Source organism: Anolis sagrei, chromosome 1, assembly GCF_037176765.1.
Source record: "Anolis sagrei isolate rAnoSag1 chromosome 1, rAnoSag1.mat, whole genome shotgun sequence".
Classification (NCBI taxonomy): Eukaryota; Metazoa; Chordata; class Lepidosauria; order Squamata; family Dactyloidae; genus Anolis; species Anolis sagrei.
In genome coordinates, this window is record NC_090021.1 from 150,424,632 (window position 1) to 151,001,347 (window position 576,716).

The 576,716-nt window shown below is 40.9% G+C and overlaps 1 protein-coding gene and 1 long non-coding RNA gene across 2 annotated transcripts in view; both read left to right on the forward strand.

Annotated features, from left to right (window-relative positions):
- Positions 1 to 4,249, forward strand: part of MCM3 (minichromosome maintenance complex component 3) — a 32,960-nt gene extending 28,711 nt beyond the window's left edge. Inside the window, exons 16-17 of the mRNA XM_060784736.2 lie at positions 659 to 731; positions 3,027 to 4,249. Coding sequence (XP_060640719.2) covers positions 659 to 731; positions 3,027 to 3,225 — 272 coding nt within the window. The 3' untranslated portion in view covers positions 3,226 to 4,249. The remainder of the gene's footprint in view (positions 1 to 658; positions 732 to 3,026) is intronic.
- A 546,259-nt stretch (positions 4,250 to 550,508) lies between these two features.
- The window catches only part of LOC137095917 (uncharacterized), a 36,129-nt gene continuing 9,921 nt past the window's right edge, over positions 550,509 to 576,716 (forward strand). Inside the window, exons 1-2 of the long non-coding RNA XR_010909064.1 lie at positions 550,509 to 550,796; positions 561,063 to 561,186. This is a non-coding gene — a long non-coding RNA (uncharacterized lncRNA). The remainder of the gene's footprint in view (positions 550,797 to 561,062; positions 561,187 to 576,716) is intronic.

Genomic DNA, 576,716 nt, shown 5'->3' on the forward strand with positions numbered 1-576,716 from the left:
TGAGCAGGTCCCCCCTATCCTTTGCTTTGAATAGATTAAAGCAGGATTTTAATTTTATAATAGCATTGTTCATTGATAATTGCCATCAAGTTAACCAAAATTAACACATGGTTGCCCTTTGAATGACAGACAGCCAGTTTTTGTGACTTCATTCTACAATTCTTCTGGCTTCTAATCAGTTAGGTTAATGATACAATTCTATTTTGTACATTAAATTCTACAGGAATATTCTTCACATTATAGTAAGTGAGTAAAACATTGAGTAAAACTATAATTGACTGAAAATGTCCCACTTTTGTCCACTTTAGCACACACCCCAAGTATTGCAATATTTATAAGCCCTGTTTCTCGTTTTGGTATTTAGAGCCTCCTGTGATTCTTGCTTCTGACATTCCATGTTCCTATACTATGTTTTGTGCAGTTTTGAACTTCCTGTTGCCTCTGTGCACTAACTGTACATCCTTTTGTCTGTGTTTTATGGATGGAGGATTCAAACTGATAACAAGTTAAATCCAAATGTATACAAACAGTAAATTAATTTTTAAAGTGTGATTTGAACCTATGTTGTTAGATTACCTCACTTGCCTTTTTTGTTGGTATAAACAATAAATATACAACACCAGTTGCCAATTTCATTTCCTTCGTTGCTATATTCTAGTCCAAGCCCATACACCAAAGGCTTCTGAACCCACAGATGCTGCGGAGATGAAATCAAAGCTGTCTGAATCGAGGTGAGTAGTATGAAACAAAGTATTATAGGACAGATTTTAATAAAATATTGTTCTTAAGTGCTCATGTACAATTGTCAGGGCTTTATAACAGTGAAATAAAGCAAAGTAGATTATATTTATTCTGACACCTCATTCTTTTCAAAGACTAAAGTTATTTGCTTAGGCAAAGCAACTTTGACACAGCAAGCCACCTATATGAATCCGTCTCCCTGTCTGATGGAACATTGCCAGACTATTGTGATTGAAGTGCTTATATATTATATTCTGTTTCAATGATCAATTCTGTATGTGATTACATATGGGCAATCTATGCTTTTATGTTGTGGGGCATGCAATTTTTTCAAGATTATTGCATATGTGAGCTGCCTTAATGCTCCTGAATCCAACAGTAATGCTAAGAGTTGAAGCTGAATCTATTTTAAGGGATTCCCATCCAGGTGTTTAAAAATATAAAAATAATGACGTTTGCAGTTTTAGTGAAGCCCCCCTTCATTCTCAGAATTAATGTAATAGTTAATTATATATTTCTTTAAGTACCAATAGAGAAGAAATATGATAATATATAACAAGTTGAAAATTGCTTCCATTTAGAGTAGGCACTGCTGATCAGGAAGCAGAAAAAAGTCTGACTTGTTATAAAAGGGCTTTCACGGTGGGAATCACTGGGGTGTTGTGTGGTTTCTGGGCTGTATGGATGTGTTTTAGCAGCCTTTTCTCCTGACATTTTGCCTGCATCTGGGGATCCTCTGTAAAGAGACCAGCTACAGATGCACTCGAAATGTCAGGAGAAAATGCTGCTAGAATATGGCCATACAGCCCAGAAACCACCCAACACCCCAAAGAGCTTACTATGGCTTAAAAAGGCTGTGTGGGAAGGGGAGTAAATACATATTCAGTTTGTGTATTTTGTCTGAAGCTGAACTGTTCCAAATTGGACATGGCTGTAGAGAAGGCAGAGAGAACTTATTAAACCAAAACTATTTTGTGATGACAGATTGCCTGGAAAATCAAGGTGCATTTCCAGTCGCTTTATTTGGGCTTCTCCCTTGTTCTGACTGTTCCCTCTCAAGATTATTCTGACTGTGCTTTAGTAGGGAGAGTTATTGGATGAGTGGCATTGCAGTGCAGTAGAAACTAGGCTTGGTTGATTTAAAAAAAGGTTCAAAACTTGTTTTGGATGTAGGGGGCGCTGGTGGTTCGATTCTAAAGTCAATTCTGAGTTTAACAGAAAAAAAATTTGAAACTTTTAGAAATTTCTGAGACTTTCGAATCCTTTCGTTAATGGTTTGAAAGTGTTATTTCCTGTTTCATTGGGTGGTCTTTACTTTGAAAGTAGTTGTTTTACTCCAGAGGCGGGGAAAAGCAAGCAGAGGAAATTCCTTCCTTCTCTGGTTTAAAACTGGCTTGAGCTGAGGCCAGGAAATTCCTTCCTTCTCTGGTTTAAAACTGGCTTCTCCGGTTTGAGCCGAGGCCAGGAACTGGAAGTGGGGAAAAGCAAGCGGAGGAAATTCCTTCCCTCTGGTTTAAAACTGGCTTCTCTGGCTTGAGCCGAGGCCAGGCAATTCCTTCCCTCTCTGGTTTAAAACTGCCTTCTCTGGCTTGAGCCGAGGCCAGGGACCAGAAGCAGGGAAAAGCAAGCGGAGGAAATTCCTTCCTTATCTGGTTTAAAATCGGCTTCTCTTGCTTGATCCTAGGCCAGGAAATTCCTTCTTTCTCTGGTTCAAAACTGGCTTGAGCTGAGGCCATGAAATTCCTTCCTTCTCTGGTTTAAAACTGACTTCTCTGGCTTGAGCTGAGGCCAGTGACCTGAAGCAGGGAAAAGCAAGTGGAGGAAATTCCTTCTCTGGTTTAAAACCGGCTTCTCTGGCTTTAAAACTGACTTCTCTGCCTTGAGCTGAGGCCAGGAAATTCCTTCCTTCTCTGGTTTAAAACTGGCTTGAGCTGAGGCTAGGAAATTCCTTCCCTCTCTGGTTTAAAACGGGCTTCTCTGGCTTGAGCTGAGGCTAGGGATCAGAAGCGGGAAAAGGCAAACGGAGGAAATTCCTTCCTTCTCTGGTTTAAAACTGACTTCTCTGGCTTGATCCGAAATTATTACAAGCAACGAGTTAACCGAGCAGCTCTATCCATGCCTAGTAGAAACCTCTTGCTTTAACTGGCTTGTCAATGGCTGTTTTGAGTAGTGTCCAGGCTATGAGGGCCAAGCAGTAGAATGTGATCTATGGTTGTGCTGATAAATGATTATATCTTTAGGTCCTAAATGATAAGACTGAAAATGTGTTTTCTCTGCATGCATAGGCTTAAAACATTCAAGAGTGCTCTTCTGGGGGCGTTCAGAGCGGCCCATGCACAGTCCGTGAGTCTGAAGAGTCTGATGAAATCCATCAATGAAGATAACCCAAGCCCTTTTTCTCCTGAAGAAGTCAATATAGCCTTGGAAAAGATGCAAGACGACAACCAGATCATGATGTCAGATGACATAATTTTCCTGATTTGAACTGACGCCTAGGCAGAAGTAGGAGTTTCTTTTCACTGCTTTAATATGGCGACTTTTGTCAGCACCTCCTTGGCTTGATTGACCTGAGGATTCGTGATCAGGAGAATCTATGCTATGAAACTGGTTTTTGTTGTTTTTTTACTTCTTTGTTGAATACAAGGGGAAGATAGGAAAAGGAAAAGTTTCCTTCTTTCAAATTGAAAGGAAGCCACTTACTTCAAGTTAGTTAGGAGGACAAACTGGAAGAAAGAACAACACAGATCCTCTACAGTTCAGTGTCTTCACAATAGAGGTTGATGTATGGTAGAGTCTCTCTTCTTTCTGCTGCCCTGTGTGAATTGAAGCCTAGGTCACGTATCTTTAATTTCAGTCATCAGCTTTATTAATTAATGTTAATAGAATTGTCTATTGGAGCATATTAAAATGTATTTGCAAGCAAAAATCTCATTGCTCTGATTAGGAACTGCAAACGGTATGCCTGTATCTCTTTCCATTGCCACCAACATTGTCATTTGAATCATGGAAAGAATCATTTTGAATCACCAACTTCTTCCTGGAATATTTTTGGTTACTGTGGTAAACTGGTTCAAAGCACTGAAATTGGGCCTGGTTTTGCATTATGTGAGAGTTGTTTCTATATTTGCATTTGCATCCCTCTCTTCCCTCTCCTGACATTATGGTAACTGTTGAATTACGAAAGCAGGGTTGTATTCTGCTTTGGGCCCTTACTTCATTGTATTCTAATCTGCAAACAATTCCATTTTAAATATAAATATTGCTATAAAGATTTAATACTGTATAGCAGAACTCAATACAGCGTAAAGTTAAATATGATTTAAACAGAATTTCTCACAATTATACACCCAGATTCACCAATGAAATGTGTTGATAATGTATCAAAGTGTATGTGTGTTTATATCTTGCCTTTCTCCCAACACAGGACTGAAGGTTTAATTCTTTATACATTGTAGAATAAAGGAAAATGCAGCTAAATCCTAATAATAAAAAAGTTTTAAAGCATTAAGTTGTTTAATTTTGAAATTAATTTTAAGCACTGGGTTGCTGTGGGTTTTCCAGGTTGTGTGGCCATGTTTCAGAAGCATTCTCTCCTGACGTTTTGCCCACATCTATGGCAGGCATCCTCAGAGGTTGTGAGGTCTGTTGGAAACTAGGAAAATTGGACTCTGGAACTCATTTCCCAAGGATATCAGACAAGCCCCACATTGGCAGTCTTTAGGAGGAGCTTGAAAACGTGGCTGTTGCAGTGTGCCTTCTCTGAATAAAGGAAACAATGCCCTGATCTGATTAATTCTCTGCAATTGTCCTCAGAAGCACTTTACTACCCATTGGGTTGGTCTCCCTACATTATCTTTTAAAACCCTCCTGCTTAGATACATCCTACCTTTAAAAATTTTAAATTTATTACATCTGGCCCGCCCATAAGGTTTTAAATTCTCTGTGTTATTGTTTATATGTGAGTTATATTAATTGTACTGTTTTGTTTGCTTTCTGTTTTGTTTTTACTGATGTGTTGTTGGGCTTGGCCTCATGTAAGCCACCCGAGTCCCCTTGGGGAGATGGTGGCGGGGTATAAATAAAGTATTATTATTATTATTATTATTATCTGTGGAATGTCCAGGGTGGGGAAAAGAACTCTTGTCAAAACAAGTCATGCCAGGCTAACCTGATCTCTTTTTTTCGATAGAGTTACAAGCTGGGTAGATGCAAGGAACACTGTGGATGTAGCATATCTGGATTTCAGTAAGGCTTTTAATGAGGTTCCCCATAACCTCCTGGTAAACAAACTAGTCAAATGTGAGCTAGGCAAAACTATGGTTAGGTGGATCTGTAATTGGTTAACTGAATGAACCCAAAGGGTGGCTCACCAATGCTTCCTTTTCATCCTGGAAAGTTCCACAAGCAGGGTTCCGTCCTGGGCCCGGTCCTGTTGAACATCTTTATTAATGACTTAGATGAAGGTTTAGAAGGCATGATCATCAAGTTTGTAGACGACACCAAACTGGGAGGAATAGCCAATACTCCAGAGGACAGGAGCAGGATTCAAAACGATTGAGCAAATTAGAAACTAACAAAATGAAGTTCAATAAGACAGATACTCCACTTAGGCAGGAAAAAAATGAAAGGCAAAGATACAGAATAGGGGATGCCTGGCTCAACAGCAATATGTGTGAAAAAGATCTGGGAGTCCTTGTGGACAACAAGGAATGTGATGTGGCTTAAAAAGCCAATGGGATTTTGGCCTGCATAAATAGGAGTCTAGTGTCTAGATCCTGGAAAGTCATGCTATTCCTCTACTTGGTCAGACCACACCTGGAATCACACTGTGTCCAGTTCTGAGCACCGCAATTCAAGGGAAATGTTGACAAGCTGGAATGGGTCCAGAGGAGGATGATTAAAATGATCAAAGGTCTGGAGAATATGCCCTATGAGGAGCGGTTCAAAGAGCTGAGCGTGTTTAGCCTTCAGAAGAGAAGGCTGAGAGGAGACATGATGAGGGGCCATGTATAATATGTGAGGGGAAGTCAGAGAGAGGAGGGAGCAGGCTTGTTTTTAGTGGGTCTGTGGAATGTAGGTTGTGCTTCATCCGCTTCTCTGCGGTCAGTGATAAGAAACTTTTCCTCCCGGTGGATCTTTTGATTTTAAGCACATTTTTCAAAATAAAAGATAGTAGTACAATGCACTCCATTAAAACAGCTTTCTACCACAATCAGTTAAGAACCGAAGGAAGACCTGACTAAATACTTCGGACTTATCTTTCACATCTGAGTATATCAAGTACAGAACATTCTTTCAGTACATTTGTAGCTTTATACACAACAGTATCCATACTTTTTTCCCCCTTCCCTCCAGTGGCTTTCCTGCTTCACCTTCCAGCACTGTCGCTTTTATCAGTTTCATTGTCTCATTGCAAGTCTTTGTTTGATATAAAAGGCATTGCCATCTTTTATGCAGTACCAACAAAAAGTTAGATAAAGTGCTTCTGTTGTTGTCTGAGAAATCCTATCCGTGTCAATGCCCATTACTTGCTGCTGCTCAGTAGCTGTTTAGTACATTTAGTCTGGCTTTTTAGCAAAAGTCTGTCTGATATGGGAGGGCCTATGTGTAGCAATTAGGCATGTGCAATCCATGGTTCTAAATGGTTCTAAAGCAGTGTTTCTCAACCTGGGGGTCGGGACCCCTGTGGGGGTCGTGAGGGGGTGTCAGAGGGGTCGGCAAAGACCATCACAAAACAGTATTTTCTGTTGGTCATGGGGGTTCTGTGTGGAAAGCTTGGTCCAATTCTATCGGTGGGGTTAAGAATGCTATTTTATTGTGGGTGAACTATAAATCCCAACAATTACAACTCCCAAATGGCAAAGTCTATTTTCTCTAAACTCTACCAGTGTTCACATTTGGGCGTATTGAGTATTTGTGCCAAGTTTGATCCAGATCCATCATTGCTTGAGTCCACAGTGTTCTCTGGATGTAGGTGAACTACAACTCCAAAAACTCAAGGTCAGTGCCCACCAGACATTTTCTCCCAGTATTTTCTCTTGGTCATGGGAATTCTGTGTGCCATGTTTGATTCAATTCCATCATTGATGGAGTTCAGAAGGCTCTTTGATTTAAGGTGAACTATAAATCCCAGCAACTCCAGCATTACCAAATGACAAAATCAATCACCCCCAACCCCACCAGTATTCAAATTTTGGGCGTATCAGGTATTTGTGCCAAATTTGGTCCAGTGACTGAAAATACATCCTGCATATCAGATATTTACATAACGATTCATAACAGGAGCAAAATTACAGTTATGAAGTAGCAACGAAAATAACGTTATGGTTGGGGGTCACCACAACATGAGGACCTGCACTAAGGGGTCGCGGCATTAGCAAAGTTGAGAACCACTGTTCTAAAGTACTTACAAAACTAAAGTTCTGGTTGTGAAAACTAGGGGGCGCTAGTGCTTTGCTTCTACAGTGTTGCTAAAGTACTGGTGGTGAAAATTTCAGAACTCTAACAAAATTTTCAAAATCTCATTATTATTTTATTACTGGTGATTTTTATGACAACCTATTAGGAACTGCCATTTATAATGAAATTTTGAAAGTTGTGTTAAGTTCTGAAACACAACAAACAGCCATTTGTCAAACCCTGTATTGTAATGAAGGGAGTGTATTACAGGTTGCTGTAGTTTCAAACTCTTTTGGAGAGTAGATAGAGAGGTTAGATCAGTGGTTCTCAACCTTCCTAATGTCACGACCCCTTAATCCAGTCCCTCATGTTGGGGTGACCCTCAACTATAACATTATTTTCATTACTACGTCATAACTATAAGTTTGCTATTGTTATGAATCGTAATGTAAATATCTGATATGCAGAATGTATTCACTGGACCAAATTTGGCACAAATACCTGATACACCCAAATTTGAATACCGGTGAGATTGTGAGAGGGATTGATTTTGTCATTTGGGAGTTGTAGTTGCTGGAATGTATAATTCACCTAGATTCTGAACTCCGCCAATGATGGAAGTGAATCAAACTTGGCACACAGAACTCCCATGACCAATAGAAAATACTGAAAGGGTTTGGTGGGCATTGACCTTGATTTGGAGGAGCTGTAGTTCACCTATATCCAGCAAGCACTGCAAACCCAAACACCAATGGATCTGGAACAAACTTGGCATGAATACTCAATACGCCCAAATGGGAACACTGGTGGAATTTGGGGAAACTAGACCTTGATATTTGGGAGTTGTGGTTGCTGGGATTTATAGTTCACTTACAATCAAAGAGCATTCTGAACTCCACCAATAATAGATTTGGGCCAAACTTCCCACACAGAACCCCCATGACCAAGAGAAAATATTGTGTTTTCTGATGGTCTTTCACAACCCTTTTGACACCCCCTTGTGACCCCCAGGTTGAGAAACGCTGGGTTAGATGAAGGAGGTGGAGATTATGTTCACCTGTGATGCTTTGCCCAGCTTTATTCCAGGAGTGAAAAGGTCCACCTTGCCATCATCTTGGCCACTGAATTTATTTTTTGTAGTCCTCTTGTTACTCTCCTGAAAGTGTTGTGGTCCACAGGTTTGATGCTGAAAACACCTGCGTCACCACCAGAGAAATTGGATCCTTAGGTAAAGAGCAGGCAAAGTGGCCTTCTGCTAGCACTGGATTACTACTCATACCAGCTCTAGATATCACAGCTAGTGGTGAGGCATGACAGCTACAGTTCAATAATATCCCTTTCCAGCCAATTAATCTTACCCCACTTTACTTTCTCTCCGTTCTCTCAATCTTGCGTGCTTCCTTCTTTGTGGTATGTGATATTATGTGTGTGTGCGTGTGTGTCCATTTCTTTGTAAACCAGGCAGTCACTGGGTGTTACAAATCTGGATACTGTTCCATTATCTGGAAGGAGGCCAAAAGCGGATGCTAGACAGAGAAGGCTATTTATTTATTTATTTATTTATTTACTTCGCTTATATACCGCAATTCTCAGCCCAGGGGCGACTCACTGTCTAGTCTATTTTACAGGGGACGAGGAGGTTGAAAGAATAAAACGACTGTATATTCCGGAATATAAGATGACTGGGCATATAAGACAACCCCCAACTTTTCCAGTTAAAATATAGAGTTTGGGATATATTCACCGTATAAGACTACCCCTCTTCCAACAGTCTTATACGCCAGAATATACAGATTCCCCCGTTTTCCTGTTATTTTCCCAACCCATGTCACAGTTGTGGAAACAGCCTTCATGCATGACATGGTAAGGGGAGGGGGAGTAACCAGTAAAAACAGGGAAAATGAGTTTGCTCCAACTCCCCCCCCCCCCCCCCCTGTACAATGGCCTATACTTTTCTGTCTCTAGTGTCTCCTTTTGGCCTCCGCCCAGATAATGGAACAGTACCCAAATCTGATTTTATTCCATGGGACCTTTTTTTTTTTACATGTGAGTGTAGGAAAACAGCTGTATAAAGACATGCAATAGAAGGCGGGCTGGTGTTATGTTTCAAGGGCTTGTAGAAGAACTTCTATCTGAAGGGTTTTTCTGTCCCAATACAATTTTGAGTTTAACCTTTTTGATGGTTATTACATGGATAATAAGGCCCCCGGTGGTGCCTTGGGTTAAACCACTGAGCTGCTAAACTTGTTGACCGAAAGGTCACAGGTTCAAATCCGGGAGCAGTTTGAGCTTCAGTAGTCAGCCCTATCTTCTGCCAACCTAGGAGTTCAAAAACATGCAACTGCGAGTAGATCAATAGGTACTGCTCCGGCGGGAAAGTAACAGCGTTCCATGTAGTCATGCCGGCCACATAACCTTGGAGGTGTCTATGGATAATGTCAGCTCTTTGGCTTAGAAATGGAGATAAGCACTAATCCCCGGAGTCGGACATGACTGGACTTAATGTCAGGGGGTAACCTTTCTCTTTACCTACATTAAAATGTAATGTTCATTTGTGGGATTAACATAATTCAAAACCACTGGACGAATTGTCACCAAATTTGGACACAAGACACCTACCAACCCAAGGAGTGGCCATCACTCAAAAAATTTGATTTTGTCACTTGGGAGTTGTAGTTGCTGGGATTTATAGTTCACCTACAATCAAAGAACATTCCGAACTCCACCAACGATGGAATTGAACCAAACTTGGTGCACAGAACTCCCATGACCAACAGAAAATACTGGAAGGGTTTGGTGGGCATTGGCCTTGAGTTTGGGAGTTGTAGTTCATCTACACCCAGAGAGCACTATGGACTCAAACAATGATGGTTCTGGATCAAATTTGACACAAATACTCAGTATGCCCAAATATGAACACTGATGGAGTTTGGGGGAAATAGACTTTGACATTTGGAAGTTGTAGTTGCTGGGATTTATGGTACACCTACAATAAAAGAGCATTCTGAACTCCAACAATGACAGAATTGGGTCAAACTTCCCACACAGAACCCCCATGACCAATGGAAAATACTTAAGGCCATTGAGTCCAACTCCCTTCTCCAGGGCAAGAAAACGTAATCAAAGCCCTCCTGACAAAGAGCCATCCAGCTATATGATTCACACACACACATATGTATATGACAGATATAGTATCACAGATTTGAAAGGGACCCCTAAAGAAGGACAATTATATGTTGCATGTTCCAGAGTAGGAAAACCAGACAATCTCTACATCAACACTGGCAAAGAAACAACAAAAAATACTTTTAACCCACAAGCATTACATATATTAGCAACCAACACTTTCTTATGACTTTATTTTCTACCTCATGAGACTGGGCCACAGCAAGGCGTGGCAGGGGACATCTAGTGGACAATAAATTCAGGAGGCACATGACATCTGACCATAGTCTTCCTTACTATGTTAAAAAGTATTTCTGTTTAAATTGTACATCTTGTGCCCTATTTTGGCAGGATATATTAAGGTGATGAAAGTTATAACCACTAAGTCAGATATGCCCACGCGCGCCATTTCTTTACCATTTAATTCCTCTTCCTTTCCTCCAAATGCTTTGCGACTCTAATGGTTTTCTAGATAGAAATCTCTAGCAGCTTTGTAATATGCAAATATGAAACATAGGAAAATGAAGTAACCTAATAATGAGATGGCACTTCTGATTTTTATCATGTATTGTTAACATACTCAGCCTTGCTGTGTAGATTGTTGGTTAAAATTGAAAACTGCCCTGGTTGAATCTGGAGCTGTGCTTCCCATTCATTAAATGTTAGGGATTGACTCTGCTGCAGCCTCCTAGGTTTCCTGGCTGGGGCTGCTTGACCGACATGTGCCCACCACTGCCCCTTCCCACAAGGCTCATATCCTCCCCATATGAGGTCAGTTAATGCCTCAACAACCCTGTGGCTAAACTTCCTTGTCTATTTGTGTAAATCAACCAGTGAATCTTACTGACCATCTTTCATCTTTAATGATCTCTGAGGCTGAGGACTTTTTGAAAATTTATACGAGGGGTATTTTTTAAGTAAGGTCCGTTGGAACGTAAGTACACAACGAAAGTTTATTTCAAAAAAGTAAATTTATTTTCAGAAAGTACATACTTCACTCTATTTTTTGACATAGTTGCCAAGTTTGTTCAAACACGTATCATACCTCTGAACCAATTTTAAAATACCCTCTTCATAAAAACCTGCCACCTGCTCCGATAACCAAGAGTTCACTGTAATCAAAGAAGGGCGGTCCTCATCATGGACGTTGTCACGGCCATCTTTGAATTGTCGTACCCACTTACGCACTTTGCTTTCACTCATAACAGTATCACCGTACACTTCACAAATCTGTCGATGAATTTCTGCAGCAGGCAGGTTCCTTGCTGACAAAAACCGTATCACTGAGCGAACCTCACATGCGGAGGGTGAGTTGATAGTCTTAAACATTTTTAAAGCACAGAACAGAACCGTACAGGTTATCTACAGAGCGGAAACTGAGCACAGTTGTTACCGAGGCATGTTGGTACTTGATGCGCGCGCTCGTTGCAGTATGCGCGCGAACTACTAGTGTCTACAACAAAACGGACCTCACTTAAAAAATACCCCTCGTATATAGCAGAAGAATCAACTTGCAGCTTTATAACCTTTGGTATATTTACGAGTTGAAACTAACTAGCTTTTGCAGTCACATATTCTTTGTGGAGATTCCTCATATCATACAGCCATTTTCAGGATGGAGGCATTCATTTAGAGGCCCAACATATTGTGGATCATTTCTCATATTTATTACACTAACACTACTAAATATAAATATGGTTCTTTTGTTTTTAAGGTACTCATTATGCACAGAGCATTTGTATATATATATATAGAGAGAGATAGATAGATGATAGATAGATAGATAGATAGATAGATAATCTGTGATCATTATTTTTGTTTTCTTAATGTTCTTTTGCTTTCTTAATTCCCAGAAAATGTTCTCAGAAGCACTTTAACTACTCGTTGGGTTGCTCTCCCTTCATTTCTTTTAAAACCCTCCTACCAGATATATCCTACCTCTGTTCATGCCCAGCATTTATTTTTTAAATTTTAAACTATTACATTTGGCCCAGCTATAGGTTTTTTAAATTCTTGTGTGATAATGTTTATATGTGAGTTATATTAATTGCATTGTTATTTTTGCTTATTGCTTTTTGTTTTATTGATGTGTTGTTGGGCTTGGCCTCATGTAAGCCACTCCGAGTCCCCTTGGGGAGATGGTGGCGCGGTATAAATAAAGTATTATTATTATTGGGTTGTTGTAGGTTTTTTCGGGCTATATGGCCATGGTCTAGAGACATTCTCTCCTGACGTTTCGCCTGCATCTATGGGAAGCATAGATGGGGGAGATCATCCGGAGTTTCGGGGTACAGTGTCATCTGTACGCGGATGATGTCCAACTCTGTCACTCCTTCCCATCTGCTACTAAGGAGGCTGTTCAGGTCCTGAACCGGTGCTTGGCCGCTGTAATGGTCTGGATGAGGGCGAACAAATTGAAATTGAATCCAGACAAGACAGAGGTACTCCTGGTCAGTCGTAAGGCCGAACAGGGCATAGGTTTACAGCCTGTGTTGGAGGGGGTTACACTCCCCCTGAAGACACAGGTTCGCAGCTTGGGTGTGTTCTTGGACTCGTCGCTGAGCCTGGAACCCCAGGGTTCAGCGGTGACCAGGGGAGCATTCGCACAGTTAAAACTTGTGCGCCAGCTGCGCCCGTACCTTGGGAAGTCTGACTTGGCCACGGTAGTCCATGCTCTGGTTACATCCCATATAGACTACTGCAACGCTCTCTACGTGGGATTGCCTTTGAAGACTGCTCAGAAGCTTCAAATGGTCCAGCGTTTGGCAGCCAGGTTGCTAACAGGAGCGGCACTCAAGGAGCATACAACTCCTCTGTTGTGCCAGCTCCACTGGCTGCCAGTTTGCTACCGGGCACAATTCAAAGTGCTGGCATTAGACTATAAAGCTCTAAATGGTTCTGGCCCTACTTACCTCTCCGAACGCATCTCCTCCTATGAACCGACTATGACCACCTGACCACCTTGATTAGCATTTGATGGCCTGACAGTGCCTGGAGCAAACATTTGTTGAGAGGTGATTAGATGTCCTTGTTTGTTTCTCTCTGTTGTTGTGCTGTTGTAATTTTAGAGTTTTTTTTAATACTGGTAGCCAGATTTTGTTCATTTCCATGGTTTCCTCCTTTCTGTTGAAATTGTCCACATGCTTGCGTATTTCAATGGCTTCTCTGTGTAGTCTGACATGGTGGTTGTGAGAGTGGTCCAGCATTTCTGTGTTCTCAAATAATAATAATAATAATAATAATAATAATAATAATAATAATAATAGAGGGTTTAACTTAACCCTCTATTTGCACTTTCTGCCTTTATTTTTTTTTCAATAGTCGTTCCTAGTCTTTGCTATTTTTGTTAGTGCGGCATCATCTTTTTAAAAACGATTATGAAAAAAATACCTTAAATACCTCCAAATTTCACACTGCTTCCCTCCACGTCTAATCCATTTTACATATGATCAGAGGCGGCCCTAGGTAATTTTCAATGGTAAGCAAAGAGTATTTTGGCGCCCCCCCCCCAACCAATCATTGATATATATTTTCTGTTCGTTGTGGGAGTTCTGTGTGCCATATTTGGTTCAATTCCATCATTGGTGGAGTTCAGAATGCTCTTTGATTGTAGGTGAACTATACATCCCAGTAACTACAACTCGCATATGTCAAGAACGCCCCTGGGCAAAATCAACTATATTGCAAAGGCTTACTTTGCGTAATGGTTGAGCCGCCCCTGCATATGATACACTCTGTTCACATATTAAAGAAATAAATCATAACACGTAGCCTTGCTGAACTCTGTGCTGATTGGAAACTAATGTACAGAGAATGAGTTCTCTCATTGACTTCTCTCATTACATATCATATTGGCTTTAACCACTCATACCCCAGAATTGTAACAAATCAAATTGACATAACCATGAACAGAAATATTTTGCTGTGAAGGACGGCATTTACTGGACTAGCCCTTTGTAACAAAAGAGGGAGGCAATGATGGAAATTTTGTTAGGCAATTCTAGTCTTCGTATTATCTGTAATAATGCTTTTCTATTTGATACACTACCTGGCAATATCGCAATGAATCTGCAATGCTCACCATTCCCACACATCAGTTATTTAGTCAGAGAAAGGAAACTAGGTCATCTAGTCCATTTCCTGTAGTCACACTTACTCAACTGTGCAGGTACGAACTTACCACACAAAGCCTAAAATTTAAAAAAACCCCCAGATAAGGTCATAAAGACTTCCTCGACAGAGTCTATCCACCTGGAAAATGTTCTTCCTCTTTTATTACCGCTATCTACCTTACCAAACACGATTCTTTTTTCTTCACTGCTCAACTTTCACAACCGTAGATAGAAATCATAAATACTATACAAGGACACTCCTGACTTATTCAGTGATACATATTTAAAATTGAGGGTCTTATCTAGTTCTTCGTAGTTGTCTAATTCTTCATAGTTTCCCCCACAAATAATTTGCTCCATTGCTGCCTCACCCCGTGTTTTTAGCCGTGTTTTTAGCCTTAGTATGTTAGTCTGTACAGGTGGCCCGCTCACTGTTCTATTTTATGTTATGAATGATTTCATTGTAATTTTATTTTTGTTTACTGCGTTCCTTCATCTTATGTTCTATGTAATTTATCACGTTGTTGTTTGTGTTTTGATTTTATCTATTGTATTGCGTTGTATTGTCCCGAGTCCCCCTTGGGGAGATGGTGGCGGGGTACAAATAAAGATTATTATTATTATTATTATTATTATTATTATTACTAGCCGTCCCCTGTCATGTGTTGCTGTGACCCACATGGAGGTTCTGTGTGGGAGGTTTGACCCAATTCTATCGTTGGTGGGGTTCCTAATGCTCTGTGATTGTAGGTGAACTATAAATCCCAGAAACTGCAACTTCTGAATGTCAAGATTCTATTTTCCCCAAACTCCACCAGTGTTCACATTTGGACATATTGAGTATTCGTGTAGAGTTTGGTCCAGATCCATCCTTGTTTGTGTCCACAGTGATCTCTGGATGTAGGTGGACTACAACTCCAAAAGCAAAGGACACTGCCCACCAAACCCTCCCAGTATTTTCAGTTGGTCATGGGAGTTCTGTGTGCCAAGTTTGGTTCAATTCCATCGTTGGTGGGGTTCAGAATGCTCTTTGATTGTAGGTGAACTATAAATCCCAGCAACTACAACTTCCAAGTGACAAAATCATTTTTTTTAGTGAAGGACATACATTGGGTTGTTAGGTGTCTTGTGTCCAAATTTGGTGTCAATTAGTCCAGTGGTTTTTGAGTTCTGTTAACCCCACAAACGAACATTACATTTTTATTTATATAGATTATTATTGTCTCTCCAAGTCCCAGTCTACTTCTGATTTCTTGACTGCAGTCTCCATTTCAATTTATTACTGAGTCGTGGTAAAGAAAATGCTTAACTATTTCAGTTTTCAATGTTATGTACATCACCTGTAGTTATTACCTTTGTTTTCTGCACATCCAAATGCAACTCTACTTTTGCTTGTCTTCATTTCCCCAATAACTGTTTCCCAGACTTTCATATTTTCTGCTAGTAGTATTGGTCTCATGTATGTATCTTAAATAGTAGATCCTTTCTCCAGTATGCATATCATAGTATCAGCTATATCTGTACTTATTTCTATATATGAAAGAGAGCCCCCCTGTGACACTGCGGGTTAAACCACTGAGCTGCTGAACGTGCTGACCAAAAGGTCAGCAGTTCAAATCCGGGGAGCAGGGTGAGCTCCTAGCTGTCAGCCCCAGCTTATGCCAACCTAGCAGTTCTAAAAAATGCAAATATTAGTAGATCAATAGGTACCGCTCAGGCGAGAAGGTAATGGTGCGCCATTCAGTCATGCTGGCCACCATGACCTTGGAGGTGTCTATGGCCAATGCCAGCTCTTCGGCTTAGAAATGGAGATGAGCACCAACCCCCAGAGTCGGACATGACTGGGCTTAATGTCAGGGGAAAACTTTTAATTTTACTATGAAATTTTACTATGATTTTACAAATTAAGTACCAAAACATCATGTTTTATAACAAAACAACAGAAGAAACACTTCAATACACAGTAATGTTATGTAGTAATTACTGTATTTACGAATTTAGCACCAAAACGGATGAAGGTTCTTTCTTTCTCCCACCCTGGACATTATTCTGTGCAGGGGGCAGACTGCGTTGGATAATACAGAATGTTGGATGAGCGAAGGTTGAATAAGTGAGACCCTACTGTATATATACTACTTCAATTGGCCAAAATTGCAATTTAGATAATGTGTACCTGTTACAAAGCACCAAGAGTTACTTGTTTGTTTCTAGGCACAATTGAAAGTTCTGACTGTGCTCTATAAACTAATACACCAATATTTACATGAATCTGTTAGCCACCATTTGCAGCCTATGCTTCAACTGCCCTTCATACAAAGGGAAATCAGCTTGCTTTTTTTTAGCAAGCCTTGCAAAGGCTGATCATGCTTGATAGATAGATGGAAGGGTGGGTGGATAGATAGATAGATAGATAGATATCAGATAGATAGATAGATAGATAGATAGATAGATAGATAGATGGAAGGGTGGGTGGATAGATAGATAGATAGATAGATAGATAGATATCAGATAGATAGATAGATAGATAGATAGATAGATAGATGGAAGGGTGGGTGGATAGATAGATAGATAGATAGATAGATAGATAGATAGATAGATAGATGATAGATAGAAGGATGGATGGATAGGGTGGATGGATGGATGGATAGATGGATGGATGGATGGACGGACGGACGGACGGACAGACGGACAGATAGATAGAAGGGTGGATGGATGGATAGATAGATTTTTTTTGTCGTGTCAGGAGCGACTTGAGAAACTGCAAGTCACTTCTGGTGTGAGAGAATTGGCCGTCTGCAAGGACGTTGCCCAGGGGACGCCTGGATGATTTGATGTTTTTATCATCCTTGTGGGAGGCTTCTCTCATGTCCCGATAGATAGATAGATAGATAGATAGATAGATAGATAGATAGAAGGGTGGGTGGATAGATGGAAGGGTGGAAGGGTGGATGGATGGATGGATGGATGGATGGATGGATGGATAGATAGATAGATAGATAGATAGATAGATAGATAGATAGATAGATAGATAGATAGACAGATAGATGAACAGGTAGATACATGAACAGATTGATGCATGAATGGATAGATAGATGGAAGGGTGGATGGATGGATGGATGGATGGATGGATGGATGGATGGATAGATAGATAGATAGATAGATAGATTATAGAAAAAGGATTCTATTATTTGAATCCAAGGCCCTTTTCACATGTGCTGCTGCTAAATAAAGTATCATAAGATGAATGAAAAGTGTGCATGGGTTTTTATGGCCTAAATGTAGCATTTTGGATTTGTTTCTGTTGAATTTCATTCAGATCCAGCAGTCAGATACTACTTGGTCACGTCTTTTCTCTCTTCCTGCCCAGTAAAAGGCTGTGACAATATTTTCCCAGGAAGCCTTGGAAGGAGAACAGAATAGGCATGTGGAACACGCAAGGTCCATTCATATCCACATTAATGTGTGGCATGCATGGTCTCTTTTACAATATGTTGGATAGACCGAAAGAACACGCTTTCTCCCAAAACCTCTCTTCAGGAAAGCTTGGACCGCATGTTGTTATCTCTTAGGTCATCAATATTCAAATAAATCAGTTTTGTCTAAATCTTCCATAGTATGGTTTTTCAAGTATTTCCTCTGTTATCCCCTTTTGTGCGAGAGATGCAATAGTTTGAGGAAGTGGTATAGGAAAAGATGGTAAATATCAGTCACAGCAGCCCCTGAACCACAAATGAGGGCAGGAAAGCGATCTTTGCAAAGCAATGGAAAAATTAGTTGTGATTATGAAGGCATATAAAAGGAGGCTGGTATTCTACCTGTGAACACGAGTGAAATTTCTGATACTCAAGCGCAGACCAACATTTACACGAGAAGAAGAATGATCATGTTGGGATCTAAACGTTTTCCCTCGATGGTGAGTACACTTCTGAAGTAGACTGTCGATTAACTGTGAATACTTAATTACTTTCGTAAACAGTTTGTTTATTTACTTTGTTGTATAAATGATGAATAAACAAGAATATTAATCTTCATTGTGTTCCTCTTTTCAAATGCAAGATTTTGCAACTATCTACTGTATGTATTGTAGCTTCTTAACCTACTTGCTGCCCACAACTGTTTTGATATTTATTTATTTATTTATGAAATTTATATGCCACCGTTCTTACCCCGAAGGGGACTCAGAGCGGCTTACAAGATATATATACATAAAATATATTCTATTATTAGCATAGTACAATATCAGAATATTGTAAAATTATTAGTAATCTAAAATATATAATTATAATATAATATTATTATTAGTATTATATTGTATTACACACATATATATATATATATAATATTACTAGACGTCCCCTGCCACGTGATGCTGTGGCCCAGTTTGGTGATCTGGAAAATAAAGTAATGAGAAAGTGTTGGTTTCTAATATATTTAATTTCTTTATGATTGTGGGTAAACAGTATTTGATTACGTTTTCTTGCCCTGGTGAAGGGGTTTGGACTGGATGGCCTTAAGTATTCTCTATTGGTCATAGGGGTTCTGTGTGGGAAGTTTGCCCCAATTCTATCGTTCGTGGGGTTCAGAATGCTCTTTGATTATAGGTGAACTATAAATCCCAGGAACTACAATTTCCATAGTGTCATAGTCTATTTTCTCCAAGCTCCATCTGTGTTCCTAGTTGGGCATATGGAATATTCATTCCATGTTTAGTCCAGATCCATAATTGTTTGAGTCCACAATGCTCCCTGGATGGAGGTGTACTACAACTCCCAAACTCAACGTCAGTGCTCACCAAACCCTATCAGTATTTTCTGTTGGTCGTGGGCGTCCTGTGTGCCACGTTTAGTTCAGTTCCATCATTGGTGAAGTTCAAAATGCTCTTTAATTGTAGGTGAACTATAAATCCCAGCAACTACAACTCCCAAATGACTAAATCAATTTTTTGAGTGATGGTCACTCCTTGTGTTGTGAGATATTAGCAGTGGACACAGAGCAATGGAATCATATTATAAGGAAAAGAGATTCAACTTTAATATTAGGAAGAACTTCCTGATGGTAAGAACCGTTAGACAGTGGTATATGTTGCTGTCTTGGATTGTGATGGATTCTCCTTCTCTGGAGATTTTGAAGGCTAGATGGCCATCTGTCAGGGGTGCTTTGATTATGTCTTCCTCCAATTGGGATGGCCTCGATAGCCTTGTGATCTCTTCCAGCTCTATGATTCTGTGATTCCACGATTCTAGGCAGACTTCTCATCTTGACATTGAAGCCAACCAAGCAGAACCCAACTGTCAACTGTCACCCAGAGGACCTTTTCATCAGCCGCCCCATGACTGTGGAATGACCTACAGCAGTGTTTCTCAACCTGTGGGTCCCCAGATGTTTTGGCCTACAACTCCCAGAAATCCAAGCCAATTTACCAGCTGTTAGGATTTCTGGCAGTTGAAGGCCAAAACATCTGGAGAGCCACAGTTTGAGAACCATTAATCTACAGCAGTGGTTCTCAACCTGGGGTCCCCAGATGTTTTTGGCCTACAACTCCCAGAAATCCTAACAGCTGGTAGACTAGCTGGGATTTCTGGGAGTTGTACGCCAAAAACATCTGGGGATCCCAGGTTGAGAACCACTGATCTACAGGAAGAGCTCAGCCAGCTAAAAGAGCTGTCAGAATTTAAAACACATCTGAAGACCTATTTCTTCTGGCTGGTCTACCCAGTTAAGCTCCCAAATAGTGCTTTGTGCCCATACATTTGTTCTTAGTGAACAGGCTTAGTGAAATATGATGGATCAAACAGAGCATCACCCATGATCAGACATTGGTAGACTACTGTATGGTCATGTCAATGAGTGGAAACTACTTAGATGCTGCATAACATGGACATAGGAAGAAGAGCTTCAGGTTCCATCTGTGGCTTTCAACCACACTATCCGTAATTTTAATTTTCAGGTCTTGGTATTAGTACAGTACAAGCCACATAACAGACTGGTTTATGCAAGAATGCTATGTCCATTATCCTTTTTGGCCAAAGTTAATTCTAACTTGAATTGGATGTGACACCTTATTTTGTGGGTCCATTTATACATTTTTATATATATTTCTTTTCTAGGTTAGTGTACTGATGTTGATGCTTACAGTTATCAGCACAGCTTATGGAGAAACGGAAGAGGAACCCACTGAGAGAAATCCGGAGAATTGTCAGCTCCAAACTGGAACTCAAGACAATACTGGATTTCCTGAGAGTATGAAGATTAGTATTCGCACTGGTAACATAGAATCATTCAAGACTCCTCCTAGTGTTCGGAACAGATCCCTCTCTCCATGGGATTACAGGTAATGTATATTTTTCCATTTATCTTTCTGTTTTGGAAAAATGCTAGCCTATGACTTTTATACCAGCACTGTAAATAACAAATAGGGCCCTCTGGTGGTGCCACGGGTTAAACCACTGAACTGCTGAACCTGCTGACCGAAAGGTCAGCAGTTCGAATCCGGGGAGGAGGGTGAGCTCCTGCTGTTAGGCCCAGCTTCTGACAACCTAGCAGTTTTGAAAAGATGCAAATGTGAGTAAATCAATAGGTACCACCTTGGTGGGAAGGTAACGGCACTCCATGCAGTCATACCGGCCACATGACTTTGGAGGTGTCTACAGACAATGCCGGTTCTTTGGCTTAGAAATGGAGATGACCACCTCCTTCCAGAGTCAGATCCGACTAGACTTAATGTCAGAGGAAACCTTTTCCTTTCCCTCAATAACAAATATGTTGTGGAGGACCATCATACTCGGCCTTTTGGCTAAGATCAAGTGTAGTAATATGTTGTGCTTCTTCACTACTTCATAAAGTCTGGGCTGCAAGACCTTCTAAGTATTGGAAATTGGAGCACCGTTTTGTTCTTGGCACTTGCCAAATTTCTTAGGTGCTAGACTAGAAGGCAGGAAAGACGAAGACATCAATGCTTCTTTAATATTTCAGTCTGTTCTTTCAAGCATGCATGAAATCTATCATGTTTACACCTGTTAATCTGTAGCAATTGTAATACATGTAGAAAAAGGGAATTTTGGATTAAAGAAAGCTGTCTGAAACAGAGTCAGTTCCAGTGGTTTCACTTACATGGAAATATTTATTTATTTACTATATTTCTATACCGCCATTCTCAGCCCGAGTATATAGGCAGTCCCTGAGTTACAAACATCTGACTTACATTTGACTCATAGTTAAGAATGGGAGTGAGACAACAGGAAGTGAGAGAAATCTACCCCTCAGAATGGAAATTCACTCCTGAAAGAGTTATTATCGGGGAGAAAGGTGTCTCCACTGAAGCTATATCCCCAATCCTTGTTTCTACAACAAACCACATTTTTCAAAATCCAATGCTCACAGGGACAGAGACAGCAAAACAAACAACACAGGGGTGTTAACCCTTCTTTGTGCTATCAAAAGCTGGAGACTAGGATACGGGACAATGGCTTCACACTACAAGAAAGGAGATTCCACCTGAACATGAGGAAGAACTTTGTGCCGTCGTGCCTGGGGGCTACAACTCTTAGTGAAAGAGGCATGGATGTGACATCTTTCCCCAGGGGATTGCTTCTTGCCCTCTTTGGGAAACTGGAACTCTCAAAGACACAAACATTGTAGATAACTCAAAATAAGTTTTATTGTTCACAAAGAGTTATCTCTTTAAGGCAATAAGCTGGAAGTTTCAAAGGGGTGAAGGAAAATGTACATTACAGTCCCTGGTTGTCTTGGGTCCAAGACGTTTTGCAGCTGAGAAGCTTTTCCAGGTTCCTCTTTCTCAATGGCTGTAAATGCCAGAGCAATCCACAACCCCAGTCCAGATGGCCTATGTTTGAAGACACAGGGTCTTCCTCTGGTGCCAAAGGAACTGGTTTGAAGGTGCTTGAGACTTCCCAACATCGTTCAGGTTGATCTGAACATGAAGCATAAGTCTCAAGGGTAAGAACCTCAGAATTGGTGCTGAGAGGTAATTTAATCAGGGGCTTTTACAGCCAAGTCTCTTACGTCCATCTGGTAGAAAATCTGATGGTGGAATAAAAAAGGGAAGCACTCCCCTCCTCCAGGAAGAGGTGGAGCCAAACAATTGAGCTAAAAAAAAGCACTTCAACTGGTGCAAACAACACTGATTGACAGCTATAAATAACCAATCAATCCAACTATACATAAGCAGGGTAAAAAGGCAGGCTTAAGCATGATACAACAGTTTAAATCTTGCAACTAACAGTTCTACACATAGGTGGCGCCACTCGCGCTGTCACAAACTTCCTGACTGTGAGAGCCATTCAGCAGTGGAACTCTCTGCCCCAGAGTGTTGTGGAGGCTCCTTCTTTGGAAGCTTTTAAACAGAGGCTGGATGGCCATCTGTCAGGGGTGCTTTGAATGCAATATTCCTGCTTCTCGGCAGAATGAGGTTGGACTGGATAGCCCGTGAGGTCTCTTCCAACTCTATGATTCTATGTATTTATATATCTGCCTGGAGTTACACTTAAAATGTACCTGTCCCGACTTACATAACATTCAACTTAAGAACAAACCTACAGAACCTATCTAGTTCGTTTCTTGGGGGCTGCCTGTATGTGATATTCTATGGCTTTCTTCTGTATGTGAAATTTTCCATGTTTCTGGAACTTTGATGTTTCAAAAAACGTTCTGTAGACTTACAGATTGAGACTTATCTCCTCCTTTTTTGGTTCATTTACAGTATTAATGAAGACCCCAACAGATTTCCTCATGTGATTGCAGAAGCTAAGTGCCGTCATGATGCCTGTCTGAATTTCACGGGGAAAGGCTTAAATTATGGCATGAACTCTGTTCGCATTCAACAGGAAATCTTAGTCCTAAGACGTAAGCAAATTGGCTGCCAGCAAATCTACTCACTAGAGAAAAAATTAATTACTGTTGGTTGTACTTGTGTCTTTGCTAATATCATTGCCCATCCGAAAAACAAGGGTGGCAGAAGACGCAGAGAACTGGCCTATGGGGGTAAACAACAGTCCTCAGTTGGCAGAAAGAGTCAGCCTATAAAGAACAGACTTGGATGACTGCAAAGAAACAGCCGTCCCCTCGATTAGAAGAAATAAGGATCATCAGATACCACCAGGATTATGGTTTTTAATATGCAAATCTGCAAATGCAACTACGAAGCTTCATCAATCAAAAAAGGTTTATTTCACAGGATTTTTTAAACCGAAAGGGTACTGATTTATTTTTTGAAACTTTCAGATTTATTATTCCTTTCTCCTTCAACATGAGATAATTAATGTACTAAATTCTGACTTCTTTTCAGTGATCGAATGTAGAGAAATCCTGTTCTGTATCAAGTTTGATGACCTTTACACCATGTTGTTGATTTGCCTTGTTGACGTAAATGCTGTTATGTCTTGATATGAAACGTGAAACTCAAGCAGAACATGCTGCCATTTAATATTTATAATTCCTATTTATATAACATTGTCGTTTATCTGTATTTATTCAGTAACTTATCTAAAGAATAAATGAAAAGAAGTATTCAGCTTTCTTTTCCTATCATTGTTTTTTTTCCATAGCTGTCTCTTCTTGTGATGAAAATAATAAATACGATTGAATTTTAACAATTGTACCTGAGCTAGTGAATTCTTTGGGACATTATGGAGAGAACTAGGAATTTGAGCACTCCTTGTATCTTGATATACATACGTTAGAACAGTGTTTCTCATCCTGGGGCTCAAGGGGGTGTCAGAGGAGTCACTGAAGACCATCAGAAAACACAGTATTTTCTGTTGATCATGGGGGCTCTGTGTAGAAAGTATGGCCCAGTTCTATTGTTGGTGGGGTTCAGAATGCTCTGTGATTGTAGGTGAACAATAAATCCCAGCAACTACAACTCCCAAATGTCAAGGTCTATTATCCCCCAAACTCCACCAGTGTTCACATTTGGACATGTTGAGTATTCGTGCCAAGTTTGGTCCAGATCCATCATTGTTTGAGTCCACCGTGCTCTCTGGATGTAGGTGAACTACAACTCCCAAGCTCAAGGTCAATGGCTACCAAACCCTTCCAGCATCTTCTGTTGGCCGTGGGAGTTCTGTGTGCCAAGTTTACTTCAATTCCATTGTCGGTGGAATTCAGAATGCTCCTTGATTGTAGGTGAACTATAAATCCTAGAAACTACAACTCCCAAATTACAGAATCAATCTCCTCCCAAGCCCACCAATATTCAAATGTGGGGGTATTCAGTATTTGTGCCAAATTTGGTCCAGTGAATGAAAATACAGCCTGCATTTGAGATATTTACATGACGTTTCATAACAGTAGCAAAACGACAGTTATGAAGTAGCAACAAAAATAATTTTATGGTTGGGGGTCAGCACAACCTGAGGAACTGTATTAAGGGGTCGCGGGATCGGAAAGGTTGAGAACCACTGCGTTAGAAGAAGACCATATCAGGCATCTCCTTCTTTCTGCAGTTACATTCAACTTGCAAAAACCATATATCAGATGAAGTGTCCTCCCTTAACAGGCATCTACTTGCTTGCCCTGTCACCACAGGTTAACTACCCCTAATTTCTCCTTCCCTAATTTCTTTATCCTCTCTGAGATGGGCCTTGGAGGCACGGCTCTGTCGTGGCTCCGGTCCTTCCTGGAGGGTCGATCCCAGATGGTGAAGCTGAGAGACGCCTGCTCGGACCCCTGGCCTTTGATCTGTGGGGTCCCGCAAGGCTCCATTTTGTCTCCCATGCTTTTTAACATCTACATGAAACCGCTGGGTGAGGTCATCCGGAGTTTTGGAGTTGGGTGCCATCTCTATGCAGATGACATACAACTCTACTACTCTTTTCCACCTAACTCCAAGGAAGCCCCTCGAGTGCTAGACGAGTGCCTGACCGCTGTGGCTGTCTGGATGAGGACGAACAAGCTGAAGATTAATCCCGACAAGACAGAGGTCCTCCTGGTCGATCGTAAACCAGACCGGGGTATGGGGTGGCAACCTGTGCTAGACGGGGTTGCACTCCCCCTGAAGTCACAGGTCCGCAGTCTGGGGGTCCTCCTGGATTCCTCACTTACGTTTGAGGCTCAGGTGTCGGTGGTGGCCGGGAGGGCCTTTGAGCAATTAAGACTCGTGGCCCAACTGCGACCGTACCTTGGGAAGGAGGATCTGGCCAAGGTGGTCCATGCCTTAGTCACCTCTAGACTGGATTAATGCAATGCACTTTACGTGGGGCTGCCCTTGAAAACGGCCCGGAAATTTCAGATGATCCAATGAGCGGCAGCCAGGTTGTTAACTGGGGCTCCTTACAGAGAGAGGTCATCCCTCCTGTTTAAGGAGCTCCACTGGCTGCCTTTCATCTACCGGTCCCAATTCAAGGTGCAGGTTCTTACCTACAAAGCCCTGAACAGTTTGGGACCCGCCTACCTGCGTGACCGCATGTCTGTATATGAACCCACGCGATCTCTTCGATCATCCGGCGAGGCTCTGCTCTCGATCCCACCAGCATCGCAGGCGTGATTGGTGGGGATGAGAGAGAGGGCGTTTCCGGTGGTGGCCCCTTGACTTTGGAACTCACTCCCTAAAGACATCAGACAGGCTCCAACCTTGGCGGTGTTCAGGAGGAAGTTGAAGACGTGGCTGTTCCAGCGTGCCTTCCCGGAATAATGTTCCCATAGCACTTTGTCCTCCAAAGCACTTTACATTTTTTAAGTCTGCTCGTATGCCCTTCCATAAACACCAGTATCATCTTCCGTTCATGTCCCAGCATATCTCCAATTTTAACTTTACATTTGGCCTCCCCCCTGTTTTTAATTATGTGTTGTTTTTTTGATAATGTTGTTTATTTTATTGTCTATGTTTTTAATTGCTTGTATTGTTGTTTTATTGCTTGTATTGTTCTGTTTGGGCTTGGCCTCATGTAAGCTGCACCGAGTCCCTTGGGGAGATGGTAGTGGGGTACAAATAAAGTTAATAAATAAATAAATAAATAAATAATCCTTCTCCCCCAAAGAGTGGTGGTACCTCACCAACAATCTCAGGTTTCCATAGAATTGAGTCAAGGAAGCTAAGGTGATTTCAATCCACTTTAATTCTACAGCGTAGATGGACCACTTCTAGGTTGTAGGTTTTTTCGGGCTGTATGGCCATGTTCTAGAGGCATTCTCTCCTGACGTTTCGCCTGCACCTATGGCAAGCATCCTCAGAGGTAGTGAGGCCTGATGATTGTTCCAAATTCCCTTTTTCCAAGATTGCAAATAAAGTCAAAAGATTGCAAATAAAGTCAAATGCTTTTTCTGTCTCTATGAACATAAGTGCTACTTTTCTTTCATTATGTTTATTGGAGCCCCTGGTGGCGCAGTGGGTTAAATCCCTGTGCCGGCAGGACTGAAGACCGACAGGTCGCAGGTTCGAATCCGGGGAGAGCGCAGATGAGCTCCCTCTATCAGCTCCAGCTCCTCATGCGGGAACATGAGAGAAGCCTCCCACAAGGATTATAAAACATCAAAAATCATTCAGGCGTCCCCTGGGCAACGTCCTTGCAGACGGCCAATTCTCTCACAACAGGAGCGGTTGCTCCTGACACGACAAAAAGAAAATTATGTCACAACCTCTGAGGATGCTTGCCATAGATGCAGGCGAAACGTCAGGAGAAATGCCTCTAGAACATGGCTCTATAGCCCGAAAAAACCCACAAGAACCTAAAATTATGTTTATCCAGGAATCCAATTCTGTCTAAGACTACTCTCAAATTTTCCTGAATTTATATTTCAGGAAGATAGCCGGATTGATCTTTATGTATGAATTTATTTAGGAATTTTTAAAATCTTTCCACTAATATTGTTGTGAAGATGTTGTCATCATTATTTATTAGAGATATTGGTCTAAAGTTGCTTGGATTAATTAATTCTTGTCCTTCCTTTAGAATAAACGTAACTGTCTCCATTTCCCATGTATTCAGAATTTTACTTGATTCTAGAATTGAGTTAAATAACACAGTGAATGGCATTTGACTGGCCCAGTTTTCATTAGTAGTGGACACATGGCAGAGCTACTCAAAGGTAACAACCTGTGCAACTCCATGAACTAGTTTCCGTTTCTCTACTGGTTTGACAAATTGGCATGAAACTTACTTCCCACAAGTCTGCACATACAGTGGTTCAGTTTGGTGTCCTAACACTTTGTCGGTAAATACTATAATGATGCTCTCACAGAAATTCAAAGCTTGGTATAACACAGAGGCAATGGAGAAAATTGTGGGTTTTCCAAGAAATTTTACCAAAATGGCCCACCTAGCCTTACCCAAGCACCCAGTTACTGGAAAAAGCTACGAGCCTGCTCTACTTTTTGGTAGTGTTCTCTCCACTAACTTCTCTCTGATATATATCTTTTTGGGATGCTGACTCTATTATTCTTTTGTTTCCACATTAGACAGAGCTCATTATTCCACTCTCTGCCAAAAAATGGTATTTTAAAATGGCTTTTAAAAAAGAAAGAGAAAGGAGCACTCTTTTAGCTGCTCTGCTGTATGCAGAATTCCTACAAACTTGTAGGAAGTAGAAATAAAAATTTGAATTAGTTTTCTATAGCTGAGGCTTGCACTCTTTCCCAAGTGAATGTCCTCCAAATGTTTTGGAGTACAGCTGCCATAACTACAACTATCATACAATTTGAACTACAACTATTTTTATTTATTTATTTATTTCATCTACTTATACCCCGCCCTTCTCACCCCGGGGGGGACTCAGGGCGGCTTACAAAGGAGGCACAATTAGATGCCCAAATCACACAACAAACAATACAAAATATAACAGTTCAACAATTAAAATGAAACATCAATACCTATTAAAATCATAAAAACTATCTCATGTCAGAGTCCATATATCAGAGTCCATATATCCATTCCATTCCATTGTCCTTGTCTATCGATAGGTCCTTTAATCAGTTGTCAGCATGGCCAAAAGCTTGGTTCCACATCCAGGTCTTTAGTTTTTTCCTAAACGCTAGAAGGGAAGTCGTCGATCTGATCTCCCTGGGGAGTGAGTTCCACAGGTGAGGGGCCACCACTGAGAAGGCCCTGCTCCTCGTCCCCGCCAGTCTCACTTGTGCCACTGGCGGGGTCGAGAGCAGGGCCTCCCCAGAAGATCTTAAACTTCGAGGTGGGATGTAGAGGGAGATCCGTTCGGACAGATACACTGGGCCGGAACCGTATAGGGTTTTGTAGGTCAAAACCAGCACTTTGAATTGTGCTCGGAATTGGATCGGCAGCCAGTGGAGCTGACGCAACAGGGGGGTGGTGTGCTCCCTGTACGCCGCTCCGGTGAGCAATCTGGCTGCTTCTCGCTGGACTAGTTGAAGTTTCTGAGCAGTCTTCAAAGGCAACCCCACGTAGAGTGCGTTGCAGTAATCCAACCGGGATGTGACAAGAGCGTGGACCACCGTGGCCAGATCCGACTTCCCAAGGTACGGGCGCAGCTGGCGCACAAGTTTTAATTGTGCGAAAGCTCTCCCGGCCACCGCTGAGACCTGGGGCTCCAGGCTCAGCGATGAGTCCAGGATCACTCCCAAGCTGCAAACCTGTGTCTTCAGGGGGAGTGTAACCCCGTCTAACACAGGCTGTAACCCTATACCCTGTTCGGCCTTCCGATTGACCAGTAGGACCTCTGTCTTGTCTGGATTCAATTTCAATTTGTTAGCTCTCATCCAGTCCGATACAGCGGCTAAACACCGGTTCAAGGTCTGGACAGCCTCCTTGGTGACAGGTGAGAAGGAGTGACAGATTTGGACGTCATCTGCATAGAGATAGCATCTTAGTCCGAAACTATGATAATTACTCCATGCTGAAGAATGATAAGACATGTAGTTCAAGCATACAATGGGTACCATGGTGGGGAAGGGATTACTGTAAAGCTCATCAAATTTTGGTATGTCAAAATATCCTGCGGTCATGTTTACCATGTTCATCAGTCTCAGCCGGATGTGGAATGTTTCTAGGTGTAATTATTAAATGGAAATGTCAGTTTTGACTTCGTAACTTCCTGGCTATGTAATTTACTGGGAAATCTGAAATCAAAAGTTTCTAAGAATCCTCTTCCACTCATGACACTTTTTATGAAGTACAGCTGAAGCATCTTCTGCAGAATTCACTGTAAATATTGCACTCATCAGAAGCTTGACAATGCTGATAATCTCAAAAGAAATTTACGATATGCCTAAGATATTATTGTGCTACTATAGCATCAAGAAATGATTTGTTGCAAGCATCCAATGCTTGCTCATTTGCTCAGTCTCAGCAAGAAAGTAGAACATAACTACTATTTTTAGGAACTTCGTTGTATATAGAATCAGGTAATCCTGACTCTTTTAGATGGAAACTCTGATCTACGTCAGCTCTATCAAAATGTGCACAAATTCACCACACTTAAGCAGATAAGTTTTATCCCCTTCTCATATTTCTGAGCAGAGAGACTAATGGAAACTCTTCCATCGAACAGAAGGTGCTTTCTTTTCAGCCACTTACGGAAATAATCAATGTGGGTCACATTCAGTCTGGCTGGATGTTAGTCATGTAAAACCTAATCCTTCCTACAGGAGTTTTTTTCCCCTTATGTCATGTTCGGAGCATTTTAAGTTTTCCTTGACAATAAATAGAAATCTGCTCATGAACATATGATTCAGGATTTGCATGCAAAGTGTAATAGAACAATAAAGGGACGAGTAAGTGATGTCACAGAAACAGATCAGCTCTTTTGGGCTTTTAAAAAGTGCACGTGTGCTGGAAAAATCTACACAAGGGGGAGGGAAGGAAAGCTTATATTTTGCATGACTGCAGGGACATAAGTCAGCGAAGGTGCATTTTTTTCAGGCTGAATTGTGTTATAAGCACACCCCTTTAACACATGCTTTTTAGCTCCTAACCCGATCCCTCCCACACTGTGCAGGTGCAGCTGTACCAGGAGCTCCAATTCTGTTTGCTTTGAATTGAATGTTTGTTGTAGTCCTAAGTTTCAGGGACTCTGCAGATAGGTGGTTTCTTTTGGCTGCAATCATAGGGCAAGCCACCTGTCAACTATCGTTAGGTTCCCTGGTCCCGTCCCCTTTTTGGGTTTTGGAGGGAATAGGAGCCATTTTGGGTCAGTCCACACAGAGAAGCCTTTCATGCAGGACATAAAACCAGGAGCTCCTGTAGAAAGCTTCGTCTTCTACAGTTTGGCAGGGGAGAAAAGGCCCCACAGCTTGGCTGGGGGTATACAGTCCCATAGCTTGGCCAGAGAGATGCAGTCTCAGCACAGCTCTTTTGCTGAGGATTTTACAGCCTTACAGCTCCTTTGCTGAGAAAATCCGGTCCCACAGCACTTCAGCCAGCCATCACTGAAACCTGAGCTCCTTCTTTTCCCCTGGAAACTACAAAGCTCTGCTTGGTAAGGGTCACTTGTGGAAGCCAGAAGCAGTTGGTACCGGGTGTAGGGGCTCCACACCAACAGAGGCAAAGACAGACCGTCCAGATTAGAAGTTAAGGATTTCCCCATTAGTTAAAATACAGTTTATGAAGATAGTGCCTGTTCCCTGTGGACAAGATTGAGAGAGCCAATAGACTATTAAGAAAGCCTTAAAGTACCTGTTTGATTTCAATAATAAAGAACTTTGTTGAATCTTTGAGCAATCTAAAGACTCTGTTTAAGGAAATCCAAAGGCCTTTAATCTGAGGCAGCCCCGGTGTCCCGTTGGGCACACAGAATTTATGTCCTGTCTGCAGTCTTATGTACAGGCCCAGCGTGCGACAGCACACACACTCTGGTTAAACGTCGTTTAGCCATCTTGTCTTTTAACCCAGTTGCTTCTGAGTTTTACAGCATGTGCAGAAGGGCCCAGTGTGTATGTGTGATGGGGGGAGTGGGAAAGGAAGTCTGTTAATACTATATGTAATTGTTTTTGATGGTATTTCATCTTGTGGGGCATTGATTGCCAAATGTAAACCGCCTCGAGTCGCCTCCGGGCTGAGAGGTATAGTAAATCTATATAAATAAAAATGTAATCTTCGTTTGTGGATTAACAAAACTCAAAAACCACTGGGGGAATTGGCACCAAATTTGGACACGATACAACTAACAACCCAATGTATGTCCTTCACTCAAAAAAATTAATTTTGTCATTTGGGAGTTGTAGTTGCTGGGATTTATAGTTCATCTACAATCAAAGAGCATTCTGAACTCCACCAATGATGGAATTGAACCAAACTTGGCAGACAGTTCTCCCACGAGCAACAGAAAATACTGGAAGGATTTGGTGGGCAGTGAACTTTGGTTTTGGAGTTGTAGTTCACCTACATCCAAAGATCACTGTGGACTCAAACAATGATGGATCTGGACCAAACTCTACACAAAGACTCAATATGCCGAAATGTGAACACTGGTAGAGTTTGGGGAAAATAGATCTTGAAATTCGGGAATTGTAGTTGCTGGGATTTATAGCTCACCTACAATCACAGAGTATTCTGAATCCCACCAATGATAGAATTGGGCCAAACCTCCCACACGGAACCCCCATGTGGGCCACAGCAACGCGTGGCAGGGGACGGCTAGCAAATAAATAAATAATCATTCCATTTGATCAACCTGTCTATCAGATGAATGCAATCAGGATGTCTTTGAGAAGTCCCACTTTCACAGTAGCTTCCAATTCACTAGAAATGTGTATATGCACAACCACAGTAATTTATTTATTTATTTACTACATTTATAGACCACCCCTCTCAGCCTGCAGGAGACTCAGTCAGCATCAAAACCATAAATACGATTAAAACAGTTAATTTAAATATAAAACTAACAAAACAGTCAATATCAATTAAAGATGTATCAATTAGAGCCTCCTTGTTAAAAGCATTATCCAATAGTGTTGTTCAGTCGTTACGTTTTTTTCTCTCCCTATGTCTGTTATGTTGCATCTGCAAACACTTGCTCAAAAAGCCAAGTCTTGACTTTTTCCCCCCGGAATGTTAAAAGGGAAGGGCCAATCTAATATCCCTATTTTCCCAATTCAAAGCAATGATTGTGTTTCTTGAACCCAGCAGATACAGTAAACGTCTCTTAATAACCAGATGATCTGAAACTGTCAAATGCAATTTCATAAAATCTTTATTGCCTCACTTGTTACTTGTAATATTTTGTACAGGACCTTGATTTTGGTATTTGTTTCTTTAAGGAAATTGAGTCATCATCGGGATTGTGGCGCAGCTGGCTGAGTGTCAGTTGCATTAAGATCACTCTGACCAAAAAGGTCATGAGTTCGAAGCCAGCCCGGGTTGGAGTGGGTTTCCAACCAATTGTGTGTAGCCTGTTGTTGACCTTTGCAACCCGAAAGACAGTTGCATCTGTCAAGTAGGAAAATAAGGTACCACTTTAAAGTGTGGGGAGGCTAAATTAACTGATTTATGAGGCCATAAAGAAGACTTTTTGTCACTTTATGAAATGTAAAATGTTGCACTCCCTTTAAGTTGGGCAGAGAAAATATTTCTTACATTGGTTTTGACAAATGTAACTTTACAGCTCCTTTTATGTACAGTTTTTTAGTTACAATAAAGAAATATAAAAACTTAAAAAAAAAAGAAGACTCCAGCAAAAGCATTCCAGCTGGGAAGCATGCGGGGAATGCGGAAGTGCTTCATCAGCCTCGCAGATGGATGATGAAAGTGACAGCTCCCCTGGCGGCCAGAAAAAGTTAAATAGCCTCTGTCTATGTCTGTATATGTTTGTATGTCAAAAATTGGCATTGAATGTTTGCCATATATGTGTACACTGTAATCCGCCTTGAGTCCCCTGCGGGGTGAGAAGGGTGGAATATAAACGCTGTAAATAAATAAATAAAATAAATACTCTTATCAACAGATCTGTTGTTCACTTTATGTCCGACTTGCATTTAAAAGTTGATCAACATTATATTAGGAATGAATGTATATGTAGGAATAATGTTGGTTTGTTCTCCTTATTGGATCATAAGAAATAAACTTCCTCTCGAGGCAGAAACTAGAACATATCCAGCCGTATTTGTCATTCGTCTGCCCCACATTTTGGTGACAACAACTTCATAAAAATAGAGTGAAACCAGTAGCAGATTACAGAGGAAATCCTTTGGTGGCTGATTAAAATACAAGTAGGTTGCAAATAGATGACTGATTTCAGGACTGCTGTAGCTGGTTAAAGGGGACCAAACCTTCAAGGAAGACAGCCATGGTTCCCTTTGACCAGCCAGAGCAGGACTCAGGTTCTGCCTGCAAGTGGCCAGTCTGAACTCGAGGTCATTCTGCCTGTGCCGTCTTCAAGAGCTCATGCCTGAAATGTACAAGAACTGACATTTACAAAAATGCACTGGCTGTAAAATGTTGCATGATTGATTTATAAGAGTGTATACATATCAGCTTTCCATCTCAAAATGCAAACATCCTTGCAATCATGAAAGGAGCTACTTCATGGCTAACTTTGCTGCTAGGAGACTTGAATCAGAAGGGTTGGAAAAAGGTTTTAGGAAGAGAATCCTCTGTTCCGATGCCGTCTTCTTATATGTTCTTCTGCTACTTTCCTGCTGATCAAAGAAACAACGTGAAAGACTAGTTAAAGAAAATATAAACAGAAATACTATGGAACCAGTTAACTTCAATGGGATCCTAATGAAACACAGGCAGACCTATTCTGGCATATGTTTAAACATGTATTATTTATTTATTTATTTGGTAGTTTTGTATACCGGTCTTCTCACCTCCATTCGAGGGACTCGGGCCGGTTTCCAACATCAATATTACAGACCGTCATTAAAACATATTTCTAAATCACACTAAAACATTAAAACATTGAAACAATTAAAATGGCAAAAATACAATCATATGATTATAGTGGTCAGTCGTCATCAAAGTCATTATTCGTCGTCATCCATCCCTATCACAGGCTCATGGCTCATTCTTACCTCCTAAAGCTATAAAGAACCACACAATGCAAATGCCCTGATGTAAGGTGGTAGACTACTTCCCTGTTATAATACATTAAATAAAACACATAAGAGGACACTGATTATAATTAAGTGTTTAAAATATTAAAAAAGCATTAGGCATGGTTTGGTTCGGTCGGAATCTTCATAATTCAGAATAAATTTGGAAAGATTTGCTTTTTGAAGCGATTTCGAAGTTTTTAAGGAAACCAGAAGTCTCTTTGCCCTTCCGAAGCTTTTTCTGCCATTTCAGTTACGAAGCACTAAGTGAGTCGGAAATGATTCAGCTTTTCCCCACTTCTGGTCCCTGGCCTCAGCTCAAGCTAGAGAAGCCATTTTAAACCAGAGTGGATGATTTTCCTCCCTTTCCTTCCCCCCTGCTTCTGTCTCAAGCCAGCGAAACCGGTTTTAACCAGAGTGGATGAATTTCCTACCTTTCCTTCCCCCCTGCTTCTGTCTCAAGCCAGAGAAACCGGTTTTAACCAGAGTGGATTAATTTCCTCCTTTTCCTCCCCCCCTGTTTCTGTCTCATGCCTGGGAAGCCATTTTAAACCAGAGTGGATGATTTTCCTCCTTTTCCTCCCCCCTGCTTCTGTTTCAAGCCAGAGAAGCCATTTTAAACCAGAGTGGATGAATTTCCTCCCTTTCCTTCCCCGCTGCTTCTGTCTCAAGCCAGAGAAGCTGTTTTAAACCAGAGTGGATGAATTCCTCCCCTTTCCTTTCCCCTTGCTTCTGTCTCAAGCCAGAGAAGCCATTTTAAACCAGAGTGGATTAATTTATTTGCTTTCCTCTCCCCCCAGCTTCTGTCTCAAGCCAGAGAAACCATTTTAAACCAGAGTGGATTAATTTTGTCCCTTTCCTTCCCCTCTGCTTCTGTCTCAAGCCAGAGAAGCTGTTTTAAACCAGAGTGGATAAATTTCCTCCCTTTCCTTTCCCCGCTTCTGTCTCAAGCCTAGGAAGCCGTTTTAAACCAGAGAAGGATGAATTTCCTCCTTTTGCTCCCCCATTCCTGCTTCTGGAGTAAAACAATTACTTTCAAAGTAAGGAGCACCCAATGAAACAGGAAATAACACTTTCAAACCATTAAGGAAGGATTCGGAAGTCTCAGAAGTTCAAAAAGTTTTGAACATTTTTTTCTGTGAAAATTGGAATTGACTTTAGAATCGAACCACCATCCGAAATGAGTTTTGAACATTTTTTTTAATCAAACAAGCCTAGAAAGCATCCCTGGCCATACTAGGATGAATGGCAGCAGCAGATAAAGCTCACTTTCAGTGAGGCATTGGCCAGAGAAAGAGTTAGCCAAGGGTCTTGCAGCATGGTTTTAAGACTCATGCGTAGGTGATGAAAGCCCAATCCAGTGGCAGATAACTTGATTTGCTTGGTGCAAAATAACCATCAGAACTTTTCAAGATTTCATGTGATCATATCAGAATATTTGGATGTTCCTCAAGGGGAATCACTAGCTAGAGGCTAAACACGAAACATGCTGCTCCACCTCTGAACTCCTTCTCTGACAGCCTCATTCATTCAGCAGCTAGGGGATTTGAGAACATGAAAAACCATAAAATCTGACATCTGTGAACACACAGAATCCCAGCGTACAATGATACATTACAAGTCACAGTAACAACACATAATGCCCTTTAAACAGTTTTGCTTCTGAAACAAAACCTTAGAGGAAGAGACCCCACTTTTGTTAGTTTTAATCACCTGCCAGCTGTCACTCAATCCCTGTTTTTTTACAAAGCTGGCCCAGCTGTACCTGCTTGACAGCTGCCAGGTCTATGGAACAACTAGGCATGTGACATTTCAAATAGGCCAAAAGAAACATTTTCCTAAACCACACTGAACCCGTGTGAGTGGTGTATCTCATTGTCAGCTGTAGACTTTGGCTGTCTCCAAAATAAGACGAACTTAAAGATAGAAGAACTTTATTCAAAAGTGGAGAACAGGTTACTACACGCTATTATTATCAGACCTATAGACTGCTATCATAATGCACACTTATAGGTTTTGCATTCAAACATTTGGCACACATAAACCTCATTGGTTCAAAGGACCCCCTCAATTAGTCAAGCATCATCCATTTTCTGATTTCACATATAAATGGCCTTGGGTCTCAGGATTTTCCTTCTCCCCAGTGAAAGTCTCACTCCTTTCTCTTCCAGATGTCTTGTTATTGCAATAAGATGTACACACCTCCCACTAAGCATAAGATGCAGCTGGCCAGTACCTAACACTACCCCAACTCCTATCAGCTATAACCTTCTATAGCTGCTATAATTTAACCAGCTATAATTTAACCTATCATTACTATCAATGCATATTATTAATAAGATACAGCATTAATAAGGTCTAGCAGTATAAAAACGTCATAATTTATTTATTTTATTTACAGTATTTATATTCCGCCCTTCTCACCCCGCAGGGGACTCGGGGTGGATTACAATGAACATATACATGGCAAACATTCAATAATAGACACTCAACATATATAGACAGACACAGAGGCAATTTAACATTTCAGCTTTTTTTGAGGGTATTCTGGCCACCAGGGGAGCTGTCCCTTCACCAACCATTTGTGACACTGATGAAGTACTTCCTCATTCTTTGCATGTTTGCTGGAGATTTTTATGGCCTCATAAATTAGTTAAATTTGCCTCTCTGCATAAGCGGTACCTAAATTTCCTACTTGACAGATGCAACTGTCTTTCAGGCTGCAAAGGTCAACAGCAAGCTACACAAAATTGGTTGGAAGCTCACTCTGACCCAGGCTGAGTTCAAACTCATGACCTTTCGGTCAGTAGTGATCTTAATGCAGCTGACACCCAGCAGGTCCTAAATTTGGCAAAACATGGACCCAGGAATATTTTAGGTATTTTCATATATTTAATTCTATATACCATATAGAATTAGGTATATGAACCTAATTACATATATGAACCTACCAGTATAAACGGTTTGGGACCTGCCTACCTGCGTGACCGCATCTCTGTGTACGAACCCACACAATCTCTTCGTTCATCTGGAGAGACCCTACTCACAATCCCACCTCCATCGCAAGTGCGATTGGTGGGGACGAGGGATAGGGCCTTCTCGGTGGTGGCCCCTCGACTCTGGAACTCGCTCCCCAAGGACATTAGGCATGCCCCAACTTTGCAGTCTTTAAGAGACGCTTGAAAACGTGGTTGTTCCAGTGTGCCTTCCCAGAATAAGGAAACCCTAAGCAACATGTCCCTAATCGCACTTTACTAATGATCTAGGATTGTCTGCTCACTCCATCTCTCTCTAAATACCCATCCTAGTTATATGTCACCTTGTCATGCCCAGCATTTAAATTACAATTGGTCCGCCATAGGTTTTTAATGCGTCGTGGTGTTATTGTTACTGTTTATTGCTTTGTTTATGAGTTTATTTATTGTCTGTATTGTTGTTGTTGCTTTTTTACTGATGTATTTGGGCTCGGCCTCTTGTAAGCCGCACCGAGTCCTCCGGGAGATGGTAGCGGGGTATAAACAAAGGTTTATTATTGTTATTATATAACAAATACCTACTTTTTGTTTCTTAAACCAGTATAGGCCACTTGTTAACTAAAATAATTCTACATATATTTATCAAATAATAATAATTTGAGTAGAGTTCTGCATTAGAAATTGCACAATATATCTTTAAAGGGAAATATTTTATTGATGTAGCACAAAATACAAAACGTTTAGTGTTTTTCTCCTCTGTATTGCATTCTAGTGACAACTCAGTTGATTCCACCTAAAGCAGTACTTCTCAACCTGTGGGTCCCCAGATGTTTTGGCCTTCAACTCCCAGAAATCCTAACGGCTGGTAAACTGGCTGGGATTTCTGGTAGGCCAAAACACCTGGGGATCCACAGATTGAGAACCACTGACCTTAAGGATAAAATAATAGTCCTCTCTTGACTTACAACGTCATCAGATGGAGTGTTTTTCAGCAGCACATGCTGCTTCCTCTACAGTTTTACAGCAGAGCCCACTGGCTCTCATCCCATGATGCTGAACTGCTTCAGTCAAGGCTCACTGTAACAACATGGCAGATATCCTGTGTTAAATGGCAATCAATGGGAGAAGCCAGGCAGCCGACGCTTCCCCCATGAGATGGGGCAACAAGTGAGTTGGGTGATGCGGGGCATGAGGCATTGGGTTCCCCCCAGTGAGCACCGCTGGATTTGCTATGATGCATGGTAATTTCAGTGGCACATTTGAGAATATCCTTAGAAATTATGCAAAGAGGAAAGCTTGTGATCATTCTTTGATATTGCTTCCCTTTCATCCTTTACCTCCACTCAGCCAAGAAGCAAAAACAAGGAATACACTGGGAGGATGGAATTAGATACACTATACTAACAGGAAAAGACTGTACTATCTGTCCTCATAAATTGAGTTTTAGGTTCCAGAGTTCTGACTTCATTCTGTGGCTTTGGATTAATTTCCACCAAGAAGTGATTTGCATTCAGTGGTTTCGAAACGTAACCACAATTTTCATCTTAACCTGTTTGATCATTCTAAATATGATTGCTAAGATAATTTTCTTGCAACGAGTTCACAGTTAAATCGAACCTATGTTTTTATATAACAAAAGAGATAAACATATAGCTATGTACCCCTGTTCAAACATATACATTAATAATGTTCTTTTAAAGCTTAAGAAAGGCTGAGCAAAAGAAGATAGACGCTTTTGAACTGTGGTGCTGGAGGAAAATTCTGAGAGTGCTTTGGGCTGCAAGAAGAGCAAACCAGTCCATACGCCAGGACATAAAGCCCGACTCCACTATATTGTCCTGAATCATAGTATCCTTGCAGTAATAAAGGGATAATAAAGGGAAAGTGGAAGGCAAAAGGAAGAGGGGCCAACCAAGGGCAAGATGGATGGATGGCATCCTTGAAGTGACTGGACTGACCTTGAGGGAGCTGGGGGTGGTAACGGCCGACAGGGAGCTCTGGCGTGGGCTGGTCCATGAGGTCACGAAGAGTCGGAGACGACTGAACGAATGAACAACAACAACAAAAAAGTTGGGGCTGTGGATAGGGAACCAGGCACCATTCATCAGGAAGAGGAACCAAAATGCAGGATGGCATGGTGGTACCACCTCTCTTGAAAAAAATGGAAGAAAACCAACAGCTAAAGGGATTGGTTGCACAGATCAGGGATTGTTTTCCTCCAAGAAGATCTGAGGCAAAGAAGTGCAAGGCTGATAGGTAGCAGCTCCAGGAGGAATTGATCCAAATCTAAGGCTTCATATATACCTCATGCTGGACAGGGATGGTAGCAATTTGCTAAAGACCAATATAATGATGATGATGATGATGATGTTGAAGAAGAAGAAGAAGAAGAAGAAGCCACTTAAACCTAGCACCAGGGGCGGCTCAACCCATTACGCAAAGTAAGCATTTGCAGTATAGTTTATTTTGCCCAGGGGCGCTCTTGAGGCTCTCTGGGGGGAAAATAGACCTTGACATATGAGAGTTGTAGTTACTGGGATGTATAGTTCACCTACAATCAAAGAGCATTCTGAACTCCACCAATGATGGAACTCAACCAAACATGGCACACAGAACTCCCACGATGAACAGAAAATATAGATCAGTGATTGGTTGGGGCGAGGGGAGTGCCAAAATATTGTTTGCTTACCGTTGAAAATTACCTAGGGCCTCCTCTGCCTAGCACTAAGGTGAAGTGGGAATCTGAACGCAAAACAGCTTCTAAGGAGCTTAAACTGTTTAGTTTGTGCCTAATCTCAAACACCTTGATTCCACATAGGCTTTTGCGATGCTTTTGCGAATGCTAGTGATGTGGCACTGGGGGTTTCTTTTCTTGTAACAGGATGGAAGGGATTATTTTTTGGGATCTTGAACACACCTGGCGTCTTTGGGAGAAAGATGTTGCAGCCATCAAGCAGGCTCCTGAGATGTGGCGACATTTATTAAAGGGAGCTATTTGCCCCTTTGAGGTGTTGACTGACCATAAAAACCTGGGAGCATTGCAGATACTTAGAAGACTGAGTCCCAAACAGGTTAGATGAGCAAAGCTCTTTTATAAGTTCCATTTTGGAAAGGCTTTTTGAAACTTTTGGAAATAAGAACAACTGATGAGTACTGCACATCTTCTGCAGACAGACAGAGGATACATAAAGTGTTAGAAGAATACTCATGTTGCTATATACAATTTTGATATAACAATTGGCTCAGCTTGCTTTTGTTTGGAGAACTGACATATAATACTTCAGTGGGTAAAAGTAATGAGCACTCCCAGGCCCGTACGCAGGATTTTGATTCGGGGGGGGGGGGGGGGGGGGGTTGAGTCTGAGTGAAAGAGGCTCTACCCTAGCAAACCTTTTGTATCGTTACCCCAATACCCCCATGCATATGGGATATATTGAGTATGGTGATATATTGAGTATGGTGATTCGTGATATGAATAAACACAACAGTTTAAATAATGCACCAGTAAGGCCTTCTCGCGGACCACCATGAGAATTTCGGGGGGGGGGGAAGCCCCCAAAGCCCCCCCCCCCCGGCTACATGCCTGAGCACTCCCCATTTGAAATTGTGTGAAATTGCTGAGCTTTGAGGTCAACAAGTTTGAACCAGTGCTTTGGCAAGGATGGCTTCATCAAGACCGCATTGCCCAGCCTGACATAGAGTTTGACACCAGATTATGTCAAACAGACTTACAAAAGATATGCTGACAAAAAGTGGGCCCCAAACTGGAATTTTTAAAGTGGGACAAGAAACCTATTTGTCCACTAATTTTTGAAGAGCCGGAAACTTTAAAAATATCTTGCAGCAAAATATGCGGGACCATTTCTTATAAAAAGATTTGTAAATGGGGTGAGTGTGGAGGTGGTTTTACCTAAAACTTACAAATTAACCCTGTGTTTTATTTCAGTTTGCTAAAAAGGGTGGCGGATTTGGACCTGTGATGTCAAACAGGTGTCAAAGATTCTAGACCAGGGGTCCTCAAACTAAGGCCCAGGGGCCAGATACAGCCCTCCAAGGTCATTCACCTGGCCCTCGCCCAGGGTCAACCTAAGTCTGAAACGACTTGAAAACACACAATATCAACAATCCTATCTCATCAGCCAAAAGCAGGCCCACACAGCCCATTGAAATACGAATAAGTTTATATTTGTTAAAATGGTTCTTTATTTTAATTATTGTATTTTAAGTGTTTTTGCACTACAAATAAGATATGTGCAGTGTGCATAGGAATTCATTCATGTTTTTCAAATTATAATCCGGCCCTCCAACAGTTTTAGGGACTGTGACCTGGCCCTCTGATTAAAATGTTTGTGGACCCCTGTTCTAGACTATAAAATTCACAAGGGCAAATCACAGCATTTTGTACACCAGAAACACTTTCTAACAGGGGAGTAAGAGTGGGTAGACTCCACACATTTGTGGCTTCCATGTTGAAGCTGACATTTCATTCCCATTATCCTGATATTCCAGTGAAACGTACAAGCAGAATTTTTAGTTAAACTGAAGGGCTTTTTGTGATCAAGTCTGTTTTCTGAATAAAGCTATCTGAATCTGCCAATAAATTACATTTGACCGAAAGAAGAGATTTGTGTAAGTATGTGAAAGGAAACATTGTTAGGTGGAGGTTCTTCTCCTTGAAACCACACACTTCCTTACATTCCATAGCAATGCAATTCATATGGGGATATAAAGAAGCATGTAATCTCAAAAAGACAAATTTTCCTCTTGCCTCTTTGTGGCCAAACACCAGTACCTGCTCCTGTGAAGAAAATACAACTGCCACAGATGGGTTGTTTGGCCAGAGTGTTCTCAGTTTAGCATTTTGTGTGCAAATCCTGCCTTGGTCATGGACTTGAATGTGTACCATGACCTTGGATGCATCTACAGACAACACTGGCTCTTAGAAATAGAGATGAGCACCACCCCTCAGAGTCGGGGGGTGGTGCTCATATATACTTGCATGGCGTGCAAGTATATATAGCTAGACTTAATGTCAAGGGGAAATCTTTACTTTTACAATTCACTTTTGGGGGGTTTGGCCCAGATATCAAGGTCATTTTGAATTCTGTTACCTTTCTTTGAAGTACTGGCAATCAGCCATTCCTCACCCAATTTTCGTGTCATTTGTAAATGCAATAAGCATGCATTTTATTCTAGTAGAGATAAGTCATTTATAAGGATGATAAGCGAGAGAGGGAGGAAGGTTGCTTTGGAATAAATTCTATTTGAGCAACCCAAGCTGGCTCTTCAAAATCAAAGTATTTCTTTATAATTGTGCACAGATTGACAGTTTAATAATTTGTTCTGAAACCTTTTCTGATATCAATGTCAAACTGACTAGTGAGTAAGTGCTTTGGTCCTCTTTATTGCCATTTCTGAAGAGGAGCAGCTTAAAGAGCTGGGCATGTTTAGCCTCCAGAAGAGAAGGCCGAGAGGAGACATGATGAGGACCACATACAATGATGTGAAGGGAAGTCAAAGGGAGGAGGGAGCAAGCTTGTTTTCTGCTGCCCTGGAGACTAGGACGTGGAACAATGGCTTCAAACTACAGGAAAGGAGATTCCACCTGAACATGAGGAAGAACTTCCTAACCGTGAGAGTTGTTCAGCAGTAGAACTCTCCGCTCCGGAGTGTGGTGGAGGCTCCTTCTTTGGAGGCTTTTAAACAGAGGCTGGATGGCCATCTGTTGGGGGTACTTTGAATGCAATTTTCCTACTTCTTGGCAGGGGGTTGGACTGGATGGCCCATGAGGTCTCTTCCAACTCATTGATTCTGTGAGTGGACATAGGACCTTGTCATATGGGGTTTTTAAAAACAATTTTACATTGGTCTCCAATTTTACAGCCACAGACATGTCTTATCACACAACACATGACTGGCCACACCCCCTTTCGACATGTTTGTGGTATCCTATGTTGGCCCCTGCAAATTTCTACCTCATGTTATTTTCTGGATTTCAGCAAAGCATTCAAATTAACCGCTTTGATCTAAATGGAAATGTGATCTCACCACCTTATGTATGGATAAGTAAATGTCTCTTGAGATCTCCCCTGATGTAACAATTTTGCCCCTTTAGGCCCGATATTAGAGGTGAGCCTTCCAATAGTCCCCTGGTTTCATCCATTTCTTCCTACCTGGTGAAGCACCTGCATATCAACAACAAAACCACAAGTGGCAACACCTCCATGCTTTCTGTTCCACTGTCCAACAACACAATTTGGCACACCAGACACACCTCTAAAGAAACATTTCTTTTACTTAACTGCAGAGTAACCCCCCTCTTCTAAATTGCATTAAAGTCTAAACAGAGCACCTTCACTTAGAAAATAGGAAAAGGTTGTGTGTTCCAACAACACTGGCATTGAGGTACACATGAATTATTTTTCAGGTATGGATTCAGCCTAAGTGGCTTTGATCTATATGGAATACTTCCTTTCTGGTGCAGATGTTTTTAATCCTTAAGTACTGACTATATAATAAAATATTTCTTAAAGTTGTTCTTTAGATTTGATAAATCTAAAGAACCACTGTAAGGTACATGCCTTAGATATGTACTATGATCAGAAGGTTTTTTATAGAGTGAGGTGTATGTCTTAGAATCATAGAATCATAGAATCAAAGAGTTGGAAGAGACCTCATGGGCCATCCAGTCCAACCCCCTGCCAAGAAGCAGGAATATTGCATTCAAATCACCCCTGACAGATGGCCATCCAGCCTCTGTTTAAAAGCTTCCAAAGAAGGAGCCTCTACCACACTCCGGGGCAGAGAGTTCCACTGCTGAACGGCTCTCACAGTCAGGAAGTTCTTCCTCATATTCAGATGGAATCTCCTCTCTTGTAGTTTGAAGCCATTGTTCCGCGTCCTAGTCTCCAAGGAAGCAGAAAACAAGCTTGCTCCCTCCTCCCTGTGGCTTCCTCTCACATATTTATACATGGCTATCATATCTCCTCTCAGCCTTCTCTTCTTCAGGCTAAACATGCCCAGTTCCCTAAGCCGCTCCTCATAGGGCTTGTTCTCCAGACCCTTGATCATTTTAGTCGCCCTCCTCTGGACACATTCCAGCTTGTCAATATCTCTTATAGTCTTATTACTTCACATTGTGAAGTGATAGTATGAACATTTATGTTGTTATTTATAGTTGACCCATCTGAGTCCCCTTGGGGAAATAGAGCAGCCAATAAATAAATTATTATTATTATTATTATTATTATTATTATAATACATTATTATTATTATTATTATTATTATTATTATTATTATTATTACATTAGAGCATCCTGACTTCTATCCAAATAAAGAAATCATATATGAATCTATACCAAATCACTACTTTTTTCTATAAGGAGTGGTGGGACAGATAGTATTTTTCTCAAAATTTCCTATACACAGGTTAGCCACTTCTGGGGATGCGTGGTACCGCATTGCTATTTATCAAATCTAAAATAATTTCTGTATAAAACCATTTAAGGCAATATACTCAATAACTTGTGAAACGATTCCAAATCACCCAAATTAAGCAAAATTGGGTCTCACATCCAAATCTTCAAGCCTGATGACAAAGGCAGTTAGGAAACTGAAATCACTTCAACTGAAATATTGCCACATTTGTGTTGTCATAGGTGAAGCCTGAGTTTGTGGTATGTTTATATATCTGACATCCATGTTTGCCAAAATGTTTTCTTCTGTTGTTACAGAGAGCCAGGACTGTTTTTTTTGTCGTGTCAGGAGTGACGTGAGAAACTGCAAGTCGCTTCTGGTGTGAGAGAATTGGCCATCTGCAAGGACATTGCCCAGAGGATGCCAGGACTGGTAATAGTTCCCATTTGAAAAAAGAGTGGTGGTTTGCTGTCCTGCAATATACAGCATTTTGATTTTCTTCCTTTCGATAAAATATGTCCTCAAATATCTTGGGCTAAACCCAATAGGAGCCTAGCAGTAATAGACCTGTTGGAATTAATAGGACTAAGATGCAATTAATAAGATCAGTTTATCCGGTGGCGCAGTGGGTTAAACCCCTGTGCCGGCAGGACTGCAGACTGACAGGTCACAGGTTCAAATCAGGGGAGAGGCGGATGAGCTCCCTCTATCAGCTCCAGCTCCTCATGCGGGGACATGAGAGAAGCCTCCCACAAGGGTGATAAAAAACATCAAAAATCATCTGGGCGTCCCCTGGGCAACGTCCTTGCAGACGGCCAATTCTCTCACAACAGGATGCTCCTGACACGACAATAAATAAATAAAATTAAATGGATAAACTGCTGCTGGATATATTTTAAAAAATCTAGAAGATGCATTTATATGTCATTGTTAAAAATAATGATATATAGCTTCACTGCTTCACAATGTCTCCATGCTCTGTCCTTTCTAATAGTGGGATTTCCCTAAATTCAACATTTTCCATTCATTCCATTTCATTCCTCTGTACTTCTGAATTATTTTCCTTCCCCCTAATAACTCATTTAGAACTTCTCTATTTAAAAAATCTAAAAGTTGCATTTATACGTCATAATTAAAAATAAAACAATCCTTGGACACAAAGAATAAGAAACACATGAAAATCTTGGATATTACCTCATAAGCTATTGGAGTCTTCCTCTTGAATCTTGTTCTGTGCATGAACTCAGGTCTCCATCGTCCAAATTGTGGTGGAGTATTAGGGATAATTCAAAGCAACCTTGGAGACCTACAGAGAGGCCTTTCTTCCAGGATGTTTTCTCTGAGAGACTGACAATCTAACCATTGATTTTGTTTAGGGCTGTTGATGACTAGAAAGAACAATATACTTATTAGTGACCTCTTTTTTGTTTCCAAATTCATTTATCTCCTGTCTTAATTATTCTGCAGTTGACAGCTTCACTGCTTCACAATGTCTCCATGCTCTGTCCTTTCTAACAGTGGGATTTCCCTAAATTCAGCATTCTCCATTCATTCAGTTTCATTCCTCTGTACTTTTGAAATCTTTTCCTTCCTCCTAATAACTTATTTAGAACTTCTCTCCTTGTCCTATACTTCCCTACAAGAACAGTTAAGGAGTTCTTCCGGATGCATGCCCCAATGCCATTCTGCTAAAGCAACCCCGGTTTCTCCTGCATTTCTTTGGAACTGCTTGGGAATGCATGCTGAGTCCCTTTTGTAGCAGACACTCCCCCACCTCTTTACTTGGCCTCCCACCTGTCTCCGTCCTTTATAGGCCACGGCCAACCGTACACCTCCTGTCCACCTCAATCACGGGATGTGACAGCAGCACAGATGGCTGCTGAATTTCACCTCTTCAGCTGTCCTATGCTGGAAGGGGAGTGGCCATCTTTAAATTTCATCTTATAGATCTGCCCTGCAATGCCTTCCTCTACAACGTAACATGCTCTTGAAAATAACCATTTCTTTGGTACTTCTAACATGGTTTTAACAGCTTCCTAACAGGATGGCCTCTGAAGATGTTTTCATAGAATTTTCCCTGGATAAAGTCTTGTACTAGTGAACACAATCATGCAAGCAACCCAACATTTGCAAGAGGAAACATTAAGGGCTTCATCACATTGAGGTCTTTAAGCCGGGTGAATCTGTTAGGTAGTGGGGCAAATCCATTGGGCTGTGGGGAAAACCAACATTAGCACCCTGAATCACCTCCTTCCCTATCATATGGGGGAAACTGTGCTGGTACTGCTGTACCAGGAGCTCCAACTTTATTTGCTTTGTATTAAATGTTTGCTTGCAGTCCAAGGTTTCAAGGAGTCTGCAGAAAGGTGGCTTCCTCTGGTTGCAGTCATAGGGCAAGTCACCTGTCCATCATCGTTAAGTTTTGGTTCTGCCTCTTGCTCAGGGCAATTGGGAAGGGAAGGGAGCCATTTTTAGTTAGTCTCACATAAGGTAGCTAAGCTATAGGACGTAGACCAGCTCGTCCTGTAGAAAAGCTTCCTTTAAGAGCATCCAGGGGAAAAAGGAGCATCCAGCGAAAAAGAACCTCCAGGGAAAAAGGAACATCCAGGGAAACTGACCATCCAGGGAAACTGATTCACTGAACTCAGCTGAAATATGTTTAAGCCTCAGCCGGTAAGGTCTGCTTGATAGCCAGACGCACTTGGAATCGGTAGTAGCACCCACACTGACGAGGCATAGGTAGTAAGCAGCCTGGGAGAGGTTAAAAAGGGGTTTTTCCTACGGAGAAGGTTCAGTTGATCGAAGTCAGGTGCTAGTCCATTGAAGACTAGACTAAGAAAGCCTTAAAAGTGTTGTTTGAACCACTGAAGATTTGTTGTTTGTTCCATAATAAAGACTTCGTTGTATCATTAAAGGCTCTAAAGACCATCACTTCAGCGAAATCCCTGACAACCTCTCTTTGAGGCCCCCTGGCTTCCCGCTGGGCTTAAAGTATATGTCCTATAGAAAAGTACAGCTATTACAGGCCCAGCGCGCGACAGAATAGAAACCGTTGCTGCCCCCCACCTGCTGTCCTTGGACACTTCCAGGACAGAGCCCGCCGGCAGTAGCCCTGTGTCGTGTGATGGGCTCTGGTATCATGAATAACTTTTCAATGACTTTAAAGCAGTTTGCAGTGTGAGAGGGTATATCAGATTATAGAAAAACATTTAGACATACCGAAATACAGATTCTATGCAACTACCTCCAGCAAAGGATCACCGCCTTGTCGGGGCGCTGGAGCTTGAGCACCTCAATGATGTCATGAGCGAAACCGTGAAGGGCCACCCAAGACGGGACGGTTGTGGCAGAGAGGTCAGACCAAGCGTGATCCCTGGGGAAGGCAATGGCAAACCACTCCAGTATCCTTGCCAAGAAAACTAAATGGACCAGTACAACCAGAGATATGTCGGTATGCCATTGGAAGATGGGACTCCCAGGTCGGAAGATGGCCAAAATGCTACTGGGGAGGAGCAGAGGATAAGTTCAACTAGCCCCAGATGTGATGACGCAGCTAGCTCAAAGCCGAAAGGAAGGCTAGCGGCCGACGGTACTGGAGGCGAACGACGAATCCGATGCTCTAAAGATCAACACACCATAGGAACCTGGAATGTAAGATCTATGAGCCAGGGCAAATTGGATGTTGTTATTGGTGAGATGTCAAGACTAAAGATAGACATTCTGGGGATCAGCGAACTGAAATGGACTGGAATGGGCCACTTCACATCAGATGACCACCAGATCTACTACTGTGGACAAGAGGAACATCGAAGAAATGGAGTAGCCTTCATAATTAATAAGAAATTCGCTAAAGCAGTGCTTGGATACAACCCAAAAAATGACAGAATGATCTCAATTCGAGTGCAAGGAAAGCCTTTCAACATCACAGTGATCCAAATATACGCCCCAACCACAGCTGCTGAAGAAGCAGAAGTAGATCAGTTCTATGAGGATCTGCAGGACCTACTGGATAATACACCAAAAAGAGACATTATTTTCATTACAGGAGACTGGAATGCCAAGGTGGGAAGTCAAATGACAACTGGGATCACAGGCAAGCATGGGCTGGGAGAACAAAATGAAGCGGGACGCAGGCTGATAGAATTCTGCCAGGAAAACTCGCTGTGTATAACGAATACTCTCTTCCAACAACCTAAAAGACGGCTTTATACATGGACCTCACCAGATGGTCAACACCGAAATCAGATTGACTACATCCTTTGCAGCCAAAGGTGGCGGACATCCATCCAGTCGGTGAAAACAAGACCTGGGGCTGACTGTAGCTCAGATCACGAACTTCTTATTGCCCAATTTAGAATAAAACTAAAGAGATCAGGGAAAATACACAGACCAGTTAGATATGATCTCACTAACATTCCTAGCGAATATACAGTGGAAGTGAAGAACAGATTTGAAGGACTAGATTTAGTAAACAGAGTCCCAGAAGAACTATGGACAGAAGTCCGCGACATTGTTCAGGAGGCAGCAACAAAGTACGTTCCAAAGAAAAAGAAAACCAAGAAGGCAAAATGGTTGTCTGCTGAGACACTGGAAATAGCCCAAGAAAGGAGGAAAGCAAAAGGAAACAGTGATAAGGGGAGATATGCCCAGTTAAATGCGCAATTCCAGAGGTTAGCCAGAAGAGATAAGGAACTATTTTTAAATAAGCAATGCATGGAAGTGGAAGAAGACAACAGAATAGGAAGGACAAGAGACCTCTTCCAGAAAATTAGAAACATTGGAGGTAAATTTCAGGCAAAAATTGGTATGATAAGAAACAAAGATGGCAGGGACCTAACAGAAGCTGAAGAGATCAAGAGAAGGTGGCGAGACTATACAGAAGATCTGTATAGGAAGGATAACAATATCGAGGATAGCTTTGACGGTGTGGTGAATGAATTAGAACCAGACATCCTGAGGAGTGAGGTTGAATGGGCCTTAAGAAGCATTGCTAACAACAAGGCAGCAGGAGATGATGGGATCCCAGCTGAACTGTTTAAAATCTTAAAAGATGATGCTGTCAAGGTGATGCATGCCATTTGCCAGCAAATATGGAAAACACAAGAATGGCCATCAGACTGGAAAAAATCAACTTATATCCCCATACCAAAAAAGGGAAATGCGAAAGACTGCTCAAACTTCCGTACAGTGGCCCTTATTTCTCATGCCAGTAAGGTAATGCTCAAGATCCTGCAAGGAAGACTCCAGCAATACATGGAGCGAGAGTTGCCAGATGTTCAAGCTGGGTTTAGAAAAGGCAGAGGAACGAGAGACCAGATTGCCAATATCCGCTGGATAATGGAGAAAGGCAGGGAGTTTCAGAAAAACATCTACTTCTGCTTCATTGACTATTCTAAAGCCTTTGACTGTGTGGATCATAATAAATTGTGGCAAGTTCTTGGTGGGATGGGCATCCCAAGCCACCTTGTCTCTCTCCTGAGGAATCTGTACAAGGACCAAGTAGCAACAGTCAGAACTGACCACGGAACAACAGACTGGTTCAAGATTGGGAAAGGCGTACGGCAAGGCTGCACACTCTCACCCAACCTTTTTAACTTGTATGCAGAACACATCATGCGATGTGCGGGGCTGGATGAATGCAAAGCTGGGGTGAAAATTGCTGGAAGAAACATTAACAACCTCAGATATGCAGATGACACCACTCTGATGGCCGAAAGCGAGGAGGAGCTGAAGAGCCTTCTAATCAAGGTGAAAGAAGAAAGCGCAAAAGCCGGGTTGCAGCTAAACGTCAAAAAAACCAAGATTATGGCAACAAGAATGATTGACAACTGGAAAATAGAGGGAGAAACCGTGGAGGCCGTGACAGACTTTGTATTTCTAGGTGCAAAGATTACTGCAGATGCAGACTGTAGCCAGGAAATCAGAAGACGCTTACTTCTTGGGAGGAGAGCAATGTCCAGTCTCGATAAAATAGTGAAGAGTAGAGACATCAGACTGGCAACCAAGATCCGCCTAGTCAAAGCCATGGTATTCCCTGTAGTCACCTACGGATGTGAGAGCTGGACCTTAGGGAAGGCTGAGCGAAGGAAGATCGATGCTTTTGAGCTGTGGTGTTGGAGGAAAGTGCTGAGAGTGCCTTGGACTGCGAGAAGATCCAACCAGTCCATCCTCCAGGAAATAAAGCCCGACTGCTCACTGGAGGGAAAGATACTAGAGACAAAGTTGAAGTACTTTGGCCACATCATGAGGAGACAGGAAAGCCTAGAGAAGACAATTATGCTGGGGAAAGTGGAAGGCAAAAGGAAGAGGGGCCGACCAAGGGCAAGATGGATGGATGGCATCCTTGAAGTGACTGGACTGACCTTGAGGGAGCTGGGGGTGGTAACGGCCGACAGGGAGCTCTGGCGTAGGCTGGTCCATGAGGTCACGAAGAGTCGGAGACGACTGAACGAATGAACAACAACATGCAACTACATTGGATTCACAATTACATGGCTAGCAAACAAACAAAGGGGAATTACATTTTCACTCAGCATTCACACCACATGTACACACAGTCATCCTCAGGCATCCAAATATTACCGTATCATTTTCACCCTCCTTGGAGAAGCACCTCTTAGGCCATACCCTGCTTTCCTGCAGACTGTCAATGGCGTTCCATAATGCTAAAACTTCAAAATGCTGAAATGCCAAAACCTTTTTCCCTAAGAACAATGTGAAGGACCAGATCTCTATTTTCCATGCAGCAGAACCTGACTCCCTGCACAAAATCTAAGACTCCAAAAGCGCACTTCTTCCTCTTTCCTTGAGAAAGAAGCCCCAAAGTGACCAGACTGCTCCTGTTCAAATCTGCCACTCTCCATAGTACACTATGTCTCTCCTTCCCATGGAGCAGAGCGTAGTGGGTGGAATAGACTCTTGCGTTCTGCCACACTTTGAGCATTATTTGATTGAGTCTTTTATAGGAATATTTGGTTGATGTAGTCCCAAAGTTGTAAATTAATCTTCCATCCTGGCTCCATCTCAGTTTCCTGTCCAGATGTTGACACTTCTTGATTGGTGTTGACTTCCTTCTTAACATAAGGAATTTTGCAAACATTTCTGTTATCACTGTCCCAATTCTTATCAGAGTTTATTTTTTTCAGCTGTCATTAGCAACCTTACAGTCCAGCAAGCAGGTAGTTCATTGCAGGCCTTAATATTATACTGGTGTCTCCAAAATTATTAACTCCATCTATGCATCCTTCCATTCTTCCATGCATTCCCACACATCATATTAAATCCACATTTATAAAATCTGCACATTAAATTTTTGTGACACTGGCGGGTTCTGTGCTGGCTCTGTTCTGGAAGCATCCAAGGATAGAGCCCAAGCCCCAGCCGCATGTGATGAGGTTGTAAAACACATGCAAAAATATAGTTGCCAGATTTTAGGGTGCCAGTTGAAGTCTCAGGGGATTGCAGGCTCCACAAAGAAATAAAAACACGAGTAAAAAACAAGGCAAAAAGGTGAGGACAGCAGCTGGCCTTCTATTTGCAGTCAGAGTCATATTTTCCTGGTTCTTCTTTCAGGAAATCTGCTCTTTTCTTGATAGCTTTCAGAATAAAAAGGCTTATTCTGATTATGATGGATCTTTCCTGTGCTTGCAAGTGGGATGTCAGAAGACCATTTCTGTCTGAGGACCTGCAGTTGGATAATACTGGATGTAAATATCTGTCTCACAATTCAGTGTATGCTGTACGTCAATTAAGGAATGTTCAATATCTTCCAGTATTTGTTCTCCCCATACACAGAATCTCTCACTTCTTGGGATGTTGCATTGGTGCCTGGTTTGCATCATAATACCGAGTTGTTCAAACCTAGCCCTAGTATATATTCTTCTTAAGGGTAGTGGAACTGGAATAGTTAGTGCTCTAAATGAATCTTCCTTTTGTGAGAAGCTAAAAAACTTGTGGCAGAAGACCTTCCTATGCTCTCTAGGTCCAGCTGTGCATAGACATAGGATTGGACTTTTTTTTTGTTGTGTCAGGAGCTACTTGAGAAACTGCAAGTCGCTTCTGGTGTGAGAGAATTGGCAGTCTGCAAGGACGTTGTCCAGGGGACGCCTGGATGATTTTGATGTTTTTATCATCCTTGTGGGAGGCTTCTCTCATGTCCCCGCATGAGGAGCTGGAGCTGATAGAGGGAGCTCATCTGCCTCTCTCCGGATTCGAACCTGCGACCTGTCGGTCTTTAGTCCTGCCGGCACAAGGGTTTTACCCACTGCGTCACCGGGGGCTCCTAAGGATCAGACTAGTTGGCCCATGCGGTCTCTTCCAATTCCTTTATTCTATGACTAGCTGTCCCCTACCATGCGTTGCTGTGGCCCAGTCTGTGTATATGTGTTTTATGTGTATATTTGTATATATGTGGTTTTGTGCATGCATTGTAATGCATTTTTTTGGCTCTTTAAGTCTCTTCTGCTGTGTTTTTCAGTGTTATTATGAGTGATGGTCACTCGTTGGCCTGAGAGGTGTATTGTGTCCAAATTTGGTGTCAATTTGTCCAGTGGTTTTTGAGTTATGCTAATCCCACAAATAAACATTACATTTTTATTTATATAGATTCAATGATTTGATGATTCTACGAAAGCATGGAAGCTGAAGTAACATTGAAGTGTTGTAACTGTGAAAGAGATCTAGTTTCGTCCATTGCATTCTTACCAAACTGCTTTACAGTGTTAGTAAATTACTTTTTAAAATTTGCATACATTGTACATGTCAGAGAAATATTTTTAAAACAGACACTATATTGAAATAAGTAACAGGGTCAAGACCAACAGTTTGTTTGGAATGACGGTGATGTTCCGCATCTGCTTGCCCATTTGCGGGGATAGGCAAGCAGTTGCCGATTCATTGAAATCGTAACAGTCCATGTGGAATGTGAAGGGCAATGCAGCTGCTTTCCCCCCTCGATCCTTTTCAACCCATGTATAAGCATCTTTGATTCATCTCAGAAATTGGATATTAGACCATTTGCTTATCAACATGCAGTACTAGTGAAAATTATACTAACAACCTCTGTTTTATTAATTCCCTATGTACAGGGGTAAAGCGGATAGCATGAAATGATCGAATCAACTAGTATAAAGGGATTTACTCGAGGATTCAAAACACACTGGCTTATTTAAAACTAGCCGTCCCCTGCAATGCGTTGCTGTGACCTAGTCTGTATATATGTTTTGTGTGTGTGTATATGTGTATATATCTCTATCTATCCATCCATCCATCCATCCATCCATCCATCCATCCATCTATCTATCTATCTATCTATCTATCTATCTATCTATCTATGCAAACATACATATATACACATATGCACAAATATATACACAAAGATATAGATAGATGGGTGTATATATGTGTGTGCATATGTGTGTATATATGTGCATATACATGTGTATATATTTGTGTACTTCTGTGTTTATATCTGTATATGTATATTGTGTATATGCGTGTGCTTGTGTATATATGTGTATGTATGTCTATATGGCAACAAGAATGATTGACAACTGGAAAATAGAGGGAGAAAATGTGGAGGCCGTGACAGACTTTGTATTTCTAGGTGCAAAGATTACTGCAGATGCAGACTGTGGTCAGGAAATCAGAAGACGCTTACTTCTTGGGAGGAGAGCAATGTCCAATCTCGATGAAATAGTAAAGAGTAGAGACATCAGACTGGCAACAAAGATCCGCCTAGTCAAAGCCATGGTATTCCCTGTAGTAACCTACGGATGTGAGAGCTGGACCTTAGGGAAGGCTGAGCGAAGAAAGATCGATGCTTTTGAGCTGTGGTGTTGGAGGAAAGTTCTGAGAGTGCCTTGGACTGCGAGAAGATCCAACCAGTCCATCCTCCAGGAAATAAAGCCCGTCTGCTCATTGGAGGGAAGGATACTAGAGACAAAGTTGAAGTACTTTGGCCACATCATGAGGAGACAGGAAAGCCTAGAGAAGACAATTATGCTGGGGAAAGTGGAAGGCAAAAGGAAGAGGGGCCGACCAAGGGCAAGATGGATGGATGGCATCCTTGAAGTGACTGGACTGACCTTGAAGGAGCTGGGGGTGGTGACGGCCGACAGGGAGCTCTGGCGTGGGCTGGTCCATGAGGTCGCGAAGAGTCGGAGACGACTGAACGAATGAACAACAACATCTATCTATCTATCTATCTATCTATCTATCTATCTATCTATGCAAACATACATATAGACATGCACACATACACATATATTTACATATACACATGCATACATACACACATATACATCTAGACATACATACACATATATACACAAGCACATGCATATACACAACATACATATATGCATATAAACACAGAAGTACACAAATATATACACATGTATATGCACATATATACACACATATGCACACACATATATACACCCATCTATCTATATCTTTGTGTATATATTTGTGTATATGTGTGTATATATGTGCGTATACATGTGTATATATTTGTGTACTTCTGTGTTTATATGTGTATATGTATATTGTGTATATGCGTGTGCTTGTGTATATATGTGTATGTATGTCTATATGTATATGTGTGTATGTATGCATGTGTATATGTAAATATATGTGAATGTGTGCATGTCTATATGTATGTGTAGATTTGTGAGTGCTTGTGTACATATATGTCTGTGTGTGTCTGTCTGTATGTGTGCATGTGTATATGTATATGAGTTTATGTGTATATGTATATATCGTTTATTTTTGGGGAGGGGGGTTAAGTTTGTTCTGCTGGGTTTTTTGTGTGTTTTTAGGGGTGATGGACATTCATTGGCCTGATAGGTGTATTGTGTCCAGGTTTGGTGTCAATTCGTCCAGTGGTTTTTGAGTTATGTTAATCCCACAAACGAACATTACATTTTTATTTATATAGATATATTACAGAAAAGTTACTCTTTTCTGTAAAAATTTTTTTAAAAACTTCCTGCAGAGGAAAACAATTTGGAACGTCTCTTGGGCAAAAGGCAAGATCTGAAGGAAGGAAGGAAAGAAGGAAGGAAGGAAGGAAGGAAGGAAGGAAGGAAGGAAGGAAGGAAGGAAGGACGGAAGGAATACAGGGTTGATTCTGGAACTGACACAAAGTTTCTACTACATCCTTAACTTCCCATTTACTTTCTTTCAACTAGCGCAAAACGAAGCAGAGGGAATCCCTTTTTGAAATCAGTAGCTCAATATTAATCCTGTAATTAATTTGAGAGAACGAGAGAGAACAAGATTTCCAGGCATCGAAAATGTAGGCATTTTGAGAGGCTTATCAATGGATCTTGTGTATCCCTGGAAGATTTCCCTTTCTGCCGCACGCTCCGAGATGTTGGCATTGGTGCCTCCCACCTGCTCTTCTTGAGGTTTGTACAGCTGCTCTAAAGGGAGTAGGCGAGTGTACCGAATTACAGAAATACTGCACCATAGGTCAAAGGTGAAATATTTTGTCTGAAAGGGTAACATATGGGAATGGGAAGACAAAAGGGGTTGCAGTGTTTAAAGGGTGTAGCCTGGACACACTGAAATACAATAGACATAGTGATATCATAGGCACATGATAAGAACTCATTGTGGAAAGGAATGGATCATTTGTGTTAGTACCTAATGTAAAACTGGTCAGCAGAAATCCAGCAGTGACACCAGGTGCTTGTTTACAATAGGAGCCTTCATGTTCTAGAAATGCCAGCAAACCAAGATCAAGAAATTGGCTTAGACTTTTGACTAAGTGCACTGACCATTTCTCCTTGTAAGGAGCCCCCGGTGGCACAATGGGTTAAGACCTTGTACCAGCAGAACTGTTGAGCGAAAGGTCGGCAGATCAGATCCGGGGAGCGGAGTGAGCTCCCGTCTGTCAGCTCCAGCTTCTCATGTGGGGACATGAGAGAAGCCTCCCACATGATTTATTTATTTATTTACAGTATTTATATTCTGCCATTCTCACCCTGCAGGGGACTCGGTGCAGATTACAATGTACATATACATGGCAAACATTCAATGCTAACAGAGGGTCCATTGAACTGTTAGAGGGCCGAATTATAATTTGGAAAAAAAAATGAATGAATTCCTATGCACACTGCACATATCTTATTTGTAGTGCAAAAAAACCTCTTAAAAACAATACAATAATTAAAATGAAGAACAATTTTAACAAATATAGACTTATTAGTATTTCAATGGGAAGTGTGGGCCTGCTTTGGCTGATGAGATAGGATTGTTGTTGTTGTTGTTATTGTTGTGTGCTTTCAAGTCACTTCAGACTTAGGTTGACCCTGAGTGAGGGCCAGGTAAATGACCTCGGAGGGCCATATCCGGCTCCTGGGCCTTAGTTTGAGGACCCCTGCCATAGACACACGACATATATAGACAGATACACAGAGGCTATTTAACATTTCAGCTTTTTTTCATGAGGATATTCTGGCCACCAGGGCAGCTGTTGCTTCACCGTCCATTTGTGACACTGATGAAGTACTTCCTCATTCTTTGCATGCTTTCTGGATATTTTTATGGAGTCGTAAATTAGCCTCCCTGCATAAGCGGTACCTACATTTCCTACTTGACAGATACAACTGTCTTTCGGGCTGCAAAGGTCAACAGAAAGCTACACAAATTGGTTGGAAGCTCACTCTGACCCGGGCTGACTTCGAACTCCATAGTCCCGGTGCGCCACAGTCCCGATGGTAAAACATTCGGGTGTCCCCTGGGCAATGTCCTTGCAGACAGCCAATTCTCTCACACCAGAAGCGACTTGCAGTTTCTCAAGTCGCTCCTGACAAACACACACAAAATCTCCCTGTGAAATTAACCTTGTTTGTTAGCTTTGGTCCAGTTCTCCAATCTACTGTCATCTTGAATTCTGATCCTCTCTTCTGGCATATAAGCTATCTCTCTCAATTTGATGTAATCCTCAGATTCAATATGCATTCCCCTTATTCCATCATCCAAGTCACTTGAAGAGCACTGGACCCAGGACAGATCCCTGTGGTACCCCACTGGTCATTTTTCTTCAGGATGAAGAAACATCAAAACATCCGGGTGTCCCCCGGGCAACGTCTTTGCAACGTCTTTGCAATGTCTCACACCAGAAGCAACTTGCAGTTTCTCAAGTCGCCCCTGTCATGACAAAAAGAAAAAGAAAAGAAAAGAAAGAAAGAAAGAAAAAAGGATGAAGAGGAACCATTGTTGAGCACCCTTGGGTTCATCCAGTCAGCCAGTTCTCAATCCACCTAACAGTAGCCTTGTCTAACCCACATTTTCTTCCTTTCCTTGTGAGAATGTCATGGGAAATCTTGTCAAAGGCCTTATGAAATGTAGATATGCCATATCCACAGCATACCCTTAAATCTACCAAGTTTGGAGCTCTATCAAAAAGAAAAAAAAGATAGAGATCAGATTCATCTTGTTTTTGAGAAACCCATGTGGACTCTTTGTGAGTATATTATTCCTTTCTAAGTGCTTACAGATCATCTGTTTAATGATCTTCTCCAGAATCTTTCCTGGTATTCATACCTTTGAAACTGCAAGGGTCGGGAAAGTGTCTCAATTGCAACTCTCAGCTGTAGTCCAAAAGAGATAAATTTCCCAGGTTAGAAAATGCCAGCTTACATCTGGCTGACTACAGGTCAGACTAACAAACACAACACACTGTAAGTGACTGGCAGAGGAGCTGCCCCACAAAGAAATACCCTGGCCCAAAGCAACCAATGAATATTCCACATATGTAGGACACTAATACTGTGGTCCGTAATTATTTTTAAATGTTCTATTTGAAACAGCAAGTTGTGCCATTTCGCTGAAGTCTCAAATCCAATTTTAAGAGGGCAACATGATGGCTGAGAAGAAGACAACCTGCCCATTGTGTATTTCTGCCACTTTATTTTCATGTTCACTTATTTTCTCAAGCAGATCTAGAAACTTATTATTAGATGTTGATCCAATTTTAATCCATCTCCATGTTAAAGAATTTACTAATTATGATTTTAAAAGGGCTGGTTTAGTTTTGGAAATGTTTCACAGTTTCTACTCGTAACAATGCTAATGGTAAAGTTGTAATGTTTATAAATATGATGATTTGAAATATCCTTTTGCATTTTATGATATAAGAATAATAATCAGTGCAATTATTATAATATTAAACAATGTATGGTATTTAATATGACAGTACCCCATATATTTATTATATACTAGCCGTCCCCCCCATGCGTTGCTGTGGCTCAGTCTGTGTATATGTGTTTTGTGTGTGTATATATGTGTTTGCATATATATATATAGATAGATAGATAGATAGATAGATATAGATATAGATATAGATATAGATATAGATATATAGATAGTTTGGTGCATGCATTGAAACATTTTTTTTGCTTTTTAAGTCCCTTCTGCTGTGTTTTTAAGTGTTTTGATGAGTGATGGTCACTCATTGGCCTGATAGGTGTATTGTGTCCGAATTTGGTGTCAATTCGTCCAGTGGTTTTTGAGTTCTGTTAATCCCACAAATGAACATTACATTTTTATTTATATAGACTGGGTTCTCTACTAACTGTCATGGGAGGGGAGATTAGTGAAGGGCTCAAGATTAAATGTTGCCTGTGCTTCTATGTTACCTTTCTGAAGCACTATGTGCAATGTCAGTTGTTTTTAGTGCTAGTGCTGCCACCCAGTGATTCTAAAGCTCCCACACTTTTTGTGATATTCGGGATCATGTTTAGTACTGACATAAGAGCAGTTGCGCTTGTCTTTCTTTGGGGCCGCTTGTCAAAATGACAGATTTATTTAATTTGGATATGAATCAAGTGGGTCTTCAATGAAACAATCACATTGCATAATTACAGCTCATAAAACAAAATGTGCTTTTCTAAACTCCATAATTTATGTAATGCCGTATGATAACTTAGTTTTATATGCACCATATGGTGTGCTAACCTATTGCTGTGTGTTCAATAGTTGGCTGGGGTGAAGTGTATTATTACTTATAGAAAATTTCCTTTCTGTGCTATTATCCTGGTCAGCTCTCACAGTGATGACAAGTGGTTGGAGCTGCAGACCAAAACCTTTCAGCAGCCTGCACAGCAGAGTATAGTAGCTGCAGAAGGAGAACCCTTAGCAGTAGCCACCATATCCCAGTAGGAAGAGCAAGCAAAAGCCAGCACTTCAAGGCAGGCTGTTGAAGGGTTACTTGAGCTTCATGGAGAGCAAATTCAATTATGTTTTGTCGAAGGCTTTCATAGCCGGAATCACTGGGTTGTAGGTTTTTTCGGGCTATATCGCCATGGTCTAGAGGCATTCTCTCCTGACGTTTCCCCTGCATCTATGGCAAGCATCCTCAGAGGTAGTGAGGTCTTTTGGAACTAGGAAAAGGGGTTTATATATCTGTGGAATGACCAGGGTGAGACAAAGGACTCTTGTCTGCTGAAGCTAGGTGTGAATGTTTCAACTGACCACCTTGATTAGTATATAATGGCCTGACAGTGCCTGGAGCAAACTTTTGTTGAGAGGTGATTAGATGCCCTTGTTTGTTTCCTCTCTGTTGTTGTGCTGTTGTAATTTTAGAGGTTTTTTTAATACTGGTAGCCAGATTTTGTTCATTTTCATGGTTTCCTCCTTTCTGTTGAAATTGTCCACATGCTTATGTATTTCAGTGGCTTCTCTGCGTAGTCTGACATGGTGGTTGTTGGTGTGGTCCAGCATTTCTGTGTTCTCAAATAATATGCTGCGTCCAGGCTGGTTCATCAGGTGCTCTGCTATGGCTGACTTCTCTGGTTGAAGTAGTCTGCAGTGCCTTTCATGTTTCTTGATTTGTGTTTGGGCAATGCTGCGTTTGGTGGTCCCTATGTAGATTTGTCCACAGCTGCATGGTACATGGTAGACTCCGGCAGAAGTGAGAGGATCCCTCTTGTCCTTTGCTGAACGTAGCATTTGTTGGATTTTCTTGGTGGGTTTGTAGATTGTTTGTATGTTGTGTTTCCTCATCAGCTTCCCTATGTGGTCAGTGGTTCCCTTGATGTATGGCAGAACACTTTTCCTCTGGGTGGATCTTCGTCTTTATTCTCGTGGCTTGTTCTTGGTCTTGCAGCTCTTCTGATGTTTGAGGTGGAGTATCCATTGGCCTGGAGAGCCCAGTTGAGGTGGTTCAGTTCATCTTGGAGGAGGTGGGCTTCGCAGATTCTTTTTGCACGGTCTGCCAAGGCTTTAATGGTGCTTCTTTTTTGACTTGGGTGATGGTTGGAGTTTTTATGTAGATATCTATCTGTGTGTGTAGGTTTTCTGTAGACGGTGTGACCCAATTGTTGATCTGGTTTGCGGATGACTAGGACATCTAGAAAAAGCAGTCTTCCTTCATTTTCTTTTTCCATGGTGAATTGGATGTTTGGGTGGATGCTGTTAAGATGGTCCAGGAACCTGTTGAGTTCTTCTTCTCCATGGCTCCAAATGGTGAAAGTGTCATCCACATATCTAAACCATATCGTGGGCTTTTTTGTTGCTGTTTCCAGGGCTTCAGTATTTGCAATATAAACCATAGCTAGTTGAAGTCAAGCAAAGAATCAGCTGTAGTAATTCAACTCTTTTGCTAGGCTTTAACTCCCCCATCCCACCTTAAGCCACAGCTAGGCATGTAGCCGGGGGGTGGGGGGGTGGGGGGGGGTGGGTGTCTTCACCCCCCCAAATTCTCATGGTGATCCGCGAGAAGGCCTTACTGGTACATTATTTAAACTGTTATGTTTATTCATATCATGATCTGATCACCATGCTCAATATATCCCAGTGTTTCTCAACCTGGGGGTTGGGACCCCTGGGGGTGTCATGAGCGGGTGTCAGAGGGGTCGCCAAAGACCATCAGAAAACATAGTCATATTCATAGGGGTTCTGTGTGGGAAGTTTGGCCCAATTCTATCATTGGTGGGGATCAGAATGATCTTTTATTGTAGGTGAACTATAAATCCCAGCAACTACAACTACCAAATGCCAAGTTCTATTTTCCCCAAACTCCACCAGTGTTCATTCACATTGGGCATGTTGAGCATTCATGGCAAGTTTGGTCCAGATCCATCATTGTGTGAGTCCATAGTGCTCTCTGGATGTAGGTGAACTACAACTCCAAACCTCAAGGTCAATGCCCACCAAACCCTTCCAGTATTTTCTGTTAGTCAAGGGAGTTCTATTTGGCAAGATTGGTTCAATTCCATTGTTGGAGTTCAGAATGCTCTTTGATTGTAGCTAAACTATAAATCCCAGCAACTACAACTCCCAAATAACAACATCAATCCCCTGCCAACCGCACCAGTATTCAAATTGGGGAATATCATGTATTTGTGCCAAATTTGGTCCAGTGAATGAAAATACATCCTGCATATCAGATATTTATATTATGATTCATAACAGTAGCAAAATTGTAGTTGTGAAGTAGCAATAAAAATAATTTTATGGTTGGGGGTCACAACAACATGAGGAACTGTATTAAGGGGTCCCGGCATTAGAAAGGTTGAGAACCACTGATATATCCCATATGTATGGGGGGTAATGATACAAAAGGGTTGCTAGGGTAGATCCTCAGCCCCCCCCCCCCCCCCAAATCAAACTCAGCCCCCCCCCCCCAACCGAATCAAAATCCTGGCTATGGGCCTACCCACAGCAAAGACAGGGAGGAAGGGGAAAGCTGTTTAGGCTGTTTATTTCTCCCCTCTGCTTACTTTGCCATGGAATTGAATTGTGAATGAACTCCTTTGGAATTAAATGTGGCACAAACAAATTGTTCCATTGTCAGATTAATATGGCTAACCTTTGGAATTTTTTTTAATATGTCTAATAAAATTTCACAACACAGGTTTCAAAAGATCCAACTTTATTAGTACTTTAAACACACACCTTGGATATAACAATCCTTTCATTACCAAGGGATGGCATATTTTAGTTTCACCCATTTACAAAGTTGTTGTGAAAGTGACTGACAGTTCCTTTTCATCCCTTATTGTCAATAAGAGGAATGTTCCCTATGGAGGTAGGTTTAGGTTGTTGAATATTACCTTGCCTTCTAAACGATTGCCTTGCCCATTAAGATGCAATTAATGCAATATGTTCTTTTTTTAGTTGTTGATGAAACTAATTGGTTCAGCAAAATACACAGGATTGACGTGGGTGCAGGTGTTCTTTAAGATAAAGTTTAAAGTCTCTTGGATCTTCAAAGCAGGCTGGTGGGGTGTTTTCATCTCATCTCTTTCCTGAGGCCTGTGGGTCTTTGTTGAGAGAAGAGGAAGTGATGTTTCTCTAGCTTAATGGCTTTTGCAAACAGGAGTGGCTGAAGACCTGCTACGTTTCTTCGGTGTCCCTGTTTGCTGGCTCGATTGGCCATCGTTTGAGAGGTCTTCCTGTTCCTCCATGTCTGAGGTCTTGGTGCCGCCTGGCGTGGTAAAGTGGACCGAATGTTTTTTTGCCAGCTTCTCCTCCGACCCTCCTTTTGTCTTGGAAGAATTGGGCAAACAGTAGAAAATTTCGTCATCAGAATAACGTCTTCTTCTGGTTTTTTTTACAACACGTCTGGGACGTTTCTTAATAATTCTTTTCCTTCGTTTGGCTTGCAGAAGACGTGAGCGCATCTTAAAGTCCTTCTTTTTTGGTCTACCAGGCTTTCCATAAGAAGTTTTGCTCCTATAAGAGATACTTGGCCTTCTGGGTTGAAAGCTACACTTGGCCTTCCGGGATGAAAGCTCATTGCCCATCGTCCGTCTGTGGTAACACCGAGACATGGGCAGGCGTTTCTTTTGATAGCATCTCCTTGCATATCTCGAAACATGTTTTGTTTTCATCTTCCTCTGTGGTTTAGAATGTAGCTTCCTTCGTCTACTCAGGATCTTATGGGGTCGTCTACTCAGGATCTTATGGGGTCGTCTACTCAGGATCTTATGAGGTCTTCTAAGCTTCTTTTTCTGGAGGTATGCCCTCCTACCTCTTTCAAAGGCAGCCATGACCTTCTGGCATCCCCTGCCTATTCAGCTCAACTGCCCCACTGCAAGTGATAGTGACCTCACGATAGCTGTACTCTTAAGTAGTGAAGGGAATTCAAATGAGCCTTTGGCTTTGTGTGCTGTGATTGGCTGGCAGAACAATAGCCCAGGGAGACAGTCAACAATGCTTGGTTATGAGACATTCTCTACAGGGTGAAATATAGGTTGGAGTGGGATTCCCAGCAGATACTTCAGTTCTGCAAGAAGGGGGGGGATTTCCTAAATATTGTCCCCATAACTTAGTGAAAAAGAAATTCATTCCTGGCTGAGATTCTGGCGGTTGTGTAACAAATATTATTTTTTACCCTGAATTCACTATGTTGTAAACATAATATTTGATTTTTGACCAGGACAGATTGTAATCATTCTAGTCATTCTGACTTTCTGTTGAAGCAGAAAAGGCGTTATAGGCAGGCTGGTTCTGTTGTTGTTCATTCGTTCAGTCACTTCAGACTCTTCGTGACCTCATGGACCAGTCCATGCCAGAACTGCCTGTCGGCTGTCACCATCCCCAGCTCCTTCAAGGTCAATCCAGTTACTTCAAGGTTGCCATCCATCTTGCCCTTGGTCGGCCCCTCTTCCTTTTTCCATCAATTTCCCCCAGCATCGTTGTCTTCTCTAAACTTTCCTGTTTTCTCATTTTGTGGCCAAAATACGAGGGGTATTTTTTAAGTAAGGTCCGTTGGAACATAAGTACACAACGAAAGTTTATTTCAAAAAAGTAAATTTATTTTCAGAAAGTACATACTTCACTCTGTTTTTTGACATAGTTGCCAAGTTTGTTCAAATACCTCTGAACCAATTTTAAAATACCCTCTTCATAAAAACTTGCCGCCTGCTCCGATAACCAAATCGTCTGTAATCAAAGAAGGGCGACCGGAGCGGTCCTCATCATGGACGTTGTCACCAGACCTATAGCGAGGGGGGGGGGGGTTAGGGGTTCAACCCCCACCCCCAAAATTTTCAGATTAAAAAAAATAAACCTGGTTTACTCATGAATTTTAATTGGTTAACCAAATCCCCATGCTAAGTCTATGAGATGCAAAAAATTAAGAGTCCCTCCAGAACTGCAAGCACTATCTCAAGCAAATAGCGACAATTTATTCACACTGTCATTACTTGCAGCAATAGCCGATGTAGCGAAGCAACCAAGTTGGGGGGCGGGTTTAGATTTGAAGGCCCTCATGAAGGAGACCAGACTTGGTGGGGGTGGTTGACGGGCGGAGCTGCAGGCTATTGAAGGCTGCTCTGCCCCTGCTGTGCTCTTTGCTTCAGCGTGAGCTAAGAGGCAGGTTTAAACCCCCTCCCCGAAATTTTCAACCCCCCCCCCCAAATTTTCAAAACCCTCCCCCCCTGAAATTTTCAACCCTCCCTGAATTTTTTTTCTGGCTACAGCCCTGGTTGTCACAGCCATCTCTGAATTGTCGTACTCACTTACGCACTTTGCTTTGACTCATAACAGTATCACCATACACTTCACAAATCTGTCGATGAATTTCTGCAGGTTCCTTGCTGACAAAAACCGTATCACTGAGCGAACCTCACATGCGGCGGGTGAGTTGATAGTCTTAAACATTTTTAAAGCACAGAACAGAACCGTACAGGTTAGCTACAGAGCGGAAACTGAGTACAGTTGTTCCCGAGGCATGCCAGTACACGACGCACGCACTCGTTGCGGTATGCGCGCGAACTACTAGTGTCTACAACAGAATGGACCTTACTTAAAAAATACCCCTCGTACTTCATCTTCGCCTCTAATATCCTTCCCTCCAATGAGCAGCTGGGCTTTATTTCCTGAAGTATGGACTTGTTGGATCTTTTTGCGGTCCATGCCAATCTCAGAACTTTCCTCCAACACCACAGTTCAAAGGCATCTATCTTCCTATGCTCAGCCTTCTCTATGGTCCAACTCTCACATCCGTAGGTTACTACAGGGAATACCATTGCTGGTTCTACATACTGGCTGGTTCTACACTACTGTATAATCCAGTTTCTAAATCCAGATTATTTGCTTTGAAGTACATTATGTCAATCTACACTGCCATATAATCCAGTTCAAAGCAGATAATATGGATTCATAAGATGGACTATATGGTGGTGTAGATGGGGCTGCAGTCCCTGAGTTACAAACATCTGATTTACATATAACACCTAATTACAAATGAGGGGGAGACATCCAAAAGTGAAAAGAAAGCTACCCCTACTAAGGGAAATTCACTCCTAGAAGAGTTATCATGGGGAAAAGTGTCTCCACTGAAGCCTTATCCCAAATCCTTGCTTCCATGATAAGTCAAAATTTTCAAAATCCAATGATCACAGGGAGAGAAAGTGAGGTGAAATCTTCTGAATAGGGAACAGACAGCAAAACAAATGTTACAGACATATTAACCTTTCCCTATGGTATCCCAAACTAAACAAAAAAACAGCTGGAATTAGACTTTAAAAATGTACTTGTTCCACCTTACATACAAATTCAACTTAAGAACAAACCTACAGAACCTATCTTGTTCATAACTTGAGGATTGCCTGTAGTCTTGTTTTTTAGCAGATAAAGTTTTAATTTATTCATTTTATTACTCATGGAATTTCTGCTTTTAATATTGTGAATTTTTGGTCTTAATGTTAACACTTTTCAAAATGTTTTCAAGTTTTACACTCTTGGTCTGTGACCATAACAATAAAATTCATTCAGACCTATCTATTCATTAACTTTAGTATGTTTAAAACGTATTTTAAAAACTATTTTAATATTCTGAATTGTTTAGTCTTGTTTTAAAGAGGGGTGGAAATCCTTGTGGGGGATGTGGATGACACCATCAATTACCCTTATTTAAATTTCATCAAGATGTTACCTGACCGCAACTGCCACTACACCCTCTATGATGCCACTTATGAGACTACGATGAGCAAAAAGAGGATCTTGGCTTCATCTTGTGGTGAGAACCCTCAAAAACTGGCTTAGAATTACAGCCAAACTGTCCCCTGATTTAAGAGATTAATTTGTCTCATGACCGAGCTCTTAACTCAAAATGCTCTTATCCCAAAGCAAAATTTCCCATTGAAATGCGATTAATTTGTCTAAATCTGATCAGGTGTGAGCATGAAAATGAAAGTATAAAAAGTTCTTTCCTCTTAGACCCCCTTTACACTGCCATATAAAATCCAGATTATCTGCTTTGTACTGGATTATATGGCAGTGTAGACTCATACAATCCAGTTTTAAGCAGATAATGTGGATTATCTAATTTGATAATCTGGATTATATGACAGTGTAGAACAAGTGGTTCTCAACCTGTGGGTCCCCAGGTGTTTTGGCCTACAACTCCCAGAAATCCCAGCCAGTTTACTAGCTGTTAGGATTTCTGGGAGTTGAAGGCCAAAACATCTGGGGACACACAGATTGAGAACCAAAGAGCCTGAGATCACCTGTAGTACATAAACCAGGCTATTAAACCTTTATTCCATGCAGTACTTTAAACTTACCATTAGATGTCAGCAATTGAACATCTAGTTCTATGAGTAAAGTTGAATTGTTTATGCCTTTGATGGAGTAAGGAAAGATATCATTTCCCCTCTGTCTTCCTTAATTTTTGTCAATCTCTTCTCTTCATAATTAGTCATTTCGTTTCCTTTCTGAGAAACAAGGCAGCATTTTAAATAAGCTTGAATTTAAAACTGGAAATCAAAAAAGTTGAAGGTTTCCCTTGACATTAAGCCTAGTCGTGTCTGACTCTGTTGAGGGGGAGGGGGTGATGGTGGTGGTGTCATCTTCATTGCAAAGCTGAAGAGCTGGCATTGTCTGTAGACACCTCCAAGGTTATGTGGCCAGCATTACTGCATGGAACACCATTACCTTCCCACAGAAGCGGAACCTATTGATCTACTCATACTTGCATGTTTTCGAACTGATAGGTTGGCGGAAGCTGGGCCTAACAGGGAGAGCTCAACTTGCTCCCCGGATTCAAACTGCTGACCTTTTGGTCAGCAAGTTCAGCAGCTTAGTGGTTTAACCCACTGCATCACCTGGGGCTCCTCGAAAATTAGAATTAAGGAGTGAGGTTTCAGCATCACTATGCTAGTCCTCAAATACCCTCTAATCTGATCTCAAAATGACTGTGTGGGGAAGAGTAGCCCATGTAGATTTTTGGGAGGGGAAAGTCATGGAGATGTAGTTTTGACACCCTCAGTAGCTGTTCGTTTTTTTCATTAAAGCAGTGGTTCCCAGTCTTTTTGTTTTTGACATGGCCCACTTAAGCGTCTCTAAAATTCTGATGCTCCCCCCCCCCAACAATAAAATTTTTGTTATTCAAAAAGTGAACTTCTATTCACGTGGAGTCCAATTCTGGGCATCACAATTCAAGAGAGATATTGACAAGCTGGAATGTGTCCAGAGGAGGGCGACTAAAATGATCGAGGGTCTGGAGAACAAGCCCTATGAGGAGCGGCTTAGGGAACTGGGCATGTTTAGCCTGAAGAAGAGAAGGCTGAGAGGAGATATGATAGCCAGGAAGCCACGGGGAGGAGGGAGCAAGCTTGTTTTCTGCTTCCTTGGAGACTAGGACGCGGAACAATGGCTTCAAACTACAAGAGAGGAGATTCCATCTGAACATGAGGAAGAACTTCCTGACTGTGAGAGCCGTTCAGCAGTGGAACTCTCTGCCCCGGAGTGTGGTGGAGGCTCCTTCTTTGGAAGCTTTTAAGCAGAGGCTGGATGGCCATTTGTCAGGGGTGATTTGAATGCAATATTCCTGCTTCTTGGCAGGGGGTTGGACTGGATGGCCCATGAGGTCTCTTCCAACTCTTTGATTCTATGATTCTATGGAGGAAGCCTAAAAGGATCAGCTTTGAACTTGTTCTAACCAAGCTTCCAAAGATCATGCCACCCATGAACGAGAAAAATAAAATAACAAATTGATTTGCGTAATCTGCAGAGAATTCAGGTTAACTTTCCAACTTTGTTGCATCTGTTTGGTGAAGACATTCGAGAATAACCTGTCACTTGACATTAATTTTCTTGTGGCTCATAATTTTTTTTTTTAAGTACAAAAATATTGACATACCTATGTAATAATTGTGCTTTGAAAAGGGGGAAAATTCTTATGTGGTGTGGCGGAGAGAATAGAACTGTGAGATATTATTACGGATTTGTTTCCTTTTCAAAATGTTTTACATTGATGCAACAACATTTGAGCAGCTGCAGTAAAAAAAGACAAATGCTATCTGAATAGATTGTTTCATGTGAATGTGCAGGTTTTGTCTTGCTGTTCCACTGGCCAACACACATTTTGTTGCCTCAAATGTACTTCCTTGCCACAACTTTATGCTTCTAACATTTTATAGTTTATTTTTATTAATTCAAGTTATCACTGTGCATTGATATAATAATATGCTTCTATCCATAGAGAAGATGGGAGTTAGAGTAGAGATAGATAATTTCCAGTTGGCATTTGGGCAAGAAGGAAGCTGCATTTCAGCTGTAGAGGAGTATTCTGTGACTTAAGGCTCTTCCCTTGTGAACTAAGAACATAGAGGATATAATGCTTAGAAAAATTGACCAATGAAGGATAAACTCAGAAAAGAGTAACAGAAGGTGTCCCTAAAACCAATGTGACCAATTTACCCCCTCCTTGTTGATTACATGACTTCCCTATCCTGACATCAGCAGATGCAACTGGTGATGGTCAAACACTTGTAAGGAGCCTTGTAATCAGCAGGGAGTGATGGTGTCACTGTCATGGTGACAAGAGGATGTGCCAGCAAGGGGACGGGCTGGACCATCTGAAAACATGAACTCAAATTCAGCAAGAATAGCTATTACAATCAGGATATAAGGAATATGGACAAACTAACATTTCTAAACTCAAAGAACAAGAGAATCCCAAGGGAAGAGAGGAATTGGAAACAAGTTACAGCATATTTATATAAAAAAAGGAAATAAAAATATTCATCTAAGAGGGAAAAAGAAAAATGAAAAGAAAACACACTGAAAAAAACAGAAGGAGGGAGAAAAGAAAAAGAAGAGAGCAAAAGAAAAAAAAAAGAAGGGAATAGGAAGGAACCTCATAGAAGATACCAGGAAGCCAAGAAAATACTTATTTCTATTTTAATCTATTCTATCTACTCTATCTTACCACTATATTCTTTTCTATGTATTACACCTCGATCTCTGTCCCTACCCCCCACCTCCCTGTCCTCAGCCTGCCCATCCCTCCTCTGTCCTTACAGTTTCTCCCCTTGCTACTCTTCACAAACTTTTCTCTTTTTCAATGTAACTTAATGTTTCGAACTAAATAAAGATTTTTTTTAAAAAAACCAAACAAACATCAATGCAAAGAAATAAGAAGGCGATGACAACAAAGTGGTCTCTTCCACAAAACCTGAAAAATGGAAGGGAGAAATACACACAGTCATAGAGCTGAAAACAACTACATGGGCCATCTACTCCAACTCGCTGTCATGCAAGAAAAACACAACCAAAGCATCACCAAGAACAAAAAGAATACCAGTTCTAACTAAAGTCAACAAATATGGAAAACAAAACAAACTACTCACAGATTAGTTTGTTAATTAGGATTGTTGTTGTTTTGTGCCTTCAAGTCATTTTAGTTGTGTGCCTTCAAGCCATCCATCCCACGGGCCTTAGTTTGGGGACCCCTGCTCTATAGCTTCTGCAGTCTCTGCCAACTGTTGCTGAGAGGCAGGGTCTTCCATTTCCTTGGTCCTCATCTCAATGGACTCAGAGAGAGTCCCAAAATCAATAGTTGCAACTTCTTAGCAATCTGCTCCCTCCTCCTCCTCCTTTCTCCTCTCTCCTCTCTCCTCTCTCCTCCTCCTCCTCCTCCTCCTTCTCCTCCTCCTCCTCCTCCTCCTCCTCCTCCTTATCTCCAGAGGGTGAGCTATCAAAGGGAAATTTATCCCAAGAGTAGGGATACACTTTTTTTTGGTAGTGTCATGAGTGACTCCTGGTGTGAGAGAATTGGCCGTCTGCAAGGACTTTGCTCAGGGGACGCCTGGATGATTTGATGTTTTTATCATCCTTGTGGGAGGTTTCTCTCATGTCCCCGCATGAGGAGCTGGAGCTGATAAAGGGAGCTCATCCACCTCTCCCCGGATTCGAACCTGTGACCTGTCGGTCTTCAGTCCTGCCGGCACAGGGGTTTAACCCACTGCGCCACTGGGGGCTCCACACTGCGACTACCAAAGGAACAAGTTACATGACAAAGTACAAATAAAAAGACAAAAGACACAATACATGGAAGAACTTTATAAAAGAGATAAGAGCATGACAGATTAATTCAAGGAAGAAATGTATGAAACCGAATCTCCAGTTTTAGAGAGTGAAGTAAAAGCTGCTCTCACAGCACTTCAGAGAAATAAATCACAAGGAACAGATGGCATATTAATAGAGCTGATTCAAACTACACAGAAAACAACAAAACTCTGTCAACAAATATGGAAAATAGAACAATGTCCTACAGATTGGAAATGGCCAATATTTACATTGCAGTCTCTAAGAAAGGAGACACAAGGGATTGCAGTAAACACAGGACCATTGCATTATTTCCTACACAAGCAAAATGCTGCTCAAACAAAAGGAAGAAAGTGCAAAGGCACATTTTAATCATCCATGCCCTCGGTGCTTTTAAAAGTACAGTATAGCTGGCATTGGTCATACACCTCTTCATTGCTTTTCATAAATCAGACAGGTTAAGAATTCCTCATCCAGAATTCCAGAATACAAAATACTTCTAAACACAAAAATTTTGATGGTTCAGTGTACACAAAAATATTGAATAAAATTACCTTTGGGCTTTGTATGTAAGGTGCAGAATGTCTTGTTTAGGCTCGGGTCCCATCTCCAAGGTATCTCATTATGTACATATATACAAATAAGGGTATTTCAAAATCTGAAAAAAAAATCTAAAATCCCAAACAAATCTGGTCCCTCAATCAGTTTGGATTAGGAATGCTCAACCTTTAAACTCACAGGAGAGTCATCATAAATTGTTTGCAGAACAATTCCTTCCTTTTGTAACTACTATCGATAATTCACATTGCTTTTTATCTTTGTGTGAACATGATGGTGCCCTTTGTTTATTATCTTTTGCTTCCTGTTTGAATTTAGGGTTCTATTCTGTGCACCTTGCACCTTTTTGTCATGGCCTTGGGCTTCTACAATAAACTATTGATTCAATTTGCTTGCAACACTTTCCCCTCATTTTGTTACTTTTTTCAGAACCTAGAATAGTTTTCTCCAGTTTTTCCTTCTCTTTGAAAAGGAAGGCAAAGACATCCATGTTCCAGGTGCACCACAGATTCATTGAAACATCCACACCTGAGTAATTGCTTGTGCAATAGACAGGTGCACGGATCCATTTTTAGCTGGTCCCTTCTATTACATACAGTAAGTTGTAGCAGAACCAAGTGTATGTGTGTTGAAGTAAATCCTTATGATGGTAATTATTTTGTGCAGCTGGTAATGTAGGTCAACCAGCAATCTTGGACCACACCCAATAGGGTATAACTGTATGGGTTTTTAGAATACAGTTCTGGAGAGCTTTTTCTCTGATGAGATCTATGCTCAAAGGCTCTGCTCTGAGGAGCAGGTTGGAGAGAAGCCATTATGCTGCTCTAAAGGAGGCTATGGTGGATGACGGAATAGATGTTTGCTCAAGGTTTATGTTTTGCTTTCTCATTTGACTTAAGATGAAGATGCCTTATTTTGTGTTACTTACAAAGACTATGTAAGTTTCTTGCACTGTATGTTTTTGTATGCAACATTGCAAGTTTGTGTTTCATCTCTGCTATTAAGAGTAAAGACTTTTTCTGTTCATTTCTGCTCTTGTCTGTGTGTCTTGTACATGGGATGTTGCAAAGATCCACTTGCTGCACAACACCTTCGGCTTATCTATTTTGTTATGGGCGCTCAAAATGGTAAGGGCCCTCCCAGTATGAAAACTCACCCAACACGCAAGCAAGTGGGAGCCGATCTCATCTCCTCCTCTCCTATTTGGCATTGCAGTTGAATATTTTTTTATTTTACTTTATTTTTCTGATTCTTCTTATTTAGTGGGACTGACTGGGAGTTGGGGACCTGAGGGATGATGGGTGGGGTGAGTGCATGTGCGTTTGGGGGCTTGGAGATTCACCCTTTTAGCTTCTTTTTTTCCTTCCCCTTCCTCTCCTTCAGAAAATACTTCTAAAGGATAATAATAATTATTAATAATAGTATTCCCAGCAAACAAAAAGAGAAGCCTGCCTCTCCTCTACAGTAGAACGTAGACACAGCATTAAGGAAGCAAACCCCCAAGCAGAAAGGAGATTACAGGCAGTACTAGAGAAAGCAGAGGGGATTTTTAAGGTAGTCCAGGGATGATAGCTCCACTGAGTTACAGGTCATTGCTCTTCCTTCCATAGGCCTCCTTAACATGCATGGCATTCTGCTGGTGTTGTTGAAGGAAAGCACGTGTGCCTCCTTCTCAGCTAGAGTAGAAACAGCTTTAAGAAGCATTAAACCTAATCTTCTCTACAAACAGAAGGTAAAGGATCCAGAAAGGGTGGTATCTTAACAAAGGGTAAAGGACCCAGAAAGAGTGATGTCTTAATTCTGATGCTTTTTAAAATTAAGGTTTTAATGAAGGATATGAAAGGGGAGCTTGTGGGAAGCCCCCCCCCCCCCATAATGGGCTTGATAGAGTGCATTCTTAATCCCGTTGCTGACACCCAGGCTCCCTTGAAGGGAAGAAAGGAAAGGCTCCCAGAGGAAAGAGAGTCCTGGGAAGCACACCCATTGCTGCCAATGGGCCAAAAATATCTGTGTTTTTAGATTGGCAGCACATCCACTTTTGGGAGTCGCTTGGAAACGGAAATAGGGGGCTTCCTGTATCTAGCAAGCAGAAATAGATCGAAATTCACCCAAAATGCACAAGCCTATTGTGCAGCGATTGCAGTTAGATTCCTCCCCACACACATATTGTTCTTTATACCAACTCACCCATCATTTTACCAGAATTTTCTCAGGCTAGACACGATTTATCTGCCTGACAGTGGCTAGATCCTACATACAGTTGCATAAAATATACGCTCACTTTGTAGCAGTGAGTCTGAAATTAGGGAACATCATGCTAGCAAGGCTCCTGATAGCAGACTAATTTTTGGTCCGCAGAGGGATCTGCTCGATTGAAGGTAAAATCCATTCATTTTGGATATCAGGGCATCTCTTCCCGTCTTTGTAATACAATATTTGAGTCTGAAAGGCATCAGAAGATCCATCTCGCCAACAGTCTACTTTGTTTCTGATTATATTTTTTAAAAAATATAACCAAAGCAACATCTGCTCTGTGCCACTGGGGGAAAACTTAAGGATTTTGAAAAACAGATGATATCCTCTCTTTTTCATTACTTTGATTCCCAAGCTAAGAAGTAAAAGCAATCTCCATCAAGTGTATGAAATGCACTAAAATGCTGGAGACCAGTGTTGTAGTTGGTTTAAGACCCTAGAGAATTATTAGGCAACAATTTCCCATTGTGTTGCACTTGTCAGGAGTGTGCAGCATTCGGCTATATGCGCATGTTGCTCACATGCTTTACGCCTGTCAGATAGCAAATAAGCATGCAGACTGTTTCCTAGCATGTGTATTTTGGATTTATTTATTTAAAAGTTTTGTATACTGACCTTCTCACCTCTCTTGAGGGACTCAGACCGGTTTCCAACCATAATATCACATACAATCAATAAAACATCATAATACATATTACAGTAAAACATTAAAACAGCAATTACCATCAATAACTATAATGGTCAGTCGTCACACTAAAATCGTTGCTCATCATCCTCCATCCATATCTCAGGCTCACTCATCCAATGCCTGTCTCCAAAAGCAAGTCTTCATCTGTTTCCTAAATGTCAGGATAGAAGGGCCGGTTCTGATCTCCAGTGGGCGAGAGTTCCAGAGCCGAGGGGCCACCACTGAGAAGGCCCTGTCCCTCGTCCCCACCAGACGCGCTTGCGAGGCCGGTGGGACCGAGAGCAGGGCCTCTCCAGACGATCTTAATAATCTTGATGGTTCATAGGGGAGAATACGTTCGGAGAGGCAAATAGGGCCGGAGTCGTTTAGGGCTTTATAGGTTAACACCAGCACTTTGAATTGTGCTCAGAAGCTAATTGGCAGCCAGTGGAGCTGGTGTAACAGTGGAGTGGTGTGCTCCCTGTACCCAGCACCCGTTAGTAGTCTGGCTGCCGAGCGTTGGACTAGCTGCAGCTTCCGGGCAGTCTTCAGAGGCAGCCCCACGTAGAGAGCGTTGCAGTAGTCTTTCCAGCTCTCAAGGCAGAGATAACTTTTTATACCTTGAAATCTGATATAAAATTATGAGTTTTAAAAAGCTATTTTAAGTGCATTTATTATATTTTAATACATTTTAATTTTTTTTAAATTTTTGTATTGTGCTTTAAAAAACTATGACCAAAGTGTGGAATCATTAGCCATCTTGAGTCTCCATGGGAAAAAAGGCAGGGCATAAATGAAGTAAATAATAATATTAATCATCTAACTTTGGGAGTGAAATCCTGCTTATGTAATAGTGGAGAATTGATAGATGTTATAACTATTAAATAGCATATTAGAGACTGATGACCAGAAATTCTGTGTTGTAATTTGGCAACTTACATCGTTGATGTTAAGAACCAGATAATTATCTCTATACCATGAGAGCAGCCGATCCATCTCATCCCAATAGGCAAACTCATCCCCTTCAGAGATAAGCCCCACCATGGTATTATCCACGAACTTGGTAATTATATTGCTTTGGTGGACAAGGGTACAGTCATATGTGTACAAAGTGAAAAGCAGAGGACTCAACACACAGCCCTGTGCCATCCAACAGCTGAGAGTGAAAGCTGGTGAGTTATGGTGACCTAATCTAACTCTCTGGGAATGGCCAGACAAGAAGTCCATAATCCAGGAACAGATTGAATATGACAATCCAAGATCCATGAGTTTAGACACCAGTCTATGTGAAAGGATTGTGTTGAATGTGGAACTAAAGTCTGCAAAAAACATCCTCACATAGTTCCCCTGTCATTCCAGGTAGGTCAGAGCAGTGTGGAGAGTGATGGGTATGGCGTCTTCTGTCGATTTGTCAGCTCTTTATGCAAACTGATGTTTATCCAGTGCATGTAGAAGGGAAGAAATGATTTGCCTGCAGTTTTTCAAGGCACTTCATGCTGATGGAAGTGAGTGCCACTGGTCTGTGGTCCTGTAAATTCCCAATAAGGAACTGATTTCATATCGGAACAATGATGGAGACCTTCAAGATGGAGTAACAGACCAGTTAAAAATCACAGTAAAAACACTGACCAATTGGTCAGCACAGTTTTAAAGTACCCAACCAAAAATGCCATTTGGTCCAGCGGCCTTCCTAAGATTCACAGCCCTCAAAACACGCCTTATCTCATGTTCCTCTATGGTGAAGTTGGAGCTGTAACTGAATTCCAGCTACCTCTGGTAGACTTACTTCAGAGTGGGCAAGGAAACTACCTCATCAGCATCCAAAATGCCCACCATCAAATATTTGAGGGAAACAGAGATGATTGAGGAGAAGGGGGGCATAGAGCCAATGTGGGCTAGTGGTTTGGAGACCAGGTTCAAGCCCTTGCTTTGCCATGGAAGCTCACTGGGTGGAACTTGTGGAAGTTACATTGTTTTAACCCCAATACGAGCTAACAACAATGACAACAAAACTTTATTTTGGTCCACGACCAGCACAAAATGGGGCACAAACGCTCTGGGAAGGGGAAACGCAGCTCCCTAGAGAGGCCTAAGTGTTGTATCCTACATTACTCCTTGTTGAGATTCATTTTGTAGGTTTTGGCCCAGTTCTTTAATCTGTTAAAGTCAGTTTGAATTCTGATCCTGTTTTCCATATAAAAGAGGTTGAGAAGTCTAACTGTTGTAGTGCTGCTTTTCCTTGTGATGGAGGAAAAATTCAAATCTTTATAAAACTAAACTCTCTATGTCTTATTTCTACTTCCCCACCACTTTGAAGGAGAGATATACTTAGGTTGCTCCAGTTGGTGGGAATAGATATCATCTGAGGTGTTTGCCTTCCAAGGACCTCATCACATTGAGGTCAGTAAGCCGGGCAATAGTGAAGGGATTTGCCATGGATAGTGAAGAATCCAGCATGGGGCATGGGGAACTTGTCAGCCCATGCCCCACATTGCCTCTTCTGGGTTACAGCCTGTACTGGATGGGGTTACACTCCCCTTGAAGGCACAGGTTTGCAGCTTGGGAGTCCTCTTGGCCTCATCGCTGAACCTGGATCCTCAGGTTGCAACGGTGGCCAGGGGGGCTTTTGCACAATTAAAACTTGTGCTCCAGCTGCACACGTACCTTGGGAAGTCAGACTTGGCCACGGTGGTCCACACTCTTGTTACATCCAGGATAGACTACTGCAATGCGCTCTACGTGGGGTTGCCTTTGAAGATGGTTTGGAAGCTTCAAATAGTCAAACAAGAGGCAGCCAGGTTAATAACTGGGGCGGCATACAGGGAGCATACAACTCCCATGTTATGCCAGCTCCATTGGCTGCGAGTTTGCTACCGGGCACAATTTACAGTGCTGACTTTTGCCTATAAAGCCCTAAATGGCCCCAGCCCAGTTTACCTGTCTGAACGCATATCCCTTTACGAACCACTGCGGAAACTAAGATCTTCTGGGGAGGCCCTGCTCTCGGTCCTGCCACAATCACAGGCATGTTTGGCGGGGACGAGAGACAGGGCCTTCTCAGTGATTGCCCCCCGGTTATGGAACTCCCTTCCTGGCAATATTAGATATTACCCCCTTCCTTCTGTCCTTCAGAAGGATGGTGAAGACCTGGCTGTGGGACCAAGCCTTTGGGGCAGTGCAATGAGGCAAAATGGTGTCCTGAGATGGTTTTTATGCAACTTTTAATGTGAATGTAAGTGATTTTAATGTTTGTATATAGTTATGGTTTTATGTCCCGGCATTGAATATATGTTGTGTTTTTTCCTGAGTCCCCTGCTGGGTGAGAAGGGCAGAATATAAATGTTTTAAATAAATAAAATAAATTCCATATCCCATGTGGGAAGCGTTGCCACCCGGTTCCCCCCGTGCTTCTCAATGGAACATGTTTTCAGCACTGCCTCTTACAACAGTTTGACCTCCCTTCAGGAATGGAGCCCTGCTGGAAATAGATCTATGCCATGTGATAGGATCTGGTAGGATCTGTGTCTGAAATGAAGTTGAATTGTCGTAGGATGGGCAATTTCCCCCGTGTGATGAGGAAGCAAGTGAGCAACTGTCAGCAGGCAGGACCAATTAAGACCATCCCTTTGCATTGTGTATTATTATTGCTCCTTCCTATCCCGTGCTAACTTCCCGATGTGAGAATGAAAAAACAGGGAAAACAAGGACTGTTAAACTGGTACATATATCGAATCTGCTTAGACTGGGCTGTTCCGTAAGCTTAATTAATTTCCTAGGTTAATGTTCCAGTGCTAGTGAGCAAGAAAGCATCATTGCTATCAGCTGGGTAGCAGGAATTGGAATGCTAAATGAGCTCATTTTTTCACAGTTGGAATTAGAGACCAGTTAGCCAGTTGTGTGGTTTTCCAATTTCGGCGCCTGCCCTAAGGGATCTGGCAAGTTATTCATTTGCCAGGATTAAGTGTGAGTAAGCGAGGCTAAGGAAAGACACACTACCTGGGGTCTACTTCCACCTTTCTTCCATACAGTATCTATCTTCTTTAGTTGTCCATTCTTCTGTTGGCTTAGCCCTGAAACCGAATGTGTGCATCTCTATCTATATAGAGCTTCACGGAAAAATATTTCTTATGTGTATCTTTTTTTTTGGGGGGGGGGGGGATGTGCAGATAAAGGGACATGGGGTGGCGTTGGAAGTAAAACAAATAAACAATAAAAGAATGGAAACAAAATTACAGAAATTTGCAAAGTTTGATAAATGGTGGCCTGGCGTTGCCACAAGCTAATGGCTTGCGATGATTAATAAGAGTAAAAATAATTGCATTTCATTAAGATTGATGACACCCCATTTAACCTCCCTTTTCGTTTCAGCCCTAAAGTGGAAAGAGATGAAGTTCTCATCCATAATAGCTCCGGTAACATTACCATGGAAACTGAGGCAGAGATGGAGTGTGAGGGACCTAATCAGCCAATTACCGCCAAGATTACTGAGATATGGAAAAACCGGGGCCAGGCACTCAGGTATAATCAAATCTTTCTTATAGACTGATTCAAACAGCTTAAAATTAAATTTGTAGCATTGTGTACATTTAAAGAAGGAGGGGGAAACAATTTAGATTACGCAGAGGCAATATGTAATTTTTAACTGCTTTCAGACGACGAGTAGCGGTGAATCATATGGTTTATCAAAAAGGAACGAGACTTGCCATATTTCTTTTAATTGCACTTATAGCTGACTATTATCTTTTGGTTTTTACAATCTCCTTTTTTACAAATGCAACCGCTCTTCCTAATTCGCGACTTCTTCCTGTCTGATGCAGATGTCAGAGATACCGATCACAGGTTTTATTTCTTCAAACCATGGTAATGCTGATAACTTCTTTATTCTCTTGGAGGAAATGGGCTATTAACCAGCTGAAACAGGAAGATGATAAGCTTGCCCTTTGTGGGTATGTGGACTAGCAACTAGAAATGTACCACATATTGGACACACTTAAAAACATTCAATGTTTGAGCAAGGACTTTTCAACATTGCACTGACACTTGGGAGCTTCATCTTGTTATTTCAAACTAGCCGTCCCCTGCCAGGCGTTGCTGTGGCCTAGTCTGGTGATCTGGAAAATAAAGTAATGAGAAAGTGTTGGTTTCTATAACATGTAATTTCTTTATGCTTGTGGGTAAACAGTATTTCTTGCTGTTTCTTTGCCAGTGCTGATGGGGAGATTGTCTGGTTTGCCTACTCTGGAACACACAACATATAATTGTCCTTCTTTAGGAGTCCCTTTCAAATCTATGATACTATATCTCTCTGTGTGAATCATATCTATCTATCATCTATCTATCTATCTATCTATCTATCTATCTATCTATATCTATGACTAGATGGCTCTTTGTCACGAGGGCTTTGATGACATTTTCTTGCCCTTGTGAAGGGAGTTGGACTGGATGACCTTAAGTATTTTCTGTTTGTCATGGGGAAGTTTGCCCCAATTCTGTCGTTCGTTCCATTATCTGGGTTCAGAATGCTCTTTGATTGTAGGTGAACTATAAATCTCAGTAACTACAACTCCCAAATGTCAAGATCTATTTTCCCCAAATTCAATCTGTGTTCATATTTGGGTATCTGGGATATCCGTACCAAGTTTGGTCCAGATCCATCATTGTTTGTGTCCACAGTGCTCTCTGGATGTAGGTGAACTACAACTCCAAAACTCAAGGTCAATGCCCACTAAACTCTTCTAGTGTTTTCTGTTTGTCATGGGAGTCCTGTGTACCACGTTTGGTTCAATTCCATCATTGGTGGAGTTCAAAATGCTCTTTGATTCTATGTTAACTATAAATCCCAACAACTACAACTCCCAAATGATAAAATCCATTTTTAATGATGGTCACTTGTTGGGTTAGTAGGTGTCTTGTGGCCAAATTTGGCGACAATTTGTCCAGTGGTTTTTTAGTTATGTTAATCCCACAAACGAACATTACATTTTTCTTTATATAGATAACACAAATTTGGGGAGGCCACTCCTCCCTTTCTCTCAACACTCTACCAGAGTCTATCAAATACACTAACATCGGTACTGTTCCATTATCTGGGTGGACTCCAAAGGGGGACATAGACAGAAAAGGATAGTCCATTTTATGGGTGGTGGTGGGGAGGTTGATGAAGGAAAACAATTTCCTCCATTTTCACTGGTCATTCCCCTCTCCCAATAACAAAGGTCCGCATAGTCAAAGCAATGGTATTCCCCGTAGTTACCTACGGATGTGAGAGCTGGACCATAGGGAAGGCTGAGCGAAGGAAGATAGATGCTTTTGAACTGTGGTGCTGGAGGAAAGTGCTGAGATTGCCTTGGACAGCGAGAAGATCCAACCAGTCCATCCTCCAGGAAATAAAGCCCGACTGCTCATTGGAGGGAAGGATACTAGAGACAAAGTTGAAGTACTTTGGCCACATCATGAGAAGAAAGGAAAACCTGGAGAAGACAATTATGCTGGGGAAAATCGAAGGAAAAAGGAAGAGGGGCCAACCAAGGGCAAGATGGATGGATGGTATCCTTGAAGTGATTGGATTGACCTTGAAGGAGCTGGGGGTGGTGATGACCGACAGGGAGCTCTGGCGTGGACTGGTCCATGAAGTCACAAAGAGTTGGATATGACTGAACGAATGAACAACAACATTCCCCTCTCCCATGGAATAAACGACAGCTGGCGACATAATAATAATAATAATAATAATAATAATAATAATAATAATCAGAAGCCTGAAAAAGTTACAGAAAACTAATAATTGATCTGACTGACTTATGCTTAGCATTAATGAATAAGCAATTCTAAATTTAGATAGATATAAGTTATCTACTGTTAAGTACCAGGTGTAAATAAAACCTGGCTAAAGCAGAAGCAATGGAGTAATTAGTTTGTCAAGGTGACAATCTCACTCATTCTTTTCTTTTCTTTTTAATGATGACATCTTGATAGTGAAAGTTTCAAAGAAGGGGGCATTCGGAGAAATATACTGAGCCTGCCTATCACCTTGGGCTTGTTTGCAGTTGTGCATTAATTACTTGTGAATGATGGCATCAAATGTGTAGGAATGAGATGAATCACCAGGGCCTCTACTTTTCCTATTTCACATTTTCTATTTCACATACAAAAAGATAGCAGTTTAAATTTTTTAGTTCTTATGAAAACAGCAAAACTTTTCCTATTGCCTCCCCCCCCCCAACATTCAGAAATTAGTCTAATATCAAAGAAAAGAAAGTAGGAGTCTAAAATTACATTGGCTTTTTATCTACCACACACACTATTGAGTCCTGTTGATTGTCAGTAGTTCTGAAATTACTTCTGCTACTACTTGTGATGCCATTGAATGTAATTAACCTAGCTCTGGAAACTTCTATTCATTTAAAGTAAGCAGATATTCCCATATTACCTCTTTACCTATTCTGTGCTGCATTTCTCCATCTGCATTATTTGCTCCATTATCCCCAAGCTGTGCTCTATTTGTCTTTTTGGAGAAGACACAGGCGCCATCTATACTGCCATATAATCCAGGTTCTGAACCCAGATTTTTTGCTTTCAACTGGATTATATGGCAGTGCAGATTTATATCACCCAAAGGAGATAATCAGTCACTGGATTATACGGCAGTGTTGATCCAGCCTGAGATAAAGAAGGTGTTTTATAGTTCTGCCCTTTCTCTGTCCCATGAGCATTTCACCATCACCTGGATGCCTTATTATTTCTTGTTTTTTTCCCTTTTGCTACAGACATAATAAAACGTTATTTTTATTATTTCAAACTTATCTAGCAAGTCTGAGGTTTTCCCAACCTTTTACCTGCACATGCTGGCTATTCATTCAAATTCCTCTTTGGTGATTTCTCCCTTTTTCCATTTCTTGTACCTGTCTCTTTTAAATCTTAGCTCAGGTGAAAGTTCCTAAGACATGAATTCTCATTTCTTTAGAAAATGTTATTTTTCCTTCCCATTGGAACTGTTTGAAATTGTGCCTCCAATATAAAATTTTTTTTTGGCCCTTCAGCTTCCTACCAATGACCTCATACAATCTTATCAGAAAGCCTAGGTGAAGCATTCCACTTTGCCTGGCTTCTGCAAGGAAAAAGGGAGCAGCGGGAATAATCTGCTGCCCCTTGCACAGCTTCCTCTTGGTCTCAATTATGGTAATTCTAAAGGGGGAAAACTGAGCCATGTGTCAACATAAACAGAACTCTATGAAGGGTGCAACTGGCAAATAAGCCTTAGCCATAGAAATGCAGTCCTGGGCAACACAGAAACCCGAGTTTCCCTGCTCAAGATTGAACCTGGAAGAATACTCAGGTTGCAATCCTGCTTTCAAGAGAAGTGTAACCATTTTCAGCAATGAGTTGAATCACTCACTATGTCTTGATCTGTCTCAGTTGATCAGGAGTGATCCTATATGGATTAAGTTTTAATCTGTGTACCCTCCTTTTGTCCATTACTCACCACAGACACTAGTTCCGAATGAAAACAACATCCTTGATGTAGTAAGGAATAACTGAATTGAATATCATCAGCATATTGATGGCACTGGGTGCCAGAACCCTAGAAACTTTTACCAGCAAGTACTTGTGTATGATAAACAATAGACTAGTGCACTGATTCATTTTGGCCATTTGCCTTCGGCTTTTTCGGACACCCATATCAGCAAGGGCTCTGCTGCAATGTTTTTTTTTTATTAACCAAGCTGGACCACATGGCTGGAGATAGCAGCTACCTTCTGCTCTATTAGGGATCACGTGGCATATGGAGAGGCTGCTCCGAGCTCACATGAGGTTTCCCTGTGAGCCCTCCCTGTTGGGCCAATTAGAATAGAAGAACGCTGTGACGTGTCTTATGCAAGCTGTGTCTATTTAATGGAGCGGGCTCCTGCATTGCTCCTTGCGTCCTGTCTCTAGGAGAGGTTGCCTTGCCACTTCGCTCTCAGCTTTAGCTTTTGGCTTGGCTTTGCCTCTCTCTAGCATTGAATCTTATTTTATTTTATTTTCTTGATTCTTTATTTAGTGGGACTGGGAGTTGAAAAGTGTGGGTGTGCTTTTCTTTTAGGGTGGCTCTGAGCTTTGAGTCACCCTTTAGCCTTTACTAAAGCCTTTAGCTTCTTCTCTTATCTCTCCTACCTCTTCTCTTTCAGAAAGTACTTATAAAGGATTATTATTATTAATAATTATAGGAAGTCCAGCAAACAGTCTCATCCTCAGAAAAACTCCTGTTGCAATTCAGGGTAGCTTTGACCTTGCTCCAGACACCACCACACCAAAGCTGTAGGTTTTGTAGTTTATTGAGAAAAAGGCAAAATCAAAACAAAGTATAAGAAATGCAAAAGTTCCATAGGCAGGAGAAAGGCTTAAATGCAAAGACAAAGTTCCCAAGATCCAAAGGCAAAAACATGAAGCATAATCCTTTAGCAATGGTCAAACAAGAGTCCATGGTAAACAGTTGAAAACAAGGCCCAAATCCCAGACTCAGGAAGCCAGAAGCATGCTGCTAAAAGCCAAAGTTAATCCACAGAAGTTTCCTTGGGAAGAGCAACGTTGGACTGACAACCCCTGCTTGTCAGCTACAAGGCTAAATACCCTTTGCAGACATGAACGCATTGCGTTGACCTTTGGCACCCTTGGCTTCTCGCTTGCTAGCCAAGCGAGTGCTTATCCGAAGCCTTAATTGCAGACTATCTTGTCTGCTCATTAATTCATTACCTTCAAGGCTATGTAACCCCTTATCTTGGTCCAGCTGGACCGGATTACTGTGGGGAGTCTCCACCTGGCCGTGTGGGAATTCACTCTCTTTATCAGTCTCACTAACATTCCCTTCCCCTGGGAACTGACTTGCTTCCTTCAGAAGCCCCACTGTCAGCCCTGTCTGAAGCATGTACAGAAATCTGTAACCCTGTAATCCTCTTCATCATCCTGTAGGAATTCTGGCTCAGAAGGCCCAAAGAGCTCAGCTTCAGACTCAGAGTCAAGCTGAGTCACAACAACTACTTATCTACCTACCTAAACTTACTACCCATACTTAGTAATTTCTTTCTTTTGCAATCTCATCACAAGTTCTTTCTTTGTTTTTTATATTTCTCTCTGTGCTCTCTGCCTTCTTTAAATAAAATTAAATAATAATATGTTCCAAAAACTTTGTTTTTTTCCCAAACATGGCTAGATTTCCCACAATATATTTTGATTTTTTTCCAGGGGATCATAAAGGAATGTTTTTTCTTATAAGGGGACATACTGCTTGCTTGCTTGTCGGTGGTGGATTGCTGGCGTCTTCCTGTATGTTGTAAAAACAGGAAATGCAAAAGCTTTGGAAGAAGTTGTTGTTGTTGTTTTTATTAGTAAAGAAAGTGTAATAGTGGGCTGTGTGATATGGAAGTGCATCTTTGACATTTGGCATGAATGCTGTTCTTGGAGAAGTTACAGGGCAGGGCCAGCGGGGGATACCTTTTCTGGATTTTTAAGGAGATTTTATTTCTAGAAAGAAAAGAAATTCTGAAAAATCAGGGGATGATTCAAACATTATAAAACCTGGTGGGCCAGCAGTGGTAGATGTGTCTGCTAAATGTTGCCATTTTCATCCGGATAGCCCTAAAAATGATGGCAAGGGGAGCCCATGAAGCTTCCCCCCCCATTGCTGCAAATGGGCTGGCATCTATGACATCTAGCTGCGTTTGCTGACTGCGGACCGAAAACGTCCATTCATATGCCCACGAAAATGGATTTGCAGGTCCCCCGAAATCTGGATAGCAGAATGCTCGAGGTTCAGCCTAAATGCACAAGCCTAATAAGTAAATAATAATATGACATAACCAAATGCTAACAGACCCCACATGCCAATGCCAAGGAGCTAAGCAAGAGTCACATCCTGGATTTAACATTTGTGTAAAAACAGTGTTTCAATAATCCATAATCATGAAAGGCACTGAGAGGTCCAGCAGACTCACACTCATCCTATTCAGTTCCTGGTATAGGTCATCCACCAAGGTGATCAAAATTGCCTTTTTCTCAGAACCATGCCTGAAAACAGATGGAAATGGATGGGAGATATTGCTCAGCAATTGGTGATTGGCTGGTAGTTTTCCAATACAGTGGGATCTGAAAAAAGGTACATTTTATTATGGTATTTTTGTATTGCTAATCCAATCAGGAGATCTGTATATAGGTAAAGATAAAGGTTTCCGTTGACATTAAATCCAGTCATGTCCAACTCTGGGGATTGGTGCTCATCTCCATTTCTAAGCCAGCATTGTCTGTAGTCACCTCCAGGGTCATGTGGCCAGCATGACTGCATGGAATGCCGTTACCTTCCCGCTGGAGCAGTACCTATTGATCTACTCACATTTGCATGTTTTCGAACTGCTAGGTTGGCAGAAGCTGGGGCTGACAGCAGGAGCTCCATTTCTAAGCCAGCGTTGTTCATAGATACCTCCAAGGTCATGTGGCTGGCATGATTGCATGGAACACCGTTACCTTTCCGCTGGAGCAGTGCCTATTTATCTACTCACATTTGCATGTTTTTGAACTGCTAGGTTGGCAGAAGCTGGGGCTGACAGCAGGAGCTCACGCCTAGTTATCTTTATATAACCAGGGCCATTAAAATGTTATTTTCTAAATTGGTCATCATACAAATGATTCTAAAAGAACACTCCAGAATCTGAAAGCCATGCACATGTACAGTTTTGTGTCATTAACAGTTCAGATGTTTCAGACTCTGCTTAGCAGAAATGGCCAATCACTTTTTCTTTCAGAGAAGAAACCTCTGCCCACCTGCCTTCTAGGTCACAGATGATCAAGAAAGTCAATCTATTAAAAGATGCATTTGTTTGTGGCATGATACTGTCCTTGTGTCTGCCAACAGAAACCCAAGTAATAAGAAAGGATCCATGTGGAGGAAAGGTGGACAGGTCAAGATAAGTGGTTTCATGCTTACTTGACAGCACCCTGCTAAGATTTATGACATCATGCAGTATATGCATGCTTCTTTGTAGAAGCTTAAATCATGTCATGCTAACTGGCCCTACCTTTCCACTGGAAATAATGGTACCAGTCAAAGAAATGCATTAATAGAGGCTTGTACATTGAGTTGCAATAATAGTGCTATTAGCAAGAGGTGCAAAATGTCAGAGAAGTAATGGGACATCACCTTTTCCCTACACACCAGACTCCAAGGATTTAATGCCGTTCCAAACACACAGGGTATGAAGGTCTGTTATCAATTGACATGTAACCTTGTTGGCATAAAACTAAATGCATCCATTTATGTAAACTGATAATTTAACCCCAATTTAATAGTTATAAGAAGCTATGGTGTAAAAGCAAATGCCCTCCCAATGTTACCTGATTCCCTTCTAAGAAAATACACACCAAAATGTTTTTTCCCATTCCCAAGCAAAGTAAAGATGAATTACTGGCATTGGTTCACTGTGTATTTTTTCTTTCTTCTCTTCTAAATGTAAGCGTAAATTAGTTTGTGTCCATTGCTGGGAAGTTGCCAATCCTTCATTGGTATTTCTAAAGTTGCTTAAGTACTACTATCATTGTTCTGGTACAGCTGTACCAGGAGCTCCAAATTTATTTGCTTTGTATTAAATGTTTGGTTGCAGTCCTGGGTTTCAGGGACTCTGCAGATAGGTGGCTTCTTTTGGTTGCAGTCATAGGGTAAGTCACTTGTCCATCATCGTTAAGTTTTGGTCCCACCCCTTGCTCAGGGCAATTGGGAAGGGAAGGGAGCCATTTTTAGTTAGTCTCAGCAAGGAAAACTAATGTATAGGACATGTGCAAGCTTCCCCTGTACAAAAGCTTCAACCTTTAAGAATTTCCAGGAAAACAGCCCTAAAGACCAAAGAACTCCAGCTGGAGAACATCTAAGCCTTTACTGGTAGGTCCACTCGGCGTTCGAGAAGCAGTTCGACCCGGTAGCGGAGCCCACATCAGTGAGGGTTAGATTACAGTCAGCCTGGGAGAAGTTAAAAAGGGGATTTTCCTTTAAAGAAGAAGTTATTGAAGACAGTTGCCTGTCCTTCGTGGGCAAGATTAGGAATTTACCAGTTGCCTAAAAGCTTGGAATCATTTGCTTAACTTTACTGAAGTTTCTGTTTGATAGTTATTAATAAAGAACTTTGTTATACTTCACAAGCCATCTAAAGACTATTTGTGGTAGAAAGCCTCTGAGAACTTCTCTTTAGACCCCCTGGCTTCCCGCTGGGCAAAGGTTGCACATCTTGTTCTAAAGGAAATTCTTTACAGGCCCAGCGTGCGACAGAACAATTATATAATTATAGAGTTGGAAGAGACCACATGGGCCATCCAGTACAACCTCCTACCATGCAGGAAAAGCACCATCAAAGCACCCTGGACAGATGGTCATCCACCTCTGTTTAAAAAACCTCCAAAGAAGGAGCTTCTTCCACACTCTGAGGCAGCAAATTTCACTTAAACAGCTCTTACATTCAGAAGGTTCTTCCTAATGTTCAGGTGGAATCTCCTTTCCTGTAATTTGAACCCATTGCTCTGAGTCTTCCGCAGGACAACAGTAAACATGCCTTTCAAATACATAAACATGGCTATCATGTCTCCTCTCAGCCTTCTCTTCTGCATGTTGAACATACCCAGCTTTGAAAATTATTTTTGCTATATTGAAATCTTGCAACACTAACCCCGCTTCCAGCAAAGTTTGTTTTTTGCCTTCAGCATTTTGCATTTGTTTAACTCTTTCTGTGTTATAGAATAAAATGGAGCCCCCGGCGCAATGGGTTAAACCCTTGTGCCAGCAGGACTGAAGACTGACAGGTCATAGGTTCGAATCCGGAGAGAGCACAGATGAGCTCCCTCTGTCAGCTCCAGCTCCCCATGTGGGGACATGAGGGAAGCCTCCCACAAGGATGGTAAAACATCAAAAAACAACAACAAAAAACCCAAAAAACCCCAAACATCCAGGGGTCCCCTGGAGTATGTCACAGCAAACAAGATCTATATGCTGGATTTCATATCACAAAATCACAAGTTGAACACTTCCCAAGCGTCTAGGACTGTGTGATGTATTTTCGAATGATGTGCACAGATCCAAGTAAGGTGGCCTTTTGCAGTAGACAGATGATGATTTTATCGATGTTTATTGTTTCCAAATACCGGCTGAGATCTTTTGGCACGGCACCCAGTGTGCCAATGACCACTGGGACCACCTGTACTGGTTTTTGCCAGAGCCTTTGATTTTGAGGTCTTGATAGCGGCTGAGTTTTTCCTGTTGTTTTTCCTCAATGCAACTGTCACCTGGAATGGCAACATCAATAATCCAGACTTTTTTCTTTTCCACAATCGTGATGTCTGGTGTATTGTGTTCCAAAACTTTGTCAGTCTGGATTCGAAAGTCCCACAGTATTTTTGCATGTTCATTTTCCACAACCTTTGCGGGTCTATGATCCCACCAATTCCTCCTCCTCCTCCTCCTCCTCTTCTTCTTTTGTCAAACTTCTGTTCTTTCTGTAACTCTCGCCGCATTTCAAAATACATTACTTGGTACAATTTTGTTAGAATCCCTTCTTTTTTCTTGTGTGATGCTTTATTTAAACTATTTTGTGATCTTTTCCAGAAGATGAATTATAACGGAGTTACAACATTGGCACTACATCTCTAACATTTCTGGAGTTTGGAGGATGCCATCCTTGTAATCATCACAACAAAGAGTGTATTAGAATGATTTGAGAAATGGCATCTGCTATTATTTCTAGATTTCTCTGAACCTTTTCTACCTCCTATACTCCTGGTAATCGTCCTCCAAAATTGTACAAAATTATCTTCCACCTATTGTACGCATACCAAGAGAATATAAAATCTTAACACACACAGACACTGAGCATAAGAGGGCATGCCCACATTTACTTGCAGATATTGTTAGCACTAACAACAAATGTGTCTTCTAAAGGATTGTTAAGTTGCAATGAAAAAGCCAACATGGCTGCCAATGTAACCACAGGCAATGTGAAGAGATAAATGGTTGACCCTGGCTTTTGTCAGGTTAGGATTGATGTCACTATCAGCTCTAGTGCCTTTCCAATGTTTTTTTTACATTTCTTATCGAGTGTGTTATCCAGTTACTTCCACGAGGGCAATAGCCTGGGGTCAGATGGCGAAAGGAAACAGAGAAGTGATGGTAGTGAGGAAGGTCATTCTAAGAGGACAGTCTTTGCCAAGCTAAATGAGACAAAGGACCTTGCTTTTAAAAATGGAATTTGGGGGAAATGAAGGCAGTGCTTCAATGTAAGGTAAAAAAACAGGCAATATTGCTGCCAAGTTCCCTCTTAAATACACACCTGTGCACATTGACATGCACACATATTGATACACGTTTAGCTCAAATAGCTAATACAACACTGATTGTAGTTGTAATTACAAATACAGGGAGATGATTATATTTACTTAAAACTTTAGACAGTCATGCCACCTTTAAATCTTCTGCAAGAATGATTGAATAACATTAAACTTAATACTAGCAGTCCCCAAGTTACAAACAGGGGATGTTATTGTCTTTTGCTGTTATGTGATGCGGGCATCGAATTTTGCCTTGCTTTTGTAAGCCGCCCTGAGTCCCTGTTCCCCCCCCCCCCCCGGGTGAGAAGGGCGGGGTAGAAGCAACCGAAATAAATAAATAAATAAATAAATAAAGATCAAGTTCTAACTTCTACATGCAAAAAGCATGCCTCTGTGTCTAGTTGAAGAACAAGCATCTTATACTCATCAATCAAGGGGCCCACTCTGACCTGTTAAGAGGCTCCTTCCTTAGAACCTAGATGTACCAGGCCGTGGCTAGCCGGGCTTATCTCTCTTCTGGAATGCCCCCCCCCCCCTTCAGCCCCTTCTGAAGACAAGCAGTTTGCTTGTCCGTTAGCATTCTTTCTAAGCAGAGAGAGCCTGAATGTTCTATACATTTAAAGTACATATGATTTTATGCATAAATCAATAAATATCTATTTTTCCAATATCTCCTCATCACTTCTATAAGAACTTGAAGACTTGATGAATGGGCACGGACACTAGATCCATTGGGGAGGCCCTCCTCTCGCTCCCACCACCGTCTCAAGCCTGGTTGGTGGGGACGAGGGAGAGGGCCTTCTTAGTGGTGCCCCTGCCTCTGGAATGCCCTCCCCAAGGAGATAAGGCTCACCTCCTTCCTAAAGAACTTGAAGACTTGATGAACTGGCACGGACACTAAGATCAACCGGGGAGGCCCTCCTCTCACTCCCACCACCGTTTCCAGCCTGGTTGGCCTTCGATAATGACTAGTCTCAAGCCTCAAGCCCTTGGTCCAACAGTTAGGACTTGGTCTTGTACCCCATCCATTCCCCAGTTCCCTGTCATCTGAGGGCACCTTTTCTTCCAGACCAGACCTTTTTTATAGTCCTTTAATTGGCCCTGGAATTGAGTGGCCCCGGTCCCCTAGCAGGGCCATTGCATTCAGCCAGCCCCATTTTTCCTTTTCCTTGGCCCAGCCCGTTCCAAATAGCTCAGGCCCCTTATTGAAATCTTTGCCCCTGGCAGCGTACCTTGCATGAAGAAGAGAGCGGAACTGGTTTTAAATTGATTTTAATGTATATGTTGCGTTGAACAGTTTATGCCTATGTTTTTGTTTTTTGTATTGTATGTTTCTGTATTATTTTGCCTATGTGGAAACCGCTCTGAGTCTCCTAGGGGAGATACGGCAGTATACAAATAAAGTTGTTGTTACTGTTATTGTTCTTGTTGTTGTTGTTGTTGTTATTATTATTATTAAAATGTGTTTTTCTTTCTTTTCTTTACCCCAAGAAGCACAGCATGATCACATAGCATGATTGCAAAGCATAGGAATTCTTCTTTCAATGCAGTAGTAAGTGCTCTTGCTTTCATTCTGACCTTTTACCCTATCAGGAATAAGGAAACTCCAACTTCTTGTCTCTACAGCGCATATTTTCCCCTGAGTTAATTCAGTGCATTTCTGTTTATAGCAATTACAGTAAGTAAATGACAGAAGGAATAAAAAATGGAGAGGGCAGGGGAGAATATGGTACATTTCAAACTAAATTGGGGAGCTAGAAAAAAGGAATAAGTATGAGCCCCACTTTAGAGTTCTGATTTAGGAAAGTGATTAATACATCTAGTAAAGTCTCTTCTGGTGTAGCTGTGCAGAGGTGGGGAGGACATGCCTGCTGGCTTTCTGGGAAAGGGAAGTTGATAATTCACACCACAGTGTTCTCTTCTGCTGGGAAAAGAATCAGAACTTACTTAAAGATATATTCTATATGGATTGGGAACCTCCATCACTATGGGTTGTTCACTGTCACTTGTGGCTTCTTTCTTGGAATGGGCCATCAGTACTAGGAGAGATTCCAAAGGCATTATTTGCCTTTGGCACAAGTCAGTGTGCTACCTTGTTAGAGACATTTAGCATGTTGGCAGATGAGAAGAGAAAGGCCCCTGCTCAGCAATTAATGTTTCTGGGCATTGAAATTAATACCGCTAATCACTTATGTTGACTGCTGCGGGACAAGGTGCAGATTTCTACTGAATAGAACCCACTCTGTGCTGGTCATGGACTGTAATAAAGTTTTGTTGTTTTTGTTGTACTGAATAGAAAGTTGATAGAAAATTTGAGCTTTTCCTTCCTTCAACAGCTTTGTGATATCAGTGTATTTATGTGTGTGTGTGGAGCCCCCGGTGGTGCAGTGGGTTAAAGCGCTGAGCTGCTGAGCTTGTTGACTGAAAGGTTGCAGGTTCGATTCTGGGGAGCGGTGTGAGCTTCCGATGTCTGCAATAATCTTTGTACCTAGAAATACAAAGTCTATCACTGCCTCCATGTTTTCTCCCTCTAGTTTCCAGTTATCAATCAGTCTTTTTGCCATCATCTTGGTTTTTTTTTAATGTTTAACTGCAACCCAGCTTTTGCACTTTCTTCTTTCACTTTGGTTAGATGGCCCTTCAGCTCCTCCTCGCTTTCGGCCACCAAAGTGGTATCATCTGCATGTCTAAGGTTTTAATTTTTCTTCCAGCAATTTTAGCTCTCCATGCCAAACAGGCCCGTAGCCAGGATTTTGTTTCGGGGGGGGGGGGGGCTGCGTTTGGTTCGGGGGGGGGGGGCTGAGTCTGAGTGAAAGAGGGTCTACCCTAGCAAACCTTTTGTATTGTTACCCCAATACCCCCATGCATATGGGATATATTGAGTATAGTGATCAGATCATGATATGAATAAACATAGCAGTTTAAATAATGCACCAGTAAGGCCTTCTCGGGAGCCCCCGGTGGCGCAATGGGTTAAAGCACTGAGCTACTGAGCTTGTTGATCGAAAGGTCGCAGGTTCGATTCCGGGGAGCGGTGTGAGCTTCCGCTGTCAGCCCTAGCTTCTGCCAACCTAGCAGTTCGAAAACATGCAAATGTGAGTAGATCAATAGGTACCGCTCCGGCAGGAAGGTAACGGCGCTCCTTGCAGTCATGCCGGCCACATGACCTTGGAGATGTCTACGGACAACGCTGGCTCTTCGGCTTAGAAATGGAGATGAGCACCACACCCCAGAGTCAGACATGACTGGACTTAATGTCAGGGGACTACCTTTTTTTAAGTCCTTCTCGCAGACCACCATCAGAATTTCGGGGAGGGGGGGGATGAAGCCCCCAAGTCCCTCCCCCCCCCCCCGGCTACATGCCTGATGCCAAATATTACTTGTGGCTCACCAAACTACAACTCCTGTGATTCCGTATGGCATGGCAGTTAAAGAAATCCAATTAACTTTTTCCAGGGAGCAACTGAGAGAAAGTCCCCAAAGGGATCTGTGAGTTGGAAAAAAATGGAAAACAATATTGCTAGCAATTAGAACTTTTAAATGGAACCCTTCTTCTATTCTTTCTGGGGAACTTTCCAACACAAAAAGAGAATCAGCTTTGATGCTTCACTCACCCCCTTGCCTGCTCACCTTTCAGGCATGGTACCTCCCATGGCTGAATCTGAAAGCACAGACTCAGTTGCAAGAGGTGCTGTGCCCGAAAGGGAGCAAGCAGGAAGATGAGCATTTTTAAAATAATGTAATAGTTGCAGTCCCCATTTCCATTAAAAAAGGGGGTATGAAGTGCGGCTATTATGTGATGAAATACTGTAAGTGTATCCGTTCCACCTGAACTGGGACATTTGTAGGATATGAAAATCCCTGCCTCCCTCCCCCAGCTAGAACTCATGTTTTACTTTTGCTTCTGATCATTGCAAAATAACCACTTTAGCCTACAAGGAGACTTATGTTATGCATGAAGACTTAAAATTGCCTTCTTCCCCCATTATATACCAATAAGGCTTTTGAGTGTGTTATTTGTGGCTGCCCTCACCTAGATAATTAATGATAGTGCTATTGTTTATGGGCTTGACTTTCTAACACTCTTGCCTAGAAATTCATTTCTACCTTTGGGGCCTGCTAATTTCCTGTTTCCAATCTCTCTTCAGTGTTCCAGGTCAATATTTTCTGTGTAAATAGATTTATCCAATAATAGGTGGTGGGAAGAGTGTATCATTCATCAGTCCCATAGTAAACATACCAACCCAACTTCCCCTAAAACCCATGAGAATTTAGCAGTATAGCTTTTAAGAGGCTGTCCTTTTCCTAATTTAAGTACAGTCCTATAGCATTAAACCAATGAAGTACAGTTTGGAGTTTTAAGGTGTTCACCTTTCATCCTAAGCAAAAGCTCCTTTATCTTCAATAGAATATTGATATACACAAACTGAGTGTGAGTTGACCCCATTAAACTACTGTTAAGTTACCGTTTGGCCCAGAATTTAGAAATCTGAATACTTCCTGCCATTTTGGCCTATAGCTCTCAATTGTTTTGGTCATTTCATGAGCACAGTTGGCAGCCAAGTTGCTCACTGGAGCAGCGTACAGGGAGTACTCAACTCCTTTGTTACGCCAGCTCCACTGGCTGATGATCAGCTTCCGAGCACAATTCAAAGTGCTGGTTTTAACCTTTAAAGCCCTAAAGGGTTCTGGCCCAGACTACCTGTCTGAACGTATCTCCTGTTACGAACCATCACGAAGTTTAAGATCATCTGGAGAGGCCCTGCAAATGCGACTTGTGGGGATGAGGGACAGGGCCTTCTCAGCAGTGGCCCCCCTGTCTGTCAAACTCTCTCCCCAGGGACATCAGACTGACCACCTCCCTCCTGTCCTTTAGAAGGAAACTTACAACTTGGCTATGGGACTAAGCATTCGACCAGTGAATGGCAGCAAGTGAAAAAAGACTTAAGCAACCCGTGACAATGAATTGACCCGGACATTGATTTTGGATTCTGTTTTTTTTATAGGCATGTTTTAATCTAGTGTTTTAATTATTGTTTTATTATTTTTAATGCATTGTTGAATGTTTTATGATGTTGGCATCGTATGGTGCTTCTGTGAGGCCGCCCTGAGTCCCCCCTGCTCCAGGGGTTGAGAAGGGCAGGGTATAAATATAGGAAACTAGCTGTCCCGTGCCACACGTTGCTGTGGCCCAGTCTGTTGATCTGGAAAATAAAGTAATGAGAAAGTGTTGGTTTCTAATATATGTAATTTCTTTATGCTTGTGGGTAAACAGTATTTCTTGCTGTTTCTTTGTCAGTTTTGATGTGGAGAGTGTCTGGTTTGCCTACTCTGGAACATGCAACATATCATTGTCCTTCTTTAAGGGTCCTTTTCAAATCTATGATACTATATCTCTCTGTGTGTGAATCATCTCTCTCTCTCTCTCTCTGTCTATCTCTATCTATCTATCTATCTATCTATCTATCTATCTATCTATCTATCTATCTAACCTATGGCTGGATGGCTCTTTGTCAGGAGGACTTTGATTACGTTATCTTGCCCCGATGAAGGGAGTTGGATTGGATGGCCTTAAGTATTTTCTGTTGGTCATGGGGGGGGGGGGGGTTCTGTGTGGGAAAGCTGCCCCAATTCTGCCATTCATGGGGTTCAGAATGCTCTTTGATTGTAGGTGAACTGTGAATCCCAGTGACTACAACTCCCAAATGTTAAGGTCTATTTTCCCCAAACTCCATCTGTGTTCATATTTGGATGTATTGAGTGCTTGTGTCCAGATCCATCATTGTTTGAGTCCACAGTGCTCTCTGGATGTAGGTGAACTATAACTCCCAAACTCAAGGTCAATGCCCACCAAACTCTTCCAATATTTTCTGTTCGTCGTGGGAGTTCTGTGTGCCAAGTTTGGTTCAATTCTATCATTGGTGGAGTTCAGAATGCTCTTTGATTGTAGGTGAACTATAAATCCCAGCAACTACAACTCCCAAATGACAAAATAATAATTTTTGAGTGTTGGTCACTCCTTGTGTTGTGAGACGTTTTGTTGCCAAATATGGTGTGATTTCGTTCATTAGTTCTTTTGTTTTTAAGGTACTCATTATGCACAGAGCATTTAGATAGATAGATAGATAGATAGATAGATAGATAGATAAATATCATGACCAACAGTGATGTTATCTGCAGACAAAAAACAAGCAAAGAAAAAACTCCAGAGGACACTAAGATTGCAAACCTCTTATTTGAAAGAACCCAGGTAGTAAAGGCTGATTTGGATCATAATCAACAGCAGTTCTAGTCATTCTTCAATTTTGTGGGAGAAACGAGACATTATATATGCCCTTGTTTTGTGTAGAAATGTGTATTTACAAGTACAGGCAGTTCCCAAGTTACAAACAACTGATTAGAAATGACTCGTGCTTAAGAACTGATGGACTTGCTGATATGTTTATCAAAAGAAGGGAAAGTGGAAACATTTTTGAAAGACTGGAAACCTTTTTTTGCCCATGGAAGAGAAGGACTTGCCAATTTTGAAGAATAATTTGAGGGGGGGGGGGGTGTTTGAAAAAGGAGTCAACATTGGGAGGCCAAGAGGGTGAAGCTTATGTTTTTGTTTTTTTTTTAGTCAGGATCAATTGGAGGTCATCTACATTTTGTTTCTTCTTCTTTCTTTTTTTGGCATTTTTGTGTGTTTATACTCCATATTTCTTTTCTTTATTCATTTTTTGACTTTCAATTTAACTTTGAAATCATTTAAAAATAAAGTTTTTTTTAAAAGGAAAAAAATGCCTTGTGTCAAGTAGCTACTATGATGCAACCTGTATGTTTATTAGGCCTGTGTGATCAATGAAAAAAAATGTTTCAATACTCATTACTAAATTAGGAGGTGGAGTAGTGAATCATTTCTGAAGTGTTGTCAAAGGCTTTCATGGCTGGAATCACTATGTTGCTGTGAGTTTTCTGGGCTGTGTGGGCATGTTCCAGCATTCTCTCCTGATGTTTCGGCCACATCTATCACAGGCATCCTCAGAGGTTGTGAGGTCTTCGCCTCTCAGTACAGTTTGCTTGCTCTGGAAATTGAAACTGCATCACGGAGAGAGTTACAACACTGATACAACATACGAAAAAGTTCTGGGTGAGAGTTTTGATTCTTAAGTTTTTGACATGGTCACTGCTTGTGTTTCTTAATAGCGCATTTTATGTATGAATTCTATGAAATAGAATACAACATACCATGCACAGATGATTTTTTACACAGTTCTAATACAAACATTAAAATGGAATTAAACAGGAACAATATTTAAAACAATTAAAACCCTTAACTTTTGGTGTTGTAGTTTTAGCTACAAACCTATTTGTAGCTAAAACTACAACACCACTGACTTAATCTTAAAAACCTCCTTCTTTAAAAGCCTGCCTGGATAAAAAGGTTTAGGCAGCTGCTGAAAGGACAGCAATGAGACAGTGATTCTGGATTCCCTGGGAAGAAGGGAGTTCCAGAGTTAAGAGGAAGCCACCAACCAAGTTTAGGGACTCTCCTGAAGATCATCCGGAGTTTTGGTCATCCGAAGTTTTGGAATTGGGTGCCATCTCTATGCAGATGACGCACAACTCTGCTACTCCTTTCCACCTAACTCCAAGGAAGCCCCTCGGGTGCTGGATGAGTGCCTGACCACTATGGCTGTTTGGATGAGGATGAACAAGCTGAAGATCAATCCTGACAAGACAGAGATCCTCCTGGTCGATCGTAAACCGGATCAGGGTATAGGGTGGCAACCTGTGCTGGATGGGGTTACACTCCCCCTGAAGTCACAGGTCCGCAGTTTGGGTGTCCTCTTGGATTAATCACTTACACTTGAGGCTCAGTCGTCGTCGGTGGCCGGGAGGGCTTTTGCACAATTTAGACTCGTGCACCAACTGCAACCGTACCTCGTAAAGGCTGATCTGGCCGGGGTGGTCCATGCCTTGGTCACCTCTAGATTGGACTACTGTAATGCTCTCTACGTGGGGCTGCCCTTGAAAACGGCTCGGAAATTTCAACTGGTCCAACGGGCGGTGGCCAGGTTGTTAACTGGTGCTCCTTACAGAGAGAGGTCAACCCTCCTGTTTAAGGAGCTCCATTGGCTGCCGTTCATTTTCCGGTCCCAATTCAAGGTGCAGGTGCTCACCTACAAAGCCCTAAACGGTTTGGGACCTGCCTACCTGCGTGACTGCATCTCCGTATAAGAACCCACATGATCCCTCCGTTCATCTGGAGAGGCCCTACTCACAATCCCACCTGTGTCGCAAGCGCGTTTGGTGGGGACGAGGGACAGGGCCTTCTCTGTGGTAGCCCCTCGACTCTGGAACTCTCTCCCCAAAGACATCAGACAAGCCCCAACGTTGGCAGTCTTTAGGAAGAGCTTGAAGACCTGACTGTTCCAGTGTGCCTTTCCAGAATAGGAAACTCCCAGCATCATGTCCCAAACGCACTTTACCAGAGATTTAAGATTGCCTGCACATCGCACCTATCCTAAAATCCTTACATTTCACCTGTCATGTCCAGCATTTTTAATTTGTTCATTACATTTCGCCCGGCCCTAGTTTTAAATGTGTCATGATCTATTGTTTTGATGTTTTACTATTATTGCTTTAATGTTTATTGGTTTGCTTTATGAGTTTTATTGTTGTGTTTGTTATGCTGTTGTTTTATTGAGGGCCTTGGCCTTTGTAAGCCGCACCGAGTCCTTTGGGAGATGTTAGCGGGGTACAAATAGAGTTAATAATAATAATAATAATCATCATCATCATCATCATCATCATCATCATCTCAGGGCCTGAGTAGGTTCGTACAAGGAGATGCGATCACCCAAAAAGTCTGGACCTCAGCCATATATGTACGATGGGATAGTTGATGTAGCTGATCATACAACATTTTAAAAGCATGACAACTATCCCATGTCTAAACAGGATTGGGAAAAAATAAGCCTTAAACTAGATCTCTACTGATGAAGACATGATGAAAATACATGATACACATATTGGAAAATATATATTTGATGTAACCATATTAGAAAAAGGAATTGGAAAATATACAGGATGTATGTATGCATGAACCTCATTTCTCTTGGCTTCTTAAAAGCTACAAAATTAGATGCCTGAAGGAGGCCGGGGTCTAGGAAAGGAATGCCAAGAGGCCTCTGGTGAATGTCAAGAGACTCAAGAGGCTTCAGGAAGACATTATCTCAAGATGGATGGAAGCTCTTGCTATCAGTGGCCTAGTAGACACTCTGCCGCAATGGTCCCCATTAATAGCAGCTCTTTAGGTAAAGATGCTTAAATGAAGATTGACAGGTGTTGAAGTTAAAATATGCCATTGAAGTCAATGTAAAAGTAGAATTTTGTGACGCACATTGTGATGCCTGTATGATGCATGTATATTATTTTAAAGGGTATATAAACCAAGATGTTTCTTTTTTTGGTACCCTGTTTCTGGACTACCAGTTGGCGCATATCTGGTTGGCGCCAACCGAGAATAAACCGTGCTTCTGCAGACCTCAGGAACTCTTTTCCTCAAACCTTCTCCTTGCCATTTCACTACCTGTCCTAAACTAGACTACCTGTCTGAATGTATCTCCTGTTACGAGCCATCACAAAGCTTAAAATCATCAGGAGAGGCCCTGCTCTCGATCTCACTACCATTGCAAACGCGATTGGTGGGGATGAGAGACAGGGTCTTCTCGGCAGTGGCCTCCCGTCTGTGGAACTCTCTCCCCAAGGACATCAGACTGGCCACCTCCCTCCTGTCTTTTAGAAGAAAACTGAAGACTTGGCTTTGGGACCAGGCGTTCGACTAGTGAATAGTGGCAATGTGGAAAGAAGACTTAGGTAATGTGTGACACTGAATTAACTCAGATTTGGATTTGGTTTTTAACTGGTGTACTTATTCTATTGTTTTAATGAATTGTTTTAATGTTTTAATATATTTGTTGATTATTTATGATGGTGATAGCATCGTACGGTGGTTGTTGTGAGGGGGTGAGAAGGGCGAGGTATAAATATATGAAATAAATAAAGCTTTGACTCAGCAAGTGCTTGCTCCTTTATTGCTATGACCTTAGACAAAACAGGAAAAAGTCTCATTGGGCATTCACTCAAGTAGAATACCATGCAACAAACCTTTGTATCCTTAAAAGAATTATAATGTTCATTACAGAGTTGATGTATTTTATGGAGTACTAGCCGTTCCCTGCCACGCGTTGCTGTGGCCCACTCTGGTGGTCATGGAGTTCTGTGTGGGAAGTTTCACCCAATTCCATCGTTGGTGAGGTTCAGAATGCTTTGTGATTGTAGAAAAACTACAAATCCCGGCAATTACAACTCCCAAATATCAAGATTCTATTTTCCCCAAACTCCACCAGTGTTCACATTTGGGCATATTGAGTATTCGTGTAGAGTTTGGTCCAGATCCATCCTTGTTTGAGTCCACTGTGCTCTCTGGATGTAGGTGAACTACAACTCCCAAACTCAAGGTCAATGCCCACCAAACCCTTCCAGTATTTTCTGTTGGTCATGAGATTTCTGTATGCCAAGTTTGGTTCAATTCCATCGTTGGTAGAGTTCAGAATGCTCTTTGATTGTAGGTGAACTATAAATCCCAGCAACTACAACTCCCAAATGACAAAATCATAATTTTTTGAGTGATGGTCACTCCTTGTGTTGTGAGACATTTTGTTGCCAAATTTGGTGTGATTTTGTTCATTAGTTCTTTTGTTTTTAAGGAACTCATTATGCACAGAGCATTTTTATATATATAGATTCTTTCTAGAAGGGCGCATTGAATGAGGTTAATATATGTTTATCTGCAGTGTATTTGTTCCTTCTGTATTATTTTCTTACCAGCCCACAGGTATACATATACATTATTAGTAAATGTGTAATAGCTAATACTGTGTTCTTTTAAATTATAGTTCTGTTCACCTTCCTAATTGCTCTGATACTAGGAAATTGCTTTTGAAAATCATTTCCTTAAAGCTAAAAAATCAACACACATTGTTTCTGTAAATATTTTTGTGTCCTTAAGGATATAATTTTTCTATCATTGCCAGCTACTCTCAAATTAATTGAAACAGATGGTTGCTAATTCTTTTTCAAGATTACTTGGTAGCAAAAATCACACTTTGTTTCTTTTCGCATATCTGACGATGTGATTTCGGTTCCCTTCATTCGGATTAGGAGGAGGCTAAAGAAAAGCAAACCCCTCTGGAGAATTAATTTCAAAAGCTGTCAAGGGTTTGCAACGTGGAAAGAACACATCACGAAAATTAAGTGTTCTGAAAAGTGGCATTGGAGTCCTGGGTCTCTGGAACCGGGAAATACATACACTGTATTCAATCACTTAAAATGTTAACCTTGTCCTTCAGTGGAGACTGGGAACAGGAACGCTTGCTTCTTTCTGGCCAGTTAAATGGCAATCTATCAAAATGGAGGGCAGGGGTGGGGGAGAGCCTGCCTTGTTTTATGTCTGCATCTGTCATTTGGCTTCAATGTTTTTTGCTTTGTTACAAGGCCAGCCAGCTGGGGGAGTTGTAATACATTACTTAAAGATCCCTCATTGCTCCAACCACTCTGACTCGCCTGCTGTGAAGCAAAATTAGTACAAGCAGTTCCCAACTTACAGACAAGATCGGTTCCGTAGGTTTGTTCCTACGTTGAATTTGTATGTAAGTTGGAGCAGGTAGGTACATTTTAAAGTGTAGTAACTTCAGCCTATATACACATACAGCCTATATACACATACACAACAGATTTGGGAGAGGAGAAGGAGGGAAAAATAAACACCAGTTTTTTGTGTGCAGAAGTTTATTTGAATAATGCTGGATTTACCAATATAATTCCAAAGTTAATCTCTATATGATTTATACTTTTTGTCAAAACTTGTCACATGTGCAATGGAAGAACCTCTAACATATAACTGATATAGGGTTATAGAAGCACTATGAGAATATGTATTGTCGAAGACTTTCATGGCCGGAATCCATGGGTTGTTGTAGGTTTTTCCGGGCTATATGGCCATGTTCTGGAGGCAATTTTTCTCCTGACGTTTCGCCTGCATCTATGGCAAGCATCCTCAGAGGTAATGATGTCTGTTGGAACTAGGAAAAATGGGTTTATATATCTGTGGAATGACCAGGGTGAGACAAAGGACTTTTGTTTGCTGGGGCTAGCTGTGAATGTTTCAGCTGATCACCTTGATTTGCATTCAATGGCTTGGAAGCGCCTGGGGGGAATCTTTTGTTGAGAGTGATATCATGTGCCTGTTTGTTTCCCCTCTGTTGTTTTGCTGCTGTAATTTTTGAGTTTTTTAATACTGGTAGCCAGATTTTGTTCATTTTCATGGTTTCTTCCTTTCTGTTGAAATTGTCCACATGCTTGTGGATTTCAATGGCTTCTCTGTGTAGTCTGACATGATGGTTGTGAGAGTGGTCCAGCATTTTTGTGTTCTCAAATAATATGCTGTGTCCAGGTTGGTTCATCAGGTGCTCTGCTATGCTATGAGAATATCTTTCTATAGCTGGCCCTGTGTGGGCTTCAATGAGTTCTACACTGAAGATGATTGAAACTGACACAGATTTATAATTTCAGCCAGCAGAGTTCATATCCTTACTTACTTTACTTAGGCGATCCCTCGCTTTCCAAGGATGATTGTCTTCCAGTGTTCTTGTGGGTCCGTATGTAGCTGTGGAGCCCTATTCTTGCTCTGCATCTTCTTCCGCAGTGCGGGCATTGGTTTCCAGGTGGAAGGCGGTCTTGGTCGGGGTTGGCTTGACGCGCATTCCTCTTGGCACGCTTCTCCCTTTCGCCCTCCATTTGTGCCTCTTCAAATTCTGCAGCACTGCTGGTCACAGCTGACTTCTAGCAGGAGCGGTCAAGGGCCAGGGCTTCCCAGTTCTCAGTGTCTATGCCAGAGTTTGTAAGGTTGGCTTTGAGCCCATCTTTAAATCTCTTTTCCTGTCCACCAACATTCCATTTTCCCTTCTTAAGTTCAGAGTAGAGCAACTGCTTTGGGAGACGGTGGTCAGGCATCCGGACAACGTGGCCGGTCCAGCGGAGTTGATGGCGGAGGAACATCGCTTCAATGCTGGTGGTCTTTGCTTCTTCCAGCACGCTGACGTTTGTCCGCCTGTCTTCCCAAGAGATTTGCAGGATTTTCCGGAGGTCCGGTTCATATCCAGACATGACTGTTGAGCAGTGATTCTCTTCATTTTACCTACATCTGTTCCACTTTTAAGTCCAAGCACTCTTGGGATAAATATAGTGGTTTTCAGTCATTCCCTATGAGGAATCCAATGCAGGGAGGACACTTTTTTGTGGTGATAGCCAGTCAAAACAACTGTGGATCCATGAAAATGAGCTCTCTGGACTGCAGAAACCCCAGGGAATAACCCACAAGGGTTTACAAGACACATTCCTGGCAATGAAATCAGCACATCAGTGGTGAATGATAGCAGGTACAGCAGAGAGGCTGCCAGGTAGCCAAGGCTGCCTAAAATGGATATAAGGTCTGTAAATTGGCTATCTAAAGCAAGTGGAAATATTTTTTTGGATTAATTTCAAGAGATTTTTCAGTACAGTGGTGAGATCAATACTTCTAGCAAAATCAATGCACAAAAAAACTGGCTTTGGAACTTTCTGAAAGCACTTTTAATAAAGAGCAAAAAGTAAAGTGATACAAAAGTTTTAAAGACAGAATTAAAAAAAATAAAAGGAGTAGATTTTTTAACAAAACAGAGGAACAGCAGCAGCAACAACAATAATACATTTTATTATTTATTTGGGGTGCTTCTACCCCGCCCTTCTCAACCCCCTAGGGGGGACTCAGGGTGGCTTACAAAAGGCACAATTCGATGCCCAATAATTCACAAAATACAATATACAATATACAATTTAACATCAACAGTTATTACTAGTTAAAACAATCAATTCAATACAATAACAGCAATAAAATCATTTTGTGGTCAATGTTCGCTGATTTATAAATCCATAATCCATCCAGCATTGTCATTGTCCTTTCCTACTCTGGTCGTCATTGTCTTTGGTCCATCTGCCAGCTTACCCGAAGGCCTGGTCCCAAATCCAGGTTTTTAACTTCCTCCTGAAGGAGAGGAGGGATGTTGATGACCTAATTTCCCCGGGGAGCACATTCCACAGGCGAGGGGCCACCGCTGAGAAGGCACTGTCCCTCGTCCTCACCAGTCTCACTTGTGATAAAGGTGGGGCAGAGAGCAGGGCCTCCTCGGAAGATCTTAAACTCCGAGGTGGGACGTAGAGGGAGATGCGTTCGGACAGGTACGCTGGGCCAGAGCCGTAAAGGGTTTTGTAGGTCAAAACCAGCACTTTGAATTGTGCTCGGAACTGGATCGGCAGCCAGTGGAGCTGACATAACGGGGGGTGGTATGCTCCCTGTATGATGCTCCGGTGAGTAATCTAGCCACCGCCCGTTGAACTAATTGAAGTTTCCGAACCGTCTTAAAAGGCAACCCCACATAGAGCGCGTTGCTGTAATCTATTCGGGATGTAACAAGAGTGTGGACCACTGTGGCCAGATCCGATTTCCCAAGGTACGGGCGCAGCTGGCGCACAAGTTTTAATTGCGCAAAAGCTCTCCCAGCCACCCTGATGGCTCGAGGCGGGGTACAACAAAATAAAAAAAACATATGACTAAATTACATAGATAAGAACACAAAAACATAAAAACTTGCACCAAACACAGATATAGAATTGACATATAGTAGCAACAGAATGTAAATCAAAACTCATTACTAAAAGTTGACTGGGTAGGCCTGCTGGAAGAGATAGGTCTTCAACTGCATGAGGGAAAAAAACAATGATAAGCATGAGAAAGAGATCTGTTTCCCTTTGGAAATCCAATATGAATAATGTCAGGTAGAGCTATGGAAAGTTGCTGCAGCCAGATTCCTGCACTCTATACTTAGAGTGTACAAAGACTGTACTGGAGTCCAGTGTGACATCTTGTGGTGAGAAATAGTCATTGCAGCCAGTTTTTATATCCCCATGGATACAACAAACTCTAGTTTTAAATATATGACTGTTGTTGTTTCCCCTCGATGGACTGTCACCTTGTCGTGGTGAGGGGGCTTGTGTGTTCCAATGAACCTGCGGGCACAACAACTGGAGTCGTGCACTCCCAGGAGTGGTCACGGGGGAGGTCCCAGACCAAGCACAGTCCGAAGACCCAAAGACCTCAATGATGGAGCAGGCGGAGGATAACATGGTACATGTTATAATTGCTGTAAAGGCGGAAGAAGGCTGCAACAGATTGAGAAGCCACGGTCATCTTGGTAAACTATGACACCCGAGGAACCTCACTCTGTGAAGACTGTGTGTTGATCAGTGTGCATTGACCTCCACACATTAAAAAGATTCATGCACAGGCGTCTTCCAAGGAAAATAAAAACAAGCCAACCAAAGTCCCATGGTGATCAGCGAGTGGCAATGGGGACAGGACTATGAAATCTGGAAGCCCCTAGTCACAGACTGGCACATGGGTGGTGGATACGGACTCAATCGTTCTACCTCAAGGCAGTTGAGTAGTTTGGAAGTTGTATCCATGACTGAGCAGCCCTTTTGAGGACCCACTCTGCTCACCCCACACGGGGAAGGGGCTAGAAAAGGTGCCCTAAACATAGTCATTTAATACATTTACATTTCATATAATCTTTACTGTATAAACAAAGTTTGGACATTTTTCTTTTACACTTCTTAAGTACTACAGTTGATTCTTGTGTAGTTTCCTCTACAGCTGCTCCATTTGGTTTATCACAAACATCACTGTTATTTTTTTTTCTTAATTAGAAATGCATCCATTTTGCTTGTAATTATGACAACTCAATAAAAGATTGGTGCAAATTATAAAACTTTTAGCAGGACCTACACTTGAGCAGCATCATCACTCCATTTAGTTAGTGATTAAAACTCTTGAAGTGATGATTGCAGAACCTTGGTAGCAATTAACTTCACTCACAAGGAAATCTTGAAAATTTCTTTAATACTAGGGTACTACTATACAGCGAAGTTACGAATGAAGAAAATGTGGGCAATCTCCCAAACCCTCTCAACTCCCAAAGTTCCTCTATCCAGCCTCCAGGCCTTCCAGTCTCAGCCATTGGTGTTATCAGGCTTCTTCCTGCTCAGGGCCTCCTGTCGTTGTCACTCCTTGACCTTGGCTATGAAACTTGTGGCATGGGGGTATTCTGGTGTTTCAAACACATCAGCTACTGATCCATGACATGCTTCCCTCCTTAAAAGGTTTTTAAATAGAGGTTGGATGGCCATTCAGAGGTGCTAAGACTACATTATTCCACTTTGGTTTTCTGGATTGAGATCAACAAACAGAAACCAGCTCCCTAGATATTCACCACAAGATGGTGATAATGTCATAGTAGAAAAGACCAAACTTGGGCACCAATATATGCTTTCTGTTTAAAGTTTGAACACATTTCTCATTCTTTCTCTTTTCTGGTCGTGGATGGTGTTTTACTGTCAAAGAAGCCTAGGGACGGGTGGGTAGTGGGAGGAGGGCATTTTTAGCTATCAAAAGAAAGCTTTGTAAGGGAAGAAAATAATAATAATAATAATAATAATAATAATAATAATAATAATAATCTTTATTTAAGGGGACTCGGGGTGGCTTACATGAGGCCAAGCCCAACAACACATCAGTAAAAACAACAAAGCAATAAGCAAATAAAACAATACAATTGATATAACTCACATATAGACAATAACACACAAAAAATTAAAACCTATGGCCAGGCCAGATGTAATAGTTTAAAATTTTAAAAATAAATGCTGGGCATGAATAGAGGTAGGATGTATCTAAGCAGGAGGGTTTTAAAAGAAATGTAGGGAGAGCAACCCAACAGGTAGTTAAAGTGCTTCTGAGGACATTTTGCAGGGAATTGTCTCCTTTCTTCAGAGAAGGCACACTGGAACAGCCATGTTTTCAGGCTCATCCCAAAGACTGTCAGTGTGGGGGCTTGCCTGATATCCTTGGGAAGTGAGTTCCAGAGTCGGGGGGCCACCACAGAGAAGGCCCTCTCCCTCGTCCCCACCGATCGCGCCTGCGAAGGGGGAGGGAGCGAGAGCAGGGCCTCTCCAGATGATCGAAGAGATTGTGTGGGTTCATACACAGAAATGCGGTCACGCAGGTAGCCAGGTCCCAAACCGTTCAGGGCTTTGTGTTTCTTTTCTTGAGAAGGACTTGGAGGCTTCCACCTCTAGCTCATTGTAGGTCCTGACCTGTTAGCTCAGTATTGCGGTCACAAAAAAAAATTGACAGCTGTAACATGCTTCTGAACACCACCTGGTGGCTCTTTTAGACATTATGGTGGACTCTGCTAGAAATGCTCCAGCTCTACTTCATAAAAAGGGAAAATCAGGCTGTTTAGCAAGCTTGCAAATGCTGCTTTATTACCAGCAAAAGTTTGATTTTATACTTATTTTATATACCTATATATATGGGGTCATATAAAAATGTATTGAGTGGGAAAAAGTCATGAGCAGAAAAGTGACTCTATGCAAGGTATATACATTTTTGTTTATTTTAAAAAAACATTTTCTGCTGCTCCAAATTTGCAAAATGCCAATACTCCCAGAGGTACCGGAATGGACTTAAAAGCAGCTGCATACTAGAAAATCTATCCTATCGAAACCTTTAAAAATGTATCAGCTTGATGATTTTTGCATAACTTGTTTCTTTTATGTACGGTGTCAGTGCCTAAAAGTATAAAATGTATAAACAGTAGCAAATGAAGGTATCAAAATGTATCTTGAAGGAAGCTACCTTTCTGTGCCCTCAATTTGTATAATATGCGGTGGCGGCAGCAGAGCGAGAAGGCGGGAAAGGTACATGCTGGGTGAGAAAGGAGAGAAAGGTGCGCACCTTTCCCTCTTCCTCTCTCATCCCGTGTGCACCATCCTTGGCAACGGCAGAGGCAGGAAAGGCACACGGGGGGGGGGGGGTGAGAGAAAGGTGTGCGCCTTTCCTTTTTCCTCCCATGCTCCTTTCTTGGTGGAGCAGGGAGCTGCAGTGGCGGGGTTTGTCTGTGGTCTCTCTACAGTCTCGAAGGAGGAAAAGCCACATGGGGGGGGGGGGGCAAGAGAGGAAGAGAGGTGAGGGTCCTAGCGGGAAAGGACTCTTCTTTTTAGCCCCACACATTCCCGCCAGGATCCTCATCTGAATATAAACCGAGGAGAAGTTTTTCAGCCTGAAAAATGGGCTGAAAAACCTGGCTTATATTCGAGTATATACGGTACTTTGTGATGTTTCAGTGAGGGCATTCAGCGTGGGTGGTCTGCTAATGCCCCTTCTGTTTCCATTAGTAGTTTAAATGCAGTGTGGATCCAGTTGAAAAAAGTGCTATAAAGTGTGTGCCTGTCTCCTTTCGTGTAGGGCAGTGTTTCTCAACCTGGTTGGTCGGGACCCCTGAGGGGATTGTGAGGGGGTGTCAAAGGAGTTGCCAAAGACCATCAGAAAACACAGTATTTTCTGTTGGTCATTGGGATTCTGTGTGGGAAGTTTGACCCAATTCTATTGTTGGTCGAGTTCAGAAGGCTCTTTGATTGTAGGTGAACTATAAATCCCAACAACTACAACTCCCAAATGTCAAGGTCTATTTTCCCCAGACTCCACCAGTGTTCACATTTGGGCATATTGAGTATTTGTGCCAAGTTTGGTCCAGATCCATCATTGCATGAATCCACAGCACTCCTCTGGATATAGGTAACTACAACTCCCAAACTCAAGGTCAATGCCCACCAAACTCTTCCAGTGTTTTCTAATAGTCATGGGAGTTCTGTGTGCCAAGTTCAGTTTAAATAGATCGCTGGTGGAGTTTAGAATGCTCTTTGATTATAGGTGAACGATAAATCCCAGCAACTACAACTCCCAAATTACAAACTCAATCCTCCCCCCAACCTCACTAGCATTCACATTTGGGCATATTGGGTATTTGTGTTCAGTTTAGTCCAGTGAATGAAAATACATCCTGCATATCGGATATTTACATTACGATTTATAACAGTAGTAAAATGACAAGTATCAAGTAGCAACAAAAACAATATTATGGTTGGGGGTCATCACAACATATGGAACTGTATTAAGGAGTTACAGCATTCGCAAGATTGAGAACCACTGGTGTAGGGTCTTAAGTGGGACAATCCCATGGAAAGTGGGGTTTCCAAAAAGAAAAGATGCCTGCCTTCTTTAGTGTAGGGGTGTAAGAGGAATGATCTCATGGAGAGTGGTGTTTCAAAAAAATGAAAGGATGCACTTCCAACAGTTGGCCATCCACACTCTGCTTAAGAATTGCAGGAGAAGGAGACTCATCTACACTCTGAGGGCTGTTCCAGACAGCACTTTAACCCAAATGCAATCAGGCTTTTTAAATGTGATTGGACCTGGGTTGAAGTCCACACACCTCCCCGAACTTCTGTGCTTTCCTGGGGGGGGGGGGGGGGTGTCCAGATGTCCTGCCGGACTTTCATTTCTATATGCCAGGAGAGCTCTGGAAGCAGAGTAATGGTGGCCGGGTAGGTTATTTTCTTTTTAAAGGTTTTTTTTTACAAGGGGTTTTGGGAGGGGGTGAAGGCTATCTTGGGTTTCTTGGGCTTCAGGAGCCGAAGAAACCCAAGACATCTGTGTAGATGGCACCAGAAGTCGCACGGCATGATGCCTGGTCCCCATCTACACAGCACTTGCAGCTTTCTAGCTGTCAAATTACTTCCTAAAGCAGGGTTTTCCAGCTTTGTGCCGAAGAAATTCGTTTTTGCCCGGGGCGTCGTTTGGATGCCCCAGGGGAAAACATAAGAGGGTGCGTACTTTATGTGCTGTCTGGATGCGCATCCAGACAGCACCTAAATTACGCACCCTCTCATGTTTTCCATTGTTGAGCCATTCTTACAGTCAGGAACTTTTTCTTCCCTACTTTAAGCCTAAATTTTGGATACTTGAATAGGATTGAATTTGCTCTTCACGCTGAAAACAGTGGTATATTTTTTATTTCCTCTTCCGGCTATGTTAAATACTAGTGTAATATGCAGAATAATTAAAAATCAGTTTACAAAGCACCTACTTCCATTAGGATTGTTCTGGGCCATCCACAAATGTTTGTACACTATGCTCATAATCTTTCTTCCAGGTTGCCGTTTGCTTTCTTTGGCACACATAGCCACAGTTGACGAAAAGCATAAAACATAACACTGTTTCAGTCTTCTTCGCATGGAGGCAGGTTTTTTTTTTCTCCAGAAGCAAGGCTGTATTAAATCCCCATTGTTTGGCACCAGAACTGTCAGGAAAGAGTCCAAGCAGCTTGCAAGGGAGCACATGTCATCTGAGCATATGGGCACACATGCAGATGGTCAAAAAACATGGGCATCAGTTTGGGGAGTTGATTCCTGACTGAAAATGTTCAAGCAGCTGCCTGTGTGTAGCTCAGAATGGGAAGAGGGCTCTGGTCCAGAAAAAAACACTTTCATACACTGCTTGACTTTAACCACACATTGAGCTACATTAATTTTGAAGTGAGCATTTGCATATAGAAAATCCAGCACCTGTTTAAATGCCTTGCTGAACTGGGACAAGAACTGGCATCCTTGTTAGACTGTGAAGAAGAAAATATGTTCATTTTTTTAAAGTGGCTTGATTAATTGTAATGTAGACATTTCTATGTAGAGTATCAACGATATGAGCTTAAGTACCAAATGTTACAATGAGAAATATGTGACACCCTCTGCCTCGGTTATTTTTCTTTCTTTGATATTCCTACACTTGTATCATCAGAAGAAGGCTCTCAAGAAAGAAAACATGGAACCCCTCATAGGAATTTTACCAGGGATAAATTGGTAAAATTCCAATTTACCAATTTATCTCCCTCTCGTTCTCTCTCTTATATTTATTTTATACGAGACATCCCCTGCCATGCATTGCTGTGGTCCAGTCTGTGTATATGTGTTTTGTGTGTGCATATATTTGTGTATATGTGATATGCGTGCTTGTGTGTGTGTATATATGTGTGTGTGTGTGTGTGAATGTGGTTTTGTGCATGCGTTGTAATGTATTTTTTTGGCTTTTAAAGTCTTTTCTGCTGTGTTTTTCAGTGTTTTTATGAGTGATGGTCACTTGTTGGTTTGATATGTGCATTCTGTCCAACTTTGGTGTTAATTTGTCCAGTGATATATATATATATATATATATATATATATATATATATATATATATATAAAATCTAGAAGGAGATAGAAAAGTAGTAATAATAAAGATTAAAACAAAAACAAAAACAAAAATAAAAATACAAATAAAAATAAAAATAAAACTGACTTCCATTCTGTCTTCGGGTTTTTTAGTCTTAATCATTTTCTGGTCGTTTCTCAAAAAACATCTTCTTCTTATTCTCTTCTCGGTTTATCATAGTCACCGAAGAGGACCTAGTCAGTCCGCTTTATTGATTTCCCGGTATTCTTTTTAAGTTAATTTGTCCATGTCTCTTATTTCTCTTACCTTTTCCAGCCAAAAGTCAATTTCTGGGATTTTATCCTGTTTCCAATATTTTGCTAAGGTTATTCTTGCCGCCGTAGTAATATATGTAAATAGTTTATTTTCATTTTCATTAAGCTGTAATTCCAAATCCATAAAGCCTAGCAAGTAATATTCAGGTTTTTTTTAAATGCCCTTTTCAAAAAAATTTGTACCTCCTCATGGATTAATGTCCAGTATTTTGTAATTTCCTTACAGGTCCACTACATATGATAAAAAGTGCCTAGTTGTTGGCACCCTTTCCAACACTTATCAGGGGTATTTTTTAGGGCTGGGCAACCACGGAAAAATTTGTTTCTAAACTCGTTTCGTTTTTAGGGGTTTTTTGCGTTTCGTTATTTAAAAGAATTCCGAAATTTTCCTTAAAAAAAGTTCGATATTTACGAAATTTCGGAAATTATTAAACAATTTCGAAACAATTACGAATCGATTACGAATCGATTCGTTAATGGCGGCCGCGATCGCACAATACGCTAAAAAAACTTCTGAAGCTTCCCTCTCCCTCTGTTGTTGACTGTTGGTGTGATAATTATATTTTTTTTCACTGAGAAAACAAACAGCAACCCTAAAACTTGCACCAGACATGCGGAAATGATAACGAAACATTTACGAATCAATAACGAATCAATAACGAATCAATTCCGAAACAATTACGAAACGAATTGGAAAAATTCGTTTCATTTTTTAGTTGCTCCTGAATGGTTCAATATCGCTTCGTTATCAAAAAAAATAACGAATTTTTAACGAATTACGAAATTACGAAACAAAACCGCCCAGCCCTAGTATTTTTATATTTTTGTCCAGTGGTTTTTGAGTTATGTTAATCCCACAAATGAACATTACATTTTTATTTATATAGACTTTTAAATCCTGCCTTTCTCCCAATATAGGGACTTTCTGCAATATTTTTAATTGTTGATCATCCTTCACATTACAATAATGTGTGATGAAGTCTGATAGAAATTCTACATTTAATATTTCATAAACTGTATGTGGTCAGTACATTCTTTTTTCTTCAACCTTTCTAGAGAATGTTCTATCAGATTATATCCTCTTATTCCATACTTGGGATTTATATCTATGCACATGCACATTTACAGAAATGGGAGATCGTGCATTCAAACACAAATACTCCAGAAGTTTTACTCCAGCTTGTTGGCATGCAGATGTGATATTTGTGTCAATTTCAATTTGCTTTTCTGTAGAGTAGGAGAGTGTACTGTCTTCTGGGGTTTTATGGGGTCAATTGTAGCCAATGCATCTGTTATGCAACTTCTGCAGCAAAAGCCAATAAAAAAGTGTGTTATAACCGAAATGAACTAGAAAAAACACCATAAATTATCAGGAAAGCATCTTCTGGTTGCTTCTGACCAGACATGTGCTTTTCATCTTAAGAACAGACAAGCACCTTGAGCTCTGAGGATTACCTGGAAGGAATCCCACTGGAGTACTGCAGCACGCCCCAAATACCTGGATGCTCTGACCTACAAGAAGCACTGCCTGAGTATCAAGCAAAAAGTGGGCACTAGAAATAATATCAAATGAAAGCTGACTAGCACAACCTGGGGATCACAACCAGATACAGTGAAGACATCTGCCCTTTGCTACTTTGCTTGCTGTGTACGCATGCTGCCCAGTGTAGAACAGATCTCACCATGCTAAAATAGTGGATGTCTGCGCCCTACACCACTGGAGAAATTACACTGTTTAGCTGGTATTGCATCACCTGACATCCACTGGGAAGTAGCAGTCAATAGTGAAAGGACCAAGGCACTGACATCTCCAGCCCACCCCCTGTTCAGATATCAGCCAGCACGCCAACACCTTAAATAAAGAAATAGTTTTCTAAGAGTTACAGAAATAATCGCAGGAACACGTCAGTAAGCAAGAGGAGGAGATTCCACTTGAACATTAGGAAAAACTTCCTGATTGTGAGAGCTGTTCAGCAGTGGAACTCTTTTCCCTGGAGTGTGGTGGAGGCTCCTTCTTTGGAGGCTTTTAAGCAGAGGCTGGATGGCCATCTGTTGGGGGTGTTTTAAATGGGTTTTTCCTGGTTCTTGGCAGGGGGTTGGACTGGAGGTCTCTTTCAACTAAATGATTTTATGATTCTTTGAGAGTCCAAAACTGGCAGGTGAAAACCCAGAACCTCAATCCATGGCTGTTACCAAATGAGAGACTCCCTCATGGACACAGAAGACTGGGTGATTTGAAAGGCACTGAACAGACTGCACTCTGGCACAACAAGATTAAGAGCCAACCTTAAGAAATGGGGCCACAAAGTGGAGTCCATGACATGCGAGTGCGGAGAAGAGCAAACCACAGACCACCTATTACAATGCAGCCCTAGCCCTGCTACAGTGGAGAGTGTTCTTATAGTAACACCGGAGGCACTCCAAGTGGCCATCTACTAGTCAAAGGACATTTAATATAATGCCAAGTTTTAAACTTTGTGTTTTCTTAAATACATCACAATTGTACCCTTGGTTTGCTCCTGATACAATAAATAAATAATCAGGAAAACAGAAACATCTCTATGGCCTTTGTGAGTACCTGTGCCAGGTGTAATTAGCTGGCTCCCTTCCTTTGGAGGCTAGCAAGAGACACTCACCCTAGCACTGCTGCTCTGGGTATTGGAGTGGGAAGGGGTAAATCAGATTGTAGTTACTCATGGGCAGGGAAAAGTTAGGAAATTCCAGAGCATTGGGGCATAACAGTAAATTGGAAAAGTATTTATTTATTTGTTGTTGTTGTTCATTCGTTCAGTCGTTTCCGACTCTTCGTGACTTTATGGACCAGTCCACTCCAGAGCTCCCTGTCGGTCATCAACACCCCCAGCTCCTTCAAGGTCAATCCAGTCACTTCAAGGATGCCATCCATCTATCTTGCCCTTGGTCGGCCCCTCTTCCTTTTTCCTTCCATTTTTCCCAGCATAATTGTCTTCTCTAAGCTTTCCTTTCTTCTCATGATGTGGCCAAAGTACTTCATCTTGGCCGTTACTATCCTTCCCTCCAATGAACAGTCAGGCTTTATTTCTTGAAGTATGGACTGGTTGGATCTTCTCGCTGTCCAAGGCACTCTCAGCACTTTCCTCCAACACCACAGTTTATTTATTTATAGTATTTATATTCTGCCCTTCTCACCCAGCAGGGAACAATGCACATATACATGGCAAACACTCAATGCCATTTAGACATGCAACATATATAGACAGACATAGAGGCAATTTAACATTCCAGCTTTTCTGGCTTCATGAGGGTATGCTTGGTTCCAGCCACTGGGAGAACTGCTGCTTTATCATCCACTTGTGACACTGAGTCCTTTAATTGAGTACTTTCTTATTCTTCTGCATGCTGCTGGAAGGTTTTATGGCATCATAAATTAGTTAAATTAGCATAAAGCAGTACCTAAATCTCCTACATGACAGATGCAACTGTCTTTCAGTCTGCATTGGTCGAAAGTAAACTAAACTATTAATGATTAGGAGCTTACTCCAACCCAAGCTGGCTTCAAACTCATGACCTCTTGGTCAGTAGTGATTTAATGCAGCTGGCTACTAACTAGCCTGATCCTAAACCGTGAGAATAGATTGAAAGATCAAGAATCAAACCAAGTCACCAGCCAAAGTAGATAAAATGCTGGTCTTGATAAATGATTAGGAAAATGCATGCGTTTGGTTTGCGTAGCAATGATGCAAGAAATCTTGAGAGTTCATATTAAATCCCATGTCTGAGGCACAGTTCAGAGCATGGATACAATTAAGGTTCCTTCAAAGCATGTAATCCACAATTTAGTGGCAAAGCAGAAATAACATGGGAAAGAAAACAATGTTTTTTGTGCATTTGTGATACTAAAATGAAATACAAACACATTTTCCTGGTTCCAATTTAATTTCAACCTTGATCATAGCGGAAAACCAGTTGGAATGCTAGTGCAGATATAAATCATTAAACAATTAGACTTTTCTCTCCAAAAAATCAGCTGTGTCTGAGTAGACAGATTACGTGCAAATTTTCTCTTGTTTTCCTTTGAAACAGAAAGTTTGCAGAAAATGTTTGGAGAAAATATTCAGCTCAGACTGAATACTGTTTGTTTAGCCAATGCCTGTCAGCTAAGGATTTTCCCAGAATTCCCACTGTGTGGCAGTCCTATGCTCTGATGGTCAGAGTAGATTGGGAAATTTTGCTGTTGCCTTTGGCTTTGACCAGCTCCCCTGCCATTTAGAGCATGCCACCCATAAACCGCCTGGCAATCAGATGTCAGTTTTAAAGGAGATCTCAGCTTGGGACAACTTGGATTTTTTGACAGTGTAATTATGGCCCTCACATCCACAGCAGAAGCATGAATAGGATGGAGAGATTTTTATTGATTGTTCAGAAAGGATATTTATCAATGTCTCTGGCTTTTTTTCATATGTATTCCCCGAGAAACCTTTCTGACAAATTTTCAGGGTAAAATCTAGTTAGGTGGTCTTGGACATATCTTTGTCCTTTCCATCAGAATTGATCAAACCGCTTGGATTCTCTTGAGAAAACAGCAGAATTTCAGAAGTGTGAGGCTTTAGTCAGTGAGCAGCACACAAATCACACAATGGATAAAACAAATATCTATATTTCACAAGGACTTGGAAAAAAGAACTATCACTGAAGGGTTACTGAACTGCAATATGAGTTTCACTTTTAGTAGTCAAGTGTTAGACTGTTTAGTAGTCAAGTGTTACACTGTTCTTCTCATTGTCTGCTCAGAAGCCTTAAAGGAACCAAACACAAGTAAAAAGGGTGCAAACAAGGTTTATTAACAACAAAAATAGCTTAGAAACACTTGAATTCAGTGAGTCTAGCAATAAAATTAAGTCTGTAGCAACTGCTAAGCAAAAAATGCAACTTGGAGAATAATCCGGATTATACAGAGATATAATCAAGTATAACAAAAACTTTAAGCAAACTGCTTCAAAAATTCAGAGTTCACAAAGCACAAGGTAACAAGGTGGGAGCAAGCAAAAACGTAGTCAGGAAACAGTCCAAGGTCGAGGCACATCCAAAAGCAGAAGTTAAGTCCAAAACGCGATGTCGTCGTCCAAAAAGAATCCGAAGTCAGCAAGGAAGTAGAAGTCAGCATTTACAGGATTCCAGTCGGCAGAAACATGGAAGCACAACGATCTGCAGTCCCAGGACCCAAGGCGACAGTAAAGGCAGCAACAAAGTTCCAAGCCCAATACAACACTTTGCCTACTGCAAAGTTCCAATAGTTTGATACCTTTCTTTTATCCTATAGCTCCTCATTAGAGGTGGAGCTGGACTCCACCCTGTCATCATCACTCTCAGGTGCTTTTGCTTCCACAGCTGCTCGCCACCACCCGTCCCTCCAGCACTTCCAGCGTCTATCAAGACTTAGATCCCCCCAAGTATTTCCAGGTTGCCAGTCTCCCGAGAACCCTTCAAACTCCTCACTTGAGGTGGGTTGAGTACATATGTCCCTGATCTCTTGTACACGGGTCCAGTTCAGCCCATCCTCCTCACCATTATCACTCTCAGTCCCATCATTCCTCGTGAACACCATAAAGTCTTCTTCCTCAGTTGGAACATTAAGTATTTCATGGATCTGCTTCCTTTCCCTCTCTTCATCTGACTCTTGCTCCCGAGTAACCCGTTTGAAGCCTCTACTCCCATCTCCCTCCTCCTCCATCTCAGAGTCTGTAAAACCTTCGAACGACTCAGTATCTGTAGGTGTCATGAATATCTCCCTAATTTGCTTCCTTTGCTGTTCTTGTTCCAGCACCTGAGCAGCCCTCTTTCCCCTTCTACTACTAGTAGTAGCTTGATCAGCATGCTGTACTACAACACTCAGTCTCTTCACCTTTGTAGTATTCCTAAGAGATCATTACTTGCCCTCTGTTTAACTATTACAGAAGATATGCAGATAAATTAAAAACAATGATGTGGACAGAAGGGTGTTTTTCCCGAAGCTTGGTAGATGCAATAAATGTTGTGGATGTAGCATATATTGATTTCAGTAAGGCCTTTGACAAAGCCCTCTAAGACTTTCCCGCAAACAAACTAGTCAAATGTGGGCTAGGCAATGCTAGTATTAAGTGGTTCTGTAATTGCTTAAGCGACCGAACCTGAAGGGTGCTCAATAATGGTTCCTCTTCATTCTGGAAAGAAGTGACTAGTGGAATCCCGTAGGGTTCGTTCCTCGGGCCAGTACTGTTCAATGTCTTAATTAATGACTTTGATGAAGAGGAACCACTGGTGACCACACTTTGGTCTGTGCTAAGATTTTTGCCATTGTAGTGAAACATTACATAGTAGGAGGATTTTTAAAGTGCTTGCATCCAGGAAGATGCTTAGATGTCAAGTCTTCAGACTCAATATAAATACCTTCCCTGATTTCCTGACACAATTTTTTATTAACATGGTGAACATTTCCTCTTCCATCTTTTTTCCTCCCCCCCTCCTCCTCCTCCTCAACCTCCTCCTCCTCTTCCTCCCTCTCCAGACTTGCCTGTTCATCATGGAACCATCATTTTTCTTTATTCCATTTCCCTGCAGCAATTCTCTTCTTAATGTCTGAACATTTAGCATCTGGAGATATAGGCAACAGATCTTAATTTTTTGATGATATTTAAACAGCTGCTGATGACCATATGAAGTACTTCTTAGTTGCCTACACACTATCCTCTCGTTTATCACAGGGCAATCTGAATAACAGATTAATTGTGATACAAATTGCAGTTTTTCAGGTCAGAACCATTATTTTCCTATCCACTCCTAATGCCTTTGAAAGATACTGGCAACACTTAGCTAACATCTTTATTTTATTATTCTGAAATACTTTGAACTAACATTGGTTTACAACACAATGAACACTTAATTTGCCTGTGCTCAAATTAAATCTTAACAGAGATTCTAATCTTAGAATCTAATTTACTCTTAGAGTATAGACCAGGCGTGGGCAAGCTTTGGCCCTCCAGGTGTTTTGGACTTCATCTCCTACCATTTCTAACAGCTGGTAAACTGGGTAGGATTTCTGGGAGTTTAGTCCAAAACGCCTAGAGGACAGAAGTTTGTTCATGCCTGGTAGTTCACTAAAAATGACTCCGAGAAAATGTCAAGCATAATCGGCATTTCACAAGAACGTGTGGGTCACATTATTGCTTTGCTTGGCTATTGGAAGATCTGTACACGGTGGGTACCCAGGATGAGAGAATTGTGAGACACTGGTTGAGGAAACAGAGTGTCGACTTTTCTGTGATGGCTTCAGAAAACTTGTTCATCATTGGCAGAAATGTATCTAATCATCTGGTGATTATGTGGAAAAGTGAATAATGATAGTTAAAGAGCACATTCTAAGGATTATTTCTGCATTTGTAACAAAAGTAACAAAAGTGGAGGCATTACTTTTCATTCAACCCTCATATAATGAACAATGAATCTGATCTCTCCTACAACCATCTTAAATTGTCTGGAAAAACTAAAGTATGGATTCATATTACCTATCGTGCAAGTCATGATCAGGAATTTGTAAGATAAACCAAAACTTGTGATGGGCCTTTGAGAATATAACATTTGTTGTAGATTTCTCTCCGACAACACACACACACATTTCTCATCTATAGATACAGAAGGATGATTGGAAAAAAAGTTGTTGCTTTGTCATTCTGAAGGCTTTCTGTTTTTAATTTCTTAAAAATGCAGTAAAGGATGAGAGTTATGGTCTGGGAAGTAGCTTATCATTCTAGATATCAGAACACTGTTGTGAATTTAATGTAATATAATATATTGTGCGAGGGGTATTTTTAAAGTAAGGTCCATTTTGTTGTAGACACTAGTAGTTCGCGTGCATACTGCAACGAGTGCGTGCGTCCTGTACCGGCATGCCTCGGGAACTGTGCTCAGTTTCCGCTCTGTAGCTAACCTGTACGGTTCTGTTCTGTGCTTTAAAAATGATTAAGACTATCAATTCACCTTCCGTATGTGAGGTTCACTCAGTGATACGGTTTTTGTCAGCAAGGAACCTGCCTGCTGCAGAAATTCATCGACAGATTTGTGAAGTGTACGGTGATACTGTTTTGAGTGAAAGCGAAGTGCATAAGTGAGTACGACAATTCAAAGATGGCCGTGACAACGGCAATGATGACGACGACATGAAAGCGGCAGTGAACTCTTGGTTATCGGAGCAGGCGGCAAGTTTTTATGAAGAGGGTATTTTAAAATTGATTCAGAGGTATGATAAGTGTTTGAACAAACTTGACAACTATGTCGAAAAATAGAATGAAGTATGTACTTCCTGAAAATAAATTTACTTTTTTGAAATAAACTTTCATTGTGTACTTATGTTCCAATGGACCTTACTTAAAAAATACCCCTCGTATATACATATATTATTTATAATATTATTTAATGTAATATAATATATTGTATATACATATAATATTTATAATATTACAATGTAATATAATATAATACTAATACTAATAATATATTATAATTATATGTTTTATATTATATGTAATATTACTAATAATATTACCATATAATGGTATAGTACAATATAGTAATATATAATACTGATATTGTATTTTGCTAATAATATAATGTATTATCTATCAATCTATCGATCTATCGATTTATCTATCTATCGATCTATTGATCTATCGATCTATCTATCTTGTAAGCTGCTCTGAGTCCCCTTTGGGGTGAGAGGGTGGCATATAAATGTCATAAATAATAATAATAATAATAATAATAATAAATATTGAATTTCTAGGCACTTTGTTTTAAAAAATGGAGTAACATATTAAGAAAAAAGAAAGCTAATTGGCTGGTATGAGATGATACTGGATTGCCACTATGGGAAATAAAAAAAAATCCAGTTCTGCACGATGATGCAGTAGGAAATCCTACCTCCCTGCAGCAGTCTTGTTTTCCTTCTGAAGTCCTTTCTGTTTGATACCAGGAAGCTCCAGGGGGTTTCGTTTAGGGAGCACTCAGTAACTCAGGACACTGAAGATTCCTTAGAAGCAAAGAGTAAAGAAGAAGATTTGCATTTTCCATGGCTAGAGGTCTTCATCATTATAAATAAACAAGGACCCTATGTTTTACCTGAGGTAAGATGCGAGAAGCTTGCCCAGTGTCAACTGACCAACAAGTGATGGAACGAAATTTGCCCTCAAGTAGAAGTTTGGGGTGGTGGTAGATCTATATGTGTATTTCAGGAGCAGGGAGGAACAGCCCCTTATTTCTAGAAGATTTGGAGCAATGAATCCAAAGGGCCTTCATATTTTAATTATCGTGGCAATTTTATGGTTTTAGACTTTGAGCTGAACATAAAGAGAAAGCAGAGTTTGATTTGTGACAGAGGTGGTTTACCTTCACATCAACTGTGAAACACATCAACTATGAAGCACTTACTTAAGAATTTCTAGATCTTTCGGCATTTTTCTATGGTCAAAGTTCACTGAAAGCTGACTACAAATTGCACTGGAGAACCTAGAGATTTCTAGATCCACCACCATGATTAGAAAAAGTCAACCATAAAGTTACACCAAGAACTTAGAGAATCTCAGAGAGGATATTTTAAATCAAAACCATGAATAATCAAATCTGCAGAGACGTTGCCCAGGGGATGCGCGGATGGGAGGCTTCATGTGAAAACACACAAAATACACTCAAGGAGCATAAAGTATATGATATTCAGTATATAGTTCAGTGTAATTCAATGTATTCTCATAGAGTGAAATGAAAAGGAGCAATCCAGAAGAGAGTTCAAATGGTAGTAGTATCCAAATGACGATGGAGCTTAGCTCTCAAGAGAAATCTTCGTAGGGAAAATACTACAAGATACTACTGCCATTTGAACTCTCTTCTGGATTGTGGACTTTATGACTCATTGTCTTCTCACCTTATTTGGAAAAGAGTTTGTATTGCATGTGCTTCCCTGAAACCTGTATATATTAGGATCTTACAACTGTAATGTCTGAGAGGGGATGCTCCTTTATAATTTACTTTATATGACTGTATTATGTTTGAGAGCAGTTGCTCCTTTGCATTTCACTCTATGTGAATACACTGAATTACACTGAACTATATACTGAATATCATATACTTTATGCTCCTTGAGTATTTTTCCTGACATAGATTATTTTGTGTATTTTGACACCCTACAAGTATTCTGGGATAGTGTATAGGAGGCTTCATGTCCCCACATGGGAAGCTGGAGCTGACAAACTGAAGACTCCTTAGAAGCAAAGAGTAAAGAAGAAGATTTGCATTTTCCATGGCCAGAGGTCTTCAACATTATAAATAAACATGGACCCTATGTTTTACCTGAGGTAAGATGTGAGGAGCTTATCCAGTGTCAACTGACCAACAAATGATGGTCAGTTGACAAATCACCCCATCTCGGGGATTTGAACCATTGACCTTCAGGTCAGCAATTCAGCCAGCACAAGGGTTTAACCCATTGTGCCACCATAAACAGCTTTCGAATAGTTGTCAGAAAGTTTTAGGTTCTCTTCTTTTCAGTTCTAACAATTTTTCACTAAATTAGTGGAAAATATTTAAAATGCCAAGCAGCTCAAACAACATAGCAACAACATAGCATACAACTCCTCTGTTGCGCCAGTTTGCTACCGGGCACAATTCAAAGTGCTGGTGTTAACCTATAAAGCCCTAAACGGTTCTGGCCCTACTTACCTCTCCGAACGCATCTCCTCCTATGAACCGACCAGGACACTAAGATCGTCTGGGGAGGCCCTGCTCTCGGTCCCGCCTGCATCGCAGGTGCGCCTGGCGGGGACGAGAGACAGGGCCTTCTCAGTGGTGGCCCCTCGGCTGTGGAATGCCCTACTTGCAGACATCAGATTGGCCCCCTCGCTGTTGGTGTTTTGGAGGAAGGTGAAGACCTGACTATTCGCACAAGCGTTTGACTAAACAGTGAAATTGAACATAGGAATACGGAACAATGGATAATGAGAGTGGATTCTGATTTTATTGTTGAGGCGTTATGATTGTTATACTGTTGTTAATTGTTGATGTTATAATCCGCTTTAATTGCATTATACTGTTTTGTGATATTTTGCATTGTTGTGTAAACCGTTTTGAGTCGCCTAAGGGCTGAGAAAAGCGGTATAGAAATAAAGTAAATAGATAAATAAATAAATATTTTTTCTAACATTGCAGTGACTAACAGCAACAATTTTCAACCATTGTAACAAATAATTACTTTTTAAGAGTAACTTTCCATGTTGAATTTGAATCACTCTAGTAAATCTCATAATAGGAAGAAAATTGCTAAACTTATTTGTTGCTTCCTTTGAGAACAAAATTGGAAATAATGAATTTTTGGTTTCAGGCACAATTTTTTGTATGCACACCCATACATGTGCATGTGCATTTTTTGAGTAAGTGTCCGAATGTGTATTTTTGGACATGGATATTTCAAAGATCTTTTCCTATAGGACCATCAGAGGCCCCACAGAGAAAGCATGTAATTTTGCACAAGGTATTCAAACACTGTGTCTACCCTTTCTGTCTCTGTGATTTTACACTGCCTTTATTATCTCACACTCACTCACTGCTAGTTACAATGGTTAATTAGGAAAAAAGTGTTTAATGCTTTCTCTGATGTTTAATAGGGTCTCCCAGCAGAATGAGAACATATTGACATGCTATGGTCCATTTCTCATAGACTGTGTTAATGAAGTACGTTTCAATTACAATTCCATATATATATACTGTATATATATTCTTCCTGAGATTGAAATATTGTCTACTGTTCTCATACATTAAACAGCTGTTGCACATCATTCCTGAGATGCGAAATTTGCATATACATTTCAGTAATGCAATGCCGAAATTGAGGGTTCCTACAAATATACACAGCAATGAAGACCCCAACTATAATTAGACTTGTAATAAAAGTATCATCACTTATAGAGCAAGCAGAAAGTATTATTTATTTATGTATTTATTTATGACATTTATATGCCGCCCTTCTCACCCCGAAGGGAATTCAGAGCAGCTTACAATATATTATGTTATTGGCATAGTACAATATCAGTATTATATATTACTATATTGTACTATGCCATTATATTGTAATATTATTAGTAATATTACATATAATATAAAATATATAACGATAATATCATATTATTAGTATTAGATTGTATTACATTATAATATTATTAATATTTTATGTATATACAATGTATTACATTACATTACATTATATTGTATTATATTATATTACTAGTAGCCTCTGCTCTCATGTGTTTTGGTCGACATAGGGACGCTATACAAACATATATATATATATATATATATATATATATATATATATATAAAGCTGTCCCCTGCCATGCATTGCTGTGGCCCAGTCTGATGATCTGGAAAATAAAGTAATGAGAAAGTGTTGGTTTCTAATATATGTAATGTCTTTATGCGTGTGGGTAAACAGTCTTTGATTGCGTTTTCTTGCTCCGATGAAGGGAGTTGGACTGGATGGCCTTAAGATTTTCTATTGGTCATAGGGGTTCTATATGGGAAGTCTGCCCCAATTCTATCGTTCATGGGATTCAGAATGCTCTTTGGTTGTAGGTGAACTATAAATCCAGGTAACTACAACTCCCAAATGTCAAGGTCTATTTTCCCCAAGCTCCATCTGTCCTCCTAGTTGGGCATATGGAGTATTCGTGCCAGGTTTGGTCCAGATCCATCATTGTTTGAGTCCACAGTGCTCTCTGGATATAGGTGTACTACATCTCCCAAACTCAACGTCAATGCCCACCAAACCGTTCTAGTATTTTCTGTTCGTTGTGGGAGTCCTGTGTGCCACGTTTGGTTCAATTCCATCATTGGTGGAATTCGGAATGCTCTTTCATTGTAAGTTAACTATAAATCTCAGCAACTACAACTCCCAAATGACAAACTCATTTTTTTGAGTGATGGTCACTCCTTGGGTTAGTAGGTGTCTTGTGACCAAATTTGGTGGCGATTCGTGTAGTGGTTTTTGAGATACGTTAATCTCACAAACGAACATTACCTTTTATTTATATAGATTATAATATAATATAAAATATTATATTATATTATATTATATTATATTATATTATATTATTATATTATATTATATTATTAGCATAGCACAGGAGACAAGGTGGAACTGTCTCTCTCCCCCCCTTCACTCTGGCCCAGAGCAACATGTTATGTACACAACACCATGTTTGTTTATGAACTTGATCAAATACCAGCAGAAATTTATTTCAGGAAAGCACCAGACAAGTCTTATATGAGATCAGTCTGAAACACAAGGGGATTTTTCAAAATTCTTGTATTCTGATATTGATCCTCTGAGGAAAGGCGGAAGAAACTGGGTATGTGTAGCTTAGAGGAGAAGAGACTTAGTTCTCTTTACATATCTGAAGAGATGCCATGTAGATGATGGATCAAGCATGTTTTATGCAGTTCCAGGGGCTAGAATATGACCCAATGGAATCAAATTAGAACAGAGGAGATTCCTCCGAATCATAGGAATATTGTTTTAACTGTGAGAGATGTTTAACAGTGAAATGTGCTGTCTCAGAGGATGGTGGAGTCTTCGGAAAATATTCCACATAGCCTCCCCCCACCTTTCTAGACACTTTGAAAACAGAAAGATAACATGTATGATGGAGCCCATCCAGGGAACTCAGGGGAACTTCCTGTCTGTGCCCATCATAAATTGTCAAGAAAGCATCTCAGAAGTCCTGAAAAGGTGGTGGGGGGTGGGGGTGGGGTGGGGGGGGGGGTGGATGAGACGACAATCACAGATCATCTTCTGAGCTCAGGATTTAGTATATAACTGGAGAAAACAGCAAAAAACGTGTGGGATGGGGTTTGTCAAATTCGCCCAGATTGAATCACTTCAGTGATGTGGAGTAAGGGGCATTTCTGTGGCTGGTCCCCTACCAATAATTGACATTTCTCTCCCAAAATTTGCCTAGGGGACGCCTGGATGATTGGAAGTTTTTATCATCCTTGTGGGAGGCTTCTCTCATGTCCTCGCATGAGGAGCTGGAGCTGATAGAGGGAGCTCATCCGCCTCTCCCCGGATTCAAACCTGCGACCTGTTGGTCTTCAGTCCTGCCGGCACAGGGGTTTAAGCCACCGGGTGCTCCATATAATATAATATAATATAATATAATATAATATAATATAATATAATAATTAGGAAGGAAAAAGGAAGAGGGGCCAACCAAGGGCAAGCTAGATGCATGGCATCCTTGAAGTGACTGGCTTGACTCTGAAGGAGCTGGGGGTGGTGATGGCCAACAGGGAGCTCTGGCGTGGACTGGTTCATGAGGTCACAAAGAGTCAGAAGCGGCTGAACTAATAAACAATAACTCAGTTTTCTTTCATAGTACTCTTGGTTTTTGAAGTTGTGATACTGCTAGCAATGGAGATTGGGAGGAAAGTCCAATATCCACATAGTGGTGCCTAGTTCAGATCAGTGCCTTGGGTCTATTCCAGAGTAGCAGGATTGGACGGGAAAGCCTAGTATCTCCAAAATTGTATCTTTTTAAAGACCTTGAATGAGTGTGGGGGAAAGACAAAAAAGAAACTGCAAAAATTGGATTACAGCTGAATATTAAAAATAAAATAAAATAAAAACTGTGGGTTACTTCCATAATTTTAAAACAGATAATAAAGACCTTGATACTGGCTAAAGATTTTCTACATCTGTAGACTCTAGACAAGCAATTAGAAGAAGATGAAGGGCTCCTCTACATCAAAACTGAAGAAGACTTATTTTGGGCAAAATTAAAATATGATTATTCTGTGCAGAAAACAGTTGTTTTTGCACAGGAAAAGACATTTTTGCATGGTGAATTTATTTATTTACTTACAGTATTTATATTCTACCCTTCTCATCTGACAGGGGACTCAGGGTGGATTACAATGTACATACACATGGCAAACATTCAATGCCATAGACACACAACATATATAGACAGACACACAGAGGCTATTTAACATTCCAGCTTTTTCGTGAGGGTATTCTGGCCACCAGGGGAGCTGTCGCTTCACCATCCATTTGTGACACTGATGAAATACTTTAAACTAAAATGCACAATAGCAAGTGATTTACGGGAAAATTGGTATAAAATGTTTTACCAATGGTACTATACACCAGAAAAACTAGCAAAATTTAATAAAAATATGTCAGGTAGCTGTTGGAAATGTAGAAAGGAGAAGGGATCCTTTTTTCACCTATGGTGGTCCTGTAAGAAAGTTACAAAATATTGGAAGAAAATCCATCAGGCAACACAAAAGATATTAAAAATTAACTTCCCTAAAAACAAGAGATTATCTACTAGGTATAACACCGCAGAAATTAAACAAAAATCAGGACAAAATCCTCTTCCTAGCGAGTACGGCAGCAAGAATACTGCTGGCGAAGTCATGGAAACAAAGAGAAATGCCAAGCATCGAAGACTGGATCCTGAAACGATTCGACATTATATAAATGGAAGGACTATCACAAAGAATAAAAGGAGTAACCAAGAAGACGGACTGGTCAGGTTTTAAAGATTTTACTGTAAAAAGAGGTGTTCCAATACTATTAGACTTATCCAGCATATAGAAAACATCAGTGACAGAAGGAAAGCTGCAAAACGGATTTGAGAACATAAGAATGAACACAAGGAGAAGATATAGGTCTCCCTATCTCTTGAGATACTCTCAGAAGACATTGGGAAGTCATATCACGGGCACAACGGGTACTAAAGGGAATCATCCGGGGATTTGTTTTTCTTTTTGTTTTTTGTGTTTTTTTTTCTCTCTCTTTTTCCTTCTTTTTCCTTTCTTTCTTCCTCCTCTTTCTATTTTATTTACTATGCTCACCTTTTTGACTACTGTTGTAAAGCACATAAAATCAATAAAAATTATATTTAAAAAAACCTGATGAAATACTTTCTCATTCTTTGCATGCTTGCTGGAGATTTTTATGGCCTCGTAAATTAGCCTCCCCGCATAAGCGATATCTAAATTTCCTACTTGACAAATGCAACTGTCTTTCAGGCTACCAAGATCGACAGCAAGCTACACAAATTGGTCAGAAGCTCACTCCGACCTGGGCTGACTTCGAACTCATGACCTTTTGGTCAGTAGTGACCTTTTGGTCAGTGGCTCTGTTGCCAGTAAAGCAATGCTGGGGCTAGCACTCCCCACCCCCCTGCTATTTCCGAGTCACTTGTTTTAAATTCATTTTGTATTTAAAAGTATATTTGGACTGTTTTGTGTTTCATTGCTGAAACTGTGAAATTGCTCCTCTTCCTGAATGAATCTTGTTGAAAAAACTCTGTGATACACTTGATATATGTCAGATAGATAAGGTTCTTATTTCTTAGGTTCTTGTAGGTTTTTTCGGGCTATAGGGCCATGTTCTAGAGGCATTTCTCCTGACGTTTCGCCTGCATCTATGGCAAGCATCCTCAGAGGTAGTGAGGATGCTTACCTCACTACCTCTGAGGATGCTTGCCATAGATGCAGGCGAAACGTCAGGAGAAATGCCTCTAGAACATGGCCCTATAGCCCGAAAAAACCTACAAGAACCTAGTGATTCCAGCCATGAAAGCCTTTGACAATACATTCTTATTTCTTTTTTGTAATAGACTAAAATTGCTGTTTGTTGTTTGTTCAAAGCCAACAACTACTGGTGTTGGCTATACTGTTATTCTGTAATCAGATAACGTATTTTCTCACTTCTCGATCAAGTCCTGCTGATGTTCTGAGAAAAAAATGTTTATTTTTAATGAGTTATAGAAATATGAGTTTGTGTTTAATTTTGAGATCTGTTTAAGTTTTTAAAAGATAGTTGGCTTGAAGAGATGATGAACCAAGGGATTACATATATGTGTTAGAAAGAAATGACCACAAACCAAGACCTGGAAACAGGAGGTATGATATTCACATGATTTTGAAAAAAAAAAATGGCAAGGAAGCCAGAAGAAGAGAATGTTGGGCTGGAGCAAACCACAAGGAAACATGTATACTAAACTTTTGATACTGATGTGATTCTCCTTGACAGCGAATGAATAGTATGCCTATAAGGTGCAGTCTTTTTGTTTTGCTATCTCAGAGTGCAGAACAGTCAAGTTTCCCACACATTTATTAGGAGATTTTAGATACTCAGCTGTGCCTTCTTCCTTGCAGCACCCCAGGGTTGTGATTATCTTCGATTATCTCTTGATAAAGTGCCTTCTTGTCATAATTTACATATTAATTTATGTAATTCCATCCTTTAATAATGATGTCTTTTTAACATCAATTAAAACTTTATGACATTAATTTAACAAGAAAGCTAAACCTTCCACTCCGCCAGCCCTTTTATGTTTAAAAGATGCCTTTAAACTAATTATCGTCTAACTTTATGCTCCCGATTTCTGCCTTGATTTTGCACTCACTGCAAACTAACCAGGGAGAGAGTACTTCCAATAAGCCCAAAGAGAAATCTTCCCTAAAGTTGAGATTTACATTCAAAGTCACATGTACACTTTTACACAATAAGTATTATCTACTTATAAATAGTAAAGGTTTTCCCCTGACACCAAGTCCAGTCATGTCCGACTCTGGGGTGTGGTGCTCATCTCCATTTCTAAGCCAGCATTGTCTGTAGACGCCTCCAAGGTAGGAGCCCCCGGTGGTGCAGTGGGTAAACCCCTGTGCTGGCAGGACTGAAGACTGACAGGTCGCAGGTTCGAATCTGGGGAGAGGCGGATGAGCTCCCTCTATCAGTTCCAGCTCTTCATGCGGGGACATGAGAGAAGCCTCCCACAAGGATGATAAAACCATCAATCATCCAGGCGTCCCCTGGGCAACGTCCTTGCAGACGGCCAATTCTCTCACACCAGAAGCGACTTGCTCCTGACACTACAAAAAAACAAAACAAAAACAAACCACCAAGGTCATGTGGCTGGCATGACTGCATGGAGCTCCGTTATCTTCCCGCCGTTACCATCCCACATCTGCATGTTTTCGAACTGCTAGGTTGGCAAAAGCTGGGACTGACAGCAGAAGCTCATGCCGTTCCCTGGAATTGAACCTGCAACCTTTCAGTCAACAAGTTTAGCAGCTCAGTTCTTTAACCCACTGTGCCACCGGGGGCTCCTACTTAAATATATAACCTTTTTTAGTTCAAGCTTAGAATAAGAATAATGTTTGATTCATGCACATTATCACGTGGGCCAAGCAATAGGGGGAAAACAAAAAAAAATCTATATGAGCTGTCTTTCTACATGCTAGATATTGAAAAAGGCTCAGAAGCAATGAAAGGCATGGTGTTGTATATTTTGGATAATAGGAGGCATGGATCATAGAAAGATAAAAGGTCCAACTTTCTGCTCAATGTAGGATCTCCAGCTAGAGCAGTGGTCCTCAATCTATGGGTTTCCAGGTGTTTTGGCCTACAACTGCCATAAATCCCAGCCAGTTTACCAGCTGTTAGGATTTCTGGGAGTTGAAGGCCAAAACACCTGGAGACCCACAGGTTGAGAACCACTGAGTTAGAGTATCCCTAGCAGGTAACTGTCCAGCATCTTTTTGAAGACTCCAGAGAAGGGACCCCTGCCACCTCTCCAGGTGTTTAGTTACATTGCAAAACTTCTCTCACTGTTATGAAGACTCTGGAAAAAATATGCCAAACATTTTTCACTATCATGGATCTCTTTTTTTCATATAAACATATCTTATTTTAGTTGCTAGGAAACCTTGTAGACAATTGTTTTCTCCTCCAGAAAGAGAAAGGCAGTCTATACTTGCTAAAGCATTTGTAGCATCTTTAAGACTGAGAGAAAGAACATTATAGCATGAAAACTGGTATTGGAAGCTGTCCTGGGTGCCCTTGGGGAGAGAGAGCAGGTTAAAATAAATAAATAAATTATTATTATTATTATTATTATTATTAATGATGATTATTGCAGTTGAATTCGCATTGCAACTGGACCATCAAATTTGGTAATAGTCCTTATCACATGGTGTTGTGTGCACTCTGCTACTAGTTTTGCTTCTCTTCCTTAGTCCATATTGCCAAAGTAATTCAGATTTTTCATCAGGAAATATGCCTACAGAAACATCCTAGGCTGCTATGCTGGGAATTTAGCATCTCTTTTGTCTAAGTTATAATGCAGTTCATGAAGAAACTTTAAATAGATAACATTAAATAAGGGCCTTTGTCCTTTGCTATCCCATTCTGTTGTCTGGTCTCTTTATTTTGTTGGTTGGCCAGCAATTCCACTGAAAATAATAATAATAACAACAACAACAGTAACAGCAGCAGCAACAACAAAAACAACAAAAATAAAGGAATCACAGTAGTGCAGGAAGGCAAGGTTACAAAATTATGTTGAAGTATGAATGTGGGACTACAAATTTGCGAACTGGTAAAATTGTGCTAACAAAGAGAGATGTGATATCAAAGGTGCTCAACCTGGTATGTATCCACTATCTATACTCATATGAGTGTAGCGGAATAGCAGATTGGTGTGATAAAATCCTGAGTATACTTCGTCAGTACTTGGTTCATGATTGTTTCTAACTTTGCAGCTTTCAACTTTATGTAAAAAATTATCTGAATTTTGTCATTAATGGCTGAACTGAAGTGAAATAAGTTGCAAAGGCTGATGATTAAGACTTCAGTTGGGACCCCATTAAAATTATTCGATATTTTGTACCCTAAGCATTTCACTAGCTGTAGTATTAGCCTGTATTTTAAATGAAGGTATTATATGAGACATTAGCAATAGGAATGCACATTTTCTTTTATTTCATTCCTGCTTGCACTATTTTATCCACTATTCTTACTTCAGGACTTTGCAGAAATTTTATTTGCACAAAAATACAAGTATTTTTCAATATGTACTTTGTACAAAATATACAAATACTTGCAAAAAGACTTTTTTGTGTGCAGAAAATACATCAAAGAAAAATACTCCATTTTTTTCTGCACAGGAATGCAAACCTTTGTCCAAACTGTGCAAAATGTATAGTTTGTGCAAACTTTCAGATTTGCTGCACACACACAAATATCACATTTCTATCAAATTCCCCTAACACTGACACACAAACATATTTTGTTCCAGAATTCAATGCATTTACTGCAAAATATACACTTTCGGTTTAGGGGAATCATACGTATTTTTGCACAAATAAATGTGACCTTACACATTCATCTTACACCATACTTTCGTTCTACTTTAAGTACCACAGCACCATCCTGTGGAATCCTGGGATATGGCATTTACAACTCCCAGTCAGAGAGCCCCGCAAGTGCCTCTGAAATGCAAAGGCCCTTAGGACAATTCTTCTTTTCCTCAGGTGGATGTGTTTAAAGGCCAGGAGACTCCTTTATTATTATTATTATTCAGGATGAAAACATTAATGGGTTTTTCTATGTAAGTTCTAGGATTCCAGAGTGAATTGTCCTATGTCCAGTGCTGTCACACATCCCAAAACAAAACTGAAGATTGGAGTCTACTTCGGGATCTGGAGTTTTGTTTCTGTTTCAAAAATAATCTCCCCAAAAACAGAACCCAGGGTAGGGGGACATGAAATTAGAAATGAAAACAGAAAGGATTTCTGCCCATTTGCACACCCCTACTTCAAATTCCTTCCATGTGTGCTTTGCATGGCTATAAAAGTTGCCCCCCTTACTCCTTGCATGAGTGTAGCTTCCTCCATGATTCGGTTGGCACTGGTTAAGGTGGGTTAGCCTGCATATATGACTACCCAAAGTATCCACTGACAATACATATGGTTCCCGAATAAATAAGGCTCTTGAAATTATCATGAAACTTAATATTTAGGTCAAGAGAGCTCAGAAATAGAATGTAACATTTGAAAAGGAACTATCTATGCTACTTATTACCAATACTCATTATATATATTGATGAGTGCAAGGAAAGGATGATGGAACTGGTGTACCATCTGGACAGTAGATCAACCCAACCCACTGTCTAGATTGTCCCAAAACTATGGGAGTTTCCACAAGAGTATTCCTGAGTATCCCTTGTCAGAATTCAAGGTAGTCTAACCATTTGTTTCAAAGAAAAGCATCACTGTCATGCAGGTAATATTTTATTTGTTAACAAACAGCAGAAACAACCTACAGATACCTTTCATTGTCAGAACTAATAATTAGAATAGTACCCAGGGGTGGCTCAACCCATTACGTAAAGTAAGCATTTGCAGTATAGTTGATTTTGCCCAGGGGCGCTCTTGAGGCGCTCTTGGGGGGAAAACAGACCTTGACATATGCGAGTTGTAGTTACTGGGATGTATAGTTCACCTACAATCAAAGAGCATTCTGAACTCCACCAATGATGGAATTGAACCAAATATGGCACACAGAACTCCCACGACGGACAGAAAATATATATCAGTGATTGGTTTGGGGGGGACAAAATACTGTTTGCTTACCGTCGAAAATTACCCAGGGCCGCCTCTGATAGTACCCACCTTATAAAAGGTCTTGCATGCAAACTTCCTCCTTTTTTTGATTGCTTCCTGGATAATTCCAGCAAAACGGTCTCTTCTAAAGCTTCATTTCTCATGTTGACATTCATGGCATGACTTCAAAGAAGCCATAACACTTTTCTCAAAGCAAGACAAAATTGGAATAATGCTGAAAAAACCATTATACTCACCAGAAGTCAATGAACATTGTAGAGAAATGCAGCAGTGGATCCCAAGATCTCTTTCCCAAGTCATTTGAATTCTGATAATGTCTTCTGGAGTATTAGCTATCCCTCCCAATTTGGTGTAATCTGCAAACTTGATAAGCATGCCCCATAAATCTTCATCTAAGTCATTAATAAATATGTTAAAACACTATGGCACTCCACTAGTCATTTCTTTCCAGGATGAAGAGGAATCATTGGTGAGCACTCATTGAGTTCGGTTGCTCAAATCTATCCTAACAACAGTATTGTCTAGATCAGTGGTTCTCAACCTGGGGTCCCCAGATGTTTTTGGCCTTCAACTCCTAGAAATCCTAATAGCTGGTAAACTGGCTGGGATTTCTGGGAGTTGTAGGCCAAAAACATCTGGGGACCCCAGGTTGAGATGCACTGGTCTAGATCATGAAGGACCTCATCAAAGACCTTCCTGAAATCAAGATATGCTACATACACAGCATTCCCTGCATCTACCAAACTTGTAATAAAACATCAAAACACAATTTTTAAAAACCTGCAAAATGAAAAAGTGGAACCCTTCCTTTTCATAAGAGAAGGCCCAGCGACCAGTTTGATCAGATGTTAGAAAAGGGAGAAGCGATGAAACTATTGCCAGCTCTTCAGAGAATGAATTCCATCAGTTGAAAATGGTACAGAAAAAGTAATTTAGTTCACACCTGCTAAGGAAGCAGAGGATCTTGGTAACTAAGGCAGAAGTGTCTGAAATGTCAGCTCACAGAAGGGCTGGCAATCCTCTCTTGATCTTACCGCCATTTTTCATGTGGCTTACTCAAATTGTACAAAAATTCTGGGTCTTTTCCCTTCAGAGGTTGGGCCATAGGAAAGTCCTATACAATTCCAATAGTAACAAAATCAAGAATTAGTTGATTGAGGCAACAGATCCCCCACCAGGTGCAGTATTAAATAGCATCAAGTGAAACAAAAAGACTCTTAAGGTACTTTGTTGGGTGCCTTCAAATCATTTCCAACTTAAGATGACATCCCCCCGCCTCCAAGTGGACTTCTATGGCTGAATGAGGACTTGAACCTAAGCCTTCAGAATTGTAGTCCAATTCTCAAACTACTATACCACACTTATTGTCAGACCCTTAGGCCACTATAGTCCAATGCTATTAAGGGCCCCAGACGTTAAAGCCAACATGTTGGAAGGGAATTCACAAAACTGATAATTAACAGATCTTTCCATGTCAATGTGATGTCATCTAACTGCTGAGGACAGGGTAGTAATCTACCTTTCCCATTTGAACCTTCTCTATTTTCCTCCAGGATAGTCTTATGTAGAATGCATTATAGTAGTGTAAATGTGATGCAACCAGAGCATGGAAAACTGTTGCTAGTTCAGAGCCCCGGAGAAAGGTGGCAGCTGGCTCCATAAATGTAAATGTACAAATGCCACCATCACTGAGGGATCAAGGGACATCTCTATGAGATATGATGTGTGTGTGTGAGAGAGAAAGAGAGAGTGGGAGGGAGACATTGGTCGGTAAACAAAACCAGGCGGGTTTATATTTATTAATTGGTTTAGCAAATTCTTTCAGGGCTAGTTATGTATGACAGTTCTGCACGCTACACTTGAGCTAAATTACATAAATTACATTACAGTTTATACAATCATGATGGTAAATTGTAACTCACAATGTAAAGTTCCATCTACTAAGCCGGCCAGATTTCTGCAGCAAATTGCTTGCAAATTGAAACTCCCTGATATATAAAAATACACCATTACCAGTGAGTCATTCAGATTTCTCTCCCCCTTTGCTTTGTTTTGATTTTCACAATATTGAAAGATGCACGGCAGTTTGAGGCAAGGGTTAATTTTATATTGAGACTGTTGCCTCCTCCTGGTTTCTTTGGAAAGAGCCCATCTTAGAAAGATGCCTTGATCCCTTGGTAATGAAACTCTCTTGTGTTAATGATCCATGCCGACACCCTCAGCTCCTTAGAATTACAAATACTCATGGCCTACTCTGCTCCATTAACATTAAAGAGAGGTAGATTGGTGGCTATTTAGGGCACAGTGAAAATCATTGGCTATTTAGGGCAAATTAAAATGGTGCTAATTATGACTGCAGGAACGCTCAATTATGTTAGCAATACAGTGTTTCTATTTTAGGACTAGCTTGGTAGTACATAAAATAGAACTATTGTTTGCCAAAGTAACATGATATCCAGCTCATGATTAAGTTGTTATATTGTTCGCTTTCCAAGTTTGATCTATGCATGCTTCTGATTCCTTCTTTCATCTGTTTTCATGTGCCTCCTTGAAAATTGGGGTGGAACTGTACCTACTTGTTCTTTGTAATGTGCCATGTACACAGATGGTGCCATATATCTATATCTATATCTATGTCTATATCTATATCTATATCTATATCTATATCTATATCTACATCTATATCTATATCTATATCTCTATATAAACAAAAATGTAATGTTCGTTTGTGGGATTAACAGAACTCAAAAACCAGTGGGCCAATTGACACCAAATTTGGACACAAGACACCTAACAACCCAATGTATGTCCTTCACTTTACTTCACTCAAAAATTTGATTTTGTCATTTGGGAGTTGTAGTTTCTGGGATTTATAGTTCACCTACAATCAAAGAACATTTTGAACTCCAACATGGCACACAGGACTCCCATGACCAACAGAAAACACTAGAAGGATTTGGTGGGCATTGACCTTGAGTTTGGGAGTTGTAGTTCACCTACATCCAGAGAGCACTGTGGACTCGAACAATGATGGATCTGGACCAAACTTGGCACGAATATTCCATATGCCCAACTAGGAACACAGATGGAGCTTGGGGGAAATAGATATTGAGTTATTGGGATTTATAGATCACTTACAATCAAAGAGCATTCTGAATCCCACAAACGACAGAATTGGGGCAAATTTCCCACACAGAACCTCCATGACCAACAGAAAATACTTAAGGCCACCCAGCCCAACTCTCTTCAACATGGCAAGAAAATGTAATCAGAGCCCTCCTGACAAAGAGCCATCCACTCATAAATATAGATAAATAGATATGATTCACACACACAGAAATATAGTATCATAGATTTGAAAGGGACCCCTAAAGAAGGACAATGATCTGTTGCGTATTCCAGGGTAGGCAAACCAGACATGCTCCACATCAACACTGACAAAGAAACAATAAGAAATACCGTTTACCCACAAGGATAAAGAAATTACATATATTAGAAACCAAAACTTTCTCATTACTTTATTTTCCAGATCACTAGACTAGACCACAGCAACGCGTGGCAGGGGACAGCTAGTGTGTGTATGTGTGTGTGTATGTGTATGTATGTATGTATGTATGTGTATATATATAGTTGACACAGGCCAAGAAGCTGCATTTTCAGCTTTATATTTTGCCTAGGTTATGTGTGAGGGAGTCACCAATTGTACTGCTTTGGTTTTGAACGCTAGGTTCAATCCTGTGTCGTTTGGCATCACATAGTAGCTTTGCACACAGGCCTACATGAGACAGAGCCATGCACCAGCCCTCTGGACTTTCCATATCACCTCTGAAGCTCCCCTGCATGCCTATTCTATGCCGCAGGGGAAACGGGCAGGATTGGAGAAGCATCTGGCTGTGTCCTCAATCTGTCCTTTTAATTTAAAAATGACTGATAGTAGAAATAAGAATGATCCTCAGTTATGTCTTGGACATTGTCTCAAATGCCTGTAGGTGGATGATTCTACTGTTGAATCAAGAGGTTTATCTACTATTATTTGGAAGCGTAGTGAACATCTGCAAACAATGCACAAACAAGGTGTATTTGTGTGCTGTATGCAAGGTGTAATTGTCTTCTATTGGCAGAACAAGTGAAAAATAATTCTAGAGGCAAAATTAGGTATTTATTTCATTTTTATTTTACCTGTTAGTGCAATTAAACCCTATTTCATCCCTTGGATCCCCTGTCCAGATACATTACATTGCTCTCTCACCCAGTGTTTTAAACTTTTAATCTTTGCAACCGGCCCTGCCACTGTGATCAACTTTCTGTGTTCAAATATTGTGATTTCATATTGTTTCAATGCATTTATTTATACTGTTTCTTGTATTTTATTTTTTTATATTTTATTGTATTTTTATGTTGCATATTTGCATTCTTGTATTGCTGGGCTTGGCCTCATGTAAGCCACCCCGAGTCCCCTTGGGGAGATGGTGGTGGGGTATAAATAAAGTATTATTATTATTATTATTAGTATTAGTATTAGTATTAATATTATTTCAGTGTAGTGGATATAGAGCATAATTCAAAGTGCTGGTCTTGGCCTATAAAACCCTATATGGCTCCGGCCCAGCTTACTTATCCAAACGTATCCGAACATATCTCTCTCTACGTTCCACCTCATAATTTAAGATCTACTGGGGAGGCCCTGCTCTCGGTCCCACCAGTGTCTCAAACGCGTCTGGTGGGAACGAGGGACAGGGCCTTCTCGGTGGCGACCCTCCACTTGTGGAATTTGCTCCCCAGCGAGATTAGATTGGCATCCTCCCTCCTTATTTTTAGGAAAAAACTAAAAACGTGGTTTTGGAGCCAGGCCTTTGGCTAGTGGGCACAGTAGCACTTTAGGCAATAGGATTGTTATGACAATTGGAAATATGACTTGTGATTATTTGATTTGTTCTATGTGATTATGTAATTTTAATTAATATCACTGTTTTAATTGTTATGTAATAGGATTTTATATTGCTGTTTTGATACTGTTGGCATTGAATTGTTGCCTATGTTAGCCACCCTGAGCGGGGTAGAAAGAGCGGGGTAGAAATGGTGTAAATAAATAATAAATAAATATACTGCATAGCTGGCTATCTCAATTGGTGTGTGCAGAGCATTGAGCTATTTGCAAACCATATTTTATCATTTATTATTCCAATTAATTAATTAATTAATTAATATCCTTCCTTTCTCCCAACATTGGACCCAAGGTGATCTGAAACTGTTTGGTATGTATCTGATATGTAGCCCCTCTCTGGAACATATCATGGGAAAGAAACCCTCTGGCTATACAAAGATGAATGCTACTATGGTGAATATTGACTGCTCTTTCCCAAATATTCATGTTTTCTTATTATTGTACGTTTAATAAAAACATGGCGAAGCTTACAGTTCTTTAAATAGAAAATATGGGTGAAATATTATCGAAAAGGAGTAGCATTATGGGCTGAATGACAAAACCCTATGCATCTTTCTGTTATTTCATCTACTCGGTCTTATTAAGTTCCAGACAAAATTTGGAAACAAAACATAGTTTAGAAGCATATGACTCATATTTAAAGTCAATAGTGGAAGCTTGCAACAGCCATACTCAGTGAAGAGAAATCCACGCATCAAGGGTGGCCTGGGGAGGAGTCCATTACTCTTTTTATATGTTTCAGGGCCATCAGAATTTGAAGAAATTACTCTGGCACTAATTTTTATCTGTCATACAAAACTGTCCTTGACGAAGTAATTTGGAATAGTAGGACTTTCTCTGTCAGTTGGGAATGTTGCGTGCTAAATGTTTCCTTCATATGTCTTCTGCGTGTATTTGCAAACCTTTTCTTGTCTAGAAGAAATAAAATTACCATCAATTCGAGTACAAAAGAGAGCACATAACAATATAAATTTGGTGCCTTTAGGCATGGGACATTTTACATCCCAGGTGTGTGGATCTTATTTTTAAGACTGCAGTAATGTGTATGTCTACATGGGAGTGAGTGGTGACATGATCTTTAGAGTAAAATAGTAGAGTGGAAATACATTTGGAAAGATAAACTATGTTGGAAGGCTTTAGCTCTGAATACATTTCAATCAGTTTTAAAATGTATACTGCATTGTGTTTATATTGTGTATTTTGATAAGACCAATAAAATCATTTCATCAGTTTTAACTGTCAATTTTTAATTACTGTCATTGATGCTTAATAATGTTTGTATATTTTTGGATTTTAAATTGTATTGAAATGCTTTTAATGTAAGCCACTTTGAGAAAAAAGGCGGAGTAATAATAATAATAATAATAATAATAATAATAATAATAATTATTTTGGGTCGTGTCAGGAGTGACTTGAGAAACTGCAAGTCGCTTCTGGTGTGAGAGAATTGGCCATCTGGAAGGATGTTGCCCAGGGGATGCCCAGATGTTGTGATATTTTAACATCCTTGTGGGAGGCTTCTCTCATGTCCCTGCATGAGGAGCTGCTGATAGAGGTAGCTCCCCAGATTTGAACCTGCGACCCACTGTACCACCAAGGGCTCAAATAATAATAATAATAATAATAATAATAATAATAATAATAAGCAATAGTAATAAGCAAGGAAGCTGATGAAACCATGGATCATATCCTCAGCTGTTGCAAGAAAATCGCACAGATGGACTACAAACAAAGGCACAACTCTGTGGCCCAAATGATTCACTGGAACTTATGTCACAGTAAAGAATTGGTGGAATCATAAACCTGCAAAGATAGTGGGAAATGAACATGCAAAAATACTGTGAGACTTTTGAATCCAGACTAACAAAGTTTTGGAACACAATACACCAGACATCACGACTGTGGAAAAGAAAAAAGTCTGGATTATTGATGTCGCCATACCAGGTGACAATAGCATTGAAGAAAAACAACAGGAAAAACTCACCCATTATCAGGTCCCCAAAATCAAACTGCAAAGGCTCTGGCATAAACCAGTCCAGGTGGTCCCAGTGATCATTGGCGCACTGGGTGCCGTGCCAAAAGACCTCAGATGACATTTGGAAACAATAAACATTGACAAAATCACGATCTGTCAGCTGCAAAAGGCCACCGTACTTGGATCTGCACACATCATTCGAAAATACATCATACCATCCTAGATGTTTGGGAAGTGTTCAACTTGTGGTTTTGTGATATGAAATCCAGCATATAGATCTCGTTTGCTGTGACATACTGTGCTTTTGTGTCAGTAAAAGCATTTAAAGTAAAAGCTCAGTGAGCAAAAGTAATGGCAGACCTTTCTCTAACATGGATTTGACTTGTGATTTTGTTATACGAAATCCAGCATATATATCTCATTTGCTGTGACATACTGTGTTTTTGTGTCATAATGATGATGATGATGATGATGATCATGATGTGTCTAGGACTGTGTGATGTATCAGTGAATAATGTGTGCAGATCCAAGTAACATGGCCTTTTGCAGCTGGCAGATGGTAATTTTGTCAGCGTTGATTAAGTTTAAGTGCAGGCCAAGGTCTTTAGGTACTGCACCCAGTGTGCCGATCACCACTGGGACCACCTTTGCTGGTTTGTGCCAGAGTCTTTGCAGTTCGATCTTTATATCCTCATATCGTGTCAGCTTATCCAGTTTTTTCTCTTCAATCCTGCTGTCGCCTGGGATGGCAACATCGACAATCCAGGGTCTTTGCAGTTCAATCTTTAAATCCTCATTTTGGGAAGTGTCCAACGTGTGATCCAATACAACAGCCAGCAGAGTGATCATGTTTGCTGTGGACTCATCTTGTTGTGTTTCAAATAATAATAATAATAATAATAATAATAATAATAATAATTTTTGTTGTGTCAGGAGCATCCTGTTGTGAGAGAATTGGCCATCTGCAAGGACATTGCCCAGGGGACACCTGGATGATTTTGATGTTTTATCATCCTTGTGGGAGACTTCTCTCATGTCCCCGCATGAGGAGCTGGAGCTGATAGAGGGAGCTCATCCGCCTCTCCCCGGATTCGAACCTGCAGCCTGTTGGTCTTCAGTCCTGTCGGCACAGGACTTTAACCCACTGCGCCACCGGGGGCCCTGTTGTTGTTCATTCGTTCAGTCATCTCCGACTCTTCGTGACCTCATGGACCAGCCCACGCCAGAGCTCCCTGTTGGCCGTCACCATCCCCAGCTCCTTCAAGGTCAGTCCAGTCACTTCAAGGATGCCATCAATCCATCTTGCCCTTGGTCGGCCCCTCTTCCTTTTACCTTCCACTTTCCCCAGCATAATTGTCTTCTCTAGGCTGCCCCCCCTATAATAATAATAATAATAATAATAATAATAATAATAATAATAATAATGTGTCATACTGTGTTTTTGTGTCAGTAATATACTACTACTTCTACTTCTACTACTACTACTACTACTACTACTACTACTAATAATAATAATAATAGCATTATAAGAAGATGCCATTGCAATAAAAATCTGTGTGAAGGGCCTCCTGCAGTGGATAATTAGAGATCATGCCAAATGTTCTTTAACTTTAAGGACTTGGAATCTCGAAGTCAGCCATGGAAAGCGTTGCAAATAAACAAGCAAACAAAAGGGATGCCGATTTGTCTTACCTGTTTTGTGCCTTGACTGCCTTCTTGCAGTAAGCGTCCTGGGCCCAGTCCTGTTCAACATCTTTATTAATGACTTAGATGAAGGGTTAGAAGGCAGGATCATCAAGTTTGCAGACGACACCAAATTGGGAGGGATAGCCAATACTCCAGAGGACAGGAGAAGGATTCAAAACGATCTTGACAGATTAGAGAGATGGGCCAAAACTAACAAAATGAAGTTCAACAGTGACAAATGCAAGATACTCCACTTTGGCAGGAAAAACGAAATGCAAAGATACAGAATGGGGGACAATGCCTGGCTCGAGAGCAGTACGTGTGAAAAAGATCTTGGAGTCCTCGTGGACAACAAGTTAAACATGAGCCAATCATGTGATGTGGCGGCAAAAAAAGCCAATGGGATTTTGGCCTGCATCAATAGGAGCATAGCATCTAGATCTAGGGAAGTCATGTTACCCCTCTATTCTGCTTTGGTTAGACCACACCTGGAATATTGTGTCCAATTCTGGGCACCACAATTCAAGAGAGATATTGACAAGCTGGAATGTGTCCAGAGGAGGGCGACTAAAATGATCAAGGGTCTGGAGAACAAGCCCTATGAGGAGCGGCTTAAGGAGCTGGGCATATTTAGCCTGAAGAAGAGAAGGCTGAGAGGGGATATGATAGCCATGTATAAATATGTGAGAGGAAGCCACAGGGAGGAGGGAGCAAGCTTGTTTTCTGCTTCCTTGGAGACTAGGACGCGGAACAATGGCTTCAAACTGCAAAAAAGGAGATTCCATCTGAACACGAAGAAGAACTTCCTGACTGTGAGAGCCGTTCAGCAGTGGAACTCTCTGCCCTGGAGTGTGGTGGAGGCTTTTAAACAGAGGCTGGATGGCCATCTGTCAGGGGTGATTTGAATGCAATATTCCTGCTTCTTGGCAGGGGGTTGGACTGGATGGCCCATGAGGTCTCTTCCAACTCTTTGATTCTATGATTCTATGATTCTATAAGTCAACATTTGAGTTTCACAGAGACCTTTTTTGCAGCTGAAAGGATGAGAAAGTCTGACTTGGCCACGGTAGTCCACGCTCTGGTTACATCCCGTTTAGACTACTGCAACGCTCTCTACGTGGGGTTGCCTTTGAAGACGGCCCGGAAGCTCCAACTGGTCCAACGTGCGTCAACCATGATACTAACAGGAGTGGGGCGCAGGGAGCATTCAACCCCCCTGCTGTACCAACGCCACTGGCTGCTGATCTGCTACCGGGCTCAATTCAAGGTGCTGGCATTGGCCTATAAAGCCCTAAACGGTTCTGGCCCAAGATACCTAACTGACCGCCTCTTGGCCTATGAGCCCACGAGGACTTTGAGATCTTCCGGGGAGGCCCTGCTCTCGATCCTGCCTGCGTCACAGGCACGGCTGGCGGGGACGAGAGATAGGGTCTTCTTGGTGGTGGCTCCTCTGCTGTGGAACACCCTTCCCGTGGACATCAGGCTAGCTCCCTCCCTGATGATATTCCGCAGGAAGTTAAAGACCTGGCTGTTTAAGAAGGCATTTGAACAAGAAGTGCAATGACTGGTAATTTGACCATAGGAATGGAACAACGGAAATGATATCGGATTGTGGGTTTGACGATGAGACGACTCGGAATGGCTTTGTAGTAATGTTGATGTTTTGATGAGACGTTTTCTGATAATGATGAATTGTGGATTATTTTACACTATGTTTTGTATTTTGCACCTGTTTTTCTATGTTGTACACCGCAATGAGTCGCCCTTGGGCTGAGAATTGCGGTATATAAGCGAAGTAAATAAATAAATAAATAAATAAATAAAGATTTGATATCATCCATGGGGAGGTCGGCCTTGTAGCGCCAACATCGCATCATTAGTAATGTGAGACTTTCTAAAGATAGAGAATAGTTTATGTGTCCATGATTTGACCACCATCTCTTGGTTTAATTTTAGAAACCGCCTTGATGTTTAAGTTCCATTAATGGCCCGAAATAATTAGCCCAACACATACACCCCAGTGACAAGCTTTGTCGGATTCTTCAGCTGCCACTCACTGTCAGGCCCCAGGCTTTGGGTTCCGTCTCTGCTCTCATGTTCATGTGACTCCATCTCCATGGCGACCGGCCACATCTGCTGACACCCCATACACTATTTACTGCTTAATTACGAATTTCACGCTCAGCCCTTATCTGCCGCAAAGAACAAGAACGCGCTGTTCAGAAATTCCAAATTTAGGGCACTGCACAAGGAAGGCCTTTCTTGTCGGCCTGACTCGGCGGAGCCTTTTGAGCCACCGCGCTGCCACCTTTCAATCAAAAATCATTAAATGGGGCAGAGCTAATGAGCGTGTCCCGTAGCCAAAGCAGGACACTTGCTTGGGCTGAAGGGGAGAAGCCCCAGGAGCCTCTCAGCAGCCACCACTTCAAAGGCGGGCAGGGCTGCTCCGTCAGCAGGAGAGAGAAAGCCTCATTTGTTCCCGTTTGACTTATGCAAAGGGCCTGGCGCGTTAGAGCCCCATCTCGCAGGCCTGGGTCACCCCGCCTGCCCGGTGCTTGTGTGTCAGCAGTTAGGCAGCTGGGCCCGAACCCTGTCGGCTGGAGCGTATAATCACTTAACTCTGTTTCAACAATGGACACTTGTAGGGGGTGGTCAGGAGGAGGTCTGCGCAACAATAGGAACACAATTATTGCAGCTGCTGGGGCGGGCCATAACTCTCCGACGGCGACTTTGTAGCAGGGCTGCGGAGGGGGAAACCTGAGCATATTATTAATAATCTGACTTTTGGAAGTACTTTGCTCTGCCAGTGGGGTGCCAGCAGCTGCTGTTGTCCTGGCCTTCTCTAATAATTGTACATTCTGTCAGGGGTCAACTTACTTTTGACCCGCTTCCTTTGTGAGCCTCGAACGCCTTTTAGGGGGAATTGTTGGAGAGTCTCAGGAGTGCAGAAACCCCAACATTGAGTGGCAATAAATACATATCAGTTGCAGATAATTCATAGGCGTGTTCCTAAATTCACACAGTCTGCTTCACTTTGAATGGCATAGTGAAAGAAAAGACATTGTAATTCCGAAAGCTGAACATCTGAATAAAGACAACACGGAGGGACTGCTTTAGAAAACGTAACTCTTCGGCTCTGTGCTCTTCCACCTTTATTTCCCTGTGGGAAGTGGCATGTATGTTCTCAGATGTGAAGAATGAACTTTCTCTACATAGCAGATTAAAATACAACTAAAGTTACCTTATAGAGTAAGACTTAATTATCGTGTAGCCAGTCCCCACTGGGGGAAAAAAAAATGCAATGTACTGTTCAAAATTCAGATACACTAAACAATTCTGGACAATCTGCATGGATTATTATTTTACTGACAACAAAAAACACAGTATGTCACAGCAAATGAGATTTATATGCTGGATTTCGTATCACAAAATCACAAGTCGAACACTTCCCAAGCATCTAGGACTGTGTGATGTATTGCCGAATGATGCGTGCAGATCCAAGTAGAGTGGTCTTTTGCAGTTGACAGATCGTGAGTGCCCTTTCTACTTTCCAAACATTAGAGATTAAGACTAGGTAAAGGATCATGTTTTCACAGGGAAAGCTAGGCATAGCTATGTTGTGACCTGCCTTGAGCCATAAGGAGAGGCAGGAAAGAAATGAAATATTACTATTACTACTACTACTACTACTACTACTTATTATTATTATTATTATTGACACAAAAGCACAGTATGTCACAGCAAATGAGATCTATATGCTGGATTTTGTATCACAAAATCACAAGTCGAACACTTCCCAAGCATCTAGGACTGTGTGATGTATTTCCAAATGATGCGTGCAGATCCAAGTAGGGTGGCCTTTTGCAGTTGACAGATCGTGAGTGCCCTTTCTACTTTCCAAACATTAGAGATTAAGACTAGGTAGAGGATCATGTTTTCACAGGGAAAGCTAGGCATAGCTATGTTGTGACCTGCCTTGAGCCATAAGGAGAGGCAGGAAAGAAATGAAATATTACTACTACTACTACTACTACTTATTATTATTATTATTATTATTATTATTATAATATTTATTTATACCACACTTTATTTCCCCAAAGGGGACTCAAATCGGCTTCATATAAAGGCATTTGTATACAATTTAACACTTGGTGGCACAGTGGGTTAAACCGTTGAGTTGCTGAACTTGCTGACCGAAAGGTTGGCAGTTCAAATCTGGGGAGTGGGGTGAGCTCCTGTTGTTGGCCCCAGCTTCTGCCAACCTAGCAGTTTGAAAACATGCAAATGTCAGTAGATCAATAGATACTGCTTCTGCAGAAAGGTAACGATGCTCCATGTGGTCATGCTGGCCACATGACCTTTGAGGTCTCTATGTTATGCTTATGTTGTTTAGTCTGTATGTTTTGATGTTGCTATTTGGAAACCGCCCGGAGTCCCCCCGGAGAGATAGAGGAGTATATAAATAAAGATTATTATTATTATTATTATTATTATTATTATTATTTTACTGACACAAAAGCACAGTATGTCACAGCAAACGAGATCTATATGCTGGATTTTGTATCACAAAATAACAAGTCGAACACTTCCCAAGCGTCTAGGACTGTGTGATGTATTTTCGAATGATGCGCGCAGTTCCAAGTCAGGTGGCTTTTGCAGTTGACAGATCATGATTTTGCCAATGTTTATTATTTCCAAATGCTGGCTGAGATCTTTTGGCACGGCAACCAATGTGCCAATGACCACTGGGACCACCTGTACTGGTTTATGTCAGAGCTTTTGCAGTAGGGTGAAGATAGTAGCTGTCATCTTTAAATCAATAGAAGAAAGGTTTCTCTTTTCAGCCAAATTGCTTAGGGTGGATAGCTACTGCAGTTTGATACTAATTCAGCTGTTTTGACTCAAATCACAGGAGCTGCAGTTTTACAAGGTCTTTAGCAAAGAGTTCTGGTGCCTCACCAAACTACAAATCCTAGGATTCGATAATTTAGAGAAAAGATAACAAATGTAGAGGCCTGAAACATATGAAGGCAAATTGGCAAAATGTGCTATTTATTTCAAATATTTCAAATATTTGTACTCCACCCTTCTCTACCCCTGAAGGGGGAATCAGGGTGGCTTACAGCCGGCAACAATTCGATGCCCCACATATACAACAGATAAAACAACAATTACATAATAAGTAAAACATTAAAAATTAAATTAAAAACGATTTAAAAAAGTGGAAATTCAATTAGTTGGCATGTCAAGTCCGAGTTCTACGATCAACAACTTAATTTGAAGCTTCTCCACAGTCCATTTTCCATAGCATTGTTGCCATTTTTATTGTCAGCCTGCTATCCGAATGCCTGGTCCCATAGCCACACACATCTTCAACTTTTTCCTGAAGGAAAGGAGGGAAGCCATTGACCTAATTTCTCTGGGGAGCGGGTTCCACAGGTGGGGGGGTCACTGCCGAGAAAGCCCTGTCCCTCGTCCCCACCAAGCGCATTCGCGACGAAGGTGGGATTGAGAGCAGGACCTCCCAGGAAGATCTTAAGTTTCAGGATGGGATGAAGGTGGAGATATGTTTGGACAAGTAAACTGGGCCAGAACTGTTAAACATAGTTAGAAGTAAAGAAATAACAACCATTTTTTAAAAAAACAACAACTCTTTACCGGCTGGTAAGAGGAAAAAATAATATTCCCTTTACAAAAAAAGATTATAGATGCATTATCTGGAAATACTGGTTGATTGAAGCTTTCCAAGCCACTTTCAGAACCTTCATATTTAGAAAGCTCTTTAGAAGACTTCCACTAAAAAAAAAATCCTGAAAAGAGATGTAGTGCAAAATATTTTGTCAGATAGTGAGTGCTGATATCTTGAAAACTAGGTTTTCAAAAATGTGGATTGCCACTGGTTTATGTTGAGGAATCTCTTAAATCAGAATAAAGGTGTCTTGAATTATAAAGAGTACAGAGTAAAAAAAAGTAATACATGAATAATTGTTGAATGCCATTGAGTGAGGAGGAAGGAAAACACAGAACTTTCTTCATGGATAATCCAAGCTCTGGAACACTCTTTCTTGGAAATGGTAACCTAAAATGAATTCAATAATTATATCTAATTTCTAGACCTTCCACTGTAATCTTGATAATATATGTTCATTCCTAGAACATTAAAGCACTATATCTTAAGTATAATGTTGTGTTGATGCAGAAGTTGTTATTTTCCATGAAAACATCTAAAAAAAATCTTAGGGTAGTTCAGTTTCCTGTTTTTATGAATATAAGTTCATGTATCTCTTTCATTATATGTTATCTTTGGTACTGTTCAAGAAGTGCATTTCTGTTTGAAATGAGTTTAGACATGCATACATATGATTGCCTTTCTAATTATTATTTTGGTTTAATGAGATGGGAAATATGAAAGATCAAGTTGAACAGATGAAGGCGGTATTTAGTGTAGCCTTACCCACAGAATGCATGTTGCTTTCACATTTTGTGAATTTAAAATATCATGTAGTCCTCCACACATTTTGTGTGAAGTGTGGAAAGAAGAGCATGCTATGGTTCCTGGCAGTGGTGTGTTGTTTCGAAGGGAATGGATATGATATCATGTACCCTCTGGCAATATTTTAAAGTGGTGAAATCAACTGTTTTCCCCCCTAATTTTGATTTGCTTTGAACTTTTTATGTTTGAAGATATGGATGTTGTAGCCCTGTATTGCATACAATAATGTTTCTGTTGTTCTTTAATTACCATTTTGTGGTATATTTATGGCAGCTCATTGAGCAAGAATATTGATCAAAGGAATACTGTGTTATTGCTTGAGTCATTAGTAACCTCTGTTTTATTCTAGGGCATTAAGATTGCACCAGATTACTCATGAAAATTGTTGTATGGACAAAGAACATGCACCAAAAATGATATCTCATTTTTTTATATCAATCTATTTAGCATTTGTTGTAATACTAAAGTTGTAATACTTGATCTTTCTTCTGAGCTTTTTGTGACCTATGGGTACTTGGCCACAAATGATGCCTGTGGGTTTTATGCTATAAGCAGTGTATAAAACTTTTGTATTTTTTCATTTTCTTCTGGAAAGTGAACAATGCTTAGCTTTACAATAGAGCCCTCTGCTGTTCTGTTGAATATATTTCTCTCACGCTCCCTGACCATGAGTAACATTGTTTTAATACAGAATGAAATTCCAACCATAATTATATTCCTAATTGCCACAGTCAGGCATGTAGCTGGGGGGGGGGGGGGCTTGAGGGGCTTCACCCCCCCCCCCCCGAAATTCTCATGGTGGTTCACGAAAAGGCCTTACTGGTGCATTATTTAAACTGTTATGTTTATTCATATCATGATCTGATCACCATACTCAATATATCCCATATGCATGGGGGTAAAGGGGTAATGATACAAAAGGTTTGCTAGGGTAGACCCTCTTTCACTCAGACTCAGCCCCCCTGAAACTCAGCCCCCCCCCGAAACTCCCCCTGAAAAAAATTCAGCCCCCCCCCCCCCCGAAACGAAATCCTGGCTACAGGCCTGGCCACAGTGAAGGTGCAGTTTTGTCTGTATTACTTAATCAATACTGTTGAGTCTCAAAGCTGTAATGATGTTGCTTACTTCAAGACCCCATTCATAAAATGTCATATAACAAAATTAGCATAAATTGTAAGAAATAGATATAGAATGACTAGTGAGGAATGCGGTAAAAACCACACTATGAACAAATAATATTAGTATATCTAATGCATTGGCCTAAATACCTTAAAGGTGCCAGATCCTGCCAGATTTTGGAAACTGATCAGAGTCTTTTCTGACTAGTTCTTGAATGGGAATGGCCAAGAGATACCTGGTGCTATAGGCTATATTTCAAAGGAACGAACTGGCAAAATCACCTCTGGGTATTCCTTGCCTAAGTAAGCAGAATGAGCTCAGATTTGCTAGACAGATTAATGTCCATAGCAAAAAGAAGGACAAAGAAATGCTAAGGCCACTGCATAAAGGTGAAGAGAGACAGAGAAAAGGCAGACACCATCTTTGTCTCAGTCTTCTCTCAAAAGGGTTTAAGTTGGGTATAATGGAGCAGATGGTGCATTAGGAGAAATGTAGCACCGAATAAGGTAAGTGTAGGTATAACTGACTCCTCTAAATGAAGTCTTCGGGGCTGGTTGAATTACATTCAAGAAATTACCTCTTCCAAAGAACTGGCAATCATCTTTGAGAATTCCTGGAGAACAAGAGAAATTCCAGCAGACTGTCCTTGGACGGTTCCCACTCTTATCATCGCCCTGTTATACATCTCCCACATGAAGATGGGACCATCTACCTGCTGAATTCTGGCTGTCTGACCTTGTAAAGATATATAATTCTCTGTCCTCCATGACAGTAAGAAATTGTGAGTGTATAGAGTCGGAAGCTATAATACCACCCAGTTAAATGGAGATTTGCATCTTTCATATGATGCAACTATTGCAACCTACAGACATGGTTTCAGTTAATTGTAAACCACATTAAAATAGTTTTACATTTTAATCCGTCTTTTACTTTGTTAATTGTTCCATATTTTTTGAACTTTTAAAAATTATGTTAATTATTTGAACTATTTCATGTGTTTAGTTTTTTTTAATATGCTTCAATGAGATCTTCAGATAGTGCAGGATATAAATAGTTTAATACCTCTGGTATAGTTTAATACCTAATAACTCACTACCTCTGAGGATGCTTGCCATAGATGTAGGCGAAACGTCAGGAGAAATGCCTCTAGAACATGGCCCTATAGCCCGAAAAAACCTACAAGAACCTAGTGATTCCAGCCATGAAAGCCTTCGACAATAGTTTAATAATTAAATAATCATTTGTGAGAAAAAAGACCCTTGTAATTATTCAGCAGAGAGAATACTTTTCAAATATTTTATTCTCTCAAGAAAGGACAAAACAAGGACATATATTTCCCTATTTGTGGATGATCTCTACTTAGACAATTCATTTCATAGGGTATATTTATTTCTCTAATTATTTGTTAAAGTACATGGGAATAATTTTTCTTAAATATGTATACTGAGCTCTCGTTCTTTTCTAATCAAGTTCCTATTTTTTAATATTAAAAGATCACAACATGATGGCTAATTCTACACAGATTTACTTTTTAAATTCTACATCTGCTGTAGTTTTGTGCTGTATAATTGATTTAATCTCTAATTTTAGAGGAATGCTGAACTCTCTTCCTGGGCTCTGCTTACATTTCTCCAGGGCAAAAATTGCCCTACTTTCCTCTCCCAAGTATTTGTTTAGTGCTAAGCCACCTCTTTTTTCGAAGACTGGCAACTACCCTTGGTGAAATAAATAGATCAATATTTAGACTACAGCTTTTGGTTCAGTTTTGTTTTATATTTCCAAACTTACCTTGTATTAATCTGGGATAAGTTTAACCTATAATTGTATTTATTTGTTTGTTTAATTAATGATGTGACAGTATACTCAAAGTACAACAAGGTTGAAATAAGATTAATTTAAGAACACGAGGGAAAAGCTTTAAAAACAATTGAATTGGTTACCAAATTAGAACACCAATAACACACACCCATGTCTTTTCAAGCCAGTAACAATACTTAATAAAATGTGGGCTAGACAATGTTACTGTTGGGTGGATTTGTTAGCGAATGACTGAACAAGCCCCAAAAGTGGTACCCAATGTCTCTTCTTTATCTCTTGACCAATGGGGTGCCAAGGGGTTCTGTCCTGGGCCAAGAGATAGTCAACATTTTTATCAATTACTAGCCGTCCCCTGCCATGCATTGCTGTGGCCCACATAGGGGTTCTGTGTGGGAGGTTTAGCCCAATTCTGTGTGGGAGGTTTAGCCCTATCGTTGGTGAGGTTCAAAATGCTCTGCAATTGTAGGTGAACTATAAATCCCAGCAACTACAACTCCCAATGTCAAGAGTCTATTTTCCCCAAACTCCACCAGTGTTCATATTTGGGCATATTGAGTATTCATGTAGAGTTTGGTCCAGATCCATCATTGATTGAGTCCACAATGATCTCTGGATGTAGGTGAACTACAACTCCAAAACCAAAGGACACTGCCCACCAAACCCTTCCAGTATTTTCTGTTGGTCATGGGAGAACTGTGTGCCAAGCTTGGTTCAATTACATTGTTGGTGGGGTTCAGAATACTCTTTGATTGTAGGTGAACTATAAATCCCAGCAACTACAACTCCCTAATGACAAAATCAATTTTTTTGAGTGAAGGACATACATTGGGTTGTTGGGTGTCTTGCGTCCAAATTTGATGTCAATTCCCCCAGTGGTTTTTGAGTTCTGTTAATCCCACAAATGAACATTACATTTTTATTTATATAGACTAGCTGTACCCCACACGCGTTTCTGTGGCCGACCTTCCCTCGCTCTTTCTCTCATTCTTTCCCTCCTTCCCTTTTCTTCTTTCCTTCTCTCCTTCCTTCCTTCTCTACCTCTTTCTTTCCTCCCTTTTTCTTTTCCTTCCCTTTCTCTTTTTTCCTTCTCTGCCTCTTTCCTTCCTTCCTTTGCTTTTTGCTTCCATCCTTCTTTTGTCTTTCCTTCCCTCCCTCTTTCTCTTTCTTTCTCTTCTTCCTTCGCTTCCTCTTTCCTTCCTTTCCTTTTTCCCCTTTCCCTTTCTCCTTCCTTCTTTCCCTACCCACTTCTTTCATCCCTCTTCTTTTCCTCTTTCTCTCCTTCTTTCCTTCTTTCCTTCTTTCCTTCTTTCCTTCTTTCCTTCTTTCCTTCTTTCCTTCTTTCCTTCTTTCCTTCTTTCCTTCTTTCCTTCCTTCCTTCCTTCCTTCCTTCCTTCCTTCCTTCCTTCCTTCCTTCCCTCCCTCCCTCCCTCCCTCCCTCCCTCCCTCCCTCTTCCTTCCCTTTTTCTGTATTTCAATTATCTTTTCGTCATTTATCTTTTAAGTCTTTTCCACTGTTTTTTTTTGGGGGGGGGGGTTATGAGTGACTCATTGGTCTGTTAGGAGTGTTGTGTCCAAATTTCATGTCATTTCGTCTGGTGGTTTTTGAGTTATGTTAATCCCACAAACGAACATTACATTTTTATTTATATAGACTTGGATGATGGAATAGAAGGCATGCTTACAGATGACACAAAATTAGGAGGGCCAGATAATGCCTCAAAAGATCAAAATCCAACATTTTCTTAACAAATTTGAGAGCTGGGCCAAAACTAACAAAATGAATTTATTTGGGGAATAATGTATGGTAATATAGGGGACCTTTTTGTGTCAGGAGCAACTTGAGAAACTACAAGTCACTTCTGGTGTGAGAGAATTGGCCATCTGCAAGGATGTTACTCAGGGGATGCCTGGATGTTTTGATGTTTTACAAGCTCAGCCCACTCTCCCTGGATTCAAACTGCTGACCGATACAGTCCTGCTGGCACAAGGGTTTAACCCATTGCATCACTGGGGGCTCCTCACGTAGGGAACTACACTTATAGGACGAGTGACACCTGTCTTGAGAAAAGTGCATGCAGAGATCTAAGAGGTTTAGTAGATCGCAAATTGAACATGAGTTAGCACTGTGATATGGCAATTGAAAAAGCCAGTGATTTTCTAGCTGCATCAATAGCGGGATAGTATCTTGATTAAGGGAAGTAGTATTACCACTCTATTCTTATTAAGGGGGTAGGTATGTTTAACCTGGAGATGGGAAGGTTAAGAGGGGGTATGATAGTCATGTATAAATATTTAAAAGGATGCCACATTGAAGATGGCTGCTCCAGGGTATATCCCACACAGGGTTCAAAACTGATAAGAGTATATATACCATGTAAATTATTTACTTCTGCTTGTTTTTACATTAACAGATGCATATCCCAATAGTTTATCTCTCCAAACCTGTACACAAAGTCTTTTCCTCTCCACCAGATACATATTGATAGAAATTCTATCAATATTTATACTTTTCAGAAAGTGACCAATGAATTATTCCTCAAAAAAATTATTAACTTGTCAATTTCTATTAGTTTCCACATCTTCACTGTCTAATTGTCTTCAGTTGGGTCTTTTTGTCTTTTTCCACCATTGAGCATAAAGGATTTTTTCCCCTGCTGTTGACATGTACTTTAGTATTCTCTCGTGTTCCTTTTTTATTAGATCACCCATCAGTCAGGAGCCCCGGTGGTGCAATGGGTTAAATCCTTGTGCCAGCAAGACTGAAGACTGACAGGTTGGAGATTCGAATCCGGGGAGAGTGTGGATGAGCTCCTTCTGTCAGCTCCAGCTCTCCATGCGGGGACATAAGAGAAGCCTCCCACAAGGATGGTAAAACATCCAGGCAAAAACAAAACATCCAGGCATCCCCTGGGCAATGTCCTTGTAGACGGCCAATTCTCTCACACCAGAAGAGACTTGCAGCTTCTCAAGACACTCCTGATACGAAAACAAACAAATACCCATCAGTCCTATTACCTCATCAGATGGGGCAATTTACCCATCGTACACTGCTTCCTAACTGGTGCTGGCTTGAACAACTATATAGGAAAGAAAACAGTAAAGGAGATAAAGATTCTGTCCTGTAATATATCAGGATGGGTTGGAAAATTAGTGAGTAAAGAGTTTGTAGAATATTTACAGGAGTTCTCTATTATATTTTTACAGGAAACTTGGGTGGAGGGTGCATCAAATCTTAACTGCAGGGCTGATTTGCCCGTCGTATGCTGCTTCCCTTCCATTTTTGGCACGGAGCCCTTCACACGGAGCATAGGCACTTCTGGTTGGGCTGTGTGCTGAAAAGGGAGAGGAAGCAGTGCATGCTGCTGCGGTGGCAATGTGGGAGCCTTCCTGTGTTGCCTTTCTAGCAATGGGGGGGAAGCCAGGCGATGATGCTTCCCCCCTGGGAGGAGGGGCATGGTAAGGCAGGTGATGTGGGACTTGTAGCGGCAGCTGCTCCACATAACCCGCCGGGAGCCCATGGATTACCCCCAATGCAAGGCAAATCCACAGGCCTTTATGATGAGGTCCATAGTAGCATGGATTCTGGTTGGAAGCTGATTCTTATTTGAATTATCCCGTGAATTTATCTCCATATTTATTTTGGTTTTTTTATAGGTCTACCACATATTCTAATAAGACCCTCCATGAATTTCACATTTTCAACATTTGTTATTTGCTCCTTTATACATTTTCAAAACATTAGACCACAGCCTCTCCCACTACTTGTATTGAATATTATAATCAACCCCAACATCAAATTGCCCAGAATATATTACAGGAATTGACAGGTGAGTCAGGGTTGGGAAATAGGTATCTGCCCAGTTTAGCCATGGCATTCTTGATTTCCATGGTTACCTTTTTTTGGGCTCAATCAGTAACTCGAGAAGCACCCTCAACATGTGTTAAAATAGTATACCCCACCAAAATCAGCACAGGACATTGGCTCAGCAAATATTGAAAGTCACTTTGGGCTTTCAGTCTCAATGCTTTGTCCTTAAGCAATTCAAGATAATTCCATTGAAGATGGACAACTAAGATGCTCAGTGAATGTCCTTTGCATTCTGTAAACAATCAGGGAAGCAAACTACACAATTTAAAGACCTGTCTTATCAACACTTTAAACCCAACTAGGAGAACAAAACGCCATGTCAAACCCGTCTCTCCACCCAATAAACCAGAACCCTTCAACTCATAACTGCTAATCTAGGGATTAACAGAATTAGTTAGCAACTTCCAACCCCCAAAAGGAATTACTGTATCTTAAAAACTTGAGATCTCTAAGTAATGATCTGCTCATCTCACAATCACCCAAGATGAATGGTAAATGTTAGGGCTGGGCGGTTTCGTTTCGTAATTTCGTAATTCGTTAAAAATTCGTTATTTTTTTTGATAACGAAGCGATATTGAACCATTCAGGAGCAACTAAAAAACAAAACGATTTTTCCAATTTGTTTCGTAATTGATTCGTAATTGATTCGTTATTGATTCGTTATTGATTCGTAAATGTTTCGTTATTATTTCCGCATGTCTGGTGCAAGTTTTAGGGTTGCTGTTTGTTTTCTCAGTGAAAAAAAATATAATTATCACACCAACAGTCAACAACAGAGGGAGAGGGAAGTTTCAGAAGTTTTTTAGCGTATTGCGCGATCGCGGCTGCCATTAACGAATCGATTCGTAATCGATTCGTAATTGTTTCATAATTGTTTTATGATTTCCGAAATTTCGTAAATATTGAACTTTTTTAAAGGAAAATTTCGGAATTCTTTTAAATAACGAAATGCAAAAAAATCCCTAAAAACGAATCGAGTTTAGAAACAAATTTTTCCCTGTTTGGACAGCCCTAGTAAATGTGATTGATGCAGCCCCAGTATGGCAGTAATGGCTTCCAAAATTCACTCCATGTACCCCTAATATTCCAAGGAGCTCAGAAGTGATTTTCCAGAATGGATACTAAAGACCTCATCACAAAGGGCTAAAATTGTTGGCATGTGCTGATTTTAGCCAGGTCATGCACGGAGCTGGCTGACTCCCATCACATGACGCTGTGCTGGCTCTGTGCATGAAGGAGTGTGGACCGGGCATATGCTGTCAGCAGGGCAACATGGCGGAGCTCCTGTGTTGTCATACAAGCTATGGGGGGAAGTTACATGCTCATGCATCTGATCTCTTTCACTTGGATGTGGGTGAAGTAGGGCATGGGGCGCTGGATTCCCCATACCTCTCTATGAACCAAAGTGCGAAGTATGGAAGCGCAGACAGTCGGTCAATGCGAATTAAGAAACATGCAGACATTGAATTCTTGACAGCAGAAGGTGTCACCACAACATCTTTAAACCTGCTCGCCCAATGACGCACAATACTCACATCAACACAATCACCATAAACAGCTTGCATTCTCTGATGAATCTCCTTTGACTGCACGTTGCTTAAGTCACATTGACTGACTGTCTGTGCAGGGTTCCATACTTCGCACTTTAACAGCACAAGTGTTCAATGCTAAGGCTTTCTGCCAAAATGGAACTGTAGAGGAGAGTCTACTGAACAAGCCAGCACCTGCCGCATACCAGTACTGCCATCTGTTGAGGAGTTACGAAGGTGGAGGCATTACTTTTCATTCGTACTTAGACAATGATTAGCTAACAAACATACATTTCTACTCTACCTATAACTCTAAAACAACCAACATATGCATACATTGATTCTATTAGCAGTCCTTTTAAAATCAAAAACATATAAACTTTTTGAGAATATGTGTCTCATGATACTATTTCCAGTGCTTTGTGTTTCTGCTTGTTTCAGGGCAACTACTTTAATTCAACATAGCCTTTACATGCCTTAATGTCAGGGTGGTCTATGATCATTCTAAGCAGAGCAGGATAATTTTATTCACTTTTCACAAGTGCTTTAAGATCCCTTAATGAGAGATGTTTTCCAAACGATTGACCTAATAAGATTTCACTTGAGTCCCACAGAGGCGAGAATATTAGCCCCTGTGGCATAAAACCCCTTTCAAACCTTTTAAAGCAAACTGCCTGTTTCAAAAGACCTATTTTGTTATATAGCCATGTGCTGAAAGTAGATGTCGTGAAACTCTGTTCTCCTCCTGATTAAGACTCTACTCTGTGATTCCAAATAAACTCTTTAATTACAATTAGCATCTCTCGAGCATGCTGCTTCTGGTGGAGGCCATTTTGCAGGAAAGTTGTCTCCTTTATGACTTCTCCAGCATGGGAGTTCAATGCAAGGGACAGTAATTAATCCCATTTTCCACCCTGCCCTAGAAACCGATTAAGCACAAAAAGAACTTTAATCTTTAAACAAAATGTCTAATCTTTAAACAAAATGTCTAATGTCTTACCCAGTAAAAGGCATTTCTCTAAGGAACCTTCTCTCTGGCTGCTTAGAGGGCTGATTAATTCACTGTCTTGGTTCCGATATTGGCTTTCTCAAAACTGCTTTCTCTGACCTGATTATGAATCATGAGCCAACGTCATTACTACTATGCCAGTGTGTGCCACATTGTCCTTAAAAACCTTCACTTTCCTCTATTTCATGTTCATGGCTTGTGATAAATGGAGTAATTTACATGTATCAAAAAACAACAGTCTTTGTCACACTAAGAATTTGCACAGTACAGACCACTTCCATGAATGGACATGCAAGTTGAGTCATTGAATACGGTCACTGGAGGAAACATGAAGCAATAAGAGGTGGCCCTAGGTAATTTTCAATGGTAAGCAAGCAGTATTTTGGTGCCCCCCCCACCAATCACTGACATATATATTCTGTTCGTCGTGGGAGTTCTGTGTGCCATATTTGGTTCAATTCCATCATTGGTGGAGTTCAGAATGCTTTTTGATTGTAGGTGAACTATACATCCCAGTAACTACAACTCGCATATGTCAAGGTCTATTTTCCCCCAAGAGCACCTCAAGAGCGCCCCTGGGCAAAATCAACTATACTGCAAATGCTTACTTTGCGTAATGGGTTGAGCCGCCCCTGGAAGCAAGGGATCATTCTTGTCCCTGCTTCTTGTCCCTGGGAATTATAAATGATTGGCTGGGGCTTTCCCACAACTTGCCCTATTGTTGTTGTTTATTATTCAGTCAACAACAACAATTTTTATTGATTAGCCAGTTGGCCTTATCAAAAACAAACAGTGCAGACATAACATACAACATACATCTAGCTCTCTTAAAATAAAATACAAATATACAGGTAGCTATAGATATATGCATCAACTATCTTATTATTCAGTCTCTTCCAACTCTTCGTGACCTCATGGACCAGCCCATGCCAGAGCTCCCTCTCGGTTGTCACCACCCCCAACTCCTTCGAAATCAAGCCAGTCACTTCAAAGATACCATCCATCCATCTTGCCCTTGGTCAGCCCCTCTTCCTTTTTCCTTCCATTTTCCCCAGCATCATTGTCTTCTCCAAGCTTTCCTGTCTTCTCAGGATGTGGCCAAAGTATTTCATCTTTGCCTCTAATACCCTTCCCTCCAATAAGCAGTTGAGCTTTATTTCCTGGAGTATGGACTAGTTTGATCTTCTTGCGGTCCAAGGCACTCTCAGAATTTTCCTCCAACACCACAGTTCAAAAGTATCTATTTTCCTTCACTCGGCCTTTCTTATTGTCCAGCTGTCACATCCTTAGGTTACTACGGGAAATACCATTGTTTTAACTTTGTGGATCCTTGTTGCCAATGTGATGTCTCTACTTTTAACTATTTTCTCAAGACTGGTCATTGCTTTCATCCCATTAAGTGAACATTTCTTGATTACCTGGCTGCAGTCTGCATCTGCAGTAATTTTCATTCCTACAAACACAAAGTCTGTCACTGCCTTCATGTTTTCTCCCTCTTTTTGCCTCAGCTTGCCCTAAAATGTATTATTTTCTTTTTGCTGAAATCACAACTCCCATGACTAAATGCTGTACTGCTTATACAAAGGCAGATTATGTATACCCTGAAGAATCTTCTCTTAGCCCCAGGTGAGCAACTAGAAAAGAAAAGCAAAACCCAAGAAATAAACCTAAGGCACATTAAGACGCAGGTTCGCAGCTTGGGAGTGATCCTGGACTCATCGCTGAGCCTGGAACCCCAGGTCTCAGCGGTGGCTGGGACAGCTTTCGCACAATTAAAACTTGTGCGCCAGCTGCGCCCGTACCTTGGGAAGTCTGATCTGGCCACGGTGGTCCACGCTCTTGTCACATCCCGGTTGGATTACTGCAACGCACTCTACGTGGGGTTGCCTTTGAAGACTGCTCGGAAACTTCAACTAGTCCAGTGGGAAGCAGCCAGATTGCTCACCGGAGCGGCGTACAGGGAGCATACCACCCCCCTGTTGCGCCAACTCCACTGGCTGCCGATCCAATTCCGAGCACAATTCAAAGTGCTGGTTTTGACCTACAAAACCCTATACGGTTCCGGCCCAGTGTATTTGTCCGAACGGATCTCCCTCTACATCCCACCTCAAAGCTTAAGATCTTCTGGGGAGGCCCTGCTCTCGACCCCGCCACTCTCACAAGTGAGGTTGGCGGGGACGAGGAGCAGGGCCTTCTCAGTGGTGGTCCCCACCTGTGGAACTCACTCCCCAGGGAGATTAGATCGGCGACCTCCCTTCTGGCATTCAGGAAAAAACTGAAGACCTGGGTTTGGGATCAAGCCTTTGGACACACTGGCAACTATATTAAGGATCTAACGATAGACAAGGACAAATGGAATGGAATGGATATATGGACTCTGAACCCGAGCCTGATGTTTTAATTTAACTGTTGAATTGCTTTTTTGTATTTTATATTGCTGTCAATTGATTTAGGCATCTAATTGTGCCTCCTCTGTAAGCCACCCTGAGTCCCCCCCCGGGGTGAGAAGGGCGGGGTATAAGTAAATGAAATAATAATAATAATAATAATACTGTAGTGTATCTTCCCATTGCGTTTCAAATAGAATCATATCATCTTTCAAAATCCATCACTATATCTTTGTTGATATATGCTAAAATAATTTGCGTTCTCCCAGCCTACTCTGCATTCTTTTTATAAATTGTTACTATAAATTATTCCAGGGTTTTATAGAAGACAGGCAGTACTTTCTATAACTGGTAAAATAAAAAGGAACAAGAAAATAGTGTAATTTCAAAAGTCAAGGTTTCAATGAGGGAGAAAATACAGCCACAGCAAAGCAGTGAGATCTTGCAATTGTGTTATTTCTAATGATTAAATTAAAATTTAAAATTACTGTGATGAAAGGATCATGCAGCAGGATTTTTGTAGAGAACTGGAGCATGAATGCTTACTATGAGACCGCCCCTAGGAACGCCCTACGTCACTGAAACGAAGCAACACGGGGGAATCTGACAGATCCCATCCCATGTGTAAATAAGTGCCTTCTCCTGTTTTTATATTAATCAGAACCTCAGAAGATTATTTCTCACCGTCTCCATTTTTTCCTCCCACCCTGTTTCTCCAGAGTTGTAAAATGTTTCACAGACAATGTACCATGACGGACAGGCAAAAGTAGTTTTGCATGATATGGTGCGCTTCGTGGGACTCCGTCTGTGAACTGTTTTATAAGTGTGGAAAAAGGGGATGGGGGGATGTGTCTGATGTGGTCCTATGACTCTTATAATTCTATGATTCCTGAATGAGCCCAGATGCTTCACAGTAGTCCAGATCCTACAAGTATATCAGATAGATAAAACACTTACCCCTAAACAAAGCGTTATTCCTATTTTGAACAGATTCTTCTTCTTAGACACTGAGTAGCTCCTAGCACCTCAGCTTGGGCCCTCATTACCCTTCCCAACTATCATAGATGTACACAGAAATGCCTTAAAGAGGTGACTATAAGAGCAAAATTCCCAGAAAATCGGTAAAAAGGACAGATTGGACCCTTTTTTATGATTTCGAAAAAAATAGAAGAATAGTCGAGAATAAGAAAACACAAATTAGATTAAGAACTACTTAATGAAGATCCTGAGGCTGGAGTGGAAGTCATTTTAGTATAGATTTTGTTTTTTGTATTTTTTTATATTTTCTGTATCTTTTATATTTTTTGTATTTTTTCGGTGTCCCCCCCCCCCCAATCTTTTTTCTCTTTTTCTACTTACCCTCCATATTTTTCTTTATGGTGATCGGGTTTTCCTACTTTTCTATCCTCTTTTGGTATGTTCTCCCTCTTTTCTTGTGTTGGTGTTTAAAATGTTTAATAAAAATTCATTTAAAAAATAAAAGAAAAATGCAATGCTCAACATCATAAAAACAGTTAAAAAACAAAATAATAACATAATAAACAGTTAAACATCAATATAACATCTCATTAGCGTCTCAAGTTGATATTATCTTTCTAAAGTTTGAGAAATTGAAATTGGGATTTAAACATTAGCAGGCAAAATTTTCTTTAAGGGGTATTTTCAAAACTATTGCAGCAGAAATAACTTCTAAAACATAATTTTATGAATTGAAAGAAAGGGGATACTATACTTTACGATCCTTGATTGAAAAACAGGGGTGCTACACAGGCCCGTAGCCAGGATTTCGTTTCGGCGGGGGCTGATTTTTTTCGGGGGGGGGGGTTCGGGGGGGGGGGCTGAGTTTCGGGGGGGGGGGGGCTGAGTTTGAGTGAAAGAGGGTCTACCCTAGCAAACCTTTTGTATCATTACCCCAATACCCCCATGCATATGGGATATATTGAGTAGGGTGATCAGATCATGATATGAATAAACATAACAGTTTAAATAATGCACCAGTAAGCCTTTTCGCGAACCACATGCCTGGTGCTACATCATGACCTTACATGGCATGACACTACACTAGAACTGAAAGAGAGCCTTTGTTCTTTGCTGATATATATTCTACATAAGTTTTAAGAAAATTGTATTTCTCCAAATTTCCCAAGCAGATAAACCACCAAAGCAAACTGCTGAGTGTTAGCATGGAGTGCTTTGCACACAGGAAGTGGTGTGTTTTGCAACAATTAATTTTGCAGAGGAAGCAGCATGTTTAAAGGTGCCTGGAGCACTCGGTAAAATGTGTGTTGTTTTTCAAAGGCAGCAGACACACAAGTTGACTAATAAACAAAAAAGCAATGCAAAAACCGTATCCTCATGGGGTTTGCTAGGGAAGTAGGATGAGAGGTAAAATGAATAATGCTTACCTGGTAGGGATGGTTGAAGACAATAATTGTTTAGCCTGCAGCGGATCTCTGCTAGGGTTAAAAATGGCAGAGATATTAGCTGAAGAGTGCCAAGATTGTTTGGTTTCAAGCTTTCAGCAACACAGAGACTGTTATTTACCGGACTTGGTCGATTTACTTCTTAATGCAATAATGACCTGTGAAATGAAGCATGAACGAGACAATTGTTCCTCATTGTTTCCAGTAAAATATTCTTTCATACCCCATTAAACCAGCTTTAATTCCATATGAAAAAAGTACAACCACAGAAACCTTGGTTTTTCCCTTTCACTGTTACCATAGTCCTTTTCGTTGCTCTATTTGCTAAGACTGTTGTGTTTTGTTTAAGAAAAATGACAGGTTTATAATGGAAGAGTGAAATAATATATATTTTCATAGAATCATAAGAGATCCATAGGCCATTGAATCCAAACCCCTGTTCAGTGCAGGAAATCCAAGCAGAGCACGGCCAGCAAGCAACTCTATGCTTTAAACAATAAGAACAACAACAGCTAGAGAAAGAAATGTCACCAGTAATCTAGGTTGGAACTTTCCAAACTGTGTGTCATGACATGTTAGTGTGTAGGTGTGCCACACAATGTAATGAGAATTGACACAACTGTTGGAAATGTCTGTTATTAATTTACAAATAATATATATTTTTAAAGGAACTTAAAGGTCTTCATTAGATCTGTTATGTCCCCATAAATTCCATTATTAAATTGATGTATGTACCTCTAATTTCTTCTAAGGAACTGCTTCAATCTGGTTTTCTAGTAAAATTGAACTACTGTGTTGAGATATGATGCATGTCTGAAAAGTGTGTCACCAACATGCAGTGGCGGCCCTAGGTAATTTTCAATGGTAAGCAAACAGTATTTTGCCCCCCCCCCCCCTCCAACCAATCACTGATATATATTTTCTGTTCGCCGTGGGGGTTCTGTGTGCCATATTTGGTTCAATTCCATCATTGGTGGAGTTCAGAATGCTCTTTGATTGTAGGTGAACTATACATCCCAGTAACTACAGCTCGCATATGTCAAGGTCTATTTTCCCTCAAGAGCACCTCAAGAGCGCCCCTGGGCAAAATCAACTATACTGCGAATGCTTACTTTGCGCAATGGGTTGAGCCGCCCCTGCCAACATGAAATGTGTGGAAAGCTTTGTTCCAGGTCCATTGTCAAACAAGACATTCCTTTTCATCTTCAATCAAAGTCTACTCTCCTATCAATTCAAACCTTTACACCTGGTCCCACCCTGTGACAGCCCTTTAGATATTTAAAGAATGCTTCAGGTGGGTGAACATGCCCAACTCTTTCAATCTTTCCACATATGCGTTGCTCTCCAAGTCCATATCTCTTATCATCCTTGTTGGCTTTCTCTGAACTCACTTGCCTATATCTTTCTAGAAATGAGGGACCTAGAACTGGAAGGAATACTTCAGATGAGTGCAGAACATAATAGAATTATTACTTCCCTGTGTCTTCGAAACTAGGATTCTATCAATGCAGACTAAAATATTATTTTGCTTCTTTTTTGCAGCACCATGTTCAATTTATGATCAACAATAATCCCAAGAATATTTTTATATATATTGATGCTAGTAAAGTATCCCCATCCTATTAGTGCACATTTCTGCTTCTTGGCAGGGGGTTGGACTGGATGGCCCATGAGGTCTCTTCCAACTCTTTGATTCTATGATTTGAATTTTGTGGCCTAAATGTAGAACTTTGCATTTCTCTGTTACATTTTATTCATAGTATCACTAAGTTGGAAGAAACCACAAAAGCCTTCCAGTCCAACTCCCTGCCATACAGAGTTATACAGGGTGAGCCAGCATAACTTCATTTTTTAAAATGCGCGCCATTCAGTCGGTTGAAGACGTAGCGGAGCGCTAGTGGTCTCGTTCGAGAGGCAGGAGTATAAAGTTTTGTCCTGACACTGTTCAGTCACCATCATGCGTTGGAACAGTGAGGAGCGTGCTTTTGCCATTGAGGCCTACTTTTCAAGCAGATTTGGAGTGGCCGGCCCGCTCTCCAGATTTGGCCCCTTGTGATTTTTTTCTATGGAGTTTTTTGAAGTCCCATGTTTATGTGAACTGTCCAAGGACCCTACAAGATTTGAAGACCAACATCCAGGAAGAAATTGCCAACATAATGCCTGCTATGCTGGCAAGAGTCATGACAAATGCCAGAAATCGTTTTACTCAGTGTATGGAGAATGGGGGACATCACCTACCTAATTTGATCTTCAAAACTACGTAAAACAAAACTTTAGGTATGTGCCTACATTATAAAAAAAATAAAAAATTCTGATTCATACAATGGGATTTATTAAGTTTTGAAAAAAAGGAAGTTATGCTGCCTCACCCTGTACAATCAAATCCCAACAGATGGTCATCCAGCCTTTGTCTTAAAACCTCTAGAGTAGGAGATCCGGCACACTAGGACAGCATATTTCACTATCAAACAGCTCTTACCACAAAAATCCTTCTTTTATATGTTCTGAAGTTGATGGTGATGGAAGGGTTAATGTGAGTATTCTAGAGGGTTTGGTAATCTGTAAGTGGGAATTCATGGGCGAAAGCAATTAGGGGTGGAGGTGTGCAGGAGATGGGTTGCAGCTGGGTGTTACTGGATTTAAGGAGCTAACCTTGAGACTGATCTTTGGGAGAAAAGTATTTGTTGCATTTTGGTGGTGGATGCTGTTGGTTTTTCCCCAGGTCTGTTGGAGTCTGACCTGTCTCTTGGAATTATGGAACCTTGAACCTTTGGACTGGCTATTGACTACAGTATAGACTCTTGATCCCTGGACTTTGGTTATTGAACTCTTGGCATTTGACCACTGGACTGGACCCTTTTGACTACAGAGTTGTTTTTGCTATCTTTATGTTTTGGTCTATTAAAACAGCCAGCAAGTGAGTACTGTTTTAATTAAACTGTTTGGTAAAACTGGGAGTTTGATTCATCTCTTCCTAAATAAGGCAGAGCCCTGGCAACGTGACACCTTCCTAATTTGTAGGTGGATATTTTTCATGCAATTTCAACTCATTGCTCCATGTCCTAGTCTCCAGAGCAGCAGAACACAAGCTACCACCTCCTCAATGTGATATCCTTCCGAATGATATCCTTTCTCATGACTATCCTGTCTCCTGCCAGCCTTCTTTTTTCCAAGCTATACATACATAGCTTCCTAAGCTGTTCCTCACAGGTCTTGGTTTCCAAATTTTTGATAATTTTTATTTCTTAAAGGGAGTAGACAAGTCAGAACTAAAAAACATCAGACAGAGAATGGCAGGTCGGTAGACTAGTTTTTATGCTGGTTAGTTTCGCTTTCGTATGTCTTTTTGTGCATTGGTTTGGTTTAGTAGTTTTGTTAGTTGTTGTAGGTAAGTGTTTTATATTAAGTTTTTTTGTATTAGATGCAATTTTTCTTTGCATATGTCTTTGTTTGTTTGTATAATGGTATGTTAATTTCTTAGAATAAACATTAATAAAAAAGCATTTCCAATAGATAATCCAGCCTTTGTTTAAAAACCTCCAAAAAAAGGAGACTCCACCATAGACTGAGACAGCAGAATCCATTGACGTATCCTTGTCTCTGGAACAGCAGCAAACTAGCTTTCTTGCTCCTCGATATGACATCTTTTCAAATTCCTAAACATGGCTCTCATGTCTCCTGTTTACATTCTCTTCTCTGTGCTAAACATCTACAGATCATTAAGTCATAACATGTTATTTCCATTCCATAGCTTATAGTTGCCAGTATTTTCTCCACATGCCAGCAATGTACTGCCATGGTTCCTGTACTATTTTGTATACCTGCTTTTTTACCAGTGTACCTTTGTTCTCTGCATACACTCTGAACCAGAGTTGATTTCCACCCAAGAGAAGTAATTTATAGAGAACATAATGTAAGTTAGCATGAGTTTTAAGAGCATCTCTCCTTGCCACGTGGGAATTTATTTTCAGAATTCAGGAAATTGGGGAGGAGAATATTTTATGCTGAATTGAGTACGGTTGCTTTCATTGTTAAATATCTGATTCCATGTACGAAATCGTGAGTTTCTCTGTAATCGAAACATTTCTTTGTTTTCTTCACCACAAGCAAAGACACAGCAAATAAAGCTATCTAATCACTAGCCCAAGATTGCATAGCCAACCATCCCTATTCAAATCAAGAGGCTTAACTCAATATAGAAGACTGTTGGTGGCACAAAATTATTCTTCGACTAAATTCCATGTGGCATGTGACATAGAGAAAAGGTCACATTGTCCTGCATCAGGGATTACTTAAGTCAAGCTAATTAATTGCTTCCCCTCACTAACTAAACTGGATAGACCTCTGGGCACAGTCATTTTTGCAGCTGTACTGCTGTTGTTTGGCTTAGCATTTTCAGTACCCTTCATACCTATGAAGTGAGAGTGTTTGAGCAGCAAAGGCAAAACCTCTCAGACAACAGTACCATTTCAGAATATCTCCAAAGCTAATGAAATGCATCTTGAGCAAGAGAGACAGGGAGAAATAAGAGGAAATTTCTACTTTCATATATGGGATATTAATCCAATGCCAGAAGTACAGCTTAATGGTGTAACATTAGAAAATGTTGATCATTTCCACTACCTTGGCAGCCACCTCTCCACAAAAGTCAACATTGACACTGAAATACAACACCGCCTGAGCTCTGGGAGTGCAGCTTTTTTCCAAATAAAACAGAGAGTGTTTGAGGACCGGGACATCCATAGGGATACCAAGGTTCTTGTTTAGAAAGCTATTGTCCTCCCAACTCTGCTACATGCCTGCGAGACGTGGACAGTCTACAGACGTCACATGCAATTCCTGGAACGATTCCATCAGTGCTGCCTCTGAAAAATCTTGCAAATCTCTTGGGAAGACAAGTGGACAAATGTCAGCGTGCTGGAAGAAGCAAAGACCACCAGCATTGAAGTGATGGTCCTCCGCCATCAACTCTGCTGGACCGGCCACGTTGTCCGGATGCCCGAACACCGTCTCCCAAAGCAGCAGCTCTACTCCAAATTCAAGAATGGAAAATGGAATGTTGGTGGGCAGGAAAAGAGATTTAAAGATGGGCTCAAAGCCAACCTTAAAAACTCTGGCATAGACACTGAGAACAGGGAAGCCCTGGCCCTTGAGCGCTCCAGCTGGAGATCAGCTGTGACCAGCAGTGCTGTAGAATTTGAAGAGGCATGAATGGAGGGCAAAACAAAGAAACGTGCCAAGAGGAAGGCTTGTCAAGCCAACCCCGACTAGGACTGCCTTCCAGCTGGAAACCAATGCCCTCACTGTGGGAGAAGATGCAGATCAAGAATAGGGCTCCACAGTCACCTATGGACCCAGCAGTACACTGATCTTGGAAGGCTATCCTACTCGGACAACAAGGGATCACCTAAAGAAAGAAAAGAAATAATTCCTATATACATTAAAAACTGGGGAAAACCAGAGCCAGCAGGGATATGTCTTGCTTACAAACAGATATCAGGTCTGCACACAACCTTCATTCCACTAAGACCAATAATATTTCCCCATTTTAAGACAAATCTTTTGTTATCATTTCTCTTTTACACATGTCACTTTTCTAAAAACAGGGACAGGTGACTGGTGGAGAGCAAGTTGTTTGCTCTCTAATGCCACAAATGCACTAGGAGTGACACAGAAGTCAACATCTGTTCCACATCCTGTTAGACAAAAAGGCCATTCCTTGGCCTAAAATGCCTCCACACACCCAAGACATGTCAACATTTCTAGTTCTCCAAAGAATGCTTAAAAATTAACAAAAATAGACTATGGTATGGTGCCTGGGGGTCCTATAAACAGCCCAAGAGGCTGAATGTGACCTGGGGGCCAGACTTTCCCCCCTCCTGCTTTAGCATTGCTCCTTTGTACAAACAGTGTAAAGAGTCACAGATGGTCCCTTAATTCTGAATGAGAAGCCCTCCCTTTTCTCTGAATATTTTCACAATTCTGTTGCTCCTGTATGTTATTGAAAGATCTCTTTGTGCACGAGAGAGAGATAGAGGAAGAACGAAGAATCAGACAGTTAGGAAGCAGTGCAGAATAAGTGCATCCATTGTATATTGATTTGTTTAAGTTGAAATAAGAAAGATGAAAAATTCCAATTAAGTTGGAAATGTAGATATTTTTCCCATTTATTATATGTATGGTAAAATGTATAATACAGACACCATATTATCTTATGTGATTGATATTATTATTATTATTATTATTATTATTATTATTATATTTAGAACTTTTACATACCAGTCTTCTCGACCTCCGAAGAGGGACTCAGGCCGGTTCACAACAAAAGATTCATAAACAATAGTTTGAAACATCACATCCCATAATACACTAATACATAAAATACATTAAAATGCAATCGTATAATTACATAAGGCCAAGTCATCAAAATGAAATCACAATTCATCACCATCTGTCCGTGTGGTCAAGAGTTATTGACTCACTCATCAAATGCTAAATTCCAGAGCCAAGTTTTCAACAGCTTTCTAAAAGTCAGGAGAGAAGGGGCAGTTCTAATCTCCAGTGGGAGAGAGTTCCAGAGCCAAGGGACCACCACCGAGAAGGCCCTGTCCCTCGTCCCCACCAGACGCAATTGCGAAGGTGGTGGGACCGAGAGCAGGGCCCCTCTCTGTTCTTTAAATGAACAGTTAATTTGGAAAGGCCTAAATAATATCCTAAAGGCACCAGATCTTGTCTGACCTTGAAAGGTAAACAGAGTTAGCCCAGATTGATGCTTGGATGGGAGATCACCAAGAAATACCAGGTGCTTTATTTTAGAGGAAGAAGCTGGCAAAATCACCTGTGACTATTCCTTGCCTAAGAAAACCCTATGAAATTCATGGGGTCATGATGAGAACTCCAATAATTGAAATACTGTGTAACAATTGAAGATATAATATGTTCAAAAGAGAAGATTCAGGACACTTCAGCAACCCATTGACACTCTTCAGGGTATTGGAGAACATGAAGCTGCCATGGAAAATGAAGAAGACGGTAATCCTGGAGGACACTCAATGTGAGGAACAGACCATTCACAAGGGATCCAGAACACAACACGTGTAACTAATCAATGTTTTCTCTTATCTTCCTGAAGATAACAGTGGTGAAGATGTCCTAACAGGAGATCACCAACAGGAGACACCGAATCCCAAGAAACGGATAACTACCAACCACAATAAAAAGAAAATAAAGTGCTGTTGATTGGGGACTTGTTGCACAAAGGTATAGAACAGTGGTTCTCAATCTAGGGTCCCCAGATGTTTTTGACCTATAACTCCCAGAAATCCCAGCCAGTTTACCATCTGTTAGGATTTCTGGGAGTTGAAGGCCAAAAACATCTGGGGACCCCAGGTTGAGAACTATTGGTATAGAAGCACCTGACAAGATGATTTGGGAAGTGTGCTGTCTTCCTGCTGCACGTATTTTGGATGTCACTAATAACTTGACAAAACAGAAATCAGGACCCCTTTATCCTTATTCTTGTGGGCACCAACAACAAGGATGGCCAAGAACACATTGGAGCAGATCATCTCTTACTATAGGCAGGAAGCTGAAGGATTTTGAGATATAGGTGGCATTTTCATAAATTATGGTAGTAAATGATAGAAGATTACACTGGGATCGAAGATGCTATGAGAAAATAACTGGATTTATAGATTACATCAGTGGGAGAAGTTTGGAACTCATTAAGTATGGTAAAATACTAATAGATCACAGTGAAAAGTCAGACCAGTTATACCTATTTTATTTCAGAGCCTGGAGCCCCAGGTCTCGGCGGTGACCAGGGGAGCATTTGCACAGCTTAGGCTCGTGCGCCAGCTGCGCCCGTATCTTGGGAAGTCTGACTTGGCCACGGTAGTCCACGCTCTGGTTACATCCCGTTTAGACTACTGCAACGCTCTCTACGTGGGGTTGCCCTTGAAGACGGCTCGGAAGCTCCAATTGGTCCAACGTGCGGCAGCCATGATACTAACAGGAGCAGGGTGCAGGGAGCATACAACCCCCTGCTGTACCAGCTCCACTGGCTGCCGATCTGCTACCGGGCTCAATTCAAGGTGCTGGCATTGGCCTATAAAGCCCTAAACGGTTCCGGCCCAAGATACCTAACTGACCGCCTCTCAGCCTATGAGCCCACGAGGACTTTGAGATCTTCTGGGGAGGCCCTGCTCTCAATCCCGCCTGCATCACAGGCACGGCTGGCGGGGACGAGAGATAGGGCCTTCTCGGTGGTGGCTCCTCGGCTGTGGAACACCCTTCCCGCAGACATCAGGCTAGCCCCCTCCCTGTTGATATTCTGCAGGAAGCTAAAGACCTGGTTGTTTGAGAAGGCATTTGAATAGTAGTGCAATGACGGGTAACTCGACCATAGGAATGGAACAACGGAAATGGTATTGGATTGTGAACTTGACGATGAGACGACTCGGAATGGCTTGTAGTTATATTATGTTTTTGATGTGATGTTTTGATAATGATGTACTATGGATTATTTTTTGTATGTTGTATTTTGCACCTGTTTTTATGTTGTACACCGCAATGAGTCGCCATTAGGCTGAGAATCGCGGTATATAAGCGAAGTAATAAATAAATAAAGAATAAATAAATTTCAGATTTTTCACCCAAAATAAAGCTCTATGTTATCATGCATCAACAGTGACCTTGGCAAGTGTTGCAAATTAAGATGTACTGTATAAGGACAGTATCACATTAGAGCTGAAAGAGTATGCATCCCATCTGAAATCCTGTGGTTGCCTCCTGCAGAATTCTGGGGCTTATGTTGAAAAATAAGTTGGACAGCTACCTGCCAGGGATGCTGTAACTGGGAATCCTGCATTGGTTTTTAGCTGTTGGCCCACAGGGCCCCTTTCAACTCTATGATTGTACAATTTGGAAAGACGAAGCCACATGCACCCATAGAAAACCTTTTCCTGCATGAATTGTACCATATACAGTAAGTATTTTGTCAGCCCTACTTCTTCATATTAAAAAGTCCTGGCAGCCTTCCACATTCACTACTTTGGCACCCACAGATCCAATTATTTACAAGTTTGCCATCTCATCAGTGTGGCTGCTTTCCAGAATGTAAGCAGCGTGTTGCTTAGATTCCTTAGCCCATAGAGATAAGACTATAGACTGAGCTAATCCCCCATTAAACCTTGCATTCCTATTTCTAAGGGTAGAGGATCATGAGCAGTGTGTGCCTGGCAGCCAGTCACCATTGCCATAACTCCCCGTCAAAGCCTGAGGCCGCCATGCGCATATTGACACAACAGCCTGAGGCTTTGAGAGGAGGAGAGTGTGAGGAATTGTCATTGGCACCACTAACCCACTCCCAAGGCCATAAATGCCATATCAATGTGCATACAACTGTTTAAAACTTCAGGAAGGGAGAGCACAGAAAATAGTTGCTGCTGCTAACCCCTTCCTGCAGCCCAAGGCCATCACATGCACATTCAGACAATGGTCTGGAGAGATGGGATAGGAAAGTATGAAGAATTGTTTCTGTTACTGCCATTAAAATGCTGCCCACTGACACCGACAAGGAGTGGGTTGGCAATGGCATTGGCATTGGAGTGGGTTGGCATTGGTGATCCTTCTTGATTTTCCTCCTGAAATCTGAGGGCCCTTCCATACAGCCCTATATCCCAGAATATTAAGACAGAAAATCCCACATTATCTGAGTGTGGACTTAGATAACCCAGTTCAAATCAGAGTCTCTCATTTGATATCAGCCATTGATTGAGGTTCTGGGTTTGAGCCTGCCACTTTTGGACTTTCGCTTGCTGGGGTGTTCCAGCAAGTGTCTCTGTAGATCTTAGAAAACTATTTCTTGATTTAAGTCATTGACGTGCTGGCTGATACCCAAACAAGGGATGAGCTGGAGATGTCACTGCCTTGGTCCTTTCACTATTGGCTGCTACTTCCCGGCGGATGTCAGGCGGTGCAATACCGGGTAGACAGTGTAATTCCTTCAGTGGTGTAGGGCGCAGACACCCCATGATAATGCAGCATGTCTCATTAAGAGACAGATGGTGAATTCACTACTTTTTTGCAGCATTTCCTTTGGTTGAATCGGAATGAGATGCCTTCCAGCTTCTCCCATCTGAACAGAATTCCTTTTTGCTCTCAGCTTCTGTGTCATATTCCTTTCATTCATCCTATCACCTTGCTTTTTAGACTCATACTTCTCAGGGACATGCCTGTTAACTTTCCTATCGAGATCTGCAGTTGTTTGAATAAAGCCTATTATAGCTTTTAAAGCTTGAGTCTGTCCTTGAATTACTTAAGCTTAATCACTCTATTGTTGGCACTAGTAGCTTGTGATCTGCTTTTGTTGCTGCTGCTTTACCATTTTTGAATGCTTTTTCCTATTTTGGACCCTCAGAGGTGACCCTTCCCCCCCCCCCCCCGACTCTGTAAAAGATAGTTCAAAATCAGAGAATTCATAATTTTGCCAAGGACACCAGGCTGGAATGATCCCATAATCCCCTATCTCTCCCCCATGTGGGAACCTAAGGCTTCTTCCGTGGCCCCATGGCCCCACATGGCAATGCACCTGTAACCCAAACTAGCACCTTACCAATTTGGCTATTATTTATTAATTGGATTCTTTTTTTATGAATGAAACTCCTGTTTTATGAATGGGCTCTAACTACTCAGTGCTTCTAGGGCCTTCTGTACACCCCCATGAACTCTTATGAACTCTTATGGACTTTCCATGAACTTTAATGAACTTATAGGAACTTTTATAAACTCTTGCCAAACTTTATGAACTTCTCTGGACTTTTGGGGGCTGATGTGACTTCGCCTTAGACCCTGAATGATTCCCCCTCTTCTTATGAACTGTATGTATGCCCCCCTGCCCCATTCCTTATTCCCTATATGTATGTATACCTATATGAAAAATATGAACTAAAATAGTCTGTTTCATAAAAGCCAGCAGCTCATGGTTCTTGGAGTTTCCAAACTTCCTGAGCCAATAGTTCCCTAACAAAAGATTTCACCAAGCCCATTTGCATGGACGATAAGTAAATGGCTCTTATGAGACTGAACTTCGGAGGGCTGAAAGCCAGGCCATCTGGAATGACAGGATCTATGGACATTTTGAATCATCCAACACAAAGGGCAATTCTTTATCTGCGAGGAACCAGGGACTTTGCCACAGCCTCCCCACTGTGTCACATCCTGATCTGAAACCAAGTTTGTACTCCAACAATGAACTCTATATTACAGCAAGACCTAGCCTCTCAGGTCTAGACAAAGATGCTGATTCAAAAGATTGAGACAATAACTTAGATCCGGCTTGAGAGCCTAAGCTATCGCTGGATCGTTGGGCAAACATTGGTCACCTTAATCCTGTCAACTAGACATCTCTTCATTGTTTCCTTGTTGCCCACTTCCCTTCCACCTCATTGGATGAGTGTCCAAAAGTAGGGCCAGAGCCCTCATTGGATCTCCTGCTGGCTTGCTGATGTCACAGCCAATCATAACAAAGCCAGCTTGGGGAGGTAGGCATGGGAACTTTTGAATCTGAAGGCTATATATTTTGTATTTCTCTGCCCAGTGGGCATGTTGATTTTGTTGGCAGGCTACTGCAATCATCATCTTTTCCAGCTGGAATGAAATAAAACCTCGGTGCCTTTCTCTTCAACTTGGTGAGATTTATTCTGGAATACTGGCTTCTTTTCTCACCACGCAACCCACAATGGCTTGGATCTCTCTATCCACAGCCACTCTAAATTGCTCAACAACCCCCCCCCCCCCCCCAAACATAATGAACCATTGAGCAGCCTGGAAGTTTATTTTGAATAACAGTTTGTATGCTGGAGCTTTTATAAAATTTGTAGTTTGTAATTTGTTGTAGATTTCATGTAATGTTTTTTTAATATAGACTTTTAGTCAATGAAGTGGTTAAAAAATTAAAAGAAATAAGCCTCTTCTATCTTCTTTTTTCTTAGAAAGTTCCCAAAACTGAAGGTTTTTTAAAAAAAAAATTTTTTTTTAAAAAAAAGCTTTTATAAAAAGTTACTAATTTCATAAAAATGCTCATTGTGATAAGTCAGACCCACCATCAAAAGTGTCTAAACCTGGCTTAAATTGGGCTGAGGTTTTCAGACCTGCAAATTTGCATCATCACTATAGACACTTGTTTTCAGAATCCATCATTTTTCTGTGTTGCTGCGAAAAAACCCTAGAACAGCACTAGTGTTTTTTCAGCAATTATAATTTTGTCCTAGAAAATCAAGATTAAAAAAGCATAGAATTCCATTTTGGATTATTCATCTCTCATGGCAGAAGGTCACCAAAAGCACCACTCCACTTTTGAATCTGGTGTTGTGTATCACAAAAGAGAAAGAGCTGTGCACTGCCAAGAAATCACCCCCATGCTTGGTCTGATTGGAAGGTCTGGATACAGAGAAACCAAGCAGAAGGGACCAGCTGTATGCTGCAATTTCTGCTTGTGTTCAACTAAAACATCAGCTATTGGGGCTTGATTTGAATTTACCAAGTTGGGCATGTTTTAAAGACTTCACCGGAATGTTCAGCCAGTTTCTGATATGCAATATGGTGAAATGAGTCACATATGCAGAACAGGCTGCTCAGTGCTGAGGAAAGCAACCGGGAATCTGGGGAGTGAGTGTGGGAGAATATTTCTCTCAGGGAAATGTGCATGATATGTATTAGATGTCAAGACTCTGTAACTTCATGGTATAGTAGCTGCTGTTGCCGTCTGTAAGAACAAGCAGGATGTTCCTTTCATCTTCTCCACTATATGAATAAAAATGTAATGTATGTTTGTGGGATTAACATAACTCAAAAACCACTGGGTGAATTGACACCAAATTTAGACACAATATCAGGCCAGTGAGTGACCATCACTCATAAAAACACCGACAAACACAACGGAAGAGACTTTAAAAGCCAAAAAATAAAAAAAAATTACAATGCATGCACAAAACCATATATATACAAATATGCACATACACACATACAGACAAAACACATATACACAGATTGGGCCGCTGCAATGCGTAGCAGGGGATGGCTAGTATATATACAGAGGCGGCATTAGGTAATTTTCAACAATAAGCAAACTATTTTGCCCCCCCCCCCAACCAATCATTGATATATATTTTCTGTTCGTCGTGAGAGTTCTGTATGCCATATTTGGTTCAATTCCATCATTGGTGGAGTTCAGAATGCTTTTTGATTTTAGGTGAACTATACATCCCAGTAACTACAACTCGCATATGTCAAGGTCTATTTCCTCCCAAGAGCGCCTCAAGAGCGCCCCTGGGCAAAATCAACTATACTGCAAATGCTTACGTTGTGCAATGGGTTGAGCCGCCCCTACATACACACACACACACACACACACACACACACACAGTAGAGTCTCACTTATTCAACATAAATAGTCCGGCAGAACATTGAATAAGCGAAAATGTTGGATAATAAGGAAAAACCTATTAAACGTCAAATTACGTTATGATTTTGAAAATTAAGCATCAAAACATCGTGTTTTGCAACAAACTGACAGAAAAAAGCAGTTCAATACATGGTAACATTATGTAGTAATTACTGTACTTATGCATTTAGCACCAAAATATCGCAATGTATTGAAACAGTTGTGGATCCGGGCAAGAGGCAGACTGCGTTGGATAATACAGAATGTTGGATGAGTGAAGGTTGGATAAGCAAGACTCTAGCTATATAAATAAAAATGTAATGTTAGTTTGTGGGATTAACAGAACTCAAAAACCACTGGGGGAATTGACACCAAATTTGGACACAAGACACCTAACAACGCAATGTATGTCCTTCACTCAAAAAACCATTGAAAAACACAGCAGAAGGGACTTAAAAAGCCCCAAAAAGTTAAATGACAATACAGAAAAAAGGGAAAAAAGAGGGAAGGGGGAAAAAAAGAAAGAAAAGAAAGAAAGAGAGAGGGAAAGAAAGAAGGAAAGGGAGAAGGAAGCATGGAAGCAAAGAGAGAAGAAAGGAAGGAAAGAGGTAGAAAAGGAAGAAAGAGAAAGGGAGGGAAAGAAAAAGGGGGAAGGAAGGAAAGTTAGAGAAGGAAGGAGAGAAGGAAAGAAAAAAGGGAAAGAAGGAAGGAAAGAGGGAGCGAAGGAAAGGGGGGAAGATGTAGAGAAAGAGGGAGGGAAGGAAAGAGAGAAGGAAGAAAAGAGAGACAGCAGAAGAGAAAGAAAAAGGGGGAAGGAAGGAAAGAGATAGAGAAGGAAGAAGAGAAGGAAAGACGGGAAGGAAGGAAGGAAGGAAGGAAGGAAAGAAAGAAAGAAAGAAAGAAAGAAAGAAAGAAAGAGGAAGTGAAGGAAGGAGGGAAAGAAGGGGAGAAAGAGGGAAGGTTGGCTATAGCAACGCGTGGCGGGTACAGCTAGTATCTCTCTCTCTCTCTCTCTCTCTCTGTGCGTGCGTGTGTGTGCGTGCGCGTGCGTGCGTGTGTGTGTCTGCATCAACTTTTGTAGCCTGAGCACTTGGACTCAGGCATTTTCCTCTACTTGATCTCCAGGCCAGGAATGGCTTGAATAAAGAAATTTTCCATTGCTGATCATGGGGTGTGTAGCTCAGTCCCCTGGAAAAGATTCCACCTAAACATTGGGAAGAACTTCATGAGGGTAAGAACTAGTGAGTTGTGGACCATACCACCTTGGAGAGTGGTGGATTCTCCTTCTCTGGAGGGCTTTAAGCAAAGGCTTTTGCTTTTACCCCAGCCCTCCCCAGTCTAAAGTGGATGGACTCAGACACAGCAGACAGACTCAAGTTTTCCTCCAATGCAAACTTTATTAGGTTTCCTGTCACACATTCCACCAATCATGGGTGGTCAAACATGACAACAATGAATGTATTTCAAACCAACAAGACAGTGAATTATAATTTGTACCAATCAGAACAATTATTTTCAGGTGTCTATAAAATACTGCTGACTGTAACCAAGACACATGTCAGATCTGGGAATTTCCTTTGGCATCATTCTGTTGCCAGCAAAGCAATAAAGCCTTCATCTCTGCATGTCTTAATTGGAACCGATTGGAGCTGGTATGCCAGGAATGGACCCCTGGGATTCCGGAAATCAATGGCAGCAGTGATTCTTTGTGTTTTCCACAAAATTTGAGTATTGTGTGAATGTGCATGCATTGGTCTCAGGTTTCAGGAGGAGGTAGGCAGAAGTGGCCTAAAGCTGTTGTATGAATGTGCATATAGCTGCCTTGGGAGGGAATTGGCAGCAGTGGCATCTGAACACCAGATACACACTCCTTGTGCTATCTAGCCCATAGAAATAGATATACAGGCAGCCTCCAAGTTACAAACAATATAGGTACTATAGGTTTGTTCTTAAGCTGAATTTGCTTGTAAGTTGAAACAGGCACATTTTTAAGTGTAACTCCAGCCATATATGCACACATGCATAAATGCATGCATGTTTTGGATGGCATAGGGAAGGGCGAATCTCCTTGTTATATTTGTTTTGTTGTCTGTGTCCCTGTTGAGAAGATTTCACATCACTTTCTTTCCCTGTGGCAATTGGATTTTGAAAACTTTGTCTTGTTGTGGAAACAAAGATTGATGATAAAGCTTCAGTGGAGACACCTTTTCCCCATGAGAGCTCTTTCAGGAGTGAATTTCCCTTCCTAGGTATAGATTTCTCTCACTTTCTGTTAGTTCACCCCCATTCTTAACTATGAATTGTTTGTAAGTCAGATGTTTGTGACATCTGACTGACAAATAGTCAGATGTTTGTAGTGACCGAACAGTCCCTGAGGTTTCTGGGACCTTAATTCTGACCATACGCCTTATCACCATGGGCTAAGAAACCCAAGCAAAACAAATGTTCCCATTCTTGAAAGGTCGATAATGTGTCCACAGTGGGACAATGGCATATTTCTGCATAAGTAAATTTGTATATAGCAAACCAGCTAATGTTGTGGGTTGATGATGCTCTAAAATAGTGTTCTTCAAACTCAGTTCCTCCAGGTATTTTGGCCATCAGCTCTCAGAAATCCAGCCAGTTTACCAGCTGTTAGGAGTTGTGGGAGGTGAAGTCCAAACACTGAGAAACACTGTCCTAAAGCAATGCTTCCCTGATATTTCCACATTTTTAAGCCAAATCAAAACCAAGTCCCCTCTCTTACAGAGGGATATCCAATGACAAGAAAGCTTGCTAGAAGAGATGGTTGTGACCTCTCCTTAACTAGAAATTATTTATCTAAAAATTTGAAAGGGGATAATGCTGTTACTTATTCTGTCTTCCACTTCAACTTTGAAAATTGGGAAAGAAGCTCCTGTCCTGTCCCTTTGGGCGGATCTAGATCGCCTCTTTATTGTGGAAACTTCTGCAATAAAAAGGGAGCTGTCCAGACAACGTTCTGGGCAATCCAGAATTAATTTGCCACAAACCAGGAAAACACTTTGATAGTGGGCTTATTTCATGCCTTCTCTGAAGGCGCAGGATAAACCCACTACTTACCTCTCCGAACGTATCTCCACCTATGAACCGACACGGACATTAAGATCGTCCGGGGAGGCCCTGCTCTCGGTTCCGCCTGCGTCACAGGCACGGTTGGCGGGGACGAGAGACAGGGCCTTCTCGGTGGTGGCCCCTCGGCTATGGAACGCCCTACCCATTGACATCAGACAGGCCCCTTCGCTACTGGCATTTCGGAAGAAGCTTAAAACCTGGCTCTTTGAGCAAGCGTTTGGCTAATCAGCGCAATTAAACATAGGATGACGGTAAACTGAACATAGGAACGGCTCAAGGATTATGAGTGGATTTCATTTGTGATCGAGGCATTATGTATGATTGTTGTGTGTTTGTTTCTGTGTATGATGTGTTTTAACTGTTATTGCTATGTTAATTAATATTGTGTAAACCGCATTGAGTCACCTAATTTAGGTTGAGAAACGCGGTATAGAAATAAAGCAAATAAATAAATAAATAAATAAATAAATAAATACTTCCTATGTCTGGACTGCAGAATACTGCAGTTTCTGGCCTAAATTAGCCCGGAAAACTGTGGGAATACCAATCCCCCCCAGAAGCCCCCCTAAACACAATTAAAAAAGCAAAAGAACTCAGCTTCTGGAGTTCTCCTGGTGCGTACAAATGATGCGCCAGGGGAAAGGGGGGGGGGGGAAGGAAAATTGCTACTGCCCCCCCCCCCTTTCTTCTAGCATGTCATTTGTATGCACCAGGAGAACTCCAGAAGCCATTGCATGGAGTCAGGTGGAATTCTTCTGCTTTTTATTGTGTTTAGGGGGGCTTGTGGGGAGGGAGTTAAGTGTCCTAGTATTGTATGGGGAAGTCCCAGTACAACATCTGGTCACCCTCCCCAGAAAGCATGCACTTTTTTATGGCAGATATATGGCAGTGTGGACTCAGATAACCCAGTTCAAAGCAAATGTTATGGGTTATTCACTTTGATATTCTGGGTTATATGGCTGTGTGGAAGGGCACTCAGAGGCCCCTTTCAAACAGCTGAATAAAATCTCACATTTTCTGCTTTGAACTGGAATATATGGCAGTGTGGACTCAGGGCCCTTCCACACAACCCTGTATCCCAGAATATCAAGGGAGAAAAGTGTGGACTCAGATAACCCAATTTCAAAGCAGATATTGTGCGATTTTCTGCCTTGATATTCTGGGATATAGGGCTGTGCAGAAGGACACTCTGACTGTGCTGGTACGGCTGTTCCAGGAGCTCCAACTTTATTTTCTTTCTGTTATCTGTTTTGCAGTCATAGGACAGGCCTCCTGTCCATCATAATTAAGCTTTGGTTCCGCCCCTTGTTCTGGGTTCTGGGAGGGAAAGGAGCCATTTTTTGGGCAGTCTCACATAAGGTAGCTAAGCTATAGGAAGTAGACCAGCTCGTCCCATAGAAAAGCTTCCTTTCTCAATAATACAAAAACAGAAATTCCAGGAGAAAGGTTCCAAAAGCTCTGGCTGAGAGCTCTCAGCCTTTCAGCCTCACAGCAATAAGAGGGAAAACAGCCCTGAAGTTTCTAAGAATTCTCTGAGGGAGGACAGCATTACAGATCCACTGAATTCCAGCTGAAATATCTTCAAGCCTCGGCTAGTAGGTCTACTTGATACCCAGACGCATTTGGAATCGGTAGTACCTGAATAAAGTTTATTGCACTAGCCATAGGCCATGACATCAATAACATACAACCTTTATAAACACATTCCAATATAAACCAAAACCCATTCAAAATTTTAAAAAAAACTAGATCTTTAAAATTTTGCTGGCAGAAACCTAACAGTAGTGTGTGTCCTCCTTAACCTTCTCCCTTTCCCTCTCTGGACTCCAACGAGGATTTTGCTACTCTGTCTCTGATCTTTTGGGCTGCAATTGCAAATGTGGCTACTTTTAGTGTTACATTTTTGTCATAATCTGCTAGCAAGTCACCGATTACGGCCGATTCTTGCCATGCTGCCCTTTCTTCAAGGAGTGTTCCCAGAAGATTTTTTCTGGGATCATTATACAGAGGGCAGTGCAATAGATAGTGTGTTAGATCTTCTTTATCCCCAGAGCCACAAATGCAAAGCCTTTGGGCATGGGGGATCCCTTTGTATCTCCCTTCTAGCCAGTTTGAGGGCATTGTTTGGAAGCGCAGGGCTGTAAAGGCTTTCCTCAACACTGGTGACGTTAGATCTTGAAGATATTGTTGGCAGTATTGGTCACTCTTTAGTCTGGGATACCATGGGGAAAAACCTTGCTTTTTACTAATCTCCAAATTGCCAGCTGCATCCATCTCAAAGATTTTATCACTAATCTCCTTCTTGTCCAGCTGCATTAAAGTTGTTATTGACCCATCAAAATACTGATGGAGCAAGGCTAGCCAGGATTGCACCCATCCTCCCCGTTTATACTGCTCCCTCAAGCATTGCTTTGCTATGCTCACCTCCTCCATTCCTAGCAATCTCTTCCCATACGAGATGATGAGTTTATGCATTCCGGCCTTAAGTGAGGGAAGATCTAATTCCAGTCTTAACAGGGCAGCTGGGGTCCCAGGGGGAAGGGCTAGAAGAGCTCTTGCGAACTTGTTCTGAATACGTTCAACCTGTTCTGTATTACCTTGCCCCCAAATTTCCGCTCCGTATAACATTTGGGGTAAAATTTTAGCGGCAAAAATCTTTACTGTGGGACATACCAGGGAACCTCCCTTTGTTTTTCCAAAGGCTAGGATTGACTTCGCTGACCTCCAGGCAGATAATTTGGCTGCCTCTATGTGGTTCTTCCAGTTTCCATTATGTGAGAAGTGTAAGCCCAAGTATTTAAAGCTATCACACTGCTCTATTGAGTGACCATCCAATTTCCAAGTGTGTCTTTGCTTCCTTTTGGAAAATACCATCACTTTGGTTTTTGAGTGATTGATTGACAGCTTCTCTTGTCTACAAATTCTACTTAATGACCTCAAAAGTCTCCTGAGACCTATTTGCGTAGATGACAGGAGCACCATGTCATCCGCATATAATAGGATCTGGATTCTCCTATTACCTACTGATGGCGGAAAGTGTTCAGGGGAACTCAACTCGGCCACTAGGTTGTTCACGTAGAAGTTAAACAAAAAAGGTGCTAGCAAGCATCCTTGCCTAACTCCTCTTTTAGTTTCAATATTGTTCGATAGCTTGCCTGATAGCCCTAACCTCACTCTTAGATCCGTTCCCGAGTATAGCTGGTGCAATAATAACAGCAGTCGTCTGTCCACATTTGACTTTGCCAACTTTGCCCACAAACGCTGTCTGTCAATTAAATCAAAAGCTGAGGTAAAATCCACAAATGCTGCGTATAGGCAACCCTTTGGTTTCCTCAGGCTATTTTGGATTAAGTGCGACAGTACAAAGCATTGGTCTATTGTGCTTCTGCCATGTCGAAATCCCGCCTGTTCTTCCGCAATAATATTATTTTCCTCCGCCCAACTATGTAATTTGTTTAACAGAAACCTACCATAGATTTTTGATACTACATCCATCAGGCTAATTGGTCTATAATTGTGTGGATCCGTCCTATTGCCTTTTTTATATAGGGGAACAATTATACTAGTTTTCCACCCATTTGGAATGATTCCTGTCTGGTTGATATATGTAAACAGTTTGGCCAGGATGGGGGCCCACCAAGTGATGTTGCATTTGAACAATTCTGGGGGAAGCATATCCTCTCCTGGGGCTTTTCCAGTTTTTAATTTTTGAAGTAGGCCTTCCATTTCCTCTAATGAAACTGGAGGCCAAACAGGAGCATCAACATGTTCGAACACCTCCCCCACAGCCTCCGGGTCTCCAAAAACCTCTCCAAAATAGGCTTCCCAAGTAGGAGCTGAAATTTGGGAATCTAAATGAGGTTGCATGGACCTTAGCCCGGAATGCACCATGTTCCAGAATTTGCCCTCATCCTTTTGTCTAACTGCCAGATCCAGTTTCATCCAGTTTTGCCTGTTGAATTCAATTTTCTTCCTTTTTAGTAGGGATTTATACTGTGAACGGATTTCACTCAGACTTTTATAGGATTGTTCGGTCCCAGTTTTGTTGGCTACTCTGATGGCCAGGGCAAGGGTCTTTTTTTGGCTCCTGCATTCTGTATCGAACCAACTTCCTTTACCGTGCTTGATGCCTTTAGCTGGCTCTGAGTGAATCAGATGAGGTTTGAGGGAGGTAATAATTTGCTGATAACCTTCTATTGGGTCAATAGTGCTTTTGAGTATCTTGTCTCTGCAAGTTTCGAGAGTCGGACTATTAAGTAGGTCTGTCAACTTATCGCTCATGGGCCCTGACCATTTAAGTCGTCTGGGTCCCATGCAGACCAGGTCCAGCGGATAATTATTTGGCACTCTGTCCTGCTCTACTTCAGTTTTTATAACTAATTTGATTGGATAATGGTCACTTTCTGGGCGCATGTCCACTATAAAAGTTTTGACTGCTGGTAACAGCCTAGGTGAGATTATAAAATAATCTAGGACACTTCCCCGCCTTGCTGAGTGATAAGTATATAGTCCAGATGACTCCTCTAAGTGGCTCCCATTCATAATTAATAAAAGATGCTTATACACTAGTAAGAATAGTTCTAGCCCATTCTTATTAAATTTCACATCTCTTGAGTTTCTGCCAAGCGAGAACTGGTTCTCTAGATAAAGCCCAAAATGCTGCGCTAGATCCTCATTTGATTTCCCCATCCTCGCATTAAAATCACCTCCTAAAACTATATTCGTGTTTTCCACGCCCGCGGTAATATCACCTAAGGCTGAGTCTAGATGCCGCCAAACCTCTTTGGTAGGATATGCTGAGTTTACTGGGGGCACATAAACATTAATACACAACAAAACCTGGTTATCCCTAAATTTTATCTCTACTGCTAATACATTATTGTTCGTATGATTAATCATAATTTGACATTCAGCTTCTAACTCGACTGAAACAAGAACTGCTAAGCCCCCACAACAGCGCCCCCACTTATGTCGCCTTGAAGCAGCCACTGCAAAACTCCTAAAACCCTGTAAAATAAGATTTGGGGTTTCCTCCACCCAAGTTTCCTGTAACATAATAATAGAAAACTCCTGTAGATATTCTGTGAACTCTAGTAAGACCCACACTGATGAGGCATAGATAATAGCCTAGGAGAGGTTAAAAAGGGTTTTTTCTACAGAGAAAGTTTAGTTAATCAAAGTCAGGTGCCAGTCCATTGAGGACTAGACTAAGAAAGCCTTGAAGCGTTGTTTGAACCTTTGAAAATTTGTTGTTTGTTCCATAATAAAGACTTTGTTGTATCATTAAATACTCTAAAGACCATCACTTCAGAAAAATCCCTAAGAATCTCTCTGAGGCGCCCCTGGCTTCCCGCTGGGCTTAAAGTATACGTCCTATAGAAAAATACAACTGTTACAGGCCCAGCGCGTGACAGAACACTGACAACCCAGTTCAAAGCAGATGTTGTGAGATTTTCTGCCTTAATATTCTGGATTATATGGCTGTGTGGAAGGGCCCCGAGTCTTCCTTCCTATCATTCATTGTTCTCTTGCCCCATATCATCTCTCTGTCAGCCTCATCACACTACAGCATGGATCTACTTTAAATGCGGTTTCTGCAGAATTCTGGGTTTTGTAATTTAGTGAGACCCAGGATCTATCTGGCCAAGTAGTTTAAAAAGCCCCTCCCAAGACTACAAACCCCAGAATTCTGCAGGAGGCAGAAACTGGATTTAAAGTAGATCTGTGCTCTAGTGTGATGAGGTCCTTTGTTTGTGCATGCATAAACACAGATAGTTAGGCACACATGCTGATGGAGAGGATGCAATAAACATGTCAGAGAGGTCTGAATGAACCTGAATTTGACCTGGGTCCAAATCTAAAAACTTTCTGAACTTCTTGTAATGCATAATGATTTAAAACTTCGGAGCATATGTGCTTTGAAATCTTCCCACTTGCAAATTGGCCTTTTGTACTATAAGATCTCATTTTTTGGTAAGTGGATGTTGAAAATAGAAGATAGTCTAAAAAGCTTATTTAATTTTTCTACTTCTTGCCAAAAAGCATACTTTTGTTTTTTAACACGAAACATGCTTTTTCCTCTTGTCTTTCTCTACCAAAGCAGGACAAGGTGCTTGTGGTGAGTACACACTCCTGCTAACTGTTATGATGTTTGCTGTCAAATCCATTTATTTATGCAATTGTTGTGGAAGAGCCCCAGGCGGATAAGCAACCATGCAAGATTTCAGAGTCCTAGTGCAGGGTCATGAAGAAAAAAAACACAGATAGCGGGAGGGAGGGGGAAGTCCACTGGTTATGAGAAAGGAACTGACACAGGAAACACTCACATATGGCACAGATTTATTGTGTCCAGAACTTCCCATTCAAATCCCATTATGTGCACAGAACTGCTTTGCACATTTGTTTTTAGATGTGGCATCCAATGGAATTAGAGCCCAGTTCTTGAAAAAAAATAAAATAACAGGAAATGTGTTTATTGTGCTGTGGCAAGTAAACCATGTATTGGTATTGCATTTGAAAAGAATGCTATTTACTTTCCCTTAGTGGGTTACTAGTCAAAACAGGCAAAAAGACTGCAGGAGGCCATGTAGAAATAAGCCTGTGGGCTTTATGTTAGGCTTTATGTTAAACTAATGCAGAAATAACCTGATAGGACAGAATATTACAAGCCCACAGCACAGAAAAGAGACAGAGTATTACTATTTCAAGATGTTGAAGGAGAACCTGCCATATTATTCAGTAAAAAACTGGCAGGAATAACTGTGTTGCAGGAAGTATTTTGAATAAAGCTGCAGGTTTAATGGGAACCATTACATCTATATAAATAAAAATGTAGTGTTCGTTTGTGGGATTAACATAACTCAAAAACCACTGGATGAATTGACATGAAATTTGGACAATATACTCCTAACAGACCAATGAGTGACCATGACTCATAAACCCTCCAAAAAACCCCCAAACAAACAGCAGAAAGGACTTTGGTCATGTCAGGAGTGACTTGAAAAACTGCAAGTCGCTTCTGGTGTGAGAGAATTGGTCTTCTGCAAGGACGTTGCCCAGGGGATGCCTGGATGATTTGATGTTTTTATCATCCTTGCGGGAGGCTTCTCTCATGTCCCTGCATGAGGAGCTGGAGCTAATAGAGGGAGCTCATCCGCCTCTCCCCGGATTCGAAAGGACTCAAAAACCCCAAAAAGCTAAATGAAAAAAAAAAAAAGCGCTAAATGACGATACAGAAAGGGAGGGAAGGAAAGGGAGAAAGAAAGAAAGAAAGAAGCATGGAAGCAAAGAGCAAAGGACGGAAGAAAGAGTTATAGAAGGAAGAAAGGGGAGAAAATGAAAGGAAAAGAAAAAGGGGGAAGGAAAGAAAAAAGGGAAGGAAAGAAGGAGCAAAGGAAGGAGGGAAAGAAGGAGAGAAAGAGGGAACGATGGAAGGAAAAAGCAAAGGAAGGAAAGCGGTAGAGAAGGGAGAAGGAAGGAAAAAAAGGGGAAGGAAAGAAAGAGGTAGAGAAGGAAGGATGGAGAGAAGGAAAGTAAAAAGGAAGGAAAGAGGGAGCGAAGGAAGGAGGGAAAGAAGGAGAGAAAGAGGGATGTATGGAAGGAAAAAGTGAAGGGAGGAAGGAAAGAGGTAGAGAAGGGAGAAGGAAGGAAAAAAGGGGGAAGGAAAGAAAGAGGTAGAGAAGGAAGGACGGAGAGAAGGAAAGAAAAAAGGAAGGAAAGAGGGAGCAAAGGAAGGAGGGAAAGAAGGAGAGAAAGAGGAAGGGAGGGAAAAAAGAAAAGAGGGAAGGATGGAAGGAAAAAGCAAAGCAAGGAAGGAAAGAGGTACAAGGAAGGAAGGAAGGAAAGAAGGAAGAAGGAAGGAAAAGGGGGGGAGGAAGGAAAGAGCTAGAGAAGGAAGGAGAAAAGGAAAGAAAAAAAGGGAAGAAAGGAAGGTGGGAAAGAAGAGAAAGAGGGAGGGAAGGTTGGCCACAGCAACCTGTGGCGGGTACAGCTAGTCTATATATAAATGTTTAAGTATTAAAATATAGAACAGATGTCTTACGATAATCCTGTCAAACACCCATTGTCTCCCAACCCCGTCTGCATTCCATTTCCAGATCTACTTCCCCATAGAGGTGGACAAAACAGCTGACTGACAACCAATGACAGTTTATTAGATTTCCCATCAGCTTGTTCAGCCAATCAGCAGTCAAGATGCTTGGATCTTTAAAATTTCAGCCAATCAGTGGCCAGGAATGGAGGAGCTCTTTAAACCAATGAAACCATGGATCCTGAAACTGCAACAATCACTTAATTTTTTCCCATGTTTTCAAATGTCTATACATTCTCTTTATAATACCTATGCTTGTACTTGGAAAACATGCTGGATTTAGGAATTATGTCCCCTATAATATAATAAATTGATTTCTGTTCTTGCGAATGCCCTTTGTGTGTTCATTGCCATCGATCCGAGTTCATGCATGCTGGGAGGATCTGAATTTTTGGACATCACTACCTTTTACTTCACTACCCCAGTGGATGCACACATAAAGGTGTAGGTAGTTTTTTGCGAGAGCAGGAACATGAGTGTAATGGACTCGTACCTTGGTAGGCCGAAGCCGAAGCCTAGAAGTCAGTAAGCCGGCCTCCATGTTAGTGAGGGAATACAATGAGAGGCAGATCAGCAGAGGGGAGGAGCTCAGCTATCCCAGGATTGGCTAGGACAGATGGGAGGAGCTGGAGCTGTGAGTGTGAAAAAGGCAGGCAGCTTCTGACAGAGAGGGAGATTGGATTTTCATCTGAAGGGTAGTGGGTGGATTTCGAGTGAGCTGAAGTTTTTCATGAGAGAGAGTGTTAGAAGGAAGGTGTGTCTAGAGAGAGTTGTCTGGAGGGTCGATAGCCACCTGTGAACTCGTGTGGGTGTTAACACACCAGTTGTGTATACTCTCTAAGGGATAGGGTATTCTAGGGAAGCTAGATACTCTGGGGGACAGCCAGGGTGGCTGGTCCTAGAAACACACTGTTTCATGTAGATGCTGGGTAGATGCGGGGAATGCCGTGGATGTAGCGTACCTGGATTTCAGTAAGGCCTTCGACAAGGTCCCCCATGACCTTCTGGCAAGGAAACTAGTCCAATGTGGGCTAGGCAAAACTAAGGTGAGGTGGATCTGTAATTGGTTAAGTGGACGAACACAGAGAGTGGTCACTAATGCTTCCTCTTCATCTTGGAAAGAAGTGACAAGTGGAGTGCCGCAGGGTTCCGTCTTGGGCCCGGTCCTGTTCAACATCTTTATTAACGACTTAGATGAAGGGCTAGAAGGCATGATCATCAAGTTTGCAGATGACACCAAATTGGGAGGGATAGCCAATAGTCCAGAGGACAGGAGCAGAATTCAAAACGATCTTGACAGATTAGAGAGATGGGCCAAAACTAACAAAATGAAGTTCAACAGTGACAAATGTAAGATACTCCACTTTGGCAGAAAAAATGAAATGCAAAGATACAGAATGGGTGACGCCTGGCTCGAGAGCAGTACGTGTGAAAAAGATCTTGGAGTCCTCGTGGACAACAAGTTAAACATGAGCCAACAATGTGATGTGGCGGCAAAAAAAGCCAATGGGATTTTGGCCTGCATCAATAGGAGCATAGTGTCTAGATCTAAGGAAGTAATGCTACCCCTCTATTCTGCTTTGGTTAGACCACACCTGGAATACTGTGTCCAATTCTGGGCACCACAATTCAAGAGAGATATTGACAAGCTGGAATGTGTCCAGAGGAGGGCGACTAAAATGATCAAGGGTCTGGAGAACAAGCCCTATGAGGAGCGGCTTAGGGAACTGGGCATGTTTAGCCTGAAGAAGAGAAGGCTGAGAGGAGATATGATAGCCATGTATAAATATGTGAGAGGAAGCCACAGGGAGGAGGGAGCAAGCTTGTTTTCTGCTTCCTTGGAGACTAGGACGCGGAACAATGGCTTCAAATTACAAGAGAGGAGATTCCATCTGACCATAAGGAAGAACTTCCTGACTGTGAGAGCCGTTCAGCAGTGGAACTCTGTGCCCCGGAGTGTGGCGGAGGCTCCTTCTTTGGAGGCTTTTAAACAGGGGCTGGATGGCCATCTGTCAGGGGTGATTTGAATGCAATATTCCTGCTTCTTGGCAGGGGGTTGGACTGGATGGCCCATGAGGTCTCTTCCAACTCTTTGATTTTATGATTCTATGATTCATGTGATTGAATAGTGTGGAGAAAAATTGCTCACATCAGGGGAAAGTTACCCCTTCTTAAGAAACCAGTTAATTAATAAGTCTGTACTTCTGAAACCAACTACGCTTATGTACCTCTTTATAATGAGTTGTCAGCTTCATAAACTTCAATAAACCTGTTCTTAGTTAATTGTTAGCCAGCCTCTGACTCGTTCTGTCATACACAGTTAAATCAAGTCAGCCAGTTCAACACCCATCGTTCTCTCTCATCACCCAGTAATTTCCTCCAGGCAGGGAGGTGGTCGGTTTTCTTTTACATTGGTGGCAGCGGTGGGATTGAAAGGTTCCCCCCTGTCACACAGGTGTGATAAGAGACCCCTCGTCTCTCGTTCTGGGGGGTTTACATTACAGTGAGCACGTAGTTCTCTTAACTGGTTGCTGAATTCCCGTATTTTCCCTCTCTCTCTCCCCCCCCCCCCCGTTTCTCTTCCTGATGTAAAATATGCTGGATAATTTGCCCAGGGACACTGAGCTAGAATGTATTAAATAGTCTCCCATTAATTATGCTCCTACCTTTATTTTTAACATTGAATTTGTATTTATATTTGCAGCAGAAATTCTAATATCTGGCAAATATAGGCAGATGGAAACAACAATGCATAACATTTATTTTATTTTGATAAACTACATATTAGGGAAACCTGATGATGCCTCTTTGTTTTAGTCAAAAATGCCTGCATTTCCCCCTTTCAACTATTTGTTGTGAAATCTATCATAAGGAAGAAATTAGTAGAATGAAATGGTGGCACTAACCTGAAGGGGAAAATCATTAGATGTTGATAGATTTCGTTCCATGTTAAACGTAGAACTTTGGAAGACATTGGTGGGAGCGGCTGTGCCTTTAAGTAAAACATTTATTAAAAAACTATTTTTTTTTTAAAAAAACCTCTTCCTTTTTGGTCCCTTTTCTAAATAAAACATGTGAACTGTGTGGGCTTCTTTTCCCTAAGCAGAAACAACCCCCATGGCATATTTTTCTTTTCATATGTGAAATGAGGTGGAAAATCCTCATTTCACGACAGGAAGGACAAATATTGACATGAAGTTAATATTTGTCAGAACCAGCTTTGCTGTTTGAAAAGGAGTAAATTGAATAAAATAACAAATTTGATGTGAAGGTTTTTTGAATTTACGAAATACAAATTTTAATGCCTTAATGTGTCAAAAAAGAAGATTCATTAAGGATATTCCCTTTTAAAAAAATAGATTTTTTTATCTAACATACCCATTGGTAACCATTAAGGACACATCCATTTTTAAAATATAATTTTATCTAACATACGTAGGTAAAAGGTAAAGGTTTTCGCCTGACATGAAGTCCAGTTGTGTCTGACTCTGGGGTGTGGTGCTCATCTCCATTTCTAAGCCGAAGAGCTGGCATTGTCCGTAGACACCTCCAAGGTCATGTGGCTGGCATGACTGCATGGAGCACCATTACCTTCCCACCGGAGCGGTACCTATTGATCTACTCACTTTTGCATGTTTTCAAACTGCTAGGTTGGCAGAAGCTGGGGCTGACTGCGGAAGCTCACACTGCTCCCCGGATTCGAACCTGCAACCTTTCAGTCAATAAACTCAGCAGTTCAGAGCTTTAACCCACTGCGCCACCGGGTGCTCCTTAATATACGTATTGGTAGCCATTAAAAGTATAGAATATAGGTGTCTTGTGTATTACGGAATAAACATAGCCATTATACACATTGTAAACCTGTGCCAGCCATTCAAAGTGAATTTATCCAATGTATCTTTCTTCTTTTTGTACATCCACTAATGCAGTGTTTCTCAACCTTCCTAATGCTGCATCCCCGTAATACAGTTCCTCATGTTGTGGTGACCCCCAACCATAACATTATTTTCATTGCTACAGTTGTGAATCATAATGTAAATATCTGATATGCGGGATGTATTTTCATTCACTGGATCAAATTTGGAACAAATACCCAATATACCCAAATTTGAATACTGGTGTGGTTGGGGTGGGATTGATTTTGTCATTCGGGAGTTGTTGCTGGGATTTATAGTTCACCTACAATCAAAGAGCATTCTTTTTTTTTGTCATGTCAGGAGCGACTTGAGAAACTGCAAGTCGCTTCTGGTGTGAGAGAATTGGCTGTCTGCAAGGACGTTGCCCAGGGGACACCCAGATGATTTGATGTTTTTATCATCCTTGTGGGAGGCTTCTCTCATGTCCCTGCATGAGGAGCTGGAGCTGATAGAGGGAGCTCATCCGCCTCTCCCCGGATTTGAACCTGCAACCTGTCGGTCTTCAGTCCTACCGGCACAGGGATTTAACCCACTGTGCCACCGGGGGCTCCAAAGAGCATTCTGAACTCCACCAATGATGAAATTGAACCAAATTTGGCACACAGAACTCCCATGACCAACAGAAAATACTGTAAGGGTTTAGTGGGCACTAACCCTGAGTTTTGGAGTTGTAGTTTACCTACATCCAAGTAGAGCGCTGTGGACTCAAATAATGATAGATCTGGACCAAACTTGGCATGAATACTCAATATGGCCAAATGTGAACACTGGTGGAGTTTGGAGGAAATAGGCCTCAACATTTGGGAGTTGTAGTTGCTGGGATTTATAGTTCACTTACACTCAAAGAGCATTCTGAACACCACCACCAATAGAATTGGGCCAAACTTCCCACACAGAACCCCATGCCTTGAAGGGACATGCTGGGGTGAGCCTCCCTCCAACCTCACATGCTCCCCCTCGCCCACAAATGCGCACAACGGTGCCATGTGCCGAGCATACCTGCTCTTGCCTCCCTGCTTGGAGTCTTAGTGTTAGAGACCCTAAATTGGGTCTTCTTAGGTCCACATCATGGGAACACGTAAGGAAGGCGGCAGTCCCAAAAAAAAAGATAAAAAAACAAGATTTATTTTAGTTTCTTCATGAAGAATACGGACAGCCTGGCAGCATACGCAGATGCTACCCTTCAAGTGACTGCCGCGCCCCTCCTCTTTTTCTGCTGACTTTTATACTTAAGTACTCTCTTTCCAGCCCTTTTCCTTTGACCTTTTGATGGAAAGTACCTTCTTGTACCCGCAGACTCTGCGCTTAACCACAACCTTTGAACTTAACCACAACACAACTTCCGACTTCTACATGTCACATCTTGTTTCTTAAAAACATTTTCTTCCGTGTTGCTCCTTTTCTACAGAGAAAGGGTATATTTCTCTTTTGCTGTTAGTTTCATTCAAAGCCCTTTGCTTAGCATTTGCAAATTTCACTCAAAGACCCTTTCATTAGAACCAGCCCTCCCCTTGCTGAGAGGCTGGCTGAGAGGCCGGCTGAGAGGCCGGCCAATCACAGCAGGAGGAAGGCTTTTGATGGGAGGATTCACCATCTGTTTCCAAAAAGGAAAAGAAGGACAGGTGGAGAGATCTTTAGCCAAAAGGGTTCCTAAGACAATCAGAAATATTAGTTTTCTGATAGTCTTTGGTGACCCCTCTGAAACCGCCTTCATGACCCCCCCCCCCGGGGTCCTGACCCCCAGGTTAAGAAACGCTGCACTAATGTATGTAAGCACCAAGTTTTCCTGTCCATAATTTACATACAAAAATACTAAATTTAATTCCAATTTGTAATTTAGAAGTGACTCTTCTGGAATTTATCCCTCTAATTTCTTAAGCCAGTCTACTCTGTCCTTTTCATCCAATGTAAATAGTGCATATCACCTCAATCCTTGGTTGGCAATCAGTATTTCTTAAGCCAGTCTACTCTGTCCTTTTCCTCCAAGGAAAGATCGGAGACAGAGGAGATGCTGCCCATGACCCTGTGGGTCAGTATTGGGATTTGTGTTGTCATCCCTCTTTCCTCCCCTTTGCCCAGCCCTGCTTGCAAGACCCCCTGCTCAGATTTTCATGAGGAAATAATCAGATTAAGCCCTTTGCTGGAAGTTCAGCTGGAGTTCTCTTTTCTCCAACGTGCTACTAACTGAATAAACATGCTTTGTGGTAAATTGTAAGTGACATTATGACTGCCAAGGCCAGCATGGGTTTCATTTTAAAAGTGATTGAAATTGCTTGCCACAGAATATGTGACTAAAGAGACACGGGCATTGAGACGAAGGAAGAAAGACAGGACTAACCTTGGCTTTGGGAAGTTGCCTATAGAAAAGAGAAGTAGTGTTAATGGAAATGATATCAATTATAAAACAGAAGCAGGACCGTTTCATAAGTGGGAAATCCAAATTATCTTGTAGAGATGTCACTAGGTGGAAAAAAGTTGACTCAACTAGTATTGTGTTAGATCAGGTGTTCTCAAACTTTTTCGGCTATGGAGCCCTTTTTGAAGCAAAAGTTTCTTGTGGAGCCCTAAGAAATGTTTGTATATTATATGTTTTGCATTATGGTGCAAGCAAATGTTGGTATACCCATGTGTGGTGGGAATGCTCAAAAGTAAAAAAATGGAAAAAATTAAAATTGGAAAAATCACTTAAATACTACTCAAAGTGAATGTAGAACTTATGTTAATGGAAGTATTAGGAAATAATAAGACTAATACAAAAGAACAAGGACTGTTTAAAATGATGACTCTAGCAGGACGAGCTGTAATAGCCTGGGGATGGAAAAACAAAAAAATGGCCTATAGAAAATTAGAATAACAATATAATATAATAATATATATAATGTGTGTGTGTGTGTATATGTGTGTGTGTGTGTCCACCAGGGGAGCTGTCGCTTCAACGTCCATCTGCGACACTAATGAAGTACTTCCTGGCCAGCTCCCCTCGTGGCCAGAAAAAGTTGGAATGTTAAATAGCCTCTGACTGTTTGTCTATATATGTTGTGTGTCTATGGCATTGAATATTTGCCATGTACATGTACATTGTAATCCACCCTGAGTCCCCTGCGGGGTGAGAAGGGCGGAATATAAATACTGTAAATAAATAAATAAATACTGTGGAACTCTTTACTGAGCTTCATCTTTTGTTGAGCTTTCACTGTGCAGTGGCTCTGAAAAAGGTTTCCGGCTATAGTCACATTATCAGTTCACCGTCCATCTGCGACACCAATGAAGTACTTCCTCATTCCTCGCATGCTTTCTGGAGATTTTTATGGCCTCGTCAATTAGTTAAATTAGCCTCCCCACATAAGTGGTACCTAAATTTCCTACTTGACAGATGCAACTGTCTTTCAGGCTGCAACGTTCGACAACAAGCTACACAAATTGGTTGGAAGCTCACTCCAACCCAGGCTGGCTTCGAAATCATGATCTTTCGGTCAGTAGTGATCTTAATGCAGCTGACTCCCAGCCAGCTGTGCCACAGTCCCGGTACCAATTGCATCTACTGAGAAAACCTTATGTGTACATACCAACCTAACCTTGTAAGGTTAGGACGTACGACATTGTGTTCTCAAATTTCAGACCTATTCATATGGGAGAAGGTCAGTCTTTCAGGTATACTGATCTCGAGACAATGACTATGGAAGTCAAGCACCTTTAGGTAACCATTTCACTGATGAGTATTGGGCTCCTATAAAAGACTATAAACAGGACTTAATTTCTGTGAGCCCAATGGGATGCCGGGGTTGCCTCAGAGAGAGGTTTTTTTTGGGATTTTCCTGAAAAGATGGGCTTCAAAGTCTTTAAAGATGCAACAAAATCTTTATTACTGAACAAATAACAAGACTTCAACTATTGGATTCAAAGTTTTCTTAATAAACTGTTGGCTTTCTCGATCGTGCCCCCAAGGGCAGGCAACTGTTCCTTCACTGTTGGGAAAATCCCCGACCTCTACCCTGGGCAATCTGTCTTCTCTTCTGTTGGCGTGGGGCCCCTACACCCGCTCCAATCTGCTTTATGGTTTCTGCGAAGGGCCCTTACCGAACAGAGTCCTTTGCAGAACTTCCAGGAGGAGGAAGATGTTCACTTCCCAATGATGGCTGGCTGAAGCGCTGTGGGACTGGATCCCTAGCAAGAGAGCTGAGAGGCTGTAAGTTCCTCAGCAAACTGTAAAGTCCGCAGAAAAAGCTGTGCTGAGACTGTATATCCCTGGACAAGCTATGGGGCTATTTCTTCCCAGCCAAGCTGTAAATGATGAAGCCTTTCACAGGAGGTCCTGGTTTAAGTCCTGTAAGAAAGACTTCTCTGTGTGGACTGTGTGGACTGACCTAAAATGGCTCCTAATCCCTCCAAAACCCAAAAAGGGGGTGGAACTAGGGAAGCTAATGATAATTGACAGGTCATTGACCCAATAACTGCAAAGTAAGGAAAGCCATCTAACTGCAAATGCATAGAACTTTAAAAAACATACAACACTCAACAAATAGCAAGATAAGCTGGAGCTCCTGGTACGGCCGTACCAGAACAAGTATTGTGATACAAAACTTAGAAATCACCTGTAGGAGTGAGTCAGCATGCTGAAAACCAATCCTGCGTTAACATCAACATGAATTGGGGTGAGTGGGAGGAATTTGGAGCCATGAAATTACCATGTGGTGGAGAAGAATCGGGCCTGCAATTGGACAGTTTTTCTATATCCACTTTTTCTGTTACCTATTGCTTAACATATTTTTATATAAAGTGGCACAGTTCGTTGGTAGGGAGCATGGCAAGCAAGGGATTAAATGCTTTTAGGTCTTGGTCAGTTGATTTTTTTTATACCTTCCTCTAGCTAGAGGACTTTGTGCCTGCCGGCTATAGTCACATTATCAGTTCGAAATTGGATAACAACAGCACAATGACAAATCCAGGTTGCTTGCAATAAGGTGCTAATCCCTTTGCTTTAATATTGAAGCAGCATGTAATGATATTTGGACACCACTCCAGTTTACTGACGACCCCACTGGGGTTTGCAAGAGAACCATACAAACCACCTAACAAGCTGTCAGGTGACTGCCGTCGTCAAAGCAACAGTCATTGCAATCTAATCTTCTTTCCATCCCTCCAAGCTCTCAATAAGGCCCAGGTTATATAAGTGGCCTATCGATGCTTGGTAACTGAAATCAATTAACGTTAATTCACACAATGCTATGATGTATTGTGATCACTTTCATTTCAAAGAAGGGGGAAGGAATTGCTATAATTCACATAAAATGAGGTTGTCTATGGTGCCGTGGTATTAATTGGGTGTCCATATTAAATGGGAAAGGAGCACCGCAGTGAAGGAAAAGTGGATGAGTGACTCTCTTGGCTGCTATTGACCTATCAGAAGAAGACAGTGCCCTTTTCCTTTGCTTTTATCTATTACAGTTTTCCCTATTGCGTGTCAAGTTGATGTATTATAAAAAATTCATTTGGTGACCTTTCACCCTCTTTGCAGATTAAACAATTTCACTGGGATGGCATCATTAAGGAGGCCTTGCATTTAATGATGATTTCTCTAAAAGGCCACGGAGATTCGATTTTAAGCTAACAGATTTATTGCACTATTATAACATACCGTAAAAAACTCTAGCACCTACGGTCTAGTTTTAGGATAGTTTTAAGAGTTTATGTGGAACTTAAAGCGGTATTACCTTGGGATATTCTGCAGCAACCAATCAGCAGTATCTGTCCCGTGGCACAATGATGTTTATGTTAGCAAGGGGTTGTGCTAACCTTGAGGACTGAATTAGAGTAGTAACCTGACATTGGTTCTTAACTACTTTTAGCTAGGATAAGGAGGGGGGGGGGGGGGGGGATCAGGTATAATGGTTATAATTAATAATGTAAGCCAGAGTTTGAATAACATGGACTGTGTACAATGCGGCTTAAGCTTAAAAGGTACAAGAGGTTGTAGTAGCTCAAGATCAACCATTATAATACTAGAAGATTCTAGCAAGACAGGTGGGAAAAGACAACATTTACTATGGGACCTGAGCAATTTGTTATATATTTAACACGAGTAAGAGACGTAGTATAATTTCTAGGGACCTCATCACATTAACATGGAGAAATAGTAAAATCTGTAAGCACCTCATTGTTTATATGGGCTAGATGCATACTTGATACACATGGGATGCATACAAACTCCATCACACATGTTTCTTATGTTTTGAAATTAATCCACTTTGACTTACCACACCACGGAAGACTTGCTCCTCTTTTTTCATTTGATGTCCCCAGATATCACTCTCTAACCTTTTCTTTCAATGTATTTGGTAAATAGAATCATAGAATCATAGAGTTGGAAGAGACCTCGTGGGCCATCCAGTCCAACCCCCTGCCAAGAAGCAGGAAAATTGCATTCAAAGCACCCCAACAGATGGCCATCCAGCCTCTGTTTAAAAGCCTCCAAAGAAGGAGCCTCCGCCGCACTCTGGGGCAGAGAGTTCCACTGCTGAACAGCTCTCACAGTCAGGAAGTTCTTCCTAATGTTCAGATGGAATCTCCTTTCTTGTAGTTTGAAGCCATTGTTTCGCGTCCTAGTCTCCAGGGCAGCAGAAAACAAGCTTGCTCCCTCCTGCCTGTGGCTTCCTCTCACATATTTATACATGGTTATCATGTCCCCTCTCAGCCTTCTCTTCTTCAGGCTGAACATGCCCAGCTCTTTAAGCCACTCCTCATAGGGCTTGTTCTCCAGACCCTTGATCATTTTAGTCGCCCTCCTCTGGACATGTTCCAGCTTGTCAATATTCTCTTCATTTGTGGTGTCCAGAATTGGACACAATATTCCAGGTGTGGTCTAACCAAGGCAGAATAGAGGGGGAGCATGACTTCCCTGGATCTAGAATATTGCATAGTTACATAGCCTGGAGGTCTCCAAGTACCGATATCATGAGAATTGGAAAGATGTCATGTCTGCACAGTGCACAGTACTGGAACATGGATCGCTACCTTTTGGCACAAACTGGCAATCAACAAAATTGGGCAGATTTTGTGTTTAATTTTTTAAAGGAAATTTTATTTAGTAAATAGCCATTCTGGAGGTCTTTTCCTAGCAACTACTGAAAGAGAAATTGTGGTTGCTTCCCTCATGAAGAATCCTGGGGTCAGCAGAATATTCTTCTTTCTAAGCTATTTTCCCAATGAAGGGGTGAGCATTGTGACTGTCGTTTCCCCAGGGCTTTGTTTTGGCCACCCTCAGGTCACAGGTTGGCAGCATGCTTGTCTTCATTGATTGTGTCCATCCATCTTTTCTATGACCATGCAAGTGGTTGCCATCCTACAATTTGTTTGTGCTACTGATGTTGGTTCTCTTCTCTTGACATGGTTGTACCACTGTAGTCTTGCTTCCTGCATTTTCTTGCTTTTGTTCCTAGTCTTTGACAGATGTAATCATTTGGAACATGGTCAAGAAGTGTCAAGCCAAGTGTCTGTCTCAGCATTTTCATTTCCATTGTACTATTAAGGGCTTGTTCATGTTTCTTTGTTGCTGGCCAGCACTCTGCCTCGTAGAAGGCTACTGGGTGAACAAGTGTAGTGTAGATCTTAGTGTTGCGTTGTTCTGGCATTTTTGAGTCACACAAAATGCCAGTAGTTTGCTGCCATTCCAATCAGGCTGCATTTATTCATGATCATACTTCTGACATTGTGTTGCCATCTATGTACACCAGTCACCCTAGGTACTGAAACTGGGTAGCATTCCTTAATACTTGTCCATTAATTTGAATTGTTTTTCCAGTTTGAAGGACACATTCCATATACTTGTTCAGATGAAATCCATTATCACTGAGTCTATCACTTCATGTCTGTAACTGTTGTTGGAGGGCTGCATGATTTTGGTGGCCAAGTGCTGTGTCGTCTGCATGTAGGAGTGTCCAGAGATGTATAGTCAGCCAATCTGCCATAACAGTGTCCATGCAGAGTAGGAATAGTAATGGTGAGAGTGCTGATCCCTGATGCACACCAACAGTGAAGTTGAAGAGTGGTGAAATCCCTGCAGGGCAGCAGGCCATACTTATTGACTCAAGTCAAAGCTTATTAGAGCTTCTCAAGATACAAACATAAGCTAGAAGGGTTGAAGTTTTTAAGAGGTCCTCTCATTGCATCACATGCTACAGGCATGTAGCCGGGGGGGGGGGGGGGGAGGCTTGAGGGGCTTCAGCCCCCCGAAATTCTCGAAAAGGCCTTATTGGTGCATTATTTAAACTGTTATGTTTATTCATATCATGATCTGATCACCATACTCAATATATCCCATATGCATGGGGGTATTGGGGTAATGATACAAAAGGTTTGCTAGGCTAGACCCTCTTTCACTCAGACCCCCCCCGAAACTCAGCCCCCCCGAACCCCCCCTGAAAACAAAATTCAGCCTTCCCCCCCCCGAAATGAAATCCTGGCTACGGGCCTGACATGCGATATCTTAACAGAACCCATCATGACATAATGTTGGATACCTGTAGTTAATTCACTAATAGGGAAGTTAGCACAATAGATCATATGGCAATTTCTGCCAATTTCATAAATCTGAAATTATCAACCTAGTTGGAAAGTGATCATTTTTCTTTCTTATTGCAATTTAATTTTGAAATGCTTTATTCTCCACTTCCTTCTCAAAATCTAAATGGAATTCATGTGCGAAAACTGAGTATATGACTGTCACTCATTTCAAATTCACACATTTCAAATTCTTTTGTCAATATATTTTAGATCAGGGGTCCACAAACTTTTTAAACAGAGGGCCAGGTCACAGTCCCTCAAACTGTTGGAGGGCCGCATTATAATTAAAAGGAAACATGAATGAATTCCTATGCACACTGCACATATCTTATTTGTAGTGCAAAAAAACCACTTAAGTGCAATACAATAATTAAAATGAAAAACAATTTTAACAAATATAAACTTATTAGCATTTCAATTGGGAGTGTGGGCCTGATTTTGGATGATGAGATAGGATTGTTGTTGTTGTTGTGTGCTTTCAAGTCGTTTCAGACTTAGGTTGACCCTGAGCGAGGGCTGGGTAAATGAACTTGGAGGGCCGTATCTGGCCCCCAGGCCTTAGTTTGAGGACCCCTGTTTTAGAGTCTAATTTAGAAAGCTTACAAAGAAAGGAAGAGATCATTTTCAGCCAGCATACCTTATGAAAATCTGGTTTTGAGTGTTCAGGCAACACTACAAGCCATCCATTGCGTAATGTCTTGGCTCTGACGATGCCCATAGGCAGGAATTTCTGAAATAGGTGGCTTGGAGCCAGCAGTTTCCTCTTTTCATTTGCCACTTTTCTTCCTTATTGTCACTTCTTGTTCACACCCTGCACAACTATGTTAGTGAAGCTCTAGAACTTTGGCCCTCCTGCGTGATTTCAGATTGGCTGCATCCAAAACTAATATTTCTTATTAATGGGGAAATTGGCCATTTTGTGGATGAGACACATTTTATTTTTTCTCCCTACTGCAGCTTGCAAAGACAAATCTTTCAAACTAAAGAATGCAATAGGTTCTTTGCAATGCAAAGAAGCTGAATAAAGAAATTAAGTTAAAGCAAAGTGAATTGGCCCTCAATAAATCCATTGTTTGTAAACATCTTAAATCAAACACCAGGAGAGCTAAATAAATAGGTTTTATACCTTTTTCATTTCGAGGCAATATCAAACCACAAGTTTTCACTTTGTAGCAGTAGATTAAAAGCATATATAAGAAGCATAATCACAAGAAAAACTAAAATGGAAGAGAGGGCATGCCAGTCTATTAAAAAAAACACTCAAAGTTATTCCCAAGACACTAAATTTTTATTTACAGAATATATTGTGAATAGAATATAGTGCAGAGAATATCTCTAGAACTATGCTCTTAACTGTAAAATGAACAATGTATACTAGGCTTGTACGTTTCAGCAGAACCTCAATCAGTTTCTGTTGGCCAAATTCCAGAAGACCCACAGATCCATTCTTGCATGCCTCCCAAAAACAGGTGGGTTGCCAAATAGCTGTTTCCAGTCTGTAGCCAAAAGATCCAGGAAGATCTGTCCCATTGGAGAGAATGGTGAACTTATGAGACTCTCCTTTCCATTCCTGGGATCCTTTCTTTTCTTCCTTTCAAGGGAGTCTGGGTATGAGCAATGAGGTTAAGTAAGCATCCTTTCTGAGACCCTTTCCTATCTTCCTTTCAAGGTAGTCTGGGTTTGAAGAATGGGGCGAAGGAAGCATTCTTCTTGGGATCCCTTCTTATCTTCCTTTCAAGGGAACCTGGGTTTTGAGAAAGGGGTTAAGAAAGCATCGTCCTGTGACCCTTTCCTTAGAAACAGTTTGTGTAAGGCATGTATAACGATCCCACCTCTGCTCACCAAATTATAACAACGCACCCAAGTAGTGAAGATTTTAAATTAAATTTATATACAGGGAAATATATATAAAATAATCCCAATGCTGCTCATCCAAATTATAACAATGACACCTCCACTACAGACTACCTCACTTAAAAATATTGAGCTTACAAAAGGTAGAGGGAGTATGGATACTGAACCAACTGTCTATTAAAAAGTTAGGAACTGGGAACCACGGAACTGAGAGACTTAGAAAGTTTCAAAGTCTGGGAGCAGCCTTGTCCAGTACTCCCACCATGTGTTCTGACAATTCTGATTCTGTTAGGATAGGGGGAGAAAAAGACCTCCCAATCCCCAAATCTAAAAACAGGAACAGGTTTATATGGGCAAAAACAGTCTTTAAAATAATCTGGATCTGAGCTGCAAAGCTCTTTAAAAGCCATTACTTTGAACTGTGCCTAGAAACAGACTAGAGCCAATGCAGTTCTTCGTTTGTTAACAATCTTGACCGCAACTCTTTGGACTGGCTGAAAAAAAACCTATTTTAAGACAGCCCAAATCAGAGCATTTTATATTAATTTATTTGGGATGTAATTAAGGTATGTGCCACTATGGCCAGGGCTGATGAATGACTCAAGCAATGGGCACCACTAGAGCACAAGTGTGCAAATGCATTCCTTAGTTTCCAGGTTCAAAGACATCAGGAGCAAATTAAAGCTACCCAGCATACGTTGCATCTCATTTCTTGCAATTTAAATTGACTAGCATGTGCTAAACACTTTTAGTTCCCTAAGTTATTCCAGACATAGTTTCTAGACCATCTTAATCAGTCCCTCAGAAAACATTCCAGCATTCTATTTGAAATGTGATGGCCAGGCACGGACACTGTACTCCAGGTGAGATCTAACCAATGCTGAAATGATTATAGAGCTGGGCCAAAACTAAAAAAAATGAATGTTGACAAGGTAAAATGTAAGATAGTGAGAAATGTACTTAGGCAGAAGAAAGGAAATGCACATATATAGGATGGGTGATGCCAGGCTTGACTGTTTAATTATCTGCCCTAGAATCTTTCCATGTATTGATGTTAGGTTGAGTGTGCAGTAATAGTTCAATTCCTCTTTGTGAAGATGGAGACATTTATTTCCCATGCTCTCCACATTAGAATAGAGACACCAAAGACCCTGCACCTCCATCCCCACCACCCAGCTGCTTATGTAACTTTTTCTCTCTCCCCTTGCTGAGTTCGTGTACTTCTCATCCAGTTCTGTCCATAACAGTTAGGCTATAATTTCTTGATGGACTCTTGGCTACCTGAATGGTGTCTCTCATTCCCAGATAACTTAGTTTAAAGTCCACCTGTGTGGGGTGCAACACATCCCTTGCCATAAACCCAACTTCATTACATCTCGGACCATGGTCCATGAAGCCAAATTGTTCTCAGCAGCACTATCTGCAAAGCCAGTTATTCACTTGTATTTTTTTCCATATCTCCCTGGGCCATGTTTTGTAATGAGGAGGAGAGATGACATGATGACCTGGGTATCAAGACCCTTCAGCTTCCTGCCCATAGCCTCGTATGTGTCATTTGTTCCCACGTGGACCAAAAGGAAGGGGTAATGGTCTGTGGGCTTGTTGGCCTCTCCATTATACATCAGGGATTTTACTCAAGGCAGATAGAAAACCTCTCAAAGTCATCCTGCCAGGCCTTGCAAACCACTATTTCTGTTATCAGCAAGGAGGTCTCTACCACCACTATACGTTTCTTTATAGATTTGGAAGAGTGTTGACAAGCACTGTTTCACCTCTTGCTGTTCCACATCATTGATGCTGAAGACAGCTTTGAATCAATTGTGCACATCCAAATTCACAGAGTCCTTCTTCTTCTGAATGTTACTTTCCTCCAAGTATTTAGCTCTTGATATTGCAAAATGACCTCCCAAGTAAATCATCTGTGTCTTCTAGGCTTGGGCAATCCATGGTTCTAAATGGTTCTAAAGTACTTACAAAACTAAAGTTCTGGTGGTGAAAATTTCAGAACTCTAACAAAACTCTCAAAATTTCATAATAAATGGCAGTTCCTAATTGGTTCTGTCATTAAAATCACCAATAATGAAATAATAATTAAATTTTGAAAGTTTTGTTAGAGTTCTGAAATTTTCACCACCAGAACTTTAGTTTTGTAAGTACTTTAGAACCATTTAGAACCATGGATTGCCCAAGCCTAGTGTCTTCCTCTTCTTAATATTGTGGACTATGGCTACATGGTCCTTCAAGTGCTGGGCCTTCTCTCTTCAATCAAAACTGAAGCACCTTTTCCTAGGTGTCAGAACAATCATTTCTGATTTTTCCTAGGACCACAACCACATTTCAGTGTGAATCTTCTTTTCAGGTGGAATATGAAAAATAGGTTTCTTCTTGTACTCCACTTCAGAGAAAGGCAAGTCTTTAAATGTACTGTATAACTACAGAAAGATTTACTGAACAGCCAGTTGTTAATTGTAGAAAATTTTTCATACTTTTGCTAAATTTTCATACTTTTCTGCAGACTCTCCAAGAAGTGCCCCCATGGTTATATATTTCATTTTCCCACAATACAAAAACCATTCATTTCTCTTGCAGAAGATCAGTACAGAATGATCTCCTTCATTTGTATCGACACTTGAGACAAGCTGAAACTATATTAAAACCCACCTCTATACTTAGGATCTCCAAAAGCAGGCCGCGTAAAACATTTTTTTCATTTGGCTATTTCTGATAAATTTATTTAATCAGGAATGCGCATTTATACAACTTTTCAGGTGATTAGAAATAATGTTACTTTCATTTTATTCAATACAATTAAATTCTATTAAATTGTCTTAGATGAGTTCCTTTTATTAGAATAAGTTCAGGTGATGCTCCATCCAAAGAAAGTTACAATGTTTTTGAAAACAAATACATCTGGATACTAGGAAAATGTTCTCAGTGACTTCTATGTATGACGACAGAAACACTACTGGAAGTGTTTTGCTTTCCCGGGGATTGCTTCAATATGATTTTTCTAGAATTTGGGGAGCCTCTGTGAACATTTGAGACATTTTTGCTGTTCAGTAATTTTAATTATTTAAGCTCTAAGGCGGATAACTACCCAACTTGTGCTTACTGAACTATAGAAACAGATGTCAATAGACATAATCACTAGTTAAGTGAGTAATGTGCTCATTTGAAGTGGCAACTGGACTTTGCACAAATGAACTCTCATTGTGCTAAATATTTCTTTCTAGGGGTTGTAACGGTACAGGTGGGTGGGCATAGTTGCCTGAAAACAGAGAAAGAAAATCCATTGTGCAAGCATCTTTCAATTATGGATTTAATGATCCTGATGCCCCTCTTGCCATTTTTATGTTGTTGATGTAATGGATTCACGGCTGCGACTGACATTAACCCGGGCAGTTGCTCAGCTTGTTTAAATTGGCAGATCTCCAAAGAAGCCAATGAGATAATTCAGATTTACATGCTGGCCAAAAGCTGCAATGCTTGCTTCATATGGTGGGCATTTGTCTACTGTTAAATAATGGTAACCAGCTGGCCCATTTTGCCCAGGACAGCTGCTTGATCCAGTCATTGGAAATGGGGTGAGGGAAGGAGAGGTATGTATCATGTTCTGAACATCTTGACTCCACTCTTTCCTGCATAGGTTTTTTTTTCCTTCTAAAAATTAACAAGTACTTTTCTGAGGGGAGAAGCAGTTTTTCTTTTTCTATCTGACCCAAAATTAACTGAGTCATGTAGAAAGCAATGCAAGAGAAAAAAAATTCATCTGTTGATTCACAAGTGTCTCAAAAACAAACCTTTTTTTTGGATACAATTACAGATTAAGGGAATGTTGTGGATATAGCATATCTTGAATTCAGTAAGGCCTTTGACAAGTTTCTCCATGGCCTTCTCACAAAAAATCCAATAAAATGTGGACTGGGAGTAGTGGACTCAAATTGTAGGGAAAAAATGTCCACCTTGACAATAGGAAGACTTTTTTGACAATATGGGCTGTTCAATAGTGGAATGTCCTTCCTCGGAGGGTGGTAGAGTCCCTTTTATGGATGTTTTTAAGTAGAGACTAGATGGCCATCTGTTGGGAGTGGTTTGATTGTGCATTCCTGCATTGCAGGGAGTTAAACTGAATGGCCCTTGATGCTTCTTCCAACTCTTTGATTCTGGGAGCACTTGTGCCAAGTTTGGTTCCATCGTTGGTGGAGTTCAGAATGTCCTTTGATTGTAGGTTAGTTATAAATTCCCTCAACTACAACTCCCAAATGACAAAATAAATCCCTCCCCAACCCCACTAGTATTCAAATTTGGGTATATTGGGTATTTGCCAGATTTGGTCCAGTGAATGAATTTTTTTCCCTGCATATCAGATATTTATATTATGATTCATAACAGTAGCAAAATTACTGTTATGAAGTAGCAACGGAAATAATTTTATGCTTGGGGATAACCACAACATGAGGAATTGTATTAAGGGGACGCAGCATTAGAAAGGCTGAGAACCACTGCATTAGAACCATATATCAAACAGAAAATGGATATATGGAAGGGTTTGGTGGGCATTGACCTTGAGTTTTGGAGTTGTAGTTCACCTACAACCAGAGAGTACTGTGGATTCAAACAATGATAGATCTGGACCAAACTTGGCATGAATATTTAATATGTCCAAATGCGAACACTGGTGGAGTTTGGGGAAAATAGACATTGTCATTTGAGAGTTGTAGTTGTTGGGACTTATAGTTCAACTACAATCAAAGAGCATTCTGAACCTCACCAATGATAGAATTGGGCCAAGCTCCCCACACAGAACCCCCATGACCAACAGAAAATACTGTGCTTTCTCATCAGAAAACACAGTGTTTTCTCATCAGATGGGTCTTTGGTGACCCCTCTGACCCCCCCCCCCCTAAACTCCAGGGTCCCGACCTCCCAGTTGAGAAACACTGTTCTAATGGAAGTGAAAAAAGATGCAAAGAAAGGACAATCACTAAACAGAAAAGAGGCATTATGCAGTTCTTAAAAGGAACATGTATCACATTAATAGTCAGTAAACTCCAGGAATGACAGAAGCACGCTCTGCAGATGTTCACCGCATAATCATTTGCTGTGTTTTTCCTGTGACAAATATCCTTACTCTGATCATTGTGAGCTGCATTTGAAGGAAATGGGTCTGCTTGTGCACACAGCGTCCGTCATCTGACAGCAGCCAAACTGCCTCTTGCAAAGTAGTTTAGCTCCAAATGAGCTCGCTCCAGTGTTAAATACCAGCTTGCTTCAGAGATCTTGGTGACAAATACCATATATATCCATAATATTCAGGAATTTGAAGCATATGTGCCAGTAAGCTGAGATTTCTTTTTCCAGGATTACAGTGTGGGGCTTTTGGAATCGACTTGGAAATGGCATTTATAAAAACCTGTTTATGGGATTATCTCAAAATCTAGCACCACAAGGAATTCAGAATACTATGGGTAGAAGGGTTTGATTAATAATTCCATGAAAGTAACTTGACACGTGGATGTGATAAACCCAGTAAAGTTGGCAAGCAAGGAAATATGTGTCCATACAAATAATGTATTTTTCTTAGAAAGCATGACACATGGGGGGAGGGGGCGGTTTACAGGAACATACCTGCCCCGTGGCAAAATTGCATGAAAAGGCCCTGGTGGTACACTTGTGGCATGGAGTGATTTATCTTTCACCCAGTTTAACTGTAATGGGAAATGTGCAATCAATTTAATAATTGTGTTTGTTGTTTAACAGAGCAAAAGAACATCTCAACAGCTATCCTCAACTGACTTACACCTAATAAGTTAAATCCATGCTTCAAAAACGTAACAAAACTGCTGCTTTTTATTAAAAATGAGAATATTTCTATTTTGCTTGGGAGGGATTTATGGAAAATAGCAAGTAAAGTTTGTTGATTTATTATATTCAGGATTTATTATGTTCACCATACCACATGTCACAAAATTGTTGTTGTTGTTCATTCATTCTGTGAGGTGCAAGTCATCCCTTGCAAGAACTCCAGCATCATTAAACCTCAGACCATGTTCCAGGAAGCCAAATCATTCCTGGTGGCACTATCTGTGATTCACTCTTATTATCATTCTGCATTGGTTCTGAAATATCTGAAATCTGAAGAGCTGTCCATGCCCAGCCTGCAGATTCTCCTCTGAAATGGGCAAACTCTCATTTCTTCTGGAGAATAAGCCCTACCAGAACCACCACCAGCAAATAGCTTTTTCTCATGCTGTATTGCAGGGGTCCCCAAACTATGGCCCGCGGGCCACTTGCGGCCCGCCAAGGGCACTTATCTGGCCCACGGAGGAGGAGCGCCCCCCCCCCCACAATACCCCTCCCTTGGCTGGCTCACGCTATCAGTCAGGCCTGATGGGCAGCGTGAGCCAGACAAGGACAGCTGCTCTGTGTGGCGTACTCACGCGTAAAGCACTTCGCAAGGTGCTTTGCGTGCGAGTAGGCTGCACGGGGCTGCTCCTCCCTTGGCAGGCTCACGCTATCCGTCAGGCCCGATGGGCAGTGTGAGCCAGCCAAGGACAGCTGCTCCGCGTGGCCTACTCGCGCGTAAAGCACTTCACAAGGTGCTTTACATGTGAGTAGGCCACGTGGGGATGCTCCTCCCTTGGCAGGCTCATGCTGCCCATCGGGCCTGATGGGCAGCGTGAGCCAGCCAAGGAAGGTTGCCCCGGCGCTCCATGCAGTCATGCCAGCCACTTGACCTTGGAGATGTCTACAGACAACACCGGCTCTTTGACTTAGAAATGCAGATGAGCACCACATCCCAGAGTCAGGCACGACTGGACTTCATGTCAGAGGAAAACCTTTAACTAGGAAAATTGAGGAAGATCCAGGGTGGGAGAAAGAACTCTTGTCTGTTGGAGGTAGGTATGAATGTTTCAATTGGCCACCTTGATTACCATTTCATAGCCTGACAGTTTTTAGGGGGAATCCTTTGTTGAGACGTGATTAGCTGGCCCTGATTGTTTCTTGTCTGGAGTTCCCCTGTGTTTGAGTGTTGTTTTTATTCACAGTTATAATTTTAGAGTTTTTTTTTTAATACTGGTAGCCAGATTTTGTTCAGACTAGAAATAGGAAGATTTCCCATTCTCTGCTCCTGGAATTACTGCCTAAAGAGGGCTAGAAAGAACCCCCTCTAAGGGCCCTTCCACATAGCAAAATAAGATATGTGCAATGTGCATAGGAATTTTTTATTGATTTTAAAAAACCCCCCACTATAGTCTGGCCCTCCAACGGTCTGAGGGACAGTGAACTGGCCCCCCGGTTTATAAAGTTTGAGGACCCCTGCTGTATTGTGTTATTTATTTGTTCAGTTGCTTCCGACTCTTCATGACCTCATGGATCAGCCCACGGCAGAGCTCCCTGTCAGTCGTCAACACCCCCAGCTCCTTCAAGGTCAAGCCAGTCACTTCAAGGATCCCATCCATCCACCTTGCCCTTGGTTGCCCCCTCTTCCTTTTTCCTTCCATTTTCCCCAGCATCATTGTCTTCTCTAAGCTTTCCTTTCTTCTCATGATGTGGCCAAAGTACTTCATCTTGGCCTTTACTATCCTTCCCTCCAATGAAAATTCGAGTTTTATTTCCTGAAGTATGGACTGGTTGGATCTTCTCACAGTCCAAGGCACTCTCAGTACTTTCCTCCAACACCACAGTTCAAAAGCATCTATCTTCCTTTGCTCAGCCTTCCTTATGGTCTGGCTCTCACATCTGTAGGTTACTACGGGTAATACCATTGCTTTTACTATGCGGATCTTCGTTGCAAAATTAGGCAGAAGCAAAGAGTCTGCACATAGTTGCTTTGAGTCCTCTTTGGGGAGATAAAGCAGGCAATAAATAAATAAATATGATAATAATAATAATTTTCAAATGGGATCATCAGGTGACTTGATGTGATCGGATTTCACCCAGGACTGTTGCTGTTCAGAGGAAGAGGCTCTAAACTCATCCATCCTGTTTTGGAGCTTCTTGGAGGCTTTGGCTCCCTGCGTCAAGAAATCGGTTGCTGGACTAGATAGGCCCTTGTCCTAATATGCAAGATTCTTGTCATATGCTTTTACAAAAATAATAAAATAATAGGAACTTGAGTATGTTTGGCATTGAAAGTGGATTCTGTGCTTCATCATTTCCCTTTAGCCCTGAAGCAACCCCAGACACAATTTCCTTGCTTTCAGCAATAACTGTGACTTGCAATCTCGAAACACATGCTCTTTATTGTTGTAATTGTTTTGTTCTGTCAGGTGCTGCGTTATCTGTTCAATCCAGCTCTTTTATAATATTCACTTCTCTTCGGTTGATGTGGCAGAAAAATATTCCAGCATCATTGCTACTGCCTTGAGTTCTAATGTTTCTGAGCTTGCTTGGGATTGTGTTGTTATTTGTTCTTTAAAGAAGAGCAAAAAGAACAGCTGCAAAACTAAAATGAAAGTTACACCCAGAATATGGTCCTTTTATTTTTATTGGTGATTCTAGGAGCTGATGTAAAAGAAAGCCATATCTCAGGATTTTTGTTTTTCAGATGAGCCCCAATGGGTTTGAGAGCAACCAATTGCCAGGCATAAGATCAGTGTTCCTCAACCTTCCTAATGCCACGACCTCTTAATACAGTTCCTCATGTTGTGGTGACCCTCAACCATAACATTATTTTCATTACTACTTCATAACTGTAATTTTGCTACTGGCTTTTCAAACAAGCATTTGCAACTGCAATGTAACAGGCAGAGATAGACCTACGGAATGATTGGATGATGTGATTGAGTAAGGAGACGCCAAGGATATATGTTTTTATTGTCTTTATATGGATTTATATTTTATATGCTAATGTTTTAAGTGTTTTTATGTTGCTGGGGGGGGGGGCATCAAATTGTGTTGAATGTAAACCGCCATGAGTTGCTCACGGGCTGAGAAGGACGATATATAAATGCAGTAAATCAATAAACTCTCAAGGCTCTCTGTTGAAATTCCAACAGGGTGATTTCCAAATTGTTTGGTAAGATTTTTTATGTATACAATGCATTCTTATCCTGTTCAACACAAGACTTAGACCACAACTTACCAAGGAAGTGTTTTGCATCCAGATGCATGGAGTTTGGGGGTTGTTGTTTTTGGTGCATCCAATGGCTCCCAATGTTAACACAGCTGTTCATTTGAAAGATGGCTTTATTGGTTTGGAGTGCAAGCTTAGCAAGGCTGGAATGGTATTCCATTCAGGTCATTACATAGGAGTAAGGTAGCCCTTTCTTATAATGACCCCTTTTTGTAAACCATTTTACAAGTCATGCCTAAGATGTACAGGTCACCTTATCTGACTAAGCTGTTTATAATCCTTCCAGAAGGAGGAATACAGCCATGGTCAGGACCTCAGTAACAAACCAGTGTGGTCCTGGGATACATATTCAACTAAAAGCAACAAGAAGAGGTATCCCACATCTCACGCAAAGAACCTTAATGTACCTGCAGATGTGAACAGAACTGAGTGGCAGTGCAATGAATATAGGAAACGGAACAACGGATGACGACTTTGGATCATGATTCTAGTTACGAGACGCCAATGAGTGTTTATTGATGTTAATTGCTTAGTCTGTTATTGTGTTAATTGTTTTTAAATACCTTGTTTGATGTTAGCTTTGAATTTTTGCTACTACTGTTGTTAACAGCTGTGAGTCGCCTAAGGGCTGAGAATAGCGGTATACAAATGAAGTAAGTAAGCAAATAAATAAATAAATAAATAAATAATACTCTTAATGTATATAGACAGGACATCTCTTAGATACCAGTTTATTGGAGTTACTAGAGCTGCTTCCAAGTTCGTATGAAACTGTGACTTTTATTTCCTGTGCTGGTCTATGATCGAAATAAATGATTTGATTTGATTAGAGCTGCTTCTGTTTCATATCTACCGTATTTTCCGGAGTAGTAGACGACTGGGGGTATAAGATGACCCCCAACTTTTCATCTAAAATTGAGTGTTTAGGATATACTCGCCGTATAAGACCACTCCTCTTTTTTGTAGTAGTTTGAGAGAGCTTTCTTCTCTCAGGGCTCGAGGGTCGTCTTCTGAAGGAAGCTCATGTGGCGGCAGCACAAACAACCCAGCAATCTCCATGGCAATGCAGCTTGCCGCTCCTCTCTGCGCCCTCTCTCCCTCCACTCTCTTCCTTCCTTCCTTCCTTCCTTCCTTCCTTCCTTCCTTCCTTCCTTCCTTCCTTTCCTCCTCCTCCTCCTCCTCCTCCTCTTCCTCCTCCTCCTGCTGCAACTGAGGAGGAGAAGAACTTTCTTCGCTCCAGGCTTGAGGGTCCTCTTTTGCTGGAGATTCATGGTGAGACTGAGCCACTAGACTGATGGTGGTGGAACAGCCCAGCGGTCTCAGTGGCAATGTGGCTTGCCGCTCCTCCTCTTCACATGCTCCCTCCCTCCATCCTCTTCCTCCTCCCTCTCTCCTTCTCCTCCTCAGGACACGCCACTCGGGATGCCAAGGGTGGAGGAGGTGGGCAAAATATTTAATATAATAAATTTTATACCCAGCATATTAGATGACCCCCGACTTTTGAGAGGATTTTCCAGGGTTTAAAATTGTCTAGTATGCCGGAAAGTACGGTACTTCACACATAGTCATTAGTGGATCTCAGTACTCAAGCTAAACACAGGAACTTACATTTTGGGATCCCCAAATGCTTATCAGAGGGCCGTTCCATATAGCCCTATATCCCAGAATATCAAGGCAAAAAAAAAAATCCATATTATTTGAGTGTGGACTCAGATAACCCAGTTCAAAGCAGATATTGTGGGGTTTTCTGCCTTTATATTCTGGGATATAGGGCTGTGTGGAGGGGTCCTGGAACTGTATTCTGTGATCAGAGTAAAAGAAGCTTCCTTGCTTGTGTTAGAAGTCACAGGCAAAGGGTAGGGTAAAAGGGATGAGTGTGGCAAACAAGAAGAGTCCATGCAGTTAAAATGCAAATAATAGGGTTCCCTCATCCTAAACCTGTTTATTCAAAAAAACCCAAAAGGTCAGTTCCAAATTTCATATTCTTATTTCAATTAATATTTATCATGAAAAAGCAGAAGAAGCAAGAGAGGAAATATTACAGTTTATGTGTTTTGATATTTGCCATACTCTTTCAAAATACAGTGTTCAGCTGTATGCCTTAGGTTACATATCTGCTGGAAATCCATTTTTTATCTAATTTGTCTGAGATCTAAGCTTCCTGTGGAGGTCTGAGATCAAAGGATTTGATTCTTTCTGATGTTGGCTCTGACACGTAATGCGTGCTGACTTAGTTCTGTCTATAAAATCGCAGTGGGAGGCTGCTGCTCTCCCTTGGCTCCTTTACACAGTGAACTTTCATTTGGACTGGTGAGGGTGGCAGGCACCATATTGATTGGAGTCAGTGTGTAAATAATTAATGGACAGGGTTTTTTTCCCCCCTGCAAAAGGGAACTCTAGACTTTTGGATACTTTTCAAAAGAAATGATTGCAATTTCATTGAAAATCCCCTCTATGTTAAAATTTAAATAAGAATAACAATTTCTTAAGCAAATATAATAAGCATGACAAGGAATGTCTAATCCTTGAATTTCCCCCTGTCTAAAGTGATATTGGTTTTGAAACTGAGAGAGCATCAAAGTTAGTTATTTCTATTTTGTTTATGCCAAATAATTTCCTAAGAGCAAACTGCGGTTTTGATTTAATATTCTTTTAAAATGTTATGATATTTTAAGTTTGGATTAGGGATGTAAGGCAGCTAGACCATATTAGAAATTATTATAACGTATTGTCGAAGGCTTCATGGCCGGAATCACTGGGTTGTTGTAGGTTTTTTTGGGTTGTATGGTCATGTTCTAGAAGCATTCTCTCCTGACGTTTCACCTGCATCTATGGACCTCAAAACCTCTGAGGATGCCTGCCATAGATGCAGGTGAAACGTCAGGAGAGAATGCTTCTAGAACATGACCATACAGCCTGAAAAACCTACAACAACCCTATTATAACTTAAGTCAACTGGGAGATACGATATATTTGTTTGCTATATTTGTGCCAGCCCCAATTACAGGCTCTTCCACACAGCCATATAACCCAGAATATCAAGGCAGAAAAACCCACATTATCTGTTTTGAACTGGTTTATCTGAATCCACAATGCCATATATTCCAGTTCAAAGCAGATATTGTGGGATTTTATTCAGCAGTGTGGAAGGGGGTTACTTTCCTCCTACTGAAAGAACACTTCCACCAGCATATTAGATTCTGTTGAGGGTTTTTTTTTTGGGGGGGGGGGGTCCAGTAGTTGTTGAGTAGCAATTTCAAATACCAAGAATGTATTAACTGCATCAAAAAATAATGAATACCAATGGACTTCAAGGGTGGCATAACGATGATACAAATCTTGAGTTCTGCCAAGGCAGTGCAGCAGAACACAGCTTTTTGCTGATCTTGGAGATCTAAGCTTTCAAGAGTTCCCTTTAGATACTAAAGGAACATAGGATCACTAACAGCACCCCCTTCAAAACTTACAATGCTTCTAAAATAGCCAGAGTCTGGCATGGGGAAACACAGACAGAAGAAAGAGGGTCAAATGATTGCCACCTTGTTTTTTGCAAATACATCTATCTATTTATTTATTTATTTATTTACCATGTTTATATACCTCCTTTCTCAGCCCGAAGGCGACTCAAGACGGTTTGCAGTTGGCAATCAATGCCCCCAACAACATAAAATATAATTAAAAACATTAAAATGTAATATTAAAATGGTAGAAACAATAAAAACAATAAAAACACAAGTTTTCAGCATCTCATTATTATTCTGAAACATTTTCCAATTGCATCGTCCAATCGTTCCATGGATCTAAATTAGCCTGTTACACTGCATTTACAAATGCTTGCTCAAAAAGCCAGGTTTTTACTCGTTTTGAAATGTTAGGAGGGAGGGGGCCGATCTAATATCCTTAGGTAGGGCGTTCCATAGCTGAGGGGCCACCGCTGAGAAGGCCCTGTCTCTCGTTCCCATCAATCGCATCTGCGAAGGAGGCAGGACCGAAAGCAGGATCTCCCCAGACGATCTTAAGCTTCTAGCTGGTTCATAGGGAGACATATGTTCAGACAAGTAAGCTGGGTCAGAACTGTTTAGGGCTTTAAAGGCTAAAGCCAGCACTTTGAAGTGTGCCCGGTAGCAAACTCGCAGCCAGTGGAGTTGGCGCAACAGGGGAGTTGTATGCTCACCGAATGCCACTCCTGTTAGTAACCTGGCTGCCGCCGATTGGCCCATTTGAAACTTCTGAACAGTTTTCAAATGCAGCCCCACATAGAGTGCGTTGCAGTAGTCTATATGGGATGTAATCAGAGCGTGGATTACCGTGGCCAAGTCAGACTTCCCAAGGTACGAGTGCAGATCTCTATATAAACAACTTTCCTTCTAACCACAAGTATTCCATTGTATTTCATCAAGAGGAAGCTTCTAACTAAAAACACAACAATTGCATTCTGAAAAGCTTTCTTTTCTACCATGGAATCTTACAAGAAGCTGGAAAAGAGCTTGTGAAATTGTGGGAGGATAGAAGAAAAGCTGCTGGCAAGGATACTTTATTTCTAAATTTTCTGAAACTAATTGGAATATTATTATATAGAGTTCTATCAGATGATTACTTCTCCCGACAAATGATTTGATACCACTTAATTAAAAAGAACTTTTATTGGAAACCCACAATTTGAAAAACATGAGACTTCTTTGGCATCTTGGAACCAATGCATGTGTCAGGAAGACAGCATACTTCTCAATTCATCTTCACATAGGTGACTATACTCTTGAGCAGTATGTTTCTGCCCACCGGAAACACCCTTCTTTTCTTTTCTTTTCTTTTCTTTTCTTTTCTTTCCCTTCCTTTCCTTTCCTTTCCTTTCCTTTCCTTTCCTTTCCTTTCCTTTCCTTTCCTTTCCTTTCCTTTCCTTTCCTTTCCTTTCCTTTCCTTTCCTTTCCTTTCCTTTCTTTTCCTTTCCATCATGGTTGTGGTTACCTTGGCTCCTTCCCAGGCATGTAGTGAGCTTTGATGCTAGTTTCCTGTTTGAACATCTTCATCCACATGAAAACATAGGAAGTGGTTGCTTAGTTGGGAATCTGAATCTCTTCGATATATTGTCTGGTCCCAACAGAGTATATTTTTCCTCACTGTTAAATACTTCATGTTCCTTGGCAGTTCCTTCCTGTATGATCAGTTTTCCCTGTTCTGTATGCATGAAGTTTTCATGAGCACTGAATAGACTCAACATGAAGTATAGCTGATGTTCTCTTTCAAGAGAGGTGCCAGCTTGCACCTAGTGAAGTTTTTTTTTGGAAGAAAGACAAATTTATTTGTTTTCGTATCTATTTAATTATTTAATTAATTTCTATGCCATCTTTATTCCAGAGCAGGATCCAAGGCAAATTATTAGGATAATTAATTTTGAAAGTTTGTGATAAAATTTAGGAACAATTAAAATCAGTCTTGTGTGCTTGTTGTTGTTCATTCGTTCAGTTGTCTCCAACTCTTCGTGACCTCATGGACCAGCCCACGCCAGAGCTCCCTGTCGGCCGTCACCACCCCCAGGCCCTTCAAGATCAGTCCAGTCACTTCAAGGATGCCATCCATTCATCTTGCCCTTGGTCGACCCCTCTTCCTTTTACCTTCCACTTTCCCCAGCATCATTGTCTTCTCTAGGCTTTGCTGTCTCCTCATGATGTGGCCAAAGTACTTCAACTTTGTCTCTAGTATCCTTCCCTCCAATGAGCAGTCGGGCTTTATTTCCTGGAGGATGGACTGGTTGAATCTTCTCACGGTCCAAGGCACTCTCAGCACTTTCCTCCAACACCACAGTTAAAAATCATCTATCTTCCTTCGCTCAGTCTTCCCTAAGGTCCAGCTCTCACATCCGTAGGTTACTACAGGGAATACCATGGCTTTGACTATGCGGATTTTGTGTGCTTAGCATAGCATTAATGTTCTCAAACCTACATATTTCCGAAATGCTTCAGTACTATGTCAGAGAATCTATATAAATTGACATTTTGTCCTTTCTCTCCCTCCTAGAGTACCACCCTTTCTTCCCCATCAATTCAACCAACAGCAAATATCTCAATCGTCTTGGAGGGGAGGGAACATGGTGTGAGGGAAATCAATGAATGAGTTGATGATGGACTTTAAAAGTGTGTACAACTGCTGTGGAAATGGCAAATACCATCATGGAGATCATTATGAAAAAAAAATGGAAATTGCAATCTTACAGTCATTATGGTCAAAAGAAAGAAGGGAGTCTGTATTATGTGAAAACAAGGTTGAGAGCAAGATTCAAAATTGCAAAAATTCCTCCAAGCTAATATATATATTTAAGATTGGCCACTACTGGTCTCCCCACTAAGTACAATGCTCAGTTTCAGCTGCAAAAGTAACTTGTGTCTGTCATATCATTTTTCTTCTTTTGTGGATGCAATGAAAACAAAGAGAAAGCAGTCTCTCTTCTCATGCTGACAAAAGTTATTTTGTAAGTCCCCTTCATTTGATGAGTGACAGGAGACTGGTGTCAAGTGAGAAAATAAAATGTAAATTTTATTAAACACCTCTCTCATCTATGGATACCAATCCAGATTCCAGCATAACACAGCAAATCAAATCCTGTTTTTGCCTTGCCTAAGGGCAACTGAAGAATCATTTCTTCTTAATATCATTTTTCCTAGTAAAATATTTTTCTGTTTAGTAGCTGAAAAATTAAAGTACAAACCGGGAGGGGGGATGTATTTTCAACAACAACAAGCTACATTTTGTGTTGGTGGTGCCTTATGCTGTCTTTCCATCTTCATGCCTGGCTAGAAGTGATGTTCAACTGCTGCATAAAAAGGCAAGATAAAAATGTTAGTAACTTATCTAGACAATTTCTTAATGTACCCAGAACAAGGCAGTAGCAGGGCCAGGGATTACCTCATTGAGTAAATTTAAGGAAATAAAAAAGTATGTATAAACACTACAAAGAAGAACAAATTGCTGACAGTATCAGACAAGAAGTAAAACAGTTCTGACATTTTAAAATTGAGTGGCTTTTAGGTTTCGTTTGCATATTTTTTGTTGACATGCAATCTTATCCCACTCTATTTTTTCCGTTTACTTACCATCTTTGCACAGTGGCAAAATGGAGGCCATCCCATGACACACAGCCACTTCTGGTGGCTGTGCGTGGAAATCCATCTTGCCAGAGTGTGAAGACAGAGAGAGAAGTCCATTTTCAGGAGTTGGGTGTTCCCTGACTCCTGACTAAAGAAAGAAGTGGGAGGCAGAGGAGAGGAAGACAGCAAAAACATTGTGGGATGGCTTGTCATCCCCAAAGACAGATTTGTCTGGGGTAAGTTGGGTCCCCACTCTTAAGGACACTTTCCCCCACTAACAGGGCTAGTGCATACAGGTGATGATGAAATGCTAATAGGGGATGAAGTAAAGACAGAACTTACTTACTTTTCCGAGGATGATTGTCTTCCAGTGTTCTTGTGAGTCCATATGTGGCTGTGGACCCAATTTTTGCTCTGCATCTTCTTCCGCAGTGAGAGCATTGGTTTCCAGGTGGAAGACGGTCTTGGTTGGGGTTGGCTTGATGCGCCTTCCTCTTGGCACGCTTTTCCCTTTCGCCCTCCATTCATGCCTCTTCAAATTCTGCAGCACTGCTGGTCACAGCTGACCTCCAGCTGGAGCGGTCAAGGGCCAGTTCTCAGTGTCTATGCCAGAGTTTTTAAGGTTGGCTTTGAGCCCATCTTTAAATCTCTTTTCCTGCCCACCAACATTCCGTTTTCCGTTCTCAAGTTCAGAGTAGAGCAACTGCTTTGGGAGAGGGTGGTCGGGCATCCGGACAACGTGGCCGGTCCAGTGGAGTTGATGGCGGAGGACCATCACTTCAATGCTGGTGGTCTTTGCTTCTTCCAGCACGCTGACGTTTGTCCGCCTGTCTTCCCAAGAGATTTGCAGGATTTTCTGGAGGCAGCGCTGATGGAATCGTTCCAGGAGTTGCATGTGATGTCTGTAGGCAATCCACATCTCACAGGCATACAGCAGGGTTGGGAGGACAATAGCTTTATAAACAAGCACCTTGGTATCCCTATGGATGTCCCTGTTCTCAAACACTCTCTGCTTCATTCGGAGAATCATGCTCTCGCAGAGCTCAGAGCTCAGAACTACCCACACCTTGAATTACATCCAATGCTATTGTTTGATAAATTGAGAATTGGTTAACTGGCACAACCCAAAAGGTGCTTACCAATGGATGCTTTTCATCCTGGAGAGAAGTGAAAAGTGGGGTCCACAGGGTCTCTGCTGGGTTCAGTGCTATTCAACAATCATATCAATGAGCTGAAAAATGGAACAGAAGGCATGCTTATCAAAGTTGCAGATGATACTGAATTGAGAGGGATAGCTTATACTCCAAATGACAGGATCAGAATCCAAAGTGACCTTAACAGATTAGAGAGGTGAACTGAAACTAACAAAAGGAATTTCAGCAAAAAATGCATGGTACTACACTTAGAAAAAAATGAAATGTATAGATATATGATGGGTATCACCTGGATTAAAAACAGTACATGTGAAGGATCTTGGAGTAGACCACAATCAGAACATTAGTTAACAGTGTGATGTAGTGGCTAAAAACGCCAATGTGATTCTAGGCTGCATCAATAGGAGCATAGTGATGAGGCCTCCGTTGTATCTTTCTGCTTTAAATCTTGTGGTTGCCTCCTGAAACATTTTGATATTTGTAGTTTAGGGGGGAGGAGACTTTAAACTGCTCAGCCAGAGAGGTCATGGACCTCACTAAACTACAAACCTCAGCATTTTGCAGGACACAGCCACAGGATTTAAAGTGGATAGATACTCCAATGTGATGAGGTCCCTAGTCTCTATTTCTTGTTGGTTTCCCTCCTCAGGTAACATCCTTTCAAATGTTTAAATATGGCGATCATGTTATCACTTCTTTCTAGGCTTGTTTGATAAAAAAAAAAGGTTCAAAACTCATTTCGAATGTAGGGGGTGGTTCGGATCTAAAGTCAATTCCGATTTTCACGGGAAAAAAAATTCAAAACTTTTCAAAACTTCCGAGACTTCAAAATCCTTCATTAATGGTTTCAAAGTGTTATTTCTGTTTCATTGGGTGGTCTTTACTTTGAAAGTAGTTGTTTTATTCCGGGGGGGGGGGGGGGAGAAAGGGAAGAAATTCCATCGAAACTGGGTTAAACTGCTGTTCTCGCCCAGGACTGACGCGGGAGAGAAAAGAAGCCAAAGGAAATCCATCGAAACTGGGTTAAACTGCGGCTCTCACCCAGGACTGATGCGGGAGAGAAAGGAAACCGAAGGAAATCCATCCACACTGGGTTAAACTGCGACTCTCGCCCAGGACTGATGCAGGAGAGAAAGGAAACCTAAGGAAATCCTTCCACGCTGGTTTGAAAAGCTGAATCATTTCCAACTCACTTACTGATTCGTAAGAGAAATGGCAGAAAAAGCTTCGGAAGGGCAAAGGGACTTCCGGTTTCCTTAAAAAGTTCGAAATTGCTTCAAAAAGGAAATCTTTCCAAATTTATTCCTAATTACAAAGATTCCAGCTGAACCTAACCATGCCTACCTCTTTCCCAAGCTGGAAAGATCAACTTCCTAAGTCACTTCCCATAGGGTTTGGCTTCCTTTTTTTATTTTGGCCACTCATGTTACAGGACATGTTACAGCTTATCAATTTCTCCCTTCTTTAATTGTGGTGCCCAGAACTAGATAGCAACAAATGTTTTCACATCATGTGTGGATTACTGTATGTGCGACTACCTTTGGAAACTGAAAATTTGAGCTGGTCCAGAAAAATGCAGCCAAGCTGGGGGTTTTTTTTTGTTGTGTCAGGAGCAACTTGAGAAACTGCAAGTCACTTCTGGTGTGAGAGAATTGGCCGTCTGCAAGGACGTTGCCCAGGGGACGCCTGGATGATTTGATGTTTTTATCATCCTTGTGGGAGGCTTCTCTCATGTCCCCGCATGAGGAGCTGGAGCTGATAGAGGGAGCTCATCCGCCTCTCCCCGGATTCGTACCTGCGACCTGTCGGTCTTCAGTCCTGCCGGCACAGGGGTTTAACCCACTGCGCCACTGGGGGCTCCAGCCAAGCTGTTGATCAAGGCTAGTTATGGGGATCATGTGTTTCCCCTTTGGAAACAGTTTCATTAGCTACTTGTCTATTTCTAGGCAAAATGCAAAGTGCTGATTTTGAACTTTAAAGCCCTAACTGAAAGATTATATGTCTTTATACAAGCCCACGTGAGCATAATATTGGCAGGCGAAGCTTTTGCTTCAGTCCCATCACCTTTACAGAGGCAAAACCTTCTTGATAGCCTTTCCCGGGCTGTGGAATTCCCTTCCACAGGAATTGTGGCTAATCACCTTCCTGCTCTGTTTTGACCAGCAAGTAGAGACATTTTTATTCAGGTTGGCTGTTGAAATGTCAGTATATATACATTGTATGTTTAATCCTTTTACTGACAATTATATATTATTTATATATTCTAAATAATGTTATATATTTTTTGACTTTTTAAAATTATGGTAACATTTTAGATTGATGTTTTTAAATTATTTGAAACTTCATTGAATTCCATCTCTGGAGAAAAATGAGATAAAAATTCAGTAAACAAATGAACTGGCTTTATGTTGTCATAGCACCTTATATTGTAATACTATCCAGTAATCACCTGTCATGTTTTCTAATGTCAGACAACTATATTTTTTCAGGTTCTCACCTTTGCTGGTATATTAAAAGGTACACTCCACATATCATAAGTCACATGATTTACAAATCCCTTTAATACCATTATTCCCACTCCCACCTTGCTGAGTGAAATTCTCCCATGCCTCCAGCTAGAAGGCTGTTGGGATTCAGAGCTGTAGATACATCCACACAAGAGATCAGTCATTTCACACTGCCAGTGGGTCTCTTTGCTATTCCTATAAAGAACCAATTGCACACTATGACTAATAACATTGACTGTGTGAAGGAATTATTTATATAAAGATTGAGAAAGGCCTCCTTGAATTTTGGAGCAGGACAGTTATGATTTGGAGAAAGAGTGAAATGTAACATAACTGCATCTTGCAAATACACTGTAACCTGGGAAATTTGTTTGGTATGGGGTTTGAAGTCAACTGACCTGATTTGCCCTACTCGAACTAGTATGTGTTTGGGGAACACAGCCAGTATCTTTCACACCTTCTTGATATTCTGGCTCTCTTGATGGTCATAGGCCAAATCTTTAGAAATTTTTCAGTTTGTTTTGAGAAATTATAGCCTAACATCCTATTACTCCTCCAGCACAGCTTCATTGGATTTTGTAGTGGTGTGATTTTGAAGGGGAGGAAGAGGAGGAGGAACATATAAAAAGGAGAAGAACCTTCAAATGTCTCATCCAGCAGATGTTGGAAGCCCCTCCCACTACCTACAAGAGCCTAGTTTGCTTGGTTGCAGAAACAGCCTAGAACAGTGGTTCTCAACCTTCCTAATGCCGCGACCCCTTAATACAGTTCCTCATGTTGTGGTGACCCCCAGCCATAACCCTAACATTATGAATCGCCATGTAAATAATGATCTGCAGGATGTATTTTCATTCACTGGAGCAAATTTGGCATAAATACCCGGCATGCCCAAATTTGAATACTGGTGGGGTTGTCAGGGAAATTTGCTCCAGTCATTTGGGAGTTGTAGTTGCTGGGATTTATAGTGAACATGTAAACAAAGAGCATTCTGAATCCCACCAACAATGGAATTGAACCAAAGTTGGTACAGAGAACTCCCATGATCAACAGAAAATACTGGAAGGGTTTGGTGGGCATTGACCTTGAGTTTGGGAGTTGTAGTTCGCCTACATCCAGAGAGCATTGTGGGCTCAAACAATGATGGATCTGGACCAAACTTTGCATGGATACTCAATATGCCCAGATGTGAACACTGATGGGGTTTGGGGAAAATAGACTTTGACATTTGGGAGTTGTAGATTCTGGGATTTATAGTTCACCTACAATCAAGGAGCATTCTGAACCCCACCAATGATAGAATTGGGCCAAACTTCCCACACAGGACCCCCATGACCAACAGAAAATACTGTGTTTTCTGATGGTCTTTGGCGACCCCTCTGACACCCCTTCGCGACCCCCTCAGGGATCCCGACTCCCAGGTTGAGAAACACTGGCCTAGAAGGTTAGAGACTTTACACCTTACTTACTTTCTGGGCTACAGTGTAAAAAAAATATTCCCTCTAGAAATCTTTAGGGAATCTCCAGTGGGGCCCTAAGGTTTAAGTGCTTTAGTTTTGCTTTGCCTTACTGGAGTCCATCTGTGGAGGTGTGGAGGGAAGATCCACTGTTCTTGCCTCTTTGGAGACTCAGGCCCACCACTTCCCATGAATAGATTCTGCTTGCCAGTGCTATCTATCCCAGTTGTGGAATCCACCAGGGCTGAGAGCGTCAACACCTTTTGCTTGGAGAAGAACAGCAAATTTTATTATTTACTGGGCTATCCTATTAACTGGGCTTTATCTCTCCAGTTGGAAGGAGAGGTTATTTTTATACTGTTTAAATTGTCTTGTGTAGTCTTATGTGTACAAAAATTCCTATCAGTTCATTTAAATGGGTGCTAACTGTTCTCTGATGTGCTGCTGCCAGCATGAGTGCCAGCTGAGGGACTGGTAGGTGGACTACATGGAGCCACCTATACAAGCCAGCAACCTAGTATGAATAGGGGTCTGATGGACTAGCCAGATGATTGGCCTGATTGATTGGGAATCAAATCCATTGATCTGTAGGGTGTGCTAAGTATTGTTTTATTTTGTTATTGTTGTTGTTTATTCATTTAGTCGCTTCCAACTCTTCGTGACCTCATGGACCAGCCCACACCAGAGCTCCCTGTCCACCATCACCACCCTCAGCTCTTTCAAGGTCAAGCCAGTCACTTCAAGGATACCATCCATCCATCTTGCCCTTGATTGGCACAAAGGATGCTTTCTTCTCTGCACACATTGCGGCTACAGATTCATGTCCAGCTGAGCTGTTCAGTGTGGTGAGAGGCTTAACTCAAGTATTCTCCCCTCCAAACCTTCAGTAGCTTTCACTGATGACTTTAGTAATCATCTTGCAGAAAATGAAGATTGACTCATTTCAAACCAGCTTCACTGTAGTATATGGAGTTGAGACTGCTATGGTTGCCTTAGTGGATGATCTCTATCTTAACACTAACAAAGGTATGGGTCTCAGTTGATGCTCCTAGAACTCCCAGTGGCTTTTGATACCATCAGCCATAGTATCCTTCTGGGATGCCCGGGGGTGTTGGGAACTGGAGGCACTATGTTGCAGTGGTTCTGGTCATACCTCTCAGGCAGATTCCAGATGGTGTTGCTTTTCTCTCCAGAAAAAAAAATCACACAGATCTGTAGGAAAAAAAAAGATATCTAACAAGTTTTGTTAAAACAGGCAAGCAAAACTTATGTGAACTTTACAAGACCTCATTCCAATGGAGAAACATGTTAAATAAAATAGCCAATTTGCTGTTTGAGGTATTTCCTGAGTACAAGAAGAACACTGTAATAAACCAATTGAGAACTCTAGAACTGTGGTCTCAATTTCTTCAACCACGGATCGCTTTCTGAAGCAAAAGTTTCTCATTGAGTCCAAAGAATTGTTTATATATTATAGGAGGAGGGGATAAGATATAAAGAAATAACCTTTCCCATCTTAGCCTCAGCAGTGGTGAGACCTTCTCTCTTCACCCCCCCCCCCTTCTTCCTCTGTAAGCCTATACCAAATACCACATGAACTCTCTTTGATATTTTGATATTTTATTATTATTATAGAAGTCTATAAAATAAAAGCAAATGTGCATGACCCTATGAACTCCAATAATCTCTCTTGAGCAATTCCAAATACCCATTCCATGACTTGTGTGAGAACCAGAAATGGGACATAATCTATGGAACAAAGGATCTTCCTGGATCTCAGAGGCAGTCCATTTGTCCACTGCCCAAAACTTCCCTCTTGGGGATCTTGTCTATCCATGGGCACAAATGTCTAGGATGAAATGTTGATTGGAATCCCATCAGCACTAGACATCTCTGAGACTCTTTCTTTGTCTTCACAGCATGGGAAGATGTCTGGAATAACAACCCTCATTGTCTTATCCGGCAGGATACAACATCTGCATAATCCTATCAAATCATCTTTTGGACTTGTCTTTGTCCCCAGCATTTCATTGCTACGCACCCAAGGTTGGCCTGACCCCTGGAGACCTCTACACCCCCCAAGACCACTTCTACTAACCCATTGGAAGCCCTGGGGCTTCCCTGCCCAGCTGGGAAGAGATCCCCAGCTATGTCACCGCCATCTCCTCCAATAAGGGTGTGCACAGACCCTCCAATCAGGGTGTGTAACCCACCTCTTGACCAATCATAGGCCTGAAAGACATTGGCCAGCTTCTTGGTGTTCGCCAATTGGGAAAGAGAGGGAGTTTCAAAATATAGCAATGTTAATGCATGAGGATTCTTCTGTATAAAAATGTCTGCTTATGACTATGCTTTTACTCTTGTACTCTTTTTTAGCATCCATGCTGTACGAGCATTCCTTTTGTGCAACTTGTATAAAGTCTCTGTCATTTGCCTTTAACCTGGTGAGATTCCTGGTTCCTGATTCCTGACTTGCAACATCCACAGTTAGCAAAGTTTGCCAAACATTCCTCAATAACCAAGGGACTTAGAAAAACTTCAAATTTCCGGCATCAGGATGTGTATAGTTTCTAGCATCTTTCCTATGTAAAGTGAAAAATGTTGAATTTGAAGGTACTAAAGTTTTTGTTTTTGTATTTCTTTATGATGTATTGTTTTGTATTTCATTATGATTGTTTCATTTTTGTATTTCTTTATGATTGTTTTTGTAATCGCTAAAGGTAGTGTAAAACCAGCAATGCTTGTGAGGACTGTGTGTGAGAGAGAGATTGGGGGAGGGAAGATTGGTAGCTCTAAGTCAGGGGTCCTCAAACTTTTTAAACAGAGGGCCAGGTCACAGTCTCTCAAACTGTTGGAGGGCCAGATTATAATTTGAAGAAAAACCCATGAATGAATTCCTGTGCACACTGCACATATCTTATTTGTAGTGCAAAAAAAAAAAAACCCACACAAAAACAATACAGTAGTTAAAATGAAGAACAATTTTAACAAGTATAAACTTATTAGTATTTCAATGGGAAGTGTGGGCCTGCTTTTGACTGATGAGATAGGATTGTTGTTGTTGTGTGCTTTCAAGTCGTTTCAGATTTAGGTTGACCCTGAGTGAGGGCCGGGTAAATGACCTTGGAGGGCCGTATTCGGCCCCCGGGCCTTAGTTTAAGGACCTCTGCTCTAAGTAATATCTGTTTCCTCAGTGATCTTGTATAAAATGAACTCTTATTGTTATGTGTATGCATGTGTACATATACAGTGTATACCTATCTAGGAACGACCTGGCTACGGTGATCCAGGCGACGGTCATCTTGAGGCTTGACTACTGTAACGCCCTCTACATTGGCCTTCCTTTGTCAGTGATCCGGAAACTGAAGCTGGTGCAAAATGCGGCGGCTCGTCTTCTTGCCGGCGTGCCGGCGAGGTGTTGTATCACCCAAATTCTACAACAGCTGCACTGGCTACCGATTGGGTACCGGATTACTTTCAAGGTGCTGGTACTAACCTTTAAGGCCTTATATGGTCTGGGGCCGGCGTACCTGAGGGCCCGCTTATCCCCCTACAAACCCCAGAGATTACTTCGGTCCGAAGACCAAAATTTGCTTGAAGTCCCCAACATCCGGACTTATCACCTGTCCTCTACTAGGCAGAGAGCCTTCTCGATTGTAGCCCCTTATTTATGGAATGCCTTGCCTTGATTTGTATTTATATTTGCATTCCTTGGTGTTGATTTGTATTTATATTTGCATTCCTTGGTGTTGATTTGTATTTATATTTGCATTCGTTGGGTTCAAAGAGAGGGATAGTCTTCGGCTTCTCTCTCTCCCCATTGTGCTGCTCAGACTTCCTCTTGGTCACTCTCAAGGCAGTCTTAAATCGAATACTAATAAGATTACCTTATATTCATATATGGTTTGATTGTACGTATAGGCAAGTGTGTATGTTTTGTATGTTCTGCATGTTTTGATATGGTAAAAATTGACTAATTAATAAAGAATTGAATGCCTTGCCAGTTGAAACCCGAACTATCCAAGACCTACTTGCTTTTCGGAGAGCCTGTAAAACCTTTCTCTTCCAACAAGCTTTCGATGGGTGAATAACTCGGGAGTATGTCTGTTCTTGTTTTACTGTATTTTAAAGTTAATTGTATTGTTTTAATCTATTGCTGTAAACCGCTCTGAGCCAAATTGGGAGTAGCGGTATACAAGCCAAAAAAATAAAAAAATAAAAAAATAAAAAAATAAAAAAATAAAAAAATAAAAAAATAAAAAAATAAAAAAATAAAAAAATAAAAAAATAAAAAAATAAAAAAATAAAAAAATAAAAAAATAAAAAAATAAAAAATACACACAGTTGAGGGTATGTATTAGGGCTGGGCGGTTTCGTTTCGTAATTTTGTAATTCGTTAAAAATTCGTTATTTTTTTGGATAACGAAGCGATATTGAACCATTCAGGAGCATCTTAAAAACGAAACGAATTTTTTAATTCGTTTCGTAATTGCTTCGTATTTGTTTCGTATTCGTTTCGAAATCGTTTCGAAATCATTTCATTATTATTTCCGCATGTCTGGGGCAAGTTTTATAGCTGTTGTTTGTTTAATCAGTGATTATAAATATCACACCAACAGTCAACAACAGAGGGAGAGGGAAGCTTCAAAAGTTCCCCCTGTCCCATATGGAGGTTTTTTAGCGTATTGCGCGGTCGCATCCGCCATTAACGAATCGATTTGTATTCATTTCGTATTCATTTCGTATTGTTTTGTAATTTTACGAAATTTCGTAAATATCAAACTTTTTTAAAGAAAAATTTTGGAATTCTTTTAATTATTGAAACGCAAAAAACCCCAAAAAACGAATCGAGTTTAGAAACAAATTTTTCCGTGGTTGCCCAGCCCTAGTATGTATGTATCCACAACCCCTGTTGGTACCAACATAGCCCTCTGGAACAAAATGTGGCATCCCTTTGTGTGACATTTGAAGTCTTCGATCTACTTAATAGCTGAGAATTCCTTCATGGCTTGTATCTGCTACAGATTAATGCATTCAGACATCCATTCAGAACATTATATTCTTTGTTTAAGTAAATGAGCATGCCTGAAGAGCACGCTTGCAAAGCACTCAGCAAGTGGGACATTTGGAATGGGGCGGGCTTTGTCTTTTGTTCCTTCTTGCTGCCAACACTGTCACCTTTTCTCAAAATAAATACCAGCCAGGCTTGGCTCAAAGAAAGATATTCCTTCAAAAATCAGTCTGCCAGATGCATTTCAAATCCCTGGGCTCCAGTTCAGCAGCACCAAGTGTGAGCTCCACACATTAACATTCTACTGGCATTTACTACACACTGTAATAGACACAAGCTTTGACGAGGCCCAATATTAGCGATGGTCCTGGGAAACCATCCTTGCTTTTGGCTGCCTGAAGGCAGCTGTGATCCCCAGCTTGTCCTATCTGTCAGTCTATTTGATCTCCAAATGAATTGCTTTTGATAACAGCTATATAAATGCAGAACTGTTCCGCTGGGCCTTCTTAAATGAGACTCCTCTCTTTCATCTCCCAGTCATTTCAAAAAGCAGATAGACTTGTTAGAGGTTTTTAATGCAATGATTTATGTTTTATCTTGCCTGGTTTGAGGCAGCATTTATTTAGCACCAAATTCTCAAGCCTATATATGAGGAATATGTTAGAGCACAATACTTGCAATTCAAAATATTCAATATTATTTATATGTATATCACGTATAAAAATGTAAAAGCCACATATAAATCACATAAGCACATACAAGCAATCAGCAAAGCACATATAGATGTGGAAATTGCCCAGTAAGGAAATAATGGGTCAACATGAATGTATGTGTGTTTCTAAAAAAAGAGACTTCTGTTGAGATCTGAACGCCTTCATTCTTCCTTCATAGCCATATTTTTCTTCCTCAAAGAGTAGAGCAGTGGTTCTCAACCTACCTAATGCCACAACCCCTTAGTATAGTTCCTTATGTTGTGGTGACCCCCAACCATAACATTATTTTTTTTGCTACTTCTTAACTGTAATTTTGCTATGGTTCTGAATTGTATTGTAAATATCTGATAGGCAGGATGGATTTTCATTCACTGGACCAAATTTGGCACAAATACCCGATACGCCCAAATTTGAATACTGGTGGGGTTGGAGGAGATTGATGTTGCCATTTGGGAGTTGTAGTTGCTGGGGTTTATAGTTTGCCTACAATCAGAGAGCTTTCTGAACTCCAACAACAATGGAATTGAATCAGACCACACAGAAATCCCACGACTAACAGAAACTGCTAAAACGGCTTGGTGGGCATTCACCTTGAGTTTGGGAGTTGTAGTTCACCTAAATCCAGAGAGCGCTGTGGACTCAAACAATGATCAATCTGGACCAAAATTGGCACGAACACTCAATATGTCTAAATGTGGACTCTGGTGGAGTTTGGGGAAAATAGACCTTGACATTTGGGAGTTGTAGTTGCTGGGATTTATAGTTCACATACAATCAAAGAGCATTCTGAAATCCACCAATGATAGAATTAGGCCAAACTTCCCACACAGAACCCCATGACCAACAAAAAATATTGCCTATTCTGATGGTCTTCGGGGATCCCTCTGACATCCCCTCGCGACCCCCCCAGGGGTCCCGATCCCCAGGTTGAGAAACACTGGAGTAGAGCATCATATTAGAGCAAAACATTATAAAACAAAGAAGCAATAACATTTCAAATGCCTAAATGCCACAACAATTCTAGGATCTATTTGTTCTATGTTCACACCAGGAAACCCTAGTTTTCCCATAGTACAATATATTCCCCATCTATCTCAATCTATTTTTATACTCTGAGATATATTGTATGATGTCTGTTGCCGTTCATCACCTCAAGCGTCTTAATTCATAGGCAAAATATACATATATTAATAATTAATGAAAGAAACTTTTGAAAAAATGTAGACTCTTGTAAACAGAGCTTCCTTTTTATCAAAATGTTCAATTACCTGTAGGTTCTGGATTCCTTCAAGGCAATTTTTACAAATGAGGTTGCATTGCCTTTGAAAAGGAAGGAGAAGAGGAATTCGTGATTTCCCTTAGTTTTCATGAAAACAAATTCCTTGCAGAGTTGAATTAATATATTTTGTTGCTTGTTTAAAAAAATAAAAACCAATTAGATTGCATGGAAATCCCACGCCAACTAAAATCTTTTGGAAAGTTTTGAATAGATCGCACTAGACTCAGCCTGTAGAGGATTTGCAGAGGAGGTATTTATGTTTTTAACAAAGTGGAAATCAAAATGAAGTTCATCAGTTTAGGTTAAGGCATTGTATTCCGTTTCAACATTATAAAATTAAGAGAACAGCCCCGTCTTTGTTGAGGGGATGAGATAGGACATTTACCAAACACTGAAGGACTGGCCTATGTGGAGTACCTGGATAACACAAACTTCATTAGAAAGACAAGCAGGAATGCTGCACTAAAGTAAATTGGCATAGGGAACATTGGAATCATAGAATCACAGAATTGGAAGAGACCACAAAGGCCTGGGGTGGTTACAATATGGTCCACCATTCTGCCATGGAGGTTTGGCAAAGTGACAGGTCCCCCATCACATTGAGCTTGCCTGTAAGGGGCTGAATCATAGAGTTGGAAGAGGCCAAAAGGACCACCCAGTCCTTGCAGGAAGACATGATCAAAGTATTCCCGACATATGACCATCCGGTCTGTGTTTAAAGGAGACTGCTCCAGGGAGACAGCACATTTCTTGAGTCAATTTGTCAGAGCACAGTTGAATCATGTTTACATCAGGTTGGGGTGGGTGGGGTGGATGGTCAGTCCAGGAAAAATTACTTTGATTATGGAATTTAAACTTTTAGATCATGTTGCATTAGAACTGCTGCAGGCTTCGATTACTCTTCTCCATTGTGCCTGTTAGACCACAGTAGTAGCAGGTGATCATTTTGCTCTTACACACAGCTTCACACTTAGAAAGGAATGCCATACTCACAAAAAGTAAACATGGGTTTCTCAAAAGCAAGTAATGCCAGATGAACCATATCACAGCACTTAGAAAAGGGTGCCATACTCACAAAAAAGTCAATGCGGGTTTCTCAAAAACAAATCATGCCAGATGAACTTTATCTCATTTTTTTTGGATAGAGTTATAAGCTTGGTAAATGAAGGGAATGCTATGGATGAAACATATCTTGATTTCAGTAAGTCCTTTGACAATCTCACAAGAAGTTAATAAAATGTGGCCTGGACAATTCTACTGTTAGATGGATTAAGAATCTGTTGATTGGATGAACCCAAAAAGTGCTTACCAATTGCTCCTCCTCATCTTGGAGAGAAGTAACCAGTGAAGTGCCACAGGATTCTGTCAACATCTTTCTAATGATTTGGATGATAGAATAGACAGCATGCTTATCAAATTTGCAGATGACACCAAATTGAGAAGGATACCTGGTACTCCAGAAGAAAGTACCATAATCCAAAATGATTTTAACAGATTAGAGAGTTGGACCAAAACTAACATAATAAATTTCAACAGAGGTAAATGTATGCTGCTACATTTAGGCAATAAAAATGAGATGCAGAGATATAGGATGGATGACACCTAGCTTGAAAATAGTTCATGTGGAGGGAACCTAGTAGTCTTAATAGACTACAAGCTGAAATGAGTCAACAGTGAGATGTGGCGTAAAAACAGCAATATGACACTAGGCTATATCAATAGTGGTATAGAGTCTTCTTTGGTCAGACCTGAGGAGGCTATTTGACAGTGAAATATGCTACCTTGGAGTGCAGTAGAGTCTCCTTTTCTGGAGGTTTTAAACAGAAGCTGGATGGCCACCTGTTGTGACTGTTTTGGTTGCGTGTTTTCCTGCATGGCAAGGGGTTGGACAGAGTGGCACTTGGGGTCTTTTCCATCTCAATGATTATATAATCTAAGATTTATTTGTCTGACTTTTATGAGCTGCAATCTCTTCATAAAGTAGATGTAGTTCTTCTTCTTCAGGGATGGTAGATATTGCAATCAGTCAGTGGAATCAGCATAAATTTAAATACAAGCAATATAACGTTATTATATAAAAAGTGGCCTTTAGTAAACACTAGCTGATGCTTTGTAGTAGCTCCTTGTATTGATATAAAGTTGAACATATTTGTATGATAACACATGTATTCATATCATTGGAGAAAAGAGTAGAACCCTTGGATGGATTCTTGCTCAGATGCTTCATCTGGGGAGCTATCCTTATTTTATTTTGTGCAAAAAATGGGTACCCCCAACCCTCAATAGAGTTACCTGGAAGGTTGAAGGTTCCCACTGGTTCCTCAGTATTATTATTTCTAATTACCAGGTTTGGAGAGCAAATATGAAGACAGTTTGAAAGCTGGGCTTGTTCAGCTTGAGCGGGTGACATGATCACATTCTTTAAATATCTCAAAGCTGTCAAAGGGAAGGTACACTTGTTCTCTGTTCTCTAAGAGAATAGAACTAAGTCCAATGGGTTTAAGCCGCAGGAAGATAAATTTTAATTGAAGGTTTGAAGGAATGTCTTGATGGTAAGAACTGTTCAGCAATAGAGCAAAATACCTAGAGAAGTGATGAGGTCTCATTCCTGGATTTTTTTAAAAAAAAGAGTTACATGCTGGGGGTGCTTTATTTTGAACATTTGCATTGGACAACATGATACAATGGGCACTTTCAAACAACATGATTCTATAACTCTACAATAGCAGACAACACAATATTAATAAAATCACCAGAAAAGGGAGTTAAAATTAAATGAATAATTACATGCTTGTTTGACAAATAAGGACAGAAACATCTGTTTAAAACCTGTCAGGAGCCAACTCTCTAGACTCTGAATCATATCTATTGACCAAGGGTCCCCAAACTAAGCCCCGTGGACCAGATGCAGCCCCCCAAGGTCATTTACCTAGCCTCTGTCCTAAAGTTTAACTCAAGGTCACCCTAAGTCTGAAACAACTTGAAGGCACACAACAAGAATCCCAATTAACAACTATCTCATTAACTGAATGCAAGCCCACATATTCCATTGAAATACTGGTAAATGTATGTTGGTTAAAATTGTTCTTCATTTCAAATGTTGCATTGATTTTTCATATACAAGGGGTATTTTTTAAGTAAGGTCCATTTGAACATAAGTACACAATGAAAGTTTATTTCAAAAAAGTAAATTTATTTTCAGAAAGTACATACTTCACTCTATTTTTCGACATAGTTGCCAAGTTTGTTCAAACACTTAACATACCTCTGAACCAATTTTAAAATACCCTCTTCATAAAAACTTGCCGCCTGCTCCTCCGATAACCAAATCGTTTGTAATCAAAGAAGGGCGACCGGAGCAGTCCCCATAATGGTTGTTGTCCTGGCCATCTTTGAATTGTCGTACCCACTTATGCACTTTGCTTTCACTCATCACAGTATCACCGTACACTTCACAAATCTGTCGATGAATTTCTGCAGCAGGCAGGTTCCTTGCTGACAAAAACCATATCACTGAGTGAACCTCACATGCGGCGGGTGAGTTGATAGTCTTAAACATTTTTAAAGCACAGAACAGAACCGTACAGGTTAGCTACAGAGCGGAAATTGAGCACAGTTGTTCCCGAGGCATGCCGGTACATGATGCATGCGCTCGTTGCGGTATGCACGCGAACTACTAGTGTCGACAACAAAACGGACCTTACTTAAAAAATACCCCTTGTGTGTGTGTGTGTGTGTGTGTGTGTGTGTGTGTGTGTGTGTATATATATATATATATATATATATATATATATATATAATATTACAAATAAAATATGTACAGTGTGCATGGGAATGCATATTTTTTTCAAACTATATTCCAGCTCCCCTACAGTCTAATGCAGTGGTTCTCAACCTGGGGTCCCCAGATTTTTTTGCCTACAACTCCCAGAAATTTATCCCAGCCAGTTTATCAGGTGTTAGGATTCCTGTGAGTTGAAGGCCAAAAACATCTGGGGACCCCAGATTGAGAACCACTGGTCTAAGGGACTGTGAATCAGCCATCGGCTTCAAAAGTTTGAGGACTCCTGCTCTAAACTGTATCCATAGTCCTTCTCTGCCATCTCATTGAGATGTTTTTGCAGTGTTAAGCCTGAACACCTCAGGCCAGGTCAGCAGAATATGAATTGTAGCACATTTTGCCAAGTAGACAAGGCTTCAGATACAGTCATTGATTATACTTTTGCTGTCCAAGGACCAGTGTAGCCAAATAATGAGTGGTGTGTCCAAAAGAAGGTTATTCACATAAACTGTAAACATAACAACAATGTGAAATATCTGCAGATTACATTGTTGGAGGGATAACAATCAGAGCTCTTCAAGATAACTTTAGTATTCCATGGAAGAACTAGAAGAAATCTCTCTTAACAAATATTGATGGGTAGTTTTTTGAACTCTTTGAGGTATCTATTTTCTTCAGGGGAACATCCAGCTCAATTCAGTGCTTAGCATTTGGACTACACATCACAATTGAAACAAAAATAGAAACTATAATTGTATGCTTTCATGACTAGTTTCTATGTATAATTCCTATAGACCCATGCTATATATGCACATAGGGACCCGGAAAGTCCCCTTATCCTCATTTACTAGGCAGCCGTCACTGTGTTTGATGAAAGGCTGTTTCCCTGTTGATCAGGAAACAGCTGACTGACATTCCCACCCACCATCTTTGTAACAATATCACCCATGTGAGGGGGAATAGTGACGGGAACTCTGCTTCTGTCTCTTGTGATGGAGATAACTCACCGGAGGGTATGGAAATGTCAGTCAGCTGTTTCCCATTTAACAGAGGGAAAAAATCCCAATTGATTGAGCAGCTGCCATACTCTCAATAGAGATTGGATGTGGGGAGTCACTTCATAGTATGTAGTAGCTACAAATCCATACAAAAAACAAAGGAATAATTTAAAAAGTAAATATCCTTAGAGTGTTAAATTTACACTCTGTTAATATTCATACGGTATAGCCTTACTTTTGCTGTTGCAAGTGTAAATGAAAGCATTTCTCCTAGGCCATACCAGCACTTGTTTTTTCTGATGATAGGAATACAAGGGAATTGAGGAAATGACATATAACTAGCCTCTCTGCAGTTGAGAGAACAACATCAATAATGTAGTGTGTGTGAAATCACCTGATGGCAGAAATGGTGGTTCTTTAAATTATAAGAATACATCAAATCAAAGTCTAAAATTATAATTCTATAACTGATCATGTGCATAAGTGGGAAGTGTTTTTTGGACCCTGCTGCTTTAGTCAAATATTATCTTGCACACAATTGTAAATTGTAGAACAGGACCTCTCTTCCTGTCCCACAACAACAGTTAGAAGCAGAAAGCCTGTTCTGCTCCTTCATTCAGAACCATCGCTACACAAGGAACTAAACTGCAGAAGAAGCCTGTTTTAACAGAACCAGCTCGCTATTCTAGAAGTGCCTAGTCGTAAGTTGGAAAAAAAAAGTTGTGATGTTAGATTTACATTTTTAAAAAGCGTTAAAAATACATCATTACACAAAATTAGTATTGGCAGAAACATTTTCAGCTGAATATTCATTTTTACCACAAATATTTTTCCCAACAGGGATACATTAAGTTTCAAAGACGCAAATCCACTACAAGCAGTAGTACATAAATCACCGAAGTAAATGTTCTTTTGCAACTTATATAATACAACATTGTAAGTACATTATTGGGAGGAGAGCAATGTCCAGTCTCGATAAAATAGTGAAGAGTAGAGACATCAGACTGGCAACAAAGATCCGCCTAGTCAAAGCCATGGTATTCCCTGTAGTCACCTACGGATGTGAGAGCTGGACCTTAGGGAAGGCTGAGCGAAGGAAGATCGATGCTTTTGAGCTGTGGTGTTGGAGGAAAGTGCTGAGAGTGCCTTGGACTGCGAGAAGATCCAACCAGTCCATCCTCCAGGAAATAAAGCCCGACTGCTCACTGGAGGGAAGGATACTAGAGACAAAGTTGAAGTACTTTGGCCACATCATGAGGAGACAGGAAAGCCTAGAGAAGACAATTATGCTGGGGAAAGTGGAAGGCAAAAGGAAGAGGGGCCAACCAAGGGCAAGATGGATGGATGGCATCCTTGAAGTGACTGGACTGACCTTGAAGGAGCTGGGGATGGTAACGGCCGACAGGGAGCTCTGGCGTGGGCTGGTCCATGAGGTCACGAAGAGTCGGAGACGACTGAACGAATGAACAACAACAAAGTACATTATTTATTTTGTGTCAAAAGAATTGCATAAATTAGTATAAAACCGATAAAAATAGAAGGATTACAGGTGGCTAAATATCTTTTGACCAAAAACAGGCAACAGCAATGGCATTGTCTGTAGCCTCCAACAATTCTTCCTCTGCACATGAGGCACGCATAGTGGACAAGATGTGGAGTTGTCTGTTCTGCTCCACAGTCACATAAGGTGTGGGATTCTTTTAGGTAGTGCCATTTTGCCAGGTTGTCTTTTGATCTGCCCACTCCACTTCTGAGTCTGTTCAGGGACTTCCAAGTTGCCCATTCTTGGTTTGCCCCTGGAGGAAGAACCTGGTGGGGGGCCATCCATTTGGGATTTCCTGGTTTAGCTGCCCAGAGGGATACCCTTGCTGTTGCTGGGGGGACGTCAAGAGGAATGGTAGTTCTCATAAAGCTCAATCTTCTCTTCACCACAGGCCCGTAGCCAGGATTTCGATTTGGGAGGGGCTGAGGCTTTTTTTGGGGGGGGATTCAGGGAGGGCTGAGTTTGGGGGGGGGCTGAGTCTGAGTGAAAGAGGGTCTACCCTAGCAAACCTTTTGTATCATTACCCCAATACCCCCATGCATATGGGATATATTGAACATGGTGATCAGATCATGATATGAATAAACATAACAGTTTAAATAATGCACCAGTAAGGCCTTTTCGCGAACCACCATGAGAATTTCTGGTGGGGGGGGGGGGGCTGAAGCCCCCCAAGCCCCCTCCCCCGGCTACATGCCTGCTTCACCATATTTAGTTTGACGAAGAGAAGATTGAGCGGTGACATGAGTGCACTCTTTAAATATTTCATAGGCTATCAGAGAAAGGAGACACATGTTTGTCCTCTGCTGCCCCAGAAGTTAGGATCATATCTAATGGTCTAAGTTACAGGAGCTGAACATTAGAAGCAACTTGTAGATAGTAAGAGTAGTTTGGCAATACAATTAGTTGTCTAGAGAGGTGGTGTGGTCTCTTGCTCTGGACAGGATGTTGGACAGCTTCTTATTGGGAATACTTTAGCTGTTGATCTAGCACTAAGCTGGAGTTGGGCTCCATGTGGCATAGAAACTCTAAGAGAACTTGCAGATGTAATCTTATAACCACTATCATTTTTTAAGAGAATTCTTAAATAGCAGATAGGAAAAGGACATGCCTTCATCTACAAAAAGGATGAGAGGGAGGAGGAGCCAGCTTGGTATCATTACCAGGAAATGTTCTAGAACAGATCTTCAACCAGTCAGTCTGTGTGCACTTATGGAAAGGAATGCTGTCCTTACTAAAACCAATATGTGTTTTCACATGCAAATCATACTCAAGGAATCTAATATTTTTTAAAAGTTATGACATGTAGATCAGGAGAGTAGTGCAGGTGTAGCATAACTTGGTTTCAGTATGATTTTTGTCAAGATCTCCCATGATATCATTGCCAGCCAGCTGGTTATTTTTTTTTGTCATGTCAGGAACAACCTGAGAAACTGCAAGTCGCTTCTGGTGTGAACAGCTGGTGAACTGTAAACTATAATGGCATGTTTATCAAATTGGCAGATGACTCCAAATTAATTAATATCCCAGAGGACATATTGGAATTCAAAATGAAGTTGACAGATTGGTGCACTGGGCTAAGACTAAGAGAATTAATTTCAATAAGGATAACTGTAAGGAAAATGAAACGCACAAACATAGAACAGGTGACATCTGGGCAAGAAACCAGTATGTCGGAAAATGATACAGGGCTCTTAGTAGACCACAAATCAAACCTGTGTCAATAATGTGAGGCATCAGCCCAAAAAGCCAATGCCATTCTGGATTTCATTAACAAAAGTATAGTGCGCAGATTGATGGAAGCATTTTGTTTTCGTCAAAAATATTCAGTAGCATGTGGTGGCTTTTCACCTAATGAGGCGAATCATCTAGATCTAGATCAGTCTAGTTTAAGGCCTCTGTGTGGGGTAAAGATGGCTTTAGTTTCCTTGGTAGATCACCGGCATAGGAAACGGGCAGGGGGTTCTACTGGACTTTTCAATGGCTTTCAGTTCCATCAATCATGGTATACTTCTGAACCACCTTGCTGGGATGGGACTTGGGGGCACTATACTACAGTCAGGGCCGTAGCCAGAAAAAAATTTCGGGGAGGGTTGACAATTTCGGTGGGGGGGGGGAGTTGAAAATTTCGGGGGGGGGGGGTTTGAAAATTTCGGGGAGGGTTGAAAATTTCGGGGGGGGGGGGGGGTTGAAACCTGCCTCCTAGCTCACGCTGAAGCAAAGAGCACAGCAGGGGCAGAGCAACCTTCAATAGCCCGTAGCTCCACCCCTGTCAACCACCTCCACCAAGTCTGGCCTCCTTAATGAGAGCATTTAACACACACACACACAACTTGGTTGCTTCACTACATCGGCTATTGCTGCAAGTAATGACAGTGTGAATAAATTGTCAATATTTGCTTGAGATAGTGCTTAGAGTTCTGGAGGGACTCTTAATTTTTTGCATCTCATAGACTTAGCAGCATGGGGATTGGGTTAACCAGTTACAATTCATGAGTAAACCAGGTTTTTTAAAAAGAAAATCTGAAACATTTCGGGGGGGGGGGGGTTTGAACCCCTAAAACCACCCCCTCGCTACAGGCCTGACTACAGTAGCTCTTTTTTCCTTCATGTAGGAGTAAACTGTCTGACACCTTGGCCATTGGCCTGTGGGCTCCCTCACAGTTCAGTTGTATCCCCTAAGGTTACACGTCTTGGTCACATCCAGCTGGTCTTTGTAGTTTGTATTGTTTATAATTTGTATTGTGCTGTCACACCTGGGGTCTATAGATGTTAGTGAAAGTAATATGGATGTGACACTTCTCCCCAGGGGTTGCTTCTTGCTCTCCTTTAGAGAACTGGAACTTCCAAGGACCAAGACACTATAGATAACTCGAAATAGTCTTTATTGTTCACAATGAGTTATCTTCCTTAGGCATAAACTTGATATCCAAAAGGGATAAAGAAAACATACGTTACAGTCTTTGGAGTCTTGGGCCCAAGGAGTTTTGCAGCTGAGAAGCTTTCCAAGTTCCCTCTTTCTCAATGGCTGTGAAGGCCTGAGCATTCACAACCCCAGCCCAATGACCTATAATTGAAGGCGCAAAGTCTTCCTCTTGATGCCAAGGGACTGGTTTGAAGGCACTTAAGATTCCACAACGTCGTCCAGGTGAGCTGGATATGAAGAATGAATCTTAAGAGTACAAACTTAAGAATTGGTGAAGAGAGATGACTTAACTGAGGGCTTTTGGAGCTAAGCCCTTTCTCACGTCCATCTGCTGGGATGTTTGATGGTAGAATGAAAAGAAAGCCCTGCCCTCTTCCCCAGGAAGGGGAGGAGCCAAACAATTAAGCGGGGGAGGCAATTCAACAGATGCAAACAACATTGATAGAAAGCAGTAGATATCCAAACAATTCAACTGTACATTCACATACAAGTGAGGCCTGACGCGCCGTCACATGTATTGTTTATAATATATTGCTAGCCGCTTTGAGTCTCATTCTAAGAGGAAAAAAAGGATTATTTTTATTATTATTACTATTTTTAGGACCAAATGTTCCAAAAGCTGTTACAAAATTAGTGAGCTCTGGCCTTTTGTTTCCAAAGTGTTTCTAAAGTATTGTTAGTAAAAATGTCATTACTATAACGATAGTAACAAAATTCCGTTACTTTTTCATTATAGTCATTGTGCAAGTGGGGAAACTTCAGGGGCTTGTTTCTCCCTCATTTTTACAGCTATTGGGGTGAAGCTTGCTTCAGTGGTGGAATACATTTATCACTGTTCGCTCATCAAGTTTCAGAATGTTTCACTGATCCACAGAGCTTTGGGAAATTTTCCAGGTTTAAAAAGAAAACTACAAGATCTATCTACTTGGATTTTCTATACAATGATTCTAGATAACAGGAAATCATTCCCCACAATGTTCAGAAATATTCATACATCTACTGATTTTTTTTTAAAAAAAGCTACATCAGCTATCTCATTGAATATTTTTCATATTAACCAATAAAACTTCAATTGAGGGATTTCTTCCCAACCTAGCACAGAGAATTACTTACTAGAAGAATCAGTCAGTCCTCCTCTTTGCAGATTCAACAATTTATGGGAATTCTGACTGGCTGCTGCTAGGAGGGAAGGGACAAATTTCTCCCTTATCCTAATTGGGCTTTCTGATGCCAAGCAGAATTCTAGAAAATGTAGTTTAGGGCAGGGCCTTTTGAATTGTCTGGCACAGGGAATCTCGCCTTCCCAAACTACATTTGTCAGAATTCTGTTCTTTCTCAGTCTCTTTCCCAGCGAACTTTGCTTTCTCCCTGCTGCTTCCCTTTCCTAATGGCGAGAGGTCATTAATTTAAAGAGGAAAGACAGCCTTTTTGGCTTTGCTTTGCTTGCTTGCACTGAAAAGGAAACTGACTTCAGGAGGCTTCCAAGATTTACAAAATGCAAACAAAAAAGTATTTGGCAAGTTTCGATTCTTAAATTTTTGGGACGCGCATGCCCACATGTCAGATATTGTATTGTAAGTACGAATTTAATGAATGTGATACAACTTATGATGACTAACAAAAAAATTGCACATCCCTAGTAAAAACACACCCTTCCCAATTGTTTGCACTATATTTTAATTGATTTTCTTTATCATCTAAAAAAAAATCAAAAATCAAAAGCCATTCACTACATAGAGCATATAAAGGGAGGAAGGCAGAATAAGTCACCTGGTTATTTATTTATCGTGTCATCAGCAACCAGACATTTGTATTACATTTTTACAAAAACAAACAAACAGACAGTCAAAACACAGAATTTGCAAACTTGGTAGTTGATTAAATGTCCCTTGACCAGTAGCTGGCCACTTGGAGTGCCTCTGGTGTTGCCGCAAGAAGGTCCTCCATTGTGCATGTGGCAGGGCTCAGGTTGCATTGCAGCAGGTGGTCTCTTCTCCACACTCGCATGTCGTGGATTCCACTTTGTAGCCCCATATCTTAAGGTTGGCTCTGCATCTTGTGGTACCAGAGCGCAGTCTGTTCAGCACCGTCCAAGTCACCCAGTTTTCTGTGTGCCCAGAGGGGAGTCTCTCATTTGGTATCAGCCATTGGTTGAGGTTCTGGGTTTGAGCTTGCCACTTTTGGACTCTCGCTTGCTGGGGTGTTCCAGCAAGTGCCTCTGTAGATCTTAGAAAACTATTTCTTGATTTAAGTGGTTGACATGCTGGCTGATACCCAAACAAGGGATGGGCTGGAGATGTCACTGCCTTGGTCCTTTCACTTTTGGCTGCTACTTCCCGGCGCATGTCAGGTGGTGCGATACCGGCTGGACAGTGTAATTTCTCCAGTGGTGTAGGGCGCAGACACCCCGTGATAATGCGGCATGTCTCATTAAGAGCCACATCCACTGTTTTAGTGTGGTGAGATGTGTTCCACAACTGGCATGCATACTCAGCAGCAGAGTAGCATAGCGCAAGGGCAGATGTCTTCACTGTGTCTGGTTGTGATCCCCAGGCTGAAGTCAGCTGGTATGGAAGAGTGAGCGTGGGACCATGGATTGTCAAAGCAGCATAACAGTATGAATGCTGAAAAATGTGCTAGAGATGTGTTTCTGTTTGCTTCAACAACATGATTGATGGGAGACAACAGGCTGGTGTGATAAAATTGCAGTGTCTTGTGGCTTGTTCAACCTATCAAGTGATCTTCCCTCTGTTGGGAGGCTGAAACACCAAATGTTTTTGTTAAGGTTTCTCCTAATTTCTCCAACACACCTTCCCTCGTCTAACCCCACTTCTCTAACTCTAGTTTCCTTTTCCCTTGGTGGTGCTATGCATACAAACACAGCAAGCGCAGAGGTCCAAAGTGATTGACCCCAAAGAGACCTGTTCAGGGCTATTCAATTCTTTTAGCCTCAAAAATGCACCCAGTCCCTCCGAGGTCTCCGCTACCTCTCACTATATTTCTCTCTAGCTTCAGGGAGGGGTTTTCTCCTGGGGGTTGTTGTTGTTGTTGTTGTGTGTTTTCCCCTTTGCTAAGTTAATTCCTTCTAGCGTGCTTTTCCTAGTCAGAACTCTGGTCAGCACTGAGTTTCATTTGCAGTTTTCCACTATGCTGCATGTGGAGGCTGATTTATTTAAGTGCCACTCTGTCCATCTGTTTCTTTTGGGGCAGCGGTGGGAAGAGGAGAGAAGGGTGGTGATGCTCTCATATTTTCCTAGCGTATAGTATCACTTATTAAAACCTTGTTGTCCTGTCCATTGTCACTGCCATTGAAGCCTGGTTTATTTACTTGGAAATCTGATTTGTTTCATTTTATTATTGTGTTTGCAAAGTAACTGATATCAGATTCTGTGGGAAAGAGCTGCCATTAACCAGCAGGCTCCGATGGCTCTGCCTTTGTCTGCAGGACCGGTTCTGAGGCCTCGTCTGCCTTGGGGGCTCTGGCAGAAATAAGATTACTAGCAATAAGTGCTTCAACTGCTTTGAATAACAGACACAACTCAGAGAGCATAAAATTAGCATAAACACAGCATCAGTGTGTTCCTTCAGAGGATTCGAGACAGGCAGGATATGGAAAAATGACTGAAATGAGGTCAGACAATGCAAAGATCTGAAACACAGGCAACACTGGCAAAAAGAAAGGCGATATTGCCTTCCTCGTGTTTTAACAGAATTGCGATGCAGTTTTAATGAAAACGGTATCCAAAGCTTATGAAAATTAAAGAGGCACCCCCTCCAACCCAGCCAATAAAATTGACACTTTGTTCTCCACGAAATTATTAGCTGTGCCATACTGTTCTTTTCCTGAACCTCAAACAAGAGCAATAATAACAGTAAACCAAGATTCTACTTTATGTTAAAATTGATTTCTCTCTCTTCTTTTTGATAGAAGTTCATTTGAGTAGGATTTACTGCCCCCCCCCCCCATGAATACCAGAAACGGGATTTTAGATAATCCTGTTTATCAAATATTGAAATGGAGATGCTACTGACACGTCCAATAAAGAGTAACATTAACTGGGGATCCCTCTTTGCCACACATCTTAAATAGATGCCATAATTTTACTATTCTGCTAGGAGGATATTTTTGGTGCTCTATAATCCATGGGTGCCCTGCTATCCAAAATGAATAGCACAGCATGTCAGCCTATAAGGAAATTTCTGCTCAGGCACTAATGCCCAAAGAATCTGAAATTAATGTATTTGAAAACTATTTCAACTTTCAGCTGAAGTGATCCAACAACTGGAAAAAGTATGTACTGGGAGTAATCGTCTTAGAAGTTGACAAATATTTAACCCTGTTATTCCTGATGGCTGCAGCAGTCAGCTCATGATGAGTCAATATATATTTAGAAATTTAAATCCTAATTAGTTTTGAGTCAATGATTAAATAATATTTAATTACCAAGAATTATTACTGGTTTATATATTTTATATAGTTTTCTCCCTAATAGCTCCTTTACACGCATCCCTTCACATGTACTGTTTTACTGCCAGATGCATTCCTATATCTGAGCATTTCATTTTTATTGCCTAAGTGTCAGGTGAGTTTTTTTCAGGAGGGGTTGGGGGGGCTGAGTCTGAGTGAAAGAGGGTCTACCCTAGCAAACCTTTTGTATCATTACTTCAATGCCCCCATGCATATGGGATATATTGAGTATGGTGATCAGATCATGATATGAATAAACATAACCGTTTAAATAATGCACCAGTAAGGCCTTTTCGCGAACCACCATGAGAATTTCGGGGGGGGGGGGGCTGAAGCCCCTCAAGCCCCCCCTCCCCCCGGCTACATGCCTGCTAAGTATAGTAGCCTACATTTCCCCCTGTTGAAATTCACTTTGTTAGTTTTGTCAGTTTGGATTTTGATCCTGTCCTCTGAGGTATTATCCTTCTGAAGTGTGGCGTAATTTGCAAATTTGATAAGCATGCCTTCTGTTCTGACATCCATGTCATTGATAAAGATGTCGCAAAGCACTGGGCCCAGGACAGAACCCTGTGGCACTCCCTGGTCGCTTCACTCCACGATGAGGAGGAACCATAGGTACCACCCTTCAGGTTCAGTTTGTTAACCAATTTCCAATTCACCAAAAGTAGCACTGTCTACCCACATTTTACTAGCGTCTTTGAGAGAATTTCATGGGGAATCTGGTCAAAGACCTTACTGAAATTGAAATATACTATATCCACACCATTTCCTTCATTTACCAACCTTATAATTCTATCAAAATAAAATATAAAGTTTGTCTGACATGACTTGTCAATAGTCTGTTCTAAGATCCACAGCCAATTCCCAAGAGATAGTCCACAGATTGGAGATTGCCAACAGTCTTGATCACAGCTCCAAACTCTGAAGCTGCCAGCAACAAAGTGCTATACTTGAGCACCTTAAATGCTATCTTCTCAAGTGCTGCCTATTGATAGATCATTTCTATGCTAACCCAAAGGACCTGTGAAGTTGAGCCTTCTCCCTCTACATGTCCAAAAGAGCTGGAAAACTGAACCCTTCTTCTGCCTGCTCAGATCAGCTTGCTTGTATTTGCTCTGCAGGCTGAGAAGTGGTAGCTCCCTCCGTCGGCTTTTCTTCCAAACTTAACTGAGGAAGCTGCTTGGCCCTGATGGGCTCCAGCCCAAACACTAGCCTTCAGACAGCACCTTCTCACCCTCTCTTTGAGAGCTATCCATGACAGGGAGTATGTCGTTGTTTTCTAAATAAATCTAAATTTGCTCTTAATTTTGCTACAGACAGAACATTAAAAAGACCTTTTAGTCTAGCAGGCTTGAGCTCATTCTGTGTTTGGATTGTAGGTGAACTATACATCCCAGTAACTACAACTCGCATATGTCGAGGTCTATTTTCCCCCAAGAGCACCTCAGGAGCGCCCCTGGGCAAAATCAACTATACTGCGAATGCTTACTTTGCGTAATGGGTTGAGCTGCCCCTGCCTCCTGGCCCCTCTCTCTTCACTCTATCTATCTATTTCCCCATTGCAGTAGCTCCCCATTGCAAACACTACACTCTGTGTGTGTATAAATATCTCCATACGAACACACAGACACAGATATGCAATATTAAAGAATCTGTGCTTAAGGGATACACATATATACACACACATACATATACGCACACACACACACCAGGTGTGTATGTATACATATACATATATACATTCCTTATGCAAACTTTTTATATATACAGGCAAGGGGTGGTAGTGGTGATGAGACAACATGAAGTGAGAGAAATCTGTCTCTAAGAGGGGAAATTAACTCCTGCAAGAGTTATTATCATGGGGAAAGTTGTCTCCACTGAAGCTTTATCACCAATCCTTGTTTCCACAACAAGCCACATTTTTCAAAATCCAATTCTCATAGGGACAGAAAATAAGGTGAAATTTTCTGAGCAGTGGCACAGATAACAAAACAAACAACACTAACCAACTAGGTTTTCAAATCTGAAAAAAAAGCCTTGGTCCTGACAAATGAAAATAATCAACAACTGCTGCTTTCTCCACATTGGCAGTCCCAGAAGGAAGCTGGCCTAGTAAGCCCAGGAATCAGAGCTACCTTCTTTCTCCTAAGGAGGTCCTGGTGGGTCAGAAGGTGGGGCAGATAGGTTACACACCATGGGAATACTTGCAGCTCCACTGCCTGTCTTGATTTGCCCCTTTGGATAAAGGAAATAAACAAATGAACATGTCAAGAGATTGGGCTTGAAGCAAGAGAGGGAAATTGATGGGAAGATGGGTACAAGGTCTTGCCACATAGCCATATGCCAGCTGTGCCCATACACCTACTTAGGAAATGTTAGCACAGGACTTAATCACATCAGCCACAATATCAGGGGCACTTTGAATAATGCACATCATACGTCAACAATGCCCTTCAGCATTCTGCATTAGGCAAACAGGTGAGTCTCTGCAGTACAATATAAAACAGAGATTAGGAATGGGAATATGGAAAAAATCATCTGGAGAGCATTTCTGTATTTCTGGGCAGTTCCTCTCAGACCTCAGAACAGAAGTCTTTGACAAAATAAATCTACAAAGGAAGTCTGAAAAAAGAAACAGAACTGGAATATATCCTCAATCTCCAGTTCATTAGCAGTGGACCGAACATAGACAATGGTTTATTGACACACTCCACATATTATAACACTAGCTAACATGCTAGACTCATGGGGTCCTCTAGGCCAGTTTATGACATCTCCTTTTCAGTTCCCGGCCGACATCATGCTACTTTGCAATAACTCCCATAAATATTCATATGGATTTCTACCCATCTTGCCTTTAAGCAACATTTTTCCTCCAACCATTGTTCCCCAATGATCATAGTTAAACCCGAACCTGTCACTTTATCACCACAAATATTGCATTTATATGACATTCATACATGACATCTGTCAATAAGTCTTTTCCTTGCCATTTCATGCCATACATGTACTCTACAAGAGCTTGTGCTATCAACTTCTTTCTCTGTTACGACCTCATCACATTGTTGTTGTTGTTGTTGTAGTTGCTATTTCTGTTTCTGTTGTTGTTGTTGTTGTTGTTGTATTTATTTATACCCCACTTTATCTTGCCAAATGATGAGAAAGCATGGGTGACCATGTTGATGAACCAATTTGGTCACAGCCATTGGTGGCCCTAGGTAATTTTCAACAGTAAGCGAACAGTATTTTGCCCCCCCCCCCCCCCCCCCACCAATCACTGATATATATTTTCTGTTCGTCGTGGGAGTTCCGTGTGCCATATTTGGTTCAATTCCATCATTGGTGGATTTCAGAATGCTCTTTGATTGTAGGTGAACTATACATCCCAGTAACTACAACTCGCATATGTCAAGGTCTATTTTCCCCCAAGAGTGCCTCAAGAGCGCCCCTGGACAAAATCAACTATACTGCAAATGCTTACTTTGCGTATGGGTTGAGCCACCCCTGGTCACAGCATATTATTTGAGAACACAGAAATACTGGATCACTCTAACAACCACCATGTCAGACTACACAGAGAAACCACTGAAATCCACAAGCATGTGGACAATTTCAACAAAAAGGAAGAAACCATGACAACGAACAAAATCTGGCTATCAGTATTTAAAAAACTCTAAAATCAGGACAGTAAATAAAGAACAGCACTCTGAATACAGGGGAATTCAAGACAGGAAACAACCAAGGCCACCTAACATCTCCCAACAAAGGATTCCGCCAGGCAGAAAGCAGCCAATTTTTGAAGCTACAAAGCAATTCAATGCTAATCAAGGTGATCAATTGCAACATTCACACTTGCCTCAAAGAGGAAAGAGTTCTTTCTCCCATCCTGGACATTCCATAGATATATAAACTGCGCTTGCCTAGTTTTCAACCTCACCACCCCTGAGGATGCCTGCTGTAGATGTGGTGTAATGTCAGGAGAGAATGCTTCTGGAACATGGCCATACAGCCTGAAAACTCACAGCAACCCAGTGATTCCGGCCATGAAAACCTTCAACAATACAGTGCATTATATACTGAACAGAACAGTGTAACTGTCCATAATTTGTATTAGAATTACTATACTGTTTTATTTGTCTAAAAATATTGTCTCCAATAACAGCTGTGAATAAATAATTTGAGACAGTAAAAAAAACCCTTTTATTTTGTTATGGTAGGTATTTGGGATATGTATATGAAATCACAATAGTTATTCTCCACCGTGTACAAAACAGTGCACAGCACCTTTCATTCCTGCTGATGTTTGAGATGAATGCTACAGATGGAAATGGACAGAGGGATCCTATCGGTAATAAATATATTTTAATGTAAGATTATGAAAGGATCAAATTCCTACCTGACACTTCTATGAAAAAATCTGACATGTTACCATTTGCTGTTTAAATTATAGGAAGGATTCAATAAAGAATGTCCCCCTATATATGTGTGTGTGTGTGTGTGTGAGAGAGAGAGAGAGAGAGAGAGAGTGCGCGCGTGAGAGAGATAGATTAAAAACTAAGTCAATGTCAGAGGGGTCACCAAAGACCATCAGACAACAGTATTTTCTGTTGGTCATGGAGGGAAGGGAGAGCGGGCGTGCTTGGCGCATGGCAGCATGATGTGCATGTGTGGGTGAGCGAGAGCATACAAGGCTGGAGGGAGGCTTGTGCCAGTGAGTCCCTTCAAGGCATGGGGGTTCTGTGTGGGAAGTTTGGCCCAATTCTATCCTTGGTGCTCTTTGATTGTAGGGGAACTATAAATCCCAGTAACTACAACTCCCAAGTGTCAAGGTGTATTTTCCCCAAACTCTACCAGTGTTCACATTTGGGCATATTGAATATTCATGCCAAGTTTGATCCAGATCCATCATTGTTTGAATCCACAGTGCTCTCTGGATGTAGGCGAACTACAACTCCAAAACTCAAGGTCAATGGCCAACAAATCCTTTCAGTATTTTCTATTGGCCACGGCAGTTCTGTGTGCCAAGTTTGGTTCCATTCCATCGTCGGTAGAGTTCAGAATGCTCTTTGATTGTAGGTGAACTATAAATCCCAGCAATTACAACTCCCAAATGACAAAATCAACCCCCCCCAAAACCCCACCAGTATTCAAATGTGGGCGTACCGGGTATTTGTGCCAAATTTGGTCCAGTGAATGAAAATACATCCTGCATATCAGATATTTACATTACGATTCATAATAGTAGCAAAATTACAGTTACGAAGTAGCAATGAAAATAATTTTATGGTTGGGGGGTCACCACCACATGGGGAACTATATTAAGGGGTTGCGGCATTTGGAAGGTTGAGAAACACTGGTCTATGACATTGAATGTTTGCCATGTATATGTCCATTGTAATCTGCCCTGAGTCCCCTGTGGGGTGAGAAGGGCAGAATATAAATACTGTAAATCAATAAATAAATATTTCTTGGACATCCATACACAAACCAACATGCAGAGTTTTCATTTCTCACCCACATTTGCAGGTTTATAATGCTTTTGTGGCATGCTGCTGAATGCTGATTCATTCTTCAATTTCTGCAACTATTGAACCAAAGTGAGCCTGTGGCTTTTTTCCAGAATATCGGCTAAACAGCATGTGCGGTATTTGATTTTTTACCTGGCGTGGATGTGTGTAAGGCACACTTTTGCTTCACTGCTGCCACCAACAGGCTACTCCATAAATAAGAGTGATGTCCTCTATTCGTTTTGTCATGGTTTAAATGGTAAAGATTGGAAATGATAGGGCAATTCTGACATGTTACATAATCTGCTTTTATTTAGGGAGTGGATAGAAGCTTTCTGTATATACTCTTGCCTGCAGTTTTCTCGTCAAACAAATAAACTGCTATAAGCCCCCCTTCCCCAATTTCACAGAATTACAGACACTTAGAACTGGAAAGAATTCCATTGGCCTTCGAGCTCTGGGACTATTTTTCACTCAGATGTCAATTCTCTTGCTTCACATTAAAGCCACATATAAAATGTTTGGTCATTTTTCCAGGGTAGATAGAGTGAACAACTTTGATGCAATGTTGTGATTTAAGAACCTATGGCTGTACACGCAGGCAATGGTAACAGTGGAAAATGGTGTTAGCCAATGAACAAATTAGCGCATATATATATATATATATATATATATATATATATATATATATATATGTTATGCCTTTATAAATGTGTGTCTCTAGAGCTCACCTCTTAGTCCTGACAAGTAGTGTGTAGGTTGCTTTTGCTGCCTTTTCAATAAAGTTATCCTTTGCTTAAAAGAGGAACTTTGTTTGAGAAACAGGCTTGGTTTACATCTGACAGACCGTCAGCACTAAAAAGTGCTTCTCTCATCTTATGCCACTGAATATTAAATATAGTCAGAAAGAGGAGAAGATAGTGCCGATTCGGAAAAAACTTCTGAGCCTGAACAGTAGGAAGCTAAGGCTGGCACGGCTGTCAGGATAGCCACATTGCAGGAAACCAGGGGTGCTGTGGTTTTCAGCTTTGACATTGTTTTAGTGGTTTTTAACTGGGAATTTTTAAAATACTGATTATATTTAATCCTGTTTTAATGTCCATAAAGGTAAAGGTAGTCCCCTGACATTAAGTCCAGTCATGTCTGACTATGACGTGTGGTGCTCATCTCCATTTCTAAGCCGAAGAGCCGGCATTGTCCATAGACACCTCCAAGGTCATGTGGCCGGCATGACTGCATGGAGTTTTAATGTCCATATATTTGTGTATTTTAAATGGTTATGCTGATACTTTTATGTTAAGCCACTTTGAATCCCCTTCGAGGGAGATAAAGCAGAGAATAAATATAACAACAACCACCACCACCACCACCACCACAGTATCCTGGACAATGGGAAGCAATAGGTGTTTACACTTGCCCACAGAGGCTACGAACAGTCCCTGATGGAAGACAGAGGCTGTTTCCATACATGGTTTAAACCTGTGCCAAAGTGGGTTTAAGAAACCCACTTTGGCGTGGCTTTAAGTCCGTACGTGCTCCCCCCAAAAACGGGCTTTCCCAGGGGAGGGATGTCCCTGTGACATCCTGTTAACTACTGGGATGGCATGGGGCCACCCCTAACCCCCCCCCCCCCCGCCAAGCTCTTAAACCACCTTCAAAACCACACCCAAAAGCCCAGGCTGCCATTCTGCTTCTCTAGCATTCGTCCTGGTGCATAGAAATGATACACCAGGAGGTGTGTGTGTGTGTGTGTGTGGGGGGGGGGGGGGGGATGGGACATGGACAGGTAAAAGTCCAACTGGCACCGTATTTTGGGGTCTGTCTGAATGGGCCCAGTAGGTATGACCTCAGAGAGTCTATCCAGAATTATATGTCACAAGAAAAGTCTTGTAATACTGAATATATATAAAATGTCCTGGAAAGATGATCTAATGTGTATTGTTCCAAATGCAGTCCTTTTCTAACAGTCATTATATATAAAATTCCTAAACCAGCTTTCAAAAAAGGTGTTGCGGTAAAAAGAAATGACAGAAGAGAACTAGAAAGTACTGTTCCCTTATTTTAAAATATGGACTAATAGGGCTAGTGAATTCTTTTATCTTCCATAAAACAGGTTGAATTAATGAGTATTGTTGATTAAAAGAGTTTTTTTTTGTCGTGTCAGGAGCGACTTGAGAAACTGCAAGTCGCTTCTAGTGTGAGAGAATTGGCCGCCTGCAAGGACGTTGCCCAGGGGACACCCGGATGAATTGATGTTTTTATCATCCTTGTGGGAGGCTTCTCTCATGTCCCCGCATGAGGAGCTGGAGCTGATAGAGGGAGCTCATCCGCCTCTCGCCGGATTTGAACCTGCGACCTGTCGGTCTTCAGTCCTGCCGGCACAGGGTTTTAACCCACTGTGCCACCGGGGTAAAGTGGGTTTATTAAAAGAGTATTGTTGGTTTTATATTTTAAAAATAAACATTTAGATGTGTATATATGGTGGTAAAGTCTCCAATCAGATCCTCAAATTTGTTTTTGGCATGTGCGTATTTGTCACATGGGCCCATTTGTTCTTTGCCCTGTTGAGGGGATACATGAAACATCTGGCACATCTTAAGATATGTGTCTCTGTGCCTTCCCCAATCTTTTTTATCAGCTTCACGGCACTGCTCAGCACTGGATCTCTTCTTTCATCTCTCATTCTTTTTGCCTCCTCCCATCGTGCCCCTCATCCCAATGTTTTTCTTCACTTCTGTTTCTTTTTTATGTGATTGTGCTTCCATTTCTTTCCAACTCTGCAGACTTCCTCCGCATGCCCACTGCACCTTAGGGCTGTGTGTCAGTTCTGTATGCTTCTTGTTCCTTCTCCGCATCCTGCCCAGTTCACGTAGCTATCTGTCAAGTTTTGTGTTACTTGCTGCTGCTGCTGCCGCCGCCATATGCTATGCAGTGAAGAACTCTGCAAGAATGGAAGGTGAGGCAGCAATCTGCTGCTGCCAAAAATACAAAAAACAAAAACATGATCTTAGAAACCGGTCTCATTAAATACCTTAACATTATATCAAATTACATGATAGGGAAGCAAGGAGAAAATACTCCCCCCCCCCCGAAGATCTAACTTCATTCCAATGCTTTAAAAATATATAGTTATTACCTTAATTAATAGCAATGCATGTATCGTATGGAAATGTGCAGGCATTTGAGTAATTTAGTGCAATCTGGTAATGGAACATAGGAATGGAACAATGGACGACGAACCTGGACTATGCTTGGATGATGAGAAGATTGGGTACGGTTGTTTTTTGTAATAATTGTGCATTGTAATTGCTTATTGGTAATTTATGGATAATATGTTAAGTCAATTGTTATATGTTGTATGGAACCACTGCTGTTTCTACTGTTTTTACTGTTTGTGAACTGCCATGAGTCGCCTTCGGGCTTGAGATACAGCGGTATATAAGCAAAGTAAATAAATAAATAAATAAATAAATGCATCTGTTTCATGCTCAAACATTAGGGCAGTGTTTCTCAACCTGGGGGTCAGGACCCCTGAGGGGGTCGTGAGGGGATGTCAGAGGGGTCGCCAAAGACCATAAGAAAACACAGTATTTTGTGATGGTCATGGGGATTCCATGTGGGAAGTTTGAGCCAATTCTATCGTTGGTGGAGTTCAGAATGTTCTTTGATTGTAATGAACTATAAATCCCAGCAACTACAACTCCCAAATGTCAAGATCTATTTTCCCCAGACTCCACCAGTGTTCACATTTGGGCATATTGAGTATTCGTGCCAAGTTTGGTCCAGATCACCATTGCATGAGTCCACAGTGCTCTCTGGATATAGGTGAACTACAACTCCCAAACTCAAGGTCAATGCCCATCAAACCCTTCCAGTGTGTTCCATTAGTCATGGGAGCCAAGTTTGGTTCAAATCCATCGCTGGTGGAGTTCAGAATGCTCTTTGATTATAAGTGAATTATAAATCCCAGCAACTACAACTCCCAAATTACAAAATCAATCCTCTCCCTACTCCACTAGCATTCACATTTGAGTGTATTGGGTATTTGTGCCCAGTTTGGGGCAGTGAATGAAAATGCATCCTGCATATCAGATATTTACATTATGATTTATAACAGTAGTAAAATGACTGTTATGAAGTAGCAACGAAAACAATATTATGGTTGGGGGTCACAACAACATGAGGGACTGTATTAAGGGGTCGCAGCATTAGGAAGGTTGAGAACCACTGCATTAGGGGGAACACTGCCGGAAATAAATTAGTAAACAACTCTAGCTATTTTCAGCAAAATTACTGCCTCATACAACCAGAAATGTTGGTAATATTTGTTTTAAAAAACAGAGACATATTTCCATATACATGGATAATGCAAATTACCTGTTAAAAAGTCAGAGGGCTTTTAACATACACATGGAAAAAAATGGTTTAGCATTGTACATCAGCAAATTGGGAATTTCCTTCCATTCAGGAAGGAAATAGAAAGCAGCAAAAGCCCCCTGCTGGAAAAAGCAAATTGTGCAATGGTTTTGTCAATTCCTCCCTTATAATAATAATAATAATAATAATAATAATAATAATCCTTTATTTATACCCCTCTACCATCTCCCGAAGGACTCGGTGCGGCTTACAAGAGGCCGAGCCCAAATACATCAATAAAAAGCAACAACAGCAATACAGAGAATAAATAAACTCATAAACAAAGCAATAAACAGTAACAATAACACAACAATGCATTAAAAATCTATGGCAGGGCCAAATGTAATAATTAAATTTTTTAAAATGCTGGGCATGACAAGGTGACATATAACTAGGATAAATATTTGGAGAGAGATGGAGCGAGCAGACAATCCTAGATCATTAGTAAAGTGCGATTAGGGACATGTTACTTAGGGTTTCCTTTTTCTGGGAAGACACACTGGAACAACCACGTTTTCAGGCTCCTCTTGAAGACTATCAGAGTTGGAGCATGTCTAATGTCCTTGGAGAGTGAGTTCTAGAGTCGAGGGGCCACCACCGAGAAGGCCCTATCCCTCGTCCCCACCAATCGCGCTTGCGATGAAGGTGGGATTGTGAGCAGGGCCTCTCCATATGAACGAAGAGATCGTGTGGGTTCGTACACAGAGATGCGGTCACCCAGGTCGGCGGGTCCCAAACCGTTTAGGGCTTTGTAGGTAAGCACCTGCACCTTGAATTGGGACCGGAAAATGAATGGCAACCAATGGAGCTCCTTAAACAGGAGGATTGACCTCTCCCTGTAAGGAGCACCAGTTAACAACCTGGCCGCCGCTCGTTGGACCAGTTGAAATTTCCGGGCCGTTTTCAAGGGTAGCCCCACATAGAGTGCATTACAGTAATCCAATCTGGAGGTGACTAAGGTATGGACCACCCTGGCCAGATCCACCTTCACGAGGTACGGTCGCAGTTGGCGCACGAGTCTTAGTTGTGCAAAGGCCCTTCTGGCCACCGCCGACGCCTGAGCTTCAAGCGTAAGTGGTGAGTCCAGGAGGACACCCAAACTCCCTTCCCCTGTAGAACCTTCCACCAATGACAATACGTTTCCCAAGGAGCCCCCGGTTGCACAGTGAGTTAAACCCCTGTGCTGGCAGGACTGAAGACCAACCAGTTGCAGGTTCAAATCCGGGGAGAGCACAGATGAGCTCCCTTTACCAGCTCCAGCTCCCCACACGGGGACATGAGAGAAGCCTCCCACAAGGATGGTAAAACATCAAAAACATCTGGGCATCCCCTGGGCAAGGTCCTTGCAGATGGCCAATTCTCTCATACCAGAAGTGACTTGCAGTTTCTTAAGTCTCTCCTGACATGACAAAAATACCCCCAAAAAACCTACCTTTCCCCAGTGGTGGGATTGTCTGCCCCGGTGAGGCAAGAAGCTATGCTGCTTGTAGGGTCTCCCACGTCAGATGGGCTTCTGTTGAAGTGCTTGATGCAATGCTCCAAATAGCTAATGGACAGCAGCAGGAGTGGGGATAACACTGCTGGAGGACCTCTCAAGGATAATGGCAGCTAATATTGTTCAGCTTCAAAAACTAATTGATCTTTTGAGATTCCAGGGGGCCTTAGAGCAGGTGTGGGCAAACTTCGGCCTTTCAGGTGTTTTTGACTTCAACTCTCAGAATTCCCAGCCCGCTTCCTGAATGTACATTAGCGCTCCCTGGATCTGTTTCCTGCCCCCATTGATAAGGTCTGGACTATCTGTGGGAAAAATCTGTCATCCATGCCCCAAGCCAGTTTCACCTATTTACTTATTTACATGATTATCATCTCCATGTATCCATTGTGTACACTGGACTAATCCTATTGTGTTCACAAGGGCCAGGCTGAAAAGCTCATCATGAATCCATAACCTGGTAGTGCACCACATTCCTTTCAGATTTATTTATTTATTTATTTCAGGCACTTCTACCCCACCCTTCTCAACCCCCTAGGAGGGACTCAGGGTGGCTTACAACCGGCACAATTCGATGCCACAATTCAACAGATAAAATACATAACAACAATAACCACAAGTTAAAACATTCAATTAATATAAAACAACTAAAAGCCAATCTAGTGGGCAACGTTCACCGAGTTCTAAAATCCGTAAGTCCATTACCATAGTCCTTTCCAAATTCTGGTCATCATTACCTTGTCAATCTGCCAGATTACCCAAAGGCCTGGTCCCATATCCATGTTTTCAGCTTCCTTCTGAAGGAGAGGAAGGATGTTGATGACCTAATTTCCCCGAGGAGTGAGTTCCACAGGCGAGGGGCCACCACTGAGAAGGCCCTGTCCCTCGTCCCCACCAGCCTCACTTGTGATAGAGGCGGGGCCGACAGCAGGGCCTCCCCAGAAGATCTTAAACTCCGAGGTGGGACATAGAAGGAGATACGTTCGGACAGGTACACTGGGCCGGAGCTGTATAGGGTTTTATAGGTCAAAACCAACACTTTGAATTGTGATCACACCCCGCTCTCAAAGGCAGATAATTAAACAGACTGACACTTCAAATGCTCCAATGACAGTTTATTACATTTCCCACTACCAAGAGCGAACCAATGCTAATGTCTGACAGAGCCCTGACCGACCCAGGATGTGTATCCTAGCCATACTGTTTTCCAACCAACCAGGAGCTGGCATGGGTCAAATGAAATGAAGATGTTCTGCATTCACAATTACAGTATGTCAGTACTTTCGAGTTCTTTCACCACTGACATCCTCTTTGGCCATTGAGAATAAACCTGTTTTGCCTTCTACCTCAACTGTGTCTAATTTGGCCTTCTAGATTAGCTATAACTAGACACACCGGGCTTCTGAACCCACGATTCTTGAGGTTGCTGAACTCACTCTAGAGAAAATAACCTGTTTCTTGAGGTGATGTCGAGAATATGTCCACTCTGTGCTCCACACTCAGTTATCATCATCAGCTTTCTCTCCATGAGTGACTTTAAAATGATCTGAATACCAAAGACACTCAGCCTTTTATGCTATTACTACATTGAGACCATAGTAAGTATCACATGCAAGGCATCTGAGTTTGTTTTCTATCTAGCTCTCTACAGACAAACAAATTAAATAAAAAGGAACAGAGGAACTACTTACTTTCTCAGGGCCACTGGAAACTTCTGTCATCTCCTGACTATGCCACCATGTAGTTTCAGTGCCTATGAAATGTTCATAATAGAATAAGAAGTCTAGGTCTTTATTATTTATTTATTTAGAGCTTTTATAACCCGGTCTCCTCGACCTCCGAAGAGGGACTCAGGCCAGCTAACAGCAGAAAATTCATACACAAATAGAATAAACATAATACGAGGGGTATTTTTTAAGTAAGGTCCGTTTGAACATAAGTACACAACGAAAGTTTATTTCAAAAAAGTAAATTTATTTTCAGAAAGTACATACTTCACTCTATTTTTTGACATAGTTGCCAAGTTTGTTCAAACACTTATCATACCTCTGAACCAATTATAAAATACCCTCTTCATGAATCCTTGCTTCAACTGAAGCCACCAAATAGTCTGTAATCAAAGAAGGGAGACCGGAGCGGTCCTCACCATGGACGTTGTCACGGCCATCTTTGAATTGTCATACCCACTTACGCACTTTGCTTTCACTCATAACAGTATCACAAATCTGTCGATGAATTTCTGCAGCAGGCAGGTTCCTTGCTGACAAAAACCGTATCACTGAGCGAACCTCACATGCGGAGGGTGAGTTGATAGTCTTAAACATTTTTAAAGCACAGAACAGAACCGTACAGGTTAGCTACAGAGCGGAAACTGAGCACAGTTATTCCCGAGGCATGCCGGTACATGACGCACGCGCCTGTTGCGGTATTCGCGCGAACTACTAGTGTCTACAACAAAACGGACCTTACTTAAAAAATACCCCTCGTAGCATCATAATACATTAATACAAAAATACATTAAAACACAGGTCATACAATTACAAAAGCCAGGTCGTCAAAGTAGAATCACAAATTCATCACCATCCGCCAGTGTGGTCAGCCGTTGTTGACTCGATCATAATTCTGCAAAGGCTATATCCCAAAGCCAAGATTTTACCAGCTTTCTGAAAGTCAGGAGGGAAGGGGCAGATCTAATCTCCAACTGGAGAGAGTTCCAGAGCCCAGGGGCCACCACCAAGAAGGCCCTGTCCCTCGCCCCCACCAGACGCGATTGCGAAGGTGGTGGGACCGAGAGCAGGGCCCCTCCAGAAGATCTTAACAACCTTTATGGTTCATAGGGGAGAATCAGTTCGGTATTTCTATTCTCTTAATTAAATAGCTTCCTTCAGTTACCCCAAAGAACCTCAGAGTCACAGTAACTAAAAAAGGACACACAATATTTGTTTCAAGCCCCTCCGTTTTCTGCTAATGTAAATTCAGAATGTTTTGAGAAGGTGAAGCTGAAAACTTCTCACAAAGTAGTAGTCAAATGGTCTTCTCTCTTTCAATAATAGTTAGCTTGTGAGAAGGTCCTTTTCATAGTAATCTATTGACACTATCACGTGACAGAAAAGTTCACATTGGAATGATTCTCACAGTTCAAGTGGTTGCAGCAACTGGATCTCCGAGCTGCAATTCCAAGCTCTTTTATGGGCAATGATGGCTCAGCCTAGCAGTTCCTGGCACAATTTATACAGTGTATTTAGACTACTGTTTCTCAACGGCTTTCCGGCATAAAGGTTTCCATTTCCAGCCACTGACTTTCTGAGAGCTTCTGCTTTATGTCACTACATTTGTGCAATGACACATATTCTTCAGTGATTAGATTAGCCCTGGCAAAGCCAATATGAAAAAACCCACACAGATTACCACTGTCACCCACAGTAATTACATTTATTCATTTCCACTTAGCTGAGTTTTTACAAGCTGAGCAAGGGGCCAAATAAGCAATAAACACAGAAGCAAGAAATTAAAATGTTGCTCTGTTTGCTGTGAAAACAATCAAACCATCATCTTTCTTTAGGCAGCTCATTCATCATCTGGGAAGGCCATGCTGTGATGATATGCAGGGATGGAGGCCTAATTTTATTACATGTAAATTCACTAACATGAAATTACTGCCCCTGATGTGATTTCACTAATAAATTAGTTCATTTCTACCTTTTTTGCAAGAGAGCTTGGGGAGGCTGGAGAAATGTATATGTGTCTTCCTTGCTAGCAAAGTTGCTACAGTTCTTTTTTCACTTTGCCTATACTTCTGCTTTCTGGTGTTATTTCTTTTCTCAGAGGCAGCCAATGGAATGGTAGAGCTTGTATCATATCACACTTAGATCAAAACAGACATTCAGGTGGCCACGTGCACATGGCTACATATCCACCGAAATACTTTTGTGTTGCATGTTAATCAGCTAACTCTACCACTTTTCAGAAAACAATATAAATGAAGAACGCAAAAAAATTTGTGGTGCATATATATATGAAATCAAGACTAACTTATTTTTTTAAAATATCTTTACATACTTGAATGAAGAAACAGGGAGCGTCAACCCGCCCTATTTAAGGAGTTCCACTGGCTGCCATTCATCTTCTGGTCCCAATTCGAGATGCCGGTTCTTACCTACAAAGCCTTGAATGGTTTGGGACCCGCCTACCTGCGTGACCGCATTTCCGTTTATGGAACATGTTCGATCTTCCAGAGAGGCCCTTCTCTCGCTCTCTCCTCCATCACAAGTGTGACTTGTGGGGATGAGAGGGAGGGCCTTCTTTGTGGTGGCCCCCTGGCTCTGGAACTCACTCCCCAGATGTATTAGACAAGCCCCCACCCTGACAGTCTTCAGAAAGAGCTTGAAAACTTGGCTGTTCCAGTGTGCCTTCAATGAATTGGGCTAAATTACTGAGCTGCTGAACTTGCTGACTGAAAGGTCGCAGGTTTGAATCCAGGGAACGGCGTGAGCTCCCGCTATCAGCCCCAGCTTCTGCCAACCTAACAGTGTGAAAACATGCAAATGTGAGTAGGTCAATAGGTACCGCTCCGGCGGGAATGTAATGGCACTCCATGCAGTCATGCTGGCCACATGACCTTGGAGGTGTCTATGGATAACGCTGACTCTTCGGCTTAGAAATGGAGATGAGTACCAACCCCCAGAGTTGGACACGACTAGACTTAATGTCAGGGGAAAACCTTTACCTTTATGTTACTTTTTCACACATTTTATTTTTGCCACATTTATTTATTATTTATTATTTATTTACAGCTTTTATATTCCGCCCTTCTCACCCCAGAGGGGACTCAGGGAGGATTACAGTGTACACATATATGGCAAACATTCAATGCCAATTTTGACATACAAACATATACAGACATACACAGAGGCTATTTAACATTTTCTGGCCGCCAGGGGAGCTGTCGCTTTCATCGTCCATCTGCGACACTGATGAAGTACTTCTGCATTCCCCGCATGCTTTTGCTGAAGTCTTTTTTTTTTTTTAGCCTCTATATCCTACATGAAGATTTTTCTACAAGCAGTGTATGGCAGCATGGAGAAAAGGATGTAGATCCATATGAACAAATGCTTGGCGACATACAGTTGGTGACAGGCATGTATACAATTGCAAAGACATTTCACATTTGGTAGTAGAGTAAAATAGATTAGCTTAGGGTTGAACTGGGCTTGGTTGCAAGCTCTGGGGCAATGGACAGTTAAACCACCTAAGGCCATTCCCAGCCTCAGAAGCAAAGATGACAAGAGGAGTTTTGGATACCTGACAGGTTGCAATGATTCAAGTTGAGTTTCCCAGTTTTATTTTCTGTTATGTAGTAAACCTACTAGGCTATGTCACTGCTTGAAATGCTCTTGACTATGTTTGGATAGCATTTCAATTGAGGAAACATTGGCCAGCCTTGAGTCTTCAGAGGGATTAAGATGAACCTTGAGAGATGTGGGCAGTTTACAGACGTCACATGCAACTCCTGGAACTATTCCATCAGTGCTGCCTCCGAAAAATCCTGCAAATCTCTTGGGAAGACAAATGGACAAATGTCAGCATGCTGGAAGAAGTGAAGACCACCAGAATTGAAGCAATGGTCCTCCGCCATCAACTCTGCTGGACTGGTCACGTTGTCCTGATGCCCGACCACCGTCTCCCAAAGCAGTTGCTCTACTCCAAACCTTGCAAGATGTGGAGAGTCTACAGACGTCACATGCAACTCCTGGAATGATTCCATCAGCGCTGTCTCCAAAAAGTCCTGCAAATCTCTTGGGAAAACAAGCGGACAAATGTCAGCATGCTGGAAGAAGCAAAGACCACCAGCATTGAAGCTATGGTCCTCCGCCATCAACTCTGCTAGAGTCGTAACATTGTCCTGATGCCCGACCACCGTCTCCCAAAGCAGTTGCTTTACTCCAAACTCAAGAATGGAAAACAGAATGTTGGTGGGCAAGAAAAGAGATTTAAAGATGGGCTCAAAGCCAAACTTAAAAACTCTGGCATAGACACTGAGAGCTGGGAAGCCCTGGCCCTTGAGTGCTCCAGCTGGAGGTCAGCTGTGACTAGCAGTGCTGTAGAATTTGAAGAGGCACGAATGGAGGACCAAAGAGAGAAACGTGCTAAGAGGAAGTCATGTCAAGCCAACCCCAAAGCCAATGCCTTCCACCTGGAAACCAATGCCCTCACTGCGGAAGAAGATGTAGATCAAGAATAGAGGTCCACAGTCACCTACGGACCCACCGCCAGAACACCGACCTTGGAGGACCATCATCCTCGGATTACGAGGGATTGCCTAAGTAAATAAATAAGGTGAACCTATGATAAATGTAATGCACAATGATGTATTTATTTTTCTTTATTTCTGGTATAAATCTCAAAGCTTTTCCTTTGCAAGTTACAGTACTTATTAGGGCTGGGTAACCACGGAAAAAATTGTTTCTAAACTCGATTCATTTCCAGGGGGTGCTAGCATTTCCAAATTCTAAATACTTCCGAAATTTTGAGATTTCAAAATTTCGTTATTTACGAAATTTCGTTAATTTCGAATCGATTCGTTAATGGCGGACGCGATTGCGCAATATGCTAAAAAAACCTCCAAATGGGACAGGGGGAACTTCTGAAGCTTCCCTCTCCCTCTGTTGTTGACTGTTGGTGTGATAAAACAAACAACAACTATAAAACTTGCACCAGACATGCGAAAATAATTACGAAATAATTACGAAATAATTACAAAACAATTTCAAAATAATAACGAAACAATAACGAAACAATAACGAAATAAATTTAAAAAATTGTTTCGAATCTAATTTACTCCTCACACTATTCCTGCATGGCACAATATCGGATCGTAAGCTAATTTAAATACGAATTAATAACGAATTACGAAATTAACGAATGAAACCGCCCAGCCCTAGTACTTATATATTTGGAAGCATTGCTGGAGTGGATCAAACATGCCATAACAGAAAGCTAATGAGAAGTCTTTGGGTTACCTACACAGCAAGATAAAGCTCTGCTGGCTTCTTTATTCTCTTCTAAACCCCCCATTAGGAATTTGTCTTACAGTTCATCTCAAGAAGAAAGCTCTTCTTTTTTTCTCACCAGTTGGCTTTATCAGGCTGTTAAATTGATTCAAAATCTCCCTCCTCCCCTTTTCTGTGTAATAGGTAAGGTGGTGGTGGTGGTGGGGACACAATCCAAAATGGCTTATATTTGTTTAATGACATGGCAGTATCTTGCTAAACAACTGTATTTTGTATGTACTTATCGATTGTAATTTACAGTGCTCATTAGCTTTCTAAACTAATGACAGACATTACAGGTTTAACATCCCTTTCTGATCATTTGGTGACAAGCAGCCAAGAGCATTGGCCAAAAATAGTCATGATGGATCTCAATGCAGGAAACGAGAGTAAATTAGGTTATCCTTTTCTCAGATAAAACAATGGTTGAAGGAAAATTAGCAATAAATAAAAATCTATAATGCCACTCTGATTATTCCTAGTCAATTATATCAATTAGAGATCAAACAGAGAGCCCCCTGCAGGACTTTAAATAGGACTAAGCAGGGGCCAAAGAAGGCCAAATTGTGTTACAAAATGCAGCACCATGGGGAGCTGCTGGAGGTAATCATTGCTGTCATTGACAAAGAGCTTGCTTTATTAGAAAGCTGGATATTGCCTGAAGGCAGGCTTCTGGCAAAGCGGACAAAAGCTCTGCAGTGAGAGGGGTTGGCTCCAATCTGGAGAGGGAAACAGAGATGGCTTCTGGCTGATAGCCACCCTTGAAACTTCCCATCATTTAAATCAAGCAATTCTTCATTTGCTTCTATTTCTAGTTTTATATGTTGGGAAAAATATAAACAGCCAGGTAAGACAATATTTCGCATAGTGTAATATAATTTGTAAAGATATGTATGTTTTTTAAAAGTATGTGATACAATCAAGAAAGGAAAGCAAGCACTTCCTTCCAAATGAGAATATATATATATATATAGGAAAAAAGATGTTTGTACTGAAACATCAGAAATAGAAATGTTTTGGGTACTTCAAAACCAAGCAAAAATAAAGTGAAAATTAATCTTCATGCGTTTTACTAAACCTTTAAGATACAACTTGAGTAGATGGAAAGAGGCGGCTATCAGTAGCAACTTCAAAACCTCAAGTCACTTCTGGTGCGAGAGAATTGGCCACCTGCAAAGACATTGCCAAGGGGACGCCCTGATGTTTTGATGTTTTGTCATCCTTGGGGGAGGCTTCTCTCATGTCCCCACATGGGGAACTGGAACTGACAGAGGGAGCTCAACCTGCACTACCTGGATTTGAACCACTGAACTGTTGGTCAGCAAGTCCTGCCGGCATAAGGTTTAACCCAGAGGTCCACAAACATTTTAAACAGAGGGCCAGGTCATAGTCCCTCAAACTGTTGGATGGCTGGATTATAATTTGAAAAAAAAAAAAGAATGAATTTGTTCTGTCGCGCACTGGGTCTGAACAAATTGTCTTTATTCTATAGGACGTATACTTTAACCCAGTGGGAAGCCAGGGTGTCTCAAAGAGAGATTCTTAGGGAATTCCTGAAGTGATGGTCTTTGGAGTCTTTAATGGTACAACAAAGTCTTTATTAAGGAACAGATAACAAATCTTCAGACAACACTTCAAAGTTTTCTTGTTCTAGTCTTTAAGAGACTGGCACTGACTTGAATTAACTGTACTTTCTTAGCATAAGGAAGAACCATTTATAATCTCTCCCAGAATGTCTATTATCTGGGCCTCGCTGGTTTGGGTCTTACTACTGATCCCAAATGCTTCTGGACATTGAGTAAACCTACCAGCCAAGGCTTGAAGATACTTCAGCTGGAATTCAGTGGTTCTGTAATGCTGTCCTGTGGGAACTTCAGGGCTGTTTTCCCCTCTGGTGCTGTGAGGCTGAGAGGCTGTGAGCTCTCAGCCAGAGCCTTTGGGACCTTTTCCTTCTGTTCCTATTTCCCTGGATGACTCCCGGATGATCCCCGGATGATTACAGGATGGTCCACGGATGATCCTGAGGAATGAAGCTTTTCCTACGGGACGAGCTGTCTGCGTCCTATAGACTAGCTTCCTTGTGTGTGACTGACTAAAAATGGCTCCCTTCTCTTCTGAAAACCCAAAAAAGGGGCGGAACTAAGGAACCTAATGATGATGGACAGGTGGTCTACCCTATAACTGCAAACTTTAACAGGAAGCCACCCTTCTGCAAAATCCCAAGCCTTGGGCTGCAAACAAACACTTAATACAAAGCAAATAAAGTGGGAGCTTCAGGTACAGCTGTACCTGCACAGAATTCCTATGCACACTGCACATATCTTATTTGTAGCGCAAAAAACACTTTAGAACAATACAATAATTAAAATGAAGAACAATTTTAACAAATATAAACGTATTAGTATTTTATTGGGAAGTGTGTGCCTGCTTTTGGCTAATGAGATTGGATTGTTGTTGTTGTTGCGTGCTTTCAAGTAATTTCAGACTTAGGTTGACCCTGAGTGAGGGCTGGGTAAATGATCTTGGAGTGCTGCATTTGGCCCCCGGGCCGTAATTTGAGGACCCCTGGTTTAACCCATTGTGCCACCAGGGGCTCCTTTAAAAGAGATGGCCTGCCATGTTTTAGGGAACCTGATTGTTTCTCCTACATATGGGTGTGCTATAGAGCCACAGTGGACCAGCACCATTTGTTTAACCTAGCCAGCTTCACTGAAGATATCACATCATCATGTTACAAATCTGCTCCCATTGAGGTTTTTCTTTCTAATTAGCAAAGAAATTAATAGAAAGTGAAAGTAAGTAAGTAATTAAGTAAAAAAGCTCTCAACAAAAGATTCCCCCAGCAGAGAAGAGCTCTTTGCCCCACCCCAGTCATTCCTCAGATATATAAACCCATTTTCCTAATTCCAACAGACCTCACTACCTCTGAGGATGCTTGCCATAGATGCAGGCTAAATGTCAGAAGAAAATGCCTCTAGAACATGGCCATATAGCCCGAAAAAAACCACAAGAACCTAAGTAAAAATAGTTTCCTGGATTAACTTTCCTAAAAGAATCCTAGGATAGAAAATTTCTGAATCTCATACCCACACTATGCTACAAGACCTCAAGTCTTTCCCTACTGAATGAACTCAAGGAGTCTTTCTGAGCATAAGCAGGCAGCCCCAAGAAACATGTACGATGGAATGGAAAAGTTAGTATCTGGTGAAAGAGCACAAGCTTTGATAAGATCAGACACCGTCAGGATTTGACACTCCATCTCCCCCCCCCCCCCCAATCTTTCTGATCCCCTCATTTATTAAAGGCCCAAGGAAATTAAAATGAAGAAGTGGTATACCTTACTTAAGAGTGTGTCAGTTAATATTCCTGCCACTTGCTTTGAGCGTACATCAGGAGTAACAGAGTTGGGGCAATAGGAATGCCCCCTCCTCCATTGCTAGCTGAGTGAGGGGAGAGACTACCCTGAGGGGGCTCAGAGCTGCAGAGGAAGGGAAAAATACCACTGAGAAAAGGCAATAACAGAACTCTGTTGATATCTAACCTGCCTTATAAATGAAACAATCAAATAAGACAACAAAGAAAACCCCACTAACCACCAGAGGCAAAAGTAGTTTGCTATAATATGTTCTGGTGAGGATAACTATTTTTAGCCAAATCCACTTTCCTGTGCTCTTTCTGTCTTTAGTTTCTGATAAATGGAACCAGCTCTTACCATCAGGAAGTTCTTCCTAACATTTAGGTGGAATCTCTTTTCTTACAAAATGAATCCATTGCTCTGTGTCCTAGTCTCTAGAGAAGCAGAAAAGAAGCTTGCCCCCTTCTCAATGTGACATCCTTTCAAATATTGAAAGATATCCCCTCTCAATCTTCTTTTCTCCAAGCTAAAGATACCCAGCCTCCTAAACCACTATGGCTTAGTTCTCAATTATTTGATCATTTTGGTCGCCCTTCTCTAGACACATTAAAGCTTGTCAATATCCTTCTTGAATGTTGGTGCCCAAAATGAGACACAGTATTCCAGGTGAGGTCTGACTAAAGCAAGAGAAAAGTCTGACCAGCAGACTATTGTCATTGCCACCTTCAATCTGAAATTGATGTCTTCAATGTAAAAGAACACACGGATCCAGAACAGGGTTTCACAGTTATTTCTGACCCACTCTCAAGATCCTACTTCTGGAAGACAATCCTATTCAGTCACAAGGGATCGCCCAACATGGGCTTTAAATGTAATGACCAATACTTCATAACTTGGCCAGAAACCGACCGGCAGCCAGTGAAATAATTTTTAGTAAAGTGGATATATGACCACTCTTAGATGCATTAAGACTAATTTTGTTGCTTTGTTTTGCACTACTGTATTTCTTTGACTGCTCAGAATTACATCCGCATACACAAAACTTTTCCTTTCAATGCAGCTTCACAGTGCAGTCTTTTTGACAACATTTTGATGACCAATAAGGGATCAAAATGAATGAAATAGAGTAACTCAACTTTTTATGTAGGTGGTTCAAAGATACAACCAACTTCTTCGTCGTCACTGAGTAAACTCCACCACTATGAAATAACCATACTTGCGAAATTACACTGTTTAGCCAGTATTGCACCACCTGACATCTGCAGGGAAGTAGCAGCCAATAGCGAAAGGACCAAGGCAGCTCATCCCCTGTTTGGGTATCAGCCAGCACGTCAACAACTTAAATCAAGAAATAGTTTTCCAAGATCTACAGAGACACTCACTGGAACACCTCAGCAAGCGAGAGTCCAAAAGTGGCAGGCTCAAACCCAGAACCTCAATCAATGGCTGATACCAAATGAGAGACTCCCCTCTGGGCACACAGAAAACTGGGCGACTTGGAACAGACTGCTCTGGCACCACGAGATGCAGAGCCAACCTTAAGAAATGGGCCTACAAAGTGGAATCCACGACATGCAAGTGCAGAGAATAGCAAACTACAGACCATCTGCTGTAATGCAATCCGAGCCCTGCCACATGCACAATGGAGGACCTTCTTATAGTAACACCAGAGGCACTCCAAGTGGCCAGATACTGGTCAAAGGACATTTAATCAACTACCAAACTTGCAAACATGGTATTTTGTTTGTTTGTTTGTCTGTTAAAATGCAATACAACTTTTTGGTTTGCTCCTGACACTATAAATAAATAATATCCATACTTGCAAGGCATGCTACGTTATTCAAAAATGGAATAACAAGAGCAGGCTGATGCAATAATAGTCAAATTTGGAGGTGAGGTTTCTGAGTAAAATCAAAATGTGTTGTGCCATCAGCAAAGTGCAACCCCCCCCCCCCCCAGTGATTTTAAAATGTACCTGCTATTTTAAGGCATATCCTGTTTTTAGATTTGTTTGTGTAGGGGAAAATATCTTGGAGGGTTAAAAACAAAACAAAACAAAAAACCAAACCCCCAAAACAATAACTGAAGATTCTAGACTTGATGCAGAAGTAGTCCAATGTACAGGGCAGTAAAGAAGTCCAACCTCGAGGTTTCCACTGTATGTGCTATCTTTAGATCCTCCAGTTCTGCTGCCTGGTTATACCCTTCTCCCTCATCCACCTCTGTCTAATGAGTAGTGTCTTTGTGTATGAGGGAGTGCAGTACAAGCAACCTAAGCTGATAGTAAGCACTCCTCATTGGACTGTCATTTGAAGTGACAGATCCAGAAACACCCCCAAGCTGCAATAAGGGAGAGAGATGATAAGACATGAAAGAAAGTGTGCAAGTCTGTGTGTGCAAATAGAGCCAAGGAAAAAGGAAGGTTGTTCAAAAACAGTCTGAAAAAAAGTCTTCATTTTGTAACTAACATAATTACTGTTCAACATTGAAAAAGAATATGAGAAGAATTTCATACTTGATCTTTTCTGTGGGTTGTATTTTTCTTCTTCAGGCAACTACAATGTGAGCTGTACGTCACAGACAGGTAAGATAGTAGGGCTGTAAAAAATGCATTCACACTCGTATGCAAAAAATGCATTCACACAGTGGTCCACGCTCTTGTTACATCCCGAATAGATTACGGCAACGTGCTCTACGTGGGGTTGCCTTTGAAAACTGTTCGGAAACTTCAGTTAGTCCAACGGGCGGCAGCTAGATTAATCACCGGAGCGTCATACAGGGAACATACCACCCCTCTGCTATGCCAGCTCCACTGGCTGCCGATCCAGTTCCGAGCACAATTAAAAGTGCTGGTTTTGACCTATAAAACCCTATACGGCTCCGGCCCAGCATACCTGTCTGACCGTATCTCCTTCTATGTCCCACCCTGGAGTTTAAGATCTTCTGGGGAGGCCCTGCTGTCGGCCCCGCCTCTATCACAAGTGAGGCTGGTGGGGACGAGGGACAGGGCCTTCTCAGTGGTGGCCCCTCGCCTGTGGAATTCACTCCCCGGGGAAATTAGGTCATCAACATCCCTCCTCTCCTTCAGAAGGAAGCTGAAAACATGGATATGGGACCAGGCCTTTGGGTAATCTGGCAGGCTGACAAGGTAATGATGACCAGAATGATGACTATGGTAATGCTGAATGGACTTACTGATTTTAGAACTCGGTGAACGTTGGCCACTAGACTGGCTTTCAGCTGTTATTGTATTAATTGAATGTTTTAACTATTGTGGTTATTGCTGTTATGTATTTTATCTGTTGAATTGTTGGCATCGAATTGTGCCGGTTGTGAGCCGCCCTGGGTCCCCCCTAGGAGGTTGAGAAGGGCGGGGTAGAAGTGCCCGAAATAAATAAATAAAAATAAATAAGTCGGATCAAATTCGTTAAATTTGTACTTAAGATGCAATATCCAACATGTGGATGTGGCCTGGGCCAAAAACTTAAAAATCAAAATTTACCTAATACTTTTTTGTTTGAATTTTATTATTTATTTATTTACAGTATTTGTATACCGCTTCTCTCACCCCAAGGGGGACTCAAAGCGGTTTCCACATAGGTAATGGCAAAATTGCTATATGAATTTTGTAAACCTTGGAAGCCTGCCAATGTCAATTTCATTTTCAGTGCAAGTAAGAAAAGCAAAGCCAAAAAACCTGACATTCCTCTTTAAGTTAATGGTCTCTAATCAGGAGAGGAAAGCAGCAGGGAGAAAGCAGAGTTCACTGGGAAAGAGACGGAGAATGCACAGAATTCTGAGAAATGTAGTTTGGGAAGGCGAGGAGCTTTATGGAAGGGAATTCAAAAGGCCCTGCCCTAAACTACATTTCCTAGAATTCTGCTTGGCATCAGAAAGCCCCAATTAGGATAAGGAAGAATTTGTCCCTTCCCTCTTAGCAGCAGCCAGCCAGAGTTCCAGATTTCCAGAAGTTCTGTTGGTTAGTATGAGAGACATTACATAAGATAGCTGTTGTGGCTTAAAAATGGTTTTGTCAAAATTAAAAAAAATTCCCTAAAATCAGTAGTTGTATGAATATTTCAAAAGTTGGGGGGAATGTTCCCTTGTTATCTTATGTTATTGTATAGAACATTCAAAGAGATAGCTCTTGTAGTTTTTTAAAAAAATGTTATTTGTAAAATCTTTGAAAATTCTCCAAAAATCAGTGGATAAATGAAACGTTCTGAAATTTGATGAGCTAACAGTGGTGTAGAAAGTTTCACCCTAGTAGCTAAAAATGAGAGAGAAAGGAGCCCCCAAAGTTTCCCCACTTGCGTAATGACTATAACAAAAAAGTAACAAAATTTTGTTTTTCTTGTTATAGTAACGTTTTAGCTAATGATACTTTAGAAACACTTTAGAAATGAAACACTGGCACCCCCTAATTTTTGAAATACTACTACTACTACTACTACTACTAACTTTATTTATACCCCGCCACCATCTCCCCAAGGGACTCGGAGCGACTTACATGAGGCCAAGCCCAATGACAAATCAATAAAAACAACAAGCAGTAAGCAAATAAACAATACAATTATAGAACTCACATATAGACAAAACACATAGAGATTTATTTCCTCCTCAGTTTTACCTTCGATGAACCATGTGAGACTAAGGGCAACTCAATACTCAAGTTGGGTGGTTCTTCTTAAACTATAGGCGTTTTTCACATAAACAATTTTTAAACTGATACATAAACTGATGCTGCCGCGCCGATGAGGAAAGTCAAACTCCACATCCAAAGCGCTATTTATGTCTGCTGTCCAAAAGCCTGGTCTCAGAACCACAACTCAGAACCACAACAACACGAATCAAGGAACATGAAAGGCACTGCAGACTACTTCAACCAGAGAAGTCAGCCATAGCAGAGCACCTGATGAACCAGCCTGGACACAGCATATTATTTGAGAACACAGAAATGCTGGACCACACCAAGAACCACCATGTCAGACTACACAGAGAAGCCACTGAAATCCACAAGCATGTGGACAATTTCAACAGAAAGGAAGAGACCATGAAAATGAACAAAATCTGGCTACCAGTATTAAAAAACTCTAAAATTACAACAGCAAAACAGCAGAGAGGAAACAACCAGGCACATCTTAACACCTCTCAAGAAAATATTTTCCCAGGTTCAGCCAGGCCTTCAAATACTAATGAAGGTGGTCAGTTGAAACATTCACACCTAGCTCCAGCTGAGAAGAGCTCTGTGCCCCACCCCAGCCATTCCACAGATATATAAACCCATTGTCCTAATTCCAACAGACCTCACTACCTCTGAGGATGCTTGCCATAGATGCAGGCGAAACGTCAGGAGAAATGCCTCTAGAACATGGCCCTATAGCCCGAAAAAACCCACAAGAACCTAAACATTTTTTCACCGATCACACAGTCCTAAAATATATTCCCCCTACCCTACTCCCCCCAGTCTGTATTGTACTCCAGGGACTTCAATAGTTGGCTCCAGGGAGTTAATTGACAGATAGTTTTGGCGGGATGGGACACCATGGCACATCTTTGGTGTAGTGGAAAGCTTTGGAACTGCCCGATTAGGTTCTTCGAGCTAGATGGTAGGGAAAGAGACTACCCTTGGAACTCGCCTGTTAGCTTTGCACTTACTTATGTCTTGCAACCCCTGGGTCGGATTCCTTGGATGAGTCTCCCTGTGGATGGCCAGACAAAGAGAAACTTGGGTATTGGGTTGCCCTTAGTCTCATGTGGTTCATCCAAGGAAAAACTGAGGAGGAAGTAATAGAATGATACTCCAATGGGGCTGAGATACATATTCTCGCCTCTTTCCTCTCCTTCCAGAGGAGGAGTTCCGCACCATGTACTTGAACCCACTGCTGGCGAAGCGGCCCACCCGGCCCGTGGAAGTGGCCCCGACCTCGAGTGACCCAGCTCCAGAGGAATGGGACTGGAGGGACTACAGGGCTGATCTACCTCCCCACTCCCATTGCACCGCTCCAGCTTGAACTCATTTTAAATTGGTTGCAAATTAAGTAAGATGACCTTTCTGGTCTTGTTAATCTATAGTTGATCAGCAAAAACTAAATGTTAGCTTAAGCATATGAATGATATTTGCAGGAACATATGCTTATAAGAAAACATGGCTTCAGCCAATCATACCCATTTCAGGTTGCCTCACTTTAGTTATACGTACTAAAAACAATTGCCAAATTGTTTAAAAAATGGGAATGAGTCTTTTAAATGACATAATGATACAGATATGGAAATATTACTTTTTCCAGTGCAAATTTATTATGATTACAGTATATCTGGTTCCTTTTTAAAAGCCAAATAAGAAGATCAATCCTTTCCTGTGGATTTGTCTTAATAGTTCACACATTTAGTACTGTAAACCTGTAACCTAGATGCTACATTGTCCTGGTGAAGCCAATTCTCCAGCCGGCACAATGTTCTCCCTCTCCCCACACACCTAACATACTTTTCTAGTTGTGGGCCTCTGGGGCTCTGGGGTGGGAAGAAGGCAGCCAGACCACAGCCAGGTGCAGGAATACAGCTGCCTGCTGCCTGATCAGACCTCCGACCCCTCTCTGGCTATTGAGTGGTGTGTTTACATATGTGTTAGGGGATGCCTGCTCAAGAAAAGAGTAGGCGAATGAAGCAGGAGGCTGTGACAGATGAAGGTGATGAATTCATCCATCTGGCGCAACCAAAAACAGACCTAGTATGTCCGGTTCCTGCTTGCTATTTTGTCAAGACTATGGATAGAATGCCCTCTCCTGATCATCTTGTAGCTGTCAAGCTGATGACTGAACAAAAGAGCCATGCTGAATCCAAATTGTGCTGCATCTTTTAGTGCTTACAGTGTTAAGTTCATGAATGTTAAGTTAGATCTATTGATCAATACTCTCAGGGCCAAAGTCTCCTTAAACCTCTTCTGCACAGTAGCCACTGAACATGTCTTCGCCAACGTGCAGGGCCACTTGTTGTTGTTTAATTTCAAGGCCTGATGGCAAAACTCAGCTTCCAGCCCATAACTGTCGGGAGGTGACAGGCAGCTCCCAGTTGCTGGTCCCACACCGCTGAGTGATGTTAAATGGGACTCCCTCCTTCCCTAGCCAGTCTCACTGTGAAATGTTATTAGCATTAGGTAATGATCTGTAAATGTGTCAAAACTATGCCACCTAGTGACATCAAAACCCGTTTCCCTTTTCTGAAGTCACATTGATTGCACAACAGCAAGCCACAATACAATTAGTGCTAATTTGGTTTCTTGGTAGATCGCTACAGCACACTACACTTCGAGGTTCCCAGGAAGATTTCCCTAATGGGAGAAGAGTTTTGTACTCCATCTTTTCTGAGGGTTGTTAGTTTTCTTCTTCAGGCAAAATAGAATTTGGACACACTATAGTTTGGAAGGAAGAAAGTGAATTCTGAAGATGCTTCTGACATTTATGCTCTTTTCTAAAAACACTCAAAGTACAGGATGTATGCCTCAAGAACAGGTGGTTCTTCTTAAACTAAAGGCATTTTTCACATGGATTGCCTACATTAATTTTGGATTTTGAGAATTTATGAGGAAATGTTTGTGATTTGTTGTTAATTTATTATTTCTAAACAGTTTTACTCTGACACGTTATGATTAAAGGAGCCCACAGACATAAAAGCAATGTTCAGGAATAACATTCAAAGCCTGAGGGCCCTTCCACACAGCCCTATATCCCAGAATATCAAGGCAGAAAATCCCACAATATCTGCTTTGAACTGATTATCTAAGAGTGGTTCCAGACAGCCCTTTATCCCAAAAGAATCTGCATTAAAAGAAATCGCTGATTTTTTGGGGGACTGTCCATACCCACCCCAAAAAGCATGCTTTCAAGACTAGCCCGAGAGAATGTGTGGAGTCCGTCCCCCCAAGCCCCCAGACCCCTTAGAAAACTAATAAAAACTTATGGGCCATCCAGTTGAAGCCCCGGCGGGCTCTCCCGGCATGTAGAAATGGTGTACCAGAAGACCGGTGTGTGTGTGTGTGTGTGTGTGTGTGTGTGTGTGAAAGATTTACCTCCCTCCCCCCTTCTCCTGGTGCATAATTTCTACTGGGCTTCCAAGAAGGCCCGGAATAAATGCGCTATTAAATTAATTCGCTACACACCAGGGTTTTCCTGATTTGTAGTGAATTAATGCGGGACTGTCCAGAACATTATCTGGATTACCCCTCCTTTATTGCGGGACTTCCTGCAATAAAGGCCCTGTCGGGACAGGCCCTAAGTCCACACTTGGATAATGTGGGATTTTCTGCCTTGATATTCTGGAATATAGGGCTGTGTAGAAGGGTCCTGAGATGCAATTTCCAATCCATTTCTCACTCGCTTTCTGTTGCAGTAGAGTGTGTTGAGCAAGATACAACTAGTAGTAGGAGGGGAAAGAGGGCTGCTCAGGTGCTGAATCAAGAGCAGCAAAGGAAGCGAATTAGGGAGATATTCATGACACCTACAGATTCTGAATCATTTCAAGGTTTATCAGATTCTGAAATGGAGGAGGGGGGAGATGGGGCAGAGGCTTGAAACGGGCTACTCGGGAGCAAGAGTCAGATGAGGAACGTGAAAGGAAATGTATCCGGGAAATACTTAATGCTCTGACAAAGGAGGAGGATTTTATGGGGTTCACAGGGACTGATGGGACTGGGAGTTGTACTGAAGAGAAGGATGGACTAGATTGGACCCGTGTACAGAAGATCAGAGACATATGTACACAACCAACATCAAGTGATGAGTTTGAAAGGTTTTCTTGCCCTATAATAATTCTGGAGAATGGCAACCTGGTAATACATGGGGTGATCTAAGTCTTGATAACGCTGGAAGAGCTGAAGGGATGGGCGGTGGCAAGCAGCTGTGGAAGCAAAGGCACCTGAGAGTGATGAAGACAGGGTGGAGTCCAGCTCCACCTCTGCTGAGGAATTATAGGATAAAAGTAAGGTATCAAACTATTGGAACTTTGCAGTAGGCAAAGTGTTGTATTGGGCTTGGGACTTTGTTGCTGCCATTATTCTTGTGTTGGGTCCTGGGACTGCAGATCATTGTGTTCCCGTGCTTCTACCTTCTGGAATCCTGTAAGTGTCGACCGCTATCTTCCTGCTGACTTCGGATTGTTTTTGGGATGACGACTTCACGCTTTGGACTGCTACAGTTTCTTCTGGATGTGCCTTGACCTTGGACTGTTTCTAGACTACGTTTTTGCTTGCTCCTACCTTGTTTATTGGTGTTTATTGAAGTAGTTTGCTGATACTTTTTGTTATCCCAGATTATATCCCAGTATAATCTGGATTATATTCCAAGTTGTGTTTTTGCTTGGCTTTTTGCTACAGACTTTCAGTTTTGCTAGTAACACTGAGTTAAGTGTTTCTAAGCCATTTCTGTTACTTTAATAAACTTTGTTGGACCCTTGTGTTTGGCTCTGTTAAGGCTTCTGGTTCACAACACTTTCAGTTTCTTGTCAATCTTGTATAGACAGATAAGAGATTGAGGACCCTTCCACACAGTCATATGCCCTAGAATATCAAGGCAGATAATCCATAATATCTGCTTTGAACTGGATTATCTGAGTCCACACTGCCATATAATCCAGTTCAATGTGGATTTTAGACAGCTGCATGAAGGGGACCTGAGATGGCACCTGAGAAGGTTAAGAAACTTATACACCCTATCACAGTCATAGATTCAAAAGACATTTTCAATGTATTTATGCAAATGTTTGAAATGAAAACGAGCAAATTTTGAAACCTTAAAGGTGAAAATACTATTATAATTAGAGTTGGTGTTTTAAAATATAGGGACTGTGTTGAAGAATTGAAAAGCTTTACTTGAATTCATTGGGAACCACATGTAAAGAACCATTATGCCTTCCAACACTGTGGGATTATGTGTTTGGGGCCTGAGTGTAAGGCCCTCTCCCTTAGAGCTAATAGCAGGTTCTAGGTCAGTTAAAGCCTTCAATCTTAGTTTTGCCCTTTTACGGGAGGTCAGGATGGCACAATACAGGGCTTTTTCACAGCTAGAGAGATTTATTTTATATCAGAGTAGATGAGGAGAGAGAGCAGAGAAAACATGAAGTATTTGAAAATTTTAAAGAAATAGCCAAAATTCAAAGAAAATATATTTGCAAAAAACCTCTAGAAAGATGCCTGGATTTAGCATTGGCGCCATGTAAACAATAAAGCTGTTCTATGGTCTCAGTATTTTGTATTTGTTTACAACCTATCTTTCCTGCAACTAAAGCTATCTGCAGTAATTAAGGGCACGATCTTGTGTATTTTTTTCTTTCCTGATCTACAATACCCATGAAGGCTGCTAATGAATCAAAAGCAGAAAATAGTCTGTATGTTTCTGAATGTGTAGAGGTATACTCACTGAATATCTCTCTCTCATAGGACACAATAACATCTCAAAACACACTAATAGCAAATATATGACTCTTAAAAAAAGCCTCTTTGACAAGTTACTTCATTATTCCAGTGAAGGTCAAGAAAACCTTGAAGCTATCAGTTATTCTGAGGGAAAGTGGGGAGAGTGGGAGAGAGGAATAGTCTCACCCAGATCCACCCCAGTGTCATTAGGGGTGGGTCTGGGCTCATCATACCAGATAAGTAACAGGGCCATGGCACAATCAGGATATTGACAGGTTTTCTCATAAACATCAGGAAATGGGTTGCCGCAGGGGGGTGGCAGACTTGCAACAGGTTGCATCACATTGTTGTGCAATAGGAGCCATCATCAAAAATGATAGTCCTCATTCAGTGTTTGTTTGCCACCTTTGTGCAATAAACCCTTTGTTTTGTAGCAATATTTATAACAATATATTTCACAATTCACTTCACATATCTTTGGAATGAGATTTTATGGCATGTTGAGTACCAATTTTTAAAAGATTTTTTAAAAGATAACTACTTTATTCACCCAGGTTCTTGTAATGCAACCCTGGTCAGCATGCCCATCTAGAGCTTACCATTATCCCATTAACCAGTCTAGCATTTGATACAATGGCTTCTAGTTTGGTGATTCTCACTAAAGCTCACGTAGCTTTTTAAAGGAGCCTCCAGTGGTACAATTGTGCTTGTGCTGGCAGGACTTCAGTCATGAACAATGCGAAATTTTCCTCCTGGCTGTGTGTGTGTGTTGGGGGGTGGGGGTGGGCTTGTGGAGACTGCAGGTGCTTTAGTAGTTCCAAGAATGTGCGGAATAAATTCACTATCAAATTACTTCACCACAAACCAGAAAAAAACTGTAGTGGGTTCTTGGAAGGTGTGGTGGGTTCTTGATAGTGGGTTCTTGGAAGGTGCGGGATAAACCCACTACTTCCGCTATCTGCACTGCAGAATACTGCAGCCCAGATGGTATTCCCACAGTTTTCCAGGCTAAATTAGCTTGGAAAACTGTGGGAATACTAACTCCTTCCCCCAAAGTCCTAAAAAATCCTTTAAAAAAGAAAAGTACTTATCCAACCTCCACTTGAGAGCTGCCGCAGCTCTCCTAGCACATACAAATGACATGCCAGGAGAAGGGGTGGAGGAGGAAAATCACTCCTGCCCCCTCTTTTCTCCTGGTGCATAATTTCTATATGCTAGGAAAGCTGCGGCAGCTCTCCAATGGAGGCCGGGTAAGTACTTTTCTTTTTAAATGGGCTTTTTTAGGGCTCTGGAGGAGGGGGTAGGGTGTCCCAGTGTCCCCCGGGACAGTCCTGGAAGGACATCTGGACACACACCCCAGAAAGCATGCACTTTCTGTGGTGTGTGTGGACAGGGCTCCAGGAACATTCGTGTTTTTTCAAAGTGAATGCTCCTGGAATAAAGCCCTGCCTGGAAAGCCCTTGGCTTGGACTGGCTCTGATCTTAGTGAATTAAAAAAAATGACTTGATAAACCTATGATCAGCATGTTAGCTGGCAAAAATACTATGAAGAGAACACAGTGGTTTACCTGAAAAGTATGCAAGTCTGCACCTAGGGTGCACCAGGAGTTAATGCTTGTTGTTCATTCGTTCAGTCGTCTCCGACTCTTCGTGACCTCATGGACCAGCCCACGCCAGAGCTCCCTGTCGGCCGTCACCACCCCCAGCTCCTTCAAGGTCAGTCCAGTTACTTCAAGGATACCATCCATCCATCTTGCTCTTGATTGGCCCCTCTTCCTTTTTTTCATGTTTTTTTTATTTTTACTATATATATTTATTTTAATACATACACAACATTTATAGTTCCCACCACCATGAGGATTGTTTTCTTTTACATATTAATCCTTTTTGAGATGAACCTTATAGATTAACATTCTATATAACATTTGTCTCCTATTTCTTTCTTTCTTTTTTCTTAAATATTTTTTTATTAATTATTTGACACAATCTCATATATAATCAGAAAATATACGTTCAGAAATACTGGAACATGTCTAGATCTGTATATAGACAGCAACTTTTACAAAGTAAGTATAGCATATTATACCATAGCCCCCTCTTCCTTTTAATGAAGTTTAATATAATTTTAATTGCTGTGGTTCAATGTTATGGAATTATGGAAGTTTTATATTTCCAGGTTCTTTTGATGTCACTACCAAATAATGATGATGTCTCATCAGGATTCCATAGCATTCAGCCATGGTAGTTAAACGGCTGTCCTACTGCATTGATTCTATAGTATAGATGTAACCTTAGTCAAGAGGCTTGCTGGAGATAGTGTGACAGACCTCTTGTAGCAAAAGAGACTGTTCCTTTGGAGCCCATAGATGATACAGAACGTTTTTGCACACACTGCTATCTAAATAATAATAATAATAATAATAATAATAATAATAATAAAACAAAGAGTAGTACAGTAAGGAGAAAATCTACTTTCATATTTCCATAATTATTGGACTTCATGTTGCAATGAAGAACGAGGAGATACTGACAGTAGATACTGAAAACATTCAGTCTAACTTTGCCAAAGAACTACAGTCCTGGAACGCGAAGTGAAAAAATTATGGGTTGCTTGAAAAGAAATGGATGTGTCAAAATATTTGATTGTCCTGATAAACATAAATTTAATACAAGAGGTACTGGCACACAGGATTTGGAGAAACAGAATGGTCTCAAATGACAAAGTGCCCAAACAATGCTTCCTTGTATGACCCTATCACTTAAAACTCTATGCAGAACATGTCATACCAATGATTGGATTAGATCTGGAGGAATGGGGTGTGAAAATTGAAGAAATGAACATAAACAGCTTAAAATAAGCATATAATACCATATTAAAATAAAGAAAGTAAACCCTTTGAGCAATTATTGAAGAAACTCAAGGAAAGAAGTACAAAACAGGTTTACAATTGAACAAACACCAAAATAATGCCCATAAAATGATTTACACAGCTTTGAAGAGGATGATCAAGACACTGAAAAGGCCCAAGACCTTGTATTAGTCATAAATAAAATGGGGACTGCAGTCAAGAATTCAGAAGATGACTAGGACCTGGAAGGGCAGCTAATGCTATGAAGGAACTAGACAAGATCCTGAGGTATAAAGACATGCCATTGAATACCAAAGTCAGAATTATCCACAGCATAGTATTTCCAGTGTCTGCATGTAGATGTGAAAGCTAGGGAGAGTTCTGTGCTAGTGGAGAGTTCTGTGGAGACCATAAATTGGCAAAAAGATGGGTCCTAGAACAAGTAAAGCCTGAATCTCACTGGAAGCTAACATGACTCAACGGAGTGTACATGAGATGACATGTTTACTGTGAAAGATGATAGATAATGCCAATAGATAAAACTACCTATTTATTTATCTATTTATTTAGAGTATTTATATTCCACCCTTCTCACCTCGTAGGGGACTCAGGGTGGATTACAATGTACATATACATGGCAAACATTCAATGCCGTAGACACACAACATATATAGACACACACACACAAAGGCTATTTAACATTCCATTTTTTTCATTAGGGTATTCTGGCCACCAGGGGAGCTGTTGCTTCACTGTCCATTTGTGACACTGATGAAGTACTTCCTCATTCTTTGCATGCTTGCTGGAGATTGTTATGGTGTCGTAAAACCCCTGTGCCGGCAGGACTGAAGACTGACAGGTCGCAGGTTTGAATCCGGGGAGAGGCAGATGAGCTCCCTCTATCAGGTCCAACTCCTCATGTGGGGATAAGAGAAGCCTCCCACAAGGATGATAAAACATCAAAAAATCAGCCGGGTGTCCCCTGGGCAACGCTCTTTCAGACAGCCAATTCTCTCACACCAGAAGCAACTTACAGTTTCTCAGGTCGCTCCTGATACAACAAAAAAAAAAAAATGCAGGACATGAGCAGAATTCCGGGAAATGTAGTTTAGGGTAGGTCTTTTGAATTCTTTGGCCTGCTGATCTGGAGGCAATGCAGTATCTCCTTTTTAAAAGGAACTTCTCCAACTTGGAGGGGAAAAACCCAAGCACTTTAATGCAGGACATGAGGAGAATTCTGGGAAATGTAGTTTAGGGTGGGTGTTTTGAATTCTTTGGCCTGCTGATCTGGAGGCATTGTAGTACCTCCCTTTTAAAAGTAACTTCTCCAACATGGAGGGGAAAAACCCAAGCACTTTAATGCAGGACATGAGCAGAATTCTGGGAAATGTAGTTTAGGCCGGGGTCTTTTGAGTTCTCTGACACATGTGACCTTGCCTTCCCAAACTACATTTCCCAGAATTCTGCTTACCACCTTGTGCCACCTCCTCCTCCCTGAAAGTTTTGGTGGGGGAAAACCTGTGTTCATTCTCTAAAGAGATTTCAAGATAAAAAAGGATTGTTGGAAGTTGAATAAATCCTGTGTGGTAGGCAAAGTTGAGAGGCAATAACTCCAAAGTTTATCTATTATTGTTATCATTATTTTAAAAGCTGGATGAGCATACGGCGGCTGCTTTTGATATCCCCCCACCATATATGGCGACCGTAGATTCTCCAATCCAGCTCAGAAGTTTCCGTACCTGCCCTATAAGAAGACACCCAGAGTATAAGACGACCCCTGACTTTAGAGAAGATTTTCCTGGGTTAAAAAGTAGTCTTATACGCTAGAAAGTACAGTATGTATTATAGTATTATGAAGCTAAAGAACATATTGATAGTTATTCAGTAAGTAGATGATCTTTCGCTATTTGACTTTATTTTCATACAAATGTGATTGTACTATATTTTTCTGGTTTCTCACATAGATTTCAATTTAAGCCCTTTATTTTGAGGATTGTACAAGGAATTCCAAGACTGAGATCATTGCTGTTTCAGCTCTGCTTCATATGTTTCAATAATAATTTTTATTAAAACTTTCCCCATTCCATCTTGCCACAAGGGGGTAGGGGAGTTCTGTACAAAAAAAAAGCCTTGCTATATATCCTGTAAGACCCAGCATTTCAACAAATGTACAATGATATTTGGTTGGCTTTAAAAAAAGATCCAACAGATTGATAATATTAGAATTCTCTCTTTTTTTCAGTCCTACAATTGAATGAATTCTCTATACAATTTGCATTACATCAATTGCATATGCACACTTAACATCTGCTTATAGCTATCAATACGAAATGCAGTGTTGTGATATTTAAAGATTGGCTATATTTTCTATTTGTTGCTATATGATGAGCCTTTCCTTTCAGCCCAGCAAGTAATATTTGGTTAAAAATAACCATTCAACAAAAAGGAAGGTGGGTGGATTTCATCAGTGGAAGGATTCTCATAAATGCGAAGCCTCAATGGAAGTAACAATAGGAAAGGTTTGGCCAGGTATTCATCCTTCATTTGCAATCATTACATGTGAGTATCAGGAAGGAAGATGATGGCGGGACCAAGGGACACAACACATTGTTTCTAGTATGTGTCAATATTAAATGGGTGCATAGACTTCAGCAGAGGAGGAGTTATTTTAGGAAATTCCTATTTGTGCCCACTGCAATTCAGAGGGGAATGGAAAACTAGGCAGTGCAGAGCGAGAACAAGAACTAACTGGTACATTCAACATGGAATGGAAAAATATCCTTGCTTTTGATGTTCTCAAAAAATACAAAAATGTGGGCGTACTCTTTAGAATGCCTTTCAGCATGTGTACATGTGCTTGAGAAGTCTGCAATATTACCCAGTAAATCACCACGATTTTTAGCACTATAGTTATTAGTTGCTTTATTGTTTTACCTTTTCAAGGAAATAAAGTACTATTTGCAATGTACATACAGATATAATAATTTTGGAACAATTATTTAGATTAATGAGATAGAGGAACCAGTTGGTATAAAATTTAAAATTTCTGCAATAGTTAATAATGTTGGAAGAAACAGGTACAGAGATTTGCATCTCCCTCTGACTCCATGTCAGTCTACTTTTTTATACAAAGCATATGTCATATCAGTCAGTCAGACAAGGGTGAAGAAAGGTGGAGTACCACGTGGTAATACACCCAAAGATGTGAGTTTACACCCATGAAAGCCAGTGTGAAGAAAAATACTGCTAGACTTAAAGGTACTGCCACATTTTTCTTCTTTCTTCCTTTTTATGCTGCAAGAGACTAACAAGGCCACTTCTTTGAAAATTCTGACAAGGATGCGCTCTGATGCATAGGCTAAAAGAACTGTGTCATTATGCATGGCTTGTTCCACATATGATGCTTTATATATGCATGTGGTAAAAATCAAAGATACTGTAACAGAACTTTAGACCAAGTTTAGAATCATAAAACAGAGTTAGAAGAGACCTCCTGAGTTTGCCAGTCCAATCTCCTTCTGCCAGGCAGGGATCCACTATCAAAGCATTCCTAACAGATGGTCATTTGTCCTCTTTTTAAAAAACTCCAAAGAAGGAGACTCCACCATATGCTGTGATAGCATATTTCATTGTCTAACAGCTCGTACCATAAGCAAGCTTTTCCAAATACTCAGATGGAATCTCTCTCTCTTTAGGTTGAATCCATTGCTCCACTGTATCCAAGTGCCTTTATAGACAGGCCCTATATCCCAGGATCTGATCTCAGGTTTTCTGCTCTAAACTGGATTGTATTAGTCCGCACAGCTAAATATTCTGGGATAAACAGAAAACCTGGGATCAGATCCTGGGATATAGGACCTATCTGGAAGGGCCCCTAGTATCTGGAGCAGTAGAAAACAAGCTGGTTCCAACGTAATCACCATTATTTCATCTTTGTATACTTGCCCCCTCTTTAACTTGTCCTCTGTAGGTGAAACATACCCAGCTCCATAAGGTGGTCCTCATAGGGCTTGGTTTCTAAACTTTTTACCATTTTGGTTGCCCTTCTCTGCACATGTTCCAGGTTGTCATTATCCTACTTGAATTGTGGTGCCCAGAACTGGAAACAGTATTATTCCAGGAGAGGTCTGACCAAAGCAAAATAGAGTGGGACTGTTACTTCCTCGACCATGTTTATAAGCAGGGAGTTATGAAACTGACTGAGTTCAAGAGAAATAGTCCAGCTGAGAGCCAACAACAGAGGAATAACACAACAGAGAAGCTGATAGTCTGTTCCAAGGTCCAAAGCTAAATCCAAAAGAGACTAGAATCGAAGCTCAATCCAAAATCCAAAAGCCAGAGTCCAAGAGTAAGTCCAGAAATCATGCATCCAAGATAAGCAACAGTCCGAGGTCACAGCATCAAACACTGATGTTGCTGCCAGCAACAAGGTGCCACAATTGATCTCCTTATATGATAGTTAAGTTCTCAGGTGTTACATCTCGCTAATTCATTTTTCTGCTAATCCAGAGGACCTACGAAGTTAAGCCTTCTCTTTTTACAGGTCCACAAAAGCTGGAACACTGAAACCTTCCTCTGCCTGTTCAGAGGCGCTTGCTTGTACTTGCTCTGTAGGCTGAGAAGTGGTAGTTTTTATCCAAAGGCTCTTATTCTAAGCTTGGCTGAGGGAGCTGCTGGGCACTGCTGGGTTTCAGCTCCAATGTGGGCCCTTCAACCAGCATCTCCTTAGCATCTCAGTCTGAGCAATCCACAACAGATCTGGTGAAAACCTTGAGCAAAAAACCACGGATGTTTCTGGGGGTCTGTCCACACCCACCCCAGAAAGCACGTGCTTTCTGGGTGTCCAGACTTGCCCGAGAGAATGTCCGGAGGCCCTCCCCCCTCCCCCCAAGGAACTTACCAGGCCTGCAGTATACCCTCGGAGTAGCTCTCCTGATGAGTACAAATGATGTGGCAGGCGCGGGGGGGGGGGGGGAAGCGATTTTCCTGGTAAGCGATTTTCCTGGTAAGTCTGTGGGCTTGGGGAAGGAGTAAACTGTGGGAATGGTGTTTGGACACACCGGAAATAGTGGATTTATCCCACGCCTTCTAAGAAGGCACAGAATAAATCCCCTATCAAATGAATTAATTTGGGACTGTCCAGAACGTTATCTGGACAGTCCCTCCTTTATTGCAGGAGTTCCCTCAATAAAGGTGCTGTCTTTCCCCTTTCCAGTGGGTTGCACAGCTTGAGGACTTACACCCCTTTTTCTGTCTTTCAGTTTGTGGCTGGCCTGGAAGCAACCCTGAATCTCAGATCCCTCTCAGGGTCTGTGTGGCCTGGGGTAGACCTATTACCACAGTCACTCCCAGCATATTTCTCCCTGCCTTTTAATTTTTTTCAGCACCAAGAAACAAATTAAACAGGTAACAATACAATTGCCCTTATTTCATCATTATATGTTGTGTCTGGTCTCTTCATTTCTGTGGTTGGGCACCAAAAGCTGACAAGAAACAAAGGGCAATATGAGAGTAACTTATTTTCTGCTCTTTGGATCTTAATTGTATATACAACTTTTATTTAATGTACACAACATGCCAATTGATTAAGAAACAGCAGTCAAATTAGTTTCTAAAATATTTTCTTTGGCATTAAAGAAGTTAATCAGTCTTTAAAGCAGAGATATATTTCATCCTGAAATTCTCCATTGCAAATTTAATTTGGAACATTTTCCCTGATTTTCTTTGCTTGGTCAAATATTTTCTGAATATTTAACATCTGATTTCAGTACTTCTTATTTGGCCATTTATTATTTGACAGACTTGATGGAGGAGAAATAATAGTGTCTTGCAATTGGCAAACTTTGTCAAGCAATTTTGATTTGTATGTTTATTTGAACGCTGATGTGGAACAGCATGCAGTGTCTCACAGTGGGTGACATATTTAGTATCTGACAGCAAAGGGTGAGTAACATGTAATGGAATTTAGTATTTGATATAACTATATTTCACACTTTATGAGTTGTGATATATCACATATGTTGCCTGCCAAAATCAAAATAATACGCCACTAAATCAAAAGAAGCTGACTTTTAGATATGAATGTAAAATTGCATTTTCAAATTGCATATTAAAAGTATGAATGCATTTTAATTAAGAGACTTAATATTAAAGGAGCACAGTAGTGTCAGTTAAGATAACTCACATGAACACGTGTAATTAGTAGCTTCAAAGTATTATGGTTTATTAAAAATCTGTTGTGCTAATAATCTGACATAGGGGCCCCCTGATCTACTTGTATGTAACTAATGAACTTGGCTTCTGGTAAATGGCTTGTACCTCGCAGAGATTGGTAGGAACATCCTTACTAAGAGCCCCACAAACCTAATCAGGAAGCCTGTAAGCTGAGTTGTCTGGAGGGAGGGAGGGAGACAGCATTCAGGTAGGCAGGAGCTTATTAGGAGAGAATACGCCAAATGATATGGAAAGAACGGGGGAAAATTACAAGAATTCAACATAGAGGAGAAACAGTTAAATAAGCAGCTGAGGGAGATGCTTTATGGGCATTAGTATCTCTACACTAATACACAAAGCCTGGGAAATAAACGAGATGAACTTGAACTCTTAATTACAAGACAATATAGTTGGCATCACTGAAACTTGATGGGATGAGTCTGTGCTTTTTATTTAATTTTAGTTTGTTAAGTTATAATTTGTGTTTATATGTTGGGTTGTATAAATTTTGTTAGTATGGATGTATTGTTGTTGTATTCGGGCATTGAATGTTTGCCTTTTATGTTTGGAATCTACCCTGAGTCCCTTTGGGGAGATAGAGCGGAATATAAATAAAGTTGTTGTTGTTGTTGTTATTATTATTATTATTGGAATGTAGTAATATTCTGGAGGTTTGTTCTTAAATTGAATGTGTATGTAAGCCCGAAAAGGCACATTTTAAAAGTGTAACTCTAACCATATCTCTGTCTCTATCTCGGTCTCTGTCTCTATCTCTATATACCAGTCTTGGATGGCATAGGGAAGGGTTAACACCCCAGTGTTGTTTGTTTTGCTGTCAGTTCAGAAGATGTCACCTCATTTTTTGTCCCTGTGAGAATTGGATTTTGAAAAACTAGGCTTGTTTTGGAAACAAGGATTAGTTACAAAAGCTTCTGTGGAGACATCTTTTCCCCATGATAACTCTTTTAGAGTGAATTTCCCTTCCGAGGGGTAGATTTCTCTCACTTTCTATTGTCTCATCCCTGTTCTTAACTATGAATAATTTCTAAGTCAGATATTTGTAACACAGGGATTGTTTACACTATTGTTTTTTAAAGTGTATTTGTTTTGATAATTTGACCACTTTTTGGATGATGCTTGCTTGCAAAGGAAATTAACCATCCTCTTTGATTTGTTCAGAAACATGCCATATAAAAAGATTTTAAAATGAAATCTTCATTCCTGCCCTGCTCATTGATAATAATTTTAAGACACTGCTATTGTGATTTTTAATGCAAATTGTGCTGTTGGTAAGTAAAAGAAAATATGAAGCTTTTTATTATAAGAGTTAATCTTATAACTTTTATTTAAATCAAGTATTTATCTTGTGGCATCACCGGCAATTTTGCATAGTTCCAGAACAGTACAAAGGCTAATTTATAATCCCAAAATGTTATATATTGTTGTAAGTTTTTATTATGCAAATCCACATAATTTTCAAAAATAAATATAAGTATTACTTTTTGTGTCATCATTTAAACGGATTTATCTTCAATCCAATAAGCCAAACCAGTGCTTCCCAAAGTGGGTGATATTATTTCCTGAGGGGCTCAGGGGATAGTTGCCTGAGGTGCAATTGAGGGCCTAGACTAAAAGGGGGGCAGTCAAAACATAAATAAAGAAGAAAAGAATAATTTAAAAAATCATTAATACATATTTCATCTGTTGTGTAACAGAGTTAACGTCATAGTGATTACTTTATTTTCCAAATGAATGCACAAAATGCAAGTTATAAATGATCAGCGGTCAAGTCTGCAGATAGCTCTTACCAAGGAAGTGTTGGTGAGTATGTCACGCATTGTCAGGAAATTCAGTATGAATTGGCAGAAATATATGTATGCAATGACGTGTTTACAGTACAATACAATAAATAGGTGATATGTATGAAACTAATGTAAATAGTTTCTGGATTGTGTGACAAGCAGTTATAATCATGCAAATGCAATAAGTATTTATAATTTTTAATTCATACTGCTGACAATAATAGCGCTCAACATTAATAAATTAATAGTGATGCACCCACTTCATCATTCTCAGTTAGGAATATTTTTAATGTTATTTTTAATTTTTATTTCAATATTATCCTTCATTTTCTTAATTTCCTGTGTGTAATTGCAAATATTACCAAGTTTGATTTTAATAATAATAAAAAAATGAAATTTCAAGCTTCAAGGGGCCCTACTTACAACAACACCCTTTTTACCATGTTGCAAGAAAAAAGTAGAGATATATACATAAAATAATGCAAATTTGTCACTGTACCTTTCTGTATGTTCACTCAAGGAGGAAGATTTCTAGGAGGGCACTGAGTTGATTTTTTTCTGAAAAGAGGGCAGTAGGCTGAACATGTTTGGGAGCTTCTGCTGTACGGCATCATTCTGCCTTAAATCTTAGTGGTAGGGAGGGGACCCACCAAATAACCTGGCCTGGAGGCCCACTTCAGAATGTGGGGACCATGTCTTGGAGGTCCAAATATTCTCCATCTCCAGCTCAGTAAAGGATGAGAAAAAGTCACCATTAATGGTTGTGTGCCCCCATAATGTTTAACCAGTATAGGCTGTTCATTCATGGGGTCTGTCTTCATTTCAGACATAGCTATTATATAAAAGTACTAGCTGCCCCCTGCCACGTATTGCTGTGGCCCAGTCTGGTGATCTAGAAAAGGCAGCATTTCTCTACCTGGGGGTTGGGACCCCTGGAGGGGATCATGAGGGGGTGTCAGAAGAGCCACCATCAGAAAACACAGTATTTTCTGTTGATCATGGGAGTTCTGTGTGGAAGTTTGGCCCAATTCTACCATTGGTGGGGTTCAGAATGCTCTTTGATTGTAGGTAACTACAACTTCCAAATGTCAAGGTCTATTTCCCCCAAACTCCATTTGTGTTCATATTTGGGCATATAGAGTATCTGTACCAAGTTTGGTCTAGATACTTCATTGTTTGAGCCAAAGAGCTCTCTGGATATAGGTGAACTACAACTCCCAAAGTCAAGGTCAATGCCCACCAAACCCTTCTAGTGTTTTCCATTGGTGATGGAAGCCCTGTGCGCCAAGTTCGGTTCAGTTCCATCGTTGGTGGAATTCAGAATGCTCTTTGATTATAAGTGAACTATAAAGCCCAGAAACTACAACTACAAACTTGACAAAATCATGTTTTTTTGAGTGATGGTCACTCCTTGGCTTAGTAGGTGTTTTGTGGCCAAATTTGGTGGCAATTCTTCCAGCGGATTTTGAGTTATGATGTCACTCAAAACGAACAGAGCATTTTAATCTATATAAATAAAAATGTAATGGTCGTTTGTGGTATTCACAGAATTCAAAAACCGCTGGGAAAATTGACACCAAATTTGGACACAAGACACCTAACAACCCAATGTATGTCCTTCACTCAAAAATTGATTTTGTCATTTGGGAGTTGTAGTTGCTGGGATTTATAGTTCACCTACAATTAAAGAGCATTCCAAACCCCACCAATGATGGAATTGAACCAAACTTGGCACAAAGTTCTCCCATGACCAACAGAAAATGCTGGAAGAGTTTGGTGGGCAGTGTCCTTTGGTTTTGGAGTTGTAGTTCACCTACATCCAGAGATCACTGTGGACTCAAACAATGATGGATCTGGACCAAACTTGGCATGAATACTCAATGTGCCCAAATGTGAACTCTGATGGAGTTTGGGGAAAATAGAATCCTGACATTTGGGAGTTGTATTTGCTGGGATTTATAGTTCGCCTACAATCACAGAGCATTCTGAACCCCTCCAATGATACAATTGGGCCAAATCTCCCACACAGAACCCCCATGTGGGCCACAGCAATGCGTGGCAGGGGACGACTAGTATATGATGGACAATCAAATTTTACACAGCCCATATATATATATATATGGGCAGTGTAAAATTTGATTGTCCATCATATACTATTCCGAACCCCACCAATGATGGAATTGAACCAAAGTTGGCACACTTGTGTAAAAATTTGATTGTTCATCATAAGTTAAATCTAATTCATTAGATTCATACATATGATGTAATATCCAGCAAGTGGGCAGTGCCCATGCCAAAAATTTAAGAATCAAAACTTTCACCTGGTATTTTTGCATAAATGGCGTAAACGTTGTAACTCTCTATGACACAGTTTTAATTCACAGAGCAACCAAGCACTACTGGGAGGCAAAGCCAGACATTTTTCCATGCCTCTCAGCTGGGGGAGGTGGGGGGAGAGAAGGTGGGGCTATAACCATTGCTTTTTTAAATTCCCAAGCACCATGCCACAGCCTCCATTTGCGATCAGGTAGGAAAAGGGAAAGGAGCTCCATGCCAGGTTCAGTTTAACTTTTGCAGTCATGCAGGGTAGTATTAGGCAGGCAGGCAGGCACCATGCTAAAGAAAGTGAAAGAAGGAAGGAGAGTAGCTTACTAAATTTTAGCTTATCTTTAGCTGAGGCTGACTTGAGTCCACGCTGAAGAAAGAAGAGAACTGTAGGCTAGGCAGACATTGGCAGGCACTGCTTGCTTGTTTTGCTTATTCTTTTTTGGGGTGGGTGTCTTTTGCCTTATGGCTGTTTTATCTTTTTGCCCCTGGTGGCGCAGAGGGTTAAACCCCTGTGCCGGCAGGACTGAAGACCGACAGGTCGCAGGTTCAAATCCGGGAAGAGGCGGATGAGCTCCCTCTATCAACTCCAGCTCTTCATGCGGGGACATGAGAGAAGCCTCCCACAAGGATGATAAAAACATCAAATAATCTGGGCGTCCCCTAGCAACGTCCTTGCAGATGGCCAATTCTCTCACACCAGAAGCGACTTGCAGTTTCTCAAGTCACTCCTGACACAATAACAACAACATCTTTTTGCTACATTTTAGAAAATCTTTGAGGGCCACTGGGCTGCTGAGTGCACTGCTGACCTATTTGTGTACATTGGGAGCCAACTACCACCACCACCCAACAAGCTGTTTCAGTCAGACGCAAGCCTTTCTTGCATCATTTCGTAGCGCTACTGCTGTGCTATCTGTGTGCAGCTGAGCCAACAACTTCACAACAGGTTGTTTCAGTCTGCCACAAACGTTTATTGCAACATTTTCTAGTGCTACTGCTGTGCTATCTGTGTGCAATTGAGCCAAAAAGCACACAACAAGTTGTTGCAGTCCGGAACAAGCTGGGGGGGGGGGGGGTAACAGTGGTAATTGTTACAATGTTCTACTATTGTATCAAGTTTCACCCCAAAAATTAGTGAGAAAAAGCCCTGGACCACCCCCCAAACAAAATAGTAACAAATAATTTATTATGTATTTATTTCTACCCCGTCACTTCTCTACCCCCGAAGTGGGACTCAGGACAGCTTACAATGGGCACTGATACGATACCACTACATAACAATTACAATAATAAAACCACAATTAAACATAAATCATAATTAAAACAATACATCAGCAATTATTAAAACAGTAAAATAGTCTTTTCCCAGTTACCAAACAGACCTCACCTCTGAGGATGCTTGTCATAGATGCAGGCGAAACGTCGGGAGAAATGCCTCTAGAACATGGCCCTATAGCCCGAAAAAACCCACAAGAACTTAGTAAAATAGTCTCATCAGCCGTATCGCTGTTCCAGTTAATGTCCCTCTAAAGTGCTACATACATCTACTGTCCGAAAGCCTGGTCCCAAAACAATGATTTTAATTTCTTTCTAAAAGAAGGGAGGGAGCAGATCTTACCTCATTTGGGAGTGTGTTCCATAATTCATTACTTTCATTATACTTACAATATTTTAGAAACACTTTATAAATGACTCATTGGCACCCCCTAATTTTGTGATTTTTTCATCAATCACACAGGCCTACAAAGTCTCAATGCAACATGCTTTTGCCTATTTTGGAAAATAATAATATAACAGTTCACTGATTACGTGTTAATACTAATTAATAAGAATGATAAAAATCAACAATGATTATAACAAGCTTATAGGGTGCCTTGTGAGTTTTAGACTCTAAACAAGTATGTGCTTAATTATTTGTCTTAATTACCAATCGGAGCCAAAATCATAAATGTACGTTCAAATAAGTAAACTCTACCTTACCCTTGCTTGGTCATAATTGTTTGATTTTGGCTCATTCTGCAGTTGGACTCTATTGGTGCTTTCATTCATTCCATTGTCTCCCACACATCATCCTGGCACGTATGGCATTGCCGCATGGCTACACAACTAGGAGAGGGAAACACTACAAGGGTATCAATTGATGCAGTGGGTGGAAGAGGGAGGTGGAGGGGAAATGCTGCTCTGTAATATTTTGCAGGGAAGTTGCCTGTGGAGGCAAGGGAACACCCTGTTCCTCCCCATTTTGCTCTGTTTGGGTCCATGAACAAGCCTTGTAACAAAGGATAGATTCCGGAAAAAAATCGTAAAAGGAATGATTAGGTCAAACTGGCAGCCCAACTTTTGTTCACTAGGAGGCAGGGCAGGTGTTTTAGCTGGGATCCTTCTTTGCCAGGAAACATTGCAAGAATGCATGACCAATTGGTTTCCAGCAAAGAACACTCTCTTTAATGGAGAGAAAACACTAACCTTTTCCCCTCCTGCCTTCTCTATTGCCTGCTTGTTTCAGCCTTGCTTTTGTTTAACCCTTTGAGTGTGTGGTGGGGGGACCTCTATGCTCTATTTCAGGCTATTTCCACTACTTTTTGTGTTCTTTAAAACAAATACTATTTGGGTTTTTAAGGCAAATATTTACGGGAAGGAGATAAAAAAGCAAGCACTGTGTGTGAGACAGAGAAGTAGGATATACCTTATGGACACATGCAGAGAAGAAATCATTTTAAACAAATTAATCATTTAGACCAGGGGTCCTCAAACTTTTTAAACAGAGGGCCAGATCACAGTCCCTCAAACTGTTGGAGGGCTGGATTATAATTTGCAAAAAGCACATATGCACCCTGCACATATCTTATTTGTAGTGCAAAAAACAAAACAAAACACACACTTAAAAACAATACAATAATTAATATGAAGACCAATTCTAACAAATATAAACTTATTAGTATTTCAATGGGAAGTGTGGGCCTGCTTCTGGCAAATGAGATAGGGTTGTTGTTGTTGTTGTTGTTGTGTGCTTTCAAGTCGTTTCACACTTAGGTTGACCCTGATCGAGGGTCGGGTAAATGACCTTGGAGGGCCGTATTCAGCCCTCGGACCTTAGTTTGAGGACTCCTGATTTAGACCATATTGGTCTCTAATATCTCTCTGACAACAATTGTCTTTCTGTATCTGCTGTGACTGTACAGAACAGATAGAGACAAGTGTTCTAATATTTTAGGATACCTTGAGAACAGGAGTCTTCAAACTTTTAAAAATAGAGGGCCAGGTCACAGTCCCTCAAACTGTTGGAGGGCCGGATTATAATTTGAAAAAAACATTAATGAGTTCCTATGCACACTGCACATATCTTATTTGTAGTGCAAAAACACTTTAAAACAATACAATAACTACAATGAAGAACAATTCTAACAAATATACACTTATTAGTATTTCATTGGGAAGTGTGGCCCTGCTTTTGGCTGATGAGATAGGATTGTTGTTGTTGTTGTTGTTGTTGTTGTTGTTGTGTGCTTTCAAGTCATTTCAGATTTAGTCTGACCCTGAGCGAGGGCTGGGTAAATGACCTTGGAGGGCAGCATCCAGCCCTCGAGTCTTAGTTTGAGGACCCCTGATTTAGAATGTACAACAGCAGCAATATTTTAGGAGTTCATGTTTTCAATCTCATCTTAAAACTAAAGCATCAGATGCAAGTAGACTTAAGTCTACAAAAGCTTATGCTACTAACTTCTTTTTTGGTTAGTCTCAAAGGTGCTACAGAATCCCTTTACATTCTAAGACAGCTTTCTGGAGTCTTAACATGAAGTTATGTGAGTTGCATGATAAAAGGGAGGGCAATTATCACATTTGGAACATGTCCGCCATCGGATAAAGACTGATAACCACTTGACTTGAAGCTCTCATTTTCTTTAGGCAATTGTGTTAATTTCAGTCCTACATCCCTGTGCAAGAACTCAAAGCCTGGTAGGCCACATCAACCAAAAGATTTCAGAAATGGGGAAGATTGATAAAGTTGAAGGAAAGGAAAGATATATAAGAGCTGAACCATTCTCTTTCTTTCTACAGTTGTTCAATTAAAATAATATTTGAATGAAGGAAAGGGGGGATGGGTGTAAAATCGATAGACGCAAATGGGAGATAAAGGTGGGAAAGACAAGGAGAAAAAACAGACTGGTCCCCAGTAAATAACTTCTTAACTCAAGGAAACTCAAAATGGATGATTGACATATAATTTATTTATTTTATTATTTTATTTCGAGCGCTTCTACCCCGCCCTTCTCAACCTCCTAGGGGGGACTCAGGGCAGCTTACAAAAGGCACAATTCGATGCCTAACAATTCACAAAATACAATATACAAAATACAATATAACAACAACAATTATAACTAGTTAAAACAATCAAATTAATACCATAGCAGCAATGAAAGCAATATACAATCGTTCTTAATGAAGAGGGAGGCAGAGGGTCGGTGGACAAGATTGATGATTTCAAGAAGAACATTTCCGAAGTGAAGACGATTGGAAGCCTGAAACTCTTCAACCCACCTTCTCCCAACCCCTACCCCTGCCCTATGTTCCCACCTCTGGTTCCCCTTCCTCAAAGATACCCCCCCCAATTTATTACCCCCTGACTTACCTTCTCTCTCCATTTTTCCTACTCCCCAATATTTTAAACCTATATTTGTAATCAACCTCAATAAAAATATATTAAAAATAAAAAAATCCCAAAATTTCAGTACTTGGACAATTCAGATGCATGTCCTCAATTAATTTCAGAGTAAAAAAAAACGTAATTGTACATAATTTTTCCAAAAAAAATGACCATTCAATTAAAATGTAACTCTTTCTTTCCGCACTTTTTCTCTGATCAAAATTATACCCCTTTCCCTTGTAGTTTTCCCTGCATGATAATTTCTTAGGTCAGAAAGTAATATAGAAGGAAAGGAGTAAGCACTCCCTTCCCCTTCTCCTCTCTATTAGCAATGTTATTGCTATCAAATTAAGAAGTCCTACAGTGTGCATTGCAGTAGATAAAGATCTAGAGTTGAAATGTCCTGCATAACATACAACCACTCTTCTGTATGCTATAGGCTAATGAACTTAATTTAATTTAATTCTGAACAAACTTACATTGCACAAGGATCTCAGATATCTGAACTGAAGACTGGATTGTGTTGAACTATCTTAATAGAAACTCATAGAGAACATTTCCCTGCTCCATCAAGATGACCAGGGGTTGTGCAGTATTTATCTACATTAGTTTTATACCTCTTTAATTTACATGGTTCTATACTATGGAACATGACATGTATTGTTTTGGAGGGAACCCATGCTTTTCATAAATAGGCCTTGGAAATATCCCTATGCAGACAATTCCGCACATTATGTAGTTTAAAAAAGCATTATTCGGGTCTGGCAAGATACAATAAAGGGAAATGAAAATATTGGTGATCATCACAAAATTTTATATGCCATATATTCTAAGTTAAGTAGCAATGAAGATAATTTTTGAATTAACTTGTTTCTTTTGAGGGAAAGAAGAGACTATTGAAATGAAGAGGCTCTTTATATCTGCAGCATTTGAAAAACATGCATAGATTGTGTAAAATATTCAGTTGTACATAAAGTACATGCTTCACATGTGGAGAAAATAGCTCAACAGGCTTTGTAATTTGTTATTAAATGTACACCTAAATCATAAAGCTACAGATTTGATTTTTCTCACTGATTATGTGCCTATTCTGCACATTTAATAAAGTTTTATTTCTTTCCAGTCGGTTTTCCAAATTCTATGTAACTCTGCATAATTGCTTTAAAAGGAAACAAAGGGAACAAAGTATTTGCATTTTTGTATGAGGATTTATATTTGAAAAACCCAAATAAAACCCCAAATATCCACCCAAAATGCCTTTTAACAAGCAAGCTCAGGGCAAGAAAATTATTGATTCATTGGTTTGGTTATATTCCATCTTCTGCCAGAAAAAACCTTGTGACTTGAAGTAGGTACAATAAAATTAAACAAAACAATTCCCATTATTATAAATATCCCATGTATTTTAAACCACCATCTAAAACTCCCAAAATTAGACAGAATTATAACAACTTCAGATGACCTAACAGGCTGGACAAGTGAAAGCAGAGGCCATGAGAACATCTGCTTCTGAGCAAAAGTTCAAAGAGAGCAGTATGTAATTTCTACCTCAATCAAGCCTACCTGCCCTTGTTCATCATTGGTTTCTACTAGAGAAGTGGTCCTTTCATCTCCTTGCAGATGGACACAAAATGGAAGTATTTTGCCCCAGTTATAATACAGCAAATAACTGGCAAATAGAGGGAGAAAACGTGGAGGCAGTGACAGACTTTGTATTTATAAGTGCAAAGATTATAAGTGCCTTGGACCGCGAATAGATTCAACCAGTCCATACTTCAGGAAATAAAGCCCACCTGCTCATTGGAGGGAAGGATATTAGAGGCAAAGATGAAGTACTTTGGCCACATCATGAGAAGAAAGGAAAGCTTAGAGAAGAGAATGATGCTGGGGAAAATGGAAGGAAAAAGGAAGAGAGCCCGACCAAGAGCAAGATGGATGGATGGTTGCAGTAGTTTAGACTACTGCAACGCTCTCTACGTGGGGTTGCCTTTGAAGACGGCTCGGAAGCTCCAATTAGTCCAACGGTCGGCAGCCATGATACTAACTGGAGCGGAGCGCAGGGAGCACACAACTCCTCTGCTGCACCAGCTCCACTGGCTGCCGATTTGCTACCGGGCTCAATTCAAAGTGCTGGCGTTGGCCTTTAAAGCCCTAAACGGTTCTGGCCCAACCTACCTATCCGAACGTATCTCGGCCTATCAGTCCACCAGGACCCTAAGATCTTCTGGGGAGGCCTTGCTCTCTATCCCGCCTGCTTCACAGGTGCGGCTGGCGGGGACGAGAGACAGGGCCTTTTCTGTGGTGGCCCCTCGGCTCTGGAACGCCCTTCCCATGGAGGTAAGATCAGCCTCCTCGCTGATGGTATTCCGAAGAAGACTAAAAACTTGGATGTTCAAGCAGGCATTTGGTTAATTTGGTGCAATGAATGTGTTGATTACGGATTGGTAATATGGATGATGAAATTGGACCAGGATTTTAGTTAGGAGATGTATTGGATTGTGATTTACGTGTAATATTGTGTATTATGTTTTTATGGTTTTAATTGTATACTGTGCACTGTATATTTTGTTGTAAACCGTGTTGAGTCGCCAGTTAGGCTGAGAAACGGCGGTATACAAGGACAGTAAATAAATAAATAAATAAAATAAATGGCATCCTTGAAGTGACTGGACTGACCTTGAAGGAGCTGGGGTGGTGATGGCCGTCAGGTAGCTTTGGCGTGGGTTGGTCCATGAGGTTACGAAGTCAGAAGCGACTGAACGAATAAACAACAACAACACAATACAGCATGAGAAAAAGCTATTTGCTGCTGGTGATTCTGGTAGGACTTCTTCTCCAGAAGAAATGAGAGATTGCCCATTTCAGAGGAGAATCTGCAGGTTGGGCCTGGACTGCTCTTCAGATTTTAGATATTTCAGAACCAATGCAGAAGGATAATAAAGTGAATCACAGATAGTGCCACCAGGAATGATTTGACTTCCTGGAACATGGTCTGAGGTTTAATGATGTTGGATTTCCGGCGAGGGATGACTTGCACCTCACAGAAGTTGGCAGGAACACGTTTGCTAAAAGCCTCACAAATCTGATTAGGAGGGCTTTAAACTGAGATCTGGGGAGGGAGACAGCATTTGGTATGCAAGAGTTTAACAGGATAGAATAACTATTATAGAAAGAACTGAGCAAAAATATAAGAGCCCAACAAAGAGAAAGCAAAAAAACCCTTAAATAAGCCGCAAAAGGGGTGGGGGGTGGTGGGGTGGCCCATGGTCTTTGGCCTCTCTACAGTAATGCACAAAGCATGAGAAATGATTAAGATGAACTTGGAGTCTTAATACAAAAAAGCAAATATGATATGATTGGAATCACTGAAATCTGGTAGGAAAGTCTCATGATTGGAATGTAGTAATGGAGGGTTCTAAACTATTTCTGAGGAATAAACCAAACAGGAAAGGAGGGGTTTTTTATATCAAGGATGTTTACACCTGTGAAGAAGTTCATGATGAAAATTCTGGAAATCAAGTGGGGAATATCTGGTTAAAAAATAAGGGGGAAAGAAACAACAGAAATGTCATTGTGGGGGTCTACTACAGACATCCAAGACTTGGATGATGTCTTCCTAGAACAGATGACAATACATTCTCAAAGGAGAGATGCAGTGGTAGTAGCCAATTTCAATTATCCTAATATTTATTTGACTCTGCAAAGAATACTAAGTCCAAAAATTCCTTACTTGTTTTGCAGACAATTTCATTTTCCAGAAGTTGGAAGAGGCAAGATGGAGATCAGCTATTTTAGTATCAACTGATCCTAAGCAATAGTGACAACCTAGTAAATGGGATGGGAATGGCAGTTTCCTTATGTTAATACTACATTGCACAGTTTCACTGAAAAGTTTCACTTTATTGCACAGTTTTGCCAAAAAGTGTAAAATCTTTTAAGTTAATTAGTGTCTCATCTGTCCCAACCTCCTCAGAAAGAAATTAAACACAAAAAAGTTATTTGATAAAACTTTCTAGTATTTGAGATAGTGGAGGGAACCAAAATATTATGAGCAAGAAGCTATATCAATGTTGCATAGCATAAATCTACAAAAATTACAGGCAGTACTGTAAATGTATTGTGGAATTTACTAATGTGTGATGGAGCTATGCATTAAAAGTTCTTCTCAACTCTTTTGTTGAATATTACACACGTGAACCAATTGAACACAACCCAACATATAGGGCTTGTATGAACTGTACACTCACCTACAGTAACACTGCAAATCCATTCACAAGTGCCTACAAGCGCAATGGCATTGAATTCAACAACAACAACAATGTTATTCTTGTATCCCACCACCATTTCCCCAAAGGGACTTGGGGTGGCTTATACATGGCACAAAAGTGCCTCAAAACAGAGTGAAAAATAAAACACAATATAAAATGCAACAAAATAAAACAAGTAAGCATATAAAACAACAATTTAAAACTTAATCTGGCGGTAATCTGCTGTAAACATGGCCAGACTGTAAACAATGGGCAAGGGAATGGGATAAGTGCAAAAGTGCAGCCATTGGATGAGGGCATGGGTTGTAGTGCAAGAGTGCATGACTATTGCACAGAAAACTGGGGACTAGGCATTCTCAAAAGCTTGCTTAACATCCAGGTCTTCAGATCTTTATGAAAGGCGAATAGTGTGGGGGCTTGCCTAATCTCTGGGGAGGGCATTCCAAAGCTGGGGGGGGGGGGGACCACCAAAAAGGCCCTTTCTCTCGTCCCCACCAAACACACTTATGACGGTGGTGGGACTGAGAGGAAGGCCTCCTTGACAGATCTTAGAGCCCATGTCAGTTCATAGGGGAGGGATGCGGTCACGAAGATAGGCAGGACCTGAACCATTTAGGGCTTTGTACGTAATAACCTGCACTTTGAATTGGGACTGGAAAGTTATCAACTCTGCATGCATTGTACATACAACTCCTGCAAATTTAAATGAAATATAACTCAAATTTAACTGACTCCATTGAGGAGCTTCCACAAGGATAAGAAGACAAAGGAATTCTGTCTAAGATTTGTCCAAGGGCCTGTCTTTTCTTGGGGTGTATTTTCAAAGAGCAGCATTGATAACTCCAGAAATTTCATGGGGTGACTGATCCAGTCATAATTTGGAAGAGTTGACAGCACAGGCAACTTTGTTCTTGTAGGAAATCAGATGTGTGAATCATAGACATGAGTAGAAAATGCAACAGATAGTCTTCTAAATGAGTCAGTGTCAGGCCCGTAGCCAGGATTTCGATTTGGGGGGGGGGGCTGAGTCTGAGTGAAAGAGGGTCTACCCTAGCAAATCTTTTGTATTGTTACCCCAATACCCCCATGCATATGGATATATTGAGTATGGTGATCAGATCATGTAACAGTTTAAATAATGCACCAGTAAGGCCTTTTCGCAAACCACCATGAGAATTTCGGCTACATGCCTGGTCAGTGTGTTTGTGTGGCAGGGGAGGGCCACAGCATTCATTCTGAGTCAGTCCACACGACAGTACATCTCATATGTACATCTTAGGCTACGATTGTCTTTGAAATGTGTAATTAATTCATTTCCAGAGCAAATAGAAGGATGCAGTGTATTTATGCCTAAACTAGGCAAATACGTTTAGATAGAACTGACATGTAAAACAAGGAGCTGAGTGGGTTAAAATCCTAAGGAGAGTAATAGCATGAAAAGGGACTGGGAGAATTGGTGTGTTTTCTGGGCAAGTAGCTGAGAGCTATAACATGTGTCCTATAACCCCTGCTGCTGGCGGCACTGGAGTTTACAGGAGAACAATAAGGAATTAGAAAGCAACTGGCACATTTACTGCAGTTTATTCAAAGCGATGGAACACTGAACCATTTGTTCCATTGTGTTCAGAAAGGCAGGTGTGTGTTCATCTCTGTGTGCGATTGCACACATATGCCTTCGGAAACATTTGTCTCAATGTAGGAATAACAAAATGTTAAAATACTTCTTATCGTGACAACAAGCTGATATGGTCTAACCAAAGTTAAAGCACCTTTCAGTCTTATCAGTTAAAAGAAGCACAGTCTATAGATATTTGTATAGAAGATTATATACTAGAGATGGATATAATGTTTGAAGATATTGGGAAATTGGTTTTAAAATGGGTTTCTCATCTACTGAGAAACCATGGGGTATCCTAGACAGGCAAAAATCTTTGCAGTTCAAGAATTCTTGCAGTTCAAAAGGGGGAGAGGAGATGATCCAAATAACCACTGCCCAGTAAACCTATCATCAATATCGGGAAAAATTCACTAGAAGGTGGGAATAAATTATTATGGCTAGTACCAAGAATTGCCAGAAATATGTCTGTGGAAACAAAAATGTGCTTTGAATCTTTTAAAAGCCCTAAGAACTACAGTAACACATGCGACAAGCTCTGGACACATTTGTTCTAAATAAAGAAGAGATTATGGCTCCTTCCACACTGCCCTGTAAGCCAGGATCTGATCCCAGACTTCTTATTCCAGATATGGCAGCGTAGACATATAATCCAGTTCAAAGCAGATAATCTGGGATCAGATCCCGGGATATAGGCCAGTGAAGATCCAGCCAGAGGCCCCTTATACACTGCCACATAAAATCCAGATTATCTGCTTTGAACTAGATTATATGCCAATGTAGTTTCTGACAATCTTTCTGTCAGCATGGTGTGGTTATTTGTGTAAGCCCTTTTAACTTTCCAATATCATCTTCTGCCCTTTCCTTGTCCTAGCAGATTAAAAAAGTAAGGCTGTAGCAAAGTGAACTAGAGTGCATAGATCATCAAAACACTTACAACTGTTTAAACTGTTTTAAGTTTCCATAGAAGCTGAGTCGAAAGGTACTGTGTATGGAAAATAAGATTACTGAGAAAATGAAGTACGAAGTACAGCAGTGTCCAAATGAGCTTATGAAGCACGTTCCATTCCTGCTTATTAGAACTGATTCTCTATCATGAGTTCAGGGCATGCCTGCTTGTTTGGTAAGGCTGCTTAGGTTTTTGCTTAGTATGTCATGTCAGTATGTTGTTTCCTTCCAACAGAAGGTTCCCTATAACTGTTGTTTGTAAAATTGCCAATTATTTCTACATAATATCTACTTTTAAAAGCATACAATAGCAACATAAAAATATTCAGTTTGAGAATATCAATTTAAACTTGGTTAGACAAAGAGCACAGTATCAGTTAAGTACATCTTATACAACCAGTTGATAGTAGTGTTGTGCAAAAACCATCACTCCAATCCATTTTTGGTATCCGAATTTTGGTGGGTATCTGGATTCTTTTTTGAGAGCTTCCCAAAATCGGCTAATGGAAAAAAAAAGCTGGTTTTGGCTCGGCACCTGAAATATCTGGTAAGATCCGGCTCATTGGCAGGTACAAGCAGAGGTGACCCTAGGTAATTTTCAATGGTAAGCAAACAGTATTTTGCCCCCCCCCCCAAACCAATCACTGATATATATTTTCTGTTCATCATGGGAGTTCTGTGTGCCATATTTGGTTCAGTTCCATCATTGGTGGAGTTCAGAATGCTCTTTGATTTTAGGTGAACTATACATCCCAGTAACTACAACTCACAAATGTCAAGGTCTATTTTCCCCCAAGAAATCAACTATACTGCAAATCAACTATACTGCAAAATCAACTATACTGCAAATGCTTATTTTGCGTAATGGATTGAGCTGCCCCCGGGTACAAGTTTCCCTTTTCCATCATTTTTAGGGCATCGGACTTAAGAAACCACCCTTCCTGGGATATTTTCCCTTCTGTCTTTCAAGGAGACGTGGGTTTAAGGCAACAGCTTAAGAAACCAACTTTTCTGGTATCCTTTTCCTTCTAGCAGCTGCCTCCCTCCCCACTATCCACATGTAGCCAAAAGAAACAGAAAGCAGCCGTTTTTGGCGGCCAGAAAAAAATGGGAGCGGAGCCCATGCTGTTACAGGTGTCCGAACCAGGTGATCTAGCTGAACCTGCTGAAGATAGTTTTTGAAAATTGATCCATGCTCAACCCTAGTTGACAGTCCAAATGTAAGTATCAAGTTGTTGTTGTTGTATGCCTTCAAGTCACTTCTGACCCATGGGCATCCTAATGCAAACCTATCACAGAGTTTACTTAGCAAGATTTGTTCAGAAGATGTTTGCCATTGCTTTCCTCTGAGGCTGAGAAAGTGCGACTTGCCCAGGATTACATTGGCTGAGTGGTGATTCGAATCAATAACATCATGCAGTAGCATAGGTCTGTGCACACAAGAATGAAGCTTGTTGATAATTTGCCTGGAACAATCTACTCTTGTGCTGTTGGTTCCCCGTTGCAGATTCTGAAATCTTTGGCTGCTGCAAGGAGATTCTGCTATCTATTCAGTATAGTTTAAGCACTGCCTTCCTTTGCTACTGCCATGAAAACAATTTAGCAATACTCCTGAGGCGACACAAAGATGATCTAAATACAGAATCACTCTTCCTCAAGAGATAGGGTGGGATCTGACATAGCCTCCAGGATCCTTTTAATTCCAAGGCACAAAGAGTTTGATTACCATTCAGCCCAATTGCTGGCAGCACAAAGAGACAAGGAGGAATTTTGAGCCAAGAAGCAATATTTCCACCCTCCTGAAAGAGCTGTAAGACAGGTCATTGATATGCCTAGACTGGATTTCCAATGCACAACACATAAGTTACCACATTTCTCTTCAGGATGATGAAATCTGGATCTTCTTTGTAAAAATTTGGCAGGAGCCATATTTTAAGCAGTGCACACAGCATCAAAGCAATGAAAAAACAAACAAGATAATGTCTACATATTTATGTTTTCTGTTTTCTCTTAGATCTTAGTTAAGGGTGGACAAAGTATGGCTCCCAAGGCCATTTTGTGCCCCCCTCCTGAGAGCTTAAAAGTGCGACTTCAGGCAAACTTTTTCAAAAACAAATTGCTCTAAAATTTCCCCAAATGACATAGAGCAGTGTTTCTCAACCTGGGGGTCGGGACCCCTGGGGGGGGGGGGAGTGTCACGATGGGGTGTCGGAGGGGTCGCCAAAGACCATCAGGATACACAGTATTTTCTGCTGGTAATGGGAGTTCTATGTGGGAAGTCTGACCCAAATCTATCATTGGTGGGGTTCAGAAATGTTCTCTGATTGTAGGTGAACTATAAATCCCAGCAACTACAACTTCCAAATGTCAAGGTCTATTTTCCCCAAACTCCCAACAGTGTTCACATTTGGGCATATTGAGTATTTGTGTAGAGTTTGGTCCAGATCCATCATTGTTTGAGTCCACAGTGATCTCTGGAGATAGGTAAACTAGAACTCCCAAACTCAAGGCCAGTGCTCACCTAACCCTTTCATTATTGTTTTGCTGGTCATGGGAGAACTATGTGCCAAGTTTGGGTCAATTCCATCTCTGGTGGAGTTCAGAATACTCTTTGATTGTAGGTGAACTATAAATCCCAGCAACTACAACTCCCAAGATCCAGAGGATGAAAATACATCCTGCCTATCAGATATTTACATGACAATTCGTAACAGTAGCCAAATTCCAGTTATGAAGTAGCAACAAAAATAATTTTAGGGTTGGGGGTCACCACAACATGAGGAATTGTATTAAGGGGTTGCGGCATTAGGAAGGTCGAGAACCACTGACATAGATGTATAGAAGGCATTTTCACCATGTTTGTAGCTCTCTGGGACCCCTGCAGGGAAAACAAAGTGACATTTTTTAAGAAAAAGAATTTCCCATCCAAAAATAGAGACCCAGGAATGCTCCCATGTTTCCTGTAGAAGGCATTTGAGTAGCAAATTCCGATTATTTTTTCACCAGGAGTAAGTGCAGTGGGTGATGGAGCTCCCACTGCACTTACTCCTTACACATTAGTCTTAGAGGACTAATGTCGCTCCCTTAGGCTTCCGATTATTTTTTAAAACCATACATTTCTGTCCCCACTTCACAATCCTAAAAACACCGGTTTTCCCAGAGGAATGTCTAGATGCAATCCCAGTAACTACCAGGATGGCCTCCGACCACCTAGAAGCCCCCCAAAACAAGCCTTAAAATTTTAAAAAACTTACCAGACCACCATTAAGGTGATCTTTCAGTCTTCCTAGCACATAGAAATGGCACATGGGGAGGGACGAAGAGGAAAATTGCTCCTTATTTGTTTAAAGACTTATTTTGGGGTTTTGGTAGAAGTGTCGGTGCTCTCTCGGTTTTTTGGGCTCTTGGAGCTTAGAAAACTAAGATGGCTGTGTGGATTGGGCCAGCGGATCATGTGACACTGTCTCCGTACCCAGTCCACACAGGGCTCATACCTGGTAAGGTTCAGATCTTACCAAATATCCAGTTTTAACCAGGTATCTAATTAATTTGGAATAGAACAGGAAAATTCTGTTTTGTTCTGAATTAATTTAGTTTTACCAGAGGTCGCCTCCTGTAAAACTGAGACAGGTCTTGCTTTAAAGGCCTGTGTCGATGGACCCTAAGAGATCTGAGGAGGAGAAGGAGATAAAGAAAAGGAAGAGGAGGCCCTGATCAAAAATATAGTATGATATGCTGCACCATAAGCAGAGGTAATTTTCAATGGTAAGCATGCCCCCCCCCCCCAAACCAATCACTGATATATATATTCTGTTCGTCGTTGGAGTTCTGTGTGCCATATTTGGTTCAATTCCATCATTGGTGGAGTTCAGAATGCTCTTTGATTTTAGGTGAACTATACATCCCAGTAACTACAACTCGCATATGTCAAGGTCTATTTTCACCCAAGAGCACCTCAAGAGCGCTCCTGGGCAAAATCATCTATACTGCAAATCAGGCATGTAGCGGGGGGGGGGGGGGAAGGGGCCTGAGGGGCTTCAGCCTCCCCCGAAATTCTCATGGTGGTTCGCGAAAAGGCCTTGTTGTTGTTCATTCGTTCAGTCGTCTCTGACTCTTCGTGACCTCATGGACCAGTCCACGCCAGAGCTCCCTGTCGGCCATCACCGCCCCCAGCTCCTTCAAGGTCAGTCTAGTCACTTCCAGGATGCCATCCCTCCATCTTGCCCTTGGTCGGCCCCTCTTCCTTTTGCCTTCCACTTTCCCCAGCATAATTGTCTTCTCTATGCTTTCCTGTCTCCTCATGATGTGGCCAAAGTACTTCAACTTTGTCTCTAGTATCCTTCCCTCCAGTGAGCAGTCGGGCTTTATTTCCTGGAGGATGGACTGATTGGATCTTCTCGCAGTCCAAGGCACTCTCAGAACTTTCCTCCAGCACCACAGCTCAAAAGCATCGATCTTCCTTCGCTCAGCCTTCCCTAAGGTCCAGCTCTCACATCCGTAGGTTACTACAGGGAATACCATGGCTTTGACTAGGCGGATCTTTGTTGCCAGTCTGATGTCTCAACTCTTTACTATTTTATCGAGACTGGACATTGCTCTCCTCTCAAGAAGTAAGCGTCTTCTGATTTCCTGGCCACAGTCTGCATCTGCAGTAATCTTTGCACCTAGAAATACAAAGTCTGTCACGGCCTCCACGTTTTCTCCCTCTGTTTCCCAGTTGTCCATCATTCTTGTTGCCATAATCTTGGTTTTTTTTATGTTTAGCTGCAACCCAGATTTTGCACTTTCTTCTTTCACCGAAGGCCTTACTGGTGCATTATTTAAACTGTTATGTTTGTTCATATCATGATCTGATCACCATACTCAATATATCCCATATGCATGGGGGTATTGGGGTAACGATACAAAAGGTTTGCTAGGCTAGACCCTCTTTCACTCAGACTCAGCCCCCCCAAAACTCAGCCCCCCCGAAACCCCCTGAAAAAAATTCAACCCCCCCCCCCCCGAAACGAAATCCTGGCTACGGTTGAGCCTCCCCTGACCATAAGCCTACTATGCAGTTTGTTCTTCAAACTGTACTGCAGAAAATATCATGTAAAAGTAAAGGAGACTATCAAAAACTGACACACATTTATACAACCACAAAAATGTGCAGAATATTCTTTTAAAATGCAAGCACTTAAAGAAGTGGACAGCTAATCTGCTTTAAACACAGAAAATGAAGATCATGCATGACCAAAGAGAGGCAATTTTGGGCACCGAGACCCTAATGAATGTGTCTGCATATTCCCTGCCTTGGGGTAGTGATAACTGTTTAGTGTGACCTCTTGGGCACTTTGCTCCCTTGTGTGCTCCTCTGTCAGGCCTTAATTGTACTAGCTTTGCTTGTTTACTCTTTAGAGAACTAAATTCCCATTGCTGCGTTGGCATCTAAGCAGGAAGTCTATCTCCGTTGAAGGTTGCTACAAGGGATATGTGCAGTTTGGTTTCTTTTCCATGCTTCTAAGGGCCCTTCCACACAGCCCTAAATCCCAGAATATCAAGGCAGAAAATGCCACAATATCGGCTTTGGACTGGGTTATGGAAGAATTTAGAGAAATAAAATTGACATGGTTCCATTGTATACAATGAGAACAATGGTTTAAAAACTGGGTAAACAATAATAAAAATGGAAGCAAGCTTAACCAATTCGAACAAATAATACAAAATGGAAGGGCTACAGAGGAGCATGAAAATTTGAAAGGAATAACTAGTAAAATATATAAGATAATAATTGAAAAAAAGGAAGGAAAAACAAAAAACAACATCCTCAAGGAGGTCTGGGAAGAAGATTTAGGGATAAAAATAAATGAAACAGAATGGCAACAATTACGGAGAAAAAGACACCTTAAAAATTATCAATATGGGTTGAAGAAAATTACTATAAGTTAATATGGAAATGGTACCTTACACCAGTAAGAATAGCAAATATATAAAAAAAACTACTAAAAAAATTGCTGGAGAGGATGCCAAGAATCAGGAACATATAGGCATATGTGGTGGTGATGTAAATATGTAAATAATTTGGGGGGGGGGGGGGAAGTATTTAGAGAAATAGAGGATATTTATTTATTGATTGATTTATTGATTTAACTTGTATACCGCTACTTCCAATTTGGCTCGGAGCGGTTTACAGAAGCAGATTAAAACAATACAATTAGCTTTAAAAATAACAATAACAATGAACATTAAAATAGAAAGAAGTCCTAGTATACCTTTATCATCATTATATAATAATAAACAATTGAAACAAGAGGATAAAGATGTGATAACAAACTTATTAACAATAGCAAGACTGCTTATAGCAAGGAATTGGAAAAGAGAAATAAATATACAAATAGAAGAGTGGTATAAGGAAGTATGGAGATTGGCAATAAATGATAAGCTGAGGTGTATATTAAATGTTAAAAGAGATAAATGAAAACAAAGTTATAATAATTACTCATTACCTCTGAGGATGCTTGCCATAGATGCAGGCAAAACGTCAGGAGAGAATGCCTCTAGAACATGGCCATATAGCCCGGAAAAACCTACAACAACCCAGTGATTCCGGCCATGAAAGCCTTCAACAATATAATATTATAATAAATAATTATTATAAAGTTATTATAATTATAATTATATATTTACATTATATGTAATATTACTAATAATATTACAATATAATGGTATAGTGCAATATTGTATTATATAATACTGATATTGTACTATCCTAATAATATAATATATTGTATGAAAATATATCTTGTAAGCTGCTCTGAGTCTCCTTCGGGGTGAGAAGGGCGGCATATAAATGCCGCAAATAAATAAATAAATAAATAAAGTGATTTTGATGATGTATGGAGAAAATTTATTGAAAAAGGATTAAAAAAGAAAGAAGGAAAGTTATCTCCACAAGAAGAATTTTGGACAAATGATATGTAAAAGCTGTGTTTTGGGAGGGGGGGAAGGGGGGCACAGTGGTGAGGGATAGATAATATGTATAAGCAGAAAAATAACACTAGATACCAAAAGTGAAAGCATGGTAGATTGCATTGAATAATATGTATCTGCTGTAAAATAAACAATATATAACAAATTAGCTGTCTCCTGCCACGCGTTGCTGTGGCCCAGTCTGTTAATCTGGAAAATAAAGTAATGAGAAAGTGTTGGTTTCTACTATCTGTAATTTCTTTATGTTTGTGGGTAAACAGTATTCCTTGCTGTTTCTTTGTCAGTGTTGATGTGGAGAGTGTCTGGTTGGCCTACTCTGGAACATGCAAAATATAATTGTCCTTTTTTAGGGGTCCCTTTCAAATCTATGATACTATATCTTTGCGTGTGTGAATCATATCTATATCTGGCTGGATGGCTCTTTGTCAGGAGGGCTTTGATTACGTTTTCTTGTCCTGGTGAAGGGAGTTGGACTGAATGGCCTTGAGTATTTTCTGTTGGTCATGGGGGTTCTGTGTGGAAGTTTGGCCCAAGTCTGTCGTTGGTGAAGTTCAGAATGCTCTTTGATTGTAGGTGAACTGTGAATCCCAGTAACTACAACTCCCAAATGTCAAGGTCTATTTTCCCCAAACTCCATCTGTGTTCATATGTGGGCATATTGAGTTCTTGTGGCCAGTTTGGTCCAGATCCATCATTGTTTGAGTCCATGGTAATCTCTGGATGTAGGTGAACTACAACTCCCAAACCCAAGGTCAATGCTCACCAAACCCTTCTAGTGTTTTCTGTTGGTCATGGGAGTCCTGTATGCCCCGGTTGGTTCAATTCTATCATACTATTTGATGGTAGGTGAACTATAAATCCCAGCAACTACAACTCTCTATCTATCTATCTATCTATCTATCTATCTATCTATCTATCTATCTATCTATATCTATGGCTGGACGGCTCTTTGTCAGGAGGACTTTGATTACGTTTTCTTGCCCAGTTGAAGGGAGTTGGATTGGATGGCCTTGAGTATTTTCTGTTGGTCATGGAGATTCTGTGTAGGAAGTTTGCCCCAATTCTGTCGTTTGTGGGGTTCAGAATGCTCTTTGATTATTGTTTGAGTCCACAGTGCTCTCTGGATGTAGGTGAACTACAACTCCCAAACTCAAGGTCAATGCCCACTAAACCCTTCCAGTATTTTCTGTTGGTCATGGCAATTCTGTGTGCCAAGTTTGGTTCAATTCCATTGTTGATGGAGTTCAGAATGCTCTTTGATCCTAGCAACTACAATTCCCAAATGACAAAATCATAATTTTTTGAGTGATGGTCACTCCTTGTGTTGTGAAACGTTTTGTTGCCAAATTTATTGTGATTTCGTTGGTTCTTTTGTTTTTAAGGTACTCATTACGCACAGAGCATTTTTATATATATAGATGGATGGATGGATTGAACTACAATAAAATAATAATAAAAATATTTTAAAAAATAAAACTGTGTTATCTGAGTCCACACTGACATATATTCCAGTTCAAAGCAGATAATGTGGGATTTTATTCAGCTGTGTGGAAAAGGCCTAAGACAGCCATCGCCAAACTAGACCTCTCTAGATATGCCTGGCTACAGCATGTCAACATGAAGGGAACCATGGGAGTTGTAGTCCACCTGTGAGCATAGTGCTGATACCCTTCTTTTATACATCTCTGGTGAAAAGTGGTGTTTGCTTAACAGGATGCCATAGATGTGTGCAACTGAGGGCTGATGCCAACACTGCATTGCAACGATGTCCTACAGGCGATAAAGATATAAGTAACTAGCGGTCCCCTGCCACACGTTGCTGTGGCCCAGTCTGGTGATCTAATGAGAAAGTGTTGGTTTCTAATATATGTCATGTCTTTCTGCTTGTGGGTAAACAGTATTTCTTGCTGTTTCTTTGCCAGTGTTGATGTGGAGATTGCCTGGTTTGCCTACTCTGGAACATGCATTGTTCTTCTTTCAAATCTTTGATACTGCATCTGTCATATACATATATGTGTGTGTGTGAATGGCTGGATGGCCCTTTGTCAGGAGGGCTTTGATTATGTTTTCTTGCCCTGGTGAAGGGAGTTGTACTAGATGGCCTTAAGGAAGCATTTCTCAACCCCCCCCCCCCCCCCGGAGGGGGGTCACCAGGGTGGTGTCAGAAGGGTCACCAAAGACCACCAGAAAACACAGGGTTCTGGGTGGGAAGTTTGCCCCAATTCTATTGTTGGTGGGGTTCAGAATGCTCCCTGATTGTAGGTGAACTATAAATCCCAGTAACTACAACTCTCAAATGTCAAGGTCTATTTCCCCCAAACTCCATCTGTGTTTATATTTGGGCATATTGAGTATTTGTGCCAAGTTTGGTCCAGATTCATCATTTGTTTTTGGTTTTTTTGGTCGTGTCAGGAGTGACTCCTGGTGTGAGAGAATTGGCCGTCTGCAAGGACGTTGCCCAGGGGACGCCTGGATGATTTGATGTTTTTATCATCCTTGTGGGAGGCATGAGGAGCTGGAGCTGATAGAGGGAGCTCATCTGCCTCTCCCCAGATTCGAACCTGTGACCTGCCGGTCTTCAGTCCTTCCAGCACAGGGGTTTAGCCCACTGCGCCACCGGGGGCTCCAGATTCATTGTTTGAGTCGACAGTGCTCTCTAGATGTAGGTGAACTACAGCTCCAAAACTCAAGGTCAATGCCCACCGAACCCTTCTAGTGTTTTCTGTTTGTCATCGGAGTCCTGTGTGCCAAGTTTGGTTCAATTCCATTGTTGGTGGAGTTCAGAATGCTCTTTGATTGTAGGTGAACTATAAATCCCAGCAACTACAATTCCCAAATCCCAGCAACTACAATTCCCAAAATCATATTTTTTTGAGTGTTGGTCACTCCTTGTGTTGTGAGACGCTTTGTTGACAAATTTGGTGTGATTTTGTTCATTGATTCTTTTGTTTTTAAGGTACTCATTATGCACAGAGCATTTATATATATATATATATATATATATATATATATATGTGTGTGTGTGTGTGTGTGTGTGTGTGTGTGTGTGTGTGTGTGTGATGGATTGAACTATGATAAAATAATAAAAAAATATTTAAAAAAATAAAAAATGAACTGGGTTATCTGAGTCCACATTGACATATATTCCAGTTCAAAGCAGATGTTGGATTTTATTCAGCCGTGTGGAAAAGGCCTAAGACAGCCATCGCCAACTAGACCTCTCTAGATATGCCTGGCTACAGCATGCCAACATGAAGGGAACCATGGGAGTTGTAGTCCACCTGTGAGCATAGTGCTGATACCCTTCTTTTATACATCTCTAGTGAAAAGTGGTGTTTGCTTAGCAGGATGTCATAGATGTGTGCAACTGAGTGCTGATGCCAACATTGCCTTAGAACGATGTCCTACAGACGATAAAGATATAAGTAACTGTCCACAGACAAGGTAAAATCCATGGTCACTAGAAAAACCTCCAATGATTGCTGAAAATGTCTCAATAGATCTAATTGGGAAGTAGCCTTTGAAACCCTTCCTGTGCAGCTAAGAGCCAAAGTTTAGCACAGAAAGGCTAACTTCTGATCACCATGCAAATCCTAGTTCTTCTTTACTAGACAATATCTTTGTACAGCAGTTACATACAATGCTGCCGTGCATCATGTGCTCCAGTCCTCATTGTATAAAAGATGTTAAGTGTGACTTCTTATAATATTTTTGTATTAAGTAACTACAGAGAATATTTTGGCAAGAGTGCTTAATCTCAAATGTTCAATTTTAATCAGCTTGAACTATGGTCTGTCTTTCTCTGAACTGAAAACCACCAATCAATTCTGCTTTATCTTTCTCCCCCTGTTTTTCTTACCCAAGGCAATGCCTTTTGTAAAAGGGTATTTATTTTTAATGGATTTTTTAATGAATTTTTCAGTCAAGCTATTAATAATGCCATTAATTATAGGCAGCTTATATTAAAGAGCATACTGGCCTCTTAATCCTGACCCCCAGCTATTGGCTTGCAGCTAATCCAGCCTGGTGTTGGGCAGGGAGGGGCGGATCTCAGCCAATGGCGGCAAAGAGACAGGCTTGGAAGACAGAACTAAAGGATAAGACGCACGTGGAAAGGAATAGAAAAATTCAGTGTATATGTTGCCAGAGGGGACGAAGTTTAAAGCCAGATGAGATGTTGGTGTTGTGGGGATAATCCTAGAGCTGTAGCGCAAGCACTTTAGCAGGAACTTTCCCAGTGGAAGGTTTTGCTTTGCCTCCGAGGTCTGGCTGCTTGATAACCCACAGGAGTGCATGGCTACGTTACCCGGGGCTGTTATGTGTGACTGCTGTGCTCCAGCCAATTCCAAGCTTCCAGATGGATGATGGAATCAAATAATAGATGGATTCTCTCCCTTGCTCATTTTATCTAAGTGCTATGGAAGATATTAATTATCTGCATGCTTAGAGATAACTGAAGGGGCAATTTCCCTTCCGCAGCAATCGATTCCTCCCAACCACCAAGAAATGATACCCTCTATTGCAGGGCTTTCAACTTGTTTACCTTGCTTCCTCCAAAATGCGATGTAAGGAAGAGAGGAAGTCTCAAGGTGTTCAAGAAGATGGTTTCATTTTTCTATTAGCATCACATTCCAGCCTATAATATTTCATGACCTTCTTTGGGAGCTGATGAAACATAAGGGAAAGAAAAGGGGGAAACACATGAGTGACAAAAACTATAACCAGAAAAAACAGTTGTCATCTTTATCTATCTATTTATTATTTATTTGTTTACAGTATTTATATTCCTCCCTTCTCACCATTAAGCTGTATCTCTGGCATTGGAAAGGAATTGGCTGGTGACTGCTGGTTTTCTCGATGTTCAGTGACAGCCCGAGCTTCTCGTACGCTTCTGCGAAGGTGTTTAGAGTGGCTTGTAGATCTTCTGAATGCGCACAGATGACATTGTCATCAGCATACATACCCAGATATATAAACCTCACTGCCTAGTTTCCAACAGACCTCACAACCTCTGAGGATATCTGCTATAGATGTGGGTGAAACGTCAGGAAATAATGCTTCTGGAACATCGCCATACAGCCCAGAAAACTCACAGCAACATCGTGATTCTGACTGTGAAGGCCTTTGACAACTTGTTAAGATATTTTTTAAATAATGGATTTTAAGTCATGTACTTCTTGTACATGTTTTATGTGTTTTGACCACTTGAATCTGTTATAGTTTAAAACATATTTGTTCTTTGCCTTAATCCATGGGGGTACGTAGGTAAGAAATCATTCTAATCCCATCTGGGATTGGCTGAGCAGATTGCTTCCTTATCTGCATTGCTCTTTGGTGTTACCCTCAGGGTGAAGTGCTGCCTGCTTATGGGGACAAGAAAAAACAATAAGATACAGAGAATGTAACATTGGGGCTTTTGGTGAAATGCATTCAAAATGTGAGACAGGAAAAATTCCATGCAACAACATATATGAAAATATGCTGCAATCTCAACTCATTGCTCCTGGCTACCAGTATTACAGTGGTCTGTATTCAGTTGGAGGCGCCGAGAATTCCCATCCTGTATTATCTTCCACATCAGGGCAGGGAGGATGTTGTTATTGCTGCTGTTAAGATATTTGATTGGAAGAACAATACAGTTGTACAGTATCCATTTTTCATTACAGCTGCGGCTGTGTTTAGCAACCCCCTGCATACTTACCCAGAAAGAAGCCCCAGAGTGTTCTGTGGCTTGCTCTCAGGTAAGTGTGGATAGGGTTATAGCTTTGTTTGATTAAGGCTAATTAGAATGAAAGCGCAATATTTTGAGATCACCCATTGTTTTCATTTATTTATTTGATACTGTAAAAATCTGTTAAAAGTCTTGCTTGCTTTAATTCCCACTGACTCTGTTTTATTTTGACAGCCGTAGCCTTTGTGCTTAGTTTTTATGTTAGTTGATTTTTAAATTAGTTTCTAATATTATGTATAATTAGTCACAGTATGTTATTATGTAACAAGAATTGTGAGATATAATTTTAGATCTGTTGTATCCAGTTGTGTTCCTCTGCTCAGAGAAGTAGTTTAATACAGCAGACCAAAAGGAGGAAAGGAATTTCTATCAATCTCTCCATTCTCTGTGTAGTCCTCTCCACCCACCCGTAAACTCACTTTGAAAAATCAGGTGGCTCTCTAGAATTTGCTGCAAAATTCGTAGAAAGCACTTTGCTGGTTCTTTTATTTTGTTGGCTGCGAACTAATCTGTCTTCTGAAATAAGTCCAATTTGGAAATATAAAAACTTTATCAGAGGCGGCCCTAGGTAATTTTCAGTGGTAAGCAAACCATATTTTGGTGCCCCCCCTCCCCAACCAATCATTGATATATATTTTCTGTTTGTTGTGGGAGTTCTGTGTGCCATATTTGGTTCAATTCCATCATTGGTGGCGTTCAGAATGCTCTTTGATTGTAGGTGAACTATACATCCCAGTAACTACACTTGCTGCACTTGTTTCCTTGCCTGGCCCGCTTTGTGTCCGGAGGCATGCCTGAAGACCCCGGCGTGTGCACCAAAAGTCACCTCTTCTCCTGACTTTATCCTCAGCCATTGGGACCAAGAGAGAGACAGAGACAGAGACAGAGGTGGAGATGCCCACCTTTTCTGAAGTTAGGCGCAAAAACAAAGGAGGGAGCGGAGGTGGGAGATACCTCCAGCCGGAGGGACTCTCTCTCTCTCTCTCACTCTCTCTCTCTCGGTCCCAATGGCTGAAGAGAAAGTCAGGAGAAGAGACGACTTTTGGTGCACACGCTGGGATCTTCAGACATGCCTCCGGACCCAAAGTGGGCCAGGCACGGTGTCTCCACCCCTTGGCCCACCTGCGGATTGGGGAGAGGAGAGGAGGCGGGTGGAGCACCAGGGGATCGGGAAAGGGAGCCGGTCATGGGGAAGGGATCGATTGTGGAGAACGATTGAGTGCCGGCTCTGCTCGCGCACCCAGTGGCCAGGTGGAGCAGGAACGAAAGGGGCGAGGTGAGGCTCAAGGGCCCGGCCCGTTTGGGAAGAGGATCCCCTGGCAACGAGGCAAGAAAGCTGAGGCTCCTCCCGGACTGCTAGGGTTGTTGTGAGCTGAGGGGGCGCTCCTCAAGTGGCGGTCGAGGTGCATTTAGAAAGGCGCCTCTGCGCCCCTGGCAAAAAAAGTGTTCTGCGACCGCTTACTTTGCGTAATGGACGAGCCGCCCCTGAACTTTATTGAAAAGTGCAGTATCTATATATATAAAAATACTCTGTGCATAAGTACTCAATACACCCAAATATGAACACAGATGGAGTTTGGAGGAAATAGACCTTGACATTTGAGAGTTGTAGTCACTGCGATTCATAATTCACCTACAATCAAAGAGCATTCTGAACCCCACAAACAACAGAATCGGGGCAAACTTCCCACACTGTTGCAACCCAGAGCAGGAAACGAGACCCTAAGACAACAGTCCACCACACCTGACTGTGGGAAAAATCAATCCCTTTTTATTGATGAAAAATGGTTACAAAATAGAAGAAAATGCAAGTTAAAAAGCCACAGTAAAAATCAGCAATCACAAATATCCATGAACTAGATCAAAAACCAAAAGCAACACTGTAAAATCCTGGAACCTGTTAGCAATCCACTAACCGTACTTGGAGCACTAGAAGCCTCTTGGGATGAAGGTCACGGAAACGGGAGATCTGCTAAGGTAATGCCTCAGTCTAAAACGATGCCTGATCTAAAGAGTCAACCCAGCAAGAGGCACTTAAAGCCAAGGAATCTGTTTCGTGACACGCCTCCAGGCTTTGAAGCCCTTGTTTCTTTTTCTTTCAATCTGGCTGACCTTCGCAGACTCTGCAATTCATCCCTGTTTTGCCAAATCTGTCCTCTTCTATTCTCATTAAGGATCCCAGGTGTTAGCTGCTCTGGAGAGCTATCACTGCTTGGCTCTGAAACATTCTCAGGAGAATGTGTACTTTCACTTTCCAAGCCTGCAGGAGTTTCTTCTATGCTGACCTCAGAATCAACATTTTCATTAGCATCAGGAAATACATGTTCATTAGCATCAGGAAATACATTTTCAGTAGCATCAGGAAATACAATCAAAGAATCAGGTTCAGGTTCAGGTTCAGGTTCACACCCAGGCTGGACCCCAACACACACAGAACCCCCATGACCAACAGAAAATACTTAAGGCCATCCAATCCAATTCCCTTCATCAAGGCAAGAACACGTAATCAAAGTTCTCCTGACAGATAGATAGATAGACAGACAGACAGACAGACAGACAGACAGACAGATAGATAGATAGATAGATAGATAGATAGATGTAGTTGCTGGGATTTATAGCTCACCTACAATCAAATAGCATGATAGAATTGAACCAACCGGGGCATACAGGACTCCCATGACCAACAGAAAACACTAGAAGGGTTTGGTGGGCATTGACCTTGAGTTTGGGAGTTGTAGTTCACCTACATCCAGAGACTACCATGGACTCAAACAATGATGGATCTGGACCAAACTTGGCATGAATATTCCATATGCCCAAATATGAACACAGATGGAGTTTGAGGGAAATAGACCTTGACATTTGGGAGTTGTAGTTACTGTGATTTATAGTTCACCTACAATCAAAGAGCGTTCTGAACCCCACCGACAGAATTGGGGCAAACTTCCCACACAGAATCCCCATGAGCTACAGAAAATACTCAAGGCCATCCAGTCCAACTCCTTCACCAGAGCAAGAAAGCATAATCAAAGCCCTCCCAACAAAGAGCCATCAAGCCATAGATATAGATAGATATGATTAACACACAGAGAGATATAGTATCATAGATTTGAAAGGGACCCCTAAAGAAGGACAATGATATGTTGCATATTCCAGAGTAGGCATATCAGACAATCTCCCCATTAACACTGACAAAGAAACAGCAAGAAAAGCTAAACATTCACACCTAACTGCAGCAGGGAAGAGCTCCTTGCCCCACCCCAGCCATTCCACAGATATATAAACCCATTTTTCCTACTCCCAACAGACCTTCTCAACCTCTGAGGATGCTTGCCATAGATGCAGGCGAAACGTCAGGAGAAATGCCTCTAGAACATGGCTCTATAGCCCGAAAAAACCCACAAGAACCTAGCAAGAAATACTGTTTACCCAGAAGCATAAAGAAATTACATATATTAGAAACCAACATTCTCTCATTACTTTATTTTCCAGATCAACAGACTGGGCCACAGCAACGCGTGGCAGGGGACAGCTAGTATGTACTAAATGCTATTGTTGTCAGAACTAGGCGCTTACACTATATATATAGGTTTAGCAATCAAATCAATTTGTGGATTACAATTTCATTGGCCCAGGATCCCCTCCACTCAGGCATGTAGCTGGGGGGGGGGGGGGTGGGGGCTTTGGGTGCTTCAGCCCCCCCTCCCCGAAATTCTCATGGTGGTCTGCGAAAAGGCCTTACTGGTACATTATTTAAACTGTTATGTTTATTCATATCATGATCTGATCACCATGCTCAATATATCCCATATGCATGGGGGTATTGGGGTAACGATACAAAAGGTTTGCTAGGGTAGACCCTCTTTCACTCAGACTCAGCCCCCCCCCCCCCCCAATCAAAATCCTGGCTATGGGCCTGACTCCACTATTCCTTGTATGGGCTTTTTGTAATTCATCAATTAATTAACAGTTACTCATAATTATATCTAAAGCATAAAATATAGCAGTCAAAGGCAACATAGTTTTCGTGATGGCAGATCCTAGGTATAGGATCCTATCACATTTACATTGACTAAAAGCCTTCCACAAGCATAGGGAAACTATTTGTACTATCTTTTATATACACATGCACACATACATTTTGTTTTCTTGTTTTATCAGTCCCAAACTTATTATAAACCAGTTCACAAATTTTTTTCCCCCTTTACTGTGAATGGAGAAATAATGCTCTCCAAATGTATTTCCCCTCTTGCTGTGTTTGACCCAAAGGAAAGGTTGGGTACAGTTAATTTTGTATTTTGTCTTGTGAACATAATAAAATATTTCCTTTTCCCCTTGTTATTCAGAAATGAAAATAATGGATTTGTTTGATGGTCTCCTGAAATGTATATGGCAATGTACTTTCAAGGCAGAGGCAACTCCATTGCTGGGCATCTCCATACTTAACAGAAGGAGCGTGTTCAATTAGTCTCTTTACCACCATCTCCCCAGTTAGCCTCCCTCTGGAAAATAGGTGAAAAATTCTGATATCCCTCTCAATATGTTAATCATAAAACTGGTATCACATTTCTCTAACTGTGTAATACCAGTCCCCTTTGGCAGATATATTTTATTTGGATAATGATGTGAAATTTAAGATCTACGTTTCAATTGTACAGAGCCATAGGCAGTTGTCAATTTTAGTGACAGACATAGACCTGGAGCTAAATTCTGTGCACAAGCAAAAAATTCCAACAAGCCCAGCACAATCCTAGTCCATTAATAGAAATACATTTTCTCCCACTGTGGGGCAGCATTTTTAAATGGTACAATACATCTCTCAGAAAGTGCTTACAAATCATTCAGACTTTCCAGGGGTTTTTTCCCCAGCTAGACTTTTAGTAACCTAAATTATTGTTAGAGAACAGACTGGAATAAGTAGGGGATATGAAAAATGAAATAATATGGAATTGCTTATCAATATAACTAAAATGTGGAGAAGAAAAAATATTCAATCCATTCAGTACACATGCAGAAGTGCACGTGCGCGCGCACACACAATATCTATAATTGTTTTTAGATTATGATGTCTATATTTGTTTTTATATAATGGTGTTGTCAATGGTGATAATTTCACCTTGTAAAAGCTATGTTCGGTGATGATTTTTCATAAATCCGTAGGACCCTTTCATGTTATATTTTTAAAGGAAAGGCATGAAAGCAGTGAAGGATATTAGAGGCAAAGATGAAGTATTTTGGCCACATCATGAGAAGACAGGAAATCTTAGAGAAGATAATGATGCTGGAAAGAAAAAGGAAGAGGGGCCGACTAAGGGCAAGATGGATGGATGGGATTGTGGCGCAGCTGACTGGGTGTCAGCTGCATTAAGATCACTCTGACCAGAAGGTCATGAGTTCGAAGCCAGCCTGGGTCGGAGTGAACTTCCGGCCAATTTTGTCTAGCTTGTTGTCGACCTTTGCAACCCGAAAGTTAGTTGCATCTGTCAAGTAGGAAAATTAGGTACCACCTCTGTGTGGGGAGGCTAATTAACTAATTTATGAGGCCATAAAAAGACTCCAGCACAAACCACTCCAGCAAAAGCATGTGGGGAATGCGGAAGTACTTCATCAGTGTCGCAGATGGACAATGAAAGCGACAGCTCCCCTGGCGGCCAGAAAAAGTTAAATAGCCTCTGTGTATGTCTATATACGTTGTATGTCTAATTGGCATTGAATGTCTGCCATATATGTGTACATTGTAATCCGCCCTGAGTCCCCTGCAGGGTGAGAAGGGCGGAATATAAATGCTGTAAATAAATAATAAATAAATAAGATGGTATCCTTGAAGTGACTGGCATAACCTTGAAGGAGCTAGGGGTGGCAATAGCTGACACGGAGTTCTCCATTTATTGACTTGTTGTTCATTCGTTCAGTCATTTCCGACTTTTTGTGACCTCATGGACCAGTCCACGCCAGAGCTCCCTGTTGGCCATCACCACCCCCAGCTCCTTCAAGGTCAATCCAGTCACTTCAAGGATGCCATCCATCCATCTTGCCCTTGGTTGGTCCTTCTTCCTTTTTCCTTCCATTTTCCCCAGCAACGTTGTCTTCTCTAAGCTTTCCTTTCTTCTCATGATATGGCTAGAATACTTCATCTTGGCTTCTACTTGGCCAGAAAAAGTTAAATAGCCTCTGTGTATGTCTATATACATTCTATGTCTAATTGGCATTGAATGTCTGCCATATATGTGTACATTGTAATCCGCCCTGAGTCCCCTGCGGGGTGAGAAGGGCGGAATATAAATGCTGTAAATAAATAATAAATAAATAAGATGGTATCCTTGAAGTGACTGGCATAACCTTGAAGGAGCTGGGGGTGGCAATAGCTGACACGGAGTTCTACCATGGGCTGGTCCATGAGGTCACGAGGAGTCGGAAGCAACTGAATGAATAAACAACAACAACATGAAAGCAGTGTAGAAGAGTATGTGCTTTTCAAGGAGAAGTCCTAACGTTAAGCCTGTAGCATCTGCAGAGAAAAGGCTCAAATGCGATAGGGCTAGAAAAGACCTCTATCTCAGGATTTTGAGAACTGCTTCCTCAGAACTAACAAAAGTGGTATAGACAGATTTTCAAGACACAAAGTGTTGATTTTATCCTTTCTCCCATATCAATTGACTGCCTTGTTTGGATACCATTGCCTAGCTTGCCACTCAAAAAGGAGGGAAGTGATGCCTGGAGAAAAGACCTTCTTGCTTGTGGCACCCAACTTTTGATCATTCTTCTCCATAGAAGCTCATCCGTCACCAAGTGTGCTGTCTTTCAAAGGAGGTCCAAGTGAAAATGTTTATTCTCTCCCCAACATGTGCCCACTATTGTTTTTTTGCCTTAGATGTTTGAGATGTAATGTTCTTTGATTGCTGAAGGGTATCTGTTCTTCATTTATTGACTTACTGATTTCTTGTTTTTTTCATTGAGATTACATAAGTTTCCCTGAAAGCCTTGGCTGAAGAACGAGTTAAAAATGTCTCAAAGAAATCAAATATGTGGAGTTCTGTATTTGGAACAGGAAAGAAATTGATTCCTTGTGAGTGTTTTGCATGGTCATTTTGCTTTTGATTCAGTTTTTTTTTACCTGAGTCTTTGGCTCATTTTCTTAAAACATTTACATTGTATTGTCGAAGGCTTTCGTGGCTGGAATCACTGGGTTGCTGTAGGTTTTTTCGGGCTATATGGCCATGGTCTAGAGGCATTCTCTCCTGACGTTTCGCCTGCATCTATGGCAAGCATCCTCAGAGGTAGTGAGATCTGTTGGAACTAGGAAAAAGGGCTTATATATATGTGTGGAATGACCAGGGTGGGACAAAGGATTCTTGTCTGCTGGAGCTAGGTGTGAATGTTTCAACTGACCACCTTGATTAGCATATAACGATCTGACAGTGCCTGGAGCAAAGTTTTATTGAGAGGTGATTATATGTCCTTGTTTGTTTCCTCTCTGTTGTTGTGCTGTTGTAATTTTAGAGTATTTTTAATACTGGTAGCCAGAACATGAAAGGCACTGCAGACTACTTCAACCAGAGAAATCAGCCATAGCAGAGCACCTGATGAACCAACCTGGACACAGCATATTATTTGAGAACACAGAAATGCTGGACCACTCTCACAACCACCATGTCAGACTACACAGAGAAGCCATTGAAATACACAAGCATGTGGACAATTTCAACAGAAAGGAGGAAACCGTGAAAATGAACAAAATCTGGCTACCAGTATTTAAAAACTCTAAAATTATAACAGCACAACAACAGAAGAGGAAATCACCTCTCAACAAAAGTTTGCTCCAGGTACTATCAGGCCATTATATGCTAATCAAGGTGGTCAGTTGAAACATTCACACCTAGCTCCAGCAGACAAGAATCCTTTGTCCCACCCTGGTCATTCCACATATGTATATAAACCCTTTTTCCTAGTTCCAACAGACCTCACTACCTCTGAGGATGCTTGCCATAGATGCAGGCGAAACATCAGGAGAGAATGCCTCTAGACCATGGCCATATAGCCCGAAAAATCCTACAACAACCCAGCATTTACATTGTTTCCAAGGAGTGCCCAGTTCTTCTGGACATTGTGCTTTCCCATCAAGCTGGTTTCCTTGTTTGTTTACTTCTTGTCATAATCAAATAAATGGTGGCATTGTTATCTCAAGCATAACAAACCTTTCAGTTTGTTGAACTATGATCGCCTTCTGGTATTTAGCAGTTTTTCTTTTAATTATTCTTTTTAATTATTTTAAGGATTCCTTGATTATTTTATTTATTTATTTCAAATAGAAGTTTCATTTGGATCAATTGAATTCATTGATTTATTTAATCTTGTGTTTGAACAATTGAATTAATTGATTCAATTTAAACTTGGTTTAAATCCCATTTTTAAGGATCCAAATTCATCTAAAGTGCTTACAATCAAAATACAAAAAAAAATTGCAAAAAGATGTTGTCAAAATATAACTTATTAGGATCCTTCTCACAAAGTGGCTACTGTCAGTTGTCCTTCTGAAAGGATAAAGAGCTGGGTTGTTGTAGGTTTTCCGGGCTATATGGCCATGTTCTAGAGGCATTTTCTCCTGACGTTTCGCCTGCATCTATGGCAAGCATCCTCAGAGGTAGTGAGGTCTTCCTACTTCCAACAGAACATGGCCATATAGCCCGGAAAACCTACGACAACCCAGTGATTCCGGCCATGAAAGCCTTCGACAATACGATAAAGAGTTGCCTTCTTTTCTCTTCAAGTGGTGCTGGGATCAGCAAGTTTTCTCTTTGGAAAGAAAAAAACGGATAACTATTTTAGATTTATTTGAATATATGCATTTTGGGTTTTCCCCCCCTTCCAAACAAATATGCATTTTTTTCGTTGACATCAATGGAAGTAGGATCAAGGCATCCAAATTTCCGCCTTGTAAGCATGGCCTAGATAAGGCTATTATCTTCCCCTGACTTCCGTCCATCCGGACACTTCAACACAGTGGATGGTTTCCCAGAATTAAGAAAGCAGTAGGTTTTAACCACATTTACCCTCCTTTCAAACTAGATTATTCATTTCTGGTGTTAACATCCCTGTGCGACTCCATGTCACGTTGGGAGTGTGATGTACTTTAATGCACTGGGATTTGAAAACAGAAGCAGGCTTCTTTTATTTTTTTGTACTCACATTTGTTTTGATAGGTTTTTGTTTGAGATTCCATTTCTATTGATCTTTAATGACTTCCAGATGGGATCGCACTTGCCTATTTTATAGCCTTTGCTTTGAGAGATTGAGAAATACAAAGGAGTGCAAAAAGGCAGCCCATTTGCTAATAAAAATTGCATTGCGTTATATTCTAATAAAATCTGAAATGTTGGATTGTATTAATGACAACTGCACAGGAAACACACTTGGGCCAATGGAATTGAGCAAAGTAAGCTTTTAAGCCGCTTTATCATAGGAGCAACAGCTGTATGGCAAGAATGCCTATCGGTTTTTGCTTATATGCTTCTATTGCGGTTAAGACAATAAATAATCTGGACCTCTGGCAAAGGAACTTGGTTGTCAATTCCTCTATAGGGTTCTCTTCTATCCCCCACAAAGGACAAGGCTGAGTATGTCAGCTGCAAAAAAGTAGTGCTAGGTTTATGTTGTCTTGTGTAACACAGTGTTAAGATTAATTTGTTTTGCTACTGCAGTGCTTCCCCCTCTGCATTGTTTTCTTAGTGAACTGGGATCCTACAATTAGTGTTTATTTCAGTTTTACAAGTGTCATAATTAACCCATAGTGACTCGTTGTAGGCTAAAATCACAGAAGACGTGACTTAAATGCTGAAGGAAATGAGGGTAATCAGCATCCTATGTGGAGGCCTTTTCTTACCAGGCAGTATTGGACCTGGCAGCATCTTCCTTTGGTGTCTGCCCTGTCACGTGGAACTGTGGTAACTTCACCAACCTATACTGCTGGTACTACTAGTGGATGGCCACACAGGGAGCTTTGGACAATTGATCTGGAACTGCTGCTGAGTATTAAACTACTGTTGGGTCCCCAGCATCCAGAGGCGGCCCTAGGTAATTTTCAACGGTAAGCAAATAGTATTTTGCCCCCCCCCCCCAAACCAATCACTGATATATATTTTCTGTTCATCGTGGGAGTCCTGTGTGCCATATTTGGTTCAATTCCATCATTGGTGGAGTTCAGAATGCTCTTTGATTGTAGGTGAACTATACATTCCAGTAACTACAACTCGCATGTGTCAAGGTCTATTTTCCCCCAAGAGTGCCTCAAGAGTGCCCCTGGGCAAAATCAACTATACTGCAAATGCTTACTTTGCATAATGGGTTGAGCCGCCCCTGCTAGCATCCTTCACAGCCTAAGCTGCCAATCTTCCTGTCCTCGTTTTGTATTCAGGCTTTTCCAGGTGCATCTGCCAGCTATTTGTTAACTTTAAGTTTGAGAGTTAGCAAGTCCAGTTAACTAATATCAACTAGCAAGACTAGTACTTACTTAGGCGATCCCTCATTGTCTGAGTTGGATAGTCTTCCGAGATCAGTGTACTGGTGGATCTGTAGGTGGCTGTGGAGCCCTATTCTTTATCTGCATCTTCTCCCGCAATGAGGGCATTGGTTTCCATGCGGAAGGCAGTCCCGGTCGGGGTTGGCTTGATGCGCCTTCCTCTTAGCACATTTCTCTCTTTCACCCTCCATTTGTGCCTCTTCAAATTCTACAGCACTGCTGGTCACAGCTGACCTCCAGTGTGCATAGGAATTCATTCATGTTTTTTTTTTCAAATTATAATATGGCCCTCCAACAGTTTGAGGGATTGTTACCTGGCCCTCTGACTAAAAAGTTTGAGGACCCCTGGTATACAGCATAGAAATTATGGAGGAGTAAAATGCAATTTCATCTCCACCTGAGAGAACTGGTGGCATTGAAAGGGGGAAAATGGGTTTGCTGGCTTTTGCAGAGAGGGAGGGCATTAATGTATTACCAGTTGCTTTCTCACTGCTGTTTGCATTTGCATTCGGCATTCACCTCTTTCCTGTGTCTTGTTGATTCACAGGAAGGATTCACAAGATTGTATGGCTTGAATCAGAATTTCTGGTGGGTTTTTTATCTCCATGTTTCTGGCTGGATTTGCTTTGGAGTCTCCATTGGGGCAAAAGTTTTCTGAACACTCTAACCTCGATCAAGCTTCAAGCTGTTTAGATGCAGCCTAAATCTTCCGGCTGTCAGCAGCCTCTTTCACCACTACCTGTTTTATTTGTGTGTTGTCACACCCAAACACCTTAAAGATGGAACTACGATGTGCTGCCTTTTGTTTGAGCAGACCGCTGGAATCTTTCTTTAAAGGGCTTAAACTTTCTAAGTAACCGAGTCCACTTTGAGTATTGAAGAACAAACAGAATATTTATTAACAAAGTCCTTGTAGACTTGGCTCAGCTTAACGAAGTTACAGACAATCAATTGATGAAATCATATAGCTATTCTTTTCCAGTCACTGATTTGCCTTTCTTCAAATGGTAGAAAATCCTGAGATTTTTAGCCTAACCCTGAACCACTATCTATAGAAGGCATAGGCCTTCCCTATTCCAGCCCAGGGTTAGTTTAAAGATGAGGCAAATGGAGCTCAATAACTATCTCAAATTTCATCTATAACTCTAACTCAATTCTATCTCAATCAATCAATCAAAATAATTTATTGTACGGGCCCAAGGCCATGACAAAAAGCACCACACGCACACAATAGTACCCTCAGAGTACAGGCACCAAAGATGCTAAACAGAACCATAATTTGCTCCCACAACAAAAACAATGGAAGTTAATAATAGTTAAAATACATTTTAGGAGAGGATCCAGTTAACCCTTAGAATCTCCTTGGCAGTTGATAGCAATTTTATCTATGTCTTTCTGATCTTTTTTGCAGAGCGAGCAAAAAGGGCTACTTTGTAAGTTACATAGTCATTTGTATCACCCAGTAGAAACTGCACTGTTTCTGCAATAGAGTTCGCTTCATCTTGTTTCAACAAGGGTTTCAGGTGTCTTTCCCATTCTATCTCAAAATTCTATGAACTCAGTTGCTTTTCTATAGCTCAATAAACTCCTCTATAGCTCAATAGCTCCCTAAGCCTATCCATCTATCTATCTATCTATCTATCTATCTATCTATAAGCCCAATTTACTTATATTTAGTTTATATATAGTTCTTTCTATCTATAGCCTAATTGACCTTTCTATCCTAAATTATTTAACCTTTTATCTACAGCCCAATTTATTCAGTTTAGTTTAGTACTTGCGATGGTTTTCTCTAGGGTTTCCTCGATAGCCTCCTGCACATCAGGACTTTCTTTCCAAACTGAAGGCAGGGAGGACTCCAAAATGGAGGTCTGACCTGGTAAAAGGGGCGGGCTCAAAAGTTACTCTGTGGGCCAGAGTAACTGCAAAGGAGGCCTGCAGACTGGCTTGCAGACTTGCTACTATTAACCTTTGGGGCTCCTGCAAACTGCAGCAGCCCTGGGACAAAATGCAAAAGAAAGCAGCCTTAAGCAGCTGAAAGGTAGGGCAAACAAGGCTCCTGGGAGATGGAACCATTTGGCTATAACCTTTTCCCTCCTGCTACCACTACCTGCACCATTGGGGTTATGCTGGCATAGTGCACCAGTTTTCTGGCCTTTAAATTTAAGGTATGCATTTTAAATACACGTGAGAGGCAGAAAATTCCATTCTTAAAGCTGAAGAAGAACTCTGCAAATCAGTATCAGAAGTTTGAAATTCAAAATTATACTATGAAATAATACCAATTATACTACAAGCAAGTATACATGTAATATGATAATAACAAGATATACATAAAATTAAGGGAGTTTTGTGCAGATAAATATAAATAAATCTACAAACAAACCTACTTCATAAAGTGTTTACAAAGCACTTTGAGCCATCCATTAATTAGTTTAAGATTAACAAACATTCAGCAAAATGCTACGTGCCTCGAAGGGACAATTAAACCATTGCCTTAGTTTATTGTTAATTGTTTTGGTGATTCTAGCACCTAAAAGTTTGCTTAGCTTAGGTGTAGGAGGTGGTGGTATGCATAAGTGTGTGCATATTTCATTTCATGTGAGTGTGTGAAAGACTTTGGTATGGGTTGCCATGGGGTGGGTATTCAGAAAAAGAGACACTATATTTCAATTACCAGCTTAACTGATACAGTCACTATGGATGTGCCATCTTTCAGAACTGCATTCTGTGAAAGTTTCCTTTTTCTCTCTCCATACATGGCATATATCGACCTCAATGGTTTTTCATAGCCTTCACTCTCCAAAAATTCATGAATTTTTAAGAGTGTTATTTCTGTATGAATATTCCAAGTTTTTGCAATTTCACAGATCCCCTGTGAGATATGGCAGATGTGGTATATATTCATTTTCATAAGCTTCCCCATGAAATTCATGCAGGCAAGCTGGTGAAATGTGAGCCAGACAGGTGTTAATGTTAGGTGGATTCATAATCAGTTTCAATTCAGTTGAGGAACCTCATCCAGGCACCATGTAGACAGCGACATAATGTGGCATAAGAAACTGATTCACCTGAGGTGTCCAAATGATGTTCCAAGCTAATCTGTCTCAACCTGGAATAAATCAGATTATCCACATTTACTCCAGGTATAAAAAATACCTGCAAAGGGCCAGATTTTACTGAATAATTCTTGCAGGTGTGAAGGCAGTGGAAATTTCTCTTGGGATCACCATTTGTGATGCCAGCAGTTAGTCCCCATCAGACATGTAGCCGGGGGGGAGGGGGGGGGCTCGGGGGGCTTCAGCCCCCCCCCCCCCCCAAATTCTCATGGTGGTTCGTGAAAAGGCCTTACTGGTGCATTATTTAAACTGTTATGTTTATTCATATCATGATCTGATAACCATACTCAATATATCCCATATGCATGAAGGTATTGGGATAATGATACAAAAGGTTTGCTAGGGTAGACCCTCTTTCACTCAGACTCAGCCCCCCCGACCCCCCCTGAAAAAATTCACACCCCCCCCCCCCGAAACAAAATCCTGGCTATGGGTCTGATCCCCATATCCTCCCAGATTACCAGGATCAGTCATCCTGGGAAAAGAGGGATGTTAATACCAACCTCCTTTCTCTGTTCTCTATGTAGCCCTTAAAATAGAGTCAATGCTTCCATATGGAGGCATGAGGTTTGCCTTACCTTCCTGGGGTTGGAAAACAAAACTAAAGGGTTTTGGAGAGAGAAATCCCCCCCCCCCCAATATCTTTAACTAAAAATCACCAGAAAAAGACAAAGTTAAATTACAAGAGATTTGAGATCTACAAACATCAAAGAAAATAAGACAGTCCAGGATAACTTTATCAAATAAGAACACAACTTTCTTTAAAAAAAATAGGAAAAGCAATGTATTTATAAAAGAAAATACATTTTTAAGAAGATTCACCACTATCAAAATGAACGTTATATCTAAAATGCTGTAATTATTCCAAAATATTCATATTCTAACTAATGACAAGGGATTTCAACAATGGAATAAGGATATCTAATTTTATATGTCAAGGTTTGTTGTGCAGCAAATGAATCTTAGACACGTTCCATGCACAAGACACACAGACAAGAGTAGAAATGAACAGAAAAATCTTTACTCTTAATTGCAGAGATAAAACACAAACTTGCAATGTTGCATACAAAAAACAAACAGTGTAAGAAACTTCCATAGTCTTTGTAAGTAACACAAAATAAGGCATTTTCATCTTTAGTCAAATGAGAAATAATAATAATAATAATAATAATAATAATAATCCTTTATTTGTACCCGCTACCATTGCCCCCCGAAGGACTCGGTGTGGCTTACATGAGGCCGAGCCCAAAATACAACAAACAACAACAACAATAATATAGCAGAATAAAACAAAAACAAGCAATAACATTAACAACATGCAGTGACACAGTTAAAAACAATGGCAAAACATAAACCTTGAGCAAACAGCTATTCCACCATAGCGTCCTGTAGAGCATCATAATGGCTTCTCTCCAACGTGCTCCTCAGAGTAGAGCCTTTGAGCATAGATTTCCTCAGAGAAAAGCCTCTCCAGAACTGTATTCTAAAAAACCCATACAATTATACCCTATCGGGTGTGATCCAAGATTGCTGGTTGACCTACATTACCAGCTGCACATAATAATTACCATTATAAGGTTTTTCTTCAACACACACACGTGGTCCTGCTACAACTTAGTGTAACAAGGTTTATTTCGGTGGATTAGCCTGGATAACCAAGGTTAACCCATTTTCTATGCCATGTTATGTGACTGTGTAGATGGCACTTCACTTTTTTCGCAACATCTCAAGCAGATTGTCTATGAATACTCCCTATTACATGTTTTCCTTTTATACTTGGAACCACCTGGCACTGGCCCACTGTGTTTATCTCAGAAGAAAACATATCTAGCAGTGAGATGAAAGTGGAGAACCTGACTATAAAGACTAATACAAATTTAGCCAACCAAAAGCATGCATTTTTCAGTATTGATTAATACAGACAAACATTGGTTAGATCTAATTTACTGCTATTTTGTTCTGAGCTGGAAAAGAAGTGTCAGGGGTGGGAGGGGGAGAATCAGAAGTCTGCATTAAAATTGAAGAATTAAATAGAGCACTGTGGCTAATTAATTACAATTTGATCATTTTGACACCTTCCAAAATGACTCAGCCACATACCTTGAAGCTTTGTCAGCTCAATTGCATCTTTATTTTTGTTGCCTTTAACCAACAATGAAGACGAATGCCACAGTCATTTCTGGTTTTCAATCACCTCTGCAGAAGGGCTCCCCTGGCAATGTATGGACAGACCTAATTAATTCCTCATCTGCCCGGCCTCGTGTCTATACATCACCCTGGCAGTTGGAACTGCTGCTTGTTTTAAGGCTATCACATGAATGAAACACTCATCTGTTTCTCCATAATTTTACCACAGGTGGTGATTTATAATTAGAAAGAGCAAACCCAAATTTTGAATGTTCCATGAACACTCCCATTCCTCTAGCTTCAACTTCCCTCTTGGGAAAGGAAACTGCATAATTTAAAGAAAAGTTCAATCAGAGCAATTGAGAAAGAGAGAGAGAGAACCGAAAAGGATGGCTGGACTGTGCTCTAACTGTGAAAAATAGCAGATACCTGTATTACTACAAGTATCTACAACAGCTTGGGGAACAAGTGGAAAGGCTGCCTGAAAAGGCCAACAGTTTGGGGAGCCACCATTAAAAGATTGGGTTGGTTAGGATGGGAAGACAATAAATGAGATCCCTTGGCAAAACAGAATTATTCTTCCAGTTCTTTTCTTCCAATCAGTTATTATTTCTTTCCTATTATTATAACTTTTGGAATAAGAGAACTGGAAGGAAAGCAGTTATAGGAGCAGCTCTTCCAACAATAAAAGGTACTGCGACCGTACCTTGGGAAGTCTGACTTGGCCACGGTAGTCCACGCTCTGGTTACATCCCGCCTTGACTACTGCAACGCTCTCTACGTGGGGTTGCCTTTGAAGACGGCCCGGAAGCTCCAATTAGTCCAAAGGGCGGCAGCCATGGTATTAACAGGAGCAGGGTGCAGGGAGCATACAACTCCTCTGCTGTACCAGCTCCACTGGCTACCGATTAGCTACCGAGCCCAATTCAAAGTGCTGGCTTTGACCTTTAAAGCCCTAAACGGTTCTGGCCCTACATACCTATCCGAACGTATCTCGGCCTATCAGCCCACCAGGACCCTAAGATCTTCAGGAGAAGCCCTTCTCTCCATCCCGCCTGCTTCACAAGTGCGGCTTGCGGGAACGAGAGATAGGGCCTTTTCTGTGGTGGCCGCCCGGCTTTGGAATGCCCTCCCTACTGAAATAAGATCAGCCACCTCGCTAATGGCATTTCGGAAAAAACTGAAAACTTGGATGTTCGAGCAAGTTTTCAACTAATTCCGATGTGATGATGTTTTGATCATGGACTAGCAATCAAGGATAACGAATTGGATTACGACTTTAACTATGAGATGTTCCGGTCTGTATTGGTGGCCCAATACTATGTATGTATATGTATGTATTTTTATATTTTATTTTATATTTTTAAAGTGAATATTGTATTTTTAAATATGTTGTAAACCACAATGAGTCGCCGCACAGGCAGAGATATTAGCGGTATACAAGTGTACTAAATAAATAAATAAATAAATAAAGGCAGATACCAAAAGACCACCAAAATGCCATTTCATCAGTAACTGGTCCGTTTCACACCACACAATTATGACAGCATGATAGCACTGTAACGGCTATGACAGTTCAAGAAATGGTTAATTTCTAGGCTGGCAAGGTCCCACTGTACTGCTCGGAGGTGTCTATTTAACAACAACAACAACAACAACAACAACAACAACAACAACAATATTACAAGCAGAGGCAGGGGCGGCTCAACCCATTACGCAAAGTAAGCATTTGCAGTATAGTTGATTTTGCCCAGGGGTGCTCTTGAGGTGCTATTGGGGGAAAATAGACCTTGACATATGCGAGTTGTAGTTACTGGGATGTATAGTTCGCCTACAATCAAACTCCACCAAGGATGGAATTGAACCAAATATGGCACACAGAACTCACACGACGAACAGAAAATATATATCAAAGATTGGTTTGGGGGGGGGGGGGGGCAAAATACTGTTTGCTTACCGTTGAAAATTACCTAGGGCCGCCTCAGAGCAGAGGCATAACACCATTGCTCAGATGATTCATTGGAACTTGTGCCACAAATACCATCCGTCTGCGACAAAGAACTGGTGGGATTACAAGCCTGAAAAAGTAGTAGTAGTAGTAATAGTAGTAGTAGGCCACGGTCATCTCAAGACTGGACTACTGTAACACCCCCTACATTGGCCTTCCTCTGTCGGTGGTCCGGAAGCTCAAGTTGGTACAAAATGCAGCTGCTCGGCTTCTTGCGGGAATTCCGATGAGATGCCACATAACCCCAATCTTACTACAGCTGCATTGGTTACCAATTGAGCACCTGATCACTTTCAAAGTGATGGTACTCACCTTTAAGGCCTTGCATGGTCTGGGGCCGATGTATCTGAGGGACCGCCTCACCCCCTACCAACCCCAGAGATCCCTCCGTTCTGAGGACCAAGATCTATTGGAAATTCCCAGTGTCAAGACCTTGCATCTAACAGCAACCAGGCACAGAGCCTTCACAGCAGTGGCACCATCACTCTGGAATACTCTGCCACCTGAAGTCGGTGCCTTGCGGGACTTACCAGCTTTCCACAGGGCATGTAAGACATACCTGTTTTGACAGGCTTTTAATGTTTGATATTGCTGTTTTTAAATTGTTTTAAATTGCTTTTAAATTTTGTTAGGTTTCAGCCATTCTTGTAAGCCGCTCTGAGCCCCAGGGGAGTGGCGGCATATAAGTTCAAATAAATAATAATAACAATAATAATAATAATAATAATAATAATAATAATAAATGCATCACACAGTCCTAGATGCTTGGTAAGTGTTTGACTTGTGATTTTGTGATAGGAAATCCAGTATATAGATCTCGTTTGCTGTGACATACTGTGCTTTTGTGTCAGTAAAATAATAATAATAATAATAAACATGGCTGTGGCTCACAAATGGAACTTTGAAAAAGGAGACGGAGGACCTGGTTCTGGCAGCCCAAGAACAAGCCATTTGAATCAATGCCATCAAAGCCAGAATTGAAAAGTCAACGACAGATCCCAAATGTAGACTCTGCAAGGAAGCAGATGAAACAATAGATCACATTCTAAGCTGCTGCAAGAAGATTGCGCAGACAGACTACAAGCAGAGGCATAACACCGCTGTTCAGATGATTCATTGGAACGTGTGCCACAAATATCATCTGCCTATGACAAAGAACAGGTGGGATTACAAGATGAAAAAAGTTACAGAAAATGAACACATTAAATTACTCTGGGACTTCTGAATTCAGACTGACAGAGTTCTGGAGCACAATACTCCTGACCTCACAATCGTGTTAAAAAACAAAGTATGGATTGTTGATGTTGCCATCCCAGGTGACAGCAGTCAGCAGGATTGAATAGAAACACCTGAAAAAGCTGACACGATATGAGGATTTAAAGATCAAACTGCAAAGATTTTGGCACAAGCCAGTAAAGGTGGTCCTTGTGGTGATCGGCACACGGGGTGCAGTGCCTGAAAACCTTGGCCTGAACTTAAATACAATCGGCGCTGACAAAATTACCATCTGCCAGCTTCAAAAGAACACCTTACTGGGATCTGCATGCATTATTTGCCGATACATCACACACTCCTAGACACTTGGGAAGTGTCCGATGTGTGATCCAATATAATAGCCAGCAGAGTGATCTTGTCTGCTATGGACCCATCTTGTTGTGTTTCAAATAATAATAATAATAATAATAATAATAATAATAATAATACTCACTTCTCCCTGTTGCTCAAGCTGGGATACAACATAATTAAAACTAGAGATAAAATACCACTAAAAGTCATACAATAAGATACACAAAGTTAAAAAACACATTAAAATCCACTAATGAAATGCAGATTAAAATTTACAACTTAAAATACCTTTCACCCACCTAAACACATTGCACATCAAGACAAAAAGCCCTAATTAATTAGTATAGAAGGATGGATGGATGGTTTCTATGGTAACTAAGATAAAGACTTGAAATAATAAATACCTCAAATATAAACTTACCCTAATAACATAGCAGCATTTTCCCAAGGGTTACACATTTTGTGTTGCCATTCTTTTTTGGTGTTCCTATGGAATAGGTTGTTGTTTCCATGTATTTAAATTTAACTTGCTTCTTGTAACTATACGCATTCTTAATCATAGACTCATAGAGTTGAAAGAGATCATAAGTGCCATCTAGTCCAACCCCATGCCATGCCCCCTCCTCTATACGGTATCCTTTCAAATATTTAAACATGGCCGTCATGTTCCCCATCAATCATCTCTTCTCCAAGCTAAACATCCCTGGCTCCCTAAGCCACTCTTCCAGACTTTTAACCGTTTTGGTTACCCTTCTTTGTGCATTTCCCAGCTTGTCAATATTCCTCTTGGATTGTGGTGCCTAGAACTAGATATAATATTCCAAGTGAGGTCTGATCAAAGCAGAATAAGGCACAATATGACTAAATCTGATTCGCTTGAGTGTGAAGCATAGCAAAGTCCTATGTAATCCAAATACACCAGCTCTTTAGATTACAGCGCACACCTCTGGAAGCAGAGGTCTAGACTGGTTTGCTCATTTAATTCCCCAGCAGAGTGTGGATCAGATTCCAATGTGATGTGGAAGTTTGGTTGTCTTATATACTTTAATTTTTTTGCCATTTATTCTAGTTCCAGGGATTTTTCTGCTTTCTTAAAAACAGTTTTTCCGTTTTTAGTATATGTTTCCAATTCTTTTTTTTAGAAATTCATTTGATGGATATTTTTGAATGCATTTTCTATATTGGCCATCTGTTCTAATATTGTCTTCATTTTTTGGTCTTGTATCTTGTTTTTCATCTAATTTTGTTGAACGAAGTGCCCTCACATCACCACCTTGCTCTCGTCCCAAATTCCTATTTCCAGCGTAAAAATAAATTTAAAATATTCTTTTAGTATCTCTTTATTCTTCTTGATATCTTCTTCCGTTTTTAGTATATGTTCGTTAAATCTCAATTTCCCACTTTTTTGGTTTTGTTTAGAATCATTTCTATTGGACAGTGCTCCGAATTTGATCTAGGAAGAATTTCTATCCTGGTTAATTTGGTTGTCAATTGATTGGCCGTTCATAACATATGTATCCGGGAGCAGCTCTGATGCCTATTGGAGTAAAACGTATAATCCCATTCTCCAGGGTGGTGTTTTCTCCATGCATCTTGCAAATAGAGTTTCTCTTTCAATTATAAAAAGTTTTGGGGTAGGCCTTGATCTAACTCACTTCTTGGTAGAAGAGTCCATGGAAAGTCGTGGCAGCTGTGCCACTTTCTTGCCATGATCTCCTTGTCCTCGGCATGTGTGCTGCGTGGCTGTGGGTCCGGGCAGTGAGGTGGCTTTGAAGTGGCAGAGATTTTTTACAAAACAGTATGAAACAGGGAAATCTTTTCTATAGGTGCGGATTGACACCTTCTACATCGTAGAATGAACGTAGTTTGACACCCCTTGAACTGTCATGGCTTGATGCTATAGGTTCATGGTAGTTGTAGTTTGACAAGGTCTTTAGCTTTTTCTGCCCAAGAATGCTTACCAAACTACAACTCTCAAGGATCCATTGAACTGATGCATCTACACTGCAGTTACTCTACAGTGTAGATGCATCCACATCTCTAGTGGTACATGTGTGCTTCTATGTACCTCAAAGAAGTATCTGTGTTCATCATTTTACATTGTTTTCATCTTGGCAATCAGAGTGTTGAAGTTACTGTTATTGTGTCACTTATTTTCACTTTTGACACCTGGCAACCTTGGTTGTGGAGGAGGAGAATATGGATTTATCTCTGTTTCTCGTGCCCTTCCAGAGCACCTTTGAAGAATAGCGTGTCTCCTATCATCAAAGGGGGGTAGGTGGGTGGGTGGAGAGATATGGTTGTGAGACTCTACGATCTGAAATACAACACCGCCTGAGCTCTGCGAGTGTAGCATTTTTCTGAATGAAGCAGAGAGTGTTTCAGGACCGGGACATCCATAGGGATACCAAGGTGCTTGTTTATAAAGCTATTGTCCTCCCAACTCTGCTATATGCCTGTGAGACATAGGCAGTCTACAGACGTCACATACAACTCCTGGAACGATTCCATCAGCGCTGCCTCTGAAAAATCCTGCAAATCTCTGGGGAAGACAAGCAGACGAATGTCAGTGTGCTGGAAGAAGCAAAGATCACCAACATTGAAGTGATGGTCCTCCGCCATCAACTCCGCTGGACCAGCCACGTTGTCCGGATGCCCGACCACCATCTTCCAAAGCAGTTGCTCTACTCTGACTCACGAACGGAAAACAGAATGTTGGCGGGCAGGAAAAGAGATTTAAAGATGGGCTCAAAGCCAACCTTACAAACTCTGGCATAGACACTGAGAACTGGGAAGCCCTGGCCCTTGAGCACTCCAGCTGGAGGTCAGCTATGACCAGGAATGCTGTAGAATTTGAAGAGGTACGAATGGAGGGCAAAAGAGAGAAACGTGCCAAGAAGAAGGTGCATTAAGGCAATCCTGACCACAACCACCTTCCACCTGGAAACCAATGCCCTCACTGCGGGAGAAGATGCAGATCAAGAATAGGGCTTACACTTGGAAGGCAATCATACTCAGCCACCAGGGATCACCTTTGATGATGAATGTAAGACAAGCATTTTCTCTGGCCATTCATAGCTTTGGGAGGAAGGCAGGGCCATTTTTGTAAATTAGTCAGAGAAGTATTTGAGGTTATGGATAGTTTTGTACCTTCTCCAACCTCCACTGAGGAGTTACAATATCCTATTGACCATATTGTTTGCCTAGCTACCAAAGTCAGCCAATTTGCATAAATTGTATACATTTTGGAAAATTGTATGTTACACTAGAAAGAGAAATGTTTCCTCATTCTGTGGCATCCTTGCTGTTTATCTTGCCTATCACATTTGTGTTCTTTCCCCACTACCACCATCACCGAAATGCTAGTTTTAATTTTCATGTTTAAGTGGATTCATTCCAAAGCCTTTGCATCCCCCGAATGGAAGAAATATTCTCTCAGAGCAAAGCACCATGATATTTTGATGTTCTTGGCTGCCAACCATGCCCTCGCTACCATTATTGTTTTAATGAATATACATGGATTTCCTTGGCTGTCTGCATGGTGGCCCATCTGTTACAATGGCATAGTTCCTGCTCACATGTAGGATCAGACCCTGGCCCTGAGGTACGGATTTTAAGTAACAATGAGCTGTTGTTCTGTTGTTTTTTAAAGAGACGAGCAGCAGGAGCTGCAGGAAGCTCTTCCCTTGTGTCATTGCTGAAGCGCTGGCAACACATGTCTCATTTCACATGAACACACCAGTTGGCGCATATGCTCCATCAGAATAACCAAGCAGGGTGGAGCAGACTGTGATAACACGGAATAAAACTCATTGCTATGGAAGTTCACAAAAGTATGAACCTCAATGAGAAAGTAATGTTTATGATAATACAGTGTGCTCAAAATGACATTCAGTATAGCTTATGGCTCACACTGGTTGTTTGAGTTACATTTTTATTTTTCAAACTGATAATTCTATAATTTGTAATTATTATTTTCATTACTTAAAATTTTTATTCCATCTTGGTTACCCACAGAATTACCTTCTCTCATACAACCCATCCCAGATACTGAGGTCCTCTATTCCAAACGACTGGTGACCATCACCCAGAGGACCTTTACATTGGCTGCCCCAAGACTGTGGAATGACCTGCCAGAAGAGATCCTTGTGGAGAGGAAAAATGGGTTATAAATAAGCAGAATAATATTAAATGTAATAACAAACATAATAATGTATTGTTGAAGGCTTTCATGGTTGGAATCACTGGGTTGTTGTAGGCTTTTTCGGACTATATGGCCATGGTCTAAAGGCATTCTCTCCTGACGTTTTGCCTGCATCTATGTTGGGGTACAACAGTTAGGACCCCCCTCTGGTACATTATATATTCATGGGGGGTGGGGGTCACTGGAATAGGGAACACCTGGAGACCATAATTCTTAGGCAGGTATATGTAAAGAGAGGCTGTTCTGTTGCGCGCTGGGCCTGTAATTAATTGACTTTAAAAACAGGATGTGTAACCTTTGCCCAGCGGGAATCCAGGGGCCCAAGGAGAAGTTCTCAGAGGTTTCCACTACAAAGAGTCTTCAGATGGCTTGAGAAGTACAACAAAGTCTTTTATTAATGAACAATCAAACAGAAACTTCTCTTGTCTTCAGTAAAGTCAAGCAAATGATTCCAAGCTTTAAGGGAACTGGTGAATTCCTAATCTTGCCCACAAAGGACAGGCAACTGACTTCAATAACCTTTTCTTTAAAGGAAAATTCCCCTTTTAACTTCTCCCAGGCTGACTGAAATCCAACCCTCATTGATGTGGGTTCCGCTACCGGGTCGAACTGCTTCTCGGACACCGGTGGACCTACCAGCAAGGCAGTAGATGTTCTCCAGCTGGAGTTCTTTAGTCTTTAGGGGTGTTTTCCTGGAATTTCTTAAAGCTGTGGTGATGCTTCCCTGGAGTTCTTAAAGGTTGAAGCTTTTGTACAGGGGAAGTTCCACATATCCTATACATAAGCTAACCTGGCTGAGACTAACTAACAAAATGGCTCACTTCCCTTCCCAATTGCCCTGAGCAAGGGGCAGGACCAAAACTTAATGATGATGGACAGGTGGCCTGCCCTATGACTGCAGCCAAAAGCAGCCACCTATCTGCAGAGTCTCTGAAACTTAGGACTACAAACAAACATTCAACGCAAAGCAAACAAAATTGGAGCTCCTGGTACAGCTGTTCCAGAACAGAGGCACTCCTTCAAGTATTGAAGTATCAAGCTGTTTAGTATTTTAAATGTCAAGATAAGCACTATGAATTCAGGCAAGAAGTGAATTGACAGGCAGTGCTGATTCTTTAAGACAGGATGTATATATGGTCTATATGATCCCCGGGTCAGCAATCTCACTGCCGCATTTTGCAAAGTACTTCGAATCTAGAATAAGGTAAGAAGAAATCCTCTCAAATGGGGATGATGAACCTGTTGTGATTTTCATCCCATTGATGGAAATCAAGGGCCCCTTCCAAATAGCTTTATAAAATCCCATATTATCTGCTTTGATATATGGCAATGTGAACTCAGATAACCCAGTTCAAAGCAGATATTGTGGGATTTTCTGCCTTGATATTCTGGGTTATATGACTGTGTGGAAGGACCTTAAATTGCAAAATAATAGTACCAGTTTCATTCAGTCAGGTGGGATTTCAGGTCAGATCCTAATACGGTGTGCTGGTATGGCTGTACCAGGAGCTCCAAATTTATTTGCTTTGTATTAAATGTTTGCTTGCAGCCCTGAGTTTCAGGGACTCTGCAGATAGATGGCTTCCTTTGGTTGCAGTTGTAGGGCAAGTCACCTGTCCATCATCGTTAAGTTTTGGTTCCGCCCCTTGCTCAGGGCAATTGGGAAGGGAAGGGAACCATTTTTTAGTTAGTCTCAGCAAGGAAAGCTAAAGTACAGGACGTGTGCAAGCTTCCCCTGTACAAAAGCTTCCACCCTGAAGATTTTCCGGGGGAAAACAGTCTTAAGAATCTCCAAAGATTTCCAGGAAAACAGCCCTAAAGACCAAAGAACTCCAGCTGGAGAATATCCCAGCCTTTACTGGTAGGTCCACTTGGGGCTTCGAGACGCAGTTCGACCCAGTAGCGGAGCCCACATCAGTAAGGGTTAGATTACAGTCAGTCTGGGAGAAGTTAAAAAGGGGATTTCCATTTAAAGTAAAGAAGAAGTTATTGAAGACAGTTGCCTGTCCTTCGTGGGCAAGATTAGGAAGTCACTAGTTGCATAAAGCTTGGAAGCATTTGTTTAGCTTTATTGAAGACAAGAGAAGTTTCTGTTTGATTGTTCATTAATAAAAGACTGTTATACTTCACAAGCCATCTAAAGGTCATTTGTGGTGGAAAACCTCTGAGAACGTCTCCTTGGGCCCCCTGGCTTCCCGCTGGGCAAAGGTTGCACGGCCTGTTCTAAAGACAATTATTTACAGGCCCAGCGCGCGACAGAACATACGGCATTATAGTTATGGCACTACAAAGCTAATTGCTGTAGCTTATCTGAAGCAAATGGTAAAATAGTAATTACTAGGTATATTCTAGAAACACTGAACTGAATTAATGTGTAGAACAAGATATCTTTTATGTATCAATAATTTATGGGTGAGGATTTCATTTGGTATATCAGCATGGGTTAGGATCAACAATCACAACAACCTTGCCAGGTAGGCATGTAATATATAACTTCTTCTAATTACTGCCTCTTCAATGCTGCACATGGATGGAATGTTCCAAGGCAAGCAGATTAACACAGCCAAACATCAGCAGAGTCTTCTTATCAGCAACTTAGCAATTAGCAGAGAAAATTACAATGCAGCTCCTGAACCTTATCTCTTAATGAAACACTGGAACTTTCGGTTTCATCCAAAAATATGTACTTTGACGAGTTTATTTCAGCTTGTTACATTTTATAGCTATTTACAGGCTTCATCAGGATATTCACCAACATGGCAAAAGATCATCATAACACATAACTCAAGATGGTGTTAGTTAGTCCTCCTTAGAGGTCAACATGGTGATAGGTCCTCCTTCATGGAGGCATCATGGTGAAAGTGAAGGAGAAGAAGAGAAGGGGTTGAGCACATGTTGTCCATTCTCTATATACACCACTGGCATCCCATCATAACCTGGGACAAAAGGAAAATGATGCAAAGGTTGTCATTCCTGTGAATTTCAGTGACCATGTGTTTAGAAGAAGAATTGGACCGGGCTGTGGTACAGCTAGTTAGCATTAAATCACCACTGACTGAGAGGTCATGACTTCCAAGCCAGGTTTGGGGTGAGCTCCCGACCATTAATAGTCTAGCTTGCTTATGACCTATGCAGCCCAAAAGACAGTTGCATCTGTCACGTAGGAAATTTAGATACCGCTTTATATGGGGAGGCTAATTTAACTAATTTATGATGCCATAAAAACACCTTCCAGCAGCGTGCATAAGAATGAGGAACTACTCCATCAAGGACTCGGTGTCACAAGTGGAAGGTGAAGCGGCAGCTCCCCCTGTGGCCAGAATTGAACATACCCTCATGAAGCCAGAAAGCTGGAATGTTATATTGCCTCTGTGTCTGTCTATATATGTTGTATGTCTAATGGCATTGAATGTTTGCCATGTATATGTGCACTGTAATCCGCCCTGAGTCCCCTATGGGGTGAGAAGGGCGGAATATAAATACTGTAAATAAATAAATAATTATTTTTCATGCACACAATAAAACACATGGAGTTGCATACAATGCATTTCTAATGAACACAGCATTATCTGGCTGACAGGAGACACTTGTTACAGTAAGTCGTAACAGGATTAAGTATGTGTGTGTGTGTTAAAGAAAACCTTATGCTATTAATTATTATGTGCAGCTGCTAATGTAGGTCAACTAGTAAGATTGGACCACACCTGGTGGGGTATAACTGTATGGTTTTTAGAATACAGTTCAGCTTTTGCTCTGAGGAGCCTTTGCTCAGGCATTTTGCTCAACCATTTCTACCGAAGATGAAGAAGCCTTATTCTGTATTGCTTACAAAGACTATGTAAGTTTGTTGCACTATTTGTAACATTGCAAGTTTATGATTTAACTCTGCTTATAAGAGTAAAGTTTTTCTGTTTGTTTTCCTCTTGCCTGGGTGCAATGTTATTGTGTCTTCTGCATTGGATTTGACTGAAATACGCTTAGCGCAACAACACTGGTTTATACATAATAATCAATTAATCTGAAATCTGTTGGATTACAACAGAATTTGTGAGACTAATTTCTGTCTTGATATTTTAAGGCTGAGACAGTCAGCTCCTTCCAGAGTGATTGTGCTCTTCTGTAGATTTCCCTCCATGTACCTCTTTCTTTTTTTAGAATTCATTTTCCATTGTAAGTACTGAAAAACCAGGGAGACGCTATCCCTGGGAAAGAACTTAATAGCTAAAATATATCTGTCTTTGAAGAACAGAAAGGTGGCTTTCTGTTAGTTTGATTCAGCCCCCAGGATGGATTCATACAAGCATTTGCATGTGATGAAGTCAGCCTAGGTTGACCTGTTTTGCATCCCGGTACTAAGCATATTTATTTAGAGATAGATCACACAGATTGTGGTGGAAGCAAGGCATAAGATTGCAAGAAAAGGCTCAAAACTTCTGCATCTTTATGGTGTAATCACAATTAAATCATTCACTGGATATCCATTGATTGGGGATTCACTGAATACTCACATATTCTGATTTTTAAAATCAAATTAGCAATTTTAGTGGGGCAGATCATAGAATCAGAGTTGGAAGAGACCTCATGAGTCATCCAGTCCAACCCCCTGCCAAAAAGCAGGAATATTGCATTCAAATCACCCCTGACAGATGGCCATCCAGCCTCTGTTTAAAAGCTTCCAAAGAAGGAGCCCCCACCACACTCTGGGGCAGAGAGTTCCACTGCTGAATGGGTCTCACAGTCAGGAAGTTCTTCCTCATGTTCAGATGGAATCTCCTTTCTTGTAATTTGAAGCCATTGTTCCGCGTCCTAGTCTCCAGGGCAGCAGAAAACAAGCTTGCTCCCTCCTCCCTGTGTCTTCCTCTCACATATGTATACATGGCTATCATATCTCCTCCCAGCCTTCTCTTCTTCAGGCTAAACATGCCCAGCTCCTTTAGCTGCTCCTCATAGGGCTTGTTCTCCAGACCCTTGATCATTTTAGTCGCCCTCCTCTGGACACCTTCCAGCTTATCAATTCAATCTCTTGAATTGATATTGCACTTCTCTTTACAGGCAAACAAGTACACCTTACCTTCCTTCCCAGTTCTCCTTGGTTCCTGTTTTACAAAGTTTTTAAACTATTTGCTTTTAAAAAAAAGATAGCTCTCCACTCTACTTCTTGAATTAGTCACATGGACAGTCCAATCTATCATATATCTGACACTATGTTATGACATCAGAAGAGTTTTCCCTTCTGAGAAGTAAAGGAGCTTCTTTCTTTTCTTTCATTCAAAAATAGCATGGTTCCTGTTGTTAATTCGGGAGGCTGGAAAAACAATGGCAGAATTGCATCTTGGCAAGTCTTGCTTCCTCTAGCCTCTGGATAAGAGATTGGAGTGTGGTGGGTACTGCCAATTCTTTCAGAATCTTCAAACATTCTTTAATTACTCTACAAATGAGAAGAAAGGGAAGGAACAAAAATCCAAAGGGTTGCCTCTGCCAAATATATATATATGACTTCAGAGCTTGTTTTATCATTAAGTATGGATAATTGTTCTAATGCCCAATAAATCAATTATAAATTATATGCTTAAATGGAAAATTGAAAGGGTGGCAGTCAAATGAATTAGCCCCTTTAAATGCCTGGGAATATGATCTATCTGAGCACTGCTACTCCACTCCCACAAACTCATGTGTCTCCTCTCTCTTGACTTTAATATGTTTTCATCAATCAAACTGAAAATGGAGTCTTCAGGTTTTGGAGAGAAAAACATTACAGATGGGTTCCAAAAGGATGGGAGAACTGCAGCTCCATATTTATTTGCTTTGTATTAAATGTTTGCTTGCAGCCCTGAGTTTCAGGGACTCTGCAGATAGATGGCTTCCTTTGGTTGCAGTTGTAGGGCAAGTCACCTGTCCATCATCGTTAAGTTTTGGTTCCGCCCCTTGCTCAGGGCAATTGGGAAGGGAAGGGAACCATTTTTTAGTTAGTCAGCAAGGAAAGCTAAAGTACAGGACATGTGCAAGCTTCCCCTGTACAAAAGCTTCCACCCTGAAGATTTTCCGGGGGAAAACAATCTTAAGAATCTCCAAAGATTTCCAGGAAAACAGTCCTAAAGACCAAAGAACTCCAGCTGGAGAATATCCCAGCTTTTACTGGTAGGTCCACTTGGGGCTTCGAGACGCAGTTCGACCCAGTAGCGGAGCCCACATCAGTAAGGGTTACATTACAGTCAGCCTGGGAGAGGTTAAAAAGGGGATTTCCATTTAAAGTAAAGAAGAAGTTATTGAAGACAGTTGCCTGTCCTTCGTGGGCAAGATTAGGAAGTCACCAGTTGCATAAAGCTTGGTTCCAAAAGGATGGGAGAACTGCAGCTCCATATTTATTTCATTCCCACAATTTAACTTACATTTTTACACTTTGAAAATAAAATCTGAATTTTATCACTCCCAAACAATATTATCTTCCTTCCTTCCTTCCTTCCTTCCTTCCTTCCTTCCTTCCTTCCTTCCTTCTTTAAACCAGAGGGAAATATATGCTAATGCTTTTATGTCAGCTGCTTTGAGTCTCCTCCAAGAGAGATAAAGCGGGGTATAAACAAATAATAATAATAATAATAATAATAATAATAATAATAATAATACAAGGATACAAAAATTTTCAAAACTTTAAAACACAATAGTTTAAGACCAATTAAAACAGTTTGACACAATTTAAAGCATGTGTGTGCCGATTTTGGTGATTTTAATTCGATTTCAGAAGCTTTAGCAAAAAGCCATGCTTTGACTTCTATGTCTTTAATGTCAGTTCTGTTGTTAGTGTAATTATGTTTCATTTCAGCATTTGATTTTTTTATTTTAATGTTAATTCTTCTCTTTTGTTATAAGTTTACTGATGATTTTATATTATTTTGTATTATCTGGATGTGTTTGAATTTGGTTATGGCATTGAATGTTTGTCTGTTTGTATGTAAACCGCCCTGAGTCTTCTTGGGGAGAGAGAACAGTCTATAAATAAAGTATTATTATTAAGAAAAGGGGGAAAGAACAGACTGCGGAAACTATTGAGGTATCTCTCTGCAAACCGCCTTCTGCCCTTCTCAGAAGACACCCTCCCAGAATCCCAGAATGGCTTCCGCCCCTCCAGAGGAACAGTGGACATGATCTTCACTGCACGACAGCTCCAAGAAAAATGCAGGGAACAAAATCAACCTCTGTACATGGCATTCCTCGACCTTGCAAAGGCATTCAACACAGTGAATCGCAGTGCCCTCTGGACCATCCTCCAAAAAATCGGGTGTCCTGACAAATTTGTGAACATCCTGCAGCTCCTCCATGATGACATGATGGCAACAGTCTTGGACAGCAATGGCTCCCAAAGTGACCCATTTAAGGTGGAATCAGGTGTCAAACAGGGATGTGTTATTGCCCCAACTTTATTCTCCATCTTCATCGCTATGATACTTCATCTTGTTGATGGGAAGCTTCCCATCGGAGTGGAAATCATCTATTGGATAGATAGCAAGCAGTTTAACCTCAGCGAACTGAAAGCCAAAACCAAGGTTACAACAACATCTGTTATAGAACTCCAGTATGCTGATGACAACGTTGTCTGTGCGCATTCAGAAGAAGATCTACAAGCCACTCTAAACACCTTCGCAGAAGCATTCGAGAAGCTCGGCCTATCATTGAATATCGAGAAAACCAAAGTGCTCTTCCAGCAGTCACCAGCCAGTCCCTTTCCAATGCCAGAGATACAGCTTAATGGTGTAACATTAGAAAATGTTGACCATTTCCGCTACCTTGGCAGCCACCTCTCCACCAAAGCCAACATCGACACCAAAATACAACACCACCTGAGCTCTGCAAGTGCAGCATTTTTCCGAATGAAGCAGAGAGTGTTTGAGGACCGGGACAACTGTAGAGATACCAAGGTGCTTATTTATAAAGCTATTGTCCTCCCAACCCTGCTATATGCCTGTGAGATGTGGACTGTCTACAGACGTCACATGCAACTTCTGGAACAATTCCATCAGTGCTGCCTCCGGAAAATCCTGCAAATCTCTTGGGAAAACAAGGGGACAAATGTCAATGTGCTGGAAGAAGCAAAAGCCACCAGCATTGAAGTGATGGTCCTCCGCCATCAGCTCTGCTGGACCAGCCACGTTGTCCGGATGCCCAACCACCAACTCCCAAAGCAGCTGCTCTACTCCATACTCAAGAATGGAAAACGGAATGTTGGAGGACAGGAAAAGAGATTTAAAGATGGGCTCAAAGCCAACCTTAAAAACTCTGGCATAGACACTGAGATCTGGGAAGCCCTGGCCCTTGAGTGCTCCAGCTGGAGGTCAGCTGTGACCATCAGTGCTGCAGAATTTGAAGAGACACAAATGGAGGGCGAAAGAGAGAAACATGCCAAGAGGAAGGTGCATCAAGCCAACCCAGACCGGGACCGCCTTCCACCTGGAAACCAATGTCCTCACTGCAGGAGAAGATGCAGATCAAGAATAGGGCTCCACAGTCAGCTACGGACCCACCAGAACACTGATCCTGGAAGACTATCCTACTTGGCCAATGAGGGATTGCCTAAGTAGGTAAGTTGTTGTTGCTGTTGTTGTTGTTGTTATTATTATTATTATTGACTTGCCTCCAGAGGGTAGCTAGTGCTACTACCAATCAGACCTCAAAGAGTACAGGTTTCCACAACTAGGGTGGTACAGTAGAGAAGGCTGTGTCCCTTCTCTACTGTACCACCCAAACTACAGGCAGTTACAAACATCCAACTTACAAACAACTCATACTTAAGAACAGGGGTGGGACAACAGGAAGTGAGAGAAGTGAGAAATCTACCTCTCGGTAGGGAAATTCACTTTGTAAGTGTTATCCTGGGGAAAAAGGTGTCTCTACTGAAGCTTGTTTCCACAACAAGCCACATTTTTGAAAATCCAATTCTTACAGAGACAGAAAGTGAGGTGAAATCTTCTCAACAGGGGCACAAAGAGCAAAGTAAACACCTAGAAGTGCTAACCTTTCACTAAATCATAGATGTTTTTGTTTGGGATTAAGAAATGTACCTATTCCAATTTAAGAACAAACCTACAGAATCTATCTTGTTCATAATTTGGGGGCTTCCTGTACTGTTCTCTCTGGTGGCACACAGAAGACAACAGTCCCTCCATCTTACATAATCCTCTGTCACAAAATTGCCTTCCCTTCATTATTTTACAGTATGTGTTTTGAGAGTCAGGTGATTAAGTGTGAATATATTGTTTTTAATTGTTTTAGTGTATTTTATAATTCTATTTGTTTTAAGTGTACATTGTTTTAAGGCACTGAATAGTTGCCTATGTGTAAGCCACCTTGAGTCCCCTCCGGAGTGGATAACAGTGGAGTAGAAATGTCATAAATAAATAATAAATAAATAAACCTCATCTTTTTTTCTAGTCTGGATCTAGTCTTCTAAAGGAGGTTAGCTAAATAATACAATTTCTCTTTACAGATGGAGAACCAATGCAGAAAGTCGTTATTATTCAGATCACATTCAGTAGCACACATAAGAAATATTAACATCTATAGACGAGAAGGCAAAACCTTAAACAACCAGATTGCCTATGAGAAAACGAATCCTTTTTCTGCTGCATATGAAATGCTTCCAGCGAGTAATTGGTTGCAGTATTTTTAAATGTATTCCATAGCTGAAATTTTAATATTTGTTTTGCTTTCATACAATCTTATTTTAATTTAGATTGCTCAGTGCTATCACTTAAACTCACTGCATATTGACTCTCCTCCATTTCACTACAGGGTTATATACAATCTGGACAAGAAAATGTGCATTTGCAGCCTTTAAAAACAAAAGTGTTTAAACATTTATTGTGATTTTGTCATTTTCAATTTCTAGTGGCATTTTTAGGTATCACATTTGTCCATTTTTTTCCTGAGATAACATGCTTCTTTTACAAAGTTGCTTGTCATTTGCAATCACTTACTGTATGCAATCTGAACATCTATCTTGTGATATCCAGTTGTGCCATATAAATAAGTCACATTTTCTCAGCCTTAGGAGATAGAACACAATGGTAGATCTCCTTTGAACAATTCTTGCAACAGTATAAAACCAAAAAGAAAGAAAAGAAAAAGAAAGATAAAACCTATGATATAAAAAAACCTTAATCATCTTAGGACTGCCAACTGGAACACACACAAGAACCAACAAGAAGATAGACATATATTTTTGGGTAGCTTTCTCCAGTCTCCAATATATGTTGTGTGAATTTAATGAGTTAACATGGTTTAAAGTTCTAGTTTAACATGTTGATTCAGTGCTTTCTAAGTTTGACTAGAACGGATCTAGTCTAGTTGGGACTAGACAGTTTTTCCACATTTGTTTTTCATAGTTTCATTGTCTTCAAGCCAGATGAAGCTCTTCCTGAATCTGTCCAGTTTTTCTTGCCTTCCTGACTCATGTTTGGCTATCAGTCTATTCCTCACTAGTCTCCCAAGCATTTTTGCTTTACTCTGTTTGCTCCTTCTATCCCAAACCTTCTCCAAATGCTTAAGGAAATAATTATCTTTCTGATTTAAAAATTGTCCTTCAACTTAACATTTTAAATTTCTGGAACAAATTATGTATTAAATTATTCTAGTTTTCTCCCAGCTCTCAATGAGTAGTTAGCCTAGATAGACTGAGGGATTCCTCCCCGATTTCCTTTTGCTAGTTGATTTTAAAAGGGGTTAAGAAGGGGGATTGTCTTACTCATCTTTGCATGGCACTATCTCCTCCCCCTTTGAATACCTAGGAATGTGATCTCTTCAGGGAAACGTAACTTCCTCTTTTAAAGGTATTTTTATTGCCCTGGGCTGGCCATGTGGTCTCCATTTTCTGGCTTCTTCTCCTTTTGTCTTCTCTAGAGTGAGGAGGCATGTCTAAGGCAAGATGTAGTAGATATAGTTACTTTTATTATTTTTTTCCTTTTTCCTTTTCCTTAGAAGATAGCTCAGTTAAGCTAGTTAGCTCCAAGAACCTTTCCTATCTAGAATGGATTTCTTTAATCTTTAATAAACATATTATTTTTGATTCTATGAGTTGTGGATCTGCAATCCTGTTCCATCCTGTTGAATGGAAGTAAATCCTTGCTCATTACTTGTAAGTTTCTGCTGCTTATGTACTGTGCATCTTGCACTCTGCTATGTTTTTGGTGGAATCATCCCAGAAAGGGTTATTTTTAGCCTAACAGCTCCTGATTCCCAACAAAATTGGGTGATGTGGGGCATGGGGTGACAGGTCTCCCAAACCTCCTGTCGAGACCTCATGGATTTGCTATGATGCGTGGTGAAACCATTAGGCAATGTGATAAGGTTATTAGTTTCACACATGGGTATATGATGAGAAATGATAACAGTGTGCAAGAAGAATACTTGAAGGCAAATTTATTATGTGCATATGTAGGAGAAAATACTGAATTGTCTATAGTAGAGGAACTGTCTTAATATTCTTTCACCCCTTTTAGCTTTCAATGGTCTGGGCCACATAGCTTGGTTTATTCTAGTTTGTATGTAAATGAAGGTGCGTAGATACTGATCCGTCAAACAAAGTATTTCAGTGGCCTATACACACACACACACACACACACACACACACACACGTGTATATATATATAGAGAGACCCCCTTGATGGACTGTCACCTTGTCGTGGTGAGGGGGCTTGCATGTTCCAATGAACCTGTGGGCACAATGACTAAAGTTGTGCACTCCCAGGAGTGGCCGCGGGGGAGGTTCCAGACCAAGCACAGTCTGAAGACCCAAAGATCTCAATGGCGGAGCAGGCGGAGCAGGCGGAGGATAACATGGTACATGTTACAACGGCTGTGAAGGCGGAAGAAGACTGCAACAGATGGAGAAGCCATGGCCATCTTGTTAAATTATGCCACTCGTGAAACCTCACTCTGTGAAGACTGTGTGTTGATCAGCTGTGCACTGACCTCCACACATTAAAAAAAATCACGCACGGGCGTCTTCCAAGGAAAATAAGAAGAAGACAACCAAAGCCCCATGGCGATCAGCGAGTGGTGATGGGGGCAGAACTGTGAAATCTGGAAGCCCCTAGTCACAGACTGGCACATGGGCAGTGGATACGGACTCAGTCGTTCTACCTCAAGGTCCGAGGCAGTTGAGTAGTTCAGCAGTTGTATCCATGACTGAGCAGCCCTTTTTAGGACCCACTCTGCTCAACCCACATGGGGAAGGGGCTAGAAAAGGTGCCCTAAACATAGTCTGCCTCTCTTATCCCTGACTGTACTGCTGCATCCAGTGGGGTCACCACCCTGCGGCAAAAAAAGAAAAATGAACTTCGGAACCTGGAACATATGGACACTGATGGACAACACTGACAGTGAGCACCCTGAACATAGAACTGCCATCATTGCAAGGGAACTGGGACGCTTTAACATCGACATAGGAGACCCGGATATATATATATATAGAGAGAGAGAGAGAGAGAGAGGGAGAGGGAGAGGGAGAGGGAGAGGGAGAGGGAGAGGGAGAGGGAGAGAGGCATCCTCCAAATATCACTCTCTCCATTGTAGATTCTTCTATGCAGAACCAAAGGTTTGGAAGGAATCCCATTTTCTCTATTCCATTGTCATGCAGGAATACACAACTAAGACATTCCTGAGGAAAAGCCGTCAATCTTCTGTTTAAAGAATTGAAATGAAGGAGAATCCACCACCCTCCAAGGCAATGGTTCTCAACCTAGGGTCTGTGAAAGATTGAAGAAATGTTATTATAATTTTTTTTTGCAGTTACGTCTGAATGGACGAACAAGTGAATGAATAAAATATATTGAAAGCAAGCCGGAAAGGAAAATAGAATAGGACTGTAAAAACAAAACTTCAAAAAGATTTTGAATAAATTTCACATTTTTTGCAAGTATGTGTTAAAAGTAACATCAAATTCAGAACCAGCATGTCAGAATACCCCAAAATGGACAATATGAGAGATAAAGTATTTCTGTCATTATTCTTATTACTATTAAAGCTATTGTTGTTACTATTGTAGTTATTATTATTAGTGCCAGCAGAAGTAGTGGTAGTGTCATTATTATTGTTATAGTAACTGCCATTACTGTTATTTATTTTATTATTTTATTATTTATTTACTTTGCTTATATACCGCTGTTCTCAGCCCAGGGGCGACTCACAGCGGTGTACAACATAGAAACAGGTACAAATTCAAGACACAATCTAAAATAATCAATCTAGCATTAACCAAAACATCGTCATCAAAAACATCATCAATAATACAAAAGCCATTCCACGTCGTCTCATCATCTAAACCACAATCCAGTATCGTTTTCCGTTGTTCCATTCCTGTCGTCATTACCAATTATTGCACTTCCTGTTCGAACGCCTTCTTGAACAGCCAGGTCTTTAATTTCCTGCAGAATATCAGCAAGGAAGGAGCCTGTCGGATGTCCATGGGGAGGGTGTTCCACAGCCGAGGAGCCACCACCGAGAAGGCCCTATCTCTCGTCCCCGCCAGGCGTGCCTGTGAGGCAGGCGGGATCGAGAGCAGGGCCTCCCCGGACGATCTCAAAGTCCTGGTGGGCTCATAAGTCGAGATGCAGTCGTAAAGGTGTCTTGGGCCGGAACCGTTTAGGGCTTTATAGGCCAACGCCAGCAGCTTGAATTGAGCCCCGTAGCAAATCGGCAGCCAGTGGAGCTGGTACAACAAGGGCGTTGTATGCTCCCTGCATCCCGCTCCTGTTAGTAACATGGCTGCCGCACGTTGGACCAATTGAAGCTTCCGGGCCATCTTCAAGGGCAACCCCACGTAGAGAGCGTTGCAGTAGTCTAAGCGGGATGTAACCAGAGCGTGGACTACCGTGGCCAAGTCAGACTTCCCGAGGTACGGGCGCAGCTGGCGCACGAGCCTAAGCTGTGCAAATGCTCCCCTGGTCACCGCTGAGACCTGGGGCTCCAGGCTCAGCGATGAGTCCAGGATCACATCCAAGCTGCGAACCTGCGCCTTCAAGGGGAGTGCGACCCCATCCAGTACAGGCTGTAACCCTATACCCTGTTCGGTCTTGCGACTGACCAGGAGTACCTCTGTCTTGTCTGGATTCAATTTCAATTTGTTCGCCCTCATCCAGACTGTTACAGCAGCCAGGCACCGGTTCAGGACCTCGACAGCCCCCTTAGTAGCGGGTGGAAAGGAGTGACAGAGTTGGACATCATCTGTGTACAGATGACACCATACCCTGAAACTCCGGATGATCTCTCCCAGCGGCTTCATGTAGATATTAAACAGCATGTTGCCATTATTATTGTCTATTAATACTATTGCTCTTCTGTTGTCACTGTCATGATATCAAATTATTAACTATTATTAGTGTTGATACTATTATTATATATTTTTATGGAATCCTTATAATTAAATTATATTATTATAGGAGCATGCGCATTAACAGATTAATGTATATTCCCTTCTCTCTTAATTTGAAGGAAATTAAAATAATTATTTGAGTCTAGCACCTTAAATCTTGAGTTAAGTCTTGGGGGTCCCTAACGACAAAAGGAATTTTAAAATGGGTGAAAATAATAATAATAATAATAATAATAATAATAATAATAAATAATCTTTATTTATACCCCGCTACCATCTCCCCAAGGGACTCAGTTCGGCTTACATGAGATCCACTGCTCCAAGGAAATCAGTTCTGCTCTTAAGCAGCTCTTACAGTGAGATTTTTCCTGATGTTTTGATGGAATCTCCTATCTAGTGATATGGACAAAAATGCTCCTTCTTCTACTTGAGGAAAGATGCCCTTCTTCTTCTTCAGTACTGCGTCTTTAGCTGGCACAGATGGAAAGACCAAAGGAAGGAAGGAAGGAGAAACCTTTAGAAGTCACGGCAACAAAGTTGCTTTTTTGAGTGAAGTTGCTGTTCTGCCAAGCGTGGTGAGTGGTGTGGCATGACAGATCCTGCCAGCTAGGCATTGGCCCAGCTTGCAGGTGTAAGCCTGACCTATCAAACTGAATGGGAGCTGACAGAAAGGATTTCTGTAACATGAAATGGAGAGCTGACATGAAAACAGGAATGTGTGAGGGAACAAACACAACATCCCTAGCAGCGCTGTCACCAATGATGTCCACAGAAATGACAGTGGAATATTAACTTTAGTTGATGTCAATTTAGTTGTCCTTTGTGTTAGAAAGAGGAAAGCATTATAATAGCATGGAGAGATGGTTAAAAATATTCCCCTTGACATCTAAAGCAACTTCGTATTTATTTCAGCATTGTTAGCCAAGATGGTATGCTTATCCACGTGAAACCTCATGTCTGCAGCAAAGATTGGCTCAGCTATGTCTTAAACCCCTTCTATACTGCCATATCAAATCTAGATTATCTAATCTCAACTGGATTATATGGCAATGTAGATTCATATAATCCAATTCAAATAAAATAATCTGGATTATAGGAGCCCCCGGTGGTGCCATGGGTTAAACTCCTGTGCCGGTAGGATTGAAGACCACAGGTCACAGGTTCGAATTTGGGGAGAGTGCGGATGAGCTCCCTCTATCAGCTCCAGCTCTCCATGCGGGGACATGAGAGAAGCCTCCCACAAGGGTGGTAAAACATCAAAACATCCGGGCGTTCCCTGGGCAACGTCCTTGCAGATGGCCAATTCTCTCACACCAGAAGCGACTTGCAGTTTCTCAAGTCGCTGCTGACATGACAAAAAATAATAATATGTCTTGAGACCCTGGATTATATGGCGGTGTAGAAGGGACCTCAATGTGACCTCATGCTCAGAGAATGTTTGTAGGATTACTAGTCCCAGGCTGTTGTTGTTGTTGTTGTTGTTGTTATTATTATTGTTATTATTATTATTATTATTATTTACAATGCATATAATTGAGTTTCTGAACCCAAATTGTCTGCATTATATGCAGTGTATATTTATATAATCCAGTTCAAAGCAGATAAACTTGATTCAGAAATTGGATTATATGGCAGTGCAGATCCTCCCCCAGGCTCTCACAGGCCCCTTCTACCCTGCCATCAAAGCAGATAATTCATGTTATAAGTTTTGAACTGAATTATATGAGTCTACACTGCCATATAATCCAGTTCAGATAATCTGGATTTTATATGGCAGTGTAGAAGGGGCCTCAGTGAGAGAAAAGGGTTCACCTGAATGTATGTTTGTTTGTTGAGTTCGTCCTACAGCCAACACCTCTGGTAAAACAGAAATAATAATAATAATAATAATAATAATAATAATAATAATTTATTAGCCTCTTGTGATGGCTTGAGGCAGGATACAACAAATTCAAAAACATATAAACATAATATATATATAAATTTCATAGATGACAACACACAAATATAAAAATTTTGCACCAAATACAAATGCAGAAGTGACATAAAGTACTGTCTGCTCTGATTCATACCAGCTTTCTAGGGACTCAGATGCCAGAAGCCTTTTTTGATTTTGCAGTACTGATGGGAAAATCTCTCAGGGTGCTTCTATACAGACATTATAATTAAGTTTGGAGGTGCCATTTTGCTATGCAGTGACTACACTCCAGGTCAGAACAAATTGCTGCCCTTGCGTTTTTGAAGCTGCTGAGCATAAACTTATCTACCCAAGCCAAGGAATGTTAGTTCTGTGGAACTATTTTGGGGGTGTTCATAGGCTAGTCCCAAGGTATGGTCCATAGGACAGGTGATCCTGAGTCCCCCCTCGGGGGTAGAGAAGTGACTAGGTAGAAATACCGGAAATAAATAAATAAATGTCACTACTGTAGTGAAGCTAAGCTGATCAGAAACTTGTCTAAGCCTGTATGTCAGATGTCCAAAGACCTAAGTCCCCTTCTCTAGGGTTTTTAAACATGGGCTAAATGGCCATGTGTCAGGAATGTTTTGAATCTGTGTTCCTGCCTGGCAGAGGAACTAGATGGCCTTTATGGTCTATGAGATAACCTTTCTTCTGTGGAAGACCTATTTGGAACCAGAGTATGTGAGAATTACTCTCTTCTTAATATCTCTTTTCTGAGCAAGGTCCTTGAGTGGGTATTGGCAGGGCAAGTTCAAATGTGCTTGAAGGAAACAGATTATTTGGACTCTTTTTAGTTTGGTTTCAGGCCAGAGCAGAGCACTCAGATTGGCAGCCTACTCTCATTTCTTAGTGCACTGGTTCTACAGGTGAGAATAGGAGACAAAATGGAAAATTCTGGCAAGAATGTCAAAACTTTAAAAAAATGTAATAGTGAAATAATTTCAATAACCCATCCTCCACCCTCCACCCCCAATAGAGAGCTTATTGATTTGTCATATACTCTGCATGATGCAAAAGTTCGCAGTTTAAAATCCTAGTGTTTTTCATTGATGCTTAAGTAGAAGAGTCGGAAAGGTTTGCAGTTAGGAGCTTTGGAGAGCTATGCGATGCAGGGCTAGCGATGTAAGGATTAAGCATTGTGAGCTTGTTGGATAGAGAGGTGAATTGTCACAGCCTGTATACTATAGCCTTGGGGAAAGCCTTACTATGCTTATAGACACATGAGAAAGATGGAGCAGCAAGAAAAGTGTTGCTTTATAATGAAATAGACAGACCAACCTGCTGGCAGAAGTTTCTGCTATTGTTTTCAAGGGCTGCCAGGAACCTGGAATTGTTGGAGCCTAGGCAGTCAGAGTAGCTTCTCCCTGCTTTATTCCAGGGGCAGCAGGTGAAGTTGTGTGGCAGCCTTGGCATCCAAGTCCTATGGTGATGCATTTCTGGATGATATTCTGCTATGCTGTTCCTGCTGGCTGCATGGCCCCTGCCCTTTTGAAGCCTTTTCTGAAATGGGTTTAGATCTACTCTTGCTCCTGCCATCTACCTGTGTCTTGTGAAAGAAGCAAATCCACTGGAGGATATTGTTTGAGTGCAGAGACTGAACTAGGCCATTGCTTCATCACTTTCTGCTATATAACTTTTTGTTTCTGTGATGAGTACAATTTGGTTGCTTAATGAATACAACTGAGGAATGGGGCTCACAAGCCGCCTGCGTCAGTTCCTGACCTTGCTTGTGTGATTGATCTCAGGCAAATTGTTTTCCCATTTCTCTCTGTATCGTTCCTCCTATGACATGTTTGTATGCTGCACCACACAGTATGCACCCGTGATCTGGGATGGTATTAGACCTTTAGGTGTTACTGTAATACAAATAATAAATCTAAAGCCAATCCAATTTTAGCATTTTGAGAGGGAAAGAAAAGGCTTTCCTCCCCTTGAGCAAGAATTTGAGGTGTGGGCAATGGCAGATCAGATGATGGGTTGAACTAGAAGGCCCTAGAGGGAGGAAGACCAAATTAGAACTTTTCGAGAGAAAGGAGATGGGGAGAAATGAAAAAGGAATGCGAATATTTCAGAAAATGAGGATTTCCACCCCATACAAATTCTGAAAATTGTTATTGTCGATTGAATATATGGATTTTTGTCAATGAAAATTAAAAATATGGACTAGTAATGTAGCATACTGCTTCTTAAACTGTGGGTCCTGAGTCCTTAGCTCAATGTTGGGGCTCTGAAAAATTTGGCAACAGTAAATGGTTTCTAAATGCCATCCATCTTATCACACTGGGACATTTTAGCCCCTTGCAACACTTTGGGGATGGGCCTGTCAAGCACCATCACATGATACTCAGTAGATTTCTTTATAGAAACATATGAAGTAGATTTACAAACAAATCCTAAAAGCCATATAACACCTCATGGTGAGATGATGTGTAACATGTGTTCTTCAAACTTGTTGTTGTTCATTCTTTCAGTTGCTTCCGACTCTTCGTGACCTCATGGACCAGCCCACACCAGAGCTCCCTGTCAGCCGTCACCACCCCCAGCTCCTTCAAGGTCAATCCAGTCACTTCAAGATACCATCCATCTTGCCCTTGGTTGGCCCCTCTTCCTTTTTCCATTTTCCGTTTTCATCATTGTCTTCTCTAAGCTTTCCTTTCTTCTCATGATGTGGCCAAAGTACTTCATCTTTGCCTCTACTATCCTTCCCTCCAATGAGCAGTTGGGTTTTATTTCCTGATTCAAACATAGAGTAGGAGTAATATAAAACTTTCTGAAATTTGAAGCCCTGGGGAAGTATCATAATGGGTTCCTTTGATTCCCCCCCCCCCCCCATGTTCTTTTTCTTTTTAAAACTTTTACAACATGTCATCATCATAAATGATCACTCATGGCCAACTATTATTGTCTTCCAGTGATAGAGTTTTAGGTCTGCATGTAACTATAAAGGCTATTCTGGATCAACATGTTCTTTTGCAGTGATAACATACATTTCCAGATGGAAGGCTGTCCCAACAAGGCTTTTCTTGATGTGTCTTCTCTTGGCACATTTATCCCTTTTGCCCTCTATTTGTATCTCTTCAAAATCTATAGCATTGTTGGCAATAGCTGACCTCCAGTTAGAACACTTGAGAGCCAGCGCTTCCCAGCTCTGTACAGCAGAGTTGGAAGGAGAATAGCTCTATAAACAAGCATCTTGGTATTTATATAAATGTCCCAATCTTCCAACACTCTTTGCTTCATTAAAAAAAATGCTGCACCCACAGAGCTCAGTCGGTGTTGTATTTTGGCATCAATAACGACTTTTATGGAGAGGTGGTGGCCTAGGTAGTGAAAATGGTCAATGTTTTCTACCATTACACTTTAATTCTGGCATTGCAGAGGGATTGATTAGTGTTTGCTGGTAGAGCACTTTGGTTTTCTCAGTTTCAGTGAGAGGCCAAGGTCATCTGTAAGGAGTGCTTTGATCGTATGTCCCTGCATGGCAGGGGTTTGGACTTGTTGGCCCTTGTAGTGTCTTCCAATTCTAGGATTCTGTAAACTTCACCTACCACTTCACATGCCCAATAGATAGCCATGTGTGGGATTAAGTTTTAAGTAATGCATACACCCAGAGGGAAAAAAATCTGATGCACTCAGTCCTAATTAGTGCTATGAAGTTCCTTAAGATAATTATATAAGGCACACAGACAGAAACAGAAATAATCTAAAGACTATCTCAAACCTAACAACAGGATCAGTAACTGATACATTACAATGTATCGCCCCAATAAAATATTAAATCCACTCATTCTAGAAACACATATTACATAAGAAGACCATGTCAGTGCCATTATTTACTATTGTACTATGCTAATAATATACTATATTATATGTAGATATATCTTGTAAGCCGATCTGAGTCCCATTCGGGGTGAGAAGGGCATCATATAAATGTTGCAAATAAATAAATAAATGAATATTTGCTTTTCTGACATATAAAACCGCATTAATATTTTGCATGATTGGCCCATGGAACAAGCATCACCAATGGCAAGAGTGGGGAGGTAGTATCTCATCACTTATCCCTGGTTTCCATCTCGTTCACTGTTCCCTTTCCAGAGTTTTGTATTAGGTGAGATGTGTGTGGTGGACTTATTAGGCATGGGTAGGTACAGTCGTTTTTTTCTTAAATCGGATTTTTTTTTAAAAAAATAACCTTTTGAATCAATTTCGAGCCATGCAGGAATAGTGGGAGGAGTAATTCCAAATTTAAACCGCTTACCCATTGTTCAGAATTATTTTCAGATGTCTCCCACAGTTATTTTGATTTTTAGAACAACTAAGCAACTTTGGCAAAGCCTCGCGGTTTCCATTCTTGAAGGCCATGTTTTAAAATCTCGCAGTTTCCCTTCCCTGTTAGTTTTAAAATCTCGCGGTTTCCCTACCCCGGCTGGCGGTGAACGGCGCTGAAGAGGGGCGAGGTGGCCGTGGCTAAGAACAGCTCTTCCTGAAGAGCTGTCACTGCTTAGCTAGGCCCACCTCGTCCCTCTGCATCGCCGCCAGGGAAGGGAAACTCCCATAATTCAAAGGGAAAAATATAAAATAACGGCACTGAATGAGAGAACGTCTATACATAATGTTTGTTTTTAGAAACAATAGATCATTTCACTGGAGTGATATATTGCATCCTATTTAGTTGCTGATTTTGTTGTCATGCTTGAAATCAATGCTCGTCAGATTATTTCTGTTCTTTTCTTTGTCCCTCATAAAACTAGCAGTTTTCCCCACCTGCTGTTAACAGCAGAGGCAGACATAAGTGTTTAAAGGCAGAGTTTATAAGGACAGTTTTTCAAAGGAAATTATTTATGAGCAGTTGAAACCAAGTATGTGACCCACTTTCTACTTTCACATTTCTTAGGAAAGGCAAGAGAGAGTTAAAGCTTCCGTGCTGCACACTGATTAACACCGGGAAAAGTGTATGGGTTTACTGAAAAGTAAGTCTCATTGAGCTGAATAGGAGATATTCTTGGTTATGTGGATAAAGCGATAGTGCCTTTCCCTATCAATACTAAATCCATCCATCTCTTTTTGTGTTTACATTATTCTGTTCAGAAGTTTCCAGAAATAGGGCTCATTATTTCCAGAAATAGGGCTACCTAAAAACAGCTTGCACAAAACCTTTGTAATTGCTTGATTTAATATGATAGTAATTGAGGGAGGGAGACTGGGAGGAGAGGAAGTTTCTCTTGAAAGGTTATCTAATCTCAATACAATAAATAGTGCTGTACAATTAGCAATACAACGTCTAACAGACATCTTGTTTCCCTCCACAGTTTCCATATTCCTACATGTTATTCTAATTTGCCCTAGTAGTTCCCGTCTTGTTCCAGGTTTCTGAGAATTTGGACGATTGCAACGGTTCTTGATAAGATTGCACATCATTTGATAGTATGTCAGCCAGGCCCGTAGCCAGGATTTCGTTTCGGGGGGGGGGGGGGGCTAAAATTTTTTCAGGGGGGGTTTCGGGGGGGCTGAGTTTCGGGGGGGGGCTGAGTCTGAGCGAAAGAGGGTCTAGCCTAGCAAACCTTTTGTATCATTACCCGAATACCCCCATGCATATGGGATATATTGAGTATAGTGATCAGATCATGATATGAATAAACATAACAGTTTAAATAATGCACCAGTAAGGCCTTTTTGCGAACCACCATGAGAATTTCGGGGGGGGGGGGGGCTGAAGCCCCCCGAGCCCCCCCCTGGCTACATGCCTGATGTCAGCGGAGGTGTTGTTTTTTTCAGTGGTTCTACTCATACATGGATCCTACCTCTTTTATGCTCATATGGAGTATAGGCTGACTTTGCGTACAACGTGGTAGCCTTTAAAACTGTTTTTTTAAATTTTTCTCATCTCATAACTTTTGAGCCTCGAAAAAACATACACCCCATACAAATGATAATTATTGGTGTGACTCCGATCCTGTTCACTGCAGTTCAGAACTCTCTCTCTCACTTATACTTGGTTCTTCAACCACAAAAATTCTCACGGTGACTTACACATAGTAATTCCCTGGTCTCAGGCTTACACTCTTAGAAATGGCTCTTTGCAGCCCTTTCCCTACTGGAAATACTTGACATGTCCTGAACCACCCCACCCCTCCTCCTTTATTGCAGATTATGAAGTTTGCCCAATAGTCATATAGTAGTGCCATCATTTTTCTGGGACCACTTTTGGCTTGAGAAATGTGTACTTGACTCCAGGTATATAAAAATGGTATAAAATCAAACATCTACTGCTAAAAACCAGCATTTGAAGGCTTACTAAACAGATTATTTTCCTTTTTATGAGGTACAGCTGAAGCATCTTCTGCAGAGTCCATTTTCAACACTGCACAACAGATTCATGTAAATGTCTAAAACAGTCACTATGGACCTCTTCACATATCCCTTTCCCCTTTTCCTTTTCACCAGCAGTTTGCAGCGAAATGGCAGGCGTGGGTGGTGCTGTCAGGACCATGGGGCCAGATACTCCCAGCAGTAGAATCTAAGCCTCAGGAAGAGGAACAACAGCCTGATGCTACTAAGGCTGAGCAGGCCTTTACAGTAATGGAAGCACTTGAGCTGGATCAGAAGGAGGAGGAAGAACAGGCATCGGCTCACCCTGCCCGACTCCAGCTCACGGTCAATGCCATCCAGCTACAACTGTCTAATTGATTGGCTGAAAGAAGAAAATAGCAACTGCAAAGTTTTATCAGGAGCTACATAAAAGGCTGGCGTTTGGAACAGTTGACTGCTGAAGGCAACTGTTTGGTACTACAGTCGTGAATCTTTGATGCCTTTGTACTTCGAACCTTTGGACTATGCTTGTGGATATTGAACTTGTGCTTTGAACCTTGGAAGATGTTTGGGCATTAGGCCTGTATTTTGAACCCCGGACTGTGACTTGGATATTGGAACTGGGCTTACAGTAAACTGATATGTATTTTGACCACTTGGAATGGACATTGGAATTTGGCTTCCTGGTTTCTGTTTATTGAATTGCCTACAGTGTTAAATCCTGGACTGCCTCTGACTATTCTTAGAAGAAAGGCTGAAGACCACTGACAGGGGCTAAAATGTCCCAATGTGATAAGATTTAGAAACCATCCAATGGGGGAAGTGGGGAAAAGCAGGGGGAACCGTCGTATGTAGTGTAACATTTTGTGCCTTTCTGTGTTGTTTTAAAATGGATAATTGCTTGTCTCCCTCATCAAATGTGTTGATTCTACTATTTTAACAGCAATCACCCACTCCATTGCCTTCACAAAATACAATGGAGACATCCAAAGATAGTTGCTATTACACCTTCAATTACCCACCTTTCCTTACTTCAAAGTGAATTGAGAGGTGTGAAGTCGATAACTACCTGACTCCTAAAACACTCATTTCTAGACACTTTAAAACTGGAGTCCCACAGGCAACCTCCCAGATATAGTTGTGCATCATTTGATGGCCTCAGTGGGACTCCATTTTTAAAGTGTCTAGAAGGGGAGAGGGAGCTTGCATGTGAGGAGGTCCTAAGTTTCCTTTATTTCTCTGCTGGACTCTGTGCGAGGGAGTGCTGTTCACCTTCAACTCATGAATACTAATTAATAATTACTCTGCCTGTGAGCTGCCCCATTCTCTTTCTCTTTCTCAATCTCTCTCTCACACCCCACCAATAAGGAGAGGAAAGCCCTTCATAAAATATATCTGTATCTATATCTATATATATAAATGTTCTGTGCATAATGAGTACCTTAAAAACAAAAGAACCAATGAATGAAATCACACCAAATTTGGCAACAAAACGTCTCACAACACAAGGAGTGACCACCACTCAAAAAATTATGATTTTGTCATTTGGGAGTTGTAGTTGCTGGGATTTATAGTTCACCTATAATCAAAGAACATTCTGAATTCCACCAATGATGGAATTGAACCAAACTTGGCACACAGGCCTCCCAGGACCAAAAGAAAATACTAGCAGCATTTAGTCTTGAGTTTGGAAGTTGTAGTTCACCTACAGCCAGAGAGCATTGTTGACTCAAACAATGATGGATCTGGACCAAACTTGGTACGAATATTCTATATGCCCAAATATGAACACAGATGGAGTTTGGGGGAAATAGACCTTGGCATTTGAGAGTTGTAGTTACTGGGATTTATACATCACCTACAATCAAAGATCATTCTGAATGAACCCCACGAATGACAGAACTAGGACAAACTTCCCACACAGAACCTCCATGACCAACAGAAAATACTTAAGGCCATCCAATCCAACTCCCTTAATCAGGGCAACAAAACGTAATCAAAGTCCTCCTGACAAAGAGCCATCCAGCCATAGATATAGATAGATAGATAGATAGATAGATAGATAGGGAGTTGTAGTTGCTGGGATTTATAGTCCACCTACAATCAAATAGCATGATAGAATTGAACCAACTGGAGCATACAGGACTCCCATGACCAACAGAGAACACTAGGATTGTTTGGTGAGCATTGACCTTGAGTTTGGGAGTTGTAGTTCACTTACATCCAGAGACTACCATGGACTCAAACAATGATGGATCTGGACCAAACTTGGCATGAATATTCCCTATGTCCAAATATGAACACAGATGGAGTTTGGGGGAAATAGACCTTGACATTTGGGAGTTGTAGTTACTGGGATTTATAGTTCACCTACAATCAAAGAGCAATCTGAACCCCACCAATGACAGAATTGGGCCAAACTTCCCACACAGAACCCCCATGACCAACAGAAAATACTCAAGGCCAACTCCCTTCACCAGGGCAAGAAAACGTAATAAATGCCCTCCTTTCAAAGAGCCATCCAGCCATAGATATAGATAGATATATACGATTCACACACAGAGAGAGATACAGTGTCATAGATGTGAAAGGGACCCTGGAAGAAGGACAATGATATGTTGCATGTTCCAGGGTGAGCAAACCAGACACTCTCCACATCAACACTGGCAAAGAAACAGCAAGAAATACTGTTTACCCACAAGCATAAAAAAAATTGCATATATTAGAAACCAACACTTTCTCATTACTTTATTTTCCAGATCAGCAGACTGTGCCACAGCAATGCCTGGCAGGGGACACCTAGTATATTATAAGATCATATGTACGCACCTGTCCTTTGTAAAGATTCTGGTATTGGATTTTCAGAATTCTGTGATGCTGTCATTTTTAACATCATGGCATATTTATCTTTGAAGTAAGGTGGGGATGCATCTGCACTTTAGCAAAATAAATACAATTTTGGAAGAAAGAGGGGCATAAATTGAACAAACAAACCAACAAACTCTTGTAAATCTACTTGTATAGAATTGGGGAAAGGGGGAAGCCCAATGAATGAATCACTTGGTATACTGGCTGTCCACTCCAGATAGTAAATGTTGCCAAGTAGGCTTGAGTTGAAGGAATTGTTAAAGTATGATTTCCATTATGAAATATTAACTATTTTAAAGGTTGTTTTTTTCCCCAAAAATCTGAACTGCTATGATCAGTTAATTAATACACTCTGGTTCACAACAGGATATTGTGGAGTAAATGAATAGTAGGCAAAGAAGAGCCTGCAGCAATGAGTGAGGCTGGAAGCTTTGGCAGGGAGCCTTCCTTGATGAAAGAATATGGGTACTGCAAATGCACAAGAATTGTCCTGCTTTCATCTGCGAAATGTTAGAGGTTATGGAATATCAAAATTCCTTTTCTAAGTGGAAAGAGAAAAATTGCTTAGACAAAAACTAGACACACAAAATAAAAAAGGCAACAACACAGGACATTTACTTACGTGAGTAAAGCAGTTAGAATGAAACTGGATGTGTATCACCCATATAATCTCTTAGGAACTTGCTGGTAGTGGAAGGATTCAAACCTGGCTAATATTGCCACACAATATTGCTTTTAACATAGGAGGAGTGCCTTGGTCCAAGAAAGATGATTACTTAGTCCATTTCCTCATGTGATGAGGTCCTGAGTGACACAAGGTAGGAGGCTGAAGGTCTTTGAGATTATGCAGTGAAGCTCATATTGCTACTCTTACAGAATAGATATACACAGTCAGGGCATTATACAGGATTCTCTGCATCTGTTGAGGAAGCAGAGGTTTTACTGATTGGGAGTACTGTATATTCTGGTCGTCCTATATGCGGGGTTGTCTTATACACGGGAGTAGCCTTATGCATGGGAGTAGTCTTATACGCTGGAGTAGTCTTATACGCAGGAGTAGTCTTATGCACGGGAGTAGTCTTATACGCTGGAGTAGTCTTATACACGGGAGTAGCCTTATGCACGGGAGTAGTCTTATACGTGGGAGTAATCTTATACGCAGGAGTAGTCGTATACACGGGAGTAGTCTTATAGAGCAGATGATGAAACTTCCAATCAGATTGGAGAATCTGTGGTTGGCGCATATGTTGAGGGGAGCTCAAAAATGGCAATGGCTGTGTCCCTGCCCTATGCAGCAACTGTATGAAAGCATTAAGGGTGACACTGCACAAGTATGGTAGAAGACATTCTATTCATCAGGATTCGTGGACTTAATGCAGTCCTGATGGTGAGGTGAAGGGGCGCCACACCAGGAAGTTGTAGGTGAAGGTCGGAGCATGCTGCAGGCGTCCAGAGTGCCCGGGATATGGAAAAAAGGGATAGAGTGGCTCTGAGCCCAGAAAAACACACCTCTTTTACCTGTCTGACCCGCCCTTGTATCCTATTACCATGCCTCCTCCTCTGCCTCTCAGATCTCGCTCCTGAAGACTGCAGGCACGCATGTGCGGGATCTGAGAGGCAGAGAAGGAGGTACAGTAATAGGAAAATTACCATATTGAAATCAAATCTGATGCTTTAAAAATAGTGTGCGTTGGAAGAGGGGTAGTCTTATATGGCAAATATATCCCAAACTCTATACTTTAACTGGAAAAGTTGGGGGTCGCCTTATACGCCCAGTCGTCTTATATACAGTAGATCTACATGGACACTTTAACCTGGAGTTGGTGAGAATTGGCTCCATGGGGTTTACATGATGCATGGAGCAAGTTCACTCTATCATGGGACACAACTGCTTAACATGGCTGTGCCCTGCATTACGATCAGTAAGGGAGTGCTCCAGAGCTTCTTCAACCTTTGGGGTAATGTGAACAGCTGGGATTCAGAACTGGCTTCCAGATCATCTTAACATCTGAAGTGTTGGAAATTCTGGAAATTAAACAATGATATAATGTTTTATCATATATCTATATGCTTTGTTTATTTTTGCTCTTGAAGTATGATTTGGCATAGTTTTTGGTCTACAAACATTTTCGTGTTGCGAATTAGTTTTGCACCAATTTGCAATTCTACACAATAAACCATATCTAAACTATATTTCTCTTGTTCAAAGTGGAGTCAACTTTGTTATTCTTAATCTATATATATATAAATGCTCTGTGCATAATGAGTACCTTAAAAACAGAAGAACCAATGGACGAAATCACACCAAATTTGGCAACAAAACGTCTCACTATATAAGGAGTGACCATCACTCAAAAATTATGATTTTATCATGTGAGAGTTGTAGTTGCTGGGATTAATAGTTCACCTACAATCAAAGAGCATTCTGAACCCCACCAACGATGGAATTGAACCAAACTTGGCACACAGTTCTCCCATGACCAACAGAAAATACTGGAAGGGTTTGGTGGGCAGTGTCCTTTGGTTTTGGAGTTGTAGTTCACCTACATCCAGAGATCACTGTGGACTCAAGCAATGATGAATCTGGACCAAACTCTACACAAATACTCGATATGCCCAAATGTGAACACTAGTGCAGTTTGGGGAAAATAGAATCTTGACATTTGGGAGTTGTAGTTGCTGGGATTTATAGTCCACCTGAAATCACAGAGCATTCTGAACCCCACCAATGATAGAACTGGGCCAAACCTCCCACACAGAACCTCCATGAGGGCTACAGCAACGCGTGGCAGGGGACGGCTAGTTACATATAAAACTATAAAGCATAAATGTTTGTAAACCCCAATAGTTTACTGTTCATGTATCAGGCTGGAACACTTCATAACATATGTGTATACATTCAGCTCCAACTCCTCCAATGGACTTAAAAGAAAAAAAAGTACTAAACCCAACTTAGAGACGAAAGATATAAAATTATTTTGATTTCCAGTCAGGGCAATTGAGCTAAATTACCAGCTCTCACTATTCTGTGGATTGAAAAGCCATTATGGAAATCAGGCCCAATAAATTATTTGTTTTGAGTCCTGTCTTCTTATATAGAATAACTGTTCATTGTCCTACTGTAATAAAAAGAATAGATTTAGAAAGACCAAAATAGCCAGTAATTAATTTTCTATTTCCTGTTGCAAAGCTTGGGCATGGCCGAAAGGCTGAGTCACTTGTATTATGTTTAAAAGAGGGACTATTCTTTGTCTTATAGCTCTCCCTTTTAGAACTGGGCATAATTTTGGCATTCCAATTTCTCGGATTACCACAATCAGAGACAAAGAGAGTACAGCAAATGCAAGGATGAAGCTAAAAGGCTTCTAGTTTTATGTGGAATGGAAGAAGAATGACCATCATATGTGGAAGGAAGTTCTTTCTTCCAGGGCAAAAACATCCTCCTTCTTGGCAAGGAAAGAAATGATAACAACAAGAGAGCATTGATTGCAGGGTAGAAATATATTTAGTGGGTCCAAGAAGCAGAAGACAAGAACAGTAATGTTGTAAATGCTTGTCTCTAACTCTACCACACCCACCTTGAGAGATAGATACCAACATTAATTAGCCTTATTAATTCAAATTGCACTGCATTATCACATATACATTTTCCAACACTAATGAGGCCTATGACCATTAACCCTAGGAATGATAGATGTCCAAGTCCTTGATAAAGGTGTTGAATAGTATTTGACCCAGGACAGAATGTCATAGATTCTTATCTGGTGTTCCTGAGAGCCCTTCCACACAGCCATATAACCCAGAATATCAAGACAGAAAATCCTACAAAATCTGCTTTGAACTGGGTTATCTGAGTCCACACTGAGTCCTTATAGTGGAAATCCAGGAAAGGAAATGGAAATGCCAAAGTTAGCAAAAAGCCTACACTTCACATGGTTGGATAGGAAGCAGATGTGGCTATTAAAAAGAGCTCAGAGGGAAGACTTTTTCTCATAAGACATCCTTCCAGCATAGACTTAAAAACGTAGACTCAGTCTTCTAAATAGACTGCTGTATGATGACTCATTCAAGTGAACAGGAATTACTCATCAAAAGCATTCTGTGGAAAGTAACTCTGTGATGCTACAAATTGTCCAAGATTTTCAGAAGTTTGGCATACACACAGGGATAGAAAAGTGGGGGTCAAACTAGATGAGATGTGAAAAATCCTGGTGGGAACTAGGGCTATAACCTTTTCTTTCCCTAAAGGTAACCACGCCAGGAGTGGTGTGGATATCTGTATAGGCTGCCGCCTGAGCAAAGTTTTATTGGAGTTTAGACTCCCTAAATCTGTTGCTGAAATCAAGATATGATACATCTATAGCATTCCCTCTATCTACCAAGTTTGTAAATCTATTTAAAAAATGAAACATCTGATCAAAGTAGAATAAAGTGATATTACTAATTCCTTTGATCTGGACACACTATACTCCTGTTGACACAGCTCAGATTTGCAGTATTTCTTCAGCAGCTGCAATGCTGTTGACTCATGTTTAGCTTGTGGTCTGTTGAGTCCCCTTTCACATGCACTGCTTTCCAGCCTGGTGCCATTCATCCTATATGCATGAATTTCACTTTTCCTGTCTGGATCTGATACCATATATTATCCCTATTGCATAAGTGATGTTTGCCTGATTTGATTTAACTTTCTGCTGTGTGTTTTGGTACCCTTTACATTCCACTGAAGAAACTATAATGCAATGTTTAAAAAATTGTGTGGTAATAGTTTCCATTGCCTATGCCTACATTCTTGTTCCCCTTCCTGGGTGAAGGAGGGTTATTAATGTAGATCTGGATTATTATCTCCCCAGATGGTGAATCATATTAATTCCTGACATGGAGAACCCACCACAAAATGATTTTCCCAAGATGTTTGCATAGTTTTACTTGGCATGTGGAATATTGCCTCTGATCATGTGACAGCACATTTAAATGAAACCATGACTATGCAAAATTAACAGACATAAAGTCCAATATATTGTTATCAAAACAACAGGGCCCCAAATTGAACCCCGAAATCTGCAATCCCATAGAGGCCAGCAATGAAGCCTGCAGTAATCTTTTCTCCAGTTTCAGGTGACTTCGCAGTGAATTCACCATTAGTTGAACCAGCACTACATACACACCCAGCATCCTAGGGCATGGTTCAATTTTCAGTTTAGGAATAACCCTAATCCCTTCACAATGCCCTGACAGATATGTAAAGGGCTTAGGAAGAGTAACAAAGTTTCTTCTAAATGTTATTTCAGAAACATTGCTTCATCCTGATTTCCACATCTGCTCCCATTCAAAGTGTGGCAACATCAATTGCACGATCGGTCAAATCCCATTGTCCTGTTCCAGCCATGAAATCCCATTACCTCCTACATAGCATTCCTTTCCTCCTGCATCCCTTTCCCGGGTGGACCAAAGATAACTGCTAGGTTTCAAATTCAGCAAATAACAGTTTATTAAATTTCCCTCCATGGCTGGAGTCAGTAAGCTGCAAGGATGGATAATGATCTTGCACCTATCAGGGAGTGCATCCTAGCCAACATCCATTTGAAGCAATCGGCAGCGGGTATGGCAACATTTCTTTGTTTTGAACAGCTGTCAAAGTGATATAAATAAATCTGTGCATTTGCAATTGCACTTATGACAGTCTCCACTGACATCTTCTTTTGGCCTTCATCTTGTCTGTACCGCATTCGACCCTTTGAGAGTTTGACATGATGGGCCCTGAACCCACAGCTCTTGTGGTAGCTGAAATTACACATCACTATCACCTGTAGAGACTTGGCATGTGAAAAAGTCCAGTGGCTCAGTTAATCCAGGTAATTCCTATTCATCAGAATACTAATTACAATCAAGCCAAAGCACTTATTAATCAACGTATCACAGACACAGAGCGCCAACTAGATTTGGCCTCCGTTCTAATCTTCCTTATCAATGAAGACAGCAGATATCTTGCCTCCTCTATGGCATATTTAACAAACTTAGAGGTTCCTATTCATTGAAAGGCTTTCACCCTGGCTCGATGCCACGCTCTCCCACCAGCTGTACTCTAAGGCCGCTACCGGAAGATCCCTTTCCCAGAGAGACTCTGCCCCTGTGACTCGGGTCATATAGAAACAATAGAACATGTGCTCCTTCAGTGCCTGTTCTACAGGGATATCCGTGCCAGGCTTATCTTACCTCTGATATACAAGCACCCAGGCCATTCAGGACAATTTTATACCTTCCTGCTACAATGTTGCAAAGTTCTGTGCAGCAGCATACAAAATCCATCAGGGGATGAGTAGTCCCAAAAATTAACTGTGTGTTCAGTAATCATCTTCCATGAATCTATAATTTTTTGATGGACCTGTGCATTGTATGTTTTTACCCTGTTTCCCCTTCCGCTCCCTCGTCTCTATTGTGCTTCAGTATTTATATTTATATTTTAATGTACTAAATGTCCCAAGTTTCTATGAAAATGTGACTTATATTTCCTGTGCTGGACTATGACTGAAATAAAGACGGCCCGGAAGTTTGAACTGGTACAATGGGCGGCAGTCAGGCTCCTTACTGGAGCAAACTATAGGGAGCATACAACATCCCTATTAAAACAGTTTCATTGGCTGCCGATAAGTTGCCGAGCCAAATTCAAGGTGCAGGTCATGACCTATAAAGCCCTAAACAGTTCGGGCCCCGCCTATCTCCATGATCACATCTCCTTCTATGAACCAGCACCAGCTCTAAGATCTTTTGGGGAGGCCCTCCTCTCGGTCCCACTACCGCCTCAAGTGCGGTTGGTGGGGACGAGAGAGAGGGCCTTCTTGGTGGTGGCCCCCTGTCTCTGGAATGCCCTTCCAAGGGAAATAAGACAGGCCTCATCCTTCCCCTCCTTTCGTAAGAGCTTGAAGACCTGGTGTTTTTAACAAGCCTTTGAAAATGACCAGTTCTAACTCAGCCCCACACATTGTCGAATACAGCCTTATTCTTCCTACCAATTACTCAGATTCTTTCCTCTAATCGGCCCTGGAATGGACAGCCACAGACCCGTACCTAATATTATTGTTGTCTGCCATAGCATTGCACTTAATTCCCGGGCCCCCTAGAATTTTTGGGCTTGCACAAATCTTGGCGCGGCCTTTTAAATTTTTTAATTGCCTTGAACAGGCAGGATTACTTTTAAGTATGTGTGTTTTAACAGATGTGTGTTATGGCAACAATATATGTGTGTTATGGCGACAATTTTTATGTTTATATTTTGTTTTTTTAATCTTATGGTTATGTTGTTTTTACTTTGTATGTTTTGTGATGTTATCTGGGAACCTCTCTGAATCCCCTTGGGGAGATGGAGTGGTATATAAATAAAGTTATTATTATTATTATTATTATTATTATTATTATTATTTGATAATTGGAAACTCTTCCAGGTGTCACGTAAAATACCTGTAGATTTAAATTGCAACCGTACCTTGTAAAGGCTGATCTGGTCGGGGTGGTCCATGCCATGGTCACCTCTAGATTGGATTACTGTAATGCACTCTACGTGGGGCTGCCCTTGAAAACGGCCTGGAAATTTCAGTTAGTCCAACGGGCGGTGGCCAGGATGTTAACTGGTGCTCCTTACAGAGAGAGGTCAACCCTCCTGTTTAAGGAGCTCCATTGGCTGCCGTTCATTTTCCGGTCCCAATTCAAGGTGCAGGTGCTCACCTACAAAGCCCTAAATGGTTTGGGACCTGCCTACCTGCGTGACCGCATCTCTGTTTATGAACCCACGCGTTCTCTTCGTTCATCTGGAGAGGCCCTGCTCGCGATCCCACCTGTGTCACAGGCGCGCCTGGTGGGGACGAGGGACAGGGCCTTTTCTGTGGTGGCTCCCTGACTTTGGAATACCCTCCCCAAGGACATCAGTCAAGCCCCTACATTGGCAATCTTTAGGAAGAGTTTGAAGACCTGGCTGTTCCGGTGTGCCTTTCCAGAATAGGAAACCCCAGCATTATGTCCCAGAAGCACTTTATCAGAGATTTAGATTATCTGCACATTGCACTCACCCTAAATCCTATATTTCACCTGTCATACTCAGCACTTTTAATCTGTACCCATTACATTTGGCCCGGCCCTAGTTTTATTGTGTTAGGATGTATTGTTTTTGTTTACTGTTTTGCTTAATGTTTTGATTTGCTTTATATTGTTATGTGTATTATTATGCTGTTGTTTTTATCGAGGACTTGCGCTTTGTAAGCCGCATCGAGTCCTTCAGGAGATGCTAGCGGGGTACAAATAAAGATAATAATAATAATAATAATAATAATAATAATAATAATTGAGCAGTTTCCTTGGACATATTCAGAAATGGCACTTACACACTGACAACCACACAAAGTGTTGCAATCCTCTAGATTTAGTGCTTTCTCGTCTGCATTTTAAATCAATTTTCTTTTCAAAAACAACAAGATCCGGCTTCTGTATTACACGAGTGTGAATAAACCAGAATGGACGGCTTCACTCTTGGTTTACAGTCCTGCCCTTTTAACCTTCGTGATATTTCAACAAGAGTGTACTATCAGTCCAGCAGCCTGACCCTTACAACAGCATCTAATTATTACTAATTAAAAGATTAATTATTCATAGTCGCGAGCACTATTAGCATAGACAAGATGTGTTGGAGGATGAGTTATGCGTGGTTTATGAATCTTCAGAAAATAGATTCTTTAATAAATTAATAAAGGGGCTCTGGGGTTTCATTAAAAGGTGGCTGGAGGGGTTGCATGCCAGTTTCCAAGGAGACCACAGGTGGTTCACTCCGATTTTTTTTTTCTGCAGCTAAAATCTGTTTGGGCCAGATGATATTTTTCCTCTGCTCCTCAACCCTGTCCTCACTGCTCTTTCCTCAGGCAGAAAACGCAATGTTTTAATGAAACCCCTGTTGTCCTCATCTCTCTTTGATCCCCATGTGATCCTGAGCATCCATGTTGGCCAGTGAGAAGTTGACGGCATGCTTGTTTTTGATGAGGAACCGCAACATGAATAAATAACAGTCACGATAAAAGCTCTCCGATAAAGCTAGACTAAGATAAATAAAGGGCACCAAGAAATGGGGCATAAAGGAAAGGGAATGTGCACATAAATTCAAATTAATGCACTCGGATAAGAGCAATGTTAATTACCCTGCTTTCTGCCTTTTGGTACATTTGGTGGCGGTTATTATTTTAAACAGGTTATTTCTTCTTTTGATTTATAGGTTTATTGTCAGGAAAAGAAATTATTTAGGGTCTTTATTCATTTTTTTTCTGTCACTGCCAAGATTTTGCAGCATTTGTTTCAGAGTAATAATGGTGATGGTAATACTAATAGCTCCCAGCTAACTAAATAGTGATACAAATAATAATATTAATATTTTCAAGCATCCACTCAGTTGCTTCTAGGCACATTATAAATTCTGGCTTTGCTTAAGCCATAGAGGCATAACAAAAGAGCCCTGCAATGTCATTTAAATAAAATGGAGCTATGGCCTCTTCCCTGGAGCCCCAAGATGATGCACCTTAGAATAGTGTTCGCCAATTCCTACCATTTTTTTTCTTAACAGGGAGCTAGGCAAGCGCTTTTGCACCTTCTGAAAGACTTTTTTTAAAAGACAAAACCTTGTTCTGAGATGGGTTTTGCAGCATACATTAAGGAGGAGGGAAACTATAAGTAGTTATCTACTCCTCTTAAAGAATCTTTCATAATTCAGTATGTCAAGAAAGGCAATACCTTTTTCCAATAGTTGTTCATGAAGCATTTCATTTTCTTTCTGGAGCAAGAAAAAAAGTATTAAGTTAGAAATAATAATAAAAAATACCAGCTTTCCAAGGGATGCTCTAGATTTCTTTCCCCATATATTTTTGTTTCATATCTGGCACAGCAAATTTGGATGTTTTCAAGCAAATATAAGAAGCGTGATGACTTACGTCCCATCCAAACAGGACCGTTACTGCAGTATATTCCGCAATAAAGGAGGGGCTGTCCAGACAACGTTCTGGACAGTCCCGAATTAATTTGCTACAAACCAGGAAAACCCTGGTTTGTAGCATATTAATTTGATAGTAGCTAAATCCACTATTTCTGGTGTCTGGACTATAGTCCAGACACCATTCCCACAGTTTACCGGGCTAAATAAGCCCGGTAAACTGTGGGAATACCCAACTTCTCCTCCCAAGCCTCTAGACCAGGGGTCCTCAAACATTTTAAACTGAGGGCCAGGTCACAGTCCCTCAAACTGTAGGAGGGCCGGATTATAATTTGAAAAAATATGAATGTATTCCTATGCACACTGCACATACCTTATTTGTAGTGCAAAAAAACACTTAAAAACAATACCATAATTAAAATGAAGAACAATTTTAAGAAATATAAACTTATTAGTGTTTCAATGGGAAGTGTGGGCCTGCTTTTAGCTGATGAGATAGGATTGTTGTTGTTGTTGTGTGCTTTCATGTCGTTTCAGACTTAGGTTGACACAGAGCAAGGGCCGGGTAAATGACCTTGGAGGGCTGCATCCGGCCCTCGGGCCTTAGTTTGAGGACCCCTGCTCTAGACCCCTTAGAAAAGTAATAAAAACGTACGTGCCCTCCATTACAAACCTCGGCCAGCTCTGTAGAAATGAAAAATCACTCCCCCTCCCCGCTCTCCTGGCATGTCATTTCTATGCACCGGGAGAGCCGGCTGAGGTTTGTAAGGGAGGGCACGTAAGTTTTTATTACTTTTCTAAGAGGTCTAGGGGCTTGGGGGGAGAGGGGTAGGGGCTCCAGATGTTCTCTCAGGCTAGTCCCGAGAGAACATCTGGACAGTGGGCACTTTCTGGGGTGGGTGTGGACAGACCCCCAGAAACATCTGCGTTTTTTAAAATGCAGATGCTTCTGGGATAAAGGCATGTCTGGATCCAGCCATAGTTACCTCTACAAATGACCGGCTTACCTACTCACAATGCTGGTAGACTGCTCATGGAAACTGCATTGGAATAGGCTTCACAGGGCCTTCCACACAGCTGAATAAAATCTCACATTTTCTGCTTTGAACTGGGATATACGGCAGTGTGGATTCAGATAACCCACTTCAAAGCAGATATTGTGGGATTTTCCACCTTGATATTCTGGGTTATATGACTGTGTGGAAGGGCCCATAAAGAACTCAATCCAACCAGCAGCTCAATGCAGAAACTCCGTTCCCAGCAGGTAGCTTCCAGACTCTTTTTGAAGATGTCCAGCCTCTTTTTGCAAATGTACCTTTGTAGGTAAATTGTTCAATTGTTGAACTGTCTTCTTTAGTCACATATGAACCTCTACATTTAGTGAATCTTTAAAGTAAATATGACTTATCCATTTGTGATGTTAAAGGGAAAACAGATATGCCATTTGGATCATTATTGCTTTGAAGTTATTGCTCTTCATTCCAAGCAAAACTCCAGTGTTCTGGAAAATAGCCTACAACACAATATTTTCAAATAGCCAATTCTACCAAATTCACCAGTTGTGGAAGAATGAATGGGAGTGACACAAAAATCCGAAATTAAATTCAGGGAAATCGAGGCCAAAATCTGCATGGCTGCAAATGCCAACTTTCCAGGAAACCATGTTCAGATGAGTTCGAAGAGATGGTTCCTGTGGATGTTTTTGTTGCTCAGTTGAAGACCTAACTGCCTATCCAGGCATTTTCCTAATTGTTAACTCTGCCAGTTACTTCTGGGTTTTAAGTGTTGGAAAGAAATGCATAATGAGAAGGGCTGATGGCAATATCAGAGGCTCTTAGAATCATAGAATCATAGAGTTGGAAGAGACTTCATGGGCTATCCAGTCAAACTCCTACCAAGAAGCAGGAAAATTACATTCAAAGCACCCCTGACAGATGGCCATCCAGCCTCTGTATAAAGCATCCATCACACTCCAAAGCAGAGAGTCCCACTGCTGAAAAACTCACTCACACAGTTAGGAAGTTCTTTCTCATGTTCAGGTGGAATCTCCTTTCCTGCAATTTGAAGTCATTATTCCGTGTCCTAGTCTCCAGAGCAGCAGAAAACAATGACTTCTCCTCACATCTTTATACGTAGTCATCATGTCTCCTCTCAGCCTTCTCTTCTTCAGGCTAAACATGCCTGGCTCTTTTTAAGCCGCTCCTCGTAGGACTTGTTCTCCAGACCCTTGATCATTTTAGTCACCTCCCGCTGGACATATTCCAGCTTATCAACATCTCACTCAGAATTGGACATAGTATCCTAATTATGACAATCCCAGTATCAGTAGTAGTATGCCCCTCAATACCACGTTTTGGAGAGTGCAAGCAAGAGGATGCTCTTGCCCTCATTATGTCCTGCCTATGGGCGTCTCACAGGCATAACCTTGGCCAATGTGCAGATACAATGCTGGACTACTACATTAGCCTTTAGACTGACCCAGTGCAGCCATTCTTACATTCTGAAAGAAATGAAGCTAGGACTATACAACCGAACCTGCATTCATTTTCTAACTAGAATTGTGACTATTACTTTATATCCTTAGGCCAGGCAGACAATAAAACATTCAAACCAACATAAGGCAACAACCTTCAGCTTGAGTGGTACTCTTGTCCTGTTTATTTCAGTATTGATGTAATAAGAAGTCAGTTTAATTTGGCTCAGCAGAATAAATAAATTGCATGTTGGTTTAATGATCATCTAGACTTGAGAGTGCAATTAGCAGAAGTAAAATAATCTCCAAACATTCTAGTTAATTACTCACCCAAACGGATGTTTACTAATATGCATCGTAAGAATTGGAACCATTTTAGGAAAGTATTTTGGCCCCTATAGGGATGCAATTCCCTCTAACCTTTTTATTTTTAATTGAACTCGGGGAAGATTAAAGTCTTAAATACACATTTTATTTCTGTGCTTAGTGTTCACAAACTGTGTCCTTTTAATGTAAAACTGACATTGTGGCATTGCTTATTTGCCAAGAACAATATGACAACCAATAGAATTTTATTATAGTGGTAGGCTAAAAGGATTAAGGAAGTATGAAAATTCCTTTATATTTTAAAGTTTTATCATCATGGTTGGTGCACACAATCAGCATCTACACAGGGATGGCTCTTTTGTGTTATAAGAACAGAAAAATGTGAGAAAAATCTAATAAAATAAATTAAATTGGTGCTCCTTCAGTTGTGTGCCTGGGAGTGGACTGCAGGTAGCATGTCCATACAGAGGAGAAAGAGTTTATTTTAGTCCAGGTTCAGGTCAGGGGTGGAAACTATGCTGAAACTAGGTCCTTGTATGCCCAGCCCGGTAGAGTGGACTCAGCACTTTACCCGAGGCCTGGCCCTATGATCTGCTTTTTGCACAACCCCATGCCCAGCCCTCTCTAATTTGTGATCTTGCTTACCTTATTCCTGGTTTACTGAGGTTTGTTCTGATTCATTTTAATGTTGTGTTTATACTCTGTTGTTTTATTTGTTTAATTACATTGTTATAAGTTTATTATGTTTTTAAATATGTTTTTAGTTGGTAAACTACGTTGTGTTGGGCTTTGTCCTGCTTGTAAGCCACCCCGAGTCCCTTCGGGGAGATGGTGGCAGGATATAAAAATAAAGTTGTTGTTGTTGTTGTGCTGTCGCGCGCTGGGCCTATGACAATGTCTGTTTACAGGATGTGCTTTCTGTATGCCCAACGGGACGCCGGGGGTGCCTCAGCTAAAGGGTCCCATGGGTTTCCTAACACAAAGTTCTGTAGAGGCTCAAACTAGGTTCAACAAAGTTCTTTATTACGGCTTAAATCTTCGAACAAATGAATTTGCTTTCTAATCTTGAAAAACTAGTAGCTTTCTTGATCTGCCAACAAGGGACAGGCAACCGCTTGATAAACTGTTCCTATCTTCTTTAGAGAAACCTTCCGTCCCCTCCTTGGGCAATCTTTCTTTACCCTGCTGGCATGAGGCCCCAACTCCCGGCTCCAAGCTGCGTTATGGATAGCCCGAGTGGTCCCTTATCAGGCAATGGTTGCTGTAGATCTGCCAAGCTGGTGTCCTGTAGATTTGCCCCACAAAGGCCGTGGAGCCATTCCTTTTTTTTTCCAGCAAAAGCTGGCTGTATTCTACCAGCAAAGCTGTGGAACTGTATTCCACCAGCAAAGCTGTAGAGGTTTTCCTTTTTTCCCAACAAAAGCTGTAAGAAGTGAAGCTTTTTGCAGGTGGGACAGAAAAGCCCACACGTCCTGCTGTAAGGCTCCAAACTGTGAGACCGAAAAGTCCCCCTAGCCCTCCAAAACTGGGGAAAGGGGTGGATCTAAAGGCTCTAATGATGACTGATAGGTTGGTGGCCCTATGACTGCAACCTGGGGAAAGCTACCCAATTGCAAAATGCATGACCCAAATGGATTCATGCAAACTAACAGTGCAAGAAAAAGAAATTCAAATCTCCTGGCACAGCCGTGCCAGCACAGTTGTTGTTACCATTATTATTTTACTGACACAAAAACACAGTATGTCACGGCAAATGAGATCTATATGCTGGATTTCGTATCACAAAATCACAAGTCGAACACTTCCCAAGCGTCTAGGACTGAATTTCTGAATAATGCTCACAGATCCAAGTAAGGTTGCCTTTTGCAGTTGACAGATCGTGATTTTGTCAATGTTTATTGTTTCCAAATGTCAGCTGAGATCTTTTAGTACGGCACCCAGTGTGCCGATGACCACTGGGACCACCTGTACTGGCTTATCCCAGAGCCTTTGCAGCTGAGTTTTTCCTGTTGTTTTTCCTCAATGCGGTTGTCACCTGGTATGGTGATATTATTATTATTATTTATTTAATTCATTTGTATACCACTCTCTCTCAGCCCGTAGGCGACTCAGAGTGGTTTACAACCAAATCAGTATACAAAGTGCACAACATTAGCATTTAAAACAGTAACTATGGCAACTACATCAATATAACAATACATCAATACATCAATATAACATCAATACATCCATATAACTAATCCATCACGTCTCATCAGTAAAGTCATAATCCGATTTCCATGTCCATTATTCCAATATGGACAAGGAAATATCAATAATCCAAACTTTTTTTTCTTTTCCACAATTGTGTTGTCTGGTGTATTGTGTTCCAAAACTTTGTCAGTCTGGATTCAAAAGTCCACATTATTTTTGCATGATCATTTTCCACTACCTTTGCGGGTTTATGATCCCACCAATTCTTTATTGCTGGCAGGTGGTACTTGTGACATAAGTTCCAGTGAATCATTTGGGCCACAGAGTTGTGCCTCTGTTTATAGTCCGTCTGTGCAGTTTTCTTGCAACAGCTGAGGATATAATCCATGGTTTCATCAGCTTCTTTGCACAATCTGCATTTTGGGTCATCAGCAGATTTTTCAATTCTGGCCTTAATTGCATTTGTTCTGGTGGCTTTCTCCTGGGCTACAAGAATCAGGCCTTCTGTCTCCCATTTTTGAGCCATAACCCCAGGTCTTCTCCTTGTCAACTTTTCCTTCCATTTTGTCAAGGAACTGCCCATGCAATGCTTTGTTGTGCCAGCTGTCAGCTCTGGTTTCGATTGCAGTTTTCTTGTACTGGTTCTTTGTCTGATGTGCTTTGAGAAGTTTCCGATTATTGACTTCAATTATCATCATCATCATCATCACCATCAAATATAAGCAAAAGTTTTTTCTAGAAATGTTACTAGTAACCTCATTACAGGAAGCTTTCTCCCAGATAGAATGGGATAAAAAGCAGACATGGCTCCATTCTAAAGACCCTTTATATTGGAACCAAGGTAATTGAAAGCTCAAGTCAATAGAGGTATTGATCTTGACTGGTTTCCCTAGTTACAACTTAGAGAGAGATTTAAGCAAGATATGGAAGAACTGGTTAAAGATTTAAGAGGAAAAGCAATATATTTAGCATTGTACAGAATAACGATAACATAATCAAAAAAGTATAGAAATCTCTCCTGAAGTTGGAGACAGTAAATGAATTGGTAAAAGAATACATGATAAATGGATACAAAAGTTTGGTCATAATGTGCAATTAGATGTATGGAAAAAAGCGGGAAGTAAAGCTATATGATCTACTCTGTGTAATAATTTGAGAGAAAAAAAATAAAATGATGTATAAATGATACTTATCTACAAATACAGTGTCAAAACTGGTATCTCAAACCAGGCCCGTAGCCAGGATTTTGATTCGGGGGGGGGGGGGGGGTGTGAGTTTGATGCGGGGGGGGGGTGAGTTTGATTGGGGGGGCTGAGTCTGAGTGAAAGAGGGTCTACCCTAGCAAACCTTTTGTATTGTTACCCCAATATTCCCATGCATATGGGATATATTGAGTATGGTGATCAGATCATGATATGAATAAACATAACAGTTTAAATAATGCACCAGTAAGGTCTTCTCGCGGACCACCATGAGAATTTCGGGGGGGGGGGGGCTGAAGCCCCCAAGCCTCACCCCCCCCCCCCCCCCGGCTACATGCCTGTCTCAAACCATTGTTGACATTGTCAAGATAAGGAACTTCATTCCAAAGGCCGCCGGAATCAGCTTGCATCATGGCGATTTCAGCGGTGCATGTTGCGGGGCATGGGGAACCCGTCATTCCATGCCCCACATTGCCTGACTTACCCAAGTCACCATCCCACAGGGAGAAGTGTCAACTGCCCAGCTCCCCCCTCTCCCCATTGCTCCACCTTTCCTTTGAGCATTGATCTCCATCTGAAATACCTGTGCATTGTGTAATGGGAACTGGCGAGCTCCTTGCTTAAAGAGAAGGAAAAGTAGGGGATGCCACCGATTCTAACCCTATCTGATGAGGTCAAAGTCAGGTTCTTTTTCACATGATGTGGACATACAAGCAGGTGAAAAGGCATTGGTTTAGGAATTACCGTATATGCTAATTCAGAAAATTCTAAAAGAAGAATTTGTACTGTCTCCAGAACTGATTCTGTTGAGTATTATGGACAAACAATTGGACAACAAACAACAACATCTTTGATACAGGATAGCAGTAACAAGAATAAAATTTGCTTGGAACTCGATCAAAGGGCTGAATATGGAAGATTGGTGATCTAGGTTACAGATCTCACCAAGCTGACATGGTTACTTTGCTTGCTTTCTTCTAGGAACTAAATGCTTTTTTTATTTTGCGGGGTTTACGAATTTGCTGTGATTGACATTTAATGATTTAGTATTCTGTTTTATTTTTAAAATATTCTCCTTTAAGGAATTTGAAATAATTTTAATTCTGTAGATTGTTTGTTTTAAAAATAAAAACGCACATACGTTTGCTATTATTTTTATTTTATTTTTTAAAATAAATACTGGTTTTAATAACTTGTAAGCCATCTCTTGCATGACATGCACGTGTTTGTATATCAGTTGCTGGGTAGCATGAGATGGGACATCCATAGGGATACCAAGGTGCTTGTTTATAAAGCTATTGTCCTAACCCTGCTATATGCCTGCGAAACGTGGACAGTCTACAGACATCACATGTAACTCCTGGGACGATTCCATCAGTGCTGCCTACGGAAAATCCTGCAAATCTCTTGGGAAGACAGGCGGACAAACGTCAGTATGCTGAAAGAAGCAAATACCACCAGCATTGAAGCGATGGTCCTCCACCATCAACTCCGCTGGATCGGCCACATTGTCCGGATGCCTGACCACCGTCTCCCAAAGCAGTTGCTCTACTCTGAACTCAAGAATGGAAAAATGAATGTTGGCGGGCAGGAAAAGAGATTTAAAGATGGGCTCAAAGCCAACCTTAAAAACTCTGGCATAGACACTGAGAACTGGGAAGCCCTGGCCTTTGAGTGCTCCAGCTGGAGGTCAGCTGTTACCAGCAGTGCTGCGGAATTTGAAAAAGCATGAATGGAGGGAGAAGGAGAGAAATGTGCCAAGAGGAAGGGCATCAGGCCAACCCCGACCAAGACCGCCCTCACTGCGGGAGAAGATGCAGATCAAGAATAGGACTCCACAGTCACCTACGGACCCACCAGAACACTGATCCTGGAAGACTATCCTACTTGGCCAACGAGGGATCACCCAAGTAAGCATGAGATTGAGGATGTGTATTCTTCAGTTGGAATGCAGTTCAAGCGCATGTAGGTTAATCGAGAGCATTTGGGTTCCAGTTCCCTCTCTCCTGGGGATGGCCATCAAAAAAGAACTGGAGTTTCTGTTTCACAGCTGCTGCTTCTGTTGTAAGTAATTTTTTTTTGAGTCAAGGGTGAAGGGAGGGTAAGGGTTCATGGAAAGAGTGGTCGCAGTTGCTGTTGTGACTGCATCTCTGGCTCCAGGTCAAGGAGGCCCCACTCATAGCTGTTCAGTGCACAAAGCAGTGATTCAAAGGTGGTCAGCCTATCACTTCCAAGTGCTCTAGCCAACATAGACAAAATGAATTTGCAAATTGCCATCCTAAAACATCCAAAGGGTCATGACTGCCCACTCCAAAAGATTTTGAGTGTACTATTTGTCTATTATCCCTGCAATAGCTTCAAAGATTATGCACACAACCTAAGCACATGGCAAATGCATTTCTGTCACGGGCATAATGCCATTTCTAATGCCTCTAGATCTCTCCTGTGTTTGGTTCCATGTTCTAAAAAGCAAACTGTGGAATTCATATCTGGTGGAGATCCAGTTTTTAAAAAGAAAAAGACTGATTTTTTTTGAAGTTTAATGCATGCATAGTATTTCTTGTGTTTCCATGAGGCTAGCAAGGATTGTACACATAAAAAAGGAAATCTGCTGGTTTGAAAAACTATCATTTCAACTATTTTGTTTAGAAAAGAAGTCAGATGACATCCATGTGCCACGAATGGAAAAAAATACAATTACATTTTAAAATTCTAACTTTTTAAAACTATACTAGTCAACATAAAATGAAATGCTTAAAACAATCATTTGAAGTGAGTTTGATATACAAATGAAATTTGTTTCGAGGCCATTCTTTGCACGCATATAAGGCATGCCTTTGCTGTTTTGCTTTCAATTTTTTGCTTTGTGTCTCTCTTTTCTTCTTTAAAGAGTATGTAAATGCAATGTAAATATTATGCAAATAGCATCCATAGACAATTAATGTGCACTATTGTATCTGTTAATATCCTATAGGCAATGTCACATCAACCATCCATATTTTGCTTGATCTTTGTCAAAGGCAGTCTTGTTTTTTTCGTACTTTCTTTGCTTGCCATTTCAATCAATTGTGCCATCATAAGAGTGGATCTGGCCCAAGACATTTTGTTCCTGAGATGCAGAACAAGAGAGACTCCTTACTCCCATTCCCATTCCCTATACAGAAGCTAATCAGATGGACAATATCTCAATATCTCAGCTCAGGGTAAACTGTTAGATGGATGGATGGATGGATGGATGGATGGATAGATAGATAGATAGATAGATAGATAGATAGATAGACAGACTAGCTGTCCCCTGCCACACTTTGCTGTGGCCCAGTCTGTGTATATGTGTTTTGTGTATGTATATATGTGAGTATATATTTGTTTACTCCTAGGAGTACACCCCCCTTGTACGAAGGTCTGGCTATTTCCCTGTCACTCTACGAGTTCTCCCTTACAAATAATTCTGTTCCTTTATCTCATCCTGAGTTTTTAAATCATTTTATGTACATGCGGCCCACTCACTGTCATTATATTTGGGTTACCGTTTTTTTATGTTTTGTCTATATTGTTTATTATGCTTATATGTTTTGTACTTTAATGCTATGTTGTTTATTTTATTGTAATTTGTATTTTATTTTATTGTAATTTGTTGTTTGGGCTTGGCCTCATGTAAGCTGTCCTGAGTCCCCGTTGGGGGAGATGGTGGCGGGGTACAAATAAAGATGGTTTCGGCGGTGACCAGGGGAGCATTTGCACAGTTAAAACTTGTGTGCCAACTGCGCCTGTACCTTGGGAAGTCTGACTTGGCCACAGTAGTCCACGCTCTGGTTACATCCCGTATAGACTACTGCAACGCTCTCTACGTGGGGTTGCCTTAGAAGACTGTTCGGAAGCTTCAAATGGTCCAGCGTTCGGCAGCCAGGTTGCTAACAGGAGCGGCACTCAGGGGGCATACTACTCCTCTGTTGCACCAGCTCCACTGGCTGCCAGTTTGCTACCGGGCACAATTCAAAGTGCTGGCGTTAGCCTATAAAGCCCTAAACGGTTCTGGCCCTACTTACCTCTCCGAACGCATCTCCTCCTATGAACCGACTAGGACACTAAGATCATCTGGGGAGGCCCTGCTCTCTGTCCCGCCTGCATCACAGGCATGCATGGTGGGGACGAGAGACAGGGCCTTCTCAGTGGTGGCCCCTCGGCTGTGGAACGCCCTGCCTGCAGATATCAGATCGGCCCCCTCCATGCTGGCGTTTTGGAGGAAAGTGAAGACCTGGCTATTTGAACAAGAATTTGATTAAACAGTGTAATTGAACATAGGAATATGGAATAATGGATGATGAGACTGGATTCTGATTTTACTGTTGAGGCGCTAATGATTGTTATACTGATGTTTAATGATTTATGTTACAATTGTTTTTAATTGCCCTATACTTGTCTCGTGATGTTTTGTATCGATGTTGTTCACCGCTTTGAGTCTCCTGAGGGCTGAGAAAAGCGGTATATAATAAATAAATAAATAAATAAAGATGATGATGATGATGATTATATGTGTGTTTGCATATATATAGTTTTGTGCATGCGTTTTTTGGGTGGTTTCTTTTTTTTTTGTTTTTTAAGTCTCTTCTGCTGTTGTAGTAGAGTCTGTTGGCAATGCTGCAACTGGTAGTAGGAGTGGTAGAGGAGGGAAACGAGGCGCCCAGGTGTTTCTTTTGGACATACTCTCGAGTCTGGCTCTTTAAGGCTTCTGGGTTCTGACATCTGCTGTGTTTTGCAGTGTTTTTATGAGAGATGGTAACTTGTTGGCCTGATATGTGTATTGTGTCCAAATTTGGTGTCAATTCGTCCAGAGGTTTTTGAGTTACGTTAATCCCACAAATGATATATATACATCTGTCCTTCAAACATTTGTTCCTATTTCCTTTGCTTGGGATCTGACACCTTAGGGAGTTGCTGCACCCTTCCTAATTATGGCCCTCATTTACATTCTCTATGTAACTGGTTCACCCCACTTGCATTGATCTCAATGTGCATTGAAGCCCAGTAACACAATCACAACATTATTTATTTATTTATTGTTCGAATTTATATGCCGCCACTCCCCTGGGGCTCCGAGCGGCTTACAAGAACAGGCTAAAATCTAACACAATTTAAAAACAATTTAAAACAATTCAAAAACAATTTAATTATTGGTATAACCCTCAATCCCAATATATACTTTGAATTCAGGGAAACATGTGTACACAAAAACTTTCACCATATCAGAAATGGCATGGTGACTCTATGGTCAGTTGAAAGGTCTGCATTACACATTAAACTCTAGGAAAGGGTGCTTATTCTTATCTGGAATCTAAATATCTGGGTAGCCTTCATGACGTTACATTGTTTGTAATGTAATCAGTATCACATATAATCAGACACAACTGTCGGATTGCATTGTTTTGTATGCTTATTTATCCTCCCAGACCAGGCCCGTAGCCAGGATTTTGATTTGGGGGGGGGTGAGTTTGATTCGGGAGGCGGGGGTGGGGGCTGAGTCTGAGTGAGAGAGGATCTACCCTAGCAAACCTCATGTATCGTTATCCCAATATCCCCATGATTGAGCATGGTGATAAGATCATGATATGAATAAACATAACAGTTTAAATAATGTACCAGTAAGGCCTTCTCGTGGACCACCCTGAGAATTTGGGGGGGGGGTGAAGCCCCCCAAGCCCCCCCCCTCCCCTGCTACATGCCTGTCCCGGACCATTTCTCAATAAAGGATGAGATACCTCTTATCTTAGGCTAATTCTTTGGTTTAGCTTGGAGATATGAGTGCTATTCAGTGGTTCTCAACCTGTGGGTCCCCAGATGTTTTGGCCTTCAACTCCCAGAAGTCCTAACAGCTGGTAAACTGGCTGGGATTTCTGGGAGTTGTAGGCCAAAACTCCGGGGGACCCACTGGCTGAGAACCACTGTGCTATGTGTTTTTTCCCTTTCCATTTCACACATTCACACCGGCATCTGTGTGCTAGGAATTCCTTATTTTAGACTTTTAGTATAAAAGGCTTTCTGTATCCACAGAAAACTACACATTTGGAAAGCAGACTCAGGGTGGGAGATGTACTTACATGCTAATGAGTCTTAAGAACCTCTGGAAAATAGATCCCTTCCCATAGATTGGGGTTCCTGCTACTGTAGTCTGGGGGACTAGGCATTTCCTATGTAATACTGCTTGTATTTATAATTTTTCAATAAACAGCTTATGTATATCTATGGCTTTGTGTCAGCATGGATCTGTTTTGGCATGGTAACCTGATCAGGCTCTAACCAGGGCATGCCTAAAACTGCTATTAATTCCACCATGTGTATGGAAGGGGGAAAGTTGTCCGTGTCTGTTTTGATATTTAGCCAAGCAAACATTATCATTGAGCAAATCAGCCTTAGTTAGTGGCTCGCATAATCTAAACAAATAAAATACATCCAACAACCATCATAAACTATGCTGGCTAATACAATGAAATTCTCATATAGAATCATGGTGAAAGCAAAGGGCATGCATATCAGCTTGTTTAAGTGATTTCATCTTTTGCCTGATTTATTGCCATGGCAGAAAACTTCCCTGCACATCCTGCAGACTCTGAACATGTGCCTTTGTCAGTGCATGTGAGGTCACAGATATTGTCAAGGGCAATCTTTGTCAGTTATTGAAATGAGAACTAATTTGACCTAATCTAACTTGACAGACAAAATAGTTCATCGGTGAAATAAGCCAACTCCAGAAGCTGGTGTTAAAGATGAAGAGGATAAAATGCCTTACCATTTGATCTGCATGTAGGTCTTAATGATCTTGACTTTTTTAAAAAGTCCTATCTTTTCCTGCTTCCACACTTTTTGATTATAGATTGCCTATACAAAGTTTGCTACACAGCAAATAAATGTATTTCATTTATTACATTGAAACCTTTGTTGATAGTTAGTTAATATTATTTTCGGGAGCCCCCAGGGGCGCAGTGGGTTAAACCCCTGTGCCGCCAGGACTGAAGACCGACAGGTCGCAGGTTCGAATCCGGGGAGAGGCGGATGAGCTCCCTCTATCAGCTCCAGCTCCTCATGTGGGGACATGAGAGAAGCCTCCCACAAGGATGATAAAAACATCAAATCATCCAGGCATCCCCTGGGCAACGTCCTTGCAGACGGCCAATTCTCTCACACCAGGAGTCACTCCTGACACGACCAAAATAAAAATAAAAATATTATTTTTAACCAAAGCACATTGATGGTGATGTCATTGTTATGTTGCTGTTACATTGTGCACACACACACACACACTCAAACACACAATCTGATTCTTCAAGAAGGACTACCAAAACACATTGTCTGAAACCTTGGAATGCCAGTTGTATGGTCAGGTGGAAGATCCACTCTGCATACACTACAATGCCAGACACAATACCATAACTTGAAGAAAAAAGGCCATACATTTATTTAGTTGCAGTTGCAGAGAAGGACGGGCTGTGCCGTCACACCCAAACACTATAAAGTTAAAACTAAGATGTGCTTCTCTCTCTGGGTGAACCACGGGTGCCTTTCTTAGAAGCTCACAATTTTCAGCAACTGAGGCCACTCCAGATTTGAACATCAACAGAACATTTATTTTTCAAAGTTCTTGACAGACTTGGCACAGCTTATTGAAGTTACAAACAAAAACAGTCAATTTGGGAAACCATACAGATGTTCTTTCTTTCGCTTTTCCTTCAGTTACCGAGTTAACTTTTCCCCAATGGTAGAAAAATCCTGGGATCTTTTACCCTAACCCTGAGCTGTTATCTTTCAGAAAGAGCAGGTCTTCCCCTATCTAAGCTCAAGATTAGTTTTGGAGATGAAGTAATGGAGCCTTTCTCAATGGCAGAGAAATCTGAAGATATTCCCTGCCCCAGCACTGAGCTACTCTCCTTTAGAAAGAGCAGGTCTTTCTCTATCTGAGTTCAACGCCAGTTTCTAAGGCAAGAGGGTGACTTTAACCTTAGCCTCAACTCTCAAACTCAATCATACTCACAATGGCTTGTTCAAGCTGCCTAGCTTGGCCACCAGCACATCTGAGGCTTTTTCTATACTAAAGAAAGCAGGAGAGCCTTTCCAAAATGGAGATCTCATCCCCAGGAAAAAGGGCAGTCTCTAAACCAAAAGGATACTTTTTAAACCAATAGCTGCAAAAGGCTTGCAGGCTGGCTTCCAGCCTCTGTTAATAATAACTTTCAGGGTGCTGCTAAGACTGCAGCAACCCTGGGGAAAAAGCAAAAGGGTGCTATTTCAAGCAACTAAAGGGCAAAGCAAACCAAGCTCCTGGAAGACAGAACACAGGCCCTCCACATGGATCTGGATCCAGGCCCTGACCAACGTGTCAATTGACTGATGAGCTTGCTGATTCCAACAAGGTTGTGGACCCAAAAGGAATGGCCTGAGAACTGCGTAGCCTTGATCTGTTAGGCCTCTTTCACACAGCTTCCCACATTTTCTGCTTTGAATTGGAATACATGGCAGTGCGGACTCAGATAACCCAGTTCAAAGCAGATATTGTGGAATTTTCAAACTTGGTATTGGGGGTTACATGGCTGTTTAGAAGGGCTCTCAGCAGGGGTGGCTCAACTATTATGCAAAGTAAGCATTCTCAGTACAGTTGATTTTGCCCAGGGGCGCTCTTGAGGCGCTGTTGGAGGAAAATAGACCTTGACATATGCAAGTTGTAGTTACTGGGATGTATAGTTCACCTAAAATCAAAGAGCATTCTGAACTCCACCAATGATGGAATTGAACCAAATATGGCACACAGAACTCCCATGACGAATAGAGTAGATATATCAATGATTGGTTGGGGGGGGGGGGGGCGCCAAAATACTGTTTGCTTACCATTGAAAATTACCTCTGGCCCTCAGTCACCAGAGGCATGGAAATCAACTGTTCCAGCTTGGCAATGCCACCTCTGAACCACACACCTTGAGTCTCCTAATGGGACCAAGCCAATACCTGGAATGCACAAGTCCCCCAACTCTGGTTCTGTTCTTGTTGTGTGCCTTTAAGTCATTTGCAACTTATGGCCACAAAAGGTGGATCTATCATGGGGCTTCCTTGGGGTGTGTCTGTGCTCAATAATAGCATAATCAGATCACAATTCAGGCATATCTAGTTTTCTGATATTTGCACAAGCCTGCTTCCATCTCTCTCCCCGGTTTCTCTTTCTCTCTTATCTGTCTGCAATAACAGACAGTGAAATAGGTTAAAATAATCTCACCCCAATCACTGCTGAGTGAGTTGAATTTTCTGTACTCTCTCTATCTTACCTGTAAAGAATGAATATGTTCTATAAAAGGTAAATGTTGAATGCCATGCTGTTGAGTTATTGGTCACGAAATAAACAAAATGCTTGCCCTTGGGATATGAGCTTTCCCACTTGTAATATATTTTCTAAAAACCCAGTGTGTCCATAATTTGTGAATGTCTCTATACTCAGGATTATTGCTACTTCTTTAGCTTGGTTCAAGATTTCTAAGCAAACTCATAATGTCGTTACAAATATCCATCTTGCTGTTTGTACCCCTGGCTCTGTATCCTCATCATGCTCTGAGCACTTCTGCCATAGGTCATATGGACAGTTCATCCCATAAAAAAACCAAACTGCTGCTAATAAACTTTCCATTGTGGTCCTTGGATGCCCTCTATTACCATAGCACCTTGCTATTATTAAGGTTTGCAACAGCTCCATGCTGCCATTGCAATTTGAAGGAAGTGACCCAAGGCACAGGAAGGTTAAAAAAACCTCTAAGCAGATCTAGTGAAGTTTGCTAGAGCATAAACGTGAAATCATAGTGGGAAAAAATAGAATCCATCTGTGAAAATAAGGCCTCTTCTACACAGTGGAATAAAATCCACATTATCTGCTTTGAACTGGATTATATTTATTATTATTTATTTATTTACAGTATTTGTATACCACCCTTCTCAACCCCAAAGGGAAACGTGCTTGCTCCATCCATGTTCAGCATTTACACAAATGACCAGGCACTGCCAGAAGGGACAGAGAGTTTCATCTATGCTGATGATCGTGCCATTACTGCTCAAGCAGGGAGCTTTGAGATGGCTGAACAGAAACTCTCCGAAGCTCTAGGTGCTCTTACTGCCTATTACAGGGAAAACCAACGGATCCCTAATCCACCTAAAACACAGACATGTGCCTTTCACCTTAAGAACAGACAAGCATCCCGAGCTCTGAGGATCACCTGGGAAGGAATTGTTGGTTTAGCTGGAGATAATAATAACTTTATTTTTATACCCCACTACAACCCTCAAGCCCCCCCCCCCCCCCCCGGCTACATGCCTGCTAGGAACGACTGTATATTCCCTGATCCCGCCACACTTAGCACTTAATATTTATCCAAAGAACTGTTTTTAAAATGTGTACCATGATTGTAATGTTTTTTGATGTTTGTTGTTGATTTATTTTATTGTGTGCTTTTAATCTGCATTTTTGGGCTTGTCCCTTGTAAGCCTTCCCGAGTTCCTTTAGGGAGATTGTAGTGGGGTATAAAAATAAAGTTATTATTATCTCCAGCTAAACCAACTCCAGCATACACCTACATCTTCTTTATTAAGAAGTCCAGAGGAGACCCCGCTATCAATTGGTTCCCTATTTTGAGCCTGTTCCAAATTGTCTATAATATTCTTAAAATAAGGTGCCATGAATGGAATGTATGACTATTACAGAATATAGTGGGACTATTACTTCACTTGACTTGGAAACCGTGCTCTTATTAATGCAGGCTAAAATAACATTCTCCTTCTGTTTATGATCTGTCAAGTGCCTCTGTATCTATGGATCCTGATTTCATGGATTCAACTATACATGAGTTGAAAATATATCTTTTTAAAATTCTTAAAGCCAACCCTTGATTTTGCCATCTATGTAAATAAAAATCTAATGTTCGTTTGTGGGATTAACATAACTCAAAAACTACTGGACGAATTGACACCAAATTTGGCCACAAGACACCTACTAATCCAAGGAGTGACCATCACTAAAAAAATGATTTTGTCATTTGGGAGTTGTAGTTGCTAGGATTTAGAGTTTAGTTACAATCAAAGAGCATTCTGAACTCCACCAATGATGGAATTGAACCAAACGTGGCCAGCAGAAAACACTAGAAGGGTTTGGTGGGTTTTGGAGTTGTAGTTCACCTACATTCAGAGAACACTGTGGACTCAAACAATGATGGATCTGGACCAAACTTGGCACGAATATTCCATATGCCCAAATATGAACACAGATGGAGTTTGGGGGAAATAGACCTTGACATTTGAAAATTGTAGTTACTGGGAATTATAGTTCACCTACAATCAAAGAGCATGCTGAACCCTACCAATGTCAGAACTGGGAAAAACTTCCAACACAGAACCTTCATGACCAACAGAAAATACTTAAGGCCATCCCGTCCAACTCCCTTCACCAGGGCAAGAAAACGTAATCAAAGCCCTCCTGATAAAGAGCCACCCAGCTGTCGATATAGATAGATAGATATGATTCACACATACACAGATATAGTATCATAGATTTGAAAGGGACCCCTAAACAGAGGCAAAGAAACAGCAAGAAATACTGTTTACCCACAAGCATAAAGACATTACATATATTAGTAATCAACACTTTCTCATTACTTTATTTCCCAGATCACCAGACTGGGCCACAGCAACACGTAGCAGGGGATGGCAAGTTTTATATAAAAGGAATTCCATTTTACCACACTATTGTATGGAGCCCCCGGTGGCGCAGTGGGTTAAAGCACTGAGCTGCTGAGCTTGTTGATCGAAAGGTCGCAGGTTCGATTCTGGGGAGCGGCGTGAGCTTCCACTGTCAGCCCCAGGTTCTGCCAACCTAGCAGTTCGAAAACATGCAAATGTGAGTAGATCAATAGGTACCGCTCCGGCGGGAAGGTAACGGCGCTCCATGCAGTCATGCCGGCCACATGACCTTGGAGGTGTCTACGGACAACGCTGGCTCTTCGGCTTAGAAATGGAGATGAGCACCACACCTCAGAGTCAGACATGACTGGACTTAATGTCAGGGGACTACCTTTACCTTTACCTACACTATTGTATATAATGAGGCTTGTGCATCCAGGGATTTTGGCATCCTAAATCCAAGACCCAGCAGATACCAAAGGCATATTCTGTGCACATTCCCTATGAAAACAGATAGAATAAACTTAATTTTCCTTCTATACACTAATTTTTATTGCAACCCCACTATGATGTTATTAACTACAGATGATTTCTGGCCATATATTCAAGCCCTTCTATACTGCCATATAATCCGCATTATCTGCTTTGAACTGAGTTATGTGATCCTACACTGCCATATAAACCAGTTTAAAGTGGATATTCTGTATTTCATATGGCAGTGTAGATGGTGCCCCAGTCAGAGATGATCTGCAATATCACCTAAAGCCCCTGATCCATTTCATACACTCTTCCCGACCACCCTTTTTCATATGGGGAAAGAGCCAGCTGAAGCCAGTCACTTTGAACAATTCATTTCAGATTCAAATTCCAGCGAGTGCTTTTGGAAGCTTCTGCAATATCAGAGGAGGGCTGTTGCAAGTTGTCTGTTATTTTGTTACTAATTCCAGCCCGGCCAGATGTTTGACCTCAAGGCAAGGTGTGAGATGCTTCTGAATACCAAATGTCTTTCTTGTACATTATCTTGTTAACTAAACTGACGTGCAAGTTCCATGTATGTGTTGTGTGCATGCGCACACATGCCTGCCTACCTGCATAAGTTTGTTAAATATATATCTTCAATTATACTTCTACTTGCTCTGTCATGCAGACCTCATAGGACTTGAGCAAAAGAACCCTCAAGAAGGATAATCAACCTAATAAATAATAATAAATAATAATAATAATAATAATAATAATAATAATAATAATATCCAGCTTTATCTCAAAGTGATGTAACATCAAAGTGGCTTAACATCTGGAGTCCTAAATTCAGTTAAAATTGCATGCTGAAAATAATTACCATGGAAGATAAAATTTAGAGAAAGATATCAAGTGAATGACTCCAGTCCAACCTAAGAACCAGATTTGATTAATAAAAGCAGTACTTCTGACGCCTATTTTACACTGCCGTATATCCAGATTATCAAATCAGATAATCCACATTATCTGCTTTGAACTGGATTACATGAGTCTACACTGCTATACAATCCAGTTCAAAGCAGATAATCTGGATTTTATATGGCAGTGAAGAAGGGGCCTAAGATAGGAAAGATAGTTTGTATGTACTATAAATACCATGTTGGTATTTGTACTATTTGTATTGTTACTGCAGTTTAAGAAAGAAAAGTCTTCCAGTTGGAACAAACAGCTTTGTGTCTTTGTGTGACCACTTCACAAAGAGTACAAATACGAACATGGTATTTGTTTGGAGGAAGGAGGAGATATAAATACATTTAATTGCTCCTCACTCCCAATAGTCAATGTGTTCTTTTTAAAGTGCAGATGTCTTATTATTGCATTATGCCAAAAGGAACAAAGTGTTGACCCTTCACAGCATTGTACAATTATATAAATGCAGCCACTAACTGTTGTGTTGTGATGAACACGGATTCCAGCTAGACTGCTGTGTCATTTTGAGAAAGAGAGATTTCACATTGCAGTGTTTCTTACAATCCCAACTCACCAGACAGCCAACAAATGAGATGTCTTGTGTGCTTTTCTTCTAGCGGGTAGATTTCTTAAGCAGAGTTATATCACTAGAGGAAATGCTTTTCTGTCACAGGTGTCTTCTAAATGTAGTGTTCTCTTATTTCATACCAAGAGATTGCTTTATAGTTTACATAAAGACACAGTATGATAAAGAGCGCTCCACAGCTCATGAGGACCATCTCTGAGGAACCTCCTGGTATAACAGTGGTGCTACTGGTGTGGAATTGTTTGCAATTGTTTGAGCTTTAATGAATAGCAGTTATACAATCTGGTGCATCAACTGTGAGATTTTTTGACAGAGGTATGAACACACCTGGGAACATGGGAACATCTGTTGGAGTAGCATCTGTATAGTACGTGGCGCACTGGTGGTTAGGAAAGAAGCTTTCTCATGCAAAAAGAGTGAGTTGAGATCTAGGCCAAACAGGCTGCAATAAAAGAACAGACACATATGTTCTAAATAAGATAAAAGTATGGTTTATTTGACTCTTGCAGGCTGTTACCTTATATACAGTTCCCCACTATACTTCTATGAACTTACACCATGGGAATTGTGGTGTTATGGAAGTTCTGTTTGCATTATTACATGTGTGATTCCACCTCCACCCTCTCCAATCCCTCTCCAATGCCAGAGATACAGCTTAATGGAGTAACATTAGAAAATGTTGACCATTTCCGCTACCTTGGCAGTCACCTCTCCACCAAAGTCAACACTGAAATACAACACTGCCTGAGCTCTGCGAGTGCAGCATTTTTCTGAATGAAGCAGAGAGTGCTTGAGGATCGGGACATTATTATTATTATTATTATTATTATTATTATTATTAAACTTTATTTGTACCCCGCTAGCATCTCCCGAAGGATTCGATGCGGCTTACACAGGCAGAGGCCTCAACAACACAACATAACAATACAATCTAAGCAAATCAAACAATTAAAACAGAATAAAGCAAAAAAAAAACAACAGGCACAATACACTAAACACAATAAAACTGGGCCGGGCCGGAAGGTGGGTACAAGATTAAAAGTGCTGATGTGACAGGAGGTGTATAAAGGGCTTCTAGGGCAAGTGCGATGTGCAGTGTGCAGCAATCATTGGTTCTGATAAAGTGCTTATGGGACTTGGTAGTGGAGATTTCCTAATCTGGGAAGGCGCATCGGAAAAGCCAGGTCTTCAAGTTCTTTCTGAAGACAGCCAATGTAGGGGCCTGTCTAAGGTCTTTGGGGAGGGTGTTCCAGAGTTGGGGGGTCACCACAGAAAAGGCCCTGTCCCACGTCCCCACCAAGCGCACTTGCGACGCCGGTGGGATCACGAGCAGGGCCTCTCCAGATGACCAAAGTGAAAGTGTGGGTTCGTAGATGGAAATGCGGTCACGCAGGTAGGCTGGTCCCAAACCGTTCAGGGCTTTGTAGGTAAGCACCTGCACCTTAAATTGGGCTTGGAATATAAACGGCAGCCAGTGGAGCTCCTTGAACAGGAGGGTTGACCTCTCTCTGTAAGGGGCCCCAGTTAGCATTCTGGCTGCTGATCGTTGGACCAGTTGGAGCTTCCGAGCCGTCTTCAAGGGCAGCCCCACGTAGAGCACATTGCAGTAGTCCAATCTAATTGCAGTAGTCCATCCGTAGGGATACCAAGGTACTTGTTTATAAAGCTATTGTCCTCCCAACGCTGCTATATGCCTGTGAAACATGGACTGTCTACAGACGTCACATACAACTCCTGGAACAATTCCATCAGCGCTGCCTCCGGAAAATCCTGCAAATCTCTGAGGAAGACAGGCAGACAAGCATTGAAGCGATGGTCCTCCACCATCAACTCCACTGGAGCGGCCACGTTGTCCGGATGCCCAACCACCATCTCCCAAAGCAGTTGCTCTACTCCGAACTCAAGAACAGAAAACAGAATGTTGGTGGGCAGGAAAAGAGATTTAAAGATGGCCTCAAAGCCAACTTTAAGAACTCTGGCATAGACACTGAGAACTGGGAAACCTTGGCACTTGAGCGCTCCAGCTGGAGGTCAGCTGTGACCAGCAGTGCTGTAGAATTTGGAGAGGCACGAATGGAGGGTGAAAGAGAGAAATGTGCCAAGAGGAAGGCGTGTCAAGCCAGCCCCGACTGGGACCGCCTTCCGCATGGAAACCAATGCCCTCACTGTGGGAGAACATGCAGATCACGAATAGGGCTCCACAGTCACCTACGGACCCACCAGAATACTGATCCTGGAAGACTATCCTACTTGGCCAACAAGGGATCACCTGAGTAAGTCCACCTCCAGCCCTGGAAACCCCCTCTGTGTGTTACTGGTGGGAAGGAGTAAAGTGTATGGAAGAACCAGTCCCTAACAGCTCTTTGCTCCCTCTGCCATTCAAGTCATTAGCATGCACATCTAAAGTAGAGAAGCCTAGATGTAGAGATATCTCTGTATGTAGGTTGCTCTTGGTCCTGAACCTCTATATATGCCTATTTAATTCCATTCATCTCCAATAATAGCAATTCTGCTTTAACTGTATGTGCCTGCCTCCTGAAAAGGCAACAGCCAGTGCCTCCTGCATCCCTTTCTAAGCATGTGTGAACAGCAAAACACAACAGAATAGGGGAAGCAGCTGTTACGTCATCTTCCTCAGATACCTTCCAGCTTAGTAAAAATGTGGATCTGTAAATTTAGCCACTACATTGAAAATCATAAGAAAGTGGGGCCTTGTGAAATAAATATTATTCCTTGATATAGGTTAGAAAAAGCCTTCAGAAGGTTCAAAATGTTTTTTGTGTATTTATGCAAGGATTCCATGTTGAATAAAAAGTTGTACTGCTCCATTATCTGGGCAGAGGCCACCAGGGGGTGCTGGAGAGAGAATAATAGTGCTTTTTATAGGGGAGCGGGAGTGTGTTGAAGGAATAAAACGATTTCCCCTATTTTCATGTTATTCCCCCCAGCCATGTCCCTTCTGTGGAAACAACCCTCATTTATGATATGGGATGCTGGTAGCGGGAATAACCAACAAAAATGGGGGAAATAGTTTTCCTCCTTTAACTCCCCATAAAATGGACTATCCTTCTCTCTCTACCACCCCCTTGTGGCCTCCGCCCAGATAACGGAACACTACCAAAAAGTTTACTGAAACATAGTGGATTTGGGGAGATTGTCCTTCTAAAATAATCTTTTGAATTTAAACAAGGGCCCTGGTATCCTTTCAAGACATTGCAGAGGGTGACATTATTAGGAAATGCTTTTCACCACTCTTTCAAATGACCCTGCTTTCTGTATATAATACAACTGGTCACAGTGGCATACATTTTCAACCGTACTCAGTAGTGTTGCATTTAAGTTGCAAAAATTCATTCTTTTTTTTTGAAAAACAATGAACCAGCCAGTGGTACTACTTTTTTTGTCCGTATCCAGACAAATATGTTCACAGAGAATAATACAAATTGTCAAATGTGCCATCACAATCACAACAAAGGCTTTCAGACATTTGATTCCTTTTGTTCCTCCAGTTTTGAATCCTGGTTCTCTACTACAAATATTCCAAATGTTTTGGAGTAGAAGTAGATCACTCCACATGGGAATGCAAGTTAGGGATTAGTGAACTAGAGAGGACATTCAAGCCTAATATGCATCCCTGTGTATTGGAAGCAGCAGAAGGAACAGCCTCTCCATCTTTAAATACCAGAAGGGATTATATTTAAAAGATGGAGCCAGTTTGTTTTCTGCTGGAGGCTAGAACATGAACCAATTGATTGCAAGGAAAGAGATTCCGTTTAAAAGAGTTTCTTTACCAAAGTACGGTTTAACAGCAGAATAGATTGTTTTCTCTGCTTTCTCTGGAGGTCTTTAAACTAAATTTGGATGGGTAGGTATTATTGCATGGGAAGAGTTTGGACGTGATGGTTCTTTCAGAACCCTCCTACCCAGGCCATAAGATAGGGAATAAATTGGGATAAAAGGGGTGGGTGATTAAATGACGTTTAAAGGAAATGCGCACTGATTTAAATTCACAGCTCAAAAACATGTGCTAAAAAAGTGTGCTTAAAACTCAACTTTGGCCGAAAATTGTGCATATTTACATGACTATATATCCCTGCAGTCAAGGAAAGCACATGACTTCATTCCTATATGCTGGTGTGGACTGCTGCAGTGCATGTCCACATTTGAAAATCCTGATCAGAGCTGTAAACAAATGGAATCACAGACACACAGATAGCTAAATGGAAGCACAACTGGAAAGCAATTACATTGAGGGCTCTCTGCAACCATTCCTTTGTTTTGATGTTTATGAAATTAAACAGAGCTTGAATTTACAGTAAGGTGAGAAGAGATAATAAGAAACCTGCTTGTGTGTGCATTTATGTATCTGCAAATGTCCACATTTGAAAATCCTGATCAGAGCTGTAAACAAATGGAATCACAGACACACAGATAGCTAAATGGAAGCACAACTGGAAAGCAATTACAATGAGGGCTCTCCGCAACTATTCCTTTGTTTTGATGTTTATAAAATTAAACAGAGCTTGAATTTACAGTAAGATGAGGAGAGATAATAAAAAAATCTGCTTGTGTGTGCATTTATGTATCTGCATAAGTGCATATAAGGTCCAGAACTTCTTAGAGAGTCAATTTTAAAAAAGAAAACAAATTTCTGTGGGATGTCCCCCATCTAAAATCCACTACAAATGGAGGTGTCAAGATGGCGAGGGGCCATTTACCGAGTCTGACAGGTCCGTGTTCGGACTTGTTGTCAAGTCCCACAATTTTATGTCCCACTTATTTATCCCAGATAATGAGGCTGCTTAGAAGCGCCCTCAGTTTCTTTCAAGTGTAAGATTTAATGATTGGGTGATATCCTCCATCCAAATCAGAAAACGAAAATATCATGCTACGTTACATCTTTGCTTTCCTTCAGAAAGCTAGACATTATCAAAATAAGTTTTAACACTGATAACTAAACTACCAATCAAGTGTTCTAAATCCCTAAAACAGAAAATGATGGGTATGGAAATGTTTTTTTCCTCTAAAATCTCAAACTCATTACTATTATGTCTCTCATACGATGAATCCTTTGAAGTCAAGTATATTATTTGCATCACACACACGTGCTTTGCTTACACAAACACTTTTGCGGCATATACCGCTGGGGAGAATCCATGTCTGACCTCAGGTCTGTTAGTCAGCAGATATGAGCAGCATGAATCACTACTGTTAGAGATATAGTAAACTGATAATAAAAATACTGGCAAATGAATTTCAAATGTAGCACTCTTTTGAAATGTGTCCATGGAAAATTGCACTTTTGGAATTCTGCAGATTCCTGCACTTGCGTGATCCCATCTGTGTATATTAGTTACAACTCAGCCCCAAACAGTTGGATTTCATTACTATCAACTGGGCTTTATCATTTTCCTTTGTTGGGATGCACATCTATTATTTACTTATTTGTTTGCCAGAAAGGCAAAGTGACTGCACTTTGTCCTTACTGCTGTTTGGCACACACAAGGTGTGGTTAGTGCCATACAGAAGACAGGAGCTGCAAAGTCCCCGGGAAAGTGCTTGCAGTCTGACAAACGCAGGGGAGAAAGGAAGCAGGGGCTGTGTATCCTCAGCAGCAGAAGAGCTGGCAGAAAAGACTATGTTAGAATTTAAGGGGTGGATTACGGTCGCATGAAGAACAATGAAGGGAAATTACAATTTCTGTAGTACAACTATACATTTTAAACTTTGTTCCATTTTATTTTATTAGCCTCTTTGGGTCACATTTTTGGGAGAAAGGCATGTTATATATCAAACCAAGAAATGCATTAATATTATATTTTAATTCATGTTCCTTCAGTATTGATAGAACTAGAATAAAACTGACTGATAGAAATGCATGGTTTGGAAGGGAATAACCACAGGCAGACATACATTTTCCCCCCGTGTTCTTGCAAAATAGTTTCCTGGTTACCTGTATCATACATAACTTTATGATGTCGGCAAAAATTGAAGCAACAATAATCCAGCTTTTGTAAAACAGAGACAATCATCCGAGTTGCTCCTACAAATTTCTGGGAAATGTAATTTAGGGAAGCCGAAGCCCTCTTTAGTTAAGAATTCCAAAGGCTCTGCCCTGAACGACATTTCCCAGAATTCTGCAAGGGCAGATCAGACAATTTGTAGAAACTTGGGGAAAAGTCCTTAAAGCTTTTTACAGGGACACCAGATTCCACAAAACACACATAGAAGAAATGAAAAATAAACATCTGGTATATTAGGTAATTCCAGAGATCTTACCTTAAATTATTGTTCCATTCATTTTCATTAGTAAAGTTTTCATTCGTGTTTCTGCTCATTTATTACACGTTCATGTACTATTTGTTCATTGGTCATGTCAGGAGCGACTTGAGAAACTGCAAGTCGCTTCTGGTATGAGAGAATTGGCTGTCTGCAAGGACGTTGCCCAGGGGACGCCCGGATGATTTGATGTTTTTATCATCCTTGTGGAAGGCTTCTCTCATGTCCCCGCATGAAGAGCTGGAGCTGATAGAGGGAGCTCATCTGCCTCTCCCCAGATTCAAACCTGCAACCTGTCGGTCTTCAGTCCTGCTGGCACGGGGGTTTAATATTCATTTTTTCCATTTTTTTAATAAACCACCCCCTCCCCTGGCCTGTGGCAGTAGTCACATTGAAACTGGCTTTGTTTTTTTCTTACCCCCCCCCCCCTCCATTTCTAAGAATTCCATTGAATTTTGGGGGGAAACTGAATGAATCCCCTTCCAAAGCCTATTTTGAGAAAATCAAATGACAGCTTCCAGTAGGCCTTTGTCAAAACCAGCTATCAAGTTAAGCTAGTTTTCCTTATTTGAAATAAGGAATTATTGCATATGAAGCAAAAAAAAAACAAAAACCAATCCATTCAGGCTCCTTCTACACTGCCCTATATCCCAGGATCTGATCCCAGATTATTATTTTTATCCCAGATTATCTGGCAGTTCAGATTTGTATAATTCAGTTCAAAGCAGATAATCCGGGATCAGATTCTGGAATATAGAGCATTGGAGATCCAGCCTTAGATTCCTATGTGTCCATTCTTAAGAAAATGTTTGAAATCTGAACTTTATATGCCTCGTTTAGTTCAAATTTTCATATCCTCCCCTAAAAGATATTCATCGTGAGACCATCTTCACTTCTGCATTTATAGAAGATCTTATGTGTACATGCAACTTTCCAAATACCAGACATGAAATTTCACAAATCATAAATCTAGATAGAATTTTCATCTCAAACTGCTATATATTCTGCACCACACTGGGCTGTCGAATCTTCAAGACTTTTATGACTGGAAATAACTTCTGAGCTCAGAGATCTTTGCTATTTTTTCTTCTGCTCTTGTTTAGGAATGGATGAAGATGCTAATCAGTTCTTCTTTGATAGGAACGTACACATATTTCTTCATAAAGAAGCCAGAAAGAAGTTTTTTTCTTGTTAAAAGAATGCAAGAAGGAGAAAACAAATCTGAAAGTTTTGTCTGTTTTTCTTATGTGCAATCAGTATATGAAAGCAAGATAGAAAAGGGGAAGGGAACAGAAGGAGAGTAAAGCTTTAGACAAGACTGGTTGTTTTCTACTTGTGGCAATCTAAATGCATGCATGTAACTCACATGATTATTGTGTGTTTGATATTTAACACATGAATGTTTGGTCTACATTCACTCAATTTTTTGTGTATCAGAAGTTACTTGAGAAACTGCAAGTCGCTTCTGGTGTGAGGGAATTGGCCGTCTGCAAGGACGTTGCCCAGGGGATGCCTGGATGATTTGATGTTTTATCATTCTTGTAGGAGGCTTCTCTCATGTCCCCGCATGGGGAGCTGGAGCTGACAGAGGGAGCTCATTCATGCTCTCCCTGGATTTGAACCTATGACCTGTCGGTCTTCAGTCCTGCCGGCACAGGGATTTAACCCACTGCACCACCGAGGGATCCTATATCAATGCAAATGTAAGATGTTTCACTTCACAAAAAATCTTAGGCCCCTTCTACACTGCCATATAAAATCCAGATCTGCTTTGAACTGGATTATATGGCAGTGTAGACTCAGATAATCTAGTTCAAAGCAGATAATCTGGATTATCTGATTTGATAATCTTGATTATATGGCAGTGTAGACGGGTCCTTACTTTAAAGATATTTTGCACAGTGGTTATTCATAAACATAACATTCAAGTCCATTCTATATATTTCTTTACAGGATTGGGGTATCATTGTCGGGACCAAGCCGAAAAAAATAAAACCTATCTGAAAGGGTTCATGATAAATTAGAATTTGGGGAAGGCTGTTATCAGTTTTTGATCTAAGTTAGGAAGCAACTTGGAGAACCTGGGGTTCACTTACCCTTAGGTAATATTTGGGTAAAGTGAAAAATGGGGGGAAGGAGAGAAAGTAATGAACAAACTGAATAAGAAAAGCACTTGTTATATAAAACCAATCCACATCCTTCACTAATGCATGTGCAGTTCACCTGTAAACCAATTACAGAGCTTGCTCATGCATATGATTTGTATTTTTTAAACCTATATAAGCATATAGCTCTCAAATATTTGGAGCTTGATATTTGCCTTAAGTGCCTTTGGCCTTTATTGCACAGTAAACAATAAACAAACAATCAGTAATTTCAAAAAGAATACCACGAACAAGCCTTAAGTGCCCTGGAAGGTGTGATGTCTGTCTGTCTGTCTATCTATCTATCTATCTATCTATCTATCTATCTATCTATCTATCTATCTATCTATCTATCTATCTATCTATCAATGCTCTGTGCATAATGGGTACCTTAAAAACAAAAGAACCAAAGAACGAAATCACACCAAATTTGGCAACAAAACGTCTCACAATACAAGGAGGACCATCACTCAAAAAATTATGATTTTGTCTTTTGGGAGTTGTAGTTGCTGGGATTTATAGTTCACCTACAATCAAAGAGCATTCTGAACTCCACCAATGATGGAATTGAACCAAATTTGGCACACAGGACTCCCATGACCAACAGAAAATACTGGAAGGGTTTGGTGGGCATTGACCTTGAGTTTGGGAGTTGTAGTTCGCCTACATCCAGAGAGCACTATGGACTCAAACAATGATGAATCTGGACCAAACTTGGCACAAGCACTCAATATGCCTAAATATGAACACAGATAGAGTTTGGGGGAAATAGACCTTGACATTTTGGAGTTGTAGTCACTGGGATTCACAGTTCACCTACAATCAAAGAGCATTCTGAACCCCACGAATGACAGAATCAGGGCAAACTTCCCACACAGAACCCCCATCACCAAGAGAAAATATTTAAGGCCATCAGGGCAAGAAAACGTAATCAAAGCCCTCCTGACAAAGAGCCATCCAGCCATAGATAGATAGATAGATATGATTCACACACACAGAGATATAGTATCATAGATTTGAAAGGGACCCTTAAAGAAGGACAATGATATGTTACATGTTCCAGGGTGGGCAAACCAGACACTCTCCACATCAACACTGACAACGAAACAGCAAGAAATACTATTTACCCACAAGCATAAAGAAATGACATATTTTAGAAACCAACACTTTCTCATTACTTTATTTTCCAGATCAACAGACCGGGCCACAGCAACGCATGGCAGGGGACAGCTAGTGTATGCAATAAAACAAGAGATCATAACTACTGGAAGCCCAATCTGACTAGCAAATCCCCAATGGAAAGTACAGCTATTACTGATATCAGTTTAACTAATAAGGTAAACTGATTTTTAAAAATAATGGAGCTATAAAATGGAAGTGTAATAGACTGATTGAACCAACTACTTATTGGATGTCTGAAGGAACACTTATACTGATCGTTCCATTTGTTTGTTTGTTTGTTTACACCATTTCTACCCCGCTTTTTTACACCTCGGTGGCTTTAAAACACAGGGAGCTATTCAATGCTATTAAAACAATATAAAATTACAAGAAACATTTAAAAATAGAAGTATAAAATATATCAGAGCACTTAAAACACTCACCAATTGATGAGACCACATCATTCACACCGAATTATATACCTTGACCTCAGATGGCATTAGCTGCAGTGCAAATAAATAATTTAACAAAATAAAATAGTCACAAAAAATATCCTGAAGCAAGCTTATAGAGAAGGTAGTAGATCTGCATATGGTTTGTCTCAGTTTTGTTCTGTATCTACTTGATTCTGATAAGATTTTTTGTTTTCAGAATAATAACAGAAATATTGCAAATATGCTATACATTTTAAGTGAGCATAACTTTGCATGTAAAGAAATTATAAAGTCTAGATTTTGAAAGCACAGTCTCTCTATGTTGAGTTCTTTTTCTTAGAGGGAACTATAGGCAGCCCCCAAGTTATGAACAAGATAGGTCTTCTGAAGATGAATTTGTATGTAAGTCAGAACAGATACATTAAGTGCAACATTTTAAATGCTGTAATTTGGATAGCATATGGAAGGGTTGCACTCCTGTGGTGTATGTTTTGCTGTCTGTTCAGAAGATTTCAACTCACTTTCTGTCCCTATGTTAACTGGATTTTGAAAAATCGGTTTGTTATAGAAACAAGGATTGATTGTGGTAGCACAATGGGTTAAATTGTTGAGCTGCTGAACTTGCTGACCGGAGGGCTGGTGGTTCGAATCTATGGAATGGGGTGAGCTCTTGCTGTTAGACCCAGCTTCTGTCAACCCAGCAGTTTGAAAATATACACATGTAAATCAATAAATGACGCCTTGGCAGGAAAGTAAATGGCGCTCCATGCAGTCATACTGGTCACATGACCTAGGAGGTATCTACGGATAAAACAGGCTCTTCGGCATAGAAAAGGAAATGAGCACCATCTCCAGAGTTGGAGATGAGCACCACTCCCAGAGCTGGAGATGAAAGGGGAAGCTTTTACCTTTATCTATGTATCTGTTTGTCATTGTTTGTAGACACTGAATGTTTGTCTTTGGGTCTGTATATGCTGGAATCTGCTCTGAGTCCTCTGAGTGAGATAGGGCGGAATACAAATAAAGTATTATTAATATTATATTATTATTATTATTGGTGAGAAGGTTTCAGTGGAGATACCTTTTCCCCTTGATACCTCTTCCAGGAATAAATTTCCCTTCTGAGGGGGAAATTTCTCTCACTGCCTGTTGTCTCACCCCTGTTCTTAACTGTCAGTCATTCGTAAGTCAGATGTTTGTAATTTTGGTAGTCCCTGTAGTTTTAAAAAATGGATTTTGGGGTATTTTAATGCAATAATAATTATTATTATCATTATTTAAACCCTGCTTTTTCTCTCCACAAAGGAAAGTCAACATAACTTTTAATTTTAATGCAAGTAGATACGTTATCCTTTCAGTACCAATCTCTATACAAAATTGTATTTATTACTTCAATAAATATTGTTAAAAAGATTAAATAATGCCATATTTCGAAAGACCAGAATGAAAAACATGATGCATGTAAAACAGTATTACTGCCTTCTCCATAACAAAAATATTTAGTACCAACTGTCCCCTGCCACGCGTTGCTGTGGCCCACATGGGGGTTCTGTGTGGGAGGTTTGGCCCAATTCTATCGTTGGTGGGGTTCAGAATGCTCTGTGATTGTAGGTGAACTATAAATCCCAGCAATGACACCTCCCAAATGTCAAGATTCTATTTCCCCCAAACTCCACCAGTGTTTACATTTGGGCATATTGAGTATTCATGTAGAGTTTGGTCCAGATCCATCATTGTTTGAGTCCACAGTGATCTCTGGATGTAGGTGAACTACAACTCTAAAACCAAAGGACACTGCCCACCAAACCCTTCCAATATTCTCTGTTGGTCATGGGAGAACTATGTTCCAAGTTTGGTTCAATTCCATCGTTGGTGGGGTTCAGAATGCTCTTTGATTGTAGGTGAACTATAAATCCCAGCAACTACAACTCCCAAATGACAAAATCAATTTTTTTGAGTGAAGGACATACATTGGGTTGTTAGGTATCTTGTGTCCAAATTTGATGTCAATTCGTCGTGGTTTTTGAGTCCTGTTAATCCCACAAACGAACATTACATTTTTATTTAGATTTTAAGGCATTTTCAATAAATAAATAAATAAATACTCTGAGTTGCTTTGTCTGGTGGATTGTCAGGATAAATACCTCACTGGTGAAGACAAGTTTCAGATGTTATGTTTAAAAACAAATACAAATCCTCCATAATTCCATTTCTTTTGTGAGGTAATGTTTGCATAGCTGTTGTTGTTTTCAAATCTTGGTGACTCAGAGGAAGTATGCTTTTTCTACTGGATCGCCAGTTCCTTGCAAGCAGGCAACATATTACAGCCACATTCCTTTCTTTACTCTGGTATAGTAATCATAATATGGTATTTTAGATATTTCACTTTACGTAGATGGATGCAGCTCTGGACTTCAAAGGAGAAATTCAGCCTAAGGAAGGAACTCATATAACCTGCTCTTAGTCCAGATAATCTCAGGATATTTGCTTCTTGGAACATCCAAGCCATCTTCAGTTTCATGATACAGGCACTCCCTGAGTTATGAGCAAGAGAGGTTCTGTAGGTTTGTTCTTAAGTTGAACTTGCATGTAATTTGGAACAGTTAGCAATTCTGTTGTATTTGTTTTGCTGTCTGTGCCCCTGTTCAGAAGATTTCACCTCACTTTCTGTCCCTGTGAGAAAAATGTGGAGGAAAAACTTTAGGGCTGGGCAATTCGTTTCGTTAATTTGTAATTCGTTAAAAAATTCGTTAATTTTTAAATTACAAAACGATAACGAATCAGTCTGGAGCAATTTTTTTAAAAAACGAATTTTTAAAGCTATTTTGTAATTGTTTTGTAATTGTTTCGTTATTATTTCAGCTCCTGGCTGCAAAGGGGCCCGAGCAGGGGCAAGGAGAAGGGAAGGCAGGCGAGAGAGAGAGACTGAGTGAGTAAGCTCCCTTCCCGGCCTGGCTTCCTCCCCTTGCTCCCCTGGCTCCCCCCGCCCCCTTCTTCCCCCTTTTCCCGGCTCACCTGGGCATGCACACCCCACACATGCCCGGCCCGGCACAGGGGTGGTCCGGCGTGCCCGCTCGGCGGGGCCCTGGCATCCACCGCCCTGGGAAAGAGAAAGACCCCCGCCCAGCAGCAGCGGCAAGGCCGCTGACTCCCCCGATCGCCTCCCCCGCCGGGAAAAGGAAACGCAGGAGGAGGCGCAGCAACAGCAGCGGAGCAACCACCCGATTCTTCTCTCTCCCTCTCTCTAAAGTGTGTGTGTGTATGTGTGCCACCTCTATCTCTGGCTGTGCGCGCGCTGCGTGCGCGAGACAGAGGCGACCGCGCGGGTGGGAGGGAGGGAGAGGGAGGGAGGGATAGAGAGGGGGCGGACTAAAACTATTATTAAAAACTATTATTATTAAAACTATTATTTAAAACTAATATTTTCATGTTGCACAACCACGTTAATAATTTCGTAAATTTCGTAAATACCGAACTTTTAAAAAGGAAAATTTTGTAATTATTTTAAATATCGAAACGCAAAAAACCCCAAAAAACGAATCGATTTTAGAAACAAATTTTTGCGTTGTTACCCAGGCCTAAAAAACTTCTTTCCCATGCTAACTCTTCCAGTAGTGAATTTCCCTTCCAAAGAGTATATTTCTCTTATGTCCTGTTGTTTCACCCCTGTTCTTAACTATGAGCTGCATTGTGCTGGTACGGCTGCACCAGGAGCTCCAACTTTATTTGCTTTGTATTAAATGTTTGCTTGCAGCCTTGGGTTTCAGGGACTCTGCAGATAGGTGGATTCCTTTGGTTGCAGTCGTAGGGCAAGTCACCTGTCCATCATCGTTAAGTTTTGGTTCCGCCCCTTGCTCAGGGCAATTGGGAAGGGAAGGGAGCCATTTTTTTAGTTAGTCTCAGCAAGGAAAGCTAATGTACAGGACGTGTGCAAGCTTCCCCTGTACAAAAGCTTCAACCCTTAAGACTTTCCGGGGGAAAACAGTCTTAAGAGCATCAAGACTTTCTGGGGGAAAACAGTCTTAAGAGTCTCCAAAGATTTCCAGGAAAACAGCCCTAAAGACCAAAGAACTCCAGCTGGAGAATATCTAAGCCTTTACTGGTAGGTCCACTCAGTGTTTCAAGACACAGTTCGACCTGGTAGCGGAGCCCACATCAGTAAGGGTTAGATTACAGTCAGCCTGGGAGAAGTTAGGGTTATTGGATTATTATTGGGTTATTGGATTATTATTGGTGACCCAATAATATTGCGTATTGTGTATGTGTTTTTATGCTTTTTAATGGAATATTGCTGCTTGTCGTTGTGTTGTAAACCGCGTTGAGCCGCCGATTTAGTCTGAGAAACGGCGGTATATAAGCACAGTAATAAATAAATAAATAAATAAATAAATAAATAAATAAGTTTAAAAGGGGTTTTTCCACTTAAAATAAAGAAGAAGTTATTGAAGACAGTTGCCTGTCCTTCGTGGGCAAGATTAAGAAGTCACTAGTTGCATACAGCTTGGAAGCATTTGTTTAGCTTTATTGAAGACAAGAGAAGTTTCTGTTTGATTGTTCATTAATAAAAGACTTCGTTATACTTCACAAGCCATCTAAAGATCATTTGTGGTGGAAAACCTCTGAGAATTTCTCCTTGGGCCCCTGGCTTCCCGCTGGGCAAAGGTTGCATGTCCTGTTTAAAGACAATTATTTACAGGCCCAGCGCACAACAGAACTTGCATGTAAGTCAGATGTTTGTAACTCGGTATTACTTTTAATTTGGCACAAAGCTATATTTCACAGTCTTGTCAAACTCTGTGATGTCAGAGCAAAGAATATACACCAAAGGCAGGGTCAGAAGGAGATGCCAACTCAGGATTTTCAGTCCTATGGTGCAACATGACTTCAAGTAAAATATGAATGTTACAAGAAAGATATATTGTGCATTTTTTTGCACTTTAGGCCTATAATGTGGGAGACTCCAAGAAAAAATCCATATGAACAATCTACAGATTTTAGACTACATCATCCAATGGGAAATCTGTGCACTGTAACAACAACACATACTATGATTCTACGGTTCTATACAGAAAGAAATGGGATCCAGTTCAACCAGTAGATAACAGATAGGCAAATGTTTTCAAATGTATAGATAAAGGTAAAGATTTTCCCCTGACATTAAGTCCAGTCATATCCAACTCTGGGCGTTGGTCTTCATCTCAATTTCTAAGCTGAAGTGCTGGCGTTGTCTGTAGACACCTCCAAGGTCATGTGGCCAGTGCCGTTACCTTCCTGCTGGAGTGGTACCTATTGATCTACTCAAAATTTGCATGTTTTCAAACTGCTAAGTCGGCAGAAGCTGGGGCTGACAGTGGTAGCTCATGCCGCTCCTCGGATTCGACCCTGTGACCTTTTGGTCAATAATAAATAAATAAATAAATAAATGAATTTTATTTATACCCCGCCACTATCACCCCCAACAGGGACTCGGGATGGCTTACATGAGGCCAAGCCCAAGCAACAATTACAATAAAATAAAACACAGACGCACAACAACACAATAAAATACAGAAAACATATGAATACAGTAAGCAATACAAAATATAAAATACAATATCCACAATTGCAATGACATTGAGTGGGTCAAGAACAGAGACCTTGAGGAGAGCAATAGTATGGGTTTGTGTGACTACTCTCCGAAAACACAACGGAAAAGCCAGGTTTTGAGGTCCTTTTTAAAGGTTTCTAAGGTGGGGGCTTTCCTAATCTTTCCGGGTAATGAGTTCCAAAGTCAGGGGGTCACAGAGGAGCAGGCTCTCCTCTGTACCCACAAGGCATGCCTGTGATATTGTCAGGGGTGAAAGGAGGGCCTTCCCCGAAAATCAAAGAGCTCGGGCTGGTTCATGGAGGGAGATAGAGTCACGAAGGTAGGTGGGTCCCAAACGGTCAACAAGTTTAGCAGCTCATCAGTTTAACCCACTGCGCCACCGGGAGCATCCTATACAAAAAACAGTAAAATTCTAGTAATTGTGTGTTAAATAAAATAATATTAAAACACCCACATAATAAAATAAGCCACATGTCTTCCTTTCAAAAAACCATTCATGAAACAGCCTCCTATGAGTCCTTCCACTGTTACTGCAAGTGGTGATCCTTATTACACAATAGCAGGGCACCCAAGATAAATTATCTGGAAAAGTTTAAGCGAGGCTATTTTCCCTTTTTTTCTCCTCTGTGCAGACAAATGTGACCCTTGAAACACCCTTCCACTATCTTCCCCTCTGAAACAATGGTAGGATGGGGAGAGGCAGTTGTTGTGGAGAGGGAAACACTCTTTCCGCAAAACCTGTTAGTCCTTTAAGGGGGTCAGAAAGACAGCACAAAACTTTTTCTTCTTTTTTGTTTTTCTCCATTAACTGACTTCAACTACCTAATCTTGGGATCCAGAGCATAATAATGGCTACTGAAAATTCATTCAACTTGCGTATTTTTATTCATAGGCTTTTTTTATTTTAGACTTCTTAAGAAAATAGACATTAACATTTTAACACAACTGAGGTTGTAAGTTGCCCAGACAGAAGATCTGACTGCTTGTAACAATAATGCAATACTGTCACTCAGAGCATAGGCATCAGGCAATATGTAGCTACAGGGATAATCAATGGAGAGTGAAGAGTGGGAATCAAAAACTTGTTTTCATAACCCCTCCAGTACTAAAATACTCAGAGAAACCTGTTGAGATTCCTTTCCCCGTTCCCTCCTTCCTTTCTATTTGTCAATAAAAAACATTAGTGAATCAAAATGCAATACACATTTCTTTGTCTGGGACTCCCAGAGATGTATTACAGAATAACCCCATACTACTTTGGGATCGGGTGGAAGGTATAGAAGTGTTGTGTCTAAAGGCCTGAACTTTGTATAAGCAAAATGCAGGCTCCTCGAATATTAAATATTAAAAGCACAGGCTTTATCATTCTTCCTGGAGCCCTTGTGATAGATAAGAGATAGAAAACCTGAGGTGGATTATGTATGTTGAGTCTAGGATATTTAGCAAACCTGACCTGCATCAAGGATATTATTATTATTATTATTATTATTATTATTATTATTATTATTATTATCCTGACACAAAAACACAGTATGTCACAGCAAATGAGATCTCTATGCTGGATTTCGTATCACAAAATCACAAGTCGAACACTTCCCAAGCATCTAGGACTGTGTTATGTATTTTTGAATGATGCGTGCAGATCCAAATAAGGTGGCCTTTTGCAGTTGACAGATCATGATTTTGTCAATGGTTATTGTTTCCAAATGTCGGCTGAGATCTTTTGGTACGGTACCCAGTATGCCGATTACCACTGGGACCACCTGTACTGGTTGATGCCAGAGCCTTTGAGGTCCTGATAATGGCTGAGTTTTTCCTGTTGTTTTTTTTTATTAATTTGACCTCCATGTGGAATGGCGACATTAATAATCCAAACCTTTTTCTTTTCCACAATTGTGAGGTCTGGTGTATTGTGTTCCAAAACATTGTCAATTTGAATTCAGAAGCCCCACAGTATTTTTGCCTGTTCCTTTTCCACTCCCAGGTTGATGATCCCTTTACCAGTTCTTTACTCCGGGGAGGTTGTACTTGTGACATAAGTTCCAATGAATCATTTGAGCCACAGAGTTGTGCCTCTGTTTGTAGTCCATCTGTGTGATTTTCTTGCAGCAGCTGAGGATATGATCCATGGTTTCATCAGCTTCCTTGCACAGTCTGCATTTTGAGTCATCAGATGATTTTTCAATCCTGACCTTAGGGCCTTTATCCTGATGGCTTGCTCCTGGGCTGCATATGCTGATTTTCTTTTTAAATGGGTAATTGCGGACTTTGAGGGTTGTACTTGGCCAGCTCCTGTTATAAAGTAATGGATAAGTACCATCTCCATTACCTCCATTATCAGCTGATGTTCCCAAAATTGTCATACTTTGCTATTATGGATAGTGATATCATCCCCTTTCATAACATAACAAGAAATATGCTCAAACTACAATTTCCATCTAATTCCCAATGTACAATGAGAGCCATGGATGAAAGGGTGCATATTGAACCCAGACTCACAAATTTGCATAATTATGTGGGACAGGGTGGATGTTTTTTGGAAGAATGGTCAAAATGGTTGTTGCCGCACCTCTTCTTGCAGGACTGTGCATTAATATATGCAAATATATTCAGTCAAAATAGTTCACGGACAGAAAAAAATGGGTTAACATAACTTTGGGTTGGTTGATGGTACGACCAGAATCCTTTATTGTTTAGTAAAAACGTTCTAAAGGATGTGGCCTATAATCACACAGTCAAATACCTTTCGGGCACAAAAAAGGTACATAGGAAGGTGTAGGAAGTGTTTCAAGCAAAACCGACCTTCTATCATCTTTGAATAAATTCTTATATTTTTTACTGTGTCCTCAAGGTGACTGAAAGGAAGGGTTGACAGCTCAGTTTGAGATAGCAAAATGCAACAGAGACATTTTGAATAAGTTGTTAAGCCATATTATATGGTATATCATTGCTGGAAAACCTCCAGACAGTGACAGCTGCCTTTCTTTGTGTCAAGATTTGACAAAGGTTATCTGACATCTTCAAACTCAAGGAAACTAGGCAGCATTCTCTGGTAGAAGGGACTGAGCTGCAACCAGACATTAAAATCCCTTGTTAGCCCCCATGGAAGATGTGGCACAGGGAACCTGTGGTGTCCTCTGGACACACTGATGGAAATGTGGCTTGGTAACATGTTTGTTCACAACTAGGCTTAGAGGTGCAGGTGTTCGGGTGTTGCTTGCTTTGCACTACTGATGTACGCCCTATTGGCTACTAGTAGTATTTAGAATGAAATAAAGCTGATAGACACAGGAAAATCTCTGTTTTAGAGAATTACTAAACACTTAAAAAACATAAAAACTTAAACTCCTGTGCTATGTTAATAATATTATATTATATAATGTAATGTAATGTAATATATTGTATATACATATAATATTTATAATATTACTAGCTGTACCCATCACGCATTGCTGTGGCCAACCTTCCTCCTTCTTTCTTTCTCTCCATCCTTCCGTTCCTCTCTCTTTCCTTTTTCCTTCGCTTTTTTCCTTTCCTTCTCTCCTTCCTTCCCCTCCCTTTTTCTTTCTCTTCTTTCTTCCTTCTCTATCTATTCTTGAACTGTAACTCCCAGCAGTCTTCCTGATTGATCTATCTACCTACTATCTACCCTATCTCTACCTAATCTATATATCTTATCTATCTGGGGGATTGCTGGGAGTTGCAGTCCAGGAATAGGAAATATGTATGGATTGGGATGCTCTCAAAGAAATCCAAGGGGAAGCAACCTTGCAGCTTGGAAGCAGTGTATTTGGAGCATCCTCCTCCCCTAAAGGACCCGATTTAGGGGATGCTGGGAGCTGTAGTCCTAAAGAGAGTGTGGCTATGCTTTTGTGCATTTTGTTTGCCAGGGGAGTTGTTTTTGCGTATGCGCTGTAGCGTATTTTTTTTGGCCTTTTAAGTCCCTTCTGTTGTGTTTTTCGGTGTTTTTATGAGTGATGGTCACTTGTTGGCCTGATAGGTGTATTGTGTCTAAATTTCATGTCAATTCGTCCAGCGGTTTTTCAGTTATGTTAATCCCACAAACGAACATTACATTTTTATTTATATAGATAATGTAATGCAATAATAATAATAATAATAATAATATGATATTATAATTATATATTTATATTACATGTAATATTACTAATAATATTACAATATAATATAATACAATATAGTAATAATTAATATTGATATTTTACTATGCTAAAAATATAATATATTGTATATATATATATATATATGTGTGTGTGTGTGTGTGTGTGTATATATATATAGTAAGGTGCTCTGAGTCCCCTTCAGGGTGAGAAGGGCGGCATATAAATGTCATAAATAAATAAATAGCTTGTGACAGACCTTGATGGTCCTTTGGCCAGAACCCTGAAATATGGATAGTCCTCATAGTAGGCACAATTACTTCGATGCATAGTAAGTAAAAGGAAAGGGAAAGGTTTTCCCCCAACATTAAGTCCAGTCCTGTCTGACTCTGGTGGTTGGTGCTCATCTCCATTTCTAAGCCAAAGAGCCAGCGTTGTCTGTAGACACTTCCAAGTCATGTGGCCAGCATGATTGCATGGCGTGACTTTACTTTCCTGCCAGAGCGATACCTATTGATCTACTCACATTTGCATGTTTTTGAACTGCTAGGTTGGCAGAAGCTGGGGCTGACAGTGGGAGTTCACACCGCTCTCCGGATTCGAACCTGTGACCTTTCAGTCAACAAGTTCAGCAGCTCAGTGCTTTAACCCACTGCGTCACTGTAATTCCTGCACCTGCGCAGACCAGCTTTGGAACCTTCTGGAAAGATAAAAGAAGACATTTTTGCCCCCTCCTCGCCCCGCCCACTCCCTTCGAGTATATCTAGCCCGTGGCCAGGGCTAGGCCCCAGTTCTCTTCTGCCGCAATGCAGCCAAAAAGCGGGGCATGACACTTGAGGGGAGGACGGGCGGGGATGTGCAAATTCACAGGTGACTACTCAGGGAACTACAGTTATTTATTTATTTATTTATTTATTTACAGTTTTTATATTCCGCCCTTCTCACCCTGCAGGGGATTCAGGGTGGATTACAGTGTACACATATATGGCAAACATTCAATGCCAATTTTTGACATACAAACATATACAGACATACACAGAGGCTATTTAACTTTTTTCTGGCTGCCAGGGGAGCTGTCGATTTCATCGTCCATCTGCGACACTGATGAAGCACTTCCGCATTCCCCACATGCTTCCCCGCTGGAATGCTTTGCTGGAGTCTTCTTTATGGCCTCATAAAGCAACCTATAATTCCCTGTTGTAGTCAACTGTTAATTGCACTAGCGAGCTACTAACCTTGGATGGTGGGCGTTTTGCCACCGCTGAAAACAGGACTGCTCTCCCAAACTCCGCATCCCTCTTGGAAGTGGCGTCCAGTTTGTAGTGGGACACGAAGGTGAGTTGGGTAGCCCAAATGGTGGCTCGGCAGACGGCATCTAGCGGAACACCCCTCATGAAGGCCGTCGAAGTAGATATTGACCTTGTTGAGTGACCCTTTATCTGCTTGGACTGGTAAAACTAAATCCTGGGACATATGAAACTTATATGCATCACCGGGGACATAGTAAGGTAGACCTTAAATTCTAAGAACTTTATGTAGTTTTCCATTTACTTACCCTACAGAAGTCTCATTTCCCTCTCAGAGCTCTAAGAAACCATCCAAGTTCTTCTCACTATCCTGAAATCTTATGGTAACTTGCAGGGGCGGCTCGTCCATTACGCGAAGTAAGCGGTCGCAGAACACTTTTTTTTGCCAGGGGCACAGAGGCGCCTCTGTAAATGCCCCTCGACTGCCACTTGAGGAGCTCCCCCTCAGCTCACAATAGCCCTAGCAGTCTGGAGGGAGCCTCAGCTTACTTGCCTCGCTGCTGGGCGATCCTCTTCCCAAAGGGGCCGGGCCCTCGAGTCTCGCCTAGCCCCTCTCGTTCCTGCTCCACCTGGCCACCGGGTGCACGAGCAGATCCGGCGCTCAATCGTTCTCCGTGTTCGATCCCTTCCTCATGACCGGCTCCCTTTCCCGATAGCCCGGTGCTCCACCCGCCTCCTCTCCTCTCCCCAATCTGTGGGTGGGCCAAGGGGCAGAGCCGCCGCACCTGGTCCGCTTTGGGTCCGGAGGCGTGTCTGAAGACCCCAGCGTGCGCACCAAAAGTCGCCTCTTCTCCTGACTTTCTCTTCAGCCATTGGAACCAAGAGAGAGAGAGAGAGAGACCCTCCGGCTGGAGGTATCTCCCACCTCCACTTCCTCCTTTGTTTTTTCGCCTACCTTCAGGAAAGGTGGACATCTCCACCTCTCTCTCTCTCTCTCTCTCTCTCTCTCTGTCCCAATGGCTGAGGAGAAAATCAGGAGAAGAGGTGACTTTTTGGTGCACACGCCGGGGTCTTCAGGCACGCCTCCAGACCCAAAGCGGACCAGGGCAAGGGAGCAAATGCGGCAAGTGTAGTTACTGGGATGTATAGTTCACCTACAATCAAAGAGCATTCTGAACTCCACCAATGATGGAATTGAACCAAATATGGCACATAGAACTCCCACGACAAACAGAAAATATATATCAATGATTGATTGGGGGGGGGGGCAAAATACTGTTTGCTTACCGTTGAAAATTACCTAGGTAACCTCTGGTAACTTGTAATGTTGGTGTCTCCACTAAAACTATCCCATAGGTTACATATGTGTATCATCCTTGGAAGTCATATGTAGAGAGTATTGGCATTTCCACCTTACATTTCTATTACCTGTTGGAGAAAAGTGTACTCATTAAATTGTTCAAAAAGGGGGATCTGCAACAAAGTAACTGCAATAGTAAAATGTCCTTAAAGGGCAATTAGAAATTGCAATACTGGGAGTTTTATTACAACTAACTCCACTGTAATTATCAATCAATGGATTCAGTTGAAAAAAAAAACCCTCAAATTCACAGCTGGGGAAAAGATACTAATTATTTCCTGTTAATTAAGGCTGTGCTGGGACTCAGGCTTGCCATCCTTCAAGTAAAGGATTGACATATCAATGCTAATAGAATGCTCAAGGTCCTTTTCAAAGGCTTTATTTCTAATGTTAATAAATTGGTGTCACATTATTTTAAGTGTCTTAAGCAATCATGCCATTATCTGTCATTTAAACACGGCATGTCTGTATAAACACAGAGGGCGATATAATAACATCGCCTGGGACAAAAAATTAGGATGATTCAATTTCCTTCTGAAAACACAGAATTTGAATCGTTTGTCTTATAATAGGATTGCTGGGAAGAACTTCAAAGGTAAAGACAATGCATAAAGAACTAGTTTGTTCACTTAGTTTTGACAGAATTATTTTTACTCGTATATGGTGAAGGGGCTTGCATTTTAATTCCCTTTTTTATTCATCGGGAATGCATATCAGTGCCTTGTGTTACTTATAACTTTCAGTATGGCCGTATTATAAATCCATATGGGCTTGCTGATCAGAACAACAAATGGGCAGAGGAAATTCTCCCAACTGAGGAAAGTACCGTATATACTCGAATATAAGCCGACCCGAATATAAACCGAGGCACCTAATTTTACCACTAAAAAATGGGAAAACTTATTGACTCGAGTATAACTCGAGGCTGGGAAATGCAGCAGCTACTGGTAATACAACATAAAAATAGATACCAATAACATTACATTAATTGAGGAAACTGTAGGTTAAATGTCAATATTTACATAAAACTGTAATTTAAAATAAGACTGACCAACTTTGATTAAACCATTATTCTAACCTTTTTCAATGTAAATGTGCTTATGTATCCTTCCAATAATAATAAGGTAAAATAATAAATGTAATAACAACAATAATAAAGTAAAATAATAAATGTAATAAAAATAAAAATAAATAGAGTAAAATAAATGTAATAAAATAAGAATAAAATAAGGCAAATGTAATAATGCCAATAATAGAATAAAATAATAAATGTAATAACAATAATAATAGAGTAAAATAATAAATGCAATAACAATAATAAAGTAAAATAATGTAAATGTAATAATACCAATAATAGAGTAAAATAATAAATGTAATAAAAATAATAGTAATAACAGAGCAAAATAATAAATAACTTTGACTCGAGTATAAGCCGAGAGGGACTTTTTCAGCCTAAAAAAGGGGCTGAAAAACTAGGCTTATACTTGAGTTTATACAGTAATATGAGAATCTGGAAAAAAAGAATCTAGGACAAAATAATATAATGCAAAATACTCCATTCAGCTTTATTGCCACACACAACCAATTATTTAAAAATAAACAAGAACACAATATTTAAAATGCAAGGAATTTAAAACTATTCTTTCATGGGCCATCTAGTCCAACCCCCTGCCATGCAGGAAAAGCACAATCAAAGCATCCCAAACAGAGGGCCATCCAGTCTCTATTTAAAAGCCTTCAAGGAAGGAGTTTCCACCACACTCTGAGGCAGAGAGTTCCACTGTTGAACAGCTTGTAGAGTCAGGAGGTTCTTCCTGATGTTCAGGTGGAACCTCCTTTCCTATAATTTGACCCCATGGCTCCATTGAGTCCTAGTCTCCAGGGCAGCAGAAAACAAACCTGCTCCCTCTTCCTTATGACAGCATTTCAAATATTTAAGCATGGTGATCATGTTTCCTCTCAACCTTCTCTTCTGCAGGCTAAACATAACCAGCTCTTTAAGACGCTCCTCAGAGGGATTCATGGTCTTCAGATCTTTGATCATTTTAATTGCCCTCCACTGTCAACATTTCTCTTGAATTGTGATGGCCAGAATTTGACCCAGTATTCCAGGTGAAGTCTGACCAAAGCAGAACAAGGGGGCACCATGACTTCCCTTGAACTAGACACTATACTCCTGTCTATACCTATAACCCTAACATCAAAACTGGGAATACATACAAGTACATATTGAATTAAAGTGTTTCAGCCTTACGGTTGTCTTAATGGGATAACATAGGTTTCTTAAACAGCAGGATCCACATATCTTTCATATAAACCTTGGAAAAGAAAGATTTTGTCCTTGTGGGAGGGACATCCTGCTATAGCACATTTTGCTCTAGTATCTTGTAGAGTCTCCACCAATTTAACATAGAAACAAAGTTTTTGGAGTACAACTACTTTCAAAGTAAGAACCACACAATTAAACAGGAAATAACACTTTCAAACTAGGAACATGTTGTTGTTGTTGTTGTCATCACCACCACCACCACCACCATCACCACCACCACCACCATCATCATCATCATTATTAGTCAGAGGCTGTATGGTCATCTGTCAGGGGTGCTTTGACTGTGCTTTTGCTGCATGGCGGAAAAAAGGGGGTTGGACTGGATGGCTTTTGGGATCCCTTCCAGATCTATGATTTTATAATGTACCTATCATAAATAAAATCTATATATATAAAAATGCTCTGTGCATAATGAGTACCTTAAAAACAAAAGAACCACACCAAATCACACCAAATTTGACAACAAAATGTCTCACAACACAAAGAGTGACCATCACTCAAAAATTATGATTTTGTCATTTGGTAGTTGTAGTTGCTGGGATTTATAGTTCGGGGCAGCTAACATGAGACCAAGATCAAAAATATATAGCAAAGTTAGATAAAACAACAGTAAAATCACTCCTCCTAACACCTCCTCAGCCTTCCCTGCGCAGGGCAGTGGGCTAATAATAATAATGATAATAATAATAATAATAATAATAATAATAATAATAACAACAACTAGCGGTCCCCTGCCACGCGTTGCTGTGGCCCAGTCTGGTGATATGGAAAATAAAGTAATTAGAAAGTGCTGTAATGTCTTTATACTTGTGGGTGAACAGTATTTCTTGATGTTTCTTTGACAGAGTTGACGTAGAAATAGTCTGGTTTGCCTACTCTGGAACATGCAACATATAATTGTCCATCTTTAGGAGTCCCTTTCAAATCTATAATACTGTATCTCTCTCTGTGTGTGAATCATATATATCTATCTATATCTATGGCTGGATGGCTCTCTGTCAGGAGGGTTTTGATTATGTTTTCTTGCCGTGGTGAAGGGGCAACCTCCAGAAACATAGACTCAAGGGAAAGCTGTATACCAAAACATACATAGACCATACAGTAAGCAAACAGAATCATATACAAAACTAATTACTTGTGGAAGAAGGTTGCTATTAGTAAACATTATTGTGGTGGCTTCCTTGGTGGTGGGAGAGGGTTGGTCTGGATGCCGTCTGGGTCTCCCTCCAAGGTCTGTTGCCCCCAATGAAGCCCTCGAGGCCTGCCTCCCCAACCCCTCCCTGTTGTTGTTGTTGTTGTTGTTATGAGCCCAACTGCCCTGTACCAGGCTACTCCCCCCTTACTGATGCACATCGCATACAAAATCTCACATATGTAACAGTAAAAATGAAGTGGCCCATTTCAGTCCATATGTTGCGTGTGGTTTCTTTATTCTGTTAGTTTGCTAGCAATTAGGAAATGAGACTAGAGAAATGGCAGATATTATGATCAGAGTATGAGCTATGTGATACCCATCCTTAAGTGCCCATTCTCGTAATGCCACCCTGTATATTAGAAAGATCCAGAATGTTTGGAGACAAGCTACTTTCATGAGACTCGAAAGGTCCCTTCTTTGAAGCGAATGTCCATCTGGACTCCCTATAGGGAAAGCAGGTTCTCTCTCGGCAGGAGCCAGCAGACCCTTTAGGCATCATTAGTGTGCGTGAAACTGCAGTCTACCTGGGCCACATTTTTTACGAGCAGAAACTGTGATTTTACTGCCCATTGAAAACCTATTTATCTGGCATAGAGAATGAAAATGAGTTCTTTCTCGTGTGCAGATGCTAGTGGCAGATTTGCCTGGGCTAACTTTCACATTTTCAGAAACTTTCATCATTTACTCCCCCCACCCCCCACCCCAAGCCAATTTAGCATATTTTAATGTTTCTCCTCTTCCTCTCAACACACCCCACACACACCCCTCCCATCCCTATGCCTGCCTACTATCTCTTTCCAAATAAACATAATACTTTTCAGCTATGACAGGTGATTACTAGTCTCTCACTCAGCTTGGGTAATTCATTCGTGCCTTCCAGCAGTCATGAGTCATGGGTCTTTTACACTTGTCAAGGAAACCTAATCCTTACCCTTCATGGGCCAGATAACCTAAAGATGGCTGAACATGTAATTGCCTTGAAGTGTAAAATATTTCCCACATTATTTATTATGCCATTGCCAGCTAGTACCTCTATAGTTAAGGTTGTGTCAGCATTTTCATTAAAAAACCATATTTTCAGCTGTAAAAAATCTGCTTGAAGGTAAAACCGGCACTTGATCAAAATTAGGGACTGCTTTCTATGGGAAGATGGCATGAGGGGAGGACCATCCTGGAAATCTGTCTCAGTGAAGGATTATTAAGTATTCGCTTTTAAAAAAAAAATATCTCTGGTATGCTTATCTAGGAACATATTTATAGTGTTGCCCCTATGATGCACTTTCCCCCATTGTAAACTGAAAGCCTTACCCCACTGTTTCATTTTCTTGAGCTCCCCTCACTTACATATTTTCTATTCCTACCTCACCCAGGGTTTTATCATTTTATCTCGTCCATTTGGCCTGCCCACCGTTTGATTTTATTGTGTGAATTTGCTTTATTATTTTACTTTGTCATTGTAATTTTATTTTCCGATGCATTTTGTTTCTTGTATTCTGTACTTTATTGTGTTTTATTGTATTTTTAAAATATGTTAGCTGTCCCGGGTCTCCGTTAGGGAGATAGTGGCAGGGTATAAATAAAGATTATTATTATTATTATTATTATTATTATTATTATTTCTATATAAATAATAATGTAATGTTCGTTTGTGGGATTAACATAACACAAAAACCACTGGATGAATTGACACAAAATTTGGACACTATACCCCTAACAGACCATTGAGTGACCATCACTCATAAACCCCTCCCAAAAAAAGCGAAATGACGATGCAGCATGAAAACGACAGCTCCCAGCTGGCCCATAGCCAGGATTTTGATTTGGGGAGGGGGGGGGGCTGAGTTTGTTTCGGGGGGGGGGCTGAGTCTGAGTGAAAGAGGGTCTACCCTAGTAAACCTTTTGTATCATTACCCCAATACCCCCATGCATATGGGATATATTGAGTATGGTGATCAGATCATGATATGAATATACATAACAGTTTACATAATGCACCAGAAAGGCCTTTTCACGAACCATCATGAAAATTGGGGGGGGGGGGCTGAAGCCCCCCAAGCCCCCCCCCCCCCCCCCCGGCTACATGCCTGGCTCCCAGCATCTCCTAGACCAGGCCCTTTAGGCGAGGAGGATTCTCCAAATGCACTGCTTCCAAGCTGCAAGCTTGCTTCTCCTTGGATTTCTTTGAGACTGAGCATCCCAATCCATACATATTTCCTATTTCCTATTCCTGCATTTCAACTCCCAGCAATCCTCAAGATAGATAAAATATATAGATTAGATAGAGACAGATAGTAGGTAGATAGATCAATCAGGAGGACTGCTTGGAGTTACAATCCAAGCATAGGTAGAGAACAAAGAAAAGAGAGAAAGAAAAAAGGAGGGGAAGGAAGGAAAGAGGTAGAGAAAGAAGGAAGGAAGGAAGGAAGGAAGGAAGGAAGGAAGAAGAAAGGAAGGAAAGAAGGAAGGAAGGAAGGAAGGAGAAAAGGAAAGAAAAAGAAGGAAAGAAGGAAAGAGGGAGGGAAGGAAGGAAGGAAGGAAGGAGAGAGAGAAAGAAAGAAGGAAAGAAAGTGTTGAGACTCAGCATTCTGGCACCATACCTACTACTAGTAGTAGGAGAAGAAGAACATCTCAATTGCTGTTTGAGACAATCTGTGTTCCTTGGGTCACAGCAGAAAGAAAGAGAGAAAGAGGGAGGGAAAGTTGGCCATAACAACGTGTGGCAGGTACAGCTAGTTTACCATATTTATATACCACCTTTCTCAACCCGAGGGCGACTCAAGGCGGTTTACAAACGGCACAATTCGATGCCCCCAATAACATACAAACAATTAAAACATTTAACATATAACATCAGATAAAATAGTAAAAACCAATAAAAACATAAACCTTCAGCGTCCCATTACTAAAATCATTATCCAATCACATTGTCCAGTTGTTCCATAGATCAGTTTGTCTGCTACACTGCATTTGGGAATGCTTTTATGCCTGTCCTGGCTCCAAAGCAAACAAGAGTGTAAAAGAGGTTATGCTTGTGACAGAATAAAACAATTAGGCATATTTGCAAAGTGGCAGATGAAAAGCAGGTTTAAAAAAAGGAGGACAGAAGCTGAATATTATATATCTTCTTTTTGGCCTGCTGCCTAATAAAATAAAGCACCTTCAGCCACTCAGCTGGCTAGAGAGGAAAGAAATTGAGATGTAGGATATTTGATCAGAAGAATATCTCTTTTTGAGGAGAGATTATTGAAGAGCCAGAATGGTAGTAAAAATGGATCAGTTAATTACAATAATCAATTGCTGCAGTCCCATTCCCTATAGGAAGAGTAAAGTTTTTCAGGACTTTGGTGGGAAAGAACCATTAGAATAATAGAATTGGAAGAGACCATAGGGCCACTCCGTCCAAACCCTGCTATACAGGAAAATACAATTGAAGCATCCCCAACAGATGGCCATCCAGTTGATGCTTAAAAAACCCTAGGGAAGGAGACTCCACCACACTCCGAAGCAGCATATTCTGTGGCCCACTCTGAGGGCCTTTTCTGTGGTGGCCCCTCAGCTCTGGAACTCGCTCCCTAAGGATATTAGGCAAGGCCCCACATTGGCAGTCTTTAGGAGGAGCTTGAAAACTTGGTTGTTCTAATGTGCCTTCCCTGAATGAAAGACCAATAATTCTCTGATCTGACCAATTCTCTGCAAAATGCACTTTATTCTACCTGTTGGGGCAATCAACCCTACCTTTAAAATCTCAATTCAGACTCATTTTATTGCTTTCACACAGTGTGTTTTAAATTTTTTAATCTATTAGAATAGGCCCTGCCCAGAGTGTTGGATCCTGGTGTTTTTTTAAATGTTATGTTTTATTGATATTTTGTTATTTATTATGGTTTTGTATTGTATTTTTATTTTTTTTATTTTATTGCTTTGTTGGTTTATACTGATGTATTGCATTGACGGGCTTGGCTTCATGTAAGCCACCCTGAGTCCCCTTGAGGAGATGGTGGCGGGGTATAAATAAAGATTATTATTATTATTATTATTATTATTATTATTATTATTATTATCTACTGTCAAACAGCTCTTGCCACCAAAACATTCTTCCTAATGCTTAGTGGAATCCCCTGAAATTTGAATTCATTGCTCTGTCCTAATCTCTAGAGCAGGAGTAAACAAGCTTGACCCCCTTCTCAATATGACATCTTTTTAGATATTTAAACTGTAACAGTTGGGGTATTCTATCCCTTTAAACTCCTATCTTCACCAATACTATCTCCCTCCCCCAGATCATTCAATTTAAAGTTCTCATGATTGGATTTGTGATACTCTTAGAAAAAAAATCCTGCCAACTTCAAGGAGGTGAAATGATGATCTGTGTATCAAGGTCTTTCAGACTCTTACTCATAGCCCCATAATCTTGTATGATCTCCTGAGGACTATGCCTTGCAGTGTTTTTGGTTCCCACATGGACCAAAAGGAAGAGGTAATGGTCTGTAGGCTTGACAAGCCTTGTCAGCTTCTTTGTTACATCTCGGATTTTTGCTCCAGGGAGACAGCACACCTCTTGAGTCATCATGTCAGGTTTGCAAACCACTGCTTCTTTTCCTCTACCACCATCACACTTCTTCTTGGAGGTTGATTTGGCAGAGGGCATTGCATGTGCTGACTCTTCCAGGGACACCTGCACATTCCCTGAGGACAAGCACTGTTGCTAGAGAGCACTTTGAATTGATTCTAGAGCTCCGGGCTGATTCTGTAACTCAAAATATGCCAAAATGATTTCTGGTCTTGTACTTCTATGAGTAACCTTCTTCTGAGTGTCTACTTCCTTTGTTTGGGGAGTGACATCATCTACAAAGAAATCTCCTGCAAGACAGCCTACTGTCCTGGCTTCAAGGCAACCTCTTCTTAATATGTGTTGGGACTCAGACTGTGATTGAACCTGTGAATGTGTTCAGTCTCCTGATGTTTCTGTGTCTGATGTGGGTAATGAGGAGGGAAATCAGTCCCCTGTTGCGTCTGATGTGGGGGACACTGGGACTGACTCTGAGGTGCAAGATGGAGACAATTTGGTCAATGAGTTTCATGCAGACACTGACAGAGAGGTTTCGGTGCAAAGAGCAGATTCTCATGAGAATGTTTCTGTCAGGCCTTGGGAGAAAGGTTTACTCCCTCTGTCTGTGAGTAATCCAGATTCTAGTTTGGAAAACAGTCTGACACCTGGTAAAGTTAATGAGGAGTCAGATAAGCAGAGTCAGTGGCTGAAGATTAGCCAGAATCAACAAGAGGCCCAATGTTTATGTAGATCTGAAAGAATTTGTCAATTAAAATCAAAGACTGGGGGAAAACAAAACCAGTTTTTGGGATTTAAGGTTTGCCTGTAGAAAATCTTGTCAGATCAGGCATCGTTTGGAAACCAAGTTCTTGTATCATGGAAGTCTTGTTCAAGGGATCTTGTTTCTGCGGAGTTTTTAAGCCTTTTGGATTGTCTTTGCTTCCTGCTTGATTCCTGTCTGGATTAATGCTGTCTTGGATTGCCTGCATTTCTTGTGTGGACAATGCTTTGGGTTACTACTGTCTATGGACTACTACTTTTTGGAACCTTCTGATTTTCTTACAAGCATTTATTTCTTCTGGCTATTTACCAAGCTTTAATAAAAGAAGATTTGATCCTTTACTCTTTGTGTGGTGTGTTTTAAGTCAGAGGGCTTCTTCTGGACCTGGAGTGCAATAATATGTTGGAGTGGGGACACATGGGTCTCGAGGCACTGGACTTTCTCTTCCAAAAGGGCCACTAACTTGAACTTGCTGCAAGCATAACTATCCACATTCTGGCAAGAACACAAATATTCCACAACTGTAACAGGTGGCTGGAAGAGTTCCTTCACCATATATTTTTATCAGAATTAAAAATCAGAATAGAACAAAAATTTGTGCCCCCCCCCCCCATCTTGCCAAACATCTACTTAAAATTAGTTATTTGTTTTGGCTGTTCATCTCACTAATATACACCAAGCTCCAGAAACTTCTTTGGTGGACATCTAAAGAATTATGCATAGTGTGAAAAGTTGTTAAAGTGTCAAATATTTGTACTGATTAATCAATACAACATTGAAGACCTTAATGCAGTGGTTCTCAACCTGGGGTCCCCAGATGTTTTTGGCCTTCAACTCCCAGAAATCCTAACAGCTGGTAAACTAGCTGGGATTTCTGGGAGTTGTAGACCAAAAACATCTGGGGACCCCAGGTTGAGAACCACTACCTTAATGGAAGATTTCTGAGACTTTTTGTTTCTACAAAACTTTGTTTTCATTTTTTCCAGAAAAAAATGACTTTGAAAAAAACAGGAAAAAAACTGTTTCCCCAATCTTTCCTTTTTTTCCAGGCCTTCCCATCTCTACTTCTGACAATGCTAAATTGTACTAACCTGTAACTTTAGTTTTTGAACAAAACTCTTTCATCCCAGATCATGCTTATTTTTGAGACAGCAAAAGTCTGCACCCAACAGAGTAGCAGAACTCTTCTTCTTGCCCCTTTCCAACTGAAACCATAGTCAGAAAATGGTGAAACCACTTCTACTTCTGACATGGAAGAAGAGTAGGAACATGAACCTGCAGTGGCAGAGAAAGGCACAATGAGAGGGATGCCTGTTCTGTCAGAACCTCTTAGCTCTGAGCCTTCAATGACTTGAAGGAGTTGCTACTGTCATGGAGACCAGGTGGGGATGGCGGCTGATGTGGAGCAGAGATCTGTCAGGTAGCACAGCAACCTACCCAGCCTTTGACACCTCTATCTCCAGGGAAAAGGCTGGTGGGATAGGGTTTAGAGAAGGTGTGGAGAATGGAAGCTGCCTACAGTGTGAGTCCAGAGAAGTTGCCAAATGTTCTCACTCAACTGGCTGCTTTTATGGACAAATGAAAGTTTCTTTCATTAGTGAAAATGACAAATTGTGACTCATCTCGAATACACTGTGTCCAACTAGATGGTAATCCTTTATGACCTGGGAGCTATGGAATTAGGTGGGCTGGGAGCATTTATGATGACTCTTTGTGCTCACTCTGAAGATGTTTTCTGAGGGGCCAAGCAGGCCCATAGCCAGGATTTCGTTTCAGGGGGGGGGGGGAGGCTAATTTTTTTTCGGGGGGGTTGGGGGGGGGGGGCTGAGTCTGAGTGAAAGCGGGTCTAGCCTAGCAAACCTTTTGTATCATTACCACAATACCCCTATGCATATGGGATATATTGAGTATGGTGATCAGATCATGATATGAATAAACACAACAGTTTAAATAATGCACTAGTAAGGCCTTTTCGCGAACCACCATGAGAATTGGGGGCTGAAGCCCCCTCCCCCGGCTATATGCCTGGGGCCAAGGCAAGATCCAAATTGATGATCTTGAAGCAAATCAACAAACCCGTGTGTCAGAGTGTACCCTGAAATTCAGACAGCTGACCTCTCACACTACAAAGAGACCTGAAGAGATGAAGAGTAGTTGTTTTAAGGGGAGCTTCATACTGCAATTCTGGAATGGTTCTTGTTAGGAGATAAACAAGACATCTTGATGGAGTGGCTTGTACTAGCCAGAGAAGGTGAAATGGTAAAATAAGAAGTTAAAATGTCTTGGGAGAAGCAGGGGATGTCTACAAAAATAGACACAAAAGAAGTCTTGCCCCACCATGGAAGGGGGCTGCATGTAGTTGGTGGTATGCACTTTTCCCTTTACATGCTGTCATTAGAGACCAGCCTGTTCTTTTCTCAAATAGTGAGTGCATTTGCATCTGTTATATAGATTATAAGGATGTGAAAATCCCATTTCACCACAGTCTTCAGTTTATAGCAGACATTCATGTACTAGCTGATTTATCAGTTATGTTGTCAGACATTTTCCTTATCTGAAAAAGTATGTTTGACATTATTTCTTCCCAAATGTACATGTCCTATATGAATTTTAGTACTTTACACTTTTTGTGTACACAATTGGAAAAAAGTATGTGTATTTTTAGTTGTGCAGTTTCTAAATGTACACAAGTGATTTTGCACATCTCCACCTCCCGAAATATATTACAAGATGGGACTGTTTCCCAATGGCTTCCTCTCATTTTGCTGGTTAAGAGGAAAAAGACAGTGTAGGACCATGCTGTAGCTCTAACATGAAAGTTGCTCACAACTGGATGCTAGTTATGGATTCTTGTCCCAGGTCTGTATCTGTTCTTCATATTCTGAAAATAAACAAATTGTACCAAATATTGAAAAAAATCAGTTGTTTGCCTGGTGTTAGTTTTACAGATCAAGCTGAAATAAATAAGACCGGGGGTAATTTTGGCTTTCCATATGTGAAATTGATTGTATGTTGAGTAGCTGAAAGGGCAGACAGTGTTCATCTGCATTGCATCATGCAGAGCCTGGCCACCCTTACCCCAATGGCAAAGTCTTGAATGTCATTGTGGTTTATGCCTTCAGTGGAGACACCTTTTGCTGCTCCTTTCTAAGGAATGCCTAAATAAAAGTGCAGGAGACCTTTAATGATAAAATTTGACATTCAGTGCAAAATGATCGGCACTGTTGCCTTCTTAAAGGGCTCTGGAAAGATTGCCCTGACCCATGTTCATTCTCTGACCCTGGTAGATGATTCAAAGACACAACGTCTTGATTTACAGAGTCTGAGGTCACTGATAAAACAATTAAAGTAAAGCTAATCCATGACCATAATTGTCTATTAATGTGTTTCCATTATGTTACAGTCTCAAATATATCTGCTTTTGCTATAGCTATTAGAATAAGGATTTCCAGAGAGAGTTTTTCCTGCACAAATTACTTAGTGGAAAAGGACATTATGAGGGTTGTGCATCCACATAACAGTCTTTGCATACATTCAGCAAGGTGGGGAAATCAACTGTAGTTTTAGAACTGCAGACTGCTCTACTTAAGATTACATAATTTGAATGTATCTCTGTATAAAACACACACACCCCTAAACAACTCTAGCACAGCAGGAAGGAAGATTAATTTAGTTTTCTCACCAATATGCAAAACACTTTTGCAGGAAAAAATCTACAAAGGAAGTTTGAATTTAAATGGGGCTACTATTACAGGGGTAGGAAATGCAACTCCTATCAGCACTAGCTGCCATAGTCAATTGTGATAGATGAAAGGAGTTGCAATCCTACAGCATTTGGAAGTGTATATGTTCTGCATTCCTGCCTTGAAATATGAAATGATGCAGCCCAGGAGTATGGTCTTGTTCTTTGTCAAGTGCAGAATGGTGCTTCACATGTACTCTACAGATTAAAAATGGAACTTACATATCCATATTGAAAGGGTTTCTTCTTTCTACGTGTTTCAGGAGATCACATGTAAGCAATTCATGAGTGCTTCAGCATCCATTCACCCTCACCACTGCTGCCTCCTTTTTCTTTAGCACCAGACTATCATTATTTCAATTGTTGAAGGCACTCCAGGCAGCTTACCGGCTAGAGATCCAATGCCATTTTCTGAATCTCCCAATGTTCCTGTTGCTTTCTCAAGTCATGGAATAAAATGCATAAAACCGGGTTAGTTTTATCACAGTTGCAAAGTGGAGGGTAGGGTCACACGTGAAAATGTGTGTGTTGCTATCTATAGCAGTCATGCATGCACACAAAAGGGATCCTATTTGGGAACTGCTCTAGGACTCCCAACCTAATGCAGCCTTGCTTTTTAATACTTCTGGGGATGGTGAAAAGAAAAGTTCAGTTCCAATAGCTATGGCCCCATCCACACTGACCATTTAATGCACACTAACCATTTAACTGGTTGGCCAAACAACAAACTCCCACAAAAGCATGGGAAACAAAGCCCTTAATATGCATCAATGCTCTGTGGTTGGTGGAATCACCATCAGGCCTGTAGCCAGGGGGTGGTAGTGGTGGTGGGGGTGGGGGTGGTAGTGGTGGTGGGGGTGGGGGTGGTGGTGATGGTGGTTAGGGGTTCACCCCCCCTTAAAATTTTCAGGTTAAAAAAACCTGGTTTACTCATGAATTTTAACTGGTTAACCAAATCCCCATGCTAAGTCTATGAGACACAAAAAATTAAGAGTCCCTCCAGAACTGCAAGCACTCTCTCAAGCAAATATTGACAATTTATTCACACTGTCATTACTTGCAGCAATAGCTGATGTAGCGAAGCAACCAAGTTGGAGGGGGGGGGGAGTGTTGAATGCTCTCATTAAGGAGGCCAGACTTGGTGGAGGTGGTTGACAGGGGCAGAGCTGCAGGCTATTGAAGGCTGCTCTGCCCCCTGCTGTGCTCTTTGCTTCAGCATGAGCTAGGAGTCAGGTTTCAACCCCCCCCCCCAATTTTCAACCCCTCCCAAAAAAAATTTCTGGCTACAGTCTGATCACCATCCAGGCCTCAAACTGGTTCCAGGGTTTCCTATGTTATGATCTGCACAGCAAAACCACTTTCTTCAATACTGGTTTTAAATTGCATTAAATTGTCAGTACAGAGAGGGCCTAAGTGATGATGAGGATAATGCAAGCATAGTAATCCTCTTCTGCTAGCAGAAATACATGATCAACACCTGGGTAATTCCATCTGCAACATATGTCACTATGCTTGATGTCAGATAACAGGAAAACAGAAGCCATATCTAAAGACATCCAGTAGGAATGACACATTGGGGACCCCCAATAACAACAACAACAACAACAACAACAACAACTTTATTCTTATATCCTGCCACCATCTTCCCAAAGGGACTAGGGATGGCTTACATGGGGACTAAGCGCAGCATCAACAAGAATTTACAAATTAGAACAGTAATTAAAAACATGATTGCTTGCTGATGGATTGTTGTTAGCAAAGAACTTTAGACTGGGATCACTGAGGAATTAATTAGGTTCACAAATCCATGGGGCTGCTCTTTCAATCCAACCTTGTCCAAATTATACCTTTTAGACTCCAACAATTTTTATTTGGAAATGCATATAGTTTCAAGTTTGTGATGTGATATGAAAAATAAATATAATAAAAAAAAACCTTCCACACTTAAAAGCAGCAACTATGAAAAACAAAACATGTCAAATGTTATTTCAACATCCAAAAATATAACAAATTGATTTAATAAATAATTATGTCTCCTATTAAACTACCATTACTGCTATACAAAACTGAAGCAACAGGATTATGATCTGAAATTGTTTTGGCAGAATATCCATATTATTACTGGGATGTAAATTTGGATATAAAAAACATATCAATCCTTGAAAATGACTTGTGTTTTCTTGAAAACAAGATATACTTCTTTATTTGATTGTATTTACATCCCCATGCATCTTGAAGTAAGATTGTCCATTAATTCAAAAAAGAATTTTAGGAATTTGATTCCCCATAATTGTCTTCTCTGATAATCTACCCAATTGAGGCAATCTCATTCTACTCCAGTCTCCCATCAACATTACATTTTCATATGGATATTCATTAATTTGTGTTATTACTTTTTGATAAAATACTGCTTTTGCTCCTAAAAGGGCATAAACACCAATAAAATCCTGATTTTACTCCCTGTACTTGTATCTTCAGGTACATTGAAATTCAGGGACATTCAAAACAATTCTGCTCTGGACTGGCCCTAGATTCTGCAAAGCCATTCAGAAGCGCTGACCTGAATCACAGCAGTGGCAGGAGTTCAGACCATCCAGTAGGGTAAATAAAATTATGTACTGTAGACCAATGCAGATTAGGGACAGTCCCGTTGTCCAGTCCACTCTAAGCCTGAAATACGGATCGCTCCGTAGTTTCTGAAAAACTGCAGAGCATTCCCTGACTTCTCTTAGTGTGGGATATAACCAGATTAACTGTTTTCACTCCTATTTATAGACCAGAAGACCCTTGATATTATCTGAATGTCCAGGAGCAACTTGAAGTCAAAAAAGTTTATAACAGCAGTGTAGACAAGCCCAGGATCACTTTTTTTTCTCCTGTGTAATTTTTAATTTTCATCTTTTTCTGATAAAAGAGCCAGCGAAGCTTTGAAAGCTTGCCTGATGTATTTTGTATTTTTTTAGTTGACTCAGTAAAGGTATCATCATTCTGTGGATTTGGTTGTATTTTGCCACACGGCCATCATTGCTTTCCCTGAATATATCAATAAAGGGAAGTAATAATACCATTGTATTCTGCTTTGGTGAGGGCTTATTTGGAATACTTTTTCCAGTTTAGAGCATCACAGTTCAAGAAGGATATAAGATGGAACAGATCCAAATGATGGCAATCAAATGAAAAAAAGGTCTGGAAACCGAGCAATATAAGGAACATGATAGGAATTGGATTTGTTTCGTTTGGAGAAGTGAAGATTGAGGAATGATATGGAAAGCATCAAATTTGAAGGGAAGACTGAACAACATGTTTTCTGCTGTTGCAAACACTAGGATGCAAACCAATGAATTCAAATTACAAATAACAGAGCTTCAACCTAAACATTAGAAAGAACATTCTAATAGTAACAGCTGTTCAATAGTGGAATAAATGGCCCTTGAGGAAGGCTGTCTCAACTTTTTTGGAGGTCTTTACAGAAAGGATTTACAGTAGAGTATTGCTTATCTAACCTTAACTCATCCAACATTTTGTATTATCCAACACAGTCTGCCTCCTACCCAAATCCACAGCTATTTCAATAAATTGCAATGTTTTGGTGCTAAATTCATAAATACAGTAATTACTACATAGCGTTACCATGTATTGAACTGCTTTTTCTATTGATTTGTTGTAAAACATGATGATTTGGTGCTTAATTTGTAAAATAATTTAATTTGATACTTAATAGGTTTTTCCTTAATCCCTCCTTATTATCCAACATTTTCGCTTATCCAATGTTCTGCCAGCCTGTTTATGATGGATAATAGGCCTGGGTAACAACGCAAAAATTTGTTTCTAAAATCGATTTGTAATTGGGGTTTTTTTTTGTTTCGATATTTAAAATAATTACAAAACTTTCCCAAAAAAGGTTTCGGTATTTACGAAATTTCGTAAATATTTACAAAATATTTTGTAAAGATGGCGCCCTTTTTTTTTTCAATATTTTTTCAATATTTTTTAAATTTAATTATTAATTTAGTAGAATAGGGATTAATTATTATTAATTATTATTAAGGAGGGAAGGCAGGCACTCACTCTGGCGGGCCCTCTCGCTCGCCGCTCGCTCGCCCCTCTCGCTCGCTGCTCGCTCGCCCCTCTCGCTCGCTGCTCGCTCGCCTGCCCCTCTCGCTCGCCGCTCGCTCGCCCGCCCCTCTCAGAAGATAGAGAGAGAAAGTTAGAGACAATAGGTAGACAGAGTGAGAGAGAGATGGCAGAGAAAGTGAGAGGTGTGTGTGAGAGAGATGACAGGTCATCTCTCGCTCGCCCCTCTCGCTCGCCGCTCGCTCGCCCCTCTCAGCAAGCATCGGCAGGCGGCCATCTTAAGTATTTCCGAAATGGACGGAAATACAAAATTTTTTGGCGCCTGCCGTTTCGATATTTAAAAACACTTCCAGGTTAAAAAAAATGTTTTGTAATCGTTTCGTAATTCAAAAATTAACGAATTTTTTAACGAATTACGAATTAACGAAACGAATTGACCAGCCCTAATGGATAAGCGAGACTCTACTTCCTTAGTGGCAGGAAGTTGGACTAGGTGATCTTTATGGTCAGTTCTAATCATGTGATTCTATTATTCTATGATTTTGTCTATTAATTGCTCAATTCCTAATTTTTACAACAAGAGAAGATTTGTTTGTTGACATTCTTGGGGTAATCTGAGCAACCTTTTCTTTTTTCATTCTTATTGCTGATATTGATATACTAATTGTGATCTTAATGATATTTTGAATGTGAGGGCGATCTGGCTGTGGCATCTCTCACCCCATTGATCGCCAGGGTTGATTCGGCTGATCTGACTGGCTAGGCGGGTGATATTTTGAATCAGCAATTCATTTGGCTGAAAGAAGGAAACTAATAATTGACTGACATCTTATAGTTACCCACTAACATCCCACACATACGAAACTACTTCCATCCAACCATATATACACACACACACACACACACAAAACAGGCACTCATTTAATGTAGGTATAATGTGATGTTGTGATTTCATAGACTCATAGAATAATAAAATTGGAAGAGGCCATGTGAGCAATCTAGTCCAACCCCCTGCCATGCAGGAAAAAGCACAAAGTGCCCCTGACAGAATTAATTAGAAGTAAATAATCTGAAAGCCAAAACACACCATGAGATTTTAAAACAATTTATGTTCTGATATTTTTACTCTTTTCACTTATAGGGTCACTCTGTTTCTCAACTGGTGGGATGGCATGCCCGAGTCTTTGGGAAAAACTATAGTGTCTGGCTTTATTCAGGGGCAATCTGATACCTTCTGTTAAGATTGAGACCTTTAGCAGACAGAGGCATTTTAGGGAAGGTGAAAAGATGATCAAAGTGAGTTTACTACAAACAAGATGAACAAAGGGTTAACTTCACCCGGGATTATCATAAGGTAACTTAAAACAATATATTACAAAAGATTTTGCTGGTTGCAGTAATTTCTCTGGGGTCTTTTAAAGTTTCCTGCTTCTGGTGCAAAGTGATGGTTATAAACTGTCTCAATCTTCTTTCTTGCGAAGCTTAAACTGGTCATAAGCTTCTGCTGTCATTTGGACTGTTGGTATAAGAATACTGCTGAATGCAGGTGCTAAGGATGCCTGTTTTTGGATAGATTCAGCCCAGGATTAAAAGACAATTCCCAAGTCTCTATTCTCTGTAGCTCTGTTGCAGGAAAAGGAGGAGTCCAGCAAAGGAGCTCTATACAGCCAAATGGAATAGCCCAACTAATGCTGGCTCCACCCAAAACTAATACAAAGGAAGGTATCGACACTATTGGGAAAACCTATAAACAGGGGGAACTGAAGCAGAGGAGAGAAAAAAGGCAGAGCTAAGACTTCACAATCGGCATTTATATTAATTTCATACTGAAAAGCATCACGCTACAGCTACATGTTACAATAAAAACAGAAATTAAAAATCATTTTTAATAATAAAAAAGAGAGGATACTGTGTAATGGCTTAAGTTAACATTGTCATCTACCTTACTAAACCACTTTATTCTTTTAACTAGTTCACGTAGAGGTTTGCCTCCCCCCTCCAAAATTAGTCTGCTGTTATTGTTGTTGCTAGCTATTTTTGTTATGATGTTTTATGCTGTTTTTATGCTGTTTTAATTGTTATTGCTTTATTTTAATTGTATTCTGCCTGGGCTTGGGCCCCATGTAAGCCACCCTGAGTCCCTTCAGGGAGATGGAGGTGGGGTAGAAAAATAAAGTTCTTCTTCTTCTTCCTCCTCTAAGAAGTAGGCTTTGTTTCTTATGTTATATAAAAACGAGGAAACAAATTATCTTTGCATGTGGATGGGCGACACTCCTCCTGCCCACATAACCAGAGATGACACAGACACATAGATGGAGTAAAAATGGCCACAACTTAATTTATTGATTACAGGAACACAAGGTTGGCTGCTAGGCATGGGTTCTGGATCGAGATCGATCAGCCTGCTGCTGACTGATACCTGATGAGTCCAACAGGGGGCCCACTGACACAATACCGGGCTACAAGACACGGCACCCCTGGTAACCGCCGGATGTTCCCTCCTCGGCCAGTAGGGGAGGAGCAGGACCAGATCCAGGGCCCATCCCACATGCCAACCGGAGTTGTGATGAACAGATAATGAACAACAACTGCAAAACTGAACAAAAACTTGAACATGCAGGGTGGGTGGGAGGACAACTCAAAGCAGGCCTGGTACCTTCTAGGCCCTTCGCAGCCTCTTTAAGGCTGCTGGGCACAGGATGCAACCGGCCCCTGGACAATGCCAGATGCTGGGTGGGGCTGGCCACTGATTGGCCAGCTAACCCAGTGGCAGGAAACTTCCCGCTGTGCGGGGGCTTCTGGGAAGGAGAAGCCCCTGCTACCAACATGGCCAGAGGGAGGGGCACCGCCCACCACAACAGGCCTTGCAAGTCGGGCAATGAATTTATACTGGAAAGAAGCAAACAGTGTGAAAGCCACCCAGACAACCACCCAGACAACCAACAGCACCGGGATTGTGGCGCAGCTGGCTGAGTGTCAGCTGCATTAAGATCACTCTGACCAAAAGCTCATGAGTTCAAAGCCAGCCCGGGCTGGAGTGGGTGTCCAGCCATTGTGTAGCCCGTTGTTGACCTTTGCAACCCGAAAGACAGTTGCATCTGTCAAGTAGGAAAATAAGGCACCACCTTGTGTGGGAGGCTGAATTTAACTAATTTATGAGGCCATAAAGAAAAAAGACTCCGGGGAATGTGGAATGCGGAAGAACTTCATCGGTGTCGCTGATGGACAATGAAAAGCAGCAGCTCCCCTGGCGGCCAGAAAAAAGTTAAATAGCCTTGGTGTATTTGTGTGTTAAATGTTGTTTGTCAAAACTGGCATTGAATGGTTGCCATATATGTGTTGACTGTAAGCCGCCCTGAGTCCCCTGCGGGGTGAGAAGGGCGGAATATAAGAACTGTAAATAAATAAATAATAAATAAACTTATTTATATATTTTATTTTATTGTTGAATTGATACTCTGTCTTTATCTAAGTAAGTCATCTAAAACTCAATAGGGTGCATGAAACAATTTGGCCCAGTTGTCTCTTTTCTTTTCCAAACTCAAAGAGTTTGTTGTTTTCTGCTGAAATTTGTGTCTCATGTATAATGATTCTCAAAACAATGAGGATGGGAAATGGATAAATTCTTGTGTGTAATTTTTTCCAATAATAATAATAATAATAATAATAATAATAATAATAATATACTTACTGTATTTATACCCCACCCTTCTCACCCCAAAGGGGACTCAGAGCGGCCTTACAAAAGACAACAATTCAATTCTACATAAAACAGACACATAATAAGATAAACATATACATCAAAACATAAAATTTGAAAGCATAGTCAAAGGCCATTCCAGTCATAAATTACACATATTCCATCTTCACTTATTGCATTGCATTACTGTCCAAAAGATTTAGATTAGATAATAGACATCTTTTAATATTGGAAAATGTCATGTAGAAGAGTATCATTCAAAGAAGGGATCCTTGGAAAACTTCCAAATAAAGAAGGATATCATTGCCACTGATGGGCAAAAATATGAATATATGGAGAGTTGTGTGACACCTTAAGGACAGACACATATATGCTTTTCGGAGTCAATTTTGTTGGGTGCATGCAGCATTATCTTATCCAGAATTGCAATTATGTACACAGTACACACATGGGAAGCAAATGGGAGTTTTGTAGACAGGTCACAAAATCATAAAGTTGGAAGGAATCACAAGGGCCATCTATCCCAACCCCTTCCATACAGGAATGTACAGTCAAAGCTCTCCTGAGAGATGGCTATCCAACCTCTGTTTAAAAAGAGAGTCCATTGCCCTCCAAAGTAGCCTATTCCACTATTGAACAGCTTTTACAGGAAAGCAGTTCTTCTAATGTGACAGTGAATATACTCTAGGTTCTACTCCAAACTTCTAAAGAGCACAACTGTGCAGATGACCATCTTCTTTCTCTGTTTTGCCTTCAAAATGGTAACTTGGTGTAGTATCCATTCCTATTGTCATTTTGAAAGGGAAAAGGGGGTAATTGAGAGGGGTAGAGGTTCTGAGGTTGTTGGAAAGGGTTTTTGGAAAGGTAATAATAATAATACACAGTAATAATACACAGTGACAATAATAATAATAATAATAATAATAATAATAATACAGAGAGATCCCAAAAATATTGGCCCTTTCAAACAGGTACCCTCTCTGAACAGTTCTAATTTATACTGGGTTTGCCCTATTCACTTTGGAGTTGCGGAATGTGTTTTATGCACAGGAGGGTCTGTAGGTGGCAAGCACGGCTCTGACACGGAGCGAACGAGGCAGCTTCTGCTTGCAGGGACTTCTGCGCTCACATCCGAACCCCATGGAGCTTTGGATCACTGCCAACGCCTCTTCCCTGAAAGAATCTTTCGTTTAAATAGACCCAAAAGCTTCACTGCAGGAGTCGGACGAGAGATAAATCATCTTCTCAAGGGCACACAGCATGTTAGTGGCAACAGGATAAGAACTCAGAGCTTCATCTGTACCATCACAGAGCATTTCACAGATGCCTAACTGGTGTTTGAGGTAAGGATAGGCTGTGTATACATATTATTCCAAGCACAACAGAACGGTTTGAATGAGAAACACCTTGACCAAGCATTCCAGCAAGGGCAATTGACTCCCACTTTCTTGGTGCAGAGAAACCAAGCCTTTCAGCCACTTGAGCTCTTGCCATGCACTTTTCATATATATTTTTTCCCTGTGACATTTGAGGTCTTCACCCTGGAAAGGTAACACGGTTTCTTTAAAAAAATACTTATAGTAATAAAAAATTACTTTAACCGCAAAAACTAATAATTGCTAAGGAGCCAATTAAATTCTGAAAGCGAGATGAAACCCTTCTTATTTCCCCTGGTGATTTTCTGCTTTAAACTTGCTTCCGTGTTGTGGGGGAGGGAGGCAAGAGTCGGAATGAGGGGGGAGAGAGAGAAAGAAAATATAATTTCAGAAGCTGACAGAACTCATTGTTCGAGAAATTTTAAATTCAAAAAAGTTAATAAAGCTCAACTATAAGATGAAGGGAATTTGCATTTCACAGATTAACAACATGTACAGCAAGAAAGGCGATCCGCCTTGCCCCAGGTGATAATTTAAGAAACCTTTGCATATTTTATTTAAAACTGGGCCCAGTTTGGCTGGGTAATAAAACAGACAGATAATGATTAGAAGGTCGGCCCTTCAGGGCACACAGCTTGGGCCCTAGCAAATACCAAACAATGATCCCACAAGCCTGGCTTGCTGCAGATTAGTCTAATTGCCTGCTGATGTTTTATTATTTTTTTTCTGAAGTTCTTTCCCTCGCTTCTCCTTGAAACGCTAAACAGGGTGGCAGTTTTGATATTTGCATTAAAAAATTTTTTTTTTTGCTATTCATTGCACAAATATTATATATATATATAATGCATATACATCTCATTGTATGTGCATGTCCAGTGTATGCATAAATGTGCATTTATGACACACATATATAAAAACATACAGAAAATAATGTACATACCATTTATTAGATAAGAAATATGTACATAAAATATTTATTAATATTGTATATAGAGAAGGAGAGGGTGTGTGTATATAATAGATACATACACATGGGTTATGCATGTATGCATCTGACTGTATGATTTATTTCCGTATTTTTAATAATTTAATCAAGTTCTAGGAAGAATGGGTTCTGATTCAAAGTTTGGTGGGAACTCCAATTAACCCATGGAGCATTTCACAAGCATGGGCTTCTTTTTTCTTTTGATATTGAGGAATGTTACCAATAAGTCATTGGAAATTCCAATTTTATTTTGTCGTGTCAGGAGCATCCTGTTGTGAGAGAATTGGCCGTCTGCAAGGATGTTGCCCAGGGGACGCCCAGATGATTTTGATGTTTTATCATCCTTGTGGGAGGCTTCTCTCATGTCCCTGCATGAGGAGCTGGAGCTGATAGAGGGAGCTCATCAGCCTCTCCCCGGATTCGAACCTGCGACCTATTGGTCTTCAGTCCTGCCGGCACAGGGCTTTAACCCACTGTGCCACCGGGAGGTTCCAATGAAAGAGAGGAAGTCATAGGAGATTTTTGGAGATTCCAAAAAAAGCCAATGGGATTTTGGCCTGCATCCATAGGAGTCTAGTATCTAGATCCAGGGAAGTCATGCTACCCCTCTATTCTGCCTTGGTTAAACCACACCTGGAATATTGTGTCCAATTATGGGCATCACAATTGAAGAGAGATATTGACACGCTGGGATGTGTCCAGAGGAGAGTGACTAAAATGATCAGGGGTCTGGAGAGCAAGCCCTATGAGGAGCGGCTTAAAGAGCTGGGCATGTTTAGCCTGAAGAAGAGAAGGCTGAGAGGAGACATGATAGCCATGTATAAATATGTGAGAGGAAGCCACAGGGAGGAGGGAGCAAGCTTGTTTTCTGCTTCCCTGGAGACTAGGACACGAAACAATGGCTTCAAACTACAAGAAAGGAGATTCCATCTGAACATAAGGAAGAACTTCCTGACTGTGAGAGCTGTTCAGCAGTGGAACTCTCTGCCCAGGATTGTGGTGGAGGCTCCTTCTTTGGAAGCTTTTAAACAGAGGCTGGATGGCCATCTGTCAGGGGTGCTTTGAATGCGACCTGTTGTCCTTCAGTCCTGCCGGCACAAGGGTTTAACCCATTGTGCCATTTCATTCTTAGGAGAGAATGAAAGTAGGTGACAGGAACCCAGATAGAGCTTTGCTGTATAATAATAATAATAATAATAATTATTATTATAATTATTATTATTATTATTATTTTATTTCTTACTTGCCTCATGGCTTGAGGAGTTACAATATAATTAAAACACATAAACTTTGTTAAAATTCTAGAAATACACATATTAAAATGTATTTCTATTTTTAAAAATACATACTGAAATATACATACTGCTATCATAATCAACATGTAATGAAAAATCCCAGATTGTGTCCACATTAATCTGAGTTTTGGAGCCAGAGTGAAAATGTCAAGGTACAGCCCAAGAGATATAATCAGAAGTCTACTGAGGCTGAAGGTTGTAAAGGATGAAAGAGATTTTAATAGATTCAAGATTCTGTATCATAGTATCTGTTTTATACATCACAAAGCTTGCTATAATATAAACCTCAGAATTTTTCCTGTTTTTAAACACACTAAAGCATGACTACGGTTTGGAAAGGTGAACAAATAAAAATGTGTACAACTGGAATATAGGTCCAAGTGGACTTTAGTCGATGGGAAAATAGATATAGTTATATATGAGGTATCGATGGACAATCTATTTAAATAAAAATGTAATGTTCATTCGTGGGATTAACATAACTCAAAAACCACTGTACCATACAAGACCCCCTCAATAACATCAATCTTTGGATTGAAAAAATAGAAGATTTTGGCAAAGTCTCGGGCTTTAAAATTAATAAATCTAAATCCATGATACTAACTAAAAACATCCCAAGGGAAAGAAAAGAGAAGCTGACAATACTCACAGGCTTACAAATAGTAACAAAAATTAAATATCTTGGTATTTATATTACTGCAAAAAACACACAACTACTAAAAAATAACTATGATGTGAAATGGAGAGAGATTAAAAAAGATCTAAAAGATTGGCAGCATATGAAATTCTCCATAATGGGCAGAATAGCAGTGGTAAAATCCAACATACTCCCCAAAATGCTACATCTGTTCCAAAATCTTCCGATAATCAGAAAGAAACAAATATTCGTAGACTGGCATAGAGACATCTCAAGATTTATATGGAACAACAAAAAGCCTAGAATTAATTTTACTAATTTAACAGATGAAAGAAAACGTGGTGGTCTGGGTCTGCCAAACCTCAGACTGTACTTTGAAGCTAGCTGTATGGAGTGGATTATGGACTGGATATCGCTGAAAAACAAAAAACTCTTAATACTAGAAGGCCACGATTTAAGAACCGGGTGGCATGCCTATTTATGGAATAGTAAAGCAAAAGTAGAAAAAAAATTCCGGAACCATTTTATTCGAGCAGCCCTCCTGAAAGTATGGGATTTATATAAAAGGAGGATATACCCGAAAACACCATTATGGCTATCCCCCCTGGAAGCCCATCAAAGGAAAGAGCTGGGATGGAGAGAATGGCCAACGTACAAAGATCTGCTAACGAGGGTAGGAAAGGAAATGATGCTGAAGCCACAGGAAGACCTAAAAAAGAGATACGAAAACTTTACTTGGCTCCAATATTGGCAACTGAGAGAACATTATAAGAAGGATAGACAAATAGGTTTCATGGAAAGCCCAACGGCCTGGGACAGACTCTTAGAAAATCCCAGAAAATACATCACAAAAGCATACAAGTTACTTTTGGAATGGTCAACGGAGGAGGAACGAATTAAAGAATACATGATCAAATGGGCAAGATTGATTGGTAGATCTGTATCTTTAGAAGAATGGAATACGATCTGGAACACAAAAACAAACTACTCGTATGCCTACGATATAAAAGAACACTGGATAAAAATGGTTCACCAGTGGTATCTAACGCCCTCCAAACTTGCCAAATTTTCCAAGAACATGTGTAACAAATGCTGGAAGTGTGGTGAAGAGGAAGGGACCTACAAACACATGTGGTGGTCCTGCAAGAAGGTAAAGGCATACTGGAAAACAATCCAAGAAAACTGTCAAAAAATGCTGAGAAAGAACATTCCCCTCAAACCGGAAAGCTTCCTACTGGGTTTAACAGAAAAAACCTGGGACAAAGAAACTGACAAGCTATTTATATACTTGATATCCGCAGCCTGCATACTTCTAGCTAAAGTCTGGAGGAAAAAGGAAATGCCATCGGAGGAAGAGTGGATCGAAAAGATAGTAGATATAATGAATATGGACCACCTGTCATATATCTCATCAGCTACACGTAACATACCACTAGCAAAGACAAACTAGTCTCCTGTCAAGGAGTGGCTAGGGGAAAGAAAGATTAAGCTACTAATTGGGTAATACCTGCCCCATTCCCCTACCTGTATTGTGGAAAATTGAGTGCAAACACATCCCTCAGCTGGAGGATTCCCTCCTCATCAAAATCTATTATCACCCAGACCACAATATGAAGCTACCCAACCATACCAATCTAATCGCAATATGATCTGATAGGAAGGGGAGCTTCCATATATAAAGATGAGGTTTTAGCTATGGGTACCCATGGAAGATAAAAAGCATAGTGACACTGAATATAAAAGTCTATAGAACTGGTTGTTATATATAAAATGGTTAAATACTTTATGCCGACAATATGATAAACTTTAAGGAGCTATTAAGGGGAAAGAGGGGGAAAAACCCTCTCAATTAGGAAAAATTAACACTCAATCGGGAAAATAACCTGATTAACTAAAATAGATACAGGAAATGGAGAGAGTTAGAAAAGTCACAGCCAAAACCTGTATGGAAAATAAGAATAGGAAAAGACAATACGTGTAAAGGAATACAATGGTAAGAAAATGTCAGTGACAATTAAAAGATAAGCAGGAAAATGGAAACTAGCGACCTTCAAAAAGGTGGTACAAGGTCATTTATTTATACAGGGAAGTGTAAGGAAACCCAAAGAAACAAATTTATATATATAACTATAAATAAATATATACATATAAACAAACAAAAAACAAAAAATCAAAAGAAAAAGAAGACAAAAAGCAAAATACAAGGAAAAATCTGGATACACCAGGGTAGGGGGGGGGGGGGGGGAGGTTCGACCATTGTTGTGAACTTGGTTTTTAACATATCTGGTCATCCGATAATATACGAATAGTTCAGGAATAGTTTAGAAATGTATATTTAGATATTATTGTGCATTTCGTTGTCTTTGTATATGTCGTTGTCTCTGTTTGTCTCAGTTCTAGTTGTTCTTTTTAATGTTGTCAAAATAAAATTCTTTAATAATAATAATAATAAAAAACCACTGGACAAATTGACACCAAATTTGGACACAATACATGTATCAGGCCAACAAGTGACCATCACTCATAAAAACACTAGAAAACTTAGCGGAAGGGACTTAAAAGGCCAAAAAAGCAAAAAGACACTACAGCGCATATGCAAAACCATATATACAGTATATATAAAAGCTGGGTTGCAGATAAACATAAAAAAACCAAGATTATGGCAACAAGAATGATTGACAACTGTGAAATGGAAGGAGAAAATGTGGAGGCAATGACAGACTTTGTGGAACTCTCTGCCCTGGAGTGTGGTGGAGGCTCCTTCTTTGGAAGCTTTTAAACAGAGGCTGGATGGCCATCTGTCAGGGGTGATTTGAATGCAATATTCCTGCTTCTTGGCAGGGGGTTTTCTAGGTGCAAAGATTACTGCAGATGCAGACTGCAGCCAGGAAATCAGGAGACACTTACTTCTTGGGAGGAGTGCAATGTCCAATTTTGATAAAATAGTGAAGAGTAGAGACATCACACTGGCAACAAAGATCCACATAGTTAAAGCAATGGTATTTCCCATAGTCACCTACGGATGTGAAAACTGGACCGTAAGAAAGGCTGAGCGAAGGAAGATAGATGCTTTTGAACTGTGGTGCTGGAGGAAAGTGCTGAGAGTGCCTTGGACTGCGAGAAGATCCAACCAGTCCATACTTGAGGAAATAAAGCCGGACTGCTCATTGTAGGGAAGGATAGTAGAGGCAAAGATGAAGTACTTTGGCCACATTATGAGAGGAAAGGAAAGCTTAGAGAAGACAATGATGCTGGGGGAAAAGGAAGGAAAAAGGAAGAGGGGCCGATCAAGGGCAAAATGGATGGATGGCATCCTGAAGTGACTGGATTGACCTTGAAGGAGCTGGGGGTGGTGACGGCCGACAGGGAACCCTGGTGTGGGCTGGTCCATGAGGGCACGAAGAGTCAGAAATGACTGAACGAATGAACAACATATATATGCACACACACACACACACACACACAAACACACTGTTCTGTTGCGCGCTGTGCCTGTAAAGAATTTCCTTTAGAACAGGACGTGCAACCTTTGCCCAGCGGGAAGCCAGGGGACCTGAAGAGAAGTTCTCAGAGGTTTTCCACCACAAATGATCTTTAGATGGCTTGTGAAGTATAACAAAGTCCTTTATTAATGAACAATCAAACAGAAACTTTTCTTGTCTTCAATAAAGTTAACCAAATGCTTCCAGGCTTTTATGCAACTGTTGGCTTCCTAAACTTGCCCACGAAGGAGAGGCAACTGTCTTCAATAACTTCTTCTTTACTTTAAAGGAAAATCCCCTTTTTAACTTCTCCCAGGCTGACTGCAATTTAACTCTTACTGATGTGGGCTTCGCTACTGGGTCGAACTGCATCTCGAAGCACCGAGTGGACCTACCAGTAAACGCTTAGCTATTCTCCAGCTGGAGTTCTTTGGTCTTCCAAACTGTTACCGTTCGAAATTCTTCAAAGCTTTTGGGCTGTTTCCCTGAAAATCTTTAGAATTTTTGGAGGCTCTTAAGACTGTTCTCCCCCAGAAAGTCTTAAAGGTTGAAGCATTTGTACAGGGGAAGCTTGCACACGTCCTGTACATTAGCTTTCCTTGCTGAGACTAACTAAAAAAATGGCTCCCTTCCCTTCCCAATTACCCTGAGCAAGGGGCAGGACCAAAACTTAACGATGATGGACAGGTGACTTGCCCTACGACTGCAACCAAAGGAAGCCACCTTTCTGCAGAACCCCTGGAACCCTGGGCTGCAAGCAAACACTCAATACAAAGCAAATAAATTTGGACCTCCTGGTACAGCTGTACCAGCCAGGCCCGTAGCCAGGATTTCGTTTCGGGGGGGGGGGGGGGGGTAATTATTTTTCAGGCGGGGGTTTCGGGGGGAGGGCTGAGTTTTGGGGGGGAGGCTGAGTCTGAGTGAAAGAGGGTCTAGCCTAGCAAACCTTTTGTATCATTACCCCAATACCCCCATGCATATGGGATATATTGAGTATGGTGATCAGATCATGATATGAATAAACAACAGTTTAAATAATGCACCAGTAAGGCCTTTTCACGAACCACCATGAGAATTTCGGGGGGGGGGGGGGGCTGAAGCCCTTCAAGCCCCCCCCCCCCCCCGGCTACATGCCTGGTACCAGCACACACATATATACAGATATACACAAATATATGCACACACAGAGCACATAAACATAGACTGGGCCACAGCAACGCGTGGCAGGGTATGGCTAGTAAGGTATATGAGACAGAGCTCTGTATGTGCAATGCATAGTCAATGTGAATACTGAGATAGGTGAAAATACGCCTAACATACTGATCCTTCTACTTTTATCCTATCTGAATTAACCTGAGAGTCATTGACCCAGTGAACTATATGGTATGCTATAGGGTTATGAACCAGACATCTCGTTTAAAACCCAGCATTCTGTAAACCATGGCATTGAGCTTATCTCCATATTGTGTTTTGGGTGCCATCAAATCCACAGAACAATTCTTCTCAATGTATTAGCACCATGAAATTCTGCAGTTCATTTTAAACTTCTCTACACTGATTATTCGAAGGTCCCTTGGGTGACAAAGGAATGTTGCTACAATATGGGAAATACCTTTGAAAAACCCCATACTTTTAAGAAAATGATTCCTCCCCTCTCCTCTCCTTTCATCTTGATGTCAATGTGGTCTGTCAGGTTTGTGTCACTGGTTGTACATGCCAGAAACGTCATTTGGAATGACAATAGTAGGAAAAGGTCAGGGCTATTACTGAACATGCTTAAAGCCTGAAGCTCCATCCAGTCAAGAAACTATGATGCGGCTTTCGGGGCTGGTAGGGAAGAAGTCAACCACCATGAATACAGAGGTACTTGGCAGCATTGGTCCATAGAAACAGTTCCTTCAGGCTTACACTTTCTGATCCAGGTTGTGAATGCTGTGTAATTAGCACCAGGAGCTGACATATGTGCAAGCAACACAGACCTGTCAGGATGTTAAGTGAGCACTGCCTGTGTGCAAGGATCTTACCAAGAAATTCATTCTGGCTGTGCATTTGTATAGCTGTCATTCTTATAGTGCTTCTTACAATTGGAGCGGAGGGAAGAGTATAGATGTTTTCTCTGCATTTCCATCCCAAGATGAATATTGTCAATCTAAACTAAAGAACAGCAGTGAAAACAGAGAGAAAACTGGAACATCTTTTTAATGTGTATCGTTGTTACAGAAACTCGGGACTTTTTAAAGCATATAGCAGTTCCTGTTTGGCACACAAAAAAAGACTTGCAGATAAATATGGCAACCTCATGGCATGTTTCCCCACGCAATATGAAAAAGTTGCCCATGTTGTAATAGCTTCATAGAATACATTTCTTCAAACCAGCTCTAAACACTTACTTTCCACTGGAGGGAACAAGGAAACACTTGACAATAGATCACTGAAGTTGTGTGATCGTTCCTCTTTAAGAGAGGAAGAAATGGAATGGGAAAAACTCCACATAAATGTTGCTTCTAGTAGCAGTTCCACCATGCCGACAATCACAGAATCTAGTGTGGAGTAGAGACATCAACAGCCATCCAGTCCAACCCCCTGCCATGCAAGAATCCATAATCAAAGCACTCCTGGCAGATTGCCATCCAGCCTCTGTTTAAATTTTGCATGAGGAGAAGACACAACACTCCAAGGCAGTATTTTTCATTGTCAAACTACTTTTACTCAGGGGCGGCTCAACCCATCATGCAAAGTAAGCATTTGCAGTATAGTTGATTTTGCCCAGGGGCGCTCTTGAGGTGCTCTTTGGGGAAAATAGACCTTGACATATGCGAGTTGTAGTTACTGGGATCTATAGTTCACTTACAATCAAAGAGCATTCTGAACTCCACCAATGATGGAATTGAACCAAATATGGCACACAGAACTCCCATGACAAACAGAAAATATATATCAATGATTGGTTTGGGGGGGGGGGGCAAAATACTGTTTGCTTACCGTTGAAAGTTACCTAGGGCCACCTCTGCTCTTACTGTAAGGAAGTTTTTCCAAATAGTCAGTCTCTTTTCCACAATGCATGGTCCTACCCTTAGTGATTCTGACCAAACTGCAAATTCCAGGATTCCATAGGATGTTGCCATGGCAGTTAAAGTAGGACCATGTACTTCATCACACTCAATAAAATAAGAGTTTCTACACATTTAAGAAATAGCTACCAATGGAGCCCATCTGTTGCACTCTAGACCAGGAAAAGCTCTCTGACTTTACACACCACATACTTAAGCAGAAATGCAATCCATTTATTGAAGATAATTAAAAAAGCAGTAAAAGTAAAAAGTACGTTAAAAGAATAGGTGAATCCAAGGTAGGAAGATAAGCCAGAACAAAATAGCCCAGGTAATTAGTCCATCAAATTTAATGAAAAACAAAGACAGAAACTTCTAAGGTAAAATCCAAAAACTGGAAACATGAGTCCAAAGCACTCAAACACATAATCATAAAATCCAAGAATTAAAAATATGAATCAAAGACACTTTAAACACAAGTCTTTCCAAAGCAAGACTTCCAAGGTATAAGGATGAGATCTTGACTTGATTCTAAACAATTCTTCATCTGACTTCAGATTCTGTATTTGGGACTTTTATCTCCTCGTTAAGCTATGTCGCAAGCGGCCAGAACTTGGTTTTGCTTTAACCTTGAATCCCTTATCTTTCTTTCTCTGAGCCTGGCAGAATGTCTCAGCCACTGATCTGCTTGCCTATTTTGACTAATAACATCCCATCTATCTATTTGCTCATTAATTTCTGTAGCTGGACCAGGTGCCAAGCTGCTCTCAAGGTCCAAATCATGGGAATTCTCTGGTAGCAATTCAAGGAGCACACCATCATCCCTACACCCTTCAGGGACATACTCATGAGAAAATACACTTTGAACAGGGATCTCCTGGTCATTCTCTGCATCAATATAATTAGAAACACCGTTACCTTCATGAACCTCATTGTCATCATTCCCCACATCCAAAGCACCCTGATCCTTAAACACAGTCACAGGCTGAGCTCCAACACCATCACACAATGGAAGCTTGTACTGTGGGCTTCAACTATTTCACCAATTTTAAAGTGTAGTTAATTGGCAATCAGCTTTATTCTAGATTCCCCTCATAGAGATGGGTAAAAATGTCACATTTCACATGTGATGGGAATCCCCCATCGTACGTTTGTAAACATAACAATGACATGGATCTGGAGAGAGTATCTGAGATGGTGAGTATAGATTCCTTTCTTCTGCCATTATCCCTTTAGGATCTGGGAGGAAAGAATGAGAAAAAACAAAGGATTTTTTTCTATCAAAAGAAAATGGGAGAGGAGACAGTGGGAGGAGAAATATGTCTCCCGTGTGATGGGAAGGCAAACAGATAATTTGAAAAGAAAGTGGGAGGAGGGAAAATGTGTGATGATGGTAGGAAAATCATTCATTTAATTTCCAAACGAGGCGTTATGAAGCTTAAGGGAAAAACAAGGACCCCCAATGCTTTACTTATCCCGTGGGATGAAGTCCTATGTTTGTGTTATGTGAGAAGGTCCCCAGTTACTAAGTGGGATCTAGATTATCCAACCTTAGTGACAAAACCTTCTGTTTCTCAACAAAAATGTGAAGAACTAAGTGCCATAAACAGTTGTCCAGCCAAATTCAGGAGAAAGTAACAAACTATTTGTCTAAATTCCCTAAAGGTACCAGATCTTGGACTCTAAAGAGGGTTGTTTTTGTAAATATTTGGATGGGAGACCACCAACTAATGCTAAATGTGGTAGGTTATAGTTCAGAGGAAGCAACTGGGAAAGTCACCTCTGAGGATTTCTGTGCTGTGAAATTCATGGGGGTCTCCATAAGTTGACAAGTGACTTGAAGGTCACTTCAAGTCACACACATACACACACAGACACACACACAAAAACACATTTAAGAATTCATTTGCCACTTCATACACTTTTACAATTTGGGAATAGCTGTGGTCCCCACTTTCAATGTTCATCTTTCAAAGTGTAAAGGAATGAGCTTGTTTCCCCACAAAAATGTTCATCAGTGAAACCTAATACATGTGTAATCGGGAACACAATTTTGGTGGTTGGAGGAAATGGAATTTCCTCACCCAACATGCTCTGGAGGCCAGATGGCATCAAGGGACATGGTCACCCTGACTTCATCAGGTTCTTTGATGATATGACAGATGTATTTTTTCCCAATGCCTTAGCCAAAAGATTGGTTTCCCTGCCCTGTCCTCTTTTCCACTGAGAGAGGATAGGAAAGCTGATGCCTGTAGGAGTTTCTTGGAAACACAAGCTGAGAGTGCTTTGCCTTCTTCCCAAAGGTCCCTCCTGCTGCCAGAAGGAAGATGTAGGAAGAGAATGAAATACTGACAGCTAGTGTTTCCAGAAGCACCTGCAAACAACAGGAAAGGGAGTCCTTGGTCTCTATTAGCTGATTTGAGAAAAGGGGGAATTCTTTTCCTTGACTGGTTCAAAATGGAATGATAATACTAATAATCTTACCCACTTCTCCTTGTGGCTCGAGGTGAGCTACAACATAGTTAAAAACATGTAATTTATTGTAAACATTCTGTAATGTCTGGAGGAGGCACTGTGGGGAGTCAGACCCTGGTGGATCCAAACCAGAGCTTGATGGATTGAATTAGGCCCTGGGGATGGAGGTTTCTAATGTCTTGTGTGCAGGATTTGTAGCATTGCCTGAAATCAAGCACAGTTACTTGCACATCAACAGCAACGAATAGAGTGAGAATGCATTTATTGAATGTAAATTCAGTCATGGAAAATATACCTATTTTGGATGAGTATTGTATCCAATGTTGTATCTAATATTCTATTTTTATTTTTTTAAATCAATGTACAGAGTGATATGTTGTTGTTGTTCATTCGTTCAGTTGTTTCCGACTCTTCTTGACTTCATGGACCAGCCCATGACAGAGCTCCCTGTCGGTCGTCACCACCCCCAGCTCCTTCAAGGTTAATCCAGTCACTTCACGGATGCCAACCATCCATCTTGTCCTTGGTCGGCCCTTCTTACTTTTTCCTTCCATTTTCCCCAGCATAATTGTCTTCTCTAAGCTTTCCTTTCTTCTCATGATGTGGCCAAAGTACTTCATCATGGCCTCTACTATTCTTCCCTCCAATGAGCCCACAGGCTTTATTTCTTGAAGTATGGACTGGCTGGATCTTCTTGCTCTCCAAGGCACAGAGTGATATACACCTCGCTTTATAAAGCTTTGGTTTTTTTCTTATTTACTTGCTTATCTAAGAAGTATTTTTACAAATCTACTAGCCCCAGAACTTTTAATGAGAAAATAAATAAAGTGTCATACGTGGAGGTTAGTGTTAGGCAATGTAGCTGTAATAATACTGGTTACACCCACTCCTCTCCTTGGGTCCATACTCCAGAGCCTAGCATAGAATCATAGCACCATAAAGTTGGAAGAGAGCACAAGAGCCACCCAGTCTAACCTCCTGCCATGTGAAAATATACCATCAAAGCCCTCTAGACAGATGGCCATCTAGCCTCTGCTTAAAAACCTCTAGAGAAGTAGGCTCCCCCTTTCTGATGCGTTACTTAGCTGGAAGAGGATAGGATGGTTAGTGTAACCACGGGAAGTCTCTTTGGGGATGTTAGGTCAAAAGACTTCTATCCTATGCTATGGTTTCTGGACCACAAGATGACTCAAGCGGGTCAGAGTGACTATTATTCGCTTCACGTTGCTGTGTATGCACATTTTAGTTTACGTGCACACAAGATAACTGGTGGTACATGGCAAGTTTTGTATAATCATTATTATTGTGTTGGATTTGAACTGCAACCATTGTACAAGCACAAATACCACCAAGTATTAGTGTATACTGTGTGTAGTGTACTGATATATATATATATATATATATATATATATATATATATATATGGAGAGAGAGAGAGAGAGAGAGAGAGAGAGATGTATTCCTTACATTCCATATTCTTAGTGTTAAATTGGCCAAGCAATGTGCATAGAAAGTTTTTAGAAAGTTAATCCTATTTTTTCATCTCTGACCTAGAATTATAAACCCAGCTACCTTCCAGATTTACACAGTTATCTGCCAAGTGCCATACACAAACAAAGATACAGCAAAAATAGTGCCAGGCATACAACAGACATTAAAACTACCGTCTGTTAAAGCTAATATGAAGCTGGGATGGTTTGGCTGCATTGTGAGATGAATGTGAAGCAGTGCAGTCTGTGGAGTGTTCGGATTTTTTTCTCTTTCAAAAGGAATTTTTTACCCCAGGCCAGAAGCCTTTGTGTCAGAGAGACTGTCTCATTTCTCTTCTCAAAGGCTGTCAGAGATGACTGAGATTTGAAAACCTTTCTGATGTTGATGAGGTCAAGGAAGGCAGTGCTCCCAACCATTAGTCATTGCCTCAGTGGTGAACTGAGACTACATATGAGGACTGGAGTGAGAGAAATGTGAAGGAATTATATTTGGAGGAATGAGGTGGGAGAAAGAAATGTTGTGCATGAGTAAATAAGTCTATTTTAACAAAGCAGAAAAAAAGAGCACACGTTTAAGTCAAATGATAACACCAACATTTATGGTATTAGTATTCAGCTCACAAAAGGAGGAGTGATGGATGAGTTCCCAGTTGCAATGTTCTGAAGTAAAGATACTTGACTAGAGGCAAAACATATATTAATATTACTTAATCAATACCCAAAATTCTCTAGTGTGTTTTTGTACAAGCCTGTTCTATAAAGATGCTGATTCCATTGAATGGTGTTAGTTGGAGTAGCTGAAGAGAATACTCCGTTCCCATGCAGACCTCCGTGACTTTAGAAGAGGCATTGGCATTGTATAAATAACACCATACACAACGGAACTGGTTTTGAAGCAGGTGTCTCAGCTCATTGGGGAAAGGCATGTGTTTTAGGGTGAAATATCCTATGTTAGGGCTCACCAAAGTACTGAACCATTAACTGAGTAAAAACTCAGTATGTCACAAGTCCTGTTACCAGACTGGTATTTTTAAAGTGCAATATCATTGAGGTCCCCCATCAGGATCTGGTGCAGATCCAGGAATAAGAAAGGCAGTCAAACCACATGGGATATATGGGACCTTATCTCATCCTTTAGTGAAATTCACACCATTGCTTGTCCCATCTGAAACCCCCAACCAGACACACTATCCAACTCATCCATCTCACCCAGGGTTTTTATATTTTCATATTTATCAATTCTATCCATTATAATTTGGCCCAGCCCGCTGTGAACATTTCTATTACTTTATTTCATTTCCTGTGTTTGACTTTGTATTAACTTTTTTATTTACATTTTATTTGATGTTTATTATGTGCTGCATGTATTGTATTTTATTTTGATCTGTTGTAATTGTTGGGCTTGGCCTCATGTTATCTGCCCCGAGTCCCCTTTGAGGAGATGGTGACGGGGTATAACTAAAGATGATGATGATGATTATTATATAGATCGTTTAGGGTTTAAACTGTACAAATTTCAATGAATTCTACTTCAAGATGAAGTTCACCAGATTATCATGGTTGTAAACAGCTCTAGTTGAGATCATTGGCTATTTCATGATCACTCTTATTCAAGTATTCTATAGCTATAGTTATGTAGTGGAGGGAATTACTTCCTATTCCCTCCATCATCATTTTCACTATCTTGTACAGAAAAAGAGTGACTTTCTAAAGGAAAAAAAGCTCTTCTATCCACGGAGGTTCTCCTTTTCAAAACCTTACCCTCCACATGACAAAAGTCACCTAAAGTGTAGTGAAAAGAGTAGGCATCTCATATGTGCTCAACCTTCAGAATTGCAGAATGTATGAAGAGGATTTTGATGCTAAAAAAAATATTGACCTTACAATGGAAGACTAATATCCAGCAAGAGTTAAACTATTTTGAGTTGGTTTCTATGGGAGAGACTTAAGTTTGTCTATATAATAGTAGGAACTAACAGGGCAATCTTGTATCATTTTAACTACTGTATCTCAGGAGCTGGTAGTGCATGAGATACACCACACCATACCATGATACCTATGACTAAATCACATGTCAGATCTTCCAAGGGAACACTGACAGATGTTCTCACACACTCCTCCTTTCACTTGTCTCTCAGATTTCCATGGCTGAGTAGGGACCTCATCCCATGCATCCTGGGTTCTGTTTCCATGCAATTCAGAAACGGAGTCCCACAGACTCAGTTTCCAAGTCCCATCACATGTTGTAAGGGCACTTCCAGTGGGATTCCATGGGACTCCGTTGCCGCAGTGAATGGAAATGGAGCCCATAATGGAAACTGAATCCCATCACATGACGCAAGGACTCTTCCAATGGGACTCAGTGGAACTGTTTCCACAGTGAATGGAAATGTAGGCCATCATGTATTTTTAGGAGTTGGTACTACTTGACTCCAAATGGGGGAAAGCGGGAGAAAGACAGCCCTTGACTAAGAAAGGGCATGGGATGGCTGGCCATCTCAGAAAATGGACATTGACAAGAGGGAACGGAGTAAGATGGTTCCATCTGCTTTTCCCTCTTTTCCCCTTACTCATGGGATGAGGTCCTAGGGATTCAAACCCTGCTCTTCAGCATTGTAGGCCAACCCTCAAACCACTATGCCACACTAGCTCTCCAGCTTTTCCTATCAATAGCAAAGTCAAAATGCACTCTCCCACTGAAATTAAGTACAAATATACTACACTAGATGGTAAAACCACTTATCTTTGTTTAGCAATTAGATATAAAGATTTCAGTATGGGAAAATATTTCATCTTAAGTCAGTTGTCTACTTATAGTGTAGACTGCTGTTTGCGAAACCACTCTCCCAGAGATACAATTTCCATCTTACCTTTCATTCCATGCAAGGTATGGACCTCCAAACAACAAAAGTGACAGAAATACTCCCAGTAGTTTCTTTCTGAGGTTTATTCTCGGTAGGCAACTGCCCTGCACCCTTGCAAGGTCCATAGCAAACCTTCATGCAACAGATGAAGAACTTGCTACTACTGCTATTAAGCTGTTCAAAGAGGTGTTGTTCAAAGAGCTCCTGCTGGCAAGACTGGCTAATTGCCTCAAATGTGTATATTTCCCTTTCAGGGTCTCCCTAATCTCAAGATCAAGAAGGAGATCTTCCAGGACGGGCTGAGATGTGTGCCTCTACCATAGCATGTAAGACATTCTGTTATCATGAAAGGGGTAGCAAATATGGTCTGCTGGAATGCTTCTCTATGGGATTGGATTCTTAAACAAAACAATAGAGGCATCAGTTGCCCATACATGTTGCTATAGGAGAGGAAGTGTATCAAAAGTGTTGGTTGCCTTTGTGCAAGACCTGGCCTGCAGGTCCATCCAGTTCTCTTCCTGGTTGTTTTCACTGGCATGACATACAGTATGTTCTCGGGGACATGAGGACATGCCTGTGATTTTTATTTTCTTTAGGGATTTTTGAAGTAGCATGTTTCCCTATTTCTTCCCATCATACTTAGGTCATGATGGCCATTTTACTGGTACAGACATGTCAGAATAATTGAAACACAGGATTGCTCTTTAAAAGTGGGATCCGCCTAAGTGTTGCTGATGTATTAAATTGAATACATACTTTACCCACCTGCTATGCTTTGATAGAAATGTGGGAAAGTCATTAAGCTTAAACAAAAGGGATAAAAGGCAAAATAATAGAATATTTAACATGTTGGAAGAGTACGAGCATATTTTCACTTGCATTCTGGACTTCCATTTAACTCCTGATATATTCTTGCTGTCCTATGGTCTAAAGCTGTGACTTATAGGTTGAATTTCAGTAATTAAAATGAATGTGTTATCAAATATGTTATTCTTATTTCAATCATTGCCAGTCATTGCAAGTGACATTCCATTTAAACAATGGCAAAAAGATATGTCAGCTTTCATCTAGGGAAGAAACCCAGAATCAGATTCAAGATATTACAAGATGAAAAGAGGGGGAATGGGTCCTCACATATTGAAAATGGATTATTATATTTGTTATTTGGTATGTCCGAAAGACTGATTAAAAACAAGAGATGACTGCAATAAGAGTAAGTTGTAATTTTGCAATTGGTAGTAGCAGGTAAAATGTAATTGTGTCATTTTATCTATATAAATAAAAATGTAATGTTCGTTTGTGGGATTAACATAACTCACAAACCACTGGACGAATTGACACCAAATTTGGACACAATACACTTATCAGGCCAATGAGTTAGAGCCCCCAGTGGCACAGTGGGTTGAACCCCTGTGCTGGCAGGACTGAAGACCGACAGGTCGCAGGTTTGAATCTGGGGAGAGCACAGATGAGCTCCCTCTGTCAGATCCAGCTCCTCATGCGGGGACATGAGAGAAGCCTCCTACAAGGATGGTACAAACATCAAAACATCTGGGCGTTCTCTGGGCAACATACTTACAGATGGCCAATTCTCTGACACCAGAAGCGACTTGCAGTTTCTGATACGACCAAAAAAAAAAGGCAATGAGTGACCATCACTTATAAAAACACTGAAAAACACAGCAGAAGAGACTTAAAAAAACAAAAAAAATGCATTACAACGCATGCGCAAAACCACACATATATACACGCAAACACACATATACAAATATATATATACACACATACACACACAAAACACATATACATAGACTGGGGCCACAGCAACGGATGGCAGTGGACGGCTAGTATATTATAAGATTTTAATTCCTTGTTTTACTATTGCTGTTGTATTATGTTTTCTCTCAAATAAACATTACATTTTTAAAAAAATGTTCCTTACTGTTCCTTATTGTCCTGACATGCCCTTTGATCGTATGTCATGGTGGATCCATTCCTGATGTTTAAACTGGAGAGGTGTGGGTATAAATCCCACACTTTCTCTTTCTTATCTATAGTAAATACTTGGGCGGTTTCGTTCGTTAATTTCGTAATTCTTTATTCATATTTAAATTAGCTTATGATCCAATATTGAGCCATGCAGGAATAGTGTGAGGAGTAAATTGGATTCGAAACAATTTTTTCAATTTATTTCGTAATTATTTTGTAATTATTTCGTAATTATTTTGTAATTATTTCGTAATTATTTTGTAATTATTTCATAATTATTTTGGCATGTCTGGTGCAAGTTTTATAGTTGTTGTTTGTTTTATCACACCAACAGTCAACAACAGAGGGAGAAGGAAACTTCAGAAGTTCCTCCTGTCCCATTTGGAGGTTTTTTTAGCATATTGCGCAATCGTGTATGCCATTAACGAATCGATTCGTAATTATACGAAATTTCGTATATTTCGAAATTTTTAAAAGGAAAACTTCGGAATTATTAAAAAAAACGAAACGCAAGGGCCCCCTAAAAACAAAACGAGTTTAGAACCAATTTTTTCCGTGGTTACCCAAGCCTAGTAAATACATTTTTGTTGGGGTTAGATATTATTATACAATATCCCAGAATACTTGTAGGGTATCAGAACAAACACAAAACAATCTATATAATGAGAAAGTATAATATCAAAAGAGCATATAGTAGGGTTAGATATTATGCCATATTAAGTTTCTATGAGAAAGAGTAGGGACAATATATAATTAAAATAATCAGTCTTTTAAAATCGACAACTGCCCATTTTTGGATATTTGATGACAGTCAGCATGTACTGAGAGTAAGGATGCTTTAGGATTTCTACGTCCCTTGATTGTGCCACAAATGACTTTAAAATACTTTAAAATTAATTTATTTTTTCCTTTGCCAACAACTGTCTTCATCTTTATGAGTGTTGAAATAACTCCCTTTTGCAGATAAAATTGTATTCATGAGTGATTTATTTTTAAACTGTCTGCCCATTGTCTCTGTGAGTGCCATATGATTTTGTACAAACAGAGCTATTGTCTTTATGTTAGTCCTCTTCCCGACATTTCACCGCAGCCAGAATTAATTTACATTAGTCATGTTTTTTTTTTAAAGGAAAAGAAAGAATAGCTCCCTAATTTTCAACAAAAAATAAAAGCAAAAACTCGACAACAATTTGGAGCGGATTTACAGTTCTGCCGACTTTGCTCTTGCCCCAAGGCCTGATGGGACTTTGGTGTCCTTGGAGGAATGGCAGAAGGAAATGCTAGGGGCCAATTGCTGATTTTATCATTCAAACACAAAATTTGTTACACCACTTTATCAGTCAGAGGGAAAGCAATTATAGTGTGGTTCAATTTTCCACTCAGTGGCTGTACTGGGGATCAAAGTCAGCTTCTATGACAAGAGAAAATGTTTTGCTTTTTTGTTACTTAAAATAAAAAAAAATTAAAACCTTGACACTTTAAGTACAATATAATCCAAGCATGCTCGTGTTTTCCTTCCCTTCCATAAGATACACTTGATTGCTTTACCTTTCTCCTGTTAAATAATCAAGGCCTTTTTTGTTTTATTCCCCCCTTAGATTAAAAAAGACCATGGCAATGCAGAAATGAATTTTCATGGTTAAAAGCAATACAGCATTAGAAGTCTATAATCAGCATGGAACTAGAATTAGCCGAGGACCACATGGTTTATTATGAACTGTTTGCTTTTGGTGTTTTTCTCCAAATTCAGAAATGTGTATTTTCACATTTACTGTTAAAATATGGACACAAAGACTGTGGAGAAACATTACAGTTGAGGCAAAATTGCTTCCCCAAAAATATTATTTTTAATTATCAAATCCTGTTTGAATCATTTTACATAAACAACTCTGGTTTTTTTATTTTGTTAAAATGTATTGTTTTACAAAAGAGAGTTAGAATAAAGTAGAATGAAACAATCCTTTATTACGTTTGATCCATGAATACAGTAACAGTACAGTTCTTACAATAGCATTTATCCAGAGCTTTTCATCTGAAACCTTTGTACAAACAATAAGTAATAAATCCTTAAAATACCCCTCAGGTAAGAAAATGTCAACTGAAAGAATAAAATATGCTGTTTCACAGAAAACGGCATCTATTTTAATGACACCAATTATCAATTAATATATTTTAATGAGTCAGAATCTCATATGTAAAGTGTGCATTTTTGAAATATGTCAAATTGGAAAGTATCAAATCCATCCAGCAATACTGATTTATTAAAAGTAGCAACATGGTCTTCCAATGTTCTAGTCCAATGCTGAAATCATGACAGCATGGTCATTCCTTTACTTTTCAATTGGAAAGCAATTAAACTTAAATCAACATATTCTGAAAAAGGACGCCTCAAAGCAAGGTGTGAGGTGGTACAGCGGTAAAGGAAAGGAATCTACAATTGGTCAAGGACAGAGAATGATAGATAGAGAGTGCTTGGGTTTCTCACATAATTCATTCTATGCTCAGGATGCCCGTCCTTCTTTCCTTCTTTCCTTCTTTCCTTCTTTTCCTTCTTTTCCTTCTTTTCCTTCTTTTCCTTCTTTTCCTTCTTTTCCTTCTTTTCCTTCTTTTCCTTCTTTTCCTTCCTTCCTTCCTTCCTTCCTTCCTTCCTTCCTTCCTTTCTATTTAAAACTTTTGTATCCCGATCTTCTCTACCTCCGTAGAGGGACTCAGACCGACTAACAGCAAGGATTCAAGCTAACAATACAATCTAAAACGTCATATATCAACAACAGATTATAATACATTTAGAATAAAATACATAAACCAATTTGCCAAGATAAAATCATCTCCAACTCAGTCTGTATATGTGGTCGATAACTAACTTCCTTCCTTCCTTCCTTTTCTCCTTTTGCAGGTTACTGTCTTTAGCAGCGAAAAGAAAAGGGCTGGTAATGGCAACATGTAGCTCCAGGACCATTTTGTGGCCCCTTAGCCCTCTTAGAGAGTTCACACATTGCCCCCAAATGTCTTCTATGCTGTGTTGTGGTCTCAGGACTTCTTAGTTAAAAAAAGGACATAAACGGTTTCAATAATGAACCCTTCTTATCCGAACATGGCCAACACCCTCTCAAAACTTAATGAAAATGCTCTCAAACATTATTATTATTATTATTATTATTATTGTTGTTGTTGTTGTTGTTGTTGTTGTTGTTGTTCAATGCTATCAAATCCTGGAGTGTAGAGTTTGTTGTGGCACTTTTTTTTGTCATGTCAGGAGCGATTCGAGAAACTGCAAGTCGCTTATTTACAGCTTTTATATTCCGCCCTTCTCACCCCGCAGGGGACTCAGGGCGGATTACAGTGTACACATATATGGCAAACATTAAATGCCAATTTTTGACTTACAAACATATACAGACATACACAGAGGCTATTTAACTTTTTCTGGCCGCCAGGGGAGCTGTCGCTTTCATCGTCCATCTGCGACGCTGATAAGTACTTCCGCATTCCCCACATGCTTCCCCGCTGGAATGCTTTGCTGGAGTCTTCTTTATGGCCTCATAAATCAATTAATATAGCCTCCCCACACTTTTTAAGGTGGTACCTAATTTTCCTACTTGACAGATGCAACTGTCTTTCGGGTTGCAAAGGTTGACAACAGGCTACACACAATTGCTTGGAAACCCACTCCAACCCGGGCTGGCTTCGAACTCATGACCTTTTGGTCAGAGTGATCTTAATGCAGCTGACACTCAGCCAGCTGCGCCACAATCCTGGTGCTAGAAGCATTTGGAAACATTTTAGAGGGTATGCTGATTTTTTTGTGGGGTGCAATATGTCTACAGCCTCCAATGTCCCCTGCAGTGCTAATGTGTCCTTTTCTCCAAAAATTGCCCATTGCTGTTCTCCTCCAGTCAAACAATGGGAAATTATCTGAGGAGAGAGGAGGAGATAAACTGGGTTTTAGGTCATCCTTAACACTTGGTTTTTTAAAAGTCTGGATGTGTGTGTTTGGACCCTGTGGTGTAACTGAGCAGCAGGACTTCTATCAAATCATTGACTTGCTTGGATGGAATTAGCAGCCACTGGTTCTAGGAAACTGCTTCCTCAGAGCCCTTCCAGACATGCTAAAAACACAGTAGTAACTGGAATTTAAATGTTGGTTTCTACCAAGTTTGCAGCCAAACAGAGGCTGCAAACTCTATGATGTGGTATAGGTGGCCAGGTACCCTTCTGGGTTGACCCATGGGATATCACCGCCAGACCCCAGCCATCCCGAAGAACCAAAGTGGCTATGGGAATTGAACATCAGAATCACAGAAGGCAATCCCAAGAGTCAACCACCAAAAGCCCAATACTTGGGGAGGGGCAGACCTTCCTAGAAGGTCCACACCTTTTCAAGTATTTCTTAACCTGTAGTCAACCCAGAATGTGGATGTCTCAGGTTAGTCTGGTAAAAACCCTGGGTTTTTTTGGGTTGTGTGGAAGGGCCCTCAGCCTTTGAGCTCAGTCTTTGAGAACTAATCATATCAGTGGCAAGATGTTACGTGTCAAAGAAGGAACCAAATGCAGCAAGATTTTTTAAAATGGTGCTTGTAAGGGATTTCTTGCTCAGTACCATAGAGGGTATAGTTTGCCACCTGGAGAAGATGAATTGGGAAGTGTACTGCATTCTTGGTGATCACATCCAGGATGTGTCGCCGACAAGTTTCCAAAGTTCATCAAAAGACAGTGTAGAATTCTTTCTCATGAATCATTTGGGCATCAATAACACTGCGACAACAACAACAACGAAAAAACACATTGGAACAGATCATATTGGACTCCTAGTAAGTCCTGGGCAGGGAAGTGACGGGTTTAGAGGCATATATTGCAAATATTATCAGTGAAACCTGGAAATACCACAAAGAAGAGGAAAATAGAGCAAATGAATGAGCAGTTATATGGATAGTGTCAATGGGAGAGGTTTGGCTTATTCTTTCTTTTACACAAAGAAATGTTGGCTACAGATAGACGAAACCCTTCATAGATGGGGAAATTCACGTGCCCAGATATCCACACGTGGGAGAGATCATCCGGAGTTTTGGGGTGCGATGTCATCTGTACGCAGATGATGTCCAACTCTATCACTCTTTTCCACCTGCCACTAAGGAGGCTGTTCAGGTCATGAACCGGTGCTTGGCCGCTGTCACGGACTGGATGAGGGACAACAGATTGAAACTAAATCCAGACAAGACAGAGGTACTCCTGGTCAGTCGTAAGACCAAACAGGGTACGGGGTTACTGCCTGTGCTGGACGGGGTCACACTCCCCCTAAAAACACAGGTACGCAGTCTGGGAGTTCTCCTGGATTAATCACTGAGCCTGGAACCCCAGGTTTCAGCAGTGGTCAGGGGAGCATTCGCACAATTAAAACTTGTGCGCCAGCTGCGTCCGTACCTTGGGAAGGCTGACTTGGCCACGGTAGTACACGCTTTGGTTACATCCCGCTTAGATTACTGCAACGCTCTCTACGTGGGGTTGCCTCTGAAGACTGCCCGGAAGCTGCAGCAAGTACAATGCGCGGCAGCCAGATTACTAACGGGGGCTGGGTACAGGGAGCACACCACTCCACTGTTACTCAAACTCCACTGGCTGCCGATTAGCTTCTGAGCACAATTCAAAGTGCTGGTATTAGCCCATAAAGCCCTAAATGATTCCGGCCCTGTTTACCTCTCCGAACGTATTCTCCCCTACGAACCATCAAGACCACTAAGATCGTCTGGATGGGCCCTGCTCTCGGTCCCACCGCCTGCACAAGCACGGCTGGTGGGGACGAGGGACAGGGCCTTCTCGATGGTGGCCCCTCAACTTTGGACAAAGCAGAAGAGATTCTCTATGTAAGCAGGACCTGCAAGCTGAAGGGCAACCAAAGAAGGACCCACCAGCAGAGGACTCAGTGCTAAGCAGTATATTAGCAGAAATAAAGAAACTTTCAGAAAAGCACGATGTACAACACAAAGAATTACAAGCAGAAATTCAATCTATGAAAAAAGAATTGAAGGAAGAAATTGGAAAGTTACAAGATGACGTAGACAAGGTCAAGAAAGAAAATCAAAAAATAATTAAAACCCAAGGAAAAGCGGAACATAGAATAAATAAGTTGGAAACTCTCACCCAGAAAATAAATGATCAAACCGAAAGGTTAGAATATAGAGAAGCCGAATATCAATTAAGAATTCGCAACTTACAAGAAGTTAAAAATCAAAACGTGAAGCAAACCATGATAGAACTGCTGGCTGAATTACTGGATGTGTCCACAGAAGTGATAGGGCAAGACGTGGACAGGGTTTATAGGGTACCCACAGGATATGCCAAAAAACACCAAACACCACAGGATGTGGTGATAAGCTTTTGCCGAAAAAGTACTAGGGATGAGATCCTAAAAGAAAATATGAAAAAATCAGTATTCTTCAAAGACCAAAAAGTAACTATAATGAAAGAAATCCCACAACAAATTCTGGCACGAAGAAGAAAATTTTTCTTTCTTACAAAGGAGCTAACCAGGAAAAAAATTAAATTTAGATGGGAAAAATCTGACGGATTAACGGTGACATTCAACGACAAAAGATACTGGTTAAACACAGAGGACAGCGCCAGAGCTTTCTACAACAACCACATCAAAGATCGAGTAACTGAATCTCCACAAAAAAGAGACCAGGACAACACGAAAAAAGGAAACCTGAATGGGACAAGCACGAAATCAAAAACTGAAGAAGAAGCAGAGGATGAGGAAGAAAGAGAAGGGAAAGGCTCATGCAAATGGCCAAGAGATCAAACAGAAGAAGAAAATGAAAGAGACCTCAAAAGGCTGAGAGAATTCTCCCCGGAGAACTATCAACTGGTGGTACCCCAGGAGATGTTGCAATGGGAAATGCCTGAAAACAATAATGAGTAAAGGAAACGTAAGAATATACTCTAATAATATTAACGGTCTGAACAGTCCCAGGAAGAGGAAGAGACTTTTCAAATTTCTGCAACACAAAAAATATGACCTAATGACTCTTCAAGAGACCCACATAATTGACAGACATGCAAGTCATCTAATCCAAGAAAAATTGGGAAAGATTTTTCAGGCCCCCTACAGTGAAAAGAAAAGAGGTGTGGTTATCTATGCAAAAGAGTGGTTAAAACCTAAGCAGATGTTTAAAGACACCCAAGGAAGATATATAGGTATCCTAATTGAAATAAAAAACAAAAAGACTCTAGTGTGCAATATTTATTGCCCTAACGGGCCAAAAATAAAATTTATAAAGGAGCTGATTAAAGAGATCAATAGGATAGACTATGAAGATTTACTTCTTATAGGGGATTTTAACGGCGTAGTAGACTCCGCTCTAGACAAATCCAAAAATAAACAAAAGAAGATTAAAGCCAATAATAAATCAGGTCTATTACCAAAAGAGTTTCTATCCCAACTAGAAAAATTACAAATAAAAGATATATGGAGGCACCACAACAAGGAAACAAAAGACTACACCTACTATTCGGGAAGACACGATTCGTGGTCCCGAATTGATATGGCCTGGGCCACGAACTCCTTAAACATAATGATAAAAAAGGCCGAGATTCTGCCAAGGGTTTTTTCGGACCACTGCCCCCTGGAGTTAACAATTAAAGGGAAATCTTCCAATTTCGATGGAGGCTAAATGAAAATTTACTAAAAAAGGAAAATGACATAGAAAGGAACAAAAAACTATTAATAGAGTATCTAGATCTAAATAAGGGGGACGAAACATCAAAAATAAATCAGTGGGAAGCAATGAAGGCGGTCATGAGAGGGTACTTTATCCAACAAGAGGCCATCAGGAAAAAGCTAAAAAATAAAGAAATAGATGAAATAACGGAAAGTCTTAGTAAAAATGAAGCTTCACTAAAAGAAAAACCAAAAGACAAAAAACTATTATACACTTCTAAAATATTAAGAAAACAATTGGAATTATTACAAACAGAGAATATTGAGAGACAAATGAAGTTTGCAAAAGTAAGCTACTTTCAAAATGCTAACAAGGTCGGAAAATGGCTAGCTAATAAAATTAAGAAACGTAAACAAAAGCAGATAATCACAAAAATACAAATGAACGGGAAAATATACACAGAAAGACAAGGCATAGCAAACCAATTCCACCTCTTTTACCAAGAGCTATATAAAAAAAGAAATGTACCATTAGATAACATCTCAAAGTATTTAAGTAAATTAAAAATACCAAAACTAACCGACCCACAAAGAGAATTTCTAAATGGCAAAATTACCCCTTTCGAGATCGATGAGGCCATCCAGAAATTAAAGCCCAATAAATCACCTGGTCCAGATGGATTCACTGCCCGATTTTATAAAGTATTCAAAAATGAATTAGGCCAGCTTCTAAAAGATATACTAAACAATATTCTGGAAAATAAATCAATACCAAAATCATGGGGACAAACTAATATAGTACTAATACACAAGGATGGAACAGACCCAACAGAAGTAAAAAACTACAGACCCATAGCGCTGCTGAACACTGATTATAAAATATTCGCAACGATAATGGCCGAAAGATTGAAAAAGTTCCTAACAGAATGGATCTCTATAGACCAGGCAGGGTTCCTCCCTAATAGACAGATCAAAGACAACATCAGAGTAATAATCGATATAATTGAGTATTACGAAAAGCACAACGAAAAACAAGTAGCCCTGATGTTCATTGACGCCGAAAAGGCCTTTGACAGAATCAATTGGAGTTATCTAAAGTTGTTAGTAAGGGAATTAGACATGGGGTACCATTTTCAAAATGCTGTAGAGGCAATATACTTAAATCAGGAAGCCAAATTAATAATTAACGGTCAAGAGGAAAAGAAAACCATAAAGCTCTCACAAGGCACACGACAAGGATGCCCCCTGTCTCCCCTACTATTTATTTTAGTTATGGAAACCCTGATTAGGACAATAAATGAAGACCAATCAATAAAAGGGCTGAAAATCCAAAATTACAGTTTTAAGCTGAGGGTATACGCAGACGATGTGGTCTGCATAATAGAGGATCCAATAAACAATATTAAAAATTGGCTTAAGAAGATAGAAAATTTCGGAGAATTGGCGGGGTTTACACTAAACAAACAAAAATCAAAGTTATTAACCAAAAATCTAGACCAAAAAACAAAAACCACGCTACAAGAAATCTCTGGAATCCAAATTGAAAATAAAGTGAAATACCTAGGAGTAGTTATCACAAAAAATAATATCAATCTAGTAAAAAATAACTACGAATTATTATGGGAGAAAATAAAAAAAGATTTAAATAGATGGAAATATAAAAATTTCTCATTATTAGGTAGGATAGCCATAATTAAAATGACAATACTCCCCCAACTCCTATTCCTCTTCCAAAACTTGCCAGTGTTAAGAAATGACCACCTTTTTAAGAAATGGAACTCAGATGTGAGTAAATTCATTTGGAAAGACCGCAAACCCAGAGTTAGCATGAAAATTCTAACAGACCACAAAAAAAGGGGAGGCCTGGGACTACCAGACTTCAAGGCCTACTATGAGGCGTGTAATCTGGTGGCAATAAAAGAATGGGTCATATTAGAGAATAGGTCACTTCTTGCACTGGAAGGGCATGATATCCGTGCCGGCTGGCACGGATATCTATGGTATAACAAGAGAAAGGTGGAAAAAGCTTTTGCCGACCATTATATAAGAGCAGCCCTGATTAGAACCTGGGAAAAATATAGGCCTAGGCTATACTCGAAAACACCATTATGGATATCCCCAACAGAAGCCAAACATAAAAGGGAATTAGAGGAAAAGAGTTGGGTAAGTTATCAACAATTATTAAAGAAAAATGAGGAGGGACATTTAGTATTAAAGTCTTTAGAGGAAATAAAACAGATAAACAGTAAAATATCATGGCTAAACTACCATCAAATTCATCAAGAATACAAAGAAGACAGTAAACAAGGTTTTAGTCAAAATCCAGGCCTATGGGAAATAGTAATGAAAAAGAAAAGAAAATTAATAAAAATTATCTATCAGCAATTACTCGCATGGCATACAGAAGAAGAACAAATTAAAAATTGTCAGGTGAGCTGGGCTAAAGATATAGGACACACCATCTTAACAACCCAATGGGAAAAAATCTGGACAACTAAAATAAAATATACAGAAGCCAGTGACCTGAGAGAAAATTGGTTTAAAATGTTTTACCGCTGGTACTTCATGCCCGAAAAAATATCAAAATTTAATAAAAATGGTTCAAATTTGTGCTGGAAGTGCGGTAAAGAAAGGGGCACCTTTTTCCATCAATGGTGGGCCTGTAAAATAGTTAAGAAATTTTGGACGGAAGTACACAAGGCAATGCAAAAAATTATAAAAGTAAGCTTCAACCAAACACCAGAAATGTACCTTCTAGGAATCCCAAATATAAAATTAAATGAAAATCAGGAAAAAATAACCTTCCTTCTCAGCACGGCTGCAAGAATTCTACTAGCAAAAGTATGGAAATTGAAAGAAATCCCAAGTATAGAAGAATGGTGTATTAAGGTGCTGGATATTATACAAATGGATAGTCTTTCTCAGAATTTAAAAGGGACAAATAAGCGTACAAACTGGTCAGGCTTTAAGGACTTTATTGAATTAAAAGGTTTCCCTTTACAAATCAACCTGACTTGCATATGAAGAAAAGTACTATCAAAGACTATACTGACTCTAAAATACAGCAAAAACCGGAGACGAAGATTCCTGGAAGACTGTCGGGAAGCAACCTTTTCTTTCTTCTTTCCCCTCCCTTCACGTTCCCCCCCCCTTTCACGGTCCCCTAACCCCCTCACCCCCCCCCCACCCTAACCTATCCCAGTCCTTACCCATTCTATTGTGATCCTATAACCGCTTTATATTCATGTATGTCTGAGATAAAAAATTTAATAAAAATAATTTTTTTTAAAAAAATGATAAAACTCAAGCAGTTGGGAGCATTCGGTTAAACAATAAAAAGAATAAAAACAACACTGTAGTACGAATTTTCTACTGGCCTTCACACCAATACAAAGTGGTAGATTATGTTTTTTTATGAAATATATTTCATAAATCTCCAAATACTTCAATTATCCTGCTAATATCCTGCTACAAAACTAAGGCCCCTTTTACAGTGCCATATAATCCAGATTATCAAAGCAGATAATCCACAGTATCTGTTTTGAACTGGATTATATGAGTCTACACTGCCATAGCATCCAGTTCAAAGAAGATAATATGGATTTTATATGGCGATGTAGAAGGGGCCTTACCTTATCTATTTTTTTTAATGGGTCCTAATTTAGTAGATGGTGAGAATACTCTGAATGTCAATTATCTGTCTTACATTTTGATTACAGAACGTGAAGTAGAAGGAAACAACATCAAATAGATCCATAATTAGTTGGAAAAACATGCTCGAGGAGTTGTCATTGGTTGATTTGCTTCAAACTAGAAGGAGTTTTCTGAGAATTCTGTCCTGGAGGTAGCACCCTTCAATATTTTTATGAATGATTTAGATGCTAGCATGAAGGGAATCATCAAACTTGCAGATGATACAAAACTGCAAGGAATAGTTAACACATTGGAAGATAGAAACAAAATTCAAAGGGACTTCAATAATATTAAAGACTGGATTGGAATTAATAAAAAGTAATTTCAAAGAGACAAATGCAGTATTCTACATTTAGGCCACAAAAATTAAATGCACCGGTATGGCATGGGGGATAGTGTTCAGCAATACTACATGCAAAGAGAACCTGGGGATTATTGTTGATTGTACATTGAACATAGACCAGCAACGTAATGCTGCAACAAAGAAATAAAATGCCGTCTTAGCAAACATTAAAAAAAAACCATAGGGTTGCTGTGAGTTTTTCAAGCTATATGGCCATGTTCCAGAGGCATTTTCTCCTAACATTTCGCCTGCATTTGTGGTTGGCATTTTCAGAGGTTCTGTTGGCAGTGAGGCAAGTGAAGTGTGTGTGTGTGTGTGTGTGGAATGTCCAGGTTGGAAGAAAGAACCTTGTCTGTTAAAAAAAATAGCTTCCAAGTAACAGAAAGTAATAGCACCTCAACATTCAGTACTACTCAGACCTCATCTGGAGTACTGTGGAGTACTAGACAAATCATTTTAAGAAGGATATAGGCAATTCAGAGGGAGTTCAGAGAAAGGCAATGAGGACAATAAAAAGTATTAAAATGAAACATATGAAGAAGGAACTATCTTCAGTTTGGGGGAAAGAAGCTTGAGAGGTATTTATTTATTTATTGTATCAGGGGTGAACCAAACAGTTGTGTTGTATTTTTTTAAAAAAACACACACAAACTTGGCATTACACTAAATTTCCTTTGACCAGTAGCTGGCCACTTGGAGTGCCTCTGGTGTTGCTATAAGAAGGTCCTCCATTGTGCATGTAGCAGGGCTCAGGTTGCATTGCAGTAGGTGGTCTGTAGTTTGCTCTTCTCCACATTCACATGTCGTGGATTCCACTTTGTGGCCCCATTTCTTAAGGTTGGTTCTTCATCTCATGGTGCCAGAGTGCAGTCTGTTGAGCACCTCCCAAGTCACCCAGTTTTTTGTGTGCCAAGGAGGGAGTCTCTCATCTGGTATCTGGGTTTTAGCCTGCCACTTTTGGACTCTCGCTTGCTGAGGTGTTTCAGCAATTGTCTCTGTAGATCTTAGAAAACTATTTCTTGATTTAAGTCATTGGCATGCTGGCTGATATCGGAACAGGGGATGGACTGGAGATGTCACTGCCTTGGTTCTTTCACTATTGGTTGCTACTTCCCGGCGGATATCAGGTACTTACTTACTTACTTAGGCGATCCCTCATTGGCCGAGTAGGATAGTCTTCCAGGATTAGTATTCTGGTGGGTCCGTAGGTGACTGTGGAGCCCTATTCTTGATCTGCATCTTCGCCCGCAGTGAGGGCATTTGTTTCCAGATGGAAGGCGGTCTCGGACTCAGATATCAGGTGGTGCAATACCAGCTAAACAATGTAATTTCTCCAGTGGTGTAGGGCACAGACAGCCTATGATAATGCAGCATGTCTTGAGAGGTGACATAATCACACACTTTAAATACCTCAAGGGCTGCCACAAAGAGGAAGTGCAGGCTTGTTCTCTGCTGTACTAATGGGTAGGGCCAGGTGTAATGATATAAAGTTACAAGAGGATAGATTTCAAATGAATATTAGAAGGAACATCTTGATAGCAAGAACAGTTTGTCACTTAAACCAATTGCCACTCTGGGTGTCTTCCAAAAAGGCTGGACAGCTACCTGCTGAGGATGCTCTAGCCCAGTGGTTCTCAGCCTGGGGTCCCCAGATGTTTTTGGTCTTCAACTCCCAGAAATCCTAACAGCTGGTAAACTGGCTGGGATTTCTGGGAGTTGTAGGCCAAAACACCCGGAGACCCATAGATTGAGAACCACTGCTCTAGTTGGAGATCCTGCATTGAGCAGGGGGGTTGGACCTGATGGCCCTTCTAACTCCACGATTCTATGTTTATACTCATGTTCAAGAAACAATAGTAGAAATCTAAAGAGACCAAGAGACAGAATATTCCAGAGACACAGGACATCATGTTGAATTCAGAAGGTGTTCAATGAGTGCTGCAGAAGTATTCTTGTATCATGCACTTGCCCATAAACACAATGTCCTTGCTGTTTTTTTTTAAACAGAAGCATACGAGTCTCCTTCTGGAGAGAAAAGGTGGGGTATAAATAATAATAATAATAATAATAATAATAATAATAATAATCACCATCATCATCATCATCATATTTCTTTGGGATGCAGTGAAAGACTCTGCTATTGGGAATCCGGGTTTCCCGTCTTCCAGGAAAAATATTACAATATGCTCCAAACAATAGTCTTAAAAGGAACAACACCAGGAAACTTCTAGGTTGATCTGAGAAGCAGAGCGTAATCTATTTGTTTTCCCTTGGAAAACATTTCCATTTTCCCTCTAAGCACATGTTTATTCTATCTCGTTTCCATATCCATTTGTGAATATTTTTAAAGCTGCATGAAAATTTGTATTCACTTTCTTCATATTTTCATTTTATGCATTTTTTGGCTTTCTCCATTATATATGCATTTTGTACACGATTTGTATCGAATGATCGCACTGTAAAATTAAGAAAAGTATGATATAATCTGGTTTGCATTTGTATTTGGGAGGCCCACCTAATTTTTCCCTCCATACTGGGTCTGCTAATAGCTAAAAAAGTAAATAATATCTTGAAAAGCCAAAGGTAAAAAAGGTAAGAAGACTACATGGATTCTAAAATAAAAATGTAATGTTCGTTTGTGGAATTAACATAACTCAAAAACCACTGGACGAATTGACACCAAATTGGGACAGCATACACCTAACAACCCAATGTATGTCTTTCACTCAAAAAATTGATTTTGGCATTTGGGAGTTGTAGTTGTTGGGATTGATAGTTGGACCTACAATCCAAGAGCATTCTGAACCCCACCAATGATGGAATTGAACCAAACATGGCACACAGGAATCTCATGACCAACAGAAACACTAGAAGGGTTTAGTGGGCATTGACCTTGAGTTTGGGAGTTGTAGTTCACCTACATCCAGAGAACACTGTGGACTCAAACAATGATGGATCTGGACCAAACTTGGCACGAATATTCCATATGCCCAAATATGAACACAGATGGAGTTTGGGGAAAATAGACCTTGACACAGCAACACGTGGCAGAGCGGTGGCTAGTTATTCATAAACATCTTACTGCTTCAGTCTAATAACTTAGCATTTAACTGGGGAAAAAATCCAAAAAGTATGGCTAAATCTTAAGAATGCCAAGCTGCCACTTTTAAAAATTATATAAAATAATTAAACAGGGCCCTTCTTTATTTTTTCTTCCATAGCTGTAAAAGCCACAGGATGTTTTTATCTGACAAATTTAAATTAATGATGGATTTCATTAGATTTCTGAAACAAATTTCCTGTACTACCCACCAAACTTTTCCCCCTGCACTCCTACTTTCAATTGTAGGCTAATGGCAATAGACATTTAAAGCACAGGAAATTAATTACTGTCTTCTGCTACATGAATGGAGATAGCCAAATTAGGAGAATTTATAATGAACAACTGGTGAAAAAGAATCTGGAACAAATGGCTAATAGAAAAAAATTTCCAACACAACTAAATGATATAATGGCCAAGTGAGAAACAACATATTTTGTAAGGATTGGTTTGTCTTTATTGAATATGTAAGTGATCACAACCTAACAAATGTTTCAGAAAATATTTTCTACCTTTTGGCTGACACTAACTCTGTGGTTACTTACACTGTGTCTCTTTTTGCCCTGGAAGCACTGAAAATCTGGGCAAGTCTAATTTCTGATATTGCAGTTGACTGTGCTGTGGATACTTATACTCAAAGTTCTCTTGTTTAAATCTTCAATAATATTGAATTTTTCTTGGTTTCTAACTTTACAAGAGATAGTTTATGTAGTATTTTTAATGTTGCATTGTCTGGTATTTTATAATTTTAGAATTGACTCTATATTTACTCACTTGTTTATGTGAAAGACCCATGGTCTAAGCATTAAATAAATTTAATAGTAAATGATCATCATAGCATCATCAAACTCTACTTGGCCAGAAAGTCTTCTGGAAAGACACTCTCAGCTGATCTGTGAGGTTGACTTATATGAGGGTTGAATGAAAAGTAATGCCTCCTCCTTCGTAACACCTCAACAGATGGCAATACTGGTATGCGGCAGGTACTGGCTTGTTCAGTAGACTCTCCTCTAGAGTTCCATTTTGGCAGGAAGCCTTAGCATTGAACGGATGTGTTGTTAAAGTGCGAAGTATGGAACCCTGCGCAGATGGTCGGTCAATGTAACTTAAGCAATGTGCAGTCATTGAATTCTTGACAGCAGAAGGTGTCACCCCAAAGGAGATTCATCAGTGAATGCAAGCTGTTTATAGTGATTGTGTTGATGTGAGTACTGTGCATCATTTCGCAAGTACGTTTAAAGATGTTGAGGTGGGAACATCTGACATGTGTGACAAACAAAGAGTTGGACATCCTGTGACAGTAACCACTGAGTTTCACAAACAAAAGGTTGACAGATTGATTCAGGACGATTGTCGTATCACTCAGAGAGAAATTTCAATCATAATCGGCATTTCACAAGAGTGTGTTGGTCACGTTATTGCTTTGCTTGGCTATTGGAAGATCTGTGCATGATGGGTACCCAGGATCCTGACACCTGAAATGAAAGCATACAGACTTGAAACTTCAGAGACTGGATCTCACCACCATACAACATCCTCCATACTGTCCAGATTTAGCACCGTCTGACTTCCATTTGTTCCTGATAATGAAAGAAGATCTGTTGGGACATCATTATGCTTCCGATGAAGATGCTGAGAGAACTGTGAGACAATGGTTGCAGAAACAGAGTGTCGACTTCTTCCGTGATGGCTTCAGAAAACTTGTTTATCGTTGGCAGAAATGTATCCAATTGTCTGGTGATTATGTGGAAAAGTGAATAGTGGTAGTTAAAGAGCACATTCTAAGGAATATTTCTGCATTTGATTTATTGAAATATTCCCATCCAAACCCAAGTAACAAAGGTGGAGGCATTACTTTTCATTCAACCCTCGTATACAAATATATAATTATCATTCACTGAGGTTTTCCAATTTTTGTGTTACAACTCCATGTTTGAAAGTCTCCTAATTCGGAATTTGTAAAAAAATATTTTTTTATGAAAGAAGAGGCAACACAATTTATTTGGTTTAATGTGAGACCAAAGTACATTGATTAGCTTGGTACAAATGTCTAAAAACAATGTAGAGTGAAATATCAGTTGTAGCCATTTAAAGGCAATGCATACAATAGGAAAGCTTCTGTCAAGTGGGCATTTCAGTGCAGAGATGACAGCTTTCTATCAGAGATAATGTGATAGTTAGAAAACTGAGTTGAATTTATTGTAATGTAACTCCAGATGATTAAAAGCCTGAGTTTATTAGATGCATAAAAGTGTATTAATAAATCATTTGGGGGACATATAATTCTCCAATTATTTATGCATCACAGTAATTAATGAGAGGAGGAATGGAGTCAATGATTCACTGTGTACTACATATGGTAGTTACCTGAGGAGGAAAAATTACAGTGCTCCCAATTATTTGCTTTACTGTTTGAGTAATTATGTCCTACATCCAAGTTCAACTTTTCTTTCATTCTGCATTTCAAAAACTCATTTTTCATCAGTGAGACTGTTTTTCTTTTCTAGTGTCTCAACTAAATCTTATACTTTGAAGGGTATAGCTCCATAAAAAATTCAGCTTTGCTTTGTAGACTGATAATTTCATTTACAATGTAAATTTAACAAAATAACTGGAAAAAGTCAGAAGCGGCTGAAAGTCCACTTTTGGTTTTGACAAACCAAGAGTATCGTCAATGCTGGTGTTGCTAAGCCAAGCACAAAGCCCTGAAACGTACTGTATATACTCAAGTATAAGCCTAGTTTTCAGCCCTTTTTTTAGGCTGAAAAAGCTCCTCTCGGCTTATACTCGAGTCAAGGTTATTTATTATTTTACTTTATTATTATTATTATTATTATTATTATTATTATTATTATTATTACTTTATGTTTTGTCCTTCTGTCTGTCTGTTTGTTTGTTTGTTAAAAATGCAATACAACTGTTTGGTTTCCTCCTGACACGATAAATAAATAAATAAATATTATTACATTTATACGTTAACTTTATTATATTTATTATTATTACATTTATTATTTTACTCTATTATTATTGGAAAGATATGTAAAAACATGTACATTGAAGAAGTTTAGACTAATGGTTTAGTCAGACTTGGACAGTACTATCTTACAGTTTCATGTAAATATTAATAAACATTCAACCTACTGATGCTTCAATTAATGTAATTTTTATTGTAATCTGTTTTCATTTTGAAACTGACCCATAGCTGCTGCATTTCCCACCCTCGGCTTATACTCGAGTCAATAAGTTTTCCCAGTTTTTGTGGTAAAACCAGGTGCCTCAGCTTATATTCGGGTCGGCTTATACTCAAGTATATACGGTATTTAAAATGCATTCACCATGCCTGGAGGCTTCTATGAGAGGAAGATGATGAGGAGGCAGGAAAATAGCAGTCCTAAGTGTGGACAGGTTGGGAGCCATGAAAGCAGCTGCTGATAGGGCTTTGCTTGTTTTTATTCACCTTCTAATGCCAACAGTTTGGATAAAGGTGGGAGATACTCCCGTTTGCTGGAAACTTGAGAGTAACCCATTATTTCAGGGCAGTCTGGTCAGATCAAGTCATCAGTACAGGGAAAGGGATGAATCAAGCTCATGTTACCATTGCTCCAAGCTCCATGCAAGCTCCTGATCATTGTGGGTACCTCTGCATCAGGCTCGGGGGGGGGAGGGGTGAGTCTGAGTGAAAGAGGGTCTACCCTAGCAAACCTTTTGTATCGTTACCCCAATACCCCCATGCACATAAGATATATTGAGCATGGTGATCAGATCATGATATGAATAAACATAACAGTTTAAATAATGTACCAGTAAGGCCTTTTCGCAGACCACCATGAGAATTTCAGGGGGGGGGGATGAAGCCCCCAAAGCCCCCCCCCCCCCCCCCCCCGGCTACATGCCTGCTCTGCATATGGCCAGCATGAGAGACGGCACTTGGATGCCTCTCATGTTCTGAAATTGACAGAGGCACCCACATAAACAAGTGATCTCCCTCCTTCTTTTTGACCATGCAGTTGCTTCTGCCAGTGTCAGAAGAGAGTACTCACATGATATCCCTCATGCTTCATGCTGGTCAAATGGGCACCTCATTTCAATAGAGGTGTCCACAGTGGCCAGAGGCGATGGTCAGCTAGGAGTGACAGTGGCCTAGCAGAGCACCTGCACTAAATTTTATACTTTGCCATGTGGAACTGCTCCAGGGAACACTGGCTAAACTGTACAGTGGAAATGAGTCCTACAACATGAACCTTATTATAAGAAAAGAGGTTCTAGCATAATCTTTTTGCTATAAGAGCAGGTCAACAGTAGACTAAATTGCCTTGGAGTGGCAGGTTCTCTGTCTATTTCTACCCCAAATCCCAGCCATCCATGTGGGTCTCACTTGGCATGAAAGCTCTCCCTTGAACTAGTTGAGATGGTGGGTATGTTTAGTTCATGAGTTCTCTAACAAAAATGCAAGCAATACTAATTCATGAAGGGAGTGCAGTTCCCCCTTGGACATGCCCACCGCCTCTTGCTCTCTCAAGCTATTCAGGAAAGCTTTTTTTTTTACATTAATGAATAAATTTAGAGGGCTAGAATTTCCCATGAAGATTTCCCCACTTAATTGTTGTTGCACATTCAGCAGATTATGTGGGTGGGATATGAATCAAGAAAGCCCCCAGCTATACAAAGCCTTTGGGTGTGCATGTCTGTGTTCAGATATTTGTTTAGTTTTTTGTTTATCCCAAACAGAACTAAAAATCTGAATAGGTTTTTATTCCTGCCAAGAAAATAAGAACATACCCTCCTCCACAAATCCCTGCTGTGCTTGAAATGTATTATACACAAAGCACTGTTTTTCTTGCAAATATTCATGAGGAAATTTGTTAGTTTTGATGATGGAAGCTTTTAAAGAGGCTTCTCCTCCCTATGCTCTTGCATAGACTGAACTATGAAAATAACGGGAAAGGAAAATCAGGAGATGTGGTATGGCCCACTGAGAATGGAGCCCTTGGGCTCTAACCAGAGCTTGGAAAACTCAGTTGACTACCTCTAACCTTGCCAGCTGGAGAATTCTGGAAGTTGTAAGCTAGTATCATAGATTCACAGAGTTGGAAGAGACCACAAGGGTCATCCAGTCCAAACCTCTTTCATGCTGGAACACAGAATCAAAGCACCACCAACGGAAGACCATCCAACTTCTGCTTAAAAACTTCTACAGAAGGAAGTTCCACCATGCTCTGAGGAAGTGGCATACTCCACTGCCAAACAACTCTTACCATCAGAAAGTTCTTCCCAATATTTAGGTGGAATCTCTTTTCCTGCAATTTGAATCTATTGCTCTGTGTCCTAGTGCCTAGAGCAGCAGAAAACAAACTTGCTTCCTCCTCCTTGGGTGATTTGAATCCAATATTGGGTGATTTGAATCCAATATTCCTGCTTCTTGGCAGGGGGTTGGACTGGATGGCCCATGAGGTCTCTTCCAACTCTTTGATTCTATGATTCTATGATTCTATTCTATGATTCCTTTAAAGTATTTAAACATGGCTATCACATCCCCTCTCAGCCTTCTTCGCTCCAAGCTAAATATACCCAGCCAAACCACTCCTCTTATGGCTTGGCTTACAAACCATTGCTCATTTTGGTCACTGTTCTCTGGTCAAGTTCCAGCTTGTTAATATCCTTCTTGAATTGTGGTACTCAGAACTGGACACAGTATTCCAGGTGAGATCTGACCAAAGCAGTAAAGAACTATATACTTCCCTCAGCCTAAACTTCTATTGATGTGGTTCACAATCACATTGGCTGTTCTAGCTGCTGCATCACACTGTTCTCATGTTCACTTTATAGTCTAGCAAGACTCCTAGACCCCTTTCACATGTGGCTGTAGAGAAGTGGGTACTTGCTGAAGTATATTTCATCCTGCTAAAATTCATTTTGTTCACTTTGGCCCAACTCTCTAATCTGTTAAGGTCATTTTGGATTCTGATCCTGTCCTCTGGGGTATTTGCTATCCCTCCCAATGTGGTGTCATCTTCAAATTTGATAAGCATGCCTTCTAGTTCATCATTCAAGTCATCAATAAAGATGTTGGATAGTACTGAATAGTACTGAGCCCAGCAGAGAACCCTGAGGCACCCCACTAGTCACTTCTTTCCAGGATGAAGAGGAACCATTGGTGAGTACCCTTTGGATTTGGCCAGTTAGCCAATTCACAACTTACCTAACAGTAGCATTTTACTAGCTTCTTTGCTGAAATCAAGGTATGCTACATCCACAACATCCCCTTCATCTACCAAGTCTATAACTCTATCAACAACAAATAAGATGTGTTTAGCATAGCACAAATTGTTTTGAGAAACTCATGTTGGCTTTTATTGATTGTGGCATAGAATTCTATTTTTAAAGAAGAGAGATATTAGTTCTATCTGGCATGGCTTCTTTTTGAGAGACCCATGTTGACTTTTTGGGAGTATAGCATTCATTTCTAAGTGTTTATAGGTTATCCCTTTAATGATCTGCTCTAGAATCTTTCCTGGTATTGATTTCAGGCTGATTGGGTGGTAATTGTTTGGGTTCTCTTTCCCCACCCCCATTTTTTAAGATGAGGACATTTCCCTTTTTCCAGTCTGCTGGAATTTCTCCTGTTCTCCAGAAATTCGGTGGTTCTGAAATTACGTCTGCCAGTTCTTTTGATACCTTTGGATGTAACACATGTGTCCCTGGAGAGTTGAATTCATTTAGATTTAACCAAATATGTCTGCTCTACTATTTCTCTGTTCCCTATTAGCCTTTCACCATCACCTTTATGCAGAGTCTCTATCATTTTCATATTCTTCTGTTTGCTACTGAAATAACAAAACATCTCTAGCAAGACTGAGCTTAATGTGTGCTTTGGATTTTCTAACTTTACCATTAATCTTACAGGTCATGTGTTTGAATTCCTCTTTGGTGATTTCTCCAGTGTTCCATTTCTTGCACATATTCCCTTTAAACCTAAGTCCAACTGAAAGTTCAATCCATTCTAGTTTCTTTACACATCCACGTCCTCAGATAATGACATCCCTGTCCCCTCCCCCCTCATTTTTACCTATATACTCTCAACCTGTCTTCCGGGATTTACATCATGGTTCTTCTAACAAGTGTAAACATCCTTGAAATACAATGCTATTCCTCTTATAATGTTATAATAGAGGTTATAAACCTCTAATATACCTCTATTACTACATTCCAATCATCAGACTTATTCTGCCAGGTTTCAGTGATGCCAATTATATCTCATTTGCTTTGTGGTATTAAGAGTTCAGGTTCTCCTTGTTTATTTCCCATGCTCTGTGCATAAGTGTAGAGACACCAGAGATCATGTGCCAACCTCACTAACGACTTCCTTCCTTCCTTCTGTTGAGTTCTTCTAGTTTTTGCCCAGTTGTATCTATAACGTTTGAAGTATTCCCTCCTGATAAACTGCCTTCATGACTACTATCTTCTTCCTCCAAATACTTGGGACATTAAGAGTTCAGTTTCTTCTTGTTTATTTCCCATGCTCTGTGCATTGGTGTAGAGACACCAGAGATCATGTGTCATCCTCACTGGCTACTTATTTTTTTCTTCCTTCTGTTGAGTTCTTCTAGTTTTCGCCCAGTTCTCTCTATAATGTATTCTCTCCTGATAAACTGCTTTCTTGAGTACTATCTTCTTCCTCCAAATAACTGAGTTTAAAGTCTGATCAGGCTTGTGGAACTCTTAGCAAAAATGTTCCTGCCAACCACTGAGAGATACAACCATCTCCTGCCATTATACACTTTACTATAAAGACTAATTAATAGTCTGGATTTTAAAAGAAGACAAATAGTTACAATAAGTGAATAATTTACAACATCTGCTACCAGAAATGAAAATTCTACTATTGGAGCAGAACCACTCTATTTCAACAGCAACTAATTTATGCTTGCTGTTTGATAGAAAGGTGTGAGTCAATGTCTTCTAGTCTTTGCTTCTGCTGCTCAAAGATGTCACAGCTATAATGCTTGGAAATGTTATTGGAATCCTCAAACAAAAGAAAGAAGCTAGATCTGAAACATATAATATCTGCAGTTAAACAAATTTTAACACACACAAAACAAACTATAGAATAGCAACAAGAACAAGATATTGCATACTAGCCCTTTCCCAGCCCTTTCATAGCCGATCATGTCATGTCTGTCCATTGGTATTTTGAATTCTGTTTGATGGAAAAAATTAAACTGACTTTTAATTTTTTTAACCGTTTTAATAGGATTTATGTTTATGATTTATAATGTTTAATTTTGTTGTATGGTTTTTTAATTGAGCAATTGAATGTTTTGCTCTATGTTGGAAACTGCCCTGAGTCCTCTTGGGGAGATAGGGTGGTATATAAATATAGTATATTATTATTATTATTATTATTATTATTATTATTATTCCAAATTGATTAAGGATTACCAGATCAATCACTAGCTCATAAAGAAGATCAAACATTTAAACAAACAGACTTCTAGAAACAGACTGTGTACATAAATAAAGAGAAGTGGGTACAATTCACCTTCAGATTGACGAAAATCAAAGCATCTGTACAACATTACAGGGAGAAAGATGTTCAAGTTTTCAAGTTTTATCAAGAGACAGGCCAAACACAAGCCTCAGAAAGCTACCTCAAAGGAAGATGTTGCGATACTTGGAAGAAGGAACAACCCTTTAAGATTGTCAGTTGACTCTAATACTACCAGCAGAAAATAGCAATGCTTTGGAATGCCTACTGCGGAAAATTAAAGAAGTGGCAAAGCAAGGATACAACTGGATATTAGGAAGACAAAAATAATCACCAAAATGATTTAGATAATATGAAAGTGGATGCCATATAGCCCGAAAAAACCTACAACAACCCAGTGATTACGGCCATGAAAGCCTTTGACAATACAGTATATAAAAAAGTTAAATGTTTTGTATGCTTTGGCTCAGTCATTATTCAAAATGGAGATAGTAGTCATGAAATCAGAAAATTTCCATCAGTACCACCAGAAAGATGGTTGTTTAGACCTTTGTAAATTTTGAATACTGAGTATGAGAAGAAGAAACTGTTGATAAAATGATAAGATAAAAATAAATCTTTTCCCTTTTCCCTTTTGATCAGCTCTTACAGGAAATCACTTTCACATTATTTCCTGAACCTATATACATTTAAGAAACCTATTGTAAAAAATCTTATAGGCTATCTTCTGAAGTAGGCAATAACAAAAAAACAAAAATGATTGCAGCTGCCAGGCTTCGCTAGATAAATCTATGGGTTAGAGGACTGTTACTTGTAACATGCGTCCAGTATTTCAAATTGATGATGTGAAAAGCTTTGAGTTGTGGTTTTGTTGAATTTCTTACCAGTTTTCACTTTCTTCTTTTCCTGGTTTAAGGTCAAGCTGGAAGGTTGAGTTTTCTTCTTGCAATGAATTTTTTTCTAGATTTTTTAAAGAAAATCTGGACAATTATTTGCATAATCAGGTTTGTGGGACTATTAACATATATGTTTAAATTTTGCAGATGTATGCTGTTTGCAATCTCAAAATCTGCATTTATTTGAGTGCAGTTTATTTCCAAAAACAACAGATAAGCAAATTTTCTGGTAAAAAATCCCAAGAAGAAACAAAAACCCTACTTTCCTAAGGACATCAAATCTGATTTTTTTTTCCATCTCTAAGATTGACATATATTTATTTTGTTTCCAATAAAGGACAGGTATTGGATTCAGTAGTTTGGTCATTTCAACTTATAACAAATTGTTTATGTCCACTGCAAAAAGATTTGATTTCGGTAGAGGAGCAGGACATAGATTTCACTGACATTACCTTGGTGAGCCATTTAATAGGGCAGGGGTCCTCAAACTAAGGCCCGAGGGCTGGATACGGTCCTCCAAGGTTATTTACCCGGCCCTTGCTCAGGGTCAACATAAGTCTGAAATGACTTGAAAGCACAGGCAACAACAACAACAATCCTATCTCCTCAGCCAAAGGCAGGCCCAACTTCCCACTGAAATACTAATAAGTTTATGTTTGTTAAGACTGTTCTTCATTTTAATTGTTGTATTGTTTTAAAGTGTTTTTTGCACTACAAATAAGATAAGTGCAGTGTGCAAATGCTTTTTTCAAATTATAATCCGGCCCTCCAACAGTTTGAGGGACTGTGACCTGGCCCTCTGTTTAAAAGGTTTAAGGACCCCTGTAACAGGGTATCACAAATACACTATTTTTCTTCATGAAGGGCCTTATTTTCAAAAGAACTCTCCTTCTTGCATTGGCCTTGTCATGACTTCAACACACTTGATGGAGTCCATCGCATTGCCCAGAGGACAGATATTTAAACATTTTTAGAAGGCTTCACAGTCACTGAACCATTTCTGGGTATTAAGCTTTTTCTGAAAACTCCTGGGACTTGATGTGTCTCTTGAACTTTTCAAAATGCATGCCTAGATGACAACCACAATTTGAAATCCAGAGGCCTTAGAAAATCCAAATGCACATAAGTGGTCCAAGGAAGAAGCTTCTCTTCATAACTTCTTGGAGACCAGTCTTTCCAGCCTTGTTATAGCAAGTTGCTAAATAAATATAAATGAGAATTAAATCCTTGGCAGACCGTGCAAAAAGAATCTGCGAACCCCACCTTCTCCAAGATGAACTGAACCACCTCAACTGGGCTCTACAGGCTAATGGATACTCCACCTCAGACATCAGAAGAGCTGCAAAACCGAGAACAAGCCACGAGAGTAAAGATGAAGATCCACCCAGAGGAAAAGTGTTCTTGCCATACATCAAGGGAACCACTGACCGCATAGGGAAACTGATGAGGAAACACAACATACAAACCAACATACAGACCCACCAAGAAAATCCAACAAATGCTACGTTCAGCAAAGGACAAGAGGGATCCTCTCACCTCTGCAGGAGTCTACCGTATACCATGCAGCTGTGGACAAGTCTACATAGGGACCACCAAACGCAGCGCCCAGACATCAAGGAACATGAAAGGCACTGCAAACTACTCCAACCAGAGAAATCAGCCATAGCAGAGCACCTGATGAACCAACCTGGACACAGCATATTATTTGAGAACACAGAAGTGCTGGACCACTCTCACAACCACCATTTCAGACTACACAGAGAAGCCATTGAAATCCACAAGCATGTGGACAATTTCAACAGAAAGGAAGAAACCATGAAAATGAACAAAATCTGGCTACCAGTATTAAAAAACTCAAAAATTACAACAGCAAAACAACAGAGGGGAAACAAACAGACACATAAAATCACTCTCAACAATAGATTCCCCCCAGGCACTTCCAAGCCATTGAATGCTAATCAAGGTGATCAGCTGAAACATTCACACCTAGCCCCAGCAGACAAAAGTCCTTTGTCCCGCCCTGGTCATTCCACAGATATATAAACCCATTTTTTCTACTTCCAGCAGACCTCACTACCTCTGAGGATGCTTGCCATAGATGCAGGCGAAACGTCAGGAGAAAAATTGCCTCCAGAACATGGCCATATAGCCCGGAAAAACCTACAACAACCCATAAATGAGAATAATAAATAGGAGAACTTGAGTGCCACCCATATCCACACCTTTTCCATCCAGATTTCCTGTCGTTCATTCATACTTCAATATCTATTTGTTTGAACTTCAAGAGAAAACAATGCTGCAAAAGTTGACATCAAGTTACAGCCCCGGTGTGTTCTGTAATTTCAAATGATACCTACACCTCCAACACTTGCATAGGAAGGGAGCTAACCAAATGGGACAAGGAGCTAAGCTGATTTGAATTGAGATTCTTCTTCTTTATTAAAAAGCTCTCCAGAAGGGAAGGAGAGAGCGGGGAATAAGAATGAGAGCAACTTTTCCTCCCTCTTCTCCTCTGAAGGAAGCAGCAGTGTCTCCTTGCAGAACGACAACCCTCAGGATACAGCAGTTGTCTTCAAATCTGTGACCATAAAAAATCATTATCTCTGTGAAATACAGCAATTTGGGAGATAATCAAACAGTGACCAGGGGGCAGAGCTGCCAATCTGAAGGATTATGCTCAGCGCACACTTGATTCCGTCTGACCTTCCTCCGAGCCAGCTGTCAGCTTGGCGAAAACGCACATGGATCAACTCGGGGCACATTCATTAGACTGTCTTTGGTGAAGGAATCATTTGCATAAAACCCCAGCTTTCTTAATTAGTACTTCATTTTTCCCTTGACTTATTTTGTGGTTGAGTTTGGGCATTTTTTTGTTTATTTGTTAAAATCTCTGGGAAAAAAGTCTTGTGATATGTCGGGTGCATGTTAAGAATGGGATACGTACACATATACATACATGGGCAAAAATATGACTTGCAAATTAAGTTTGTGATAATTAGGCAATTAACATTTTCCCTAGATATGGTGGTATTTTCCACATATTTAACATAATATGAGATGTGAATTAAAAATGGTGTTCAAAAATTTGCCATTCGATCTTTTGAAAGTAGAACGTCCTGTGTCTCAGGTCCCATGTACAACTGATAATATAACGCAGTTTCAAACTGCATTGCATGGCAATGTAGATGGGGCCAAAGACAACTATATTCCCAATTTTCAAATCATGCCTTGATTATAAAAATGATATTTAAATGGCTGATTAATTCAATATGATAAATTCTTATTATATATATGTGTGTGTGTGTGTGTGTCACTCTTTATCAAGACAGAAAAGGACAATTTTCTATCTTCTATAAAGTTGTCTTCAAGAGAACTTTAGATGTATGAATGAAAGCTTCTAGAGAAATGATATTCCACAACATAACAGTTGTGGTACTGCGACTGTTGCTGCTTTAATGACCAAATTCACCCAACTAAAGGAATGTCAGAGAAAGTCAGGGCTGGTATGCAGATTATACTTAGCAAGTTTACTTGTCCACTTATCCCCTTTTCTTTAATTCAGTGCCAAATCCAAGATTCTACCTACTACCCAATCATTTGCCTTAGAAGTTGCTTCATTATATCCATAGATTAGTGCAAGAGTAGGACAAGGAGACTGCAGCCAGGGAATCAGAAGATGCTTATTTCTTGGAAGGAGAGCAATGACATACCTTGATAAAATAGTGTAGAGACATCACATTGGCAACAAAGATCCGCATAGTCAAAGCAATGGTATTCCCCATAGTAACCTATGGATATGAGAGCTGGACCATAGGGAAGGCTGAGCGAAGGAAGATAGATGCTTTTGAACTGTGGTGCTGGAGGAAAGTTCTGAGAGTGCCTTGGACCGCCAGAAGATCCAACCAGTCCATACTTCAAGAAATAAACCCTGACTGCTCATTGGAGGGAAGAATAGTAGAGGCAAAAATGAAGTACTTTGGCCACATCATGAGAAGAAAGGAAAGCTTAGAGAAGACAATTATGCTGGGCAAAATGGAAGGAAAAAGGAAGAGGGGCTGACCAAGGGCAAGATGGATGGATGGTATCTTTGAAGTGACTGGATTGACCTTGAAGGAGCTGGGGGTGGTGACCACCGACAGGGAGCTCTGGTGTGGACTGGTCCATGAAGTCACGAAGAGTCGGAAACGACTGAACGAATGAACAACAACAGGACAAGGAGAATCCATTCATTTCACCTCAAGGTTGCTTGAGAGGTGACATGCCTCTTGACAGTTGCATCTCAAAACCTGAAGATATCAGGTTAGGGTTAGGATTAGAGTTAGATTTTCTTCAGCTGGACAGATGTAGGTGTATTGACAGGCTTTTGCCCACCAAAAAGGAAGAGAGCTACTGTAAAACAGTGGTTTCAGTTCCCAATCTAGTGAGATGATCCAGAAGAATATCATGCATGATATCAAAAGATGCTGAGAGCTCCAGTAGAGCCAAACGTGACACATACCCTTTGTTTGGTTGTCTGCATAGGTCATCCATCAAAATTCCCAAAGCTGTCTCTGACTGTATCATAGTCAGTTCTGAAATCAGATTGAAATAGATATAGATGATCTTTTTCATTCATAATTCCCTGGTGTTTGGAGTTAAACATAATACCTTGTCCAAAAATGAAAGGTTGAATATTGGTTGATAATTATCCATTAAAGAGGTATTCATAAACAGTCTTTTCAATACAGGCCTCACAATTGACTGCTTTATGCAAGTTGAAATTCTGTCTTGTTCTGAGGAGCCACTGAAAGCACCCTTCACCCGACTCAGTTAGTTTCCCTCTGGTCTGTTTGATAAGCCAGGAGGGGCACATATCTTAGATACCTGTGGTGGTTCTCACTTTTCCAAGGTTCCTGTCCACATCCTCAGGCTACACAAATTGAAAAATATCCCTCTACACTGGACAAGCAGGAGCTAAGGTTACATTCACTGGAACTGTATCAACAATGGCATCTAAGTTGGAGAGAATCTGAGTGACTTTATCAGCAAATTGCTGAGCAAATTCTTCTCAGTGGGCTGTTGAATAGTCAACATTTTCCCCTTGAGGCCGAGGATGTAATAGTCCACTTACCTTACTTCTAACTTTGGCAATCCCTCATAGTCCGAGGATAATGGTCCTCCAAGTGTAGTATCCTGGTGGTGGGTCCATAGGTGACTGTGGAGCCCTATTCTTGATCTGCATCTTCTCCCACAGTGAGGGCATTGGTTTCCAGGTGGAAGTTGGTCCCGGTTGGGGTTGGCTTGACACTTTTCTCTCTTTCACCCTCCATTCATCCACTTACCACTCACAAGCTGAAAACCAGTGGGCAAAGTAGAGATAAATGAATGTTTTAGCCTTGATAACTGTGGCCAATTTGGAGTCATTTGCCACACCAGTATCCCCAGAAAAGTGCAGCATTCTCTGATCAGACTACCGTCAAGCAGTAGTTGTTAGCTTAGGATTGTGTCAGTTAATAAGAAGTTCCTCTGAATCTAGATAAGAGGGAAGCATGGAATCATTACTAGCAAAAATTCATCTGGTAGGACTGTGTGCAGAGGAACAGTTATCTGGTTCTGGGAGTCTATTCCTCCATCCTCAAATTCATATACTCTAAATGTAATGCTTAATTACTTGCTAATCCTTGCAGAAGTTTGATTTCAATGTATATCATTTTTATAACGTATTCAGTATGTTAATATCGCCTATCTTGACTTTCTATGGAATTGCACTATTTCGCATGAACAACCCTTTGCTTGACACGTGGTCTCTACTCTGTATTGTGCAATCTTCCTTCACAGTTGAATTCAATTTTATGTATTGTTTTCGTATATTTTTCTCATCCTTTTCATTTTAAATAGCGTTTGAATCTGCTTAGCTCATATTATTTTCCTATTCTCTCCAAGCTAACTAATGAGAATAATTATTGAAGTATTTTTCATTGTGAATTTTCTACTAAATGCTAAAAGGAAAGCACCAATCTAATTTTCATTGGGGGAAAATGTCAAGCTGGCCAAGAATTGCAATCCCTGAAGTAAAATAACAGGATTTTTATTTACTAAGGCCTTCAGTCTTTTCGCTGGTTTTTATTAGCATTGAAATAACATTTTGGCAAGATTATACTGCAGATCTCTTTTAATATGGATATTGAAAGGTTCACAATTAAAATGTCTCTGTTAATATTCTGATAGCTTCTAACCAGAAGCCAAGAGGGATTAGTGTTATAGCTCTGTATTCAGAAAAAGAGCCTGAGATTGCTCACAGTCGCTCGTCATCTATTCTATGGTGTCATTTCTCCCAACATAGGAAACACTGCATCATACAACTGAAAGAGACCACAAGAGCCATCCAGTCCAACTGTTTAAAAAAACTGTACCCCAAAACAATGAATCCTAGAGTCCGCAGCTCTATAGGGACTAATAGGGAGGCCACATTGACCTTCTCTTTAGATTCAAGCCACCTTTCATTAGACTTCTTAAGAATGTTGCACAAATACTATACACACCTCAGATCTTAGAAGATGAGCACACGTTAGTTTATATAATCCCCTCACACATAATTGGCCACATAATGGGCTTTAAGAGCCAGAGAGTTTATCTGCTTTTTTAATGGAGATGTTTCCTTATCCTTATTGCTAGATCAGACCCTCTCCATGGGGGTCTCCATTGAATTTGCCAACACCCTGAGCACCATTTTGCCTATCTGGTTGGCACCCATTATATTGACTGAAATAGAAATATCAATTATCTCTGGCCCAGATATATTTCCTTCCACCTACACTCTTCTCTTGGGCAAATCAATAAACAGAAATAAACCTTCAAACATACCAATTATAATATAAGTTGTTGAGGACATTCATGGTTGGAATCACTGGGTTGCTATGAATTTTCCAGGCTGTATGGCCATGTTCCAGAATCATTCTCTCTCTACCCTCAATAATACTGTCTTCTTCTTCCACATAACTAATTTTAAAACTGTTCCAAGTCAGATTGGAGAGACTCATAGGAAAATCATTCATTTCAACTGTTGGGAAGTGCATCTCATCACTTGCCAGAAGTCCATCTTCATGAAATAGCAGGGCATAGTCCTAGAAGCCAAATCATTCCCAGTGGCCTTGTCTGAGGAGCCGGTTTTTGGATCACCTGAACATTCTCTTAAGCCAGTGGTTCTCAACCTGCGGGTTCCCAGGTGTTTTGACCAACAACTCCCAGAAATCCCAGCCTGTTTATCAGCTCTTAGGATTTCTGGGAATTGGAGGCCAAAAAATCTGGTGACTCAAAGATTGAGAACCTCTGTCTTAAACTGATACTGTTACTCTTGTTGTTGTTTCTCCCTATCACTGTTAAGAGATAAATTTTCAAATCCATTATGCAGCACCAAAGTCAGAATTATCCCTGCCCTTTTACTTCTAAGTGTCACATTTCTCCAAATGTCTACCTCCTTTTGAGGGAAACTCATCTCCTTCTCAGTGATATCCTTTGGGTACTCATCTTTCAAGGCCGTTTTCTTTGCTCTGTCCAAAAATAAAAACTTCTAATGCTTTTTAATATGCGGACGTATAGGTTAATGGACCTCAATTACCTGGACCTTCTATTGTCAGAAGTCACCAACTTGCACTTGTTGCCGATATAGTTAATCACATCTTCCAGCATTAATACAAACATATCACATCCATTGCATGTGACAATTCAGTAATCTAAAGTAGATACCGAAAGATTCCACCATATTTCAGTCATGCCTATTATAACATATGTCTCCCTCTCAAAACATTCTTGCTAAAACACTCCCTCAAAATGCCCCATAGACTTTGCCTGTTAGCAGAGGTCCTGTGTACCAACCTCCAGGCACTGGGCCTGCAGCTATATAGGGTGCCTTCAGCTTAGATTTAATCATGACACAGGAACATTTTCAACACTTTTGCCTTTAGTATTACATATCCAAAGGATCTGGACAGTCCCTTTCATCTAAACTACCTTCTATCCAAGGTGGCTACCCCGATAATCAATGCTATCCTGGTGACCATTGCCCCAGCCAACATGAAGGAAAACATTTCTTTATGAACCTCTTTTGTGAACTTCTCTTTTGTGAATGTATTTTGTGAACTTTTAGGTTTTATGTTGGAGAAATAGTCATGTGCTGTTGGGTTTTTCAGGCATGGGCTTGATATATCTATATAAATAAAAATGTAATGTTGATTTGTGGGATTAACATAACTCAAAAACCACTGGAGGAATTGAGACCAAATTTGGACACAATGCACATATCAGGCCAACGAGTGACCATTACTCATAAAAACACTGAAAAACATAGCAGAAGACACTTTAAACCCCTCCACAAAAAAACAAAATGCATTACAGCGCATGTGAAAAACCACATATATACACAAACACACATATATACACATATACATAAATAGACACACACATACACGCATATATACACACACAAAACACATATACACAGACTGGCCACAGCAACACATGGCAGGGGACAGCTAGTAACATATAACAATGTAAAATGTAGATGCCATGACGACCACTATCTCATACACTTTCTCTTGCATGCTTTTTACCTGGCATGGGGTATCTTAACAACTTTTGGATGGCCCAGTAAAGGTAGCACTACAGCATGGATTTTGGAGTTTCTTGTTTCTTTTGTTACATGCTCAACTTTTATATGCATCTATTTATTGAGCTTATATCCCGACTTTCCCTCAAAGTGAGATCCAAACCTACTATCTTGGAATGTAATTTAGAAACATGTATCATTTTTATGAATCTTTTTTTGTTCCATAATCTGTTTTACATACAATCCCTTTTAATGATGATGATAATATTTATTTACGTTCCACTTTCCGCCCCAAGATTGGAACCCAAAGTGACTCACAATTTAAACGTACAATACAATTAAAAAAAATAAAGAAAACATAAATATTAAAATAGATTTAAAGTAATTATAATATTAAAATTAGGCTCTGAATAAAAGGACAAAATGCTATTTTAAAGAGATAATCAAATAAAAGATAAAAATTATCTATTATACTCATGTTGAGAAGTTGAAATATAAATAAATAAATGCATCCATAACTATTATTGCTACCTAAATACCATTACCTGAAAATTTCCCTGAAACATTAAGACTTCAATAGGGTTAATTAATTACATTAGCTGTGCCTGGCAAAGTTCTGCCCGGAGGGTGTGTGGCTCCAATCAGCTGCCGAGTTTGAAAGAGCCATGTCCTTCTTTCATGAAAGAAAATGTAACAGACATTAAGAGCCGGGTTATTAGCAAAACCTATTGTTTATCTGGTAGCAGGCTGGAAAGCATCAATTAGTAATCAGAACAAATATAATTTTGGGTTTTTCTAAAAGTGGCTATAGATAACTTCAATACAATTTGGTCTAGGAAATAATATTCATTTAATACATTGTTAGTAGGCAGTTTTACTCGGCTTATAATTTTGGAAGTGATTACAAAAACCATAGAGTTTAACATCCTGACGTGCAGGAATAGATAATGAAAGTACTGAAATTCAACCTTTGTCAATTCAACCTTTGTCAATTCAACCTTTGTTTAATGGCCTCTAAAGGAGATGAAGTACTTTGGCCACATCATGAGAAGACAGGAAAGTGTAGAGAAGACAATGATGCTGGGGAAAATGGAAGGAAAAAGGAAGAGGGGCCAACCAAGGGCAAGATGGATGGATGGCATCCTTGAAGTGATTGCCTACCTTGAAGGAGCTAGGGGTGGTGACGGCCGACAGGGAGCTCTGGCGTGGGTTGGCCCATGAGGTCACAAAGAGTCGGAAGTGACTGAATCAATAAACAACAACAACAAAGGAGAGTCCTCCACTCAGAGAGACAGTCCATTCCATGACTGAAGAGTAAAGAATGTTTAGGTAAAATCTATTTTCCTGTAATGTTTATTTATTTATTTACCATATTTGTATACCGCCTTTCTCAGCCCAAAGGCGACAGTTGATCCAGTAGTTTGGGTTCTAGTCTCTGGAGCATCAGAAAACAAGCTTGATCTATTTCAGACATGAAATCTCTTCAAATAATTAAAGAATGCTATCATGTCACTTCTCAATCTTTGCTTTTATTTATTATTATTTATGTAGGTTCTTGTGGGGTTTTTTTCGGGCTATAGAGCCTTGTTCTAGAGGCATTTACCTCTGAGGATGTTTGCCATAGATGCAGGCAAAACATCAGGAGAAATGCCTCTAGAACATGGCTCTATAGCCTGAAAAAACCCACAAGAACCTAGTGATTCCAGCCATGAAAGCCTTCGACAATACATTATTTATGTATTTCAAATATTTGTACCTACCCCCGAAGGAGGACTCAGGGCGGCTCACAACCGGCAATAATTCAATGCTCCTTTTTCAAGCTGAAGATGACCAGCTCCTTTAGTTGTTCCTCTACATACATGGATCCCTTCTACACTGCCATATAATCCAGATTATCAAAGCAGATAAACGTCATTATCTGATTTGAACGGCATTATATGAGTCTACACTACAAGATAATCCCATTCAAAGCAGATACTCTGGATTTTATATGTCAGTGTAGGAGGGGCCTTAGTTTGGAGAACATTGAACATCATCTTCTGGATACAAACCAGCTCATCAATATCTGGGTGACGTGTGACTACTTTCTTCAGTTTACAACACTGCACTTGCAGAAGCAGCCTAGAATTGTATTATGTGGGGGGTTTTTTGATGCTGCATGACATGTGACTTTTTTGGCATACCTTCACATATGTGTATAGGTGTATTTCATTGCAAATAGACATCTCTAAGATCTGGAATGCCATTCTTGATGGACTGGGTTAGAATGCTGAACATAGATCTCCTTTATGCAATCAATGTAATAAAAAAAGTTTGGACACATGTATAGCAGTCAAATACATAGAAGTAAAAGGATATTCAAAACGCTCTTCATGAGCTTACTGGGCCCAGAGTAGTAATTGTATTCAGTAGAAGAAGAAGGCAAAGTTCCCTGTCCTTGTGATATGATGAGATATATTTGGCAGGATAAGAGTCCAAGAATAAATTTTTAAAATATGATTGAAGAAACAAAAAGGGGATGATTGGCAACACCTGATCTAAAATTATACTTCGAAGCTAGTGCATTAATGTGGTCAAAGGATTGGGCAGATCTAAAAAAAAGAAAAATTATTAAATTTGGAGGGAATAGATTTGATAACCGACTGGCATCATTATTTATGGTATGAAGGTTCAAAGAAAGAGAGAGAGAGAAAAAGAAATCATTTTGTTAGGTTGGCTATTACAAAAATTTGGCAAAAATACAAGACTAAAATATGTGAGAAAATCCCACTATGGTTATCCCCATTAGAGGCTACATAAAGGAGGGAAATGGGATGGAATAATTGGCCAAAATATAAAGAATTACTAAAGAAAGAAAAAGGTGTGATAGTAGTAAAGACACAACAGGAAATGAATATGATAAATGAAAAAATATTGTGGTACCAACATAGGCAAATAAAGGAAAGTTTCAAGAAAGACAAAGGAAAAGGTTTTCAAGAACAAGACACCTTCTGGGACACAGTACTGAAATTGGAACGAAAGGTCATAACAAAGATATATAGGAAATGATTGGAATGGAGTACAAAGTCAGAGGGGGAAAAATATATGAAAAGACGGAAGGAAAACATTGGAAAAACAATAAAAAATAAGAATGGGGAAAAATCTGGAGAACAAAGATTAAAAATACATATGGATTAAAGTAGCACATAGGTGGTACATGACCCCGCAAAAACTGGAGAAATGTTACAAAAATATAAATATAAAATGTTTGAAATGCGGAAAGATAGAGGGATCATATTTCCACATGTGGTGGTCATGTATAAAGTCTAAAGCATACTGGGGAAAAATCCATGAGACATTGCAGGAAATTTTAAATATAAGAATACCATTTAAACCAGAGATATTCCTAATAAGGATAATAGATCAAAATTTAGAAAAAAAATAAGGGCAAACTCATTTTCCTACTGAACACAGCAGCAAGAATCTGCTACGCAAAACTCTGGAAAAAGGAAAATATTCCAGAAGTTAGTGATTGGCTAGAAAAAATTGTAGACATTAGAAATATAGACAGACTAACATACTTAATATCAAAAAATAAGGGGACTTCAATAAGAAAAACTGATTGGACGGAAGTGACAAATGATCTGAAACAGAAGAATGGAAATACAATAATATAAAAGGAAGAGAGAATAAGATGGAAGAAAAGACAAGATACAAGAAAGAAGAGGAAAAACCACTCCGAAGAAAACCACCCTAAAAACATCAAAACATACAGGTGTCCCCTGGGCAAGGTCCTTGCAGATGGCCAATTCTCTCACACCAGTAGAGACTTGCAGTTTCTCAAGTTGTTCCTGAAACGCACAAAAATGTTGAAGATAGGAAGGCTAAGGCTGAAAAAGAATGACTTGCCAGTAAGTTTGTTACAGTTGCTCAAATTCATGTCTAGCTGATTGCCACTGATGGAGAATCCATACAAACTGGACAGTCTGATATAGTAGAAGGAAAGTTTTTTTCTTTCTTTTTTATGAATGTCAAAGAAGTACTATATCTTGAAATGCAATTTTAACCAGACCGAAGTAAAAAGTTTAAAGTAATATCAATTGAAAGATGTTCAGTGAAACGTTTTAAATGCACAGCTTCGAAGCTGTCATCTGTTGCAAAATGTTAGGAATTAACTGGGTTTTAGTCTCAGGCACACAGGAACTATATAAATAGTTCCAAAATGAGGCATGGACAACAGGGAAGGCTGGTAGTAATAAATCCAGGCCCAAAGCTGTCTCTCTTCATATTTTAACAAAAGTAGCTATGACCACACTACTACAGAATGGGTCTGCTCAGTGGCAGCTAAATACAGCATGGAGCTGATGCAGGGTAATGTGGGGCAAGGCACACCTTAACACACCATTATTATTATTATTATTATTATCTTTATTATTATTATCTTTATTTGTACCCCGCTAACATCTCCTGAAGGACTTGGTGTGGCTTACAAAGGCCAAGGCCCTCAATAAAACAACAGCATAACAAATACAACAATAAAACTCAAAAAGCAAACCAATAAACATTAAAGCAATAACAGTAAAACAATAAAACAATAACATCATGACACATTTAAAACTAAGGGCTGGGCCATATGTAATGAATAAAAATTAAAAGTGCTGGACATGGCAGGTGAAATGTAAGGATTTTAGGGTAGGTGCGATGTGCAGACAATCTTATATCTCTAATAAAGTGCGTTTGGGACATGATGCTGGGAGTTTCCTGTTCTGGAAAGGCACACTGGAACAGCCAGGTCTTCAAGCTCCTCTTAGAGACTGCCAACATTGGGGCTTGTCTGATGTCCTTGGGGAGAGAGTTCCAGAGTCGGGGGGCTATCACAGAGAAGCCCCTGTCCCTCGTCCCCTCCAAACGCACTTGTGACGCAGGTGGGATCGTGAGCAGGGTCTCTCCAGATGAACGAAGGGATCGTGAGGGTTCATATACGGAGATGTGGTCACACCTTTCTCCATGTTAACTAAAATCGGGGATGGTGAGCAACCTAAATTCTGGCTACAACTGCTAGAATATCTCTAGAGTTTGGGTCCATGTAAACAGGTAGATTGGTTTCAAGATGGAGCCACCTGCAACTGTTTTCATTGCCATCCCATGTTTCCTGGGTTCAGGTGTCCCATGGACTTATCACCCAATCCTGGTTCTACCAGTCAGCCATTGCCTAGAGCAGTGGTTCCCAACCTTTGGTTCTCCAGGTGTTTTGAACCAACTCCCAGAAATCCCAGCCATCTTACCAGCTGTTAGGAATTGTAGGATTCAAAAACACCTGGAGAACCAAAGGTTGGAAAGCACTGGCCTGAAGTGATATTGGCCAAGGTGACAGGGCAATTAGGAAAACAAGAGAGGAAAAAGGGGGTGCTCCTTCTCTCTCTTTGCCTCTACCTCATACCCATCACCCCCTAGGGCAGGAGATGATAATGGTAGCTGTCCATTGACGTCAAAAGGTGTCTAACTGAGCAGGACTTGCTTGCCTCTGCAGCAGCCAGGAGCTGTCCGACCAATCCTAAAAACATGCCACACTGTCCCAGAATAGATCATCAGTGTCAATCCTCTCCAGGTCTATGACTTTTTATAGTAAGCAGTTCTGTATAAAATAATTTATTGAGTAGTTCATAATATCAGCAACTAAAACAGGAGCCCCTGGTGGCGCAGTGGGTTAAACCCTTGTGCCGGCAGGACTGAAGGTCGCAGGTTCGAATCCGGGGAGAGTGCAGATGAGCTCCCTCAATCAGCTCCAGCTCTCCATGTGGGGACATGAGAGAAGCCTCCCACAAGGCTGGTTAAACATCAAAACATCCAGGCGTCACTTGGGCAACGTCCTTGCAGACAGCCAATTCTCTCACACCAGAAGCGACTTGCAGTTTCTCAAGTTGCTCCTGACACGACAATAATGAATGTCAGATAAAGAGGAGCATGAAAAAAAAATCTCTTATCAGGCCTCCCACTTTTCCCTCTACTTTCTTTCCTTTCCCACTCTTTTTTTGGCAAGCAAATTTATTGTATGAGAGAAAAATGAAATGTTAACTGGGACTATTGTGGAGTGGTTGTTTTTGTTTCACTGAGAGATGATACATGGCACACTGCCAATACCAGTTGAACGTACTTCAGCATGACCTAAGGCTATCAATTTCACTAAATAATGTTTATAATTTTTTAAAAGAAATGCATAAAATAAATAAACAGAAGAACACCAAAGAGCCATTTTTGGAAGAAAGCAGGCAACTTCTTCCATCCAAAACGTAATTCTAACTTCCTTCAGAAATAGCGTGTTATGGTAACAGAACTCAACAGCATTAGCGTTGTGCTCACAAAACAGCGCTTTCAAGTTTTAATTAATCTTCTTAATCATAAGGGGAGGAGCCTGGGTAACCATTAGTCCCCTAGCATATCTTCCCTGACGATATCCATGGGGTCCGTTTACACTTTTCCTTCATCACCTGAGGGACACACATTATCAGCATGGCATAGGAACACTTATTAAGGGATTTTTTTTAAAGTTAATTTGTCAGAGCTTGCATAGTTCCTTCAATTTTATTATCAAAACCCAATTAATTTTGTGTAACAGCATCAAATTAATTAAAAAATATGCTAGAAATAGCAAGAAAGGAGGGATGCATTCTTTCCTTCCTTTCCTCTCATTATGGGAAACATGTCAGGCCCTTTGGCACTGAAGGCCTATTAAGGAACTGTACAATTTTCCCCTCTCCTTATTTAAAATTCCAATGGTGCTATCAGACTCAGGAGGCCTGTAGAAGATGAAGTTTTAGATTCTTCATCCCGTATGATGAGCAATTTAATTTGTCCTTCTTTGTTCACATTTTCTTCATTTGTTTCCCTCCCCCAAAATTATGCAGAGAGAAAGAGAAAAACAGAAAAAAAAGAACATAATTATCTGTACTGTTGACTAATCTCGATAAAATAGTGAAGAGAAGAGACATCACACTGGCAACAAAGATCTGCATATTAAAAGCAATGGTACTCCCCATAGTAACCTATGGATGTGAGAGCTGGACCATAGGGAAGGCTGAGTGAAGGAAGAGAGATGCTTTTGAACTGTGGTGTTGGAGGAAAGTTCTGAGAGTGCCTTGGACTGCGAGAAGATCCAACCAGTCTATACTTCAGGAAATAAGGCCCGACTGGAAGGAAGGATATTAGAAGCAAAGATGAAGTATTTTGGCCACATAATGAGAAGACAGGAAAGCTCAGAAAAGACAATGATGCTGGGGAAAATGGATGGAAAAATGAAGTGGGGCCAACCCAGGGCAAGATGGAGGGATGGTATCCTTGAAGTGACTGGCTTGACTCTGAAGGAGTTGGGGGTGGTGACGGCTGACAGAGAGCTCTGGTGTGAGTTGGTCCATGGGGTCATGAAGAGTCGGAAGTGACTGAACGAATGAACAACAACAACTGTTGTTGGTTCTTTGGAATGACTTCCATGAAGCCAACCATAATTCTGGTCTTGTTGAGTTAAATCCTACATTACCAACTAATGAAGAAAAGGGATGATTAGAATAAGTAAGTGTAGTGTTCCAGCAGAAGGGAATGCAGTTTTTGGATCAAAAAATCAAAATTCCTGTTTAGTCATAAACATAACTGAATGGCCTATGAAAACTCATTGACATTATTTATGTGTGAGGTATAGTAATGTATAGGAAATATGGTCCAGATAGTTGTATGAGCAAACCAAATCTGGACTTGCTGAATTTAAAGAAGAAGAAGGAGGAGGAGGAGGAGGGCTTCCTTCTAATTCTGCTCCCATTGTCTCTTCTATATATATGCTCTCCCTTTATATCTTACAACTCCTTGTATTTATTTTCTATATGAGCTTCGACTGTTGTCCAGTTTGTTTGCTTAGTCGGGTTTCCTGTGTTTTTTCTTAATAAAAAAGTTAATGTGTCCATGTCTTTAATTCCAATTATCTTTTTTAACCAATTAGTCTTCTCTGGTGTTACGTTTTGCTTCCATAATTTCGCATATACCATCCTGGTGGCCATCGTCACATAAGTAAGTAATCTGAATTTGAATTCAGATTTATGTCTTTATCTGTAATCCCCAATAAATAGTATTCCAGTTTCCTTGGGAATTTTTTTATTGAAAATCTGTTGTGTTTCTTCATGTATGTCTTTCCAAAATTTCTGTGCTGCCTCACAACTCCACCAAATGTGGAAGAAACTCCCATCATGTTCATTGCACTTCCAGCAGGTTTTTGGTATGTTATTGTACATGTGGTTTAATTTGTTGTTGTTGTTCATTCGTTCAGTCGTCTCCGACTCTTCGTGACCTCATGGACCAGCCCATGCCAGAGCTCCCTGTCGGCCGTCACCATCCCCAGCTCCTTCAAGGTCAGTCCAGTCACTTCAAGGATGCCATCCATCCATCTTGCCCTTGGTCGGCCCCTCTTCCTTTTGCCTTCCACTTTCCCCAGCATAATTGTCTTCTCTAGGCTTTGCTGTCTCCTCATGATGTGGCCAAAGTACTTCAACTTTGTCTCTAGTATCCTTCCCTCCAATGAGCAGCCGGGCTTTATTTCCTGGAGAATGGACTGGTTGGATCTTCTCGCAGTCCAAGGCACTCTCAGAACTTTCCTCCAACACCATCGATCTTCCTTCGCTCAGCCTTCCCTAAGGTCCAGCTCTCACATCCGTAGGTTACTACAGGGAATACCATGGCTTTGACTATGCAGATCTTTGTTGCCAGTGTGATGTCTCTACTCTTTACTATTTTATCGAGATTGGACATTGTTCTCCTCCCAAGAAGTAAGCGTCTTCTGATTTGTGGTTTAATTTAATTGATGTCATATACCACCTATGAAACATTTTCACCCAATTTTCTTTTAAGTCTGTTGCGTAGGTGTATTTTAATTTTTTATTCCACATTAATTCCCAATCACACATGGCTATCAGTCTTTTGAAATTCTCGGCCCATTTCAGCATACAATGTTTTATCAATTCTCCCTCTGTTGACCATTCCAACAGTTTGTCATATAGTTTTGTTATGCATTTTGAGTCCGTTCTCAAAAATTTGTCCCAAAATTTTTCTTTGATTTGAAATTCTTGTTTGATATCAGAATTATAGTATTCTTTAATTTGTAAAAAATGTAGCCAAGTAATATTTGGGAAATTTTGTTTGATCTCTTCATGCAATTTTAGTTTTGTTGAATCCTTTACCAAAAGATCTTTATAAGTTGGCCACCTTGGGATATAATGTTGAAATATACCTTCTTGGATATCAGATATTTAAGAAACCTCGGCTAAACCAGGAATTGTGCTTTAAGAACAATAACCTTATGCTTCAATTCAAGGGCAGAATAAAATCCATGGCAACTCCTGCCTGCCCGAACAACTAATATGCATTGTATAGGTGGTGCATATTGAAAAGACGTAGCACTTGGCAAATTGGCAAAAACGTGCACATGGAACCTTATGAAACATGCAAGTAGGCAGTATAATCTTCCCTCAAGCAAGACATGTCAATTGCATGGGCATGGCTGAAGAAAACATTTAGTTGAAAACGGTGACTTGCAATCCTTGGAGTTGGAGGCATTGCAAGTGCCAAAGGGGTAGAGTGGAGATGAGAAGAAAATTAAACAGAAATGGAAGGGAGAGAAAGCTGGAAGGGTCAAAGGAAGTTTTCTGAAGTGAAAGAAGACATGCCTGAGGAAGACATGGAAACCAAGGCTGCGTCTCAACCTCTTCCCTGTAGGCACAGACTCAGTGTGTCTGCCACAAAACCTCTGGACAGATCTGAATATGAGGGAGGTGGGGGAAAGCCAAACACATGAACAGTCCTTGTATTATAATGGCCTGTGTAAATATGTGCATAAATATTTCACACACACACACACACATGCGTACATATTACACACATGCACACACACATGCATACTTCTGAAAAGAAAGAGAAATCTAGACCTATTTTTTTAGTTTTATTAAATATGCTTTATTTGGAAATAGCCACAAGAAAACACATCGTTATGGCTGTAAGGTAAATTTTACTTGATTGTAAAGTACATTGAAATAAAAAAGAACCGATTTCCACTTAACTTTGTTTAGAACATTGGAAGAGATAGTTATAGAAGACTTTGTCCAAGATTATTGACCTAACTCTAGTATAAGTATAACAACTTCTGAGGATGCTTGCCATAGCTGCAGGCAAAACGTCAGGAGAGAATGCTTCTAGAATATGGCCATATAGCCCAAAAAACCTACAACAACCCAGTGATTCCAGCCATAAAAGCCTTCAACAATACATATAACAATGTGGTTGAAATGTCATTGTTATTATTTCTCATCCAACTGATTTTGATTTTTGACTTTGATTTATGAATGAGAGTCCTGGTCATCAAGTATGCATTGATGATGCTAGGAAAAGCAAGATGGAAAAAGTCTATTGTAGCTTTTTGTTACTACTATAATGTTTCTGTCATAAATGTTCAGCACAGTCCTACCTTATTAGTCTGGCTACTAAATCAAATTAGCCAGTTACAAAACTGAACTGACCAAGATGGTCACATGAGCAGCCTTGACAACCTGGTTGTCTTTGTTGAGCAGTAACAATAATTTTACCACACCTATTATAAGTGTAGATGATAGTAGAGTGAACAATGGATGATTTTATCCACTACTCTCTTGATATCATTGAGGATATCATAACCAGGCCTGAAACCAGACTGAAATGAATCTAGATAATTTGCCTCATCCAGGAACCCTTGGAGTTAAGAAGTCACCACATACTCTGAGGTTTCCGCCACTGTTGCTTAGATGAAATCTCATCTATTTCATTGCCAGCAGACTGGTTTGGCTCCACTTCTTGAGAAGGGATGCTTCTAAGAAATCATGTTTTCTGTTATATTTGCTATATGTTCAAGGAACACCAATTAGATCTTAAAAGAATATCCAGTTTATCAATTAGTTATTCAGGATTTTGATAATTAGAAATATTGTTAACAAAAACATAGCACCTCTTTTGGAAACAAAACTATATGCCAATATAATGTATTCCTATATTAAACAAAACAATGAATGCTCAGCACCACATTATCATTATCAAGCAGACTCACTCATATTTTATGTATTCCTATTTCAAACTATCTCTGTGTCAATAGAAAAGGCAAAGTTTCAAAAAAAAAAAACCCTTGGAAAAGTTCATAACTGGAGGGAAATAATTAAGATTTATTAATAGATTAAATGTGGGATTTGTTTCCGAAAGGTGCCAAACCAAAAAAAGAAATGGATGCTTGCCATAGATGCAGACAAAACGTCAAGAGAAAATGCCTCTAGAACATGGCCATATAGCCCCAAAAAACCTACAACAACCCATGAAAACCTTCAACAATACAAAAAAGAAAAGAAAAATGAGTTATAGGTGGCAGCAAATTGTTGGCTAGGAGTAAAATATTATATACAGATCAAAATTATCATGTGTATCAAATCACTTTGGTATAGGGTTTGGAAAATTACATTTTACTGGAAATGAATTCTTGTAAAATTTGTTCAGATGGATTTGGTACATTTTGGAAACAAACCACAAATATAGGTTAATCCTTCCCAATCTAAAACCCTATGATGATGCAGTCCAATTGACTGAATTAGGAAAATGTGCAAAGCAGGATACAAACACAGAAAAGCACACTATTTAACCATGAGACAGGGGGGAAAAATCAGACAAAGTTAAGAAGCAACAAGGAAGTATCAGCAATTCATTCGCAGAAGGTATGTTTGGTAGGCATGAGTGATTGATACAAAAATATTTGAAAAGTTATTACAAAATTAGGGGGTGGTGGTGTTTTGGTTCTAAAGTATAGTTAGTGGAAATGTTGTTACTATAACAAGAATAACACAATTTCATTACTTTTTTGTTATAGTAATTGTGCAATTGGAGAAACTTCGGGGGCTCCTCTCTCCTTTAAGTGGGGTAAAACTTGCTACATGGTAGAACACATTTCCCACTGCCAGCCCATCAAGCTTCAGAGTGTTTCATTTATCCACAGATTTTTGGGAAATTTTCAAAATTGTTACAAACCACATTTTAAAAAAACCCTACAAGAGCTATCTCCTTGAATTTTCTACACAATGACACATATAATTTCCCCCAACTTTCAGAAGTATTCATACATTTACTGATTTTAGGGATTTTTTAAAAAGTTTTGACAAAACCTTTAAAAATTTTTTTTGATATTCTTTATTGAGTTTCTGTAATACAATAGAATTAAAAACAACCAAAAAGAGAAGACAAAAAGGCAGAAAAAAGAAAAAGGGGAAGAGAGAGAGAAGGAAAAGGAAAAGAGAGAGAAAGGAAAAAAGAAGAAAAAAAGGAGAAAGACCAGTGAAAGGGGGTAAAAAGAGTTTAAAGAGTTTTTTTTTTAAAAAAAAAGATCAGATAGTAGTAAAAGGGAAATCAAGAAATTCTTCTTCGATCTGACTTCCAAGATCCTTCAAGAATGATTTTCTTCCTTTTCCTTTGTGATTCCTTGATTTGCATATCTTTTCCCATATTTTACCTAACTTGATTAAAGAGGAATAAAATATAAGTGGTGAATCTCTGTCTTAGACTTATACACCCCTTTGGTTTACTTTATTTTAAGTACTCGTTAAATAGTGTCCAGTCCATTTCGACTTCTGTTTTCCCTTTATATCTTTGCAATAGATAACTTAATCTGTCCATATTTTTTATGAGTGAAAGCAAAGTGCGTAAGTGGGTACGACAATTCAAAGATGGCCGTGACAACGTCCATGATGAGGACCACTCCGGTCACCCTTCTTTGATTACAGACTATTTGATTTCATCACACACTAAAATCTTTGGTTTTTGTGGTCCTCTGTTAGCAGTTTCGGGACCCAACGGGAGCACACTTTCCTAAACTTTAGGTGTTCAGAAACAATGTTGTAAAGCACTGATCTCGACACGTCAGGAAATTTATTTGAGAGACCTGTTATTGTGAAGCACCTGTTCTCACGAATCCTCGCTTTAACTGAAGCCACCAAATCGTCTGTAATCAAAGAAGGGTGACCGGAGCGGTCCTCATCATGGATGTTGTCATGGCCATCTTTGAATTGTCGTACCCACTAATGCACTTTGCTTTCACTCATAACAGTATCACCGTACACTTCACAAATCTGTCGCTGAATTTCTGCAGCAGGCAGGTTCCTTGCTGACAAAAACCGTATCACTGAGCGAACCTCACATGCGGCGGGTGAGTTGATAGTCTTAAACATTTTTAAAGCACAGAACAGAACCGTACAGGTTAGCTACAGAGTGGAAACTGAGAACAGTTGTTCCCGAGGCATGCCGGTACACGACTCACGCGCTCTATGCAGTATGCGCGCAAACTACTAGTGTCTACAACAAAACGGACCTTACTTAAAAAATACCCCTCGTATTACTGTCTGCCATTCCCCCCTCCCCCCATAAGATCCTAAGCTATAGGAAATTTAAGAGACTCCTCGTTATTACGTCAAACATACCAGTATACTGTTCTTACAAAAAGATATCTTTTTGTAAGATATCTTTTTTTGCATTTAGTGGTTGCTCATAATAATCCAGGGTCTTTTGCGTAGTTTATATATAATTCCATCAGTGCCTTGGCAGACAACTATGTGGAATGCAATTTTCAATCAGCTTCCATGTGATAGCGTAAGCACCAGCACCTTGCATCACTTCTGTTCCTCTTTGCTGACTATAATACCTCCACAATTATCTGGACTAATGGGTGTGGAGTTAGTTGGTGAACACAGTGATAAACAACACTACAATTGAAAAAAAAATAATATAGTTAAGATAAAATTGCTAGGGCATGTGGCCAAGAAGTCATCATTTTGGTTTCTTACCTGAGCAATTTAAACGTGTCCTCAGGGCAGCTTTTGAGCTGTTGCTTGCTTCTATTGTTAGCATCTCCTTTAATGTGCAACTTCTTTTAGTGTTATCCCATGATGAACTACCATGGAATAGAAACATGAGGGAGCAACTACTCCCCTTTCCCTATGTAATCCAGTTCCAGCCCAAATACTGCATATGTCATCTGTTCTTGGGGACGCCAGTACTTTGTCTTTCCTCTGTGTGCTATATTTGTGTGTCTACAAGTTGCCTGCCAACATAGATAGCCCCATGAATATGGTTCTCTCAGACAAGGAGAGTTCAACAAATTGATAAACCAAAGAAGCAAAAAAGTATGACATTACATGTCACCTACATACCTAAATATGTTTTCCCATTCTCAGACAGAACATATCTACAGTTCGGTTCCCTTGGGGCTTCAGAATGGAGAGGGGCAAGATGGTCTTCCTCTTCTTTTTTCTGAATGTCTCACATCACTCACAATGACATTTTGTGCAGCTGTGCATCAATAGGAATGCTCCAGTTCACATCACTGCTGGTACCAGTCTTCTGGTTTTTGTTGCCATTGCACTAACAGTATTATTACTGTATTCTTATTACGGGACATCCGTAGGGATACCAAGGTGCTTGTTTATAAAGCTATTGTCCTCCCAACCCTGCTATATGCCTGTGAGACGTGGACTGTCTACACATGCAACTCCTGGAACGATTCCATCAGCGCTGCCTCTGGAAAATCCTGAAAATCTCTTGGGAAGACAGGCGGACCAACGTCAGCGTGCTGGAAGAAGCAAAGACCACCAGCATTGAAGCGATGGTCCTCCGCCATCAACTCCGCTGGACCAGCCACGTTGTCCGGATGCCCTACCACCATCTCCCAAAGCAGTTGCTCTACTCCGAACTCAAGAATGTAAAATGGAATGTTGGTGGGCAGGAAAAGAGATTTAAAGATGGGCTCAAAGCCAACCTCAAAAACTCTGGCATAGACACTGAGAACTGGGAAGCCTTGGCCCTTGAGCGCTCCAGCTGGAGGTCAGATGTGACCAGCAGTGCTGCAGAATTTGAAGAGACACGAATGGAGGGCGAAAGGGAGAAGCGTGCCAAGAGGAAGGCACGTCAAGCCAACCCTGACCGAGACCGCCTCCCACCTGGAAACCAATGCCCTCACTGTGGAAGAAGATGCAGAGCAAGTATAGGGCTCCACAGCCACATACGGACCCACAAGAATACTGGAAGACAAACCTCCTCGGAAAACGAGGGATTGTCTAAGTAAGTAAGTAAGTAAGTATTATTATTTTATTTATTTCCAATATTTATACCCCGCCCTTCTCCCCCAAAAGGGAACTCAGGGTGACCTAACAAAAGCGTCATACAATGCGTCATAACAAAAGCGTCATCATAAAAACAACTACAGTACAACCAAAATATTTAAAATTAAAACAACAATTAAAACAATTCATTAAGACACATCCATTAAAATCGAAATCCAAAAACCAGTCCGGGTCAATTCATTGCCATAAGTTGTGTGATCTTCTTCTACTTGCTGCTCTCTGATCAAACGCTTGGTTCCATAACCAGGTCTTCTAAAAGACAAGAAGGAGGTGACCAATCTGATATCTCTAGGGAGAGTGTTCCATAGGCGGGGGGCCCCTGCTGAGAAGGCCCTGTCTCTCGTCCCCATCAACCGTGTTTGCGATAGTGGTGGGATCGAGAGCAGGGTCTCTCCTGAAGATCTTAAACTTCGTGATGGTTCATGGCAGGAGATATATTCAGACAGGTAGTCTGGGCCAGAATCATTTAGGTTAAAACCAGTACTTTGAATTGTGCTCGGAAGCTGATTGGTAGCCAGTGGAGTTGGCGTATGTTACCTGTACGTCACTCTGGTGAGCAACCTGGCTGCCGATCGTTGGACTAGCTGAAGCTTCCAAACAGTCTTCAAAGGCAGCCCCACGTAGAGTGCGTTGCAGTTGTCTATTTGGGATGTAACAAGAGCATGGACCACCGTGGCCAAGTCAGACTTCTCAAGAAACGGGCGCAGCTGGTGCACAAGTTTTAATTGTGCAAAAGCTCTCCCGGCTACTGCCAAGACCTGGGGTTCCAGGCTCAGTGATGTGTCCAGGATCACTCCCAAACTGCGAACCTGTGTCTTCAGGGGGAGTGTAACCCCGTCTAACACAGGCTGTAACCCTATCCCCTGTTTGGCCTTTCAACTGACCAGGAGTGCCTTGTCTGGATTGAGTTTCAATCTGTTCACCCTCATCGAGTCCAACACAGCGGCCAAGCACCGATTCAGGACCTGCACAGCCTCCTTAGTGGCAGGTGGGAAGGAGTGATAGAGCTGAACATCATCCGCATACAATGACATCTGACCCCAAAACTCCGGATGATCTCTCCCAGCGGTTTCATATAAATATTAAACAACATGGGGGACAGTACTGATCCCTGCAGTATGCATGCAGTACTAATTAGCAGCACCACAGAAGGGAGCTCCCGGTGGTGCAGTGGGTTAAACCCTTGTGCCGGCAGGACTGAAGACCGACAGGTCACAGGTTCGAATCTGGAGAGAGCGTGGACGAGCTCCCTCTGTCAGCTCCAGCTCCCCATGCATGGACATGAGAGAAGCCTCTCACAAGGATGTTTTTTTTTGTCGTGTCAGGAGCACCCTGTTGTGAGAGTTGGCCGTCTGCAAGGACGTTGCCCAGGGGACGCCCGGATGATTTTGATGTTTTGTCATCCTTGTGGGAGGCTTCTCTCACGTCCCCGCATGAGGAGCTGGAGCTGATAGAGGGAGCTCATCCGCCTCTCCCTGGATTCGAACCTGCGACCTGTCAGTCTTCAGTCCTGCCGGCACAGGGTTTTAACCCACTGCACCACTGGGGGCTCCTACAAGGATGATAACACTCCCCTCCAAAAAAAAAACATCTGGGTGTCCCCTGGGCAATGTTCTTGCAGACAGCCAATTCTCTCACACCAGAAGCAACTTGCAGTTTCTCAAGCCGCTCCTGACATGACAAAAAAAAAATCATAGAAGAATGTGTGCCATATAATTTGGATGGACATTGCCAGCACATGCAGAAAACTGACAGATGTTGCTTGCTGCCTTAAATGATTGCAGACACATTAGGGATGGTACGCTTTGCCATCTACAAAGTCTGTGCTTTCTAAAAAATACCAGGGAATGTAGGTTGCAGTTTTAATTGGGGAGCTGTGAAGAATTTTCCAAAGGTGAAAAAAACCTGCAAATTATGGAGTTTTTGAGGCTTGCAAAACAATGTGATATGGAGCTTAAAAAGCAAATCTTTCTTTAAAAAATGTAGATATGAATGCCTTCTTTATTATAACACTTTTAATGGGTTATATGTTTGAAAGGAGGCGTATATAACGATGCTCAATGTACAGTTTGGAGCAAAATCATTGCAGTTTTAATATATTGTGCAGACATATAACAAAAGTGCACTAGCCAGTGCTTGCCTTTATGTGAGATGCTGCCTTATAACACTGAGCCTCAAAGCTAGGGTTTACTGTACTTTGGGAATTAATCACATAAACTATAAATTGGGTTCAACAGGCTGGCTGGGTAAATAGGCGCAGCTAATGAGGACACTCCGAGATCTTATAAGAGCGCTGACTGCCCCGGGACAAATGTGCTGAGCTGCACCTGATGGAAAACTAGAAGACATCAAAGCATAAAGGATTAGTGCTCTCACAGTGTTGAGAAATGGCCAGGGGGAGATTCACCAACTTATTACCCACATCCAAGCTAATCCTGTTATCTGCAAAAAATATAACTGTTCTGGAACTGCCAACCACCTAAACTTGCAGGAGACTAATTCTGTGTTTACACGGACAAAAGTGCAAAAATATTTTATCTGGGCAATGAATATAGGCAATGGAGATTTTATGTATCAAATGTACAAAGGGAAAAGAGAGGAAAAAGAGAGAGAGAAATCACCCTCTCGTTATTTAAAGACCTGGGTAGGAGTGAGTGAATTGTTCAGAAGAATATAAAATGTCAGTCATACGTGACTGAGCCACTGCGGTCTTCATCTGGGCGGCAGTCAGAGGATCCCAAAGGACGACCCAAATACTTTGAAAGCAACTTTTAATAGAAAAGAGAAGATGAGAAGGATTGAGAACCATCAATGCCTGTGCCCTCTGGAAATATAGAAAATCTATTGTGTGCATATGCCGCCATACCTAATACCTAACACTTGCTCAGCAGTCCATTGAAAAACGGCCAAAACCCTACAGCATTTAGAGCACCATAGATGAGGAATCTAAGTCTACCTGTATGTATTCACACACACACATCCTACCTCATCTCTGGTTGCTTCTGGAGGCACTCCAAGTGGCCAGATACTGGTCAAAGGACATTTAATCAGCTACCAAGTTTGCAAAATTTGTGTTTTTTTTAATCTGTTTGTATGTTTTGTTCTGTTAGAAATGTAATACAATGTTCTGGTTGCGGATGACACGATAAATAAGTAAATCCTACCTCATTCTAAGGGGTTAAATTTGAAGTTTATGTGTGGGATGTAACATGGCAGCAGTTAAATTATATTCAGTGGCACACATTTAATTAATATTTTTGTTTATTCCTTCAAATTCAGTAATGTACCTAGTTAGTTAGCATTAGAAAAATGTGGCATTATAAAGGAGTATCAGATTCCCAAGTCTTTTGTAAATATTCAAAGGGGTGGATGGCAGAAGCTAGCCATTAGGACACTCTCCTCTTTGCCTATGAGACTAATTTTTACCCAAATCGAAGCTCAAAAAAGGAGGTGCATCTTATGTTTATCTAGTTTTACACTAGATAAAAATGATATTGATACAAACAATTAAAAGATTCTGATTAAAGTTAAATTAGTATAATTTTATCTTTTATATTTCATTATATCTATCTATCTATCTATCTATCTGTCTATCTATATTAGGCTTGGGCGGTTTTGTTCGTTAATTTCGTAATTCGTTATTAATTCGTATTTAAATTAGCTTACGATCCAATATTGAGCCATGCAGGAATAGTGTGAGGAGTAAATTAGATTCGAAACAATTTTTTCAATTTATTTCGTAATTATTTTGTAATTATTTCGTAATTATTTTGTAATTATTTCGTAATTATTTTGTAATTATTTTGTAATTATTTTGTAATTATTTCCGCATGTCTGGTGCAAGTTTTATAGCTGTTGTTTGTTTTATCACACCAACAGTCAACAACAGAGGGAGAGGGAAGCTTCAGAAGTTCCCCCTGTCCCATTTGGAGGTTTTTTTTAGCATATTGCGCAATCGCGTCCGCCATTAACGAATCGATTTGTAATTATACAAAATTTCATATATTTCGAAATTTTTAAAAGGAATTATTAAAAAAACGAAACGCAAGGGCCCCCTAAAAACAAAACGAGTTTAGAACCAAATTTTTCCGTGGTTACCCAAGCCTAATATATATATATATTGTAAGGCAAGCCATCCTATTAGTATTGCCATTGTTTTTGAACACTGTAGTCCTGTTAACGAAATCTACTGAAATCTTATTACTGTTTTTACTGTTTTAATGAATGTTTTACTGTTTTAATTGTTATTATATTGCTCTGTTATATGTAGTGGCATCGAATTGCTGCCAATGTAAGCTGTCCTGAGTCCTCTTTCGGGGGTTGAAAAGGAACGGAATAGAAATACTGGAAATAACATTGTTGCACTGACTTTTTGTCCACGACATCACACCGCTAATTCATGTTTAATTTGTGGTTTATTAAGATCCCTAATTGGTTTTTTTTCCATATCTACTAGAGTTGTGAGCTGAACCAGTTTTCCTTCATTTCATCTGTTCTTTTGTACTTTCGTTACTTTTGGGAGCACATAACGGGAAGGCCTCTACCCCGCAAGACTCAGCTCTACACAAATAATAATAATAATAATAATAATAATAATAATAATAATAACACTTTATTTGTACCCCACTACCATTTCCCCAAGGGACTCGGTGCAGCTTACATGAGGCCGAGCCCAAACACAACAATACAAGCAATAATCACAACAATACAAGCAATTAAAATAAAACATAGACGATAAACATATAACATTATCAATAAGACAACATAAAATTAAAAACTATGGGAAGGCCAAATGTAAAAAAATTAAAATTGGAAATAGTGCTGAGGCCTGGACGAAAAGGTGATAGTGGCGTTTGTGGAAGACATACGAGCAGACCTAAAATATAAAGTGCTTTGGAGGGACAAAGTGGGAACATTATTCCGGGAAGGCACACTGGAACAACCACGTCTTCAAGCTCCTCCTAAAGACTGCCAGGGTTGGGGCCTGCCTGATGTCCTTAGGGAGTGAGTTCCAGAGTCGGGGGGCCACCACCAAAAAGGCCATCTCTCTCGTCCCCACAGGACGAGAGGCTCCCCCTCTGCTTTTGTGAGCATGTGGCACTCCATGCCTCGTTTCCTTGGGAAGAGAGTGTGTGTATGTGACGTGCAGGCCCAGCACGTGTACCTGCCTGCAGCAGAGCACCTCCTCTAGAGTAAGGAAGTCAGAACTTGCTACTTGCATTGAGAGAGTGCATGTGTGGTGTGCAGGTCTGCCTACAGCCAAGTACCTTCTCTAAAGTAGAAGCAGGTAAGAAGCCTCCTCAAAGCGCACACCTGCCTGCAACTGGGCACCTCTCCTCTGGAGTAAAACAGCTTAAATGCATAAAATGATGGGAAGGAAGCCCCCCCTCCCAATAATGGACTGATCGATCTTTCAGCACACCAGAGCGAAAACAGATATTTGCCCTCCTGATTTCAGGAGATTCTCAAAAAATGGACTGGGGTCCCCACAGAAACCCGGACATGAAATGGGTCAAGGTTAACCCTGAAAGCACAACCCTAATACCTGCAGCTTTCAAACCAAACAAGGTGTTAACCATTCTGTATTTTTGCATGTCTCTCTTTCCTACCTAGGTGTAGTATGTTTCAATCATCTCTGTTAAAATTCATTCTGTTAGTTTTGGCCACAGTTGTCCAATCTTCCAAATTCATTTTGAATTCTAATTCTGTTCTCTGTGTTATTAGCTATCCCATCTCCAACCCCATTTTGTGTCATCTACACATTTGATAATCATACATTGATTCCCGTCATTTATGTCATTCACAAAAGTATTAAACAACATTGGGCCTAGGAAAGAAGCCTGAGGCACCTCATTCTCTAAGAATGAAGAACAACCATTTATGAGTAGTCTCTGGGTTCTGTCTCTCAACTAATTACATATTTCCCTGACCACAGCACTGGCAAAACCAAAGTTTACAAGCTTCCCTGCAAAAATATCATAAGGAACCTTGTCAAAAGTCCTAATGAGATGAGGATATACTGCATCCACAGTGTTCCCCTGAGCTACTATGCTTGTAACTTTATTCAAAATACAAAAAGATTAATTTAGTATGAGTTACTTTTGAGAAACCCAACTCTCCCCCCCCCCCCAGTTTTTAAAATAATAGATCAATTATACAAATCACACACAACTAACATTAACACAAAACATGCAATAAATCAGTTAAACAATTAAACATATATTTTTAGATATGTAATCTGAGCTCTATGTGTATCCACCACCCATGGGACATATATTCATCCTTAATATTAATGATTCTTATATTGACCTCTTCTCCAAAATATGCCATAAGCCATTCAATTGAATGGCTTATTGGCCTATGCATTTTGACTAACCCTGTAGTGTATGTTGATTTGGTTATATTCCTTTTTCTTTGACAAATATATATTCTAAGAATTCAACCCGTATTACCTTAAACTAATTTATTTTTGTTAATTCCTTTTTATATTTTATTCCATATGTCAGTTTATCATTTATTGCAATGTTTCACACCTCTTTGTACCAATCCTCAATTTCATAATCATAATTTTCTTTCCATTTTTTGGCTATAACAATCTTAAAGCAGTAGCAAAAATTACTATTAATTCTTTCTTTTGCCATTGCAATCTTATGTCTCCAAAATTAATGGAAGTGCTATATTTTGATTTTTTTTGTAGATTAATCAATAGTATGCCATTAATTTCTGCAAATACCTTATCCCAAATTCTTTATTTTTTTCACACTCCCACCAGAAATGTATATAAGTCCCTGTTTCCTGATTATACCTCCAACAATTTTGTAGGTTGTTTCTATTATAACAACTTAACATTATTGGAATCATGTTCCATCTCCAAATTGTTTTATAACATTTCTCTTTAATTCTAATGGACATATTTTTCATAATTCTTTGTTTCCAAATTTTTAACCATTCCTTCTCTGTAATATTGTATTACAATATTGTAATATTGTAACAACTGTTTTTAATTGCCCTATACTTGTCTCGTGATGTTTTGTATCGATGTTGTTCACCGCTTTGAGTCACCTGAGAGCTGAGAAAAGCGGTATATAAATAAAGTAAATAAATAATAAATAAATAATATTGATTCCTAAGTCACTTTTACTTTTTGTTCTGAATTGTATTGGATCACTTTCTATCATTTTTTTAAAAAAATAAAATTTACTTCTTAATCCTTTTTTTTACTTCACCTGTACCATTCTGCTTTAGTTGTAGTACTAATTATTTGAAATTTGTTATTTGTCTGCATTCCCCATGTTGCCAGAGTTAAGAGAGAAAAGGTATAAACATTGTTTATTTGTTTTACCCAAGATAATAAATGTCTCAAAGTAATAAAAAAAACCCAATCAGTAAAACCAAAATACAGATTTGACAAAAATTTAAAAAAACTTAGTTCTGGACAGGCCCGTAGCCAGGATTTTGATTCGGGGAGGGGGGGGGCTGAGTCTGAGTGAAAGAGGGTCTACCCTAGAAAACCTTTTGTATCGTTACCCCAATACCCCCATGCATATGGGATATATTGGGTATGGTGATCTGATCATGATATGAATCAACGTAGCAGTTTAAATAATGCACCAGTAAGGCCTTCTCGCGGACCACCATGAGAATTTCGGGGGGGGGGCTGAAGCCCCTCAAGCCCCCCCCCCCCCCCCGCTACATGCCTGGTCCTGGAATATCACCACTGATTAGAGTTATAGATCTAGAAAAATTTCCAGAGAACCTTAAGGCACGACTCACAAAGGACATGGAAAGAGCTGGAGTAATAAGACTAAAAGATTGGATAAATAAAGTCTCTAGAAAAGAAGATATAACTGAACTATTTAGACAGAGTAGAATATTTTGGTATAATCATTTAAAACATTATTTTAACTTATTTAGCAAGTTGGACTTCATTCCGACCTTTCTCTTTTCTGACTTTCACCCTATAAATACCTGTGCATTTTGGATGAATTGCTATCTGTTTCTGCTTGCCAGATATCAGAAGCCGCCCATGTCCATTTTCAAACACCTCCCAAAAACAGGCGCACTGGCAAATGGGCGTTTTCCTGCAAAAAAATCATAGCATCCGTATCCGAAAAAAATGATATTTTTTGCCCATTGGCAGCAATAGAGAATTTACGAGGCTCCCCTTTGCCCTGGGAGCCTTTGCTTTCTTCCCTTCAAGGAAGCCTAAGGGCCCTTCCACACAGCCCTATATCCCAGAATATTAAGGCAGAAAATCCCACATTAACTGAGTGTGGATTCAGATAACCCAGTTCAAAGCATATATTGCGGGATTTTCTACCTTGATATTCTGTGATATAGGACTGTGTGGAAGGGCCCTGGGTGTCAGTAATAGAGTTAAGAAAGCGCCCTATCCAGCCCAATATGAGGTGGGGGGACTTCCTACAAGCTCCCCTACCTTATCCTTCATTATGATTTTAAAAAGCATCAGAGTTAAGATGCCACTCTTTCTGCATCCTTTACATTCTGTTTGTAGTGGAGACCGGGTTTAAAGCTTCTTAAGGCTGTTTCTACTCTAGAGGAGAGGCAGGCATGCCCACTTTCTCTCCCAGCACCAGCAACATGCCACACAGCTTTCCAAGGCATTTTAAGGATGCCCAGGGAAGGAAGAGTGATGACTTGTACCTCAGTGGAGCTATCCTCCCTGGAAGACTTTAAAAATCCCCTCTGCTTTCTCTACTGATTGCCTGCAATCTCCTTTCTGCTTGCCGATTTTGCTTCCTTAAAGCTGTTTCTACTTTCTACTCCAGAGGAAAGCTTGGCTTCTCTTTTTCTGTACTGGGATTACTATTTTTAATAATTATTATTATTGTCTTTTGGAAGGTGAAGTAGAGAAGGGGGGGAGCTTAAAACGTGACTCCCCAAGCCCCCAAATGCACATACGTACACCCCATCCACTGCTCCTCAGGTCCCCAACTCCCAGTCAGTCCCATTAAATATAAAAAAAGATAAATCAAGGAAAATAAAAAAGATTGTGATGCCAAATAGGGGAGGAGGAGCTGAGATCAGCTCCTACTTGCTTTCGTGTCAAGCAGGTTTTAGTACTGGGAGGGCCCTTACCATTTTGAGCACTCGTAACAAAATGGATAAGCCGAATGGCCAAAGGGACCAGCTCAAATGAATCTGTGCAAATGTCTAATGAATGCCGACTGTTTGTATGCCCCTTTGGTGATTCCTTCCTTCTTCCATGACATTGGTAAGTCTTCTACCTTGACAGGCTTTGCAAAGAGCTGTGTATCTGCTTTTTAAAATGATTGCAGCAGCCCAGCATTCACATTTTCCACTTTACCTTTCCACTAGTTTCTAGGTGAGGTGGTGGTACAAATACCCCCAGCTCCTCAACCTCTGTGCCTGCTGCATAGTCACTGACAATGTAATACTCATTCAGCAACTGATTATAATTAAAAATATCAGAATAATTAAAGTCCTCAGTTTGACAAGCAGAGCCATAACTTTGCCTTCAGACATTACTCCCTAATTAGTTAATTAATCCTAATGCAAATTATAAGCAATAATTACTCAGCCAAGCTTGACATAAAAGTCTGCTGACTTAACAGCAAAAAAACCCTTCCTGGGTATTGGGTTGTAACTTCTTCGTGTTTCTTTTTGTGTAATCATAGTGTTTCACTATGCCTCAACAACTTTCCGTGGGGCTAGAGAAGAGTTAGGGTTATTCTGTAAAGTTGTGCACGTCTGTGATCCAAGCTGGAATCATATTTTACAGTGGCAAAAACGGAAGCAGTCCAGAACACATGCTAGATATTTTCACCTTTCCCTTGGGTTCCAGACTCAACTAGCACTCTTTTGAGAGGACATTTCCTATTCTCAGAAGCCTTGGTGAAGGTGGAAACCTGGCACAGCTTCCTGAGCTGACTTTCCATCCCAAAACAATCCTGTCCTGCTTTAAATTCATGAGATTGAGAATGTGCTTCTCCTTCTAGCACTGGGAAATGAAATAGGAAGTCTCGTTGTGGTATAAATGTCCTTTTGAGCTTTTGCAAGCCATTCCAGAACTTTAGAAGAGCAGAATTAATTCATTTGAACCCTCCAACTAAACTTTGTGGAATGGAATTCAGTAATGCCGTGAGACACAACTATTGTAGCTCTGATGTATTCAAGGAAGTGTACTTTCAAATGCAGCATTATAAAGCTGACTGCAAGAGTAGTTGCTTTTCAGGAATACCTAGGCAATAACAAACCAATGCTATCTATGGGCTTTTTCAGTTTTATCCTGTAAGTGGGCAAAATTATTACAGTATAATAAATATTAATTTAAGAATTTTAATTCTAAAAATCTGTCCAAAATTCCTGGGTTGATTTATCAATAAGTCAATGTAAGTATAAGTAATATATATATTTAAAAAACTACCCCTTCGCCACATAGCGTGGCAAATATCAAGAGGTTAATATGGCCTGGGATAACCTAAAAGTCACTAACCCTCTGTATTCCCTCCACTAAGGCACTGCTTATGGCCTTTTTGAATGGGAAAATAGTGGATAGTGGCGGCCAAAGCTGGTCCCCTGTGGTGGCACAGATGCTTTCCCTTCAATGTGGAATGACCCTTACTTGTCCATAATTTTGGCCCCAAAATCTTACCTCAACTCATTCATGAGGCTGACATATGACTATATATGGTAGCAGGCATGTAGCTGGGGGGGGGGGGCTTGAGGGGCTTCAGCCCCCCCCCCCCGAAATTCTCATGGTGGTTCGTGAAAAGGCCTTACTGGTGCATTATTTAAGCTGTTATGTTTATTCATATCATGATCTGATCACCATACTCAATATATCCCATATGCATGGGGGTATTGGGGTAATGATACAAAAGGTTTGCTAGGGTAGACCCTCTTTCACTCAGACTCAGCCCCCCTGAAACTTAGCCCCCCCCCAATCCCCCACTGAAAAAAACTCACCCCCCCTCCGAATTGAAATCCTGGCTACGGGCCTGTATGGTAGGTATTCAGGGTGTGAACAATGTTGAGTTAGAGTAGAAACATTGTCTTCATAAGCAGTTGCTTTGACAACAATACAGTCTAATGTTGCTTTCATGTCATCGTGACACCACTGGATTCTCAACATGATCCATGACAGATGGAATGGCTACTAGCTGCTGCTGCCTGTAGGGCTGGGCAACCACGGAAAAATTTGTTTCTAAACTCGATTCATTTTTTGGGGTTTTTTGCGTTTCGATATTTAAAAGAATTCCGAAATTTTTCTTTAAAAAAGTTCGATATTTACGAAATTTTGTAAAATTACGAAACAATACGAAACGAATACGAAACAAATACGAATCGATTCGTTAATGGTGGACGCGACCGCGAAATACGCTAAAAAACCTCCATATGGGACAGGGGGAACTTCTGAAGCTTCCCTCTCCCTCTGTTGTTGACTGTTGGTGTGATATTTATAATTTTTTTTCACTGATTAAACAAACAACAACTGTAAAACTTGCCGCAGACATGTGGAAATAATAACGAAACGATTTCGAAACGAATACGAAACGAATACGAAGCAATTACGAAACGAATTGAAAAATTCGTTTCGTTTTTTAGATGCTCCTGACTGGTTCGTTATCGCTTCATAACCAAAAAAAAAAAAAAAACACGATTTTTAAACAAATTACGAAATTACGAAACAAAACCGCCCAGCCCTAGCTGCCTGGCACTTGATCAGACCAATTGCAACAAGCAAGTATAGGCTCAGCAATTCAGGTGTCCCCTCTATACTGAAAGTACTACTTCTTTTTTTAAAATGGTCAAATGTTCTGCTCAATATTAATATTCTAAGTGCACCATAACTGATTTGTCCAACACCAACAGAAGGTGGTAGAAACACTGTTTGAGCTGGATGTAGTATGGCTAGGTTCCATTTGCATAATAACTCCCCAGAGCACCAGTTAAGTCAGTTTTCAAAACCATAGTTTTCAAAACAATGTCATATTAGTCCGTTTCAGCATAAAATGGGGAGAAGAGGGGATAAAGGAATAATGAGAATAATGAGTTTACTTTAGTGTGGGTATTCTTAGATAACAATCCATTTTGTCGAATGTCATTAGTGCACCTCAAAATTGTTATCTCCAAAAGTTCATAGTTTAGTAAAAGATCCATTATACAAGTATGTGTTTTCTAATGGTGCCATTCATAAAATCATACAGCTGCAGCTCTCATCATACCCAGCCTGCTAACAAAGAGGTAAGGAAATAAATAGTTGGGAGAGCCCTTACAAGGGAGGTAGTGTGATCTGCAAAAGCTGGTAAATGATAGTTGGCCACTGCTTTCTCAAGACATCCTTCCTCTTGCCATCAGTGCAAGGAGTATATTCAACTATAGGCAGAGCATGACTGGAGGAGAACTCGAAGGGAGGCTATGTTTTGCACTGTCTTTGCATTTAATGTGCAAAGAGAGAGGATCTGTGGTAACTGAGTTCCCAAAACTGAATTTTTCTATGAACATAAACTAAACTGGGTTGTTGTAGGTTTTTCCGGGCTATATGGCCATGTTCTGGAGGCAAACATGGCCATATAGCCCGGAAAAACCTACAACAACCCAGTGATTCCGGCCATGAAAGCCTTCGACAATACATAAACTAAACTAAAGCACATGACCATGTGACTTGTCTTTCTTTGTGTAGATCATTTCTTCCCATTCAGTGTATATGAAAGAGTCTTTCCTTTAGAATTAATTTCTAGATCACAGACACATTTCTTACCCAAGCTGTTCTAGTTGTTCTGTCTCTTCTCAGCAAGAGATTGAGACAACGCATGTCAGCACTTCACCCATCATTTCTACCACAAAGAGATTCATTATGCTTGACTTTAGCACCTTGAAGAAATGCAAGTTGATCATCCAGTGTGCACTACAGTTGACTAATGATGACACACACATGTAAGTGTATATGCAATAGCTTCTGACTACATCAGTAGGCTCTGAGTACTTCAACAAGCAAGAAAACAGTATCCCCTTTCACCAGAAACCTTTCCTGTTACAATCTCTCTGAGCTAATGTTTAATAAGCAGGTTTGCTATCTGGCAGTCATTTTGACAATAATTAACTGAAACCAGCACATGCTTTCTTTGACATTTTCAATGTCTTGTGTAAATACTGAAATACTCATTAGAGGAAATATAAGCATGGGGAAAATTGTGGTCTTTTAAGGACTGTGCTGTACATTGCACAGAAAATGAAGGCCCATATTCTTACCAGAAAGAAGAGAAGAGAGGATTGTTGATCACTATTAGGTTTCCCGAGACTAGTTCCCTTGGACTTCAAGGTGTGTCCGAATTTTCAGTTCTCATAGTTCCCAAGAATATTGTTTGGATGAGAAGCTCAACTTCTGGCAGAATACCAAAACTGGGAGAGCGAGCATTTGTTTGTTTGTTTGTTTTTCCCGAGGAAGTTTTCTGTGAAAGAGATCTTTAAATTATGGGGAATAATAATTTCTAAAGCATATATACAGTAGTCCTTTTTTAATCACATGCTAGTTTTATACAAACTTTTCCAGACTTGGAAGAAAAAAATAAGCAATTCACTTGAACAGAATTAGGCAGAGTAGGAACAGTTCAAATTACTATTATTGTTGTTATTATTATTATTATTTACTTTATTTATATTCAGCCTTTCTCCTTGACGGGACTCAAGGTGGCTAACTACCACATACTTTGATCCATTTAAACAAAGTGAATTAAAAATAAATAAACAATTAAATTGTACTATGTGTATTAGGTTAAAATGCAATTTAAAACACACAATCTCTCCAAAAATCCCACCTACAACCTCTCCAGCAGCATGCCTCTTATACTTCTCCAAATGTCTTAACCTTCTGTCAGCTGGAAGCTCTACATGGACCTGGAAGCTCTACATGGACCTTTAATTCCACGGTTGATCTAGAGTGGCAAATGTCAGATCTGTCGCCAGGTGGTTTTGAGTGCCTCCTGGTTGTTGCAGAAGCGGAAGAGTCCAAATATCGCTGTTGCCCATCACATGAAAGATGTTGAATGGGATGCCAGAGTGTTGTACAAGAGAGAATAGGGCAGATAAGGAATTGCCCCTTCTTTATTTATTTATTTATTTCGGGTATTTCTACCCTGCCCTTCTCAACCCCTGAAGGGGGACTCAGGGCGGCTTCCAACCGGCATACGTTGATGCCTATAATTCCTCCCTCCATTATCCTATTGCCCTTGTGCAATGTAACACAAAGTGATGAGCGAGAGACACTAACCCTAACACACCCAACAATCACCGTTATGATGAGAACAGGAGGGGGTCAGTGAATGTCATCCCATATCCCCCAAAACCAGCCCAACTGCTTACACAGGTCCAAAGTCATAGTTTAGTCTAGATTCTTGGGGAGAATTCAGAGTAACCTGTGACTTTTGTTAATGCAATTCAAGGACACATTAACTCAGCTCCATGCATCCTTTTGCCACGACGGAGTTAATTTACTTTCTTTTCAAATCTATGTAGATGTGTCCTCAAAAGTTCCAAAAGAGATGATAGAACAATTACAATAAATAAATCACCCTATAAATAATGTAGCATAATTGCTAGAGTTAGTATATCTGATATACTGATGTAGCTGTGAATTCTTAGAACTTCAATTTCTTTTTTATCCTTTGCCTTTGAAGACTGTTTGGAGACTTCAACCAGTCCAATGGGCGGCAGCCAGATTACTCACTGGAGCGCCATACAGGGACCATACCATTCCCATGCTGCGTCAGCTCCACTGGCTGCCGGTCCACCTCCGAGCACAATTCAAAGTGCTGGTCTTGGCCTATTAAACCCTATACGGCTCCGGCCCAGCTTTCTTATCCGAACGTATCTCTCTCTACGTTCCACCTCATAATTTAAGATCTACTGGGGAGGCCCTGCTCTCAGTCCCACCAGTGTCTCAAATATATCTGGTGGGGACGAGGAACAGGTCCTTCTCGGTGGTGATCCCCCGCTTGTGGAATTTGCTCCCCAGCGAGATTAGATCGCCGTCCTCCCTCCTTACTTTTAGGAAAAAACTAAATACGTGGTTTTGGAGCCAGGCCTTTGGCTAGTGGGCTCAGCAGCACTTTAGGCACGGAACTCAGGCAATAGGATTGTTATGAAAATTGGAAATGGCTATATGACTTGTGATTATGTGATTTGTTCTATGTGATTATGTAATTTTAATTAATATCACTGTTTAATTGTTATGTAATAGAATTTTATATTGTTGTTTTGATACTGTTGGCATTGAATTTTTGCCTGAGTTAGTCGCCCTGAGTCCCCCTCGGGGGTGAGAAGGGCGGGGTAGAAATGGTGTAAATAAATAAATAAATAATAATAATAATAATAATAATTATTATTATTATTATTAATTGCACTCTGAACATGCATAGATCTTCTTACATTTATTCTTATTTTATACTAGCCATCCCCTGTCATGCATTGCTGTGGCCCAGTGTGTATATGTGCTTCATGTGTGTATATATTTGTGTATATGTGTATATATGTGTGTTTGCATATATATATGCTTTTCTGTATGCGTTGTAATTTATTTATTTTTTGCATTTTAAGTCTCTTCTGCTGTGTTTTACAGCATTTTTATGAGTGATGGTCACTTGTTGGCCTGATCGGTGTATTGTGTCCAAATTTGGTGTCAATTTGTCCAGTGGTTTTTGAGTTAGGTTAATCCCACAAACGAACATTAGATTTTTATTTATATAGATATTCAATAGCTGAGCACTAGCATTGTGAACAGATGGAAACGCTGACTGCTAGGAGAAAGTAACGGCACACCAAGTCTGCAACTCAACCGATCTTTGAATCAGCTCTGGCCAGGTCTATCACCCTGGCTGTAGTGTGCATGTAATATCCAAATCATGTTTATTTAATGCATGTACAAGATTTTATTATTTACATTTAAATATTTATGACATTTTTCATAAGGAATCCTTCCCACTCCCTCACGAAAGAAAAACTTTATCTTGTGCCCTTTAGGAATGAAGCAATTTCATTTTACTAGGTAGATTTTATTCTGTATAAATAATTGAGACTGCAGGAAAAGAGGCCCTGATCTATCATTCCATCTTTATGCTATTTCCTAAGTGAAAGGTAATAAAACTAACAAGCTCACCTTTCTGTGCTGGCTGCCCCAAAAGCAAAACTCTAACAAGCGGAAAGGAAAGGAATTGGCTAGAAAATAACAAATAAAATATTTGAATATCATTTTAAAGAAGTTCACATTCTTGGTACATAAGTATTGTTATTGCTCTTCCAAAGGTGAGTTTGGGAAAGACAGACTTTTTTTATTTTTACTTGACATCAGACTTGAATATTTGCTTCTATTTCTGGTTATTTTGTCAATCCTAAAGGTATGACAGCCACTCGTTCCCTTGTTATCAGTCTTTCAGATATGCGATCCTTCCCAATTGAATGCAGAAAAGTGAGGGAGAGATGAAAGATTGGGGAGGAATATATCTTGACAGAGATTTTTATGGACTGTTGCCTCCTTAGCACTTCCCTTGACATTACTAAGATATATTGGATCTGCTTTTTAAGCCTTAGTCCTGCGTGTGCAGTACTCATCAATTGACATTGTAGGCAGGGGCGGCTCAACCCATTACGCAAAGTAAGCATTTGCAGTAGAGTTGATTTTACCCAGGGGCGCTCTTGAGGCGCTCCTGGGGGAAAATAGACCTTTACATATGCGACCTGTAGTTACTGGGTTACTGTAGTTCACCTACAATCAAAGAGCATTCTAAATTCCACCAATGATGGAATTGAACCAAATATGGCACACAGAACTCCCATGACGAACAGAAAATATATATCAGTGATTGGTTGGTGGGGGGGGGGGGGGGCACCAAAATACTGTTTGCTTACCGTCGAAAATTACCTAGGGCCGCCTCTGATTGTAGGTCACTAACTAACATTGTAGGTCACTAACTATCTACAGTGGTTTCAGTGTGAAAATGGTTAGACGGAAAGCCCTAAAACTGGTCCAAGGTCTGGATGAAGCTTATATGAACCACAGATCTTTACTGATTCCAGGATCTGTAGTCCAAGGCAGAGAACTCCCCACTCTGTGATGCGCATTTGTGAATTGCTAGCGCATCCCATCCCTTAATCACTTTTGCCATGTGTAATGAATCCTTTACCTTCGCTGGCTGAAGCCTAAAGGAGTGGGCCTGGAGAAGTCACGGCGTCCATTTTAAAAAAGGGAGCTGGGTGGAAGCCATTTTAGTTAGGTTTTCCTTGAGGGAAAACCTTCAAGTCTTAGAGGGAAAATAAGGCGACTAGGATTGGCTAGAAAGATGGGGCGGAGTCTAAATGGTCTAGAGGAAAAAAGTGTCCTTTTCAAAGAGAGGCTTGAAGTCTCGTTTAGTTAGTTGGAGTTCTGAGTTGGGTGTTAGAGGGAGTGGAAGAGCTGGTGTTAGTCAGATCAAGTTTGGGTTTAGAGAAGAAGATTGGTTTATTCTTTTGTGAGGTATTCAGAGTAGCTATTAGTCGATAGCTAGAATACTGTTGTGGAGCAGGGCCCAGTTAGTGGACTGTTCAAATTCCTAGGGAAGTCTAGTTCAGGGTATTTTTGGCTAGATTCCTGAGGGGCAGTTTTGGGAGTTACTTTCAGAGATTAATTTCCTGAAGTAATTTTCTGTGGTGGAACTTCGAAGACTTGTAACCCAGAAGAGTTTAAGATTTTACTCTAACACAACCACAAGGTTTTCAAGCCAGTATTTTCTGAAACCATTAAGCATTTGTACCTGAATTAGTTCAAGCTTGTTCAATAAACATTCTTGTTCTTTTATTAACTTATACCAGCCTCAGTGTGTGTACCTTTGTGGTCAAAGTAATTCTAAAGTCAGCTTCACAGCAGCCACTATGAAACTATAGTAGCACAGTGTGTGATACAAAACAAACTCACAATATTACCTCAATCCGATTAATACAGGAATGGTGGCCTCACTACCTCTGAGGATGCTTGCCATAGATGCAGGCAAAACATCAGGAGAGAATGCCTCTAGACCAGGGGTCCTCAATCTTTCTAAAAAGAGGGCCAGGTCACAGTCCCTCAAACTGTTGGAGGGCCAGATTATAATTTGAAAAAAGCATGAATGAATTCCTATACACATTGCACATCTCTTATTTGTAGTACAAAAAACACTTTAAAATGAAGAACAATTTTTACAAATATAAACTTATCAGTATTTCAACTGAAAGTGTGGACCTGCTTTTGGCTGATGAGATAGGATTGTTGTTGCTGTTGTGTTTTCAAGTCATTTCAGACTTAGGTTGACCCTGAGCGAGGGCCAGGTAAATTACCTCGGAGGGCCGTATCCAGCCCCCGGGCCTTAGTTTCAGGACCCCTGCTCTAGACTATGGCCATATAGCCTGAAAAAACCTACAACAACCCAGCCAAGTCTTAACTTTTCTCCAGAATGCTAAAAGGGAGGAGGCCATTCTAATGTCCCTAGGAAGGGCATTCCATAGCTGAGGGACCACCACTGTGAAGGCCCTGTCTCTCATTCCCACGAGCCGTGTTTGTGACGCCGGTGGGAACGAGAGCAGGGCCTCCCCAGATGATCTTATAGTCCTAGCTGGTTAAAGGCACACAACAACAAATATTTTAAAAGGAGGGCATTTAAATTTTAAATACAAAAAAATCACAATTGTACACAGAATTTCCTTGCATTGCACTAGCAGGAAAGATATCACATCCCAAGTTGGCATGCATATAAAACTGACAATTTCACTGTGGATGATTACATCTAAAGTTCTAGAACTGGTTCAAGACATGGTTGGTGGTCTTACTGCTTATATAGAGTCTGACCTCAAACTCATTCAAGGATCCACAATATTCACAGCTTTGTGAATTTATGTATTGTCGAAGGCTTTCATGGCTGGAATCACTAGGTTCTCGTAGGTTTTTTTCGGGCTATAGGGCCATGTTCTAGAGGCATTTCTCCTGACGTTTCGCCTGCATCTATGGCAAGCATCCTCACAGGTAGTGAGGTCAGACTACTTCAACCAGAGAAGTCAGCCATAGCAGAGCACCTGATGAACCAGCCTGGACACAGCATATTATTTGAGAACACAGAAATGCTGGACCACTCCAACAACCACCATGTCAGACTACACAGAGAAGCCATTGAAATCCACAAGCATGTGGACAATTTCAACAGAAAGGAGGAGACCATGAAAATGAACAAAATCTGGCTACCAGTATTAAAAAACTCTAAAATTACTACAGCAAAACAGCAGAGAGGAAACTACCAGGCACATCTTAACACCTCTCAACAAAACATTTTCCCAGGCTCAGCCAGGCCTTCAAATGCTAATGAAGGTGGTCAGCTGAAACATTCACACCCAGCTTCAGCAGAGAGCTCTTTGCCCCACCTCAGTCATTCCACAGATATATAAACCCACTTTCCTATTTCCAACAGACCTCACTACCTGTGAGGATGCTTGCCATAGATGCAGGCGAAACGTCAGGAGAAATGCCTCTAGAACATGGCCCTATAGCCCGAAAAAACCTACAAGAACCTTTGTGACTTTATGTTTCATTGACTTTCCCTGAGACCATTGTCAATTGATTTCAGGGGCAGGAAAATTTATAAGATAAGGACCTCACAGAATAATTTTTGTAGCGTGAGATAGGATGCAGTGATGAGGTTATCTTAATGTTATAGTTAGGCCTCCACTGAAAACTGGAGAGTATGAAATTAGGATAAAGGGGACACACCCTCCAAATAATTTGCTGAGAAAGGGAGAGTTCTTAAAAGAAGGCTTTTTTTATTTTGCTCATATGCTGCTTTTGATCTGTATAATCAGCTAATGAGATTTCCACCTCTCCAGGCAACGAGACAAGTTACTGTCTGCAAAGATTGCCAGAAATACATTCAGCTACTATTAAGAAATATTTTTTTTACAGCACAGTGCATTTAAACAAATATTAAATTCATACAATTGTTAATCAGTGTGCCATCTGGAAACATCTGAAAGTTTAGACTTTTAATTGCTTGAATCTCATAAATGCTCAGAATTGTTGCATTCTACAGGCTATAATGAATGTAAGGAGGGTTTTTAAAAAAGAAAGAAAGAAAAGAAAACTGTATAAAAACATGTAATTAAAACCAGGGCTCTGAACACCTTTGAGCAGCTGCTAGGGCTCTAAGCACCTTCCCTCTTCATCTTGAGGTGCTTGGCACCAGGGTCAATGACATGTCACCGCATTTGAATCTCACCATTTGACAAAGCATCAGTATTCCTTTCCCAAATCCTTTTCATGTGACTGACAGTTAAATCCATTCCTTCCTCAGGCCACTGTTTAAATTCCTTTGTACTTGTAGAAGCAAGTTTGCTGGCTCAAGAATTTTGTCTTAACTTTGCCTTTAAGACTTGTCAATGGGGAAATTAGGGCAAGGAATTCTAATTTATCGTTCAAAGGCTCCAGTTGGTAGCAAATGGGGATGTTTTTGTTTACATGTCAAATCAAAGATGCTGCATTTATTGCAGGATGTCAAGAGGTGTCTTATAGTTTACTGTCTTGGAGAGACCAAAAAGTGATGGGATTAAACAAAATGAAACCAAACATAATCTGCAAAGTATGTCTCTAAATAGAAAACACTGGTAGTGAGATTGCTGTTGTCAATAAGAAGTTAGGAACAAGAATACACTGCTTCCTTTAATTTTTGTTAATACAGTAGAGCAGTGTTTCTCAACCTTCCTAATGCCGCGACCCCTTAATACAGTTCCTCATGTTGTGGTGACCCCCAACCATAACATTATTTTTGTTGCTACTTTGTAACTGTAATGTTGCTACTGTTATGAATCATAATGTAAATATCTGATATGCAGGATGTATTTTCATTCTCTGGACCAAATTTGGCACAAATACCTGATACACCCACATTAGAATACTGGTGGGTTTAGGGGGGATTGATTGATTTTGTCATTTCAGAGTTGTAGTCGCTGGGATTTATAGTTAACCTACAATCAAAGAGCATTCTGAACTCCACCAATGATTGAATTGAACTTGGCACACAGAACTCCCATGACCAACAGAAAATACTGGAAAGATTTGGTGGGTATAGACCTTGAGTTTGGGAGTTGTAGTTCACCTACATCCAGAGAACACAAACAATGATGGATCTGGACCAAATTTGGCACAGATGCTCAATATGCCCATATGTGAACACCGGTGGAGTTTGGGGAAAGTAGACTTTGACATTTGGGAGTTGTAGTTGTAGGGATTTATAATTCACTTAAACCAAAGAGCATTCTGAACATCACCAACGATAGAATTGGGAGAAACCTCCCACACAGAACCCCCATGACTAACAGAAAATACTATGTTTTCTCATGGTTTTTGGTGACCCCTCTGATACCCCCTCATGACCCCTCTGGGGGTCCTGACCCCCAGGTTGAGAACCACTGCAGTAGAGCCTTGTTTAGCCAACATAAATGGGCCGGCAGAAAGTTGGATAAGCAAAAATGTTGGATAATAAGGAGGATTAGGGAAAAGCCTATTAAACATCAAATTACATTATGATTCTACAAATTAACCACCAAAACATAATGTTTTAATATAAATTGACGGAAAAAGCAATTCAATACACAGTAACATTATACAGGGTTAGTCAAAATGCATAGGCCAATAAGCCATTCAATTGAATGGCTTATTGGCCTATGCATTTTGACTAACCCTGTATAGTAATTACTGTATTTACTAATTTAGCACCAAAACATTGCAATGTATTGACACAGCTGTGGATCTGGGTAGGAGGCAGACTGCATTGGATAATACAGAATGTTCGATGAGCGAAGGTTGGATAAGCGAGACTCTACTGCAGGCATCCACAAACTTTTTAAACAGAGGGCCAGGTCACAGTCCCTCAAACTGTTGGAGGGCCGGATTATAATTTGAAAAAAATATATGAATGAATTCCTATGTACACTGCACATATCTTATTTGTAGTGCAAAAAACACTTAAAAACAATACAATAATTAAAATGATGAATAATTTTAACAAATATAAACTTATTAGTATTTCAGTAGGAAGTGTGGACCTGTTTTTGGCTGATGAGATAGGATTATTGTTATTATTGTGTGCTTTCAAGCCGTTTCAGATTTAGGTTGACCCTGAGTGTGGGCCGGGTAAATGACCTTGGAGGGCTGTATCCGTCCCCCAGGCCTTAGTTTGAGGACCCCTGCTCTACTGTATATATAGCAGTTACTGGTCTAGTGTTTTACATGATTCTAATGATAGAATAATTAGGATATTTTCAAACTAAATGGTGGACACGGGAGCAATGTAATGATCCGTTAAAGATGGGCATTGCTCCTGGAAATCTTAGGTAATCTGGTAATAAACAATTCAGCAATCAATGAGATGACTGCATGCATTGGAACCCATCTGACAAGTAATATAAAAATGAAACAGACTACATATCTGGAAGCAGAAGATGGAGAAGCTCTCTACAAAAACAAGATCAGGGATGTGGAACAAACTATAAACTGCTTTAATTATGATGATGATGATGATGATGATAATAATAATAATAATAATAATAATACGTGTGATCCAGAATGTCTGCTGTGGACTCTTTTTCTTGTGTTTCAAATAATAATACTTTATTTGTATTCTGACTATCTCCTCAAGGGGACTCGGGGCAGATTCCAGAATACACAAACACAAACATTCAATGCCTAAAAACAATGAAACACAGATAAAGGTAAAGGCTTCACCTCCCTGCTTTAAGGGGTGGTGCTCATCTCCGTTTCTAAGTCAAAGAGCCTGCATTGTCCATAGACACCCCCAAGTTCATGTGGCCAGCATAACTGAATGAAGCGCCGTTTACCTTCCTGCTGAGGTAGTATCTATTGATCTATTCACATTTGCATGTTTTGAACTACTAGGTTGGCAGAAGCTGAGGTTAACAGTTTAAGCTCACTCATGGATTCAAAATGCCAACCTTCCAGTCAGCAAGTTCTGCAGCTCAGTGGTTTAACCCGTTGCACTACTGTATAATAATTATAATGTAAGGCTAAATAAGTATGCTATATCAGCCATTATGCCCAAATACAACTGGACAAGATCCCCGAAGAACTTAAGAACCATGTAAAGGAAGATTTTGCTACTGTGCCTAACAGACAAGGATCAGAAGAACTCTAGATTGAAATGAGGCTCATTGTCAGCAGGAAATGCAATAAAAACACTATCTCAAGGCAAAACAAAGAAAAGCCTCATAGGATGACAGACAAAACTCTTTAAAAAAATGAAGAACAGAAAAAATGTAAAAAGTAAAAGATTATAGAAACTGGGAAAATAATCCTGGATACAGAAGTTCAGTGACTTGTACATAGGGGAAAAGAGAAGTATTGTAATATCAATGCAAGAAACAGAAGACAACAAAAGACAACAAAACCCCTCCCAAAAAACCTCACTAAAAGAAGATTCAGTCCTGGAATTGCCCTTTTCTTAACAATAGGAAGTAAGCTGAAGTAACTGCCTATTCTGGGGTGTTGATTTCTGGGCTGTATAGTCGTGTCCTAGAAGCATTTTCTCATGATGTTTTGCCTGCATCTGTGGCTGGCATCTTCAGAGGATCCTCAGGAGAAAATGTTGCTCAAACAGGGACATACATCCTGGAAACCACACAACACTCTAGTGATTCTGGATGTGAAAGCCTTCAACAATAATTGCCTGTCCATTTTCTGTTTCAAAAATGGACACTCTTAGGTCTAATTCAGCCTAGGAGTAGTCCTAAATGTGCTGAAAGTGACTTCAACCCACCTTTGGAAGGCCTCTAAACTCTAAAGGAATTAAGCTATTCTGTGGTTTAAATATTTGAGTTCCATATTTGATCTCAACACTAGATATTGCTCAGTAATATAGTAGAAGAGAAAATTATGGGATCAATGTGGAGGCAGTGAGATAACTAAAGCTTGTTCACTGACCTCTTGTCAAAATCCAGGTGCCACCTCAATATTTGTCTTTAGTCCCAACCTCACTGGCACTGGTCCCTTCATAACCAATGGTGCAAATCCACATAGTAATGGGATTAGCCTATTTCAGACAATGACAAGAGAAACAACAATGTTCTAGTAGACACCACTTCTTGTCTCCCACTTTGCCCCATTTCTCTTGCTTCCAGAAAAATCAAGGAAGTATTGTGGAAGGCTTTCATGACCGGAATCACTGGGTTGTTGTAGGGTTTTTCAGGTTATACGGCCATGTTCTAGAGGCATTCTCTCCTGATGTTTCACCTGCATCTATGGCAAGCATCCTCAGAGGTATAGATGCAGGCAAAGTGTCAGGAGAGAATGCTTCTAGAACATGGCCATATAGCCTGAAAAAACCTACAACAATCCAACCAAGGAAGTTCTTGGGGGTTTGAGGGGAGGAGACAATGATTTATTTTTTACTGAGAACTCTGGTATTTAGTAACTTTCTTGGCACAAGGGGCACAGTTGGACTAATGGGCTATAGGAAATGATAGCATGGAGTTAGAGCCATTGAGGTGTAGTAGCTTGAGCCTGGGAATATTATTACTATTATCATTACAGTGGGTCCTTGGTATCCTTTGAGGTTTGGTTCAAGGACCCCCTATGGATACCAAGTCCCATTGCATTCAAATAAAACAATGTCCCTTATAGAAAAGGGTATATAAGAGACATTGTTTTCTTGTGCCTTTTAGTGGGGAGGGGAGATTTTGTTTTCAAGTTGTGCTTGGTTGAATCCATGGATGCAGAATCTGTGGCTATGGAGGCCCAATTGTACTGCGGTTTGAATTACAAGAACCTACTGGGTGACCCTCAGGGCAAGTCATTCTCTCTTATACTGTGAGGAAGGCAATGGCAAACCATTTTTGAACAGATCTTGCCAGGAGAACCCTCGGAAAGGGTTGCCATAATTCAGCTTGAAAGCTCATAACAAACTAAAATCACCAGCAGATATTTTCAAGAGGCAGGAAACAAAGAAAGAAGGATAAAGGAAATGAGTAACATTCTGTATTTGAGAAGTGAGAGTCTGAAGAAGGCTATGAAAATGTTGCTATATATACATTCTTTCTGGATTGCTGTATAGGTTCATATTCACACTGGATTGCTGCTTATGTGGACAAGAAATACATGTACATACAGGCTTTCTCTAAGTTACAAACAAGATACGTTCTGTAGGTTTGTTATTAAGTTTAATTCGTTTGTAAGTTGGAACAGGTACATTTTTAAGTGTAACTCAAGCCAAAAATATATATGTTTTCGCTTTGGATAGCATAGGGAAGGGTTACCACCCTTGTGGGGTTTGTTTTACTGTATGTGCCCATGTTCAGAAGATTTCAGCTCACTTTCTGTCCCTGTGATAATGGATTGGAAAAAAAAAACATTGACTTGTGGAAACAAGGATTGGGGAATAAAGCTTCAGTTGAGACATGTTTTCTCCATGATAATTTCCAGGAGTGAATTTCCCTTCCTAGATGTAGATTTCTTTCACTTCCTGTTGTCTCACCCCTGTTCTTAACCGGGATTGTGGAGCAGCTGGCTGAGTGTCAGCTGCATTAAGATCACTCTGACCAAAAGGTCATGAGTTCGAAGCAACTTGGTCAGATCTCCTTGGAAAAACAAACTATAACTTCATAAGTTATAGATATAATAATAATAATAATAATAATAATAATAATAATAATAGCCTGAAAAGGTTACAGAAAATGATCACGTCAAACTACTCTGGGACGTCCGAATTCAGACTGACATTGTTTTTGACCTCATGATCGTTTTAAAAATCCAAGTATAGATCATCGATGTTGCAATCTTGGACTGTGATGGATCCAGATCATCGGTCTCATCCAAGTATCCCTGGAGCTGAGAGGCAACCACTCGCTCTAGAACAGGGGTTCTCAAACTATGGCCTGGGAGCCAGATACGGCCCTCCAAGATCATTTACCCAGCCCTCGCTCAGGGTCAACCTAACTCTGAAAAGACTTGAAATCACACAAAAACAATCCTATCTCATCAGCCAAAAGCAGGCCCACACTTCCCATTGAAATACTAATAAGTTTATATTTGTTAATTTTTTTCTTCATTCTAATTATTCTATTGTTTTAAGTGTTTTTGCACTACAAATAAGATATGTGCAGTGTGCATAGGAATTCATTCATGTTTTTTTTCCAAATTATAATCCGGCCCTCCAACAGTTTGAGGGACTGTGATCTGGCCCTCTGTTTAAAAAAGTTTGAGGACCCCTGCTCTAGAACCTTGCGATTAGCTGGTAGTTATTCAGTACCAAGGAATCAAGGGACATCTTCTTCAGGACTGATCTTACTATTGTATGTTTTAGGCTGGGTGGAATATTTCTCTGATCCAGCAAGGCATTTATAATCCTCGCAAACCAATCAGACAATACTCCACTGGCAAGTCAGATAAGCCAAGAAGGGCAAGGATCCAGAGCACATGTATTATTATTTATTTATTAACTTTATTTGTACCCCGCTAGCATCTCCCGAAGGACTCGATGCGGCTTACACGGGCCGAAGCCACAAAACACAATACAATAGAAAACATAACACAGCAATAAACAAAGCAAATCAAACAATTAAGCAAAATAACCACAATGACAATACATCAAGACACTATTAAAACTGGTTCGGCCAGCGCAATGGGGTACAGGGTTAAAAGTGCTGAGATGGCAGGAGGAACATAGGATTAAAAGTGCGGTGTGCAGCAGCATTAGTTGTGCTAAAGTGCATCTAGGACTTGAGATGGGGATTCCTAATCTGCGAAGGCACATCGGAACAGCCAAGTTTTTAGGTTCCTTCTGAAAACTGCCAGAGTAGGGGCCTGACGAAGCTCTTTTGGAAGGGCATTCCAAAGTCGGGGGGCCGCCACAGAGAAGGCCCTGTCCCGCGTCCCCACCAGGCGCGCTTGCGACGTAGGTGGGATAACGAGCAGGGCCTCCCCAGATGACCGGAGCGAGCGTGTGGGTTCGTAGATGGAAATGCGGTCACGCAGGTAGGGTGGTCCCAAACCGTTCAGGGCTTTGTAGGTGAGCACCTGCACCTTGAATTGGGCTCGGAAAATAAATGGCAGCCAGTGGAGCTCCTTGAACAAGAGGGTTGACCTCTCTTGATAATGAGCTCCAGTTAGCATCCTGGCTGCTGCCCGCTGGACCAATTGTAGTTTCCGAGCCGTCTTCAAGGGCAGCCCCACGTAGAGCGCATTGCAGTAATCCATTCTAGAGGTGACCAAGGCGTGGACCACCCCGGCCAGATCCGCCTTCACGAGGTACGGTCGCAGCTGGCGCACAAGTCTCAGTTGTGCAAAGGCCCTCCCGGATACCGCCGACACCTGAGCCTCAAGTGTAAGCGAAGAATCCAAGAGGACTCCCAAACTGCGGACCTGTGGCTTCAGGGGGAGTGTAACCCCGTCCAACACAGGTTGCCACCCTATACCCCGATCCGGTTTACGATCGACCAGGAGGACCTCTGTCTTGTCGGGATTGATCTTCAGCTTGTTCTTCCTCATCCAGATCGACACAGCGGCCAGGCACTCGTCCAGCACCCGAGAAGCCTCCTTGGAATTAGGTGGAAAGGAGTAGTAGAGTTGTGTGTCATCCGCATAGAGATGGCACCCAACTCCAAAACTCCGGATGACCTCTCCCAGCGGTTTCATGTAGATGTTGAAGAGCATGGGCGACAAGATAGATCCTTGCGGGACCCCACAGGTCAAAGGCCAGGGGTCCGAGCAGGCGTCTCCCAGCTTCACCAACTGGGTACGTCCCTCCAGGAAGGACCGGAGCCACGACAGAACCGTGCCCCCAAGGCCCATCCCAGAGAGACGACCCAGGAGGATACCATGATCGATGGTATCGAAAGCCGCTGAGATGTCCAGGAGAACCAACAGGGTCACACTCCCCCTGTCCAGCTCTCTACGGAGGTCATCCACCAAGGCGACCAAGGCTGTCTCGGTGCCATGACCAGGCCTGAAGCCAGACTGTGCCTGATCTAGGTAGTTGGTATCGTCTAGGAAGCCCTGGAGCTGCGAGGCGACCACCCGCTCCAGCACCTTACCCAAAAAAGGAAGGTTGGAGACTGGTCTGTAGTTATTCAGCACCGTGGAGTCAAGGGAAGCTTTTTTGAGGAGTGGACGAACCACTGCCTGTTTCAAACCAGATGGAAAAATCCCTTGCTCCAACGATGCATTGATAATCAATACAAACCAGTCAACCAACCCCTCCCTGGCTGATTTAATGAGCCAAGATGGGCATGGGTCTAGAGGTGAGGTGGTCGCCCTCACAGCCCCAAGAACCTCCTCTACGGTTTCAGGAAGAACAAGCCTAAAAGAATCCCACAAAATTGGACAAGCAGGTACCTCCGTCACCTCTTCAGGCACTGCGATGGAATTGGAGTCGAGCTCGAGGCGTATCTGGGCGACTTTATCTGCAAAATGGTGTGCGAAATCGCGGCACCGAGCTGCGGGGTCGTCAGGGACCTCCTCCACCGCAGGTGGGTGAAGGAGTTCTCCCACGACCCGAAACAGCTCCGATGATCTATTTGCTGCAGATGCTATACGAGCGGTCGTGAATGACTTCCTGGCCGCCCGTATGGCCACGGAGTATGCCTTAAGAGAGGCTCTAGCCCGTGTTCGATCAGATACATCTCGAGATTTCCTCCATTTGCGCTCTAGCCCCCTTCTCGTGTGCTTCATCACAGCCAGCTCCTCGGTGAACCAAGGAGATGGCCTGTCACGACGCAACGAGATGGGGCGTTCGGGTGCGATCATATCTAACGCCCTGGCCATCTCCCCGTTATAGAGAGTTACCAAGGCGTCGATAGAATCGCCAGGCTCCAAGGCAGGAAGAACCCTAAGATTCCTCAGGAATCCATCCGGATCCATCAGTCTCCTAGGGCGGACCATCTTAATTTGTCCTCCACCCCTGCGGAGGTTTAGGGTCGCAGTAAGTCTAAATGTGATCAGATGATGGTCAGACCATGACACTGGAAGGATGTTTTGATCTTCCACTCTGATCAATTCGTCGTCCGCCACAAAGACAAGGTCGAGAGTGTGCCCAGCTTGATGCGTGGGGCCGGATATTATCTGTGACAGTCCTATGGCCGTCATGGTGACCATAAAGTCCTGAGCTGCGCCAGATAAAGTGGTCTCGGCGTGGATGTTAAAGTCTCCCAGCACCACCAGGCGCTGGGAGACCAAGGCCGAATTAGAGACCACCTCCGCTAACTCAGACAGGGAAGCTGCTGGATCTCGGGGTGGACGATACACCAACAGGAACCCCACACTGTCACGGCTCCCCACCTTCAAGTGGACACATTCAAACCCAGAAGCTTGCGGGACAACGCATCTGGTCACGGCGATGGATTGCCGGAAGACCACTGCGACCCCTCCTCCCCGCCCCCCTTGTCTAGCCTGCTGATGCACTCCAAAACCTGGTGGGCACAGCTGAGAGAGATTTACTCCCCCCAGCTCGTCCAACCAGGTCTCAGTAATGCATGCCAGATCCGCCCTCTCATCCAGGATCAGGTCCTGGATGGCCGCAGTCTTACCATTAACGGATCTGGCATTGATCAGCAGGACCTTTAGACCAAGGGGGCTGCCATGGAGCCTACCACTACCTACCTTCTCCAGGGTCGCAAGGACTCTGTTGCGCTTCTCCCTGGGATGACGGTGACCCGCTATTCTCCTCCCCCACACGACTTGAATGGCACCCCCCTCCTCCGGAACCCTCTCCCCCCCTACATGGCCGGGGTCTGTAACTAGTCAGCTCTCAGAGGAAGGAGTCGGGCTGGGGAATAGTCTCCCTTGGGCGTTGGGGAGGGATGTTTCTGAAGATGAGGTAGATAATGAAACATCAAGGGAGCTGAGTGGACTGAATAAGGGAAGGGTTCTCGAGCGAAGGAGTGTGGCTGGTTGAGTGGGGGCGACCGGGACGGATGGAGTCTCAAAATTATATGAACCAGGAGGGGGGGCCCTAACCGGTGAGCTAGTTGTGGATGCACGGGGACCTGATGGAGAATGGCAAGAAGGAACCCCGGAGGCAAATAAGGGGCGTATCTGAGGGTCCACAACTACCCTCCTAATGGTAATGCCCCATTTCTTTAAATCATAGCGCTTTGCCATAAGCTCTCCAAGCCATGAGTTGTCTTCTGGTGTTATTTGAAGACGGGAGGAACGGTCAGATGATTGGTAGTCCCTCCATAACCACACTATGGCTTCTAGTCTTATTTCCTGTGGTCTTTTACCCAGGATTTGGGCCAAGGAGTTACAAACTGCCCTCTTAGAGGTCCATCTGCCTCTGTTTATCATTTGGTCAGCAATGTCCACCGCAAACATGTCAGTTTGTAGATGTTGATCCTGAATGCAGGCTGCGGTTGGCTGAACCAAAAGGTCTGTTGTTGTATTGTTGATCGTCCTCTGAGCGGCCATCACAGACCGCTGCCACTCCACGATGTTCTCAGTCCTATGACTGCCCAAAGATTCTCCCCTTCCCTCAGTCAACTCATCATTCATTCCACGTTCAGCCCCAAGAACCCCAAGATCCGATGTGCCTTTCTCCCCATTTTGGCACAAGTCCTTAGTTAGATCTGCACACAAAGAGTTCTCAGTCTTTAGGGGAAAGGATTGCACAGGAATTCCTGAGAAAGAGGCAAAACCTCTAAGGAGGTGGTCCATTTTCTCGTTTAAAAACCTGAGTTGTAATAACACATGGTTAAACGATTCCCTCAGGAGGTCGTAAAAGTGCAAAAGATTATTCTTCGCATGAAGTTCTGCTTCAGCCATTCCTATGTCTAGAATTAACTCTCACCACGCTCAGATCCACTTCACTCACATTTACTTCCAACACAATCAGCCCCTCCCAGGCACTCCAAGAATCCACACACTCCTCTCTCTCCCACAATTCACTCCACCAGCCACACTAACCCACACGCTCACACGCTAAAACTAATCACGCCCAGTAATCATGCACACTTCCTATGACACACTTCCTATGACAACTCTCCTCCTTCTCCCACATTCACTCGAGCCAATTAAACTAAACCAACACACACACTCTCTCTAGACTAAACATGCCAGCAATCATCCACACCTTCCTATGAGTCACTTTATCACCACTCTAGACTAAACACACCAGCTACCATCCACACCTTCCTATGTAATCACTTCTATATCACAGACAGCCTCATGCGCTCTCCTGGGCCTCTTCCCTAACCCACCCCGGCAATCCTATCCTCTACTATCAAACCTAAAATCTCTATGACCTCCTTACATACACTCAGCAATTAAGACAAACAACATATAACATACAGCCAACTATCCTCTATCTAAAAACTAAAAATAACAACTAGCCAAAAAGGTAAAGTAAGAAAAATAGAGAAAAATAAAATAGACAAACAACAATAAAAAGAGTCAGATGGCGATAACAGTTCCTTCCCGGTGCAAAACACTCGAGCACTTGAGCAGCAGCTTCCTGGAGCTCTTCGGCCTCACCCCTCCCGGATGATAAGGGAGGGGGCGATGGCAGCGTGTCTGGTGTCCTCTCTGCGACCCCTTCCCAGATGGAACAGCTCTCTTCACCTCCTCCCGGATGGCAAGGGAGGGGACAGGCAGCGCGGCTTAGCTCTTCCGCGGCCCCTTCCAAATAGGCGGAGGGGCCGAAAAAGGCTGCGGCTGTGCCGGTTCTTCTTCACCCCCTCCCGGATGGCAAGGGAGGGGGGAGATGGCAGTGCAGCCTAACGCTCCTCCGCGGCCCCTTCCAGATGGACGGAGGGGTCAAAGCAGGCTGCGGCTGAGCCGGCTCTTCTTTCCCCCTCCCGGATGGCAAGGGAGGGGGGGGATGGTAGCAAGGGAGATGGCAGCACGACCTAGTGCTCCTCCGCGGCCCCTTCCAGATGGACGGAGGGGCCAAACAGGCTGCGGCTCTGCCGGCTCTTCTTCACCCCCTTCCGGATGGCAAGGGAGGGGGGGGATGGCAGCAAGGGAGATGGCAGCGCGGCCTAGCACTCTCTCAGAGAGGAAGGGGGCCCGATGGAGAGACCCAGCTGGCACAGTGGCCTACCCGCTAATCCGATGCCATCGGCAGCTCATCTTCGCTCACAATGATGGTAAGTTCTCAGCTCGATAGTTGATCTTTCCCAAAATTGACCGGTTTGTTCGGTGCCCTGATAAATCAGGGAGATTTCTTGATGAAAAATGCAGCAGGATAAAGGCTAGAAGCCAAGGATTCCAGCAGATTATGATTTAGCCCCGTTGATGTTAACCGGGTCGCTGTTGCTTTGTCGCCATCTTGGAAAAAAAAAAAAAAAAAAAAAAAAAAAAAAAAAAAAACTCATTGAAGGAGGAAACATGATCAGAAAAAAGTTCTACTTACAAATGTCAAATATACCAGAAGTAGGCTGGCCTATGATGTTACTATATTTATCTAACGCCATAGCTGTGATTCATGCCCACAGAATGCTGTCCATCTAACAGCTGCACACTCTAAATGTGTCAGACAGGCAGTGGGCTGCTATTCTTGGTCCTTAAAAGGGGTATAGAATAAATCACAACATGCCCACTTTGACGAAGTTCAAATGTTAAAATAGTATTGCTGGGTAAAACAGATGTGCAATCGAGTCTTCCACACTCCAATATACAGTTCTTGCAAATTAAAGTGATGCAGAATTTGTCAATGGAGACTTTGAGAGCATCAGACAGTGCTGGCTGAAATCTGTGTGATCAAGAAGATCCCCTTCAGTGATACAGATGAACCAGAAAAGCAGAAATGGATTTCACACATCTACTTTCTCTGCTTCAGTGCAACAATTGAACTGTTTCAGAATAACAGAGTAGGTACAGTATGAATGGTGGAAACACTGACTGGAGCAGCAATGAAGAAGAATGACCAATACCTCAAAAGAATGCCTGTGTACATGCAGGGGTGGCTCAACCCATTACACAAAGTAAGTATTTGCAGTATAGTTGATTTTGCCCAGGGGCGCTCTTGAGGGAAAATAGACCTTGACATATGTGAGTTGTAGTTACTGGGATGTATAGTTCGCCTACAATCAAAGAGCATTCTGAACTCCACCAATGATGGAATTGAACCAAATATGGCACACAGAACTTCCACGGCGAACAGAAAATATATATCAGTGGTTGGTTGGGGGGTGGGTGGTGCCAAAATACTGTTTGCTTACCGTTGAAAATTACCTAGGGCCACCTCTGTGTACATGTATACGCTCAGCTTTATGGAGTATCCCAAGACGAAGATTTTAATCAAATGCAAAGCAAGCAAATAAAATGGTCTGGAGCAAAACCAAGAGTGAAGATTTGTAACTATTAGGCTAACCAAAGGCTTTGTTAAAACAGAATGTTTAACAGTAGTAGCATGCTGCCACTCTCATTAGACATGCCAAATGATTTGTAGGGTGACCAGCTTTCAGCCATGAATTTTAGATCGATATAGTCACAACACATTTTGGATATTTTTAGGGGCTGTCATTTCAGCAAATGAATCTCCAGTGAACAAAACATCACTCAATGGGGCTTTGTTTTTTTTACAAAGACTGCCCAGCAGCCCCACTCCTCCTTGCCCTCAGTCTTGTTGATTTTTTTTTAACAGCAGCAGAATTTGAAGGATTGTGAAGTAGGGCTGGAGCAACACAAGCATTCAGTGTCTCGGTTGTAGGTTTTCCGGGCTGTATGACCACGTCCTAGAAGCATTCTCCCCTGACGTTTTGCCTGCATCTATGGCAGGCATCCTTAGAGGTAGTGAGGTCAGGAGAGAATGCTACTAGAACATGGCCATACAGTCCGAAAAACCTACAACAACCCAATGATTCCAGCCATGAAAGCCTTCAAAAATACATATTCAGTGTCTGGTCGAAACAGGATGTTCTGCAATGAAATGAACCTCCAGTAAACAAAACATCACTCAGTAACTTGAAATGGGAAAGAATTATTGTCGTCATCATCGTTGTTGTTATTATTATTATTTGGGTCCTGCTTCATCTCTTTAAAAAGAGATCCAAAGTGACTAACAACACAAAAAACAATAAAGTTTAAAACCTAAAATACATACAAACACTTTAAAATTATTCTTAACTAAAATAACTAAAAGATGGGCCTCTCTGAGGATCTTAGGACCTGAATATGTTCATACAGGGAGATGTGATTTGCAAACAGCCTGGATTTGAGCCATATAAGACTTTATAGGTCATAGCCATCACTTTGAACTGCTCCTGAAAATAAACTAACAACCAATGGAGCTGTTGCAACAAAAGAATTGTATGCTTTCTATAGCCAGCCCCAGTTCAAAATCTGGCTGCAGCTTTTTGGACCAGCCCAAGTTTCCAGTCTTCAGAGGTGACTCATGCAAAGTGCATTACGATAATCCAAACAAGATGTAACTTTAAGGCATGTATCACCATGGCTGGATCCAGAGTCTCTAGGAACAAATGTAGTTGACACACAAGTTTTAAATGTGCAAACACACTCCTGACCACCACAGAAAACTGGGCCTCCAGTTTGAATGCTGAGTCCAGGAGTACCCCCAAACTGTGGACCTATATTTCCAGGAGGAGTATTACCCCATCTATCCACCTCATCACATTTACCTTGGGATGACCCTTCTACTCCAGCTGGAGGACCACTCCAGCTTGCTGCCCATCAGATGACAAAAGGGAGCTTCCTGTGGAGGCCCCTCCTCCAGCTGGAGGGAAAGTGTCGTACAATGCTCCCCTCTTAACATGGGACACTTCTTGTGTTGTGCTGGCTCCAATTTCCATGGATCACGGGGCCTCTTCAAGAGGGCGATGCTTTCCCCATATGATGGGAAAAGTGTTGTTCAGAGTGAAGTTCAACAGTGACAAATGCAAGATACTCCACTTTGGCAGGAAAAACAAAATGCAAAGATAAACATGAGCCAATAATGTTAAACATGAGCCAACAATGTGATGTGGCGGCAAAAAAAGCCAATGGGATTTTGACCTGCATCAATAGCAGCATAGTGTCTAGATCTAGGGAAGTAATACTACCCCTCTTTGGTTAGACCACACCTGGAATATTGTGTCCACTTCTGGGTACCACAATTGAAGAGAGATATTGACAAGCTGGAATGTGTCCAGAGGAGGGCGATTAAAATGATCAAGTGTCTGGAGAACAAGCCCTATGAGGAGCGGCTTAAGGAGCTGGGCATGTTTAGCCAGAAGAAGAGAAGGCTGAGAGGAGATGATAGCCATGTATAAATATGTGAGAGGAAGCCACAGGGAGGAGGGAGCAACCTTGTTTTCTGCTTCCCTGGAGACTAGGCCACGAAACAATGGCTTCAAACTACAAGAAAGGAGATTCCATCTGAACATGAGGAAGAACTTCCTGACTGTGAGAGCTGTTCAGCGGTGAAACTCTCTGCCCCGGAGTGTGGTGGAGGCTCCTTCTTTGGAAGCTTTTAAACAGAAGCTGGATGGCCATCTGTCGGGGGTGATTAGAATGCAATATTCCTGCTTCTTGGCAGGGGGTTGGACTGGATGGCCCATGAGGTCTCTTCCAACTCTTTGATTCTATGCAGGATGACAGATTCACCCCACTGCTCTCCTCCCAGAGTGCATATTAGTGTCATCCCCCACACCAGGGACGGCTGTGGGTTTGAGGCTGTACTTCTAAATATACTGCAGAAATAGCATGCAATATGGGAGCCAAGAGGACCCCCCCCCCCAAAAAAAAAAAGAAAGAAAGAAAGAAAAATTGTTGAAATGCGGAAAGTCCCAGGAAATATGGGAGAATTGATCTCAGAACAGCACGAATGTCTTATGGAATTCACCCCTGGTCCTATGGAAAGTGTTTCCTGCATGATCGTAGCCTTTTTCTGTTAGACAACAGGCTTCTGTTAGTCTAACAAAATGGTTAGGCTTAGAAACCAGCAGTTTAACAAAATATACGGAATGACAGGTGACCAATATTCAAGACTTCATCTAGTACAGTGTTTCTCAACCTGGGGGTCGGGACCCCTGTGGGGGTCGCGAGGGGATGTTAGAGGGGTCGCCAAAGACCATCAGAAAATACAGTATTTTCTGTTGGTCATGGGGGCTCTGTGTGGGAAGTTTGGTCCAATTCTATCATTGGTGGGGTTCTGAATGTTATTTCATTGTGGGCGAACTATAAATCTCAGCAACGACAACTCCAAATGTCAAGGTCTATTTTCCTCAAAGTCCTCCAGTGTTCACATTTGGGCATACTGAGTATTTGTGCCAAGTTTGGTCTAGATCCATCATTGTTTGAGTCCACAGTGCTCTCTGGATGGAGGTGAACTACAACTCCAAAAACCCAAGGTCAATGTTCACCAGACCCTCCCAGTATTTTCTCTTGGTCATGGGAGTTCTGTGTGCCAAGTTTGGTTCAAATCCATTGTCGATGGTGTTCGGAATGCTCTTTGATTATAGGTGAACTATAAATCCCAGCAACTACAACTCCCAAATGACAAAATCAATCGCCCCCAACCCCACTAGTATTCAAATTTGGGCATATCGGGTATATGGGATTTGAAAATACATCCTCCATATCAGATATTTACATTACGATTCATAACAGTAGGAAAATTACAGTTGTGAAGTAGCAACGAAAATAATGTTATGGTTGGGGGTCACCACAAAATGAGGAACTGTACTAAGGGGTCGCGGCATTAGGAAGGTTGAGAAACACTGATCTAGTAGAACATTCTTCTCAGCTACACAGCACAAAAAAGGGAAAAGGGAGTAAATTTTCTAGTGAATAAGGCATGGGAATAACACACTTAGATTCTGGCAGTCTTTTTTTCCCAGGCCACTAGAGACTAGAGAAAAGCACTCTATAGTGAAACAATAGCAGGAATTTACAACAACTGATTAGAGGGATGAATGTGCTTATTTTCTTCTTGTACAGTTTCTGTTGTTAACAGGCACTTAGCCATCGAGTGTATTTAGAGAACAGTGAGAGATGCCATCACATCCATACGACCCAATATGTCTCAAGTGAGCCAGCCATCTGACATTTGCGTGTGTTTGAGCCATTCAGAAAATGGGAAGACAACTGTGCATGTCTATGCCTTGTGAAAAGGGGGGTGAAGAGGGGAGAAGAGAGACAGGCTTGCTAATGGCAACCTAGTTCATCAAGTGTAACCAAGGCTATGGAATTGCTCACCCAGGAGCACATGAGGCCTGGATCACTCCCTGAAAATAGGATGATCATACGGTACTTTGCACCAGCAGAACACATTTGTGTGGCTACAACAGATGTGCCACATTCAAGACAGAACCCAGAAAATGGTCAAGTGCCAACTTAACAAGTGTGAGAGCATATCGTCCCAGCAGGAACCAATCTCAGTGAAACAAACTGGCAAAGCAGACCATTTGTCATGATCCTGAATGCCAGATCGGTTGATTACGGCCCTGCAGCAATGGGGATCAAAACATCTAGATTTCTCACCACTAATAGATGGCAGGTCTTCAGGGGAGAAGTCTTAGATATTGTTCTTTCTTTGGAGAAGAGTAGCAAGGTGAGTGTTGCAAAAGAAAAAAACAAAAACAAAAAAGCCTTTTGTGATACCTAAGAACACCAAAATGTATAATAAAAAGTGCCAAGTCTTCATTCTTAGCAAGCCAAAATGGAAATACAAAGAAATCATGCAATAATTAAATTGTAATTTAATCATACTCCCATCCTGGACATTCCACAGGTATTTATACTCCACTTGCTTGACTACCATCAGATCCTCTGAAGATGCCAGCCACAGATGCAGGCGAAATGGCAGGAAAAAAATGCTGCTAGAACTCGGCCATATATCCTGGAAACCACCCAACATCCCAATGATTCGTGCCGTGAAAACCTTTAACAAATTGTAATACTTTTGCTAAATATTCCCAATTATGCTACATTTTCAGATAGGATTCACTGGTAAAAACGGGCTATGTGTTGTATGTCAGCCTGTTCAGCCTGTGATTGTGTCTGATTATCAGGTTGCTTTGGATGATGGGAATGACAATGATGTTCATGATGATTTCCCTGTTGGAGATGGGGATGCTGTACATAAAGATGTTCCTGAAGGGAATGGGGATGATTGAAGATTAATGCAGTTTAGATGATGGGTCACAGAGGCCTGTATTGCTGCAAGAGGATTCTCAAGGTCTTGAGTTTCGGAAAGGCTCTTCGCCACAGTTCCTCGGTCAGTTATTTCCAGGTGGAGATTTTAATGAAGGGAGTAGCAGTGAAGTTTTGAACAGGAGAAGTGTTTTTAGCCAGCAAAACAAACAGGTCAGCAATTACGGTACTCAGCCAGAACTCTAAGATCTTCCGGGGAGGCCCTCCTCTCGGTCCCACTAACATCTCAAGCGCGGTTGGTAGGGAAGAGAGAGAGGGCCTTCTCAGTGGTGGCCCCCTACCTTTAGAATGCCCTTCCAAGGAAAATAAGACAGGCCTCATCCCTCCCTCCTTTCGTAAGAGCTTGAAGACCTGGTAGGTTCGACAAGCCTTTGAAAATGGCCAGTTCTAAATACATTGTCAAATACGGCCTTATTCTTCCTACCAATTACCCAGATCATTTCCTCTAGTCGGCCCTGGAATGAACAGTCACAGACAAGTATCTAATATTATTGTTGCCTGCCATAGCATTACATTTAATTCCCGGGCCTCCTAGAATTTTTGGGCTTGCACAAATCTTGGCCCGGCCTTTTAAATTTTTTAAATTGCCTTGAACAGGCAGGATTATTTTTAATATATGTGTTTTATGGCGACAATTTTTATGCATATTTTGTTTTGCTAATCTTATGGATGTGTTGTTTTTACTTTGTATGTTCTATGATTTTTACCTGGGAACCGCTCTGTGTCTCCTCAGGGAGATAGAGCGGTATATAAAGAAAGATTATTATTATTATTATTATTATTACAGCAAAAGTTAAAAGTGAAACCAAAATTAAGAAAAAATCCTTTCCTAGCTGTTTGGGAAATAGGGCAGGGATATAAGTGCCAAGTACGGAATCTAGCTTCAGACGAAGCAATGTTGGATCCATGTTAAGTTCTTCAGGCCAAGTTCTTGGACTCTTGTCTTTGTTTGATTTAAGTGATTTAAGTGCCATTCCTGATTTAAGTGCCATTGCTGTTATTTGCCTTTTAAATCAAGTATCTATTTCATGGACATTTTTTGGACTATTTCTCTTTGAAGAAATAGTTGTTCCTATTTCTTCCTAATCAATTGGATTACCTTTTACTGTGGATAATTTTGTATTGCTTTTATTGCTTTGGCTTATATTACCCTCAATAAACTGCTTGCTATTTTAACCCATTTGTGTATGTTTGAAGTTAGAGGGGATCCTTTTCTGGAGTGCAACACTATGCACTGTTCTTATTTGGAGGCAGGTGATCTGTCCTTACTCAGCCAAGTTCCCTAGGGAAAGACTGGTTTCTTTACCAGTCACCTTTTGGTTTGCAATATTGGTTTCTCTGTACTACACTCTCCAGTGCCTCCAGTGTCAGTGTAGAAGCACTTCCTCAGAGATACATGTTCTCTCACCTCTAATTTCCTTAGAGTAGGATCAATATTGCTGAGTAGCATTCTTGATTTGATTTTTCTCTCTCTCCAGTCTTCAGTTCTGATTCTTGAGATGTATATTTTAAAAGTTGGTTTTACTATTTCTCTTTCTCTCTCTCCATCCCAACTTTTAATAATCCTCTTCATGTGTGCGTATGTGCCAGGGGGACACAACTGCACAGGAAAGAAACTGTTATTGTAAATGTTGAATGCTGGGAGAAATGTTTTACTGTCAGCTTACTTTGAGAGATGTTTCTTTTGAAGAGCCATATCATACAATATTACATTTATTATTAATCATGTTGTGTACATGTAACACATGCATTTTTAGCTCTGACATACTTCCCCGCCCCCTTTTAAAAATACTTTTCTAAACTCAACATATATACATTTCATGGTTAAATAGTAGCTTAGTATGTTCTTCCTCATCAATAGATTATGCCCTCCTGCTGCTTGGATAAAAGGTAAAGGTAAAGGTAGTCCCCTGACATTAAGTCCAGTCATGTCTGACTCTGGGGTGTGGTGCTCATCTCCATTTCTAAGCCGAAGAGCCAGTGTTGTCCGTAGACACCTCCAAGGTCATGTGGCCGGCATGACTGCTTGGATATACCCTGCTAATTACACTCTTATGGTGCTCATATATATGTGTTGAAGTATATATAAAAAGTAAATGGTGTAGTTATTTGCATGTTGGTTTGGGACACTGGAAGAGCAGGTCTTGAATTCTGGCACAGTTATGGTACCCCACAAGGTGACCTTGGGCAAGTAATCTGAATGGATCTTGCCAAGAAAACCCATAAACATGTGTTACCAATGAAAAATGTTTTGAATGCTTGCATAATTTTGTGTTTGTAGTAGCACTATACACAATAAAAATAACAATAAAACGGACTGCTTTAAAAACCTATGAGATGGTTGCCATAAGTCAAAAATCACATGAAGACACATAATACATATAATTCTCCTGTTTTTTGAGCTGTTTGTTATTATTATATAGTAGAGTCTTGCTTATCCAACATAAACAGGTCGGCGAACATTGGATAAGTGAAAATATTGGATAATAAGGAGGGATTCAGGAAAAGCCTATAAAATGTCAAATTGCATTATGATTTTACAAATTAAGCACCAAAACATCATGTTTTACAACAAATCAACAGAAAAATAGTTCAATACGTGGTAACGTTATGTAGTATTGTATTTACGAATTTAGCACAAAAACATCGCAATGTATTGAAACAGCTGTTGATCCAGGCGGGAGGCAGACTGTGTTGGATAATACATCACATTGGATGAGCAAAGATTGGATAAGCGAGACTCTACTGTAATGATAATAAAGCTATACTAGGACTTCTTTCTATTTTGATGTTCATTATATCCTCTATCTCTCTAAATATCTTTCCCAAAAATTACTTACATATTAACACTGCCACTACATATGTATATATGTTCCTGCTTCTTGGTATTCCCTCTCCAGCAATTTTTGAATAGTTTTTATTATATTTGCTATTCTTATTGGTGTTTGATGCCATTTCCTTATTAACTTATAATAATTTTCTTTAACTCGTATTGATAATTTTTTCAAATGTCTTTATCCCCATAGTTGTGACCACTCTATTTCATTTATTTTCATCCCTAAATTGTTCCCCAAATCTCCTTCCACTCTTTTTCCACAGGATTTGTATGTGTGTTTATCTTTTCTAAATTTGAGGCTATATCTGATCTAGCCTAAATACCCTAAAAGCACAGATCCCACAGAGGAGTATAGGATGCATGAACTTTGAGTAAAATGTGACTGCCAGAAAAAAAAATTGAAACCCACATGCATAGGGGTCTCCCAAAAATATCGGCCTCTCTCTAAAAAAAAATAAAATAAAATAGCAACATCTTTAAGTTGCTGCGAAACTTGTGAATATTTGGAGGTGATCATTGGAGCCAGGTGTACACTCCCTTTTTTCCAACAAATTGTTTAATAAAAAGGGTATTTGTAATTAAATGTATTGACTTGCATTTGTTGTATTAAAAGTTGTGTCCATCTCATTTAACCCATCTCCTGGTGTCCAGTCTCTCTATTCAAGGTGCAGGTGCTTACCTACAAAGCCCTAAACGGTTTGGGACCCGCCTACCTGTGTTACCGCATCTCTGTGTACGAACCCAAAAGATCTCTTCGATCATCTTGAGAGGCCCTGCTCACACTCCCACCACCATCGCTAGCATGATTGGTGGGGATGAGGGAGAGAGCCTTCTCGGTGGTGGCCCCTTGACTTTGGAACTCACTCCCCAAGGACATTAGGCATGCCCCAACTCTGGCAGTCAAGAGGAGCCTGAAAATGTGGTTGTTTCAGTGTGCCTTCCCAGAATAAGGAAACTCCCAGCAATATGTCCCTAAACGCACTTTACTAGTAATCTAGAATTGTCTGCACATTTCATCCCTCTCCAAAACTTCTACCCTGGTTATATGTCATCTTGTCATGCCCAGCATTATTTTTAAATTTTTAATTATTACATTTGGCCCGGCCATAAGTTTTTAAATGTGTCGTGTTATTGTTAATGTTTATTGCTTATTTTCTGCTTATGAGTTCATTTATTGTTTTGTATTACTGTTGCTATTGTTTATTGTTGTATTATGGGCTCGGCCTCTTGTAAGCCTCACCGAGTCCCTTAGGGAGATGGTAGCGGGGTACAAATAAAGTATTATTATTATTATTATTATTATTATTATTATTATGGTGCAACATTTTGTTTCTGGACCCAAAGGTGTGATCCAGTATGGCCTCTGTGCTTAGAAAGCTATCTCTAATTCTGGTGAATTTCTACTCTCAGCTGCAGTTCCCCTTCCGCATAGCACAGACCATACTCTGGAGGGTTCTCAACCCACAGGATTAGGTTTTCAGGGGTATAAGAGTCCACAAAAGGAAAAGAAGGTAGCCGTCAGTTTTGTAGGTTAATTAAATCCTCTCACTCTTCTTGAACCACAAGGCAATAGCCTCAGGTTGCAGTGCAACATAGCATGTGGTGGGCTATATATTTAATCCCTGATATATCCAGATAAGGCTTCAGGAAAGACACCTCTTTCAGACCCATAGACAATTCTCTCTGTTCAGTAAAAGCTTGCATTTAGTGTTTACACCTCAGAAATGTCGATTTATGTATAACTGCATATTTCTTTCAAATGTTTTATTTTGCAGCATTCATCTATAAATTCCCAATATTTACCATTGTTTCACAATATGTACCGGGAAATTGTTACCATTACAAGGCTTTTATAGTAGTTTCCTTTTAATGTGATCTCATGTAGATGGAAGTCTGCCGGAAAATATAGTTTTCACATTTGCAACTTGACCTCCCATGATATGATCCATAAAAGCAATGTGAAAGTGTTCTATTCTGTTCATTCTACATTTTGGATAAGTAGGGAATGAACTTTTACAATGCATTAACCAAATAAACATTTTGACCTAAGAGGAAGACTGGTTGATTGGGAAGCATTAACAATAATAAGATTGCTGAAGATAGAAAGCCAAATGGCTATATTTAGAGATGGAAGTTGCTCTTTATCAATGGTCCTTTGTGAAATGCTTCTAGATATTCTATATGAAAACAATTCTGCTTTTATGCTTTTAATCCATCCTTAAAGTGCGTGAAAATGACAGGGTTTTGTAATACTGCTCTGAACTGCACTTTTATGGAAAGCAGGTATCATTTGCTAAGAGTCTCATGTTTTTCCATCTTCAGCAAATGTTTTGATGATTTTCCTAGTGCAGATATTGCTCCCAAGAGAACAAAATCTATTTTAGTTTAAAACTCTTTCTTAGTCTCACACATTTACGACCTCATCACATGATGGGCTGCAAGCATCCTTGGACACTTGCAGTGTACTGGCACGGCTGTACCAGGAGCTCCAACTTACCTTTCCTTTGTTGAGTATTTGCATGCAGGCATGTAGCCGGGGGGGGGGGCTTGGGGGGCTTCACCCCCCCCCCCCCGAAATTCTCATGGTGGGTCGCAAAAAGGCCTTACTGGTGCATTATTTAAACTGTTATGTTTATTCATATCATGATCTGATCACCATACTCAATATATCCCATATGCATGGGGATATTGGGGTAATGATACAAAAGGTTTGCTAGGCTAAACCCTCTTTCACTCAGACTCAGCCCCCCCGAAACCCCCCCTGAAAAAAATTCAGCCCCCCCCCCCCCCGAAACGAAATCCTGGCTACGGGCCTGTTTGCATGTATTCTAAAGTTCTATGCATTTTACAATTAGGTGGCTTTCCTTAATTTGCAGTTATTGGGCCAATGACCCCTCAGTCATCATTAGGTTCTCTAGTTCCGCCCCCTTTTTGGGTTATGGGAGGGAAAAGGAGCTATTTTAGCTCAGTCCACACAGAGAAGTCTTCGTACAGGATGTAAATCAGGTCTTTTACAGCTTGGCTGGGGGAACACAGTCTCAGCATAGCCTTTGCTGGGAATTTACAGCCTTACAGCTCCTTTACTGAATGGGATCCAGCTCCACAGCACTACAGGCAGCCATTGCTGGGAACTGAAAGTCTACAAAGGACTCTGTTTGGTAAGGGCGACTCACGGCAGCCAGAAGCAGTTGGTACCGGGTGTAGGGGTCCCACGCCAGCAAGGCCTAAGACAGACTGCACAGATAGAGGTTAAGGATTTCCCCGATAGCGAAGAGACAGTTTATGAAGATAGTTGCCTGTCCCCTGTGGACAAGATTGAGAAAGCCACCAATTAGTTAAGAAAGCCTTGAAATAGTTGTGATTTATTGAAGACCTTAGCAACAATAAAAAACTTTGTTCAACTTTTAAGCAATCTAAAGACTCTGTTTAAGGAAATCCTAAGGTTTCTCATCTGAGGCAGCCCCGGTGTCCCGTTGGGCACACAGAATATACATCCTGTGTACAGCCTCTTGCACAGGCCCAGCGAATGACAGCACATGCAGCATTGCTGATCGATGGAGCCCCACGTCACCCATCACACAAAGTAGGCTCAGTGGATGATCTGGGGTGCATCCCAGTATGCTTGGTCCAGAACATGCAGGGCCTCCTGTGTTCCATAGGGAACTTCAGGACCAGTACAGGGGGAAGCTGCACGATGACTCTTCCCCACATGTGACAGAGAAGCATTGTTGCTGGTGCCAGGATTGCACCAGGATTGTCCTGCTGCCCTGCCAATTTGCCACAGAGGCTGGCAAATCACCCTGGGGATCTCATCAATTAGTTGAGGTTCTTATTAAGTCAACTCAAAGGTCACCTGATTTTGAAACACCTTGAATAATTGTATAATTTGTAATAATATAACAACTTTTATAATGGTTTGTTTATAATAAAAATAGTATAAATAAATAAAGGTGTGACCCATGAATGATGTTATGAATATCCAAATAGTCCTTGCCAGAAAAAAGGTTCTCCTACCCCTACTCTGGGGAATTAAATGTGTCTTACATCTTTATCAAGTGGTCAAATAATAGGATTCTGTAAAGACTATTGGGTACTGCAACTGTTCTTTAAAAAATTGAAGAAGTGCACACTTAACTTCACATCTACCTTCACACATTATAGACTTTCCACCAGTGACATGTAGAGAAAGAAACCATTAATAGCCATTCAGATACTTATGGTTAATTTGTGTCAGGAGCGACTTTAAGCAGAGTTTGGATGGACATCTTTCCAGAGTGCTGTGCAGGTAGTCCCCAAATTACTAACATCCAACTGACAAATGACTCATAGTTAAGAACAAGGGTGACACAATTGGAAGTGAGAGGAAATCTACCCCTCAGAAGGGAAATTCACTCCTGAAAAAAGCAATCATGGAGGAAAGGTGTCTCCACTGAAGCTTTATCACCAACCCTTGTTGGAGCTCTCAGTGGTGCAGTGGGTTAAACCCCTGTGCTGGCAGGATTGAAGACTGACAGGTCGCAGGTTCGAATCCGGGGAGAGGCGGATGAGCTCCCTCTATCAGCTCCAGCTCCTCATGCGGAGACATGAGAGAAGCCTCCCAGAAGGATGATAAGACATCAAACTCATCTGGGCGTCCCCTGGGCAACATCCTTGCAGGTGGCCAATTCTCTCACACCAGAAGCAACTTGCAGGTTCTCAGGTTGCTCCTGACACGACCAAAAAAACCAACCCTTGTTTCCACAAGCCAAATATGTCCCAAGTATCTAGGGCTGTGTGATGTATTGTGAATAATGTGTGCAGATCCCAGTAAGGTGGCCTTCTGCAGCTGGCAGATGGTAATTTTGTCAGCACTGATTCTGATTAAGTGCAGGCCAAGGTCTTTAGGCACTACACCCAGTGTGCCGATCACCATTGGGACCGCCTTGACTGGTTTGGGCCAGAGTCTTTGCAGTTCAATTTTTAAATCCTCATATCCTGTCAGCTTTTCCAGTTGTTTCTCTGCAATCCTGCTGTCACCTGGGATTGCGACATTGACGATCCATACTTTGTTTTTTAACACGATTGTGAGTATTATGCTCCAAAACTCTGTCTGTCTGAATCCAGAAGTCCCAGAGGAGTTTGGCATGTTCATTCTCTGTAACGTTTTCCGGCTTGTGATCCCACCAGTTCTTTGTCGCAGGCAGATGGTATATGTGGCACAGGTTCTAATGAATCATCTGAGCAATGGTGTTATGCCTCTGCTTGTAGTCTGTCTGCACGATCTTGTTGTTGTTGTTGTTGTTGTTTTTATTACTATTATACTATCCAAATCTAAAAAGTATATATTTTTGGCTAGAATTACACTTTAAAAATGTACCTTAAACATCCCAAAATTTCATCTTGCTTTCAGTTGGGCCAGATTTAATGCCGAATGTAAAGATCCCTTACCTTGCCAGCCTGGATGGCAGGGCCTAGGAGAGGCAGGCTAGTTAGTTGCAGCTCTGGTAGGCCTGGCAGAGGACAGCAGGAGCCATTTTAGTTCAGGGAAAACACCATTTCAGAGAGGGGGAGTGTCCTAAGCCTGAGTTAGCCTTAGAACAGCCAGGATTGGTCTAGAAAAGGGGGCGGAGTTTAGAAAGGTTTGGAGGGAAAGAAGAGGGCTTTTTCAGTGAGTCGGTTGTTGTTAGAGAGTAGGAATAGGAAGGTAGTTTTAGGAGTTCGTGTTAAGAGTAGGCAGTTTGCCTTGGGTTTGCCAGCGAAGTAAGCTGTAGCAAACTGGTAACAGCTATTAGGGAGAGATAGCTGGAGTGTAGTTAGCTAGGCCACAGTTTAGGGTAGCTAAGCTACAGTTGTATCTTGACAGAGATTCAGCTCCTGTCAAGTATACTTGGTTTTAAAGAGAAGAAAATCTCTATATTTGTAACAAAGACAGAACCATTCACATGTAACCATTACGCTTTAAAGACAAGAACCAGCATTTTCTCTGTAACAGCCAAGTTTTAAAGAGCACTTACTTTCTTCTGTATTTTCATCAATAAACTTTTCTTATTTTTAAAACTTAAAAAGCCTGAGTCAAGTGTGCCTTTTGTGGCTATAGTCCCTGTTTCAAACAACCTCAAGTGTTTTTCCTTAAAGAAGAAATAAGAAGACACAGTGTTTGGGGATCTTTAAAAACCCTTTTATTATTTTGAATAGCTAGGGTGTTCCTGTGCATTGCAGTTTATGGTGGCAGCGGAAGTTTATTAGAGAGACATCACCTCAATCGTTATATAGGTGCCCGTGAATTCTTTATATTGGAGGGACAGTTGGTGGGATCTGGTTTCCCCCCTGTCCAGCTGTTGTTGGCCACACGACTCGCCTTTATACCCTCAAATCAGCCATACTAGAGGGTAGATACAAAGGGATTGATTATGAACATAGAGTTTGCCTTTGTGGGGAGGGTAAAATCGAAACTGTAATACATGTACTTTTTATTTGCACAGTTTACAAGGATGATAGACTAAGATTAATATCCCCTCTACTCACCAAGTGGCCAGGAAGAACCCTAAGTTGGTACTGCACTTATTTACTGTCTGATCTTGACAAAAGGGTAACGGAACAGGTGGCCAAATTTCTCTTTGCAGCGGCAAAAAGCCGCAAGTGCTTCGTGAATAACCTGCAAACGCTAAGAGTGTAACAAAGAGTATTCGGGAGACTTATTGTTTATTGGCAATCAGTTTCTGTTTTAGATTATAAAGACAGTCATTCAACCGATATCGAATGGTGATACTTGTTTTCATTAATCATAAGCCAAATGCGATGTTATTAATTACTTAAATGTTGTATTTCATTATTCTACTTTCACTTGACTTAGCCGATGGTTTGTTGACTGAAATAAAGGCTACTGACTGACTGACTGACACTTACAAACAAATTCAACTTAAAAACAAAGATACAGAACCTTATTTGTAACTTGGGGGCTGCCTGTATATAGATTTTTTCCTTTTCCTTTTTTAAAAACCTATGTAACAAATTTTATCAACTAGATGAAGATGATGGTGGTGATGATGACGATGACAATGATGATATTCCCAGTAAGCAAATGAACAAAGCAGAACTGAAGACAAGAGCTAACCATGTCAGTCTGAGCTTCTTCATCATCCATTGCATCTCTGGGGAAAAACATTTCTACTGAGAGTGGGATAAGAGAATCTGGAGTGGGGAGATAGAGATGTCAGGATATTGTGGGAAAGGAGAACAAGAAAACATTTCCTTTGGCGATCCTCTTTCCCTTTCTGGGGGAAAACAGGACTATTTTCTTCATGCTTTATCCCAACTGACAAGTACAAGCACTTTGGGCCCTAACTGGATGTGAACATTGTCAGAAGGAATTTAGGCTAACGGGAGGCATCTGCGGCTCCTTTCCAATTGCGCTCAGCGCTGGATCCACTTTTGCCGGCATGGCAGGGTGGCTGGTGGGCAGACACCAGCGCAGATGGGAACTTCACATACTGTACGCATCATGACCAACTATAAAAAGAGTCACAATGAATCAGTTGTTACACAGCAAGTCTCCTTGGAACCTTCACATCCAATTTCAATCTCGCTGACATCCATAGCTTACAGTGAGCTTTTGTGTTTAAGCACTGGTACAGTATTAATGCCAGAGCCAAGGAGCTCCTCTGGATATCTCCATGGTGCAGATTTCAAGCACAGATTTCAGCCAGTTGTTTGGAAGGATGGAGGAGCTGGCAGGGGAGGCCGCCACTGGAAGGGCAGTGGAGAGGAAAGCATGTGACACACGGTTGGCGGGGTTAGGGGGAGACCTCCAATGTCGCGGTAAACCATGAAAGAGCAATTCTCTGCTCCAGTTAAATGCTTTAGTCTCAGTAGACAACTGAGGATAAAAAAAGAAAACAAAATGGAAAAGGGAGGCAATTAAAGCAAACAGCTTAACTTTCCTTGAAAGGTGAGTCAATGGAAAGCCACTCTCGAGGTAAACTGACAAGCTGGAATGAGTGGATTTGACGGTGCATTGCTCAGGTAAAGTTTTGACGGTAGCAGCATGCGATTTCTGAAGTGAAGTACTATGAAAAGGTAAATTATGTTTTGTATTCATGACTGAAAGCATTTTATTTTAAAGCTGATGCTGTCAAGGTGGAGATGTAGCAGTGCCTCTAGCCGTGCAATGTGAGTGAGGCAACATGACAGCTTGTAATAAGTAATTTTTATACAGTTGCATTTATCACTCAAGTAGGCTTGGCAATATTAAACATAGACCTTAAAATGCTTCAGTAGCAAAGGACAGGAGCTGGAGGCATATTCTGTGTGCGTGCGTGTGCGTGTGTAAGGGAGAGGGGGGCTGGAGGGGGAGAGTTTCCAACTTTTCTTCTCTCCCCTCTTCAAGCTTGTTTCTGTTAATGTAGCACTTTTTAAGATATGCACCCAAATGCCTCCAAATTGTTAATACTTCACTAAAGGGTTTGGAATAGAATGGCTCCATTTAGCTCAAAGGAAGCTGATTTCGGTTTTAATGAATTAGACATAGCTTCTATTTCCCAGCAAAAATCAATTGCTTCAATTTACAAATTCCACTCCAAAGACCCAATGTCTTGCATCTTGTTCTGTCTGGTTCTTAATCCTCTTGCTAATTTCCTTCCATGTTTAACACCTTAGATTTCGTCTTTGTGTGATATGGTTGCGTTTGTTGCTGTTGCCACTGCCTTTGCAATGAAAGGCAGGCTCCAAAATATATAGTTTTGCTCTATTTATTTATTTATTTACAGCTTTTATATTCCGCCCTTCTCACCCCGCAGGGGACTCAGGGCGGATTACAGTGTATACATTAGGCCTGGGCAACCACGGAAAAATTTGTTTCTAAAATCGATTCGTTTTTTGGGGGTTTTTGCGTGTTGATTTTTAAAAGAATTCCGAATTTTTTCTTTTAAAAAGTTCGATATTTACGAAATTTCGTAAATGTAAAAAAAATTACGAAACAATAACGAAACAATTTCGAAACAATAACGAATCGATTCGTTAATGGCGGATGCAACTGCGCAATACGCTAAAAAACCTCCAAATGGGACAGGGGGAACTTCTGAAGCTTCCCTCTCCCTCTGTTGTTGACTGTTGGTGTGATATTATAATTTTTTTTCACTAATTAAACAAACAACAACTATAAAACTTGCCCCAGACATGCGGAAATAATAACGAAACAACTTCAAAACGATAACGAAACGAATACATAACGAATCCGAAACAATTACGAAACGAATTTAAAAATTCGTTTCATTTTTAAGTTGCTCCAGAATGGTTCGTTATCGCTTCGTTATAAAAAAATAACGAATTTTTAACAAATTACGAATTTACGAAACGAAACCGCCCAGCCCTAGTATACATATATGGCAAACATTCAATGCCAATTTTTGACATACAAACATATACAGACATACACAGAGGCTATTTAACTTTTTTTGGCCACCAGGGGAGCTGTCGCTTTCATCGTCCATCTGCGACACTGATGAAGTACCTCCGCATTCCTCGCATGCTTCCCTGCTGGAGTGCTTCTTTATGGCCTCATAAATTAGTTAATTTAGCCTCCCTACACTTTTAAGGTGGTACCTTATTTTCCTACTTGACAGATGCAACTGTCTTTCAGGTTTCAAAGGTCGACAACAGGCTACACAATGGTTGGAAACCCACTCCAACCCAGGCTGGCTTTGAACTCATGACCTTTTGGTCAGAGTGATCTCAATGCAGCTGACACTCAGCCAGCTGCGCCACAATCCTGGTGCTTTTCCATTTCTGGATGTATTGTTTCCATTTCTGGATGTTTTGAGTGATGAGAAATCAATTGCAAATATTTATTTATTTATTTATCATGACAGGAGCAAACCAAACAGTTGTATTGCATTTTTTAACAAACAAACAAACAAACGAACACACAAAACACAAAGTTTGCAAGCTTGGTAGTTGATTAAATGTCCTTTGACCAGTAGCTGGCCACTTGGAGTGCCTCTGGTGTTACTATAAGAAGGTCCTCCATTGTGCATGTGGCAGGGCTCAGGTTGCATTGCAGTAAGTGGTCTGTGGTTTGCTCTTCTCCACACTCGCATGTCGTGGATTCCACTTTGTAGCCCCATTTCTTAAGGTTGGCTCTGCATCTCGTGGGAGTTGTAGTTGCTGTGATTTACAGTTAATCTACAATCAAAGAGCATTCTGAACTCCACCAACGATGGAATTGAACCAAACTTGGCACACAGAACTTCCAAGACCAACAAAAAATACTGGAAGTGTTTGGTGGGCATTGACCTTGAGTTTGGGAGTTGTAGTTTGCCTGCATCTAGAAAGCACTGTGCACTCAAACAATGATGGATCTGGATGAAGCTTGGCATGAATACTCAATATGCCCAAATGTGAACACTGGTGGAGCTTGGGAAAAATAGATCTTGACATTTGGGAGTTGTAGTTGCTGGGATTTCTAGTTCACCTACAATCAAAGAGCATTCTGAATCCTGCCAATGATAGAATTGGGCCAAACTTTCCAAGCAGAACCCCAATGACCAACAGAAAATACTGTGTTTTCTGATAGTCTTTGGTGACCCCTCTGAAGCCCCCCCCCCATGACCCCCTCCCAGGGGTCCTGTCCCCCAGGTTGAGAAACGCTGCTTTTAGTGGTAATTATACAGAGAAGAGTTTGGCAGGCCTTTATGGTAACCTTCTACTTTGTTAACCATGCACTGGTTGGTTGTTGTTTATGAAAGCATGCAACCTCTTTTCTCGCAGTACTCTTTATTTGATTTTAAGTTTTTTTTAAAAAACAGATTTTTTTAGGAGAGAGAGAGAGAGATGAATAAATATATGGATGGATGGTTGGGCACATGGAAGGGAAAGATTTTTTAAAAGCCTGAACTATGCAAGGACCCTTGATGGAGCTGAATCATATATATGTATGTGTGTGAGAGAGAGTCATTAGAGGGAAGAAGGTGGGGTAGGAGAGAGAGACATGGCAGGAAAAAATAGACTATTGGAGAAACTACATTTATTTGAAGCCTAAGGGCACTTCAGTAGCTTTGTAAAGGTTGATTCACACAGGCATATATATCTCCAAATATAATCATAGTAAACAATATGGAAGTTCAATCCACAGTGGATGGTATTGAAGTATGGCATTGTATGGCATTGCAACAGCTTAGCTCATGCAACTGATTAGCTGATAAGGCTGTCAAAACATGGAGCCACGGATACACAGATGGTTCAAAGGAAGCACAAATGGAAAGCAATTAGAACTCTCTGCAATTCTTTCTTTTAAACTTTATAATATTAAAGAGAGCTTGAATTAACAATTGGGTGAAGACAGAGATGACAAATCTGCTTCTGTTTACATGAAGATATTTGCATGTGCACATATGAGGTTCAGCACACAATTGAGTGAATCTTCTAAAAAAATATTTTTAAAAAACACTTCTGCTGGATGTCCTTCATCTGCCCTCTTGATCCACTTCAAAGGAAGATGTGAGGACAGCGGGAGACCATTTCCCAGGACTGACAGGAGGCAAGGAGGAAAATCACTCTACCCTCCCCCACCTCCAGACATCATTTCTATGCAACGGGAGGCCTGCCGGAGGAGGTTGATGGCAGCCCAATAAGTTTTTGTTTAATTGTAAGGCTGGTTTGGGGTGGTGGTGTCTGGGTGCCCTCCCGGAAGTTACTGGCAGGGCATCTAAACATATACACCCTGGGAAAACCCAGATTTTGGGGAGAGGTGTAAGGAATCAAATCCACACTAAAGTAGGTTTTAAAAACCCACTTTGGTACAGATTTGTTTCAAGTCTGGAAGTGCCCTTAGGTAGCTATGCCCAGGATAAGCCTGGGATTCCAGATTTTCCCCTGTGTTTGGCCATCGTATTTTATGGAGGAAACCTGTGAATAGGATCCTGAAAGCACTTCCTTCTGGTGCTCTCTGGGCACACCGAAAGGACTTAAAGGTGCTTAGTTATTAGTTGATCCTTTTGCTTGGTTCACCCACTTTGCTTTTTTTGTTTGTTGTATATGCGTTCCCTTCATGTGCGAGATCCTGCATATATATTTTTGGAAAGCTTAGTACTTCATGTGTTCACTTACATTCACATGCATGCTAACTAAGAGTGTGCAATTTGTCAAAAACACACTGCTTTTGGGCACTGTTTTCATCTCCCCCCTCCCCCACCCTCCCCTGTTCCATTTACTGGGAAATTCCTGAAATCGGGAAGGGGAAGATAACATTCAATTATCTGCCAGCCGGAAGTTCCATTTACGTTCTTATCATGTGGCAGCCGGATGCAAATGGATGCAGCCAAAGATTGGTCACCACGTGGTCCATTACTGCAACCCCCCCCCCCCGGCCCATTTCTGGGGGGCAGGTTGCCGGATTGCCGGAATTCCCCAACCCGGTATCTCAAAATAGAATCGTGCATACTCCCAATGCTAACAGTTTTGATTTATTAATCGAGGTTGCCTTCTGAATATGGACATACACCTTTAATTGTGATTTGGTGCACTGGATTCAAATGGATAAACATTGTCACTGATTGGAACCCTTGAAATTTTGCTGTTGTGATCCCAGAATCCCCAAATAAGATTTGGCACTGCTAATGACACCACACTCTGGCAGCATAAACTAATGTTTATAAAGCTGGGATTTTCACTATATTGTTATCCATATTTATTATAATGGGAGATACAGCAATATGAATGTGTGCATAGCACACCGGAAAAGTGTCACTGTGCAACTACAAAATTGCATACCGATGAAAACACAAAATAGGAGATTGTTGCAAGAATGAGAAATCTCAGAATTGTGCAGATCTTCCAGTTAAAGGGGAAGATAGGGAGACAATACAAGAAGCAGATAGCTTGATCTGTATTAATAGAACAATATTATGGGGAAAGAGGAGCCCCCGGTGGTGCAGTGGGTTAAACTGCTGAGATGCTGAGCTTGTTGACCGAAAAGTCACAGGTTCGAATCTGGGGAACAGCATCAGCTTCTGCTGTCAGCCCCAGCTTCTGCCAAACTAGCAGTTTGAAAACATGCAAATGTGAGTAGATCAATAGGTACGCTCTACGTGGGGTTGCCCTTGAAGACTGCCTTGAAGCTTCAGATGGTCCAGTGCTCGGCAGCCAGGTTGCTAACGGGAGCAGCACTCAGGGAGCATACCACTCCTCTGCTGAGCCAGCTCCACTGGCTGCCAATCCGCTACCGGGCACAATTCAAGGTGCTGGCCTTAGCCTATAAAGCCCTAAACGGTTCTGGCCCCGCTTGCCTCTCCGAACGCATCTCCACCTATGAACCGACTAGAACATTAAGATCGTCTGGGGAGGCCCTGCTCTCGATCCCGCCTGCGTCACAGGCGCGTCTGGCGGGGACGAGAGACAGGGCCTTCTCAGTGGTGGCCCCCCGGCTATGGAATGCCTTGTCGGCAGACATCAGACAGGCACCTTCGTTGCTGACGTTTCGGAGAATGGTTAAGACCTGGCTTTATGAACAAGCGTTTGGCTAAGCAGTGCAACCAATCAAGGAAGACGGTAAATGGAACATAGGAACGGCACAAGGACTATGAGAACGGATCTGATTTCAACTGAGGCGTTATGTCTGTTGTTTTGTTGATTTGTCTTGTTCGATTGTTAATTGTTGTGGATCGATGTTGTTGATCCTGTTTGTTGCATTGTTATGTTTTAATTGCACTGTAAACCGCATTGAGTCGCCTGTTAAGGGCTGAAAAATGCGGTATAGAAATGAAGCAAATAAATAAATAAATAAATACTGCTCCGGCAGGAAGGTAATGGCACTCCATCCAGTCACGCCAGCCACATGACCTTGGAGGTGTCTATGGACAACGCCGGCTCTTCAGCTTAGAAATGGAGATGAGCACCAATCCCCAGTTGGCCACGACTGGACTTAATGTCAGGGGAAAACCTTTACCTTAACCTATTATGGGGGGAAACAGCAATGATGGTTTGTTCCCATTTTCACTGAGAATGAGATTGTGACACCTAATACACCATCACACCATGGTGTCCTCAGTCTGATTTCTGAGTACACATGCAGAAGATTATTTTAAAAACTGTTTTAAGTATATCATGGCAACAGTTGGTCCAGGAATGAAACATGTCCATTTGTATTCTATGTGGAGAAAACAGTGTTTCTGAAACAAAAGAAAAACACCTTCTGAGATTATATATACTAGGCCTGGGTAACAACGGAAAAATTTGTTTCTAAAATCGATTTGTATTTGGGGGTTTTTTTTGTTTCGATATTTAAAATAATTACAAAATTTTCCCTTAAAAAAGTTCGGTATTTACAAAATTTCGTTAATATTAACGAATCAATTCGTTAAAATGGCGGACGCGGTTGCGCGACGTGAAAATAATAGTTTTAAATAATAGTTTTAACCTCGGAGAAGGAAAGAGGGGGGAAAGAGAGAGAGAGGAGGGGTGAAACAAACCACTTTCTGCCTTCGTGAATGTAAGGGACAGTCAAAGCAGTACTGAAAGATGGCCATCCATTCTTAAGAATAATAATAATAATAATAAATATAATTAATATAATAGTTTTAACCTGGAGAAGGAAAGGGGGGGAAGGAGAGAGAGAGGAGGGTGGGTGAGATCTCTATTCTGGTTTGACAATGCTTCTTCTCAATAATAATAATAATAATAATAATAACAAACCACTTTCTGCCTTCGTGAATGTAAGGGACAGTCAAAGCAGTACTGAAAGATGGCCATCCATTCTTAAGAATAATAATAATAATAATAATAATAAATATAATTAATATAATAGTTTTAACCTGGAGAAGGAAAGGGGGGGAAGGAGAGAGAGAGGAGGGTGGGTGAGATCTCTATTCTGGTTTGACAATGCTTCTTCTCAATAATAATAATAATAATAATAATAATAACAAACCACTTTCTGCCTTCGTGAATGTAAGGGACAGTCAAAGCACTACTGAAAGATGGCCATCCATTCTTAATAATAATAATAATAATAATAATAATAATAATAATAATAAATATAATTAATATAATAGTTTTAACCTGGAGAAGGAAAGAGGTTAGGCAGGCAACAGGCAGGTCTCTGAGTGCTGCACACTGCTGTGTCTCTTTGCCCAATGCACGCAGGCCAGAGTGAGGAACGAGGTGAGGTGACGACAGGAGGAGAGGAGAATTTGATCCACTTAAGCAGAGGCCAGGGACCCGGAAGTGGGGTAAATGCCGACCCAGGGAGAGGGGAGGGAAACAACTATCAAACTTGCACCAGACACATACGGAAATAATAACGAAACAATAACAAAACAATTATGAAATAGCTTTAAAAATTCGTTTCGTTTTTTAGTTGCTCCTGGATGGTTTGTTATCGCTTCGTTTACCCAAAAAATAACGAATTATTAACGAATTACGAAATTAATGAACGAAACCGCCCAGCCCTAATATATACACATTTTATCAGGGATTACTTTTAAAGAGGAAGTCCTTCAATGTATAAAAGATTGTGTATTTTGTAATGCAACATTTAAAAGAGTATTTATGAATACATATATTACTTGAAATGCATTAGTTTACAGCTGCCTCCTTTAAAAAAATTCAAAAATCAATAGAATGTCACATTGAGCACTAACTTAATTCCCCCATTTGGTCAGTTTGAGACTCTATCTGTAAAATCCATAGGAAGTACAGATCAACTTGGAGCATTTTTCTTTGGCAGCAATATTTCTGGAATTGGTCTATTAAAATGAAGCTTAATACCAAAGACAGGAAAGCTCGGTAATCTCTTTAAAACAGATGTCTATCTTTTATATTGGTGGATGGACTTTTATGTCTTGTACCCACTTAGCTCTCATGAACATAAAACCAATGTATATGCTTGTGATATTGATTCACAACGGCATCCCCTAAGGATATTTTTATAATTAACAGCAATTCCTTTCCTAGAAGTTCTCTGTTTTTTCTTTACTGAAAGTATTCTTGTTGTATTAGGATAAAAGTTTGATGAGCTATGATTTTTAAAGGATATTTTTACAAGGAATCTTTCTTTTTGCATTGGGTTTTTCATAAATCTCATTGCCTCTATTAATGATCCTATATTTTAAACAGCAATGTTTCTCTTTATTGACATCAGGGCTCACAATGCTTCTTTGCCCTGGCGTGGCACTTGTGTTGGTTAATTCTGTTTTAAATTAGAGTTATATTTTCCATCAATGCACACTCTCCTCCACTATAAGAGATATGTCAATAAAGTATTCTGCATTAGTGGCTTATTCAGTAAACACATGAAAGAGCAGTGGAATAGGATTGTATGAGTGGCTAGTCACACATATAATAGTGGCGTGAGAGCACTATAGACCAAATATAGTCCAGATATAGTGGCGTGAGCACTACAGACGAGGATCTGACTTCCTACTCAGTCATGAAAAACCACTGGATGACCTTGGATGCATCACACACTAGGGGCATGCACAATTTCATTTGTGTGTACCAGATTTGGATGGTTCAGCAGATTCAGTTGCCAAATCCATGAAAATTAGTTTGGTGCAGCCAGTACAGATCACATCAATTGGATCTTTTTGGCTAATGGGAACTAATGGAGACCAATGGGGCTGAGCGGCACTCTACTTGAAGTGGAGGCAGTGATGCATGGACAGGGCAGCCTCGCAAATCAGGAAAGCTGCTACTACTTTGCTTTCTTCCCCGGCAACCTCCTGCATTCCTTCCTGAAGGCCCTCCCCTCCACCCTGCGCCCACTTGAGGTGAATGGAAAGTCATTTCCCAGCAGTGCTTTGTGTGGTGCAAACATTGAAGGAGCCTTGTACTCCCTCCCGGGGCATGATGGAAGTTGAGATTTCTCTCTGTTTCTCACTTTCTTTCTCAGCCAATCAGAGGCCTGGTTATTGTTTCCATTCCCCTCCCCTCTTGTGGCATGCTTTTGGGACTTCAATTCCCAGAACCCACTCTTGTAGTTTTTTTAAATGTTATAGTAAATATTTTTGAAATTTCCAAAAATGTAGTGTATTGGTGAAACGTTCTGAAACTTGGCAGGCTTGCAGTAGTAAATATGGCCTACAAGTAAGACAGGTTTTATGCTGATAGTCCTAAATATGACAGAAAAATGAGCCTCTAAATTTTCCCCATTGGCATCAGTGGACCAAGTTTTTCCAGCATGAAAATAAAAACCCCTCCCAAATTTGGGAATTTCCCTAAAAACAGAACAGGGGGTAGCCAAAACCGGGCACCAAAAATGACATGGGGTTTTGCTGAATTGGAACCCCTATCACCAGGCCCGTAGCCAGAATTTTGATTTGAGGGGGCTGACTTTGATTTGAGGAGGGGCTGAGTTGATTCGGGGGGGGTGGGGGTGAGGATCTACCCTAGCAAACCCTTTGTATCATTATCTGAATACCCCTATGCATATGGGATGTATTGAGCATGGTGATCAGATCATGATATGAATAAACATAACAGTTTAAATAATGTACCAGTAAGGCCTTCTCATGGACTACCCTGAGAATTTTGTGGGGAGGGCTGAAGCCCCTCAAGCCACCTCCCCCCCCCCCTCCCGCTACATGCCTGTCTATCACACATTTCAGAGTCAGGGAAAGACAAACCAAGTATGAACAGATTTAGCCAAGAAAACTCCATTAGGTTACCATGAGTCATAAATTACTATTACTACAACTACTACTATATTTGCTGGATGGAGGCCATTTTTCCTCTGTTGTTTACATCATCTAATGAATTATTGCCAAAAAAGAAAACAGCCATGGCTAATGATGTGACAATCATAAAAATGAACATGAACACAGCAAAGCATCAACAAAACCTGGTGTGATGAGTCTCATGATTGCAATGCAGTAACAGTGTGACATAACCTATTTCTGAGAAATATACCAAAGAAGAAAGAAGGAGGATTTGCATTATATATCAAAGATTTTTGTCCCTGTGAAGAGGTCCATAACTTTAATCTTGGAAACCAGGTTGAGAACAGCTGGGTAAAAATTAAGCGGGAAAGAAACAACACCAATGTCACTGTGGGGGTTTGCTATAAACCCCTGAACCAGACTGAGGACTTGAATGATACCTTCCTGGAACAATGGCCACACCTACAAAAAAAAAATAGCAATGGTGGGAGATTTGAGTTAACCTGATATTAGTTGGAAATCAAACTATGTAAATAATAAATCTAATAAAGTACTAATTTGCCTTGCAGGAAATTACATTGTCGACAATTCTGGACACCATAAATCAAGAAGGATGATGACAAGTTGGAGTGTATCTTGGGAATGATGATCAAAATGGTGAAATGTATGGAAACCATGTTTCTTAGGGACCAGGTATGTTTAGTGTGGAGAAGTGGAGGTAAAGAGGTGACATGAGAGTCTTATTTGAATAACTGAAAGGATGTCATACTGAGGAGGGGGAGGGGGAGCTCATTGCCTGGTGCTCTACAGAGCACTGGATTCAAACTACAGCGAAGTTTTAGGAAGAACTTCCTGAAGATAAGCATTTTTGGTAGTGAATTATGCTAGCTTGGAGTGTGGTGGAGTCTTCTTATTTGGAGGTTTTGACACTGAAGGTGAATTTATTTATCGAGTCATCAGCAACAAGTCAATTATATTACATTTCTAACAGAACAAAGCAAACAAACAGACAAAATACAAAAATACAAAATACAGAATACAAAATTTGTGAGTTTGGTAGTTGATTAGATGTCCTTTGACCAGTATCTGGCCACTTGGAGTGCTTCTGGTGTTGCTGCAAGGAGGTCCTCCATGCACTGAAGGTGAATGCCATGTAATAGTGATTTGATTATATATTTGATTATATATTGGGGTATCTTCCAATTCTATCATACTGTTATTCTAAGGTAGAAGAGGCAACAATGGAATCAGCTATTTTCCAACAGATCCTAATCAGTAGTAAGGGATATAAAAAGAGAAGAAAGTTCATGACAAAGTGAGGCATTGACAGCACTATATCAAACAGTTCCCATGAGGAGGACAAGTGAGAAGCATCTAAATCAGTGGATCCCAACCTTTTTTTGACCAGGGACCAGTTGACCAGGAACGACTTGACCAGGGACCACTTTGACCAAGGACCACTCTCCAACATTAGTACCAAAAGGGTTACGAATCAGTTGTTGGTCAACTTTCATGCTTATTTTTTAAAAAATATTTTAAGCTGAGTATAAACATTGCTTTTGAACTAAAAATACAAGAATTTGAAGGGGCGATGTGCAGGTTTGAACCTCTGAACTCTCAAAGTTGCACAGTTCTTATATTTTAAAAAGTGGGCCATGTATGAAGATAGGGACAGTGTGAACATCTCATACGGTGCAGTAGGATCAACATAGTGTATTCAAAATGATTTGTGTAATAATAAGAAAGACTAGGCAGGCATGTTTCCATCTTAGGCAAGATGGTTTTACCACAGCAGAACCTGTTTTGGGAGATGTGTAGTTCCCTAACTCGGCTCCCCCATATTATTTTTTTTTGAAGAAAGGAATATTTTGCTCATCTCCATTCTTTTACCCATTTGTCAAGATTTCTCAAATATGATGAAAAGTGTTTCTTCAAGTACAGTAGCAAGCCCCCACAATGTTTTGGGGTGCAGTTCATCTGGTCCTACAGATCTGAATTTATTTAGGTTAACTATGGATCCTTCCACACAGACTCAAAACCCATGATAGATGGCAGGTTAACTTGAGGCATCCAAATAATGCCTCAGTTAATCAAGATTAATCCAAAGTAAAAAAGACACAAAAGAGACATGCACAAGAAGTGGAAAAAGGGAGAAATCACCAAAGAAGAATTCAAACAAATAGCCAACACCTGTAGGGAAAAGGTCCGCAAAGCTAAAGCAAAAAACGAGCTCAGACTTGCCAGGGACATTAAAAACAATAAAAAGGGCTTCTATTCTTATGTCAGTAGAAAAAAGAAAAACAAGGAGGCGATAGGACCTCTTCGAGGAGAAGATGGGGCAATGCTGACAGGGGACAGGGAAAAGGCAGAACTACTTAATGCCTTCTTTGCCTCGGTCTTCTCACAAAAAGAGAGTCTTCAACCTCAGCAAGATGGAGTGGATGAGGGATTGGAGGACATCCAACGCCAAATTGGGAAAGAAGTCGTCCAGGAATACCTGGCCGCTCTTAATGAGTTCAAGTCCCCAGGGCCAGATCAACTACACCCAAGAGTACTGAAGGAACTAGCGGAAGTCATTTCGGAACCATTGGCAACCATCTTTGAGAGTTCTTGGAGAACGGGAGAAGTTCCAGCAGATTGGAGGAGGGCCAATGTGGTCCCAATCTTCAAGAAGGGAAAAAAGGACGACCCAAACAACTACCGTCCGGTCAGCCTCACGTCGATACCGGGCAAGATTCTGGAAAAGATTGTTAAGGAAGCGGTCTGCAAACACTTAGAAACAAATGCAGTCATCGCTAATAGTCAACATGGATTTATCAAAAACAAGTCATGCCAGACTAATCTGATCTCTTTCTTCGATAGAGCTACAAGCTGGGTAGATGCGGGGAATGCCGTGGATGTGGCGTACCTGGATTTCAGTAAGGCCTTCGACAAGGTCCCCCATGACCTTCTGGCAAGGAAACTAGTCCAATGTGGGCTAGGCAAAACTACGGTGAGGTGGATCTGTAATTGGTTAAGTGGACGAACACAGAGAGTGCTCACTAATGCTTCCTCTTCATCTTGGAAAGAAGTGACGAGCGGAGTGCCGCAGGGTTCCGTCCTGGGCCCGGTCCTGTTCAACATCTTTATTAATGACTTAGATGAAGGGCTAGAAGGCATGATCATCAAGTTTGCAGATGACACCAAATTGGGAGGGATAGCCAATAGTCCAGAGGACAGGAGCAGAATTCAAAACGATCTTGACAGATTAGAGAGATGGGCCAAAACTAACAAAATGAAGTTCAACAGTGACAAATGCAAGATACTCCACTTTGGCAGGAAAAACGAAATGCAAAGATACAGAATGGGGGACGCCTGGCTCGAGAGCAGTACGTGTGAAAAAGATCTTGGAGTCCTCGTGGACAACAAGTTAAACATGAGCCAACAATGTGATGTGGCGGCAAAAAAAGCCAATGGGATTTTGGCCTGCATCAATAGGAGCATAGTGTCTAGATCTAAGGAAGTAATGCTACCCCTCTATTCTGCTTTGGTTAGACCACATCTGGAATATTGTGTCCAATTCTGGGCACCACAATTCAAGAGAGATATTGACAAGCTGGAATGTGTCCAGAGGAGGGCGACTAAAATGATCAAGGGTCTGGAGAACAAGCCCTATGAGGAGCGGCTTAGGGAACTGGGCATGTTTAGCCTGAAGAAGAGAAGGCTGAGAGGAGATATGATAGCCATGTATAAATATGTGAGAGGAAGCCACAGGGAGGAGGGAGCAAGCTTGTTTTCTGCTTCCTTGGAGACTAGGACGCGGAACAATGGCTTCAAACTACAAGAGAGGAGATTCCATCTGAACATTAGGAAGAACTTCCTGACTGTGAGAGCCGTTCAGCAGTGGAACTCTCTGCCCCGGAGTGTGGTGGAGGCTCCTTCTTTGGAAGCTTTTAAGCAGAGGCTGGATGGCCATTTGTCAGGGGTGATTTGAATGCAATATTCCTGCTTCTTGGCAGGGGGTTGGACTGGATGGCCCATGAGGTCTCTTCCAACTCTTTGATTCTATGATTCTATGATTCTATGATTCTATGAAAATAAGATTTCCCAGTTTACTCCGTATTAATAAATTCCTGGAAAGATATACACCTTACTGCAAGGTCCTGATTTTTCCAGGTGCTGGGCCTATGGGAAGTGACACTATCCTGAAATAGTATAAGCTTTGTTGGAGATGCTGGGCCTTCATAAACATGGCAATTTCCTTTGCCCTCTGGTAGTGGGGGATAAAAGTGAAACTCCCAAAGTTTGCACACAGTGGATTTAACATGACTTTCTTCTTCTTCTTTTCTGTGTTTGCCCATGCTGACTAAAAAGCGCACCCAGGTTGAATGAGTGACTAATCATTACAGACTGAACAATATAATTAAAAAGCACAACCATTGATCAACTATGAGCTAAATCTCTCTCTCGCACACACATGAAAAAAGTAAGAGACCCAGAATAGCTGGCAAAACCTCTCATTGACTGTGTCTGAAATGGAAGATGTTCCCCCTGCAGGCATGGAGCGCAGCCCATTGTGCATTTCCATTAGAGATACACACTGACTCAGAGCCTGCCATTGATGTTGGCCTATTTATGAAAGGCTGTTGAAAGAGGTTTCAGAGTTAATTGAAAAGAGCTGTTTCTGAAGTAAAGTAACTTCAAACAACACAGTTCTGAAATGTGTTTTAATGGACTGGAAATCCGTGAATTTCCCACATTGCACACATGAAATAAAGTGGCCGAGACACACACACACTCATGCACAAAATGAAAGCTGCCTTGATGTTCGGTGAGATTTTTCATTCTTTTCATTTTCTCTTTGTAACTATTCCATGAACAGGTGACAGAATAGCGAGCAAACTGTTGATTGATATGAGCAGCCACCACTGTTCAGGCCTTTCCATGGCTTTGCAGTTTGTGTCCTAATACTGATAAATCTCCTGAAAGGATGTGACATTCAACATGTGTCTTCCTTCCAGCCTTCCCATTTCAAAAATCCACTATACAGAGCATGGGCTCAAACCTCAAAGTTTATGATGAAGTTTATGCTGCATTCAGGGATTATTTATGCAATTGTCATTAAAATAAGGTTGGTGTCTTTAAACATCTAAAAATACTTATTTGTGTATAAATGTTGCTTTAATATGTTGTTAGCTTTCATAAATTATAGGAATGTCGATGGATTTGAGTTTGGGAGCTGGAAATCCCATTGAATTAAACTTTAGTCAGTTGTGCTAAAAGTATTGTCGAAGGCTTTCATGGCCAGAATCACTGGGTTGTTGTAGGTTTTTTCAGGCTGTGTGGCCATGGTCTAGAGGCATTCTCTCCTGACGTTTCGCCTGCATCTATGGCAAGCATCCTCAGAGGTAGTGAGGTCTTTATTTATTTATTCCTTAGGGCCCACTAGAAAGCTGGGCCTGGTTTCTGCCTTTTATACCAATCCTTTAAGGTTGTTCTGTAGTGATTTTTCTAGTGGGCCCTAAAGAATAAATAAATAAAGACCTCGCTACCTCTGAGGATGCTTGCCATAGATGCAGGCGAAACATCAGGAGAGAATGCCTCTAGACCATGGCCATACTGCCCGAAAAAAAACCTACAACAACCCTGTGCTAAAAGTACTATTCCCCTGGCCAAGCTTTTTCCCAATCTGTTCTTCAAAAACATGTCCCAACAACTTTAAAGATTGGGTTCTTGTAGGTTTTTTGGGGGGCTATATGGCCATGTTCTAGAGGCATTCTCTCCTGACATTTCGCCTGCATCTGTGGCAAGCATCCTCAGAAGTAGTGAGGTCTGTTGGAACTAGGAAAATGGGTTTATATATCTGTGGAATGACCTAGTTCCAACAGACCTCACTACCTCTGAGGATGCTTGCCATAGATGCAGGCGAAACGTCATGAGAGAATGCCTCTAGAACATGGCCATATAGCCCAAAAAAACCTACAACAACCCAGTGATTCCGGCCATGAAAATCTTCGACAAAACTTTAAAGATGTTATTTAATAAAAGCTGTCCTTTTCCTGTCTGTTGTGCATGGGTTTAAAGCACAAACTTTTAAGATTTGTCATACTAGTCGTACGAAATCCATAATGACAATAGTCATGTATAGTCATAATCATTCTGCATAATAACCTGGGGATCACAACCAGACACAGTGAAGACATCTGCCCTTGCACTATGCTACTCTGCTGGTGAGTATGCATGCCCAATGTGGAACACATCTCACCACGCTAAAACAGTGGATGTGGCTCTTAATGAGACATGCCGCATTATCACGGGGTGTCTGCGCCCTACACCACTGGAGAAATTAGACTGTTTAGCCGGTATTGCACCACCTGACATCTGCCGGGAAGTAGCAGCCAATAGTGAAAAGACTAAGGCAGTAACATCTCCAGCTCATCCCTTGTTTGGGTATCAGCCAGCACGTCAACGACTTAACTCAAGACATATTTTTCTAAGATCTACAGAGACACTCGTTGGAACACCTCAGCAAGCGAGAGTCCAAAAGTGGCAGGCTTAAACCCAGAACCTCAACCAATGGCTGTTACCAAATGAGAGACTCCCCCCTGGGCACACAGAAGACTGGGAGACTTGGAAGGCGCTGAACAGACTGTGCTCTGGCACCATGAAATGCAGAGCCAACCTTAAGAAATGGGGCTACAAAGTGGAATCCACGACATGCGAGTGTGGAGAAGAGCAAACCACTGACCACCTGCTGCAATGCAACCTGAGCCCTGCCACATGCACCATAGAGGACCTTCTTGCGGCAACACCTGAGGCACTCCAAGTAGCCAGATACTGGTCAAAGGACATTTAATCAACTACCAATTTTGCAAACTTTGTGGGGGTTTTTTAACCTGTTTGTTTGTTTTGTTCTATTAGAAATGTAATACAATGGTCTGGTTGCCCCTGACATGACAAATAAATAAATGCATAATGTTTATAAATTTCATGAAAATGTATTTTTTCTTCTGTTGGTGCAAACTTTCTAAAAATAGAAGAACCTGATGAAAGAGTGTTTGTGACACTGATCTCTTTTTGTCTCTCTGCTCTATTAAGAACTATTATTTCTGGTGCAACTATTTTATATTTCATATCACATCAATTTAATCTGTGCGTCTTATTGTCACAAATGTGATATTTTGCAATTTCACATGGGTTGCCACAGGACACATATTCCTTAAAGAATTTTCTCATGAATCTGTTTGATCGTATCTCTCTTTTTAATTTTTTTAAAAACCATTTTAGCCTACCTTGGTTTTGTGTGATCTCCCAATCCTACTTAAAACAAAGGCCCTCGTTTTTCTTTGACAGGAAGTCACCTTTTTTAACATTGCAAACCCAAATAATTATTTCCTGAAGCTTTACAGTAGAAACCTCAAGACTTGTCAGTTCGTTTAACGTCCCTCTGCTTTATATTTTGTGCCAGTTTTAAGGCTCAGCAAGAACTGACAATACAGCCTTTTTTTAAAGCACCAGCTGACTGTGTTCTCTTTGACAGCAAGATTTCAAATCAGGGATTTAATAAGCTCTTGCAGTTAGCAGGAAATAATGTTCCCGCCGTCCCGCCACTCAACAGAACATCAAACGGACCTCAGTGCTGGGGCTGAGATTGCAGTGAAGCCGGAATTGCAACTCATTTGCATTCCTGGCCTTATCGAGTGTGAGTACTGGGTGTCAAAGGGTGCGGAAACATTATTGCTCTTCTTTAAATGAAGTCAAGAGGAAAAGATGCCAAGGAGATTTGAAATGCTGGTTTCTTTGAAAGTGTCCTGTGACAAAAAAAATACATGTTCATACAGACAGACATATATTTCTTAATTTCCCGAACATATTAGAAAATGTAATTAAGACAACTATTACCTTGAGGAATTCTGTAACATCTAGGAAAGAGGAACATCAGCAATCCCACAGTGTTTGAAACCATATGTGAATATTCCTGGAAAGCTCCTGTATTTCAGTTCTGTATGTTGATATTGTACTTACATAATATGACTATTTTAATTGAATCTGCAGCACCTGACAATTCATAGTTTGGGGTTGTTGTTTTTTTACTATAACCTAACTTTCCTGCCACGATTCTACATTGGTTGGCTTCCTTTAACCATAACTTTGCTATTTTTGAATTTGGAATATTGTCCCATTCAAACTTCCCACTCATTGCTAGAGGTATAGAGCAAGAGAAGGTCTTAAAAGCGACAGATTAAAAATAGTGTTTTATGTTAATTTGCTGTCGTTTTAATAAAGGGAGATAGCTTTAAATTTTGTTTTTAACTTAACTGGATTTATATTGGTCTTTTTTGTTTTTTGTTTTGTTGTGTCAGGAGCGACCTGAGAAACTGTAAGTTACTTCTGGTGTGAGAGAATTGGCCATCTGCAAGGATGTTGCCCAGGGCACGCCCGGATGATTTGATGTTTTATCGTCCTTGTGGGAGGCTTCTCTCATGTCCCCGCATAAGGAGCTGGAGTTGATAGAGGGAGCTCACCCGCCTCTCCCTGGATTTGAACCTGCGACCTGTCGGTCTTCAGTCCTGCCGGCACAGGGGTTTAATCCACTGCGCCACTGGGGGCTCCTCCGGGGGGTGGTGGGGTTGGGAGCAAGGAAAAGAAGCTGCCATTTACAAACTAGAGAAGGGGTTATAATGAACAGACTGGCTAATATTTCTTTAAAAGTACTGATTCATAATTAACAAAATGATTAAACAACTGACACATAGCTGTCCTGGTCCTAAACCAGTGTCTGCCACCAGTAATGTACTGGATGAGGACAAACAAATTGAAACTTAATCGTTAATCTAGGCAAGACAGAGTTCTGGTAAGTTGTAAGGCAGATCAGGGAATAGGGATCCATGTTGTGCTAGATGGCACTAAACTGCCCGTTAAGTCCCAAGTTCACAGTTTAGGGCACTTTTGGCAACCTCATTTTTGCGGTGGCCAGGAGTGCCTTTGCCTGTTCCTACAGACAGACACTGGATCTGGCTGTGGTGGTATGTACCATAGATACATCCTGTTTGGATCAATGTAGCATGTTCTACATTAGGCTGCCTTTGAAGAGTGTTCAGAAAATGTGGCTGGTCTAAAGAGCTGCAGTCAGATTATTAACTGGGGCCACAGGGAATGTACACCCCCCGCCCCCAATGCAACAGTTCCACTGGCTGCCAATTTGTTTCCATGTTTCCAGGCACATGTTGAAGTTCTAGTTATGACTTCTAAAGTCCTATACAATTTAGAAGTCCTATACAATTATGACTTCTAAAGTCCTATACAATTAGTCCTATACAATTATGACTTCTAAAGTCCTATACAATTTAGCAGGGCAAAAATAATTTTGGCCAGGCCTGGATAGGGACTGCAGAGCATCATCAGACGAGGCTTGACAGGCCCCATCCACATTCCTCCCAAGTGGAAGGGAAGTGCCGGAAGGCACTTCTTCCACCACCATAGGGAGGAAAGATGGAAAGCGCTTTCCTCCCTTTTTTTCCCATATGATGGGGAAATTACAGTGGGGCGATGTGCATTGCTGCCCTTTCTCCCATCTTATGAGGACAGGGTGCCAACATATCCTATCACATCCCACCATATGATGGGGGAAGGAGGGAGGGTACATGGGATGCTACGAGTCACCCCACATGTCCTCCCTTTCACTGGAGACTGCTTGCAAAATGGCATGGCCTGAAAGGGCTGTGTGAAGAGGTCCCTAGTCAGATTATTCAGCAGATCTTATATCCTGGTACAAACCTGTCCAGGCCTTGTGATCCTCAGCAGAGGCTGCTCTATTGGTCACAAGCACAGTTTGTGGGAATCAAGAAAAGGCCTTCTTGGTGGCTGTCCCTTGACTCCAGAACTTTCTTCTCAGGGAGGCTAGAATGGCCTCCCTACTTGCTGCCCTATAAAAGCCTTTTTTATTCAGATATTTATAAGAATGAGCCAGGAGATGCCGAGAAGCTGGTTCTCCCCTACTACACAGAGAAGAACAATTATGAGGGAGGACTTACAAGAATTTAAAATCTTCTGAACATTAGATTCAGTTGGAGACCAATAATGGGAAACTATTCATAGGGAGAACTACATACAGGCTGTGTCTTCACACATGGCCTATTTCCAATCCAGGAAACCACTAAAAAGATAGAGAATTAGCATCTGCAGCACAACATCTCCAATCCTGCCTTTGATCATGACAGTCGTTAGGCTGTGAGGAACCTCCTGCTTGTGGAAACCTATCTATTTTGCATCAGGATAAGTTCTCCTATTGTCCTTGAAACCAGGAATGAGATAACTCCCTAGTATCAGTAACATTAGCTGTGTCTACTCTGATCAATTTGTACGAGCATACTAGACAACCACTGTTATCATCTTGTTGGATTCCACCACAGTGGGTTTCCTTACCCACCATTCCCATGGGCTTATTCATGTTCAGCAAATTGAGACTCATCCTCACTTCAAAAATATAATCCCAATGACCTAGGAATCAACCCTCTACTATAGTGTTTCAACCTCTACAGAAGAATCAAACAATACAGTCCCCAACTGTCGTTGTATCTGGAATTGTATGGTTGTATCTGCACCATCGTTGTATTTGGAATTATGTCCATTTTATAAGAACTCACAAGTCATTCAGACATCAGCCTTTACCACATGGAAATGCCTATAGTTTCTATTACAATGCCATCTGCATAGGTTTCGGCTGACCTGGAAACTGGAGCTTTCCAGTGTATCAAGGTAAAAAGAATTTGATTCTGACTGATGTAGAGGATGATGATGATCCTCCTGGACTCAGCGCTGACACTTGATGCGCAGGTGTCGGCAGTGGCTGGGACGGCCTTTGCACAATTAAAACTCGTGCACCAGCTGCAACCATACGTCACGAAGTCTGACTTGACCACGGTGGTCCACGCCTTAGTTACCTTTAAGTTGGACTATTGCAATGCACTCTACATGGGGCTTCCCTTGAAGACAGCCCAGAAACTACAATTGGTCCAGCCAGACTCCTAACTAGGGTGAATTACAGGGAGCAGTCAACCCCCCTATTCAAGGAGCTCCACTGGCTGCCATTCATCTTCCGGTCCCAATTCAAGGTGCTGGTCATCACCTATAAATCCCTAAACAGTTTGGGACCCACCTACTTTTGTGACTGCCTCTCCTACCACAAACCTGCACAATCTCTTCAATCTTCTGGAGAGGCCCTTCCTTCGCCCCTTCCTCTATCACAAGCTCGATTTGTGGGCACGAGGGAGAGGGCCTTCTCCACTGTGGCCCCCTGCTTTTGGAACTCACTACCTGGGGAGATCAGGCAAGCCCCTACCCTAGCAGCCTTCAAGAAAGAGCTAAAAACTTAGCTTTTTCGATGTGCCTTTGGAGAGTGACCACTCAACCCATTTGTTTGTTCCCACCTACAATTGCTCTCATGATAAAGCAGCTCCCCCTGTCCTTTATAAAGGCTAAACCCCACTGCTCCTCCTTCTTGGGTTCCTCCCTTGCAAATACACTTATTTCCATCTCACCCAGGATTTTAACTTTGAACATTTTATCTTATACATTTGGCCCACCCTTTGTGTTTGGTTTTACTATGCTATTTTATACTGTTTATTTTGTTTGTTATTTTATATATTTTGTTATGATGTATTTGTTTTGCTGTTTTGTGTCTAATTATGTTGTATTATTTTTGGGCTTGGTCTCATGTTAGCTGCCCTGAGTTCCCTTTGGGGAGATGGTGGTGGGATATAAATAAAGGTTATTATTATTATTATTATTATTATTATTATTATTATTATTGTTATTATTCTAAATGATCAAAATCCCCAGAGGGGAAAGACCAGTCTACAGATGCTACTGTTGCAAACCTGTACCCTTTATCTCTATCCTAGGGCATAAATACAAGATGCAGTATACAGGTTGGCAAAAAATGTCTTAATTTACAAGAAAAACCAGTGCAGTCACCTCAGCTCCAGTCTTAAAAGGGTTAGAGAAAAAGCCTCCCTCTGCTTAACAGTAATTGAAAAACGTTATCTTTTCTGTTCCTATTTCTTGGTTGTTTGAAACTTTATTATATAGAGTACAGGGTGGTAGCTGTGATTTTTTTTGTTTAAAATATCCATGGCCAAATTTTATTCCAATAGAAGTGGCCCAACACAAGCACAGGGGGGGGAAAAACCCTACTCTTTACTCTCTCTGATAAGGAAGGACGTTAGCTCTGACCCACAAAATTTACTCTTCAGCTCTGTCTCCCTCAGGATTGCAAATTACTAAGCATGCATGGCAGCTTATCAACAATACCTGTGGCAGAGGTCTGCCTCATTCATCGACACGTTGCCTGAGGAAGAAAAGAAGGCTACAGCAAGAAGCGCTTACATTGGGGAATCACCAGATAACTGCATCAAGGCATCTGGCAGATTTCAGTGGCAAGAACAGTCACTCTACAATACCATGAGCAGCTCTAGTAATCAGGGCTGTTGTCTGAGATTAAGGGAGTGATAAAAGATCTTCCTTTTAATAAGCAAAGATGATTTAATGCCAAAACTGCTGATAAACTTGAGCAGAATCAAAAGCTCAAGGTCTCAGCACAGAAGATTAGAGTTTCTGTTTCATCCAAATCTTCTTCATCACAGTACACAGTCCTTGTAGTGACAGTCCTTCCAGTTTGCACACAGGTTTGACCAGTATCCAGTACTTCACAATGATATTCTCACTTTTTTTTTGTAGCACTGCATCGCAGTCACCCAAGCAAACGTATTGCTCTTTTTTCTCCTTTCACAAGGTAAATAACTCTCCATGTTCTGCCATCTGATCATATTTTTGTGCTCATGTGGGAGTTGTTTTTGCTACAGGGTTCTTACTCCACAGGGTACTGGTTATGCAGGAGGTATCATCACCCCACCAAACCCAGATGAAGAAAATATCCCCTGTCCCACCAATTTTGAACAAAAAACTAACATATACCAGTGTTATGGAACTAAAAGAAAACTGGCTATAGATGGCCTGTTCTGTCGCGCGCTGGGCCTGTAAATAATTGTCTTTAGAACAGGATGTGCAACCTTTGCCCGGTGGGAAGCCAGGGGGCCTGAAGAGAAGTTCTCAGAGGGTTTTCACCACAAATAATCTTTAGATGGCTTGTGAAGTACAACAAAGTCCTTTATTAATGAACAATCAAACAGAAACTTCTCTTGTCTTCAGTAAAATTGAGCAAATGATTCCAAGCTTTTAGGCAACTGATAAATTCTTAATCTTGCCCACGAAGGACAGGCAACTGTCTTCAATAACTTCTTCTTTAAAGGAAAATCCCCTTTTTAATTTCTCCCAGGCTGACTGTAATCTAACCCTTACTGATGTGGGCTCCGCTACCGGGTCGAACTGCGTCTCGAATGCCGAGTGAACCTTCCAGTAAGGCAGTAGATGTTCTCCAGCTGGAGTTCTTTGGTCTTTAGGGCTGTTTTCCTGGAAATTCTTAAAGGTAGTATCTTTTGTACAGGAGAAGCTTGCACACGTCCTATACATTAGTTTACCTTGATGAGACTAACTAAAAATGGCTCCCTTCCCCTTCCCAATTGCCCTGAGCAAGGGGTAGAACCAAAACTTAACGATGATGGACAGGTGACTTGCCCTATGACTGCAACCAAAGGAAGCCACCTATCTGCAGAGTCCTTGAAACCTAGGACTGCAAACAAACATTTAATAAAAAAGCAAATAAAGTTGGAGCTCCTGGTACAGCCGTACCAGCACATGGCCCATAGATGGTACATGAAATGTTTTGAAATACTATTTTTAAAACATATTATTTTTTATAAAGGTATAAGAAGAAAAAGTCCTCACCACCAGCTCCTATTTGTAAATGGCAACATAAATTTGTCGTAAAGCTGTCCATATCACTCTTGATTTCTACTCAAAAATTAATAAGGACTTTTTCTCTGAATTCAGTTTTTAAAGTAGTATCACTAAAAAGTTCGATCAACTTCTACTTTTTCATGATTGACAATTTGGTAACTTGGAAGTATTCTCCTTCAAAGGGATTTGCAATCCAATTGTTCTCTTCTCCAGGTTTTGAAAAGTAATTCTTGAAAGATGATTTTCGCCCTTTCAAGTTTTTTCTTGCTCATTTTCTGAGGGAGCTATAGCTTGTTCTATGATAGGAAATTATGTAAAGTTTCAAATCTCTCAGGTGAAACTTTTTCAATACATGAACTCCAAAAACCTAATTTTGTCTGAAACTTTGAAGGGTGTTATCGAACTGCCAAATTTATTTCTGTGTAAAGGAGGAGGACAGAATGAAGACTCGTAATCATTTACACAATGCCTTGAAAATCCTCAAATTTGTGGACTTTGGCTTCATAAAATTAAACAGTTTTACAGCTTCAGCAAAAAATGACTTGTCATTCATGAGGGAGGTATTCTGATGCTAGGCTTTGCCTCTGGATGCAGCAATGGCTGCAATTTACATTGGGAGCTACTCTCATGATATGACCGTGAGGTCTGAATTAAAAACCTGATGTACAAGGGTTCTTCAAAAAGTTTCCACACTTTTAAAGTCCATTAATGAAGAATTTCATAAACAAATTACATCATTTTTCTTCATAGTTACTGTGCCGTCACACCCAGACCCTATAAAATTAAAACTAAGATGTGCTTCTCTCTTTGTCTGGATGGATCGCGGGGTCTTTCTTCAGAAGCTCAAAAATTTTCAGCAACTGAGGCCACTTCAGGTTTGGAACATCAAACAGAATATTTATTTTCAAAGTCCTTGGCAGACTTGGCACAGCTTGAAGAAGTTACAACACAAACAGTCAATTTGGTAAACCATAGAGATGATCTTTCTTTCTTTTTCCTTCAGTTACTGAGGTAACTCTTCCCCAAACGATAGAAAATATCCTGGGATCCTTTCACCCTAACCCTGAGCTGCTATGATTAGAAAAAACAGGTTTTTTCCCTATCTATAGCTCAAGGTTAGCTTTGGAGATAAAGTAATGCTCAATAATATTCAATAACTTTTCTATATCTCAATTGCTATCTATAATTCAATTGCTCAATTACTCAATTGCTATTCTATCTATCTATTAGGGCTGGGTAACCACGGAAAAATTTGTTTCTAAACTCGATTCATTTTTAAGGGGTCCATCACGTTTCGTTTCTTTAAAGAATTCCGAAATTTTCCTTTTAAAAATTTCGAAATATACGAAATTTTGTAAATTTCGAATCGATTCATTAATGGCGGACGCGATTGCGCAATATGCTAAAAAAAACCTCCAAATATGCTAAAAATATGCTGAAAAAACCTCCAAATGGGACAGGGGGAACTTCTGAAGCTTCCCTCTCCCTCTGTTGTTGACTGTTGGTGTGATAAAACAAACAACAACTATAAAACTTGCACCAGGCATGCGAAAATAATTACGAAACAATTTCGAAACAATTTCGAAACAATTACGAAACAATTTCGAAACAATTACGAAATAAATTGAAAAAATTGTTTCAAATGTATTTAACTCCTCACACTATTCCAAAATGGCTCAATATCGGATCGTAAGCTAATTTAAATACGAATTAATAACGAATTACGAAATTAACGAACGAAACCGCCCAGCCCTACTATCTATCTATCTATCTATCTATATCTATCTATCTATCTATCATCTATCTATCTCAATTAGCTTCTTTATCTATATAACTCAATCGTACTTACAATGATTTTTTCAGAGCTACCTGCCTGACCAACAGCACATCTGAAGCTTGCTTTCTCTACTGAAAGAGGCAGGGGAGATTCCAAAATGGAGATCTCAACCCAGGAAAAAAGGCGGTCCCTAGACCCAAAAAGATACTTTTCTAAACCAATAACTGCAGAGGGCCTGCAGTCTGGCTTTGCAGACTCTGATACTGTTTAACTTCCAGGGTGCTGCTAGGTCTGTAGCAACCCTGGGGAAATGCAAAGGAATACTATCCCATGCAGCTAAAAGGTAATGCAAACTATGCTCCTGGAAGACGGAACAGTTACCTTTCTTTGTGATGCATTTCTACCAGTGTTGTACCGACTTTCTAATGCCATCGGCAAAAATAATGTTTCTGGTTGAGTGTGTAGTGACTAATGTGAATCATTTACAGAGTTCTTTCTTCATTCCTTGTGGTTGGCTATAGCTGGATGTCCGGAGCACTCTGTATCCATCATGCTAGTTTGGCCATTTTAGAAGATTTCAATCTATTCATAGACAACTCTATGAGAGAAA